General features: G+C 41.1%; 3 protein-coding genes, 1 long non-coding RNA gene, 1 other non-coding gene and 1 pseudogene across 6 annotated transcripts; 3 read left to right on the forward strand and 3 right to left on the reverse strand.

Annotated features, from left to right (window-relative positions):
* Nucleotides 1-14,295: 14,295 nt before the first annotated feature.
* LOC132529944 (gamma-secretase subunit APH-1B-like) lies at nt 14,296-15,070 on the reverse strand (annotated as a pseudogene).
* A 117,233-nt stretch (nt 15,071-132,303) lies between these two features.
* Nucleotides 132,304-393,776, forward strand: PPM1H (protein phosphatase, Mg2+/Mn2+ dependent 1H). Its single transcript, XM_060165666.1, has 10 exons — nt 132,304-132,649; nt 227,753-227,918; nt 254,366-254,710; nt 263,809-263,921; nt 310,994-311,078; nt 328,738-328,856; nt 353,077-353,140; nt 356,619-356,726; nt 374,850-375,001; nt 393,181-393,776. The coding sequence occupies exons 1-10, from the start codon at nt 132,405-132,407 to the stop codon at nt 393,326-393,328; spliced, it is 1,545 nt and encodes a 514-aa protein (XP_060021649.1). The 5' UTR covers nt 132,304-132,404; the 3' UTR covers nt 393,329-393,776.
* A 36,643-nt stretch (nt 393,777-430,419) lies between these two features.
* On the forward strand, nt 430,420-432,219 carry LOC132529332 (putative uncharacterized protein encoded by LINC01465). The gene has a single exon (XM_060165667.1). The coding sequence runs from the start codon at nt 430,609-430,611 to the stop codon at nt 430,981-430,983; it is 375 nt and encodes a 124-aa protein (XP_060021650.1). The 5' UTR covers nt 430,420-430,608; the 3' UTR covers nt 430,984-432,219.
* Nucleotides 432,220-440,689: 8,470 nt separating this feature from the next.
* Nucleotides 440,690-561,430, reverse strand: MON2 (MON2 homolog, regulator of endosome-to-Golgi trafficking). 2 transcript variants are annotated; one of them, XM_060165668.1, is made up of 35 exons: nt 561,145-561,430; nt 546,572-546,635; nt 537,764-537,891; nt 537,122-537,253; nt 534,264-534,393; nt 531,854-531,948; nt 530,618-530,743; nt 526,204-526,398; nt 515,332-515,456; nt 514,810-514,946; nt 513,867-514,020; nt 504,760-504,995; nt 502,495-502,576; nt 501,171-501,355; nt 500,274-500,386; nt 499,822-499,926; nt 499,388-499,468; nt 499,236-499,309; nt 499,054-499,144; nt 493,973-494,074; nt 492,753-492,863; nt 491,094-491,269; nt 489,118-489,280; nt 484,842-485,135; nt 482,607-482,805; nt 477,670-478,298; nt 473,572-473,715; nt 472,940-472,957; nt 472,523-472,651; nt 469,220-469,410; nt 463,017-463,077; nt 461,756-461,879; nt 458,402-458,609; nt 455,852-455,934; nt 440,690-441,379 (listed from the first exon to the last, which is right to left on the reverse strand). In XM_060165668.1, the coding sequence occupies exons 1-35, from the start codon at nt 561,253-561,255 to the stop codon at nt 441,216-441,218; spliced, it is 5,160 nt and encodes a 1,719-aa protein (XP_060021651.1). In that variant the 5' UTR covers nt 561,256-561,430; the 3' UTR covers nt 440,690-441,215. The 2 variants fall into 2 exon arrangements, with proteins under 2 accessions (XP_060021651.1, XP_060021652.1); XM_060165669.1 differs by lacking the exon at nt 472,940-472,957.
* Nucleotides 553,360-553,466, forward strand: LOC132530140 (U6 spliceosomal RNA). The gene has a single exon (XR_009543696.1). It is a non-coding gene; the product is annotated as a U6 spliceosomal RNA (small nuclear RNA).
* A 3,385-nt stretch (nt 561,431-564,815) lies between the features above and the next one.
* On the reverse strand, nt 564,816-566,509 carry LOC132529661 (uncharacterized). The gene is made up of 2 exons (XR_009543527.1): nt 566,157-566,509; nt 564,816-564,967 (listed from the first exon to the last, which is right to left on the reverse strand). It is a non-coding gene; the product is annotated as an uncharacterized LOC132529661 (long non-coding RNA).
* Nucleotides 566,510-576,716: the final 10,207 nt, after the last annotated feature.

Consider the following 576,716-nt stretch of genomic DNA (forward strand, 5'->3'; position numbering starts at 1 on the left):
GTGCAGGAAAAGCAGTAGAAACACAAGCTCATGGGACAGTGGCCGCAGCCCGCCTGAAATCACTCCTACCCGGCCGCATGCTTTTGTCTTTCTTTTCTTTCCTTCCTCCCTTCTTCCCTCCCTCCCTTCCTTTCTCTACCCCTTCCTCTCTCCTTTTCTTCCTCTCTTCCCCCTCTCTCTCTCATTCTCTCTTTTTTCATCTTCTTTTGTTTTTTACCCACAGCCCTCTTTTTCCCATCTCAGGAACCACACATGAATCCACTTGGGGCTCCACTCAGAATCATTTCTCCGCTCTAAAAATTAAGGTTTTGTTCACTGTATCAAGCTTGCCTCCTGGACTTCTCAGAAAATGAGATCTCACCTGGGAGATTCCTCAGTCCTTTGTGCACATAAGCCCCTGGAAGACCCACCCCACTAATTAGTCAGGCATGTTCATACTAATCTTAACTCAAGCACCAGCCTTTTGCTACATGTACATAAAATGATGTCTTAACACCCAGGGGGAGGCTTGTAACAGGGTTAGTCTCTTTGGGGAAGGGATTAGGGGAAGTTTGGGTCATTTTCCCTCTGTGTCCTCCATGGTCACACAGATTGGGCCACCCTCTGGCCAGGATAAAATCATGCATTGATTGGCTTGCACCTGGGGCCCTTCAACCAATCCCTGGGACATGGAAGATGATCTCACAAGCTGCTAGAAGTAGGCAGCTGAAGGTGGGGTCAATGGCACCAAAGCTGCAGGGCTGCTCCACAGTAGAGAGAACAGTGGTTTCCCAGAGCAAAATTGGGTACTATTGGAAGGATGGAAGAAAGGGAATTGATGCACAGGCAACAAGCCATGTGCACTGCACCCAGAACAGGGAATCCTCCAGAGTATGGGTGCTCCATACATCCCTGATGCATGTATTATTTTATGAGATTTTATCAACTAAGTCCCTCTAAATCCACTATTTGCTTACTGAAAGTTAATGTAACTGAAAGTCACTTATCTCCTGTTCCTCACAGCTGCATTAAGCATTTTGAGATGATAGGATTGAGTCATTTCAGAAAAACGAATACAATTCTGCCTCCTGCTTTTTAAATGCGAACTGCTAAGAATGATTATTTAAGTTTCAATTTAGCTACGGGCTGTTGAATTCAGACATGCCATTCACTTAAGAACCAGGTGTCTTCAATACCTTTCTTGCTTATTTCCATGCTGCGTTCCTATCAAAGTTAATTTCTTACTGTAATACAATGTGATGCAGCCTTCCAAAATTCAAGTGCATTTCAGACTGTTTTCCACATTTTAAGCATACTTTTCTGTCAGGGTCAAGAAGAATCAAAGCTCAGGGGACATGACCTTGTATTGTCTTATTACCATTCAATGAATCTTTTCGCAGCAATTCTCCAGGGGTTCTTCTGTATCTTTCGCCAGCTCCCAATCAGAGGGTCTCCGTATTTTAACTTGCAATATTACTTTCTGCTGAGCATAATGCATGGTTGGGTCAAAAGATCTGCAACTTGAATTCTAGCTCCCAGACTAATTCACCATGTTTACACAGAGGAAAATTTCTGTTTACAGAGGGTCTCCGTATTTTAGCTTGCAATATTACTTTCTGCTGAGCATAATGCATGGTTGGGTCAAAAGATCTGCAACTTGAATTCTAGCTCCCAGACTAATTCACCACGTTTACACAGAGGAAAACTTCTGTTTCCAGAGGGCACTCAGCTAACCTTTAGGGTGTGGTTTGTGCTTCGGTAGTAAAAGCAGTGTGATTTTACAAGTTGTTCCAATCAGATACTTGGTTAGACCCAGCTTTCTCTAAGGAAACCAAAGGTTTATGGTTGCCCTTGCAACCAAGACCTGCCTGAGCTCTGACTCCCAACTAGAGCTGACTGAAGATTTCAGTTTCTTGTAGGAGCTGGGGTGGAGGGTGTAGAAGAGGATGTGAGTGTGTTAAAATGTACCCAGGATCTGTTTCAATCACAGAATGTAAGGTAACAGACACAAAGACATTTGCCTTTAGAGAGGAGGCAAATGTAAGTTACTTACACTCCCCAAGAGGAGGGGATGCGCCCTGCTACACAGGGCACATGGGTTAATGCCAGGGTCAGTCAGGAGGCAGAAGGAGTGAAGGGATAGCATGGCCCGCTACCGTAGTTTCTACAGGAAGGAAGGAATGGGCAAGGCAGGGTAGGCAAGCTGAGCAAGTTCAGGTTTGGATGGTTTAATAATTTCAGTGGGCTCGGGGCTATGGGGTGGTCTCTAGTGGTGGTTAGGGCAGGGGAAATATTGGCTCAGTGTGTGGGAGTCAGATAAAGGAGGCGGTTGGTGATAAAGCCTTTGAATTGGTGAGCTGGCCCCTGGCTGCCATTCTAGGCTTATCCCTCCCAGCCTAAGATCCAGCAGCTTGTCACTGCTCACCCACACCGAGCACCACTGAAACGCTTCCCACCTTCCCCTTGCTCAAGCTGCCTCTGTGGGGCATGCATGGATGGGCTGCCCCTTCCACGGCCGTGCCACTCCTCTGCGTGGCTAACTTTGTTTACCAGGCAGCACCCAGAAAAGGAGTTCCATCCTCAAGAACCACCCTCTCACTCCTTACACGCTCATGTCCCCATCCCTAGAGATGAGTTTTAATAATTCAACAATGCCTTGTGCAAATCAGTTCCCTTATTCTTAACATATTTATCTACATCGTGCCTTGCATAAGTATCTGCTTTTTCACCTCTTTCTTCCGCTAGATGGCAGTTCTACAGACGAGTAATCAGGCATGGCGTATTTTCATTTTTATGTCAACAGCATCTAGCGTGGTGACTCTTGACATAACATGGGCATTCAAAAATATTGACTAAAACAGGAAATGAATAGATAGCTATATTTCAAAAGACTATGTGATGATAAGAAATCTTATTATGAAACCATTTTAAATTCTTCAGAAAAAAATAATGTATAAATTAATTTTTATTGGGTATACTTTTTTAATTTATTTTTTATTGAAGGATACTTGAATTACAATGTTGTGTTAATTACTGCTGTACAGCAAAGTGACTCAGTTATACATATATATACCTTCTTTTTCATATTCTTTTCCATTATGGTTTATCCCAGGATATTATTGAGTATAATTTTACTTCAGCCTTCTTTAGGTAGGTGGCATCACCATACAAAAATAAGACAAGCACTTCACTCTCTGGACCATCTCATTTTATTAATTCAAGAGGGCAGTCGATTCTCTGCCTATTCCCTAATCCACAGATACCTTATCACCTAGAAAAATTTGAGGAAAGTTTTGCTTAGTGTTCTAAAACTTTCACAGTCAAAAAAAAAAAGATGCTAAACATGTTTTTTTGTTGCTGTGATAATGCATGCCTCAGTGTAATGCTTATTCCCTGAAGAAAGTGTCTTTAAAAACCGGCCACAGGATAACTATAACACCCTTGATGGTAGTTTCTGTTAAAACATTGCTGGGAATAATCCTGATCCTGGCTTAGAGCTCTGATGTGAAACCGGGGATTTCCACCCCTATAAATGGTGTTGGAGCAAAAGCCAACTGCACCTAATGAGTATTTAACCTTAGCTTTTCCAGTGCTCACTAATATGAGGGCACACATGAGAAAATGACCGAAAATGAGGGCTCTGGAATCAGATTACTTGAGTTTTAAACCTGTATCCTTCACTTGCTGGCCAACTGACCTCGGACAATTTACTTAAATTGTATCTTCCTTGAAAGGCTGATCCAGAAAATGGGGACAAATTAGTATGCAGTTCATAAGGTTGTTGTGAGGATTAAATGATACAATCTACCTAAGGTGCTTGGCTCTCAAATCATTTCTTTCTTACTTGCTCTCTTTCCTGCCTCCCCATGTGGGACTCCAACCCACTGAATTCTACCTACTGCAAACAAATGAAGTACACTGTCCATTTAGCTGTTCTGAAATTGCCCTGTTTCTTCACTCTGCTCCAGCTCTCTGATAACTGACCACCCTCACCTCATAATGTCCTCCAAGTACTGTAGTATCCCACCAGATACCACTGCCGAAGCTTCCCAGCAGTGTCACAGTGGAGCCCCTTAGGTGCCGAAGACAATGGTCCTGGCACCCTAAGGTCTAAGGCTCTTTCAGATTGCACTGATGACACACCATCCTTACCACTCTGCCCCCATTGCATTCCCCCCTTAGTCCATAAGGATTGGGCTCAGGACGGAGCCAAGGAAACAACACAAAGTTCTCGGAATTACCCTCACTTCTGTCTTGCTAGGTCAAGCTGGAGGTACCAAGAGGGGAACTCGCTCCCAGGAGATTCCTTGGTCTCTCAAAACAAAAAAATGGAGCCAGCTAATTTTCTGGTCATACCTAACAAGTCTGAACCCAACTGCTGGTGAGCACAGCATCATTCAAAAAGGATGCTTCCCCTTGATATAAGGACAGCCTGCAGCTCTTTCTTGATCATCCCAAGCCAAACTCCCTCAAAGTTAGAAATAAGGGAAATAACTGTTATCGCTAGGCTTGCTCTGCAGGTTACTATGGGGACCGACATAAGGATTTACTTCTAGTACATAAGCCTTGAAAGCCTGGCCCCATCAGAAACTCCAGACACATCCAGCAGGAGCCAGACTGCTCACTGTCACAAACCAACAATGACAAAGAGAAAATGCTTTCTAAACTTCTCCATTTCTTTATTGCATGTGTTTTTTGTCTTGGATTATCTTTCTAGATATGCGACTAAAGTGAAGTTCAACTGAACTGTAACATGTTAGATATCAACACTTGCAAAATGCAGGCTTTCCTGGTTTCCAAAAACTAAAAAAGTTTTACATTTCCTTGTGACTATATAAAAACGTCAGCTGGATGAGACCATGTACATTTATGAATTCAAAGGAATAGCAGTAAGCTCAAGAAATTTCAGCTGCTTATCACAAAACACCAAAAGCAGCCAAGCATGAAGCACTATTTCATATTGAAAGTGGCTGGAATGAAAACTTTGGTTCTTTGAGAGGCAGTGTGGTTTTCTAGAAAGATCTTTGGTTCCAACTCTACCATTAACTAGCTTTGCAACCTTGGGCTTCATTTATGGGGAACTGAAGACTTTTAACAATTTGGCACCAACCAGCTTCCCAATGAATATTTTCAACTTCTCATTTTTACCCTATTTCCAGCCCTCTTCCCTTCCTCTCTCCCATCACACTGCCTTTTCACTCCCTTATTTTGCAAAGCAATTAATTCATCCATTTCTTTGCAGACTAAGAGCCTTCCTCTCCACTCTCAAAGAGGCCATCAGGACATTTTCCAAAACAAAGTGACTTCTCTCCTGATATAAATTTTACCCATGGTGTTAGTATATCAAAGTCCTTATTTTTAATACAGTAGCAACTTTTTCTTCCATTTACATCGGTACAATAACAGGCTTTCAATGAGCCTACTGAACAAATGAAAACTAATTATTGTTTTTATACCTACCATGTTTTTTAATTGAGGTAACACTGGTTTATAAAATTATGTAAATTTCATGTGTACAACATTATAATTCAACTTTTGTATATACTACAGTGTACACACCACCAAAAGTTTAGTTACCATTCCATCACCATACAATTGACCCCCTTTACCCATTTTGCCCTCTCCCTCTCCCTTCCCTTCTAGTAACCATCAATATGTCCTCTGTATCTATGTACTTGTTTTTGTTTTGCTTCGTTTGTTTATTTTGGGTTTTTTAAATATTCCACATCTGAGTGAAATTATATAGTATTTGTCTTTCCCTGTCTGACTTATATCACTTAGTATAATACCCTTCAACAAGAGCTATCCCTGTTGTTGCAAATGGCAGGATTTCCTTCTTTTTTATGGCCAAGTAGTATTCCATCGTGTACAGGTGTATATGTATGTATGTATATATATTACATCTTCTTTATCTATTCACTTGTTGATGAACAGCTAGGTTGCTTCCACATCTTGGCTTTTATAAAAATGCCACAATGAACATAGGGTGCATGTAACTTTTTTAATTAGTGTTTTCATATTCTTCAGATAAATACCCAGAAGTGAAATGGCAGTTCTATTTTTAATTTTTTGAGGAACCTCCGTACCGCTTTCCATAGTAGCTGCACCAATTCACATTCCCACCACCAGTGCACAAGGGCTCCCTTTTCTCTACATCCGTTCCAACACTTGCTATTTCTTGTCTTTTTGATAACAGTCATTCTAACAGGCCTGACATGATATCTCATTGTGGTTTTGATTTGCATTTCCCTAATAATTCGTGATGTTGAGCATATTTTCACATGCCTGTTGGCCGCTTGTATGCCTTCCTTGGAAAAATGTCTATACAGATCCTCTGCCCAAGTTTTAATCAGCTGTTTATTATGTTGTTGAGTTGTATGAGTTCTTTATTTCAGATATTCACCCCTTATTGGATATAAGATAGGTTGTCGGGCTTCCCTGGTGACGCAGTGGTTGAGAGTCCGCCTGCTGATGCAGGGGACGTGGGTTCGTGCCCCAGTCCGGAAAGATACCACATGCCGCGGAGCGGCTGGGCCCGTGAGCCATGGCCGCTGAGCCTGCGCGTCCGGAGCCTGCGCTCCGCAACGGGAGAAGCCACGACAGTGAGAGGCCCGCATACCGCAAAAAAAAAAAAAAAAAAAAGGTTGTCTTTCATTTTGTTTATGGTTCCCTTTGGTGTGCAGAAACTTTATTTTGATGTAGTCCCATTTGTTTATTTTTGCTTTTGTTTGCCTTGCCTGAGGTGACAGATCCAGAAAGAAGTTGCTAAAACCGATGTCAAAGAGCATACTGCCTATGTTTTCCTCTAGAAGTTTTATGGTTTTAGGCCTTATATTTAAGTCTTTAATTCATTTTGAGTTAATTTTTGTGTATGACATAAGATAGTGGTCTAATTTCATTCTTTTGCTTGTGACAGTCCAGTTTTCCCAGCACCATTTAGAGAAGAGACTGTCCTTTCTCCGTTGTATATTTTTTACTCCTTTCTCATAAATTAATTGTCCATATATGTGTGGATTAATTTCTGGGCTTTCAATTCTGTTCCACTGGATATGTGTGTCCACTTCTGCCAATACCATGCTGTTTTGATTACTATAGCTTTGCAGAATAATTTGAAATCGGGGGAGTGTGATACCTCCAGCCTTATTCTTTCTTCTCAAGATTGCTTTGGCTATTCAGAGTCTTCTGTGGTTCTATATAAACTTTAAGACTTTTCTATTTCTGTGAAAAAATATCTCTGAGATTTTGATAGGAATGGTGTTGAATTTATGGACTGCTTTATGTTATATGGACATTTTAACAATGTTCATTCTTGCAATCCATGAGCATGAAATATCTTTCCATTTTTTTGTGTGTCTTCTTCAGTTTCTTTCATCAATGTCTTACAGTTTTCAGTGTACAGGTCTTTCAGCTCCTTGGTTAAATTTATTCCTAGGTATTTTATTTTCTTTGTTGCAAAAGCAAATGAATTGTTCTCTTAGTTTCTCTTTCTGCTAGTTGGTTGTTAGTGTATAGAAACACAACAGATTTTTATATATTGATTTTCTCTCAACTTTACTGTATTCTTTTATCATTTCAACAGTTTTTTTGGTGGAGTCTTTAGGATTTTCTATATATAAAATCATGTCATCCACAAAGAGTGCTGGTTTTAATTCTTCCTTTCAAATATGGATGCATTTTATTTCCTTTTCTTGCCTAATTGTTCTGGCTAGGACTTGCAGTACTATGCTGAGTAAGAGTGATGAGAGTGGGCAATTTTCTCTTGTTCCTGATCTTTGAGTGAGAGTTTTCAGTTTTTCACCATTGAGTATGATGTTAACCGTGGATTTGTCATATATGGTCTTCATTATGTTGAGGTACAACCTTTCTATACCCAATTTAATGAGAGATTTTATTATAAATGGAGGTTGAACCTTGTCAAATGTTTTTTATGCATCTATTAAGATGATCATATGATTTTTATCCTTCATTTTGTTAAAATGGTGTATCATCTTGATTGATTTGCAGATGTTGAACCATCTTACAGTTCTGGAATAAATCCCACTTGATCCTGATGTATCATCCTTTTAATGTATAGCTGTATTTGGTTTGCAAATATTTTGTTGAGGATTTTTGTATCTGTGTTCCTCAGAGATATTGCCTGGAAATTTCTTGTGTTGTCCTTGTCTGGTTTTGGTCTCAGGGTAATAGTAGCTTCATAAAATGAGGTAGGCAGCATTCCCTCCTCTTCAACTTTTTGGAAGTGTTTGAGAAGAACTGGTATTAAATCTTCTTTAAATGTTTAGTAGAATTCACCAATGAAGCCATATAGTCAGGACTTTAGTTTTTGGGAAGTTTTAAATTATTGCTTCAATCTCCTTAATAGTGATCTGTCAATTCAGATTTTCTATTGCTTCATTCAGTTTCAGAAGGTCGTATGAGTCTAAGAATTTATCCATTTTTTTCCTAGGTTTTCCAATTTGTTGGTGCATAGCTGTTCATAGGAGTCCCACAGTCCTTTGTATCTCTGTGCTATTCACTGTAACTTCTCTTTTGTTTCTGATTTTATTTTAGTCTTCTCTCTTTTTTTCTCAGTGAGTCTAGCTAAAGTTTTGTCAACTTTATTTTTTCAAAGAACCAGCTCTTAGTTTCATTGATCTTTTCTATTGTCATTTTAGTCTCCATTTCATTTATTTCCATTCTGACCTTTATTATTTCTTTCCTTCTACTGACTTTGTACTTAGTTTGTTCTTCTTTTTCTAGTTCCTTTAGGTGTAGGGTTAGATTGTTTATTTGAAAATTTTCTTGTTTCTTTAGGTAAGCCTGTATTGCTATAAACTTCCCTCTTAGTATCACTTCTGCTGCATCCCATAGATTTTGCTATGTCATTTTTTTCATTTGCACTTGTCTTCAGGTTTGTTTTTTTCTCCTTGATTTCTTCATTGACTCAGTAGTTGTTCAGCAGCATGTTGTTTAGCCTCCATCTATTTGTGATTTTTCTAGCTTTCTTCATGTAGTTGACGTCTAGTTTTATACTGTTTTTGTCAGAAAAAAAGTGCTTGATATAATTTCAGTCTTCTTAAATTTATTGAGACTCTTCTGTGTCCCAACATATGGTCTATCCTTGAGAATATTCCATATGCACTTGAGAAGAATGTATTCTGCTGCATTTGGATGGAATGTTTTATATATATCTATCAAGTCTATCAGGTTTAATGTTTCATTTAAGGTGTTTCCTGGTTGACTTTCTGTCTGCATGACATATCCATTAATGTAAGCGTGCTGTTAAAATCTCCTACTATTATTGTGTTGCTGTCAACTTCTTCCTTTAGGTCTGTTAATAATTGTTTTATATATTTTGGTGCCCCTATGTTAAATGCATATATATTAATAAATATTACACCTTATTGATGGTTGTTCCCTTTATCATTACAAAATGTTATTCTTTGTCTCTTGGTTTGTTTGCTTTGGTTTGGTTTTTTTGGCTTGAAGTCTATTTTATATGAGTATAGCTACACCCACCTTCTTTTGGCTTACGATTTGCTCAAAGTATCATCTTCCATCCCACCACTTTGAGCCTATATTTGTCTTTAGAGCTGAGATGAGTCTCCTGGAGGCATTATATAGTTAGGTCTTGCTTATTACTCCACCCACAGCCACTCTGTGTCTTTTGATCAGTGGATTCAATCCATTTACATTTAGGATGATTATTAATAAACAAGGACTTAATACTTCCATTTTACCTTTTGTTTACTGCTTGCTCTATATGTCCATCGTCTCTTTTTCCTTGTGTTTCTGTCTGCCATTTTAGTGTGGTGGTTTTCTATGATGTTTTTCTCAGTTTCCTCTTTTTTGATGTTTTGTGTCTCCGCTCTAGACTTATGTTTTGTGGTTACATGAGGTTTATATAAAACATCTCATAGACAAAATAGTCCTTTTTCTGCTGATAGCATCTAATATTCATTTGACAATAGGGCTTCTGTCCTTTTCTTCTTACTCTTTTATGTTTTCGTTGTCTCAAATTATCTCTTTTTATGTGTAAATTTATTACCAAATTGAAGCACCTATAGTTATTTTCACTGCTTTTCTCCCTTTAACCTTTAAAGCTACAATTAAGTATTTAACAACCTATTCTGATATAAAATTGCAATTTTTTGTTTCTATTTATCACCTTACTTAAAATTTTGTGTACTTCTGCCTTTTCATTTCAGGTAAAAGAGCTCCTTTAAACACCTCTTATAAAGCAAGAAATGCTGTTGTGTTTGTCTTGGAAAGCCTTTATTCCTCCTTTGTATCTGAAGGATAACTTTTCTGGGTAGAGTACTCTTGGCTGACAGTTTTTATCTTTCAGTATTTTCAGTATATCACTTCACTCTCTCCTGGCCTGTAAAGTTTCTACTGAGAAATCTGCTGATAGTCTCATGGAGGTTCCTTGGTAGGGATAACATTCGTTTTTCTCTGGCTCCTTTTAAAATTCTTTCTTTGTCATTAATTTTTGACACTTTTAATATAATATGTCTTGGAAAAGGTCTTTTTGTGCTGAGGTAATTAGATATTCTCTTAGCTTCATGGACTTGTATATCCAGTTCCTTCCCCAGGTTTGGGAACTTCTCAGCTATTATTCCTTTAAATAAACTCTCTGCTCCCTTCCCCCTCTGGGATACTCATTATCCTTATGTTGCCCTTCCTAATGGGAGTCAGATAGTTCTCTTAGAATTTCTTAATTAAAAAAAAAAAATCTTAGGGCTTCCCTGGTGGCACAGTGGTTGAGAGTCTGCCTGCCGATGCAGGGGACATGGGTTTGTGCCCCTGTCCGGGAAGATCCCACATGCCGAGGAGTGGCTGGGTCCGTGAGCCATGGCCACTGGGCCTGCGCGTCCGGAGCCTGTGCTCCGCAACAGGAGAGGCCACAACAGTGAGAAGCCCGCGTACCGAAAAAAAAAAAAAAAAAAATCTTAGTTCTTTCTTATCTTTTACCTGAATTCTTTTCTAGATTTTGTTAAGTGACAAACCATCTTTTTATTGTTCACTGAAAAATACAGGTCTGGAAAGAGTCTATTGCCTTCTGTATTAAATGCAAGGTCTGATATTGCAAGTATATATGACATAACAGTATAACTTACATAAAATGATACATATTGTACATAGAGACGGTGCCCACCCCTCTAAACACTAAAATTTAATGGAATGAAGTAAAGCTTTTTATTAAATGAGAAATATAAACATTGCAATCATAAACAAAGTGCTCTAAGCAAAGAACTTTAAAATTGTTTTGTTGTGACATCTACTTTGCTTACCTGCAGTTAGGGATGGTGGGGTGCAGGAAAAACTTAACTAACAAAAAGCTAGCACTCTCAAGGAGCTCTTCCCAGGAAGCAGCTTGCAGATGCCGGAGATGGGCTGCCACCTTGGCTTCCCTGGAGCCCTCAGGCCCACTCTAACTGCTAATCCCTGTCTTGAGGCTACTTTGATGAACTAGTGGGAGGGCTAGTGGGAAGAGTACTGGGTGGGAGGAAGCCTCTGTCTGGACTGCTTATCTTGCACCAACTCTATGGATAAGAACACCTAGCATCTTTGATGTGTATCTGCCACTCTCGGCAAACACTGAAATGTGCTGGAAAAGATATTAACATTGGGAACAAAAGCCATTTTCTACACAGTCTGCAGATACCACTTATTCCTTTCAGCCATGTTTTCACTAAGATGCTCTAAAAGAGGCTGCTGCTACTATAATATATTGCCAGTCAGGCGGGCCGGGATTGAGGGTAACAAAACTTCTCCAGTTACAACTACTAATTCATATTAGTTAAAAATGAATACAAATTTATTAGAAAACCAAAGTCAATCTCTGTTATTCACATGGCAACACGGTGAAGGGCTGCAACAATATTCACATTCCAAGGTCAACTTTAACTATAGCCACACTTCCCTCCAAAACACAGAAAGCCCTGTGTGGCGGAGAACATACAAGATTAACACCACTACCTCCTCTCCAAATACTATCAGGGCTCAGAAAGCTCATTATAGATAACAAATGCAAAAGAAGAAAAAAAATGCAACTCAATATACACACAGCAACAGAGGAAGACCACTCTCCCTCTGGGCTTCTTTGGCATCAGGTGAAGCAAGGCTATTTGCAACTGTAGTGCCTAAGCTGGCTATAGCCATGCTCACAAGAGAAATAAGGATTACAAAGTTCCTTTATTCATAGGTAATCAGGGAGTATTAAATGATTTCCTGAACTAAGATAACAGTGTCACTATCAAGGAAAATTTTCTTCTTGCCTGAGATGTTTTTATAAATGAGATTTCACAACATTCCAGATTTTTTACTTAATATTAAACTATTAATGTGCAGAAGAATCCTCATAGCTCAAGTATGAGCAATATTAATATTCTCAGATATTGCTACACTTTACAGATCAGCAAATATGTTATCAGACTATCCACTTAAGAGATTTGTAAGTCAACAGTAATAACCAACTCAATATTTTTCTTATCCTGTTCATCAAAGAACACCACACTCCAGTAGGAATGAAGCCCAGTTCAATGAGCATCTTGTTCCCCTCAACTGTGCACAGTAAATTTCACTATTCAATCTCTACCTCCTTGACTCTTCCTATGACTCATCTAGTCTAAGGAAAGTCTTGTATAATGGTGGAAAATTGCAAACCCCGGTGGAGGCATTAGTATTAGTGCTGAAGTAAACTTTAGGAGAATAACTATAATTGCTTATGGGACTGTTTGCAGCCCTACTGGAAACCCTACTCCTCCTGCATATGCAGATTGAAGAAATTCTAATAATTTAAACATGAGAGGGGATTTCACTGATAAAGGTCTAGTTCCCGTGTAAGGTTCTGGTCCCTGGTAAGATATGTGACTAGCCCAAAACACTGGCCATGTTTCCATTTTAAACCTGTCCATCACAGTATTGTCAAAGTCTCCCATCTCTCATGCCACTGGTGAGCCCTCTCTTGCTGCTTCTATGTCTTTTGGATGCTCTACTGCACACAGGGGATTCACTGAGGTTCTCACTTTAATGTGTAGGGAATTTCCATTTCACACCATCAGCTCCCTAAAAACCATCAACTGGGAACAACTTCTAGTTAATAAAGGCACAGATTACTCTTTATAAAGGGAAACAAAAGGGTTGTTTGGAAGCTGAATGAACATCTTAGATACTCCTATAAAGGGAATGCTGTATCTGCTACCAAAACCCAGAGACATCTACTAGATCTAAAGAATATATGGAATATGTAAAAGCATGAATTTGGCAGTTTAAGACACATTTCCAATTTTCCACTACACCATTTAGGGAGAAGTGCTAGTTAGTATTACAGGAGCAAATTGTAAGTGTCAAGCCCACCCTATTGGCTTGTTTTCCTCCTGCTTTTGGTAAACTTCTGCCAGCTCCAGTGAAGCCTGTCCCAGGGTACATCACTCAGCAACCTGCAGAGCTGCTCAGAAATAGATCATGGGCTTCACCTCAACTGGTCCAGCAGCTAGTGCTCAGCTGGTAAACACTGCCTTAGGGCGGAGCCTATGAAAAGCCTTAAGCCCAGGAAAGACTTGCAGAAGTTGCACAAAAACTCTTGGTTTCAGAATATCTTCCCAGCAAGTCAGAAAATAATTGGTTTTTAGTTAAAGAAACGGAATCTACGCTCAAAAACAATGTAATACCTCAGAAAAGCAAAACCGAGAATGGAAAAACTACAGAAAAATATACCTCGTTAATCAATAGTTTACTTTGGCTAAATGATCATTAGTAAGTCAGTGCAATTTATTACTGTAGTCAGAAGCACAGCCCACCGTGTTCTCACGAAACAGAGTACAAGTGAAGCATGGGAAAACAGTTCACAGAGATGACAGCCCTTTAGCCTTTTGTCACTTCAGAACTTCAAAAGACAAAGGCTATCCAGGATTTGACATTCAGATACTTGCTTGCTAAGCACAAGCTGAGTTAGGAGATAGCTAAACATCTGATTCTTACTCAGTTACAGGGTTCTCAGGAAGTTCCTATTTGGACATCGATGGTTCTCAAACTGGCTGCACATCCAAGTCATCTAGGAAGCTTTAAAAATTACCAACTGCCCAGATCAATTAAATCTGGAGGGTGGAGCCCAGAAATCAGTATTCTTTATGTTTCCCCAGGTGATTCTAACATGCAGTCTGCACACCACTGATGTATCCCTTTCAGAAAGCTGTTGCATGAAAGCCATATTGTATCCAGATAATTTTGTTTTTTCTAACCCCCACCAGGAAAAGGGATTTTTAGAAAAAGGCACAGCTGTGCTTCTCTCAAGAGGCAGCTTAGCGTTTGGTAAGCGCTGGTCCTCACAGGTTATCTGGAGCGCGGGTTGAAGAGGACGGAGCCCTTGTCTTGGCAGGGCAGGCAGAGCTTCAGGCTTTGGCAGCTGCCTCCAAAAGCAAAGGATGCCCAGATGCCCCTGAGCACCAGGGTGATGTACGCTGACACCAGATTTAATCCGTAACGAGGATGTATGAAGGTCAGGGCTGACGCCAGCAGATGGGTGGGAAGAACTACAGAAGGGCGTACCACTTTTTCTTCTCACAGCCAACAAAAAACATGAATGCCCCAGAACCCATGCAGCAATATGATCACCAATGTCATGAAAGCTGAATTTAAGGAAGAACTGGGGAGAGTTTCCATGAATGCCCACTGTGCCCGGCCCCAGGGAGTCAGACAGGGTATTTACAAAGGAAAATGCTCCCCTCATGATTCCCAAACCCAAGCCAGAAACAGAAGCCGGCAATCGCATAGAGGGTGCTATGTCATCCGGGTTTATACTCTTCGAACCTTCGCTGGCTTTTTTTTAAAGTTCGTAATACGCAAACTGAACATTTCTTGGATAAGGACTGAGACTAACATGTCAAAGATCAGCAGATATTTCTGTATTGGTCCATCTCTGTTGTCAGCAGTGATTGCTGCCATGGACCAAAAAGGGAGGAAAGCAGCAGAGACACCAACCAGAAGCTCTGATGATGAGGAAGATGATGTGCAAGGGCCCGGCGGTGAGGGTGAAGACGTAGAGGGCTAGCACAGGACCGAAGGCTATGAAGGCGCAGCGCAAGAACACGGCCACCGTCAAGGCCATCACCCGGGGGCCTGGGGGGGAACGCAGGGGCACCAAGCACTGACAGAGCTGAGCCTGCGGGCAAAGGCGCAGGGCAGAGGGGAGGGGCGGAGGGGGGTTCTGTTGCTAGATTTTTTCTTAAAGCTGGTGAATTCTCTCTTCCGTATCATCTGCTCTATTTCCAACGCATTCTTCATCTCATTTATTGAGTTCTTTAGCTCCAGAACTTCCGGGGTTTTTAGCATTTCTACCTCCTCGGTAACATATTCCTTCTGGTCGTTAATTTTACTCCTGAACTCGCTGAACTGCCTCTCTGCGTTTTCCTGTCGCTTGTTGAGCTTCTTCACAACAGTTATTTCGAGTTCTCTATCCGTTAGATCACAGTACTTCATCATGACTTTAAGTTTGGTTTAGGGAGAACTGTCGTTTTCTTTTTGTCATACTGCGTTCCTGTGGGTTTTCATGGTGCCTGGTAAGTTGTTTCTCTGACGACACATTTGAAGTAGTGAACATCTTGCTTGTTAGGTGAAGCTTTGTTTACTTTGATTCGAAAAATTACCAGGTTGATAATTAGAGGACTTTCTCTTTCTTTCAGTGGGTGGTGCTATAGCACAAGCTTTTGGTTTCTCTTCCCTGAGTTGCCTCTGGCTGTATTTGAGAAGCGGCACTTTCCACTCTCCAGCGCCTCTGCCAGAGGCGTCGTCAGGGATTATCCTCCCAGGATCGCTGGTGCCTTGCCCCTGCCAGTGTTGCCGCGGTCATTGATGTTGCCTCTGAAGGCACCAGGATGGCAGGAACTTCCACCATGCCCAAGGTCACACCTGGGTTGTAGGCGTGGCCACTGTGGCCGGGGGAGGGAGGCGGGGAGGGAACAAGGCTTAGGGGTGTCTTCTCTACATCTAGCGTTGTCGGGATCGCAGGCGCTGCTGTCATGGCTGGGGACTCTGGAGTCTTGGGCACCACAGTGGCCGGAAGGACCAGGGTCACAGGCCCTGCAGCCACTGCCGCCGGGTTCCTTGTGGCCACGGGTGCCACTGTGGCCAGGAGGCCACAGTCACGTGCACCTGCTCCTCTGCTGCTACCAGTTCCCTGGGGCTGCGGCTCAGCTTCCATGGCCGGGGGCCAGGGTCACAGGCACTGCCTCCTTGCTCCCCCAGTTCTGCCTCTTCTGCGTGCCCCAATCCCCCAACCTCACATGTACAGATGTGTGGATCTCTCTGGCCTCCTGGGGTGTTGGAACACCTTGGGTGAGGAATCTTTGCTGAGTTACGGATATTTGACTAGCTGTAGATTGAATCGGAAAGATACAGAGCGTGTCTCTTGTTCCTAGATCCACCATGTCTTGACCACTAGTCTGACTTAAGAATTTTCCTTGCCACTTGGTCCTTATTATAATCCTATTAACTATGAATCTGTGAGGAAAAAACTGGGCCTTAAGAAGTTAGATAACTTTTCCAAGGCCACACAGCTTGTAAGCAATGAAATTGGGATTTAAACCACATGTATTTGATTCCAAAGCCTCTATTTTTTCATCTATCAAAAAGGAGGTTTAATTGGATAATCTCTGAGGTTCCTAGAGATCCAGATTTCAGTGAGTCTATGGGTGGAATAAAGGATTATCTCGGCAAGCCTGGGTCGTCCAAATCTTGCACATTCCAAAGAAAATTTTGGTCCTTGTCTCATTCCTGAGAGATAATCTCTAAGACTTTGCAACATCCTGCCTAATAAGAGTATTCCTGTTTTTCCGGGACCCTGGACCACTCCAGATAATTTATACTGACAATGTATACTTATTTATGGTGGGGCCGTGTACCATGTAGTAATCGCTCGACCCTTGGAGGGGTTGGAGATTGAGTAAATAAGGCCACCCATATGGGCCATCAACCATGCCAATGTGACCAACCCCCAATAAAAACCATGGAAACCAAGGTTTGGTTGAGCTTCCGTGGCAGAAAGTATTTCATGTGTGTTGTGACGTGTCACTGCTGGGAGAATTAAACACGTCTGTGTATCTCTACTGGGAGAGGACGTTAGAAACTTATGTCTGGTCTCTCCTGGATTCTGCCTTATGAACATTTTACTTCTGCTGCTTTTCATCTGTATCCCTTTGCTATAATAACCCATAGAAGTGACTATAACAGCTTTTCTGAGTTCTGTGAGTCCTTCTTGCTGATCATTTAATCTAAAAGTGGCCTTGGGGATTACCAGCCACACTGTGATTATTCTCAATTGTTTGTTGTCAACTCAGTATTACTGCTTCTTTGCCATCCAGAGAACCCAAGGGCGACATTTCTCAAAATTACTTTTCCCATATGATTATGAGGATTTTCCAATGAGAGTCATTTTCATTAAACTTGGAAAGCAGAAGAGAAAGAGAAGCTATATTTGGCAGAAGAACTTACAGTCAGATGCACAGACCAAGAATCAACAAACTTTTTCTGTAAAGGGCTAGACAGTAAATAGTTTAGTCTTTGCAGGCCAAACGTTCTCTGTCACAACTACTAAACTCTGTCACTGTAAAGCAAAAGCAGCCATGAACAATATATAAACAAGTGAGTATAGCTATGCTCCGATAAACTTTATTTATGGACACTGAAATTGAATTCCATGTAATCATCACATGTCACAAAATATTCTGCTTTTGTTTTTTTTTTTCAATGATTTAAAAGCATAAGTCTATTCTTAGCTCCCATACTGTACAAAAATAGGTGGCAGGCCAGATTTTTCCCATGGCCATAGTTTGCCAACCCCTCACACAGAGAGTCAGCATATTTACAGTGGTGTCTTAGTGAGCTCTGAAGAGCCACCCATTTCAGTGTTTCGGGATGGGACTCTCAGAAATGGCTTCTCTGATTCAGATCCCCTAGCCTTTCAGATGGTGTGTAGGTCTTTAATTTCCTCTTTTAAAACACTTCATGCTTGAAATGTACAGAGTGATTTCTGCTTTCATGACCAAACTCTGGCTCTTAGAACATTTATTAGTGGCAGCAGTTTCAGTAAAAGAGAACCTCAAATAAGAGAATCTGCAATTTGTTCTACAATCTAAATGAATTTAAAAGACGTAATAACCTCACTGCTAGTAAAAAGTGCACTTTTTGGTGCACAACGTGCAGTGGCAAAATCATTCCTAAAATTTCCACTTCTAGTTGCCTGGAATTAAGGATCTAGAGAGAACTAAGTGTTGAAAGACTAAAAGACTATTGCAATAGAATGTTCTAGTAGGAAGTCTGATGACAGGGACTAGAGAGCTGACTGAATACGTAACACTGCAGCTTACAGAAGGAAAACTTTTAAATTCTCAAGAAGTCAGAGAACCAAAGAGCCTTTCGGACTGTCCTGAAAGAACCTTTTATTTCTTGTAGCTACAGGGTTGAGATATCTGAAAATCAAAACCGAAATATGATCCTATCGTTGGCTGGATAACTATGAAATTTGAACGCACAGTGAACTTTGTCAAGCATCTTTTGTAAAAGTTAGGGTGTTGACTGGGAAAGAACGGGACCATGAGAATTGGAATGGGGCACCTGGAGAGATTCCAAAGGGAAGAAGAGACCATTACTCTCTACTGGCGGTAGCAGGCAAATGCTGAGCAGATGATGGATGAGAAGCACGCAGCACTTGGGGACCACCCACTGCAATGTTGCTGGCTGAGATTATTGGCAGTGAGCTTCTTGACATGCCCTTCCCTATCCCATCTGACAGGTGGGAAACCTCTAATCTCCTATATTCAGATAGAAAGAGTAATTTCTATTTGCTTAAAAGAATGCTCACTAATATAATTACTAAACATGTTATCCAAACTATTAGAAAATTTGTTAATGTGACATTTCACTTCTCAGCAATGCTAAACAAAAGGATTGTGCAAACCTGAAAAAGTAAGCCATGTTGCTAAAACAGGTAGGAATGGGTGGATATTGGTGACTGTTCCCAGCCATGCGTACCATATATAACACATTAGGACCCATGTATGTTTCCTAGACAGATACTGAGGAAAGAAATTTTCTCTGCACTAAGAGCTTTTGAGTCTTTTTATCTTTGTAGCTCAAGACCCTGCGCACTCAGTAAATGCTTATTTAGCATTTTGATTTGCTGAGCAGAATGAATCCCTCCCTGCCCAGCTGTTATTGACAACTTAATAGCCAACAATTAATATTATCAGCAATAATCAGCAATATAGCACTATTACATTGAAAGTTCCAAAGTTGGGGGACTTCCCTGGTGGCACAGTGGTAAGACTCCACACTCCCAATGCAGGGGGCCTGGGTTTGATCCCCAGTCAGGAAAGTAGAGCCCACATGCATGCCACAACTAAGAGTTTGCATGCCACAACTAAGGAGCCCACGTGTCACAACTAAGGAGCCAGAGAGCCACAACTAAGGAGCCCTGGAGCCACAACTAAGGAGCCTGCCTGCTGCAACTAAGACCCAGTGCAACCAAATAAATAAATAAATATAGTAAAATAAATAAATAAATAAAAGTCCCAAAGTTGGCCTGTCTCACAAAGACCTTCAGATGGGGTCATGGATTATTTATTTTGTTTGGTCTAAAGCAACCCAACTTTCACTTCATATTTGCAAATTTGCACATTTCTAAACAAGGAAATTTTAGAACTTGGATATATTCAATGAAATTATGACTTGTTTTCCAAAATTTATGTGAATGTACTTTAGAACAAGAAGAACACCCTATTTCTACTGTCAAGATTATTTTCCTTGCTTTAAACATAGTATGTCACGATTTCAACCTAAATAGATTTTTAAGGAAAGTATACTTTTCCATAGAATTTAGCTTTCTGTACTAAGATCTTTGGAAAGAATTCTATTGAATATTTTAAAATTACATTTGTAAAACTGCTATATGAAGGATTTTTAGTAGCATATTTTGGGTTATAAAGTTATTTTACACACATACAATAAAAGCCTCTCGTTGTGACATGTTTCTTCATCTAGTGGGTAATATCTAGGAGACTCTTGATGCTAATAAAGTTCAAGAAAGAATACATAAAAGAAGAACACTCAATCAATCAGCATTTCTGGATATATAAATATAAACATTTTATGGAAATTAACTAGCACTACTGGCCAATAGAGCACTTAGAAAAAGTTCAACAAAATAATGGAAAAAGCAGTATCAACGTGACATGTCTAAAAAAATAAATAAATAAAACCAAATTTTATCTGTTTCTTTCTTTCTGAAGGCAGCATTGGCCATTTAATCTCAACGTTCTGAATTTATTTCCACTGAGAATAGGCACCTTGAAAGTTGGGACTTCAGTTCACCGCTTCACTCAGCACTTAGAGTATCACGCGTAAGTACAGCCCTCAATTAGCATTCTTTTAATGAATGTAGCATGAATGGATAGAAAAATTTTTGTTACATTTTATTCTACCTTTATTTTTCCTCCACCCCACCCCCACTCATTAAAGTCTGCATTTTTTTTAAGTTTAAGGACTCCATGTCTGCTCCAGTTACTATTAGCAACCTCTCAAACCATATATCTTATGTTTGCTCAATATCATCACTTGAATAACTTTCTTACAGACACCTCAAACTGAACCTGGGGTCTTTCCCTGCACTCCCTCCCCTGCCTACCCCCAAGGTGCCCCCATCTCAATAAACACTACAACAATCTACCAGCTATCACGAAGGATCTTCTTTACCTCTTCTTTTTTCTTACTCCCTAGATCCAGTCACTACTATGTCCCATAAGTTTTATTTCCAAAATCCTTTGCCAATCCATCTACCAGTCTTTCTTTCCACTAACACTAATCCAAGCCACCCAACTCCATATTAACCTGGCAAAAGGCTTTTAATTCTTCTCTCTGCATTCACACTTGCCACTCTAATTCATTCTTTGTAACTCAGCCAGAGAGATCTTCTTAAAACTCACACTAATTCAAGACTGGCTCCTGTTTAAAACCTTTCAATGAGGATACAGAGAAAAGGGAACCCTTGCTCACACTCAGTGGGAATACAAATTGGTGCAGCCACTATGGAAAACAGTATGGAGGTTTCTCAAAATATTAAAAATAGAGCTACCATATGATTCAGCAATCCCACACCTACGTATATATCCACAGGAAATGACCAGATATTGAAGAAATATCTGCACTTCCATGTTCACTGCAGCATTATTCACAATAGCCAGCACATGGAAACAACCTAGGTGCCCATCAATGGATGAATGGATAAAGAAGATGTGGTGTGTGTATATACATCATTCCACTACACAATGGAATTCAGCCATAAGAAGGAAGGAAATCCTGCCACTTGCAACAACATAGATGGGCCTGCAGAGCATTATGCTAAGTGAAATAATCCAAACAGAGAAAGATAAATACTTCGTGGTATCACTTATACGTGGAAGTTTTTTAAAACGTCAAACTCTTAAAAACAGAGAGCAGAAAAATAGTGCCAGAAGCTATGGGGTGGGAGAAATACGGAGAGGCTGATAAAAGGGTACAAACTTTCAACTGTAAGATGAATAAGGTCTAAGGATCTAATGTAAAATATGGTGACTATAGTTGATAACATTGTCATATATAATATAAATTTGCTAAAAGAGTAGAACAAAAATTTCTCACCAAAAAATAATAGTAAATAAACAAATATGTGCAGTGGCAGATGCATTAATTAAAGACTGGGGGAATTCTTTCACCATGTATATATATCAAATCACCACAATGTACATTCTATTAATAAATATCTTACAATTTTATTTGTCAATTATACCTCAATAAAACTGAAAAATAGGGGCTTCCCTGGTGGCGCAGTGGTTGAGAGTCCGCCTGCCGATGCAGGGGACACGGGTTCGTGCCCCGGTCCGGGAGGACCCCACACACCGCGGAGCGGCTGGGCCCGTGAGCCATGGCCGCTGAGGCTGCGCGTCCAGAGCCTATGCTCCGCAACGGGAGAGGCCACAACAGTGAGAGGCCCATGTACCAAAAAAAAAAAAAAAAAAAACCATCATCTCAACTTCGTTACTGCCTATTCCCCTTGTAGTAAATTGACAGAACAGAGGATTAACATAGCACAAGTTTCTTGCGCACAAAAAAAGATTACTACCAACAGCGTCTGCCAAGATGTCCAAACAACCTCTCAGCTATCTTCAGCCAAGCAGAGAATAATGCTGCTTTTTAACTACTCCCTAAATCAAGGGTCTTTAACCACAGATTTTTTTTTTTTTTAAAAGCTAACTCTGCTGGAAAAATATCTTGGTTGGGGCTAGTTCATTTCTCTTATCTGTGTATTCAGTAGAACCATATGTAAATTATAACAGATAAGATTTGGGGTAAAAACTAGAAGGCATATCTTGATGACATATGGTACAAAATAGAGGGAAAGAAATTACTAAAGTTGCTCTTGTAATAATTTCTTCTGTCAAGTTTTAAGAATAAAATTGACCTAAGTCAATTTAGCCATTTCACAATTGTCAGCTTCTCTTTGAGGACTGTTGACGCCTCCAAAGATGAGAAGTAAGTGAGAGCTATAGGTCTCCTACCTCATGACCTCTCTACCAGGTAGACCAGGATGAAAGCAAAATTTGGACTGAATTCTGTTCTACATACAAACTTTTTTTTGCAATATTCGTATTCCCTGCTCACACAAAAGCTAAGATATCTGTACAATATTTCTAGCCAACCACATATTTCATAACCCATCAATTCTCCAAAGAAACATTATTTCAAATATTTCTTATGCTAATTAACGAACGATTGCAGATTTCGATAACAATATTTGAAATGCTGTGGTCAGTTATTTCTATAGTGTGGGTTCCTGAAGTCTTTCAAATGCTAATTAACCACTCATGGAGTGTGTGTTTCCGATTAAAATACTTCAAATGTTCTAATCATTTCTATGATGTAGGTTAAACAGACACGCACTTCGACATTACTCTGACTTACTCACAAAAGCATTTTTTAAATGAATTAACCATTGATCTAACAGGATCTAGCCTAGATTAATTTAGATAAAAGCCTCCTTGGGAAAAGGAAGGTTGACTAGCTGACATCCTGTGGTCTCCCTCTTCTTGGTCAGTGACTCTTTTTTTTTTTTTTTTTTTTTTTTATTTTTGCTGTGTTGGGTCTTCGTTTCTATGTGAGGACTTTCTCTAGTTGTGGCAAGCGGGGGCCACTCTTCATTGCGGTGCACGGGCCTCCCACTATCACGGCCTCTCTTGTTGCGGAGCACAGGCTCCAGACGCGCAGGTTCAGCAGTTGTGGCTCACGGGCCCAGCTGCTCTGCGGCATGTGGGATCTTCCCAGACCAGGGCTCGAACCCATGTCCCCTGCATTAGCAGGCAGATTCTCAACCACTGCGCCACCAGGGAAGCCCCCGGTCAGTGACTCTTGAACACCTTACAATATACCCTTGGGCAGCTTTCAGAGAGAGCTTTGTATCATCGCTATATGCAGCATGATAAAAGTAATAGTTTTTACGGCTGGCCGTCAGAGGTCAGTAAACCCCTGCTTATTCAATATTTTCCATTTACCATCTTTTTTTTTAGAACAAGAAGAGTTATAAATTAATTTACATGCAGCTTGGGAGAGTTTTCTCAATCTTTAAAGAAGTAAAAGAAATAACAATTCTCCAAAGAAATCTAGAAAATTCTTGACCCATGGGCAGAAGACTCTTTCCCCACTTCAACCGCCATCTTATGTATAACTTAAAATTAAAACTTCTAAAAAAAATTAAAAATTTAAAAAAATCAAAGCTTCTGCATAAAGTCTAACAGAGTACTCCTGGATTTAAAGCAAGGATTCAACCATCATCATTTCCATTTTCAGGGGAAAAAAAGAGAAAGAAAAATTCAAACTAAAACTTTTAAAAGAATGTAGATTACTAAGCTAAAATATAATTCCTATTATTTGTATTCTTACATTAAGTTCCCAACTTTTAATTATTTTAGCTTTACAGTGATCTTTGAGGTATGTAGGGAGGTATTATTTTCTCGGTTTTACAGAATAAGAAAGCAATACACAGCAGTATGCAACTAGCCTGAGGTCCAAAATCTGGTTCATAACCCAGAGCCCTCAATATGTTTGCCTTCTTTAAACTTCATTACAGGCTACCTTATATCTTTATTACAGCACACATATGCTTATTTATGTCCTTCTCTACAATGACAATGACAATGACATAGTAAACTCCTTTGGGGCAGGAATCCAGTCTCTTCTCAGTCACCCCACAATAACTTGAAAGTTAATCAAGAAATTCAATTTGCTAACTAAATAACTAAATTGAATTTGCCTGGTCTCTGTGTCGTCCCATAAACTCTGTAGGACACACACACACACACACACACACACACACACACACACACACACACACACACACACACACACACTGGTAGGCATCCCCTCAAACCTGGAGACACTGCTGGTTGCATGATAAGTCTGAACAACATCCTAAAAAACCTGTTTATTCAACTCTAGACATACCAGCTATGTTTATTCACTAGAGCAGATCTTCAAACAAATTGATTTTGTACCCCAGCAACAAAAATATATAGGCATGCATCCCTAATATATAGATATGTATTTATAAATTACAAATATGCATATCCATTAATATTTATTTATATTTCAAAACACACTCAAATGGAAAAAATAAAATAAAGATGAAATAAAAATATGTTTAGGTAATTATATATTTTATTCCTTTACAAGGGCACAAAAATATTTTTTGATCTATTATTATAATAGTATTCTATAATACCAATATGATTGAACTCTTACCTCCATGTTTATAATTTACTTATAAATTACAAATATTTAGGAACATTTCAACACACACACAAGAACAGAATTTTTAAATGACTGAAAGATATGATAACATATTTTAAATAATTCTGTATCATCCTTTTAGTGCCACAAAAACACCTTCTTGTTCTCACATCATTTTTTTCTCTGATTATTGCAATTCAAAGGCTTCAGTTTATTTGAATACTTGGTTTAACAGCTATAGAAGTTAAAGAAGTAACCCCACAAAAACATGCTATAATATTTGCATCCATTCATACTCCAAATAGTGTTTAATAATTTTGCATTTTATTATACAAGATTATATCATTGTTTTTAATCTCATAATATGAAGAAATTCACACTAATAAAAAATAGTACTACCATTTTCTTGTAGATGACTTATGCTTGTACTATTAGTATTATACTTTCTTATACTCTTTGTAAGAATCTGTTTACACCACTGGTCCATTGGGGAAGATTATCTTACTTAAGCCAGATAAAATAATATCTAATTCCCCTGCACTGTCATATGTCACAATGCACTGAAACAGAGGAAGGAGTGAGATAAGACAGCCACTTGTGTGTAAGCCTCTTCTGTGGGCGGACTCCTGCTCTGCTCTAAAAGTACCTCATCTACCTCCACAATTTGTGACCCTTTGACATGTGCACTGAACCGAGTGTCAATATATATATGAAATATTCTGAAAGCTTAAAGTCCTTTGTATAATTTTAGCAAAAAATAAAAAAGAAATTCAAATATTTTCTTTTCATATGCCAATGGATCATTGTGCCCACACATAAGGCTGACACCCCCTTTCTATCCCCTGCTTTGGTGACCACTGCTAGAGGAGGGGTCCAATTAAACATAGGACCTCCACAGTAGGGCCTCATGGGTCCACAACAGGGCCAGGCCCAACCAGAGGCAGAAAAAGTCACTGCATTTGTTTTCTACTGCTGCATAACTATAGTACCACAAACTTAGTGGCTTAAAGCAACATGCACTGATTATACCACACTTCCTGGGATAGGATTCTGGGCATGCCTTAGCTTAGGGTCCCCTGCTTAAGGTACTCCAAGGCTGCAACTGAGTTATTGGCTGGGGTTGGGTTCTCATCTGGAGGCTGGGCTGTGGAAGGATCCACCTCCCCACTCGCATGGTTGTTGACAGCATTCGGGTCCTTGTGACTGTAGGATTGAGAGCTTCTGGGTTTTGCTGGCTGTTGGGCAGAGGTGGCTCTTAGCTCCTAGAGCCTGCCCAGAGTTTCCTGCCACATGGGGTTCCTCAACGTAGCTACTTCCTTCCTCACAGACAGCTAGGGAGAGACAGAGAACCAGCAAGACCAGAGCTACAAATGTATGCAATGTAATCACATGATCATTAACTCATAATCATGTCCCTCCATCACCTGTGCCCTAACATTTAGAAGCAAGTCACAGGTGCCACCCAAACTCAAGAGAAAGGGAAAGACACAAGAGAATGAATATTAGGACTTGGGGATCTTGGGACCACCTTCAGAGTCTGTCTTGCCACCTCACTATCTGCTGTCAAAGAGGGAAAGATGCAAAAATAAATACTGAAAATAACTAGTTTTTTAAATGAGCTTAAGCTTAAAATCTACCTCATTGTAAAAGAGGTTACCAGCTGAAGCAACTTCCAATTATATACACTTTAGAAGGCTAATGTTTCACAACTTTTTCAGAGCACAACCTCCTGCATTCTCTGTGTTATATTTCCTGGAACCCCTTGCCAAGAGGATTCTGAGTTACATTTCATCAGTGGGAGACCCTCAGTCAAGGTCTGGAAGGCAGAAGGGGGGACCCATCCTTGCACCCACGTTGCGTGGCTGTGAGGTTTTGCAGCAGCCTCCAAACATTTCCTTTGGTGCTCCCAGCAGGGGGGGACCACCCCAAGTTCTTTCCTGCAATTCCTGCAACTTCCTCACTCTCTGAAAGTTAATGGCACACCTGATCATTAATGTCAGCTTTCCCTTACCTTCTCTTCTCCTGCCCTTTTGGCAACATCTAATTACCTGAATTCAAACCCCTCCCACTTGAATCTACACAGCAACTTCTGTTTTCCTGACTGAACCTTGACTCTACACAGGGTTAAAGTCCTTTCTTTTTTTTTTTAAATGTCGGTTCATTGGTTTTTTTATTTATTTATTTTTGGCTGTGTTGGGTCTTCATTGCTGTGCGAGGGCTTTCTCCAGTTGCGGCGAACGGGAGCCACTCTTCATCGTGGTACGCGGGCCTCTCACTATCGCGGCCTCTCTTGTTGCGGAGCACAGGCTCCAGACACGCAGGCTCAGTAGTTGTGGCTCACGGGCCTAGTTGCTCCGCGAAATGTGGGACCCTCCCAGACCAGGGCTCAAACCCGTGTCCCCTGCATCGGCAGGCAGATTCTCAACCACTGCGCCACCAGAGAAGCCCTAAAGTCCTTTTTAAGGCTCACCATATTGAATCCTCCTTGACGTCCTCTCTGGCCCAGACATAAATATTGTCATCAGTTTAGTGTTTGTCCTTCTGGATCACAGACACACACAAAAAAATTATCTGGTATTGTTTTGTATGTTTTTCTAACACACAGTGTATTGTGAGTGTTCTGGTCATCTACTGGTGTGTAACAAACCACACAAAAACTTACTGGTGTAAAAAACAACTAACATTTACTATGTTCACAATTCTGTGAGTCAGAAATTAGGGCAGGGCATAGGAGAGTTGGCTCATCTTGCTTCACATGTCTGGGGCCTCAGTCTGGGTGGCTCAAAAGACGAGGGATGGCTTGACTAGGCCATATGTGCAGGACCTTGGTTTTCTCTACATGGCATCTGCTGGGACTGTGATGGCCACGATGGAAGCTTCACTCACGTGTCTGTTGCCTTGGTTGAGATGGCGGAACGGCTGAAATAGCAAGGACTGGCTGACATCTTCCTCTCTCCACACACAGCATTCTCAGGACAATTGCACTTCTTACATAGCAGATGACTTCTCCCCAGAGCAAGAGTTACAATAACTAGGTCTAAGAGACCCGGGAGGAAGCTGCAAAGCTTCTCTCAGAAGTCCCAGAACCACTTCTGCCATATTCTACTGGTTAAGGAAGTTATTAAGACCATCCCGGATCCAAGGCGAGCGCAGGAAGAGACTCAGCCTCTTGCTGGAGGAATGGCACGTACACACAGAGGGAAGGAAGCGATGGTGCCACCTTAGATACAAGTTACCGCAGTGAATAGCACTTTGTAACTAGGTTTTCACTCAGCAATAAGTCTTGGAGAGCTACCCAAGTTGGTCCATATTTCATTTCTTCTAATTGCTGCATAACATTGCCTAAGACCATACCAAAATTTATTTAGATTCTTGCTCCTTTAGGGACGTTTAGGTGGTTTCCATATTTTTAATTTAAAAAATCATTCTTGAATGTATTTATTTTTGTTTATATTCCAGTACTTCTAAGGTTAATACTGAGAAGTGAAGTTATATGTTAGCATTGTAAGGTATAAACATATTCAATAGATACAATCAACTCGCCCTCTAAACTGGCTCATCCAGTTTATATTCCCCCATGAATGCCTGACAGTACCAGTTTCCCTCACAGTCACTGGATACTATCAAATTTTTTAAATGTGTGCCAACTTGATTGGTGAAAAATGGTATCTCACTCTTTTTAGTTTTTGTTTGTTTTTGGTTTTGTTTTTGTTTTTTTGCAGTACGCGGGCCTCTCACTGTTGTGGCCTCTCCCCCCGTGGAGCACAGACTCCAGACGCGCAGGCTTAGTGGCCATGGCTCACGGGCCCAGCCGCTCCGCGGCATGTGGGATCTTCCCGGACCGGGGCACGAACCCGTGTCCCCTGCATCGGCAGGCGGACTCTCAACCACTGCGCCACCAGGGAAGCCCTCTTTTTAGTATTTATTGCTCTGATACTATGAATGCCTACTCACCATTGGGTTTGTTCTTCTGTGAGTTGCCTATTCATATCTTTGGCCCATTTTTCCATTGTAGTTTCTTATGTTTCTATTTATTTAGGAAACTATTTGTCTATTCTGGATTCTAATCCTCTCTCTCTTACCTATTCACAGAAGATTTTGATGAAAGTCAGGATCCTGGCTACCTGGATCAAATGAAGAGGAAGGCTCAGAGCTCTGAGGCTCAAAGTCACTGCATCTACTTCATCATTTAGCTGAAAGCTACATTCCAGAATCCCAAAGATTCCCCAGGCAAAATCCCATCCTTCAAGTTACAAATTATACTGTTGACAGCATCTTAAAGTATGCTTCTCAACCAATAGTCTCAGCATCACCTGGTACTTGTGAAAAATACAGATTCCTGGGCAGTGCCCCAGGTCAGCATCCCCAGAATTTCATGGACGGGGTCCTAGGAATATGCATTTTTAACTCTCTATTTACTACTAGTCACCACTAAAGTTTGAAAATCACTACTTTAAGCACAAGTCAGAAACTTATTCTAAGAGTGGAGGAAAGGAAGAGGTGATACTATGCCACCTCCTGATTTGCTATGGGAAGGAAAAATACAACCACATTATCCTGGAATCTCAGAGCTAGAAGCATCTCAAAGAACACCTGACCCCATGGTTCTTAAAGCTGCTTGGCGTCGGCATCACCTGCAGAGGTTCACCCAGATCCACTAAGGCTGAAGGTCAGGTCGAACATTAGCATCTGTAAAACGCTATGTTCTATGTCAGGCACCGCGCATCAAGAACCACTAGCCTAATTCAAACCCTCTACTTCACAGAAAAGGAAACTCAGATCAAGTGAGTTTCTATCATTTGTCTAGGGTGTCCCAGACACGCGTGGCCAAGAACCTAGCTGTCCTGACCAGATGTCCAATGTTCTCTCTATCATTTAACAGTTCCTCTAGAAGGACTGATTTTACTTGGAAAGGGATAATGTTGGAAATACTTTGGTTAAAGTGCTTTCAGAATATTGGTAAATGTTCTTTTCTAAAAATCAATTCTGTACTTAGGGCTGTATTTATATAAGAACTAAAAGGAAAAGCTGCCAGACCTCTGACCATAGCAGAATTACAGCAAGAAGCACAGCTATAATTACACATAAAGCTATTCCCATTATCTACTTTTTCCTCAAGCGGCTTTAAAAACCAAGCATTACACATCTATACACGTGTAACTGATCAGGACTTGAATATTTGTATTTTTTGACCATGTCAAACTAGCATGTTCTCAGAGACAGGAAGTCATATAAAATATAATCAAGTATTACCAGTTTCATTCATCCTTACTCATTTTTTCATTTTTCAATTTCTCTTTTCCTTGTGTTCTTGTTTATGTTATAAGATACCCTAAAAAACGCCCTGCATGTTTGAGGTGGATAAGCCTTTGGGAGGGAGGAATCCAGGTTCTAATTGTTGGTGTGCTCTAGCTGCAGCATACTAGACAATTCTTTCAATGTCCCCATCTTCTTTTTCTGTTCTGCAAGATGGATGAGATAATCCATACTGTTTATCTCACAGGATCACAGTGAGGGAAGAACTGTCAAAGCAGTTTACAAACATTAGCATTGTACACATATGATCTATTACTATCATGATGTTCTTGTAATAAGGCAGACATTAAGTGTATGACAAGTCCATTGGAAACCACACCCAAAGGAGTTTCCTGAAATTGTATCTCTCAGATGTACTGTGTCTCACCCATGAGTTGCCCCAAAGGCATAATTGTATAGAGGCTACACATAACTGGAAAAGTAATATTCTCAAAGAATATACAAATAAAGAGTCAAACATCCTTTTTGTTGGCTGCTAACTCCCTGTCTAAATAATCACCACTCCTTTCTTAAATTCTATGCCTTTGTCCCAGGTCTTAACAGCCTAAATTTTTCTTTTTCTCTTTCTTAATGTTCCCCTTTAGTTTTTTTTTTTCATCTCTGTCCTTTCCAACACACACAAAAACATAGTCCAATAGGAAACACAGAACTACAAAAAAATTAATACCTAAGGCACTTATTTTAAAATTTTTAACTTGGATAACAAAATAGCATTTATCAAATAGGATAATATCCCACAATGGCAAGAACTCTTGTGGGTATTTTTTTGTCTCTTGGGGAAATAGGAAGGAAGAGTACATATCTTTACTGATTAGGAAAATCTGAGCTTACAGTAAATGGGAGAAATTATGTAAAAAAGACAGTATCACTTATCCAGAGATAATCATGTTTAACATTCTCACATTTGAAAAATGTGAAAAAATGGTATCTCATGGTATTTTCTTCCAGTCTTTCTTTTATAAAAATAGAGAAATATACGGGCACATGTTTCAAAATTAAGTGAACTTGTGCACACAATTTTGGGTACTCATCTTTTTTTATTTAATATTTTATCATGAATACTGTTTCTACCCTTTTTGTTGGTTTGTTTCTTGGTTTATTTCTATCCTTATTTTTCATAATCACAATTTTAGTGGTTTTATTTTACTCCATTATATAGAAGGACCATAATGTAATTTTTTATTCTCTTATTGTTAGATGCATTAACATAATAATAACTACTATTTATTGACTACTTAGATGGTGCCTGTAATTGTGGCAATAACCTTATATACATTGTTTCCTCATAATAGATTTTATTTTTTTCAGCAGTTTTAGGTTTATAGCAAAACTGAGAGGAAGGCACAAAGATTTTCCAAATACATGCTGCCCCTACACATTCATAGAGACCCCCATTGTCAATAATCCCCTCCAGAGTGGTACATTTGTTACAGCTGATGAACCTACATTGACACATCACAATCACTGAAAGTCCACAGTTTATATTAGGATTCAAACCATCATATTGTACCCTTTAAGTATATTACAATTTTATTCATCAATTATACCTCAATAAAGCTGAGAAAAAATACATACTTAGCAAAAAGTCTCCGGAGTTGTCATTTAATTAAACTACTTATTTCTTTGGTAGCTATGGAAAAGTAAAATTTAAGTGGCATACCTTTATAAAATAGCTCATAATTGGCTTGTTTTACTATGCTATTTGTATCAAAGCATAGTGCATTACAGAGAATCCATTTATATGTTTGCAAAATTCCTGTTTCTCTCTAAAATAACAATTGCCACGGATATCCAGGAGAACTATCTTCCCATAATTAGAAAAAGAGAGGAGGGGAATGAGAGTCTCCCGTTGTATGCAAACTTTCTCTCAGAAGAGCCTCTAGCTAACTCCACTATCAGCAGCTACTTAAACACTGATAGAAATGAAGCCACCCTAGGCTGAAAAATAATGGAAAAGAGGGTTGAAAAAGATGGAAAATACAACCTGCTTTCATCTTAGGATAGCTAGGATATTGCCTCTTAAATAAAAGAATATGTGTTACAAAAGGGATGTAGCTGTGGAGTATTTGATCTCCTAACCTCCTAACATTTCATATTGGAAAAACAAAATTGATGCCACGGGTAGCAACGACGTGGAGCAAAGTGAAAACTGTGGAGTATGTACTGGGCAGAAAGTAAAAGAATAAAAAAGAATATGGCAATATTTTAAAGGGACAGTCCTTAGAAGAATAAGATTTAATGGGTTTCATGTCATGGTGGGATTGGTTAAATCTCCCTGCATAGTCATTACAACAAACTGCAATCCAAAAGCTGACTTTCTTTCTTTTTGGATGGGGGTATTCACGTTCAGTCTGTGTTTAATCAACGTAACAAAGAATATACAGGTGCTTTTATGAATAAGAAAGAAATTTATAGAGAGGGATCCTTGGAGAACCACGACAGAGAACATGTTAGCGTATTTCCAAAGAGCATCTGGGGGCTTCCCTGGTGGCGCAGTGGTTGGGGGTCCGCCTGCCGATGCGGGGGACACGGGTTCGTGCCCCGGTCCGGGAGGATCCCACGTGCCGCGGAGCGGCTGGGCCCGTGGGCCATGGCCGCTGGGCCTGCGCGTCTGGAGCCTGTGCTCCGAGACGGGAGAGGCCACAGCAGTGAGAGGCCCGCGTACTTCAAAAAAAAAAAAAAAAAAAAAAAAAAGTCATTCAAAGAGCATCTAGTGGCTTGAAAGGAAACAGACAAGGTTTATGGACTGTAAGAGCTGTCCATCTACAACGAGAGGTATCCAAGAAATTACTTTTTTTGTTTGTTTTTTTGGTAGGTAATGCCATTTCTATGATAAGGATCCCCATTTGTGAACTTTAGGATAGCTCATAAAAGGTAAGTAAGAATGGAAAAGCATGTGAATTTGAGACGTCTGCCTTTGAACCATCTTAAGACTGGCTAACAGACTTGTACCTTCAGGGCAGATTACACAAATAATAGGGCACCTAAAGGGGCATCCAAGGGTCAAAACTGCAGAGAAACAGAAAGCTTCTGAAAGGAATCAAGGTTTTTCAGGGACTCTTCACATGAATTGCTTGCTTCTTGAAGAGCAGTGTGGTCCAGTGGAAAGAGCACTGTCATTGGAGTCATGCATACCTGGGTTCATGATCTGGTTCCGCTACCTAATTACTGCTTAACTTCTTTGAAATTTCGTTTCCTCTTCTGTAAAATGGGGATCATATACCCATTCTATAGAGTGGTCATATTAACTGAGGTAGTAACTATAAAAAATTAATAAACAGACACCTCAGTTAAATAGAGCAGGGTGATCGGAAGGGGAAGCTCTCCTGTCCTGTGACAATACAGAGCCCAAATGCAAGAAGAAAGACTCTTCTTTCTTGGCAAGGACTCAGCTAATGAAAAGTCATGGACTCTGTGTTCACTATAGCCCATCCAACTTCCTTTTCCCTTCTGTAACAGCCTTCTCCTTCCCTTGCTGGGGGAGGGAGGAGGGATCTTGCACATGGCTCACCCTGGTTGCAGACCCCAAATTGCAATTCTCTGGTTTGCTGGAGAAACATCTGGCAGCCTATTTATTTTAGGTCAACACAACCATGGATAAAGTACCTAATATATAGTCCATGTCCAATAAGGTCACTATTATTATTAGAGGCAAGAAATAATAGACTCCTGAAATGTTTGAGCGGAAGCCCCCTTTGGTGATCACTTAGCGGAACATCAACGTTGTCTAGAGAGAGCTGAGATCCGGGGAGGGTTACAGACTTGGCCCTACCACCCTTGAGCTTCAGTGGCGTTCAAACGACTCCTCAAAGCCCCAGCAGTTCCACAAAGTCTGCTCAGGAACCTGTCCAGGGGGTGGGGAGAGAGTACAAAGATGACCCCCTATCCCACCTCAATACAGCCATTCCACTTTTCTCCCGTGTGTACGTTGGACGTTCATGTAAATCTCTGTTTAAAGATGGCGTATCATGGTCAAAGAGAGGTTAGAGAAACTGTTGCACTGGGCTGCCAGCCCATGTGAGAAACCTAAGTGAACACTTGATATAAGAGGGAAGTATGTGCCCCATTCCAGAGCCATGGGGCCTGGGAGAGCTTGTGTCACTGTGTGGTGGTTGAAGCATATGTCCCAGCAAAGGCTGTGAGGGTCCGTTCCATGTCCAACATGGCGCACACACACACACCCCTCTAAGCCTGCCTCAACGCCATGATCACTCAGGAACACATCTGCCTTCACTGACATTAATCAGAGACACAGGAGCCAAGAACTTATCTGCCAGGATCAGAGAGAACACTCACACTCTGTGGGGGCCTCAGAGACATATAACTAGAAGTAAAGAGGAGAGGCTAAAGTGGTCTCCTCCCTGACCCTGGACACCAGATCCTCGCTGTGAAACAAGACTGGGAGGGGGATCTCAGGAAAAACGTGGTTCTTAAATTGTACAAGCTAGTGTGACCCAAGCCAGGTTTTACACAAAGCTAATGGTCTCAGAGTTGAATAATAACTTCATCTCTACCGTATTAGTCAGAGTTCTCCAGAGAAACAGAACCGATACGATGCATCATGAGAGGCATTTATTTTTAAAATTTGCTTCATGAGAATGTGGAGTCTGGCAAGGCCAAAAATTGTAGGGCAGACCAGCAGGCTGGAAATTCCAGAAAAGAGTTGATGTTGCATCTTGAGTCAGAAGGCAGTCTGGGACTTCCCTGGTCACACAGTGGTTAAGAATCCGCCTGCCGGTGCAGGGGACATGGGTTGGTTCCCTGGTCGGGGAAGATCCCACATGCCGCGGAGCAACTAAGCCCGTGAGCCACAACTACTGAGCCCATGTGCCACAACTACTGAAGCCTGTGCGCTCTAGAGCCTGTGAGCCACAACTACTGAGCCCATGTGCCACAACTACTGAAGCCTGTGCGCTCTAGAGCCTGTGAGCCACAACTACTGAAGCCCACATGCCTAGAGCCCGTGCTCCACAACAGGAGAAGCCACCACAATGAGAAGCCCACGTACCGCAACAAAGAGTAGCCCCCGCTTGCTGCAATGAGAGAAAGCCCATGTGTAGCAATGAAGACCCAATGCAGCCAAAAAACAAAAAAAACCCACAACAACAAAAAACAAACTCTGCTAAAAGAAAAAAGAAAAGGCAGTCTGGAGGCAGAATTCCTCCCTCCTCAGAGGACCTCACTCTTTTCTCTTAAGACCTTCAAGTAATTGAATGAGCCCCACCCGTATTACCGAAAATAATCTGCTTTATTCAATATCTACTGATTTCATGCTAATCACATCTAAAAAACACATGTTCACAGCACCATCTGGACTGGTGTTTGACCAAACCACAGGGCTCTAAAGCCTAGCCAAGTTGACAGGTAAAATTAACCATCACAGTTACCACGTGAAGACAGGAGATGTCTGGTTGTTGGTAGATATTTGTGCTTTTTAAATATTATTTACCTATGCATGCTAGGTTTTTTGTTTGTCTTTGGTCCTTATCCACACATGCTAAGGCAGCATTTGAATGACTATACTAGTTAGCTGTTGCCACATAAAGACAACCACTCAGAAACTTAGTGACTAAAAGCACCAAGTATTAGTTTAGTTCACAATTCTGTGGGTCGGCACTCTCACCGGGCTCAGCTGGGCAGTTCTAGTCTTGGGTGGATTTACTCATATGAGGTCAGGTGCTGGGTAAGTCAAGTGCTTCAGGGGCTGGGACGGCCCATCTCTGCTCCATATGGTCTGCCATCCTCCATCAGGCTAACTCAGGCTTGTTCATCCAGAGGAGACAGGGGTCCCTAAAGACAGCAAAAGCATGCCAAGGCCTCTTGAGGCCCTAGCTTGCAAGGACTGGAGAGATAGGGTTGCCTCTTTACTGGAGATGCTGCGAAGTGGCACTGCGGAGGGCACAGCTGTAGGAATAATTGTAGCCATTTCTGCAAACAAACAATCTTCCAGCGCTCCCCTCAAGAAGAGTATCAACTAGCCCCTCAATGCCTGACACCTAATGCAAGGTCAGTGACTATGCTCTCCCTTCCCAACCCTTTTAGTCATCATTTTGAAAGCAATTCAAATTTTCACAAATACAGGCAGGCTACTGTCGACCAGAAAGACAGAGACTGCCAGATATTTCTCCAGCAAGGATGGCTTTATTCGAGATCAGCAGACAATTGCAACTGGAGACCTGCAGCCATGGCGAGCCACGTCACGTCACCCCGCAGCGAGGGAAGGAGAAGGCTTCCGGAGAGGGGAAAGGGAGTTGCGGGGGCAGGGGCTACAGTAAACAGAGTCCAGGGCTTTTCATTGGCTGAGTCCTTGTCAGGAAAGAAGAGGAGGCTTTCTTCTTCCCTGTGGGCTCTGCTATCATCACAGGGTATGACGCTCCCTGCTGTTCCCCCTCTGGTCTCCCCATTCTGTTTAACTGAGGTTTCTGTTTATTAACTTTTTACACTATCATTTCTGATTCAGACCATTATCCTGTGCTGTTCTCTCCACTGGGAGTCCTAGAAAGGTGGGACTAGAAAAGAAATTGAGAGAAGCTTTGTCTATACCCTGCACCCCAAAGCACTATCATTGGAGATATTCTACAAAGGTGAACATTTCCCTTCTAAAGAACAGAGTTTGTGTTTTTTTTTTTTTTTTTTTTTTTTTTGGCTGCGTTGGGTCTTCGTTGCTGTGCACGGGCTTTCTCTAGTTGCAGTGAGTGGGGGCTACACTTGTTTCTTTTTTTGGTGGGGGGGCTACTCTTCATTGCACACAGGCCTCTCATTGCGGTGGCTTCTCTTGTTGCGGAGCACGGGCTCTAGGTGCACGGGCTTCAGTAGCTGTGGCACGTGGGCTCAGTAGTTGTGGCTCACGGGCTCTAGAGCGCAGGCTCAGTAGTTGTGGCGCACGGGCTTAGTTGCTCCACTGCACGTGGGATCTTCCGAGACCACGGCTCAAACCTGTGTCCCCTGCACTGACAGGCAGATTCTTAACCACTGCACCACCAGGGAAGCCCAAGAACAGAGATTTTTAGTCATTTCTAAGCATCTGAGTGTCTTATAAACAACTGTTGCTATTCCTCTAATATTGCTCAAACTTATTTCTTTATTGTCCCCACCCCAAGCCTTTCTAATCATCACCCTCATGAAATTTTACCACAGATACACTGTATCCCTTGCTTTACACATAAAAAGAGTAGGGTATGTTTAGTCCCCCCGTTTTGCCCCACTGGGGATGAGCTCTCCCTTGTTGGGAATATGTGCTCAACGTTCTCGTAACAGCTTCTTTTCCAGGCCCTGACCATCCCTGCCCTCCCTGCCATGCCCCCAAATCAAGCCAGGGTTTGCCTCTATTCAGCTTTAATCATCAGTCAGGGGCTGCTGACACCAGTGAATCTGTCTTCACATGACACATAATAAAAAGAGGAAAACAGGAGAAAAAACCAAGTGGAATTTCATAATAAGGCCTTAACTGACAGGGACAAGCCAAAGGGGAAAAAAATCACCAGTTAGGACTGAAGAATGAATAACTATCCAGAACTATCAAAGCCCAAAACAAAACCCATGCGCACCCTTGAGGAAACTCAAGATATGGACTGCTTTCAAACCAATACGTATGGGTTTGAAATACGTATTGCTTTCAGACCAATACAGTTCCATGTTTTCCTGCTCTTTCTTCTTTTGCGTGTGTGTGTGCATGCGTGTGCCAGTGATGTGCGTTATGGAGCAATTAAGCATAAATTAGGTATTAGTTGGTATTTCTTCCTGACGTGTTTAGAATCTTTCCAATATCTTTTACTTTGTTAAGCTCACTCAGTAACATGTTCCAGCCAATCTAATTTCCAGAAGCAGTGTTTTTGTTGACCTCCAAGCTTATTAATTTTCTATTACCTCGTTAAATCTCTAAAAAAGATTCCTTAGAAAATGACATATTGAACAAAACCTCCAAGAACGTGCTAAATTTGCACTTGACATATAATCAAGAAAATCCAGTACCTGTATTGTGTATATTTGAAAACATAATTATACCATGGCATAATTAAAAAAAAATCTAACCACAGGTAATTAGTGTACCTATACTCTGATTTTCTTAATGAAGTGATTAAAACCTTCCCAGAATGAATTTCGAGGAAATTATCTGTAGACTGGTTCTTTTTGGTACGTATGATCACCTGTTTTTGAGTTGGACATTATTTTCTCTTATTCTGGCATTTTAAGCTGAAGTATTTGCCGAATTTTCCCCAAAACAGGTATTGTTAGGAATTAAATTTAAAGAACAATGACAGGGACTTCCCTGGTGGCGCAGTGGTTGGGAATCCGCCTGCCAGTGCAGGGGGCGCAGGTTCGATCCCTGGTCTGGAAAGATCCCACATGCCGTGGAGCAGCTAAACCTGTGTGCCACAACTACTGAGCCTGTGCTCTAGAGCCCGTGAGCCACAACTACGGAGCCTGCGTGCCACAACTACAGAAGCCTGCGCACCTAGAGCCCATGCTCCGCAACAGGAGAAGCCACCACAATGAGAAGCCCGCTTGCTGCAACTGGAGAAAGCCCGCACGCAGCAATGAAGACCCAACTCAGCCAAAAATAAATAAATAAACAAATTTATAAAGAAGAGTGACAAAGTAAATTCAGCCAATGCAAGCTATATCCTTAGGTCACTAAACAACATGATTCTCTGTACTTTCAAACACTAAGAGAATCTTAAACCAGGAGCCAGAGATTTCATGGCTAAGAAGGATTGGGTTAACTGCCCTGAACTTCCTGAAGCACTAAGTTCTCAGTTTGATTCCCTCACTCTTTGGGCTACAGTAAGTGAGGTGCTTGGTACATTCACTGTGAAGTTTGTGCTTCACTGGGCTTTAAGCAATGACTGATAGGGAATCAAATATGGTTCCAAAGTAAAGTGTAAGAAAAAAGAAAAAGAAAAGTGAAAGGAACAAGGAAACCAGCACTCACATCACTGATAGGAATGGAATTTGCTACCACATGTCTAGAGGGTAGGTGGCAGAATACATCAAAAGCCTAATGTGTGCTGCCTTATGACGCAGTAAATGGACTTCTAGAAATGTACTCTAAAGAACTAACAATGAACACAACATTGTAAAGCAACTATACTCCAATAAAAATTAATTAGAAAAAAAAAAAAGAGGGACCTTCCCTGGTGGCACTGTGGTTAAGACTCCACACTCCCAATGCAGGGGGCCTGGGTTCGATCCCTGGTCAGGGAACTAGATCCCACATGCATGCCTCAACTAAGAGTTTGCATGCCGCAACTAAGGGGCCCACCTGCTGCAACTAAGACCCAGCACAACCAAATAAAAAAATTAATATTTTTTTAAAAAAGAACTAACAATGTGTGTGCCCAAAGATGTACTATAAGAATAATAATTGCAGAGTTATTTATGATTTATTATAAGCCCCTAACTATCTGCTAGAGGGGAAAAAGTTAAATAAAGAGTGGTGGATCCAAACATTTCCTTACAAAAACAGGTAACAAAACTACATTGAAATATTATAAGTGAACTAGTCTAGTCAGAAAAAGACAAATACTATATGATTCCACTTATATGAGGTCCCTAGAGTAGTCAAATTCCTAGAGACAGAAAGTAGAATGGTGGTTGTCAAGGGCTGGGAGAGGGGAGAACAGGGAGTTATTGTTTAATGGGTATAGAATTTCAGTTAAGAAAGGTGAAAAAGTTCTGGAGATTGGTTTCACAACAATGTGAATGTACTTAAATGTACACTTAAAGATGGTCAAGACGGTAAATTTTATATTATGCATGTTTTACCACAATTAAAAATTTTATATCTTAAAGATGGTATTATGGGGGCTTCCCTGGTGGTGCAGTGGTTGAGAGTCCGCCTGCCGATGCAGGGGACACGGGTTTGTGCCCCGGTCTGGGAAGATCCCACATGCCGCGGAGCAGTTGGGCCTGTGAGCCATGGCCGTTGAGCCTGCGCGTCCAGAGCCTGTGCTCCGCAACGGGAGAGGCCACGGCAGTGAGAGGCCCGCGTATGGCAAAAAAAAAAAAAAAAAAAGGAACAGAGGAAGAAGGAGCATCAGGAGAGAAGGGAGAGCAGAGACCTGGGTTGGTATCTGTGAGAGGGGCCCAACATCCCACTCCCCATGTTGGAGTTAGGGTGAGTGAGTGATTGTGGTGCCTATCTGAGTAGACACGGATCACAGAGAATTTCAGAAAAATTACTGTGCCCCAGAGGGTTATAAATAACTCAATTACAGCACTAAAGGAGAGAGACGCTTTGGTTCTGAAGGGGCTTCTAGATGGTGACCAACCAAGCTCATCTCTTCGGTTGGGCAACAGCCCACACCTCACACTAGGAGGAAGTCATGGCCACATCAAAATTTGGTGTTATTGTACACTGTCTGGGATGTGCTTCAGAATAAACTAGTGTAGTAGGGATATGGGTGAAACAACCACTTATGATTGTTGCAGCTGGGTGATGCAAACTTGAGGTTCACTTTTCTTATTTTTGGATATGTTATGTTTAATAAAGTTTTTCATAATTTTTAGAATTTTAGCTTTGATATTTCTGCCTTCAATCATATCTCAGAAGTCTTAGAGATACCAGCAATGAAGCTCCTTTCCAACTGCAATTATCTTGAGCTTGTCTGCCCCACACTGGTTGAGTTGCCCTAGACCCTACTCACTTCTAAGGAAGACATTGCCAGTATAGACCAGTGCAAGGACTGATGGGGACAATGTATATTTCATTGCTACCTGCATGTTACTGAGAATTCATTCCTTTTTTCTCTCCTTCCAAGGCCTTGGGCCTTACTACGTAAGCCCCCTGGAATTTGTTAGATACACTCCTAGGAGGAAGGTATGTACCACAAATTGAGATTGCATTTCTAAATAATAGAAGCAGAGTTAAAGGGAAATAAAGTTATATTTCTTATGCCTGAGCCTATGCTTTAAAATTCTTACTTGCTAAAATATTTTCAAGGTGCTCACTATACACTACCACTGCCTAGTAAGCTAGCCAAGGTCTGATTCCACTGGTTCTAATCAAACACATACAAAAGTATATACATGCCATATATACAAAGATGAAGTGGTTGATGTATCATCTAAAGGGATTTAGTGTTAGTAGAGATTCCTGGGTCCTGAGGAAATTCTATTGGGTTTAAGCTCCACCAAACAAAAGCCATTTTGTAATAATGCTTGTCTTACTTTTATCAGCAGACCATTCTCTAAATTAGCTTAAATTTTTAAGCCTTACTTGCAAAGCGTTCTGATAAAATCTGGTAATAACACAACAGTTTGAATTTAAGCACCAATTAGATTCTGAAATGAATGGATGAGATTGGTTTTCAACCCTATACTTTAAAAGATGAGTGGGTCAGGCTTCCCTGGTGGCGCAGTGGTTAAGAATCTGCCTGCCAATCTGCAGGGGACATGGGTTTGAGGCCAGGTCTGGGAAGATCCCACATGCCACGGAGCAACTAAACCCGTGAGCCACAACTACTGAGCCTGCGCTCTAGAGCCTGCGAGCCACAACTACTGAGCCCATGCACCACAACTACTGAAACCTGCACGCCTAGAACCCATGCTCTGCAACAAGAAAAGCCACCACCATGAGAAGCCCGTGCACCACAACGAAGAGTAGCCCCCGCCTGCCGCAACTAGAGAAAGCCTGTGCACAGCACCAAAGACCCAACGCAGCCATAAAAAAATAAATAAATAAATAAGATGGATGGGTCATTTTGTTTGGGCATCTCAGATTCTAAATGCCTGACTGCTCTTGATATAAGTCAGGACTATGTTAGCTACCCCATAAAAGAGGTGTTTCCAGGGCAGCCTGAGGCAACAGGCTGCATATTCGGGGCCTACAGCTGCTGTCATACCTGCTAAGACCCACTGGAAGAAGACCTGCTTTTCCTAACAGAACGGGGACTAAGGTCTTCCCAGTTTCCTTGGATGCCCACCAGGAACCAAGACAACATCCTCCTTCCCACTGTTTGCAGGTGCTGGTGTCTGAGGGTGAGAAACCATAACCCTTTACTCCCACTGCTGAATTTCCCCTTTCCTCCCGACTAAGTCTAGGGAGGATAAGAGGCAGCACTAAGGCTTGCATTTGTTTCTCCCCTAATTTTTGAATCTGTACACTCAGTCTAAGGTCCACTTTTTTTATAAGAGGGAGTTGCTCCTGGTCTCACTCTTTGGACTCTGACCAAACACAAATAGGCTTTGAATTGTATCTCTAGTAGTGGTCATGGGCTACACCCACCCACGTATACATTTATTGACTTTATTCTCCACGTGAACTATAGATTGTATTTACAAGATGGCCAGCTTAGGTTGGGACTTTCACCTTTTGCAAATGAACAAATAAAGGTGACTGGTAAAACAATTTTGTGGCTTTCTAGCTCTGTGACACATGTTAGGTTTTTTAATCAGTCTGGGCTTTGGTTTCTCCATAGGTAAAGTGGACCTAATACTATCCACATTATTATAAATGTATTTAGAATACTTAACAGTGTCTAGCATATAGTAAGTGCTCAATAAATGCTAGCTCTGATACACAAATGTGCCCAGAAAACGAAAGGCACCAAACCAAGTTGAAATCTCCACATCTAGGGCTTCCCTGGTGGCGCAGTGGTTGAGAGTCCGCCTGCCGTGCAGGGGACACGGGTTCGTGCCCCGGTCCGGGAAGATCCCACACGCCGCGGAGTGGCTGGGCCTGTGAGCCATGGCCGCTGAGCCTGCGCATCTGGAGCCTGTGCTCCACAACGGGCGAGGCCACAACAGTGAGAGGCCCGCGTACCGCAAAACAAACAAACAAAAAAAGAAAAAAAAAAAAACTCCACATCTAGGGACATGGTCAAAAACAAACGCCAAAACTCAAAGGTGGAGAAATACCATATTCTTTGTGTTATTTCCGACTGACACAGTGTGAGGCTCCCCTGAAGAAAGCTGAATAGGAAGCTGCAGCTGGCATGAAAGTTGAAGGTCAGGACAAGTTAAACACTTTACACAGGGCCTGTCATAAAAGATGTACACCTGGGCTTCCCTGGTGGCGCAGTTGTTGAGAGTCCGCCTGCTGATGCAGGGGACACGGGTTCGTGCCCCGGTCTGGGAAGATCCCACATGCCGCAGAGCAGCTGGGCCCGTGAGCCATGGCCGCTGAGCCTGCGCGTCCGGACCATGTGCTCCGCAACGGGAGAGGCCACAGCGGTGAGAGGCCCGCGTACCGCAAAAAAAAAAAAAAAAAAAAAAAAAAAAAAGATGTACTCCTTTTATGAAAATCTAAAGAACACCAAAAATATTAAACTGGACTGACCTGCAATGTCAGTGTGTGTGTGTGGATATGTGTGTGTGTCTGTATGTTAAGCTGAATTGAGTTGTGTTCTTTTCTAATTGTTTTACATATACAGTCAGCTCTCCATATCCACAGGTTCTGTACCTGGGATTCAACCAACTAGAAAATATCTGGGAAAATATCTGGGAATAAAATATCTGGGAAATATCTGGGAATAAAATATCTGGGAAAATATCTGGGAATAAAAAATTCCAGAAAGTTCCAAAAATCAAAACTTGAATTTGCCCCACCAGCAACTACAGCATTTACATTGCATTACAACTATTTACATAGCATTTACATTGTATTAGGCCTTATAAATAATCTAGAGATGATCTGAAGTACACGGGAGGATGTGCGTAGGTAATATGCAAATACTATGCCCTTTTATGGGACTCGAGCATCCATGGAGTTTGGTATCCACAGGGGGTTCCGGAACCAATCCCCCACAGATACCCATAGAAGACTATAGAATACAACCAACCTTCATTTAAAAACCTCTTTCAGGGCTTCCCGGGTGGCGCAGTGGTTAAGAATCCGTCTGCCAATGCAGGGGACACGGGTTCAAGCCCTGGCCCAGGGAAGATCCCACATGCCACGGAGCAGCTAAGCCCGTGCGCCACAACTACTGAGCCTGCACTCTAGAGCCTGCGAGCCACAACTACTGAAGCCCGCACGCCTAGAGCCCATGCTCCACAACAAGAGAAGCCACCACAATGAGAAGCCCATGCACCGCAACAAAGAGTAGCCCTCACTCGCCGCAACTACAGAAAGCCCGCGCGTGACAACGACGACCCAACGCAGCCAAAAATAAATAAATTAAATAAATAAATTTTAAAAAATAAATAAAATAAAAACCCCTTTCAGGGAATTCCCTGGTAGTCCAGTGGTTAGGACTTGATGCTTTCACTGCTGAGGGCCCGGGTTCAATCCTTGGCCGGGGAACTAAGATCCCTTAAGCCACACGGCACGGCCAAAAATAAATAAACAAAAATTAAAACTAAAAGGAAATAATAAAAATAAAAACTCCTTTTAACATCAACATCCTCAAAGAGTGAGAGCTGGGATACAAACCCATGAAGTCAAACACAAACTCACAAACCTAAGCCCTGTGTCATGTGGTTCCCTGCCCCCGTGTTTTGCCTTATAGTTCTTAACAACTTGGAAGCTCTCAAACCTGGCCTTATGCATCCCGCAAAATGAACAACAAGGTAAAAACTTGACCTACACCTCAGTAATGCAAATTTAGAAGATATAAATGACCTGGCCATCCCATGCAACTCTACTGTTGCCCTTAGTTGCTTTTGCTCTGGAGGTGAATGACATCATCTTCTAGACATATAGCATAACATGGGAAGACCTCGAGCACAAAACAGCAGTCACAGAAGTTATTCTCTGCCTGAAAGAAGCACAGGGGCCCCTCTTCCCCGATCAAATTTCTATCGGCGAGCAAAAAGCTACACTTTTTCTCCAAAGGATAAAAAGATATTGAATTCCTACCCTGTGTCTTTTATATGGAAATGATCAAGGTATTCTGCTTTCTTTGAAAGTTTCTGATTGCAGTATCTGGAGTCTCTTCTCTTTCAATGACTGAATAGCATATGTCTGACCCGTCTTTTTACTCAAAACCCAGTCCTGTTTGCCAGCTTCCATTTATGCTCAAAATGCACCAGTCCTCCAATTTCAGTTGGAAAAAAAAGAAAGTGGATAGGGACAAGTGTTCATTAAACCAAGACATTTTTATTTCATCTTAGGCGTGTGTCCTGGAGCTACAGTGTTGGTAACAATTCTCAGTGTGGAAAAAAATAATCTTATTGGAAGAGTAAATAATACATTAGTTGACCCTGTTGCCAGTAGATTCCTAGAGTAAATTTTTGATTGACAGAGCAGGTTCTGATGTCAATGCCTGGTCCCACACTATGTACCAGTGCATGTCATCAGGTGAGATTCTACTAGGAAGTTCCAGTTTTCCCACCTGTAAAATGGGGTCTTGATGATGAAGAGTGTTCTTTTTTTTTTTTTTTTTGCGGTACGCAGGCCTCTCACTGTTGTGGCCTCTCCCATTGCGGAGCACAGGCTCCGGACGCACAGTCTCAGCGGCCATGGCTCACGGGCCCAGCCGCTCCGCGGCATGTGGGATCTTCCCAGACCTGGGCACTAACCCGTGTCCCCTGCATCGGCAGGAGGACTCTCAACCACTGCACCACCAGGGAAGCCCTGAAGAGTGTTCTTAACACATAAGGTTCAATTGAGGATTAAACAAGACCCTCCACGTACCTGGCCTAACACAGTGTCTGCCACACATAGGTGCTTGATACATATGAGCTGTTATGATTAATCATTTGAGAAAAATTATCCCCAAATTTCTCATTGTATTTCTTTTTCAGTTAAATCTAGTATAGGTGCTTTGAGATGCTAGTGTATGTTTCCTCCATTCAGACTGCTCTTTTGTTGATAACGTGTTCTGACTCCAAAATCATAGCCTTGCTCATTACTGAAGGTGTAGTTTGTCTGTGGGTTTTGTACAATAATTGGCCAAACAGGACCCTTAGTGACTATAATAAAATGGTGAATTAAATTTTCTCATTAGTTGGAAAAAATTATTTGTTTCTATCCATGTAGCTTAAAACTTTTCTGAGATAAATCAATTTGTTTTTATTTCTAAATACTTATAGTATGCCTAAGAGGGTTGGAAAGAACACAAGATTTGAGTCACATAGATTTGGATTTGAATTCTGTGCCCAAAATTTACCTCACCTATAAATAAATCTAGAATTTGAGATGTGGCTGTCATTTTTCTTCAAGTGAGGGTGATAAGGCCAAAATAAATACCTCAATTTTAGAAGGTTATGGGTTTTTTTTTGTTTTTTGTGGTTTTTTTGTGGTACGTGAGCCTCGCACTGTTGTGGCCTCTCCCGTTGCGGAGCACAGGCTCCAGATGCGCAGGCTCAGCGGCCATGGCTCACGGAACCAGCCGCTCCGCGGCATGTGGGATCTTCCCGGACTGGGACACGAACCCGTGTCCCCTGCATTGGCAGGCAGACTCTCAACCACTGCACCACCAGGGAAGCCCTGTTATGGTTTTTTTTTAACTTCCAAAATGAAATACAGATCTATCTAGAAGTAGAGATAGGGTAGAATATGATTCCAAAAACATCAGAAAGCAAAAGGGCAACATACCCAAAAGTATAAAAAGAAACTATGTGAAATAGTTCAGATTTTAAGCACAAACATTCCGAATAAGAATGAATAATTTAGTGGCCAAAAATATGAGTAAATGAATAAATAAGCTCTCCCTATTCCTAACATCAGTAAAGAGATATTTCTCAGCCTTTCTTTCCATGTGCTCTGAAAAATGTAACATATGAGATGCTAGCCTTACTGCAAAATTGACTTCAGTGATGGTGAAAAAGCCAAGAAAAACAAGCAAACAAACAAGTAAATTAAATGACTGCTTGAGTTATCAGGAGGCTAAGCGCCTTTATAATGAGATAAGTGCCCTTATAAGAGAGTCTCCAGAGAGCTCCCTGACCCCCTTCCACCATGTGAGGATACAAGAGGTCGGCAGTCTGCAACTCAGGGCCTGGCCATGGTGGCACTCTCATCTTGGACTTCCCAGCCTCCAGACCGAAAGAAATACATTTGTGTTGGTTATAAGCCACCCAGTCTCTGGTATTTTGTTATAGCAGCCCAAACAGACTAAGACATACCATAAGTCGTCTTTTGTACCTGGTGCATTTATTTTAGCATGCTATTTTTGAGATCATGCATGTGGTCGCAAGTATTTTTATGGCTGAACAGTATTCCATTAAATAGGTTTACCTACATTTTGTTGATCCATTTACCAGCTGATGGACATTCAGCTGTTACCAGTTTAGGACTATTTTCAATAGTATTGTTAGGAACATTCACATACCAGTGTAGGTGTAGACATATGTTTTCATTTCTCTAAGGTAGACACCTGGGAGTTGACTGGTTGGATTATATGACAGGTGTATGTTTAACTTTTTAAGAAACTGCTAAAATTTTCTACTGGTCGTACCATTTCGTATTATTGGACTGACTTACAATTCAGCATATTTTAACTATATAAATCCACCCTTTATTGTCTTTATTTTGTTTGTTTGTTTGTTTACAAATAAAATTCTACATTTGGAGTGTTGTTCATCATTCTGCAATTTTTCTAAGTCTGCTTCTCAGTACACACACACACACACACACACACACACACCAGAGCCAGGCAAAATCCCTTAAGCATCTCTGCCCTTGATCCGGGGTCTTAGAGCCAGGCTGATGGGGAAACCAACAATATATTGGATTTAGCCAATGACTATAATTGACTATTTTCACTTATATGATTAGCTTCCTTTTCAAAGTCAGCCTTAGGACAGAGAAAAAAATCTTTTTCTGGGCCAAAAAAAAAAAATAGCTAGCAAATCTACATGAAAATGGAAGATGGCCTGAAGCAGCTTTCTCGTAAGTGACCCTTAAAATGAGACCAGAGAAGAAGGCATCTTTTCAAAGCTCATTTCTTTTAAAACAATCTGCAAGGTTGATTTGTTACAACATAAATTAGAGAACTAGATGAGAATAACAAACAGAAGGAAAAAGAGTTTTTTAAAGAATTAGCAAAATTGACACCCTGTCTCATTTTCTTACTTCACCCTTAGTGCTCTTTACTCCTAGTTCTGTTCAAAAGAATCATTGCTGGGACAGTCATCGACAGGAAGACACGGCAACTCACCAAAAACGATACCCCACATCCAAAGACAAAGGAGAAGCCACAATGAGACGGTAGGAGGGGTGCAATCACAGTAAAATCAAATCCCATAACTGGTGGGTGGGTGACTCACAGACTGGCAAACACTATACCACAGAAGTCCACACACTAGAGTGCAGGTTCTGAGCCCCACGTCAGGCTTCCCAACCTGGGGGTCCAGCAACTGGAGGAGGAATTCCTAGAGAATCAGACTTTAAAGCCTAGTGGGAATTGATTGCAGTACTTCGACAGGACTGGGGGAAACAGAGACTCCACTCTCGGAGGGCACACACAAAGTAGTGTGCACATCGGGACCCAGGGGAAGGAGCAGTGACCCCAGGGGAGACTGAACCAGACCTACCTGCTAGTGTTGGAGGGTCTCCTGCAGAGGCAGGGGGTGGCTCTGTTTCACCATGGGGACAAGGACACTGGCAGCAGAAGTTCTGGGAAGTACTCCTTGGCGTGAGACCTCCCAGAGTCTGTCATGAGCCCCACCAAAGAGCCCAGGTAGGCTCCAGTGTTAGGTCGACTCAGGTGAAACAACCAACAGGGAGGGAACCCAGCCCCACCCAGCAACAGTCAAGTGGATTAAAGTTTTACTGAGCTCTGCTCACCAGAGCAACAGTCAGCTCTACCCACCACCAGTCCCTCCCATCAAGCCTCTTAGATAGCCTCATCCACCAGAGGACAGACAGCAGAAGCAAGAAGAACTACAATCCTGCAACCTGTGGAACAAAACCCACATTCACAGAAAGATAGAAAAGATGAAAAGGCAAAGGGCTATATATCAGATGAAGGAACAAGATAAACCCCCCCAAAAAACTAAATGAAGTGGAGATAGGCAACCTTCCAGAAAAAGAATTCAGAATAATGACAGTGAAGATGATCCAGGACATCAGAAAAAGAATGGAGGCAAAGATCGAGAAGATGCAAGAAATGTTTACCAAGACCTAGAAGAATTAAAGAACAAACAAACAGAGATGAACAATACAATAACTGAAATGAAAACTACACTAGAAGGAATCAATAGCAGAATAACTGAGTCAGAAGAACAGATAAGTGACCTGGAAGACAGAATGGTGGAATTCACTGCTGCAAAACAGAATAAAGAGAAAAGAATGAAAAGAAATGAAGACAGCCTAAGAGACCTCTGGGATGACATTAAACACAACAACATTTGCATCATAGGGGTCCCAGAAGGAGAAGAGAGAGGGAAAGGACCCGAGAAAATATTTGAAGAGATTATAGTCGAAAACTTCCCTAACATGGGAAAGGAAATAGCCACTCAAGTCCAGGAAGTGCAGCGAGTCCCATACAGGAAAAACTCAAATGAGAAACACACCGAGACACATAGTAATCAAATTGGCAAAAATTAAAGACAAAGAAAAATTATTGAAAGCAGCAAGGGAAAAATGACAAATAACCTTAAGGGAGTTCCCTTGTATGTTAACAGCTGATTTCTCAGCAGAAACTCTACAGGCCAGAAGGGAGTGGCATGATATACTTAGAGTGATGAAAGGGAAGAACCTACAACCAAGATTACTCTACCCAGCAAGGATCTCATTCAGATTCGATGGAGAAATCAAAAGCTTTACAGACAAGCAAAAGCTAAGGGAATTCAACACCACCAAACCAGCTCTACAACAAATGCTAAAGGAAATTTTCAAAGTGGGAAACACAAGAGAAGAAAAGGACCTACAAAAACAAACTCAAAACAATTAAGAAAATGGTAATAGGAACATACATATCAATAATTACCTTAAATGTGAATGGATTAAATGCTCTAACCAAAAGGCAAAGGCTCGCTGAATGGATACAAAAACAAGACCCATATATATGCTGTCTACAAGAGACCCACTTCAGACCTAGGGACACATACAGACTGAAAGTGAGGGGATGGAAAAAGATACTCCATGCAAATTGAAATCAAAAGAAAGCTGGAGTAGCTATACTCATATCAGAAAAAATAGACTTTAGGGCTTCCCTGGTGGCGCAGTGGTTGAGAGTCTGCCTGCCGATGCAGGGGACACGGGCTCATGCCCTGGTCCGGGAAGATTCCATGTGCCGCAGAGTGGCTGGGCCCATGAGCCATGGCCACTGAGCCTGCGCATCCGGAGCCTGTGCTCTGCAATGGGAGAGGCCATAACAGTGAGAGGCCAGTGTACAAAACAAAAAAATAGACTTTAAAATAAAGAATGTTACAAGAGACAAGGGAGGACACTACATAATGATCAAGGGCTCAATCCAAGAAGAAGATATAACAATTATAAATCTATATGCACCCAACATAGGAGCACCTCAATACATAAGGCAACTGCTAACAGCTATAAAAGAGGAAATCGACAGTAACACAATAATAGTGGGGGACTTTAACACCTCACTTACACCAATGGTCAGATCATCCAAAATGAAAATAAATAAGGAAACAGAAGCTTTAAATGACACAATAGATCAGATAGATTTAATTCATATTTATAGGACATTCCATCCAAAAACAGCAGATTACACTTTCTTCTCAAGTGCGCATGGAACATTCTCCAGGATAGATCACATCTTGGGTCACAAATCAAGCCTCAGTAAATTTAAGAAAATTGCAATCATATCAAGCATCTTTTCCAACCACAACACTATGAGATTAGAAATGAATTACAGGGAAAAAAACATAAAAAACACAAACACATGGAGGCTAAACAATACGCTACTAAATAACCAAGAGATCACTGAAGATTTCAAAGAGGAAATCAAAAATGACCTGGAGACAAATGACAACAAAAACACGACGACCCAAAACCTATGGGATGCAGCAAAAGCAGTTCTAAGAGGGAAGTTTATAGCTATACAAGCCTACCTCAAGAAACAAGAAAAATCTCAAGTAAACAATCTAACGTTACACCTAAAGCAACTAGAGAAAGAACAAACAAAACCCAAAGTTAGCAGAAGGAAAGAAATCATAAAGATCAGAGCAGAAATAAATGAAATAGAAACAAAGAAAACAATAGCAAAGATCAATAAAACTAAAAGCTGGTTCTTTGAGAAGATAAACAAAATTGATAAATCATTAGCCAGACTCATCGAGAAAAAGAGGGAGAGGACTCAAATCAATAAAATTAGAAATGAAAAAGGAGAAGTTACAGCAGACACCACAGAAATACAAAGCATCCTAAGAGACTACTACAAGCAACTCTATGCCAATAAAATGGACAACCTGGAAGAAATGGACAAAGTCTTAGAAAGGTATAACCTTCCAAGACTGAACCAGGAAGAAACAGAAAATATGAACAGACCAATCACAAGTAATGAAATTGAAACTGTGATTAAAAATCTTCCAACAGGGCTTCCCTGGTGGCGCAGTGGTTGAGAATCTGCCTGTCGATGCAGGGGACACGGGTTCGTGCCCCAGTCCGGGAAGATCCCACATGCCGCAGGGTGGCTGGGCCCATGAGCCATGGACACTGAGCCTGCGCGTCCGGAGCCTGTGGTCCTCAATGGGAGAGGCCACAACAGTGAGAGGCCCGCGTACCGCAAAAAAAAAAAAAAAAAAATTCCAACAAACAAGAGTCCAGGACCAGATGGCTTCACAGGTCAATTCTATCAAACATTGAGAGAAGAGCTAACACCCATCCTTCTCAAACTCTTCCAAAAAATTGCCAAGGAAGGAACACTCCCAAACTCATTCTATGAGGTCACCATCACCCTGATACCAAAACCAGACAAAGATACTACAAAAAAAGAAAACTACAGACCAATTATCACTCATGAATATAGATGCAAAAATCCTCAACAAAATATTACCAAACAGAATCCAACAACACATTAAATGGATCATACACCATGATCAAGTCGGATTTATCCCAGGGATGCAAGGATTCTTTAATATACGCAAATCAATCAATATGATACACCATAGTAACAAACTGAAGAACAAAAACCATATGATCATCTCAATAGATGCAGAAAAAGCTTTTGACAAAATTCAACACCCATTTATGGTAAAAACTCTCCAGAAAGTGGGCAGAGAGGGAACCTACCTCAACATGATAAAGGCCATATATGACAAATCCACAGCAAACATCATTCTCAATGGTGAAAAACTGAAAGCATTTCCTCTAAGATCAGGAATGAGACAAGGATGTCCACTCTCACCACTATTATTCAACATAGTTTTGGAAGTCCTAGCCACGGCAATCAGAGGAGGAAAAGAAATAAAAGGAATACAAATTGGAAAAGAAGAAGTAAAACTGTCACTGTTTTGGAGGATTACTGGACTGAATGTCAATATCATGAGATAGTATGAATGTGTTTTGTGTTTGGTAATTGCAATCGTTGTTGTTTTTGTTGTGGTCATCCATTTACAATGCATACTGTCAGTTTATTTATCTCTTGTAAAAATAAAATACAGTGTGTGTGTGTGGTTAAAAAAAAAAAACTGTCACTGTTTGCAAATGACTTAATACTATACATAGAGAATCCTAAAAATGTCACCAGAAATCTACTAGGGCTAATCAATGAATTTGGTAAAGTTACAGGATACAAAATTAATGCGTAGGAATATGTTGCATTCCTATACACTAATGATGAAAAATCGGAAAGAGAAATTATGGAAACACTCCCATTTGCCATTGCAACAAAAAGAATAAAATACCTAGGAATAAACCTACCTAGGGAGACAAAAGACCTGTATGCAGAAAACTATAAGACACTGATGAAAGAAATTAAAGATGATACAAACAGATGGAGAGATGTACCATGTTCTTGGATTGGAAGAATCAATACTGTGAAAATGACTATACTACCCAAAGCAATCTACAGATTGAGTGCAATCCCTATCAAATTACCAATGGCATTTTTTACAGACCTAGAACGAAAAATCTTAAAATTTGTATGGAGACACAAAAGACCCCGAATAGCCAAAGCAGTCTTGAGGGAAAAAAACAGAGCTGGAGGAATCAGACTCCCTGACTTCAGACTATACTACAAAGCTACAGTAATCAAGACAATATGGTACTGGCACAAAAACAGAAACATAGATCAATGGAACAGGACAGAAAGCCCAGAGATAAACCCATGCACCTATGGTCAACTAATCTATGACAAAGGAGGCAAAGATATACAATGGAGAAAAGACAGTCTCTTCAATAAGTGGTGCTGGGAAAACTGGACAGCTACATGCAAAAGAATGAAATTAGAACACTCCCTAACACCATACACAAAAATAAACTCAAAATGGAGTAGAGACCTAAATGTAAGACCGGACACTATAAAACTCTTAGAGGAAAACATAGGAAGAACACTCTTTGACACAAATCACAGCAAGATCTTTTTTGATCCACCTCCTAGAGTAATGGAAATAAAAACAAAAATAAACAAATGGGACCTAATGAAACTTCGAAGCTTTTGCACAGCAAAGGAAACCATAAACAAGACGAAAAGACAACCCTCAGAATGGGAGAAAATATTTGCCAACGGACAAAGGATTAATCTCCAAAATATATAAACAGCTCATGCAGCCCAATATGAAAGAAACAAACAACCCAGTCCAAAAATGGGCAGAAGACCTAAAGACATTTCTCCAAAGAAGACATACAGATGGCCAAGAAGCACATGAAAAGCTGCTCAACATCACTAATTATTAGAGAAATGCAAATCAAAACTACAATGAGGTATCACCTCACACCAGTTAGAATGGGCATCATCAGAAAATCTACAAACAACAAATGCTGGAGAGGTGTGGAGAAAAGGGAACCCTCTTGCACTGTTGGTGGGTACATAAATTGATACAGCCACTATGGAGAACAGTATGGAGGTTCCTTTAAAAACTAAAACTAGATTTACCATATGATCCAGCAATCCCACTACTGGGCAGATACCCAGAGAAAACCATAATTCAAAAAGACACATGCACCCCAATGTTCATTGCAGCACTATTTACAATAGCCAGGGCATGGAAGCAACCTAAATGCCCATCAACAGACGAATGGACAAAGAAGATGTGGTACATATATACAGTGGACTATTACTCAGCCATAAAAAGGAACAAAATTGAGTCATTTGTTGAGATGTGGATGGATCTAGAGACTGTCATACAGAGTGAAGTAAGTCAGAAAAAGAAAAACAAATATTGTATATTAACGCATGTATGTGGAACCTAGAAAAATGGTACAGATGAGCCAGTTTGCAGGGCAGAATTTGAGACACAGATGTAGAAAACAGATGTATGAACACCAAGGGCAGGAAACCGCGGTCGGGTGGGGATGGTGGTGTGCTGAATTGGTCGATTGGGATTGACATGTATACACTGATGTGTATAAAATTGATGACTAATAAGAACCTGCAATATAAAAAAACAAACTACTAATACTAAACTTTCATTGGATTATTTCTATGGAAATATGTTAATATAAATGTTTCAGACATTACATGAAATATCTAAAAATCTTATATGTTCTGGTATAATGTTATAAGTCATAATTCTAGTTATTACTTTAAAATGTATATTTCAGAAATAACTAAATTTCCTTGTCAATTGCATTATTATGAACTTTCATCAAATTTTTAACCGTGGTCATTTTTAAGTCTTTTGTCATTTACAGACAGTTCTGAGTGTACTCTGATGCTTTTGCAAATATGTTCCTATAAAAGGATTTCATCTTCAAGGAATTCAGGGAAAAGAATCTGACAAGTACAGGTTTCTGGTAACTGACTATACTGCTGAACTGAACGAATAAGCATTTTCAGAACTCTGATGGAAAACTGATGGACTCATAAAAGTGCTAACAAAAGATCAAGATGAAAAAAATTAATTACATGGGACTGAGTGAACTGATGAGGATGATTATAATTTTTGTTACTTTCTGTTTGAATAAAAAAAAAGAAAAGAATCATTGCTTTGTGTTACTTTAAAAAACCCACAGTCCTCCTTAAGCCAACAGTCATGTGTGCTAATAAAAATTGCAAGGCTTCCCTGGTGGCGCGGTGGTTGGAAGTCCACCTGCCGATGCAGGGGACGCAGGTTCGTGCCCCTGTCCGGGAGGATCCCACGTGCCATGGAGCGGCTGGGCCCGTGAGCCGTGGCCGCTGGGCCTGCGCGTCCGGAGCCTGTGCTCCGCAACGGGGAAGGCCACGGCAGTGAGAGGCCCGCATACCGAAAAAAAAAAATTGCTTTTGCTAATAAGAGGATTTAGTCTTACCCCAAATTTTCAGTTCTTATCCAGGAACAAAAATATGCCTGTCTTTCCTTGTTTCTTATCTTTTAGGGTCATTTAAATTGTTAAAGAAATAACATTAACAGCATAATTCCATTAGATTTGTCCACAATAAGAAAACTACCTTGAAAAATGTCCTTGGCGTGCATTTTAGGGATGATGACTAAATGTCCCTCTCACTTACTTTAGGCATTTGCTCTTTGTCAGCAGGATGACATAACTCCCATCAGTTGAACATGTACTTTGGGTTGTCTGTGAATAGAATGGGTTTGACCTGACCCAGCCCTACTCACCAAACTCTTAGGACCAAACCAGGTATTTACAGAATTCAATTACAATTTCCTTGAAATTTTATAGAAATTACCAAAAAATAAGTCAGACTTTTAATTTAAAATTCCATGTATCATACCTGGAAATTCTGAATTCAGCTCATATTCAAGTCAGGATTTAGAAATGTATCTGGGGGCACTTGCCCCTCCCTCAGCTACCTTTTCTCAGAATATACCCATGTTTGTAGCTGCTATGGACTTCTTATTGCCTCTGACCCTCACCAGATGCCAGTCCCAGCCCCACCTCCAGATTATTGGACCACTTCGCTTACTGGACTAAGGGAAGTTAATCTGTTGGTTGAACAATAACTATATGATTCCCTCTCTCAAGAATTTAAACCAAAAGCAAAATGACTATTGACAAATGGTACTGGGATTTAGCACTAACACTCACGCAGAGGCAAAGCCAGAGTTGGGGCAATGGCAAGTTAGAGCTGCTCACACGCTGAGATTATGGGAGATCTGAGTAAGAAGAGGAAGTTGATCCACAGGAAGTAAAATAAACAGACAAGCAGAGAAATCAGAGGTGAGAGACCAAACAGAAAGAAAACAAAATCAAAGAGAGAGACAGAATTTACTTAATTCTGACATCGTAATTCTCCTTTCCAGTTTGCAGAAAGTTTAGCTATACTTTGTTTCCAGATTAGTAGGCCATAGATGACTTTAGGGTTTTTCATCATGTTCTTATAAAAAGGGGATATTAATCGAAGCAACTTGAATTTTTTTCCTCCTCTTTCCTCCTTACATTTTAGTTGGGGTAGGAGAGTTTTTTCCCTACCTCTGTTTGAAATTTCTTTTCTGCTCATACAACATAACACCTGACGATCAATCTAAATAGTGAAGAATAGTCTCGATCTTGTTATTTATAATGTCCAGTTCAATGCTAGGAGCAAAGCTTCCAATTTCCCTCAAAGTTATAGCTACTTCCAGGCTTCCCTGGTGGCGCAGTGGTTGAGAGTCCGCCTGCCGATGCAGGGGACATGGGTTCGTGCCCCAGTCCGGGAAGATCCCACATGCCGCAGAGTGGCTGGGCCCGTGAGCCATGGCCGCTGAGCCTGCGCGTCCGGAGCCTGTGCTCCGCGACGGAAGAGGTCACGGCAGTGAGAGGCCCACGTACCACAAAAAAAAAAAAAAAAAAAAAAATACCATTGTTGTGAGTAAAAAACTGTTCTTGGTCTCTGGCCCAGTAGTCTTTTGTCTTCTACCAGCATCCATGAAACTATAGAAGGCTAAATTGCAAGTAGGGGAAACTCTCAGACCCTTCACAGTTGACAATTCCTTCCCTCCAGGTAGGAACTTTCACCCAGGGAAATGTATAATACTAGCCTTTTCATCAGTTCTCACCATTTCCTCTTCTACTCACTGGCTACTTTCTGGTTCCTAAAGGGCTAAGGGAGTGGTCAGTGAGAGGATGGAGAGGGAAAGGAAAAGAAGGTTCTTACCTATCACTGTCAAAAGCAGGTTTCTCCCCCTCTGGAAGCCTGATATATGTCTGCATTGCTTGTATGGGTTCTTTAAGAAGTCCATTGCTAGGCATCTCTTCTGGAAGTTCCTCTAACTCAGATGAATGTATCTTTCAATAGGATGACACCATTATTTCTTCCACAGTCCCCAAGTATCCTGCCATCCACCTTCAGCCTCTATCTGCTGCCATCCGATCACCCATTCTGATGGCCCTACTGAAAGAACATAATTCAACATCCCATTGCCTCTCTGATGCATATGGTCTACCTGTGATCCTCAGGAAGCACCTGGGCATCTTTGCCCTGGAAAATTTGAGGAGTGCAGCCTAACCCCAAAGCAAGCTCCTCTCAGTCTGCTCCGGCACATCAGGTCAGACACCAATGCTCAGTGAGCTCCCTCTGCTCTCTCAGTTAATCCTGTTGAAATCACCTTTCCTAGGTTTGAAGGGAGAACCAGACACCACAAACCTCTACCCTCTGAAGGAAGGGAGGGAGAAAGCACACAATACTTTTCACAAATTCTGGCTCCTTAATCTTCAACACCGCAAACCTTTATATCCTCTAGTGTTTGAAATTTCCATTTTAATGTACTGTCATTCTTACAATAACTCATCTTTTCACTTGCGCCAGTTTTGGTGGGTTTCTGATAACCAAAGGATCCTTAAAGAACAGATCAACTATGATAATTTAATATCTTTATTTCTGTCTCTCCAAACAGGATTTATTTTGAGATGACACCCCAGTTACTTTAACATGGACTTTCATGTGGTTTTGCTTCATTTTATGAAATGGTGTGTTGAGGAAAAGTTGTATCTCCTGTTTATAACAAAATGTATAAATTTTATGCCAACAAATTAGAGAACCTAGATGAAAAGGATAAATTCCAAGAAAGACACAAAATATCAAAACTGACTCAAGAAGAAAGAAAGTCTGAATTGACCTTTAACAAATAAGGAGATTAAGTTAGTAATCAAAAAACTCACCAGAAATAAAAGCCCAGGGTCAGCTGGCTTCACTGAAGAATCCTACTAAACTTTTAAAGATTAATTAACACTAATACTTTACAAATTTTTCCAAAACATAGAAGAGGGAACACTTCTCAACTTATTTTATGAGGCCAGGATTACCTGGATACCAAAATCAGAGATTTCACAAGAGATGGAAGACCACAGACCAATCTCCCCTATGAATATAGATGCAAAAATTCTTAACAAATCCAGCAAACTGAATCCAGCAACATAGCAAAAGAATTATATACCATGACTATGCTAAGCATGTCTTTTTATCCTGATGCTTTGAAATCTGAGGCCTTGCTGGCTGTGTACCTCCCAGGGCTGGCCAAATCCTAGAGATAGTAAACAACTCATCTCTTCCTGCTCTTCTCAAATGCAAACCAACCAATTCAGAGCCCTGCCTCAACTACCTCCTTCATCAATCTCTCACAGGGTTCTCACAGTCTGTGCCACTATTCCTCTACCCCAAACACCCATAGGCAGGTACCAGACAACTAGAGACAGCACCTACAGCCCAGAGCCCACTGAAATTATTCAAACTAGCCAGCCCTAAATTTGCTTACCCTGCTTTCCCCTTTTCTTCCCATGGAAACCACAATAAAGATACTTGCCCACATTTTTCCCTCCCTCCTTCTATCTCCTGACTGACCACGGTGCTTCCTCCATGTGCCCCTTCCACCCCACATGGCATTAACATGTCCCTCTTCTTGGAAACTGTGAGCAATAAACTATCTTTTTGATGGCAACTGTCTCCTGATCTTTTGGCCTCACCACCTCTGAATAATAATAAAACCCACATCTTAAAACAATAACCAAGTAGAATTTATCCCAGAAATATAAGATTGGTTCAACATACAAAAATCAATGTAAACACCAGATTAGTAAGACAAAAATCACATGATAATATCAACATAGAAAAAGCATTTGACAAAACCCAACACCCTTCCATTATAAAATCATTCAACAAACTAGGAATAGCAGAGAGTTTTCTCAATCTGATAAGGGCATCGACAAAAACTCACAGTTAGGGCTTCCCTGGTGGCGCAGTGGTTAAGAATCTGCCTGCCAATGCAGGGGACACGGGTTCGAGCCCTGGTCGGGGAAGATCCCACATGCCACGGAGCAACTAAGCCCGTGCACCACAACCTGCGCTCTAGAGCCCGTAAACCACAACTACTGAAGCCCGCACACCACAATGAAGAGTAGCCCCCACTTACTGCAACTAGAGAAAGCCCACGCACAGCAACAAAGACCCAATGCAGCCAAAAATAAATTAATAAAATAAAATTTAAAAACTCACAGCTAACACTGGTGAAACAATGGTGAAATATGGAAAGTTTATTTCATAAGATCAGAAACAAGACAAGGATGTCTAGTCTTACCACGTCTATTCAGCATTGTTCCAGAGGTTGTAGACAGGGCAATTAGGCAAGGTTAATAAATAAAAACCATCCAAATTGTAAAGGAAGAAGTAAAACTATCTCCATTTGTAAGTGATATGATATATGTAGAAAATCCTAAGAAATCCACAAAACACTATTAGAGCTAATCAATGAGTTCTGCAAAGTTGCAGGTTACAAGATCAACATATAAAGATCAATTGTATTTTTATAGGCTAACAATGAACAACCCCAAAATAAAATTAATAAAACAATTTCATTTACAACAGCATCTACAAAAGAATTAAAGTCAGGAATAAATTTAACAAAATAAGTGTAATATTTATACATGTTGAAAGAAATTAATACCTAAGAAAGCAGAAAGACATCAATGTTCACAGACTGGAAGACTTAATTTTGTTCAGATGACCATACTACCCAAGTTGTTCTACAAACTCAGTGCAATCCCTATCAAAACCCCACCTGTTTTTCTTCACAAGTGAGATTCATATGGAAATGCAGGAACCCAGAATAGTCAAAACAATCTTGTTTGCAAATTAAAGTTGAAAGATTTGCATATCATGATTTCAAAACTTACTACAAAGCTAAAATAAACAAAACCATGTTGCTCTGAAAAAAGCATAGGCATATGGATCAGTGGAATAAAACTGAGAGTCCAGAAAGAAACCCACATATTTGAAGGCAACTGATTTCTGACAAGGATGCCAAGAAATTTCAGTGGGGAAAAGAATAGTCTTTTCAAGAAATGGTTCTGGGACAACTTGATATAAAAGAAGATATACAAATGGCCAATCAGCACTGAAACCATGATCAACATGATTAGTATTTAGAGGAATGCAAATTAAAACCACAGTGAGATACCATTTCATACCAACTAGAATGGCTATAATAAAAAAGACAGTAATATGTGTTGATGAGGATGTCAAGAAACTGGAACCTTCATACATTGTTGATGGAAATTTAAAATGGTGTAGACACTTTGGAAAACAATTTGGCAGTTCCTCAAATACTTAAACGTACAGTTACAATACAACCCAACATTTCCACTCCTAGGTGTACATTCCAGAGAATTTAATGGCTTAGTATGAAAGTTACACTGGATTTAGAATATGAATTGGAGAGATTTCAAGCTTTTTCTAAGGCTTGGAAAAGTTTAAATAACACAAAAATCATCTGTTCTTTAAGGCTAGATAAAACTCAGTGGTAAATATATCTGGTCCTGATGATTTCTTTTTTTCCAGTGGTAACTACAAGAAAAGCACTTAACAAAATTCAACATCCATTAATGATAAAAACTCACAGTAAACTAGAAGAGAACTTCCTCAATTCGATAAAAGGATATCTATGAAAAACTTACAGGTAACATTATACATATTTGTGAACTATTGAAGCTTTTCTCCTAAAGATAGAGAAAAAAATTAAATTGTCCACTCTCACTATATTCTACTTAACATTTCATTGGAGGTCTTAGCCAGTGTAATAAGGCAATAAAATAAAATGCACAAAATTGAAAAGAAGGAATAAAATTATCTTTAGTCACAGATGACATTATTGTCTACAAAGGAAACCCTAAGGAATCTACAATAAAAATATTAAAACTAGTAAGTGAGTTTAGTAAGGTTGCAATATACAGGGCCAATATACAATCAACTTATTATATATTAGCCTTAAGAAAATTGTAAAATCCCAATAATAATTTGGCAGTATTCTTTAAAATAGAAATTAGTGAGATGACTACAAACTTTATATGGAAATGCAAAGGACTTAAAATAACCAAAACAATGCTGCAAAAGAAGAAAAAAGTTGGAAAATTCACACTAGCTTATTTTAAGACTTTCTTTAAAGCTACAATAATCAAGAAAGTATGGTATTGACATAGCAATGGACAAATAGATTAAAGGATCAGAATAAAGAGATCAGCATGACCCACATTATATGGTCAACTGACTTTCAGCAAGGGCAGTTCAATGGGGAAAGAAAAATCTTTTCAATAAATGATACTGGAACAAATCAATACTCATATGGAAAAAAAGTGAATCTCAACACACTCTCATTTGATACACAAAAACAGAGATGGAAAATAGATCCCATGTACAAGCTAAAACTAAAAAACTTTTATTATAAACATAACAAAAGATCATTGCAAACCTAACACAGGCATATTTCTTATAGGACACAAAAAGTATGAACCATAAAAAAAAATTGAAAAAAATGGACTTCTCAAAATTTTAAAAGCTCTGCTCTTCTAAAGACACTGTAAAGAAAATGAAAAGTCAATCTCGGGCTTCCCTGGTGGCGCAGTGGTTAAGAACCCCCCTGCCAATGCAGGGGACACCAGTTCAAGCCCTGGTCCAGGAAGATCCCACATGGCACGGAGCAACTAAGCCCGAGCACCACAACTACTGAACCTGCGCTCTAGAGCCCACGAGCCACAACTACTGAGCCCATGTGCTACAATTACTGAAGCCTGCATGCCTAGAGCCCATGCTCTGCAACAAGAAGCCATCGCAATGAGAAGCCCACGCACCGCAATGAAGAGTAGACCCCGCTCGCCACAACTAGAGAAAGCCCACGCACAGCAACAAAGACCCAACGCAGCCAAAAAAAGTAGCAATCCACTTTTTAAAAATGGGCAAAATATTTGAAAAGACCCCTCATGAAAGAACACATTTAAATATTAAACAATTAGTCACAAGGTGGTTAACTTAATTAGTCATCAAAAATAAAAATTAAAACAGAGATAAGGTACTAAAAAAAAAGATACTAGACAATCACAATGATTAAAATTAAAAAGACTGGTAACCCTAAGTGTTGACAAATGTGTGAAGCAATTGCAACTCTAATACATTAATGTTGGAAATGTTGAATGATGTAACCATTTGGCAGTTTCTTACGAAGTTAAACATACACTTACTATGTAATCCGGCAATTCCACTTCTAGGTTTTCGTCCAAGAAAAATGGAAGCATATGTTCATACAAAGACTTACACATAAATATTCTTAGCAGCTTTATTCAAAATAGCCAGAAACAACCCAGATATTCATCAACAGGTGAACCATGGTATATTCATACAATAGAATACTATTCAGCAATAAAACGGAACATGTTACCACTCTGCACAATAAAAATATATAAATCTCACAAACATTATGCTAAGTGAAAGAAGCTACACACAAAAGAGTATATACTTCATGTCCTTTCACGTGAAACTGTTAAAATGACAAATCTACAGTGATTAAAAGCAGATTAGCAGTTGCCTGAAGTGGCAGGGGAGAGGTGAGGATTGAATGGAAAAGGATATAAGGGGTAATAGGAATGTTTGTATTTGAAGGTAATGGATATTCTTTATATTTCAATTGTGGTGTAGTTATATGGGTGTATATATTTGTCAGACTTCACTGAACTGTAGACTTGAAAATGTGTGTTTTACTGTACATAAATTATACTGCAATAAAGTTGGTACATGAAATACTATACACCCACTCAAATGGCTACAGTTAAAGATTGACAACAGCAAATGTTGGTAAGGATGGAATATGCAACAGCTGTTAATGGGGAGAAGACACTGCTGGTGGGAGTACAAATGACACAAATACTTTGGGAAATTGCCAGTTTCTTATAAAGTTAAGCATATACTCATCTTATGACCCAGGAATTCCCCTCCTAAGTATTTTCTAGAGAGAAATAAAAACATGTGACCACACAGAAACTTGCACATGAATGTCCATAGCAGCTTTAAACATAATAGCAACAAACTGAAACAACCCAAATGTCATTCAATATATGAAAGAATAAACAAATGTGGTATATCCATACAATGAGATACTACTCAGTAATAGAAAGGAACAAACTGATAATTGTAGCAACACATACGATCATTCCACTTACATAAAATTCAAGAATAAGCACTACTAACTCTATGATGCTGAAAATCAGAACAATTCTTACCTTTGCAGTAAGGATTCATTGACAGAGGCACAAGGGAAGCTTCTGAGGTGATGCTCATGTTCCGTATATTGATAGGGGTTTAAGATCTGTCCTTTTCACAATAAGTAAGCTATATTTCAATTTTAAAAAACTCAGCCATGAAACTTTCTGATCCTTTTCGGTCTCTTTCACAATCCAATCTTCAGAAAACACATAAAATAATACCTAAAAAGAAAAAAAAAAGATACATTTTCTTGGTTGGGAAGACTTAATAGCATATGAATATCACCACTTGTATGTACAAATAATATTAAGTTGAATACATTTTCAATTAAAATCTCAACAGAGTTTTTTTACAGTTATTTCATTTTGTTTTCATAAGTGAATCAAATAGATTTAAATAGATTTAAATTTTATATGGAAAGATAATGCCCAAGAAAAGTGAAGGAAAATAAAAAAAGAGAGCCAGTGAAAGAGATTTTCTTTAAAAAATATCGGAACATACTACAAAGTCACTATAATCAAAACAACATGGCATCAGCATAGAAACTGACAAACAGATCAACGGCACTAGCTAGAATATATTTCCCATCCTCCCTTGTAGTTAGGGGTAGCCATGCATCTGAGCTCTGGCATATAAAATGACCATGGAAATGTTGTTTACCACCTCCACGCTTACATGCCTGATTCTCTACGTACTTTCCCTCTTCTGGCTAACTGGAATAGTGATGACTCCCTAGGCAGGCTTAGAAGCCTCATGTTGAAGACAGAGAGGCCATAGGTAGAAGGAGTCAGAGTTCTTGAATCACTGGTTGGAAGAAACAACCCAGGAGAGCTTCCACCCAGAAACACCCAAATTGGACACTCTGGCAAAAAGGAAATAATTTTTATAATGTTAAGCCACTGAGATTGGGGGGATTTACATGTTATAGAAGTTAGTGATAAAGACACAAATTCAACTCAGAATAAAGAGTAGACTGGAATTCCCTGGTGGTCCAGTGGTAAAGAATCCACCTTGCAATGCCAGGGGACATGGGTTCGATCCCTGGTCACAGAACTAAGATCCCACATGCCGTAGAGCAACTAAGCCCAAGTGTCACAACTACTGAGTTCAGATGCCTCAATTAGAGCCAACATGCTACAAACCACAGAGCCCACATGCTCTGGAACCCTTGCACAACAACAAAAGAGTCCACGTTCCCTGCAGCCTGAACACCACAACTAGAGAAGAGAAAACTCACACGCCACAACTAGAAAGAAGCCCGCACACTGCAACAAAAGATCCCATGTGCCACAACTAAGACCCAATGCAGCCAAAAATAAATAAAATAAAATAAATAATAAATCTTTTTTTAAAGTTAGATCTTTATATCATACGTAGTACTGAACTGCAGGTGGACTAAAGAGTTGGCATTTTTTCTAAAAACACAAATATTTTAAGAACTCTTTCTGACTACATATACAAATGGTTACCTTTTAACCAAGACTGGAAACTCTGAAGCTATTTTAAATGTAGTCATTTTAAAATCAACATAGAAGCCTCTTAGATAGCCTCATCCACCAGAGGGCAGACAGCAGAAGCAAGAAGAAATACAATCCTGCAGCCTGTGAAACAAAAACCACATTCACAGAATGACAGACAAGATGAAAAGGCAGAGGGCTATGTAGCAGATGAAGGAACAAGATAAAACCCCAGAAAAACAACTAAATGAAGTGCAGATAGGCAACCTTCCAGAAAAAGAATTCAGAATAATGATAGTGAAAATGATCCAGGACCTCGGAAAAAGAATGGAGGCAAATTTCGAGACGATGCAAGGAATGTTTACCAAAGATCTAGAAGAATTAAAGAACAAACAAACAGAGATGAACAATACAATAACTGAAATGAAAACTACACTAGAAGGATTCAATAGCAGAACAACTGAGGCAAAAGAACGGATAAGTGACCTGGAAGACAGAATGGTGGAATTCACAGTTGAGGAACAGAATAAAGAAAAAAGAATGAAAAGAAATGAAGACAGCCTAAGAGACCTCTGAGACAACATTAAATGCACCAACATTCGCATTATAGGGGTCCCAGAGGGAGAAGAGAGAGAGAAAGGACCCAAGAAAATATTTGAAGAGATTATAGTCAAAAACTTCCCTAACATGGGAAAGGAAATAGCCACCCAAGTCCAGGAAGCACAGAGAGTCCCATACAGGATAAACCCAAGGAGAAACATGCCAAGACACACAGTAATCAAATCGGCAAAAATTAAAGACAAAGAAAAATTACTGAAAGCAGCAAAAGAAAAACGACAAAAAACATACAAGGGAACTCCCATAAGGTTAACAGCTCATTTCTCAGCAGAAAATCTACAAGCCAGAAGGGAGTGCCATGACAAAGAGATGAAAGGGAAGAAACTACAACCAAGAGTACTCTACCCAGCAAGGATCTCATTCAGATTCGATGGAGAAATCAAAAGCTTTACAGACAAGCAAAAGCTAAGAGAATTCAGCACCACCAAACCACCTCTACAACAAATGCTAAAGGAACTTTTCTAAGTGGGAAACACAAGAGAAGAAAAGGACCTACAAAACAAACCCCAAACAATTAAGAAAATCGTAATAGGAACAGACACATCAATAATTACCTTAAATGTGAATGTATTAAATGCTCCAACCAAAAGACACAGGCTCACTGAATGGATACAAAAACAAGACCCATATATATGCTGTCTACAAGAGACCCACTTCACACCTAGGGACACATACAGACTGAAAGTAAGGGGATGGAAAAAGATATTCTATTCAAATGGAAATGAAAAGAAAGCTGGCATAGCTATACTCATATCAGATAAAATAGACTTTAAAATAAAGACTATTACAAGAGACAAAGAAGGACACTACATAATGATCGAGGGATCAATCCAAGAAGAAGATATAACAATTATAAATCTATATGCACCCAACAAAGGAGCACCTCAATACATAAGGCAACTACTAACAGCTCTAAAAGAGGAAAGCAACAGTAACACAATAATAGTGGGGGACTTCAACACCTCACTTACACCAATGGACAGATCATCCAGACAGAAAATTAATAAAGAAACACAAGATTTAAATGACACAATAGACCAGATAGATTTAATTGATATTTACAGGACACCCCATCCAAAAATAACACAATACACTTTCTTCTCAGGTGTGCATGGAAGATTCGCCAGGGTTGATCATATCTTGGGTCACAAATCAATCCTCAGTAAATTTAAGAAAATTGGAATCATATCAAGCATCTTTTCTGACCACAACGCTATAAGATTAGAAATCAATTACAGCGAAAAAAATGTAAAAAACACAAACACATGGAGGAAGAACAATACATTACTAAATAATCAAGATATCACTGAAGAAACCAAAGAGGAAATCAAAAAATACCTAGAGACAAATGACAATGAAAACATGATGATCCAAAACCTACGGGATGCAGCAAAAGCAGTTCTAAGAGGGAACTTTATAGCAATACAATCCTACCTCAAGAAACAAGAAAAATCTCAAATAAACAATCTAACCTTACACCTAAAGGAACTGGACAAAGAAGAACAAACAAAACCCAAAGTTAGTAGAAGGAAAGAAATCATAAAGATCAGAGCAGAAATAAATGAAATAGAAACGAAGAAAACAATAGCAAAGATCAATAAAACTAAAAGTTGGCTCTTTAAGAAGATAAACAAAATTGATAAACCATTAGACAAATGCACCAAGAACAAGAGGGAGAGGACTCAAATCAATAAAATTAGAAATGAAAATGGAGAAGTTACAACAGACACCGCAGAAATACAAAGCATCCTAAGAGACTACTACAAGCAACTCTATGCCAATAAAATGGACAACCTGGAGGAAACGGACAAAGTCTTAGAAAGGTATAACCTTCCAAGACTGAAGCACGAAGAAATAGAAAATATGAACAAGCAAATCACAAGTAATGAAATTGAAACTGTGATTAAAACTCTTCCAACAAACAAAAGTCCAGGACCAGATGGCTTCACAGGTCAATTCTATCAAACATTTAGAAAAGACCTAACACCCATCGTTCTCAAACTCTTCCAAAAAACTGCAGAGGAAGGAACACTCCCAAACTCATTCTATAAGGCCACCATCACCCTGATACCAAAACCAGAGAAAAATACTACAAAAAAAGAAAATTACAGACCAATATCACTAATGAATATAGATATAAAAATCCTCAACAAAATACTAGCAAACAGAATCCAACAACACATTAAATGGATCATACACCATGATCAAGTGGGATTTATCCCAGGGATGCAAGGATTCTTCAATATATGCAAATCAATCAATGTAATATAGCATATTAATAAATTGAAGAATAAAACCATATGATCATCTCAATACATGCAGAAAAAGCTTCTGACAAAATTCAACACCCATTTATGATAAAAACTCTCCAGAAAGTGGGCATAGAGGGAACCTACCTCAACATAATAAAGGCCATATACGACAAACCCACAGCAAACATCATTCTCAATGGTGAAAAACTGAAAGCATTTCCTCTAAGTTCAGGAACGAGACAAGGATGTCCACTCTCACCACTATTATTCAACATAGTTTTGGAAGCCCTAGACATGGTAATCAGAGAAGAAAAAGAAATAAAAGGAAATTCACAAATTGGAAAAGAAGAAGTATAACTGTCACTGTTTGCAGATGACATGATACTATACATAGAGAATCCCAAAGATGCCACCAGAAAACTACTAGAGCTAATCAATGAATTTGGTAAAGTTGCAGGATACAAAATTAATGCACAGAAATCTCCTGCATTCCTATACACTAATGATGAAAAATCTGAAAGAGAAATTAAGGAAACACTCTCACTTACCATTGCAACAAAAAGAATAAAATACCTAGGAATAAACCTACCTAGGGAGACAAAAGACCTGTGTGCAGAAAACTGTAAGACACTGATGAAAGAAATTAAAGATGATACAAACAGATGGAGAGATGTACCATGTTCTTGGATTGGAAGAGTCAATATTGTGAAAATGACTATACTACCCAAAGCAATCTACAGATTGAGTGCAATCCCTATCAAATTACCAATGGCATTTTTTACAGACCTAGAACGAAAAATCTTAAAATTTGTATGGAGAAACAAAAGACCCCGAACAGCCAAATCAATCTTGAGGGAAAAAAACAGAGTTGGAGGAATTAGGCTCCCAGACTTCAGACTATACTACAAAGCTACAGTAATCAAGACAATATGGTACTGGTACAAAAACAGAAAGATAGATCAACAGAACAGGATAGAAAGCCCAGAGATAAACTCACGCACCTATGGTCAACTAATCTTTGACAAAAGAGGCAAGGATATACAATGGAGAAAAGACCGTCTCTTCAATATGTGGGGCTGGGAGAACTGGACAGCTACAGTTGCCTAACACCATACACAAAAATAAACTCAAAATGGATTAGAGACCTAAATGTAAGACTGGAGACTATAAAACTCTTAGAGGAAACCATAGGAAGAACAATCTTGGACATAAATCACAGTAAGATCTTTTTTGATCCACCTCCTAGAGTAATGGAAATAAAACAAAAATAAACAAATGGGACCTAATGAAACTTACAAGTTTTTGCACAGCAAAGGAAACTACAAATAAGACAAAAAGACAACCCTCAGAGTGGGAGAAAATATTTGCAAATGAATCAACGGACAAAGGATTAATCTCCAAAATATATAAACAGCTCATGCAGCTCAATATCAAAAAGACAAACAACCCCAACCAATAATGGGCAGAAGACCTAAATAGACATTTCTCCAAAGAAGACATACAGATGGGGCTTCCCTGGTGGCGCAGTGGTTGAGAGTCTGCCTGCCGATGCAGGGGACACAGGTTCGTGCCCCAGGCCAGGAAGATCCCACATGCTGTGGAGTGGCTAGGCTCGTGAGCCATGGCCACTGAACCTGCGCGTCCAGAGCCTGTGCTCCGCAATGGGAGAGGCCACAACAGTGAGAGGCCTGCGTACCGCAAAAAAAAAAAAAAAAAAAAAAAGACATACAGATGGCCAAGAAGCACAGGGAAAGCTGCTCAACATCACTAATTATTAGAGAAATGCAAATCAAAACTACAATGAGGTATCACCTCACACCAGTTAGAATGGGCATCATCAGAAAATCTACAAACAACAAATGCTGGAGAGGGTGTGGAGAAAAGGGAACCCTCTTGCACTGTTGGTGGGAATGTAAATTGATGCAGCCACTATGGAGAACAGTATGGAGGTTCCTTAAAAAACTAAAACTAGAATTACCATATGACCCAGCAATCCCACTACTGGGTATATGCCCAGAGAAAATCATAATTCAAAAAGACACATGCACCCCAATGTTCATTGCAGCACTATTGACAATAGCCAGGTCATGGAAGCAACCTAAATGCCCATCGACAGATGAATGGACAAAGAAGATGTGGTACATATATACAGTGGAATATTACTCATCCATAAAAAGGAACGAAATTGGGTCATTTGTAGAGATGTGGATGGATCTAGAGACTGTCATACAGAGTGAAGTAAGTCAGAAAGAGAAAAACAAATATTATATATTTATGCATATATATGGAACCTAGAAAAATGGTACAGATGAACCGGTTTTCAGGGCAGAAACTGAGACACAGGTGCGGGGAACAAACATATGGACACCAAGGGAGGGAAGTGGCGGCGGCAGGGGGGCGGGGTGTGAGAATAAAGAAAGTCAACATGAACCTATTTAAACTGTAATGTTACAAATACTGGAGACTGGGTCATAAAAGGCATTGCAACTTCCTCCTCTCTCGGGGATTTCTCAGTCTGTAGGAGGTTAACTGTCTCAGTGTCAGCAGCCCTATAGAGAGGCTGATGAGGTAGGGAACTGAAGCCTTCTGCCCACAGCCAGTCCGTTTACAGTAGTCCCTACCACCACCAACCACCTCCCAACCCGCCCTTATCCGCGGTTTCGATTTCCTCAGTTTCAGCTACCAGCGGCCAACTCTGGTCCGAAAATATTAAATGGAAAATTCCAGAAATAAACAATTCATTTACAAGCCAACCTGAGCAGCACGATGAAATCTCACCATGTCCTGTTCCCTCCTACCCTGGACATGAATCATCCCTTTGTCCAGAGCATCCCACTCATTAGTCACTTAGTAGCCATCTCCACAATCAGATCGACTGTCATGGGATCCCAGTGCTTGCATTCAATAACTCTTACTTTACTTAATAATGGCCCTGAAGCACAAGAGTAGTGATGCTGGCAATTCAGATCTGCCGAAGAGAAGCTATAAAGTGCTTCCTTTAAGTAAAAAGGTAAACATTCCTGAATGAGGGAAGAAAAAAAATATCATGTGCTGATCTTCTATCCATGAAACTGTGGAGAAAGGATAAGAAATTCAGGCAGGTTTTGCTGCTGCACCCCAAACTGCAAAAGTTACAGCCACAGTACATAGTAAATGTCTAGTTAAGATGGAAAAGGCATTAAATTTGTACAATATCTGAGAGAGACCACATTCACATAACTTTTATTACAGTGTATTGTTTTAATTGTTCTATTTTATTATTAGTTATTGTTATTAACCTTTTATTGCACCTAACGGATAAACTAAACTTTATTATAGGTATGTATGTATAGGAAATAACATAGTATGTATAAGGTTCGGTACTGTCTGTGGTTCCAGGTATCTGCTGGGGTCTTGGAATGTATCCCCTGTGAATAAGGGGGAACCACTGTATATGTATATGAGCAGGTGACAGACACTCTTCTAAGAGCTCCACATATATTAGATCATTTAATTCTCATACTTTTTTTTTTTTTCTCAGTACGCGGGTCTCACTGTTGTGGCCTCTCCCGTTGCGGAGCACAGGCTCCGGACGCGCAGGCTCAGCGGCCATGGCTCACGGGCCCAGCCGCTCCGCGGCATGTGGGATCTTCCCAGACCGGGGCACGAACCCGCGTCCCCCGCATTGGCAGGCGGACTCTCAACCACTGCGCCACCAGGGAAGCCCTCTCATACCTCTTTGATGTAGGTTTTACAATCTTGATTTTACAGATAAAGAACCTTATGAAACTTCCCCACTTCACACAGCTTATAAGTGGTGGTGCTGGGATGCAAACACATTCTTGGTCTTAATTACACACATTACTAGGTTATTAATATGATTTGGGCAAAGGACTGGAGGACTGGAGAGTGGAGAGAGGAAGAAGCTAAATGAATATAGGGAAAAAAATGACTTAATGAAGAAAACATAATATTATTACAAACTGTCTTAATTAAAACTAAATCACTATAGTTTCTATTTTTATTAAGGTTTCATTCATTCAACAAATATTGGGTTGGCCAAAAGGTTCATTCGAGTTTTTCCGTAAGATGCTATGGAAAAACCTGAACTAACCTTTTGACCAACCCAATACTTAATGAGCACCTACTATACGCCAGGCAGTATATCAGATGCTGGGGAAAACAGTGAGTAAGATATGGTCTCAGTCTACTCAAGGCATTGATGGTAGTGGGAGATGGAGGTCAGCAACTCTGCCATATAATGAAGTCACGTGACCCTCCTCACACCTGTAATCCCAACAGGACAGATAATTTGTTTTCAAATCACACTAAAAAAAATAATAAAGAGTACATTGATATTTGCAAATCAACTATTCCAGTCAATCAACACTGTTAACTTTCCTCAATTCCTCCTACTAAACCTTTCCAGGCAGTTAGGCTCTAACACTATAGGTGTACCTAGCATTAATCCCATAGGCTCCAGTGACCATAAAATCTAAACCATAACAGAATAAAAACAAGAAACAAATAATACTTGATTTGTAAGTCTTTCTGAGGTTCAGCAGATGATCAGAGCTTCGGTCATAGCAGATAAAAGAAGTCATATATAACCTTTGATCCAGGATTTAAGTTAAGTGGTTTGGATTTATACAGAGAAACTAAATCCATAAATGCACAAATCCATGCTGATTCCATTTGGACGAAGACTTTCTGCAGTGTCATTTATCCAGGTTCACACAGGAATTGTTCAGAGACTCTCTTTAGAACCACTCTTCAAATTACTTTATACATTGAAGCCGATTATACTAACAAAGTATTTGCTGAAGGAGTGTCTCAGAATACCAAATGCTGATTTTGCAAAAATCCTCTCAATTAGAATCCCTTTGTGGAAGCCAAAAATCTGCCAAGTAAGGAAGCATTTGATTATTAGACACTCACTGGAACAAACTGTGCTCGTATTCCTTCCTATGTCATAAACTACCTTAAAAACAGGCATGGAATAAGCTCACGAAGCACCTCACTGCAGAACAGGCAAGAGAGAAAGAGACTGGGGCCCACTGGGCAGGGCATTTTCTCTTCGCTTTTATCATTCTGGGGAATTATAAAATTCGCTTCTATAATTCTTTTATAATTGTTGGCTCTTGCAAAAGAGGCAACAAAAGAAAGAAGGCATTGAACCTTCCTCTGAAGCAGCCCCTAGTGCACTGACTGGCAGGGAGTATTCAATCTTTTGAATGAATGAATGGTTCTCCAAATGCTTTTTCTACCACTCGCCCTCTTTCTCCTTACGATCTGGTCACACCGGTTTCTTTTTGCCTTTCCTGTCCCTATCTCAGGGTCTTTGCACTTGCAGACTTCACCAAAAATCTGTCCCTGATTTTCCCACAGGTTTCCACTCGTAGTTCCTGTTGTAAAGAGTCCTTCCCTGGCTACTTCCTGCAAAGGAATCCCACCCTCTAGACCCACCCCATTCTATCCCTTTTCTTTGTTCTGTTTCCTACCACAGGCACCACTCTCTGCAGTTCTCTCCTTCATTTATTTTACTTGTTTGTTGCCTGTTTCCCTCCCTGTAGAAGGTGGGCTCCGTGAGAGCAGAACCTTGCCCAGTTGAGTCACTGCTCTATTCCTAGTGCCTAGCACTGTGCCAGGCACATAACAGTATTTGCTGAATCAGTGAATGAATGAATGAGGACAAAGAAAGCTTGCAGATGCCTGTTCTAGCTCAAGTTAGATACTCTTATTGGATTTTCCTTGAAAATCCACTGAAATACCTGATGTAGACTCAGAAATCATCTTTTTTAGAGGATTATTAAGCGATTAAATCATGCTGGGTATTGCCACTTGGGTATCACAAGGCCAACAGCTACTTTTTGCCTCAGGGCATGCTCTTTTATTTCCTGCCCAATCTGGATCAAGGTTTAAAAACCAGAAGAAAAGGTGAGAGAGAACCACTCATTAAGTCAACAATGCTGGTTTTATTTCCCTGATGTCTCTGTGGGCTAGTCACTTAGACAGCCCATTCCTCCAATTTCCTCTTCTCAACTGTGGGACTAATAGGGCTATTAAGAGGATTAATGAGACCATGTTTCTGTAATGCTAAAGGTGCCACATGCATTTTTTAAAAACATAATTAGCATGCTAATTCCTTCTCTTCTCCTTGCTTTCCTTTTTGTTTCTGACACAGAGTCCAGGGTTCCTACTCCTCCCCACCACAAATTACAGAAAGTCATTACCACTGCATAATTGCAGCTTAAGTGGGCCTTTGAGGTAAGCATCTATTTTGTAAACCACAGCTCTCCTTGCCTCCTGGCACTGTATCCATGGCTGGGATGATATGCTGGTAAACATGATGATGATAATGGCTCTGACAGCCTTATTCCTTTAGGTGTCATTACTGCAGGAATCATCAGACACCCAGGCTCCACCCTGGTCATGGAGGCTGACTGGATTCTAACCATTAACACTGCAATTATACAAATGCTCCTGATGACTTTCCCCTTCTCATTTTTATCATTTGGGGAATCATCCAAGTCTTTCATAAAAATATTTTTAACTATGCCTGCTGGTGCACACCTCCACAGATCTTACTCTATGTGCTCTGGTGCCTCCACATCGTTTTGCTTATTTATGGGAACAAGGAGGGTGATGTGCTAAAAGGGTTACACTTCGCTAAAAATTCTGATAACCTCTGTGTCACTACTCCCGGTAGCTACATGCAGACAAGGTATCCACTTCCCACAAGTAGGACCGTCCATGAAAATGAAAAGAAAACTTGTGCTCTCAGTTAGCTGTGGGAAAGATGATGTACTGAGTGCTGGAGCCTGGGATTTCCTGGACAGTGTACAGAGTAGCAGCAACCAGCTTGTCACCATCCACCAGAGGGAAAAGGTCAAGTCATCTATCCACTGATGTATCCTAGAGCCTGGTGTCCAGGATGCTGAACACCTACTCTGGTCTTGAGCACACATACTTTGGGATCTTAGCTCTCAAACATGCCAAGTACCTTCCTGATCTAGGGCATTCAAATATGCTTGCTTATTCTGTCTGCCTGGAACTTTACTGTCTCAAATCATCAACAGCTTAATTCCTAATCATCCTTTTGGTGTATGTGAAATGTCACTTTCTCAGGTGAAACCTCCCTGATCACCCAGAATAGATCAAAGCATCAGTGAGGAAGTCTTGGCTGCAAGCAACAGAAAACCCATCTAGAAGTGTCTTTAACAATGAGAATGTATTTTCCTCACCTAACAAGCATTCTATACACATATAGTTCTGAATAGGCTCAGAGGTTCAAAGTTATATTACAGTCCTAGGTGAGCTTTCTGTTATTGACTTTCCCCTCACGGTCACAAATAGCGGCCACAGCTCCAAGCATCATGTTCTCACGTGACAATATCTAAAGTAGGAAACAGAAGATTTTCTCCTCACATGTTTCTCTCTGTAACAGGAGGCAAAATCTTTCCCCGGAGTGTCTCTGTCCAGCAGACTTCCGCTCAGATATCACTGGACAGGATCTAATCACATCCCCATACGCTATAAATGCTAGGGAAGTGGGGGATCTGATGTTTGGTCTCTAAAGGAAGGAAATTTTATTGGCAAAGGAGAAGGGTTGTTGGGCAGGCAATCAGCAATGCCCATCGAAGCAGCTTCTTCCATTTATATGTTCTTATAACAACCTGTACCTTTCCTTTGTTTCTCTTATAACAATTTTTATTATGTAATTACCCCTCTGAACTGTATACTCCATGAAAGCAGAGTCTATGCCTTACATGTCCATCGTTATATTCCTGTCTCCTAGCACAGTGCTTGGCCCCAGGTCCAGCTACATAATCTGTGGGACCCATGCAACATGGCAAGTGGGGCTCCTTGTTCAAAAAGCAGGACAGAAGTACTGCTAAAAGCATTAAAACATAAAGCGTTTTCCTTCCGTGTTCTCTCTCCCTCTAAAATTGTAATTTGTTAGGAGGAATTTTTACCATTCATCTTTATATTGTGTGTTTCCAGCTTCAAATGCAAATGTGAGTGCATTTAACACATGTGTGGAAACATCAGAACTACAGTTTGTACTTCGTAGCATGCACATGCATATGTATATTCTTACCAGAAGAGATATGCTGCACACAACTAACTCAATTATTTTAATTCACTTCTTTATATATGCACATTCTGCCATCACTGTCTACCCTCAGCTGACTCATGAGTGCAAAATGGCTGAAAGGAAAGGAACTATCTTTCCCTTTCTATACCATCATCATTTTCAATGAAACAAACTAAGAAAGGATAAGTTTCCTTGATTATCCATGCTTCTTAGCATACCAATGCTTGCTTTCTGTGTTTGAAGCAAGTTCTGGTTTAAATGGAAATCGTGACCTCTTGGGGCTGTCAGTACTCCTGCATAATTAGTCCTAGATGGAACACGCTTATCTTATACTAGCTTAGAGTCCCACTGAACTCCTGCCCATCATGGGTCCACTGGAATTCTGTACCCACGAGTATCACATATGCTATATGGGGATGGGCAGCAAGGAATAAGGTAGACGCCCATGTTGTGTGTATCTCCTCTGCTCACGCTCCACTGTCCCATCACACTTCACTTAAAAAATCGCATGTTCAACCACGAAGTTAAGAATTTCAAGATGGTGACAGCAAAGCATTAAACCAAGCACAGTTCCCTTCTGAGTAAGAGACCTTCTAGGACTGCACAGGTCATATGCCCATCAAGCCGGAGCTGTCTGTTTCATCTAGGTGCTCAATAAATGTTTAATGAATGAATGAATATATGAATGCGTCTCTTTGACCTGCTTTCTGATAACTTCCACATGTTTCTGACATTTCTTCTGAATGAGATCCTCAGGCTCTTAAAGTCTTCCCCTAATTATACTAAGTTTTGATGGAAGGCATACTAAGCTCCTAATAGTTCGAGCATGTAGGGACAACTGGAGGAAGGCGAAAATGCTGAGAAACTGGATCAGAGGAGTTTAGATGAAGTCAACAGTCCACAATTCAGGGCCCTATAAAACAGATAACAAGGACTTACTGCATAGCACCAGGAACTATATTCAATACCTTATAATACCCTATAATGGAAGAAAATCTGAAAAAGAATATATATAACTGAATCACTTTGCAGTATACCTGAAACACCGTAAATCAACTATACTTCAATATAAAAATAAAAATTTAAAAACAAAATACAGGGCCCAAACAGGCATATGAAAAGATGCTCAACATCACTAATCGTCAGAGAAATGCAAATCAAAAGCACAATGGGATATCACCTCACACCTGTCAGAAGGGCTATCATCAAAAATAACACAAATAGGGCTTCCCTGGTGGCACAGTGGTTGAGAGTCCACCTGCCGATGCAGGGGACACGGGTTCATGCCCCGGTCCGGGAGGATCCCACATGCCATGGAGCGGCTGGGCCCGTGAGCCATGGCCACTGAGCCTGCGCGTCCGGAGCCTGTGCTCCGCAACGGGAGAGGCCACAACAGTGAGAGGCCCGCGTACCAGAAAAAAAAATACAAATAAAAATAACACAAATAATAAATGTTGGCGAGGATGTGGAGAAAAGGGAACCCTTGTTCATTGTTGGTGGGACTGTAAACTGGTGCAACCACTATGAAAAACAGTATGGAGGTTCCTCAAAAACCTAAAATAGAGCTACCATATGATCCAGCAACTCCAGACCTGGGTATATATCTGGAAAAAAATGAAAACACTAATTCAAAAAGATACATGAACGCCAATGTTCACAGCAGCATTGTTTACAATTGCCAAGATACGGAAGCAACCTAAGTGTCCATCAACAGATGAATGGATTCAGAAGATGTGGTGTATATATACAATGTATATATACTTGGCCATAAAAAAGAACAAAATTTTGCCATTTGCAACAACATGAATGGACTTGGAGGGTATTATACTAACTGAAATAAGTCAGACAGAGAAAGACAAATACTGTATGTTATCACTTATATGTGGAATCTAAAAAATAAAACAAACTAGTGAATATAACAAAAAAAAACCCAGACTCACAGATATAGAAAGCAAATTAGTGATTACTAGTAGGGAGAGGGAAGAGGGGAGGGGCAACACAGGGATAAGAAATTAAGAGCTACAAACTACTAGGTATAAAATAAATAAGCTACAAGGATACATTGTACAGCACAGGGAAAACAGCCAATATTTTATAATAATTAAAAACGGAGTATAATCTTTAAAAAAAAGTGAATCACTATGCTGTACAACTGAAATTTATATAATATTGTAAATCAACTATACCTCAATAAAAACAGACAAACAACAACAACAAAATACAGGGTGCACAGGATCAAAGCAAACTTGGATTGGGGCTTCAGGCCTCATTGTCTGTGGGACCGTCTCAGCACAATAGCAAACCTGAAATGGGGCCAAGCAGCTGCACAACTTGGTGCCAACGGCATCCACCAGTGTGAATGGTGCTCCCTGAAGTTGTGAAGTAGTGGCCTGGGCTGGGCACTGTAGTTCCTTGGGATTAGAAGCACAGAATTGACAGGGGAAACAAGAAGAAACTGACAAGCCTAGAAAAGATGTAAGGCCCTACCCAGGTGGGCTAATATTTAACACAGAATCCCAGACCATATAGAAAGTGCAGTCTTAAGCTGGAAATTGAGACCCAAATCCAAGTATAAGGGGTTGGGGTCATTCCATAGCTTCGACTCAGTAGGGACACAGGTAGTGCCTACTAAGTTACATACAAATGAAAAAAAATCAATATGTGTCAGAGTTTTTGCCATTTCATGCAGAGGTGACTCATCTCTCCGACAAGAATATAGCATTGTCAAAGGCAAGAGGTGTTCTGTTCCGGCTTTTCAGGAAAAGCCAGCTAAATTTTCATACTGGCTTCTCCATGTGGTCTTAGGCAAGCTATTAAACCTTCTTGAGCCTTTCTTTTAATCTCTAAAAACGAGGACTGGAATCCCTACTTCACAGAGTTGATGTGATGGCAAACGCGAACCATCTAGCACAGTGCTTGCCACATAATAATTCTCAAAACAGAGAGTGACTATTATTATTTTAATTTTCCTATTCTTCAAGACGCTTGTTGGCTTGACCACTTCAAAAGCTTATATTATCAAACTCTTAGAGAAAGTATAAGCTAAAATGTGTAATTTAATGTTCAAAAGAAACATACTTTAATATTAAAAAGACCATTCCTCTGTTCAAAAACTTCCAATCGTACAAAATCCTTGCAAAATTAAATTCTTGCCTTGGTATTCAACCCAACTAAAATATTGCCCCAACTTATCCTCATATATTTACTTCCTAACAGTCCCTATGCTGCAGTCAGTCCTGGCTATCCATTGCTCCCCTAAATATTACTCTCACTGCTTCCTGTCTTTGATCAAGCCACCCAGATATTTGAACATCCTTCGTTCACTACTCCCCAAGTTCTCCATGAAGTTGCTATTGGCAAGGTACCTGTCTGTAATCTCTACTTCTGCAGTGCCTCACTTTGGCTTTCCCTATTCTATCTAGAAGACTTAACACACGTTTACTTTTTTTTTTTTTTTGGCTGTATTGGGTTTTTGTTGCTGTGCGCGGGCTTTCTCTAGTTGTGGCGAGCGAGGCTACTCTTCCTTGTGGTTGTGAGGGATTCACACTGCGGTGGCTCCTCTTGTTGTGGAGCATGAGCTCTAGGTGCATGGGCTTCAGTAGTTGTGGCGTGCGGGCTTCAGTTGTTGTGGCGCACGGGCTTAGCTGCTCCGTGGCACGTGGGATCTTCCCGGACCAGGGATTGAACCGTGTCCCGTGCATTGGCTGGTGGATTCTTAACCACTATGCCACCCAGGGAAGTCCCTGTTTACCTTTCAAAGTAAATAAGTTGGCTTTATTTGTGTCTTTTCTCAGGGTTTGAATTGGATACCTCCATAAATATATGCTTGTGAAAATATCTTCTTTCTTTTTCAAGTGTCTACAGTTCTGCATCAACCTTTGGAAAGTACTAGAACTTTTCATTCTTTTTGCTCTCTGTGTAATGAACAACTTTATACTATAAACTTCCAAGCCTCACCCCTGAAGTATGACTCTCACAAGGTACTTTTTTGGCTTCAACCTGCTTGAGAACTAATAAACTTTCAAATTTCGAAAGGAACAATTTCTTTCCACAAAAGAACCCGTTAATCCACTAAGAGAGGTCAAGTGGTCTTTTAAATATCTAAGTATTTCTACAAAAGCTATAGTTCATTATGTTTTCCAAATACTGAATTTCACTTCAGTCAGCCATCAGCTTACAAATGTACTCCTAATCTCATAACTTAAAAAAAAATAACTGCCTTGACTATAAACTTCTTGGAAGAGTTGAACCTTCTTGGAAGAGTTGCCTCTAGTCAAGAACTCTACTTCCACATTCTCAATTGATTCTGATATGCCTCATTCTGAACCATACCACGAAGACTATTTTACTATGATCTCTATCTTGCCAAATCCATAGGTCATTTCTCTTTCATCTTTCAGCCGCAATCATCACAGTTGCTCACTCCGTCGTTCTTAAAATTCCTCCTTTCTTGGAAACCATAAACAAAACGAAAAGATAACATACAGAATGGGAGAAAATATTTGCAAATGATGCAACCAACAAGGGATTAAACTCCAAAATATACAAATAGCTCATGCAGCTCAATATCAAAGAACACAAACCCAATCAAAAAATGGGCAGAAGATATAAATAGGCATTTCTCCAAAGAAGACGTACAGATGGCTAAAAGGCATGTGAAAAGATGCACAACAATGCTAACCATCAGAGAAATGCAAATCGAAACTACAATGAGGTATCACCTCACACCAGTCAGAATGGCCATCATTAAAAAGTCTACAAATAATAAATGTTAGAGAGGGTGTCGAGAAAAGGGAACCCTCCTACACTGTTGGTAGGAATGTAAATTGATACAGCCACTATGGAGAACAGTATGGAGGTTCCTTAAAAAACTAAAAAGAGTTACCATATGACCCAGCAATCCCACTCCTAGGCATATATCTTGAGAAAACTGTAATTCAAAAAGACACATGCACCCCAATGTTCATCTCAGCATTATTTACAATAAACAAGACATGGAAGCAACATAAATGTCCACTGACAGATGAATGGATAAAGAAGATGTGTTATATATATACGATGGAATATTACTTAGCCACAAAAAAGAGTGAAAATATGCCATTTGCAGCAAGATGGATGAACTTAAGATTATCCTACTAAGTGACGTAAGCCAGACAGAGAAAGACAAATATCATATGATATCACTTATATGTGGAATCTTAAAAAAAAAGAAAAAGAAACAAATGAATTGATATACAAAAGAGAAACAGACCCACAGACATAGAAGATAAACTTGTGGTTACCGACAGGGAAAGGTGGGGGAGATAAATTGGGAATTCAGGATTGACATATACACAGTACTATATATAAAATAGATAACTATCAAGGACCCACTGTATAGCACAGGGAACTATACTCAATATATTATGGTGACTTATGGGGGAAAATAATCTGAAAAAAGAATATATATATATATGTGTGTGTATAACTGAATCGCTTTGCTGTACACCTGAAACTAACACAACATTGTAAATCAACTATACTTCAATTAAAAAACAAAAATAAAATAAAAAGAAATACCTCCTTTCTTGGCTGTCGTGACATCACACTTCCCAGGTTCTGCTTTTATCTCACTGAGCTGCTACCTTTCAGATACCTTTTCTGAGTATTCCTCTTCTCCTCAACCTCTAAATGTTGGAATGGGCTAGAGCTGAGTAACAACCCCTTTTAGATCTCATCCAATCCAACATTCAAATTACATCTACAAGATGATGAATGCCAAATCAAATCTCCAGGTTTGTCTTAGTCATGAAATTTAAGTCCTTGGACTTACACATCCAATGGCCTACTTGACATCTTCACTTACACGGCTCAGAGATAACATGGTTAAAACAAGTCTTGACTCCATAACCCTTCCCCAATCTCACTTTCCTCCAGCTTCACCAATCCCAGCAAAAGGCACCACCATCCACCCAGTGCCAAAAATCTGTAACTTAAACTTGATTCCTTTCTCTCCTTCACCCTCCATATCTAATCTACCTGCTAGTCCTGTCTCTCTATCATCAGTCATGTCCAGAATCATCCATATCTCTGCTTCTCCTCCAAGTCAAATCTCTTGCATAAGCCAACCTTACTTCTCACCTGGACTCGTAGCAACAGCTTCCTCACTGGCCTTCACGCCTCCATTCAAATACCTTGCTCTCCTGCAAAATATTCTTCATCATATTTTCTTTTAAAAATGTCTGATCTGATAAAATGTATTTTAGTATGTGATCTTTTTAAAAATGTGATTTTTTAAAGATGTATAACAGACCAAGTCACCCCCTATTCTCATCCTAACTGAAAACCCCTGGATGGCTTCCAATCATGTTTAGAATAAAAGCAAAGCCCTCCATAATCTGGCCCCACTTGTCCCTTTACCACTCTCTTCTCACCCACTCCACTTCACCCACAGAAATATTCATCAAACACACAGATTATTTCAACCCAAGGCCTTTGCACTAACTTTCTCCCTCTGCTTAGAATATTCTTCCAATCATTCTTTGCATAATTGCATGTTTCTTGTCACTTAGTTCTCAGCTTGTGTTTTGCCTCCCCCAACAGACCTTTCCTGACCACCTAATCTACAGTACCCCTTCCCACTAATATCTTTCTATCCCATCACCTTGGCGCTTATCATATTCAATACTCTTTCTTTCCTTCCTCCTTTCCCTCCCTCTCTTCATTTCTGTGTTTTGCCCAAATTATGTCTCAGAATATAAGCTCCATGTGAGCAGGGTCCTTGTCTATCTTGATTATCACTGCATACTGGTGCCTAAACTGTCCCTGACACATGGCAGGAGCTCAGTATTGGTATGTTTATGCTCCTTTACACACACACACTCACACACACACACCCTACTGAACTACAAGGGCACATATAATACATGATTCGGCTATCACGAAGCAGACAAGGTAAGATTTCAGAACTCAGGTCTGTAGTTATGAACTCTGAGATAACTAAGAATTAGTCATGCTAAGTCTAAGAAGAACCGCGCAAGGGAAAGGAACTCATGATCGCAGTCTGCAGGGAGGTAGTTGGATGCTTCTTTTCCAAACAGCTCTACGGGCTACCTTCCAAAGAAAGCAGGAAATCATAATACTGGGGACATTCCACTCACTGGGCGGTAAGGAAGTGTCTAAATCTCTCCTCCACCGCACCTACCCCATCTTGATGCGAGCCCTAGGCCATTTCACTTATTAAAGTCCACAGCTCTGACCATTACCAATCTGATTCACATTTTCATCCTCCTCTTGACCGTTTTTTTTCAACAAAACTCCAATAGGGTAGCATAAAAGAAAAGGGATTTGTTCAGAGTCAAGCAATGACTGGGAAAAAATCAGAAATACCAAGAGACAAGCAGGTAAGCAATGTCAGAAAACACAAAAGCAGTAAAAATTATGTAGGAAAATATTTTCACTTCAATATAGATTTTACTCGCTTTTTAAACATTTCAAACCCATTAAATCTTAGATCTTTACAAATGTTCTCTTAGACTTGAACAGTATTTGAGGAGCACTGATCAGTTCTCTTCTGTAACTCCTGAAGTAGAAAAACACATCACTCCTATTGAAAAAATCATTCTGGGTATGGATTGAATTCTTCCAGAAAATATGGAAGTATGTATCAGATAAGCTCTTCTTTTATCCCCAATAACTCAGGGGGAATTTTCTGAAATGTTTCACTTATACTACCTTACCAGATGCTCCAGAAAAAAAAAAAGTTGCAGAGTATTAAATATTTGAAAACTAATAAAGTAAGGTCGCCAGTTTCTCAGTATTTATTAAGTTGATAAGTAGTAAATAAGGGCAAATATTGAATATGAAAAATATTATTTCCTAGTTTTGTTTGTCTGTTTTTACAAGATGCAAATGCGCCAACATTTTACTTGTAATTTTCCCATAAATTCACTGACTTAAAATATGCTTCTAGAAAAAGGCAGCCTTTTAGCAGGATGACCAATAAAACAGAATGTAGCTTATTAATGGACATACTCGTAAATTTCCATCCTTTCAAATGAGTCATTAAAATAGACACTCTCAATTTAAGAAATGATGTTTGATTGTCTAATAAGTTACCAAAAAAAACCCTCAATAAATCATACTGAACATTTAGTTCGACAAAAATGAGATTTTTTCCAGCAACTCCTCACTGTTATACTGTTTTCCTCTTCCACAATTTATCTGCATTTCCGTCATCTCTAATAAGATAATTGTATCTATTCTGGAAATTAAGGCCAAATGTTTAAGTGATAATATTAATATATTATTTTTCCAGAACCCTCAATATTTAAAGTGTTAATTACCATATTTATATTCACCAAGGGTAAGGAATAAATATTTGGCTTGGATAGTTTTTTATTAATTTTTTTTCATTTGCTTTTGCTCTTAAGACAGATGGTTTTAACACAAATGGAGTAAAATCAGGATTGTTGTTTGTTAAGGAATCATCTGTTCCTGATGTTTACTCCTTACTTTTAAAGCATAATTCTATGTCACAGCAACACAGCTTGTTATTGTGAAAACAAGAGCTCTGATGTGGTTTCATGACATGACATAAAAGTATACTTTGTGCTGCACTGGGTCATTTTTTTTTTTAATATTTATTTATTTATTTACTTATTTTTTGGCTGCATCGGCTGTTAGTTGCAGCACATGGGATCTTTCGTTGCTGTGCGTGGGCTCTTTGTTGCAGTGTGCGTGCTTCTCTCTAGTTGTGGCACACAGACTTATTAGTCATGGCGCGTGGGCTCAGTTGCCCTGCGGTATGTGGGATCCCAATTCCCTGACCAGGGATCGAACCGGCGTCCCTTGCATTGCAAGACGGATTCTTAACCCCTAGGCCACCAGGGAAGTGCCATGGGCCATATTTTTTAAAGGGGGGAAGCATTATGCTTCTTTTAAAGGGGCATTCCAGATGGAAAAATACAGTACACTAAAGACTTGGCTTGTGTAAATCATTTGGAGAAGATAGTAAACTGTGCTAGATAGGAACTATGGAATAGAATAAACACGTAAGAGCAGCATTAGGGGTTAACCAGTGGAGAATTACTCTAATTGTAGAGGATGCCAAATTTTATTTTTAAAATCACTGCAGGTAAAAGTTTCTAAAAAGGAAGAGTTGGGGAATCAAAAGTATTCTTCAAGATGAGAATGTCTGCAGCTATACAGAGTCACAGATCAGAGAGCTGGACAAGGCCATGAGAGTCCTATAGAAAGATGCATAGGACAGTGGTTACGGGTCCATATGCAAGGCTAGGGTCAGAGAGCCTGCATTTGAATCAAGATCCCACAATTTCAGCTCTGTGAACTTACCCAAACTACTGATTTCTCTCAGTCTCTTATTTCTCTTCTGTATAAAAGGTTTATATTGATGACATAGTATAGGGTGTTAAGAGGATTATTTAAGCTAACAATGCTTAACAATGCCCACCTTAGAGTAAGTAATCCATAAGTGTTAACTATTGTGATTTAGCCATAAATGAAGCACAGGAGATCCAGACAGATCGTGTGATTTACCCAAGCAATTGGTTAATATTTGCGAAATCTCTGGCTCCGGGTTTCCACTTCTAGACTATGGGATAGACAAAGATTTATTAAGACATAGTCCCTGAACTTAAGTGGCTAGAGAATGAGTATGTGAACTGGAAAGAGTAGACACTTTTGTTATAGAAACTAGGTTAACATTCCAGAACTGCTCCTTATAGCTATATGACCTGGGCCAATCATCTTGATTATTCATAGTTTCAGTTCCTTCATTTATAAACTCTGCTTCATGGGGTTACTGTATCTCTCAGGTATATACAGTGCCAGGAACATGGTAGATCTTCCATAAATAGTTTCCGTGGCTAGGAGAAAAAATAATATTGAGTTCACATATTCACAGTGAATTCACATATTCACAGTCGTCTTTCATTCCTCCCCATCTCAAAGGAGGCAGTCAGGGGAGTTACTATAAAACACAGGCACGCCTACAAAAATAAAGTTCATTTAAACCTTGTTTTGAGGCTATTCTGCAGGATTGTGTAGTCCCCTGAAGTAACAGGAAGTACTCTCAGACGTCCCAAAACAATGGCTGGGACACACCAACCTCATATAAGCAAGCCATTCTCAGCAAATGGCAGGAGACACCCATCCCTATGTGTTCAACAAACATTGCCTGGTATGCAGTCCCAGTTGGCATCTCTACCTCCAAAGTGCCTCCTGCCTCTTGTCATGAGCTCCACAGCAAATGTCAACAGCTTCGTTATAAGGAAGTACGTAGCAGTAAGATTTTGAACAAAGATATCCAAATACTATACATAAAAGTATTACTTAACAGCGATCCATTAGTTTGCAATTTTTTACGGTAACTGGGAACTACACTAGCAAATGTTATCAGATATAATTGAAAAACTTTATTTTAGTTGTCAGTTATCACCTCCTCCCCTTCAAACATTTACAAGTGCTGCTAACAAGGAAAAAAATAAATGCACTGATTTTGACTCTCACCTCCATTGTCCCATGAAAAAAGAAAATTAAGAGGCAAGAAGCAGAGAGCATGAACAGCCAGACTAGATACCTAGACTCAGAACATGTAACCCTGACAATAGTAGCAACGTGTTATAATTGGCCAGCTCACCAAGAGGAGAGGAAACGGCACTAGAACCTCAGGGATGCTATCATTTTAGGGAGTAAGTGCTTTTATTCTATCCTTACCATTTTGATCCAGGGAGCATTTATGGCTTCTTCATATTCTCCCTCTCTCTCTCTCTCTCTCTCTCTCTCTCTCTCTCTCAGCTTCTGAAGTGTTTCTTGGAAACTACACATTAATGGTTCTTCTTGTTTTTCATAACAGTAACTCAGATGAGCTGGAAAAAAAATCCAACCACAGCTGCTTTTCTAGCAATTTTAATGGGTTCAACTTTTAACCTGCCCTCTATGGCTCCCACCAAGCAGTGAATTAAACCAAAACTTGTAGTACTTGACCCATTTCCCATTACCCTTTGAGAGAATTTTTCAACCATTCCTTACTTCACTAACACAAACTTTGTCTCTTACGTAGATAGTTTTCCTGGCCAGAGGGTGTCCATCCTCTTTTAGCCTGGATTTTGGTCTGTACTACACTCTGTACTTATTCCCAATTTGGATTGTCAATTTGCTAAGTGAAAGATTTCCAAATATCCACTGAAAAGAGGAAGACAGTCTATTAAAGGGAACTGAAAAACCACGGGACAAGTCACAAGTGGCATCCTGGGCCTTCTTGGGCCCCAGGTCACTTCAGTCTCTAGGCCTGATGAAGGAGAGGCAGAAAAAAGAATATGGGTGGACTCGTGATCGTCTGATAAAACAAACTAACCAGCAAAATGACTAAGCCATGTAAGTGGCATATACTTTACAAGGGAATGAACGTCAAGATTCTTGGAAATATGTGATAGGAGACTACTTCTAGGTGTTTTGGTGGATTTTAGAATTCTGAAAATGTGTGTGTATGTTTGCATGTGTTGGAGACCTTAAACTTTGTGTCTCATTTGTTATGGATTATTCTAAAAATGCAGGGTCTTTATGCTTGAATGGTAAGTGTAGTCAGAGGCTCAAAAAGCAAAAAAGGCCTTTAATTTATAGGACTTTTTTTTTTTTTTAAAGAAGTACATGGGAAGCGGGTTATTTTGGGAATACAGTCTGAGCAATCTTAACGACTACATTGTGGCAATGAAAAAACTATATAAGAAGTTTTCAAAGTTAGTCTTTTCTATTTTTAGATACTCTTTTGCATTTTACCTTCGACTATTACTTGTACTACGTATCTGCCTATTTAGTAAACGAGCAGTTTAAGTGAAACAGGATTTATAGCACTCGAATCTGCCTCTAAGTGATCATATCGCTTTGTTTTTTAAACACAATAATGTGTGTGTGTGTATGTGTGTATACTGATATGCTAATTGCCCTCCCTACACTAAACACGAATTTGTGTCTCTAATATTACACCTGGACATTGGATCCTGAAAGGCACAAATCACTCTCAGTTTTCTGTATTAATCCTCCTACCTGGCACCATTTTGACTATTGGATAAATATTTACTGAATACTAAAATCAGTATTTAAAAGCCTGTAGATGTCTGTGACTCTTGGAGATCTGCTTTTGCATACTGCTTTCACTTAAAGAGAACACTATTGCTGCCAGCTCTTAAAGAAGTGACACTGTTTGCCATAATTATTTTTCAGTTACGGTCTGGTAGGTTATCTTGCTTTAAGCTGTGTTCCAATAGATTTTTAAGTTATTTCTCCTTCCCTATCTTTCGATGCCTTAAACTAGTATCAGGACAAATAAGAAAGAAGTTTGGGAACAAATTATACCAACGCATGATTGCATCCCTGAGTTTAGGGGCTGAAATAAACATACAGCTTCAAAGAGGATATGGACAAAGTGGGAACGGTTAGAGGGGGAAAGGGGAAGAAACATGTGAGTGAAAAGCATAGGGAAATATGGGTGGCACATGGCCCCTAGCATACTGACTCTAAACTAAACTAAAAAGCTTTGCACTATCAACAAAATAAAGGTTACCTACTAAATGGGAGAAGATATTTGCAAATTGATATATCCAATAAGGGGTTAATATCCAAAATATCCAAAGAACTCAACTCAACATCAGAAAAAACAAACAACGCAACTTAAAAATGAACAGAGGAACTGAATAGACATTTTTCCAAAGAAGACATATAGATGGGCAACAGGCACATGAAAAGATGTTCTATATCACTAATCAGCAGAGAAATGAAAATCAAAACTATAATTAGATATCACTTCATACCTGTAAGAATGGCTTTTATCAAAAAGACAACAAATAACAAGTGATGGTGAGAATGTGGAGAAAAGGGAACACTTGTGCACTGCTGGTGGGAAAGTAAATTGGTGTAGCCACTATAGAAGACAGGATGGAGATTCCTCAAAAAATTAAAAATAGAACTACCATACGATCCACATTTCCACTCTTGGGTATTTATCCAAAGAAAATGAAAACACTAATTAGAAAAGATAGGGAATTTCCTGGTGGTCCAGTGGTGAGGACTCTGTGTTTTCACCACCGAGGGCCCAGGTTCAATCCCCGGTCAGGGAGCTAAGATCCCTCAAGCCACAAGCCACATGGTGCTGTCAAAAAAAAAAAAAGAAAAGAAAAGATAGATGCACCCCTGTTCACTGCAGCATTACTGACAATAGCTAAGATATGGAAGGAACCTAAGTGTCCATTAATAGATAAATGGATAAAGACAATGGGGTATATATACATATAAATATATAATGGAGTATTACTCAGCCACAAAAAAGAATGAAATCTTGCCATGTTTGACATCATAGATGGACCTAGAGAGTATTATGTTAAGTGAAATTAGCCAGACAGATAAAGACAAATACTGTATGACTTTACTTATATGTGGAATCTAAAAAACAAAACAAATTAACATACATAAAACAGAAGAGTCATAGATTCAGAGAACAAATAGATGGCTTCCAGAGAGGAGGGCAGTTGGGAGAGGATAGAATAGGTGAGGGAGATTAAGAGGTACAAACTTCCAGTTGTAAAATAAATGAGTCACAGTTGTGAAATGTACAGTATGGGGAATATAGTCAATAATTACGTAATTGTATGGTGACAGATCATGACTAGACTTAATCGGGGTGATTATTTTGAAGTGTATAGAAATGTCAAATCACTATACTGTGTAATAGTAAGTAACGAAGTGTTGTAGGTCAATTATACTTCAAAAACAAACATAGAGTAAAAGAGATCAGATTTGTGGTTACCAGAGGTGGAGGGTGGGAGGAGGGGAATTGAATGAAGGTGGTCAAAAGGTACAAACTTCCACTTGTAAGATACGTACCAGGGATGTAATGTGCAACATGATAAATATAACTAACACTGCTGTATGTCATGTATGAAAGTGGTTAAGAATAAATCCTAAGAGTTCTCATTACAAGAAAAAAATTCTTTTTTCTATTTCTTTAATTTTGTGCCTATATGAGATGACGGATGTTCACTAAACTTATTGCGCTAATAATTTCATCATGTATGTAAATCAAAATCATTATGCTGTACACCTTAAACTTATACAGTACTGTGTGTCAATTATATCTCAATAAAACTGGAAGAAAAAAATTAAACATTCACAAAACACTTTTACAGACAATATTTCTCAGCACCTGAATGAAGTAGAGAATATCTTGATCTCAGAGAGGAAAAGCGGCTCAGAAAGGTTGAGTGATCTGCCCAAGGTTACACAGCTAGTACACAAATAGTAGAGCAGGTATATAGCCCCTAACATCATCATTGTCATCATCTTTGTTATCATCATCATGCCAGACCATCATTTTTTTCTCTGGGTACATGACCAACCACTATTTCATTCCTTTGCCCAAGTGTCTGTAGACACCACAGTGAAATATATTCAAGTACTACTTAATAAAGGGTGAATGTAATCATGGGAGAATGACAAACTTTCTAGATATTAGGCAAATTACCATTACTTATTTTTCAACTGTAAACTGTTTATATGAACAATAAGCTCTGACAAATAAATAGGGAATTACATTTTGAAATCTCTCTAGGTATATTTAGATTATTTGAAATATAAAATAACAATAACAACAGCAACAACAGTGATGGAGCTTTACTATATGCTAGGGCTCTTCTATGTGCTTTACACGCTATAAGGTGAAAACTATGACTATCCTTGTTTTACAAATGAGGAAACTGAGGCACGTGTCCAGATGCTGGAGCCATATAGCTGGGAAGCAATAGCATCCTGCAGCATCCTGAGTCCTCTGTGGACCAGGATACTATATACTCTTATGTATTTATCTTAAAATAAAGTAATTCTAGGAGATTTTATTAACAGCTCAATAATTATCTGTATATATCTTATTATAAATTCATTCAATTTTACATTATGCCTTTGAAGTTTTTTCTTGAAAATGGCTTAATAGCATCATCTCCCTTATGACACTTAAAATACTCTTTGTACATGTTTTTTAAATTACTAAACATAACCTAGTATAAGAAAAGAAACGAAAACGTTACAGAAATATATGAAAAGACAGTCACAGTTCTGTGAAAACTGAGCTCCTCCTCCCACCATTGATAATTACTATTAACGCCATCAACTCACTTTAAACCATCTCAGTTACAATTAACTCGCTTAAAACTTGAGTCGTAAACCTTCAGCAATACACATGTTCAGTGTTCAGAGAACTGCACCCACTGAAGGCTTTCATGGCAATGACAGCAGGTAGGCAGCGTCCAATGCATTCAGTCAGTGCAATGACTAACGCATCAAAGGCTTTATTTTATCTCCATCCCTCAGCCTGTCCCAGGGTGCCTTCAGTGGAGTCCAGGCCAGCATCAGTACAGCTGTGCCCAGCAACCTCCAGTGGTTGCTTCAATTGCACTGAGAGGAAAGGAAAAAGATGTCAACTGAGAAGAACCAATTGGAGCAAAGAAAGAGAGAGAAAGGAAACGGCAGGCACAACAAGATGCTCTGATGTTCTTTAAAGAAAATCAAGAAAGCCATTCTCTTGTTGCTGGGAAGCTATCTCTGAAGATAATTCCAAAGGAGAAACTTCAATGTATTTGGGCAAGTTTAAATTCATTCAGCACATATTAATCATCACCTACTATACACCAGGCATTGTGCTAGGTGCTGCGAATATAAAGGTGAGCCATCTAGACATGCTTCCTGATGCAAGATGCTTACAATAGAAAAGCAAAGACATACCTTAATTAAATAATCACACAGGGCTTCCCTGGTGGCTCAGTGGTTGAGAGTCCGCCTGCCGATGCAGGGGACCCAGGTTCGTGCCCCGGTCCAGGAAGATCCCACATGCCGCGGAGCGGCTGGGCCCGTGAGCCACGGCTGCTGAGCCTGCACGTCCGGAACCTGTGCTCCGTAACGGGACAGGCCACAACAGTGAGAGGCCCGCGTACCGAAAATAATAATAATAATAATAATAATAATAATAATAATCACACAAATATAATGTAAAATTAAAACTGTGATAACTGTTAAGAAGGAAAGTTATACGGTGATATTTCGAAAAGATCTCATATAGGTGACTAAATTTCTGTGTGCTATGAGTAGGGGGGAAAGTTGCTAATTACTTTAAAGTTCACATTCAATCCTTCACTCAGTAGTCAAGGGATAAATGGTGCTCTTGTGATGCATGTAGTCTGTTTAGAGAAAACATGCCAGACGTGTGACTGATTTGATTTTATGGATCCAGGACCAAAAGCAATGCTGGGCATATTTGAATTTGCTCACGCTTCAGCTACAGCTTTCTGAAACTGATAAATAGCAATGCAGAGATGGATCGAAGGGTAGAAAATGCATATGGCAAGCAGGGTTTGGAATCAGGCAAGCTGAAAGACAGATACGTTTTGCATAATATCAGAGACACGGGTTTGATCCCTGGTCCGGAAGATCCCACATGTCGCAGAGCAACTAAGCCCGTGTGCCACAACTACTGAGCCTGCGCTCTAGAGCCCGCGAGCCACAACTACTGAGCCTGTGTGCCATAACTACTGAAGCCTGTGTGCCTAGAGCCTGTGCTCCGCAACAAGAGAAGCCACCGCAATGAGAAGCCCGCACACCGCAACAAAGAGAAGCCCCCTCTCTCCGCCACTAAAGAAAGCCCGCATGCAGCAATGAAGACCCAACGCAGCCAAAAATAAATAAATTTTTTTCAAATAATAAAATTAAATTAAAAAAGATAAATATATCTACAGGAAATTTCCTGGCAGTCTAGTGGTTAGGACTCGGCGCTCTCACTGCCAGGGCCCAGGTTCGATCCCTGGTCAGGGAACTAAGATCCCGCAAGCTGCAAGGTACAGCCAAAAATAAAATAAAATAAAAATAAATATCCATAATTGCATACATGGAAGAGAACTTAAATTTCTAGTTCATTATACTTATTTAACAGACAAGGAGACTGCCAACCATCAACCAACTAAAGGAATAAGAGCAGAATTTTAAAATAATCTAAAATGTTTATCTCCACATGATATTTGCATTTTCTATTACTATGGATAAATTAATCAACCAGTAAATATTGATTGATCCCATGTGACAGACAATAAGTTTACTGGAGCTCAAGAAGAAAGAGATCGCCAAGGGCTCAGTGGTCAGGGAAGGGGGGTTTAGAGGGAGCAGCAGGGGTTGGGAAAAGTGACACTGACAGCTTCACGAGGGTAAGGCTGTGCCTCTCTCATTCACATATCAATCATGTATAGCACACATATTCTGGCATGTGGTACACTTTCAATCCATGTTGGTTAAATGAATAAACAGAAGATGAAGAGATTGAGCACAAAAAAAAACACAATATCATCGAAGTCAGAGAGGTGGGATTGTGCATGGCATTTAAGAGAATTGCAAATAGATCAATCTAGCACAGAGCCTGAATAAAGAAGTAGTGGGGGGCTTCCCTGGTGGCGCAGTGGTTGAGAGTCCGCCTGTCGATGCAGGGGACATGGGTTCGTGCCCCAGTCCGGGAAGATCCCACATGCCGCGGAGCGGCTGGGCCCGTGAGCCATGGCCGCTGAGCCTGCGCGTCCGGAGCCTGTGCTCTGCAACGGGAGAGGCCACAACAGTGAGAGGCCAGCGTACCGCAAAAAAAAAAAAAAGAAGTAGTGAGACTGGGCATATGCCCTGAGAAAACCATAATTCAAAAAGAGACATGCACCACAACGTTCACTGCAGCTCTATTTACAATAGCCAGGACATGGAAGCAACCTAAGTGTCCACTGACAGTTGAATGGATAAAGAAGATGTAACACATATATACAATGGAATATTACTCAGCCATAAAAAGAAACGAAATTGAGTTATTTGTAGTGAGGTGGATGGACCTAGAGACTGTCACACAGAGAGAAGTAAGTCAGAAAGACAAAAACAAATACCGTATGCTAACACATACATATGGAATCTTAAAAAAAAAATGGTTCTGATGAACCTAGGGGCAGGACAGGAATAAAGACACAGGTGTAGAGAATGGACTTGAGGACACGGGGAGGGGGAAGGGTACACTGGGACGAAGTGAGAGAACAGCACTGACATATATACACTACCAAATGTAAAATAGATAGCTAGTGGGAAGCAGCTGCATGGCACAGGGAGATCAGCTCAGTGCTCTGCGACCACCTAGAGGAGTGGGATAAGGAGGGTGGGAAGGAGATGCAAGAGGGAGGGGATATGGGGATATACATATGCATAGAGCTGATTCATTTTGTTATACAGGAGAAACGAACACAACACTGTAAAGCAATTATACTCCAATAAAGATGTTAAAAAAAAAAATTCCCTCTCAGGTTAAACTCCACTGGCAGAAGATAATCTCTGGTCTCAGGTCTCATGAATCCCACCCTCTAAAGCTATGCTGTCCTATACAATGACTACTAGCCACCCAAGGCTACTGAGCAATTGTAATGGAGCTAGTGCAGACTGAGAAACTGGAGTTTTTTCTTTTACTTAATTTTAATTCATTTAAATGAAAAAAGTGAAGCAGTGTAAAATATTTTTCAGTTAAACACAAATTTATTGTTTTGGTAGGACTACATTTCTCATTAATCATTGAAAAATTAGCATCTGAATTGAAATTTATGCTATAAGTATAAAACACACTGACTTTCAAAGACTTAGCACAAAAAAGTGTGAAGTATCTCATTAATTTTTATTTGACAGCATGTTGAAGTAAAAATATTTTGGATATATCTGGTTAAATAAATTACTAAAAGTAATCATTAATTTCCTTTTACTTTTTTCAATGTGAGTATTAGAATATTTCAAATTTCATGTGTGGCTCCCATTACATTTCTTTTGGATAGTACTGCTTTAACTAAAGATCAGCCCCCTAAACCAAGTCTTACTTCCCCAGGTCAGTGATTATATCAGATGCCCTCAGAGCCTTTCAATAAAACAGTCCTAACTAATCAGCAGACTTTGGGCAAAAGTTTAAAAAAAAGTAAGCCAGTTAGTAAATCCACTAGTTAGCATACTTCTGAACTTAAGCCATTTGTTGGAATGCATTTTTCCTTTGCCTTCCTCTTACTAATTAGTACCCGTCCACCAAAGCTAATGTGTTTGAACTTTAGAAGAATGCATAAAATCTGCATGGTATGACTTTTCTAATGGTAAGACAGGATCAAAGAAATTTTCACCCAAAGAAAGATAGCTTAAATCAAGATCTAAAGTACTCATTAAGTTAAAAAGCAATTGCCCTTCAGGCTAAATCTCTGAACAGCACTTCAGTTATTTTGTTTCTATGTTTAGACATCAACGGCATCTTTTCTTTAGCTTTAGTGATTATAGTAACACAGAAAGAAATCAAGGAGGTTGAAAAGGCCTATTTTGTATAAACTTTATTGTGAGCCTGACATATTAAATATGACAAGTATGTAACGAATATAACAAGTATCGTATTCTGTGCCAACATTTTTGGGACCTTTTGGGGTGCAGCCCATATTTGTAGCCATGTTTGCAGGACATGGCTTAGTCCCTTCTTCACCACTGCTAATTGGACAAGGAATTTGCATCAGACCAAAGCTGGGCCGATCAGAATCTCTTCTTGGAATTTAGACTGGAAATATAGAAACTGGACTTTATTTGGTTTCTGATGAACGTTAGAGGTAAGTCAGGATAAACGGAGGCTGGGACCAACAGGTGCAGGCCACAGCATAGTAAAATAATCTACAAGAAGACTGAGGAAAAATAAAATAAATGTGTCAAAAGAAGCAGAGCCAAGAGATCAAACATTCTAGAAAAGACAGTAAATACCATTGGATTTGAATTTTCTAGATCCTGGTTCCAGTGCCTTACAACTTATCTCTGTAATTATTACTCTACAGTTACTAGGGGTACCTTCAGATATTCAATAAATTCCTCTTTTTTATTTGTTTCTAACCTAAGCTAGTTTATATGAGTTTCAGTTCTGACAAGATCATTGATCCTTGCTTTCATCAGGCAGGCACTGGGACCTGTTGTGAAATTATTTAATAGGAAATTAATGAATAAAATTAATATAGAAAATTAATAATGTATTAATAAAATGATAAAAATATAGTACCCTAAAAGAAAAAAACAAAGTGATTATCTAGAAAAGATATTTTTCCTTGAATTCAAACAAATATATTGGTACTCATAATATACAACTTCTATTTCTATGTTAGTAGGAAGAGAAGAAAATTAAAACAGGAGGAAGAAAATAAAAAAGGAAGAAACAAGTCACCTCTTGACTTTTCTTTCCTTCAACAATGTCTACTCTTCCCCCTTTTGTTTTTATTTAAGATCCTCCAATCAAAAGTAAGCTAGGTGAGGGACTTCCCTGGTGGTGCAGTGGTTAAGAATCCGTCTGCCAATGCAGAGGACACGGGTTCGAGCTCTGCTCGGGGAAGATCCCACATGCTGCAGAGCAACTAAGCTCATGCGCCACAACTACGGAACCTGCACTCTAGAGCCAGCAAGCCACAACTACTGAGCCCACACGCCGCAACTACTGAAGCCCGCACACCTAGAGCCTGTGCTCTGCAACAAGAGAAGCCACCGCAATGAGAAGCCCACACACAGCAACAAAGAGTAGCCCCCACTCACCGCAACTAGAGAAAGCCCGCGTGCAGCAGCAAAGACCCAATGCAGCCAAAAATAAAACATAATAAATAAATTTATTTTTTTAAAAAGTAAGCTAGGTGAGGATCTGAGAGATAGGAATGTATGAATTAGCAAATAGTAAGCTTCTAATAAGAGCACCACATTATATAAGGTTGTTGAGGGAATCAGCAGGAAAAAAGCACTGATCCTCGTATATAGGGAACTACAATCTGGTTATCAAGATAACACCACACCAGAGTCATTACTTGGACCTAGAATACTGGAGTGATTGTTTTTGGCTCTGAGTCTCAGAAAAAGGGTAGGTCTCATGGTGGTCAGGTTCACTAGAGCAAGAATAGAAGTACACTCAGGATAGGACAGAATCAGATCCTTAGCCATATGGAATATCCAAATTATCATCAAGGTGGAAATAGACTCACAGCCAGGAATACTGAGCGTTAAGTCTAAAGAGAGAGTTAGAGGTAAAAAAAATAAGAAAGAAAAGTATACCGCAAAAAAAAAAAAAAGAAAAGTAGATATAAAGCTGACAGGATGCAGATCATAATAAATATAAAGGAGCAGCAGACCAAGGTAAGTAGATTAACAAGATCATGACTAGCAAGAGCTAGTAAGCACGCTGTTGTATGGGGCTGAATAAGAGGCCCAGTGAGTGATGGCCGTTCACAATGAAGGTGAATGGCTCTGACAATAGACAGTATTTGAGCAACATGAAGTCCAGAGTCAACCCATAATCCCATACTCCTCACCAAGGCAAAGTCTGCCCCAACCAACACTCTCCCTACCTTGAAAGCACAGCTGATTGCTTGCAATTTAGTCCAGTGTTGCATCATCTAGTCCAATCCATTAATTTTGAAGACAAAGCTATTACATAACTTTATCAAAGCCATACAGCCAGTGTCAAAGTCAGGACTAAAATCCGAATTTCCTGATTGTTAGTCCAACTCTGCCATGTTGAAAACTTTCTTTTTCCTTCTAAGCTGCTCTATCAAAAGTTCATTTTTAACTTTTAGTCTCTCAGTAGGGAGTTTTCCATATCAAATCCTCCCCAGTTCTGCATACCTTAACACCCTTTCATTATCCCCAACAGCAGACCTGGGTCTTTTGTCTCTCCAGGTATAGAGAGGACTAAAGGAAAAGAGGAGAAAATAACCGAGGACTGGATTGGTGAAAGAAGTTTCATCAAGATACTTGAATTTGATCTGAAATTTGAATAATAAGTATGATTTAAATAAGAAGAGGGAACAAGGGAGGAGATCCTGGGAAAATTAAGAAGATCGTCACTAAGAATGTGATGTACCAAAGCCCAAGTCTTGCAACAGTATGAAGGGGAGAGAGAGAGAAAGAAAGAGGTGGGGGAAAGAGAGGGAGGGAGAGGGAGTGACAGAGAGTGAAAGAAAGATGCTTCAGTCACAGCCTTCAAATTACAGAAGGATGCTAAAAGCTCCCCTTCACAGGTATATCCTCCCCAACACCTCCATCCATAGAGCTGAATAAATATTTATTTGAGAGACAGAAATGTCCATGGTTAACATTGCTTGACCACTGAAATATATTTGGAATTATAAGAAATGGAATCCTTCCCAATAGGTGTCCTACTGAAATGCAGTAATGTTATTTTATACTTTTCATATTTCTTCATGTTTTAAGAGCCTCCGAAAATCTTTCTTACACTGACGGCTCATTCTGATGTTGGCATCTTCTAAAACCACGACTGTGCCCCTGGTTTTTCTTTCCCTCTGTAATTGCTCTGTCCCTCCATTCCCTCAAGCATTTCTCCATAGAAGTAAACCAGACATTCTCCTCTCTTCCTTTTTAAAAATATTTATTTTTGGGCTTCCCTGGTGGTGCAGTGGTTGAGAGTCCGCCTGCCGATGTAGGAGACACGGGTTTGTGCCCCGGTCCTGGAAGATCCCACATGCCGCGAAGCGGCTGGGCCCGTGAGCCATGGCCGCTGAGCCTGCGCGTCCGGAGCCTGTGCTCCGCAACGGGAGAGGCCACAACAGTGAAAGGCCCGTGTACCGTAAAAAAAAAAAAAAAAAAAAAATTTATGTTTTACCAAATTAATATGTGTATATTGTTTCAATTCATAAGCAGTAATATAGGGACCATAACAATAAAAAGCAGTCCCCTGCCTCACATCTGCCCACCCAAGTCCTGCTTCATTCTCACTAACAACCTAACTGCCCATTTTTGAATCATAAAAACAGAACTTCAGAAGAAGTGGTATATATAAATATATACACAATGGAATAGTATTCAGCCATGAGAAAGAAGGGAATCCTGCCATTGTGACAACACGGGTGGCCCTTGAAGGCGTTATGCCGAGTGAAGTAAGACAGACAGAGAAAGATAAATACTATATGACATCACTAATATGTGTAATCTAAAAAAAGTCAAACTCATAGAAACAGAGAGTAAAAAGTCGTTGCCAGGGGCTGGAGGGTGGAGGAAATAGGGAGAGGTTGGTAAAAGAGTTCAAACTTTCAGCTATGTGATGAATAAGGTCTGAGGATCGAATGCAAAACCTGTTGACTAGAGTTGATAACGCTGTATTGGATAACTGAAATTTTCTAAGAGAGGAGAACTTCAATGTTCTCACCAGAAAACAAAACAAAAACAAAAAACCCAGAACTTCCACAAGTCCCCACCACATCTCCCATCTCCCATGGTTTCTCCTATTACTCCGGATGAGCTCAGATGCGGCCAGGCCCCAGTCTGCGCGCTAGACCCTATCCCCTTTCATTTGCTCTGTAACAACAATCTTCCCCTCTCTCTTCTGCAGCACCCATTTTTCCCCTCTCTACGAACGTTCCCATTAGTACTTAAGCACGCCATTAATCCATCTAAAAAAATTAAAACTTAATCTTGACCCCTCTGCTCCCTCCAAGTTCCACTGCTTTTCTCTTTTTTCATCACACACACCCACAGAAACTACCTGAAACAGTGGTCAACACTCACTGTCTCCCATTCTCTCCCCTGCCTCTCTTGAACCCAGCTGCGGCCAGCCTTTCATCCCCTCCACTCCACTGAAATTGTTCTTGTCAGGTTAATAAGGACCATCTGATGCCAAATTCCTCTCCTAACTTGACCTGGCAGCAGTGTTTGGAAATACTCTCCTGGAAATACTGCCATCACTTGGCTTCCAGGACACAACACCCTCCTGGTTTTTCTCCTCCCTCTTTGTTCCTTCTGAATCTCTTTCGCTGCTCACTCTGACCTTTCAATGTTGGAATTCCTTCAGGTTCAGTCCTAAGACCTCTCATTTTACCTGCATGCACTCCCTACACGATCCCAACCCAAGGCTTTAAATCCATCTATACACTGATGACTGCCAAATTTTTATCTCCAACCTAAACCTGTTCCCTTCTCTATCCAACTGTCTACTCGATATCTTCACGAGGATGCCTAATAGACTTCTCAAAATCGATTCATCCAAACCTGAGCTCTTGATTTCCCCAGCATCCGCGACCCATCTCTTTTGATGGCCCTGCATTCTTCCAGTTGCTCAGACAACAGACCACAGAGTCATCATTAAATTCTTTTTACATCCCATATCGAATCCATCAATAACTCTTGTTAATTTAACTTCAAATTATATCCAGAATTCAACCGTGTCTTACCACTCTTACTGTTACTGCCTAGATTAGTTCAGTAGCCTCCTACCTAGAGTCTTCCTATCAACAGCCTCCCATGCTTCTGCCCTTGCCCCCTTTCAGTACAGTCTTCACACAGAGAGGCCCTTTTAAGCACCAGCCAGGTCACATTCCTCTTGTGTGCGCAATCCTCCAAGGGCTTCCTCTCTCACACACAGTGCAAGTCCTTACTGAAGCCTTCAAAGCACATACATCCGGCCCTCTGGTGCCTCTCTGCACTCACCTACTTCTCTGATCCCCATCTTGCTAAGCCCTCTTCAACTGCACTGGCCGTCTTGAACTTCTGAACATTCCAGGCATAATCCCACTTTAGCATCTTTGCATCTGCTGCTTCCTCTGCTTTGACTGCTTTGTGCAGATATTTTCTGTGAAGCTTTCCCTGGCTGTGCTGTCTAAAGTTTCAATCTCCCTTCCTGACATGTCCTATTACCTCTTGCTGCTTTATTAATTGTTTCCCTTACTACTTATCACGAACATACTAAATACTCTGTCATAATGTTTATTGTTGGTTTTTCTCATGAAAGTGTATGCTCCATGATAGCAGGGCCTCTCTGTTTTGGATTTCTGCTATTTCTCAGGCACTCTGAACAGTGCCTGTACATAGCAACTCAATCTTGCTTGAAGTCATATATTACAGTTCTCTGTTTTATAGACTGAGAAACTACTACACACACACACACACACACACACACACACACACACACACACACACAAACTGACGCTGCCCATGTTAACTGGTGAGGCTTGATCTCACACTTGGGAGTCCTGACTCCCAAGGCTGAGCTCTTTCCATTTTTCCAGGATATTTTCCACCATCAGATTTAGAATTTTCAACATAAATGTCTTTCAACAGCAGGAGAAATCTGTTGCAGCTAGAAAATGAGCAACATTTTCCCTTAAATTGGCTGTTCATACGCTTAAATTATTTCTTCATATTTGTACATATACGTGAAAACAAACACACAAGGATAATCACTGCAACATTCTATGTAAGAGCAGAAATTAGAAAATCCCGAACATCCATCAGTAGAAAACTGGTTAAATAAATTATGTTGCATTCATGCAGTGGAATACTTCTGCAGACATGAAAAAGATTGAGGTAAGTCCGTAAGTACTATTTAGAAATCATATCTCCAAAATAGATTACCTGTGTTACAATTTCTTATCCACAATTCCAAAATCCAAAACACTCGAGAAACTAAGTTTTTTTTGAAACTTAACTGGTGTCAAAATCTGACCAGTACTAAACTCACCTGACAGCAAGTATTTACCTGTCTTGACGTGAAAAGGTCAAGTCTTAATTGGGCTCACGTGGTATGGATCAAGTCGTCACACTTCCCAGCAGAAAACAATAGAATGTGTTTAATTACGGGGTGCTGCGTCAGACTATACCAGCTGTTACGTGATATTTGGTATATGCACTGTATCACTACTCTAGAATCCAAAAGATTCTGAACTCCTAAACTCAACTGGCTCCAAAGGCTCCCAACAAGGAATTACAGCCTACACTAAGTGAACAAACAAATACAAAAGATTATCTATGGGACGAACCAATTTGTATAAAAGATACATACACGGGTTTAGGCCTGGAAATTCTGAAAAGAGTATGTCTTTTTTATAAAGAAAGAATTTACACTGATTATTTCTAAGGAGTGGAACAGAAGGCAGTGTTGAATATCCATCATCACAGGAACCAGCTCATCTCCTGGGGCAGCAGGAGGGAATTCCTGGGTCTCTCTCTGGAGGGCTGCCATGACGCAATTCAGTCTCAAGCGCCTTGCATCCCGATTGCAAGCTCTAGCAATAGAGGCTGACTGACCCACCTTAAGTCACATCCCCTGTGAGTGGGGGCAGGGTGGAGAGGTGTGAGGAAGTCTCCTCTGACTGGTGGTACAGACGGTACCTCCTCGAACGAGGCAGTGCTGAGACTCTTACAGAAATGAAGGGGAATGACCTGCTGGGCCGACAACTAAAACAGATGTCAGCAATGCATGGACTATATATCTACCACTGGCTACTTGCCTGTTAGTAACTGGGTAGACTTCTCGATTCCTCTGGGCCTCTGACCTCTTACAGCTCTACCAGGTTGCTGATGGACTAGACGCTATGTCTCTCAGACTTGAAAGTACATTCAAACCACCTAGGGATCTTGTTAAAAATACGGATTCTGATTCAGCAGGTCTGGGCTGGCTTGCACCAGTTCTCAGGTGATGCTGAGGTTGCAAAGCCCCAGAGGACTATGCTGTGGCTTGCAGGTGATGAGACTCTAAGCCAAAGTGAGGAAAATTTGAGTCCTGAATGATCTACTTTATAGTAGTGAGACACGGTTGGAAACTTCCTTTGTGGCCCAGTGTACTGCAAACATTGAGAGTAGAGACAGAGCCACTAATGGGGCTTGTCCTATGTGAAAGCAAGCAACTTTCTTTTCATCATTAATCTGATCATTAATCAATAGGCAAAAATCTATCCATACAATAACACTCTGAAATATAACCTAAGAGCTTGAACATCAATCATTTAGGTACTTAAGAAACAAATGATCCTAACTTTGGCTTAGAGCTAATATAAAAGAATCACTTTTTAAGGTTTTCATAATTAATGTAAACTTCAGAGAATTTTTTACAGCTATAGGCCAATCCATTGTCCAATAATATCAAGATATTAACCAACGGAATTTGGCTTGGGAGGCCCCTGGGGAAGGCCTAGGTTTTCATTTATGGCTGTTCAGAGTCAAGTACACAGATAGGTTTCAATAAATAATTAAATATAATGGAACTGGGGGACTCTAAAGTGAGTTGAGTACAGTACTAAAGGTACTGCAATGAGTTTGTTTATCTAAGGTTGTGCCTACATTAGGAAGTCAAATCCCCCTCTGACAGGTTTTTTGTTTTTTGTTTTTTGTTGAAGTAGAAAAGAATAGCTTTATTGCTTTGCCAGGCAAACGGGGACACAGTGGGCTCCAGCCCCAAAAAATGATGTGTCCCTCCTCTGACAGGTTTGATGGTGTTTCGTCTACATTAGGTATAATTTTAGAAGTCAAGTACTCTCGTGTCAGACATTTTCCAAATTACACTTTCAGACTAGAAACCACATCAGAAACCTGAATCAACTGCAACATTAATTACCCCCAAACAGACATCCCCCTCCCGCCAGGTTTCGTCCATTCTGTGTCCTCTCCCTGGCATTACACTGGCATGCCCTGGGAACCCCGGGGGCTGGGAAAGCCAAACAAGACAATTACCTGCAAATGACTGAACAGGACGCAGTTCTGGATGTTTCAAGTTCTAATTCACCTGAGAGACATGAAGCAGTTGGCATTTTTTTTAATCCTAAAAAGGCAGCATCTTGTCCCAAGTGGACAGCTTAAAACCTCAGGGGCCATGGGACACTAGGTAGGGAGGGCTAAAAATAACTATAAGGAAAGGGTTTCTAAGTAATAAGAAACAAAGGTTTTAAAATGAATATTTAATACAAGTGGTAACAAGGAGCATCTGGAAGCCCTCAGCGCAGAAGGCAAGCTTTTTCCACTTAAAGTTGGCAAACCCTCTGTCACTGGTTACAGCAGGCGTTTCCAGAAGGCTATCAAGGTATCCAGAGCAACACAGGGGAGTCCTCTGGAGAAGGGGTGCCCCTCCAGCAGGAGAAGAAAGGAGGGGCATTTAAGAGCTACTCACTTAACTTTCAAGTACACAATTGTTAACTCTAATCACAATGCTGCGTGTTAGATCCCGAGAACTTACTCATCTTCTATCTGGAAGTTTGTACTTTTTGACCAACATCTCCCCATTTCCTCCCCCTCAAGCCCCTCCCCCCATAATCACCATTCTTCTCTCTGTTTCCACGAATTCGGCTTTTACAGATTCCACATATAAGTAATAGCATACCGAAACCGTGCCCCATAGCGGTAAAGAACCCATTGCTAACAAATTCTTGAGCTTACCTTACTGGACAGCAGAAAAGGAAGCAGGTTGGTCGAATCACCTCCGCTTATAACACTTCAGAACTGACTGAAACAAGTTAGAACCAATATAGCTAATTGGAGTCTGCGCAGAGTAGACTTGCTTGTCCGATGGATGACCTTCTGAAGTCACAGCCTGAATTTCCATTGCATATTTCATGTTAATTCCCCCAAACTTGCACCTGCGACCCAAGAAGTACAAAGCCCTGTTTGCATCTGCACATAAGAACCCATCACTCCCTCAAACTCCACAGCCAACCGTTTTTTTTCCCTTGTCCTCACCACCCCAAAACCCTAACCCTTAATCTATCCACCTCGCCTCGCTGTTGGGGAGACAGATTTGAGCCCTGCCTCCTGTCTCCTTGCCAGTGGACCGCACAATCAAGCTTTTCTTTTCTCAAAAGCCCGTGGCATAGTATTAGCTTCTAAGCGCATCAGGTGATGAGCACTTTGCTCAGTAACAGTGCAGGATTTGTCTATCTTTGTCTAATTTCAGGTAGCATGATGCCCTCAAGGCCCATACATGTCACAATGGCAGAATTTCCTTCCTTCTCATGGCTGAATAATATTCCATCACATATGTATACTGCTTCTTTAACCAGTTATCTGAAAGTTGTTAAGAAAGTAGATCTTGGGGACTTCCCTGGAGGTCCAGTGGTTAAGACTCGGTGCTTCCACTGAGAGGGCCCGGGTTTGATCCCTGGTCAGTGAAGTAAAATCATGCATGTTGCACAGCGGCTAAAAAAAAAAGAAAAGAAAGAAAGTAGATCTGAAATGTTCTTAGCAGCCCCCCCCCCCAAAAAAGGGTAATTATGTGATGTGATGGAGGTGTTAGCTAACAGTATGGTATGTTGGTTCCAAACCTCAGGGGTTCCATGGGTCAAATCTGAAACTGACCCCCATACACAGAGGGCAAGGAGAGACGGGGAGGAAGAGGCAGACCACTCTAGATTGGTAGACGGCAGGTTTAACAAGCAAGGGGACTGATACATGAGGCTTGTCTTGGGCGACTGCAAGACAAGCAGATTCTCTGCACCCACCAGAACCTGAACAGTTTATAAAGAGGCCTTACCGGGGTTCATTTACATATTCAGTCCAGGTGATCTCAACAACACCTTACCTTCTCTAAGGCTGTGTCCTTGAAAATGGCTCCTACTGTGGGCACGGTGGGCAGAACATGCCCTCCAAGAACAGGGGAGGGGATGACAAGCCTTCGATGCCTGGATCTAGCTCATGGGTCAAACGGCAGTCACGTCCTCTGGATTACCCCGTACAGCATAGTGGTAATCATCTTGTCATACACAAGTACATGCCTTAAACTTATACAATGTTCTGTGTCAATTATATCTCAATGAAACTAGAAAAATTTTTAAATATATAAACAAATACACATTCTACAGCCCATAATTTCCATCTGTAGGTAGATTCTTTTCTGTAAACTGGAGGAAATCTAACACAGCTGCATAAGGGAATGTGTGCAGGGGAATTAACTGAGCTTTCTTTATAATAGCAAAATATTGAAATTCACCTTACTGCCTATAAACAGAAGATGGATTGAAAATCTAAGGCGTTGTGCAACAGGAAGCTATTTAGTAGGTAAAATTAATGAAATACAGCCACATGAATATGTGTAGAGAAATCTTTAAAACAATATTGAGTGGGGAAAAAAGCCTTCTGCTATGGTAAACACTGAAAACATCCAAATCAATACCACGTATTGATGAAAACATGTGGGTGAAGGGAATGGGTAAAAACGTGGGTGGAAAGAGGAATCATCAGCCTAAGACAGCTGTTACCTCTGGAAAGGGAAGTGGGGGATTGAATCAATATGGGTACAAGTGTAGTTACAACTGTATAAGAAATGAGTTTTTAGTTTAAAAGATCTGAAACAAATATGTCAAAACATTTACATTTTAGGGCTAGGACTGCTAGCTCCCACCTCATTTTGTTCTTCCCTTTCTTTCATTAAGATCTGCTGCTGAGCTTCCCTGGTGGCGCAGTGGTTGAGAGTCCGCCTGCCGATGCAGGGGACACGGGTTCGTGCCCCGGTCTGGGAAGATCCTACATGCCACGGAGTGGCTAGGCCTGTGAGCCATGGCCGCTGAGCCTGCACGTCCGGAGCCTGTGCTCCGCAACGGGAGAGGCCACAACAATGAGAGGCCCGCGTACCGCAAAAAAAAAAAAAAAGATCTGCTGCAATGACAAGGGAAACTATAATTAGGGGCTCTGCACAGCTATTGGTACTGCTGCTGCCTTAAGTAACTGTGGTTTGTTTTGTTTTGTTTTTCATATGGTTATGAAAACTGAAAGTTACAGTGGGGAACACAAAGTAAAAGAAAAAGACTGTGTAGAAGTCAATAAATGCAAACACCTGAGAAACCCCACATGAGAAGAACATTCCATATAATTAGGCCAGACGCTATATATTCACCTCTAGAGAAATTTCCAGGTCACACTGAGAGTGTCTGAAACTACTAGAACCTTCGGTAAGGACCAGGAAAAGCATCAGCAATATGACACGCTTTATTTAGTAACCTGGACGTTAAATGTATATTAAAGAGAGATAAGAATTAAAATACTTTGAAAGACAGGTGTCATTTAAATGCTAAAGGGTTCTAATTGTAGGTTTGTGTGTGTGTGAATTTTAGTAGCTTCTAGCTTAATTATGAATAAACAGAGTACTGTTAATCTTCTTTGTTCCATGTCCATTCCAAAACGGAGAGAATTTGCATGTCGGTTAAACAATAGTTAGCAATATTATTAAGTCCATGGCATTCCTGCAAGGACAATCCTAGAGACCGTGGGCTACAAAGATAGAAAACTGTGCTTTGAAGTCAAAACTGTGCTTTGAAGTCAAAATTGTATTGAAATCTCGCTTCCACTACTTACTGGTTGTATGAACCTGGTTGAATCAGTAATGTCTCTGAGTCTTAGCTTCTCATTTATTTAAGAGGAATGCCTAGTAAGCTAATTATTTCCCACATTGTTACATTGTTGCCATAGGATTAAATAAGGTAACTCTGTAAAACAGCGGTCCCCAACCTTTATGGCATCTGGGACTGTTTTGTGGAAGACAATTTGACCACGGACGGCGGCGGGGGCGGGGGCGGGGGCGGGGGGTGGCGGGGAGGGGGATGGTCGTTCAGGCAGTAAATGCGAGCGATGGAGAGCAGCAGATGAAGCTTTGCTCACTCACCCACCGCTCACCTCCTGCTGTGCAGCCCGGTCCCTAACACGCCGGGGGCTGGGGACCCCTGCTTTAAAGTACCTGGTGTATGAGGTATTATCTGTGCTTAATAAATGGTAAATACTTTGGTTGTTATCAACAAGAAACAGAGGTGAAAATTCTTCCTGAATATCACAAAATGTTACAATTAGTGGGAAAACAAAAGTCAGTCAAATATTTAGCTTGTATGATGCAAAACTAGTCTGACTACATTTTTTTACTAAATTGCTTTATTTTTTATAGAATTTACTGAATTTTGCTTTGTTTTTAAATAGGAAGAAACTGTGTCCCTGAATACGTTAAAATCAGCCTAATCATAAACTCATCAAAAGCACCTCTCGTATTTTGTTGATTCAATAGAGAAGTTTAATAAATTTTAGTTAATCCATTGAACTATTCTCAATGTCAGGAAAATATCTAAATTTCACGATCCTATTCTCAATGTCAGGAAAATATCTAAATTTCTCTCTCCTGCCCTCTGTGCATCTTGTTTCTGTCTCCACACAATGCCTCTGCCCTACATCATAAAGCAGTAAACGTTTACTTAGTCCTCGGAGGGTATGTGGCCTTTTACCAGGCATTTCAGAGAACTGTTAAAGAAAGGTCACGATTTCAGCCTTCAAGGGGCTTAAAATTCTTTTAATCAATTTTCTGAGGTATAATAGTCATACAGTAAATTACACGTGTTTAAAATGTACAATTTGATAAATTTTCACACAGATGTACACCTCTGAAACCATCCCCAAAATCAAGACAATGAACAAATGCTTTTCCACCAAGAGTTCTTCCTCCTGCCCCTTTGTAATTCCTCTATACTCCCCCTGGTTCTGTGGCAACCATTGCTCTGTTTTCTGTCATTATAGGTGAGTTTGCATTTCCTGAAATTTTATACAAATGGAATTATACAAAATGTATTCTTTTATGCCTGGCTTATTTCATCAGCATAATTATTTTGAGATCCATTCTTGTGGTCACATGTATCAATAGTTCTTTTTTTTTTTTTCTTTTTTTTTGCGGTACGCGGGCCTCTCACTGTTGTGGCCTCTCCCATTGCGGAGCACAGGCTCTGGACGCGCAGGCTCAGCGGCCATGGCTCACGAGCCCAGCCGCTCCGAGGCATGTGGGATCTTCCCAGACCGGGGCACGAACCCGTGTCCCCTGCATCGGCAGGCGGACTCTCAACCACTGCGCCACAAGGGAAGCCCAATAGTTCATTTTTTATTGCAGAGTAGTAAGTCCATTATCTGGATATATCATAATTTGTTTATTTATTCACCATTGGTGACATTTGGGTTGAATTCACTTATGGACTATTGTGCATAAGGTTGCTATGAAGATCTGTGTACAAGTCTTTACACGGACGTATATTCTCATTTATCTTGAGAAAGTACTAAGGGTGGAATGGCTGTAACAAAAGAGGTATGCTTAACCTTTAAAGAAACTGCCACCTGTTTTGCAAAGTGATTGTATCATTTTGCATTCCCAGGAGCAGTATAGAAGAATTCCAGTTCCTCCATATCTTCATCAATACTCGATATGGTCACTTGTCTTAATTTTGATAGAAATATAGTGATATCTCATTTCGATTTTACTTTTTATTTCAAGGGGCTCAAATTTGATACAAACTTGTCATAAACATTAATATATGAAAACACATAGGCTAATTATGAGTGACCATTAAGGAGAGTGAGTCAAACTTACTTTAGAGTATAGCAAGCCAAGGGAAGAAGACGACTTCCTATGGAAGACTAGTATAAGTTTGTTATTTTAAAAATTCAAGAAATCTCTGTTTTCTGGAAGCTTAAAATCTAACTTTTAAAAATGGGGGCATTTCCCTGGTGGCGCAGTGGTTAAGAATCCACCTGCCAATGCAGGGGACATGGGTTCGAGCCCTGGTCCAGGAAGATTCCACATGCCGCAGAGTAACGAAGGCCGTGCACCACAACTACTGAGCCCGCACTCTAGAGCCCGCGAGCCACAACTACTGAGCCTGTGCACCACAACTACTGAAGCCCGCACACCTAGAGCCCATGCTCCACAACAAAAGAAGCCACAGCAATGAGAAGCCTGTGCACCACAATGAAGAGTAGCCCCCACTTGCCGCAACTAGAGAAAGCCCACGCGCAGCAAAAAAGACCCAACACAGCCAAAAATAAATAAATTTATTTAAAAAATAATAATAAAAAATAAAAATGGGGCATATAGGCAATAGATGAGAGAAAGTTCACCTAATGCTAGAATAATCAAGGTTTCCAGAAGGATAGGGTTTGAGTTGAGCAAGATTTTGATATGTAGAAATGTTGGAACTGGAGTATTTTCAGGCAGAGAAAATGAAATTAATATAAATATAATTGGAATAATGTAAATGGAAGAAGATTAAATTCGTTTCTGGTATGACAGAAATAATAGAAAACTTCCTGCCTATAAGACCTAGGTGAAATTGCCTTGAACCCCTTTATTTCAAGACCACTGGTACACAAATCTCTCTCCTGCCCTCTGTGCATCTTGTTCCTGTCTCCACACAATGCCTCTGCCCTACATCATAAAGACCCTCAACCTAAAACTGAGCTTCCTTTTTAGATGCATAAAAAACCTCATTCACATCAAGCCTTCTGGGGACAAGCAGATTTTGGACGTGATTGTAGACTGTGGTGGTGAAGGGTGAAGAGGGTCAGACTGTGCCCTGAATAGCCTTCTTCTAATTTGATGGCTTAATCTTTCCTCTCCTTTGTCCATCTCTGTTCATCTCTGCTGCTCCCCTTCTCCTCCTCCACCGAGCACCAGGAGTTTCACTTTCTCTCTACTGTGCTTCGCAGCTGCACCCTCCTCTGAGACCTGGGTACCAGCTGACACCCCAGCCATTGGGGAACTCATCTTCTGCCCTAAGCACATATCAAACATTTCCCCCAGTGTTGACAGTTTAGTCTGTAGGAGGAATTTCAATGCTGGTTTTTAAGGTAATACCATTAGCTCATTACAAGTTTGCCTGAAGCTAAAAGGGAAATATACGGAGACACTAAGTTGCTCAGGTTGAAGAAGGTAAAACATAGGGAAGATTTCCTGGAAGCCGGGTATCAGTAGGCAACAGATCAGAATTTGTCCTGCCTGGAGGCCTCCAAGCTGCTTGCTCTTGCCACACCTTTCTCTCCCACCATGATCTGGGAAGATGCGGTGATCTCAAGAATGTCACTGTCAGCACAGCTCCCCCTATCATACACTCCCCTCCTCTTCATGGAAAATCATATGGTTTTCACTTTTAAGTGGTCAGTAGACAATTAGTCTAAAGTGGGGTCTAAGAGGACAAATAGATTAGAAAATAGCTCTAGAATGTGAAGGTTTGTCAATGGGGAAACCTTTTGGCAGAAGTCCAAATTAAGTTCAAAATCATGGAGCAGATCAAGCCAATTATGGATGCCCTGGTGGTCAGGGAGATTAAGAAAGTCAAGTAACAGGCTTCAGAAGTGGGAGACTCTAAGAGAAGAAGATGTTGGGGGACAGGAATACAGTCACTGATCAACTAGGATTTAAGGCATGGAAACTGGTGTTCAAGGTAGGTACTGAGTAACCAGAAAACACACCTGGGATCAGTTTCTTGGAGATCTAAGATCAGAGTTCACAGTAATAGCTCAATGCCTCTAGTACAGTATTATGGTTAAGAAGCCCAGCCTTTGGACTCAGAAAACACTGAGTTCAAATCCCAGCTCTGCTACTTACAAACTAAATAATCTAAAGTTAATATCTCTCTCAGCTTCAATTTCCACATCTGTAAGATAGAGATGATAATACAACCTACCTGCCTGTAAAGATTAATTGAAGTTAATAAGTCTTAGAGTCATCCTTGACTTCCCTCTTTCCAACACAGCCCTTCCAGATAGTCCTGTTTCTCTGTGTTTAGAACAAATATCTAGTATCTGATCATTTCTCACTGATTCCATCGTTACTATTTGGTCTGAGCCCCAGTCTTTGCTTGCCTGCATTATTATATAGGAACAACTACCTTCTAATTCATTACCTTGATTCCCCTCTTGTTCCCCTTTCCAGGGTGATCCATTTAAACATGAAAGGCTCAAATCCTCCAGTTGCTCCCTATTTCATTCCAAGTCAAAGTCCTTATCATAGTCCAAAGGCCCTATAGGATCAACCCTCAAGTCCAGCCACTCTGACTTCTTTACTGTTTCTTAAACCCAACGAACACATTCTTGACTTAGATCCTCTAAGTTGAGTGTTCCTTCTGGTCAACATGTTCTTTGCCCAGGTATCCACATGGTTAACTCACTCATGGACTTCAAATCTTTCCTCACATATCACCTTCTCAGTAAAGTCCATCCTGACCAATCCATTTAAGATTACAGCCCACCTCCCCTTCTACATAGATACTCTTTTCCCTTTCCCTGCTCTATATTTTTCATAACATTTACCACCTTCCTACATACTCTAAAACTTACGTATTGATTATGCTTATTATCTGTCTCTGCCCACTAGCGTTTAAGATCTACAAGGCAAGATTTTCTGTCTGTGTTATTTACTGATGTATTCCAAACACCAAGGGCAGGCCTGCTTGGCACACAGGAGGCACTTGAAAAATATTTATTGAATGAATGAATAATGATACCTGAAATGCACTCAGCACATTGCCTGATACACAGTAAGCATTTATTTAATGATAGTCTTAAAAAGGGGTGAGTTTAGCTTTGATATTGATATAGAGGCAGGGAGTGACTGCTGGCATAAGTTCTGGAATCAGAGATAATGCTGCACTGGAAGGGAAGCATTAGACAGGACCAGCCTCTGGGCTTATAGGCACATGGTGATGAAAAACCACACAGCCTACACAGAGACCTACTTCACGTAGCATGCTGCACTGTATTTCATTAAGTCTGTCCTTCCTTAGTATTTTTATATTTTCTTTCTTTCTTTAAATAAAATTACTTCAACTCATTTAACCTTTCTTCAAAGACATAGCTTCCAATCTTTCATCCTTATTATTACTCTGTGAGTAATACTCTGTGAGTAAATGTGAAGCTCATAGCTGAATATTGGAGACAAAACGATCCCCCATCAGGAAGGCTATTTTGAAGCCTTCGATTGTCACACGCTGAGGAATAAGAGCACAGAGCAGTCCCCTTTGTGTAGATGACAAGGCTACCTTAGCAAGGTGTCATCCTGGTTTCCATCTTTTCAAATTCACAGTCCCTTCGGCTGGAAAACGATCAAGAAGAGAACACACTTCTTGGAATCTTCAGTGGTAAGAACATTGTATGATAAATGCTGCTTCCAGAATCCCCCAAGGTGGCTTTCCTAAGAGTGTCTGCTCCAAAGTGATTTCACAGAATATTAACAGATGTTCTCAGGGAAAAGGGGGGAAGGGTGACTCTTCACAGTCAATTTAATCTAAGAAACTACGTAATCAACTTTAAGCATATTTCTTTACTGCAAGATTCCTGGAGATTTCATTTATTGATATACAACTGTGAATATCGAAGAGGATGGCATAATATGCAACTTTTCCTAAATTCATTAGGTAAAGGAGGCCCTTTTGGAAAGAGTTTCTTCCTGGATAGTGGAAAGATTGAGATTTGTGTCTCTGCCTGGTGGACAGACCAACAAGGACGGCCTATGTATATGAGCTAACTGTCCAACTTCTAGATGCCAACTAGACCATGCTGCATAATTTCTCTCCTATACCTATGTCCATCCGGCAATGTAGAAACAGTGTCCCTTTTGAGGTCAACCATGTGTTCTTCAACTTCAAGATTGGTGTCCACTTTGTGTCTGTTGAACATTGGGTTTGGGACTTGGGGTTCTGGCCTGAACAATATGGAATCTATCTGCCCAATGCCAGTGTGATTCCACGGTTACCTCTGTTCTAGTGAAGAACTGTCCTTGTAAAACAACCTGATCGTGCTTTCCAGGAGCTGGGACCATTAGCTGGGCCATCTCATTAATCAAGGACTTATAGCTCCTGGCATCCTGGGATCTGCTGGGGCCCTGTTTTCAGATTCTGGAAGCTACTAGAAGAATGTTCTTCCGTCAGATTTACAGCTTCTGCTGCTCTAAGGCAGCCCCTGGTCTGCCTTATCTACCCATATCTACCTAATTGTATCATTGTTTGAGCAGAGATCTGTTTAGCAGAGCTGATGCATATCAAAGAATTTAGTGGCTGACATAGTAAGTACTCCATAATGGAAGATATTGTTATGTCTGTTGTTATTGCACAATAACCCATAAGTGCTTTGACTATATAGGTGCAGGGAGAAAGGGAGAAGGGGGTCAGGCACCCCAGGACATGGTCCATTACCTCATTGTTGCTCACAAAGTTCCAGCATAAATAAAGATGGAAAAGGTTTGAAAAGTTTTCTGTGGACTAACTAGCTACTACAGATTGGGGTTAAGGGGCTGCAAGGTGGGATAAATGATGTTGAACAGACATGGGGAAGCCTGATGATGGGGGTAGAGAGGACTTTGATATATGGGTTGAAATGTTCAGATTTGATCTCAAGACAATGGATAAAACTGAAGACTAATGAAGAAGAAATAGCCTTCAAGAAAGATTAACCTGCCAACCATGATCAACAGGAATAGATGGAAAGAATAGCATCTAAGACCAGTAAATGACAGCCATGTGAAGTAATAAAGTTTCCAGATCTAACACAGAGACTTTGTACTTTTGTTCACAATCAGTGATAATTCATTAAGTGAATGACAGCCTAAATAAAAGGGGAATTAGGGGAGAATTTACAACGTATGTTCAAGGTTGGTTCATTGTCATGAATTGAATTGCCTAGATCATGATTCTGAAAGGTGAATTCCAGGATGGCATGGGGCCTATCGTGAACCACCAAATAATTCCTCATGAAACTATACTTTTCCTTAAGACGATAACAGTTTCATCATGTGGTTAATTTAGTCACCAGACAGAGACTACATTCACCTAGGGAATTTCCATACGTTGTGGGAAAAGCAGGTATGGAAAGAGTTACATCATTTCCGGGAGTCTCTTGGAAGAATACTCGTATTTCTTTAAAGAATTTTTCACGAGCCGTTTTCTGTCTTGCATTTGTTTCACAGAAGAAAAAGTAAATATTGAAAATAGCTAAATGAGAACATAATGATATCGTTGGTTATTTTAAAAGATCTGCTTTACCTTCTTGAAATAATAAAATACTCAATTTGACCTTGTAATATGCTAATGACTTTTTGGATCAAGATAGAAATGTGAAGGTGCAACGTTTGATTTTTTTTTTCAGGTGCTACAGTCAAAGTCATGGGAACAAAATATCCCTTTTTATTCTCCTTCTTCTCCATGCACTAACCTGGGGAGCTTTGTTCTTGAAGATTCTCATTAAAATCATGAATGTATTTTCCCTTAGAAATAATGCTATAAATGAATATGTATACTTGGAATATTATTAGTTCTATATGCAAGGTGTTTAATTTCTAGGCTAGACCACAGAAGTTAGTTCAGCCATAATATACTTAGTATATTGCAAATTGATTTTATTGCAACCTGATCAACACATCAGGTTGATCCTAGATAATCTCTAATGCTTTTGACAGTTGTCCATTTGCCTTTCTATGATGGAGGATCTGGCTTCTGCCAAGGGTCAGTGAAAAGATTATAGTTTCAATGACTGGTGGTATGAGTAGCATCCCAGGGCATTGATCTCGTCAGTCCTGTGGTGAGCACATGAATCTGGTTCTTCCCATGTGAAGTGCTAAATGAGTCTTGGTGAGTTGGGTGGAGAACAAGAAATTTGATCAATTTGATGTTAATCTAGGAGCGTGGTGAAAGTTAACAATCTATGAGTCTGATGGTGCTTTGGAGTTGAAACTAAGAAGTACTGATGCAATCAATTTCATGCCCTTAAAATGATGCCCCATGATTCTCATAGTACTTTCTATCTCCCCTTCAGAAATACCACTTAGTCAATGATTGGTCACAAATTATCACATATGAGGTGCTTGTTGAACAAATCCTGGACTAACTTTGTGATTAACAGGTAAGTATATTATTTGCTCCATTCTAAGAAGCAAGTTAATGATCTCTAAAGATCTATGACCCTTCACAAGCATGCAAAATAAATAATCAGGAGAAGGGGTACAGTAGGAAAATGGATAAGAAAAAGCACAGTAGCCTGGTTTGTGTCTGAGAGGTGACATAGTTATTTAAGTCGTTATTTCGAATGTGAGTCAAAACATAGCCATTTTTCTACTGTGTAAAACAACAATGGATAACCTCATGCTCTAAATGGTAAATACAAAGAATGACTTTTAGTTTTAAGAACATGGACAAAATTATAAACCTCAGTCCCATACCCAAATTGGGAGAGGTACCTCAAAAACAGAATGAAGAGAAAGGAAGATCCTAGAAGAATTCGCCTGGGGAACACCTACTTCATGTCAGCATTTTGGAGACATCATCTCAGTTAATACAACAACTTAGGCTGAACAGTATTAGTCCTGCATGTGGATGAAGAAGCCAAGCTTCAGAGAGAATAAGCAAGTTTCCAAGTCATAAAGCTAATAATAAATGGCAGAGTTGGTCTCCAAATCCAGATCTAATTCCAAAGTGAGTATTTTTCAAGTACAATCCCAAGGATGTGAAGGAAAGAATATAAAAATATAATCATTTTCAGGGTTAGTCCAGTGTGTGAGAATCATAGTTCCAAAGAAAACACAATGTGAGGAGAAGCAAGGGTGTGTTGGGGAAAAAAGTCAGAACCTTGTGAAAACCCATTCAGTCCCTTAGGAGTTCTCTAAGTGAAAGGAGGAGAAGATGAGAATGTGATAAATTCCAAAATGTACTCAGTTTCCTATAGCTTCTAGAAAGTGGGGGGCACGATTGTTTAGTTCACCATGGTATACCCCAGCACTTAGCATAATGCCTGACTTGTTGAATCAATAAGTAAATATCTAATGAAAGTTGAGGAGGTGGAGGTGGAGTTGCAGTTACCATCCCAAGCCCATGACAAATATGGTTTCTTTTTTTTTAAAATTTATTTATTTTATTTTTGGCTGCGTTGGGTCTTCGCTGCCGTGCACACGCTTTCTCTAGCTTCAGCGAGCAAGGGCTACTCTTTGTTGCGGTGCGCAGTTCTCTCATTGCAACGGCCTCTCCCGTTGCAGAGCACGGGCTCTAGGCACGTGGGCTTCAGTAGTTGTGGCTTGTGGGCTCTAGAGCGCAGGCTCAGTATCTGTGGCACACGGGCTTAGCTGCTCCGTGGCATGTGGGGTCCTCCCGGACCAGAGCTTGAACCCGTGTCCCCTGCATTGGCAGGCGGATTCCTAACCGCTGCGCCACCAGGGAAGCCCTATGGTTTCTTAATGTACGTGTACTCACTACATGTGTATTAAGAGGAAATGTATGCCTTTTGTTGAATAATGGCCATATTCTTGAAGGTTTTGCCTTTATTTCAAACTCATCTTTACTTCCAGATTGAATAGGTAATTGCTTGCTGAGTGTGTTTCAATCCCAGCACCTCTCCTGACAGGGTAGAGACTTCCCTCCTGTATTTGCTTATTACCAGTAAATTTAAATGTAAATGAAACAGGAAATTAGAATGAGATTCTTTCTAATTCAGTTTGAGTGAGGCAATAACCAGAGTTATACCATATAACCAGAGGCAATAACCAAAGAAAGACTGAGACACACACCACCCCCCCCACGGACACCGTATGCAGATTTACAAAAGAAATGAACCTGAGAAATCACTCCTCAACCCTTGATTCCCTCAGTCAGTTGGACACCATATAAAGAATTTAGGAGTGGGCAGGATTTGAACTGGTAAAGAGCTTACTTTGGAGAGATCTGACCCAGCCTTCCACCTTGAATGGCAAGTATAAACCTCTAACCCCAAGCTTAGAGACAACCACTCAGAAAGCTGTGTTCTCTAAATCTGGAGACACAGAGTACCAGTGCCTGATTCACACATGAGGAAACTTAACGTGGTTCTGGACAGGGGCCTGAGTCCCACCTGGGAAGTGTAGACAGCGAGAGAAGGCGCTGACTACTTAGTGAGGGAGACAGGAGAGGACCACTGTTGAAGCATCATCCATATTCTCAGAGTTTTGTGGGCAAAGATGTTCATTCTCAGGGACCAGTGGCTTGGGTTGTACTGGGTCTTGCCCAATAGAGCCCTCTGGAGTGAACTGAGATCTTTTGCAGAAAGAAGCTGAGGCAGATCTGTTACCAAACCAAACTTGGGTCACCTGTGTGCAGTAAAGCCAATCTACTGGCACTGGGCTGTGGTGAAGGAAAGTGCAGTGTTTATTGCAGGTGCCAAGCAAGGAGCCCAGGGCAGCTAGTGCTCAAAACACCCCAACTCTCTGATGGGTTTCAGCAAAGCATTTTTTTAAACTTTTTATTTTATATTGGACTATAGCTGATTAACAATGTTGTGATAATTTCAGGTGTACAGCGAAGTGATTCAGTTATACATATACATGTATCTATTCTTTTTCAAATTCTTTTCCCATTTAGGTTGTTTCATAATATTGAGCAGAGCATTTTTAAATGCAAGGTGAGGGAGGGGAGTCACAGGGTATGTGATCAGCTCATGCACAATTCTCTGGTTGGTTGATGGTGAGGTAACAGGATGGTGTCACAAGAATTACCAATATCAGTCCTCAGGCTCCAGTAGGTCTGGGGGCTACATGCTCATGGTCATCAAGTAGTTAATTTCTTCCATTTGGAAGAGGTTTTTAGCGTCTGTAAAACAACTCAGGAAATATGCATCAGATACTATTATCTAGATTCTAGATCCTTCAGAGAGGAGCTAAAGCAGAGGATATGGGGCCGGGGGTCGTCTGTCCCGGGAAGGTCCCACAGGGTCCAGCTCGGTTACAAAACCCCTGGTTGTCCAGGGGCTGATGAAGGAATCCAACGAAGTTTCACCTGCCCTTTCAAGGGACCTGCTTGAGAGAAGGACTTAGCAGAGATGCTGTCAACATGAACTGTCAGCCTCGGGTAAAGAGTACAAAGACAGGCCCTGGCAGATTGCCTTTCCTCTCTCTGTGTACCTCACTCACCTTTGGGTCTTGTGGGGTCCAAAACAGCAACTCATCTGGTGAGTAGAAAGACAATGGAGCAAAAGAATCATAATCCCCCTTCCCCCTGCAGACTTCTGTCCTGAGACTAACCTGGACTAGGCTGAAGGAGAAGGAGTCTAGAGTTTCGATAATTAAACAAGATGGGACATTCTAGTTACTGAATGAAACAGTTTTTACCAAAAGTGACTGTAGGACTTTTTTTTATATAATGTTTTATTTATTTATTTATTTTTTTTTTTTTTTAAATGGTTCTTTTTTTATGCGATGGGTTTTCGTTGCTGCCCACGGGCTTTCTCTAGTTGCAGAGAGCAGGGGCTACTCTTCATTGCGGTGCGCGGGCTTCTCACTGCGGCGACTTCTCTTGCTGCGGAGCACGGGCTCTAGGCGTGCGGGCTTCAGTAGTTGCAGCATGTGGGCTCAGTAGTTGTGGCACACAGGCTTAGTTGCTCCATGGCATGTGGGATCTTCCCGGACCAGAGATTGAACCCATGTCCCCTGCATTGGCAGGCAGATTCTAAACTACTGTGCCACCAGGGAATTCCCTATAGGACTTTTTATTTTCTGAGAGTGACCAGAAAAGATATGCCTGTCTAAGACTTCATTTAGGATGGTCAAGTATCATTTTCAAAAGATAAAAGCGTGACTCTCATGTAAGCATAGAATAAGCACGTCAACATTTATTTAACTCATTGGTGAGAGCCAGAAGGATGTTAATGCTGCTTCAATGAGCATTTGAGAAACTGAATATTTGTGGGAACTGAATAAGGAGAGAATATTGGAAGACTGAGAGATTAGAAACTAAAATGGCTAAACTCCTAGAGGGCTATACAACCATAACCAACGGGTAATATTTTTCTATCAGAAATCATTTGGATCTCTACTGCACAAAAATCTAAAAGTTAACAAAATGTAGGCCCTAATCAACAGTAACAAACCATGACATATTCCCCTAGAAAATTAAGTAATCCTTGGGTGGACCTGTGAGATGATACTCCAGTATGACACAGAAAGAACATATAGCCGTTCTCTTGCCTTTGTTCCAAGTTTTTAATAATTTTTCTTAATAAAGATCAGGGGAAATTAGCTCTTCTATGTCCTTAATCAATTTTAAAGAACTGTGTAAGATGGCAATAAGGTTGCATTTTGATCATGATCTATGAGATGTGGTTGATCAACTATAAACTATTGTTCAAATAGATACTGGATATATTTTTTCAGGCCTGAAAAGGTGGCTCATGACTTTCTCTCCTGACCAGAAGAGCAGAGATTTGGCAATCCAATTCATCATCAGGGCACAAGACTCAGAGGGCTGGACTTGAGGAAAGAGGAAGGAAGACTTGAGACAAACGTCTGAATAATCACAGAACCACGAGAGGGCAAACGCCTGGGAAAAGCTAATGCTCAAAACAGTATTTCGGATGGTCTCTGGGGATAGAAGTGGTACAATTAGGAAGAAGGCATAGAAGGTAAACCTGGCTTCTTGAAACTTTTGTTTCTGGCCTTCTCCAAAGCAATGATAGGGTCTGTTTGTTTTCAACTGTAGCCTCCATTAAGGTTCTACATTTTTCCAAGTAACCTAACATTTCTTCCTTAAAAAGAAAAATAGGCACAACTGTCTACTTGGCCAAAACATTGACGCATATTTAGTTTAATCTAGTTATTGACAGGAAACTTCAGTAAGACAACCCAGTGTTCTGTAGGCATTGCTTTTTGTAATTTAAGATAGCCAAATGCTCTACAATTCAAAATTATGTTTTGTTCCTTGTTACCAATAGACTACACATACAAGTAATTCCTCTACAGAGTGTTCTGACGTTACAAATGTTTGTGGTAGCCAATTCAAAGGAACATAGTGGTTGTTTAAGAGGGTGATACAATCTCCCTTGGTCAAACATCGTATTTGTTTTTTTCTTCTAACAAGCAAAATGACATAGCCTAGCCAGAAGTGCCTTTGTTTTGTTTCTGTAGAAAAACTGATCTGCCATGCAGAGTTTTTGCCAGGCTGTTGCGGTTCATGCTCTTTCTTTGAACATGGCCATGAAGAGTTAACTGCTGCCTATTACGGTCTGCCGTCCTCCTGTAATCTAACCCTGGACTTGGGCAGCTGACGAGGCAGTGGAGTCTTTCTTACAGAGCCCCAAGCTAAAATAAACAAAGAAGCAGATATGTGTTTCCAAAGAAAAATGCTTCTACTATGAAAGTGGTGGGACAGCAACTGGAATAGTAGAACACTGAAAGGAAGGAAAAACCCTACACTCTCCCACAGGACAAAAAAGAATGGACAAAATAGCTCCACGAAGGAGTGGAGTGAGAAAAACCATATTAGAATGGTGATCTTTTCTAATGCAGAGGATGATCAGAACATAATTTTTGAAGCATAGAACTTCATTCTTTCTTCTCTAAAATCATGGGGGAAAAACAGTCTTGCTTGGTAAATGGAAAATATAGAAGAATTTGTAAAAGGAGGAGCAATGGGCTTAGCACTACATGTAGACTTTTCAAAAGAGTTCCTTAAAATTACAGATAAAAGGGTCCTTGAAAGATCCAGTACTTAGTGTTTGTTTATTTGAAAAATCAGTAAATGTGGGCAAAAAAATTTTTTTTTTCAAAATCCCTTCATCTTTCCACACTGTGTATGATGAGGAAAACTGACTTTGCCAAGTACTGATCTTGCACTAATGAGAAAAATTTTTTTTTGAAAGGTTGAAAATGAGTGTTTTGATTCCCAAAAACATATACTAAGAGATAAAAATCAAAGATATATAGTTACATATAACCCCAAATTACTTACATATGTCTTTGGAATGAATGAATTTATACTTCTACTTGAATCTAGTTCAAGTAGGGAATTATAATCTTTCAAAAAAACAAGTGGAGTAACACTGACGCCTCAAAAGGGAATTGCAGTCCACTTCTCCCATTGCTTCATAGACTTCACTCAGACCTGAAAGTCTGCCTTGTCTCTCTAAGTTCCTTTCTAGAAAACACCTTGCATGAAGTGAGATGAAGAAGAAAGACGGAGGTAATTAATTAACTGCTTTGTTTAAAAGGCTTCTCAAGGTAGTTGGGACAGGGATAAAAAGAAAAGATAATGTCAGGTGCTGAACTGAAATGTGGAACTGGGACATAGTATAATGAACCCCTTCACTTTCCGATTTTTAGTGTCCAGCTTGCTATGATGCTGAATGTGTTCAGAATGAAAAGCAAAACAAGTAAACAAACAAAAAGCAAGAAAGGTAGTGAGAACATCAGCAGAGGATTTTAAAGTTTTCTATCTTTTACTTTCTGGAAAAAAAAGAGTGATATTTTTGTATCCTTGTGAAAATCTCACTGTGAACTCTTTTTGGCAGAAAGAATGAGAAAACAGTATCCATCTTTGACTGCATAATGGAGGTTCAAGGCTTATTCTCCTTTTAAGGGGGAAGGGGCGGTTCCTTGGTATGTTTAGAGGCTACAAACAAGCTCTTAATTGCCTTTCACACAGGGACCTCTTAATGAAAATAAAAGCTACCATTTATTCAATGTCTACTAGGTGCCAGGCATTTTAAGTATGCTATTCTAGAATATCTCAATGACACAAATTTCCAAATTACTCTACAAAGTTCCAGTAGCTAATACTAATGAGCCTCATTGCTGAAAAAAGCACGGTATTACATGTACTCTGACACATACAAGACTAATTACTAATAAGTTTCTTCAGACGTGTCGTCCTGCTACATTTAAGAACTACCCAAGTTAGTTTTTTTTTAAAACTAAGCTTTTTAACTGTCATGTTTTACAAACTTTGGTAATTTCTGAAAATATTTTTCTATTGTTTTCATGAACAATAGCAAAACAATGGAAAAGAGGTATGTACTAGGAAAGAAAACACTGGTGGATAAGACAGTTAGAAACCATTGATGGATAGTATTCATGAAAAACCAAGATTAATTAAAATTGATTCTGGGGACTTCCCTGGTGGTGCAGTGGTTAAGAATCCACCTGCCGATGCAGGGGACACGAGTTTGAGCCCTGATCCGGGAAAAACCCACATGCCACGGAGCAACTAAGCCCATGTGCCACAACTACTGAGCCTGTGCTCTAGAGCCCGTAAGCCACAACTACTGAAGCCCATGCCCCTACAGCCCATGCTATGCAACAAGAGAAGCCACTGAAACGAGAAGCCCTTGCACCACAAGGAAGAGTGGCTCCCCACAAAAACAGAAATATAGATCAATGGAATAGGATAGAAAGCCCAGAGATAAACCCACGCACATATGGTCACCTTATCTTTGATAAAGGAGGCAAGAATATACCATAGAGAAAAGACAGTGTCTTCAATAAGTGGTGCTGGGAAAACTGGACAGCTACATGTAAAAGAATGAAATTAGAACACTCCCTAGCACCATACACAAAAATAAATTCAAAATGGATTAAAGACCTAAATGTAAGGCCAGACACTATCAAACTCTTAGAGGAAAACATAGGCAGAACACTCTATGACATAAATCACAGCAACATCCTTTTTGACCCACCTCCTAGGGAAATGGAAATAAAAACAAAAATAAACAAATGGGACCTAATGAAACTTCAAAGCTTTTGCACAGCAAAGGAAACGATAAACAAGAGGAAAAGACAACCCTCAGAATGGGAGAAGATATTTGCAAATGAAGCAACTGACAAAGGATTAATCTCCAAAATTTACAAGCAGCTCATGCAGCTCAAAATCAAAAAAACAAACAACCCAATCCAAAAATGGGCAGAAGACCTAAACAGACATCTCTCCAAAGAAGACATACGGATTGCCAACAAACACATGAAAGGATGCTCAACATCACTAATTATTAGAGAAATGCAAATCAAAACTATCATGAGGTATCACCTCATGCCAGTCAGAATGGCCATCACGAAAAAATCTACAAACAATAAATGCTGGAGAGGGTGTGGAGAAAAGGGAACCCTCTTGCACTGTTGGTGGGAATGTAAATTGATACAGCAACAATGGAGAACAGTATGGAGTTTCCTTAAAAAACTAAAAATAGAACTACCATATGACCCAGCAATCCCACTACTGGGATTATACCCCGAGAAAACTAATTCAAAAAGAGTCATGTACCACAATGTTCATTGCAGCTCTATTTCCAACAGCAAGGACATGGAAGCAACCTAAGTGTCCATGACAGATGAATGGGTAAAGAAGATGTGGCACATATATACAATGGAATATTACTCAGCCATAAAAAGAAACAAAATTGAGTTATTTGTAGTGAGGTGGATGGACCTAGAGTCTGTCATACAGAGTGAAGTAAATCAGAAAGAGAAAAATAAATACCGTATGCTAACACACATATATGGAATCTAAAAAAAAAAAGAGGTTCTGAAGAACCTAGGGGCAGGACACGAATAAAGACCCAGACGTAGAGAATGGACTTGAGGACATGGGGAGGGGGAAGGGTAAACTGGGACAAAGTGATAGAGTGGCACTGACATATATACACTACCAAATGTAAAATAGATAGCTAGTGGGAAGCAGCCACATAGCACAGGGAGATCAGCTTGGTGCTTTATGAGGGGTGGGAAAGGGAGGGTGGGAGGGAGACACAAGAGGGAGGAGATATGGGGATGTATGTATACATATAGCTGAGTCACTTTGTTATACAGCAAAGTGTATACACACACAAAGTGTATACACACTTGTATGTATACATATAGCTGAGTCACTTTGTTATACAGCAGAAACTAACACAACATTGTTAAGCAATTATACTCCAATAAAGATGTTAAAAAAAAAGAGTAGCTCCCACTCGCCGCAACTAGAGAAAGCCCGCATGCAACAGACCCAACGCAGCCAAAAATAAATAAATAAAAATAAATAAATTTATTTTAAAAAGTTGATTCTTAATTTTAAATTGAAAATTCAGTAACAGACATTTCTCATGTTGACCTAAAATAAACAGACTGCCAGTTATTTCTTCAGCAAAAAATGGTTTTACTCAAGATCAGCAAAGAATTGCAATTCCAGGTCTGCAACCATGGCAAGTCACCTGGAAATGTTGTCGTTGTCCCCTCCCCGTCCTCCTTCCCCAGTGAAAGAGAACTCTTTTTTTTTTTTTTTTTTTTTTTTTGCGGTACGCGGGCCTCTCACCGTTGTGGCCTCTCCCGTTGCGGAGCACAGGCTCTGGACGCGCAGGCTCAGCGGCTATGGCTCACGGGCCCAGCCGCTCCGCAGCATGTGGGATCTTCCCGGACCGGGGCACGAACCCATGTTCCCTGCATCAGCAGGCGGACTCTCAACCACTGCGCCACCAGGGAAGCCCCAAAAGAGAACTCTTTTAAAGAGGGGGAATGGAAGTTGGGAAGGCTATAGTAAACAAAGAGCCCATTGGAGGAATTGAGAGTTCTGAAGTATAGCGGCTTTTCATTGGCTGAGTTGTGACAGTCTTTTATTGGCTGAGATCTCTCCAGGCAAGGAAAGGAAGTCCTTCTTCCCTTGGGGTCAGCTATCATCATAGGGTGTGAGACTTTCCTCGTCTGGCCTCCCAAGTCTATTTTAATGGAGATTTTTATTAATTTTTACACACGTTTTAAAACAATTTAATAGAAATACCGAAGGTGTTAAGTATAGGGGCATTCAAAATACATTTATATTCAAATTTAGGGCACAGTTTTGTTTTCCAGATGTATTAAATAAAATGCTTTTCAACATATGGAATCATCTGACTTGTATACTGAGGATATTTATATTAAATCTGGTAAACCCTGGACACCAAAATTAGGATGCTATAGATACTGGCCTGGGTTTATGAACATTTTACCTCTATCTTCTTTTATTCTAGAAAGTACTACTAAAAGCCTCTAATTTGATCTTTAAAGTGAGAGGCTTATTGTTGCCATTCCCTCTTTGCCATAGCTGTTTATTTACTTATTTATTTATTTAACCTGTATTTAATACATATAATGTACGGTAAATCTTATAGATTCAAAGAGAAAAAAGAACCCCTTTTTTTTCAATTATCTTACATTGCGGGAATCAGGTAATTTTAACACAATGTGATGTGCTACAATTAGGGAAAGACATGTAAAGGTGCTTTGGGAATATAGAGAAGGAAGCTCTTAGCTGCTGAAAGGATGTGAGGGATATAAAACAATTTAGGAGTTAGCCATGGCGTGTTTGGGGGAGGGACAGAGGAAAGGCTTGCAGCGTTTCAGGCAAAAGGAAACAGGCTCTTCTGACAAGAGGGTGGGGTAAAGAACACCACATTCTAAAAATGACAAGTAATGAGTAAGGCTGCAGCACAGAATTGTTGGAATGGAGGAAAGATTAACCTATGTCTGGAAAGGTAATCAGAACTAAATCATAACGGCTCATGGTGAGGTTTTTGACCAAATAGACAATTGAAGAGTTTAAAATGGAAGGAAATATCACCAGGTGCTCTGTTTAGAAAGCTCCTTTTTCCTGTTGTGTGGAAGATAGCTCCACCTGAAGAGAGTGGCGCTCTCACTTCCTCAGCGAGAAACTGCTGAGAAGTCTGAGTATAAATAATGATGATCTGAGCAAACCTGGTAACTGTGGAACAGTCAGGGGGAGACGGACTTGGAAGTATTTGGAAGGCAGGTCAAAACGAGTTGACAGACTGACATGGGAAGATGACAAAAGGGATGAAATAGAGGATCCCTCCCAGATTTCTAGATTGGGTAGGCGGATACTGATGTCATTAACTGACACTATAGTCTCAGGAGAAGAAGAAGTGGAGTCATGGTCATGAATTCTATTTGTGATATGTTTATTTTGAGGTACCTGGGAGATACACAAGTGGAGAATTCTGAGCCAGATTAAAACCCTATAAGGCCTCAGGCATTGAAAAATTAAATCTAGTGCCTTAGTACCAGCAATCAAACCAAAAACAATACAAAGTCATAAAAAGATATAAGGAAGGACAAAAAGGTTTTGCTTTTCCTAATAATGACCATTTTGGTACTTTTAAAAAACATTACCCAAAATGAAGATTTTAAAAATATATATTATACATATTTATTTATATAAAAATCTATATTTATATAAATGTACTTATTTATATAAATATATTTATATATTACTTTTTTTTTTTCTGCCCCTGCTTGGCAGATGACAGAAACATGTGCGTAGACAGACTGCGTATTGGGTAATGCAGCCTGGGAGATGATTAGGAGGAAATGGTCAATCCTACTTCTTTCTCTACAGTGTCCCATATGCTGAAGAATTTACAGATCTGCCCAAGACAAATGTACTTGGGGTTTTACACTAACGTAAGCCTATGGAAATCAAGCAGAAGAGAGGGGCAGTTCATATGTATCTGAATAGAACCAGTTTATGAGTCTCATTCATGGCTACTCTTCTTCTGTACCCATTTAGAGTCAAAGCACGTGGGCCACTGCTTATTTTCTTATTTGATATATTCCCTCACTTCCATGTCTGCCTGTCCATTAAGTAAATAGCACAAGTTTCTCATATGCCAGTGTTTCTCAAATGGTTTCTATCAGAATCTCCCGGACGACTTGTTAAACTAGATAGTTGGGTACCACCCCTACTGGTTCTGATTCAATAGATGTGGGATGGAGCCAGAGAATTTACTTTTCTAACAAGTCTATAGGGGATCTTCTGGTTGCTGGTCCAGGAAGTACAATCTAATATGCCAATTTTCCACAGCCAAACAATTAGAAGAGAATTGAGACAATAAATTAATTTTTAAATTCACTGAAGTAGACACAGGGAAAAATTTTGTAAAAGTAGGATATGTTCATTATGAAGGGATAACCAGAGTAATTGGGGTGGGTGGTCTTGCTTTTGAATAAAATCTGAGATTATTGCCATGACAGTCTACTTTGTTTTGGTTTTGGAAAGCTGACCCTAAAAATATTCACAGGCAAGCATAAAAATTCTCTTTACTTTGATTGAAAATGCAACTGATGACAAAAAGGACAAAGCAACTAACTGTGCATTTCAAGACATTCTAAATAGCTGTCACATATACTGGCATAGAACAAAACTGATCCTTTGAGGGAATAAAAAGTAATTTAAGAGAGAGTTTATAATTCTTAGTTAAGAAGCTGTCTTTAGGTACTTGATTTCTGAATTTTTGTGAACCACATGCCCTTCTCTGAGCAAAAACTAATTTTCCCATTGAGTAAACCATCTTCATTGGCTGCTTGACTCAGACCACTATTGCCTTGGAAGAATAATCCTGATAGCAGGTATTTTTAAATGGCAGGAGAATGGCAGGCTAGATCACACTGAAAAAGAGATGTGAACATGGGAAGTCTTGAAAACAGGTTGGTAATATAATTGTTTTAAAGATATTTCAGTATAATAGAATTTAGAATTTTCATACAATTTTAGTATGACTTAGGCAGCTCCCAAATTAGAAACATGTTCTATCTAAAAAACTGGAAAGTAGTTTGTTTGGAATTTGGAACAATTTCCAAATGACATTATCGTATTTATAACGTTCTGAGGTTTCTAAGAAATTTTAAAATTTCTGAATCCATAGAAAATTTACAAAATCCTTAAGATAACCAAAATTCCAGGTCTTTACTTGGAAAAGGAAGAAAAAAATCTTTCATAATGAAAAGTTTCTATTTGATGGAATGTGAAATTACACAGTGGGACTGGGTCCTATTTCATTACTAGCTGTGTGGTCTTAGACAATTCATTTACCTTCCCCAATTTCAGTTTCCTCAATAGTAAACAGGTGGTGTTGATTAACAATGTTTAACTTATAAAGTGTTGAAGAGCACTGGAAACAATGCCTGTAAACTTTCCTTCCCTCACAGGGCAGGGTGCTGTCAGTATTGTAACGTAGATTATTCACTTATTAACCATCCACCCTCTATCAGGAAGAATACTAGGAATTTCCGTGTTTTCCATTTAATCATCAAAATAATCCTATGTGGTAGGTGTTTCTATTTTCCTTTTTGTAAGTAAAAATCAAAAAAAGGAAATGGTTTAAAATTTTAATATGAAAAACTAGTCCCTAAGGAAAAAAATAGATTTAAGTAGAAAAGGTTGATAACTCTGGGCCAACATTAGTTATATCATATTTATAACTATTTTCTCACTGATCCTTGCAGCTACCCTATGAGACTGGAATGATTATTTTTTCCATTTTATACATGAGTATTCTGGTAATCAGCACATTTTAGAGTCTAATCTACAATAGGTATTATGGGACCAGGAATTAAGTGAGAGGGATTCAGGTTTATACAATTCCTGCATCAGTTACAAAGCAGTGGTTTCAGTAGGACAATGTGGGCATAGGATAGAATAGTCTATAGAAAGTGGCCAATGGGAAAGTAAGAGAAAAAGTCAGATGTAATCCATTGGTTGAATGTACCAGATATTCTGAAATTAGGTGTCTGTGATCTAGAAAATGTGTGTACTTGGTGGTAGTAAAATTTGCTGAGACTATAACTCTGTACTCAAAAATTAGCTATAAACCTCCTGGTTCATAAGGAAATTGTTATTTATAAATAAAAGGTTTTGTTTACTATGAAGAAATAAATAAATCCCTCTTACGAAGTCAAAGATTTTCAGCCAGTACATTACTATATATGAAACTGGAATCTAAACTGTTTCTGAAGCAAAAGCAAGTTAATGTTAACTATTTTAATATTATATCCTGGTTGATATCGTCAGGTTACCAGTTTTGTGTGAAGCAGAGACCCACATGACGATATTATTATGGCCCTGCTGCAGGGAAGTGTGGAGTCTTAATCACTGGACTGCCAGGGAAGTCCCATCCATATTATTACCAATCTGGATATTGATTGAAGTTAGCTAAGCCTTATCTTATCAGATATCAGAGGTTAAGGAAGTTCTGCCTACAGGTATGACAGATCTTAAGGGATAACTTAAGATCGTTAAGAAAACTGAGGGTATAAATATAACAGATTTGGTCATTCAAACAAGTTGCATTCTTCTCTAAATGGATTTTTTTTTTTTTTAAGAATTAGTTTACTGGGAATTCCCTGGCAGTCCAGCGGTTACGACTCCACACTTCCACTGTAGGGGGCATGGGTATGATTCCTGGTCAAGGAACTAAGAAGATCTGCATGCCCCACGGCCCAGCCAAAAAAAAAGGAATTAATTTATCAACTGAGCCCTGAGCCCTATTACTTGTTAGGCATTAGGCTAAGTGCTGGAAATACAAAGATGAGTAAGAATATTGTTGCCCTAAAGGATTTCACTATCTAATGGGAAGACATAGATAAACTGCTAGATACAATACAATGAGGCATGAACCTACAGCTGTGAGAGGGTTGAGTCCTGGAACGGCATTATTCATCCTTCTCCTGGCCTGACTTCCAAACGAACATTTCCTTTCTACTTGAAACCCAAATCTCCTTGATTATTTTTAAATTTTTTGTTCCTATGTACCCTTCACCCAGTTTTCCCCTAATGTTGACATCAAAACTAAGAAATTAACATTTGTACACTGTTGTAGTAAGTTGTGCCCCTTTTGTCCCCAGTCTGAGAATTCCTCAGGCTTGCCTTGACTTTCAGAAACTGGACACTTAAAAAAAAATTTTGTACAGTTTTTAAAGGTTACACTCCATTTACATATATTACAAAATATTGACTTTATTCCCCATCTTTTTTTTTTTTTTTTTTTTTTTTGCGGTACGCGGGCTTCTTACTGTTGTGGCCTCTCCCGTTGCGGAGCACAGGCTCCGGACGCACAGGCTCAGCAGCCATGGCTCACAGGCCCAGCCGCTCTGTGGCATGTGGGATCTTCCCGGACTGGGGCACGAACCCGTGTCCACTGCATCAGCAGGCGGACTCTCAACCACTGCACCACCAGGGAAGCCCGGTACTACTTTTAAATGGAAAAATAAATCCTTTTTCTAGTAAATACTAAAGCCTTGCCCTAAGGTGAAATGAAGGGAAGAACATAATTTCATCTCAGTAGAGGTTTGTTACTGAAGTATCCATACGATGTTGTTAAAAGGTAATTGCTCTACAGCAAAAGCTTGAGAAGGGGATTCTAAATTTTTATGAGACTCAGTGGATGCCAGGGCTTGTGGTTGGTTGGTTGTTTAACCACTATATTGAGATTTCCCATTCAGAAGCAGTTTATAATTAACAAAGCAAAGGTTGAGAAGACTTTTTTGGGCTTGTTTAGATTTTGCATCTTTTAGAATCCTGCCCCCAATTTTAAAATTAGGGAAAGGGGGCCAAGATAAAATTACATTTCTGTTTTGTGAAAAGTAATAAAAGAACTCATTGACAGAAATGGTATTTCACTGAAACGTTGAATGTTGTTTTTTTTTACATAACCATTTGGTGTATAGTAAACCAGAGTACCTATTCATGAAAAAGCCAAAGGGGAAAATGCCTTAAAAAATATTATAGATACTGAATAAAGGGGGATCAGTGAAGTTTACCCAGGCCTCCCCTAAAAGCCAGGATTCTAATTCCTCTTCAACGAATTATCTTCCCATCCAAAACCTGGGCTGCTCCCCCGTCCCCCCAACCCCCCCCAATAAGGGGGGCCTGTATTCCCTCCTGAATACCAAGTGAGCCATTCAGCGCTTAACTCCACAAGTAACACAGAGTCCTGGCAAATTACGTGGTAGGTAAACATAGGAACAGGATACAGAATAAGTAAACATGAACAGGATACAGCTCTCTTGCGAAAAACAATTTTTAAGCCAATATTTAACAAATGTTACCACCTAATGAAGCACATTTATGGGTTTTTCACAAACATTTGTTTTGTTTTAATACAAGTTCAACGCACACTTTTATCGTTTGCAGACATTTTATTCACTTTTACTTTAGCATTTGAGTTGCTTTGTTCTATTTAAATTCCTCCAGTTTTAAAGTGCCCCTAGATAATTTTATAACAATGTTTCGAATTAAGAAGAGAAAAGGCTGCATTCAGTGTATCAAGGGTCAGCTTTGAAAAGATACTTTTGTTTCGCTGTTACGTTGAAGGAAAATGCTTGTATAAATCTATTAAGCGGTTAACTACTAGGCAAAATGGTGCTTTTTTCTGATTTCTTAGAGCTCTTTTGTTTTCTTCGCCATTAAGCTTATTCTGGGTTCGAAACAGGGTCTGCCCCGCAGATAATGATGCCTGTGGTGGTAATAAAAAAAAAGAAAAGGAATTTTAGAAATGCCTAGGGAAAAACTTTTAATGATTTTTGTGCAACCATTGTGGGTTGTTGCTTTTTGTTTCTTGAAAGCGCCGAAATCTCTCACACCAGGTGTTCCTCTTTCCACTACAGAACTTGGAGCCGTCCCACCGGGATTCCACCTGTCTCCCTTTTCAGCTCCCGAAGTTTCCTTTGTCGAAGGCGTAGGCGGCATTTCTCCTCGAGTAGATTCAACTGGCTTTTCCCGGAGGCCCGGCTCCACGTGACCTCCCCTAACACCTGTACAGCCACCAGCTCACAGCGCCCCCATCCTCTCCGCCAGGTACAGACCCAGCGTGGCTCCTCCTCCCCCAGGAGGTCACGGTCCGGGTGCGAGCCTCGCTCGGGCCGGCAGGGGAGGGGCTGAGCTACGGCCCCGCAGCCGCTGGAGCCCTTGCAGCCGTATTATCACATGACTCGACGGCGGCGGTAGCCTTGGCAGCAGCTGCGCCGGCTCCGCGGACTCGCCGGGTGGGCTCAGTTCCGCTCACGCAGGAGTCGAGCGCAGCAGGCGGGGAAGGGACCTGCTGAAGCTGCGGCCTCCCAGCCGCTCCCGGAGCGCTCGGCATCTCCCCCGGCCCGGCCGGCCCGCTCCATGCCGCTCCATTGCGGAAGTGTAGCGGGGGGAGGGGGCGGCGGCGGCTGCACTGAGCGCGGGAGGCCGGAGCTCGGCCCCTTGCAGCACTAGGCTCTGGGAGCAGCGCGGCGCGCCCACCGGCCCGGCTGCCCGTGCGCCCGCCGCAGCCTGCATGCCCCGCGCTGCGCCTCGCCCGGCCCCAGCCGCCGCCCACTGCTCGCACCGCTGCTGCCGGGCGCCGGAGTAATATGCTCACTCGAGTGAAATCTGCCGTGGCCAATTTCATGGGCGGCATCATGGCTGGCAGCTCAGGCTCCGAGCACGGCGGCGGCGGCTGCGGAGGCTCGGACCTGCCCCTGCGCTTCCCCTACGGGCGACCCGAGTTCCTGGGGCTGTCTCAGGACGAGGTGGAGTGCAGCGCCGACCACATCGCCCGCCCTATCCTCATTCTCAAGGAGACCCGGCGGCTGCCCTGGGCCACTGGCTACGCAGAGTGAGTGCAGCGACACCGGCGGCGCCCCTGCTCTCCTCGCGGCCCTTCCCCGCACGCTTCCAGCCCTCCTCTCTCCTTGTTCCTCGGCCCCAGGGCCCTCCGCTGGCCGCTGGCGTCCAGGCCTCGGCGGGCACCTCTTTACTGACACTGGCCATTTCTCTCTTCTCCCACTCCCCTTTCCCCCAACCCCGAGGGCGCGGCGTCTCCAGCCCGGGTTTGGGTGGTAGATGGGTGGGTGGCAGCGCTGGACCGTGGGAAAGCTAAGGCTGGACGCGGCTGTGAATCTGGTGGCTGTGACACTTGGAAGAAAGAGCGTGGAACAGCTCTGCTGAAGTTTGAAACACAGAAGGGAAATCTGGTATCTGTGCTCCCATTACCCCCAAATCTTTGTGCCTCCGCGTGAAGTTTGTGCGGTAGAGCTTGGAGGAACTGTCCCTGCGCCAGGGTTTGCGGGGTGGGGCGGTTGTCCGAGCCCTGGAAGCGGCCGCGGCCCCGTGCTTGGTTGCACAGTTCAGAAGGTCTCAGTTTCTCTGATTTCAGCCTAAGAGCTCATTCGCTTGTCCTTTAGCAGGTAGGAAAACCTGCGCCTTTAGTAAACGCCAATATTGTTTCCCCCTGTCCTTGGGGAGGGGGAAACTTCTTCCAGGTGTCTAATGATAGCATTTTGGTAATCAGTTTTGGCAATTAAGCGAGAGTTTGAGTGATCTACTATTTCAAGAACCGGTTGAGTTAGGTTGACGACCTGGAGTGGAACTGGGAAAGGAGAGAGGAAGGATTTTAATGGCCTTCCCCCAACCCTACGGCTACTCTTCCATTCACCATTAATGACCGTTTTATGAACGTTAGGGTAATGTTTCTTCCCCTATTCAGCGTTATGAAACTGGGAAACTCGGAAGGTGGAATTTAGCAAACCAGAGTTCCGGGATTAATAATGACCAGGTGGGTGTGCAAAAGTGCACGCAAACCCTTGGTGCCTGGCACACCTGCCCCTTTTCCTTTAACTTCATCCGCTCTATTATCTTGGCCCTCCCTTACCAGTGCATAGCCTCGCCCGCTGATTGGTTCATCGGGGAACCAATCAGCTCTCCCGACGCCTGGGCGCTTCGATGCTGACCCTGTTCTGGTGTCCCGGATACCCCCGAGCAGGCCTGGTTCCCGACGCTCCGGGTTCCCGGGTAAGGGTTGGTTTGGGAGACGCTCTTCCTAGAATCTCGAATTCTCTTTTCCTTTGCCTTTCATCATACAACCATTTCTCCACCGGCTGAAATAGAAAATATATATAATTGGGGATAGATGACTGGAGTGTGTAAAAACAGTGAGGACACAGAAGTGAGAGTGATGGGTGCTAAAACAATAAAATTTAACACATAATAAAGGACAAAGCATGGTAGAGAACGGTGAGGTTGGGGAGGTAGAAAATATCATTATACGTTTCAGGAGAAAACCAAAGCAAAAACACCTGTGTGAGGGAAAAGTGCCTGCCAAAACACCAAGTACTGTTTCTCGATTGAAAAAAAAAGTTTAAACGACCATTTGGACCTTTGCAAGGCCAAAGGCAACTTGGAGGCATACAGTGTCCTACAATTCTGTAGGTGGGGGACCTCGTGCCTGTCAAAAACCTAAATGTGTAGGGCCCATTGTCACTCCAGTGGGTTCCCCAGGGCAAGGGCACCTATCTGAAGGGCAGAGAGATAAGAAGAAAGATGTTTAAAACACAGAATGTGGAAGCTACTTGGACACGCAAAAGGAGTACCTCAGTTAGCAGGAAGGAAAGGAAAGGGGAAAAAAAACCCGTTTCAAAATGTTTGGATCCTATGACAAGCACACGATGTGCCAAGGGCTGTAAAGCATATAAGGGAATCTGAAATGAGACGTGTGGGAGGCGTATAGCTTCCTTATCACTAAGAAGCTTATCTTACCCTAGTCTAGGACACGAGGGAGGTTCAGTTGTAGGTTCGAAAGGGCACTGTAAGATGTTTAATTATTAAAGCTAGTTATAAAAGTAGTACATACTTGTTAATTCAAGCAGAGACCTGTATACAAATGTTGTCTTGTCACTTCCCTCTGTCAGATGTTGTACTGTACCACTTCCTCAAACTTTGAACTATAGTTTATCTTCCTGCAAAAATACATCCTGAATGATCAAAATGGCTGAAATAGGGAAGACGAGAGACAGACAAGTAGGAACTGTGGTTATGGTCAGAGGCCACTTCCAGTAATACTGCCCAGGATATACTGGGAGGAGGAATTCTCTTTGTTCTGGAACGTACCTTAGAGGGATAGGATTGGTAGGAAGATTGCTCAGAGTGGGGATCAGAGCGGTGCTCAGAGTCCCAGCTTGAATCAGAAGTGGTTTGTTTCCAGAAAGTGAGCTACTTTCTAAGCCTTCCTGGGGAGGAAGAATTGGCATCACTTGGTGACTGAGGAGTTAGAGGAGAGTTGAACTCTAGTGTTGTTGAACTTTTGTATGGTAGGAAAAAAGAAAAAAAGGTGAGGGTTTCCCTGTTGGCGCAGTGGTTGAGAATCTGCCTGCTAATGCAGGGGACATGGGTTCGAGCCCTGGTCTGGGAGAATCCCACATGCCGCGGAGCAACTAGGCCCGTGAGCCACAACTACTGAGCCTGCACGTCTGGAGCCTGTGCTCCGCAACAAGAGAGGCCGCGATAGAGGCCCGCGCACCGTGATGAAGAGTGGCCCCCGCTTGCCACAACTAGAGAAAGCCCTCACACAGAAACGAAGACCCAACACAGCAAAAATTAATTAATTAATTACTAAACTCCTACCCTGAACATCTTAAAAAAAAAGGTAAAATGGTCTATTTTTTGCAACATATTGTTAATCCCTTTAAGAAGGAGATACTCTGTAGGTTATAGAACTAGAGAATTAGCTTAAGTGATCCCTGTAAGATTTGGGGATCCAGAAACAGAAGTCCCTCATTTATTCAGTATTTATTGGCATTGTGCGAGGTGGAATTTCCTGCTCCTCAGAAAGCCTCCTGTTGTGGCTGAGAAGTTTAGCCATTTGATTCAGGGCTGTATGCTAGGTTGTAAAGCATTGTAGTTACAGATAACATCCACGGAGCTAAAATCTTTCCAAAAACATTGATTAGCAAGTTTTATTTTTTAGTTTGGTGTTGAATCACTGACTTAGCCTGTTAGACCTGCTCAGAGAGAGCCCATGGGAAACAATAGTCGGACCCAGAGACCTCACATGGTTCTTTTCCACAAGTTTAAATAACCACCCAAGTGCGTCAAGGACCCGGAAGTCAGTTCAGTTTTTAATAGGTCAGAAGTGCATTTTGACTTTTCTTCTTCTTGACCTTTTTCCCAACCTCTTTCCCACTGATGGTCAGTTGGATGTAGTGAATGTGGAGTTGGTGCCTGAAACTACGACAGTAGATGATGCAGAGAATATGCAGTGCTCTGTATATGAAAGCATCATATTCAAGTTTTATCAGTGGTAAATTTCTTTGCTTGTACAGAAAGAATAAATCATAATTATAGTATTATCTTATTTAGATTATATCTGTAACTATGCCATTTTTTTCCTATTACCTTTCTTATAAAAGTGCCCCAGACATGGGTATTTAAAGAAAGCTACTTTGAGAGTTTCTGTTAAATGTGCATTATATAAGTTCTTTCTGCCTCACGAAGTTCAAGGTTGTGAAAATTTTGTTGAAATTTAACCTTATTTAAATCCAGCAAACGGCCCACAAGTATTTGGATTTATTTTGGAATCTATAGGCTCTTCCATCTCCCCAGTCATTGGCACTAATTAGCAATTACGAATAAATTGCATTAGTTGGCTGTGTATTTTTTTTTGACATCTTTATTGGAGTATAATTGCTTTACAATGGTGTGTTAGTTTATGCTTTATAACAAAGTGAATCAGTTATACATATACATATGTTCCCATATCTCTTCCCTCTTTCGTCTCCCTCCCACCCTCCCTATCCCACCCCTCTAGGTGGTCACAAACCACCTAGCTGATCTCCCTGTGCTGTGCGGCTGCTTCCCACTAGCTATCTATTTTATGTTTGGTGGTGTATATATGTCCATGCCACTCTCTCACTTCGTCCCAGCTTACCCTTCCCCCTCCCTGTGTCCTCAAGTCCATTCTCTAGTAGGTCTGTGTCTTTATTCCTATCTTACCCCTAGGTTCTTCATGACTTTTTTTTTTCTTAGATTCCACATATATGCGTTAGCATATGGTATTTGTCTTTCTCTTTCCGACTTACTTCAGTATGCAACTCAATAACAAAAAAACAAACAGCCCAATCCAAAAATGGGCTGTGTATTGCTGATAGCAGAGAAACCGCTATTTCTCTGACCGCAGAGCTCAGAAATCCCCTGCCCTTTGTTTTTCCCTTCTGGCCTCTAGTACACCCACCCCTCTTACACCTGGTAGCAGAGCTCCTCCCTGGGAACTCCCTCTTTGACTTTTGCAACTGAAGAACCTTGAGGTTTTCCACTTCTTGTTGGATAAGGAGGAAAAGAAATGAGTGGGGTGTGGTGTTAGGGGGCTTTCACTTAACGGAGCTCTCCATAGCGCTTTTCTGCAGATCCGTGCCGAGTAGCCTAAAATATTTCATCTACCTTTCTACTAACCTGCAGAAGGTATTAATCTCCTATTTGGAAATAGGAAAGCAGGTGGCTAAGCTCTCCTCCATTTTTCAGATTATAATGAAGTCATCCCCTCAGGGGTGGAGCTCCTGGGCTGTCCTTTTTCTTAGAAACATGGATCAGCTTCCTTCAAAGACTAGTGATGCTTCGGGTAGAGGATTTAATTATCGTGAGGGGTTGTGTTTATCCTGTGTTGCAGCCCCAGTTACATAGACATCGTCTCTGATTTTGCCCCACCACACAGTGCTTCCTTATTATAGCAACAGTTACATCCATACTGACTGATAACTTAAAACTGACTGCATGATAGAATTGTTTTCTAAAAATGTATAATGTTATTGAAGATAACTTAGAAATTTGAGATATAATTGACATGACATACTAGTTTCAAGTGTACAGCATGATTCAATATATGCATGTACTGTGAAATAATCACCACGATAAGTCTAGTTAACACCCATCACCACACACAGATACAGTTTTTTTTGTGATGAGAACTTTTACTCTTAGCAACTTTCAAATATACAGTACAGTATTGTTAACTATAGTCACCATGCTGCACATTACATCCCCAGGACTTATTTGATAACTGGAAGTTTGTACAGTTCTGTGTCTGTGAGTTCGGTTGTTTTTTTCTTTTCTTTATTTAGGTAAGAAGTGGATTTATTTAGAGAGAAACACACTCCACAGAGTGTGGGCCATCTCAGAGGGCGAGAGTGGCCAGTTTTTTGCTTCTTTAAGATTCCAAATATAAGTGAGATCATATGGTATTTGTCTTTCTCTGAGTTATTTCACTTAGCATAATGCCCTTAAGGTCCATTCATGTTGTTGTCAATGGCAGAATTTCCTTTTTTATGGCTGAATAATATTCCAGTATATATATGGAATATTATATGTATGGAATATATATATATCTCATATTTTTTAATTCATCCATTGATGGACACTTAGGTTGTTTCCATGTCTTGGCTGCTGTAAATAATGTTGCAATGAACTTGGTAATGCAGATATCTTTTTGAGTTAGTATTTTTGTTTTCTTCAGATAAATACCTAGAAGTGGAATTGCTAGATCATATGATAGTTCTATTTTTAATTTTTTGAGAGATCTCCGTACTGTTTTCCATATTGGCTACACTAATTTATCTTCCCATCAATAATGCACAAAGGTTCCTTTTTTTCCACATCTTTATCGACACTTGTTATTTCTCATCTTTTTGATAATAGCCATTCTAAGAGGTGTGAGATGGTATTTTATTGTGGTTCTGATTTGCGTTTCCCTCATGATTAGTGATATTGAACACCTTTTCATGTACCTATTGGCCATCTGTATGTCTTTGGCAAAATGTCTATTTGTATCCTCCACTCATTTTAAAGATCAGATTTTTTTTTTTTGCTGTTTACTTATATGAGTTCTTTATATATTTTGGCTATAAACCGCTTATCAGATATGTGATTTGCAAATATTTTCTCCCATTTGGTAGATTGTCTTTTCATTTCTTTGATGGTTTCCTTTGCTGTGCAGAAGCTTTTGAGTTTGATGTAATTCTACTTGTTTATTTTTACTCTTGTTGCCTTTGCTTTTGGTGTCAAATCCAAAAACTCATCATGAAGATCAATGTCAAGGAGGCTACTGCCTATGTTTTCTAGGAGTTTTATGGGTTCAGGTCTTACATTCAAGTTTTTAATCCATTTTGAGTTAATTTCATGTATGATATAAGGTAGTAATTCAGTTTTTCTTTTGCATGTGCTGTCCATTTTCCCCAACACCACTTATGAAGAGACTGACCTTTCCCCACTGTATGTTCTTGGCTGCTTTGTCATAAATTAATTTACCATATAGGTATGAGTTTATTTCTGGACTCTTTTCTGGACTCTTTCTGCTCCATTGATCTATGTGTCTGTTTTCATGCCCATACCATACTGTTTGGATTTACTCTCACTTTATAATATAGTTTTAAATCAGGAAGTGTGATGCCTCCAGTTTCGTTCTTGTTAAAGATTGCTTTGGCTATTTGAGGTCTAATGTGGTTCCATCCAAATTTTAGGATTGTTCTATTTCTGTGAAAGATGCCATTGTAATTTTGATAGGAATTGCGTTGAAACTGTAGATTGCTTTGAGTAGTATGGACATTTTAACAATATTCTTTCAACTCATGATCATAGAATATCTTTTCATTTATTTGTGTCTTCAACCTAATTTATCAGTGTCTTACAGTTTTCAGTGTGCAGGTCTGGTCTTTTACCTCCTTGGTTACGTTTATTCCTATTTTATTCTTTTTGATGCATGTAAATGGACTTGTTTTCTTAACTAAAAAATTTTAAAGATAAGTTAGTTTAAAAATTAAGTGTCTTTATAATTTTCTCTGATTTGCCTAATTTGAACAGAGGATTGATATTTTTCCCCCTTGAATTTATGCCATTCTCCCTCAGGAAATAAACAACATTCATCTGCTTCCATTACTTCTCTCATCCAATCAATGAAATCATTTCTTTCGTATGCTGGGTCCATAATATAAGACACAGTCATCATCCTCAAGAAAATCTTACGGCATAGTCTTTCCCCCTTTAGTGTCATTCTTTGAAATTAAATTGAAGTGAAATCATGGACTATTAAGATTACAAGAGACCAACACTGCGGGTGGGGGAAGTTGTTTGTTTTGTTTTTAAATGTCTTAATGCTTCTGGGCAATTTCACATCTCAGTATTTGGAGCCTTTAAGTCACACTAGGGAAGCAAATTGTTCTTTTCAGCAAGCATTATGATTAGCTGCGAAGCCCTCTGTACCTGAAGGTCGCCAGACCTTTATACATACCTTTATAAAGGTATGAATAAAGAAAAAATTATCCTGACGCTTGTTAAAAAGGTAAGAAAGACTTTATTCAAGACTATTGCAATAGGGGCATTGTATTAGGGGAGAGAAATCAGACTCAACTCCAACTACAGCAAAGACAGATGGAAATTTATAACCCAAGAACAGAGTGATGAGTTCAGTGGATGGAAAATTACTAAGAGGAAACGTCAAGGATAGGGGGATTCTTGCTGAAGGTAGGTCAAGGAATTATACATCAAAGGTAGGAGATGAGGAAATTGATGAGATATCAAGGGTGATCAGATTTGACTGCTAAGTAGGGACATAAAAAAACCAACTTTCTTATTTACTATCAGCAACGGTTCATGAAATAAAGGATATTTTAAATCAGAAGTGTAGAGGCATATAATCTCAGCAAAAAGAACAGTTTTTAGTTTTTTGAAAACGCTATGCTCCTATTTTTCTAGTTTTTCACAGACTCAGAACCATGTATTTTACCTGTCCTGGGGGATTCCCAAGACCCTTTACAGTTGTAAACTTTGTGAGTTACTGGGATTAGGCTGAGAACCAGTGTCTTTCCTTCCAGGCTGTGGTTATTCCCCGTGGGGCCTGCCGTCTCCTTTATTGTGATTACAATTTTGAATTCCCCCAGTACTTCATTATGAAAATTTTCAAATATCCAGAGAAGTTGAAACCATTATATACTTAGCACCCGTATGTGCCCACCATCTAGATTCTACAATGCACATTGTGCTGTGTTTAATCATTTGCCTATCCATCAATCCATTCTTTTTATTTTTAAGTGTGTATTTCCTTTGGTCCAATGGCATTGATTTATGCTATTAAGTTATTTTCCACAGTAAATTAAAAGTTAGATTTGAGTAGCTTTGACTTTCTCAGTCGAGAAAACCACCAAACCATTAGGTCCTCATCCATGTGAGGGGGGCAGGAGGGGACCCAGATTTAACTCTTACAACTTGGTGCTCTGCAAATGCTCACTCAGTCCGTATGCTTTCCATAACTTAGCACTCACATAACTGAGAGCTTTACATGGGGTCAAACTGAAAAGTAGAAATAGTTGACACATCTCTTTGCTGTGCTCTTGTTCAATTAAATCAGTGGGAAATTGGTTTAAAACTTGAGTCACTCCTCTTTTCAGCTGGTAGCCAGTCAGGTGAATATTATCTGAGGAGTAGTCTGTTTAGAAAAGACTTCAGAATGTGTCGCCTGAAAAGTGCTTAGTGAATAATAAAGACACCATTGGGCTGTGTTTACCTTACTTCTGAAGCAGATGTAATCCACTGGGAAATTTAGGGAAATTAAAGTACTTGCTTAATTGCTCTTTTTCCAGTGAGGAATGTGAATCCATTGTGCTTTCTTTGATACACAATTTCTGACTTAGTTTTCTTTAAATGACTGTAAAATTTAAATGCTTACCTGTATTTTCTTTGTGTGCTTATTTATGAGAAAAGATAATGAAACCACCAAGTTACATCTGTAGAGCTCTGTATAGTCCCTGCCATGTATACTTACAAATAAGCATCTGTTAGCCATGTTTAATAAAAGGAAAATGAGGCCCAGAGAGAACGTATGTTACTTTAGAATCTCATACCGTCCCGTGATCCTAGTTGTGACCATGGCTGAATCATTGAACCTGACCATTTGTTGTGTGAAATTTTTCATTAATAAAAAGGCATCATATCCTCATAAACAAAATGCCACAGAAGAGAATGTGTAATGTATTTAACTACTCAAAGGAAACTAATAAAGCCTAATCTCTAGGTGTCTTTAAATTCCGTAAGGGCAAATTAGCACATCAAGTTTTGTATGAAAGGATGCTTTTCAAAGCTTTTAAAAATAGTTCTGCTGAGTATAATATACCTTTTAAAAATTAACTTTCTTAATATATGTGCATTTCCTATGTTTAACAGTCCAGATATTTTCAAAATTACCATCTTTTCCTAACTTCAAATTGCTTTCCCCCCCCCATTTTAATGTTTTTGGAAACCCTGTAAATCTTAAAACCAATCTGTACATTTTATGTAGTGATGTTTTTCTAAAGTTAATAAATAGATCATGTGTTTTACTATTAACAGCTACTTAGACATGAGGAAATAGACTGAGGAATTTTGAATAATGAGGCCCAAGTCCTGAGTCAGGTTTTATGAGACAGTACTTTTAAAAATTACTTTGGGAATTCTGTTACCTAAGTTCTTACTTCTTACTTAAGCACAATCAAGTCTGAATGGGAATGTTTCAACTTCGAGGGCCAGCAAGGCCAGCAGTGCTCGGGGTGGCCTTCATTTGCTGGTCCTTGGCCTCATGGGCTCCTGCAGGGCTATCTTGGGGAGTGTATGCCTTGGTGTCTTGGACTAGTCAGGTCTAATGGAGCCTTGCTGGCTGGCTGGGCTGTGTAATGAATCATTGCAGGGCTGTGGGAGAGGTCAATTATTTGCCAAGGTGAGGTGACTGAAGTGATTCGTGCACTCTACTGTCCTTTCAGGGAGTTGACAGACAGACATTTAAGCTATTGAAGAACAGTGCCTTTCTACCAGATAACCTTTTTCATATAAGCATAGGAGGGGAAAAAAATCTCAAGTGATAAATTGATTTTTTAAATAAAAGTGCAGTGAATTATTGAATTGCTATATTTAAGTGGTTGGCCACGGTGTACTAATAGTCATGCTTTACCTTTTTGAAAAGATGAACATTGACAAGTTATGTTTAGAACACACAACTGGCAAAAATAAGAGAAAATAAATGCTTAGTAGGAAGCAGATTTTAAGGGACGCTGAATATGGATAGCTCATAAGAGGATGTCAGGGGACGGAGGGAACCAAACTGGTATTACTCTAGAAAGAACTATTAAGTGGTTTTTTTGTTTTGTTTTTGTTTTAATATAGAAGAGGAAATAGCCACAGTATTTTGTTGCAAATAAATAGCCTATGAGGATACTATAGCCTAAAATATATGTTTGGGAAACACCAAGCGATTTTTTTTTAGCCTTTACCCCGTAAAGTAGGGTTTAGAATAGAGCCAAAGAGCCAGATTAGATGGCCTCTTGGCACCCTGCCCTGTGGTTATTAATAATGGGACCATGCTGCCTGGTTGTTAGAACCAGGTGTCCAGAGCTGGGCTGGTGATTCAGTGCAGCGGCAAATGGGAAGAAAAGAAGAATTGGCAACTCAGACTACAGCAGCTGGTGTTTATTCTTTAAAATATCCAGGTGCTCAGATGGGAATTGCAGGGGCCTGGCGTTGAAGCCCTGCCTCTCGTCCTCTCTCTGTGTCCCTGGTCATCAGGTCAGTGCTGACAGCGGCCACTTGGCCACGCTGGCCCTTTCCCGCCTCGCATACCACCTGAAGTCCTGCCTGCTGCCTTGCCACCCTCAGGGGCACCACGAGGTGTCCTTGGTCTTGGGTGTCATGGGCCGTGGGTGATGCTGTGGATTCCCTGCAGTCCTGGTTCCCAACCTTCTCTATTATGCACCCATTTATTTATTTATTTCCTTGGCTGGATCCCTCATGAACGATTTTGTCCGGCAAGCTGTATAAAAAATAAGTATTGCTGCCCCTTAACATTTTTTTAACCAGACACAGTATTTTCTAACCAGTAGGAGGGGTGGGTGTGGTAATAACATTTAAGCCGAATGCAAAGGATTAACCTTGGTTTCAGTTACTGTATGAGTCCTTACTGCACACAACCTATTTTTCATTAGCTTTTTCCCCTTCAGTATTTAAAATAGCTTAGGTATATTATTGCTGCCTTCCCTGATTCGTAAGGAGCATGGACCACGAGTTGGAACTCTGCTGACAGGCTTGGCTTTTGTACCACCCCTGGGTTTTCAGCTCAGATTCATGTCAAGATTATTTTGTTTGGGATTCGAATGTGTAACACCTTCCCAGAGCACCTTACTTCAAAGTCCCCGACGTCCTTTTCCTTGTCGAAAAATTATGTTTTAATAGTTTTATTTCCTTAGCTCGGAAAGTGTTGCAAGTTGCCTGAGAAGCCTGATGCTTGTCAGCTGTAGATTTAATTAAACTCACGCGAGAGTTTTGTTTTGTTTTGTTTTGTTTTTTCTAGCAGAGTTTTGACCCTTGGGCAAAAGTTTATATTGTAACAATTTAAAAAAAATTAGTTAATTTTTATTTATTTTTGGCTGCGTTGGGTCTGCGTGGCTGCGCGCGGGCTTTCTCTAGTCGCGGTGCATGGGCTTCTCATTGCAGTGGTTTTTCCTGTTGCAGAGCACGGGCTCCAGGGCGCTCGGGCTTCAGTAGTTGTGGCACACGGGCTCCATGGGCTCAGTTGTGGCTTGTGGGCCCTAGAGCGTGAGCTCATAGTTGTGGCGCACGGGCTTAGTTGCTCCGCAGCATGCGGGATCTTCCTAGACCAGGGCTCGAACCCATCTCTTCTGTATTGGCAGGCGGACTCACAACCCCCGTGCCACCAGGGAAGCTGTCTTGTAACAGTTTCTGTCATCCACTGACTATGGGTGAGAAGAACTTAAAAACATCTTTGGATGTCTTCTAACCTGCCAAGGTAGAGGAAGGCATTGATCAGTCAGGAACATAGAATTAGTGTTTTTAAAATGATATACTTTTTTTCCTCATCACAGAATTGGTATGTGTGCACTGTAGGCACTTTAAAATTCTTACAAGTACTATAAAGAACATAAAAATTATCCATAAATTCTATCATTCATAATCAGCTTCAACTGATAGTTTGTATCTCTAAGTACATTTGTATTTGTTTACGAAATGGGATAATTCTACATACTGATTGGTTTTTTCACCTGAAATGGAGTGACTATCTCTCCATGTAAATACATATTTTACTCTGTAATTTTTAATTGCTCCATTGTATTCCATTGATGATTTTAACATACTTTTTTTTTTTTTTGGTGGTAACCAATTTTTTACTATTAAAAACAGTCCTGGGATGGACTTCCCTGGCAGTCCAGTGGTTGAGACTCCCCCTTCCACTGCAGGGGGCACAGGTTCGATCCCTGGTCGGGGAACTAAGATCCCACATGCCGTGTTTTGTGGCCAAAAAAAAAACAGTCCTGGGATGAATATCCTTGAAGCCAAATCTTCATTAAACCATAATTTGAAAAGTGACATTTTTTCTGAGAAAAATGTTCAAATTGGACTTCTCCAGTATTTCTAGAGACATTATTCAATAGTTTGAAAAGGTCAACATTCAGGGTGAACATTATTTTGAGAAATGGCAGTTATGTACCTTATTTTAAAGTACTTTACCAAAGTAATGTTTTTGGTGAGCCAGGCTTCTTTTTTATTTTTAGGATTAAATAATTTGGTTTAGAAAAATGGCCCTTAAGGACTAGTTTAAGACCCTATTCTGAAGAATTCTCCAATGATTCTGTCGTGTCTTCAGCGCTAAAGGCACTCATTTGCTGTCATGCATTTGAGAGATAATTGGTGACATCTTTTGTTTTTATTTAATTGTTTGAACTTTTAATGAATAATCTTGAGGGTGTGGGCATTGTCGTATACATTTTAATTCCTCTAATAGTTAATATAGAGCTATATACATTAATGCTTAAATATATATACTGGAAATAGTGGGGAGACATAATGAATATAGTTCTTTTAATTTCAAATGAAGCAGAGGTTACCTTTGTTCTATGGGTTGATTTCAAATTATGAGCTCAACACCTGGGAATACAACAGTTACCACAATATTTACAAATTTCAGACAAATGTCTGAATGTCACTACGTGTCTCTTGGAGGCATTGCATGGTATCCTCTGCATCTGGATTTCCCTGTGGGGAAACGGAAAAAATACGTTAGCTTTCTGACTCTTAGCTGGAGGTAAGCAGTGAGAACAGTAAAGTAGACTTCTTGGTATATTTTAATGAGTGGCTGGGAATGGAAGTCTGTCTGTATGGATACTGAGTTCAGAAACCCACTGAAGTTTCTGAACATCAGTCCTTTGTCTGCCCTCTCACCTGCTCAGGTTTTTTTGCTTTTTGTTTTTTTCTCTCCATTTTCTTTCTGTTGTGTTTTTGGGGGGTGAGGGTGGAGGTTTGGTATATTCATAAGATGCTTGCTCATTAATCCTTCCTCAGTGCACAAGCTGAAGCATTATTGAATGAAGCGCAATCTATGATTTAGTTCACCTGTGGATTAGATTGTTTATACTGAAACTTGCACTTTTGGTTTGGTATGAAAACTCAAAAGTCACACGAGGTAATTGGTCCATTTCCCTCTCTGCCCAACCTCAGCCCGATATCTTCTAACTTAAAATCATGTGCATGTAGATATGCACCAGTTAGAATAAAATTCTTTACTCAAATTTAATTTCATTAAATTCTCCTAAATTGGTGTCGGTTCCCAAGCTGACTCTGAGAAGTTTTTGTTTTTGTCAGCTATACAGGCACATCTCAGAGATACAATAGTTTCAATTCCAGACCACTGCAATAAAGTGAATATCACCAATAAAGTGAGTCACATGAATTTTGCGGTTTTCCCAGTGCGTATAAAATTTATGTTTATACTGTAGTCCAGTGAGTGTACAATAGCATTAGGTCTGAGAAAAATGTACAAACCTTAGGTAAAAAAATACCTTATTGCTAAAAAATGCTAACAATCATATTAGCTTTCCGTGAATTGTAATCTTTTACATCTTTATTGTAAACTGTTACAATAGTAACATCAAAGATCACTCATCATAGATGACCATAACGAACATAACAACTGAAAAAAATGGAAAATTTGCGAAAATGACCAAAATGTGATACAGAGACATGAAGTGAGCAAATCCTGTTGGAGAAATGGTGCCGATAGATTTGCTTGTTGCAGGGTTGCCACAAACCTTCAATTTGTAAAAAAAAAAAAAAAAAAGAAGAAAAAGGAAAAAATGCAGTATCTGTGGAGCACAATAAGATGAGTGCAATAAAATGAGGTATGCCTGAATATATGTTATATTTACTGTACTGGAAATTAAAACTGAGAAATTAAAAAAAATTTATAAATTTAGTTAAAAAGAAACATGGAAGCATTTTTAATAAAAAATACCCATGTTTTCCAGAACAAAACCCAATTTAGTAAGAAGAGTGGCATCATTATACACTCACAAGTCCCTTTAGTGTCTGCCTTAATAGAAGACAGCTGGATTCATATCTGCTTCTGCACTTAATAGGTTGTACTGTCACACTCATGAGTAAACTCCACTCATACTCATGAAAGAATGAGTGTGAAAAAGGAAAGTAACATCATAGCATTATGATGAAAATAATTTTGACCTCATGTATCCCTTGAAAGGGTCTTTGAGTTTCCCTGGGGTTCCCAGATCATATTTTGAGAACTGCCAGTGTGGAGAATAAACAGTTAACATAACTTTCTGCCTTACTATTTTATTTGGCTGCGCCGGGTCTTAGTTGCTGCATTTGGGATCTTCTTTGCGGCATGTGGGATCTAGTTCCCTGATCAGGAATCGAACCCCGGGCCCCTTACATTGAGAGTGCGGAGTATTAGCCACTGGACCACCAAGGAAGTTCCTCTGTCTTATTTTTTGAACTCTGTTTTACAGATAGAAAACCTTAGACCACTTTAAAAAAGTTCCAGTGGAATGTATCAATAGCTCTTCCACTTCCAATACGAATATTTGTACTGATTCAGGAATACACTTCCACACACTCTGTGGTTTTTATTCCAGATGGTGGAGTACTTTGTTTGCTCCAAAGGGCTGTGTGTCATTATGTTTGGGCTATTTAAGACCATTAGACAGTTGAGAGGGGTTAGTATTGTCTATCTTTAATAGATAAAAAAAAAAAACAATAGGGGCCAGAATTTGCTAGAGTTGGGGTTAAAAGTACAGATCTTTGAGCACGTTAGGTTTATGGCAATTCTGGGATTATTTAATAGTGTATTGTACTGGTTTTCTTTGTATCATTTATCACAGATTTGCTGTATACTTCACATGAGCTAAGGGGCAAAATATACAGAGATTTTAAGAGGCTTACATTCTTGTTGGGAAGATAAATTCATGAAAAGATTAAAATCTAAGCCTAGTGTGACATAGGAGTAGCATGGTGCTGGGGGAAGATGAGAACCTCAAAGATGCAGCTTGAGGTCATCCTGGCTCTTCTAACCAGCTTATGGCTTCAGCAAGCTGGTTCACTTTATTAGTTCTCAGTTAAGTCATTGACTGAGTCCTTTCCAGCTAGGAGGTGCTGAGTAAGTACCTCCTTACTCAAGCACAGCAGAGGTTGTGCACTGATTAGTTATTTTTTACTGACTTGTAAGGTACTTGTATACAGTTCATAAAAGTTAATGCTTTTTCATTTGCCTTATTTGTTTTATCATGAATAAAATCTCTGGAGGATCTGTTGGCTGTTTTGCGTGTTAGCAAAGGTGGTAGTGAATTGAAAATCTAATTACATGTGATTTAATGATACAAACTTCTGAATCTAACAGCCTGGTAAACTCAGGGTGGTGGAATGGAGACTAAGCTTCTTGCCTGGAGGATCGCCTTCCGTCCCCACATCCTGTGCAGCAATGAAGAGTGAGCACCAAGCACAGACTGTAATATTGTTTCTAGAACAAACAAAATAAAAAATTCTAAATAGTTTATCCTGGATTAAAAGGGACTAAATTTATAGGCTTTTTTCCCCCTCTAATTCTTGGAGAGTAATGAGGCAGTCACTGTATCTGTCCAGAAAAGTTTTGATTTGAAGTATTCGTGTAGAAGGACCCATTTTTATGAGTGAGGCAGGTAAAATTATGGTGGTGATGATTCCAGCATAGTTGGTTCCCGTTGGTTCCGCTCTGGGATGACCTTTTTTAAGGCATGATTCAGTTAGAGCCAAACCATAATTTGTAAAGTATGTAGATGTCTGAATAGAGTATATGAAAAGTTGAAACAGATGTGAAATTGGTAGAAACCTACTGATCCTTCCAGAAAAAAAAGGAATGAGGATCACAACCAGTGTTGAATTTAGCTCCTCTGGTTAGCCCCAAGTTGCCTGAGGGTGGGTGACCCGAGGACATCTGTAGTGCTCTCAGAATTGTGCTGTCACTTGGTACAGAGCGAATGTCCTCTACTTTGGCAGTTAAACTGCTGTGGAAAGCAGCTGTACTTGATGGAATTTAAATCAATATCTGTGCTTGTATGCGGCCCTGCAGCCACTTTATCACTCTACTCTTGTCAGCATCTCTGACCTAAGAGTAAAGGACGCGGTATCTTGCTTAAGATTTGGTTTTGAAAACTCATGGAAGTCAAATTATATTTTAAAAGCACTGGGAAGCTGTCTACTTAAAGTTTGTCACTGTGGGACATATTTTCACAGTGTTGAGAATAGTTTTGTTCATCAGTATTGGTTCTTTGTGAGTTGGAGTTGAATATGCTACATTTTCCTATAGTGGAGGATAAATATAGTGGTAGGTTCATTTCAGATGCCAAGTGACCAGCTGCTAGCTTCAATAGCTCTTTGAAGATATCAGGGGTAAATGGCTGGAAATGAGTGGTTGGGTCATTACCTACTTCAGCTTCCTCCCAATTTTGCTTTTTGATACTCTGAGAGGATTGATTTACTTTCGGTATCTGTTCATACCGGAATTGCTTGAGCATCCATTTCTATAGTAGGTTTATTCCAATTTAAATAGGAACGAGGGCTTCCCTGGTGGCGCAGTGGTTGAGAGTCCGCCTGCTGATGCAGGGGACACGGGTTCGTGCCCCGGTCCGGGAAGATCCCACATGCCGCGGAGCGGCTGCACCCGTGAGCCATGGCTGCTGGGCCTGCGCGTCCGGAGCCTGTGCTCCGCAATGGGAGAGGCCACAACGGTGAGAGGCTCGCGTACCGCAAAAAAAAAAAAAAAAAAAAAAAGGAACGATTCAAAACAGTATGTGCCACTATTTTTTCTCACAAGAAACACTCTTAGTGTTTGAACTTAAATTACATGTCCTTTCCTGGGATATATTTATTTTTACCACATCTCAAAGCAGGGTTTTACCTCATCTGTAAAGCTAATTTTGCAGTATTATTAGGAAACTAAGTAATTTAGGTGTTTTGTTCCTTAAATATAATAGGTTAGGTATTTATAAGTTGAAGGGTGAGTTATCTCCATTTCATACCGTCTGGCATTCAAGCTTTTTAGAATATGTTATGGGACACACACCGAAAACAAAACAGAAAATGTTTAGATTGTGTTATGTTAGTAAAATAAACAGTTTGATTATTTTCTTTAATAAACATAATTTTAACAATCTGTGATCAGTAATGCCCACTTTTTTTCCTACAGTAAAAACCATTGAATCATATACTTTATTTTTTAACATGTTTATTGGAATATAATTGCTTTACAATGGTGTGTTTGTTAGTTTCTGCTTTATAACAAAGTGAATCAGTTATACATATACACATGTCCCCATATTTCTTCCCACTTGCGTCTCCCTCCCTCCCACCCTCCCTATCCCACCCCTCTAGGTGGTCACAAAGCACCGAGCTATCTCCCGCTGCTATGCGGCTGCTTCCCACTAGCTATCTATTTTACGTTTGGTAGTGTATATATGTCCATGCTACTCTCTCACTTTGTCCCAGCTTACCCTTCCCCCTCCCCGTATCAAGTCCATTCTCTAGTAGGTCTGTGTCTTTATTCCCGTCTTGCCCCTAGGTTCTTCATGACCATTTATTTTGTTTGTTTTGTTTAGATTCTATATATGTGTGTCAGCATACGGTATTTGTCTTTCTCTTTCTGACTTACTTCACTCTGTATGACAGACTTTAGGTCCATCCACCTCACTACAAGTAACTCAATTTCGTTTCTTTTTATGGCTGAGTAATATTCCATTGTATATATGTGCCACATCTTCTTTATCCATTCATCTGTTGATGGACACTTAGGTTGCTTCCATGTCCTGGCTATTGTAAATAGAGCTGCAATGAACATTGTGGTACATGACTCTTTTTGAATTATGGTTTTCTTAGGGTATGTGCCCAGTAGTGGGATTGCTGGGTTGTATGGTAGTTCTATTTTTAGTTTTTTAAGGAAACTCCATACTCTTCTTCATTGTTGCTGTATCAATTTACATTCCCACCAACAGTGTAAGAGGGTTCCCTTTTCTCCACACCCTCGCCAGCATTTATTGTTTGTAGATTTTTTGATGATGGCCATTCTGACCGGTGTGAGATGATATCTCATTGTAGTTTTGAGTTGCATTTCTCTAATGATTAATGATGTTGAGCATTCTTTCATGTGCTTGTTGTCAATCTGTATATCTTCTTTGGAGAAATGTCTATTTAGGTCTTCTGCCCATTTTTGGATTGGGTTGTTTGTTTCTTCGATATTGAGCTGAATAAAGCCCACTTTTACTAAGCCATACCGGGTACAAATAAAACTTAGATTATGTCAGCTAGGTTGACAGGAAACATTGTTAATTCAGTTTTCAGTCAGTTAACATTTATTAAACTCCTACTGAATATAAAGCTCTAAAGTATGAAAATAAATGCATTCCCTATCTTCAAGAAGTTCACAGGTTAGCCGGGGAGATATAGTATGTGTCTAACTATAAGATAGTGAGTTACTGTGATAAAGAAATTCAACAAATGCAGTGGGAACTCAGCAAATGGGAACTCAGCCTATAAATTTAGTCCCTTAATTCTGGTGAGATTGGGGAAAATGGGAAGGGGGTTAGCAAAGCTGACGCTTGTCTAAGTCTTGAGGAATGGGTATTGGATAGAGGAGGCATATGAGGGAGACAACAGCGTGAGTAAAAGCATGATGGTGTGAAAGTGGCTATTTCTGGGAATTAGAATTATCTTTTGCGACAATTTGTAGGTATACATTTGTTGAAGCTCCTCAGAGAAAATCTCCACCTGGAGCCCAAGCCGCCTGGCACTAGACATAGAATGATCCTGTCTTCTTCTGGCAAGAGTGGGTGCTGATAAAATTTTGATTGCTCTTTTTGTTTGCCAGGCATGGCCTCTGAAATCTGTAAGATTTGTGCTTTCCTTCATTATGGTAAAAAGAACCGTATCTGAATGATGCTTCTGTATTTAGAAATCCTGCTGGGTTGCTCTTGGGATGTACACCTTCACGTTATGTATTGAGGAATGGAGGGGAACTGGGAGATTAGACCTAGTGGGATTTGTCGTGGATGGAGGTCTAAGGTGAATTCACTGTGGACCACAACTCTTGCTACAGGAAAGGTAATAATGATGAGGGGCATCCTCCCTCGTGTGCTGGTAGCATCACCTGGATATGTCCTGCAGAAGCTCTGCTACAGTCTGTGCCAAACACCCCCTGGCCTACCTGATTGAATCACCAGGGAAGTAGAGCACATTCTAGAAAACAGGATAGTAGAACTTAAAGGCCCTGCCTAAGGCACAGAGCTGCAGACACTGCTGGTACTGCCTGTGTTTGACAAGACATTAGAGAGCCACTGAAACCCTAAGCCAATTTTTCTTTTGCCCTGAGATTTCTGACTCATTGCAATTAAAATCAAAGTAAGACCGAGTCCAGAAAGTGTCAGACCTTAAAAAAAAAAGTGTACAGAGGCCAGGGACAGGGCTGAAAAGGTAGATTGAGGTGAAGAGAGTGAAGGCCCTTGTATATCATAATAAGGAATTTTATACCATAAATAGTAGGTAGCCGCAAAGGATGCTTTTTAGTAATCAGGTGTTGGGAATAACATGATGAGATATTTTGGAAAAATAACTGGTAGGCATAGGAGAGAAACAGGTGAAGGTGAGGTATGATAGTGAATGAAAGAAGAGGGTACTGTTGGAGGGCTTCTAGATGTAGAGCTAGCAGACTGTGGGGGCTGATTGGGAATGAGGAGGAGGTATGCAGTAGGGACATTGAGCACTTTACCCCTTCTCTGATTCTCTTCTTGTCAGGACACATGGGAGGCTTAGACTTTTCTGCTCCCTTTTAAGCTAGGTGAGCCCATATGACTAGTGCTGCCCAGTGTGTTGTGAGCGGAAGTCAAATGTCACTTCCAGGCTGAAGCATTTAACTGTAGTTGGAAGACCTTCCAATGTTATCTTCCTCTCATACAATAGTGAGAAGGCTGTGTGTTTCAGATGGTTCATCTACAGGTTGGTGGAGCCTTAGTCCACTGAGTCCCTATAGCGGGGACATTGCCCTGTAGGGTTGTTCAGGTATATAGTGATCAGTAGCTGTTGTGTGAAGCTACTAGGATTTGGGGGATGTTTGTCACATAGCATATTGTGACTGATGCATGGTGGTGGCTTGTAGCCTACATTTGTAGATGGAACCTGCAGTGGAAAATCAGGTTTTACTTATTGTATTTCATTATAGGTGCCACCTGAGAAAGAATCTGCACCCATGCTGGGTTAGAGTTAGGTCGATATCTTTGTAGGATTTCTTAGAGCTTGTAACTCACTGTGGAGAATTTTGAAACTGAGGGAGAGTGTGTGTTGCTTCCTAAACGTATCTGACTATGAAATCCATTTACTCACCTTTTTCGGTAAGTGCACTTATTAACGTTTTGAGAAACACAGTTAAGGAAATACCGAATTACACAGCCATAATGGTCTAGGCCTGACACTAATTGCATAAACCAGAAGAGTCTTCAACTGGAAAGGAAGGATAGATTTGAGGGAAAAGTTGAAAGAAGGATGGACAGGAGTGGGACTGACTAGATGTGTAAAGAGGTTTAATTGTTTTCAGTTGCCGTCTCATTTCCGACTGATTCCTCGCCAGTCTGCATAGTGCCTTTCCAGACCTTTTCCTTTTCCCTCCAACTATCAGTCCCATTCGTGCCTCCCTCTGTGTTGGTAGAGGCCCTTACCTTCCCCCCTTACTGGATCTTTGTTCAGCACAAGCTCCTCTTTCAGGCCACCTTGGGACCTCTTTAACATCATCTTTCTTGTCCCGTGGTGTTGGAGATGGAGAAACGTTCTGCCAGAAGTGTTAACGCCTTCTCTCCCTGCTACATACGCTCATAGGTGCCCTGACTTCCATTTCCTCTATTTGTAATCCCAGCATCTTGACTCTTCTCGTTGCCTCCCCCTTGGCCCAGAGGTGTGCTAAGTCACTGCTATTGGGTCAAACGGCACATCCCCTCTTCCAGTCCGTATCTCCCCTTCAAGTTACTGGACCCAAAGTTGCTCTCTTTTTGTAACCCCTTTATTTCTTTCCTTACACAAACACACATGGAATGCCTTCTGTATGCCAAGAACCCTTCTGGGCGCCAGGGACACAAAGACGGATTAGAGAGGCCGCTTCCCCCAACGTGTCTCGTGGGAGACCCATCCAACTGAACAGCACAGGGCATTGTGGGGAGACGAGCCCAGGGCGGGGACATCAGAGAAGGCTTCCCACGGGAGGCGTGGCAGGAGCTGAACGATAAAGAAGTCAGCCAGCCAGTGGAGGGGCTGGAAAGGAGAGAGGGGTGGGTGCACAGAGGGGTGAGAGTAGGGTGCACACCAGCAACTGTGGGTGGTCTCCATGCATTGCTTCTACTTCAGTGTTCCTCAAGAAGGTGCTTGCCCAAGGTCACCAGTGACTTTTTAGGTTCAAGCAGTCACTTAAATTTGTTCATCTTCCACATCCTCACCCGAGCAGTCATCGCTGCTACTCACTCTCTAGTCCATGAACTCTTGTATCTCTTAACTTCTGGAGACTCCTTCCTCTGGTCCTTTTTCTAATTTTCTAACTCTGCTCCCTTTTCTTCTCAGAAATCTCCTCTCAATTGCGCTGTTCCCGGGCTCTCCAAACCTCTCCCCGCTTCTCTTCACCCTCTCCATTAGCTGTTTTATCATGTGACTTTCATTGGGATTTGAATTTATCTTTAGCCTTGCCTCTCTCCTGAACACTTCCTGTGGTCCCCTCTGCTGTGCTCATACCTTCACTATGCCTGCCTATATTGTGCGCTTTGCATGAGTCTGAATTTAGATTTGTTTGAAATATGAGTGCAAGTTACAGGAGTTGTAAAGGACATGGTAGGTATTCCTTGCTCGTGTATCATTCACGAGCTAATGGTTTTTGACAATGCCAGGTGGAAGCAGTTGGATAATGCGAAGACCTCACTGTGCCAATACCTATGAACAGCTGGGGAACAAACCTGCCTTTAGTTTCCAGAGCTACACTGGTCTGTTAATAAAATTCTGTTGTGTAGGTTTTCTGGCGAGATAGCTTATTCTCTTCTTGTTCAATTACATTATGGTGGATACTTTTTTTTTTGGTGAATTGCCATATAATTCGGAATAACGTGCATTTGTCTTGTTAGTTTAATTTTAATTTTAATTTTTGGCTGCACTGTGTGGCATGCAGGACCTTAGTTTCCCAGCCAGGGATCGAACCTGGGCCCCCTGCATTGGGAGTGCAGAGTCTTAACCACTGGACCGCCAGGGAAGTCCCTGTGTGGTTAGTTTTATTAAAGCAAAAAAACCCACAACCAATTGAGTACATGTATATTGAGTCAGGGTTACTTTTTGGGATGCCATAGGTAGAAAGTGAATTAACTACTTTTGTAGAATGTTTACATTTCTGCCAAGTGCTTGCTAATGGTGTTCACCAGTTATTTCCAGTTCTGTTGGGGACGTGGCTGTTCACCGTCTTCCCTTCCTCGACAACCTGGGGACCCTCTAGACAGTGGAGGCTCTGTCCTCCCTGATGAGGACATGTGGAGCCAACCTGAAATGGGCATGTAGAGTGTGTGACAAAGAAACCTTTGTGAACACAGCGTAATATAGCCCATCCTTCCTGATGTACCTTTGCAAATTGTGTCAATATTTGGGAAATTAAAGTCAGTGGTTGCCTGGGGTATGAAAGTGGTTCTAGATTTTTCTTTCTTTTTCTTAATTTTACTTATTTCACTGAAATATAGTTGACATACAAATTCTAGATTTTCTTAGTATCTCAGGCAGTACATTGGGACCGTGAAGAAATAATTCTCTGATAAATGAATGAGTTGTGTAGCTTATGAGGTGGGTTTCACGACTTACCTGAATTTCTAATTAGAGTCCTTTAATGTCATCAGCCTTTTGTGGCGTTAAGGCTCGCAGGAGTATTGTGAAATGGACGTCATCTTTTCCTCTTTTATTGAAAAAGGGAAACAGGTGAGTTACTTAAAGATTTAATAAGGTTAGTCAACAAATATCGCCAGGTGCTGTGGCAGGCTTTGGGATTGAATAGTAACCAACGTAAAACCTGGGCCTTCAGGGACTTAATCTAGTAGAGGAGAAAAACAGCAATTAAAGTATCGAGTGATAAGTGCTGGTATGGGGGAGGCTTAGGGTGTTAGGGGCAGGAAGGGAGGGCTACCTACCCCTGAGCTGTGTGCTGAGGAGGTGATGTTGGTTCAGCTGAGATTTGCTAGACACTTTCTCTGTGCAGGTAATGGGATGGGTGTCGGGGATACAGTGGAGAAGAAAAGCATGGCCCTTGTCCTCACAGAGCCTATAGTCAAAGCTGAGACCGAAGGATGAGTGGTAATTAGTGGGAATCTGCCACCGGATCCCCTGAAAGTGGAAACCTATGTGCAAAGGCCTGAAAATAAGTAAATGCTCGGGTCGTAAGACGAGCTGCAGGGGAGCCAGGGACCGGAGGCTGAATGGCCTCGCACACAGGGAGGGACTCCAAGCACGCTTGTGAAATAATTGTGAAGAGCATACTTATGAAATTAAGGTCAGTAAATGAATTGTACAAGATCACATACACACTTCCTGGAAATATAATATCTTATGCCAAAAAACCCCCCAAAAACCAAACCCAGCACATTTTGGATGCTACCTTTGATTAAGAAACTTGATGAAATTGTAAGTTCCCTTTTGGGAGAATAATGTAGGGTTTAAAAGTTGGGCAAATGAGTGTAGTTTACAGCTTGTAAGATTGTTGGGGAGAAAAAGAAGTCAGGGGTGACTCCAGAGTTTTGGGCCTGAGAAACAGGGTGAATAAACGGTAGCTCCATTTTCCAATAGTAAGTCAGGGAGGCCCAGCGAGGAGCTGGTGTAGTGCTGTCCTCTAAGCAGCAGGCTCCAGCGTTCTTTGGCCCAGTCCAACCCCAGATCGGCTCCTTCTAGCTGACGCTTAATGGCCGTTTCCACGTCTGTGAGCCAGGGATCAGTCCTAACTCGCAGGGTGCTTGTGAGTATGAAACAAATGTGAGAACAAGAAAGGTGGTAAATAATTATTTGTAATTATCTGTTTAATATATACCCCACTCTTACTGGAAGCCCCTCAGGGCAAGGTCTACGTCTGTTTTGTTTACTGCTCTATTCCCAGCCCGGAACCCATAAGTGAGACAAAACTCCCAATAATGATACAGGGGGATCCTGTCCGGGAGGAAAAATAATTTTCTCTCTACCCTTCTGGGTTCTTGGCGGAGACACTGCCCACTCCCCCACTCTGGTAATAAAGACATATTAGCAGGAGTAAAACAGAAGTTTAATCACATGTATGTTTCCTGTATACATAGGAGATACCCAGGGAAACCGATTAACTTCCTGAAACCACTGGACCTCCAGGGAATTCCCCTGAGTTATCACCTTAAATACCTTTGGCTAAAGACAAAAGATGTGAGAGCCAGTTTTAGGAGGTTATTAGGAAAAGCACAGTAAACAAGGGTAGGGCTGTTGTGCAGATTTAAATTGCTGCCTCTCCACTGATAATAGTTTCTAGAGATTTAGTCATCCTCCTCTTTCCGGAACCAAGAGGGAAACACCCTTACAAATGGAAATTTCCCCTGTATGCTTAAATGTCTCTTACAAAGGGTAACATCTACTAGGTTTTCAGAGTTTCTCTGGTGTTTGCTATTTCTTAAAAATAACCAGCTCAAGATCATCCTTATGCCAGAGAGGCATACTTGGAGGTGGCATATTTTGTTCCCCTTCAGCTCCAAAGAAATTTTATTGCCTAAAATCAAGGAGGCATTATTATTTGTGTGTGTGGTACGCGGGCCTCTCACCGCTGGGGCCTCTCCCGTTGCGGAGCACAGGCTCCGGACGCGCAGGCTCAGCGGCCATGGCTCACGCGCCCAGCCGCTCCGCGGCACGTGGGATCCTCCCGGACCGGGGCACGAACCCGTGCCCCCTGCATCGGCAGGCGGACTCCCAACCACTGCGCCACCAGGGAAGCCCAAGGAGGCATTATTTAAAGGTCAAAAAATAGCTGGAGCACCTCCGCGAAGCCAGCTGGCTGGGATATCCTCCGTTGGGCTGTAGATCCAGATCCCTCCTGGTCACGACTCTGACTTGGTGGTTGTCCACTCCAGTGTTAATTATCAGGTGGGTCAGCCCTGTATCCTCTACAAGCCGGAGACTTTTGAGCCAGAGGAGCAATGTCTTGGAGCTTTATTGTACGTGGAATGTATTTGTTACATAATGCCTAATGTATTGTTTCCTAGGGCTGCAGTAAAAAAACAAAAACAAAAAAAACCCCACCAAATGAGTGGCTTAAAACAACAGAAATTCCTTTTCCCACAGTCCTGGAACCAGAAGCCTGAAATCTAGATATTGGCAGGGCCATGCTCCTTCTGAAGGCTCTAGGGGAGAATCCATCCTTTGCCTCTTCTGGCTTCTTCAGGTGGCTGCTGGCATTCCTTGGCTTGTGGTTCACATCACTCCAATCTCTGCCTCCGAGGTCACATTGCCTTCTCTCGTGTTTGTGACAGATCTCTCATCTCACCCTTATAAGGACACTTGTCATGGTTGGCCATATTCTTTGTAGTATCTAGGAAGTCTGCAAGGTATGGCATTAATTTTGCCTTGATTTCCATTAGCACTCACTGTTTTCAATCTTAAGACTTTTAAGCTCTGAGGCATTTTCTTATATTGTACTTTGTACTACCAATTGTGCTCCGTTGGCTCTGCTGTCTTATGTATGGTTAAAATACATTTATGCGTCCTTGCAAAATGTGGTGTTATAATAACATGTCATTTATTGAGATCCTCTGTTCTAGGGGTGGATTGCCAGGTTTCTCTCTCATTTGTACGTGAGCCTTTACCTTTTTTATTTCTTTTTTTTTTAAGTTAATTAATTTTATTTTTGGCTGCGTTGAGTCTTCTTCGCTATGCGCGAGCTTTCTCTAGTTGCGGTGAGCAGGGGCTGCTCTTCATTGAAGTGTGTGGGCTTCTCACTGTGGTGGCGTCTCTTGTTGCAGAGCACGGGCTCTAGGTGCTTGGGCTTCAGTAGTTGTGGCACACGGGCTTAGTTGCTCCGTGGCATGTGGGATCTTCCTGGACCAGGGCTCGAACCCGTGTCCCCTGCGTTGGGCAGGTGGGTTCTTAACCACTGAGCCACCAGGGAAGCCCCAGTCCTTTTAGTTTCTTTATTCATTTTTCCCATGTCTGGAATAGTTTCTCAAGGTTATCTATCCCCTGTGGTACTGTAGGGAGGAGGAAATTTTCCTCTACTCTTCTAGGTTCTTCTGGCTGGTCTAAGAATTAAGTTGACATGAGACAGATTAACAGGAGAAGATTGAACAAAAGTTTAATAACATGTATACACGGGGGAGACCAAGGAAAACTGAGTAACTCACCAAAATAGCTGAAATCCTCACCTTCAATACCATCTTCAGCTAAAGACAAAAGAGGATGTTGTGGGTAGGGACTTGGGACTTACAAGTGGAGGAAGGCAATTGCCATGGAGATGAAAAGCAAATGTTTGGTAAATGTTTGCTGGGCCTTGCAGAGACAATGGGACACAGAGTGGACTCTGATCTCTGAGCCCTCCCCTACACCTAGCCTGTCTATGCCGATATCTGGTGATAGCTCTATTCCTGGAACAGACTCTCTGTCTAGTTAGGGAGAAGATCAAAGTTTCTTCCTGAGCCGTTTGGGCCTTGACTGTTTTCAGCTCGGAGGTAATCCGAGGAGACATTTTGGGGTGGCCAAGTTTGCTCCCCTAGAGTACTAGTTTAGTTTTTTGTGGTATTTGCTTTTCACTACTGAAAATGAAGGTTTTTATTTCAGCAATTACATTAACTTTTCTGTTCTTTCTTTTCTTGTGTCATACAAGCAATGCTTTTTGCTTAAGAATAAGAATCAAAAAAAATTTTTTTTCAAATTGGCCTGTTTCATGAGGCGAACTTCTTTTGGGAGTGTGAGAGTAAAAGAGGATGTGTCTCAAAGTTTTGTTTGTCATCATCCTTGTTTAGTAAAAGTAAAAGCAAAGCACGTCCATATGATGGTTCTTTTTCTGTGCTGTGTGTTGTGATCAGGGTGTCGCTAGCCCAGATGCAGGTCTGGCTTCATGAGTGAGCAACTCCTGCATGGAGGAGAGAGTCCTGTGCTTGGCTAAATGCTCGGCCGTTGCCTTCTTGAAATCCTTATAAGTTTTGAACAAGGGACCCCCACGTTTTCATTTTGCAAGTGGACCTCATGAATGATCCAGCTGTCACTGGCTACATGGAACCTATGTACAGATTTTAAAGAGGACTCTGTATTTCTCCAGGTGGATACAGCCCCTGAGGTCATACCTTGGCTGCTCCGCGTATTTGTGCAGTGGACATGCTACCCAACCTTATATGGCATTCTTGGCGGTTTTCCCCTCCTTGCATGAATTCAGAATGCAGATAATAACTTTTGGTTAGTTAGAAATATGCTTTTCTTGCCTTTGTAGGTAGGCTTTTAAAAATGAAATAAAAGTAAGTACAACTCCATCCCTCATGACCTGTTAGGTTTGCGTGATTGTGATTGTAAGCGAATCGATGAGCAGGTTGTCCTCTACTTGTCCTCAATACTTACTCTTCTCTTGTGTACTATATCTTAAAATAAATGGAATGTGAATTTCTCTTCTGCCTCAGGCTTTAAAGAATGATCTTAATTAATCTTGCCCTAATAGCTTCAGACGCTGGTTTTAAAGTTGTTGCACTCTGTCCTGACCGAATGTAGAGAGAGCATCGCAAGGACGGTCACGAAGAGGAGGGAGTAGGTCTCTGTCAGCTGCTGGGAGCTGGGTGTTGCTAGGCACCCTTTTTCAGACCTGAAGCTGAAGGGCAGGCTGGTATGGAGAGCTCATCGCACTGTGTCTGGCTGTAGAAAACTTAGAATGAGTATTCCTGCCCTTTCTGGATCCAAGTATGCATTCCAATTTTCCAGGTCACACAGGGAGTTTATTGAGACCCAGGCTAGGGTGATAGCCCTTTATGTGAGACATATTCATGGATCAACGAAGGAGAATTAGACCAGGGGCTTATTTAGAGTGCTTTTATTTTAGTTTCAGAGTCAAGGCTTTTGACTTTGCAATTCATCTGAGAAAGAACTCTTGACAGGCAGCCCCAGTATAAAGAATGGAGCAGAGAACCCAGAGGACACCGGGCAATGAGAGAGCGTGCAGGCGTTGGCAGTAGGCCTGGACACTCAGCGCCTCTGAAGAATTGCAGTTTGCTCATTTTCTCGGAACTCCGCTTTCTCCATCTATAAAACTAGGGAGATGATATCTAGCTCCCAAGATTTGTGGTGATGAAATGAGATGATGATGGAAATTTCCCCACGCGGTGCTGCTGTTTCTAGTCTTTCTCCCATTAGTGAGCATTTAGAGCGCATGTCTTAGGTGAGGGGAGGGGCAGGAGAGAGAGCTGTGGAAAGAATAGTCTGCAGCCTTTCGAAAGAAAAACATTACTTTTGTAAAGAGAGAAGGCGCCAGGGACCAGGAGACCCAAGGATTAGGAGGTGATCTGTTTTGGTTTAACCCCTTCTTCAGAGGGAAATGGGTCAGTGGAATCTTCCAAAACTTTCTCAGCTCCGACTCAACCTCTTCCACGCCTAAAACTTCACGTGGCATTTAATTGCTCCAGGCACATTAACATTCCTAGTCATTTCAGACTCATTGCAAAGCTGAAAGAGAAGGAATTTGTTGTTATGCTGTACATGTCTGATTACATTTACACAATGAACTGATGCTGGAGTCTGTTGTGGTTAATTTCCAGTTGTTCCCATGTCCTACTTTTAAGAGACAAACTATGGAAGAAGGACTCTTATCCACTGTGTAGCATTTCTTTCTCCTCTGTTTTCTTCTATTGTTGCCTTATCTTTTGTTTCCCTGGGGCCAATGTGATGGAAGAAATAGACTACTGTATTTCTGAATAGTCTTTCATGTGGAGAAATACAGTTTACACCCTCTGGACATTCTGTTGGTGACCTACTTTTATAGTCTTTACTGCCCAAAAGTTTTTGTTTGTGGAGAGAAGCACCTTCTACTATGTGTACCTTAGTGCTCAAACTATTAAATTTGTATGCATAATCAAACTTTAAAAATCAATTTCTTAAACAGTTCTTCAGTCTACTTAAACATGGTTACAGACTTAAATTTTTTAAACAATTTAAACTACAATGATGGTTTTTCTGAATACTACAAACACTGTAAACAGCACACAAAGATCCAGTGATTACAAAACACGTAACACACTTACACCTATTCTAAAATACTAATGCCATGCGCGTTCATTTATTGTTCTTTAACTTGTTAACTTTCCAAGATTTGAGCAACATATATTTTGATAACTTCTAGTGTTAGAGCAAAGTCCATTTTGACAGTTTCCTGGGGATATAACAATACAGTTGTACAATTCTGCAATTCCGGAAACCTCATCGGAGCCAGAGGAATAGTCTGACCAGCTGAGATGACAGGATCTAGTTATCAGCTGATTGTTTTTTTTTTTTTTTTTTTTTTTGGGGTATGCGAGCCTCTCACCGCTGTGGCCTCTACCGGCTCCGGACGCACAGGCTCAGCAGCCATGGCTCACGGGCCCAGCCGCTCCGCGGCATGTGGGATCCTCCCAGACCAGGGCACGAACCCGCGTCCCCTGCATCGGCAGGCGGACCCTCAACCACTGCGCCACCAGGGAAGCCCCCAGCTGATTGATTTTTGGTCGTCTGTATTTGTCAACTCCAAGCCACTAGTCATCTGGCTAGGCCCCTTTTTATACCTGTCCTCCATTTGTTATATCAGTAAGACCTTGGACCCATGCTTTCCATACAGGTCCTAGTTTTTTTTGCAGCATGGTGCTCCCCCCTGAATGTTACATTCTCTAAACTTTGCTTGGCTGGCGTTTCCTGGACCATTGCCCTGTCACCCTGATGTTTGCCAGGTCTCTGTGCATCATTGGAAGCTTACATGTGCTTTATTACTACCTGACTCCACTTAGCAGGGCCATCTAGGGGTAGCATCTCCTAGGGTGTGAGGGGTGAAGTCTGCAGTTAGTGTACCTCTTCATACGTTTAGCTAATTCATCGTCTTGACACTCCTCTCAGTTTTCTTCCCGCTAGTTATAAAGTACACTGATGCTTTTTTGTTACTGGTCTGCTCTACCTTTGCTAGGACTAGTATTAGGATGTTCCCTGCATTTACCCTTCTCTACTTAAAGAAATACAGGCACACCTCGGAGATATTGCAGGTTCAGTGCTAGACCACCACAAAAATATGGCAGTAAAACGAGTCACACAAACTTTTTGGTTCCCCAGTGCATATAGAAGTTATGTTTACACTCTACTGAAGTCTATTAAGTGTGCAGTAGGTATATATCTATACCTTAATTTAAAAATAATGCTGTTGAGGAAATGGCGCTGGTAGTCTTCCTCAATGTGAGGTTGCCACACACCTTCAGTTTGTAAAAAATGCAGTATCTGTGAAGCACAGAAAGCCAAGCGCAATAAGACAAGGTTTGTCTGTATGTAACAGAGGAAACAAAACACCTAGCACTCTTCTATTATTGTTATTTGTAAAGATCGATTTTTACATTTACATTTAATTTAATTTACCTTTGGCTGCATTGGGTCTTTGTTGCTGCGCGTGCGGGCTTGCTCTACTTGCAGTGAGCGGGGGCTGCTCTTTGTTGCAGTGCATGGGCTTCTCATTGTGGTGGCTTCTCTTGTTGCGGCGTGCAGGCTCTAGGCGCGCGGGCTTCAGTAGTTGTGGCGTGTGGGCTCAGTAGTTGCGGTATGAGGGCTCTAGAGCGTGGGCTCAGTAGTTGTGGCCCATGGGGCTAGTTGCTCTGTGGCATGTGGGATCTTCCCGGACCAGGGCTCGAACCCTTGTCCCCTGCATTGGCAGGCGGATTCTTAACCACTGCGCCACCAGGGAAGCCCTCTTCTGTTATTAAAATCAGCAAAGCACTAAACTGATACTCTCTTCCCTTCTTTAGCATGATAACGCCTTGTTGTATACTTTAGATGAACTCTTCTTGTTTGGGCATCATTACGATTTCCTTACCAGCAAAAAAGAAGATTTTGACTAGACCAGTGGTTCCCAGAGTGGTCACACCAGAATCACCTGGAGTGCTTTTTTTTTTTTTTGCAGTACACGGGCCTCTCACTGTTGTGGCCTCTCCCGCTGCGGAGCACAGGCTCCGGACGCGCAGGCTCAGCGGCCATGGCTCACGGGCCCAGCTGCTCCGCGGCATATGGGATCTTCCCGGACCGGGGCATGAACTCGTGTCCCCTGCATCGGCAGGCGGACTCTCAACCACTGCGCCACCAGGGAAGCCCCTGCATTACTACCTTTGATGCCCATGTTGTCCCATCTTGGCCAGGGATTTGTCCTTTCAGCACTACTCCTAACCTCTGTGAATGTCTTCTACCTTTCTGGCGTCACTGGTTGGGCCTTGCCCATCCTCAGTTTTCCCTGTCCCAAGATACGTAGTTGTCTACCCTCCAAGAATCCTTGGTTCCTTCCTTTTGAGAATAGTTTGAAACCAAACTCTGGGTGCTCGTTTTATGTGACAAGTACTTATACGATGCTAGCTATGTGCCAGGTATTGTTCCAAACTCTTTATATTGTTTCATTCATTTCTTGTCACAATCCTCTGAACTGGGTACTATGATTTCTATTGAATAGATGAGGAAACTGAAGCCCAGACAAGTAACTTGTCCAGGGTCACACACCTAGTAAGTGGCCAAGCCAGCATTTGAACCTAGGAAGTCGGGCTCTGCAATTGTCTCTGCTGCTTGGGGGTGACATGCATGTTGCTGGCGTGGCAGAAAGTTGTTGCAGCTGTTGGGCCGTATCTAGGTTAGAGCTGGAACGTTTTTCTTGTAAAATTCATGGGTTCGATTGATTTTTTTCCAGGAAATTAACGTTCCGTACGGTAAAACGTCATCGATATTAGACACACTATTCTTTTATAGACTAGTAAGGGGGGAAAAAAACCCCACTGCAGACCTAACTAGGACACAGTGCTCACACTGATGATCCTGGGTGACTCCTGAATAGAACACATCAGCCTCTGTGGCTTTGAACCCTCTCTGTTACCAAGTGAGACAGTTTCTCCTGCCTTCCCTGTCATTGCTTTGGCACATGACAGCAATCCCTTTGTACGTTTATCACAGCAAAATGCGCAAAGCTTTGTCTGCCGGTGAGGTTCTTCCCTTCTTTGGTCCCACGAAGCAGTTGGTTGTAGCGTGGCAAGAAAATAGGGCACAAGAAATGTTTGCTTTGCTCAAAATCAATTTCATACCCCCAGCTCTCTCTGTGGGCCTTGGTGTGCACATGACCACTTTTTGTTTCAGTGCTGAATGGAGGGTAGCCCGGGAGGCTTTTTCAACAGTATCTTAGACCCACAGGAGAAATACCAACAGTGCACATAATTCAGTTGAAGTGGTGGTAGGAAGAAAAGTTTTAACCAGTTCAAGTTTAGATTATGTTTCAATGCCCTATTCATCTTAGGCTATCAGGTTTCATCAGTCACTAAGACTTTCTGTTACAGGGCGCCTCTGACAGAAGTGTGTTACCCAGTAATTAGATGGAATGCGAACATGTTAAGTGTACCCCAGATTTTAGAGTTGCCCTTACATTTCTCAGTTCTCTTCTAGAAACTGATGCCCATCTTACAAATTCGTTCTCGTTTTTTTTTTTTTTGGCTGCGTTGGGTCTTAGTTGTGGCACGCAGCCTTCGTTGAGGCATGCGGGCTTCTCTGTAGTTGTGGCATGCAGGTTTTCTCTTCTCTAGTTGTGGCGCGGGCTCCAGAGCTCATGGGCTCTGTAGTTTTTGTGGCATGAGGGCTCTCTAGTTGAGGCGCGTGGGGTCAGTAGTTGCCACGCAGCATGTGGGATCTTAGTTCCCTGACCAGGGATCGAACCCAAGTCCCCTGCATTGGAAGGTGGATTCTTTACCACTGGACCACCAGGGAAGTCCCTTGCAAATCTGTTTTGACTAATGTTCATACATTACCTAGTTGCTAAGTAATATTTTTGAGTGTTCAATTCTTTTAGACTCTGCACCCCTCTGTTCTCCTTCCCTGCTCCCTGAAGTGACAACTAGTCACGATGCTGGATGTTTGGTACTTACCAAGTTTGCAAATCTTAAGTGAAGTTGGTAGTGTTTCATTTTTTCTGCCACCGGAGAGGTTGGGATGGGTGGATATTCTCAATCATTTTCTATCCTGCCGGATCAGAAGCGTGGGCAGAATTCTTATCCTCAGTGGTTAAGTAATACCTAGCTCTCAGGCCTAGTTGCTACTTAACCAGAATCCATTTTATCCACCATTATTATTTTCCCGCCCCTTCCTTCAAATGTCATGGAAGCCCTAAAATATGGAGGATGAAATTGCATCAAGGATGGAAGTCTTAAAATAATAATTCAGGGTATTTCTGGACCAAGCATGTACTTGACTTCCTATTGCTTTGTCTTGAGTCAAGCTCTGTGGTCTCCTTTTAGTGTATTTGCACTGACACGCTTCCACCCCTTCACCAGCTGTTTTTATCTTAATTTTAAAGCATTAAAGAGGCTTTCAGATTTGAGTTGGTTGATGGAGGCATCTCCAAAGGAATGAATCGTGCTGCTTAGTTTAAATGGGAAGAACTAGGATTCTGATGGTGTCTAAAATGCTGTGGTCACAAAGCTTGACTCTCACCAGTATATTATCTAGTCTGTCATTCAGGAGGGGGTCAGCAGTAGCCTTTAGAGTTGACTCACGAAGTGAAATATCCATGATGGGCAGTATGGTCGTGTTCCCCCAAAACCCACCAATTTGGTTGCTACCTAAGTACCCATTAAAAATCGGTGATCAAATATGTAGTCTAATTGGATTAGTTTGGTCCCCTTAATAGGGGGATACTCCTTTCTCCATAGGAGATAGACGTGTACCTGTACGGTTATCTCCAAACTGTGGCTGGCGTTTCAAATCATGAGTGGGTCCTCCATGTAGAGTAGATCCTCACCAGTTCTATTTCCACTATCATTCTATCGTTCTGAGGAGTAACAGTGTTTACTGCAGTCATGAGAACCTCAAGTTTTAAGCCCTTCCTGTGTTCTGGGCACCGGGCTAAGGATTGCATGTGTATTATCTTAATTAATCCTCAAGGTAGCTCTGTGCTGTCGGGAGAGGGAGAGTTACCGTGTAGATGAAGATAAGTGACTTGTCCAGGGCCTCAGCCATCGAGGTAGACTGCCTCCGGGGTGGGCGTGGGGACACCCCATGAGCTTTGGTCCTCACTAGGCTGTGCCCAAGAGGGCTGGGAAGGAGGCCTGAGGCCGTGCACTTAGTCTGGAAAGCATTTGAGTGTTGGGCAGTCACACATAGTGCCACAGCATCTCGGCTTCGTAAATATTTTAAAAATCCTACCCGTTTTAAAAAGCATTTTATATTTGGTTATTCAGCGCTCTGAATTGGTTTCAGAGGAACCCTCTGAAGTAAACCACGGTAAGTTATATTATTTCTCATTTGTTTTGCGTTTTATTATCCCCTTTTATCCTAATCTTGGGAGCTTGTGTCAGAATGAGTCACTTATAGAACTCCCCCCAACCCCACGCCCCTACCCTGGCCTTAATTTGGAACCAAAACCTCCTTGCACTTGCCCACCCAGCTTCACCCCCAGGGTGAATGGCATTCAAGAGCCGCAGGGATGCTCGGAGCAGAGACTCTGTCTCCTCAAACCCCCTTGCCAGGGACTTCCTACCACGGCACCTTACAGCACGTTAATCGGCATGAATTAGACAGCCCGCATAGGAAGGGTTTCCTTTCCCTGTTAGGAAAGTTCAGGACGCGTCTCACTTGGAGAACAGCTCTGCTCTTGTAGTTCATCTTGATGGCCCTAACAGTAAGCGTCTGTGTACTACTATGGTCGCACCTTTGTCAGGCAGCTTCTATAAAGATGTGTATCATTTTAGAGCAAGTACCACGGACAATTCCCATCAGCACAAAAGCATAATTTTCCCCAAATGCCTCTGTTGCCCGAGGACGTAAACTGTCATGGATTCTGTCTGGTTTGCTTCAGATTTTGTCTGTGAAGTGGCAAGCTTTTTGTGACACCCGACAGCGAGTTCCATTATTAACGATCCTCAGTCATTTCCTCCAGTTTGAGTAATTTAAAAATAGAAATAGAGAACTAATTGGATTCAGTTGGTGATAATGGTCGTTCCTTCACTGTAAATGTAAACTCACCTCTTAAAGGTTTTTTTAAATTAAATTAATTTATTTACTTAATTATTTTCGGCTGCATTGGGTCTTTGTTGCTGTGCACAGGCTTTCTCTGGTTGTAGTGAGCAGGAGCTACTCTTCATTGCGGTGCGTGGGCTTCTCATCGCGGTGGCTTCTCTTGTTGTGGAGCACGGGCTCTAGGCGCACGGGCTCCGGTAGTTGTGGCGCACGGGCTCAGTAGTTGTGGCTCATGGGCTCTAGAGCGCAGGCTCAGTAGTTGTGGCGCATGGGCTTAGTTGCTCTGCGGCATGTGGGATCTTCCCGGACCAGGGCTCAAACCCGTGTCCTCTGCGTTGGCAGGCGGATTTTTAACCACTGTGCCACCAGGGGAAGTCCCCCTTTTACCTTTTAGTTTCTTTCCCCAGGCTATCTGTCAGGTAGTTAATAAACCGTAAACAAACACATAAGTACACTCAGGAGTTTTAAGGGAAAGAATAAAGACTTTCGTAATACCACAATCCTGTAATTTATGTTTAACAGTATGATATACTGTATGCCCCAATTTCTAACTTCAGGAGCAAGAATATTACTGTTATAACATGTATTACTGTTAATATGTGTTATCTTTCCCAGCTCCGTATATTGATGCTTTGGTTACAGTTTATCCCTAATTGTGGTCAGCATGCCTCGAATGCTCATTAGAAATCATGATGTACAACAAAGCCTTCCAGTGGCCTCCTAATTGTCTTGAAACCAATTGAAGGCTGTTTCTCTTTCAGTTGAAGGTTGACTTTCCTGTCCTTTCCCCTTCAGTAAGGAGTAAAGTGGTATCACACATTTTAAGGTATATAAAGTAGGAAAGCCACATAACTGGAAAATAATAAATAGTGAAGTTTGCATGAGTTATCCAAGCATTTGTTGATATATCTCAGGAAGTTGTCTAGAGAAATGTGCGTTGATCATCACCAAATAAATTTTTACCTCTAACTGGCTGACTTTTTGAAGCTTCCTTGCAAGTCTGCCTGTTTTCTAAATTTGGAAAAAACTGTGTATTTGAGCTTTGAAAAGATAGTCTCTTAGCAACACGGAAGGACAAAGAGGAAGAAATTAAGTAAGAAGTGTGCTATTATTTGTGTATGTTGTCAGTGTTTTGAAAACCACCCTAAAGGTAGGTATTTTTTAAGCTGTTTATAACGTTTGATCAATTTAAAACTTAACAAAAACAGGAGTGGTGTGTTTTTCCTCCTCTGTGCCTTTTTTTTTCCTTTGTCTCCCCACACTGTATATTTTTGCTCACTTGGAGGATATACGTGGGCATTCTAAAATAAGAATTAATTAAAAGTGTCTTCTTTTAATTAATTAATTAAAAGAAGTCCCAGAAGGAGAGGTTTTATAGTGAAGTTGTTACCTGGGCTGAGCTGGGAAATCCAGCAGAGACCCTGGCTTCTCTGTGGTGTTCTATTGGTGAAAGCAACCTACAGGGCCAACCGAGATGGGAGAAAGGGGAAATGAATTTATCTCTGATGGAAGGAGCGGTACGTGTACCTAAGGCATAGAAGGAATTTCTGGTGTCCATTTTGGAAATGATTTTTTACATAAATTAAAGGAGTATTCATTTATGCCTCGGTTGCTATGTTCCACTGATTTGGAGATGTTCATTCCCTGCACCCCTACACACACTTTTTAATATCTCTGAAATCAGGATGTGTCTTATTACAGTGATAGCATCTTATCACCGTTGGCTAGACAGCACTGATACATTGTTGTCATTACCTCTGTGCAGATGTGGACATAGCCGTTATGTTTATGTATATTGTTGGTAATATACATGATGAGATTAATTGCATATGAAAGCTCTTCCATATATTACATCATGATTCAACACTGAAATAAAAGGTTTTTGTGTACATAGAAAGTTATAGAACCAGAGCAACAGGTTGTAAATTTAGTATCAGTGAAGGAAATTTTTGTTAGGGAAATGACCACAGTTACTAGTTTTTGCAAAGAACAAACAAACAAACAAAAAAAGAAACGAGCAAACAACCAAGAGCTTTGGGGCACCTGAGACAGAAGATAAGTAGCTGAAGTTGTGTTACAGAGTTATGGCAAAAGTATTCCAGATAATGTATTATGCAACTTGAAAACAGGAAAGGTTGGTAGACCCCTTCAAACAGTTGAAAGGAACTTCAAAGCAATAAGTAGCTGGTGTGTCCAGTTCATAAGCTGTTCAGGACTGTTGCTGAGGTGTATAGAACATCAATCAGTTTATGAAACTTGCTGCCAACATAGAGTGTAGCTGCCATTTTTCTAGTGGTTTGTGATTTGGAGAAAAATTGAGTTTAGACAGATAGGAAATGCTGATAAAATCCTAGTGTTCTTTTAAAAGGCTCTGAAGTTTTTCTGTAATGGTAAAGGTGCTAGTGAGGTCAAAGTCATGAGCATGGGCTACGAGAGGAAGTTACTGCTGTGATACTTTGCACAATTGCTGGTGGCTGAAAGTTGCAGCTTTAATTTAATCATAAACTAAAAACATTTCCCAAAGACGTTATTGTGCATGTGCATGCAGGTATGCGGCCCTTTGAGTCACCAAAAATATGAGTCCTAGTTATCTGAAAAGCCTTCTGTTACGGCACCCGGTAAGGACAAGAAAGTGCCAGTCTCAAAATTGGTATATTGTTGGGCAGCTGAAAGAATATTCTAGAAACAGTGGGGCATCAGGTGGAGAAAAATGGACATCAGCAACAGAGTTAAAGTGATTCAGAAGAGTCAAGAAGATGTGTTAGGAATATCTTTACTGGTTTATTATTATTATTTTTTTTTACTGTAGGTACATGAGTGATATATGATAAATCTATCTAAAACCTTTTTCAATCATTATAAAATAGCTCTAAGTGACCAGACAGCATTATGTTTACTTGGCAGCATTTTTCTCAGTGGTGTGCAAACTGAGGGTTCATCTTAAAACCAGCTGCATCTTAGACTCAATAAATATGTGCCAGGCACTGAGCCTAAATTGCTGCTTTCATGGAGTTTCCAGTTTAAGGGGTTTCCAGTTTATGGGAGTATTTCTACTCAAGCCCCAACACGCATTTCAGAATGCGCTTTCATAGAGAGAGTATATAAGATCAAAATTATTAAGCAATTATGTCACTTTTATGGAAAAATAAGCTCCAAATTCCAAACAGCCCAATCTTGAAGGAATTAAGTGTTAGACTCATTTTCTTTCTGTTTTATATATGTGTGTTGTATATTCCCAGCTAATCAGTAAGTTCTGAGTGTATTGTATACCTTTTTTTTTTTGCTTATTTTGCTTATTCCAAAACTTCCTCATTGTTTTCACAACAATTTCTGCAGGTGGTAAATGTCCCACAACCTTTTTGGTGTTTTAAAAAGTAGACCTTACTTTTTAGAGCGCTTTTAGGTTCACAGCAAAATTGAGAGGAAGGTACAGATAGTTCCCGTATACTCCCTACTCCCGAACATGCAAAGCCTCTTTCATTATCAGTATCCCCCACCAGAGTGGTACAGTCTGCTACATTCCATGAACCTACATTAGTATATCATTACCACCCAGAGACCATAGTCTACATTAAGGGTTCACTCTTGGTGTTATACATTCTATGAGTTTTGACAAATGTATAATGACATGTATCCACCATTATACATAATGACAAATGTATAATGACGTGTAATCTTATACAGAATAGTCTCACTGCCCTGGACATCCTCTGTGCTCTGCTGATTCATCCCTCCCTCTCCCCAGCCCCTGACAGCCACTGATCTTTTTACCGTCTCCATAGTTTTGCCTCTTTCAGAATGTCATGGAGTTGGACTCGTTCAATATGTAGCCTTTTCAGATGGGCTTCTTTCACTTAATAACATGCATTTGAGGTTCCTCCATGTCCTTTGATAGCTTGATAGTTCATTTCTTTTTAGCACTAAATGATAGTACATTTTCTGGATATAGCACAGTTTATCCACTCACCTTCGGAAGGACATCTTGGTTGCTTCCAAGTTTTGGCAATTATGAATAAAGCTGCTATAAGCATCCATATGTAGGTTTCTGTGTGGGCGTAAATTTTCAACTACACTGGATTCCAAGGATTGTGACTGCTGGATGATATGCTAAGAGTACGTTTAGTTTTGTAAGAAACCACCCAGTGGTCTTCCAAAGTGACGGTACCATTTTGCATTCCCACCAGCAATGGATTAGAGTTCCTGTTGCTCACCATCCTCAGCAGCATTTGGTGTTGACAGTGTTCTGAATTTTGGCCATTCTAATAAGTGTGTAGTGGTATCTTGTTTTAATCTGCATATCTCTGATGACATATGATGTGGAACACCATTTTTTGCTTATTTGCCATCTGTATATCTTCTTTTGGTAAGGTGTCTGTTAAGGTCTTCAGCCTGTTTTTTAATCAGGTTGTTTGTTTTCTTGTTATTGACTTCTAAGCGTTCTTTGTATATCTTGGATAACAGTCCTGTATCAGGTATGTCTTTTGCAAATATTTCTGAACTTTTAAAACACAAGTGACATCAGACTTGCATTTCTAAAAATCAGGCATTTTTTTCTATTGTAAACATATCAGCATAGAAAACTATAAAGAAGAAATATTTGCCCCACATTTGGGGCAAGCTGTCTCCCATAGTACCCTGCAGTGCCCTAGGGCAGAGCCCTGGCCTCCCCACCCCAGCTCTGGCACCTGTTACACCCCTCACACCACACAGGATTGACATGGCTCCGTTACTTAATCAAGATGTAAAGCCCTCCTAAAGTGGCAGGAACTAGGACTGTACAGTTGACTCCAAAATCTAGCAGAGCACCTGGTACGTAGTAGGTATTGAATGAAATGTAGAGTCTCAGTGCACAGATTATTGCTATAAATAGCTTTCCTCATTCTTGCATATGCATATTTTCATTTTAATTTATTAGATTTAAACATTTTCCAATATTTGACTCGTTTTGTTTTTGAGAAATGTCTGTTTGTCATGTTTGCAGTTTTTAGGACAATAACCCTGGTTATCTAGAAATGTATTTTTAAGCATAGTAGCCACTAGGCACATGTGGCTATCTAAATTTAAATGTAAATTAATGAAAATTAAAATGTCAGTTCCTCAGTCTCACTAGCTGTATTTCAAGGGCTCAACAACCACATGTGGCTACTATATTGGACAGTGCAGGTCTAGAACTCTTCTGTCATTTGAGAACTTTCTGTTGGACAGAGCTGACTTAGAGGGTGGATTGCTGGGGAGAGAAACCAGAGACAGGGAGACCAGTTAGGTGGTGTTTGCATAATGTCAAGCAAGTGATGACAGCTTGAACGAGGCAGTGACAGGGTTCGAGGAGAAGGGGACGTTGAATCAGAACTGAAGAGAGGATAAGCTTGATCTGGGCCGAGGTGTGAAGAGGTTAGGTTGATGTTAGGGTTCAACCAGAGAAGCCTAAAGGACGGGTAGGTAGTAGGTAGATATCTTTGTATGTGGAAGGGATTTATTACAGGAATTGGCTTTGCACTTGAGGGCAGGCTAGGCAAGCTGGAACCCCGCAGGCTCAAGCTGAAGCTTGTTGCTCACAGGTGGAGTGTGTCCAGCCTCTCTCTTTTCATCCCTCTCTTCCTCTGGATTCCCCTCCCTTGCCCCCTCCTCTTCACTCTCTCTCCCCAGCTCTCCTTCCTCCGCCTCCTTTCTTCCCTCTTTCCCTCTTCCTCCCTCTCTTTTTCTCCCTCTCACCACCTCCCCACCCCCATGCCTTCTACTGACTAAGTCAGCCCACCAAGGATAATCTCCTTTAAGGTCAACTGATTAGGGACTTTAGTTATATCTGCAATATCTCTTCACAGCAGCATGAAGATAAGTGTTGAGTAGTTAGGAGTGTGTGCCTGTGTGCAGGCTGCAAGATGGTCGTGCCTCCCTTTTAAAATCCTCCAGCTCTCACAAGAGACTCTTCTTTGTAGCCCATGTTAACCAGAAACACACTAACACTAGAAAGGGAATTCTGGGGAATAAAGTTTAGCCTGGCCAAATGGACACCACAAAGCCATCACAGACTACTCCTAGTTTTCTGATTAGGCAACTGTGTGAATACTAAGTTAGGTGAACTGAGATGAGGGTTACAAGAGGAAGACGTTTGAGGTGGAGGGGAGCAGCTGATGAATTCATGTGTGGTCTTCTGAGGTTTGAAGTACTGCCGACCATCATGTATCCTGCTCATAAGTCTGGGCCCAGGAACTAAGAGGGGTCTGGGCTGAAGATACGGATGGTGGGCCCTGAGTGCAGGCATGGTCGTGAGAACCAGGTGCTGCACTAGTCACCTGGGGACAGCACAAAGAGAGCCTGGGACAGGGCATGTCCACCCCTAGGGGGCTGAGGACAGAAGTGGAGCCAAAACAGAAGCTGAGCTAGAATTGTTCAAGATGGGGGCTGAGCACGGACAGGCGAGAGGATCGTGGTGGCGTGCAGGGTGGCATGCAGAGCGGCACGCGTTCTCTCCAGAGCCCAGGTGGTGGAGTAGCCCACTGTCTGAGAAGGATGTGGAGGGAGTGGTATTGAGGGTGCTGACCTGTGATCACGGAGAGCCCCCAAGGAAGTCAGAGTGGGTCTCTCAAGCATGTTTTTTCCGTGCTGCCGCCAGGCCAGGGGTGGCCAACCCCAGTGCCCGCTGTGCTTCAGCAGGGAGCAGAAGCTCTTAATCCAAACGTGGGCCCCAGGCTTCACAGAAGAAATAATGAAAGTTAAGATCTCTGGGACAGGTGGGAATTAGCCAAGTAAAAAGCAAACCTAATACTCTACCTCCTTTCCCAGTAATTCTGGTCAAACCTGATCTTTGCAAAAAAAAATTTTTTTTTAAACAGTGTTTCATAACCTAGTCTGCTCTCTGTACTGAGAAGATGTCTGTTTTCTACTAAATTCCATCTTCAAAATCCTATCACAGAAGTATAGTGTATATATAATTTTGTGTGTGTGTGTAAAAATGTTTCATTTTTACCATTTATTCTCTTTCTCCTTTTATCAAGGAGCATGCTTAAATTAGGGTAGAATTCATCTTATTCTCCAAAGGTCCATTTTTAAAGTTGGTAGGTTTTGAAAAGTAAAGCACTTCAGTAATGGAAGCTGTCCAGACCTGTGGACATTTGCCTCTAGCAGAGATGATTTAAGAATAGATACCTAGAAGATGGCCGTGTGGGAAGACGTGGAGTTAGCGTCTCCCCACAGCCAGGGTGCCTGCCGACCGCTGGTGGGGGACTCTGACGCCCAAGGAGATGGGAGGAACCCCAAAGTGAACCAGTAGGACGTAGGGGGACAGAGGGAGGAGGAGAAGTGGAGGCCAAACAGGATCGGCACCCCTGAGGCTGGGGAGATCAGGAGAGGCAGTTGGAAGGAGCCATGCAGAAGGAGCGGGAGAGAAGCAGAGGGTGATTGCCCTGCCCACTCAGGCCCAGGGAGCTTGCTGAGCTCCCAGGCCGATCCCTTGCCCTCCAAATCCCCCTCCATGTCATGTCGGTCCTTGGGGGCATAGGAAGGAGGCTGAGGGGAGAACAGCAGAGGCAGGTGGGAGGGGCCCTCTGAGACGGGAGGATGAACCGTAGGAAAAACACACCAAGACACATTAATCAAACTAAGAAAAATTAAATTCAAAGAAAAAATATTAAAAGCATCAAGGGAAAAACAAAAAACATACAAAGGAATCCCCATAAGGTTATCAGCTGATTTTTCAGCAGAAACTCTGCAGGCCAGAAGGGAGTGGCAGGATATACTTAAAGTGATGAAAGAGAAAGACCTACAACCAAGGTTAATCTACCCAGCAAGGATCTCATTCAGATTCCACGGAGAAATTAAAACCTTTTCAGACAAGCAAAAGCTAAGAGAATTCAGCACCACCAAACCAACTTTAAACAAATGCTAAAGAAACTTCTCTAAGCCGGAAACACAAGAAAAGGAAAAGACCCACACAAAAAAAACCCAAAACAAGTAAGAAAATGGTAATTGGAACATACATTTCCCAGTAACCTTGAATGTAAATGGATTAAATGCCCCAACCAAAAGACACAGACTGGCTGAATGGATACAAAAACAAGACCCATATATATGCTGTCTACAAGAGACCCACTTCAGACCTAGGGACACATACAGACTGAAAGTGAGGGGATGGAAGAAGATATTCCATGAAAATGGAAAGCAGAAGAAAGCTGCAGTAGCAGTACTCGTATCAGATAAAATAGACATTAAAGACTGTTACAAGAGGTAAGGAGGGACACTCCATAATGATCGAAGGATCAATACAAGAAGAAGATATAACAATTATAAATGTTTATGCACCCAACATAGGAGCACCTCAATACATAAGGCAAATGCTAACAGCCATGAAAGGAGAAATCGACAGTAACACAATCATAGTAGGGGACTTTAACACCCCACTTACACCAATGGACAGATCATCCAAAATAAAAATAAGTAAGGAAACACAAGCTTTAAATGATACATTAAACAAGATGGACTTAATTGATATTTATAGGACATTCCATCCAAAAACAACAGAATACACTTTCTTCTCAAGTGCTCATGGAACGTTCTCCAGGATAGAGCCTATCTTGGGTCACAAATCAAGCCTTGGTAAATAAAATAGAAATCGTATCAAGTATCTTTTCCAAACACAACACTATGAGACTAGATATCAATTATAGGATAAAATGTGTAAAAAATACAAACACATGGAGGCTAAACAATACACTACTTAATAACTAAGAGATCACTGAAGAAATCAAAGAGGAAATCAAAAAATACCTAGAAACAAACAACAATGAAAACATGACCGCCCAAAACCTATGGGATGCAGCAAAAAGCAATTGTAAGAGGGAAGTTTATAGTAATCCGACCTCAAGAAACAAGAAACATCTCAAACAACCTAATGTTACATGTAAAGCAATTAGAGAAAGAAAAACAAAAAAATCCCAAAGTTAGCAGAAAGAAAGAAAGAAAGATCAGATCAGAAATAAATGAAAAAGAAATGAAGAAAACAATAGCAAAGATCAATAAAACTAAAAGCTGGTTCTTTGAGAAGGTAAGCAAAATTGATAAAACTATTAGCCAGACTTATCAAGAAAAAAAGGGAGAAGACTCAAATCAATAGAATTAGAAATGAAAAAGGAGAAGTAACAACTGACACTGCAGAAATACAAAGGATCATGAGAGATTACTACAAGCAACTATGTGCCAATAAAATGGACAACCTGGAAGAAATGGACAAATTCTTAGAAAAGCACAACCTTCCGAGACTGAACCAGGAAGAAATAGAAAATATAAACAGACCAATCACAAGCACTGAAATTGAAACTGTGATTAAAAATCTTCCAACAAGGAAGCTCCCAGGACCAGGTGGCTTTACAGGCGAATTCTTCAAACATTTAGAGAAGAGCTAACACCTATGCTTCTCAAACTCTTCCAAAATATAGCAGAGGGAGGAACACTCCCAAACTCATTCAGTGAGGCCACCATCACTCTGATACCAAAACCAGACAAAGATGTCATAAAGAAAACTACAGGCCAATATCACTGATGAACACAGATGCAAAAATCCTCAACAAAATACTAGCAAACAGAATCCAACAGCACATTAAAAGGATCATACACCATGATCAAGTGGGGTTTATCCCAGGAATGCAAGGATTCTTCAGTATACTCAAATCAATCAATGTGATAAACCATATTAACAAACTGAAGGAGAAAAACCATATGATCATCTCAATAGATGCAGAAAAAGCTTTTGACAAAATTCAACAGCCATTTATAAAAGCCCTCCAGAGAGTACGGAACTTACGTCAACATAATAAAGACCATATATGACAGATCCACAGCCAACATCGCCCTCAATGGTGAAAAACTGAAACCATTTCCTCTAACATCAGGAACAAGACAAGGTCTTCCACTCTCACCACTATTATTCAACATAGTTTTGGAAGTTTTAGCCACAGCAATCAGAGAAGAAAAAGAAATAAAAGGAATCTAAATCGGAAAAGAAGAAGCAAAGCTTTCACTGTTTGCAGATGACATGATACTACACTTAGAGAATCCTAAAGATGCTACCAGAAAACTACTAGAGCTAATTAATGAGTTTGGTAAAGTATCAGGATACAAAATTATTGCACAGAAATCTCTTGCATTCCTATACACTAATGATGAAAAACCTGAAAGAGAAATTAAGGAAACACTCCCAGTTACCATTGCAATAAAAAGAATAAAATACCTAGGAATAAACCTACCTAAGGAGACAAGAGACCCATATGCAGAAAACTATAAGACACTGATGAAAGAAATTAAAGGTGATACAAACAGATGGAGAGATATACCATGTTCTTGGATTGGAAGAATCAACCTTGTGAAAATGACTGTACTACCCAAAGCAATCTACAGATTCAGTGCAATCCCTATCAAATTACCAATGACATTTTTCACAGGACTAGAACAAAAAATTTCACAATTTGTATGGAAACGCAAAAGACCCCTAATAGCCACAGCAATCTTGAGAAAGAAAAACGGAGCTGGAGGAATCAGGTTCCCGGACTTCAGACTATACTACAAAGCTACAGTAATCAAGATAGTATGGTACTGGCACAAAAACAGAAGTATAGATCAATGGAACAGGATAGAAAGACCAGAGATAAACCCACGCACCTATGGTCACCTTGTTTTTGATAAAGGAGGCAAGAATATAGAATGGAGGAAAGGCAGCCTCTTCAATAAGTGGTGCTGGGAAAACTGGACAGCTACATGTAAAAGAATGAAATTAGAACACTCCCTAACACCATACACAAAATAAATTCAAAATGGATTAGATTAAAAACCTAAATGTAAGGCCAGACACTATCAAACTCTTAGAGGAAAACATAGGCAGAACACTGTATGACATAAATCACAGCAAGGTCCTTTTTGACCCACCTCCTAGAGAAATGGAAATAAAAACAAAAATAAACAAATGGGACCTAGTGAAACTTAAAAGCTTTTGCACAGCAAAGGAAAGCATAGAGAAGATGAAAAGATAACCCTCAGAATGGGAGATAATATTTGCAAATGAAGCAACTGACAAAGGATTAATCTGCAGAATTTACAAGCAGCTTATGCATCTCAATATCAAAAAAACAACCCAATCCAGAAATGGGCAGAAGACCTAAATAGACATTTCTCCAAAGAAGAGATACAGATTGCCACAAACACGTGAAAGAATGCCCAACATCACTAATCATTAGAGGAATGCAAATCAAAACTACAGTGAGATATCACCTCACACCAGTCAGAATGGCCATCATCAAAAAATCTACAAACAATAAATGCTGGAGAGGGTGTGGAGAAAAGGGAACCCTCTTGTACTGTTGGTGGGAATGTAAATTCATATAGCCACTATGGAGAACAGTATGGAGCTTCCTTAAAAAGTTAACAATAGAACTACCATCTGACTCAGCAATCGCATCACTGGGCATATACCCTGAGAAAACCATAATTCAAAAAGAGTCATGTACCACAGTGTTCATTGCAGCACTATTTGCAATAGCCTGGACATGGAAGCAATCTAAGTGTCCATCGACAGATGAATGGATAAGAAGATGTGGCACATATGTACAATGGAATATTACTCAGCCATAGAAAGAAACGAAATTGAGTTATTTGTAGTGTGGTGGATGGACCTAGAGTCTGTCATACAGAGTGAAGTAAGTCAGAAAGAGAAAAACAAATACCGTATGCTAACAGGTATATATGGAATCTAAAAAAAAAAGGTTCTGAAGAACCTAGGGGCAGGAGAGGAATAAAGACAGGTGTAGAGAATGGATTTGAGGACACAGGGAGGGGGAAGGGTAAGCTGGGACGAAGTAAGAGAGTGGCATGGACATATATACACTACCAAATGTAAAATAGCTAGTGGGAAGCAGCCGCATAGCACAGGGAGATCAGCTTAGTGCTTTGTGACCACCTAGAGGGGTGGGATAGGGAGGGTGGGAGGGAGACGCAAGAGAGAGGAAATATGGAAATATATATAAGTATAGTTGATTCACTTTGTTATAAAGCAGAAACTAACACACCATTGTAAAGCAATTATACTCCAATAAAGATGTTAAAAAAAAAAAAAGAAATGCTGATGAAGGGAACCGCCTCCCCAGAGATTCCAATTTAGTTGATCTGCACAGGAGCCTGGTCAGCAATACTATTTTTAAGTGTCATAGAATATTCTAGTGTACAGCCAGGGTTGAACCTCTGGTTTAATCATAGCGTTTATATCTATTTTAGATAGAGGGAGAGAAGAGCTTCTTGAGGAGGACAGGGAGAGAAAACAGTAAATCACTTCCTCCTAAAAAGTGACCCATTTGAACAGGCCATTTTCCCTCCGTGCCCCGCCCCAAGGGGGCAAGGCACTGGTACTAATGGACAGGATCAAGCCTATGTAATGAAAATCAACTTGTGTATGAAAGATTCGACACCAAGAGAACAGAACCCACTTGCCATCACAGGTGATTTGAATAAGAGAAAATATTTTTATCAGATACCTTTAAAGTAATGGTTTTCAGTGTTTTGTTTTAGACAGCAGAACCATTACTTCAAAGCAAATCTTTTTTCAAACTCTGTCCTCCACCCACCAGCCACCACCATCCCCTGAGACCCTTCTTAGGAACACTTGGGTTCCTCAAAACAGTTTAAAAACCAAAAAGCATCAAGTGTTAAAGCAACTTTAGCTTTGAGTAGAAGCTAAAATAAGCAAAAAAGCATCAGATTGAAACCAGCTCTTCCATAACGAGCAATCAAACCATGGTCTATTATTTCCTCTTGAGGTTTCCCCCTCTGATAGAGCCCTGAATAGAGTATCTTTCCGTCTCACCTGCACGTGACACCCTGATGGGGCTCAAGAACATTTTTCTCCTTTTAGCCTAGATAATATGTTTTAAAAGAAAATAGGTGCTGGAAAGTAAATGAAATTTAGTTTTAGACATTAAAATTTAATGCATCAGACCTACTCTTTCCTTCCTCGTTCTTTATTTAGAATATCTGAGCTAGTATCCCTGCAAAGACAAAACAATAGTAATCGATGTATGGTCTCAACTGGGAACTTAATATCTAACAGAGCTAACCTGTATTAACCATTCTCATGCGTTCTGTGTGGTTTCACTCTGCAAGTGTGTGTATGAACTCTCCCCTCCCTTGGGGTGGCAGTATAAGTTGTAGCAGCAGATAGTGCTTTAAGATCTCAGGTGGTCTGGGACTGAACCTCTGCTGGGCCACTTACCAGTAGCATGACCTTGGGCAAATTCCTTAACCTCCCCAAGACTCCGTTGCTTCATCTCAAAAAGGAAATAATCATATAGAGAGAGAGATGGAGTAGTTGGGAGTAATCAAGGGGAGACAGCCCATTTACGTGTTTAGCAGAGTGCTGTGCACATGGGAAGCGGAACTGATGTAGTTACTATTACATATGGTACCTTGGAACAAAATGCTTTCTGTCCTCTGGGAGCTTATCATCTAGGGGACATAAGCAGTTGGAAAGTTTTTTTGTGTGTGTGCAATAAATATTTATGGAGCACTTGCTCTGGTCCAAGTCCTGGTTGAGGGGCTGGAAATGCAGCTGTGGCATGAGACAGGACAGAGCTCTGCCAGAGAAGCGTTAATTCTACTGGAACACATGCAAGGGGAGAACAGAAACAGGTGGGGTGCGTTAGTAAGAGGAGATAGCTTGTGAGCCTGGCCCCTCAACAGGGTGGAGGGCAAGGGGCATTTCAGACTGTCAGGCATGACCAAAGTCGGCACGGGGAGGGTGTCAGAGTTCATGAAAGAAAAATCAAAGGACAGCTCAGTAGTGAGGGATGAGGCTGAAAAGTAGCTCGATTAGTGATAGAAGCTGCGGAGGAGAGCATTGGCCGCTTCCTAGGTGAGAGGCAGCCATTCTCTGTAAAAAGTGCTTCACTGCATGAAGATGCGCTAATAGTATCTCCTGGTCTGTGTTCGTTAACCAGGAAGCCCAGTGCATCCATGGACACAACAGCCACAAGAATATCCTGTAATAGCAGGCTGCTGACACAGCATAAGTCCCCGGAGGAAGACACTGCCAAGATTTAAAAAGATTTGGCTAAGAATACGCCTCCAGAATGGCTATCTCAGACTGAGCATAGACTGTATTTCTAATCAGAGCAAAATATACATAGTCTAGGTTAGGGAACACCATACGCCCATTTCTGAGATAAGAGACTGCGAGAAATAAACTGGGCAACAGCATGTTTGTAGAAGCAGAAAGAACGGAAACTCTTACTCAGGCTGGCGTAAGGGTTGACTCGAGCTTGACCTGGTACTGTGCTAAAGGAAAGCCATAGCATGTGAGTGTGTGCTAAAAAAAAAATGGTAGGTGGTGGTTACATCATCTGACTCGGTGCCTGTGGGCAACTGGGCGCCACTTAGGAACTAGTCATTGAACTTCTGTAACAGAATGTCGGGTTTGCAAGGGACTGCTAAGGGTGTCCACATCTAGCCAGGCTTTCTACATTATTTCTGTTCAGTGGCATGCAGCCTCCATTGAATCCTCCAACAGGGTGCACTCAGACCCTGGGGCAACCCCACTGCATCTTGGATAGGTGATTCTGCTCTTGGGTCCAGTTCTACTTGTTGGAGACATTCAGGTGGGGTGTTATGCACACTCCTCCCATGTGACAGCATGTCATTCCAAGACAGCTCTCCTGCCTACCTGTATTTTCATTTTCTTGAGTTGAACATCCTGGTGGAACATGGTTTTCAGTCTTTTCACCATCTTGTTTGCTTGTCTCCATATATGAGTTTTTTTTTCCTCCTTTCATGGGTGGCTGTTTTATGGGTGGGCTGCTGTAACAAAAATGCCACTTACTGGGTGGCTTAAACATCAAACATTTATTTCTCACACTTCGGGAGGCCGGGAAGTCCAAGGCTCCAGCAGATTCTGTGTCTGGTAGGGTCCCACTTCCTGGTTCATAGATGACCGTCTTTTGCTCTGTCCTCACATGGAGGAAGGGACTAGACAGCTCTTGGGATCCCTTTTACAAGGGCACTAATTCCATTCATGAGGGCTCCACCCTAATGACTTATTTGCCTCCCACAGGCCCTGCCTCCAAATACCACCCCCTTGGGGGTTAGGTTTTCCACATATGAACTGGGTGGTGGGGAGACACAAATATTCAGCCTGTGGCAGTGACATAAGGCACTGACTGCATCATTCAGCAAATGGCCTGATTTGCTTTCAGTAGAGCAAGATCATGGATAGCCACCTTCATCGTCCTAAGCTGTTGTTTCTGTTAGTGGAGCCTAAGGCCACACCAGTGGTTTTAGTGCTAGTGTATTGAGCTTACTTGTCTGCTAAAACCTGTAGAGGTGGTTTTGTTTTGTTTTTTGATTATTTAACCAGCATCTCCTAAGTTTTTGCTCTCCTTCCTGTGTTTGTACTGTTTTTGACAACCCAAGTTTAGACCTTTTATTGATCCCTGTTTTATTTCTCCAGCTTGTAAAAATGATTGAATCCTGATTCAGTGGCACAGGAAATTCACTCTCATCCCTGCTTTTTCCCAACCACATATATGATAACCTTGCCTTCTGTGTTGCTATTAAAGTTGAAGATTATGTTCATCAGGCTGAGTGAAGAATGAGTTAGCCCTCCACCTGTGCCCCACAAGCTGGGGACCCATCAACAGGCTTTGGACATGCTCATTATTAATTCTTCAAATTGTTCTATCCCAATTTACCATCTAATCAATAAGAACATCATGAGAACCTTCTCAGAGGTCTAGTGAAGCCCAGTTCTCTCCCTGATTTCTTCCTCTAACTGATCCTACTGTGGAAACAACACGGTTTCCAAGTTGTTGGAATAAAGGATAGAACCATACCAGGTGACTTGAACCCATTTTGAACCAGCTCTTTTACAATCTTTTTATTCATCTTGAACTTTCATTCTGCCTTCCTAATGTTCGTTTACTTTTTTCTGTCTAAAGAAAGTTTTCTTTAAAGAAGCCAAATATAATTCCATTAACACCAAGCACCAGAAATACCCCTTCCTTGAGTTGCTGTATAAAAATATTCATGATTTTTTTTAACAAAAGAGCCGACTCCTAGAAGCTTAATTTTGTTGTCTGTAAAATTTCTTCAGTCTCCTTCCTGTTCATGCTGGCGTTTGGGATTCCCCATGTCATCCTCCTGCATTCACCCTAAGTGCTTTTCCTTCAAGCTATTTGCTTTTGGTTCTGTGCCTTCCTAACTTTTAGTGTGATCTCTTAAAATCTGAGCAGCGTTATTGGTTTCCATAGCAACACTCACTTTTCTTCTCATTAGGGTTTTTTGGAGATTGCGCAATCAGTTTCTAGACTTCATGAGCACTCTTTTGTTTTAGCATCTCATGCTCTAGAGTCATGTCTGTGTTGTCCGAGAACTTCCATCCTAAGCTTTGCCTTTCACTGGCTATATTACCCAAAATTGTGCCTCTAAGCAAGAAACAAGACACCTTCCAGGCTTGAATCTGTGTATAAATAAAAGAGGGTCACACAAATGCTTGGGTGCCGAATGGCCATCACAGCCCTGAGGGCAGTGCCTGTGGGAACTGGGCCGCGGCAATAGGACCCTTGCCTTTTTGCAGAAGACAGATGTGAGAATAGCTGTGATTTGGCTGTGAGTTTTTGTGATTCTCCCCATGCTCCTTCCTGTATGTTCTTTCCACTCCTCAGTTCTCACGGTGTAGAAATCCAAGGGTGAGTGTTCAAGTGTTATACAATTCAGTCTTGGGACTGAAAATGGCAAGAAAGTTTATTTTTCATTCTTAAATTAACATAAAGCACAGAAGCTATATAAATGTGTTCATGCTGTTCTTAAGATAATGTCATCTGAATTTTCTTTGAAAGAAAAAGACATTTGAAAGGACGCCTAGGTGGATGAGAATGTTTTTCAATTTGGTCTTGGACTTTCCTAAATAGGGAATAATCTCTGACCTTGGGAAAGGGTCTCAGCAGTCTGCAGTCAGCTGTGTCCCAGTTTCTCAGGTCCCAAGTCTTGGTAGCAGCCTAGAAAGTCTGTTGCAGCAGTGTTTGGGGAGTGCCTTCTATATTTGGCTCAAAGTAATATGGAGACAGTTCACTATATTAAAGGTAACCAGCTGCCATAACCAGCTAGAGAACTTGACTATCTCTTCACTTCAGGTTCATGTCCTGCTTTTAATATTTATTTGAGGATAAGATGTTAAAGGTGCATGCTTGGACTTTCACACATCCAGTTCCCTGGTCCTTTGGATTTGCCTAGTCAAATTTCTTTATCTTTTCACAGTCACTCTTGTCTATGCTGCTACTACCCTATACCAGCCACCATCTTGCCATGATCTAAATGGTCTCCTCACTTTCATTCTTGTTTCCCCTCAGTTCATTGTCTAGACTGGACAGCAGCCAAAGTGATCTTCTGAAAATGCAAGGCAGATCGCAGCATTAAAACCCTTCAGAGAGTGCCTCTTACATTTGAATAAAACCCTCAATTTTTTACAGTCTACATTGAGGCCATGATCTGCCTCTGAAATATCTCTTCAGCTCTATCTCCTAGCACATGGCCCCTTTTCCGAGGTGTTTTCTGCCTCAGGGCCTTTGCACCTGTTTCCCTCTGCTGGAACCACTCTTCTCTCTCCCTCGTCACCTGGCTGACTTCATGCTTCAGCCTAAAGGTCACTTCTTCAAAGACATTTTCTCTAACGTTCCCATCTAAGTATGGGCTCTTTGTTAAATTCGCTCAGAGATCTTGATTAATCTCCTTCTGAGTCATTATCATAGTTTGTAATTATGTCCTTAAATCTGTGTCCTCACAAACTGTCAAGTTTATGGGGCTAGAGACCATGTTTGTTCTGTCTTCTGCTCTAGCCCCCCACAACCGTTTACACATCCTGATACGTACTGTGCCTCTAAATAGTTATTTGTTGAATGAATCTGTAGATGAATGGGTTAGTGCTATGTCGTCCTAGAAAATGTGGTAGAAGGGAAAAGGCTGCGGCATTGCAATAAGGAGATGTGGATTCTAGACCTCGTTCTGCCATTTCGCAGCTCTGTCTAATCTCTTGACCTCCTTGTGTTCCAGTTGCCTTTTGTTTAAGTTGGGAATCATGGTCTTGACCTACCTACCTTGGGGAGATGTTGTAGGGATCAGATGAGTCATTGTGTAGGTGAACCTTTTTGGGAACTGCATGGTAAAGTACCTTTTTGTCCTTTGTCATTGGCTTGCGAGTGACTAACAGAGGATAAACGGAACTGAAGGACTGGAGCTGTGGAAACCTGGGGACAGAGCAGATGCCAGGCGCAGGAGGTGTGCATGTTCGCGTGTAGTTGAGGAAGATGTGCAGAGCTGCCTGGGCACATTCAGCCAGGAGCCTGTGCTGAGGGTTCCTTTGGTAGAGCACGTGTTGGATGTACAAAGGGCCCTGATGCCTAGTCTTACCAATTTGCATACCATTTCCACTTGGAGGCCACATGCCATAATGAAAAGGTACTCAACTCAGAGAGAGATGTTTTGAGATATAGTCCTAACCCTGCCGCTGACCAGGTCTGTGACCTAAGAAACATATTTTTTTTTTTTTTTTTTTTGCCGTACGCGGGCCTCTCACTGTTGTGGCCTCTCCCGTTGCGGAGCACAGGCTCCGGACGCGCAGGCTCAGCAGCCATGGCTCACAGGCCCAGTCGCTCTGCGGCATGTGGGATCTTCCCGGACCGGGGCACGAACCCGTGTCCCCTGCATTGGCAGGCGAACTCTCAACCACTGCGCCACCAGGGAAGCCCCCTAAGAAACATATTTAACCCGTTTCTGTTTCCTTACCATAAAATAGATTGGCAAGAAAAATATTACTGTTCTTATTTCCTAGAGGGTTATTGGGAAAGATTGAATGAAATAATGTATGTAGACATGCTTTGGAAATATATAAGGTATTATATGCAGAAAGTAGTGTTAAAATTCAAAACTGTAGAAGAATTCGTTCAATAACTGCCTTAAAGCACCTCCTTTGCTCATACTTTATAGGTAGATTTCTTGGTAATACATTTTCCTTGAATAATTTAATTGGCAGTCAGGGTACTTAGGAATGCAGTTAACTACTACATGCGGATTTGTAGACCCCTTTGGGAGGAGAATTTCCATACATTCTGATCGGTCTACAGGCAGTATATTTTGATGAACATTTAGTAGCAAGAGAGCAACTCTCACTGCAAATGTAACAAATTTTTTTTTTTTTCAGCCAGAGAAATCATGCATGTAGGGCATAAGAGATCTGATAGAGAGATTGAGCTGGGAAATATGCCTCCAGCTAACACTGTTTGAGTAGACTACCTATTGACATCGATTGATTTTGAACAGTACCAAAAATTTAATGATAGTGGTTTCTTTTTATAATTTTATTTATTTATTTATTTGGCTGCACCGGGTCTTAGTTGTGGCACACAGGATCTTTTAGTTGCGCCGTGTGGGATCTAGTTCCCTGACCAGGGATCGAACCCGGGCCCTCTGCTTTGGGAGCGCGGAGTCTTAACCACTGCACCACCAGGGAAGTCCCAATGATAGTGTTTTAACATCAAAGATACCATCACATTCAATCTATGTCATATGTAAAATTCGTCTTGATTTCAGAGGAATTAAAATATTAAAATCAGATCTTAGAATCCAGAACGTGTGCCATCCTGTTACCCCTCTGGCTGGTGTTGTATCTTAGAGACTTAGGAGTTAAGGACAGACTTTAATGCATCTTCTAGAACCATGGACACTTCTTACTTCTCTCGGAACTCCTCTGTTGATGGTACCATGCCCTCACGTTGTTTTGACATTGTAGTACTTCTGTCTCTTATTATGAATTAAAATGGCTTCCTTAGGTATGTGAATTTTTAGGCTAGAGCAGAAAATCATTGAAGTTGTGTTCTTCCAATTAACATGTTTATACTTCAGCTCAAAAATTCTGATGAGATTGCAAAAGCTGCGTGTAAGTTGATGGAGAAACATTTGGCAAGAAACTAAATGCTTCATTTATTTCCATAGATCTAAGTGTAAAAGCTTAGTAAGAGCTTATAGCATGATTTTGCAAATCCTGGAAATTAATATTTAAATTCTCTGCCTCACAGTGAAAGTTACAGATGCCACAGTTCTGCCCTATGTCATCCTTAAGTTCGTTTGTTGTTGTTGTTAAATTGACATATAATTCACATACCATACAGTTCATCCCTTTAAAATGGACAACTCATTAGTTTTCAGTATATTCATATGGTTGTGCAACCATTACAATTGTTTAATTCCAGTAACTCTTCATCACCCCCAAAAGAAACCCTATTCCATTAGCATGATTCCTTATTCTCCCTTCCCCAGCCCGTGGCAACCACTCATCTATTTGCTGTTTCTGTGGATGTGCCTATCCTGGACGTTTCATATAAATGGCATCATACAACAGGTGGTCTTTTATGTCTGACCTCCTTCACTCAGCATAATGTTTGCTAGGTTCCTCCATGTTGTAGTTTATATCATTTCTTCCTTTTTGTGGCTAATATTGTGTGGTATGGTATACCACGTTTTGTTTATCCATTCATCAGTTGATAGGCATTTGGGTTGTTTCTCTTTTGGGGTTATTATGAATAATTCTGTTATGAACATTTATATACAAGTTTTTGCATGAACGTATATTCTCAGTTCTCTTGGATACATACTTAGGAGTGGAATTGCTGGGTCTTACGGTAACTCTGTTTAACCTTTTCAGGAACCGCCAAAGTGTTTTCCAAACTGACTGCGCCATTTTACATTCCCAACACCAATGTATGATGGTTCTAGTGTCTCCACCTCCTTGTCAACACTTGGTATTTTCTGTCTTTTTGATTATAGCCATTCTAGTTGGAGTGAAGCGGTATCTCATTGTGGGTTTGATTTGCATTTCCCTAATGACTAAATGTTGAGCACTTCTTCAGGTGCTTATTGGCTATTTGTATACTTACTTGGAGAATGTCTATTCGAATCTTTTGCCCATATGTTCTAACACTGACATTAAGCTCCTGAGTGTTCCCCAGCCTAGGAAACACCCTATCATCCTCCCATGTTCCTACCCCTAATGTGAACAGAATCATGCTGTCCAGTTACCAAAGCCAGGAACCTAGAAATCTTGTCACCCACTAAGTACATTTAATCTGTTAGTATGTCCTGTAGATTCTTCCTCCATTGTATCAAAGCCATTCTTTTTCCATTCCCTCTGTCACTACCTGGCTTTAGGCTTGTTACTGAGCAAAAGGCTCAGTTCTCAACGCTCAGAGAAGTTAATACTACGGCACCGGCTTTTGAGAAAAGAAAAGGCTTTATTGGGAGGTCAGCTGGCAAGGAGACAGGAGGCAGGGCTCTCAAACTGTTACTGAACGAACTTGGGTCTTCTCGCCCACCATGCAGCAAAGCCAATTTACTGACAACGGGTTGTGGTGAAGGAAAGTACAGTGTTTATTGCAGGCACCAAGCAAGGGGAACCGGGCAGCTGGTGCTCAAAAGGCCCAGACTCCCTGGGAAGGGAAGGGCTTTTAAAGACAGCATTTGGGGTGAGGGTTGCAGGATGCATGACTTCTGATTGGTTGGTGGTGAGGTAACAGGGTGGTGGTTCAGGAATCCTAATCATCAACCTTCTGGTTCCAGCCAGTCTGGAGTCTACCTGCTTGTGGCTATCCTCCACCTGGGTGAGGTCTTAGTTCCTACAGGAAACTCAATGATACATGTTAGATTGTTAGGTATATCCCTTGAGGAGAAGCTAGGACTCTGTTTTATAGCTGAATGATTGTTTCTTGATTGCTTTTCTTTTGTTAGTGCATTCCCTCACTTCCCTAATTAATAACTGCTTGAGTCTGCTCTTTGGAACTCAGGGAAGGCCTAAGAGACTGAAGCCTTTTTCTGCAAACAAGAAACGGGACACAGAGGGCCTTTTGTACCCGGGAAGGCCTCACAGGGTCCTGCTCAGTTTCAATCCCCACAATACAAGAAAGAGAATAAAGTTTTGCATAGAGAAGTTAATCATAAACTCGGCAGGAGAACTTGGTTTTAGGGGCTTGTTTTCAAAATCTGCCTCCCTGATCTGGGGTTCAGTCAGGCTTTTTTTTTTTTTTTCCTATATAGTATTCTTTTTTTTTTTTTAACATCTTTATTGGAGTATAATTGCTTTACAATGGTATGTTAGCTTCAGCTTCACAACAAAATGAATCAGTTATATACATACATATATTCCCATATCTCTTCCCGCTTGCGTCTCCCTCCCTCCCACCCTCCCTATCCCACCCCTCCAGGCGGTCACAAAGCACCGAGCTGATCTCCCTGTGCTATGCGGCTGCTTCCCACTAGCTATTTACCTTACGTTTGGTAGTGTATATATGTCCATGCCTCTTTATCGCTTTGTCACCGTTTACCCTTCCCCCTCCCCATAACCTCAAGTCCATTCTCTAGTAAGTCTGTGTCTTTATTCCTGTTTCACCCCTAGGTTTTTCATGACATTTTTTTTTTAAATTCCATATATATGTGTTAGCATACGGTATTTGTCTCTCTCTTTCTGACTTACTTCACTCTGTATGACAGACTCTAGGTCTATCCACCTCATTACAAATAGCTCAATTTCGTCTCTTTTTATGGCTGAGTAATATTCCATTGTATATATGTGCCACATCTTCTTTATCCATTCATCCGATGATGGACACTTAGGTTGTTTCCATCTCCGGGCTATTGTAAATAGAGCTGCAATGAACATTTTGGTACAGGACTCTTTTTGAATTATGGTTTTCTCAGGGTATATGCCCAGTAGTGGGATTGCTGGGTCATATGGTAGTTCTATTTGTAGCTTTTTAAGGAACCTCCATACTGTTCTCCACAGTGGCTGTATCAATTTACATTCCCACCAACAGTGTAAGAGGGTTCCCTTTTCTCCACACCCTCTCCAGCATTTATTGTTTCTAGATTTTTTGATGATGGCCATTCTGACTGGTGTGAGATTACATCTCATTGTAGTTTTGATTTGCATTTCTCTAATGATTAATGATGTTGAGCATTCTTTCATGTGTTTGTTGGCACTCTGTATATCTTCTTTGGAGAAATGTCTATTTAGGTCTTCTGCCCATTTTTGGATTGGGTTGTTTGTTTTCTTGTTATTGAGCTGCATGAGCTGCTTGTAAATTTTGGAGATTAATCCTTTGTCGGTTGCTTCATTTGCAAATATTTTCTCCCATTCTGAGGGTTGTCTTTTGGTCTTGTTTATGGTTTCCTTTGCTGTGCAAAAGCTTTCAAGTTTCATTAGGTCCCATTTGTTTATTTTTGTTTTTATTTCCATTACTCTAGGAGGTGGGTCAGAAAGGATCTTGCTGTGATTTATGTCATAGAGTGTTCTGCCTATGTTTTCCTCTAAGAGTTTGATAGTTTCTGGCCTTACATTTAGGTCTTTAATCCATTTTGAGCTTATTTTTGTGTATGGTGTTAGGGAGTGATCTAATCTCATACTTTTACATGTACCTGTCCAGTTTTCCCAGCACCACTTATTGAAGAGGCTGTCTTTTCTCCACTGTACATTACTGCCACCTTTATCAAAGATAAGGTGTCCATATGTGCATGGGTTTATCTCTGGGCTTTCTATCCTGTTCCATTGATCTATGTTTCTGTTTTTGTGCCAGTACCATACCGTCTTGATAACTGTAGCTTTGTAGTATAGTCTGAAGTCAGGGAGCCTGATTCCTCCAGTTCCTTCTTTCGTTCTCAAGATTGCTTTGGCTATTCGGGGTCTTTTGTGTTTCCATACAAATTGTGAAATTTTTTGTTCTAGTTCTGTGAAAAATGCCAGTGGTAGTTTGATAGGGATTGCATTGAATCTATAGATTGCTTTGGGTAGTAGAGTCATTTTCACAATGTTGATTCTTCCAATCCAAGAACATGGTATATCTCTCCATCTATTTGTATCATCTTTAATTTCTTTCATCAGTGTCTTATAATTTTCTGCATACAGGTCTTTCGTCTCCTTAGGTAGGTTTATTCCTAGATATTTTATTCTTTTTGTTGCAATGGTAAATGGGAGTGTTTTCTTGATTTCACTTTCAGATTTTTCATCATTAGTATATAGGAATGCCAGAGATTTCTGTGCATTAATTTTGTATCCTGCCACTTTACCAAATTCATTGATTAGCTCTAGTAGTTTTCTGGTAGCATCTTAGGGTTCTCTATGTATGGTATCATGTCATCTGCAAACAGTGACAGCTTTGCTTCTTCTTTTCCGATTTGGATTCCTTTTATTTCCTTTTCTTCTCTGATTGCTGTGGCTAAAACTTCCAAAACTATGTTGAATAAGAGTGGTGAGAGTGGGCAACCTTGTCTTGTTCCTGATCTTAGTGGAAATGCTTTCAGTTTTTCACCATTGAGGATGATGTTTGCTGTGGGCTTGTCATATATGGCCTTTATTATGTTGAGGAAAGTTCCCTCTATGCCTACTTTCTGCAGGGTTTTTATCATAAATGGGTGTTGAATTTTGTCAAAAGCTTTCTCTGCATCTGTTGAGATGATCATATGGTTTATCTCCTTCAATTTGTTAATATGGTTTATCACATTGATAGATTTGCGTATATTGAAGAATCCTTGCATTCCTGGAATAAACCCCACTTGATCATGGTGTATGATCCTTTTAATGTGCTGTTGGATTCTGTTTGCTGTCAGGCTTTTAAGAGTTGGGGAGGTGGGTTGGTCTGCAGAAGCGCAGGCAGGGCAGGTTTCCACTGGAGGGCTCTGGAACTTGGCCCTTTATGGTAAGGTGTGGTAAAGGGGCTTCAGCACCAGATCTTTCTGGACAGCGGACTCTTGGCTTCTGAAAGGATTCCGGGGTTCAGGTTCTGGTCATGTACTGGTCCTTTGGTTCATGGGTGGAGAAACTTTGGTTCCAGGTGTCGTTTGAGGTCAAAATCTTCTCCGCTATGCATGTTTTGTGCATGACTTGTGGCTTTCTTCTGTTGTCTCTGGAAAACAACTCAGTATATTGTTAGAAGCAGGGTAGGGCCAGTTTAGGGCTGGTTTTGTGGTTACAGGTTCTCCTCCCATGTCTCCTGAAAAACTGAAATGGCCTATTCACTGGTCTCCCCTACCTGCAACCTGCCTCTCATCTCTCTTCTACATTGTCTGCAGCGAAATCTGCTGAAAAGCCTTTCAGGGCTCCCCAGATCCTAGGCCAGTGGCCAGACCCCTGAAGGTGGCCTGCAAGGCCTTGGCTTCTTCCCTCTCACAAGTCTGGGATTCTTCAGATTGGAGTTCAAGATCGCCTGCGTCTCTGGATGACCGCCTGACTGAAGGCATCTCCAATCTTGGTTTTGTCCTTTCCGTCTCCCTTCACAACGCCTGGCCGTGTTTCTGTCATAGCATTTATCTCACAGCACCACGTGGGCTCTTTGTTTGTTTGTTTTTTTCCCCCAACTTTCTCAATGCTTTTGTAGTTTCTGGGAGAAAGTAACCCCTCAAATATTTATTGAACACGTACTCCCTGAGTCCCCACAATGTGCTGGGCCCAGTGTGCTGGGTGTTCAGGGCATCCATCATGGTCCTGTCTCTCCATGAAGGGTTGGGAAGGCCTCTCACTCTGAGGCAGTACAAGGTGACTTGTAAAGTCGAGCAGAAGCCAGCCCAGAGAAGAATCGGGGCGAGAGTGGTTCAGGAGTCCGCACAAACGGTGTGGAGTGTTGAAAGGCCTGAAGTAAAATAAAAAGATCTTGGTATGTTTGAAGAACTGAAAAAAAGACCAGAGACTAGAATCAGACGGACACTCTTGAAGCTGGTGATGGAGGCAGGGGTCAGCTCATACAGGGGTGTTAGGCCGGGTGAATGGACTTTCAAGCATGCTGGGAGATGATTGAAAGGATTTAGAGCAGGAGACCCATTCTGTCACATTTCAGTTTTAAGGTAGAGTATCCTCAGGGAGATTTTTCATGTGTTGGTTGTTTGGAGGGTGGTAAGGGTGGACATTTAGACCCTGCTGTCTAAACGGGCAGCAGAGAGGAGTTGTGGTATGGTGGTTAAGATGTGGACTCTGGAGAACAAACGTATGAACACCAAGGGGGGAAAGTGGCTGGGGGGTGGTGGTGGTGGTGGGATGAATTGGGAGATTGGGATTGACATATATATGCTAATAGGTCTAAAATAGATAACTAATAAGAACCTGCTGTATTAAAAATAAATAAAATAAAATTCAAAAATTCAAAAAAAAAAGAGATGTGGACTCTGGACTCACATCGCCTGCATTCACATCCTGCCTCTTACTCTGTGACCTTGCACAAGTTACTCAGCTTGTCTGTGCCTCGGTTTGCACATGTATGAAATGGGACCATTGACATTCCACGTCCTTTTGCGTTATGAGGATTAAACGAGTTAGTATGTGTAAAGCATTTAGAACAAATTTTGGCATGAATCTCAAAATAAATGTCTTATTACCACGGTTGAAAGTAACATTTTAAAAACATGACTTTAGTAACACCTCCAAAACATTATTTGTAATGTACTAAAAATAGGCAGTAAGATGTAAATACTGTGAAAACAAAGGTACAGGAGAAACACTAGGAAGATGGTTATTTTCATTTCACTATGCTTTATACCCTCGTTTTTAATATCTACAGCCAAATATGATGTGGTGGTGAAGGCATGGATAAAATTGGTGCACTTCGAGGTGCAGCCGGGGTCACGGGTCACATTGCTCTGTGTGACCATGTGGACTTTGCAGCTGTAGTAGGTGATTAGGATACAGTGAGTGGTTAAGACTGGGACTGACACATGTGAATTTCCTAAATATCCCAATCTAGAAACTCCTCTGTAAAGGCACTGAATCTGAGCTGTATAGTGTTTCAAGCTGCCAACAAAGTCAGCTTCCTCAGACTCTTTGATGTTCCTTTAATTCAGAAGTCTAACATGTTCAATAAATGGTTGATTGTTTAAAAAAAAAAGACTGGGGCTGGGAGGCATTCACATCTGGCTTGATGCAAGCCTTGCTGTTTTCCCCTGTGTGATACTGCGCAAGTTTTACAAGCTCAGGGAGCCTCGGCTCTGTAAGTGAGAAATGGGGTATCCTCAGGAATTCATTGGACGTTGCGGGCGGTCCGTGATGAAAAGCGCTCTGCACAGTGTTTGTCCGGTGCGGGCGCTCATGCATATTGAAGTGTCTGCTGCTGTTACTTTGTGTCTTCTCTGGAGCCATTCTTTTCCCCATTTACCTTTCCCGTAGCTCCAGTATCGCATCTTTTTCTGGTAATATTTGCACTGTATATGGTAATGTTTTTGAATGGAAGTGCAAATAGTGTTTAAAAGTAAAAGTTAAATTTCAAGCTCATTATCTGCTGAGATTAGTCACTACAGAAACAGTAAACATTTGACAACAGTCAATAAGTTGGTGTTGAGTGGACGTCAACTTAGTTTTTAAAATTCAGCTGTGGATTTTTTATTTGGGGACAGGGGTGACGGAGGTGTGACAGTCGCTCGTTAGCCTGGGTTCCCCTTCACTGCCAGAGCGGTGAGAGGTCAGCCTGGTCAGCGAGGCAGGAGGAGCCTTGCTGGGGGCAGTGGCAGGAAATGGGCACCGGATTGGGACCCACGTGTTCTGCAAAGTCAGATGTTACGTGGTCCTTAGAGGGAATAAATCACGATTGCGTTAATTTCTAGTTTCTGTTGAGGGAACATAAATTGAGCAGAGAGACCCATGGTCTCATATAGCTGGCTTACAAGAAATTTTATTGACCTTGAGCTGTTCATGGTATTAAGGCAAAAAAAGAACAACAACAAAAACACCCTCTACTTTCAGGCGCTTGGTACCACACTGCCGCACTACAGGTTTAGGTCAAGCCAAAGTTCAAGGGGTGATCATGCACTTGGCACTTGTGGTTGCCTAAGCTGCTCTTGACCTTGTTGGACTCCCACAGTCCTATTATTCCTTGTTAGAAGCGGTGAGAAACTGAAACCCTTATGGCAAAATGAAAACAGAACCAGCCCACTGGAATGAGCCCGGAACCTAATATGGGCACATTACACCAGCTGGTTGGAGCCCAGGGAGAAGCAGTGCATTTCGTTTTGCTTGTGACACTGCCCTTTGGACATCATAGGCAAATTCCACGAGCACGTTTGCTTTCCAAATGTACTCTGAAGACTTTTCCCGAAAGAGAAGCTGGTTTAAAGTAATTGTGTCAGCTGTGATGATGTCACAAAATGTTCTAAGCTCAGGAGCAAGGCAGATAAGAGGGCAAAAGAATCAAAGGGGTAAGTTTAAGGGTCATAAGTTTGAAGGGCCCTTGATCTGGCATAACAGATTTTTCACTACTCATAGTGTGTAATAAATGACTTGATTATCTGATCTGAGCACTGTGGAGGATAAAGGCATGAAAGCAAGGACTTAGCATTAAATTAGCACAGACAGATGGAAAGTCTTAGCCGAATTTAATGCTCCAAATCGAGCCTATATGAATAATAAACCCTTCGTAATCAGGAGGCAGGTTACAAATTACCCTGTGCTTCCTTAAGTGCTGAGAGCATCTGAGGATCAACTCAGTCTTTTGGTGCATTTTTCTGGGTTGTGAATGAGCCACAGGCAAGGCTGGAATTGGAGGTATTTCTTGAATCAACATTTATGGAATGACGACCTTCTGTGCAAGCCTGAGACAGGAGGGCGAGTTGGGAGAGCAGAGCAGGGAAATACTGGTTAAGACTGGCCCTTAAGGGTGAGAATCTCGGACTCCATTCTAAGGGACGGAATAGAGAAAGGAGAAGAGTACTGTGTTATTTATCGCTGGGCAACAAGTTACACTAATCTTAGTGGCTTAAAACAAACATGTATTATCTCGCACAGTTTCTGTGGGTCAGGAATCTGGGAGCAGCTTATACGGGTGGTCCTGGCTGAGTCTCTCATGAGATTGTCATGCAGACATTAGCTGATACCAAAGTTATTGGGCTTGGCTGGGGCTGGAGGATCCATTTCTAAGATGCTCACTCACATGGCTGGCAAATTAGTGCAGGTTTTTAGCAGGAATCCTCAGTTCTTTGCCACATGTCCTCAATACGTGGCGGGTGGCTTCCCCAGAACATATGATCCAAAAGAAAGGGCAAGGAGTTAGCTTTGATGCCTTTTATTATAGATTCATATGCCATTATTTCCACCATACTTTCTAGTTTAGAATAAAGCCATTAAGCCTTGCTCACATTCAGGAGGGAGGGAATTAGGCACCCACTTTTCAGAGTAAGGGGTATTGAGGGATTTGTGGACAAATTTTAAAGCCGTCAGAGGTGTGAAGTGTGCATGTCAGGAAGTACCAAGGTCAGAGCTACAAACTAGGGTGCTGGAGGGACGGGATGAGGCAGGTGATTTACATCCCAGTGGGATAGGGGAACATCCAAAGGACAGGGTCGGGAGGCTTGCTGAGAGCAAGGGACAGAAGAAGAAAGTAGAGAAAAGGCTTTACTCTGGGCTCTTATGGCTTTTCCTCTAAGCACTCCCGTATTTCAGTGACACCCGGTCCTCTCATCTGATATGATAACTAGGCAGCTTGGAAGGGAATTCACCACAGTCTTTGGCCTACTTAAATACTTAATGAAAAAAAGTTCTCGTGCTGAGTAGGAAGTTTAGAAGATTTATAAAATAAGCTGTGGCCCAGTAGTGACTGTGACTACCCTAGTCCACCCCTCTTCCATTCCTTATATATGAGACAGTTACTCCTGGTCAAGAACAATTTAGGTTTTCCGCTGTACTTTATAGGGAGTTTGAAAAATGTGTTTTTTCATTTTTATCTGCAACTGGAGAGAGATAGCTATTAGAAGTGAGGTCTTTAACAACCAGAGAGGAAAGAAATGATAAAGTTCCAGGTTAAGTGATCTAGAGGGATGCAGGAGGAATTCCAACGAGGGGGAGATTCACGTGGGAAGGTTTGGAAGGAGGCAGGTTAAAACACAAGCTGAACCCTAAAGGGCGTGTGGGATTGGACTAGAGCAACAGAGGAGGGGAAGGCTCTGTAAGTGGGAGGAATGAGGGAGAGGAGCTGCATGAATAATACAGGGGTCTCGGGGGGCAGTTTGTGGGACGGGTGGAGGCCAGCTGGCTTTGGCAGAGGAGTCATTCTGGGGAGCAAATTAGGTTGGGTGAAGTCTTTGTGAAGGGCTGGGACCAGACCCTTCTCAGGCTTCTAAATAAACTGAGATGATGTCACCTTGCCAGAAGGGGCTTCTTCAGAGTCCCTCCCTAGTGACAGGCAATCTTAACTGAAGAAAATGAACAAAAGGAGAAGTCATCATCCATAAGATTTGGCGGGCCGTTCTTCCCCTCTGCTGAGAGAACAGTCATTTCACCTGAATGAGGAGTGGGCATTTTTCTGAAAGATGATCACCATGTTGCCAAATACTTTGTACTATGAAAGTTTATGATTTCCTGTTAAGAGTGTTCAAATTATCATCTTAAAGCTTAGCTTTTTAAAAAATCATCTTAGGCCTTTCCTGGTGGCGCAGTGGTTGAGAGTCCGCCTGCCGATGCAGGGGACGCGGGTTCGTGCCCCGGTCCGGGAAGATCCCACATGCCGCGGAGCGGCTGGGCCCGTGAGCCATGGCCGCTGAGCCTGCGCATCTGGAGCCTGTGCTCTGCAACGGCAGAGGCCACAACAGTGAGAGGCCTGCGTACCGCAAAAAAAAAAAAAAAAAATCATCTTAAAATATTCTACTGAGGCTTTTTAGACTTAGAAATTATTTTCAAAGGTCCTGTAGGGGTGATAGTTGACTACAATATGCACCTTTTCTTGTTAGCTGAACTTTCTTGAGTTGCACATTCAAAACCTATTTCTCAGTACAACACAAAATTATTTTACCTGTATTGCACCAGGGTACATAAATCTGTTCCACTATTGCATGATGATTTTGGTTTTAAGAAAGGTTACTTTGTTTTGAGAAATTGTTTCTCAATAGGAAAAGAAGAGGGTCAAAGGCTAAAGAGGTTTTAACCTTCAAAATTAATTTTCCTACATGAATTTCAGTAAGATAAAAAGGTTTTATATAATTCCAAGTGTATTTTGTTATTGCAATGTAAAAATAAATTGGTCGATCTAAACTGACAAGAAGAATCATTGAACAAGTTCTGAGTGGCATGTATGACCAGACAAAACCAGGTGTTTAGAGCAAATCCTAGTTGTGTACATGAGACTGTCACTTGAGTGGCCAGCCACTCTAGGTTTGCATTACCTTATTTCTTCAAGTGTAATGCCTGTTCCTGATTTTAAAAAATGAAACAAAACAAAACAAAAACCATATTGGTCCTTGTTCTACAAATTGTGTAACATGCTTCAAAAGAAATGCCATATCCAACTTTCTTAATGCAAACTTGCTCTGTAGAAGAAATGCCCACCTCTTATTGCTTCTAGACCAGGGTTTATGAACCTTGGCACTATTGACATTTTGGGTGGGATAGTTATTTGTTTAGGGAACTGTCCTGTGCACTGTAGAATGTTTAACAGCATCTCAGGCCTCTCCCATTAGATGCCAGCAGTATTCCTTTCCCTGGCTGTTACAACCAAAATGTCTCCAGACCTCGCCAAATGTCCCCAGGCAGACGAGTGTGGAAAATGAGATTATAACGTTGATGCGTATGAATGGAGTGAGAAAAGACCCTGTGTCCCACAGTTAGGTGTATTGTTTTGTCAGTTTTTATCAGGGGCTTCAATAGGGAGAAAAGCTTTGGGATTGTATTTTAGGATCCGTGAATTCTGTTGGCTGATGAGGCAATGACCTTGTCATCGTCTGTTGACTCTCTTTCCTTTCTCTGTCCAAAGAAAAAATATCCCGGAACTCTTTTCCGGCTTTAAAATTACAGCTGTTTCTTTCCCCAAATCTTGGTCCTTAGTTCTCCTTTTTCATTCATTTTGACTGAAGCTATGACTCAGAACAACTGTACCAACAGTAGCAGTAATCCTCTAGTGCCAGATTAATTTTTACTTAACAAGCAAATCTAAAAATTTCCATATTTAGGTGTATAGAGAATAACAATATCATTTACACGTGTTTTCTTTCAGAGAATGTTCATGTAATGGATACATTTCCTCAAGTATGAAAGTGAATCAGTTGAGTATTTGTCTCTGAGAAACCGAACGCATCTGATTAGCAATTTAGCCATAGAATTAGAAACCCCTTCTCCTTTTAAATGAGTATCTCTGAATAGGAGTATTTGGGTTATGCAGTACACATATGTGAATAACAGAGTGGTTGGAGTTATAATTATCTTTATTTAAACAGCTCTGTGGGTGGAACCCATTTTGTATAATGTAATCTCAATGAATTTAAAGTACTTCGAGTAATTCTTAGGGTTGTATGACACTTCTACCTTGCAGAACAAAATATCTTCATTAAGAAAACTACTGGATTTTCACTAAAGCACTTTCAAAAGATTGAAATGGTGTGTGTTAAATTAACAATAAAGGATAAACTGGTGCTTTACTATACCTCTGCCTTTTATATAGGAGAGAATGATGGAAGTCTCTGACGAATGGTTTTTCTCAGCACACTTTTGACTTTTTCTTGGGTCAAATGGTTCTACAGAAAATCCTGATGTGGCTGACTTTCTTTATTACCAGTAGATTTATTTCATAAGGGAAGGTAGCTGTCTGTACATATTTATGAAACCTGTACATCAAGCTTGCTAGGCTTTTTACTTTTCTTTTTATTCCAGGTTCCTTGCAGTTTTGCCCTCACAGAAATATTTTAAAAGGCGTGAGTGGTTTCATTCAAAAAGTCTTTGTTAGGGCTTCCCTGGTGGTGCAGTGGTTGAGAGTCCGCCTGCCGATGCAGGGGATGCGGGTTCATGCCCCGGTCCGGGAAGATCCCACCTGCCGCGGAGCGGCTGGGCCCGTGAGCCATGGCCGCTGAGCCTGCGCGTCCGGAGCCTGTGCTCCGCAACGGGAGAGGCCACAACAGTGAGAGGCCCGTGTACCGCAAAAAAAAAAAAAAAGAAAAAAAAAAAAGTCTTTGTTAGAGGCCTGAAGATCATCATCATTCAGGTATCTGAAAGCCTCGAAGTCTTGGGTGTAAGGCTCAGAAGTTTTCACACCAGTTTGCCACTCTCATTCACGTTTATTTATGTTGTATATGGTCAGAAGCCCTTATGTCTGTGCTTTTGTGCAAAAAACCTCTCTCAAAGGTTGTTATCTTCCAATGAAAAACTCTCACTGCCTTCTCATCACTGTCACCCTCTGACCACAAGAGCCTGTGCCTCTTCTGGGGGCAGCATGTGTGGCCAGCAACCGTCTTACATCCCCTGATTTCCTGATCTGCCTAATTTCCAGTGGATTCTCATTAAGTTTTCATTCTTTTTATCTCAGCAGCCCACTCTCTAGGCGTTTCATGATCTTTAATTTCTGACCACCTTTCCAGGTAGAAAACTCCAGAGCAGAGTTTCTCTGTAGTTTGCTGTACCTCAGAAGGCTTTGAGGCAACAATCAGAAACGTTGGTGACCCATGGAGCCCACTTGCTAATAAGTGTATTTTATTTGGCCCACACGGTGTTTTCAAAATCTAGAAAATTTCCGTAACATAGATTCTTGGCTTCTCTTAAAATGCCAGAAGACTTGGCAATACTGAGCCATATTCCCATAATCAGCTGGGGCTGGGCTCAGGCTGCCCGCCTTTAGCAGGACACATGCTCTTCAGTTTGCGGCAAGCACCACTGTGCCCTAGATGCACGATTCTGGCCCGGGAAGCATTTGGGTCTGTGCCCTGCTCTAAGGAAAATGAGACCTTCCTTCCAGGAAGTCTTAGCAGTGAGGGTTCACTTCCTCATCTGCCTCTTCTGCTACAACCATATGGTTTCTCTTCTGGAATTAAAATAGCTACTCTTCAGAGTGAGATGGAGAGTAAAAAGACCTGTATTTGAATACACAAAGTCTGTAATGCCCTGGGAGGAGAAAACTACTCATAAAAAGTAGTCACAGGGGCGGGCGGTGGGGGAAAAAAATCTTTTGAAGTCTTATAATTTCCATTTCGGAGTTCACCCATTTCATTAGAAGTTAGGAAAAAAAAAAAAAGTCACGAAGTCAATACAGCCAGAAACAATTTCACAAGTGGAGAAGGAGAAGCAGCAAATGTTTCATTTTAGGGCTTCCTAATGACAGCCTGAATTCCATGCAAGATGCTACTGGCCCAGGTGCTTTGCAGAAGTTCTGTCTAATCCTTATAAAAGCCTGGGAGGAAGGTGGTTCTAGTAGCCCCAATTCACAGAGGAGAGAGATGAGAAATGAGGCTCATAGCTTCTTTTGCAAGGTGGGGTAAGGTGGGATTTTAACCTAGTCTAGTTTGTTTGTTTTTTTTTTTGGCTGCGCTGCACAGCATGCAGAATCCTAGTTGCCCAACCAGGGATGGAACCCATCCCCCCTGCCCTGCAGTGGAAGCACGGAGTCTTAACCACTGGACTGCCAGGGAAGTCCCTAGTTCGATTTTTAAATTGGTATTGTTCTTCACAAACCTCACCGCCTGTCTTAGTAAGTTTCCAATGTCATCTTACTCATGTTGCTTTTTTTTTTAAAAAACATCTTTATTGGAGTATAATTGCTTTACAATGGTGTGTTAGTTTCTGCTTTATAACACAGTGAATTGGCTATATGTATACATATATCCCCATATCTCCTTCATGTTGCATTTTGTTGTGATTAGGTAGACCTGAGACTCAGTTTTCTTATGTGGAAAAAATAGAGGTGTCGTGCCTACTCTTCCAGTTTTGCAGGGAGTTGGAGGGTTAATTGAGATGATGTATGTGGAAGGACTGGGTAAATGATGAAACACTAGATAACCAGAGGTGGTACGGTTCTGTTTTCCCACCTCTAGGTTCATACCTGTTGGTGTCCTGGCCGGGAAACGTAGCAACAATTCAGGCTGCTGTGAATTGGAGACAGGAGTGTTGGAACATAATCCTTTAGAAGCAGGGCTTATGGCTTTGTTGTAAATCTAACGTTTACGTTTCAAAGGAGCGTGAGGCCTGACAGACCTCTCAACAGTGAGTTGTAGGTATAGCGTTAGACAGGGATTCAACACTTCATAATCAGGGTTAGGGTCATGTGATCTTTAACAAATTGGACAATTTTCTGTAATTCAGTTTCCTCATCTGAAAGTTGAAACAGTTCATCCAAATCACTTCCAGAGGCCCAGCTAACAGTTTCCCACCATCATCAATTTAATTGACATTGAAGTGTGTGCCTGTTTTGTTAGTTTCTTATTTTTTATACTGAATGTTTATCAAGGTTTTTAGCCTTGTAAGGAATGCTTTCAAAGGTTTCAATTGCTGGTTCCTTTCCACACTCCTGCCCCACCTCCCCAAAGGACCAACACACATCCTCACACTCTTTCCACCTCTTGTGTTTATGCAGATCTCTGTTATTTTTAAATCTGTGCTTGTGACTTTTGAATGTCATTTAAGAAATAAAAGAGAAGCCTATTGAGAAATCCTGGCCAGAAAGAAGGCCCCCAGAGCCTTGGGCGTCAGGTGATAGCTTTGCTCCTCTTTATTCAGGTGATATACTTCCTAACTTCAGATTTTTTAAATGCAGTGTTGAAGGCTTTGCATCTGCAATTGTTGCATAAGGCCACGAGCACTGCTAATTTGGAAGGGGAGTGAGACCATTCCTTTGCTCACTGATGTGAGTGAGCAGCTATTCAGGGCTTGGATGACTAGCTGCCGTTGTGACAGAATCATTTTCTGTCATTTGCTGAGGCGGTGAACTTCCTCTTAAATGTGGCCAGTGCTGTTATTAAAGGTAATGCATCACCCTGTTTAAAATACAAGTCGCTGCAGGGTTCATTTTGAAAATAGAAGTTTGAGTGTCTTGGTGTACCTCTGGAGCAGGAAGAGGGATAGAAATTTGAATACATGACTGACTCCGTAGCTGGTTGTGGAATTGTGACCTGCCTATGTTTGGAGAACTGACCTTGCCTTTTTTTTTTTTTTTTTTTTGCTGTACGTGGGTCTCTCACTGTTGTGGCCTCTCCCGTTGTGGAGCGCAGGCTCAGCGGCCATGGCTCACGGGCCCAGCTGCTCCACGGCATGTGGGATCCTCCCAGACCGGGGCATGAACCCGTGTCCCCTGTATCCGCAGGCGGACTCTCAACCACTGCGCCACCAGGGAAGCCCTGACCTTGCTTTTTATACACGCTTTCCCCCACATTTTCTGGATGAATGTTGATGAGGAGCTGGAATTGAAGATCACATGCTTTCTGGAGGCATGTTTCCTAATTAAGTCACTTCCTTAAGTGACACCTCCATTATCCCTTTCAGGGGTGTATTTCCCACTATGGTAATTATCAGCTTGTTGCTACTAACTTAGCTTTTGATTTTATAGGATTTTAGCTAGTTTGTAGATAATTTGAGGCAAATAATGAAAAATTAATGGTACCATTTTATGTGTGAAGATTTGAGTTAAGGAAGACATAAAAGCCTTAAACTGGCCTTTAAACTATATTCTCCTTGAAATTCTATTAAGGACAAAACATTTTTTTTGTACCCCTTTACTGCTCATCTTCCCTATCAGGCAGAGGGTGAGGGGTACTGAAAGCTCCTCTATTTTATCAAAGCACTTAAGTTATAAAGGTGTTATTTCTGGGCAATAAAACTCTCAATAAATATTGAAGTATGTATATAGTATTAATACTCTTATCCCTTTATTTAAGATCTTAGGAAGATTTAGATTAACAGCATTTCTCTTTTCCTTTCCATTGAGTAATAGACGCAGAGCCAAATAAGACCAGCAAAATTAGGGGCCAGCTTTTAAAGCGTGAGCAGACCCGTCTAGAAACCATCGGAATGGCGATGGGGAGAGGGGCAGTGGGGGAGGGAGATTACGTATCTTCAGGTGGGTGCTGAAATGCCAGCCCTATAAGGGCTGTGTAGTCAGTTATGAAAAACAAATGAAGAACAATAACAAAAAAGCTTATCAACTTCACAGTTACCCATGCCAGGGCTGATAAATCAGCACGAGGCAGCCAGTTGTGCAAGAAACCCCAGGAAAAAGGGGTTGCCAATCTCCACTGGTGCCTCTAATAACCATAACATCTATTTGTTTGTACCTAAATACCAATCTCTGAGTCACACCCTGTGGGCAGCACAAAGATGAATAGTACTGAGTTCTTACTCATTGGGCTCTGGTCAGTTTAATAGGGTAAAAAGATCCCTGAGTATGTAATTATAATAAAGATGGTTCCTGGTAGCCCCTGAAGGAGTCAGAAAAAAATCAATGGAACATCCCAATGAGAGAGATTCTCTGGGGCTAATTGAGAGAAGAGCTGGGAGAGTGTTTTTTGTTTTTTTAAAATTTATTTTATTTTTGGCTGCATTGGGTCTTCGTTGCTGTGTGTGGGCTTTCTCTAGCTGCAGTGAGCGGAGGCTACTCCTTGTTGCTGTGCACGGGCTTCTCATTGCAGTGGCTTCTCTTGTTGCGGAGCACGGACTCTAGGCGCGTGGGCTTCAGTAGTTGTGGCACATGGGCTCAGTAGTTGTGGCTTGCAGGCTCAGTAGTTGTGGCGCACGGGCTTAGTTGCTCCGTAGCATGTGGGATCTTCCCGGACCAGGGCTCGAACCCGTGTCCCCTGCATTGGCAGGCGGATTCTTAACCACTGCACCACCAGGGAAGCCCCTGGGAGAATGTATTTAAGGAGGCCTTGAAGAAAGTGGGAGAGCTTTGAAAATGTTCAGGGATTCCATCACTGTACCACTTCAATTTATTAAATGGAACATGTTAATTTACTTTATTAAGTGTTGTTCCTCTTGCCAAAACTTTGAGCGTTTTTAGTATTAAAACTCACTGGTTAATCTTTTACAGCATGCATTCTCCATGGGGGTGATAAAGATGGGTTCTTGGGAGGCAAAAATATTTCAGATATTACAATGGTTTGTGGCCCTCCAAAGTACTCAATTTTTAGTACTCAATTTTTCTTGTTAGGAAGAATTTAAATTTAGCTGTTCTCCTTAGGGAAGCAGTAGTGAAAAGATTGAGAAACACTGCTTTAGATAATCATTACCTCTCATGCTTATGAAATAAATGGCACTTTGTTTAAAACATCACTAATTTTATGATATATAATGTGACTTCACATATGAAACATAGTTTGTCTCTCCTCACTCCTTAAATTATTTTAACTACCATAAAACATTTGATGTGATCCAAACGCTGGAATAAAAATAGTGCCTTGGTAAATGCTATAGGAAAGATTCTACAAAGACTGTTGATAAGTGTAGTTAAATCTATCCATTAAGATGTGTTGTGCTTAATACTTAGGGAAGAAAATCACAGAACTGTTTCTATCTGTGTTATCTGAATGTACGATGTAGCTTTGTTTTTTGCTGTTGTTTTGTTTTTGTTTTTATTAATTTTTATTGGGGGTATAGTTGATTTACATTGTTGTGTTAGTTTCAGGTGTACAGCAAAGTGAACCTGTTATACATATACATATTTCCACTCTTTTTTAGATTCTTTTCCCATATAGGCCATTACAGAATATTGAGTAGAGTTCCCTGTGGTATATACAGTGGGTCCTTATTAGTTATCTTTCTTTTTTTTTTTTTTTTTTTTTTTTTGTGGTATGCAGGCCTCTCACTGTTGTGGCCTCTCCCGTTGCGGAGCACAGGCTCCGGCCATGCAGGCTCAGCAGCCATGGCTCATGGGCCCAGCCGCTCCGCGGCATGTGCAATCTTCCCGGACCGGGGCACGAACCCGTGTCCCCTGCATCGGCAGGCGGACTCTCAACCACTGCGCCACCAGGGAAGCCCCCTATTAAGTGCTTCTGTGCTTTCTAGTCCAAAAAGCTACCTCTGATTCACCGTGTACTTTCATTGTCTCCTATTAGCAACCATCCATTTACCCAAAGAGGCCAGGTTTCTTTCAGTGGGAAAGGGGTTTAGAAGCCAATGTCTGGGTGCACAGAGTGCTTACTCTCCTGCAGTATCATTGCTTCCATACCTTTGCAAGTAGACAGAGTTATGAAATATATGTGTTTCGACAATTGAAATTCTATTGTTATTTCCAACTCAAATGTAACATTATAAGGTTTTTCTTAACTTGGATTTAATTTATTTATTGCCTCATATTAAAAATCTTAGGTCTTAATAAATAACATGTAATGTTTCCTATATCCTAATAATACATAGTTTCAAATTTTCAATACCAATATTTCTGCTAACAGTAAAACCACTGAGCGAATTTTAATATTTTTTTGTCCTTTTTCCTCTTTAGATTATATCCCCACAGTTGTTCCAAAGCGACTTTTAACAACCCATATGATTAGATTACCGAATTAGTAGTTAGTTTGAATTTGTTTTCAACTATGGGGTATGAGGGTATTTTTTGTTTATTTTTCATTTTTGATTTAATTTTCAAAAGTCAAAATTATTTTTTAAAAAAGATATATGTACTTTAAACAGTCTAGGTTCCATTCCTTTCTTCACGCCATCCCTCCCACACATAACTCCCTAGGTATCTGTTTTTATTAGTTTCTAGTTTATTCTTTCAGTGCTTTTATTTATGTGTGTTCTTATTTTCTCTTTTCGTATTAAAAAAGACAGTATAATATTGCTTTTTCCCATTTCTGTATCCTGGAGATCACAGTAATGATATAGATTTTTTTAAAAAGCAGCGAAAAAACCTTTTGTTCATGAAACGATCATTAACATCTCTGTTTACCAGAAGTTATCAGAGTTTTTAAAGAATAATATGAGAGTTTAAAAGTGTAAATTATCAGTAAATCTTTGACTACAAAAACACATACATTACATTTTTGGAATGTCCATACAGTGTTGGAGTTTGGAGCCAATTGAAAAGGTGTCAGTTATTGGTCAGTTACTCTATACATTGTTATTTACGTATTTAGGAATTTGTGGGAGACTTTAGAGCAGTTGTTTAAGCAGATCCCCTTTGGATTAGAGCTAAAGTCTATTTATGGAGCAGTATGGATGATATTTTAAGTTCTTTTCCCAGCTTATTCATAAAAACAAGCCGACAAGTGAAGAACTTCCCTGGAACTAGTCCATTCACTCTCAGTGTATTGCATTACCTTAAAACTCTCCTTTCTCTGGGAGGGGAGAGGATTTTAGTACTTTGGAGTTTATAGTCCTTACCAGTGGTCACGAATAACCTCTTAATTGCCAGATTTAGTAGATACTTAAACTTTTCCTGGCACCTGACTGCCTTCTTAAATCCTCACCTCCTTGGCTTCTGTGACATCAGCTGACCTTGAATTTTTCTTCTGAATCTGCAGACTTTCTCAGCTTCCTTTCTCTGCAGTGTAGGGAGTGGTGAGGTTTAGACTTTAGAATCGGGTGGGGATCTGAGTCTGGATTTATCTCTTGATAGCTGTCTGAACCTGGGTTAGTCAACTTTCTGGATTCAATTTTTATTAAATGGGACAAATAATACCTCTCCCATCTATCTTATTTTTGGGAGGCTCAAAAGAGATAATGTACAGTTAAATTATAAAGTCTTAACAAGTGTTATATTAGTCATTTTTCTTTTTTTCCCTGAGCGTCACTGTTTTTTAATTGTTATTAATTAATTAATTAATTAACTTTTGGCTGCATTGGGTCTTCGTTGCCATGCATGGGCTTTCTCTAGTTACGGCGAACCGGGATTACGCTTCGTTGCGGTGCACGGTCTTCTCAGTGCGGTGACTTCTTTTGTTGCAGAGCTCGGGCTCTAGGCGCGCGGGTTTCAGTAGTTGTGGCATGCGCGCTCCGTAGTTGTGGCGCACGGGCCTGTGGGATCTTCCCGGACCAGGGATCGAACCCATGTCCCCTGCATTGGCAGGCGGATTCTTAACCACTGCACCACCAGGGAGGTCCCTAGTCATTTTTCTTAATAGTAGAAAGTATCTTGTAGTTAATAACTTGGATTAGAGACAGTGTATAATTATCTTTGATAGGAGGATAGTTGGCCCAGATGGTAATTGACCTCCCAGACTGGATATGCTAAACGATCAGTATGGCCTCCACCCCTTTGTTTTGCAGCCACTTCCACCATTGGAAACAGTCTTCCTGTGTCTTGCCTTTCCCTCTCCCTCCCCCCTCTTCCCATTTCTTTTTTATTGCCAACATGAATGAGTCCCAGGCTTGGTACTCAAACTCTCTTCCTCTGCAGCTAGTGACCCCATAGAGCCCTCCCAGGACTCATTCTCATCTCCTTCATGGGGAGTCCCCACTGCCCTAGTCAAGCTCCTGCCACACGCAGTGACTGACCCCTTTCCCGTCAAGTTTATGTTGCTGCCATCGTAAGTCCGTGCCTCACTGGGTTCTTCCTTTCCATCTCTGGAAGCTTCTTGAGCGTCTTAGCAGTACTAACCAGCACCAGAGGCTTATGAACTAGCATACTATTCTCTAGCTTAGTGGCATGAGGCTGAGGGTGCCTCATTCCCTCACTGGAGGGACTCTAGTCCCTGGCCAACTCAAAGCAACTGTGTTTTATCTAGGCCAGTGCTACTCAGTGTCATCAGTAAACCAGAAACATCGCCCCGACTTGGGAACTTTTCTTGGTCCTACCCTATATCTACTGATTCAGAATCTCTTGCTGTGGGACCCATGTTTTCAGAAGTCCTCCAGGTGACTTGTAGGCACACAAAAGTTTGAAAACCATTATAAACAACACAGATTGGTATTCTAAATGTACTTTTCCATGGAAACAGTGTCATAAATTGTATTTGTGGTCATTCAGTATTGTGCCTTATCGTTTAGTAAAATTTCCAGGTAAGCCTGTAAATGGGTCTAATGTTGTTTTGGTCAAAACGTATATTGGGGGCTTCCCTGGTGGCGAAGTGGTTGAGAGTCCGCCTGCCGCTACAGGGGACACGGGTTCGTGCCCTGGTCCGGGAAGATCCCACATGCCGTGGAGCGGCTGGGCCCGTGAGCCATGGCCGCTGAACCTGCACGTCCGGAGCCTGTGCTCCACAACGGGAGAGGCCACACCAGTGAGAGGCCCGCGTACCGCAAAAACAAACAAACGAGAAAAACGTATATTGAGTCAATCAGTTGTCTTATTCACACACTTTTGAACTGTAGCCCTTTAGGAATGCAGTAATAAGTTAGAAAGTATTTTGAAAACGTAGAATGTGAGAATTGTGTACTGCTTTTATTATTTACTGATTAATTCATATTTCATGTCAATGCAGAAAGGATATGTTACAACCAGCTTATGAAATTATGCAATTTAGAAAGGTAATGAAATGAAAATTACCCTCATGGCCCTTTTTATGAAGAAAAGTTCTTCCTCCTGATTTCCTCTCAGGCTCCTGGTTCCGCTATTAAAATTCATTCTCAGCCATTTGGAGCCTGTTTCTTACTACAGCCAGGATTCTGCAACAATGAGATCTATTTTAATCTCTAGATTGAAATGCAGTAAGGAAGGTAAACAGTTACCTCATTTCGAGTCTGTGGAATTTCCAACAATTTTTGAGACTTATGTAAGTACCTCTGTGTCCCAGGGTCATGGTTGGGAGTGGTGATCAGTTCTCATTTGCTAAATTTCTTATAATTGAACATCCTGCTGTCTCCTGATGGTAAACGTCAGGAATAGTTATCTACATTAGTTTAGCATTTATTCATAGAATGCAGCTTTAAAAAAAAAAGTCTTCTCAATAAACATTGAGTTAGCTCAATGGATAACAAGTTAAAGATATTCAGAGACTAAATATGCCTGACCAGAGGTTCCCAGAATTGTATCTCAATGTCTCTTTTTGGTCATAACTGTCAAATTTTTGCTGTTTTTTATCTTAATTTTTTTTAGTTTCTCTTTTACTGCTTAGGATAGGTATCTAGAGATCCTTGAGCTTGTGATAAGAATTTTAACCCCAAGTTACTATTTCTTCCCTTAAGTCAACAAATATTTCATTCTAGCTGTTTGACTACCTGCTGTATATGAGACAATACAGTAGTCTCTGAGAATACAAAATCAAATAAGATTCTACCTCTACCTTCATAGTACTTAATTATTACTATAATAATAGTACAAGTGAGTGTGTATGAGTGCTGGGTGTGTTAGACTCCTTAACTGGCAATTGACAGCCACCCAAGGGGAATTTGCTATAGGATATTGGGGTTACCCCAATATTTGAGGGATAAATGAGTCTTGGGACCAGCTAGGTATAGGGAGTCTTGGTCTAGGGACTCAAACTCCACTGATATTCTTTTTTAAAAAAATTAATTTTTTGGCTGCATTGGGTCTTCATTGCTACACGCAGGCTTTCTCTAGTTGCGCTGAGCAGGGGCTACTCTTCATTGTGGTGCACGGGCTTCTCATTGTGGTGGCTTCTCTTGCTGCAGAGCATGGGCTCTAGGTGCGCGGGCTTCAGTAGTTGTGGCACGCGGGCTCAGTAGTTTTGGCTCGTGGGCTCTAGAGCACAGGCTCAGTAGTTGTGGCGCACGGGCTTAGTTGCTCCGTGGCATGTGGGATCTTCCTGGACCAGGGCTTGAACCCATGTCCCCTGCACTGGCAGATGGATCCTTAACTACTGCACCACCAGGGAAGTCCCGATATTCTCTTTATTTCTAATATGTACTGTTACATAATGCTTCATTTCTCCTTTGTCTCTCTCTCTGTCTCTGTCTCTCTTCGCTCTATCTCCTCTACCTTTTTTCTTTCATTTTTCATGGAAGGGCCCTAATTGGCTCACCTACAGTCAAGTGGCCATCCCTAGACCAATCATGTGTGGCCAGGGAACAGTTCTATGAGGGGGATGGAGGAGGGTAGGAAGGAAAGACAATGTCTAGAAGAAGGTGGGTCTGGACAGGTAAGACATGTCTCTGTCAGGTCTTTGCCAAGCACTTTACATTTATTCATTCTCTCAAGTCCTCAAAGTAGCCCAATTTTATAGTTAGAGAACTGAGTTTTAGGAAGGTTAATTAACTTACCCAATTCACACAACTAGTAAGTGGCAGAGCTAGGAAACTAGCCCAAGTTTCTGGTAATTTCCTTCATTTTAACCACTGCACTACTTAATGGCTACACTGCAGTGTTTAAGAACTACAATATAGAAATGCATGTGAAGCAGCCTTAGGGTGATGTGGTCCTTAAACTGAGTGTTGAAGGCTGGGGGTGGGGTGGAGATTTGTCAGGCAAAAGGAAGATAGATCATTCCAGGTGGAGGAAAAGGCATGTGGGAGGAAATTGTGGCATGCAGCAACACTGCTTTCTGTAAGCCACAGGATGACTTTTATGGCTGAGAATAAGACGTGAGGAGAGCAGATGGGAAAGCTGAGGATCTGGATGGGGCCAACCATGAAGACCCTTGTGTGGCAAACTAAGGAGTTTATATTTTACCCTGAAATCTTCAGAGTCCATTTGAAGGACCTGGAGCATGAGAGAGACATGGCCATATTCATGGTTGAGAACTGTAAGTCTTGGCATGCTCTGCAGGATTTACTGGGGGAGGGCCAACCGGTTGGGAGGTTTCTGCAGTGGTGCCCAGAGGATGCTATCAGTTCCTTAACCAGGCATGGGAGTTGGGGGATCTAAGTCATAGCTGTGAGGTAGAATCTACAGGCTGAGGGACTAGATGTGGGTGAGAGTAAGAAGCTAGGAGGACAGGCACATTCTTCGGAATTCTTGGTCCACTAAGACAGGAGCACCACAAGGATGGTATTTGAGACAGAGGTAGACAGCAGAAAGAAGCAGAAAATTCATGCAGGTTTGGTCAGCTTGAATGTATGCAAGATGCAGATGCAGGTATCCTGAAGGCATTCAGAAATGCACATCAGGGGCTTCCCTGGTGGTGCAGTAGTTGGGAGTCCACCTGCCGATGCAGGGGACACGGGTTCGTGCCCCGGTCTGGGAGGATCCCACATGCCGCGGAGCGACTGGGCCCTTGAGCCATGGCCGCTGGGCCTGCGCGTCCGGAGCCTGTGCTCCGCAACGGGAGAGGCCACGGCAGTGAGAGGCCCGCTTACCGCAAAATAACAAAAACAAAAACAGAAATGCACGTCAGATACCCCAGAGATCAGTACTGTAGGTATGAATGTGGCAGTGCTTACTGTTTCCATCTTCAGGGGAGCCTTGGGAATAGAGATCTCCCAGAGCAAGCCTGGTAGGAAGAAAAACCAAATGGGAGTCCCAGGGAACAGCAGCCTTTGAGGCTCACTTGCTCATGCCCACATAAGGACCAGTGGGGGGAGGAAGTTTCAGTTAATTACATTCCTATTGTATAGAGACTTGCTATATGTCAAATATGGTTTACTGGGTATCAGAGGATTATCTTAGAATGGCTGTAAACCATGTTCCATAATAAATTAATTTTGGCTCAGAAAGCAGTTTAAGATTTCCCATTAACTGGAGGTGGGAACAGGGACAGATACAGACTCAGCAGTAGAAAAGAATTCTTAGAAATTCCCTTTCAAGCAGAGATCCTCAGAGTACCTCCGAAAGGTGATCCACCGCCTTTTGGACGTTTCCAGTGAAAGGGACTCCTGCTTTCTGACGTAACTCATTGCATTGCTGGGCAGCTTCTGATAGTGTCAGAATTGCCTTTCTGCTGCCTCCGGCTCCCCCTTGGGCCTCTGGAATTTCCCTCCTGCTCGGCCATCCTGGCCAAGGCCAGCTTGGTGTAGGCTGTCCCTGTTAACAGAGCGAGTGAGCTGAGAAGCCAAGCTAGTGTGCTGAATTAAGAATATGCAGATTGGGCTTCCCTGGTGCAGGAAGATCCCACATACTGCGGAGCAGCTAAGCCTGTGCACCGCAACGACTGAGCCTGCGCTCTAGAGCCCACGAGCCACAACTACTGAGCCCACGTGCCGCAACTGCTGAAGCCTGCGTGCCTAGAGCCCGTGCTCCGCAACAAGAGAAGCCACCTCAATGAGAAGTCCGTGCACAGCAACGAAGAGCGGACCCCGCTCACCGCAACTAGAGAAAGCCGCGCACAGCAACGAAGACCCAAAGCAGCCAAAAATAAATAAATAAATAAATTAGTAATTAAAAAAAAGAATATGCAGATTGTGACCAGCTGAAGGAGGTGGCAAAAGCCACCCACACGGGGCTGGCCAGTGGCTCCCTCGGCATCCAAATCCCATTTTGGAGAAGTGAAACCCACAGGTCGTTTTGATGGAAGACACAGTTTTAATACACCCATACAAAGGAAGTACAGTCACAAGATTAGTAATTTACAGATTCCAGAATCGAGGGGGTGCCATGAGCCGGGGGAAGGGCAGCTCTCTGTCCCGGGTCAGCAGCAAGCAGGAGATAGAGCAAGGTAGCAGGCATCTATGACAGTCACTCCTGGATATCCCTGGGGGATTCGTTCCAGGAGCCTCCACGGATTCCAAGCTCTGTGGATGCTCGTCCCTGATGGAAAATGACGTTGTACAGTGAATACAGCCTACCCTCAGTATTTGTAGGTTTCACATCCGCAGATAAGGAGGGCCAACTGTACTCATAAAGTGGTTGGGGTGGGGGCTTCCCTGGTGGTGCAGTGGTTGAGCCGCCTGCCGATGCAGGGGACACGGGTTCGTGCCCCGGTCCGGGAAGATCCCACATGCCGCGGAGCGGCTGGGCCCGTGAGCCATGGCCGCTGAGCCCGCGCGTCCGGAGCCTGTGCTCCACAACGGGAGAGGCCACAACTGTGAGAGGCCCGCGTACCCCACCCCCACCCCCGCAAAAAAAAAAAGTGGTTGGGGTGGAGGAACTGACTGTTTAAGACATTTTTATTGGGGTGGAGTTGATTTACAATGTTGTGTTAGTTTCTGGTATAAGACACAGTGAATCAGTTACGCATATACATATATCCACTCGTATATCCACTTTCCTTGGGCTTAACTCTAAGTGGTTAATTTCAAAACTGCCCTGGGACAAGCGAAGTGGGAACTATGATGGGCATCCTAAACTCAAGTCCTCATCTAAATGTCCAGACTGGATGTGAGCAGGGTTACCATACTGTAAAATGCCCAGGCAGCAACTCAGAAAAGCAAAAGTTATTTTTCTCAAAAGGTTTTCTCATCACAGCAATCACTTGGGTATGAGGGGAGCCCAGCAGTAGAGCTCAGATTAAGATTCTACCTAGAGGTGCCCTAGGTGCTCTGGTTTATCAACCACTTCTCTGCTGGAGATGTTCGGGGCTCCCTTCACATGTCTTGCTCTCATGAGCACTCATAAGTAAATAACTTTTTTCTTTGGAAAATAGATTTATTTTCCTTGAATTGATTTGAGGGGACACCTCATGAAGAAAACATATATATATTTTGTGGCTGTTGCCTGCAGCTTGCGGGATCTTATTTCCCCAAGCAGGGATCAAACCCATGCCCTCGGCATTGAAAGTGCAGAGTCCGTTAATAACCACTGGACCGCCAGGGAAGGTCCCCCCCCACCCCCGTAAAAATATTTTAAGCTTTTAGAAACAAATAGGCAGGTTTAGAACTCATTCATTATTCTAGTGCCCCATTGATGTTATGGAGAGAATATGAGTTCCTTTGTTCATTCAACTAACTTATTGAGTGCCTGCTCCCTGCTGTGTGACTTGAGATGTGGGAGAACATAACCAAAGTCAACATCCAGCATTAGGAAGCATATCTATCTTTAACTAATTGAAATAATGGGGTGGTATTGGGCATCCAGTTTTAAACAGTTGACGTTCTTGTCAGTGCATTTGTCTCCTTCAAGGCCATAGCAAAGTCTCGTGGTACTTTCTAGCTTTTTGAGGGTGGGGAGATCAGTTTTCCTAAAATGGAACCCAGATTTGGCCCTTCTAGGGCCTCAAGGGTTAAACTAGCATGTTCTTTTCCTTATAAATTAGGGAGTCTTGGTTTATTAACTGAGCTGTGTCATGGGTCTGGGCACAAAGGTAGAAATGTTGGATCAGATAAAAATCAGCTTTCAAAGGACTATTTTGTTGTTGTTCAGGCTTTAATCTGGAAACAAAACAGACTTTCTCTACAGGTTAGTTAACACAAGGGTGAAGATTTTCCAAAGCAGATTATTTTTAGTTAAAATAACTGTGTTTTTAAAAACGACTGAAGTAATGAGGGGAAAATGAATTATTGTTCTTAATGTACATTTGTAGTAATAATGTACTTGCTCAGAACAAAAGATGTTGGAGTGCTGAACCCATATGACATGTCACAATTCCTTCCTGCAGTACCTGTGTTCTGTTTATAGGCCGTTGTGCAACTAACTACAAGAGCGTCGCTTGTGTGAACACAATACATCGTTTAAAACCTCAGTGACTCTGAGAAAATGCCAGAAGGGCTCGTCTAGGACCTTTAACTGAGTCTTTTTCCGTATGATACTGGTGGGATCAATAAAATGGAGGATCATGACGCACCTGTCTAGTGTTTAGGGTTACAAGCATTCACTCAGTTGTTAGATGGAAAGCACTTTAAACGGTTCTGTTTTCCAACAGTCAGACAAGTACCCTGTGAGGAAAGTACTGCTCATCGTTCCTGTCTTACCGATAAGAAACAGAGGCACAGGGAGATGAAGTAGCTTTTACTGAAAGTCCTGCCGCTACTTTTGGGCTGACCCAGCCTTTAGACCTGGGGAATCGGTTCCAGAGTCTCTCTGGTCTTAAGGGCTTTACCCAACTGCCTCCCAGATTTCCAGCAGAAATCTGCCTGCCTGCGCCCCACCAGGTGCATCCTGCTCTGTTGTGTGTTTAGGGGCACAGCCGGCGTGTTTGAGGAAAGTGGACGAGTGGCCTTCACCTCTCCAATGAAGGACAGAGCACATTTTTAAAGATCTTTTCTAAACCAGGAACTCAGAAATCCCAATTTAGAGTGTTCTTACCACCAAACAGTCTTCTTCCGTATAAAATTATTCGTCTTGTGTTGCTTTAAGGTTAAAAAGGAAAATATCAGAGCCCTAGATGGCCCAGAACTTTCTTTATCCCAGAGCAAGGGAAAAACCAAAGATTGTATCTGGGTTTTTGAGGAAACTGCTGATTAAAAATTTATGTATTTTATTTGATGTCTGTTGAGATTAGCGTCCTTTTATCTTTTGGTTTCATTTCATTAGTTTCTGGCTTTTTAAAGTTCAGTTTTTTTAGGTTACATGCTTCAAATCGACTTTTACTTTGTCTTGAAAAATACATTTCTCTAACATTGCTGATAGTACTGATACACCTGGTCAAATCAATAAAGAAAACCTTATCTTTAGCAATGTAGTGGCCTCAAGCACATTGCTTTTTTTTAATTGCCAATAGGGGCTAACAGCTATGTGCAAGTAGCACTGTTCTAAACCTGCAAAAAAGTTACTTTTCTGCTCTATTTAATTCAAAACTTCCAAACTCAACATCCCTTTTAGGTAGGCCTTTATTTTGATTTCACTTGACCCCCACAGAGCTGCACTGTGGCCTTGTATGGGAATTGCTCCAGCATCTGACAGAGTGCAGACTTCCTGATTTAAATGTGGAAGTTGGTCTTTAGTGTTATCAATGGTTTTGCTTAGAGGACCCAGAGACTAATTGAAAGGAAGTGCCCAATGGCAGCTTTCTGGTTTTTACCTTTACTATTTTAAAAGTTCATTTCTAAACAGCCAATGTGAAGAAGAAAACATTGATATTTATGTAGGGAGATCTTTGGGACAATACTATATCTTCTTTTGATCTATAGTGTTCGTATTTTAATCTTCAGTTATCTAATTACACTGGTGAGGGAGCTAGGAGCTAACGATGGCCCCCAAATGCTAGCAGCGAAGTATATCCAAAGCTAACGTTATAAGTAACACCAAGATGCACATTAAATTCTATCCAAACATACATCTCTCTCTTTGTTTCACTCATATATTATGTGTAGTGATATGAAATTGTCAGTATTGGACTGTTTTTGACCTATAAAAACAATTTCAGAGCGTTCAGTCTAATGGTTTATTTCAGGGCTCAGCACATTTTCTGTAAAGGTATAGGTAGTAAAATACTATAGGCTTGGCGGGCAGACAGTCTCTGTGGAAATTGCTAACTGCCATTGTACCTGGAGGCCCACAATAAACAATACGTAAATGAATGAATGTGGCTGTGTTCCAATAAAACTTTATTTATGGACATGGAAATGTGAATTTCATGTAAATTTCACATGTCACATAATATTCTTTTGATTTTTTTCCCCAACTACTTAGAAATGTAATAAACGTTCTCGGCTTGGGGGCCATACAAAACCAAGCAGTGGCCCGAATTTCACCCAAAAGCCACAGTTTGCCAACCCCTAGTTGGCTGCCACTGCCTTTGTAATTTCTGGTACCAAGCACTTTCTGTTCACTCTCCTGAAACCAATTTCATTATCTCCTCCAGAGCTCCCCACCCCAAGCCTTGTTTCACCTTCTCATCTCCCTTCATCATTGGAGTACTTCGTTCGCTCACCCTGCCAGGGGACACCTGAGCAGCACCCTCTTTGCTCCTCTCTCTTCCACTACCCGTGTCCAGCAGGTCTTAACTAGGAATTCTCAGTTCTCTCACCTCCTCTGAAGCCTTCTGTTCGCTTCCATCCAGAGCCACTGCTTGATTCATGACCTCTTTGTCACCTGGACTGTTATAAAAGTGACACTTTGGTGACACTCTTGTGTGACAAAAGTGATGCTCTTCACTTTTGTCATTTATCCTCTATAATCCATCCTCCATCAGGCCATTACTGTTATTTTCCTAAACAGTTTTTATCATATGAGACCCTTCTTTAAAGCATCTTAGATTCTTCCCATGGGTCATAGGCTCTATAGGATAAAGTTCCTATAGAATTTCACGGTCTAGTTCTGACGTAGCTCCCTCGCCAAGCCTATACTTAAGTCACACCCACCCCTCTTTATAAAGTTCACATCACTCTGTTTTCAGAGGTTATTCCTATGCCTGGAGGGTCTTGCCTTGCTTTTTCTCTGATTCTTGATTTCCTCCTTTATTCCATGAGGCTGAGCTCAGGTGCCACCTTAGCTGTGACACTTTCCGTGACTCTTCTTTTGCAGAATTGTCTCCTCCTCTGCATTTTCAGGTCTCTTGTGACATATATCTTGGGTATAGCATCAGTCGGAACAACTCAGTTATTTATAGGAAGGCGTCTCTACTGTGTAGATGACTATGGGCTCCTTGGGGGTAGAAGCCATGCCGTAGTCTTCTTGCTTTATCCCTCTTGGCTACACAATATTTTAAAGTCATTATTTCAATCAAGATGTACTACGTATCTAATAACTTTCTTGGTTTATTTATGAAGTCACAGAGATCTGATTACAGGGTTGCAGAATCCAGTGCCTTTGGGGCCAGGCTGGTGACTTAATGGCAGAAGTGGACAGAGTGAGGTCTGGGGTGAGCTAGCGAGGAAATGCCCCATCTCTGATCATTGTTGCCTAAGAGTGTGACAGGTGTTGCTGAAGGTATTATTTTCCAAGAGAAATGGGAAAACTAAATTTTTAATATAAATATCCCAGTTTTTCTTTTAATTAATTAATTAATGGCTGCATTGGGTCTTCGTTGCTGCGTGCAGGCTTTCTCTAGTTGTGGCGAGTGGGGGCTACTCTTCGTTGCAGTGTGCGGGCTTCTCATTGTTGTGGCTTCGCTTGTGGAGCATGGGCTCCAGGCGTACAGGCTTCAGTAGTTGTGGTACGTGGGCTCAGTAGTTGTGGCACATGGGCTCAGTAGTTGTGGCTCACGTGCTCTAGAGCACAGGCTCAGTAGCTGTGGTGCACAGGCTTAGTTGCTCCATGGCATGTGGGATCTTCCCAGACCAGGGCTCGAACCCATGTCCCCTGCATTGGCAGGCAGACTCTTAACTACTGCACCACCAGGGAAGCACCCGGTTTTTCAATATGGGCAACTACAAATTCACCTTCTAAAGAAATACCTTGTGGGCACACCTTTTAAAATACCAACCTGTCTGTCGGCTGGATGTGGCCCTTGAGACCCCAGTTAGCAGACCCCGATTGGTCACATCTCTTCATTAGCCACGGACAGGGCCTGGGAACCAGAGCGTGCAAGTCTGCGTGATGGGAGAAGGCCTTGCACGTGTGTGCTCTGTTCTCAGCCTGCGTTCATCCTGCCGCCTTGACACTCTGCCTCCTCCACCTGTTGGTGCTTAGCCATCTTCCAAGGTGTGAAAGCCAGACACCACAGAGAGTTCCATGGCTTTCCATCCTTTCTCCTCCCTGGTGACACCCGCTGGGCCGTTAACTGAATGGGCTGGGGTGACCTCCTGTTCTGCCTCCTCCCCGGAGGTGGCTGGGAGAACCTCCATCAGGAACATCCATTCCTTTTTTTTTTTTTTTTTTTTTTGCAGTACGCGGGCCTCTCACTGTTGTGGCCTCTCCCGTTGTGGAGCACAGGCTCCGGACGCACAGGCTCAGCGGCCATGGCTCACGGGCCCAGCCGCTCCACGGCATGCGGGATCCTCCCGGACCGGGGCACGAACCCACGTCCCCTGCATCGGCAGGCGGACTCTCAACCACTGCGCCACCAGGGAAGCCCAGGAACATCCATTCTTGATGGAGGTTCTGGCTGTTTTTGCTGACGGCTGTTAGCGAAGGCTTTTGTTCCTAGTCAGAGCCCTGGTTTTCTAGTACACCAAGAATGAGAGGTTATTAACGCCCTTGGAGCTAGGAATTAAGTTGTCCTTATGTTCCAGCCTGTCTGGGTGGTCAGTAACCACTTCAGAGAATCACATGAAACATTGCCTGTGGGGTTACCTAGAAAAGAGAATTTTAATAATTGATTGCTATATTTGGTCTCCCGTAAATGATCGATTTCCCACCCTTCCCCCTAGGGCCTTTTGCTGCCTGCTTTTCAATTGTATGTGAATCAGCAACAACTCAGTTCACCTGATGGCCTTTCTAAAATGCTTGCTCCTTCTTACTCAGTGTGATTACTGCCTGTTTAGCGGTATTAACACTTCGTGTAAACTTTTTAGTCTAAACTGTCCAGGCTTTTATTTCCTTTAAAAACAAAGCAATAGAGTAATACCCCCCCCCCAAAAAAAAGAGAGATCAAACCCAACCAAATTCTCTCTTTGGTCTTTTTCTGTGGGTCTGGGACCTGAGCTTCTGAGATCAGGAGCCTGGGGAGAGATGGCCTCGTTGGGCAGATCTAGGTGGGAACCTAGAAGTAGCACGCTCCTAATGGTGTGGCGCTTTCCTGTGTACAGAACACTGTCGCGTGGGTGGCTTGTGTGTTGCAACCACTTTGAGAAGAAGGCTCAGAGGAGCAGGTGGCCTTGCTCAAGGTCCGTGTTCAGGGAAGTGTCATGCGGTGCCTCTTGTAGGCTCTGGATGTGACCCTGTGTCCTTGAGGCTGGCAGAGGGACACTGACAGAAAGAAGAGGGAAGAAGACGTTCCCCTCAAACTCACATAACTTGATAAAAGTCCTCTGGGCCCAACACAAGAGGCAGCTAGCTTGTGTTGGATATATTATTATTAAGTAATAATATTGAGTACTTACTGTGTACTGTTAAATACTCGTTATGCTAGGGCATTTAATTCTATCGGAAGTGACAGTTATCATCCGCATTTTAGAGACAGAAAGTAAACTTCCTGTGCCCGAGAACAGACAGCAAGTTTGAACTTGGTCTACCTGACCATTGTCTCTGTTGGTTCTTCTGCTGAGTTGCCAAGGGGGAGGGGTTGGTAATGAATGACTTGACACTTGTGACATGTGGGAATCTTTCCAAAACATTATCAACTGTGACTATCCTTTGTGGATTGACTGTCCTGTAAATCCTTTTGAAAATGTTTCCATTGTCAGTCCTCTGGAGTGGCTGTTGTGACAGGGGCTCACTACTTGAGAATAGTTACTCGTCTGAATTTAGTGATAGGAACCTGCTCTGTGTGTTATATTATCAGGTGAATGTCCTTAAGGTCAAGGTTTTGAGCAGATGAGAAGGCAGGTAACTTGATAATTTAACAGTTGCCATTAAAACCAGGATTTTTCTGCTGAAATTCAGGTGGAGTTGATTTTTTAAAAATTTGTGACTAGAATATTTTACAAACAGAAAGAAGGAAAACAGGTTTCCAAAGTGTGTGATAGTAGCAGAGAATGAATCACTTGCTCTTTTTAAATAGGGTCTTCTACTGCTACAAATCTCATGGTCACATTCATGCTTGGTGTTCAGGTCATAGCTTCCAGTTGTACCTGATACACACATAGGATTTTGGACTTCCAAGACCTTAAAATTCTGTATTTACCTGTTTTTACAAGGGGGGAAAAATCTAGGTGTTTTGTCCAGTTGAGGGTAGGCTGGTAGGTTAACACAGTCCATAATTGAATTTAACTTTGTCACGTGTCTCTCTCCTAGGGCAAACATATCCCGATCTTCTAAGGGAAGAAAGAACTGGATGTAAACTTTCCATATTGAAGACATAGTAGTTAACCTTCCCTTTCATCGTCTCACAATTCTCCCACTTGAATTTTAACCCTAACTTCAGAATTTCCCAGTTCTTTAATTTAGGTGACTAATATCCCCTCTCCCGAACACATATTTTAGCAACTCCCAGAATTTAATCTGAGAAGTACTACTAAGAAACTGAGGTTTGCAGAAGTTAAGCAACTTGACCAAACACTGCTGTCCAGTAGTTGTGACTTTAAAAAGAGGAGAACAGTAGTGGCCAACTGGTAGAGTCCACAGAGGATTACATGAGTTAATTACTACATGTAAAATGCTAACAACAGTCCCTGGCACATAATTAGTTCTCAACAAGTGTAAGATACTGTTATTACCCTACATCTAGGAAGTAGCAGAGTTGATTTCTGTCTGGTTTCATTCATTGTTTCAGCAGATGTTTGTTGAACACCTGCTGTGTGCTAAGTTCTGGGGAGATAGCCCATGTCTTAACCATTGTGCTTTATTACTTCCAGTTTAATTTCAAGGAAGATGTTCTCCTCCTTTGTAGGAAATTGGAAAATAATGACACCAAAGAGATGATGATTTGTGGTCCACCAACATTTTGTCTTTAAGTCTTCAAAATAAGCATCATGGGTGGGTATTGCTTAAAGAAAGGACATCTTGAAGTCATTCCTGTTGATCTCAAGATAGTGCTTTTTGCTGGAGCCTGTGATAAGAAGGGAATGATAGAGTTGCTCACATAAAAAAAAAATTGAACCTATTGACAGAATGATGCTTCTGAACTCAGAAAACAGTTTTTCTCAGTTTACTTTTAGAGGAATTGGAGGTTTTATTTATATTTAGTAAACAAAGCATTTGCCTTTGAAGAACAAAATGAAATATTTAAGTTGATAGAGGTCAAGCTTTTTATTTATTTGTTTGTTTTTTGCGGTATGCGGGCCTCTCACCGCTGTGGCCTCTCCCATTGCGGAGCACAGGCTCCGGACGCGCAGCCTCAGCGGCCATGGCTCACGGGCCCAGCTGTTCCGCGGCATGTGGGATCTTCCCGGACTGGGGCACGAACCTGTGTACCTTGCATCGGCAGGCGGACTCCCAACCACTGCGCCACCAGGGAAGCCCCAGGTCAAGCTTTTTAAAGCCAAAATAAATTGAGAAGAATCAGGTCTTTCTACTAAAGCTGTACAGAGTCAGGAATTTGAAATAATATGAAATATTGGATAGCAGTTGTGTGTTTTAAAAAGGCAATGGCTTTCATTAAAATGACTATCATCTGGGTAATAATCAGATATCTGACCAAACGGACTTCCAGGGCTGGGGCTGCTGTCTTCCCTCTAGGTTGACGTTTCTGACTTTGTGATATTTCGTCAGTGTCATTCACAAGCTGTATTCGCTTGAAATGGCAAAGGAAGTGTACCCTTGATTGTTCTTCACGGTTCCCTGGCTTTGATGAGTCATTGCTGGACAGCCTTCTCAACCAAGTGCCGGTAAGAATAGACACACAATAGAAAAATTAAACAACTGAGAGCTGAAGCAGAAAGAGCTGGGACTGTGCTGTATTTAGCTGTGTGACCTTGTGTAAGCCACAGTATTCCTGGGCCCTGGGTTTCTCATGCATACAATAAAGATTCTAGGGTCTCTTGCTGAAGTTAGGTCAACTTTGGAATTTAATATCCCCCAAGAGAGATAGGAGATATACAGCACATTCAAGGGACAGTGATTCGTGATTTATGTAATTATCGTAGCTTTGTTGACTGTTGGAAAATAGCAGTGGCAGATGAGTCAACCTGGCATGCAGCTTTCGGAGATCAGTGATGCTTTTTTTTGTTAAAGTTATGCTTTAGTCAGGTATTTTTTTTTGGTCCCAATGGTCAGGGTGATGCCGAGTTCCAGAAATAGAAGCCCCGATCTTGTTCAGAGGACGGTACGGAAGGGACGGTTGTCACGAACTTGTTTTCCTAGCCGAGCCTCCACTTTGGCTTTCCCTAGGGAAGATGTTAGTGGGTGACCACGGGGGTGTAACATCACCATCCAGCGAACCATCCGCCCCAAACGTGTTGCTTGGAAGTCACTATCAGTGACAGAGAAGAGGCAGGTGGTATTTTAAATCTCCTTCCTCTGCCGGGTTTGATTCTCCAAAAATCCATGTGAAAGGGAAACTCCAGACAAATGCATGTTCTGTATTAGGAGCTCCAGCTGCAAACACCTGGACTAAACGTGGGCTCCTCTAGAGACAGGCAGATCTGAACCATCCATCCTTCATCCTTCCTCTGGGTGCCTTCTCCAGTAGTTAGAGAAGCAGGGAGAGAATCCCCTTTCTCTCAGGCACGGACCTGAGCTTGCCTAATCTGCTTATTCCGTGCTTCCCCACACAGTCCAGCTGGTCCTCCCACCGACTGATGCAAATCCCCGTGTATAATAGGAAGAGGTTGGGCTGGGGGTCAAAGGAGGCCTCACTCTGAATCCCAGCAGCGCTCCTTCCTGGCTGTGGAACTTGGGATAACTTACTTAGCTTGGGCAGCAAGCATAGTGGTATTAATGGTCTTATGCAGGTAGTGTGTGTCTTCATCGTGTCGTCAAGAATTGCACTGTATTCTTTTTTAATTTTTTTTTTATTGGAGTACAGTTGCTTTACAGTGATGTTAGTTTCTGCTGTATAGCAAAGTGAATCAGCTATACGTATACATCTGTCCCCTCTTTTTTGGATTTCCTTCCCATTTAGGTCACCACAGAGCATTGAGTGGAGTTCCCTGTGCTCTACAGTAGGTTCTCAGCATTGTATTCTTAAACCTTGTGAAAACGCCTCCTCCTTAGAGGAGAGAGTGAAGGTGGGGCCGAAAACTAGACCTTGACCTTTTCCTCCCTTCATCCCTGAGAGGGTGTGGAGGCAGATTTGACCTCACAGAGATCAGCAGGGACCCCTGCCTCCTACGAGGGACCCCCACCACGAGGACAATGGTCTTCATATTCTGTAAGCAACAATCTACTTTAAAAAAAAAAAAGAATCTTACACAAAACTGTCGTGTGTAAAATGAGTTAAAGACTTCCATTTATAAAAATATGGTTAAGTTGAAATTTATAATAAACTCAGGAAGAATGATAAAGCAGTTTCAGTGAACAGAAATTTGAAATAGCGGAGATAGTAGATGACTTTTATGATCTTTTTCCTATTACATATAGATAAGTAATTGCAAAATTTTTTTTTTTTATTTCTTTTTGGCTGCATTGGGTCTTTGTTGCTGAGCGCGGGCTTTCTCTAGTTGTGGCGAGCGAGGGCTACTCTCTGATGCGGTGCGCAGGCTTCTCATTGCGGTGGCTTCTCTTGTTGCGGAGCACGGGCTCTAGGCACGTGGACTTAAGTAGTTGTGACACACGGGCTCAGTAGTTGTGGCGCACGGGCCTATCTGCTCCGCGGCATTTGGGATCCTCCCAGACCAGGGCTTGAACCCGCGTCCCCGGCATTGGCAGGCAGATTCTTAACCACTGCGCCACCAGGGAAATCCCTCAAATGGTATTTTTTTAAACAGATCTTCTTCCAATCAAGTGATACTGGTCAAAGAGAAAAGATAGAAGGATTATAATGCCAAAGCTGCCCAAAATATATAGACTAGCATGTATTTGTTCACATGTAACAGATGGGAATCAACTTTTAAATTATTGCAGTTTTTTCCAAAATGCTTATACATTTAAAAAATAAATTTAAAGTAAATGTTAAAACATCTGAAACACCTCCATAGAATCCCAAGGTTTGGTAGAAGACTGTTCAAAACACACTCCCTGAAGTCTTACAGCACTCAGATCTCAGTTTGCTCTGTTTCCTGTTTGATTGTAGCGTGTATACGGTTTTTAGTACTGAAAGCCATTTGATATAAAAAATGGTGACATTTGAATAAGGTCTGCAGTCTGGTTGACAGCGCTGGATCAGTGTCAGTTGCTTGTTTTGATGTTGTACTTGAGTGATATAAAATGTTGCTTTTGGGGGAAGTTGGGTGAAGGGTACATGAGATTCTCTATACTATTTTTGCAGTTCACTCTGAGTTTATAATTATTTCAGAATTTAAAATTCTTTATAAAAAGTCATTTGAAAATGATCATCTTCTAATTAATTGTTAGGAGGGAGTACAACAAGACTGAGTGGTGTATATACCACACTTTTAAAGTGGTTTTCCATCTGTCTTACCTTATTTTGAAAAAAAAAGCATCTTTCTTTCCTTGCCACTGAGTCTGTATCCTCCACACTCACTCTGTCACCTACTGTGACACTGTTGAAATTTTGGGGAAAAAACACAGTCAATGGCACATCAAGGAGAGCTCTCTTTCAGGAAAACTAATTTAGCTGCCACTTAACTACTTAATAAGAAAATGGTACCGAAACCCAGGAGTTCATTCTGCGGTCACCTGATACAGAAGAAGGTCTATGAATGATGTAGCATGTTTTTCTGAGGCATTCCTGTGCTCAAAACATTAGTAATTAGGCCAAAGAATATCGACATGCCATGAGATCATAGGGCCACACGTACAAATCAGCATGCCCTATAGTCTGTTGTGATGATGCAACGTGAGGAGTGTTATTCTACATGAGAAAAGATAAAGGAGTGAAGATAATTTTAAAAGAATAAACCTTTGATCCGTTCACTGCTCCGTGTGTAAAGTAAAAGTGGTCATGGCAGTCATGAAATACAGTTCTCTGTTCTCTTGGATTTTACAGTGTGCTGTAAATGACTGCCTTGTTCTTTGATAAGATTGATGGTGGTTTTGCTCTATCACTTGGAGAAAGGCAACGGGATTCCCTGAGCCAGCCATCTGTCTTCAGTGTAATTGGCAAAAAGAGTGATTGTCTCGAGTGTTTTGACTGGAAGTGGATTGGTGGGGTTGATCCCGTCTATCAGACACCTGCGAAGGTGAGCTGACCTCAGCATATTGCTTTAGCACATGTTTTAACATACGCTGGTAGAATTACATTAAAAAAAAAATCCATTGACTCCACCAAGCCTGTAAGGTCCTGTGCGTTAAGTAGGGCGTTCGCTTGTGCCATTTGTGAAGCCTGTCTGGGCTGACCTGAGGGACTGGCTCTCAGCTCTCCAGACATCACTCTGTCTGACCGGCTTTTCTGGCTTCTCCTCCAGGGTTATCAACGCCGGGAAGAGCACACACAATGAAGACCAAGCCAGCTGTGAGGTGCTCACCGTGAAGAAGAAAGCAGGGGCCATTACCTCAACCCCAAACAGGAACTCAGCTAAGAGACGGTCCTCACTTCCCAACGGGGAGGGGCTGCAGCTGAAGGAGAACTCGGTAAGACCCTCCTTCATCCCCTGTTCTCGGGTGAGAGGAACATGCACGCTGTGGCCCCGTTGTGGGATGTTCGGAATGGAAGAGAGAAAAGCCATGTCCCCAGGGTTAGTGGAGTGGCAGGTCTGTGCTCAGGGTATCACACCGTCACAGCGAAGGTGACACATGGAGTTAGGAAGAGCTGGTGTTGAATTCCCTGGCGGTGCAGTGGTTAGAACTCTGAGCTTCCACTGCTGGGGGCTCGGGTTCCATCCTGGGTTGGGGAGCTAGGATCCCGCAAGCCGAGCAGCACGGCCAAAGTAAACAAACAAACAAATAAATGGAGCAGCTGGTGTTTAGGTTCTAAACCTTTAAAGTAAAGAAAACGCCCATATCATATATGAATTTTGCTGCAAGAATTAGTATATATGTTTGGTGGTTTTTAAGAAGCTACTTCAAGGTTTTTGTGAAGGAGATAGTCCCTGGAAGTCTCTCAGAAGCAGTAGGAGGAACTCTAGCCATCGGCTTGCAGCCCTGCTACGCACGACTCTGCCCCTCTCCTCCCCTTGCCTGCCCCTTAGAGTTGCCCAGTTGGAGCCTTGCTTGAATGTCTTCCAAATTAATGTTTGTTTCAACTGGCCCAAAGCCCTTGCATCCTCTGGGGCAGCCCTGCAGACCGGATGCCCTATTGACAAACCACAGAGCATTTCTCCTCTTTCCAATTTCTGGAGAACAAAGCAGACATCCTCGGAAAGTTCTGAAGAAGCTCTCAGAAAAGTATAGGGAACAATCAGCTCTCTGTCCATCGGCAGATTTAGTCCTACAGAAAAGAGACATTAAATGGGATGACCCCATGTGACTGTTTATTCTGATGGTCTTAGGATACTTTTGTATGTAAATTTCTATAGGATTGTAAAGGATCTAGGAATCTCTTCTTAGTCTAAGTGATAGTGTCTTATTGCATTTACGCTTAGGGAATAAGAGTACTGATTTATTTTGGTAGCATTAGTTCAACTTAGGGTTAGAAAACACAGTGACCTGTGGAGATTCATCAGTTGTGCTTGCTTTCAAGGCTGAAGGAAGCACTGATTAGGCCTCTCCCAAAAAGCGAGAGTCAGGGACCCAGATGGGCAGGACAAAATAATACTGGTTAAGTGCATGGTCTCTGGAGTAAGACGTTTCAGAACAGTCCATTGCTTACAGCTGTTGAATTTGGGGATAGTTATTTATTCTTTGAGCCTCACCCTTTCTCTTCTCTAAAAAGGAAGGATAATAATGGTAACTACCAAATATGGTGGAAGAGGCTAGTTGCAAGTAAGAAATCCAACAGTCCATGTAAAGTCTTGAGCCAGTGTCATCATTAATAAATCCTTGATCAATGCTAGTGATTATTATTCTAAAGTCAGTTCTACTTCTGTAATCCTCTGCAGATAACGCCCACTGGGTTTTCATTCATTTGTAAACTGGAGATCACACAATGTCTTTCGTACCTTCTTGATGGACTTAGAGGATTGAGTTTTTATGGAAAAGGGCTCAGGAAATGTGAGACATTAGTGATAATTGGGTATGGGTGCCAGTGACTTAATGTTGCTCTTTCCCCTGGCAGGTCTCCTCTGCCACTGGATATAAAGTGATTTCTGTAAAACTAAGTCAGTGTTGACATTTGGCTGAAGGCCTGTGGGTGATGGCATTTTCCCTTGTTGCTAAGTTCCTCCTAGAAGTGGAACCAGGAGTAACTTTTTACCTTTCCTTAAGAACAGTGAAACCAGTGCATAAGCCCTTTAGAATGGAGCCAGGGCCCTCCTTTGTAATGGCTCTGAACCTCTGTGGGGTCCATGAGCCACTAGGAGGCAGCAAGGACATGCCATGCAGAGCCGGCACCTCTCCCCCTGCATTCCTGCTTTGGCCACAGCAGCTTCACTTCTACCTGCCTTATATATTAGGCTACTTATTAGAGTTTAAGGCAAGCGCTGTGCTGCCTTTTTCCTTTTAGTTGTGGGAAATTATACATAAAATAAAAGTTACCATTTTAACCATTTTTAAGTGTATGGTGCAGTGGTATCAAATACATTCATACTGTTGTGCAACCGTCAGTATCATACATCTGCTGAACCTTTTCATCTTCCCAAACTGCAACTCTGTACCCATTAAACACTAACTACTCCTTCCTTCTCTCCCCCTTCCCCTCCCCGTGCCCCGTCCCTGGCAACTACCATTCTATTTCCTGTCCCAGTGAATTTGACTGCTCTAGGGGCCTCCTATAAGTGGAATCATATAATATTTGTCTTTTTGTAGTTGGCATATATCACTTACCGTAATGTCTTCAAAGATTATCCATGTTGTAGAATGCGTCATAATCTTATTCCTTTTTAAGGCTGAATAATAAATATTCTGTTGTGTGCGTACATACCATTTTGTTTATCCATTCATCCGTCGATGGACACTTGCTTTCATTGTCTATTGTGAATATTACCACTATGAACATGGGTGTTTGAATACCTGTCTGAGTCCCTGCTTTCGATTCTTTTGAATATACACCCAGAGTGGAATTGTTGGGTGATAACGGTAATTCTGTTCAATATTTTGAGGAACCACCATGCTGTCTTGCACAACAGCTGCACCATTTTACATTCCTGCCAGCAGTACACAAGGGTTCCAATTTCCGCACGTTTTTGCCAACACTTGTTAATTTCTGTTTTTCTAAAATAATAGCCGCCCTAATGAGTGTGAAGTGGTACCTCATTGTAGGTATGTATTTCCCACGATTAGCGATGTTGAACATCTTTTCATGTGCTTCTTATTGGCCAGATATATCTTCTTTAAAGAAATGTCTGTTCAGGTCCTTTGCCCATTTTAAAATCAGGTTGTCTGTTTCGTTGTTGTTGTTTGTGCTGCTTTCTAAAAGCTGGAAAAGCATAACCTAGGGTGCCAGGTGACTCACCGAGTGCGAGCTGTGTTCCAGGAATTGGATGTTGAGGATTCAGCAGGGAATAAAACAGACAACCATCCCTCCCTACAGGGAGCTTGCGTTCTTTGACAGCGACAAACAAAATAGATAGCATGGCAGATAAACACTACGGAGAAAAACAAAGTAGGGAAGCAGTAATAATAGGAAGCGTGAAGCTCAGGGTGGTTAAAGGAGGTGTCAGACTGTAACACGGGGGCAAAGACCTGAAAGGGCAGCTGTTGGGAGGAAGAACATTCTGACATCCTAGGCAACTGTGAGAACCCTGAGGCAGGAACAGGCTTGCAGTTTCTCAAAGGATCTGCCAGGAAGCCCATGCGTCTGGAGCAGACATAGGAAAGCCTGGGTTGCAGGTGACATTGTCAGAAAGGTTATAGAGAGTGAGACAAAGTGGCAGGACCTCAAGGCCGTTATCGGGACTTTGGCTGCTACGCTGAATGAACAGTTTGCTAGCAGAGGTCACTGGATATACTGCTTAAAAGAGGCCGGTGATTTTTGCCATCTAAAGACATCCCTTAACTCAGATATGGTGACACTGAGGAAAGGGCAGTGACAGCATAGGGCCCAGGGCAAGAAAACACCCGCAGGAGACAAGTAAGGTGGTCCCCCCTTTCCCCCTGTGATTCTCTTCCTTCACCCAGCAAGTGTGTGCTGAGCTCTGAGTCTGCACGCTGGGCCTTGGGGCTGAGGAGATGAACTCAGTACAGTTCCCGCCCCCTCGAGCAGAGTTGGGGAGGGGAGGAAGGGTCGATAAGCAGCAGTACTACAGTGGAGTGAGTTTTAGGAGAAACAGAAAAAGTCCAGGTTGTGTGGACGCTCAGATTGGCCCCTGGTGGTTTGGGGAACAGTGGAGGGGATAGGCTGGGTCAGGTGAGGGAAGGCTCCCTGGAGAAGTGACATTTGAGCTGTCGGAATTAACCAAGCAAATAAGAGAAAGGGGAGCTCCTGACAGAGGGAACGTGCAAATGCGGAGACAGGCTGGCGTGAGAGTGCGTGGGGCATGTCTTCCCACGTTTGGGAGCACGTGTAGTCACTTGGAGGGGAATGAGGCAGGAACAGCAAGCAGGTGTCACACGTGAGGGCCACTGAATGCCCTAAAGCTGGAATTGTAACTAGTGACTTTAGACAAAGGCATAACGGACTCACAACAGTGGGGAGGCTGACTTGGAAGACGAGGGGAGCACACCTAGAGGCTGGGACACCTAGGAGTCTGGCTCGTGCAGAAATCTGGGTGAGAACTGATGAAAGCTCGAAATAAGGCAGTGATTAGAGCAAGGGGCAGGCTCGGAAGAGATGATGTGAGAGGTACTGTTGAGGTGACCAGGTGACCAACCATGTGGGGCAGGGGAGAGTGGGAGATGCCAGGTTTCAGCCACTGGGTGCTGGTCCTTGAAAGTGGACCCCTGGGGCAGGCACAGGTTCAAGGTGAGGAGATGGGCGGAAATGGCAACTTGAGTTTTGAGGATGCTAACTTTGCAGGGGGGAGTGTTTTGTAGGAAGTTAGAGCTGAGGGATTGGAGCTCAGGGCAAGTCTAGGGGGGGCTTAGAATTCAGGAGTTACAAGCCCAAAGGAATTCCAAGAAGAGAGGGGAGTTGTCAGAAGCAGAAGTAGCAATGCTGCGGGCCACAGAGAGGCCAAGAAAGGTAAGGATGAAAAAGTGGCAAATACTATTATAAGCAAGAAATGCAGCAACGGGATAAATCATGGCATCATTATTTCATTTGCAAATAGAGAGTTGACAGGCACGAAGGATGGTGAAAGGAAGATGCATGGACTCTCTCCAGAATACATGTGATGAATTTCTCCCTCCTTTTCGACCTCTTCATCCCCAACAAACTTTGTACAGTCAAAATAAATATTTCCACAAGACTTCTTTCACGTATAATATCACCTTCGTCTTACTTGGAGATTGAAGAAAGCCTAAAGTTTCCTGTAAGATCACATGAGATTCACCATGAAAAGAGGAATTATCACAGGAATATTTTTATATGTTAGAAACATGGGAGGGACTTCCTTGGCGGTCCAGTGGTTAAGACTCCGCACTTCCGCTGCAGGGGGCGCAGGTTCGATCCCTGGTAGGGGAACCAAGATCCCACTTGCCACGCAGCATGACCAAAAAAAAAAAGAAAGAAAGAAAGATCAGTGATGTGCAAGGAATTCAATTCAGCAGGAGGCTAACTTTGTGTTTGATAACGTAGGTAGTTGGGTAGCAGTGAGATGATTATTTATCACTACAGATAATTATTGATTGGTATAAAGATTATAACACAACTTTAAATTTTTCTAAGCTTTTTATTTTATATTGGAGTACAGTTGATTAGCAGTGTTGTGTTAGTTTCAGGTGTACAGCAAAGTGATTCAGTGATACATATATATGTATCTATTCTTTTTCAAATTCTTTTCCCGTTGAGGTTGTTACAGAATATTGAGCAGCGTTCCCTGTGCTCTACAGTAGGTCCTTGTTGGTTAACCATTTTAAATATAGCAGTATGTACCTGTCAGCTTTAAGCCACCCGTCATGCCAACTTACAGAGAATTATTTTATCCTATTAGTACAAGTAATTGTGTAGCCAAAGGAGTCAAATTAATCCTCCTGTTTTAAAACAAACTTAAAAAAGATTTTGGTGGATAAAATAACATGCACTCTGTTCTGCTTCTCGTAGCTTCCACGAGGCATTTGCCGAAGGAGCGTTGTTTCCTGTATTTGGGTGAGCTCTTGACAGCAGCGCCTTCTTATAAGAAAGAAAATACAAATTAATTTCAGGTTCCATCCACATATAGAGGAAATTCTCAGGAACAGAAGAAGCCATGTTCGAGAGAAGTCATAAAACTTAAAAGGAAAACAAAGAGAAGAGTTCCAGGGTGTTCTGTGCTATAGTTTTTTAGCCTGAAGAAACGCAGTGGGATATGGTGAATTACTGATTGTATTCTCCCTTAAAAAATACTCGGCAATGGGTCTAGTTTCTTCTTTTTAATTTAGAGTTTAGTGATATAATTAGTGAAATAAAGAAAGAAACATTTCTCTTTCGAGGAATAAGGAAGAGAAGTTTTGAGACCTCTGGGTATGGAGTGGCTATGAAGGAGAGAAGGATGTTTTCTGTGACAAGTTGGGGGTGGACTTTTCCTGTGCCGGCATCACATTGGGTAGTTGGTGTCCGAAGAACCTTTAGCCCACAGTCAGGCAGGTAGGAAATCGATACTCCGTGGCAATGTGCAATCCTCTCAACATTCCTACGCGTCTGATTATTTGTTTGGGGACATAGGGTGTATAGCTAGGAAAGAAGAGAATCTAGAATGCCAGCGTTTCTGAAAGACATTGTCATAGAATCGTCCCTTAGGGAAAATGCTGTAAGCTTGTTGAGGGCAACACCCTCTCCCCCAGCATCCTCCTGCCTTCCTCCTACTGAAGCCTTTTCAATTCACCTGATCATGACTTGTGGGAACTAATCACCATTACTAGGTTTTCTTTCCTTTAATATGAAAGGTGTTAAGAAGTCTTTATTTATTGTACTGATTGCCACCCCAAGTGAAACAGCTTTTCCAAGAGCTTTTGTTTTTCAGTTCCCAGGTACCTAGTCATTCTAGGAATGGGATAAAAAGAGGACCATAGTATATTGCTTCTCTGGGGAGGGAGAAAGAGAGTTCACTCTTAACGGCATCTTATAACCTTGGTATTAAGAAGATCTTATGTAAGATGTGTGAGTGGGAGATAGGGCACTGTGGCAATAACCAGGACATTCTCCGCCCACGTCTGACTCCCTGTTTTGAAAGAGATTATTTCTGGCTTAAGACGAATCTTGTGGACACACGCATTCTAAGTCTTATTCCCTTCAGAGCCCCCTTATGTTGTTACAGTCAAAACAAATCAAAGTATGTGGTTTCAGTATCTGTTAGTTCAGTGTCTAATTACAATAACAGGAGATGGCTGTGTCCACATCACGGCCAAGTTCATCAGCAGGGAAGAGGAAAGCTGATTATCTTTCTCAGCGGAGGATAGGGCAGCACTGTGGGAATTCCAGGCAAATAGGATCAAACTGGGGTGGGGAGAGGTAAAAAGGAAATGAGAAGGGGCTATTTCAACTCTCTGGAGTGAAGATTTGCTGTTCTTTTTATCTGTTTTCTGTAAGAAGGAGTCAGTCACCCGCCTCCCCCCTCTCCCCCCCCCGCCACCGCCAGAACATTAAATGAAGGTTTCTCGTGGTTCCATGGTGGCATCCCTTCTGGGGCATTTGGCCACGTTTGGCTGTCTGCTTCCTGCAGCGACGTCAGCTATAACAATAGGAGCGGCCTTTTATTTCTCTTATTGTGTTTATTACTCTAAATTTTCCCTCTCAACTAAGGTCTTTGTTCTGAGCATGTCAAGAAAAACATAACCTTTCCATTTATCTACTTAGATTTTTTTGAAGCAGGCATGCAGTGGTTTCTCTCAAAACTCTTATCTCTTGGTTCCAGGGATTAGAACTCTTGCCAGTGATTAAGAAGAATGACTTTACACCTAGGAATTGTTCAGGCTGATGTCAGTTAGAATAACTTTACAGTTCCCTCCTCGGTGGGTGTTGATTCGCTCTGAAGACCAGGTTTGACCAAGATGTACGTAGCTGCTGAGAATGCAACTCAAACTTGGTTCCTCAGTAGATTTTCCCACTGTGGCAAATCTTAAGGCTAAAGGAAAGTAAATGGCGCTGAGATGGAAATTTCTCCTTGTTTCACTTGTAATCTGATTTCCCCAGAGCTTCAGGTGGGAAGAACATTGGCAAGAGCAGTAAGCTCTGGAGATTTTCTTTTCTTCTTCTTCTTATTTTTTTAAAACCCAATATTCGACATTCATGTGCCAGACACAGCACTGCTCTTAATGCTTTGCCAATATTAATTCCTTTAACCTCATAATACATAAGTATGTACTATTCTATCTTTATTCTACCAGTGAGGAAACCGAGGCACAGAACTGGAAAGTGTGGAGCTTGGGTTCAACCCAGGCAGTCTGGCCTCCGAGCCTATACACACTGGTAACATGCTGCCTCTTTATCCTTTAGCAGCTGGGAAATATGGCAGGAAAATCTCCTTGGAAAAGTATGAAATGAAGGAAGAACAACTCCTAATGTTGAGATGTATAATTTCAATATAATTTGATGCTAAAATTTTCCTCATTCCCATTAGGATTTCTGTTTTGAATTAGGAGTTATTTAGCAGTCTCCCCTGTCGACTCAGAAACTGGATAACAGCTCTGACCGATTCAGGTGAAGAACACAATGGAAATGAAATTGTTCATCATCTTATTGTCCTTACAGGCCATTTTTTTCTTGCTAAATTATTGAAGACCATTGTTTGCCTGAAACCGTGGCAAGTAGAAAAAGCCTTCTGATTGAACAACAATGAGTGCCTTGAGTTTGAATCCCAGCTCTGCCACTCACTAGACGTTACCTTGTGAAAGTTAGATGACCTCTCGACGCCTCAGTTTCCTTATCTGCTAATTGGGGGTAATAGTTACTACTTCATAAGATTATTAGAATTGAATGAGTTAAAAATATGAAAAGTGGGACTTCCCTGGTGGCGCAGTGGTTAAGAATCCGCCTGCCAGTGCAGGGGACAGGGGTTTGAGCCCTGGTCCAGGAAGATCCCACATGCTGTGGAGCAACTAAACCTGTGCACCACAACTACTGAGCCTGCGCTCTAGAGCCCACGTGCCACAACTGCTGAAGCCTGCGTGCCAAGAGCCTGTGCTCTGCAACAAGAGAAGCCACTGCAATGAGAAGCCCGTGCACCGCAACAGAAAGTAGCCCCTACTCGCTGCAACTAGAGAAAGCCTGTGCACAGCAACGAAGACCCAACAGCAGCCCAAATAAATAAATTAATTAATTTTAAAAAATACGAAAAATGCTTAGAATAGTGTTTGGCATGTAGTAAATGCTCAATTAATATTATCTGTTGTTATTCTAACAGTGGGGTTTGCAGCTGCATTTCAATATTATTTCGCATTACTTGTGTTTCTACTGTAAACTAATTTAAGGAGAAGCTTTTGAGGTATAGAATAATAGTTTGAGAACATTCCCGAGCTAATTTTTGAGTCTAGAATAAACCATAACACAACTTAGCCAAAATGATCTTTAGCCACCTTTATACTTCCCGTCTCTCAGAAATTTTTATTTAATAGTGTTTTACATATGGAACTAAATTGCCATTTGAAAACAAAAAACAAACATACTTATCCTACATCTTATTGTCTCATGAAGTGGAAGAATCGAACCAAAGAAATCTGTGTTTAGTATTATCAGATCCTGAGAAGGAAGCAGTGCTCTTTTACGTATATGAGAATAAGAGCTCTTTCTCATTAGGGAACAAAATATTGGAATAATTTAGTCAGAAAGAGAAGTATGTTAAGAACAAACAAACTATGCGTTATGGGCATGATTCCAAGTGGACAGCAGTAGAATGTGGGCCCAGGGAAGGACTTGTCACGAAGTTTCTCCACGTCTCAGCTTCATCATCAGCTAATTTATTCTTCTGCCTCATACTGTGTTGCTGTGAGATCACATGAACTGGTGGTTGAAAGCTCTGTGGATGAAATGCCTAAAAACAGATACTCTAATTCTGCATCGTCATCCTTGCTGTGATACCCTGAAGCCTGGCCAGAAACTTGGTGGAAATCAAGTCATATAGTAGCTTATAGTGGGGATCAGAGGAGGATGTCCGCTCTCTGTTTCCCCAGTGGAAAATAAGTAATCCCTCTTCTTGGGCAAGAAAGGAGGCAGGCAAGTGCATACCATGTTCATACTGAGCCTTTTGTAAAATTGACCAAAGGGTTTAACTCAAAGTGGGATTTCCATATTTGTGATATTCCTTTCATGCTGTCCTCAGGTTATCTGAATACCTGGTGGGTTGGGACAGGGAGTGGAAGTTGAGGGTAAAATTAGCGGTGAACCTGTGTCTTCAGGGAAGGCAACCAGGAGGATGACACCACTTTTTCCTGTAAGACAGCTGTTTCTAGAGTAGCCATCTCCAATCCATCAGTTAGAGACAGTTTTTTTTTTGAGTATATACCCTTAATATATGTGTTCATTTATTGATATATAGCCATACTACTGACCATCCATCTAGTATACATTTAACAATTACAAACACATGTTAAGGATTTAAAATATAATATAAAGACAATAAAGATGAAAAGGCAATTTTTAAAAATATAACAGCTAACAGTTACATGGTGTTGATTATATGCCAGCCATTGTTCTCTGTGTTTTTCATGCAGTAACCCATTTACTGCCTTGCTAAGAGCAGAGACTTCTTGTTTCCATTAGCTTATATCTCAAGGCACAATTCATCATTAACAATAGCAAGTATAATTCCATATTTCAGCTGTCTCCTTGAGCACATCAGATACTTCTGGCTAGAATGGTTATTATTATTTGTCAGATATGACTAGTTGTCATTGCTTGGAGTGGGAAGTACCAGGTGTGACATGTTCTTTTTTGCTTATGTTTTCTATCAGCAATTTCTTTGCAGGGATTCTTAGAAACCTGTGCTCTATTTTGTGAGGGATAATTGAGTTAAAAACTTCATAATATAATGTGCAAGACCACTCCGTTGGGAGCACATGTACCCAGGAATAGGTCGCAATAAGCCAGAGCTAATAGAAGCGCCAGGGCACCCGTGCTCCATCATGTCCTGGAGACTTACCGACCCCGTGAGGGCGCCAGTGTCAGCCTGTATGAGAAATACTAGCTAAGGTTAATTTTCTTCTTCCACATTAAGTGAAACCATATGAAAGAATTTCTAATTCTGACGTTCTCCTCTTACACGCCGACTGAGCGTTTTAAGCTCCCCCTCGACTTTGCGTGCTCTCTTGTGGAAAGTGCTCATCTGGAAGGGAGAGCGGTGAAGCGGGCTTGCAAACTGAGCGCTTGTGTGGTGGGTATGAGATGCAAAGCCTGGTTTCTTTGAGCTGGTACCAGTGCGTCAAACCTCATTCTCTGGTATTCTTTGTGTGTCCTACCTTACATCTCAACACTTCTGTCCGGCTCCACAGGAAACATTGGAGGTTTTCTCTAGCATCTCCCCTTCTTTGTCAGCATGCTGGAAGAGGGGCTGCCTCATTGTCTGCTGCATGGCTCACGAAGGCTGTTTTGCCTGTGGGTCCCCCAGAGCTGAGGGGCATGTGATGTGGCTCCTGTTTCAATAGGGCTAAAACCGAGGCTACGGCTTTTCGATGTCCTTGCTTAGCTGTGGTGGAATTACAACTGAAGCTGCATGGACACAAGCTGCTTGCCTTCAAACTTATTTTAGCTTGTTCGGTGGATACATTTCTGTTTGGTGCAATCTTCTTTAAAGGCCCAAGGAACCCTCCCCAGTTAAAGCTTACTAAGTTCTGGTATAATATATGATCATGAAAATGGGAAAAAGAAAATAAGCAATATGATTAAAAAGCAGTTTCTAGAACTTTAGAGAAAGGAGGCTATAACATTGAGCCTACTTTAGTGAAATCCTAAAAGAGAAACTATGAACTTTGAACTACCAATTTGTTACCTTCTGGAATATTCCTTAGTCTTATTGCAGATGTATTCCTGAAAAGGGGTGGGAATGTGTATGTATTATAAATTACGTAGAAGGCTATCTTTTTTTTTTTGGTAAAGGAAATAACTTAGAATGCAACTGGAAAACTTTTTTTTTTTAATTTTTATTTATTTATTTATTTATATTTTTGGCTGCCTTGGGTCTTTGTTGCTGTGCGCGGGCTCTTTTCTAGTTGTGGCCAGCAGGGGCTACTCTTCGTTGAGGTTCCCGGACTTCTCATTGGGTGACTTCTCTTGTTGCAGAGCACGGGCTCTAGGCGTGCGGGCTTCAGTAGTTGTGGCACGTGGGCTCAGTAGTTGTGGCTCGTAGGCTCCAGAGCGCAGGCTCAGTAGTTGAGGCTCACGGGCTCTAGAGCACAGGCTCAGTAGTTGTGGCACACGGGCTTAGTTGCTCCGCGGCATGTGGGATCTTCCCGGACCAGGGCTCAAACCTGTGTCCCCTGCACTGGCAGGCGGATTCTTAACCACTGCGCCACCAGGGAAGTCCCAAAATTCTTATTTCTTAAACTGCTGTACTGCTTTGAAAAAATAAATACGAATGAAAAAATACATTTTCTCCCTTCCTTTCTTTGTATATTTAGTAGTTATTGAGCTTTTAGTAGTTACTGAGTAATTCTATACCAGGGACGCCCTGGAGTACCATAGTGAATGAGACACACGTGAGTGTCCAAGTAGGCCGATACAGACACGTCCGGCAATTCCACACCAGTGGGATAAACACTGTTGTAGGGGACGTACAGGGGCTGAGATGGTCCAGGCAGGCTTGGTGAGGAGGTGATGCTTCCACTGAAAACTGAAGGGTACGCAGTTCTCCAAGCAGAGGGCCAAAAATGAAGGCAGAAGGAAAACATGACACTTACAGTCTTACAGGTGAGACAGAGTTAGAAGAGAGAGGACGAGAGCATCCCCGACCACTGACAAGGAGCAAGAGAGGAGCAGCAGCTAGATCATGCAGAGCCCCTGAGCCCACGTGAGCATCTAGAAGACGGAAAAGGACTTTAAGAGCAGTAGGGGGTGATTGAAGGTTCTATGCCATGACGGAATACAGGTGTATTTGCAATAAAATTGCAGATTTGCGATGCTTTAAAAGCACTGTGTTCGTGTAGCTTGGGATTTGTCAGTCCTCTCTGGTAGATCCCCAGCTGCCTTATTCCCAGCTCAGACCCCTGACGTCAGCGTAGTCCCTCGATGCTGGTGTGACATTGAGGAGGTGCTCATTCCTCAAGTTTCTCAGATCTGACTTTATGCGTCAAACCATGCACTCTTATCTGAGAGCAGCTGATGGCGCCGTTTCGAGTAAAGAAGAGGGTGAGGGAGAATCAGGTCCTTGTATCCGTTTCGGAATAAATGTATGACACGTCCTGTTTGATCATGATACTTTCAAAAGTGGACCTGAATTCTCTGTTAATGTCTAGGTCCCATTTCAAATACCATACAGCTCACTCCAACCTCATATTTTTCCTTGAAATGTCTCATGAAGTCCTCTCTCCTGGCCCAGTGGTACTACCCTGACCGAGGCTCTCTTTGCCTCAGGACAGACCTCTGTGAGCCCCTTAAATTCTGGTGCTTCCTTTTCGCGGTGCACCTGCAGAACATGTTGGCATCAGTGCTCCCTCAGCCCGGCTCTCAGCACTTTCAGGGGTGGAGGTACTCCTCATGCCCCAAGGCAGCAAACTGGGGCTCCTGGTCGGCCTTGCTGGACTCCAGAACCTCACCCTGACCGGAACCTAACCCTCAAGGTCGGCCTTAATCAGGTCACTGTCCACATGGGCCTCCATATATATATATTTCTCTTTTCACCTACATTGCCTATTAGTTTCTCCCTTTTCGCAGAATATTCTTTCTTTCAATCCACCATTGCCCAAGCACGTGGACAGACAGTCACAGACAACATGATGAATGCTGCAGTCAGGGTGGGCACCGGGGGCAGTGGGAGCTTCCAGGAGGAGGTGACAGTTAAGGGGATTACTAAAAGACAGGTGGAAAAAAACCCGCCAAACAAACAGAAAAAACGGTAGGGCTTCCCTGGTGGCGTAGTGGTTGAGAGTCCTCCTACCGATGCAGGGGACACGGGTTCGTGCCCCGGTCCGGGAAGATCCCACATGCCGCGGAGTGGCTGCGCCCGTGAGCCATGGCCGCTGAGCCTGCGCATCCGGAGCCTGTTGCTCCGCAACAGGAGAGGCCACAACAGTGGGAGGCCCGCGTACCGCAAAAAAACAAACAAACAAAAAATAAATAAAAGGTGGGGGGGAGGTGGACGGGGAGGGGTAGTCGTGGTTTGCTGTGAGCTGCAAGCCTTGTAGTTTTGCATGGGTGGGATTTGGGGTAAGAGATGGAATGTGGAGAGAGAACCAGAGCCTGCAAACCCGGGCTCATAGCCTTGAGTCAGCTTGCAGGGCAGGTTGTTAGGCTGGTAAAAGACAGTGATCAGATTTTGTGTTTTTTTGAAAAACTCAGGTTCCAGAGTGTAGAAGTGGATTCGTGAGCCAGGTGTCCATCAGGGCAAGCTTTCCCTCCAGGGCTGGGCGGAGTGTGGGGGTGTTAGAGCATGGACTCTGATCCCAGCTGCGTCGCTTAAGAGATGGTAACCTGGAGTGGTTACCCTCTCCGTTCCTCATTTTCCTCCTGTAAAATGGCGATAGTAACCCCACCTCATAGGGTGGTTACTCATAGGATTGTAGGAAGGATTAAATGAGCGAATATTTGTAAAGCATTTAGAATATCGCCTGTCCAGTGATGGGAAGGGTGCTCTAGGCCCGTAACTGGCTGTGTCTGTGCCTTGTGGTCTTTTAGACTCTAATAGCTGAGCTGGCATCTGAGTGTGGGGAGAGCCGGCTTTGTCGTTATTTCCCCACGTAGTATATCACTCACTTGAAGTTCCTGCCATAGGAGGACAGTGAAGATTTTGAAATCTCTTGATGGGCTTGGTTTTATCTAGTTCAAAGGCTTTCAAAATTTTATTTTAAGCTGTCAAATTCTTTTATCCACAATCTTTTGCAAAACCTTGATGTTCATAACTGATGAAACTGTGCTGCTCTGGTTGGAATAATAGTCATAGGGACTCATCACTTCAACAGCCACTAACCTTCCTCTTTCCTAAGGTACCTATTTAGAACTAAGGAACACGGTTTGGATACCACGGGTCTGATCAGTTTAGGGAAATGTAAGTGACTCATCCAAGGTCATACAGTGAACCCATGGCAGATTTGGGACTAGAATGTAGGTCTCCTGATGGCTTAGCAGCCCCCTTTCCATTAGACCAGGGGTTCTCAACTGTGACTGCTCGTTAGAACCCCCTGGGAAGCGTTAAAGAAGACGAATGGTGGGGTGCCACCTTCAGAGACACTGCTTTTAATGGGTCTGGGCTTGGCCCCTGCATCAACCTGTGCTGGAGTTTTTCAGCCTACACTTGATTTGTGGAAAGCAACTTTCTTTGTGGAAAACATTATGTCTTACAAGTTTTAGCTGTGAAAATGATTAATTGCATTTTAAAAATGTGCTGTACCAGACTTTATAGCCCTGTGCAGAGGTGTTCTCAAAAGGAGAATGTTGAGCCCTTCTGAGCCCCACGTCAGAAGTCCCTCAAACAAGCTGCCTCGTGACTGTTTAAAAATTCCCCAGATATTTTGTCAGCTGGTGGTGGTTTCGGTAGCTGCAGAATGCTCTGCGTTGGTGAAGGAAATGGTTGGATTACTTGTCAGAAATATTACAGAGTTGCTTTTTTTTAAATGTAGCGTTCCACGGCAGTGTGGCTCGTTATTTCATGGGACTTGATCTTCTTTGATTCAAATCATGACTCTGGAAACATGATAAAGTTTGGTGTCACAGAATCTGTGCCCAGACACTGACATGACTGCTGCTATCCCGTCTCTCACCTGCCCCTGCTGCTGCTTCCTCAAAGGTGTTTGCTGGCTTTTAATTTAATCAGGTATAGAAGGACTGTGTGCATAGGTTTCACTCAGGTGGCCTTGGGCCCTTTGGGGAATTGGATATGATGAGCAAGGAATCCTTTCCTTTTGCCCCTTTCCCCTATTTGTGGGGATGTAATATGGCAGTATGTACTTTACTAATGCAGTAAGTAACAGGAGCTAGCAGTGGGGTTGGCAGTCCTTGCAAAGTAGTGATGAGCATAAATGATAATTCAAAATGTGCAGATGGACGATGCTATTTCTATTGGTGACCAGGTCACAGATACTGCTAATACCGCTGTGTGGTGTTGCCTTACATTCTCAATATGGGGAAATGACAAATTTCAGAGGTCTGTGGAAATAAAGATGGATTCATGTGAATTATATCCACAGATGCCCTGAATTAAGAACATTTTCCTGGGGGTTCAGGTTTATTCCCAGTGGATATCCACTTCTACCGACTTCAGATTCTTTTCTGTGCCTGTGCCTTACTTATGTGGGCTCCTTCTTCCTGCCACGTATGCCACAAGTCCCAGGATACCATGTACCCATGCTTCTCCACGTGCCCAGCTCTTGTTACAGAATGTCACAACAGTGGCTCATCGAAAGGTCACGAAGCCCATGTGACAGCTTTTCCAGGGCCTGTGCAGCATCCCGAGCCAGACCTCAAGGGCCCAGGCTCCTGCTGACCTCCTGCCCCACACCCTGCTGACCTCCTGCCCCACACCCTGCTGACCTCCTGCCCCACACCCTGGGCTGCACCTTTCAGCCTTTTTGGCAAGAGGGTTATGCTACCTCCAGGAGTCACTACTGTGACCCAGGCAGGAAGAAAGGGGGAAAGACCAGGCCCATTGATTTGTCCTTTTTGTCAAGAAATCTGTAAGTTTCCTGGAAGTGTCCACCCAGGACACTTCTTCTTGCAGCTCATTGGCCAGAGTTGAGGCTATGGGACCACACAGAGCTGCGAGGGAGTCTGGGGTGTATGTTTGGTGGATATGTTGCTGTCCCAAACAGAATCAGTAGTGAGGAGGAAGGAGGATAGACCCTGGATGAGCAGCTACCAGAATCAGCCCCATCACCTGAGCCTCCTGGTGCTTCCCTCTCCTGGGCTGCCATACCACCTCTCAGTCCATCCAAATTCTACTTGTCCTGTCTTCAAGGTCCACCTCTCCCCCACTTCCCCAGCCCACACTGGTCTATCCTTCTTAAACCTTGAACTTGTAGGATTAGCAGAGGCATCAGAGTCTTGTAAAGAAGTTCCCTCACCCCCGCCACTTTGGTGAAGAGCTGAAGCCCAGAAAATAACTTACCTGAGATCATATTGTGATGGTAATGATAGCAGCACCCCCAATGCCACACACGCACACACACACGCACGCACGTGCGCATGCACATGCATACACGCATACACACACGCACACACATACACACAGCAATGTGCACGCAGCACGCATGCATGCACACACGCGCGCACACATGCACGCATGCGCACACAGCAGTGCACACGCAGCACACACGCATACACACACACGCGTGCACGCGCGCCCAGTTGCTCCAAATGTGTTACTTAGCTGCTGACTAGGCATAAATTACCACTCAACCTTCCCAGTACCTCTGCCATAAGGTAGCTATCACCTGCCTTGTAGTTGCTAGGAAACCATGGCACAGAGGTGTTAAGCAACAGGGACGTCCAGCTCTAGAGTGACCCAGACAGGGTCCAGGGCCTGGACTGCCTTCCTCTCCTTGCTCTGTCTCTCAATTAGCTGATTGGTATTGAAGATGCCATTTGAATCCAGATCTTCTAATCCTTTGGTCATTGTTTTTTCCACTTAACTTTCCTCTGAGATAATGTGCTTGTTCCTTCTCTTTATGGTGCTTTTAGTCATTTATAAGTGTTTCTTCCTGCCTGGATTTGATTGTCTTATTAGGGTGGTAGTTACCTCCTAACTGACATCCTCACTTTCACCCTTTATTCCGTCCTAATCCTCGCAACGTATCTTGAATGACCTTTTTTTTTTAATCTTTATTGGAGTATAATTGCTTCACAATATTGTGTTAGCTTCTGTTGTGCAACAAAGTGAATGAGCCATATGCATACATATATCCCCATATCCCCTCTCTCTTGTGTCTCCCTCCTACCCTCCCTATCCCACCCCTCTAGCTGGTCACAAAGCACCGAGCTGATCTCCCTGTGCTATGCAGCTGCTTCCCACTAGCTATTTTACATTTGGTAGTGTATGTATGTCCATGCCACTCTCTCACTTCGTCCCAGCTTACCTTTCCCCCTCCCTGTGTCCTCAAGTCCATTCTCTATGCCTGCGTCTTTATTGCTCTCCTGCCCCTAGCTTCTTCAGAACCATTTTTTTTTTTTAAGATTCCATATATAACTGTTAGCATACGGTATTTGTTTTCCTGTTTCTGACTTAACTTCACTCCGTATGACAGACTCTAGGTCCATCCACCTCACTACAAATAACTCAATTTCGTTTCCTTTTATGGTTGAGCAATATTCCATTGTATATATGTGTCACATCTTCTTTATCCATTCATCTGATGATGGACACTTAGGTTGCTTCCATGTCCTGGCTATTGTAAATAGAGCTGCAAGGACCATTGTGGTACATGGCTCTTTTATTTATTTATTTTTTTTTTTTTGCGGTACGCGGGCCTCTCCCGTTGTGGAGCACAGGCTCCGGACGCGCAGGCTCAGCGACCATGGCTTACAGGCCCAGCTGCTCCGCAGCATGTGGGATCTTCCCGGACTGGGTCATGAACCCGTGTTCCCTGCATTGGCAGGCAGACTCTCAACCACTGCGCCACCAGGGAAGCCCGGTACATGACTCTCTTTGAATTATGATTTTCTCAGGGTATATGCCCAGTAGTGGGATATGGTATTTCTATTTTTAGTTTTTTAAGGAACCTCCATACTCTTCTCTGTAGTGGTTGTATCAGTTTACATTCCCACCAGCAGTGCAGGAGGGTTCCCTTTTCAGCATTTATTGTTTATACATAATGGCCATTCTGACCATTTTCATTGTAGTTTTGATTTGCATTTCTCTGATAATTAGTGATGTTGAGCATCTTTTCATATGCCTTTGGCCATCTGTATGTCTTCTCTGGTGAAATGTCTATTTAGGTCTTCTGCCCATTTTTTAATTGAATTGTTTGTTTTTTTGGTATTGAGCTCCATGAGCTGTTTATATATTTTGGAGATTAACCCTTTGTCCGCTGTTTAATTTGCAAATATTTTCTCCCATCCTGAGGGTTGTCTTTTCATCTTGTTAATGGTTTCCTTTGCTGTGCAAAAGCTTTAAAGTTAATTAGGTCCCATTTGTTTATTTTTGTTTTTATGTCCATTACTCTAGGAGATGGGTCAGAAAAGATCTTGCTGTGGTTTATGTCAAAGAGTGTTTTTCCTGTGTTTTCCTCTACGAGTTTTAGTGTCCCGTCTTGTATTTAGGTCTTTAATCCATTTTGAGTTTATATTTGTGTATGGTGTTGGGTAGTGTTCTAATTTCATTCTTTTACATGTAGCTGTTCAGTTTTCCCAGCACCATTTATTGAAGAGGCTGTCTTTCTCCATTGTATGTTCCTTCTTCCGTCATCATAAATTAGGTGACCATATGTGCGTGGGTTTATCTCTGGGCTTTCTATCCCGTACCATTGATTTATATTTCTGTTTTTGTGCCACTACCATAGTGTCTTGATTACTGTAGCTTTGTAATACAGTTTGAAGTTGGGGAGCCTGATTTGTCCAGGTCCATTTTTCTTTCTCAAGATTGCTTTGGCTATTTGAGGTCTTTTGTGTTTCCATATGAATTGTAAAATTTTTGTTCTAATTCTGTGAAAAATGCCATTGGTAGTTTGATAGGGATTGCGTTGAATCTGTAGATTGCTTTGGGTAGTATAGTCATTTTCACCATATTGATTCTTCACCATATTGATTGGTATATTTCTCTATCTGTGTCACCTTTGATTTCTCTCATCAGTGTTTTATAGTTTTCTGAGTACAGGTCTTTCGCCTCCTTAGATAGGCTTATTCCTAGGTATTTTATTCTTTTTGTTGTGATGGCAAATGGGATTGTTTCCTTAATTTCTCTTTCTCATTTTTCCTTGTTAGTGTAGAGGAATGCCAGAGATTTCTGTGCATTAATTTTGTATCCTGCAATCTTACCAAATTCATTGATTAGTTCTAGTAGTTTTTTGGTGGCATCTTTAGGATTTTCTGTGTATAGTATCATGTCGTCTGCAAACACTGACAGTTTTACTTCTTCTGTTCCAATTTGTATTCCTTTTATTTCTTTTTCTTCTCTGATTGCTGTGGCTAGGACTTCCAAAACTATGTTGAATAAGAGTGACGAGAGTGGGCATCCTTGTCTTGTTCCTGATCTTAGTGGAAATGCCTTCAGTTTTCACCATTGAGAATGATGCTTGTTGTGGGTTTGTCATATATGGCCTTTAGTACGATTTTCTATGTATAGTATCATCTCATCTACAAACAGTGACAGTTTTACTTCTTCTTTTCCAATTTGTATCCCTTTTGTTTCTTTTTCTTCTCTGATTGCCATGGCTAGGACTTCCAAAACTATGTTGAGTAAGAGTGGCGAGAGTGGATATCCTTGTCTTGTTCCTGATCTTAGTGGAAATGCTTTGTTTTTCACCATTGAGTATGATGCTTGTTGTGGGTTTGTCATATATGGCCTTTATTATGTTGAGGTAGGTTCCCTCTAAGCCCACTTTCTGGAGAGTTTTTATCATAAGTGGGTGTTGAATTTTGTCAGAAGCTTTTTCTGCATCTCTTGAGATGATCATATGGTTTTTATTCCTTAATTTGTTAATGTGGTGTATCACATTGATTGATTTGTGTATATTGAAGAATCTTTGCATCCCTGGGATAAATCCGACTTGATCATGGTGTATGATCCTTTTAATATGTTGTTGGATTCTGTTTGCTAGTATTTTATTCAGGATTTTGGCATCTATGTTCATAAGTGATATTGGTCTATAATTTTCTTTTTTTTGTGATATCTTTGTCTGGTTTTGGTATCAGGGTGGTGGTGGCTTCGTAGAATGAATTTGGGAGTGTTCTTCCCTCTGCAGTTTTTTGGAAGAGTTTGAGAAGGATTGGTGTTAGCTCTTCTCTAAATGTTTGTTAGAATTCGCCTGTGAAGCCATCTGGTCCTGGAGTTTTGTTTGTTGGAAGATTTTTACTTACCGTTTCAATTTCATTACTTGTGATAGGTCTGTTTATATTTTCTAATTCTTCCTAGTTCTGTCTTGGAAAATTGTACCTTTCAAAGAATTTGTCCATTTGTTCGTGGTTGTCAATTTTATTGGCATATAGTTGTTTGTAGTAGTCTCTTATAATCCTTTGTATTTCTGTGGTGTCAGTTGTGATTTCTCTGTTTTCATTTCTAATTTTATTGGTTTATGTCCTTTCCCTTTTTTTCTTGATGAATCTGGATAAGAGTTTGTCAATTTTGTTTATTTTCTCAAAGAACTAGATTTTAGTATTATTGATCTTTGCTATTGTTTTCTTCATTTCTATTTCATTTATTTCTTCTCTGATCTTTATGATTTCTTTCCTTCTAACTTTGGGTTTTCTTTGTTCTCTTTCTCTAGTTGCTTTAGGTGTAGTGTTAGATTGTTTATTTGAGATTTTTCTTGTTTCTTGAGGTGAGATTGAATTGCTATAGCTTCCATCTTAAAACTGCTTTTGCTGCATCCCATAGGTTTTAGGTCATTGAGTTTTCGTTGTCATTTGTTTCTATGTATTTTTTTATTTCTTCTTTGATTTCTTCAGTGATCTCTTGGTTATTTAGTAGTGCACTGTGTAGGCTCCATGTATTTGTGGTTTTTACAGTTTTTTTCCTATAATTGTTTTCCAGTCTCATAGCGTTGTGGTCAGAAAAGATGCTGGATATGATTTCAATTTTCTTAAATTTTCTGAGGCTTGATTTGTGACCCAAGATGTGATCCATCCTGGAGAATGTTCCATGTGCACTTGAGAAGAAAGTGTACTCTGCCACTTTTGGGTGGAATGTTCTATAAATATCAGTTAAATCTATCTGGTCTATTGTGTCATTTAAAGCTTGTGTTTCCTTGTTTATTTTCTGTTTGGATGATCTGTCCATTGGTGTAAGTGGGGTATTAATGTCCCCTACTATTACTGTGTTACTGTTGATTCCCCATTTCATGGTTGTTAGCATTTGCCTTATGTATTGAGGTGCTCCTATGTTAGGTGTATAAACATTTATAATTGTTATATCTTTTTCTTGGATTGATCCCTTGATCACTGTGTAGTGTCCTTCCTTATCTCTTGTTAACAGTCTTTATTTTAAAGTCTATTTTATCTGATACAGGTATTGCTACTCCAGCTTTCTTTTGATTTCCATTTGCATGGAATATCTTTTTCCATCCCTTCACTTTCAGTCTGTATGTGTCCCTAGGTCTGAAGTGGGTTTCTTGTAGACGGCATATATATGGGTCTTGTTTTTTTGTCCATTCAGCCAGTCTGTGTCTTTTGGTTGGGGCATTTAATCCATTTACTTTCAAGGTTATTATCGATATGTATGTTCATATTACCATTTTCTTAATTGTTTTGGGTTTGTTTTTGTGGGTCTTTTTCTTCTCTTGTGTTTCCTGCCTAGAGAAGTTTCTTTAGCAGTTATTGTAAATCTGGTTTGGTGGTGCTGAATTTTCTTAGCTTTCGCTTGTCTGAAAAGCTTTTGAGTTCTCCATCAAATCTGAATGAGATCCTTGCTGGGCAGAGTAATCTTGGGTGTAGGTTTTTCTCTTTCATCACTTTAAGTATATCCTGCCACTCCCTTCTGGCCTGCAGAGTTTCTTCTGAAAAATCAGCTTATAACCTTATGGGGATTCCTTTGTATGTTATTTTTTGTTTTTCCCTTGCTGCTTTTAATATTTTTTCTTTGAACTTAATTTTTGTTAGTTTGATTAATATGTGTCTTGGTGTGTTTTATCCTGTATGGGACTGTCTGTGCTCCCTGGACTTGGGTGACTATTTCTTTTGCCATGTTAGGGAAGTTTTCCACTGTAATCTGTTCAAATATTTTCTCAGACCCTTTCTTTTTCTTTTTCTTTTTTTTAAATTTACATTAAAAATTTTCTATACAGCATGGGCTTCCCTGGTGGTGCAAGGCCCGCGTACTGCAATAAAAATAAATAAATAAAAACTATAAAAAAAAAATTTTCTATACAGCAGGTTCTCCGACCCTTTCTTTTTCTCTTCTTCTTCTGGGACCCCTATAATTCGAATGTTGGTGCATTTAGTGTTGTCCCAGAGGTCTCTGAGATTGTCTTCAATTCTTTTCATTCTTTTTCCTTTATAACTGCTCCTCAGCAGTTATTTCCACCATTTTGTCTTCCAGGTCACTTATTCGTTCTTCTGCCCCAGTTATTCTGTTATTGATTCCTTCTAGTATGTTTTTCATTTCAGTTATTGTGTGGTTCATCTCTGTTTGTTTGTTCTTTAGTTCTTCTAGATCTTTGTTAAACATTTCTTGTATTTTCTCAATCCATGCCTCCATTCTATTTCCAACATTCTGGATCATCTTTACCATCATTACTCTGAATTCTTTTTCAGGTAGATTGCATATTTCCTCTTCATTTATTTGGTCTTATAGGTTTTTACCTTGCTCCTTCAACTGGTGACATGTTTTTTTGCTGTCCCTTTTTTTTTTTTTTTTTTTTACGTTTTTTAATGAGTGGGATTGTGTCCCTATCTTACTGGCTGTTGGGCCTGAGGCTTCCAATACTGGAGTTTGTAGGCTATTGGTTAGAACTGGGTCTTGGTGCTGAGATGAGGACCTCTGGGAGACCTCACTCCGATGAATATTCCCTGGGGTCTGTTAGTCCAGTGGTTCAGACTTAGAGCTCCCACCGCAGGAGCTTTGGCCCAACCCCTGGCTCATGAACCAAGATGCCGCAAGCTGCACAGGGTGGCAAAAGAGAAAAAAAAAAGGAGAACAATAACAAAGTAAAAAATAAAGTTAGATGAGGAAACTGACAGATATGTTAGAAAAAATATAAAAATAAAAATGTAGATGAAATAACAACCGGAAGGTAAAACAGAACCACAGTAGTAAAAAAGAGGAGGAGAAAAAAAAAAAATGAGGTGGAAAAGGCCTTGGCTGTGGAGGGCGGGGCCTAAGCAAGGGAGAGATTTGGGTGGTGGGCGGGGCCTATGCTTAGGACCCACAGGGCTGGAAAAGGCCCTGGGAACTGTGGGGGTGGGGCTTAGCCTCAACAGAAGGGGCCCAGGCTTGCCTCCTGCCTCTGGTCTCAGAGGGCAGGGGACCTCACCTGGGAGCCCAGCAGGCTTCCTGGGCTCGAGTGGGTGGGGCAAATGCCTTCGTCTCCTGCTCCTCCGGTCCCAGAGGTCCCCTCCCACCTATCTCTCCTGGTCTTCCTGGCCTCCCTCTTATGCCCCCAGGGCCTATGCGGCCTGGAGGGGGCTTTGGAGGGCGGGGGACCAGCCTAGGAGCTCAGCAGGCTCCCTGGGCCCAAGTGGGTGGGGCAAACGTCCTCTGCTCCTCTCCTGCTCCTTGGGTCCCAGAGGGCCCCTCCACCTGCCTCTCCTGTTCTCTCCCGGCCTCTCTGCTATGCCCCCAGGACCCGGTCCAGAGGGGACTTCTGAGGGCACAGGACCCGGCCTGAGAGTTGGGCAGACTTCCCCAGCCAGTTGGGCAGGGGAAACGCTGGGTCCGCTCCACCCTGATCCAAGCCCGTGAGGGTCCCTCCAGGCACTGGAGGGCTCCCAGAACCCCTCCCCGCTCTCAGACACACCTCAGGGGCACCAGTCCTGTCCAGCCTCCACTTCTCCTCCCCCTTCAGTCCCCCCATGTCCTACCGGTTCGATTGGGGGTTCTTCCCATCTCCTTGGGCATCGGGGTTCCCCACCAGCATCTGGCAGTTGTGGGGTGACGCGAACTCTGCGTCTTCCCACCGCCATCTTCTCACCTTTAGCTTGAATGATCTTTTAAAAATACAAATAAAAATGATTTAAAAATACAAATCTTTTAAAAATACAAATCAATTTTCTAACTCCCACTTCAATCAATGGCTTTCTGTTACTCTTAAGCTAAAGCCAAGATCCTTCATAAGTCTTGGAAGGACTGAGTGGTCCAACTACTACCTCCTTCTCCAGTCTCATGTCATCTCCCTCCTTTCCTGCCTCTGTCCCCTATTCAGCCACATGGCCATGGTCCAGTCTCCTCTTGACCATCACACACCTTCTACCATGGAACCTTTGCACCTGCTGTTGCTGCTGCCTGGTGTTCCCTCCTTTCCCCTCTTTATCTTGTGAATTTCCAGTGGTCCTCAGCCTGGTCCTCATGTGCTCAGGAAGCCTCCAATATGCCCCTTTGCAGGCTGGCCTCACAGCACTTTGTCCCCTCACCAGAATTATGATCTTACATTTACTTGTGTGATTATTTGATCAGTGTCTGTCTCCTCCACTGGATTCTTAAAATCAGACCCTGTCTCTGTATCTTTCATCTAGTCTTTCATCCCCACTGCCTACTTTTGTGCCTGTCACAGAAAGAGTGCTCAGTAAATATTTGTTGACAAAAAAACAAAAAAAAGACTATTTTATCTCTAAGCATCTAGCACAGAATCGAGTAAAAACAAAGTTTTAAAGGGCATAAATAGAGTAATGGCATATGTCACCCTAAGTACACAGTATCTTCCAGCATCATTCTAAGATGGACCAAAATGGTGGTTACCAGGGACTGGAGGGTGGGGGGGATAAGGAGAAATGTTGGGTAAAAGGACAAACTTGCAAGGAGTAGTAAAAAAGTCCTAGAGATATAATGCACAGTACAGTAAACATAACATAGACAACAATATTGTATTATAATAATCAAACTTGATAGGAGATTAGATCTTAATTATTCTAACCACAAAAAACCACAATTATAGAGATGCTAGCTATTGCTATGATGACAACTATATCACAATATATAAATGTATCAAATAAGCATGTTGTACACCTTAAATTTATACAATGTTATAGGTCAAATACTTTCAATTAAAAAAGTAAGATAGACCAAAAGAACTTTATATAATGGCTTCAACTAAAAAAAAAGAATTCAACATTTATTGCTGCAGGCTAGATAAGCCTAGTTGTCAGTAGTGGATGTTATATGCACCTTACCTATTTAATCTCAGTATTTAATATCTTATCCCTCTAGCTACACCATAATTGAGCTGCTTTTTTTTCCCCCCTATAGCTACTAACATCTTAGGCATATGTGATTCAAACATGGTTTTTAAAAGTGTTCATCTTGAAATAGTCTCAGAATCAACCAGCAGGTACAAGATCTGTGGTAGATGAGGGAACATGGGCTGCACGTAGCTTTAGGGTAGGAAGAGGAAGCCAAGATGCTGAGTGACAGCTGGAAAACTGAGGGGAGTAGGAAACATGAAGAGGAGATTTGAGTTGACTGCATCTTGTGAAGGGTGGACTAGACTGGGTGTTCAAGGGAAAAACATGTTCTACAAATTCAGGATGTAGACATAAGCAGATGGGGCAATTATCTGAGAGTATAAAAGCCCTATGAGGTGAAAATGGGTCTATTTATCTCCCCTTGAAGAATCTGTAAAAAAGACCTAACTTCTTCCAGAGACTCCAGGTCAAACCTGCTTGGGGGTTGCAGCAGAAGGGAGGTGAGGGGTTAGCTGTTAAAACTGTAAAGACCTACCTGTTTGCATGGAGTTTTACCTCTCACTTCTGCACATCAAATTAAAGTAGATCTCACCCCAACTGAGGGGGTGGTGACTTGGACTCCTGCCCTGGGTGGACAGGCAGGGACCACTTTCTCCCTGGGGTGGTGGTAACATCAGCGATGAATCTGGGGACCCTTCCCTAAGTGTTTTGCTCGGTTTTGACCCCGTTGTTTGCAGACAGACAACCAGATGGACGCGCTGACCCCTGGAGGTGTCACGCCCTCACCCTGGGGCAGTGGCCACTGCGTTTCTCACTCTTCCTTGTCGCCCTCCTCCCGCAGGAATCAGAAGGCATTTCCTGCCACTACTGGTCGCTGTTTGACGGTCACGCGGGGTCCGGGGCTGCTGTGGTGGCATCCCGCCTGCTGCAGCACCACGTCACGGAGCAGCTGCAGGACATCGTGGAGATCCTGAAGAACTCGGCCGTGCTGCCGCCCACCTGCCTGGGCGAGGAGCCCGACCACACACCCGCGAACAGCCGGACTCTGACCCGCGCGGCCTCGCTCCGCGGAGGGGTGGGCGCCCCCGGCTCCCCCAGCACCCCGCCCACGCGCTTCTTCACCGAGAAGAAGATCCCGCACGAGTGCCTCGTCATCGGGGCTCTTGAAAGCGCATTCAAGGAAATGGTAGGTATCACTGAAGACTCTAGGGCAGCAGGGGCCCGGGTGGTCACTTAAGCCACATACTTGTTTCTTAGAAAGTTCCCTGGAAGGGCATGTCTCTGACCTGTCCACTTGCTGCATGGTCCCCTCCGTCTTCTCCTTTTATAGCAGGGCTTCCATTCTCAAAAGAAGTGGGCAGCAAGAGAGTTCTAGCCTCCAGTGCCGGCAAAGGTGTAAAAGAAGATGGAAGCGGGATAGTGAGTGAGGTGATAGGCTTATTAAATGGACGTGTATTGCTTCTCTTTCTGCCAACTCTTAGGGATGCCAGCTGGTAGGATTGAACTTAATTGAAACTGTGAGCTCGGTTGCCATCTGTTTTACACGTATGTACACGAATTCCAGGTGTTTGGGGAAATGGAGCTTTTAGTAAAGTGTTCAGAAGTACGCTTGCTGTACAGATCTAATCTGAGAACAGCTGTTTTCCCATGATTGGCAGTGTGGTTCCCACTGCTTAAAGCAAGTGGGAGCCAGTATCCAAGAATTCTTTGTTTTACTTGGGAACGTGGATTTGTTTGTACATTTAAATTTGAATATATCTGATCAGGGGATTCAGCCTCCCTCCTGAGAACACACTAAGCTGCCCTCCCGGTGTCCCCTGCTTGTCCCTCTGCCTGGTGAGAATGCACATGGAAGGTCTCTTCTGTGCCACCCCCTTGAGCTCACTTATACTGAGGCAACTATTTGGGTTCCAAAGATTTTCTCTCCTGAGCAGCATCCTGTATGCAGATACAGCAGGAGATATGTAGAGATGTTATAAGGACTAGAGTAAGGTGAGTGGGCAGTAGTGTCCTTATAACTTGGAGATTAAAAAGTGATGACAAGCTCTTAGGTAGAGCAGGAGCAGCTAGATGCATCTCTGCGGAATTGAATGTACACCCCGTGCACATTCCAGGATCTCACGATGTCAGGTTGAGTGCTAATGAGAGGAGAAAAGTAAATAATATTAAACAGCATCATCTGATTTGTTTACAAGGCAGAGAATTGTTCATATACTCATGCCTCTAATTTGCAGTCTCTCCTCACTTTAGCTCATTTCTTCTTTGGTTCCAGCGTTTCTCTCCTTGTCACATATTTACCCTTTTGAGTAGCAGGTGGTTTAAAATGCACCTCCATGTCAGGAGTATCTGGTAGCCTTCAATCCCAAGAAAAACACCAGGAGGCAAGAAAAGATTATTTAGGAAAAAAAGGAATCAAGGTTAGAAAAATGGACTCCTCCTTGGGCTTGGTATAAAAATCTCCCTCTATCATGGAGGCTCTGATGCGAATAGCTGTTTCTAAACATAGATTCTCAGAAAGCTAAATATTGAATTGAGGTAACAATTTGACAGTGGACCTTCCCCCTAATGGGAGAAGAAGTCAGTTTACATGATAGAAGTGAAAAAAGCAGAAGAAATTTTGGCTTTTTTATTTCCTTCGGTAATTGCTAGTACTATGAGGTATCTTTTACTTCGCACTGCTGTATTCTCCACTTCATCCACTAGAGGCCAATGTCACATTGAGTCAAGCCTCCACAGCGATCTCAGACTGTTTCTGCCCATTAATGGTGCAGGGTTCCTAGCACCTACTGTACTTGAGAGGCTCATTCAGAAACATACTTAGTAAAGAGCCCCACTCTTGTTTTTTAAATTTTTAATAACTTTTCACTAGCTGATTCATTACCAGAAATCTTTCTTGGACACTTGGTTGCCAGCGAAAAGATCACTTCGCTTTCTTGTGTAATTCATTCAATCCATAAATATTGGTTGAGAACTAACTCTAAGCCAGGGCTAGCTGGGAAAAAAGCATGGAAGAAACTAGGCAAAGACAGATATTAAACAGATAAACTATAAATGGGAAGGGCCTCGAGAGAAGAAATGCAGAGTAGGTAGGAATCTGATAAAGAGATGAAGTAGGGTTCCCTGGAGAAGCAGTGCTGTCAGAGAGTAGGGAGAAAGCAGACAGAACGTGGGAGCTGGGAGAGTGCTCTGGGCAGAGACAGCCGTTTGTGTGAAGACCCACATCACGGAGAGAACCCAGATGGGCCGAAGGCAGCGAGCTGACGTCCACCATGGTTAGATGCAGATTTCAAGGGCAGGGATGCTGTAAGGGGACTTGGAGAGGCCATCTGTAACCAGCCTGTGGATGACTTGCTGTGCTGTAATATGGATTTTGGGCCGTAAGCCATTCTGTTGTTTTCTAATCCACCCCACCCTATAGCTTCTTCTTCACACTTAACGTTTTTCCCAGATTGTCTGTCTAGCCCCCAGCGTGCCTGCTACCTGGGCTTTGCACCATGTGCTTGGACTTATTAAGGGAGAATACTCATCATTCCTTGGTTCTCCTGGTTCTTGGCAGTGTGGCCCTGCCTCCTGCACGGCTGGGGACTGAGCCAGCTGATGCCTGTTGGCCCAGAATAGTTATTAATACTGTCCCCTTTTACTCTCAAAAGTGTCCCTGTCTGGATGATGTCATATGTTTACCCTAATTATAGAGATGCTCTAGTTTTTTTCTTTGCTTCATCAGGGACTTCAGGAAAAATCTACTCCAGCGTCACAGAAAAGTGCCTGACTTAGCCATTAAATAGCTTGGGTTGAGCTTCAGAACTTACAACAGAGAAATTATACAGCATACTACTACGGAAGGCCATTGTCAACTCATAAAAAATACTTTTTCTTTCCACCCTTTCTCGCTATTAGGTTTTGAGAGTCAGCGTTTAAAGGTAAACTTTGGTTTGAAATGCTCAACACACAGCTGATTTCCTTATTCTGTTGGCCTGACCTTGGTGGTTCCTCCTTTAGACCTTTCCGAGGGGAGCAGGTTTGGAATCTCCCGGCCATTCTTAATTTTTTTCCTCACAACAGCCAGCTACTTTCTAACTTTCTAGGTGTTCTTTAGGTATTGCAGGTTTTATGCCATTCTGATCCCCTGTAGTAGGAAAACTCAATATTGAATAAGATTCAGTCATTTCAGCTTTGTGGCTCTCCTGCTTTCTCCTGCACTTTCAATCCCTAAAAATTCCCCATGCCTAGCATCTAAGCCTCAAATTTGCCACACTGATGACATATTGGCAGCTATCCCTCCTGAGATTCGGAATGTAACATAATATCTTTAAAGGCAAAACTTGCCTTTCGTTTGGGGTTTTGCCTTATTTACGACAGTTCAGCAAAGTAGAATCAGAGGTCATTCCTCTCTCCCCACCTCCCACCAGTGCCCTTCTCAATTACTTATATATATATATATATATATATATATATATATATATATATATATATTTTTTTTTTTTTTTTGCGGTACGCGGGCCTCTCACTGTTGTGGCCTCTCCCGTTGTGGAGCACAGGCTCCGGACGCACAGGCTCAGCGGCCATGGCTCACGGGCCCAGCCGCTCCGCGGCATGTGGGATCTTCCCGGACCGGGGCACAAGCCCATGTCCCCTGCATCGGCAGGCGGACTCTCCACCACTGCACCACCAGGGAAGCCCTCAATTGCTTATATTTTATAACCAGCATTCTTCTAGACACCATGGGGGTCTAGAAGGAAAACATTGGATTTTGTATCTGGGGGTATTTGTCGTCACATTATACGAACACAGAGATAGATAGTATCTCATTTGTTTTAATGTTCTGAGTGACATTAAGTGAAATGTTCATATCTATCTGAAAGAGAAAATTGGATAAAAAGATTCAGAAACAGCAGACCAGAATAAATAGTACCTATTTCTAGGAAAAAGTAGGTACCCATCGAAAAATAAAGACTAACAGAAGTGGGGGGGAAACGCTGTGGACCAGAGGAGATGGTAAGTTTCATCAAATACTGTGAGCCTCTTTGAAGGCACTGTTTTTCCTCTTCTCTTTGATCCTGGGGTTGTCTGGCACAGTACGTGGCTTGTGAGGAGGTGACCTCTGACCACGGGCCTCTGATCCATGCTGGCAGAAGTGGGTCTGCCCTGTGGTCCCGTATTGTATCTCATCTTGGATCTCCCTTCGGAGTGAAGGCTGCATGGCCAGCTCCTCCTGTGTCCACCGTGGAAAATGAACCCTCGCTTCCAAGAGGACCAGGATCTCAGGAACTTTCTGACTGACTTCATTTCTGCTTCCCAACTACACTTTGTAACAATGCCTACTTCTGCAGCTAAGTTTTGTCACCTGTTAGGTTTAGGTGGTCGCTTGGCTCAAGATGACAGATACGAAGAAGATAAATGTCTTCTAAGTCCTGATGTCAGTCTCCTTCCTACTTCCATACCCTCCAAAAACAGGGGAGTCATGTAAGAAGTCACTTCCATTGTTGGTATAGTTGCAGGAGACCTTTGCCCTCCTAGGAATCAGAAGCAAGTCAGCAGTGATGACCTTTTTTACCTACAGGAATTGAGTTATAGACACAGGCAGGAGGATCTCAAAATTCTGTCCTATTTCCTTTTCAGTGTGGGTATAGATTCCTCGCTACAGTGAAGAATGTTTTGGAGGTTTGATTGTTATGAAGGGAGAAAAATGGCAACATTTTAACTTGTAAAACCAGCATACATCTTACTGTCACTGAGTAAATGGTTGGAAATACCACACAGCTTGGCTTTGTCGGTAAAAACCATATGGTGACACGATGGAGAAAAAGGAGGACGAATGCAAAGCTAATTTATAGTTTATAAATTTTAATGGTTTTGAGAATTAGAATAGTAATGGTAAGTGGACCTATTGGTCTGTCTGTATTTAAGCTAGAGGCTTTTTGTTTTTGCTTTTGTTTTGTCTTTGTTTTTAGTAGAACAGGAAGTTCTTCCGAGAAGGAATGAGCATGTGATTCCACCAACAGCCAGCAGGTGGCGATATTAGGCAGCGCTGGTTTGTCCCTTCCCCGTTGCCTGGCTGACAGATTGGCTTCTCAGAATAAACCGAAATCAGGCCCAGATACTAAAACCATGCAGAATCTTATTATTTGTGACTGACGCTATTAGCAATGTGCTCATAACCATGTTTTAACCCAGCTAGGGGGAGGTGCCAGGTCCTATTGAAACCGCCCAACACTCGCTGCCATCTGGTGTTTGATATTGCTTTCCTTTTGCGACCTGAAATTGGTAGGAAACAAACAATGATCCTGGAACTGCGTCATCTGTGGGACTTTAGAACCAAATTACAGTGATCCCGAAAAATATATTTTCTTTCTTGCAATTCTTTCCTGCTGAATTAGTCTCCTTTCACACACATTCTTTTTTCCCTTCACTGCTCTCATTCTTCCTTGCAACAAAAAGGAGCAAAATACAATCCCAAGTCTTAAAAATTGGATCCATTCTTTGATTTAGAGATAATCCTTGCTTAAATGTAATATTTAGACAGATGCAACACAGGATAAATCAGTTCTGCTAGGTAGAAAGCAGCCTTGAGAGGGACTCTTGATTGAACAGATAAATCAATTATCTTGTTAATGGAATCTTCTGAGTCACTTAAGTTGATCCTTTTAGATCATACTGGAAAAGGAATGATAGTATGTGCATGTGTTTTGCTGGTAATTTATTCTAGACTTATGTCTTGAGGTTCGTGGCAGCTAAAATGGGGGAGATATTCTAAATCGGTCTCTGTTTAGCACAAGCAGTGGGCAGTTTTTCATGATTTCCTTAATCTTTTGAAAAAAGTACCCAAACTTCTTGAGGGGTACATTTTTAAATTTTTTTTAAATGTAGAGTGTGAGAAGCTTAAGCTAACTGGAAAAGTTAAGAGTTGGAAGAAATTAGGTAGTTAATTCAACAGTAAATATATCTTTATTGACTTCATTTATCACGTTTGATCTGGTAGTAGAAGGACCACCCAGATGGTCCTTTAATGTTCCTTTTAGTACTAAGATTTTGTGAAGCATCTTTTAAAGAGGAGTAGGTGGTGTAGGAAAAAAATGTGCTATTTTGTCTTCTAGGGAGGGGAGGGGGAAGCAATTATTTTTAGAATATGTTCTAGTTACACCCAGTTTTAGAAGAAGAAATAAAAGAGCGTATTTTCATGTCAGTGAATCCTACAGGGCGGATGAAGTCTGTGGAAACACATCTTTCAAATCCTTTCACTGTGATCCCAGAGAGCACACATGTAATTAAAGTGTGCGTCTGAGCGCACATGCATATGTCTATTAGCACGCAGAGGCGGGAGGTGATGAAAGCATGAGCCTGTTAGCAGAGTTTCTTGTATAAAAAATAGCTAGACTTTGGTCCACTGTTTATGTGGAAATGTTGCCAAATTTGCATTCCTTATGCTGGGGGAACTGCAGAGGGAAGGTAGGAAAAGATGAAAGAAATGATGAAATCAATTAGAAAAAAATACTGACTCACGCTATTAATGTCATAACAAGGCATTCAATGGGCAGGCTAACTGGAATGTTTCCCCCAAATGAAAGGCAAATGTGAACTCTGCTGTAGCAGAAAAGCTTTGTCAAACACTCTATCTTGATATTTTTTTAAAAGATGAAATAATTTTATAATCAGATTTTCTGGTGATGTAAACCATGATAAGTAAGGCACCTACGATGCAGAATAAACTTGTTTGTCTGAGTCCCAGAGGAATTCTTTGACGTGGGCGGCTCTTTCACGTGGACTCTACTTTTTGGATCGCACCAATGGTTTAAGTCTGTCAAGCATCATTCACACTCCAGTCCGTAAGCAGTTGGGTGCTTAAAGGATTTTTACTCAAAACTGCCTTTCATTCAGACTTTAGGTATTCAAACAAATAGTGATTCTGGATGTGAAAGGATAGTTTCTGTAGCTAGAGCAGTTCTTTCCAGTGTATTAAAAATGTTAGTATTGAGTGTGGGCTTTATATACCAGTTTCTGTATTAATGTGATGAAATATATATCTATCATAATATCAACTTTATTTTATTTATTTAAATGCAAAAAAATTGCATAAACCTACCCGCAAACTCCTTTGTGAATAGGGTTGTTGGTTCTGTTTTGATGCACTGTTTGGAGGTTCAACAGACGGAACTTCTGACGTCCTGATGTTTTCTTTCCCGTCTTTCATTTTCTTGTGACGGTCTTTCCCTGCTGACGTGTGTCCCTCCTCCCGTGTCACCCTCCAGCCTCCTGCCATCCCTGCTTGGGTTCTAAGAACCATTCATTCATTCCTGTCAATTGACTGCGTGTTATTGGAAGCCTGGGTTCCTGCTTAATTATTATCTCAGTGAGTGTTTATGCATGTTGTAAGCTTTTCACTTATGAATGGTGGGACACATGTCTCGTGTTAAGGCAGAGGTAAAATGGTGGGGAGATAATTGGAAACCCAGGCGTTTTATAATGTATTTCTTTATTTGCCCATTGAATAGATATTTATTAAATCACGTTTTACTTGGCCCAACATGGGTGTTGAGGCTCTAGCACTGAGCAAGAAAGGTCTCTGCTCTCAGTCATGGGATCCAGGCTGTGGGGAGAATCTAGCTGGTCTCCGAAGCCCCTCATCTACGCCGTCTAATTTAATCCTCATGACAGCCCCTTTAAGCTAATTTATACAGAGATTGTAAATAAATTTTTAAAATTCATTGTGGTCTTTGGGGGTGGTCCTCGTGCTTGACCCGTCTGCAATACTTGATGTTGTCATTCACTCAACCCCTTTTTGGAATTTTTCTTCACCTGCTTCTAAACCATCACGTCCCATATAGTACACTCATTCTTACCCCTCCCGATGGTTCCTCAGCTTCCCCGCCCCCCCTCCCCCCCCCCCTCCACCGGCCCTTAACCTTTACTCAGTTCATTCCCAGTGTGTTAGTTTCTCCCAGGTCTTGTCTTCGTACTTTTCCCCTCCTTACATTTTGACCGATACTGTGTTCTTAATCTGTTTTCAAAGCTCGGGCTCTTCTCCTGTTTCCAGCTTCTCCTTGGTGATTTCTCTGACTTTGTGTTACCGCCTCTGGCCTCTGGAGCACGGCAGCTGCCGATAAATGCTGGATTACTGAATTATCTCCGCTTCCCATCAGGAGGCTGGCTGAAGCAGCTGAGTTCTAATTCTGTGGGTTTCTAAGCATCACAAACGGGCCCTGGCCCTGGGTCAGCCGACAGCAGCCTCAGAATCAGCCAGAGCACCGTTTCCTGCTCTTCTGTACCCCACCCTCGTCCTTTCTTCCTTGGCCCCAACAATAGATGGCGATGAGAACATTTGCCATTATTTTGGCCAGCATTCGGTTTATTTTCCTAACGACTCTCATTTGTCTGAGGTCAAGGAACCCTGGCTTCTGTCACTGACACAGCGTTTCACACAGACATCTGTCTGGAGGATGATGCATCTCTGTCCACAGGAATGTGGTTCTATTTTTAATTTCCTTGGAGAGACCTCATTAGGTGGCAGGTAATAGATACTAGGCTTTAGAGGAGGAGACCCCAATTGGAATCCAGACTCCAGCAGGGTAAATATGGGCAAGTTCCCCACTTGTCTGCATCTGAACAGTGAGGTGAATGTTACAGTTGTGAGGATGAGATGCGATTCTATATGTAAAGTGCTTCTCGCACTGCCTGACACAGAGGAAGTGCTCACTGACGGCTGGCTGATACTATGCGTGTGTGTCCCTCTTGTGAATTAGTGGCCTTGGGAAGAGGACGTTAGTTCAGAGTTCAGAAGCTTCTATCTTTGATCAGTAAGACGGGGGTGGACTCCTGCCAAGTTGAATTGAGGACACAGTCCTTCAAGTCACCTGTCTCGTCTAGCTGTAAAGGAATTTATTTACTGGAGACTTTGGGGTTAAAAACATTGATCAGGTCCAAGCACTCGACATTATTAGCCTCTCATCTGTTTTCCACAGCAGCTCAGGCTGTCCATACAAAGACTGAATTTTCCGTAAGCCATGATATGTATTAAATACAATTGGTTTAATTCTTCTCATTTTTGTCTGATTAGATCTGTTTGCCTTCCCTTGTTTCCTGTCTCTGGTCCGCACATGGTCTGGTAGGCGACCGTTTTATGCCAGTGTCCTCTCCAGAAATGCTTGTCAGTTGATAGAAAGCCAGTACTAAAGATTTTCTTGTCCCTTCTTCGAGTCGTACTCAGATCTTAGGGCTGTGTCGAGGGAGCAAGGCTAAGACAGTCTTTGTTCCTGTACAGTCCAGTACTAACTTTGTCTTCTTCTCCAGGATCTACAAATCGAACGAGAGAGGAGTTCATACAGTATATCTGGTGGTTGCACAGCCCTCATCGTGATTTGCCTTTTGGGGAAGCTGTACGTAGCAAATGCTGGGGACAGCAGGTAAGCAGATGAGCCCTCTGGTTCTTCCTAAAGTTCAATGCCTTCCTTTAATTTTTTAATCTTTTTAAAAAAGTTAAATGCTTAGAAATAAAATAATCCTGCTTGGGATTAGATATTGAGAAAGATAAGCCTTGTATATCTGGATAAGAGTGCATTTAAGAAGACTCATCAGGAAGGTATTAAAAGATATGGGTGGTCTTCTCCTTACTTGTCTGTAGTAGCAGTTCACGTGTGTGTGTGTGTGTGTGTGTGTGTGTGTGTGTGTATATATATATATATATATATATATATATACACACTTGTGTTTAACCTAAACCAGTAGTGTCCAAATGTTTTTTGACTTCAGAACCTGATTTTCGATGAAAGCTTATTAGCAGGGACATAATATTTGAGAGAGACGAGGAGGGAGGAAAGGGATTTGAATGAAATGGGTGTTTGGAGGGGCCCGGGGAGGACTCTCCAGCTAGTTCGTTTTCTACTCGGTAACTTTGCCCTGTGTCCCCTCCCAGAAGCCCAGGAGTGTCTCCTTTTACGCATGTGCCCCTACAGCCTGCATTTTCCTCTCTTCTGGGTTCAACTGAGAGGAATTTGGGGCAAGAGATGGTGGTTAACCCTTACTTTATCCAGTATTACCAGAAATCAGATAGACTTGTGTTTTAATCTTCTTTTAAATGACTGATACGTGCTCACTTTAGGTATGGCCACATCTGTTATTTAGTCGATATTAAATTAATTTTCACAGACTTTGTGAAAAGTGTTGTAACATGGATTATACATTTCTCCGCCCCTTGAGTAACAAAATACGTTGGCCTTCTAGCAGGACTTTTTGCCAAAGGCCGACTCTATTCTGAAAGCAGTCAAAGTACTGGACTCTAATCGTGATGTCCTCAGAGGATGAGTGATTTCCCTACACGGGCTGTGGTCTAAAGATGCTGTCATTCCTCCAGCTTCTTCCTCTGGGTCACGTGCCTCTTCTCAACATCTCTGCTTGGTCTAGCCCTCTCCTGAGGTCGGACCCTCCCCTTCCCTGACTCCCTCAGGCAATCAGTGAATTCCAGAGAGCAGGAGAGCCTGAGGGAGTTTCCAGTCAACCTAGTTAAGCGTCCTCTCCCTGTCTTGCCACTAAAGATCCTGGAGACCAAAGGACTGTGACCTGCCAACGCAGCAGTATTTGGAGTTTGAAGATTTTGGAAGGTCTGTTTATTTTTAAGGTTTATGTGGATTTCTGTTCTGCTCTCTCAGTTTCAATATAAAATTTTTCCAAGTAAGTGGAAGTGAGTATAAGATGCCATGTTTATTTCATGGCTTCTATTCCCTAGTGGTCCTGGCAGGAGACAGACTCCAACTCACATGGATCAACTGAATGAAGGAGTGAAAGGGGACCGGCTAGGAGCATTGAGACCAGGAGGGCAGTGAAGCCCCCTAGGCCTGCAGGGTCCAGGGAGGAAATGCTACAGCTAAGCCCAGGAGAGGGGGCCACAGATGAGGGCCCCTAGGCAGGGGCCACAGGAGAGAATGGGAGGAAATACTCCGACTTCTCCTTCTTCCTATCCCGCTTTCTCCTACCAGGGCCTCCCATTGGATGAGCCTGGCTGGAATGAGGGTCAGAGAGGTTGGTCAGCCAGGGCACAGACACAGGCCAAGATTGCATCTCCAGGGTGGGGGGCAAGCAGAAAATCACCAGCACATCTGCTGCCCCTCGTGCCCTCCCCAGGGTTGGAGCATCTTGAAAATAGGAATCATCATCTCCCAGGGCCTTGTAAGGTACACACTGAGGAGCCGGCCTCTGAGCCCTTGTTCACTTCTGGATCTTGAGTTTGCTGGAGACAGATGTGCAAGTCAGGGGATGATTCCTTTCTGTTCTGTGTAAAACCGAATCGATGATACAGCTTTTGCACTCATATTCACCTTTAGTCTTGATGTCTGGTTCCGTGTTTTTCGAAAAGAGTTTGCTTCCCTGGCCCTTCCAGTGATGAAGGTGGTGACCGAGTGCTTTGTTCCCGCCCCTCGTCCCAGGGAAGCATCTTTCACCAGAGGACCCCAGGCTCGGAAGGTAACCCAACTTCCATGCCCAGAATCTCTTTATGTTGGATTATGCCTTTCAGAGAAGCAACTCCTCCCCAACGCCCTGTCCGCGTTTTTGAGCACAGTTTCCTTCAAAGCTCTGAGCTCCCTGACAGAGCTGCCTCCCCAGCCAGCCAGGGCTTCAGCCCTACTTCCCAGAAGCTCAGTGCCCTGTTCAGGACCTTGCGTCCCACCCCCCCCCCCCTTTTAAGTGCCAGTGCCTAGGCCAGATCTTGATTTCCTCATCTATAAAAATGGTGATATTGGACTAAATATTAATTTCTAAACATTCTGGCATTCTAAAGATTGTCACTATGAGGTGTGACACTTGGGGAAAGTAAAGTGGTGCTCTAAAGGTTGGTCTTTTGGTTATTTTATCTTTCTTAGAGTCAGTTTTTGAAATTGTCAAGTAACTGAAGTTCCTGTGTTTCTAAGTGTCCACAGAAGTATGATGTTTTACATGCTATTCCTAATTTGAAAAGCTGAACAGGTGCTTTTGTCCTTATTAAAGCTGTAAAGCACACCCCCCTCCCCACCAACTACACAGATTATTTTATGAGAAAACAGCATCTCTAGAACCTAATCAGCTTAATGACATTTGTAGTATTCTGGCCCCAGTATCCAGATATGAATTTGGGGTTTCACTGCTGACGGGTTGGGTTTGCTGTTCACTTATGGGTCATATGTCATGTAGAAACGTAAGAGCAATATGAGTTTGTATTGTGTGCACTGTCCAAAAAACTTGTAGGACGCTTATGAGTTAGTGTATTTTCAGCTCTTGTATGAACAATACATATTTGATATCACCTTATGTAGGATCACTGCCTAGTTTATATACTAATAACATAGGTGTTTGTGTTTACAAATATATTCAGTTCTTCCCAAGAAACAGCAGCTAAGTGATTTTTTATCAGACCTACGTAAATGTAGGTCCATTATGACTTATGGACAAGTAGTCGTGAATCCAAGGGCTCAGTTTAAACAAATGGTCAGGCCAGCAGAGAATTCTGACAACAGAGCCCTGATTAATTGCTAATTTTTCTTCTTTACTGTCAGATATTGGCTGCCCATCTGTTTGCTTTAAATCTTGACAATTTTGAGAGTGAAGCGAATCTTTGTCATAGGATCACTACCCCATAATTATTTACACTTAGGAAAAAAGAACCTTTGCACTGGTTTGATTTGGAAACTACTGGTGGTCAGGAACTGTTTTTTTTTTTTTTAAATTTTTATTGTTTTATACAGCAGGCTCTTATTAGTTATCCATTTTATACATATCAGTGTATATATGTCAATCCCAAACTCCCAGTTCATCCCCCCCCACCCCCCGCCACTTGCCCCCACTTGGTGTCCATACGTTTGTTCTCTACAACTGTGTCTCTATTTCTGCCCTGCAAACCAGTTCATCTGTACCACTTTTCTAGGTTCCACATATATGCGTTAATATACGATACTTGTTTTTCTCTTTCTAACTTACTTCACTTTGTATGACAGTCTCTAGATGCACCCATATCTCTACAAATGACCCAATTTCATTCCTTTCTATGGCTGAGTAATATTCCTTTATATATATGTACCACACCTTCTTTATCCATTCATCTGTCGATGGGCATTTAGGTTGCTTCCATGTCCTGGCTATTGTAAGTAGTGCTGCAATGAACATTGATGTGCATGTGTCTTCTTGAATTATGGTTTTCTCTGGGCATATGCCGAGTAGTGGGATTGCTGGGTCATATGGTAATTCTATTTTTAGTATTTTAAGGACCCTTCATACTGTCCTCCATAGTGGCTGTATCAATTTACATTCCCACCAACAGTGCAAGAGGGTTCCCTTTTCTCCACACCCTCTCCAGCATTTGTTGTTTGTAGATTTTCTGATGATGCCCATTCTAACTGGTGTGAGGTGCTACCTCATTGTAGTTTTGATTTGCATTTCTCTAATAATGAGTGATGTTGAGCAGCTTTTCACGTGCTTCTTGGCCATCTGTATGTCTTCTTTGGAGAGATGTCTATTTAGGTTCTTCTGCCCATTTTTGGATTTGGTTGTTTTTCTTAATGTTGAGCTGCATGCACTGTTTATATAATTTGGAAATTAATCCTTTGTCCGTTGATTTGTTTGCGAATATTTTCTCCCATCTGAGGGTTGTCTTTTCGTCTTGTTTGTAGTTTCCTTTGCTTTGCAAAAGCTTTTAAGTTTCATTAGGTCCCATTTGTTTATTTTTGTTTTCATTTCCATTACTCTAGGAGGTGGACCAAAAAAGATCTTGCTGTGATTTATGTCAAAGAGTGTTCTTCCTTTGTTTTCCTCTAAGAGTTTTATAGTGTCCAGTCTTACATTTAGGTCTCTACTCCATTTGGAGCTTATTTTTATGTATGGTGTTAGGGAGTGTTCTAATTGCATTCTTTTGCATGTAGCTGTTCAGTTTTCCCAGCACCACTTATTGAAGAGACTATCCTTTCTCCATTGTATATCCTTGCCTCCTTTGTCATAGATTAGTTGACCATAGGTGCATGGGCTTATCTCTGGGCTTTCTATCCTATTCCATTGATCTGTATTTCTGTTTTTGTGCCAGTACCATATTGTCTTGCTTACTGTAGTTTTGTAGTATAGTCTGAAGTCAGGGAGTCTGATTCCTACAGCTCCGTTTTTTTCCCTCAAGACTGCTTTGGCTATTCGGGGTCTTTTGTGTCTCCATACAAATTTTAAGATTTTTTTCTTCTAGTTCTGTAAAAAAGGCCACTGGTAATTTGATAGGGATTGCATTGAATCTTTAGATTGCTTTGGGTAGTATAGTCATTTTCACAGTATTGATTCTTCCAATCCAAGAGCATGATATAGCTCTCCATCTGTTTGTATCATCTTTAATTTCTTTCATCAGTGTCTTACAGTTTTCTACATACAGGTCTTTTGTCTCCCTAGGTAGGTTTATTCCTAGGTATTTTATTCTTTTTGTTGCAGTGGTAAATGGGGTTCTTTCCTTAATTCCTCTTTCAGATTTTTCATCATCACTGTATAGGAATGCAAGAGATTTCTGTGCATTAATTTTGTATCCTGCCACTTTACCAAATTCATTGATTCACTCTAGTAGATTTCTGGTGGCATCTTAGGATTATCTATGTATAGTATCATGCCATCTGCAAACAGTCACAGTTTTACTTCTTCTTTTCCAATTTGTGTTCCTTTTTCTTCTCTGACTGCTGTGGCTAGGACTTCCAAAACTATGTTGAATGAGAGTGGCGAGAATGGACATCTTTGTCTTGTTCCTGATCTTAGAGGAAATGCTTTCAGTTTTTCACCATTGAGTATGATATTTACTGTGGGTTTGTCGTATATAGCTTTTATTATGTTGAGGTAGGTTCCCTCTGTGCCCACTTTCTGGAGAGTTTTTATCGTAAATTGGTGTTGAATTTTGTCAAAAGCTTTTTCTGCATCTATTCAGATGATCGTATAGTTTTTATTCTTCAATTTGTTTATATGGTGTATCACATTGATTGATTTGTGTATATTGAAGAATCCTTGCATCCCTGGGATAAATCCCACTTGATCATGGTGTATGATCCTTTTAATGTGTTGTTGGATTCTGTTGGCTAGTATTTTGTTGAGGATTTTTGCATCTATGTTCATCAGTGATATTGGTCTGTAATTTTCTTTTTTTGTAGTATCTTTATCAGGTTTTGCTATCAGGGTGATGGTGGCCTCATAGAATGAGTTTGGGAGTGTTCCTTCCTCTGCAGTTTTTTGGAAGAGTTTGAGAAGATGTGTGTTAGCTCCTCTCTAAATGTTTTATAGAATTCACCTGTGAAGCTATCTGGTCCTGGCCTTTTGTTTGTTGGAAGATTTTTAATTACAGTTTCAGTTTCATTACTTGTGATTGATCTGTTCATATTTTCTATTTCTTCCTGGTTCACTCTTGGAAGGTTATACCTTTCTAAGAATTTCTCCATTTCTTCCAGGTTGTCCATTTTATTGGCATAGAGTTGCTTGTAGTAGCCTCTTAGGACGCTTTGTATTTCTGTGGTGTCTGTTGTAAGTTCTCCATTTTCATTTCTAATTCTATTGATTTAAGTCCTCTCCCTCCTTCTGTTGATGAGTCTAGGTAATGGTTTATCAATTTTGTTTATCTTCTCAAAGAACCAGCTTTTAGTTTTATTGATCTTTGCTATTGTTTTCTTTGTTTCTATTTCATTTATTTCTGCTCTGATCTTTATGATTTCTTTCCTTCTGCTAACTTTGGGTTTTTGTTCTTCTTTCTCTAGTTCCTTTAGGTGTAAGGTTAGATTGTTTATTTGAGAGTTTTCTTGTTTCTTGAGGTAGCATTGTATTGCTATAAACTTCCCTCTTAGAACTGCTTTTGCTGCATCCCATAGGTTTTGGATCATTGTGTTTTCATTGTCATTTGTCTCTAGGTATTTTTTGATTTCCTCTTTGATTTCTTCAGTGATCTCTTGGTTATTTAGTAATGTATTGTTTAGCCTCCATGTGTTTGTGTGTTTTGCATGTTTTTCCCTGTAATTGATTTCTAATCTCATTGCATTGCGGTCAGAAAAGATACTTGATATGATTTCAGTTTTCTTAAATTTACTGAGGCTTGATTTGTGACCCAAGATGTGATCTGTCCTGGAGAATGTTCTGTGCACACTTGAGAAGAAAATGTAATCTGCTGTTTTTGGATGGAATGTCCTATAAATATCAATTAAATCTTTCTGGTCTATTTTGTCATTTAAAGCTTGTGTTTCCTTATTAATTTTCTGTTTTGATGATCTGTCCATTGGTGTAAGGGAGGTGTTAAAGTCCCCCACTATTATTGTGTTACTGTCGATTTTCTCCTTTATAGCTGTTAGCAGTTGCCTTATGTATTGAGGTGTTCCTATGTTGGGTGCATAGATATTTAAAATTGTTATATCTTCTTCTTGGATTGATCCTTTGATCATTATGTAGTGTCCTTCTTTGTTTCTTCTAATAGTCTTTGTTTTAAAGTCTATTTTGTCTGATGTGAGAATTGCTACTCCAGCTTTCTTTTGATTTCCATTTGCATGGAATATCTTTTTCCATCCCCTCACTTTCAGTCTGTATGTGTCCCTAGGTCTGATGTGAGTCTCTTGTAGACAGCATATAGATGGGTGTTGTTTTTGTATGTATTCAGTGAGCCATTGTCCTTTGGTTGGAGCATTTAATCCATTCATGTTTAAGGTAATTATCGATATATATGTTCCTATTACCATTTTCTTAATTGTTATGGGTTTGTTTTTGTAGATCTTTTTCTCCTCTTGTGTTTCCCACTCAGAGAAGTTCCTTTAGCATTTATTGTAGAGCTGGTTTGATGGTGCTGAATTCTCTTAGCTTTTGCTTGTCTGTAAACTTTTGATTTCTCCATCGAATCTGAATGTGATCCTTGCCAGGTAGAGTAATCTTGGTTGTAGGTTCTTCCCTTTCATCACTTTAAATATGTCATGCCACTCCCTTCTGGCATGTAGAGTTTCTGGTGAGAAATCAGCTGTTAACCTTCTGGGAGTTCACTTGTGTGTTATTTGTCGTTTTTCCCTTGTTGCTTTCAGTAATTTTTCGTTGTCTTTAATTTTTGTCAGTTTGATTACTGTGTGTTTTGGTGTGTTTCTCCTTGGGTTTATCCTGCCTGGGAGTCTCTGCACTTCCTGGACTTGGGTGGCTATTTCCTTTCCCAGGTTAGGGAAGTTTTAGACTATAATCTCTTTAAATAATTTCTCTGGTCCTTTCTCTCTTCTCCTTTGGGAACACCTATAATGCAAATGTTGTTAATGTTGTCCCAGAGGTCTCTTAGGCTGTCTTCGTTTCTTTTCATTCTTTTTTCTTTATTCTGTTCTTCAGCAGTGAATTCCACCATTCTGTCTTCTAGGTCACTTATCCGTTCTTCTGCCTCAGTTATTCTGCTGTTGATTCCTTCTAGTGTATTTTTCATTGCAGTTATTGTATTATTCATCTTTGTTTGTTTGTTCTTTAATTCTTCTCCATCTTTGTTAAACATTTCTTGCGTCTTCTCGATCTTTGCTTCCATTCTTTTTCTGAGGTCCTGGATCATCTTCACTATCATTATTCTGAATTCTTTTTCTGGAAGGTTGCCTATCTCCAATTCATTTAGTTGTTTTTCTGGGGTTTTATCTTGTTCCTTCATCTGGTACATAACCCTCTGCCTTTCCATCTTATCTATCTTTCTGTGAATGTGGCTTTTGTTCCACAGGCTGCAGGATTGTATTTCTTCTTGCTTCTGCTGTCTGCCCTCTGGTAGATGAGGCTATCTAAGAGGCTTGTGCAAGTTTCCTGATGGGAGGGACTGGTGGTGGGTAGAGCTGGGTGTTGCTCTGGTGGGCGGAGCTCAGTAAAACTTTAATCCCCTTGTCTGCTGATGGCTGGGCTGAGTTCTCTCCCTGTTGGTTGTTTGGCCTGAGGTGACCCAACACTGGAGCCTACCCAGGCTCTTTGGTGGGGTAATGGCAGACTCTGGGAGGGCTCTCGGCAAGGAGTACTTCCCAGAACTTCTGCTGCCAGTGTCCTTGTCCTCACGGTGAGACACAGCCACCACCCGGGTCTGCAGGAGACCCTCCAACACTAACAGGTAGGTCTGGTTCAGTCTCCCTTGAGGTCACTGCTCCTTCCCCTGGGTCCCGATGCACACACTACTTTGTGTGTGCCCTCCAAGAGTGGAGTCTCTGTTTCCCCCAGTCCTGCAATGTCGAAGTCCTGCAATGAAATCCCGCTAGCCTTCAAAGTCTGATTCTCTAGGAATTCCTCCTCCCGTTGCCGGACCCCCAGGTTGGAAAGCCTGACGTGGGGCTCAGAACCTTTACTCCAGTGGGTGGACTTCTGTGGTATAAGTGTTCTCCAGTTTGTGAGTCACCCACCCAGCAGTTATGGGATTTGATTTTATTGTGATTGCACCCCTCCTACCGTCTCATTGTGGCTTCTCCTTTGTCTTTGGATGTGGGGTATCTTTTTTGGTGAGTTCCAGGGTCTTCCTGTCGATGATCCTTCAGCAGTTAGCTGTGATTCTGGTGCTCTCTCAAAAGGGAGTGAGAGCACGTCCTTCTATTCCACCATCTTGAACCAATCTCGGAACTGTTTTTTAAGCTGCTTCATGAGCTGTGAGTCATCTGATTTACCATCAGGGGCACGTGTGCTTGGGGGTTGTCTTCACAAGAAGCTTCCTGATGGTCTATGTGGCTTACTGAGTCAAGGACCACCCTCGGTGTGGGATGGTCCATAGTGATGCCAGGTGGTACGGCCTGGGACAGCCTTGCCCTCCCCTCCGCACCCGAGGTAACCAGCCACAGAGGGTCGTGAGAGAACTACTTCATGCAGCCAGTTGCTTTATTTTTCCCAGTCGAAAGCAGCCAACTCAACACCTAGGGGATCATAAGGGACTAGGCAAGAAGCAGATGGTGGGCGGCTTTTTCACTTCAAGCAAAAATGAACTGGTGGCATGCAGATGTCCTGCAGCACAATGTGTAAACTGTCACCCGTTGTATTTGAGTCATCCACTCCTTCGGGCCCTGAGTGATTCTTCAGTTTAAGAAGGTGCTTTGACTGCATTTTGGAAGATAATTTCATTTTATTTCTGGAGCGCTAAGGCACTGAGGAGGCAAAGCCATTACCACTTATTTCAAACAGTGTCTAAAGGTTTGGCAACTGAGACTAGGTGAACTCCTTTAGAGTAAAGAAGACCATTTAAGATTTGTTAAGTTCATGATTCCGCTCTTGCCAGATTGAAGTAACAGCAGCGATAAGACAGATAATAAGTGCTAGGTACATGTTAAATACTCTAGAAGACAATCATATTTAGTTCTCTCAGCAATTTAGTGAGAAGTAGGCATTGTTCATATCAGGTAAATGTACTGAAGCACATTGAGGTGAAGGGATTTGCCCAAGGTCCCACAGCTACTAAGGAACAGGGCTGCCATCCCTCTCACGAATGAAAGTCAGAGCACCAAGTTCTCAGTCAATGCCCTGTACCCTGGGATGTCCCATCCATGCTGAGACTCACGCGGTGTTTTTGTTTTTCACATTTGAATGTCTCCAAAGTGAACAGTTTCTAACTAACATTTTTTCTTTACTGTTTGCATGTAAAGTAATGACATACCTTATGATCAATGGCATCTCTAATCTCACATAAAATGGTTTATGGGGTGTAGCTGAGGGGATGGTTGCATTTAGAAGCTATTTTAAATGCACTCCAGTCATGAAGCATGTAAGCTTTGGGTGGTCCAATTTATTCAGTTATGATATAGGCAATGGCCCTTCCTCAAACTGAGGGCTGCCATTCCCTTCCAAAGGTCCCAGGGTTCTCTGAGAACCTGTTAAATTTTGCATTTTCATTTTGATGGTAATCAGAATAACATTAGCATTTTCTGGATCTTCTGGAATTCTGTCTTATAAATGATAACTGCCATGAATTCGGACCCCCATTTTGTCTTGCTTACCATTTCTCTGTCAGCCAAGGGTATGTAGACTTTTTCAAGATGAGTGACAGGAGTCCATGGAATACAGGGCCATCTTTTTGAGGATTCTCCTAGGAAAAGGCTGCAAAGGTTCAATGTGTCTGTGAAGCAGCTCTGTATAAAAAGCGGTCCACAGATCATCCTTGAAACAAAGCCAGTACTACCAGCCAGGATGGTTTTCTTTTATTTCACTTTTCCTCGTTTTCAGTTTTTCAGAATTTACCCTCATGTAAGTTAAAGCTTTCCATATGCATTCACAGGTGAATTCCTCTGGCCAAGTCTGAATTTTCTTGCGGATAGGAGCTAGGTATTAAACAAGACTTACACTTCTAGATTGAAAACCAATTACACATCTCACACTTCGCCCCTTTACTAGTGGTAAGATAATGAAACTGTGTAACTGCTTCCAACCCAAGGAAATGCAAAAAACAGTTCATTTCTTTTTATGAGCATGGATATCAGTGGCCAGCAGAGAACCTTTCTGAACCTGCTTATTGCTAACAAGTGGTTCATCTGTCCACACCTGCCAGGGAGCTGTTTCTTTGATAGTAGCCTTCCTCTGAGTTCAGAATAGATTTCATCTTCCTCCATCGACTACATTAAGTTCACCACAACTCTCACTTTCTTTGACAAATGTCTGAAAAATGGAACAGAAAGAAACCATAATTTACCACCATTCTCTACTATGAAAGTTGAGGTGTTGTTTGGCCCTTTTTTTCATGTACCCCCACCTCGCCCATCTTTTTAGTATATATTTACATAATCCCTTAGCTATACCCATAACCTGCAGAAGCGACTAGCAGAAAGAAAATATTGCTATCAGATGATTACAAATACATGCAAAGATGTGGAGACCCCGTGATGGCTCAAAACAGTCTTTACTTTTCCTATCAAGCCACTCGCTGTCAACGCAGAGGGCACTATAGAGGCCCTTCTCTCTCTCGATTTCCTCCTTTTCTCTTCCCCTTGGATTTTTTTCAACCTTCTTTCTGACACCCCTTGCCCTAAATCAGTGGTTCTCAAAGTGTGGTCCCCAAACCAGCAGCAGTAGCAACTGTTAAAAAGGTAAATTTTTGTTAGAAAAGCAAATCCTAGGGCTCTACCCCTGACCTACTAGATCAGAAACCCAGGGATGGGACCCAGCGCTCTGTGGTAGAGCAACCCTCCAGGTGATTTTGCTGTATGGAAGAACCACTGCTTTAAAGTCTGAGGAGCCAGGAAGGAGCCAGTCTGTCCTCAGGGTATAAAAATCATAGCTGTTCCTGGCCTGAGCCTAAAGCATCAAACTTCGAACACTGTCAAGCATCTATCAGCCTCCACTGCAGCCACATGCCACACGCAGGGGAGCTTCTGTGGCGATGTTTCCGCCGCAGTGCTGTCCCACACAGGTGGAGGGGCCCCGCCTGCACCACTGTGAGCTGTCTGCAGATTCCTTCTTGCCATCCTCATATGGTAGAACGCAGGTCCATTTCTTCGAAAAGTGGGAGCTGGGGTAAGGATTTCTTGCATGATCTAGCTCTTCATCTCAGACGCCCGCTGACTGCTGGGAGGTTCTGAAGCCCCCATCCCACTGTGCAGCAGGCTATAGCTCCCTTATCTGAAATGGGTCACATGTGCTCCTGTGTGGACTTTTGGTCCCTTGTTGGGCCCCTGGGAGAGTGTAGTTCTTGCTGTGGTTCCCTCTCCCAACCAAGTATGCTCTTAGCAACCCCCCTTTGCTCCTAGCCCACTGAGGGGCTGGGCTGGGGAGTCTCATGGACTTGGTGGAAATGGAGTCTTTGCACTTAACAAACATTGGCATGAGATGATTGTGGTCAAGAGAGTGACCTTATCTATCCCTGGCTGCTAAGATAGGAAACAGTGGCTCAGTGACAGGAAGGAACTTTCTAGTGGAGAGCCCCAAGGCTTTATCTGTGGGCCATTCTAGCCTACACCAAAATTTTCAACACCTAACCATCTAATTTGCTGATGATGTAAAACCAAGAAAGATGAACTAGCAAGATTCAAAAATACCTTTAGTGCCTGGGAAGGTGAACTAAACCTAACCGGGGGAAGTTTAACCACAGTCAAGGTAAAGTGTAACATCTTTTGAGGGTGGGGCGGGGTCATCTAGCAGAATAGCAGAATCAAGGATTGAAGCTTATCAATGGTAAAAAACAAAACAAAACAAAACAAAAAAGACAAAACACTTAAAAATGTATTTAAGTGGACAGTAAATTCAGTCTGGTCAGTAGTGTGATGTAGACACTAGAACCTAATGTAATCATAGGCTGCAGCATTTGCAGTGTAAAGCAAGTAATAACTAATGGTTTGGGTTGGCTTACTTTGTCCTAAGCACTGTTTCTAGTTTCTAGGGCTTTACCTGAATAACCTAGCTCATCCTCACACCAACCCTGTGGGGGAAGTACTATTATTAGTCTCATCTTACACATGACGTTCCTCTCTAGGTGACACAGTTCAGCCGGGGCATGAATGAGCAGTAGCCGTCCAAAGAGAAACCTGAGTGGTGAAGGGGGTTGGAACCATGTTGGGAGGAATGAGAAAAACTCAAACAAATTAACACACATTGTAAATCAACTATACTTCAGTAAAATTGAAAAAAAAAGAAAAATCAAGCAAAACTCAAACAATCTAGAGTGTTTTCAGCCGTGTGAAAAGATAACTTGTGTTGCTGTGAAAGAGATCCTTAGGTATTTGTCAGATATGGGGCGGAGTGGTAAGGCTTGCTCTCCATGAGTCTGGGACAGAGGTGACAGCCACAGGAGGACAGGGTGGTGGTTAAGAGCAGGCTGCCTGGGTTGAATCTTGGCTCTACTACTTCTAGTTGTACATGATCTTGGCCAATCTCATGTTTTCTTTGCCTCAGTTTTATCATCTGTAAATGAAGATGGTGAGAGTATCCACTTCCCAGGTGAGGATTAGATGAGCAGGTGAGCGGAAGGCTCTTAGCACAGGGCCGGGGCCGCAGTAACGGCTCGTTGTAACACTGAACTGCTGTTATCGTTAGCGTACTCAATACGAGCTCAGCGAGAGCTGTCCAGAGAGGCAGTGAGCTGACACAGAAAACAGTAGGTTCTCTCTTAGAGAAGTATGTGTGCTCACTGTATAGCTACCTGGCAAGGATGTGGGACTAAATAATTTGATTTTTCAGGGTCCCCATTAAGCACTCGGTTTCTTTGACTTTAGGAGTATCTAAAAAATACTGTGACTGTTTTCATTTTTCCTTCTTTTTATAAGAGTTTAATCTCATGCTTTGTATAAGGAAAGGTACAAATATTTCCTGCTGTATGATGGGCTATCTGGTAGGCTGAGTGCGGAAACAATAGGCCCTCAAATTCACTGGCCTAGAAAAGCAGTGGCTTTGTCTCTTTCAGGCATGCAGGCACCTAGGATGAAGGAGGTCTGTCATCTTTACACTTGGCTTCCAAGGTCACTGGGGGCATCTCCCCAGCAAGAGCATGGAGGGACCCCTCAGGAAAGGTTTTAATGGCCCCGGCCTAGAAGAGGCACACATCACATCTGCATGCTTCCCGCTGGCTAGAATTCAGGTTCATGGCCATCCTGAGAAACAAGACTCCTGGGAAATGTAGTAGTCTATAAATTACGTCTTCAGGCCCAAGGGAATTTTTTTTGATCAACATTTTGGAAGTTTCAGCCACTGGGCATTGAGAAGGGAACTCACATTAGGTTTAATAAGTGATGGTGTCTTTATTCATCGTTGTTACTTTTTTTTCCCATGGACCTGATGAAGCGTGGATGTCATCTTTAAAGCCCCCAAACCAATGATCTCTTTTGTTACTTTAATTCTGTCATTGTCAGTTTTAAAAGAGCTGCAGTAAGTTCAGCTTAAATTGTCAGGCAGTGAAGAAATAGCTGTCTCACTAAGATCCACTTTCATCTTGCAGAAAAACACATTTGAATCATAAAAAAGCCTACAAGTAAACAGCATACCAAATATTTGTCTTTAGAAAGTTCATCATAGAAAGCAGTACTCATTTCATGCTAAAGAAGAAAGGTTGTATTAAGCAGGTAGGATATGACTGTAGTGCTGTCTTAACACCTTCTGTTCCTTTGAGGTTATTTTTAAATTCTTAGTTATGTTGTTGAGGTTTTTAAGTGACATACCAGTTCAGTTTAAGAGTGTAGCCTCTTTTCTGCTGTAAACCTGCAGTTCTTCAGTGTTTTATTTGGGCACATCTCCTCTTCTTGATGTTATCCTTAATAGAGTCGAAATAATGACTATAGATGGATCATTTATAAATATGTCTCAATCCATCTTAAGTTTATTTATGTTAAACTTGTCCAATTCATTGTGTGTGTATTATACAGTCAGAGACCCAAAGTAATGCAGTGTGAAGGGTAAGTGCAGGTGTTGGGATAAGCCCTCAGCTTTAATGAGTGGAGGCTGCCTTGGGTTAAAGGGGGAAACTAGCACACATGGGATTATGTTCTTTGACTTCAAGAATGACAATGACATGAGGGTACTTCACAGGTCAAAATCCGTTGCTACGGAGCTATGCAGGTGGACCCACTTGTTTTATTATTCCATGGGGTCCCTGTCGTGGTTGTGAATAGTGCTTGAAAACTTGGTTGGCGATGGGGTCATTTGTAGTACGGATGTTTGTAGTGGGACACTACTCGTTTTTGTTAACTGTGAGCCTCATTGAACTGTTATCAGTAGGAAATGGCATATGTACATCTTTCATGTGTCATGACAGGGTGTTTCTATTCACTGAGCAGTCCCTCTTGGGGTGCAGTGTATGGTTATCTGGTAGTTAGTTGGCTCCGGGGAGTTCACTGGACAAGATGGGCATTTAACCTTCAACTTTGCCCTCGCTTGTGTGAGCAAGTCCGCAGACTCCCCAGGACCAAAGGTGGTTTGGCTGTTAGTGGCGGGAAGGGAGGAAGGGAGGTGTCATCCCCTGGAAGAGAGCTGGTGTTGTGGTGATACCGCATGGTGAAGTGGGATGAGCCTGGGATACTGGGGTTTACAAGAGCCAGACCTCACCCTTTCAGACAACATCTCAGCTTTCCTGCTGTGGAAGGGGCTGGTTCCAACTCTTCAGGACCCCATGCAGGTCAGAGATACCGTGTGTAAGGCACAGGGACCGAGTACGGCAGGTGGGCATTCCTTCATTCACCAGATCTGTGTTGAGTCCCCACCTCTTCGTGGTGCCTGCACTGTCGTAGGCATAAACAAAACCCCCTGCCCTCATGGGGCTTACAGACTCGTCGGCAAAACAGGTAGTAAGCAAGGCGAATAGTGAAATGTTGAGTACGCTAGATGGTGATGATTGCTAGAGAGAAAAAATAGGACAGGAGAAGGGCTCAGTAGTTACAGGTGGGGTTGTAGTTTCAGATGGGAAACCAGTGAAAGCATCACTGAGGAAAAGGCTTTTGAGTAAAGGTCTGAAGGAGGTAAGGCAGGAGCTGAGCAGATATTGGGGGAATGCGTGCTGGCGGACAAAATAGCAAAGGCCTTTGAGCCAGGAATGTGCCTTTTAGTAGATGAGGATGGGAGAGAAATGTACAGAGTAAGAGATGGGTAGGGGTGAAGCAGGGAGGTGCCGGCAGGGCCCAGGCACTGTCAACGAACCCGGTTTCTAGTTTGACTCTTCAAATAACTGAGCCATTTCCCTGGCTCTAGTGTTTTTTTTTTTTTTTTTGCAGTACGCGGGCCTCTCACTGTTGTGGCCTCTCCTGTTGCGGAGCACAGGCTCCGGACGCGCAGTCTCAGCGGCCATGGCTCACGGGCCCAGCCGCTCCGCGGCATGTGGGATCTTCCCGAACCGGGGCATGAACCCGTGTCCCCTGCATCGGCAGGCGGACTCGCAACCACTGCACCACCAGGGAAGCCCTCCCTGGCTCTAGTTTTAAAACCTTCATTCCATCTTGCACATGAAACCCTAAGTAATTCTGTAAATTCATAAACAGTTGAATCTACGCAAGGCCTTAAAGACTGTCTTCTAGAGTGGTATATACACTTTCGTAAAAAAGCAATGGAACCGTTGTGTGTCTGTTTTCTAGTAGAATCTCATGCACATTCCCAATTTATAAAAACAGCTAAAGGTGGGAGCCATTCCAACCGACATCTGGGACCAGGTTGAGCGCTTACACTGGCTCCTCTTTCCCAAGGTGGTGCTCGGGGCTGCTCTGTGGGACACGAAAGCCACCTAAACTTGGTCTGAAGGTTGGTGACCTGGACCAGAAATGCCAGACTTGCTTGCACATCAGAATCACCTGGGGAATTTTTCCACTTTTTTATTTGCTCTGTTTTCAACATTTTATTGTGAAAATTTAAAAACACACAGAAAAGTTGAGAGTCTCACGGTGCACTCCTGTATCCCTACTACTTAAATTCTGCAATTGCCGTAATCACATTTTAATCACATATATGTGTATCTCCCTGTCTCTGTCGATCCAATGCCGAGAGTACATGGACCCAATCCGTGTACCCACGTGGGAGATTTATTTATTTGTTTGTTTTTTAATAAAAATGGTCAGTCCTCTATTTTCAGGCTTACTGAACCAGAATCACTGAAGGTGGGGCTGGGAGTCTTTATTTTAAAAGCACTCCAGGGCTTCCCTGGTGGCGCAGTGGTTGAGAGTCCGCCTGCAGATGCAGGGGACGCGGGTTCGTGCCCCGGTCCGGGAGGATCCCACATGCCGCGGAGTGGCTGGGCCCGTGAGCCATGGCCGCTGAGCCTGCGCGTCTGGAGCCTGTGCTCCGCAACGGGAGAGGCCACAACAGTGAGAGGCCCGCGTACCGCAAAAAAAAAAAAAAAAAAAAAAAGCACTCCAGGTGATTCTGGTGTGACCACTCTGGGAACCACTGGTCTAGTCAAAATCTTCTTTTTTGCTGGTAAGGAAAATGAGGCCCAGACAAGTTGCCCTTCTCAAGTTCCCACAGGTAGCTGGCAGCAGGGATAGAATTAGAACCCAGGTTTTGTGCGACCCCACCTCTTCCCTTCCAAGATTCTTTTTAGTTTCTACTCAGCAAGATCAGCCCTTTCTAAAATCAAATAATACTCCTGCCCTACTATTCCTCTCCATTAGCAGTTTGCTGAGCCACTAGCTATCTTAGGGAGTTGTGAAGATTACTTCGTTTTCTTGTTGGTTGAAATTTTCAAGCATTATTGAGATGAAAGAGCACAAGTGTCCCGTGTCGCCCTGGGTTGCTTCAGTGAGGCAGTAGGAGAGAGAGCGCTGGGCTGGGAGCCCAGAGGCAGGAAGAGAAGCTCCAGCCCTTTCCCAGAGTGTGGAATGGTTGAAAATTCACATGACTCTCAGAGCCTCAGCTCCCTGCTTTGAAAACAAGCCGTTAAAAAGATCTTGTTAAGACACCTCTGATCTCAGAGGTGTCTTCCAGCTCTGAAATCTGTGACCGTTAAATTAACATCCAGCCAGCGCCTGACCTGGCCAGGCAGCTCCCTGTACCCCTGAGGCCCTGATCCATTTTCCCCCTGTCTTGTTGGCTTAGATGCCAGAAGACAGATGAGACGACTCAAAGAAGCTTTTCACTTGCCACCTCTGCCAGCCCTGATGGGAACCCTGAGAACAGTCCTGCAGGGGTCCCCCCAGATCCCGGGCTCCTGGTAGCTTTGAGACTGTCCAGTGCTGACCTCCACGTCCTTCAGGCCCTCAGAGGCCCTGATTCCTGGGTCTAGCGCCATGTCTGCCACCCGGATATTAACACTGAGCATTTCTCAAAGCTTAACTTGCCTCTTACTCTGAACTAGCAGCTCACAGCCTAGCGGCAGCCTGTGGACCTAAACAGTGGGCACCACCTTTCCCTTAGTGTTGCATCGTGCCCTCCAAACCAGAAGCTGACTCTCCTGTGTCCCTTTGTTGTATTTTTGATTTTTATTTATTTTTTTTCTTTGCGTTACACAGGCCTCTCACTGTTGTGGCCTCTCCTGTTGCGGAGCACAGGCTCCAGACGCGCAGGCTCACCGGCCGTGGCTCACGGGCCCAGCCGCTCCACGGGCTCCCGTGTGCTTCGGTAGTTGTGGCACACGGGCTCAGTAGCTGTGGCTCACGGCTCTAGAGCGCAGGCTCAGTAGTTGTGGCACACAGGTTTAGTTGCTCTGTGGCATGTGGGATCTTCCCGGACCAGGGCTCGAACCTGTGTCCCCTGCATTGCAGGTGGATTCTTAACCACTGCGCCACCACGGAAGCCCACCACCACCACTTCTGACACTGCCTGCCACTCTGCTAGCAGAGCCGGTCAAGCTGACTGGGTTTCATGTTTCCACCCTTTACTCTTCCCACCCATCCAGGTTCCCTTTGACTCATCCCTCTGGTCCCCTGCCCCCAAGGGAAACACTTTTCCAGAATCCCTCTTTAGGTGTCCATGGCATCACAGATCTCAAGGAGCAGCCAGCGCCCCTTCCTCCCGAGGGAGCGGGGCGTTTTCTCCTCGGGTCACAGCTTGGTATGGTTTGCGTTCAGGCTCTGATTCAGGCCAGCTTCGTGCCTCAGATGGGTGGCACTGCTCTTTGACTCTGTCATCGTTTGTGTGAATAACCCCAGATTGATGTGGGTTATGAAAAAAAATGATAATATGAAATGGAACATTAGATGTAAATCTAAAATAAGATTTTCGGAGAGTGGCTAAGCAGACCCATACCTCAAAGGTACGTGTGGGTCTCTGGCTGGAGGACGATTCAGGACACAGAATGGCCTGGTGATTAAGCATGCGCGCTTGGAGCTCACGTGGGCTGGAGTTGGGATTCCAGTTGCACAACTTACAGTCTGACGTAGGGCAAAGTATAGGATTCCTCTAAGACGAAGTTGGCTCATCTATGTGATTAAAATAATAATAACCCCCTTCGTGGAACTGTTATATTAAATGAGAGAGTGCACATAAGACATTCATCTTATGTGCCGGTACCTAGTAAGCACTCAGTTCATGTTAGCTATTGCGTGTGTTAAAACAGAAGAGTCAGAAACGCTAGATATTGGTTATAAGGGCAGAGTTTGGAGCCAGGCAGCCTGAGTTTGAATTCCAGCTCCATCACTTCCTGTGTGATCTTGAACAAGTTATTTAACCATTCTGGGTGTGTTACCTCATCTGTAAAATAGGAATTATAACAATCCCTATCTCACAGAGTCCTGTGAGGATTCAATGAATTAATTAATTCAAAAAGTATTTGCATGTCCACTGTTCTCCAGGCACTATTCAAGGAACTAGATACTTAGTTAGTTAATGATGGGACGAAAACGTCTGTCCTCGTGGAGCTTGCATTTGGAGGAGGGGCAGGGTAGGGGTAGGGGGAGACTGGTAATCAATAAAATAAAGAAGTAAAACATATAATGACTGCAAAAGCATTAAACATTACATGCTGATTGATTGCTTTTGAAGTGTTTAGACAAGTGCCTGTCTGCCGTATGGAAAGCATTTAATAGATGTTAGTTATTAATATTGATTTTCAATACTTTCTTATTGCTGTTACTACTCATACTGTAAATAGTGTTTGCCTCTTTAATATATCTCAGTTTATAATTTTAAAATGGCGCAAGGTAAAATACTTTTTGCACTGCAGTATAGACATGAATATGAAAGGGCTGCGTTAACTTTTGATTTAAAAGTGTGAGTTACGGACTTTTTGGATAGCGTTCCCGAGGTGTTTTAGGACTCCACTGTGGAGTAAGACGCATCTTAGTCAATACTGCTGCCAAGTATTAGCGCTGGACTCGAGAACTCTGTTCTTACCAAATTAGATCTAGAACAATTCGAGCCAGCATCCTCTTATAAGACCAGTGTTGGGTGGGGTTGGGGGGTGTCTATCAAGTTTAAATGATGCTCTAGGTAGTTTGGGGGCACACTAGGCAGCCTGTAATATTCTTTCCAGCTCTCAAGTTTTATGATTTTTTTTTTTTATCCTAGTGTTTTTGGCAAGCAATAGTTGTCTCTAAGTAACACAGAAAAGTCCTTTTTCAGCAAAGCCGTTTAAAAAGCCTCCAGGCTCTTAAGCATTTGACAGACAAACACTTTTTTTTTTCTTGCAAGACTCAGCTGTGAAGTCAAGGTCATGCTTCCCGGGGAGCTCAGTGGCACAGAAGCCCTCACGTGCCCTCAGTCGAGCTGCTAGACCCCGAGCCTGCCTGACCCTCTGCCTCGGGCTGAGCTTGGCGTTCAGCGCTTGGATGCTTAGCTTTTCTCTTCCAGGCAAGCAAGAGGCTTTTGAGGTTGCAGAGGGGGAACTCATTCCCTACCGTGGGCCACGCGGCCTGCCTGCAAAAATTGGATTCATGCAATTAATTTTCACACTGATTTCATCTCTCTACTGGCTCCCCATCCCCCCACCCCCCATTTTGGTCCTTTTCTGTGTCAGAGTTTATGTATTGTTTTTTTCCTCCCCTCTCTGCCTCATTCTTTGTGAATCTGAGCTGGCAGGTCATAATGATAATTGCCACCAGTATTTCAAGGACATATGGTCCCTCTTCCAAACGGGCTGCTCCGGCTCTCAATGTTAGTAGGTCATCTAAAAAAATAGCTAGACTGTATTATGCACTTTTCATACTCTTCATTTAGGTAAAGTCTAACACAAGCCCAATGAATAAAAGAGATAAGAACATGTATGGTAGAGCAGGCTATATATAGTGTTTAATAGAACAGACTCTGGAGACAGCCTGGCTGGGTTCTGGTCCTAGCTCTGCCACTTATCATACTGCTGTGTGACCTTGAACAAAGTTCCCAACCTCTCTGTGCCTTTGCTCCCTTAACAGTGAAATGGAGATAATAAAAGACCTTATCTCTAATAAGGTTGGTAGAACGATCATAAGTGTGTAAAATGCTAAGCAGAGTTCCTGGCATCTAGTACACGTTCAATAAATGTTTGTTCTTATTACTGTAATGATAATTATTATTGTTAACCTGATTTTTCTCCCCCGTCAACCGTCCCTTTGGGTTTTCCATTGAGTTGTTGAAAACCACCATGCAGTACTGTGCTTTCAACACCATACTTTTCATGCGCTGCTTTTACCTGTAGAAGACATTGAATAAATGTCAAATAAAATGGACCCAACAAACCAACCTTCGTGCTGTGTTGCAGAAGGGATATTTAATTATTCAGCTTACGAGCAGCCTCTCAAGCAGGCTGAGTTTGTTTAGGCCACAAGGTTGGCTGTGCTGGTGAGTGGGCAGCGGTACCCTCTTGCCCTCTGCTTCAGGACTGAGTGGCGTCTCGTGGGATGTTGCATCCGGCCTCCCGTACATGTCACGGCCATCATGATTTGCTACTTGAAAGGCTGCAGTGGTGTTCCACATGGGAACACCCACATACATGCATTTTAGCTTTTCCTGAGCTTGGGATCTGCAGACAGCCTCCTTATCCCCAAATAGTGCCAGTCTGGAGGCCAGAGCCTTTGGGAGGTGACAGTGCCACACCAGGAAGAGCTAAACACTGCCCTCCTGCAGAGCCTCTGTGGTTTCTTACGCCAAGGCATTGATTATGCTTTTAACTACATTGCCAACGGGCAGCCTTCCGGTTGACCCAACATTTCTATAAGAACTGTCAGACTTACGGCACTAGAGAGGTCCAGTAGTGCTTGGGAGAGAGCGATAGCGCTCATGGGTTTCCTAGCATAGTTGTGCATAGTGTGTAGTATGCTTACCTGAAAATGTACGAGGAGCTGCGCAAAATGAGTGTGTCCCAGGTGAGGCTTCAAGGAAATCGAGTAGCAGGGTGACAAAGCCAGACGAAGCCCAGCTATCTTTTCTTTCGTCGTTTGGTTTTTCATAGGAGTTTACCCTTTGCTGTGTTTAGCGCAGGGATATACTGATTTCTTCCACTAGTGTTCTTGGTCCCATCTCCTCGGGAAGCCGACTCTACCCATCCTTTCTACCGTCCCTGTCTTCATTGGCCTCCTTCCTTCTGGCTTCTTCCCCTCTGCCTGAAAACATGCTCACAGCTGTCTCGTCTTACACAAGCTTCCCCTCACTGCTCTGTCCCCCTCCAGTCAGTTCCCTTCATGTCCAAGATCCTCCCACGAGATGGGCGTCCCCTGGCTCCACCTCTCCTCTCAGGACAGCCTCGACTCTGTCCCCGCCATGTCCCTGGAATACAGTTTCCTTCCCCACCTTACTCACCCTGCTGTATGGGAGAGCAAGCTAGCTGCTCCCCAGACCCTCTCCCTCTTGTTCCAGGCACAGGGCATTGACTGCCCTCCCCCACTGCTGTATGGGAGCGTAGGTGTGGCTATGTGACTTTAAGTTTCAGCCAAGGAGGTGTGAGCGGAGGTGAGGCCTGACCCATAAAAACCTCTTACACACTGTAATGGCTTAATTGTGTCCCTCCCCAAAGGTATGTCCAAACCCTAACCCTCATATCTGTGAATGTGACCTTAGTTGGAAATGGGGTCTTTGCAGATGTAATGAAGGTAGAAGTTAAGATGAAATCTTACTGGATTAGGGTGGGCCATAAATCCAAGGGCTCGTGTTCTTATAAGAAGGCCATGTGAAGACAGAGATGGTGGGAGGGTGACAGGTGAAGATGGAGACCAAGATTGGGGTTAAACTGACAAGCTAAGAAACACCAAGGAATGCTAGGAAGAGGCAAGGAAAGGTCCTCCCCTAGAGCCTTCAGAAGAAGCATGGCCCTGCTGACACCTTATTTCAGACTTTTAGCCTCCAGGGCTGTAAGTGAGTAGATTTCTGTTATTTTAGGCATCAGGTTTGGGGCAGTTTATGCGAGTCCCAGGAAACTGTTAGGCACACCCATCCTCTCTTCCCTGTTCTGCGGACTGGTTGCTGACAAACGAGGGTGACCTCGGCAGTGAGCCGGAGCAGGTGGAACACCTGGCAGCCTGATTCCCTATGAGGCCCCTCCCCCACCTCCAAGCTGCTACCTGGACTGTATGTTTCACAGGTGAAATAAACATGCGCGGCACTAAGCCGCTGAGACTTGGAGGGTTTATCTGTTACAACAGCTAGTATTTCCTTAACTAAAACACCCGCTGACTTGCCAAGGGACTGACGGCAGCTGCCGTAAATACACACTCAACCTTTCCCTCCTGGAAACAGTCTCTCTGATGGTTTCCAGCATTTCACCCTCTCGTTTCCTCTCTCCCTCCTTCACTGCTGGTTCCTCTTCACGCCTGCCCCCTAAAAAGCAGCCCACACCCCAGGGTTTCCTCTCCCTCCAGCTTCTCCATACCCCATCCCTGAGTCCTCTCATGCACCTGCGTCTCCCACTTACTCTGATGTTGTCCAGATATATAAGCCCACACCAGACCTGTCTCCCCCATCTCGGGCCCCATGGCATCCCGCCTCTGGTCATCTCACTGCACCCTCTTCTCTGCACAACGTCAGGGGGCTTCCGGGGAGGCAGTGGCAGGGTCGGCCTTCTAACTGTCCTCAGACTTTGTCACTCGTCTTCCCACCACATCCCCAAGCATAACCCATTTTCTGAGCCTCTGGCTTGGCACGTAGGGTAACGGCTCTCCAGGTATCTGTCGGCCAGGGTAACCATACTTCTCAGTGTTTTGAAAGATTCTGTTGAGAGAAACAGTGTGTAGGGAGAATTGCCAGTCCTAACATCCCTCTAGAAATTCCCAAGTTCGTCCCTGGATTGAGGCTGACCCTCACATATGGGGCCACCTGAAATGGTTTTCTGAACAGCTTTTTCTGATGCCATGAGCTTGGAGAAGGTTAGGAACAGCTCTGGGAAACGTGTTGCTGGATTTACTGCAGGGGTCCTGCTGAGGGACTTGTCCATTTCATCACACAGTGTCCTCTTTCCTACGTACCACTGGGCACTTTTCTCTAATGTACTCTTTAGGGAAAGAACTGGGGTTAAGGGGGAGAGGAGGGTTTTTTGGGGACCCTGAGGTGAGTAGACCAGTTGTGGTGGTTTCGTTGCTGCCTGTCATGAAACATTTGCAGCCGTTTTTCGGACAGTTAAGAGCCTTACAGCACATGCTTTTGGTATTCACTTAATTCCTAGCTTCCTCTGATCTTCCCCAGTTTTATTTTCCACATATATTTATTTATTTTTTTTAACCTTGTGTGTATTTATGTAACCTCTGTTTAAATCCTTTCTAGAACAAGGTAAAGTCTGAATAAATGAGATGTCGCCGTAAACCTGTTGACACTTAAAAAGTGTCCAAAACTAGAGGAATTTTCTTTTCCAAAGTGGTGTCCCTTTCCTGTGCTCCCAGTTTGATGGTGTCACCAAGCAGCCCATTACTTAAACTAGGACCCTAGGATAGCCTAACGGTGCCTGCTCTCTCTCTCGTCCCTTCTCCCCTCCCACATCTGCTACCACTTCCTGTCCGGAGCCAACAGCATCTTTTGTGGGCTCCATAAAGGAGCCTCACCAGCGCTCCTTACAGGGTTCTCTTCTTCACTGGTGCCCAGCCAGTCAGCCAGTCCCCAAGACCACAGACACCCGTGGCCACCCCACGTCCCTTTTGAAAGCCCACCAGTGACTTCCCGTCCTCAGAATCAAGTCCAGATTCCTTGGGCTTCTTTGTCAGCCTCTCTGCACCTTCATCTCCTGCCGCTTCTTAGCCCCGCACCCCAAGCCCCAGCAACACCAGAGCGTACGCTTACCCCTCCCTGAACCAAGCCGTCCTCTGCCCCTTGTCTTCATAGCTGCCCCTGCTTCCCTCCTTATCTGTTGAGCAGCCCCCCGGAATGTCTTCTACAAGACTCAGCTTAGACGTCCCCTCTTCCTTGAGGTCTTTCCCGTGTTCCCTGTGCCTTCCTAGGCAGCGACCTGTTTATGGTGTCCTTGTGTGTGCCCGGGACCCCAGGGTCTCCCCTTCTCTCTGCTCTTCTCTTTCCACACCGCAGCATAATTGCAGTTCTCTCCTTCTCTCCCCTAATAGGCCAGAGCTCATTTGTGGCAGGAATCAAATCTTCTCTTTGTATCCCCTCAAAGCTCTGCCAGAAGCAGGCTCAATTCCGCTCAGTTGTTCCAAAAAATTGCTTATAAATAGTATTGTTGTTTTCAAAGACCATGACGCTGTTGATACCGTTGTGGGCTTTATCATATTCTTTAAAGGAGCCGGGGCAAGTAGATACGCTTAGTCCAGGGGTGACACTAAATGGTGGGACCTGCAGCGTGAAGGAGACGGCTAGTTGCGGGGCAGCACCCGCCTCGGTCCCAGTGATCATGGGCTCCCCGCACCGTCCCCGGCTCCCATCCCGTCTGACCCCTGTCCTGTGGTTCTGGCTTCACATGACACCGGGAGTACATCTCTTCTGTGTTGTTCCATTGCCCACCTTCAGGCAGGACTGGCCCTTCTTTCACGGAAGCTTCAGCGACAGACTCCTGTTTCCCTCTTCCAGCTCTGTCCTGCACCGTCCACTTTCCGCACCCAAGAATGACCTTTGTGAAAGAGAAATCCTCTGCTCTGAGCCCTGCAGAGCTTATTGTTGATCTCGTTTGAACTCTTCCGACAGCCCGCCCCGTCCTCTGACGGCCCAGCCCACCTTGCTAGCCCTCCAGGCCTGTCTCGTCTTCCTCACTGAGCTTCATCCAGCCCCTGCACACACCAGGCATCCCCGCCACGGTCTTTGCGCACACACTTGCTTTTGCCCGCACTGCTTTTCCCCCGGCTTTGCAGTTGGATCCCCCTGCCAGTCCTTCGGGCCTCCCTGTCTGAGGCCCCCATCTTCCTACTCAGATCACTGCTCCTCCCAGGGCTGAAAGCTCCGTGCAGCAGTGACTGTTCCCTCGGGTCCTCTGCCGGATCCGCGGGCCCCACGTAGGGTAGGCACTCAGGGAATATTTGCCCAAAGAAAGAAAATAAGGGAGAGGAAGAAAGGTCCGGGAAGTTCGAATTTGATCAGTACAAGTACGGTGTTACTGGGGCTCCCATTACGCTCAAGGTCACAAGGTTTTGATTTAGGTCCATTTTTTATGATTAAAAATGTCCAGCCACTTTGGAAGCTGAGCCCTCCATATGTCCAGAGGGTTGGTGTTCACTGTAGCTCGGACCCGTGGGTGAGACGCATTTGCCACAGATTGGCGGTTTGGCTCTCCCTGGCGTTGGCAGCCCCGATCTCCTCTCTGGAATTGAGGGCGTACCTACATTTCCAGTGCTCGTTTTCCCCTCTCGGCAATGTAGGACACAAGCCGAGGGACTTGGCTGTCCCCAGATGGTACCTCTCAACATACCGGTTCCAGAGTAAGTGATCTCTCCAGGTGCACACTCTCTCTTTCCTTCTGGGTCACTCCCACTTGTTCTCATTTCACTATTTTTGTCCCTGGTAATTGTCTGGGGAGGAATTCACCAGAGTTCGACATTTTTTGTATTATCAAATTTTTCAAAGGAGAGAAGTGAGAGGGGTGGTCGCCCCTGGCATGGAGCAAGAAAGGAAGAGCAGGAAAGAAAGGTAGCAGCTGGATTAAGGCAGGGATCTCAGATGGGGAAGAACCCTCACCTTTGCTAGAGGGAAGCTGAATGCATCAGTGGCGTCCCTAAATGTTCAAAACAACCGAACGACCAGCAGTTTAGGTGGGAAATAACAGACCTCCGTGGGCAGGAGGAAGCACAGCATATTCAAGAAAGAGTCTGGCTGAACCACTAACTTCCCTAGATCTTGGGTTCTTCATCCCTAAAATGAAATGACTGTCCTATGAGGATTTCTAAGCTCAAAAAATTTCCGTGAAGAAACGTCATGTATCGCATTTCTGCACTATGCACCTCTGGGAAGTGTTTAAGGAGCTGCAGTAAGTTTTGGAGTCACGTTAGTGATTTCAACTTTCTGTGTTTGACACCTGTTCTCTCTGATGATCCCCCCCGGAGAGAGGAGTTGCTGAGCAAGAACTGAGCTGGAGGCTCTCAAGAGGTTGTAGCAATTTCTGATGTACTCCCACCTGCTTTGTCAAGTAGTGAACAATTAGACTCACGGCCAAGCGGCAGTCCTCAACACAAGAGGCAGGTGATCTGAAGTCAGGTTCCCCTCGGGAGTGTTCACTCTGCCTGGATTCAGTGCCCAGCCCTTGACTCAAGCTCACACGTGCATCTCCATAGCACACCATGCAGCACAGCTTAAGTTTTGTGATCTAGCAGAGTCAGACTGGCTTCTGGTTAGAACCTAATCTTCAACCTGAGACTCAGTGCTTACCCCTCAGAATGACTCTAGGTCTTTCAGCTGTTTTACCATCTTTTATAGGAAAAGCAATTTTTTTTAAGTCATTCCGGGACGTGGCCTCTCCATCCACAACCTTTCATGGAGAAGAGAAACCCACTCAGGGGCCAGGTGGTTCCTGGCTGTGAAACCTCTCTTGGGTCAAATGCCCCTTGCTGTTCTCCATGGTTTAAAGGTATAAGTAAAAGTGTGGGGAGAAAGATAAGAAGTTTGAAGCTTTGGCAAAGCTGACGTCCTACTGCCAAGATAGAACAAACATTGATTCGGTCAAGAAACTGAGTTTTTTGGGTTAACGGTCCCAATGAATTCTCCCACATTTCATTCTCCGATGATCGTGCATTATAGATCATCTTTAAATTCCTTAGACCTCAGAAACTGGCAAGTACTGTTTTAACTACACATAAACACATAAGCCGTATAAATACAGAAACCCCACACATGCAGGGACCTCCCTTTGGTGAGAGTGCTGTAGGCGTGGATGAATCACGCTCAGATAGTTTTCATCTGTGAAGTTGACGCGAACTCTGACGCCACCAGACCTCAAGGCAAACATAGATGCCCTTCAAAGACTTTGTAACTTCCAAGAATCATCCATGTGGAAACCAAATGGAGGTGTTGATTCTCATGAAAGAGATCTCACAGCTACAAGCGAGCGACTGTGAGTGATCCCAGCCAAACATGGGAAAGTGTTAACTTTGTCATGTGCGATTGAAAGAATGTGATCCGTGATTAGGATACATGACCTGAGGATCCTGGGGCAGTTTTAAGCACTTAGCTTGGAGCACTACAGTTTAGCCTTTTGAGCAGCAGACTCATGTTTCACATTATAACAAACGCCTCTATTAATCCTCTAATCGCTTCTTAACCCCACTCCTAAATTGCACCAGGCTGAGGCTGCAAAGATTTGCATGCGGAAAGCCTCCATCTGCCTTTCTCCTCTGAGCGGTGGTTGTGAATGGGACCAAGAGCCGCTGGGAACCGGACGATTGTGCCCTAGGAGCCTCTTGTTCTGTGGAGTGTGTGCCTTGCTGACTGATGCTAAACATTGGAAGTGTACATTTGAATAGGTCCATAGAGATCGGAATCTGACGGCTTGTTTGCCCTGAGTGTTTTGTGGAGTGGTGTCACCGTAGGGAGAGCCTCTCCAGTGGGGTTATTTATTAGAAGAACAAGCTTACAACTTGAACTTTTTCCCCAGAAGAACATTGGAAGATAGCATATCTGTAGTGACACATTTCTGGTGGATTTACTAGGGTGTGTTTTTCTTCCGGTGAATTGACCTCTTCATTAATTTGTTTTCTTCACTCCTGTGAGATCTACAAGGGTGAACTGGTTTATTTTTATTTTACAGTTGGAGGAAGAAGGTAAACTCTAAGTAGCTAGTCTAGAGCTTAAGACATTTTTGTATTCACCTGAAGATTTTAATTTTTTCCAGTGTGTTAGCCCACAGTATAACTATTTCCCGTCCATCTTTGTGTCGCAAATGGGAATGGCATCCCTAGACGTTCATGGAAGCTAAGTTTTGGCTTTTGGCACTACTGAGCCCATTGAAAACGGGAACTGGTTTATCTATGGAAAGTCACGGTCCTGATTGTGTTGGTGATGTTCTTCTCCTGTCTCTTGAGTACTGTTTGTACTCAGATAATTCAGATTCATAACCAGAGCGTGAGGCAGAGTGGGGATAACAGGTCATGTGGCTGAGACACCCCCCCCGCCCCCCCCCCCCCCGCAAGGCAGTTGGAATGACTCAGTTGCCAATAAAAGAACCAGACAGTGCCCATCCTCCCCCTGCCCTCCCCCCCCACCCCCGCCTTGGACCACAGGTCTCTCTTCTGGGCTTCGCCTTTGGTATTCCTCTTGCTGGTCACCCACCTTCCCCCAATCTCATTTTCCAACTGGACCAATTATGGCATTGAGTGCTCCCTGGGAACTCTGGAAGAAGGAGATTTCTCTTCTCTGAGCCCTTGGAGATACTCTTTGGCTTTGGGGGTATCTTGACTGACATCACAGCCACCTCTTCAGTCAGCTTAACCAGGTCCAATTGGTTTGTGGCAAGAAATCCTGGTTTCTCTCTCCCGCTCGTAGCTGCGGTTCCTGGCAGAGATGCTTCCATGGGTTCCTAGCCTTTCCTGTGCTGTTCCTAGCTCTGTCAGTCAGCTTCTCCGAGATTCAGTTGCCCTCCCTCCTCTCATCCCCCCTCCTACTCTTTTCTTAAATTTCTCAGTAAATACTCTTCACCTTTTCACAACCACATCCCAGGGTTACCAGCTCAGTGGCATCTTAGAACTCCCCGGCCTGGCACCTCCTTTTCGTTTATGACAGTCCTCTCGTGCAGGAACTTATTTTGTATATTTATATGCACATGTTTACTTTATGAAACAGTTTGTCAAAACAAAACAAACAGCAAACTTGTTACTGTTACATAAGCAGTAGATGTTACTGGTATACAGTTTTTAAAAATACAAATAAGTAAGATTAAGAAAAGAAAGGCATATTCCTATCACATAGACATGATCACTCACTCTCTCACTTGATGGTCCTTCAGATACTCAAAGGCACCTATTGCGACCATCCACAAATCTTCTCTTCTTCAGAGGAAACATCCCTGGTTTCCTTCACATGGTCTTCAGAGAGCTGGTTAGAGCCCCTCAGCCCCAGGTCTCTGGCCCTGACCCTCTTCTGTGGAATTGCCGTGTTCACACGTGGCATCACCCAGCACTGAGCTGACCCGTGCTGTGTGGAGCGATGGCCACCCCCCTTGTCAGGACAGCATCGCTGAGCCCACCCTCACTTTCCTGTCAGTCATGCCACAGAGCCAAATCACGATGACCGTCTGTTGGACTGAAACTCTTTAATTTTGCAGCTATTTCAACCACTTTTCATTATTATTATTATTATTTGTTTTTGCGGTACGCGGGCCTCTCACTGTTGTGGCCTCTCCCGTTGCGGAGTGCAGGCTCCGGACGCGCAGGCTCACGGGCCCAGCTGCTCCGCCGCATGTGGGGTCTTCCCGGACCGGGGCGCGAACCTGTGTCCACTGCATCGGCAGGCGGACTCTCAACCACTGCGCCATCAGGGAAGCCCCTCAACCACTTTTGATTTACCTCTTTTTACTTAAACTGTTCCTATCCTTCATGGTCAACCAAAAGATCATGAACAATTTTGGTGGTTTCTAAAGTCCAAATAGATAGATACTCTGCCTGTGGCATGTCTTTTACCTGGGGAAAAAAAAAGGGATGGAGGAAGAGGGCTTGGGAAGGGACAGGCTTTCCTCTTAGTGGACTCAGGCAGACCACCAGTGACCGCTGCTTTCCTTTATTAGCCCTCACGAGCCTTCCCTTTAACGACCTACTCTAGAATCTTCCTCCAGGTTGATATCAGGTCCCTCCTTGTTAGTTTACAGAATCCATTGTTTCCTTTGTTGAAAAGGGAACCTGAGTTGCCTGTCTCTAATCTTTGGTCACATCTTCTTTCACTGCTGTTCCTCCCAGATTCCTGACAGAACTGTGACAGCCTCATCTTCAAGTACTTTTAGGGCCCTGGGATGTAATCTCCTGAAGCCAGAAGACTCCATCCCATTTATTGCAGCAGAGTTCTCTTCTGTAATATTTTCATCTGTCTTGGGCCTTAGTTTTTTGTTTTTTTAAACTTGTCTTTATTTTCTCCTTCCGCCTGACAAGTAAAATAGAAATAAATTGGTACTTCTCCTCCTTTGTCATCCATCAGCTTTACACCTCTAGTTTCCAGAAGCCAATTAGTCTCTTCCTCAATCACCTCGATTTTTCAAATATAACTAAGGAAGGTCACTTCTGTTGTCTTCACCATGTTCCATAGGTATAAGTCTATTCTGGGTTTTAAGTTTGTGAACAGTTTTGATTGGTGGGTGTTACTGTCCGTTCTTGGCCAACTTCCCATCAGAAGTAATAGGGTCTTAAATTAACACCATACTAATGAATGGTCTGAGTGTTTGCAAAATGGGAAAAATATAAGGTCCAAAATACATTTCTTTACCTTGCATGTCAGAGAGATTCCTATGTGTGAAATAAGACCTACTAGGTAAGCTGTAGAGGGGCAATGACATTCTGCAGAGGTGAATTAAAGCTCAACTCGATTTCCGGAAGGTCCCAGGGGAGGAATTAGAAGCTGTAGAGCTGAGCCCTGAAAACTCTAATTCACAGGTCCTATCTGGACCCTGCCTGCCAATCCCCAAAAGTTGAACAGGGAGCTATATGTATGGACAGAGGATAAGGCAGAGGAACACATTATATAAGTAACACGTTTTGGCCTTAAATCCCCATGCAGTCCCTTCACGAGCCAGACTGGAACATATTGGGGTCTTCTTTTGTTTAAGCTGGAATCAGGACCCAGAAGAGTCTGTCTGCCTCTTTTCCCCAGTCCCGGTGATGAGGGAGAGTCGTTCCAGAGAAGCAGCAAATACAAAAATAAAATGTGAACCAGAACAAGAAAGCCCCCAAACTTCTAATGAGAACTAGTTGAAGCCAGGGTAGCAGGAGCACACCTTGAGCTCTCATACCTGGCAAATTATTTAAGAGAAGAGTTAGAATGGAGAAAACCAAGGGGCCGGGAGAGAGGGGGAGAGAGCTTGGTTTTCTTCCAGGCAGCCCCCGCCCTGGTCTCAGCCCCCTTTACCTCTGAAGCTTTGTGAAGGAAGTGCCTCGAAAAAGAAAATGGAATCAGGGAGAGAGAACAGCCCTGATTTTTCATCTGAGAAGGTTTTTGGGAGTAGATGGTGCAGCTCCCTAGAGTGAAACCCACTGTGTCCCTAGGCTATAGCTCAGTCACGGGCATCCATCCCTGAATTTGACCTACACTTGGTAGAAAAGTGAAGAGCGGTTAAGAAATCTTCCTCCCCTAGTCAGATTTGGGAATTATTGCAGAGTTACCTAGTCTTAGAGAACAGTGACACATTTTACTATACTAAAGGCTCCGAAAAGTCCTGTGACAAAGAAAAGTGTTTCCCAAACTCTTCTGAGCATGCGTTTTTTTGATGGTTTCCTGTTATCACTCAGAAGAGTGTTCCATGGAAAACACTGTAGGGGGCAACTTCAGTTCATCGATTGACTCTGTGAAGTGAGTTCAACAGGTAAATGAGGGAATGGACCCATTTTCTATGTTCTTGCTTAATATGTATCCCCACGTTCTATATACATTCCCTGGAATACTTGTTTCAGTTCCATAGTTTTAACTACCATATAAACATAACTGTTCCCACCTCTTTTTCTAGCACTGACTTCATTCCTGTGCACCATACCCACACTTCCAGCTGTGGACTCATTAGCCCTTCTCCCTGGGCATCAGGCACGTGTGCTGAATTCAACATGTCCAAATCAAAAGGCAGTGTCTTCTCCTCCAGATGGGTTTCTCTTCCCGTCTCTCCTGTTGCTATAGCATCATCACCCTCCATTGTCCAACCTGGGCATTTCAACAGATTCTAAGACCTTTTCATCTCCTTTACTTGGGAGAATATATTTTTAGATTATATACATTTAATAAATACACACATAATTTTAAAAGTTTAATATATTGTACCTCTGAGACTTTTCTGTTTCCACAGACATAGTCCAGACTCTCACTTTTCATTTGGACAATTGTAATGACGTCAGGTAAATTATGGGCTCAGTGGAATTTTTGCAGGGAAAGGGGATTTGGCATGGGAACCTTTAGTATATCTGTTTGTCAAAATGAAATCTTAAATTACAGATATGCTTGGAAAAATCTGAAGGAGATTATGGCATTAATATTAATGGACAGGGTGGGGTTTTAAAGCTAGTGATCAAGAGAAGCAGGAATGCTCCATTACTACCCTGTCAATCTCCCTTCTTTTCCATGGAGTTCTGGGGGTACCTGAACACATGACTAGAAATGACAATGGGAAGTCAGCATACCATTTCATCATTAAAGCCTAAGTGAGGTCACTAGATACACTGTTTTTTGTTTTTTATTTTTCCTTCATACAGTTCTTTAGGATCACAATTGTGGACAGTTATTGTAAAAAATAACAAAGTTCCGAGTAACGACTGTTCTACTTTGACTTGTAGATATGTATGTTTCCCTTAATGATTCAATCAGCTCTGCTTAATAAGTCATGCTTAAAGTCCTTTTGCACATAAACTCATTTAATCTGAAGAAGGAGGTTTTACCCTTTTTCAAATGGGGAAAATTGAGTGTCAGAGTGGCTCCTAGCATGGCTAGTTCATAGCTTGAGCTAGACTTTGAACTCTGAGCCCTGATTCCTTTCCACTACACCTCAACTGGCTCCCCAAACCCAAATGATGGTTATGTTCAGTGGATGAGAGATGGGTTTCCCAAGCGTTTCTGTGTGAAGACCTGACATGGGGTAACCATCGGCTGGTAGAGCCAGGAAGCCCTGCAGGCGAGGCATCCAGCCTGTTATCTAACCATTGGGCCACAGATAAGCCACCTGCCCTGCCAGGTGAAGTCGTGTCGTAGTTTATTTTGGGCAGGGGCATGTGGCACTGAGGATGACCTGTTTACTTCCATGGTATAGGTTGTAAGACTTTCTAAGTACATTATACAGTACACAGTCTGAAGTGAATGTTTGTGGATCCGGCTTTGCCCTCACACCACAGATGTAGTTCCTGATTTATAGCATCATAAAGAAACAACAATAAAGGATGCCTCAAGATTCTTGGCAGGCAAATATAGACAAAGCTCCCTTATGTCCTTTGGAAGAATTTCAGGGACGGAGACCCATTGGAATTGGCTTCGGTCAATGTATAATGTGAAGATTAGGAAATTCTTTTCTTGTTTCCAACCATAGAATCTTACTGATTTGATTAAATAGAATTTCCTCTTGTTTGTGTTGCTCTGAGCATGAAGAAACTGGTCAGTCACCATTCTTTCAATAAAATGGCTTCAAATTGCGTGAAGGAGATTGTGATCAAATCACTGCTCATTTTTTCCTTCAGGCTAAAATACCATAATTGCTTTAACCTCCTTCAAAGCATCTATTTTCCGTCCCTTACATTGTTTTTATTTCTTTCCTTGGAACTCAGTTCAGTTGCTCCATGGCATTGCCCTATTAAAATATAGTGGTTGGAACTGGACACACCTGTGTCCAATTGTAACTAATATGGAGCACTGGTAAAGAGGTTGCTTCCTGGACTCTGCATGTACTACCTGCCTTGGCACACAAACAGTGAGCTATTGTCATCATCAGTTATTTAAAAGAAAGGGAAGGGGAGGGGGGAAGGGAAGGGGAGGGGAGGGGGGAAGGGAAGGGGAGGGGGGAAGGGAAGGGGAGGGGGGAAGGGAAGGGGAGGGGAGGGGGGAAGGGGAGGGGGGAAGGGAAGGGGAGGGGAGGGGGGAAGGGAAGGGGAGGGGGGAAGGGGAGGGGAGGGGGGAGGGGAGGGGAGGGGGAAGGGGAGGGGAGGGGAGGAGGGGAGGGAGGGGAGGGGGAGGAGGGGAGGAGAGAGGAGGGGAAGAAGGGGAGGGGAGGGGAGGGGAAGAAGGGGAGGGGAGGGGAAGAAGGGGAGGGGAGGGGAAGAAGGGGAGGGGAGGGGAAGAAGGGGAGGGGAGGGGAAGAAGGGGAGGGGAGGGGAAGAAGGGGAGGGGAGGGGAAGAAGGGGAGGGGAAGAAGGGGAGGGGAAGAAGGGGAGGGGAAGAAGGGGAGGGGAAGAAGGGGAGGGGAGGCTCATCCAATCATCCAGTAGTCATCCAGTCTGGCTACTTGCTAGGAGGAGAAAAATGTGCTCATTTTGGGGCTTGAGAAGTGTTTGTGTACATTTGTGCTGGGGGACCGTAGAGTGCTGTAGGTTATAGGTATTGATCCTGCACTTGAGAAGAACAGAATATACACCCTCTGACCACAAATGGAAAAGGAACCACTAAATGTTCAATATGTGCATTGAGATCGAAGCACACAGGCAAAACTTTGCCAACTAAGTGCTTTTGAAACTGTGCAAAATAAGAAACCACTGTGGGATTTTCAGCAATAAATTTAGTTTGAACTCTGCGATCCTTTAAAAGAAAGTTTTAAAATTCACCAGTTGGGAATGCAAAATGGTGCCCCCACTTTCAAAAACTGATTGGCAGTTCCTCAAAATGTTAAACATGGAGTTACCGTGCGACCCAGCAGTCCCACTCCTAGGTAGATAGCCAAGAGGACTGAGAATATATATTCCCATAAAAACTTGTACATGAATGTTGACAATGATGTTATTCACAATAGCCAAAGAGTGGAAACAACCTAAATGTCCATCCACCAATGAATGGATAAACAAAATGTGGTGTATCCTTACAGCAGAATATTCATTCCGCCATAAAAAGGAATGAGGTACTGACGCCTGCTGTAACACGATGAACCTTGAAAACGTTATTTCAAGTGGAAGAAACCAGGCACAAAAGGCCATATATTATAGGATCTCATTTATGTGAGATATCCAGAACAGGCAAATCTATAGAGACAGAAAACAGATTGGTGGTTGACATGGGTTGGGGGGAGGCGGGGGGAATGGGGAGTGACTGCTAATGAGTATGGCGAGCAGTTCTTTTTGAGGTGATGAAAATGTTTCGGAATTAGTGGCGATGGCCGCACACCCTTGTGAATATACTAAAACCTGAATTGTACACTTTACAGGGGTGAATTTTATGGAATGTGGAATATATTTTTTAAAACAAGAATAAACAACCCCACCGTTAATATACACATGGACCCCTTAGCATTATTTTTAGAAATAAGCACCTCAAAAAGTTTTCTTTCATGACTGTAAGGCTTCTACCTGGTGTGGAAAATATTGTGCGGGTACACGTGGTTTCATGAATGTTGCTGGTATAGCAAGATGTTTGTAGAAAGTGGCTGAATTATGACATTGAGAAATTATTCTGGGTGGTATGAATACAGACTGGGCTGCTTGCGAGGAAAACAGGAACATCTGACTCAGTTATTGCTCTGCGAGCGGTCATTTATTTTTGCTGCTCCTGAAAGATCTGAATTTTTTTTCCTGACCATTTTTTGGTGAATATTTTTGCTGATACACTTGCGTATTTGAGGTTCTGCTAAATGAATCATCGTATTTGCAACCTTTTTCTTTAGTATCCATTCTGGAAATGGAATGACTAAAAACACACCAAAGCTAATTCCAGGCTCCTGGGGTTATTTTTTTCCCTTCAGCTATTTTTTGACCCCTCTAATTAGCATCAACAGCCTGGATGTCGTCTGATGGTGGTAACCCCAGCTTCCTCCATCAGCTGACCCGCTTTCTTTTCCATCGACACATTTCTAGTACTTTTGAAGGAGACAGATGCTTCTGCTGCATCTGAAGAGGATTCACAAGGTCTGATGCTTTTTGACAAAATGGATGCCTCCTCCCGGTACTTTGGAATGGATATGCGCTGTCAAAACGGGTTTTCCGAATGGTTGCTCTTTGTCACCTTGTACCAGGTTTTCTCCTCCATTCTGGAAAGTGTGCAGTTTAATGTTGCGTTTCGAATCACTTTCAGCTGAAAAAGTGTGTAATGGAATCAGGTCAGAGATGCTTTTTGTTTGCATTCCAAGGGGACTGGTGACAGCAGGGAAAGTACATTGGGGGGCTTGCTTGATAATGGGCTCCTGTCCTTTATGGTTTAAAAGAAGCACTAAGGGTGACTTCTCCCATCCTGGCGCTTCTGTATTGGTTTATATTTGGGGGATCACCTCCTTCTGAGAGGGAAAGTAGTAGCTGTCGTGATTTGTCCGTATTTCTCCACTCTGCAGATATTTGGCTTATTTTCAGAATCACTGAAATTTAGACCTGGGAGGTGCCTTGTCCTACCCCTTCTTTTTATTGGCAAGGACACCAAGGCCTAGAGCTAGCGATTAACCTAAAGTGGGGCTGGCATCTGCAAGTTCTGGTTCCCAAGCCAGTGCCATTGCTGCCACACCACCTCACTACCAGTGATGGGGCACATGGATGGGTACCCCTCAGGGCTGTGGACTTTCTTTTTTTTTTTTTTTTTTTTTGCTGTACGCGGGCCTCTCACTGTTGTGGGCTCTCCCGTTGTGGAGCGCAGGCTCAGCGGCCATGGCTCACAGGCCCAGCCGCTCCGCGGTATGTGGGATTTTCCCGGACCAGGGCACGAACCCGTGTCCCCTGCATCGGCAGGCGGACTCTCAACCACTGCGCCACCAGGGAAGCCCAGGGCTGTGGACTTGCTGAGCAGGGAGAGGGCCTGACCTCGGCCGTTGCCCCACAGTAGTGCTTTGTCTTTCCCATTACAACCTCCCGTGTAAACCGGCAGAACTTACAACAGCCCAGAAAGATTCCTCCTGTATGTTGTACACTCACGTCCCCTTTACTACACATGTGGGCGGTTTCCATGCTGCAGGACTCGCTGGCTGCTTAACTGTTTGCGATGGGAATGAAATTCTGTGCTACCTGGACTCTTGCAAACATTAGCTGCAGAGCACTTGGCTTTGCCGGCCAGCGGTTCCTATGCTGCAGAGAGAAGAAACCAAGGGGTGTGGCAAAGTGAAGCCAACTGGTTTGGATGCTGCCTTCAGGAGTGAGCTTGAGCCCCGACTTTTGTCTTACTTAACCTCTCCCTCCGTGGAGACTGGCCTGCTGGAAACTGTTAACTGCCTCTCAAGTCCAGCAGCCTGGCGATTTTGAAGTTCTTTTCCATTTCAGCTCTGCAGAGAGATTCTACCTTTATTGTTAAGCTTGGAGATTTTCATCTATATATGAATATATATATAATGTTTATAAATGGAGATTTATATGTGGATTTTTTATACGTAAATATATCTACATTGTATATAATCTACATCTATAACTATAAATCTATGTGTATAAGGGATATATATTAATTTTTCCCCATTCTTTGTGCCACTTGGACCTTTTATTGAGGCTGAAAACCTATATGCTCCTTAATTGTCCTTATACCAAGTTTACATAGTACCTCTTTGCAAAATCATTTGTGAATTTTCGTATTTTGTTTGGTCTTCAGGCCACAGTTTTTACCTTGAGGAGGCAGGAGGGCTGACAGGTGGTCTGCTCTGAAGTGCACTGGGCAGAGCTCGGGCTTTTAAGCTTCCGGAGGCTCACGGAAAGGAAGTGCTGGCTGGGGTTCTCCTGCATTTGTCCTCCATCATTCTCCAGACTTCCTCTTCCTCTTCAGACTTCAATGTGTTGCTCCTTTGCTTGAATCTGAAGCTTTCTTGATAGTCACAGCCGATGACGTAAGAGCTGTGCAGCGCACCGAGGCAACATCATCTCATTTCACTGAAGGTTAGAAAGGAGGGGGTGTGAATGAGCCGCTACTATTCAAAGCTACTAGCATCCTGGGGCTAGGGCGGGACTCTCTGAAACACTCCAAGAGCGTGTTGTACACAGTGAGACCATTCCAGAGTGTAGCCGTGAACATAAGCTACAGCACATTGCCCACAACACTCACCAGTATATGTTGAGTTCTGCTTGCCCTGGAAAGAGGGAATGTCTTCCAAGCGGTAGGAAGTGTAGCTGGCTGTTTGCTTCTTCCTCTTCCACTTACTTCCAACGGTGATCTCTAAGGGGAAGTGCCGCTCCCATCCCACGGCCACATCCAAACCCCTGGGTGGCTGCCTCGGCCTTGAAATCTGGAAGTCGTGTGGTGGTAGGCAGCCCAGGGGCAGTGGGTGCAGCCATTGAGGTGGGGCAGCGGGGGATGTTTTGTTTTGTTTTCGTTTTATCAAAGTGTCACTGATTTAACACACTGAAAATTTCCCTGTGGCCAATGAAAAGGCATTACAAGGATGCATACTGTCCGTGTCTAAGAGGCATAGTTTCAAGTTCTTAGGTCCTCAGAGAAACGTGTGTGTCAGAGTAGTTCACAATGCCCAGGCTGTGGCAGGAGGGGGAGGATTCCGTATGTACAGACCCTTCTGTACGCCTAAAATAAATGGAATCTAACCATCCAGAGGAGGGGCTGATGAATCCCCGAGTCACCCCATTCATTCTTCATTCAGAACGTCTTTCTGTCGTTTTCATTTGTGAGCATGGTTGGCTGTTCTGCACCTACTTCTGTGGGTCTCCTTTTAGAACACAAGTGATAGAAGAAGGTACAGACATTTTTGGTCTTAACCAGTTCTCATTTTTATAACAAAATTCTGCCACTGGCTTCTTGGTTAGTGGCTTCTGATGCAGCTACAGGAGAGCTTTGCAGTCACACCTGAGCTCTGAGAGACGTTTGGGGCCCAGGAAGAATTCTGTGTCACTTAATGCTTGGGTCCCACAGGGTTCACGAAGACTGGTAGTGCTACAAAGATGAATTAGCATTTAGTAGGGTTCCGGGCCTTTTGTGAATATGTGGCCAAATCCGGGCAAATAAATTCCTCTTCAGAATTTACAAAAGGAATGTTTCACGATTCCTGTAAGTCCAATGATACAAAGATATGTAAAGGAACATTAACTTTCTCTCCCACTTCCATGCCTTTCTCCCTACTCATTCAAACATAACTTATATTGTCAGACAGCCAGGTGTCCAGGTGTCCAGTTAGTACAGTGATAGCCTTATTCACTCTCTGATAGTGCAGGCAAGAGGCAAAGAGAAAGCAAAGTGTTCCGTTTTCCCCACACGAGGGCACCGGGCCAGGGTCAGGTGATGACATGTAGCAGGGCAGGAGGAATCTTCTCGGTGTTGAGGAGCTCTGAACAAAAGGCTGTGCCTTTGGACCAGGGGATGGGGGTGGGATGGCAGGTAGGTGGTGGAAAAGGGAAAGGACTAGGAGTGGAAAAGTACTGAGTCAGAGTGGGGAAAAGTATCTTAGCCAGGACTCCTGGTGGAGGTGCCTAGGCTGGGTAGGCAGAAAGGTATGTAAATGTGACCCATGGTGGGGTGGGGAGAGGGAGCCCTGGCCTGCAGCTCCCCTCAGAGACTGCAGAGCCCTGGCTGGGCACCAGGGGTGGGGAGGGCAGCTTCCCGGCAGGCCTGCCCAGTAGAGCCTTTGCAGAGCCTGAAGGAGCGGAGCACACACAGGATTTTGGCCTGGAATCAGATACTTCATGTATATAGGGTATCTATATATAGTTTCTGTTTTTATAAAAATGGGATTATTCCCCATATTACTCTGCAACGTGCTTTTCTTTTCTTTTTTTGTTTTTGCGGTACTTGGGCCTGTCACTGTTGCGGCCTCTCTCGTTGCGAAACACAGGCTCCGGACGCACAGGCTCAGCGGCCATGGCTCACGGGCCCAGCTGCTCCGCAGCATGTGGGATCTTCCCGGACCGGGGCACGAACCCATGTCCCCTTCATCGGCAGGCGGACTCTCAACCACTGCGCCACCAGGGAAGCCCTGTAATGAACCCTTTATTTCTTTAGGATATATTCCCCACAGTAGGGTGGCTGAACCATTTTTTTATGTAGTTACAATTTTAAGAGATTTCAAAAGTATAACAGTCTATGTTCCCTTTAATTATGAGAATGACTTTTTCCCCTCACCCTATGAGAACTATTATGTATTGTTAATGTTTTCAATAGATGTTTGCCACTGTGATGAGCAAAAATTACATTACTTTTACTTTAATTTGCCTCTTCCTGGACCAGTGAGGTAGAGCTTCTTTTCATATGTTTATTGAACGTTTGCATTTTCCCTTCTGGTTGGTTGCCTAATCACATCTTTTATTGTTTTTTTTTCTTTTGCTTGTTTGTCAGATGCCTTTGGAAGGTATCACTCCTGCTTTGAGACGGGATTTAACAGGAGTTAGTGTGATCTCCTTAAGAGAAAGTGCAAAATTGAGAGACTCTGAAATGAGCATCCTGTTTGGCCCTTTAGTTTTCTCTTGACCAGTTTACGTTTTGACCAGCTTGGGGAACAAAACGTAATTCTTTTTGACTCCAAATTGTGACATTCAAGGATATAAGTAGCAGAATTTTCTAGCACCTGTTCTCTGAACTCAAATTTCTCATCGGTTAGGAATAAGTTGCCCTTATCGTGTCATGTGCCTCATATGGGGGGGAGGGTTTGAAAACTATCAGTGTCTTTGCTTTACCTCCTCTTTTCCCATCCTTGCAGTTGACTCACAAAAACACATTAAACCTTATCATTCGCCGTGTTACAAATACTGCCCCGTCTATTAGACTGGGTAAGAAGTTAAAGCATGTATATTTCAGTTAGTCTCTGTGAATGAAAGGCTAGCCTTAACTTTGCAGAATATGCTTAGGAACCACTCCCTCTGTATGGTATGGGGTGCCAGGTGGGAAGTGGTGGCTAGTTGACGAAATCACCCAACCCCTGGTGGCTCCCTCACCTAGTCTCTGGCCAGACACTGAGTAGGTGAATGAAGTGTCATCCTGACCACAGTCATATCCACAGGTCTGGACCTGAGGCCCCAGAAGAAAGGTCAGGGCATGCGCCTAACTCTCCTTGACTTTCGCTGCTATATAGCTTTTTTATCCTCGTTTAGTAAAAACATTTCATAAAATAATGAAGTAGAAGATATGAAGTCTATAAGGATCCTGTGATGAGAGAGTGTACCTTTAAAGGCATTTCTCTACTTTACTGGTTGTTTAGTACAGGATTTGTCAGCCTTCTTCACATGCACTCTGTTCCCTTTGAAACCCCTTCCTCTCACTGCCCTACTCCAGATTGGAGACCGGCTCTCTGACAAATTGATCCCTAGATCAGAGGGATGAAAGAGAGAAAGATCAAAAGGAAGCCGGGAATCGCATAGGAAGAGGCATCATGATGCAGGGACTGGAAAGTTTGGCTGCCAGACTTGCTGTCATTCTTTAATCCATGGGTGTCTCATAAAGGCAAAACTCGGTAGTTCAAACAGAAGTGAAGAATGTTCTGTACATAGTGGACTTAGATATAAGGATCTATTTATGAAAGTAATTAGGTAGGGTTACCCCAGCAGTGAACACTGGAGTTGAATGCTGATACCTCGTCGTGTACGAATTTGAAATGAAAAAACAGAGTAAACATAGTGGTGACTGCATTCTCCCTCCCCTGCCCACTAAGGACAGGGGCCCTGCCTAGTTTTCCCTTGTCGTTTGAGTCACTTTTCAGCGTTGATTCAGCCAGAACAGCATCCTTTTAGGTCCCTTGTCTTTTTGTAAAACCAATGAAAAGGCATGTGGGTTTTTGAGGGCTCAGGAGGTAGACAGACAGTTACAGATCATGTTATTAAGAGAAGTCTTATTTGGGACCTTCGCTTCTGGACACGTCTGTTCATCCACCCAAGTCCAGTTCACTCTTCATCCATTTAGTCGCTTATCCCTCAGCAAACAGTTATTGCGTGTCTGTCACAGGCCACACACTGAGTGCTGGAGATTCAGAAACCAGGGCTTAGGCTCTGCCCAGAAGACATCCTCAGGTAGCTAGAGACAGCCACAGAGGCCGGCCATCTCAGTGAGACTGGTAAGGGCTGTGGTACACCAGGCACGTGACCCTACGGGGTCACAGAGAAAGGGCGTCGAAGGTAGACCAGGAGGGCATTCTCCTGGGCTGACTCTCAGAGAGGAATCAGTTGGCCAGAAGAAGGGAGAGGCAGAGTACAAGGAATAGCAAGTGTGAGACTGAAACCAGAAATATAGGCAAAACCCAGATAATGAAGGAAAGTGGAAATGCTGGGAAGGCACCTAGGGGCTTGCAGTAGGGGATCTGACGTGATGCAAGTAATGCTTTTAAATCATCTTGGTGACCCTGGGGAGCAGAGCTCCTGAGTCAGGCAGACAAGCTCTGATGTGGCCTGAACCCAGGCACTAAAAGAAGAAACCAAGGAAAGGGACAGATTCTCCTGCTACCGAGGGGATAAACTCTACAGGTTTGCTGCCTGTTTGGATGTGTAGAGGGAGAAAAGTGAGATGGCTTCTGGGATACCCCTCCGCCCCCCGGTGGAAAGGGATGCTGTTCCCTGAGGCAGGGACTGCTGGAAGGACAGATTTGGGGGTGTGGTGGGGCAGGATCATTAAGTCTGAAACACGTCGAGTGTGAGATGCCAGTGAGTATCCAAGTGAATATTTGTTGGCAGTTGGCTGTTCCAGGCCGGAGCACAGCAGAGACGTGTGGGCCGGAAAGGATACTTGGAATCATCGGCATGTGTCATGGTTGAAGCCATCGATTCATCCAGTAAACATTAAGGGCGTACAGTCAGGGCCCGCTTCATGGAGTTGTGACCTGTGCGGGCCGCCACATTTGCCTTAATGCTCTGCTGTCACAGTCTTGCAATTCTCATTAACTTTTGAACAGGAGGGCCTGCATTTTTATTTGGCCCAGACCCTAGAAATTCTGTAGCCAGTACTGCTTGTAACTGCCTGGCTCTGTGCACAGTCGTGGGGCCTCAGCGTGAGCAGGACGGACATGGCTCTCGCCTCAGGAGCTGACAGGCCAGCTCGGAAGGCGGACAGTTAAGCAATGAGTAACAAAACAGGTTGCGTTCCATATTGGGAGCACCAGGCTAACAGAGCATGTAGGAGAGGGCTCTAAACCAAATCTTGGGGGTTACAGGGTTGGGAAGCGAGTGCCCAGGGAGGGGGTAGAGAGGCGGAATGGCAGCCCACAACCCCAGAGGAGTCTGAGAGGAGTGTCCTGGGAGGTGGGAGGGAGACCAGGAGAAGCAATGCCTCAGAAGCTGGGGTTGGGAGGGACCAACAAATGCTGCCTAGGAAGGTGGGAATGAGGGCATGGTCACGGGGTGTAGCAGCAAAGAGGCCATTTGGGGACTGGTGAGAGCAGTCAGGTAGAGAGAAGGCAAGAAATGAATTTACCTGTATTTGAGGGATCGGTGGGAGGTGAGGAAGTAGAGCCCCTGAATGTAGATTAATGTGTACATTAATGTGTAATGAGTGTGTAAACCTTGGTTTAGGGGGAAAGAAAGGGGAAAAGACCCTGAAAGTGGGTTTCAGATTAGGAGAGTATTGTTTGTTTGGTTTTCATTTTGGTTTCTGTTTTGTTTGATTTTAAACACAAAGTGTTTTGAGTGTGGTAGCCAAGCCAGCAGAGAGAGAGGTTGGGAATACAGAGGGAATAACTGATGTAGGAAAGACTCCGGGGTTGGAAGTGATGGATGGACTCACCTGGTCAGGAGAAGAGGAAAAGATGGCTGAGGGAGCAGGTGCGATTCCAGGCGAAGGCCCCTCTCGGCTCTGTGAAAACCACCTAACTCTCCTTGTGTAAGCGAACGTCCGCTGCCTCCCTAGTTCTGCTCTCTTCCTCTCAGACTCAAGGCAAAGCTTCTCCTAAGTTCTCTCATCTGTTTTTTTTTTTTTTTTTTTTTTTTTTTGTGGTACGCGGGCCTCTCACTGTTGTGGCCTCTCCCGTTGCGGAGCACAGGCTCCGGACGCACAGGCTCAGCGGCCATGGCTCACCGGCCCAGCCGCTCCGCGGCATGTGGGATCTTCCCGGACCGGGGCACGAACCTGCGTCCCCTGCATCGGCAGGCGGACTCTCAACCACTGCGCCACCAGGGAAGCCCTCATCTGTTCTTATATTCAATTAATATTCATGGGGCTCCTGCTAGGTGGCAGGCAAGATACCAAGCACCTGGAATATGAGAGTGAACAAAACAGACCAGGCCCCTGACCTCCTGACACTTAGGTCCTGGAGGAGGCTCTTGCATAGTCTGGTTGGCCGCTCCCCACAGGCCCACGCTGCCTGACACCCCATCTTCCACCGTCCCTTCCTTCCTCCTCTTACCGCGATCTTTTATGTCCCTCCCGGATACCCACCTTTCTTAGTCTGAGCCTGGAAGCTGGAATTCAGGGGCCATGTAGGAAAAGGGAGGGAAAAGAATTAGGACTAGCTTTTAGCAAAATTTTGAAACAGAAGATTGCTGTGGGAATTTACTGCATAATGCCTTTTGCTCTAGTGCCCCACATTCTCTGGGCCCTTCTCGCTACTTTAAGATTAGGCCCTAAGCTTGACCTTCCTGACCCCTCCTTTCAAGTTCTCCAGGTTTCTCCAGCCTCTATCAAAACCCCTACTCTTACTACAGTTCTTCTCAGCCGATAAGTAGGACAAAGACGATTTCCGTTAACTCACACTGACTTGTGAATGGCGGATATCACCTTTCCTGGGGTTGGGGGAGGTGGGTTGCATTTTACAAGTGACTCTGGGTTTATAAGAAGGAATCTTGAATCTGTCCTATTTTGGGCGGCATAATAAAAGAAGTGATACGCGTATTACAGCAAGAGCCGCCCTCTTCCCAGGGTCAGTCCCCGCAAAACTTTCCCGTTTTCTTACAGTTCCACCATTTTTCTCCTAGATCCATAAATTCTCTAATGCCCCCAAGATTTTTATGGTCATCTCCTCCCTTGCCTGCCCCCCTCCCCTAGTTTCTATGACAGCAGCAACTGGGCATGGGTGGCGGGGGGTTAGCAGGGGAGGGGGTTTAGCAGCTGCAGCCGTTTATAGGGATTGTTGCCAAGTCGGGGGCTGCCTGCCTCTGCGGTGGGAGGGAGGGGTGCCCGGGGCTTCTTGGCACAAAAAATGCAGCCTCCCCATGTCAATGAGGCATCCAGCCAGAGCTGAGCTCAGTGATGGTATTCCCCGTGCTTGTGGCTCTTCACAGAGAAGTGTGCTGGGTCCCCAGGTCTCTGGCTCCCTGATACCAGGAGCTTTGTGGTTCGAGTAGAATGCAGCTCCCCTAGCCACTTGGATTTGTCGTAGAAATGGCAGCCTTCCGCCACAACTGATCGATAGCTGGCCGGCGGCTGCAGGGACCACTGCGGAACAAGGTCTGAGCACAGGAGGCTCCACCGAGAACAGGCTTAGGGAAGGCTGCTGCACAGTTATCAATCCGGCAACTGCTCTTTTAGACGCCTGCTTTGGGGAACTCTGTTCTCTCAAAAGTCCCAGAGTCGGCAGTAGCTGTCGGGCACACTTTGGAGAGTATGTGAATTTCCTGAGCTTTAAGATGAGATAAGAGTGGTTTTCCTGGACCCAGGCTATTACCCTAGAAACTGAGGAGCCTAGGTCCGGCGTTCTTAGATTTTTAACGTGCCTCTGAATTCCCTGGGCATCCTACGACAATGCAGATTCCAATACAGGAAGTCTGCGGTGGAACCCGAGAGTCTGCATTTCTAACAGGCTGCTGGCTCACAGACACTTTGAGTAACGGAGATCTGGAGCTGCACTGTCTATCTACTACACTAGCCCGCTGTGACTGCTTAACTTCAGGCTAAATGAATTAAAATTAAATAAAATTAAAAATTCAGTTTCTCAGCTTGCACTCACCGTGATTCAAATGCTCAGTACCCACATGGGGCTGGTTGCCGCCATATTGGACGGCACAGATTCATGAGCTAACGAGAATGTCATGCTCTTAAAGATACTTACAATGTGGGGAGTTGGTAACACTGAGCTTTGCTGTGCAGGTCAGAGGAAAAAGTATCCTCTGAGAGTTTCAGGTGTATTCTGAACTAAGCTGTGGAGTTAGGACAGAATCGAGGTACTTATGAGATTGGCTGCTGACATGCATTTTCACCATTTCAGGGCCATAATCATCAGAAATGGAGAGATCATCCCCATGTCTTCGGAATTCACCCCTGAGACTGAGCGCCAGCGACTTCAGTACCTGGTAAGAGTCACGTAGGTCTGGCAGAGCGCCGCCGCGTCAGGGATGGCGTCGGGGCTGTTTTGGAGGAACATGTTGCTATTGACCTGGGAGCAGGCCCACAGCAGTAAAACGACATATGGCGTTAACACCCCCCATACACGCCTCCTGGGTCACACATCCTGGCTCCGTGTGTGACGACACACTCCACCTCCGTGAATTTATTATTGTGGCTGGTTTTCTCCCATCTGTGACCGATCAAAGACATGGCATGCTCTGTTTCCTTTAATGGCTTGGTATGTACAATACGAAATGTGGTGGTAAAGAATGCTGATACGTCTTCCCCAGGCCTGCCACTACTTTAACTCAACCAGAGGGGTTCAGACGAGTCTGAATCTCGGGTGAGCAGCCCCCAGAGTCTGATGACACACCAGGACTTCCTGCTCCGATATGAAGTCTCAGGGGCCCTTTGGGAGAATTGCAGGTGTCAGAAAATCTGTGTCTACCCTGAAAATAAATTCTCCATGTTAGATCTCCCTCTTTGGAGTGAAATTATGAGAGGGCTCTAGGAGGGCTCTTTGGTTTTTCAGATCTTGAGAATTTTTGCTTCTTCGAAAATTTGAGCTTTCTGAAGAACAGGGTATATTCCCTGCCCTCACATTCCATGCAACGGTGATGATCATACAGGATTGCTTTGCAGTGGGCATCTTTCGGCACTAGCTGTGAATAGTAGTTCTGTGGGTGAACTGTTTTCTTGCCAACTGGCTTTCTTTTTAGACGACAAGGCTAAGATAGTGACCGTCTGCTCTTAGGAAAGAACTGATCCAGCCTACTCCAAAAGGACTTCGCTCACGTCTCTGAATTCCAGCATGTGGGAACAGTCAGGATTTGATGACTTCGGTTGATTTAGCAAGAAGTCGTGCACTTCCCTCAATTCCCTTGACTGTGTTGTGTTGGTTTTACTCGGTAGCTAAGCTGTGTTGCTTTTGGTACTCACCTGGTCCATAAGACAACAGGAGTCCAAAGCCAAGGTAAAAATGTTTCTTCACTCTTTGACTACGGTTATTTTCCAACCTATCTGTTGCTATTTTCAAGCAGGTAAACTTGAAGCCCCTCCGGGGGCCCAGATGTTAGAGCCTTTCACTTTCTTTGGCCATCCAGGCAGGGGGAAGGGACTGGCAGCAGCCGGCAGGACCTCATCCTGCCCCCATCCTTAGTCACCAGCTGGGTAGCTTTGTTACAAGTCTCTTAACCTTTCCAGACCTTGGTCTGTCCCTTATAAAGTAGAGAGCTAGACCAGAGGGCCACCGAGGACCTCAGAGCTGCGAGGGTCCTTCCAAGTAGAGTTCATAACAGCCAGCCTCGCTGCCCCCTGGCTGACTCTCTCCAGTCCATCTTCCACAAAGCCCCCCCCACCACCACGTGATCATCACATAGATCTTGTCACTCTCTTCCCTAAAAACCTCTGGCTCCCCACAGTGTACAGAAGGCAGACCCAGAATTGGGCGTCCCGCCCGCCTCTCCAGCATCATTTCTTCGTTGCCCTCACCAGGGACACAGTGCATCCGGGGCTGCAGCCACGGAGAACCGTCTTCCATTTCCAGGACACACCGTGATCTCTCCGATCTCCATGCCTTTGGAAATATGCTCTGCCTGGAGAGCCCTTCCCTTTGTCTCTGCCGGGAAAACTCCTCCTCATACTTTGAGACCCCAAAAGAAATGTCACTTCCTCTAGGACATGTCCCCTACCCCTCGCAGGGGGCCAGTCCCCGGTGCTCACACAGCGCCCTGTGGAAGCCCACAGCGTGGCTGTCAGCATGTGGTATTGTATTGCTTTTTCCAAGTCCCGTGTTCCCTTCCAGACTGAGTCCCGGAGGGCAGGCCCCTTACCTTAGGGACCTCACGTTGTCAGTACCTAGCACAGAGCTCGTATTGAATCAGGGTGTGTCGACCAAAGGGGCCAGTGTTCGTATTGATGTCTGGGTCATTACCACACAGCACCTCCCCTGCTTCCCCTGAAACCTCTCACAGTGGCACCAGGCCTTTGCCTCCCATGCCTCAGCCCCTCCCTGTCCCATCACCTCCGTGACCCTTAGTAAAAACCATTTCCTGTTTTCCTGCTAAAGGCAATGAGTAATAGCAGATCCACTTTTTTTATTTTGAAATACTTTCACATTTTCACGTGGCAAGAATGATACCAAGAGCTTAAAACATTAACTTTTAAGGAGGGGGAGGGGAATGCTGACATTGTTCAGATTCAGATTCCAGTATCAGTGGTCTGTTTTGGGACGGCTGGAATAAGATGCATGTGGCTTCAGAGCTCAGCCTTGTCACATGACTGCGTCTGAGATTTCTACAAGGCCCTTCACTGATCCCCAGCTTCACTGTCAGTAATGGGCACAGAAAACCCCAGAAGGCAGGTGCAAAGATGAAATGAAATAATATATGTGGAAGTTTTTGTGGCACGTAATACTCATTTGGTTATTGTTGGGTGAATCAGAGTCTTGCCACTTCAAATTCTACTGGTCTTCACACCTCAGTGATATTGTCCCTTTATGTTTATTTCAGAATCACTCCTAATGGTCCTAAAATTAATGTGTATTTTGGTGTTACTCTTGCACAATCAATGGACACTGTTAGCCCCCAGAATAGAGTCTTAATATCTGAATTTCTAAAAGGTGAGAACACTGTCCCCATTCTTTGTCATCCTCACTCCTAAACCGTATAGGCTTCTCTATATGGAAATTATACCTAAAACTTTTCTCCTCAGACAACAGGAGTGTAAATGACCAAAACATAAAATATCCTGGTTGTCCAACTTCCTGTTCCATCAGGAATCTAGGAATGTGTGCTTTGGAATGAAGAAATCCAGTAATAATATTCACATGATCTGTGATGTGAATCTTTGTGGTGAAGTATTGGAGAGCATTAGGGGGCTGGGAGCATAAAATAACCTTGTGGTGAAATCTTTATGTAATGGATTTCAGAGAACTGGGAGGTTTATAGCATAAAATCTTAAAAATAATATCAATTATGAGAGGAAAACACAGGGTGATGTGGGCTGCTCTCAGCCCAGCCCAAACAAGAGCTGTGTGACCTCAGGTCTCTCACACAATGAATGTCTCTGAATCTCCTTTCTTCCTGAGGGAAATGTGTAGGAATACTTGCCTTGAAATATTCATTACACGTTCGGAGGTCATAGTGAAAAGTAATCTCACGATAACATAAAATACAATATGTATCTTATAATTTTAGGTGCATCTAATCCAACCAGTTCATTTTGGGGGAACATCAGTTCCCTTGAACTAATTGTGAACCACTTTTGTGCAATGAGAGCTGTTGTATCCTTTACATAATCTAAATGAATTAGTACGTCACCAGAAAGTTAACAATGTATTCCTTATTCTTAGGTCAAATCAAATTTCATTTTCATGATGTCTGAAGAGACATTTAGGATAGAATCATGAAAACTTCCAGGTCCCTAGAGACTTGTTTGAGCAGCCGACTGCAGTCCCAGGGCTGTTTGACTTGTAGAAATGGTTAATGATTTTCTTAGAGGTGGGGAGGGTTCAGAGCCCTTCGTACATGAATCGTGTTGATCCACGTCGGACAGGAATGTTCTTGGTATGCACAGTCCAGACGTTCGGGGATTACAGAACTGGAAGCAGATTACAAGATGATGGATGTGCAGGCGCGTTACTTTTGTTTGGTCTTGCATCCTGACCTCAGAGGGCCCTTCAGACGGCTCTCTGGGTAATGTGAACTTTGTTCTGTAGATTCTTGGGCTGGGCGATTAATCACGCAGGCTTGAGGTTTTGACTTGTTCACATGGAATGTGGCAGGTGTGCGATGGAGGGGTCAGGGGCCATGCACTTCTGCCCCAGCAGTCAGGGAGAGTTGATGATGCTACGAGTCACGACTAAGCCTTGCTTTTTTTCTCGCTGGGCTTTTTTTTTTTTTTTTTTTAACGTTTCCAGGGTGATTGAAATAAAATATTTAAGGGGGTCCACCAAGCTGGACAGAATGTTTTGATGGAGTCGATGCCCAGATAGGAGGGAAAGCGGTCTGGTTTGTGGGCGTTTCTCGGCAGCGTTTACTGCTCTGATGCTGCAGCTTCCAGGAAATCACGCCCGCGTTTACTTCGGGTGACAGCTAGAAATGGGTCTCCCTCTAGGGGGGACCTCTGTAAGCCCCGAGGTGTGAGAGTAATGGCTTCCCCCTCCATTCTGCCTGGACATATTTATAAACTCTGATTTGATTAGGTTAAGATGTGCTGGTATCATCAAACCTTCAAATAATGTACGTCTGTCCTTGTAGATAATCCAAGTCCGCAGCTGTTTATCATCAAGGGCAATGTACAGAAGAGATGAAAGTGGGTTTCAAATGCACATTTGATACACACAAGTGCAACATTATCTTAGGTGATTTCTTGCGGTGTCTTTGGAACTGCCTGCAGCCTTCTACACCAAGTCTGGTTTGATTTGTCTGCCGTTTCCCTAGTGCTGAGCTTGGAAAGGTTTCAAGGGGGACAGCATTGTACCTCTTGGCTCTCTGGGATTTTTCACGCTCAAGAGTTATCTCCCAAGAAGTATATTTCTTAAGCCTGAACCTGCTTTTAAGACAAGATGCTATCATTGGGAAGGGTCATATGTGCTAGTGAGTAAAAATGGCGCTGGCCTGCCACTTCGACGTGGCCCTTAACCTTGAGCAGGTTGTTAAGCCCGGGAGCCTGGCTGCAGTCACAGGGAGACAACTTCACCACTACTCTGCTTTGCCTGATGGCTGAGTCAGGGACAAATCCACTCCAGCCCCACCTCTCTCCCCATTTAACCCCCCTTTGCAAAACTGCATTTGAGTTTCAAAATCTTGAATTAAAAAAGACGGCAGGCTAGAGTGGTTGTTGACATTTTTCATGTTTACTATAGGTTCCATTGATCACACCAGCATCATGAAGAAGCCAGGAGAATTTTAGAGCATGAGATTGGCACTGCCCAGGCTTTCAGGGCAGAACTTATATGTGGCTGCCCTAGGAGCACTCCCTGGCTCCGGGAAGACTCTGAATACATTAGCCCTTATAACTGAACCTCGCCACTTCTAGAGCCTCATTTTGAAAATGAATATAAACGGATGTATTATTTATTCCAGGTTGGGAGAGGTCAGAAACTTAGCATGGAGGCATTCTAAACCTACTATGCAGACCTAAGAAAATGGATTCCACACAGCTGAACAAAATCATCAAGAGAAGGAATCCCTACATCTTCTTTTTTTAAAAAAAATCAGTCTTTCTGCGCAGTTGCTATACATAAATGATCTTTAGACTCTAAAGCCCCTATCCCCCAAAACATTCTGAGTAAAAAGTTGGGCACATAAAGCTGGAGCCGTCTGCCCATAGGGTCCCTGAAGAATTGATCTTAGTGTAAGGAAGCAACATAATGTCATACATCCTTTAAATATATCAAAGTCAAATATGCTTTGAGAGAGGTAGATAGGATTCACTGAAGTTTATTAGGGCAAAAACTTAACTGTAAAATGCTTTCTGTGCTTCAGTTGCTTTATTTGTGAATTAGGGTAATTGCAGGACCCTCACAGGATTGGAATGAGGGTTAATGAGTTAATATTTGTAGTGCTTACAATAGGGCCTAGATCAGAGGCAAAATAAAATGTCTTAGCTTTCAAATATAACTATATGTGAACTTTTTCATGGCCGTCCTGTCATCGGGACTACTGTGGCCTTTTATAAAATTTCTCAATTCCATTTGCTTAGGCAAAGAGATTGGAGATATGCAGGCATATCCTTTTTGCTGACCTGCGTTGTTCACTCTACAAATGAATGCCTTTCCCCAGATTTTTACTGGGGAAGAAAAAGCGTTAGGCATATGAATATGGAAACCTTATATGTTTTATGTAAATGAACACTTTTTACCCCTTATTCTATACATTAAACTGTTGTAGAGTTGACAGATTTTGGCAATTTTGTTTAATATCTCTATTTGTATTCCAGTTTCCATGTGACTCCTTTATCATAAGATCTCAATTTTACAATTTTAAAGTTGTTTTGGGGGCATGCTACTTCTCTGTGGCTGATGAGTGCAATCCCATGTCGAAATTTAAATGTGAACCTTCCTTGAGATCCACATAAACCAGACAGAACTTTATTTAATATCCAGTTCTGTAATAGCTTATATATGCAAGCTTGGTTTTTGCTACTTTGAGATTTTAAGGACAAATTAAGACAGGGAGAATTTTTTAATGAAAGACTCCAACCCATATGTATTTAGGTCTCGGTCATTCCACATTTCTTCTTCTTCTTCTTTTTTTTTTTTAACCCAAACCAGAATATTCTCCTCCTGCACTGTACATCAGGCAGCCAGCCTTGGCTTTGGGAGAGCCATCTCCTTTGACTGTTCGTATGACCGTTAGTGATCACCAGTGGCTTGGCCGACTTTATTAATTTCATTTCATTTGTGACCTTAGACTTTCTATCAGGATAAATCATCTTGAAATGTAAGGCTTCCAAACCTCCTCTCATATAACCTGACAAAGTTTTCTTTTCCCCGCTAAGGGCAAGAAAGAGGAGAGATTATTCAGTTTTTTAAAGGATGTATATTGAACACTGAAAATCCTCATTTTGATAACTTGCTTTCACATACTGAGAGTTCTAAACATTTAAAGAATTAATTCATATAAAATTTTTCTAGGTAGATGACTTTACATTCCTCTTCTGGAATGTGACTTCTCATTTCATGCATGGGTATTTTGCCTTTCCATATTCTGCTGATGGGAGTGGAAATTGGAAAAACTACTTCGAAAAAGGATTTGACCCAGCAGTTTCACTCCTAGGTATATACCTAACAAAGTGTTTACCGCTGTTTACACCAAAGGACAAGAATGTGCATAGCAGCACTGTTTGTAAGAGCCCAAGCTGGAAACTGTCCAAGTGCCATGGAGAGTAGAATGGATAAACTGTTCACACAATAAATGCTGGAGAGGGTGTGGAGAGAAGGGAACCCTCTTGCACTGTTGGTGGGAATGTCAATTGATACAGCCACTACAGAGAACAGTATGGAGGTTCCTTAAAAAACTAAAAATAGAACTACCATATGACCCAGCAATCCCACTCCTGGGGATATATCCGGAAAAGATGAAAACTCTAATTCAAAAAAAGATACATGCACCCCAGAGTTCATACCAGCACTATTCCAGTAGCCAAGACACGGAAGCAACCTAAGTGCCCATCGACAAATGAATGGATTAAGAAGACGTGGTACATATATACAATGGATATCACGCAGCCATAAGAAAGAATGAAATAATGCCATTTGTAGCAACATGGATGGACCTAGAGATTATCATACTAAGTGAAGTAAATCAGGCAGAGAAAGAAAATATCACTTACATGTGAAATCTAAAAAAAGACACAAATAGACTTATTTACAAAACAGATTCACAGACATAGAAAACAAACTTATGGTTACCAAAGGGGAAGTGGGGGAGAGGGATAAATCAGGAATTTGAGATTAACATATATACACTACTATATATAAAATAGATAAACAACAAGGTCCTGTACAGCACAGGGAACTATATTCAATATCTTGTAATAACCTATAATGGAAAAGATTCTGAAAAAAAATTTTATATATATATATATATGTGTATGTATATATATATATATGTATATATATATATGTGTGTATATATATATATATATATATATAACTTGTGGGCTTCCCTGGTGGTGCAGTGGTTGAGAATCTGCCTGCCAATGCAGGGGACACGGGTTCGAGCCCTGGTCTGGGAAGATCCCACATGCCGCGGAGCAACTAAGCCCGTGTGCCACAACTACTGAGCCTGCGTGTCTGGAGCTTGTGCTCCACAACAAGAGAGACTGCGACAGTGAGAGGCCCGCGCACTGCGATGAAGAGTGGCTCCCGCTCGCCGCAACTAGAGAAAGCCCTCGCACAGAAACGAAGACCCAACACAGCCAAAAATTAAAAAAACAAAACAGAACAAAACTTTTAAGCATAACAAATAAGATTAGACATCAAAAAAAACCTGAATCACTTTGGTGTACACCTGAAACACTGTAAATCAACTATACTTCAATAAAAAAATTTAAAAAAAATTTTAAAAACAATGAAAAGGGGGCTTCCCTGGTGGCGCAGTGGTTGAGAGTCCGCCTGCCGATGCAGGGGACACGGGTTTGTGCCCCGGTCCGGGAGGATCCCACATGCCGCGGAGCGGCTGGGCCCGTGAGCCATGGCCGCTGAGCCTGCGCGTCCGGAGCCTGCGCGTCCGGAGCCTGTGCTCCGCAACGGGAGAGGCCACAGCAGTGAGAGGCCCGCGTACCGCAAAAAAAAAAAAAAAAAACAATGAAAAGAAGATCCTTTTCAGATTCGCTCTGACCCCACTCTTTGTTCCTTACCCCTGAATGTAGCTCCATTTCCACCCATTCTGCCTTCCTCATTCTCCCCTGCTAATGCGTGAGCTCTAAGCGGAGGGGTCTCTTTTTTATATTTTGAATCCCTAACCCCTGGTGCCTACACCTGCAGGAGCTCATGTGTTAGTTGTGTGAATTCCATTGGTTGGATACCCCAAAACCTGGGATAATCCCCTTATTGGCTGGCACTACTCATTGGCAAGCTGACCACAAAGAAGCAGAAGGAAAATTTATTAGAAGGAGGAAGCATTTTGTGTTCCCCAGCAGGCAATTTTGAGGAACCTTGGGAAGCACCGTCTCAGTGTCCGCAGGAAGCCTGGTACTCAGCCTCCTCCCAAGCGCAGTACATACGTATCCCTCCCTGGGATCTGGGTTCCTGCTTCTACTCCCTGTTTTCTCCCCGCCTTGCATCCCCAAGGTGCTCAAAGCTCTCCCCTAGCCCAGGATGGTGGGGCTCACGTCCATGTACTCTGGAGCGACACAGACCTGGGTTCGGGGACGCACTCTGCTCTACTGAGAGGCTTCCTGGAAGGTCCCAGAAGGCCTCTCTTCCTCTGGCTTGTCCCCTCCTAGGACGGCTCAATCCCTCTGTGACTCAGAGACTCTTAACTGGGATGGGACGGTTGTGTGTCTTCACAGTGCTGTGCTCACCTCCATCCCCTTCCCTTGAAGCTGGTTTCTGCCCAGAACTAGAGAGGAGAGCAGCCGGAAGAAGATGCTCAATCCTCCCGCCCCATCTCTGGTGTCCTGGCATTTCTTGACACAGCAGGTTACTCCAGCATCCTTTCTCTAGAGAATATGCCTCTTCTTGTTCCTAGCCAGATGTAACCATGTCTGGAAATGTATTCTTATTAGCTGCCCAGACACTTAAGTGTCAAGGATATGTCCTACCCTCTTTTTTTTTTTCTTTAGCAAACCTGTACTCTCCAGAGTCCTTAAAAGACTCTTGACCACCTGCCTTTGGTTTTGCGTGGGCAGTGGTTACCAGGCCTTTCCTCCCAGGTACCATTTGTGGTGCACACCCGAACTCCGGGTGTACCTCCACCCCTCTCCCTTCAGTTAGGAGCATTCAGTTATGCTTCCTTGAAGGAAAGCCTCAAAATTCAGGATAAAAATGAAGGTACAAAAAGAGGTCCAGTTTTTTGTTTTTTTTACATGCGGCGGGCCAGCACACTTTAAATTGGATTTTAGTATAAAACACATTTCTAGGTTTCTGGTTGGCATGCTTACTCAGTAGAGGAGAGACATAATATAATTTAGTTCTTAGGATTGTAAAATATCATGGGGTTTTCAATGGTTTGTCTGCACCCACGTGCTTGTTGTTTTACAGGAAGGTATCTGTGAAATGATAAAAAGTTAACTGAATCCAAAATATGTAATGCGTGTCCAAGATTGTTTTTATGTGCCGTGGACCTAAGTTTTATCTTTTTCTAAAGATTGAAAGCTATGTTGTATTATTTTGTAAAGTTTCAATGATCACAAAAGGTGATTGTGTAAAGCAGGTCAGAATGTTCTGTATTCATTCTTCCCGCAAATACTTATTTAGAGCCTTTACTGTGATCAGTGCTATGCTAGGCTCTAAAGTGTAACTGAGGTTTTAAAAATAATGAACATATTTAAGTGTAGCTGGTATTACTTGTGTCATCACGCAGATGTTTCTAACATACATATATCCAAATAGCATCATCAAAGAGAAAAAGCTAAAATATATCCAAGCATGGCAGATAAATAAGGAGGGTGTAGGAGAGTGTCCAGAATTTTCATTTTGCAGGTGGACATGGGACCTTAGATGTGTGCTTGCTCCCATTTTGGATATTGATCCCATTAAGGTCCACGTTTTTAATAGGCCAGCATCCCTAGGAGATGTGCCTTGGAAAGGGGCAGTCGTCATATATACATGTTTATGAGCTGCCCAGGTATGAGCAGTGGAGTAAAGTATGCCAGAATTGTCCATGAATCCTACAAGTTTGGGGTCAGAAAATCATTGGATTTTATTGCTGAAAGGAACCTAACAAATTCCGGCTCCCACGTTTTGCAGACTCTAAAATTTGTGTGTGTTGCTTATACTGTATTATAAGTAAAATCGCTTTCGAGGCTCAAGATTCCAAAGTGCTGACTTGAGCGATGCTTCCAGCAGGGCAGGCCAGCACTAGTGAAGTAACGCTAACCAGTCCATGTTATTTGAATGCTGGACGGATCCTAAGAAATGTTTGAGTCCCCAAGTTGCTGGGCCACTCTGCTTCTGAGAACAAAATATCTGTGCTGGCCCATTGGGAAGCAGTGTGCTTCAGCATCCCCTGCATTGGAGCCAAGCCTCTGCCTGGGGTGGCCCTTTCCAATGATTTTAGCATTCCCTCAAACTATTGGAGTAAGAAGGGGCAGTTAAGCTCCTTTCAATAATTTTTTAAGACATAGTTTAATAACTGGGTTCTCAAAAACTAACAAATTTTAGAGTATTTTTAAAATGAAAGTAATCCGTGTTCAATGGTAGAAATATTCATGAATGTAGATAAATTAAAAAGAAAACCGTCAGATAATACTGTATAATATTTTCATGACTTTGAGTGTATGTACATATATAAACATGTATACATATAACAGCATATTATGGACTGAATGTATGTATCTCTCCCCTCACATTCGTATGTTGAAGCCCTAACTCCAATGTACTGAATTTGGAGATAGGGCCTTTACAGAAGTAATTAAGGTTAAATGAGGTCATAAGAGTGGGCCCTGATTTGATAGGATTAGTTTCCTGATAAGAAGAGATACCAGAAAGCTCGATTTCTCTCTCCACAAGAGCACAGAGGAAAGGCCTTGTGAGATGCAGCAAGAAGGCAGCAGTCTGCAAGCTGGGAAGAGAGCCCTCACCAGGCAGTGAATCTGCTGGCATCTTGATCTTAGACTTCCCAGACTCCAGGCTATGAAAAATAATTTTTTGTTGTTTTAAATCCCTCATTCTGTGGTATTTTGATATGACAGCCTGAGCTAAGATAGACTGTGCAAACTTTCATGAGTATTACACAAAAAGATACACTAATAAGTGTGTCTTTCCCTCAGAAAACCAACAGGTATGTGTCCCATTATATTTTAGCATCTCATTTTTCGTTCATCAGCCACCTATTTGTTCTATTTGTACTTAGTTCTTGAGTTTTTTTGTTGTTGCTGTTGTTTTTTAACATCAATAACTCCATCAGGTCTGACAAATACAACAGGAGTGAGTATTGAAAATGTTGGTAAGAAGGAAACCTACAACTAGGATGCAGATGGTGATTTTTTTTTAACATCTTTATTGGAGTATAATTGCTTTAAAATGGTGTGTTAGTTTCTGCTTTATAACAAAGTGAATCAGTTATACATACACATATTCCCCATACCTCTTCCCTCTTGCATCTCCTTCCCTCCCACCCTCCCCATCCCACCCCTCTAGGTGGTCACAAAGCACTGAGCTGATCTCCCTGTGCTATGCGGCTGCTTCCCAGTAGCTATCTATTTTACATTTGGTAGTGTATAGATGTCCATGCCACTCTCTCACTTTGTCCCAGCTTACCCTTCCCCATCCCTGTATCCTCAAGTCCATTCTCTAGTAGGGCTGTGTCTTTATTCCCATCTTGCCCCAGGTTCTTCATGACCATTTTTTTTTTTCTTTTTCTTTTTTTAGGTTCCATATATAGGTGTTAGCATACGGTATTTGTTTTTCTCTTTGTGACTTACTTCACTCTGTATGACAGACTCTAGGTCCATCCACCTCACTACAAATAACTCAATTTCGTTTCTTTTTATGGGTGAGTAATATTCCATTGTATATATGTGCCACATCTTCTTTATCCATTCATCTGTTGATGGCTATTGTAAATAGAGCTGCAATGAACATTGTGGTACATGACTCTTTTTGAATTATGGTTTTCTCAGGGTATATGCCCAGTAGTGGGATTGCTGGGTCGTATGGTAGTTCTATTTTTAGTTTTCTAAGGAACCTCCATACTGTTCTCCATAGCGGCTGTATCAGTTTACATTCCCACCAACAGTGCAAGAGGGTTCCCTTTTCTCCACACCCTCTCCAGCATTTATTGTTTGTAAATTCTTTGATGATGGCCATTCTGACTGATGTGAGATGATATCTCATTGTAGTTTTGATTTTCATTTCTCTAATGATTAGTGATGTTGAGCATTCTTTCATTTGTTTGCTGGCATTTGTATATCTTCTTTGGAGAAATGTCTGTTTTGGTCTTCTGCCCATTTTTGGATTGGGTTGTTTAGTTTTTTGATATTGAGCCACATGAGCTGCTTGTAAATTTTGGAGGTTAATCCTTTGTCAGTTGCTTCATTTGCAAATATTTTCTCCCATTCTGAGGGTTGTTTTTTTGTCTTGTTTATGGTTTCCTTTGCTGTGCAAAAGCTCTTAAGTTTAATTAAGTCCCTTTTGTTTATTTTTGTTTTTATTTCCATTTCTCTAGGAGGTGGGTCAAAAAGAATCTTGCTGTGATTTATGTTATAGAGTGTACTGCCTATGTTTTCCTCTAAGAGTTTGATAGTGTCTGGCCTTACATTTAGGTCTTTAATCCATTTTGAGTTTATTTTTGTGTATGGTGATAGGGAGTGTTCTAATTTCATTCTTTTACATGTAGCTGTCCAGTTTTCCTAGCACCACTTATTGAAGAGGCTGTCTTTTCTCCATTGTATATTCTTGCCTCCCTTATCAAAGATAAGGTGACCATATGTGCGTGGGTTTATCTCTGGGCTTTCTATCCTGTTCCATTGATCTATATTTCTGTTTTTGTGCCAGTACCATACTGTCTTGATGACTGTAGCTTTGTAGTATAGTCTGAAGTCAGGGAGCCTGATTCCTCCAGCTCCGTTTTTCTTTCTCAAGATTCCTTTGGCTATTCGGGGTCTTTTGTGTTTCCATACAAATTGTGAACTTTTTTGTTCTAGTTCTGTGAAAAATGCCAGTGGTAGTTTGATAGGGATTGCATTGAATCTGTAGGTTGCTTTGGGTACTATAGTCATTTTCACAATGTTGATTCTTCCAATCCAAGAACGTGGTATATTTCTCCCTCTGTTTGTATCATCTTTAATTTCTTTCATCAGTGTCTTGTAGTTTTCTGCATACAGGTCTTTTGTCTCCTGAGGTAGGTTTATTTCTAGATATTTTATTCTTTTTGTTGCAGTGGTAAATGGGAGTGTTTTCTTAATTTCGCTTTCAGATTTTTCATCATTAGTGTATAGGAATGCAAAAGATTTCTGTGAATTAATTTTGTATCCTGCTACTTTACCACAGATGGTGACTTTAAAGCAGTGTAAAAATATGTCATGGCGGGATATGTCCTAGGTACACATGGAATACACATGCATTCTGTGGTGGGCCTGATTGTAATGGAAAATGTGTCATGTAAGATGTGAAATGTGCTGTGGCAACCAGCCAGAGGAAGAAAAATACCACAAAGAGAGAGAAATCCAAGGATGTGACATCCGTATCAATGGGGGATGAATATCACAGTAATTCCTCAGAGCTAGGGCACGCTTTTTCCTCTTACCTTTTGACATACTTGAAGTTGGGATATTTTACAGTTGATTGTTGCTGTCAGCCAGGTGGCAGGCATGACATGGCTGTCATCTCCTAAGCATGAGCAAACATCAAAAGAGCAGCACCAAAACTTCAGGACTGGCATCCAGCAGCTTGAAGGAAAACCCTGCAGACAGAAGTGAAGCACTTTTTGGATGCAACTAGTCGTGCAGAGGGGCTTGGGGAGGAGTGACCAGATTTGCTCAGCCACATTCCCAAAGTGGGAGTCAGAAGCAAGCGGGCTCCGGAAGGTTGCAAAGCTGGCTTCTGTCTTGCAGTTCTTCTGTGGGTTGTTTAAGAAATGCTGCATGACCAACGCACCCCTGAAACACAGCCCGCTCTTGTGTGGAAAATCACGAACACGGGATGATTCAGAGTTGGAAAGCAATGAGTGCCATTGGATTCTAAATGTGAAAACGTTTTGGAACAGTCTTAACCGATTCACTTCACTTATATATTCCTTCCTAAATACGCACAATAGTGATAGATAATAGAATTTTGTCTACATCTAAAGGAGTTCTTTCAAAAACAATAAATTAAAAGTTTGAAGTGGGAAAGAAAGCACCATGCATCGTTTAATTGGCAGCTTTTTTTGCCCTTCCTTAGAGGTAACGAAATAATGGCGCATCTAATAAAGGGCATCTTAGAACTGATGAAATACGGTAGCCTGTTGTTACAAGGGGGGAAGCAGGAGTTTTGTTGAGACCCTGAAAGGCTCTGCATGTGAAGGGGCAACGGATGTCACAGGTGACACACGGTTCAAGGCCCCTTTGAGGCTGCCCATCCCCAGAAGGAGGGGCGAGGTGGCCCCTGCAGACAGCAAGCTGCTGGGGAGTTCCCAGCTACCCTGCAGACTTCTCCTGGTACAACTGCCCAGGCAAATGTATTCCAGGAGAAAGGGCACGAGGGTACAAAATGTACTTAGGAATGGCCTTTGCATCCTAACCTGTGTGTTATGTAATGCATATGTGTACCTGTGTTTATACACATGCATACTCATTTATGTATACATGTACGTCCTATATAGATCTGTGTATATATATGACACGATTCACGTAAGCTCATACACTTGCACACTCACAGACACATTGTTTGATATGGTTTTTCACAAATAGATCAGCTCTTTCTGTGTAATTACATATTCTGTATAACACCTTTGTATGTGATTGCACAGAATTCTTTTGTGTGGATTTATGCGGGTTTAATCACTCGTATTATTAAATGATTTCTTCTCGCTACTTGAGGAGCATCCTCATGGCCAGGTTGTGTGCAGATCTGTAACTTTTTGTTAACTGGATCGTCATGGGTGCCTGTTTGTGGTTCATACTTGGCATGGATCACAGGCCTGTTGTTGCCCACTTACTGTGTTTTGTAAATGTGTGCAGGTTAAAGGACCAACATAAGGGTTAAGATGGGGGTTATGGGTTTGATATTAAGGTTAAGCTCTAGAAACACCCATTCCTGGCTGATAGCCTTGGGCTAGGTGTCTTAACCTCTCTGGACCTTAGTTTCCTCCTTTGTAAATTGAGTCTATGACATGTGCTTTGTAGGATTGTTGAGGTAATAACATAAGGTGTATCGAGTGCCTGACACATGGTAACCCCTAAATCAGTGTCACTCCAGCTTGGAGGGCGGGGGGGGGGGGCGGTGGGTAGACAAAAACGCCATGTTAATTCAGTCCCAAAGTTCTGAGAGATGATCGAGGGTACATAAAAATGCTGCTGTTATTGACTGTTAATGCCTCTGGTCCTTAGTTTTCACGGGTGGACCAAAATAAAGGCGAGGAATAGAATGGTATCTGCTCTGTAAGTACGTCTGGCTTTGTGGGCATGACTTGTGCAGTTGCCCAGGGCCCTGCACTTGGTTTAATGCTCTGCTGTCACCTTCTTGGAATTTTTAATTTTGAATAGAGGCTCAATATTTTCCTTGTGCCCTGGGCCCCACAGATTAGGTAGCCAGTCCCGCCCATAAGGTTGGCGTGGGTGTGCAATGAGAGCTCAAGAAATACTTACTGTAGTACTCAGGATGTAATAAGGCTCCATGATTACTAGAGGGCTAAATTCTTTTCTTTTTACGAGCAGAGACAGTCATGATAAGTGCACTGTAGATGCCATTTCCTTTCATTGTTAGAACAGTATGAGATAAATCTTCAGTTAATCTCGATGTACAGGTAAAGAGACTGAGGCCCAAGCGCTTAAATCACCCGCTAAAATCACACAGCTTATAAATTCAGAGCTTGATTCAAACCCAAAGTTTCACCCAACGCCTACCCCATTGACCTGCGCTATGACTATTAGTTTCCTCCCTCCCCCCTCCCCCCCCTCCCCCTCCCTCCCCAAGGAACTTCTCTGTAAAACCCAGTGTTTAAGTGTCCTTGATACCCATAGGCAGCCCAAGCCTCATCCCCAGCAGAGGTTTCAGGGCCCCTCGAAGATGATCCAGAATTCCCCTCCGACCTGGAACCTGCTGGTTACAGCAGACAGGACAGCCCCTCTTCTCATTCTCAGTCCTGTCCCATCCTGTCCCCAAAGCCTGCCCAGCATCACTGGCTCGGAGTTTTTAGCTGGTCCAATCTGACAGCCTGGGGACAGTTCAGCTTGATGCGCTTAGCTTCTGACGGCTACCATCCAGCTGAGACCTCCAGACCACCATGAGAATCAGTGGGAGATCTGCCAGCGTCAGGTCCTGGGGGAAAGAGGCTGTGGGAGATGCCTTTTTTCAGGAGACCGAGGATGTGGCCATCTGTCCTATGGCAGGGAGCCCTGGCTGTCCTACGGTGCCAGGCCGTGATTTGCTCCACCCACTCTTTTCCCTGCCAGAAAGAGAAGAGAGAGAGAGAAGATCCATTCCAGTACACTGCTAATAAGCAGGTATACGGCTTGGTGTGGGACGGCTCCGGGGCAGGTCTGCTTACAGTGTGTGGCCTCTGAGCAGGGAAGTCCATACCTGAGCATTTCATCTCTTGGATAACTGGATTTGAATTTTGAGTGTGACAATGCGACTGTTTGTTGTTTCAAAGCAATTCCCTAAGTGGCTGCTTGCTCAAGACTTTTGTAGTGTGAACAGAGATTTGGGGGAGGGGAAGAAGCCATCTGTTCTGGAACAGTCTTCCAATTACATGATCAAATTACTGCAGAGCAAAATGGAGGGAGTCCAACAGAGAGTTCCTGTCTGGTGCATCCAGTCCCAACCCGCTCCGCTCTCTCAGGCCATTGTGTTGACGTGGAGACCCACATGCAGCTTTCAGAGGCCAGGCCCAGTAACTAGGCATACAAATAGGAGGCCAGCAGAGAAAGCCAAGGAGGAGAGAGTCAGGGGGAGCTTTCCTACCTCCTCACCGTGCCATTCAGCCCAAGTGAAACCATCTTGAATTGGAATTAAAAAGTGAACCTTTTCCTTGCTTGAGAGATACACGTCTTTGATTACCATTAGTTTTATCATCTCCAATGAAAAAGTCACATTCCTTTATAAATTAGATTCATGATTTTTATTTGTTGATATTCTGTTTGTATTTAGAGTCTTCAATCTATTTATCTCCCTTAAAATTTGAGAACTGTGTTCTTGTTTCTGAAATGTGGGCTGTCTCAATTTGCAAAAACATCCTTGGGTCTTATTTTTTCCTCTAAATATGTGTGGGTTTTTTTTTTTTTTTCCTTTTCTTTTCTTTTTGCTATTAGGCATTCATGCAGCCTCACTTGCTGGGAAATGAGTTCACACATTTGGAGTTTCCAAGGAGAGTACAGAGAAAGGAACTTGGGAAGAAGATGCTCTACAGGGATTTTAATATGACAGGCTGGTAAGAACACGCCTCCCTCTGCCTTGGCACTGCTGCAGCGTGTGTGAAGGAAGCGCCACTCCCGCACTTTGGATCAGGAGGTGCAGCCAGAGACCTGGGTTTGTGGGGAAGGAAAAGGGGCTACGCCCACTTCTGCTGCTTTCGCCTGGGCGCCAGTTCTCCCATCTGGGTGTTGGTTTGCTTTTCTGCTCTCTGAGGCCCTCCTTGGGGACACTAGATGTAATTCCTCACTTCATACAGAGCAAGCGTTGGGGGGCTTTCAAAAACACACTAGACTTGGGTTTTTAGGTTAGGGTTACTAAAGAGGTAGCGGGGCTCAGAGGAATGAACCAGAGCTCTGTTTGGCCAGACCAGTTTAGATTTGAATCATAACTCTGACCTTTCTGAATAGGCAAAGTTGGATAAACTACTTAACCCCTATGAGTGCCATCTCCCATGAATAAAGTGAAAAGAATACTCTTTGAAGGGTGATTGGAAGCACCAGAGGTAATGAGCTGTCTTCATGATTTCATCACATTCATATCGAAATAAGAACTCGTGTCAAGGGGCATCTTATTCCCCAAACACACCGATATAGGGCACCAAAACGGTTTGTGTGTGTCAGTAGCTGACACTGACTAAGACCTCATCGGTTTCTTCCAACTGAAAAATAGATACGATGATAAAGTACTTAAATCTCATAGGGTTGGTGTAAGGATGAAATGAGAGAGCAGTGCCTGGCACAAAGAAGTGTGGGTGAAGATTTGCTCTAGGCCCTGCGATCCTGACCAGGGAGCCTCCTGCCACGCTGGAGGTCAGCAGAAGGAAACAGTGGCCTCTTTCCTCACCATGTCCCCAACACAGGTGACAAAGTCAATTCCACTGTCTCTTCTTCTTTGACCGGAATAGCTATAACAGATGGTCACAGCCCAAATTCCCATGGTGATGACTTCTAGGCTGGGAATCTACTCCTAGGGTACGTACTGTCTTAAAGAGACAGTCGAGCCACTCGGGAGGATCAGAGGCCGATCTAAGGCACGTCCGGTTGTCCTTTGCCATCTAAAGAGAAGGTCCTCACCAGTATCCTCTCTTCTTCTAGAAAAGGGTCAGCAAGTTACGGCCTGAGAGCCAAATTCCACCCCCCACCCCTTTTGTAAGTAAGTTTTAAAAGTACAGCCACGCTCATTTGTTTATGTTTGATCTGTCACTACCTTCACACGACAGCAGGGCAGTTGAGTGGTTGCAGCAGAGCCTAAAATATTTACCCCTGCTCTAAAACGTGATCGGATTTATCGGAAAGGGTTCACCATATTTGCGGCTCTGAGTTCTGCAGTTTTGTTGCCCCAGACTGGGTTTTCTCGCAAATTCATTTTTATTCAGTCAGCAAAGTCAGCACTCCTTACAGAAAAGTTTAAGGTGAGGGATTGTGTAATTCAGAAAACCGTGGCAGAGTTTGGTCTGGTTTTTGTAGAATTGGGAAAGATGGAAGGAAAGGCATCCCAGGGTAGGAACCCACGTGGCTGTAAACACCTAAACCAAAAGAGCAGATCTAAGAGACAGCGCGGGAAATGGCCAAAATTGGGGGGGTGGGGGGGCGGCTGTGGGAAATTAGGCTGCGTTGGTACCGAGGGAATGTATCAGAATATGGGAAGCCAGGCAGAGACCTTAGGATTTACTGTGGGAGGCTGCAAGTCACTCTTGTGTGTTTCGGCGGAGAGTGAAATGATGAGAGCGATGTTGTAGGAAGCTTGCTGTAAGAGGAGTTTGAAGGAGACTGACCAGGAGAGAAAGCAGATTCAGGTACCCAGAGAAAAACTGTCACAGCAATATGTACGTGAGATCCCTAGAGCCAAATAGAGGGCTGGAAGCAGAAAGCAGAGAAGGCACGGAAATGAACAAGAAACCAGATGACTTAGGCCGAGGGATGAATGTAAGAGGTAAGTCATCCATTACTCGAATTATACTAGTGTGTAAGCCCCCTGTGGGGCAGCCCAGTGCCTCGTCCTGTGCCCGACATGTAGTCGACAGGCCGTGTTTGTTTATTGGATGAAAGGAAGAAGAGCGCGCTCCACGGAAGTTGATGGGGGGCAGGCCGACGTGTAGGTGGTCAGTGGGAAGGGTAGGAATGAAGAGAGCCTGCACACGAGCCATGGTGCGCTCGAGGCAAGGCCGTTTGTATGTTTTTTCTATGCCAAAAAAGGCAAATGAGATCTCAGCAGTCAAAACCAACTTGGTAAACAAATGGCTAAAGGTTACCCCTTTTTACAGTTTTTTAAAATGCAGTTAAGTTCAGGGATTAGATTACATCCAATGGTATACACACACAGTTACTCTCTCTTTTGCTCTCTGTCTCAGGTACGTGCACACAAACACACATTAGCAGGGTCTTCAGCGAGTAAATAGCCCATAAACGGGCTCTCTTTAATGGTACGGAACTCCACAGAAGGTACCGAATTAACTGAGAAGCCAAGACTGAGAATGGCTTCAGTCAGACATGATTTGCTCATTTGTTGCAGCAAAGTTCCCTGCATGGCTGTTGGCTCACAGCTTCGGCTGCGAGCAGAGATTGATGTACGTCTTTGTGTATTTCCTATCTGTTGTTACTTATGATTTGAAAATGATGCTTAAGGAAAAGGAGAGCTGTTTACATCTTTGTTGGAAGAAGTTGGGAAGTTTATAGCCAATTTAGACCCCTGCCTATGTAAACCCCACCCCCGCACACACACCCCTCCCAACTTTAATGAGTTCTTTTAAAAAATGTGGGTTTTTTGTTTGTTTCTTTGGTTTTTTGCGGTACGCGCGCCTCTCACTTCTGTGGCCTCTCCCGCCGCGGAGCACAGGCTCCGGACGCACAGGCTCAGTGGCCATGGCTCACGGGCCCAGCCGCTCCACGGCATGTGGGAATCCTCCCGGACCGGGGCACGAACCCGTGTCCCCTGCATTGGCAGGTGGACTCTCAACCACTGCGCCACCAGGGAAGCCCTAAAAAATGTTTTTAACCTCTAACAGAAAACCTCAAATCTAGCAGTTATTTTTTAGGACTGAAGAAACATGGGCTCCCAATTTCCTACCTGTCTGATTTGTGTATAGAGAGAGAAGGGCTGGCAAATGGATCAGCAGGGGCCCTTTTCCCACAAAAGCCTCCAATTACTACCAAGCTCTTGGGATTGGTTGAAGGTGGACTGGTGAGTATTGGCAGTGTGTCACGCTCAAGGAGACAGATAAGTCCTTACCTCGTCCCTCCTTTACGTTTCTTGCCTTCCGAATTAGCCTTGGCCTGTGAGCTTGTGTCTCTGAAACCTTTCTAACAAATAGGGGTTCACCTATTGCCAACTGTTGAACCCTTGTAGCAAAGACCTAGTTGTGGAAATGTTTATCTGCCTGCTTGTCCCCCACTAATCGTGGGGCTAGCTGACAGTGAGTGGGAGAGCTAAGGGCCAGGCACTGTGATGAGACCTTTACATGACTCTTCATGTTGAACAATCCTAGGAACTAGGTACATTTTACAGATGAGGAAACTGAGGCACAGGGGCCGAGTTGCTCAAGGTCACACAACTAGTGAGAGGAGAAGCCAGTCTGTGACCCCAGACAGCCTCACTTCAGGCTGAACTGCCAAATGCCCAGTGATTCCTCCTCCCTTGTTCCATTTTGCAGCTGAGCAAATCGAGGCTCAGAGGGGATTAAGTGGTTTACTCAGCTTCCACTAGTGCAAAAATGTCAGAATAACCCAGGTTTCTGACTTTTAGCCCGGGGCTCTTTCTGATACAATGCATCAACTTTTTTTTTTTTTTCGGGTAAGATCAGACATAAATATTCAGTTCTGAGCTGTGATGGAAGTTTAAGCAGGGGACCTCCATCTACCAGGATCAGTGTCTCCTTGACAGTCCTTTAGAGGACAAGAGGATGGAATGAGGCATTTCAGGAGCTGCTGAGGTAGTAACTTTTCTACTTCCCAGTCTGACCTGATGGACCATCGGCCAAATTAAACAGTGATGCTTCCCACTCGTCACTAAAGTCTGTGCGTGGACTGGGGCCACGTGGTGATGATGGGGAAGATCCCCAAAGAACCGAACCTCCTTTACTTAGGAAAATCGATCGCTCTCATTAGAGCAGCACCCTGCCAGCTTTCTGCGGTGTGTCTGCAGCCGGGAGGCAGTGAGGGGGAGGGCGTCAGCTCTGGGAAGCCTCCCATAATTAAGGATGAGTCTGTTGCCTCCTGACGGGGATCCTTTCTCTCCCCCACCCTCACGCTTTCTCGGAGACTGTGGAGCAGCTTGGCAGGCCCAGGTTGCACAGAGGACAAAAGGTTATCGCCACCAGGACCTTCCTAATGAAATCCGTCTCTCACCTGGCTCCTAACCCTTTCCCAGCCTGCTCAGGGAGTTGACACAGTGGCTTGATTTACAAAGGCATTTTCTAACAGCGCCCCCAGTGCTGAGTTGGTCCCTGGCGCATCCCAGCTCTTGCTTTCTGTGCCTGGTGTCATTGGTCCTGGCGCCAGAGCTCTGGTCTTGGACTCAGCGCGAGCCGCTGCCCTTCCTCCCTGGCCCTTTGTGTGGAGCTGCTGTTGCAGGATGCACACTAGCTGACGTTACGAGCAGAGCGTCCAGACCCACGGCCCTCTGAGCCGTCTCAGGCCATAATTTGCTGGCAGGCGTCCGTGTTACCGGGCTGAAACAACAGTTTCTCACAGCTGGCTTTGTGGCACCAAGTCCCTGCTCCTGTGACCGCTGGTGATTTCGCTTTCTCGTGAAGGATCTGTGTTCTTCGTGCTCTGTGTCCAGCCGCGTGGGGTGATGAGCAAGCCGGAGGCCCGGCAGGACAAGGGAGGGCGCTGTAGCTTCACCCCTGGCGTCAGGCCAGATTCTCCAGCAGCTGTTCCTGGGCTGATGGGATTTGTTGAGAGCGAGGGCCAAAGACGAGGAGAAGTCCATCGTGTGAATGCAAGATTGCTTCCAGATGGTTCTGGTTAAGAGTAAAGTACACCAGAATTCTTTCTTTAAGCAGAGCCTTTTTTAACATTTACAATGGTCTTGTTTCAGGGGCAGGCTGGACCAGTAACTTGAGATTGCATGGCTTACTTAGGAAGGAGAGTACTGCCTTGGGAGATAAGCTCCCTGGATGCCGCTCCCGGCTCTGCCAAGGTTCTGGGGCCTTGGGCCAATCCTAGGCCTAGGTCTCTCGTTTGATAAAATACTTTCTTTGCCCTTCACTGCCAACCTCCATGTCTGGTGGCGGGAGGGCTTTGCTCTGCTTTTTAGAGCTTCTGGGAAAGACAGATTCCATCAGGAAAATTCCAGTGATGGTAACGTTTCATTTTTATCTCTTGCAGCCCTTAACTCTTCATGATTCTAGCTTGATGACACATCAGGGTAATTGTTCCCTCTTGTCTTTCCCCTGAAACTAAGAGCAAATCAGAGGCTTTTCCCCTGGGAACAGAGTGGGGTCCACCACCATTTTCTCCTCTTAGCATTCGCTACTTTTATGAAGGCAAAGGAAAGCTTTTCTATTGTGTCCACTCCAGCCGAGTGGCCACTAGCCGCTTGTGGCCATTTAAATGTAAATTAGTTAAAATTAAGTAAAGTAAAAATGCATTTCCCAAGTCACACCAGCCACATCTCAGTTGCTCAGGAGCCGCATGTGGCTCGTGACTACTGAAGTGGACATTGCAGATACAGATTTACATCATCACAAAAAGTCCTAGCAGATGGCAATGCAGTCTAGATAATGGAAGAATGCGGGTCTAACTGGTGAGGGACGGTGCCAGGAGCTGTCTGTAACTGAGCAACCCAACAGCAAAGAGTTAAAAAAAAAAAAAGCTGAGCCTGGATGGGGAGAACGGAACGGTGTGGCCACGTGTTATGGCTTCTGGCCCCGCTACAGAGTCCAAAAGTGGGGGATGGGCTTTCCTCTCCTTTTGAGATCTTCAGGGGTATAAGTCATTGTGTTTAGGGATGACGGTCTGCAGCGATCACTCACTGGCGAGCCTGCTGGCCAGCCTGAAGGAAGGCCCGTTCCATTTGCCCTGGTCAGTAGCACACCTCCCTCCTCCAGCCGCTCCCCGCCACCTCCTGGACTGTGTCAGCTTTCGGCGCTTTTATTCATCTTGCTTTTCCTTTCACTTCTTGAGGAGTATTCCAGACCCCGAGGATCGGAGTAAAAAGCAACTTCCCTTGCAACCCTTTCCTTTCTGTTCGGGGTGACCTTTATTCTCAGTCTGCAGCCTGGAGCCCAGCTCAGGGTTGAGCACTGCAGTCCCACAGCATTGGGCTTCTTACCAACCATCCAAACATCTTCTGGAGAGAAACTCACTGGAAGCAGCCTCCCAGCATGAGTCTGGAGCTGCTGGGTCGAGTTTCACAAATAACGTAGATACGCCTTCTGTCTTATTTTTTATTGCTCTTTTCAATGCCCTCTGACAGTGCGTTCAGGCAGGCTGACAGGGAAGGGGATAAGCAGATTGAGAAATGCCACAGAATGCTTTATGAAGCCAGATCCAGAGCTATACCCGCATTTAATGTAAATTGATTTATTGAATCAAGCACAGAAGCCCTGTTACAGAAACCCCAGGCTTTATCCTCTGGAGGACCACCTAATAAAGCAGCCCCAACGGACACTCCTCATTAGCTTTTCCACGGATCCCCAGGCAGATTTTAAAGGGACAGTGTCCCTCCTTTGGGCTGACTTTATATGTTGGCCATGCCTGTGGGTCTAATTAGCTGAGCATTATTAGTCTTACTAGGAAAGCCTGCATTGTCTAGCAGCTTGACTTTTGAGTTTTAAGGAGTAATTGGAAAATTCAAACCTCTTCCTCTTCTTGATTTTAATCACCTCTAACCCAGTCTTTGGAAATTTACCTGCAGATGGCCCTGATGCCCATCGTTGAGGCACGGAAGGAATTTTCCGGTCCCTCCTCGGTGTAAATCCTGACGTTAGTGTTGGGCCGCAGACCTCACCGAGGAGGCTTTTTCTACTCACCGGAGAAATAGCACATTTTAATTTTATAATTACTTCACGAGAAAGCAGGCCATTCCCGAGTTAAACCTGGGATTAATTTCCTCCTAGCAACTTGTGTTTTCAAATTTAATGATTATGGGCCACCGTGGCTGCAGCCTGATTACTGAAAGCAATCTGGAAATCTGACTTTGTGGAGAGAAGAGGGGCTTGGGTGGCATTTCAGAGAATTTTAACCCCAAACCTCAGTAGATTGTAGTAGATGGGGATTGGCCAGAACAGGAATTACGTGCCTGAGAAGTCCCCGTGTTCCCAGCTCCGCTGGGGCCCGGGCTGAAGGCAGAGCCGGTCAACCTCACGTCAGGAGGGTCCGCTCCCGGGCTCCCAGAGCAGCGATGATGAATGGTTATTTGCGAGGTGCATGTTCTGCATCTTTTCAAGATTTGCGGCTCTGGCTGTAGGAACAGCAGGGAGGAAAGCTGGCCCTGCTGCGTGCAGCACATCTCCCGACAGTGATAAATGACTCCTTGCTCCCCGCCCTCCTCCCTGCCGCCCTGCCCATGAGGCCAGGAGAGGCTGAGAGATCTTTGCAAATGGTTGGAAACCAAGACACGCGTTGTCGGGCCGCAGAGAGGAGAAAGAAAAGAGCTGCCCAACCAGCTCGCTCCCTGCTGGTCGTCCACTCACCCTTTACACACTCCTACGCCTCTCTCTGCTTTAATGATAAGTGTAAGTGTGTTGTTCCTAAAGTGGCCAAACTACTTCCAAGCTTTTCCTTCCTCCTCAGACCCGGTGAACAGTCACACACTTATCTGTGCCCCTTCATATACCTCCGAGAAGCGGGGTCTCTGCCGCTTCTCCGCAGTGATCATTGTTTGGGGTTGTCCAGTATATGGGAGGGAGCAACTTAGCTCTCCCAGTCACCTGGGGAAGTTTTAGGGTGTCAAGTGCTTGCCCAAATCCCTGTTAAAATAGCCAGTGTCCTTTTAGCCAAGGAACCACAGGACCCACTTGTTTTTATATTTGACACGCCTTTACTGTACATCTGAGGCATGTTAGACATTGCCTCGTAGTTAAGAACAAGGGATGTGGAGCCAGACCGCCTGGCGGGGACGGTCCCCAGGTGTGGCTGGGACACATCGCGTTGCCTCTCTCTGTCTCAGTGTCCCCGTATGTAAATGGGGCTAATGGCCGAGCATATTAATCAGATGGCATGAGTTAGTCTGGTTCATCGCATTGACCGGAGCCTGGCATGGAGTAAGTGCTGTGTGTGTCTGATAATAAAATCATTAGACGTTATGGAGGTTGGAAGGGCCAACAAGATCTGACCCTTGCCTCGGGAGGTTTACGGCCTAATAGTATGTGTTGAGATGCTTGTTTCTCAATTGTAATGAGAGGCTAAAAACCTAAAAGAAAAAGGAAGGCAGTTTAGAGAAGCAAGAGACTGAAGATCAGGGAGTGCTGGCCACTTCCGCTGGGCAGGTCTTTCCGACAGCTGCTGTGCCAACTTCTTATCTATAAGAGTCCCCCCCCAGTACAGTTGGAAACCCCTCTGTCACTGGGGGCTGCTGGGTAGGGTGTTTTTTGTGTTATTTGCTTGTGGGGGGTTTTTGTTTATTTGTTTGGGTTTTTTTTTTAAATCCATCCACAGACTTTCCATCTGTCTCTGTGCTGGACCTGATGAGGCACTGCTGCATCCCTCCTGAGCCACAGCCCAGGAGCCGGGTTTCCAAGACCCTCAGTGGCCAAAGCGTGTCCCCACGTAGGAAGGATCTTATCAGATAAGGCTGTGCTCACATCATAGAGGTGGTCAGCTGGCCCAGGAACTGGCTGGCTTTCTGGAAATTGATCAAATGATATATTTTCCATATAAATCTATTCTTAAAATCTCAGGAGTGAGGGAGGTAGATCTGTTGAAATTTGTGCATGAATAACTAAAGCAAGACAGAATATAGGGCTTACCAAAAGGGGGTTTGAAGAAAAAAGGCCCTGTGGCTGTGGAAGAGGGAGTAGTGGTTTTGAGGAGGGGAGATAGGGACTGGGGAAGACTCAGTGGAGAAGGTCGTGTTTGAACCAAAGGTCTGAAATAGGAGAGGAGTTTCAAGAGGGTTGAGGGCAGGAGGGAAGGACATTCTGAGCAGAGTATATAGCACAGGTGGAAGCCCAGGGGCATGAAAATAAGTTATGTGTTCTGGGAATGTGGAAGCTGAAGGTAACATTCAAAATATTTTGATGGTCAACATGGAGGAATAGGCTACATTTGGGGTCCTAGAAGCCCCCCTGCTGTGCCAGGCATTAATTCTTTCTCCCTCCCTTCATTGCTGCATGAGGGCCCTCTCCAGCTGCAGCGAGCGGGGGCCACTCTCCGTTGCGGGGCGCAGGCTTCTCATTGCGGCGGCTTCTCTTGTTGCGGAGCACGGGTTCTAGGTGCACGGGCTTCAGGAGTTGCAGCACACGGGCTCAGTAGTTGTGGCGCCCGGGCCTATCTGCTCCGCGGCATGTGGGATCTTCCCGGATCAGGTCTCGAACCCGCGTCCCCTGCATTGGCAGGAGGATTCCCAGCCACTGAGCCACCAGGGAAGTCCGCATTAATTCTTTCTTTACTACATCATGGGGATTTTAGGGGAGAATCCAGAGCAGCAGATGGGGCAGTTGGGGACTTGGGACAGTCATTATTTGCGAGCCAGTACAGGAGTTTGTCAGTGTTTGCGACCTCCGTACTCACTGGTACCTATCAACTAGATAATGTTCCTGATGGTAGCCTAACGTAAGTGAGGGAAACTTTGAATGCCATGCTGAGGATGGCAATAACTAACATAATTTTATTTTCCCACCCTTGAGAGCTCTACACCTCTATAAAGTATGAAAACGACACACAGCAGGACAGAACTATAGGGCTGACAGTATATTTAGAAGGACATATGGTCCAATCCTCAGTCTATTTATAAGATCCTGTTTTTAAGGAAATTCCAGAGAAGTGAGTGCTAGAACACTCCAACAAATTTCCAGGTACTGGACAAGCCTGCCAAGGAAACATTTTCCTATGTCCAACCTGCACTCCTCAAGTTATAACATTTCACTCTCACCAGAGATAGATAAGGTTTTTCTTTTCCCTGCCACGCCTTCTCTGCCCACCAGGTTTCAGAGTAGGAAATCAATGTTGCTGGTTTCAAGCTGACAGTCCCATAAAGGTGCTGACTCATCATGGCTTGAGGGCCTCTTCATCAGAGTCAGCTGGGGTGCAGGTTTAAACCCCTGGGTTCTGGGCTTACCCCAGGAATCCACATAGGAGAGTTGGAGAACCACCACTCCACACCCTGAAAGATCTCATTCTACCTTCATGTTCCTCTGACCTTCAGACAAGTCAATCTAAGACTTATTCATAGCAAGGCAAGGTCTTATGTCTGTCCCTCGCTGAAGAGCTAAGCATGCGTCTTTCTGTAAGAACTAGAAATGCTGGTAACACCTCCCCTTTTTATCCTTCACCTTGTTACTCTGGCAAAGGCAACGAGACTCTGCCAGCTCTAGGTTCAGATTCCACCAGGATTCAATCAGCTGTGTCCGCCTCCCCAGTCAAATCAAGTGCTGTGTATCGTGCTCAGTGGCCTAAAGGACAGAGTACTGGGCTTTATCTCTCTCTGTGGGGTGATTAGTTTAACTGTTACTTACTCATTCAGTGAACTGGGTGTTGTGCTGCGTTTTGGAGAAACAAAGAGGATAAAAATAGTCCCTGACCCCATGGTGCTTACAGTCAAGTGTAGGACAAACCCATACCCAAACTGGCAGAGGAATGTGGACCCACGAGGAAGCTTTTTCACCTGGAGTGATTATTCAATAGACTTTTTTTTTTTTCTTTTTTTTTGCGGTACGCGGGCCTCTCCCGTTGCGGAGTACAGGCTCCGGACGCGCAGGCTTAGCGGCCATGGCTCAAGGGCCCAGCCGCTCCGCGGCATGTGGGATCTTCCCGGACCGGGGCACGAACCCGTGTCCCCTGCATCGGCAGGCAGACTCTCAACCACTGCGCCACCAGGGAAGTCCTCACCTGGGGTGATTATTAAAAACATTCCAGAATCCCTGAGGTCCTGGGCTCTGGGGTTTTTTTTTCAGCCTCCCTCCCAGGTGATTCTTGTATATCCTTAAACATTGACCTTGGGCAGCCCCAGTTATTCTTACCATGGCTAGGACGAGCGACAGCTTGCAGAAATGATTGATTAGCAGGCACTGGGCACACCGGGCTCCTTAGCAGGCTTGTGACTCCAGCCTCCTGCTTATCCTCCTGCTGGTGCTTGGGAACCTCTTTGTCTACCTGCGTGGACCAAAGACTGTGTTCAGGAGGGGGCTGTGGATGGGACCTGAAGGGGGGGATAAGGAGTGATGAAGCCCTTAGGTGCGAACAGTTGGTCAGAGTTGAATTGAGCCTTTCTTTTACTTTATTGGCACTTGTGCCCGTAACCTGGATAGATAGTTCAGGCCTCAGGCACGGTATAGGTACGTGGGCTAGGTCAGCAGACCATGCTCCCGGGGTATCTAACTTGCTGGTTTCTCATTCCTGTTCATCCTGAGTAAATGGTACTCCCTCCCCAAATTTGCCTAGTCCTTCTGGGTGGCCTTGGATCCCTTCGTGAAAAACTGGGCATCTAAGTGTGAAGATTTAAGGTCTCTCAATCTATAATCAACAGAACGGCTTGAGAGCCAGACCTCAGGTTAAACCTAATTCTGCAGTGACCTTGAACATCCACCATATTGTCAAGGGAAGAAGCAGTCCGAGAAGGTGGTATGTTTAAACTTGCATACGACTTACTTCTGTAAAAACCTGGAGAGGGGTAGACCCTAAAAATTTTTATGATATACTCTGAGGATGAGATAGTAATTAAGCATTCCTCTTGCATATCATGCCATTTTATGGTATCTACACAGATCCACAGCTCTTCAAGAATGGGCAGAGGACCGTGGTTAAGAGCACAATGCACTTTACTGCAGACCTGGAAATGAGCTTAACCTCTGTTGTTGCCTAGCGGTGTGACCTCCATTTTCTTTACTTGTGTAATGGGGTTCATGTTAATACCTGTCTTAAAAGGTTGTTCTAAAAATCATCTAAGTTTAAAAAATATAAGCGCTTAGAACAGTGCCTAGAGCGAAGCAAGTGCACAATAAACGTTGGGTATATTAGAATTCCCTAAGTGTTAGGGGTGAGGTGATGGCAGAAGCTTTCACAGTTGCTGCCTTTGCAGTCCATCATCTAAAGCAGTAGGGCCACCCTGATGCAGGAGCTGAGAGCGCTATGTTCCCCCCACTGGTAATGTTGGCAGCCCTCACCCCAGGCCCGTGCTTCTTACCCTGGGGCTCGAGTAATGTGGGTGTTAGCTGAGGATTCCGGAAGAGTATAGTCCCGCAGGATAAGCATCTAATTCAACTGAAGATTTGGGGGTGGGGGAGGATATTTTTGAGCTTTGAAATAAATGTTGTGTGTGTATGCTTATGCAAAATTCTCATCACTTTTTAAGAAAGAACAGAAGACTTGAAAAAGCATGGGTGTTTACTCTGAGATACTTGAGCTCGGCCTGTTCAAGGGCACTTGAATGGAAATATTGAAAGGATGTAGCATACGTTCGCGTCCCAGTGTGTAAGTGCTTCTTCCAGGGAATAACAGTAGGACTTGGTGCTCTGGGCTACAGATATCTACATGACCAGAGAGAGAAGCTTTGTGAGGCAGGGCTGCAAGACCAGCATGGAGGAACTGGCCTCTGCAGTAAAGCCCTCTTTGTAGCAAACAGGTTGCTAATTTCTCCCCACCATTCATGGATGTGGGGTCAATTTTGGTTATTTCCTGATTTGTATATATTGACTTGGTCTCATACGACATAAAGGCCGATGTCCATGAAATTCATGTTTGTTTCAGAATGAATGGTCCCTGAGGAGGCAGAAATCATTCCATATTTGTGTGCTCATAAAACAAGGATCTCTGCTTCATACCTGTGGGAGATCTAAATGTTATTGATTAGAATATGAAGCTCTCCTAGCCAAGTGCTAATGCACACCAAGTGGATGCTGAATCAGAGATCATTTCCAAATCTGAAATTTCCCGAAAAGTCATCCAGAATGTTTTGTCCTGAAATATTATTTGTTCTGTTTTGCATGTGTACCTGATGGATTCTATTTTCAGTAGACTGATTCAAAGCATTTTTTTCCATGTGAATCCTTTTCCACTGCTCACCTTGGGCCCATGAGTCAAGAAATGACCCTTACTTTATTTAGCTCCATATACCCAGCACCTGTGTGAGTGCCTGGCGGCTAGTAGGTGCTCAGTAAATATTCACGAACGAATCCGGTAGAACCTGTTGCTCTCATCTCCGGTCAAAGCCTGATCTCCTCATGTGGAGCTACCAGGAGCAGCTATCCAAATTCCTTTCTACACATTTCCAACTGTGAGTGGGGACCCATTTGGCGGTTGTGAAATCAGTTTGGTGTCTGGAGACGTGCATTTTAAATTAAGTTGCACAGGGAGAAAAGAAAATATCAAAGTGGATACCACATGGTAAACATAAATATTGTTTTTTGAGGTGTGTGTGGGTGTACACTGGGTTAACACGATCGATACGTGTCTTTGAAAGTCATAGAGTGTGAAACCTCTGCTCTAAGCCAGTGGATGCTCCCGGGGAACATGGACCAGTGACGTGAACGCAAGCCCTGTTGTGTCTTGCCGCCACCAGAGGCCTGGCGGTAGGAAGAGGAGTGTTTAGGCCACAAGAGAGGCATGGTTACCACTCGCAGAACGCCAGGCGGGCTCTGGTCCAGGCATACTGACGGGAGGAAGGGGAGAGGTAGGCATTTTCCCAGGGCTTGTGGGTCGGCCCTACTAATGGGTGCCGGCGGGGGCAGGGGGTGTTTCCTCAAGGGCAACTGCAATGTCAGGAACAGAGCTTGCCCCCCATTATGAAAAGTTTTCCTGCAGAGAGGGCCGGAAGGTTTCCCCTTTCATTGGTTTCTCTCATCACAGCCAGCCATACACAAGCTGGGCTGCACGGCACCTGCCAGCTCTCTTCAATTACATCACCAAATAGTAATCACACTCTTAAATTCAAGCATGCTGTTTGTGCCTGAATCCAGACTGTTGCACTAGATTGGCACCAGCGCATCAACGTGTAGGTAGCTTAGGGCCTGCAGGCTTCAACTAATTTAAATGACAGTCCAAGGACCAAAGGAGAAGATAAAGTGGCATTTGTTGGTGGAGGCTTGGCCTCACAGGGGGACTTTCCCAGGAATCAAGTAATTAAGATACCCATTGACAACGACTCCTGGCACATAAATCCAGGGACCCAGTGCATCAAAATATGACCCCATCCCTCAAAACTCAGATCTACAAATAAGGAAAGCCTGCTTGTATATACAGTGGTGAGCCTGTGTCAGAGAGGGTGCTGCCCAGAAGCATTAGAGAGGATATTCCTAACCCCCGGCCTACCTGCTGGGTAGGGGATGTTTCTTAGTCTCTTGCTACTCACCCTGGGGCCCTGAGCACGGCCTCTCAGCCTTACTCCCCGGCTCTGACTTAATGACCTCATTAAGTTTGGTTCACATTCACCCTCCCTGACAGCTGGGGGACATTTTTCCAGCATATTAAGATTTCATCCAAAGACAAATTTAAGAAATATGGGGGGAATTTCTTAACTGTGAATCTTTGAAACCAGGAAACAGGGCCTCTTAAAAGAAGGCACTAAAAAAATAAGAGACCCGACAAAGTACCAAAATCTTGTGTTGCCTTAAAGAAAACGCAAGCATGGATATTCATGCAGGGAGGAGCGGGTGTGGGCCGCCCACTGCAGGGCCATCTCCAGGAGCAGGAAGCAGCCTCTACTTTCTGAGCTCTGTGGTTAGGCTTTGGGCTCGACTCCTTTGCAAATACAGAGGGCTGGCAGGAAAAAGGAAGAATGAGGTGATTGCCAATCCCCCGTTGCTTTTTCCAGGAAGGTCTGGGGGAGGATGGGTGTGGAGAGAGCTGAGTTGGTGGGAGAGCCGCTGTGGATTCCGTGAATTGCTTAATTGAGGTCATGCCAAGCTCTTAAAAGCCACGGGTAGCATTTGGGCTCTCAGCATGTGTCTGTTCCTGACCATCCAGGCCTCGGTGATGTTTCCTCCCAGGCCTCCTGGGATTCAAGCTTCTGTTGAGATTTGGTTGTTGGAAGCCAGAGATGGGGACCAGAGCCTGAGGCGCTCTGTCTACCATCCTCCATCCAAACCTGCTCAGCCCCTCTGAGATGTGCCTCTGTCTGCCTAGGACTTAGTTTCTGTCTGGGCAAATGAGACTTCCTGGGGCTTAACCTCCCTCCTAGAAGGGCGCTGAGCTTCTAGCTGAGGGGGGAAGATTCTCCATTTGTGACTATTTCAGACCAACCCAAAAGCACCCCCTTTAGATTATTAGCTCGGAGATACCCTTCTGAGTCTCTGAGTCTTCACTTTCCAGTGGAACCATAGACCTTTCCTGATGAAAGGTGCTCTCCTTCATACTTTGGTATCACTAGCAGCAGTAGAAAAAGTATGAATTGGGGTGTCTCGGGGCCTCAGCAGGAAGCAGTTTTCCTGGGGGAATGTGCTGTCCTCCTGCCTGTGGGGACCGGTTATCTGTGCTCTACCTCTCCAGTGATGAGGGACGCTCCTAAGACTATAACAACGACCACTTAGAGTTAAATAGCACCTTATCCTTCTTCACAAAGGACCTTCCCAGACATACTCGCATTTAATCCTTGGAAACTTCCGTGAAGAAAGGCAGCTGAAGAAGCAAATGCAGCGAGGTTGCGGGACTTTGCCAAGTTCACACAGCTAGTCCGCGTGAGGACTCAGCTGTAACTTCAGAACCTCTGACTCTACGCCCACAGTGGACTCTGCCAGGCGGGGAGAATCCAGGAAGAAAGACTCCCAGGGGAGGAGAGCCGTCCAAGGCCGTGTCAAGAGGTCAGCGAGTGGAAGAATGTGACTCACTGGTGTGTGTCACTGGAGCCGCAGGAGTGGATGGTCAAGATGAGGCAGCCCCTGAAGGAAGAGGGTCCATCCCAACCCTCAGAAGGGGTCATATTCTTCTTAAATGACTTTGAAGTCCCACTAAGGAAATTAAGACTTAGGGAAGCAAGTGCTGTTTCCATCCCTCTTTCTAGTTAAAAGTCAGGACTTAGGAGTGAAGGGAGAGCATGGGAAGTGATCTGTGTGGATGGTGCCAAAGCGTGAACGTTGGGTCCCTGGCCTGTGGGTTACGAAGTCAGAGTGGGGGCTGTGGCTGGGAATGGAGGAATCCAGCGAAGATGAGAACTTTCTGAAGTGGGGACTTGCCTTCCCAGGTAGACTTTCGCCTGAGTTAATATGGAAGAAGAACATTATCTAGGTAACACCGTAGACCCTGGAGAACCACTGCACCAAAAGCTACCATTCTGGAGGTGATGCCTAGGAATTACCACGAGAAAGCGATAAGCAAGAAGATCATAAACACCATTTTTATAACTTTATGACTATCTACAAATTCGTATTGGCGATAAAAGGGAACCTAAACTTTTAATATAACGGAGTAGACAAAAATCCAAGGTATCGCTGATGGAACTCAACTCCAAATTTCAGCCCCAGAAAAGCTTGCTGTTAAGGAAGAATGAGCGGGGAAGCGTGTGCTAAAGAGGAGGTGGCAGCCTTTATTCATGTATTCATCCATTTAGCGTCTACTTTCCATCCACAATGTGCCCGCACGGTTGTCGACATGAGGATAGAACAATGAATAAAACAAAGTCTCTGGTTGCATGGAGCTAATGTTTTAGAGGGGGAGGCAGAATGAGTAAATCAATAAATACGGTAGTTTCTGACTGTGCTGTGTAAGTACCATGAAGAGATGAGACAAGAGCAGAGAGCATCATACTTTTAGATGAGCGGCTGGAGAAGGCACTCTGAGGGAGGCCCAGCAGCTGGCTCTGTGAGGGTCTGGAGGAAGAATGGCCCAGGAAGAGGGAAGGACGAGCCCCCGTGGCACATTTAAGAAACAGGAAGAAAGCTAGTGTCCCGAGCATGTGGCAGGGTATAAAAGATGTCAGAGCAGTGTCAAAGATCAGACCGTGGAGGGCCTCATCGCTGGGTTATATTTTAAGATGATAGAAAGCCGCTGGAGAATTTTAAGCCGAGGAGTGATGACTGTGGATGAAAAGAGAAATGGCTGTGGAAGATTTGCTTGCAGGTGTCTCGGCCAGTCTGAAAATACAAGCAAAGGTTTTTCTGATAAAAATTCCAAAATGGATACAGAGATGAGACGTGTTCATCCAGGAGGAGTCGTATAATTGCTACTCACCAGAAGGGTGAAAAGACATCACTGTGGCTGCCGGGGATCTCTTGAGTTCAAACGTTCAGTGAATGTGTCTAAAACATATACTCCAAGGAGCAGCACACAGCGAGGCAAGACCAGAGCAGGAAAGGGATGTGCGTGTGAGCGGGCAGGGGCTGAGACTTAGGAAGCAGCTGCTGAAAACAAGACTTTTTGCTTTTGTTTTGTGAATACATAAAGAACAAGAAAATACGACAGGGCAGAATAAATCCACTGCCTGGAGTAAGTAGTACTCGCTGATTTGCTCCCTTCATCAAACATCTGTTGGGCACTCATTATGCACTGAGCAGTCTTTGAGGTACCAGGGATGCCACGGGTAGCAAAACAAAAATCTCCGTCCTCAGAGAACTTAAGTGGGGGGCAGGGCGCACAGGGGAGCAGTCGAGAAGATAAACGAAATAGGTAAAATACTTAAAATGTTAGGTGGCAGGAGATACCTGAAGAAAAAGAAAGCAAAGAAGGGGAATAGGAAGTTTGGGGGTGGGGAGTGATTTTTTTAAAGAAGGTCATCTCATTACTTGGCTTTTATTTCAAGTGTGATGGGAAAGCCATTGGAGGGTTTGAGTAGGGTAATGACGTTATCTGACATTTTAAAATAATTACTCTGGTTGCTCTGAGAATAGAGGTAAAGGACAAAACTGAACGGTTTCCAACACCTTCACTGCCATCACTGTAGCCGTGGCACCATCCTCTCTTGCCTGGATTATTGCAGGGGGGCCCGATGAGGCAATTGCAGTGCTGTAGGCCGAAGGAGATGGTGTGACATGAGTAAACAAAATACTCAACTCTTGTTGTGTTTCCTTCTTACTAGCGGATCAAGAAGGTGAGGCATTTTAAGCTGTTAGCAAGAAAAATATTGTAAACATTTGCCAAGTGGAGGCTGGATCCAGAAACAAGAGTAGCAGAAGGTAGTTAGAAGGGCGGGACCGAGTGGGTGGGTGGGTGGGGACCTGGCCTGAGAGCCACAGCAGAGGAGTGAGAGGGGAGGTGACTTGGAGTGCAGATCTCAGAGGATGCAGCCCATATGACCAGGTGCTGATGGGGAGCAGTGAGGAAGGTCATCAGGAAGTAGGTAGGAGTTATAAGGTCAAGATTCCAGAAGCACCATCACAGCCTGTAAAGTTGCTGAGAATAACGTGCAGGGGAAAGAATGGGAAAGCAATCTGTAAACCTAAACTGAAGTCCTCAGGGAAGGTGGGAGAATGCCCTGAAAGGGGAGGGAGGGGTGTGGGAGCAGATGGGGGGAGGCAGAAGGAGAGCTGCAGTCTGGAAGGGCCAGGCTGATGGGGGAGCAATCAGTGCCTCTCTCTTGCCTTAGGAGTGAGAGCAGTTTGAAGATTCAGCATCCCCTGGGGTGGTGTAATCTGCAGAACAACTTGGATTCACTCGTAAGTCAAGCTCAGTTAGCAATCTCCAGCGTTTTGATAGGATGTCCAGGCTGGTTGATCGTGGCAATAGTGTACACGGATGTATTTCGACTTTGTAAGAAAGTTGATGGTTTCTTCTCTTAGTCTTTGGACAAGATGGAGAAATACTGTGTGGACAGCAGTTCAGTTGCTTCATAGATGGCCTGAGAGCTATACCCAAAGAGTCTAAAATTCATGAGGACAGTGTCTCTCTGGATCAGTGTTTTCAGGCTTTCTTAGTCCTAAATCACCCCCTGCCCCACCACCCAGTAATTTAAACATGGATATCTCATTGTCTGCCCTCTACTGTTGAGTCTGTCTTCTGTTTCCAACAGACAAGAACACGATTTTTCAAATTGCACTTACTTTCATCCACTTGCCTTCAAAAAATGTTGATATACCCTTTGTCTGGTTAGGTTGACCTGGAGGAAGGTCTCTAATGGCCTGGTTCTGCTTAGCATTGTTGGTTTTCTCCTTCAATGACCCGGATGAAGATGGCAGAGCTGGTTGTCAAATTTAACGTGACATAGCGTAGAAGGAGAGCTGAGTTTTTTGGATGAAAGGATATAGATTCCGATGTCCCTTGGTGGGTTGGAACGATGGACTGAAACTAGCAAGATTATAAGGGCAACGGAGTTTTCCACTCAAAGCAAAATATTCATTGCGTAAGTGTAAACTAGAGGAAGACGATGAGTCAAGAAACCTTCTCAGGTCTTTTTTCTTGTGGACTGACTGGGCTTTTGTTTGGTTGGGTTTTTTGTTTGTTTGTTTTCCCTCGTCGTTTCATTATATGACCCTAAACCACGCAGAGACGTGTACCTGCACATACCGCCAATATAAGCTGCAGTAATGTAAAAAAGAGCAAGGTCTAAATCAAAGAAGTAATCATTTCATTCTTTTGTGGACCACAGCTTAAGTGTTTTCAGTTCTGAGTGCCATTCTTTGAGGACTGTGACAAGCTGGAAGGCTCCGAGAGGGCCCCTCGCACGGTATTTGGTGCTCAGTTAATAAATACTGGTTGAACGGATGGTTAGGGATGGTGCCTCAGGTCCTGTGAAGGACAGCTCATGAGACTAGGAAAGAGGAAACTTTGAGATAGCTCTCTTCAAACATTTGCAGAGCTCTGAAGTAGAAGAAAGGCTAGATTTCTTTCATGTTTTCCCAGAAGACAGACCAACACACCAATGGGTGGACTGGGTCCATTTAAAAAAGAATTTCCCGGGGCTGTTCTCCAGTGGCACTGCAAAGTTAGTCCTGTAAAGTTCCTCGGACAGAGACTGTCTACAGCAGCCCATTTGATGACAGAGGCCAGGGCCAGTGTGAGGGGTGTTGAAGGAGGGATTCCTGCATTTGGGGTACAGCCAACTTAGTGACCTTCTGGTCTCTTCCAGAGCTGAGCTTCTCCTTCCAGTGGGTCCAGATCAATGGTGCCTTGTCTTTTCAGCTTTGCAGAATCAACGCTGCAAGGGAAACTATTACACTTACTTTTAAAAATGTTTAATGGAAACTTCTGAGGATACCGCCTGGAGTTAGGGAAAGCCCTTTAATTTATTTAGCCCTTTTTAAGCCTTGCATTATTTTTTTTTCTCATCTCATCCTTGTGTCAGTTGGCCTCATAAATATTCATAAAGGAATTGACCCCAAATGAGAGTCTATATATCTTTCCTAAGCCTTTCAGTTTTGCTTTCTTGTAACAAGTAATTATTTGAATATGATCTCTGGTCAGTTATATTATTGTCAACTAGTGAGTAATCTATTCGGGGAGGTTTTTTTTTGGGGGGGGGGTGTTGTTTTTTGGCCACACCGTGAGGTTCGCAGGATCTTCGTTCCCCAACCAGGGATTAAACCCGGGCCCCGGCAGTGAAAGCGCTGAGTCCTAACCACTGGACTGCCAGGGAATTCCCTGTTTTGGGAGTTTTTTTAAAAATTTAATCAGGATTTCGGAAACCATAGGATCTGATGTGAAGGAATAGACTTTATCTATTCATCTTAAGCCCTAAGTACGTCTATGTCTTAGAGCTCTCAAGCTTCCGACCTCTCTTATCCTCTCACCTCCCCCAGCGGAGAGGAGTGGAAGCCAAGGACACTTGGGAAGCGTACAGATTCAAGCCCACAGCCTGGACATGGACTGTGGATGTAATATGAACAGCAGAAACTGAGGTGGTCCCTTAAGCTGCAGGACAGGTTGAGGGAGGCCTGCAGTCTGTGGGAGAGGACTCCGTCGGACTCCTTGGCCACAGGTAAAATGACCTGGGAAGCGGTGGCTTCCGCGGCTTCCCTGTGTTCTTCCCTGTAGGCTGTGTTGGGGAACAGCTGCTGGTTTTGTCCCCTCATGGTCCCCTTTTGCTCTTTTGCCTCACACAGAAAATTCCCCTTCCTTTTCTGCCCAAAGTTGCCCATCATTGCCTGCTTTTTACCCACTGAGAGGTGGGCAATAATGGTCTCATTTGAGACTCTTCGACTAGAAGGAGAAACCTGCAGAGCTAAACCCTGACATCACATTTCTTTGGTGTGTTTTCTGGGACAGTCTGAGTTTAGCTTAAGGGCCGCTAACACGGGATACGGTCTTGGGAGAGTAATGTAACCTCGGTCTCCTTATCTGTCAGATAGGACGCTGCAGGGTCTTTGAGAGATTTTAGACATGGTACGCAAATAACCAGCCCAGTGTCTGGGCTTGTCCAAGGTGTTCGGTAAGTTATAGCTGCAGTCACTATTATTAGCTATCATTGATGTGCACCGTCTTTAATCACGTTACCAGTTTTAACTCTTGAGTATTTTACTCTTTGTTATTTAAGACTTTAACCGTGGCGGGAAGTCCACTTACCGTCCCGTGATGAGCTGTGCTTCAGACTCTGAAAGCCTGCGGAGGGGAGGGTGCTCTGCTTTCTCTCTTTATTTGTAGTTATTCACCCTGGTCATCTGTTGGGGAGGGGAGGGGAGGGGGCTCGTATTTGATTGAAAACCAACAATGGCAGGAACGGAATAAACCTTTCTTTTCCAGAGCTGTCTTTTCTATTTTCAACTTTTTTGTTGTTCTCGAAGATGAAGAAACAGGGGCTAAAATGTAACGTTAGCACTTGTGGCGGTCTTGTTCCTGTGGGTGACAACTCCAAGATGAGTGTCTGCCTTTCAGAGCTGTGGTGACACAGACTTCACTCTCCTGAAATTCTCTGCCCTGAGAGAACTCGATTACCTGGGCTTACGGTAGAGTCAGAGGACAGTTTCTTGCCGCCTTTTCAAGCTTGGCAAGAGTGTTTGTAGCCTGTCTCCACTGAGCTCTAAGAATTTCCAGTCCTCGACTCTAGACCTGCCACCTTCTGCCTCACGAGTGATTCCAGACTCTGTGCCTGGCTCTCCAGGCCCCAGCCCCTCCCTGGGGACCATCCCCGCTGCATATCCTCCTCTCTGTCTGAACCTGTCTTCTTACTCTCCACACTTCCTCCCTTCGCTCCCCAAGCCCTGCTTGTGCCCACTGCACAGCCTTTCTCAAGCCATTACCCCCTTTCCCTTGAGCCATGTAGTCTGTCATCTTTAGGGTCAAGGTGACAGGGGGCTTATTGCTCAACTGATTTTGAATGTTAGCTAATGATTTTGGTCTCTAGTAGTGGTTCGCAACCGTGGCCGCACACTGGAATCACTTGGGAAGCTTTTAAAAAATTCCTGGTACCTGGGTCCCATCCCCAGAAGTTCAGATTTAATTGCTCTGGGATGTGACCTGAGCATCAGGATTTTTCACGCCTCCCCAGGTGATTCCATATGCAGCCAAGATGGAGAACCACTGGTCTACAAACTCGTTCAATCCCCAAGCTGAGTGTATTCTAATAATAGCTCTGTTTGGTCCCCAAGTGACTTGGATACCACAGTGTCTTAAATAGTTCATGGGAGTATAGAAACATCAAAGTAGCTATTTCCACCTTGTGTTAGTTTGGTAGATTTGGGGGAAGGAAATAGTACAGTTCCTTTGTCGAAAATTCAATCCATGGCATACCGCTGGGCCCACTTGACGGCAGCAGCGGCAGCAACTAGCTTTTATCAAGCTCTCAGCGTGTGCCAGGCACTGGGCTAAATGCTTCCTAAGCTCGCCACATTCATCAGCCCATTTTTATCCTCACAGCAAGCCCAGGAGTTTTTGGCCTCTCTACTTAACGAGGAGCCTGAGGTCCAGAGAGGCTTCTCCGCTCTCCCGGGGCTATACAGAAAGCAGTGCTAAACTCAAGCGCAGACACGTCCAGTGCCAAAACTTCACTGTTCCTCTACCCTCTGGGAAGGAACTTAACCAAATAACTTCCTGGACAATAAGGATATGCCTGCTTTAGTTTTGGGGTTGAGCCCTTTTTCAATCGGGTTGCATTCTTTTGTATGTCAAGCTCCTTCATAAATTGGATGTCGGGTTCACTCCCAAGCTGCCTAGATATATCCAGGACCAGGGGGCGCGTCACAAATTAATTGTTTTCATGCACTCAGGAGATATTAGTTGAGAAAAGCATCTTGCTTCTAGCCTCTAACCTAGCAGAACCTACCCCATCTGTTACTTGATCTTCCTACCACTTTTCTGAGGAATTGAATAGGCAGTGTTCTGCCCATTGTGCAGAAAGGGGGACTGGTGTGCCACGTATTAGCTTTCTACTAAATACTAGCGATAGCTACCACTTCTTGAGTACTTACTAAGTGCCGGGCTCTGTGCTAAGCTCTTCACATCCTGTGTGGTTATCCTCATTTACAGATGAGGAAACGTAGACCCAGAAAGGTGGAGCTCCTTGCCCAGGGTTATACAGCTGGTAACTGGGTACCACGTTTGCTTGTTGGTTTTTTAACTTCCTTGTGAGCAAAATCGCAAGACGTGGCCTTCGTTTGCTCTCTCACCATAGCCTGGCCAGCCTCTGCTGTGTGTGTCGTGGCATCTGGACAGCCGTGTCTGGAATAAACCACTGAAGCGTAAAGTGGATTTTCTTTCTGTGTGTCGAATGGCCATTTAATAGCTCTCGTGAAACAGAGGATTTTCTGCCAACCTTGAATATCAGGCTGAGGTCAAACAGGCTCTAAATATTCCTTCTCCAGCCATTCCAGTACGAGGCTGCTTTGGCATAAACAACCCCCGAAGGTGAGAACTGGCTCTTGGAGCGGCCCCCCCCCCCGCCCCCCCATCCACCACTGAGTGTTGCTGCTTCTCACAGCTCCAGATTAATGACAAGAATCCTGCCGCCGCTGCTGGAGAGCTTCGTTATTGCACGGACACTAAATGCTTAAGACGGGAACCTATCACCCCTGCTCGCTAATTGTGAATATGCCAGCTCATTTTCTCTCTCTTCAAGCCTGTAAAGACTTGGTATTTTCTGGTTTGTTAAAATATGTACACACACACACACACACACACACATCTGTAGGGAGAATGACTGTTTGTACAGAAAGAGATCAGCAGTGTGGTGACCGGATGGAATCTCAGGGAAAATAAAGTACCTGGCGGCCTGTGTCAGGGCAGCAGGTCACTAATTGAGTGCAAAGCATTTTTTTTTAAATGTTGTTTATCCCCCTACAGGGCATACAAAACCATTGAGGATGATGACTTGAAGTTTCCCCTTATATATGGAGAAGGCAAGAAGGTAGGCACGTGCCCTCCCCGGACTGAGAGAACAAGGCTCTGTCTCCACGGAGCCCATGGTGATCTGTATGTTCCACTCAGCAGCTCATGATTTTATAGCCTTGACAGCTTGAAAGGATATCATCTCCATCATCCTTCAGGCCTCCTGTCTTGAGGGTCCAAGGAGTGGCAGGGTTGGGGGACGGGGGTGGTGAGCATGAGGGACTAAAGTTAATTTTGTGAAAATGCCATCCCCCTTCTCAATCCATTTGAATAACTTTTCACAGTGTTTAAACACGACCACTTTCACATACATCATCTCCTTGTGTATCTGACAACAAGCCACGAGGCAGGCAGAGCTGGCTGCCTTATATCCATTTGGTAGATGAGGCAGCCGGGACTCCGAGGTTAAAACTGCTCAGGGAGTCACACAGCTGGCGAGGGGTGGTACCAGATGTGGAGCCGTGGCCTTCCACTTCCTTCTAGTGCCCTCACATCCCACCACGGAAGCTCAGGCTTTGCAAGGTGGCTTCTCCGCTTGCCCCATGGAAAGGGGATCCAAAGTTTCACCCTGATTAAACTATAGGATCACATGGACCAGATGCCAGGCGGAGATAGCGAAGGCCATCCGTCACCAGCTCCCAGGGCCTCAGTCAGAATCAAACATTGTTGAGCTTAAGGAAGGCTGTTGATCTTGAAGTGGTCTCTGAGCAGAGACTGGAGAGGGTCGCAGTCCTGGAGCAGAGATGAGGAAGCTTTGAAGCCATTTCCCAGGAAGAACAAACACCTTCTGAATCATTGCATTCTTCCTCCAAACACGAATACATTTCAACTAGGCGCTGAGAGTTCCAATTAGAAGTGAAAAATGTGGTCACATTGAAAAGAATCTTCAACTGAAATTTTTTTCAGCATTTGATAGCTTTTATCAGGATGAAGTGACTCATAAGAAAACCGAAGGAGGCCTTGCCTTCACGGGCAGAACTTGAGTGTGTGTGTGGGCGTGTGCGTGCATGCGTGCGTGCGTGCGTGTGTGTGAAAGAGAACACACAGGATTAGGTTTTGGGCTCAGTGTAGCCCAGCAGTGATTTCGCTGGAAGGAGACATTTCATGGAGGGAAATGAAACACAGCTAGTTGATCAATAAACACATCATTTTTCAAACTAACTTGCCCCATCCCTGGTTGAGAATCATGACAGGGTAGAGCTCTACTCCTGGTAGGGTTTCGTGTATCTTTCTGTAGAGTGGGCGCCGTCAGTGCACATCGCTCAGCCCAGTGATCTACGCCTGCAGCTGCAGTTCTTTGTGGTGCTGAAATTCTCAGTATTACCCTGCTGCTACCCAGTGACTCCCAGTAAGCTCAGGACCACATGCTGTTGCCTTTGTATCCTTAGTACCTGTCCAGCCTGGTACTTGACGCATGGCAGGCCGTCCGTAAATCCATGAGTATTTAATAAGCTATTCAGTTATGTTCAGTATACTCTCCTTGGTACCACAGGAAAATGGATAAATGTGTTCTTCAAAGATAACCAGCAAAAAGATTGAAAAGAGCAAGGGTTTTCCCAGTTTAGCAAACAGTTCAATTCACCAGGACATCATGTTCCTCCAGCATTTCAGTTAATTAGGGCTTGACAGTTCTGTGATATGTAGCTGACAAGTTCAGTCATTGTACCTGTTGACCTATTTAAAAGCCACTGTGGCGTCAGTCTGCTCCAGGCATGCCCTGTACCAAAGTAGCATGCCTCCTCTGTCCCAGGAGTCCGTGATCTCTGCAGAAAGCTTTACAACACATCAGTTCTGTCTTGATCCTTTACAGGGGTTTTCTCCTTCCTCTCTGCACACGGCCTCCCCAGAAATTTCAGAATACTTTCACTGCTGTTACTTTTCATTTAATTTCTGCCAGTGCTTTGAAGGACTTGTGTGGGACATGTAAACAAATTCAGTAACTAGCAGAAATACCAGATTTCTTTGGACTAAAACGTCCAACCAGAGAAGGTGCCACAGCAGGAAGGAGAGTAGAAGGGCTACAAGGGACTCAGAATGTCCACATTTAGAGCTGAACGCGTCTCAGCTAGAAGGGAGCTGAGCCAGGCCCCCGGCAGAGCAGTGCCAGACCAGAGGTCCCCAGGTCCACATTCCTGTGTCTGCATTTCACCCCCTTTGATTCTTGTCTTTGAAATATGTGCTACGGTTTCATTTCCACTTGACAGTAAACCTGCCCACCTTCTGGTGTGAAACCAGCTCCAAAATCCACAGCTTTTTGGGGAAAGTAGGATGAAGATATGGTAAAGTGTTAGATTCATGCCTTAGCATTTATAAGTTATTCTTATTACCCAAGCATTAGAGCGAGGATTCAAGTTCAGGTCTTTGAACCATGACACTACACCAGGTACAGTGTTGTGATCCGAGTGTTAGAGCAGTGGGCTTCGGTCCACCCAGAATGAGTTTCACCCCATCCCTCTGTGTTTACCTGTCTTGATGCTGGATATCCTTCTGCACAAAAATGTAGTGCCCCCTGCTCCAGGGAAACTTCTTAGTAGAATTTCTACCTCCTCTGAACTCATATAACCCATTGTTCATGTGTCTTTCAGCACTCAGCCCTATTCCATATGTTGTTAATTAGACATGTACCTCTTAGCCTCCCTTACCAAGTTCCTTTGTAGGAGAGACCAGGCCTTAGATATTTGTCCCCCACAGCAGGGTGCCTGCACATAGTAGGTGCTCAATAAATGTTTGAGTAAATCAAATCTGTGGCCTCCCAGGAGATCATTAGGCTGACAGTGTAGGCATTAGTTTAATCGTATTGCTTCCTTAAAGCATTTGGGCAACCATGTAGAGAAAGCTACAGATGGTGTGGTCTCAGCTATAAGGTGTCTGTGTATTTACAGCAAAGTGACATCATGTTCCTTTCCACCCAGATGGAATTTGTGAAGATGTTAGCAGGACAGGTTATAGAGTTGCTAATGGTTTATTTTCTCCAGCCGTAAAGTGTAATATATGAGCTTTGGGTGGGCAGGATCTGCCTCTGATGGTTTTACATCTTTTATCACAGAACCAGAGACGTAGCAGGTGTTCAGTAAACACGTGAAGGATGGATGTATAGCAGATGGGTGGGGGGGATGGCTGGATGGGGGGATGGGCAGATGGTTGGATTTGGTTTGAATTGATTTCAGTAGCTGTAGACATCACAGCTGTATTGTATTTAGTTTATTGGACACCCTTCCCTCCAGTCTCTGCAAAAGAAATCTGAAATGAGACAGCAGCAGTCCATTAAAATTAAGATAATTGCTAGAAAAGCCACTCCTCAAGTATGCAAGTGACCTTGGTGGGCCCTTCCTTGGAAACAAGTACCCACAGAAGTTAGCAGCCAGGGGCATGGAGAGGGGCAGGAAGAACCGGAGAACGACTGCTTCTCTCTTAGCCCGTGGCAGCCATACTGTGGTGAGAATACTTTCTCTGTGTGTGTGTGTGTGTTTCTGATGACCCTCTGCTTATACTCCTAGGCCCGAGTAATGGCGACTATTGGAGTGACCAGGGGACTTGGGGACCATGACCTGAAGGTGCATGACTCCAACATCTACATAAAACCATTCCTGTCTTCAGCTCCAGAGGTACCGCATGAAGCTTTTGTTTCTCTTTGGTACAAGAACATGTTTTCTACATTATTCTTCCCATGACTCACACCCCAGATCCAGACAGTAGCCAACTTGTGTCACATGTACTTCTGCAGTGTCTCTCATGTCTGTTTCTTTTCCCCACTCCATTCTCACTTGGACTGTGCTGGTTCTTCCCTCATGGCCTCCCACCCAGATGGCTGCACAGCCCCTAGTGGCATTCCTTGCCTTCTCAATCCAGCCCACATATTGCCATCAGGCCAATTTTCCTAAACAACTACTCTGACACCTGTTTGTTCAGAAACCTTCAACAACACCCCAAGGCTCAGGGACTAAAGCACAGACTTCTTCACTTGGCATTCAAGGCTTGTTATAATTTGGTCTAACTTAAAAAAGAAAAAATCTGATCTTTGTTCCCCTACACCAGCCAGAATGAACTTGCTTTTTTTTTTTTTTTTTTTTTTTGCGGTACGCGGGCCTCTCACTGTTGTGGCCTCTCCCGTTGTGGAGCACAGGCTCCGGACGTGCAGGCTCAGCGACCACGGCCCATGGGCCCAGCCGCTCTGCGGCATGTGAGATCTTCCCAGACCGGGGCACAAACCCGCGTCCCCTGCATTGGCAGGCGGACTCTCAACCACTGCGCCACCAGGGAAGCCCCCCTCTTAGATTTTTAATTGCCTAGAAAGCTGATGTCATTCAGTTGATGTCTAGAGAAGTTAACTGAAAAACAAGTTGTCATATATTTGGTTTAAAAAATCATTTTTCTTATAATACAGGAAACAATGTCAAGTTCTATTTCAAGGTATATCATTTACAAAAGATATTACTTCTAAGTGATAGAACACTCTAAGTAATAGTAGTTTAGGGATATATTTTCTCACATATCGCGGAGGCTGGAATTTGGTGACTGTTCATGTTGGTGCAGCACCTCCAATGTGCCAGGGGTAACACCTCTGCATCTTTTTTTCCTTCGTAGTTGCAAGATGGTGACAGAAGCCCCAAGCATAACATTTTCATGCAAGGCAGGAAGGAGGGGACAGCCTATCTGTCCCAGTAGACATTCACTTGCATCTCATTGGCCAAAACTGTGTCACATGACCGCCCCTAGCTGCAAAGGAGGTTGCGTGAGGGAGAGAAATGTTTGCAATTTGTACAGTAGAGGAGAGCCAGGGAGGGGTGAGTCAGGAACCAGCGGTATTTGCATACCGTGTAATTAACTGTTGAAACTGTGCCTCACACTGGAAATCCCTGAATGTTTAGACATAGCTCCATCTGCATGTTCTTCCCAAGGGTGGGTGCTGTGTTTGTAGCGAAGGCTCTTTTTGTTGGAGGAAACAGAGACCCACTCATGCTGACTCAAAAAAAGGAGGTGTTTAATAATGTCAGAAGAGATATTTATGGGGTCCACAAGAAGAACCCTTGCAGAGCCAGGCTTTATGGGAGCGAAGGTGGCTCTGGAATCCAGGCAGCCCTGAGACCAGCCATGCTCCATATGTCTCTGCCACCAGACAGCCAGGTTCTGACTCCCCCAATTGCACGTTCCCAGAGAGGAATCTCATTGGCTCAACTCACCTTTTCTCCGAGGTCACAAGTGACTTCCCAGCCTGTAGACTGTCCACTCCAGAGCCAGCGATGGGTACCATCGGCCACCCAGGCCTACCCCTTTGGCAGGGCTGTGAGCAGGGCTAGTTCCTTTAGAGTCCTTTATTGCTGAGGCTGACATCGAAAATAGATCTAGCCACAGGAGGTTAAGAGGGAAATCTCTAGTAAATAGCAGGCGTGGAAGATACGCACATTTCCTGATATCACCCAGGATGTCAAGTGAGGTCAGCTTGGTGGAAATAATAATTACCATCTGCAGATGTCTCTCTTTTCGCCTTCATAGCAATTCTGCATGGTAAGAACCCTTATGATATAAAATGTCCAAGGGTCCCTGGAAGTTGGTGGATCCCTGCTCCCTCTATTCTGGCCAACAGAAGGATCCCTGAATTACTGCTGAAACTCCTCCTGGCCAGAGAAAACCAATAACTATTGGGTTGGCCAAAAAGTCCGTTCAGATTTTTCCGTAACATCGTATGGAAAACCTGAACAAACTTTTTGGCCAAGCCAATGCTAGACTCATGGATGTCTATATTTTCCCCCTTGGGAGGGAGGCATTTATCAGGCATATTAAATGGTACTGTCACCTTTCCAAAAAACACAGGTAAAGTGTGACTATATGGGGGGTGAGGGCTTCTCAGGAAACACTGATAACCATTTTGCTCCTTAAAGGAGAGTGAAAACCTTCTCACCCTCCCCCCCCACACACACACATTTTCTATATAAAGTGAGAAGTTTGGTTTTCAGAAGAATGGTCTCTATGCAGTTAGGTTATAGATCTTCCAATCACGGTGCTCCTGTGGATCCCAAGAAGAGACTGTAGGTTTAAAACTTGGGCCAGTATGGGAGAGTCCCCGAGGACTGACGAAAAAATCCCAGGTGGTTGATCAGAAACTTCATGTCACCTGTCTGGAAGTCTGGGCCGGATGATATACTTTTTTTTTTTTTTTTTTTTTTTACGTGCAGCATCTCATGTAATCCTCACAACAATTCTGTGAGGTGTGTGTGGTTTTTATACCCATTTTACAGACCAGGAAATTGAGATCCAAGGAAGTACATTAACTCCCCCATGGTTGTACAGTTATTAACTAACAAGATGATCCTTGTACTCATTTGTCCAATTCGATCAGGCTCTGTAGGAGAGGGAAGCTGAGTTCAAGGAAATCTTCTTGGATAGTGTTGAAGGGACCCACTGAGAACTGTTTCAAGGGGCTCTGAAGAGAGTACCTCTGTCTGGGACCTTAGTGGCCAGAGTTCCTCAGAGAAATATGGCCGGCCTCAGACGGCAGTTGTGGAAAATGATGGTGTGATAGAAAAAGTAATTGGGAAAGACAGGACTGGCCTTCTGTGTGTGCCACCCTAGGCCAGACAGAATTGTGCAAAATGAGGTTGTGCACCTATAATTTAGCTTAATGGGTACGTAGTGTAAATCTCAAGATTCTTTTGCACGAGATTAAAATCGTTGTACATTTTAAACGTTTCCAGATGGGGAGGCCTTAGCCAGAGCCAGGAAAGGGGGAGGAAGGTCCGAGGGAAGAGAGGGGAGCAGCTTGAATCAGCTCCGATGCAGGAGTGCAGAAGAAAAGATGGGTACAGGGGAACCCCACATCCCCGGTCTTGGGGCAGAAACTCCTTTTCCCTGGGTGGCAGTGATAAAGTCAGACCCTGGAGAAACGGCTAGGGGGCTTCTGCTGGGAGCCCACCAAGCCGGGTAAATTTATTTAAACCATCTAATAAGGAATAACTGGCTCCCTTGCTGCCTTTATTCCCCCACCTGCACCCCAAGCCTACCCTGGCTTTCTAACCATGACTTCCTAAGAACATTCCCCTGCTACGCTTCATCTTTGCCAAGCATGGGTCTTTATTTCACATTTGGGTTCTAAATTTCAAACTCAGCTCAGGCTGGTAGTTTTAACAGTTGCAAGGAAGTGGGGTATGTGTGTGTTGGGGGGGTGGAATGTGATTTAGTTCTAAGAAAAAAGGCTCAAACATCTTCTTGGAAATCAGCATTGTTCCCATTCATCATTGTAGCTCCTAATTTGACTTGATGAGTTAAATAAAAATAAATCAAAACCATGTGGATCAAATTTACGTAAAAAATGCACAGGGGTTTAAAAATTAGAGAAGCGTTTCTAGCCAAACACATTTTTGGTTTCGCTGAACACAAGGCACTGGAAAAATCTCAAGTTTGCCAAACCCAAAGAGCGGCCGCCAGGTTTGCTGAGCCTCCCACATATCTCCCCAGGTCGAAGGTAGGGAATCTCTGGCCGAGAACTGAATTCCACAGGAGGCCCCCATCAACCCAGCACGGGTCTGTCTGCCGAGCGTAGGAAGCGTTTTGACCCTCCCCTGGTCCACGGCATCATGCCCCCGTGTAACTGGAGCCTCTCCTGCATAAGGGAAACACCCCCATCGGGTCTCCCATCCTCTCGCTCAACCTTTGTGTATCACCCTAGAGTTCAAGTGGAGAAGGAGAGGATTTGTGAATTCAGAGTCACTCTGCACCTTCTTGTCCAGCAGTTCTCCACCCCGTCCAGCACACACCTCATGACCTATTCCTCAGACAGCGTGGCCCAGGCCTGCAGCCTAAACCTACAGATGTTCTCTACTCCGCACCCATTTCTGGCCTGTGACAGGCCCTTCCCTAGAGCTAGGATTCCTCTTAATGTCTTTCTCGCTTTCTGGCCTCTACTCCAAGACTGTGCTGGACTTTAGGCCCCTTTCGGGCTCTTGGAAGAATGAGGTCTTTTTCTGTCTGGGGGCCGGTTTGCAAAGCCAACCCCATCAACTCAGCAGTCCCCCACCTCCCGCCCCCGCCACACTGAACCACAAGGGAGCCTGATTTTCTCTTGGCTTCATTTTTCCTCTCCTTAGTGTTCAGGATTCCTCTCAGCTGTTTTCTGTGACTCCAGCTCACTCATTTAGGTCATTCTTGGTTCTCTTCATCTAGATTTCATTTTTTTCTTTCATCTGAAACAGGCTTCTCTAAAAGAAGGAAGACCTTAGGCTCCAGTATCTGAACTCCCTCCCTAGCACCGGCATTACCTGTGACCTCTACAAGTTCTTTCAGCCTGCTTTCCCCTTGCTGCAGGTGGGGTGGAAATGCCTAGACTGACAAGGTGCTGGGAAAAACAAATGAGAACATCTATGGAATTGCATGGCACAGGGTCTGGTACATGGTCAGAGATGGTCAGTAAACATTAGTCTTCCTTATGCACTGGCTTCTGGAAGCCTTTGCACTTACAGGGGATTCCCAGTATTCCCTTTCAGGTGAAGAGAAGAATGACTGTTTTGTTTGAGACACCCCTGTTGTCTCCCATGAAAACATGAACAATATTTAAAATCTCACGTCGACTCCTGAACATTTACGGTCTTCTGATTCTCAGTAGCTTTTCATGCCCCAAGCCAAAATCCTGTTTTGGGAACGAGCATGTTTGATTGTATTGTGTACTTTCTGCAGTCTGGCCAATTCATAAAAAAACCATATTGGTGCACAGTGATACAGGGAGATGGCTGGGCTACATTAAGTGAAACAAAATAGGATTGTATATACAAAAAATTGATCGTAAGTAGGTAAAAAAGTTGTGTGCATATGTATACACATATGTAAAAATGTAGGTCTTGAGAAGGAAATTTTCTCGAATGTTACAGTAATTATCTTTGGGTGGTAGAGGAGGAATTAAAAAATCCCCTAGACCCCTCAAAAATACATTAGGAGGCAGTGTGATATTGTGGTTAGAAACTCAGACCTGGTAGTCAGTCATGGGCTCAAGCTCTATCTCTTTACTTACTAGCTGGGTGATTATAAGAAAGTTACTTTACCCAAATCTCAGTGTCCTCCTCAGTAAAAAGAGGACAATAGGGTTGTTATACCCAGGAACGCAAGGAACAAGTTAAATGACATAAAAAGTACTTAAAACAGAATCTGGCATAATAAACATTAGATCGTTTATTCCATCAAGACCACAGAATCTCACTGGCTGTTTACACAGAGAGTAAACATGAGTCCAATAGTGTTTATCGAGGAGCACACTGGGGAACATGTCCTCAAGCAATTAGAATTTGGGGCACTTGGAAGGCCAAAGAATAATCAGCCGTAAACCCTGTGAGTCCTGCTTCCTAAGGGACTAGGGGAATTCAGAGAAGGGAGAGAGCGAACACCATCTAATCTGAAGAGGGAGGACAAGATAAAAGAAGGAAGCAGCAATGAGTCTGGTGTGAAGTAAAATTTGCCTTACAGAATGTTTGGAAGATTAGCTTGAAGGGCTATTAGCTATCATCAAGCGAATTATCATGGAGGGCCTAGAACTGGACCCGAGGCGGCAGATCAGGTCTTCAGCAAGGGGATCAGCGTGATAAGTGAATGTGGCGGTGGAAATCTTAGCTTGTAACAGCACGTGGATGGGGAGGTGCAGACCGGGAGGCCGCCGTAGAAGTGAAACCATGTGGCAGTGAGGCTCTGAGCTGGGGCAGGGACCAGGAAAGCCAAAAGGAGGCACAGGGGAGAGGCATTTCACAAAACCACGTAACAAGAACTGAGGGCACACTTGATTTTTAGAGGATGAAGCAGGGTGAAATTTTTAAAAAATTAAACTTTGCTTTCTAGCCTGTGAGAAAGGAAGAAGGTTGCTTGTTGGGGTCTGAAGAGGAAAAATAATTTTATCCTTTTTCCCTCTGAGTTTTCTGAACCAATTTAAAAAACAGACACAGGAGTCTGGGATGAAAATAACTTTATAGCGAGGGTAAAGTTAGACTGGAAACCGCGGTTTGGATCTAAGACCAAAATGGACGTTTTATTCCTCACCTCCAGCCCTCAAATTAAACTTGCCTCCTGGACTGTCTCTCATCTCCCCACCCCACCAAGGGAGGTTTTCCTGGTATTTACCTGCTGGAGGACAGGAACAGAGGGACAGGTGCTGCTTATGGACAAGTAGGGACCAAGGAGAAAACTCCAACGGGCTCGCTGTCCCGTGTCCCTTCTCACCAATCCTATAGGGAGAGGGGCCCATCACAATACAATGCCTTTGTGCCTCTGTTGACTACAAAACAACTTAGAGGCTTAACAGGAGAATTTATTATTATCTTTCATACTTCTGCGGGTTGAATGGGCTCGGCTGGGTGCTTCTCACGTGGTCACAGTTGGCTATCAGTTGGGGCTGGAGTCATCTGAAGGCTAGATGGGCTGCAAGTCCGAAACAGCTCTCTCACATGGTTGGCAGTTGATGTGGGCTGTCAGCTGAGCGTTGAGTCGAGGCAGCTACACACAGCCTCTCCATGTGGTTTTGGCTTCTTATGGCATTACTGCAGCTGGATTCTGAGGGGAAACATCCCAAGAGGAGTGGTTTGAGAGACTGAGGCAGAAGCTACAAAGCTTTTTTTTGTTTTTTTCGGTACACGGGCCTCTCACTGTTGCGGCCTCTCCCGTTGCGGAGCACAGGCTCCGGACGCGCAGGCCCAGCGGCCATGGCTCACGGGTCCAGCCGCTCCGTGGCATGTGGGATCCTCCCGGACCGGGGCACTAACCCGTGTCCCCTGCATCAACAGGCGGACTCTCAACCACTGCGCCACCAGGGAAGCGCTACAAAGCTTTTTAAGACCTAGCCTCAGGAGTCCCAGAACATCACCTCTTCCACATGCTGGTGATTAAAGAAATCACTAAGGTGGGTCCACATTTGAGGAGAGGAGAACTAGAATCCACCCTTGATGAGAGGAGCAGCGTGCTTGTACAGGGAGGGAAGGAAGTGATGGTGGTCATTTTGGAGACCTTCTACCATCGCCTTCCTGTGGAAGTGTCCTCCCTGCTGTGAAATCTTGAGGATTAGAGTAATCATCCTCTATCTTTCCAGTGCAAACTAATGTAAGTTGATGCATTAGTTATTTACCTAGTTAATTAAGAAAGGAAACCTAGTTTGCAGTGTAGAGGCAGATTTACAGTGATGCTAGTTAATTAAATGTAAGTATCAGGGTCCTTCACTCAGACCAACCTTCAAGGAGTTCTGGTTGTTACTGGGAAATGTAGACAGTTCTATGTGGTGAGGAGAGGCAAGGTTACAATCAGGAATCATTTCCTTGCAATCATTCCTCAAAAGAAAGGGACCTCATTTTCCATGGTTCCAGTAATCTGTTGCAATTTCTCTTCTCATTCCTAATAAGCATTCACATTAGCATCTAGGTTTGTATTCATAATTATTTCTGTGTTCTTTTTCTTAAAGAGAGCTCCCCAGAAAAATACTGTATCATCTCACTTCTATGTGGAACCAAAAACAAAACCCCCAAGAAACAACAACAAAAAACCAAAACGCAAAGAGATCAGACTTGCAGCTACCAGAGGTGGGGACAAAGGGGAATTAGAGGAAGGTGCTCAAAAGGTAAGACTCCCAGTTATGAGATAAATAACTACTAGGGATGTAACGTACAGCATGATAACTATAGTTTCCCGTCTATTGTACTGCTGTACAATATATGGGAAAGAAAAAAAAAATATATGGGAAAGTAGTTAAGAGAGTAAATCCTAAGTGTTCTCATCACAAAGAAAAACATTTTCCTTTTATTCTTCTGTTTTCTCTCTTTATTGCATCTATATGAGAAGATGGATGTTAGCTGAACCTACCGTGGTAATCATTTCATAATATATGAATCAAACCACCATGCTGTATGCCTGCAATTTATACAGTGATGTGTGTCAATTGTTTCTCAGTAAAGCTGGGGAAAAAAATCACTCCCCAAATTGCATAAACTTCAGGCCTTACAAACCCTGGATCCCCCTGTACAAAGGGAAAATGATGAGTTCTGTCTAAAGATACTTTGATAATTTACAGAAGTTGTATTTGGCACTCTTTTTTTTTTAACCAGTCTTATTGAGATATAATTGACATATGAGATTGTGTAAATTTAAGTTGTACAGTGTTTTGATGTGTTAAGATGTACAGTGTTTTGATGTGTATACTTACATACAGTTGACCCTTGAGCAACATGAGTTGGAAGGGCACGGTCCACTTATATATGGATTCTTTCCTCTATGTTATGGAAAAACCCAAATGAATTTTTTGGCCAACCCAATACTACAGTACTACACAGTCCGAGTTTGGTTGAACCGCAGATGGAGAGGAACCACACATACGGAGGGCTGACTATATAAGTTACATGCAGAGTTTCGGCTGTGCAGAGGGTCAGCGCCCCTAACCCCCTAGTTGTTCGAGGATCAACTGTATTGCAAAATGATTATCATGGTAGTGTTAGCTAACACCCCTATCACATCACTAATTACCATTCCTTTTCTGTATAACTTGCAGGTATATAACACAGTATGACATACAGATTATGTATATACATTATATATAGTGTGTATCTATGTGTGTGTGTATATATATAATACACTATATACACATTATATTTAGCTATAATCACCATGCTGTACTTTGGATTCCCAGAACTTATTCATCTTATAACTGGAAGTTTGTGCCCTTTGACCATCATCTCTCCATTTCTCTCCCCACCCCCTCCCCGCTGAAAACCACCACTTTCCTCTATGTTCTATGAGTTCAGTTTTATGGGCAGTTTTCTGACTCTCTTCTCTAGTCCCACATGTCTGCAGCATCTCATACATCTGCTTCTCAGTTGGGTTGATGCCCCCTTGGGGGTATATGCTCCCCTCCCATCACCACCAGCACTTTGAAAATGTCTGGGGGAAAAACAATCCCATGTTAAGAGTGTATAGAACCGCTTTCTTTGATTCTGGTACCATCTGACCTTATACATACAGGAGAGACTTCATGCCCTAGCCTGTCCATCTCCATCTCTCATTCTCCAGTCTAGCTGTAAAAAATCACTCGTGACGTACCTGTGTGTCATCCATATGGACGGTTCCCATTAGGAGCTGTCTTGAGATTTGCTAACCAGCTATTTGAATAAAACCACAATTTGAAATTTACTTGTACACACACCAAAAAGTCTAGCTTTTGAAATCTGTGGTCACACAAGGGGAGCCAACATGTGTATTGTGTCAAACATTCCTTCTCGTTGGTGATTATTCCCCTCTGATCCTCTCCTGAACAGTAATAATTTCACTTGAATGTTTCGAGTATCTTTCTTTTTTTTTTTTGCATTAATTTATTGTATTACCTCATATAAGAATAGTTTGAGGAGTTTGTTAAAGAACGCAAACCCCTGGAATCCACTTCCTGAAAATCTGAATCACTAGGTGTAGGGTGGGGTCCTAACAATTTTCACATTTTTAGACGCTTCTGCAGCAGGTGATCCAAAGACCACTCTTTGAATAACACTGTCATAAGCTATTCTTCACTGTGTTTCAGGAACTTTAGTTTCATAATCCTAAAGTCATCCATGCTCTAGTCCTGGATTGCATGATTCATTCTCACCAGGCCTGTGGCTCCGTTCTAGGCTGGTAGGTTAGGGCTACTACACACCTCACTCTCTGCTTGATCATAGGTCTGCCGAGACCCGGCCTGCTTGCAAGCAGTGGGGTCAACTTTGCCACGTGACAGGTATCCCATAGCTTACCAGGGCTGATTGGGTCTCTTCTTCTAAGGCAAGATACACAGTGACTTGCTCTCCTGCTCACTGGAGATCCCCAAAATCCTGCCATTGTGAAACGAGTCCTGTGAAGTAGTAACACAGTGTCGTTATTATGTTTAGTCCCAGTGGCCAAAAGTAGCAGCTACAAGAATAAGGAACAGTAGTCATTGAATCATTTACACGCCGGGAGACCAGATAACTTACCCTCTCAACCGGGACATTTTTGAGAGTCAGTGGGGACACTATTAATAATTACACTGGGAAAGCAGCACAAACCCTAACTATCTCAGGCAAACAGGGATGGACGGTCGCTCTGTATCTGCCTCCCCCACCTCCTAAATGGATTTGACGTGACTCAGTCCGTCTACACGGCACCCGCGTACTTTCACTCACAGGCTGGGATTTCCTCTGACCCTGAGCTCTGCAGACGGGCATCTTAATGAACACAAATGTAATCCTCACATGACTAACAAGCTGGACTCAAGTCCATTTGTTCACTGATCCATTCAGTGAGGCTTGGATTCTGTGGTGAACAAGCCATTGGAATCCCAGAGAAAGGAGGAGATGATAGGAGTGCCCCCATCTGTAAAGGAAATTCCTTCCTCTGTAGCTTACCTCCCAAAGCTGTGAAGTTCTGGCCTCACGTGGAGAAAATGAAAGCCTTACGCTATCGCGGCCAGGCACTGGGTACAACTTTAGACTCTCTATATACCACCTAATATCTTAGCTGGTTTAGCAACTTTTTCAGTTATTAGATGGTATCCACCCTCAAAAGGCAAATGTTTATTTTGTCTGTAGACTCCAAAAAAAAAAAGAAAAACACCAAACCTCAAGAATATCTGTGGTGCATTTCACATAGAAAATTATACCCACAGCCAAAACAACCAGCTTCTTTTGGGGTAGGAGGAACCGCCAACATATCTGTCATATTTCAATGTCCCTTGATTCATTTGCAGTCAGATGCTCTGAGGTCATGTGGTCAATACCATCCAGGTCAAACTCATCCTGTGATGAAAGAGTCGGGGAATGGTAGAGCCATATGCATCCCCAGTGGCCGCATCATCCTAACCTTTCATTTCACAAAGGGAGACGCTGAAGATTTGAGAAGCCTCATCCCTTACCACTCCCCAGTGGAAAGCCAGTACTGTAGCCAAGCCAAACTACGCAAAGCCACCCTAGCACACCAGCCTGCTCTCTCACCCCCAGGCGTTGGCCCCTGCAGTTCCCTCTCCATGTAAGGTACGTGATGCCCAAAGTCCTCCCTCCTTGATGCTCCCCATCTGGTAAATCAGTACTTCCTCATTTCGTATTCCCGGCAGGTTGTCAAGAGATTTTAAAATGTGAATGAACAAAGTGGTTTTGCCTAACTACTAAGGGGCAGAGGTGGGTCTCAAACCCAAGTCTTCTGCCACCAAGTTCAGTGTGTATTTCATGACATCATCTAGTGTAGATAGAATCACAACAGAGAATTCAGGTGCAGTCTTGGTGGCCTGCCAGCGCGCCAGTATTGAAATAATCCACTGTGACGAAATAGGCTAGAGTTTTATTTTCTCCTGGTATAAGTGCTATGTTCAGCGTTCTGCAGGTTGAGCTTTTGGGTTGGTTGGCCATGGAGGGTGGAGAGGAAAAGAGTTTGTACTCTTCTTATTTTCCACACCTACTGGCAGCCTTTACCTTGGGGACCACCTGACTTTTCTGCCAAAACATGATTGAGAGTCCCAATCACTGTCAATTTTAAGGGAGACTTTAGGAAATGAACACCAGGTCCCTTGAGCTCACCCTGAACTCATCTCCTTTCACCAGCTAGCTTACTTTCAGGTGTATTGCCCTGAGATCAGAGCCGTAAAAAAATAACATGCTGTGCATTAGAATTTGTAGTTCTCTTCCACATTATCTCATTTGATCTTTTTTTTTTTTTTGCGGTACGCGGGCCTCTCACTGCTGCGGCCTTTCCCGTTGCGGAGCACAGGCTCCGGACGCGCAGGCCCAGTGGCCATGGCTCACGGGCCCAGCCGCTCCGCGGCATGTGGGATCCTCCTGGACCGGGGCACGAACCCGTGTCCGCTACATCGGCAGGCGGACTCTCAACCACTGCGCCACCAGGGAAGCCCTCTCATTTGATCTTTGTAACAGCTTTGTGAGAAAGGTAGAGTGGGTGTTATAATATTTATTTATTTATTTTTTTCCCCCATTTTTTTAAACAATGATTTCAGGGATGAGAACATTGAGAGCTAAAGAAATAAAGGACTCGTCTCCAGTCCCAAGGCTGGTTAGAAGCAGAGACCTGAAGTGAGGGCTCCTACTAACCCAGGCAGGGAGGGTTCTGCTGCTGCACACAGCCGGACCTGAGCTGCTGGCTCACCTCATCCTACCTCAAATACTTAAAACGGGGAAAAGGGTTTGGAGGACGTGCTGAGCTGATAAAGATGTGAGAGCCGTGAGGACATCCTAGACGAGCAGCCAAGACTGGGCAAATGAAAGAACTGATGGATTCTTTTAAACAGTGGCTTCAGGGACTTCCCTGGTGGCGCAGTGGTTGAGAGTCCGCCTGCCGATGCAGGGGACACGGGTTTGTGCCCCGGTCCGGGAGGATCCCACATGCCGCGGAGCGGCTGGGCCCGTGAGCCATGGCCGCTGAGCCTGCGCGTCCGGAGCCTGTTGCTCCGCAATGTGAGAGGCCACAACAGTGAGAGGCCCGCGTACCGCAAAAAAAAACAAAAACAAAAAACACCAGTGGCTTCAGGAAGCAGCGTCAGCTTACAGCAGCACGAGCTCTCACAGGCCACTGAAATTTCCTCAGTAACAGAGCAAAAGGGCGAACAGATATTAGACAGGCACTGAGACAGCAGCTAGCTGAGCACTGAGTGGAGGTACCGCGTTAAAGAGCTGTTTGTCTCCACTCCCCCGTAAAGCAGGGCCCGGTGACGACGGTAAGGGTGACTGTGCCCTAGAGTCGGGGGGCAGCTGAGAGAGCCGTCAGCGCCTGGCTTCCTCGGGGGCATATACTAGCCGCGACCCTTGGTGACCCCGGACTCCCTCCTGCTTGCCCCCGCCTCCCGAACGCTGAGTGATTTTCGTTTATTAGCAGCTTCCCTGAGGATAGGGGACGAAAAGGAAAGAGTCTGCTACTCCCGGTAAATACCAGCGCATCGCAGTTTGGCGACTGCCTGGGAGCGTCGGCGTTTACAAGCTAACACGGTTGGGTCACCACGAGCTGAGGGGGTCTTCGGAATGGATCTCATATGAATTCTTTTTCTTTCTCTTTTCTTCCCATTTATTCTTTGTCTCAGCAAGTATGTCCTGAAGATCTAGTGGTATTTACTCTATGAAAGTTACGGCGAGGCCCACAGAAGAAGTGCAAAATGGGATCTCTGGGCTCCAGAGGTTCAGTCTGGGGGGAAGAGACGGTGACCAGCTCTCAGGGTGTTCGCTGTAAGCAGGACAAGGGTAAATGTCCCGCAGGGGAAATGCTTCCCTTGGTGGTTTATTGTGTGGTTTCCAAGAGCTAGGCTCTGCTCTGCTCCGGGTGGGGTGGGGGGGCGGGGCAGAAACAAATAGGACAACTCAGACCTCGCCTCAGGGGAACTTATTGCCTAAGACCGTGTTTTCAGGGTGAGGTTCCCCCATCACTTGCATTGGAATTACCCTTGTGTACATAGGCTGATGCCTGGGCTAAGATCTACACAATCAGAATCTTTAAAGGTGGGCCCCTGAATCTTAATTAGCACCCCAAGTGATTCTTACATTAAAGTTTCAGAATAACTACTCACGTGGAAGAGACAGACAAGTGAACGCAGACTGGTACAAATACGTGAGTACTGTGAAAGGGATTGTGTCTGCAGAGGACCAAGGAAAAGAAAGAGAAATCCTCAGGTCTTCCTCAGGGTTACTCTGGCAGCGGAGGGTGGCACTGTGTCCCCCTCAGCCTCTCTTCTTCACCACCAGTCTAACACTGTCCACATCCTCTTAATCTGGAGGAGTGGCAGGTCCCCAAAAGGAAGGAAAGGGAGGCACAGCAAGGGACCTGTGGAAAGTCACCTCACTGGTTCAGATCTCTGTTCACATGGTGTCTTTCCAGAGACACCTGCCTTAACCACATCTTCCAAAATGGCTCTTTTGTCACTGTCCTTACCTGCCTGACTTTTCTTCAAGCACCTGTCATCTTCTGGCATTGTAATTTATTTGTGTGTCTATGGCACCTAGTTTAGAAGTGGTGAGGACTCTGTCACTTTTGTTCACAGCTGTTGGCACATAGTAAGTGCTCAATAAACACGTCATGGAGGGTCCAGGAGGGCGGATGGATCCACCCCAGCCTCGTCTCTCCACGGCTCAAATTCTGTTGCGCTGAGCAACGGCAAGAGTCTCGGGATGCCCGTGGCCTTTCTTGGCCGATGGGCACGCGGGAAGGAGCCACTAGGACCCTGCCCGTGCTCTCCAGACCCCCTTCCCACAAAGGCCTTTGCAGATCGTATCTCTCCCCTCCCAGAGGCTGTCTTCCTCATGTCTGAGTCCTGGGGAGCCACAGAGCCCGTTACTTTTGATGTGAAGCCTCCCGGAACATTAAGAAGCTATTTGAGGAATGGAACAGGGAGGTCCGGGGAGGCGAGTGTGGTCTGATTGAGGAGGCCCTGCAACAGCTTCGGGGAGGGAAGGTCGGGTCTCCAGAGCCCACTGGAATCCTTTGAAGCCCTAGCCGCTGGGGAGGATAAGCGTGCAGTTGGATGCCTTGCACGGCAGTCCGGCTTTTCTGAGAGCGTTTTCACAAAATGTTCTGCATCACAGGTTAATGTATAAGACACGAGTTGTAAGTGGAAAGTTGGCAAAGTCCTTTGGAAACTGGCTAAAGGGCAGGAAACAAAGGGTAGCAGTAAAAAAAAAAAAAAAAACCTAAAAGGATGTTAATTGGGGAGTGCCTCAGGGAATAGGGTTGAGACTAGCTGTTTATTATTTACATAAAAATTGCTTGGAGAATGGTACTGAAAGGGATTTTCATGTTGGCTAAGGAAACTGCATTAGAGAGTTATGTGTGGAAATGTGAATAGTGGAATTAGGGAAGGATTCAATTTATTGATGGAAGTGAAGAGGAACATTTTATAACATGTTGCTATTTATCAACCCACACCCCTTTTGTTGGCCAGATTTCCATTTGAATAAGACAGCTTCAGCTTAAAACAACTCAGATCTCCACGCTTTGGGGGGCCACAGAAAGCACTTGAAAAGATTTCGGCACCCTACACACAGGGCAGGTCCTGACGTGAAACGGCTGTTATCTTTGACCTTAGAAACCTCTCTTTTAAAAGGAGCTGCAGGGCAGGTGGCATCTCCTAGTTTGCTAGAAGCAGAAGGTGCTACACAAGCACCTGACATCCACATCTCCCTACCTCCCTTTATAAGAAACATTTTCTATCCTTTGGAGCTCAGAGTATCACATTGATTTATTGTAGATCTACCCCAATAAGAAGCGAGCAGTCTTCCGTAAGCAAAGTTATTGCACACTGGAAGTAACAACACAGTGACACAGGACTTGATATTAGGAGCTCAGGGGTGACATTTGCTGTCCTCGCTGTAGCCTCCCCTACGGGGTAGTCTACACAGGCATCACAGAGGCCACTGAGCCCTTGGATTCTTTGTTACAGACCAGTAGGACTCCTCCGCGGCCTCAGTAGTCAAAGTGTGGTCCAGGGACCAGCAGCATCACATGGGAGCAAGTTAGAAATGCAGGCTCTCAGGGCTTCCCTGGTGGCGCAGTGGTTGAGAATCCGCCTGCTGATGCAGGGGACACGGGTTTGTGCCCCGGTCTGGGAAGATCCCACATGCCGCGGAGCGGCTAGGCCCGTGAGCCATGGCCGCTGAGCCTGTGCATCCGGAGCCTGTGCTCTGCAACGGGAGAGGCCACAACAGTGAGAGGCCCGCGTACCGCAAAAAAAAAAAAAAAAAAAAAAAGAAAAAAGAAATGCAGCAGGCTCTCAGGCCCCACCCCAGAAGTAAATTGCAATCTCCATTTTAGTAGGGTCCGGGGCTGATTCCTGTGCACATCAGCATTTCAGAAGCACGGCTCTAAGACACCCAGGAACCACAGAAGGTAAAGCAGAGGGGATCCAGTTGCTGCTAGAGTCAAAATTGAACCACAGGAGTTCAGCAGCCTGAAGACAAAATTCTGGCGTTTGGGACTTTCCAGTCTGTTGTAAACTTAAGATTCCCCCCTCCTGTTTTCTCTAATTTGGTCTCGTAGGGCACAGTGCCTTCTCTAGAATGTACACTTCCCCTGCCTTTTGAGAGGAAGATGTTAAAAGCCAGTCTAGGGCTTCCCTGGTGGCGCAGTGGTTGAGAGTCCGCCTGCCGATGCAGGGGACATGGGTTCGTGCCCCGGTCTGGGAAGATCCCACATGCCACGGAGTGGCTGGGCCCATGAGCCATGGCCGCTGAGCCTGCGCGTCCGGAGCCTGTGCTCCGCAACGGGAGAGGCCACAACAGTGAGAAGTCCGCGTACCGCAGGAAAAAAAAAAAAAAAAAAAGCCAGTCCAGTCTTCCCCCGAGTGCTCCTCTCCCGAGTGCGGTCCGTGTGCTGCGCCATTAGCTAATTGTTGCCGTCTTGTTCACCAGCCACAAAGACTGTTTTTCATTTGAGCTCATTTTCCAAAAACTCTGTGGGCAAGTGTGGGGCATTCTGTTGTTTTCTGCTGCTGGGTGTAGGCTGTTCGTCCATAGGACCAGCCCTGTGGCAGGCAGGGCGTCACTGGCCTGGGCAGACCTTCCTAAAACAGGAGGCTTGGCTTTTGAAGATGTGGATGTGAACGTTCTGCAGGCCTCTTAGAATTGTATTCTCTCGAGATCTGAGATGACCTGACAGTGATTGTGTGTGATGGGACACGGGAACAGCTGCCTATACTCCATCCGCCTTCCCTCCCCTCCCTTCCCTTTCTTTCCCTTCCCCTCCCTTCCCCTGGCCTACACCTTTCACTCAGACTCGTTTTTAGAAAACAGGATAATGAGGTGGGGTTGAAAGAGTTGGAAGATTGATGAAATTGACCCGCCTTTGTCCTCAGCTCATGAAGTGATGTAGGCAGGGGCTGGTCCCGTCAAATTAGCAGGGAATAGCAATGAAATCCCAAACTCCTCTCCCTCCCATCCTGCCCGAGTAGGGGGAACATGGAGTTGTGGCCTAGTGCAGGTAAGCCTTGATTTTTATTATTATTATTTTTGCTAAGGTCACTATGTTCTTTTCCAAGAGTTGAGGGGGATGTTCAAATAGCCAAGTCATTCCAGGTACTAGAGGTGAGGACAGACTTAAAGTCTGTTGAGACACTTAGGAGATTCAAACTTGGCGTGTGTCCTTTGTGATTTAGGCTAGACTGAGGGGCCTCAAACCTGCATGTAGTATCAGAGCCCCATCGTTGCATGCGATAAGTCCAGCCCCATGGGCCTCAGAGCAGGTAAGCCAAAAGGTATCAAGTGAGTACATGAAATAAAGTGTGTCTCCTTAGTCCTAAACCAATACACGCAGAGTAGCTGCCTTGGATCCTAGACTGGCCTTGTTTCCCCTGCAGACTGAGAGCTCAGAAGCAGGGAAATCTGCTGTTTATCTTTATACTTAGATCACCCTTAATACATGTCTGTTGGATGGATGTGCAAAGGAAGGAAGGCAGCAAGCTTCCGGCTGCTCTTCTAGCTACCGCTGTATCTATTGTGAGTCATTGTTCCAGCCACATTTCAGGCATTACATTTTCAGTTAATTTCTTTCTTGTCAACTATTAACTTATTGGGCTCATTCACAGTTGTGTTTGGGGCCCGATATGTCTACACAGCAAGTCTTCAAAGGAGGCTACCCCTGGGCCACAAAGCTTGCTGTATACCCAACTGCCTTATAACGCACACCTAAAAACCACTGGGCTGGGCGGGAAAAGGGAAGGGAAATCAGAAGCCAGTCTGCTAGGGGGGATAATATGCTCCCAACTTCTTAAGCAGGGGTATTGCTGTTCATTTCAGGTAAGAGTCTACGATCTCTCCAGATACGAGCATGGAGCAGACGATGTGCTGATCTTGGCCACTGATGGACTCTGGGATGTTTTATCAAATGAAGAAGTGGCGGAAGCCATCACTCAGTTTCTCCCTAATTGTGATCCAGATGACCCTCACAGGTTTGTGCATTTCTATGATTGGAGGGTTGTTCCTCAAGCGGTCTTTCATGTGACTGAAATAAATAATAATCTTGCACTTTTCATCATTCATTCTGGTATAGATGGTTTAGTAACCAAACTGCAAAAGGGACTACCCTTCCTATTAGAGGTACTTTCACAGCCAAATAAAAATCCTCCTTAAGTTAAACCTAGATACAGGTGGTAAAGAATTTGTTTTGTGAGATATTTCAGCAGTATATCTTTCTCAGATTCTTACTTCATATCCTACAAAGTGGGAATAACCCAAGTTGTGATCCTCCTCGTAAGAATGATAGCAAATGCTCCCAGCATTCATTTCCATCCATTGAGGAACTGTTTCTTTCAAGAAACATTGGGAAAGGAGAGAAAGATTAAAGTAGGGATTCCTTATAGCATGATGGCCGTGTAAACATCCTAAACAACCCTAGGTGACTCAGAAGTAAACAGAAATCCCCTCTGGAGAAAGGCACCTTTCGCTTAGAACACAAGGAAATAAGTCACCGTGAGCGAAAACCAGCAGAAACAATAGAGAGCAGAGTTGGACCTGTAAATATTGGATTTATCAGCCAAAAAATATAAATATTTTAACATGTTTCAGAAATATTTTTAAAAGCATTGAAATCATGCATAAGGACAAAAGACTATAAATGACTGCACAGGTTTTTAAAATAAAGAAATGGGACATCTGGAGATGAAAAATATAAAAATAGGAACTACAAATTCAGTGGATTAAACAGATTGGAGACAGTTGAACAGTACACTGATGAACTGAAAAACTGATCTGAACAATCCAGAATATGGCTCAAAGAGACAAAGAGAGAAAGGATGAAGTGAGATTGAGACTAGGAAGATAACTAAGAGGCTAAAAAGAATTGCAAAAGGAAATACTATAGAAAGTGGGAAAAAAAAAAAACAAGTTCCAATCCAGAACTGTTGAATGATATTAAACCTAAGATCCAGAAAGCCCAACAGATCTCAAGCAGAAGAAAGAAAGAGATAATTTTAAGTAGATATTTTATAATGAAACGGAAGAATTTAAACAAAAAAGATACTAAAAGCAGCCAGAAAGACAAAACAGATACATAAGAATAGCATTTACAGTGACAGCTGACTTTTCAAAAATAACAGTAGAAGCCAAGACAGTGGAGTTATATCTTCAGTTGGCTAAGAAAAGCAGCTCTCAATTTTTAGAATTTTTATATACAGTAAAGATATCAATAAAGAGGATGAAGTAAAAGCATTTTGAGGCAGAACAAAACTGAGAAATTTTACTGCCATCCAGCCTCCTCTGAAGAAGATTCTATAGGATGTCCTCAGATAAGAAAAGGAAATGATCCCAGACGGAAGACTGAGAAGTAAGATGGATTATTAAGCTATTAGTAAATAGGTATACTTAAACATATACTAACTATATAAAAACTGCAATAAGAATGTCTAATATGTGGTTAAAAATGATAAAATACTGAATAAAAACAGCATAATAAATTGGCCAGTGGGGATAGTAATCAGCTAAAGTATGCTATGGTTCTACTTGAAAAGAGGTTAGAAGTGTTTAACTTTAGACTTGAAATGTGTTTAAATAGCTAAGAAAGTGAAAGAAAGAATAGAAAGTGTAATTTTCAAACTAGTCAAGCCCACATAGAATTAAAAACCAAACTTCTAAACAACTTATAAATCAAAAAATTGTAATAAAAATTAGAAATTACCAGGACCTAAATAATACTACATATCAAGACTTTAAAGGCTGAATTTTGAGCCTTTCCCCCCCGCCTAATTTAATGAGCTATGCATAGGTGAAAAGCTCTACTCATCCCTGACCTGCCAGAAGTGACTATATTCCTTCCATATCATAAAGGAACTTTTTCCAACCCTCCCAACCTCCCAGTTCCCCAGATCACAGGGACCCTGCCCACAAGCTCCAGGCTTCTGACCACAGAAAAAGAAAAATAGCCCCTTAACCAAAGAGAAAGGTATTTCTCAGAGTATGATCTAGAAGCCTGCTTTGTGCTACTGGGCTAATTCTGCCCATATTATTCCTATAAACATGTACACAAGAATTCTTATAACTTCACGGTTCTGAGGGGCCACAGGAGTGGAGCTGTCTACTTGTGGACTGTGTGCTCTTTTCCTGCATATAGGCTGTTAGTAAACCACTGTCCTAATTTAAAAATTTAGGTCTGCGGTCCTTATTTCAACAACGGCATCTAGATTAAGAATTAAAAACAACAGAATAAACCCAGGAAAAGTAATGGAAGGAAAAATTAAAGATAACAAAAAAGAGAACAAATATACAATAAAAATAAACGGTAAAGCCAAAATCTGTTTCTTTAAAACAACTAACACATGAGGGAAATGCAAATCAAACCACACTGACATACTACCTCACACCCATTATGCTGGCTATTTAAAAACAAACACACGAAGAGGAAAAAAACAAGTGTTGGTGAGAATGTGGAGAAATTGGAACGTCTTGTGCATTACTGGTGAGAATGTAAAACGGTGCAGCTTCTGTGGAGAACAGTATGGTGATTAAACATACAAATATATCCATCAGTTCTACTTCTGGCTATGTACCCCAAAATGAGTGAAAGCAGGGACTCAAACAGGTACGTGTACACCCATGTTCATAGCAGCATTATTCACAATAGCAAAAAGGTGGAAGCAACCCAAGTGTCCATCAACAAATTAAATGGGATAAACAAAATGCGGTATATAATACAATGGAATATTAATCAGTCTTAAAAAGGAATGAAATTCTCACACATGGATGGACCTTGAAGACATTATGCTCAGTGAAATAATCTAGTCAGAGGAGGACAAACATTGTATGATTCCACTTACATGACGTCCCTAGAGTCGTCAAATTCATAGGGACAGAAAGTAGAATGGTGGTTGCCAGGCGCCGGGCCGGGGGGATAGGGAGTTGGTGTTTAATGGTTATAGCATTTCAGTTTGGGAAGAGGAGAAAGTTCTGGAGATAAACGGTGGTAGTAGTTATACAACAGTGTGAATGTACTTAATGCCACAGAACTGTACACTTTAAAATGTTAATTTTTATGTTATGTGTATTTTACCACAAAAAATAATTTCTAAAAAAAAAGCAAATTAAAAAGAAAACTAACTAAAGTAGATAAATTTCCCTTAAGACTAATCAAAAACAAGGGGGTCCAGCAAATAAATAATATTAGCAATAAAAAACTGTCATAAGAGATGCGGCAGTAATGAACCTATACATATTCTTTAATAGGAACATTGTTAAAATATTAATTTTTCCTAAATTGATCTTTAGAGTGAGTAGAATGATAACCAAAATTCCAGTGAGGTATTCATGGAACTTTGTAAGCTGATTCTGAGATATATATGGAAGAACAAAACGCCAAGAATGTTTGTGACACTTCTGTATGGGTCTTACCCTTCTAGATATTAGTACAAAATCAGAACAATTAAGATGGTGCAGAAAAATTAAAAATGGATCCTTCCCTCACACCATACACTAAAATCAAGTCCAGGCAAGTTAAGACTTAACTGTGAAAGGAAAAGTAAATACAACTTTTAGGAAATAGCATAGGAGACTATTTTTATGATCTTATAGTAGAGAAGGATTTCTTAAACAAGATATAGAAAGCACAAACAAAAGATTGATAACCTTGACTACGTTAGGATTACCATCTTTGGTTCTTCAAAAGACAACATAAAGAGAATAAAATGGCAACGTGATAGCTGGGAGAAGATCTTTGCAATTTGTATAACCAAAGAGGGATTCATACCCATAAAATAGAATGAACTGTCACAGATCAATAAAGACAACACAAATAACCCAGTAGAAAAATGAGCAAGTACCCAACAGTCATCACACAGAAGAAAACTAATGGCCAATAAATATATGAAAAAAACTTCAGTCAGAGGAGTAGAAATAATTAAAAACATGTAGAACAACTGCAGATGGATTTGTGAATTTGTAGAAAGACTCTGAAGACGGCTTGGCATATGCATATCATATAACCCAGAAGCTCCACTCTTAGGTCTGTACCCTGGAGCAGTGGTTCTGAAAGTGTGGTCTTTGGGTCACATGGCATCAGCATCGTCTGAGAACTTGCTAGAAATACAAATCTTCAGGCTCAACCCCAGATCTACCAAATAAAACTCCAGTGGTAGGACCCAGGGATCTGTGTGTTAACAAACAACCCAGGTGTTCTTTTTATTCTGGTGCTGGTGTAATTCAATTTATACAAAAAGATAGCCACACAGTTGTTTTTATGATAAGAATTGGAAGCAACCTGCATGTCCAACCATAGGATGGATAAACAAAGAATGAAATAATTCACAGTCCTCAAGTGAGAATGAACCAAAGCTGTGATCTTTAACAGGGAAGAATCTCAAAGACATAATGTTGAGTTTAATAAGCCAGTCATAGAAGAATACACATATTATGATTCGAGTTACCTAAAGTAGGAAGCTAACAATATATCACTTAGGGATACAGATATTAAAATTATAACAAAAAGCAAGAGAATTAACCCAAAATTTGGATAATGGTTACCTTGGGAAGAGAGGTGGCAGAGGGGAATGTGTGCTTGTGGAGAGGCCCATAGTGAGCTTCTAAGATATTTACTGGTAATGTTCTGTTCCTTTAGCTACATGGCAGATATATGATTGTTCATGTTATTTATAACTGTATATCTTTTTCATACATTTGTTTGTATGTTAGCTATGAGAGGCAGTGTAGTCTAGTGGTTAACAGTGTGGATCTAGCCAGACTGCCTGAGGTTAAATCCTGGTTCTGCCCCTTCTAGACTTTGTGAGCTTTGTGACCTTGGGGAGGTTTCTTAACCCCTCCATGCCTCAGATTCCTCATCTGTAAAATGGGGGTTCCAGTAGTCCTGACCTCATCCTTATATATAAAGTAAAGTGCCTGGTATATAGTAAGCACTACTGGGTATTTGTTGTTGTTATTCTATGTTTGTTGCTATACTTACATGTTTCATATATTTCACAACAACAACAAAAAATTCCTTCAGGAAGAAATTAAAGCTAGACATTCTTTCTCTTTCTAGAATTGTTTGTATAATTTTTCTCAGGCACAAAGGAATCGATGGTACTGCAAATAAGATTCTTTTATTTGAATTCGAATACATTTTTTTTCCTTTTGAGCTTTTAGTTGTAATCTGCGTTTTATATCCTACTTGTTAGCAACATTCTCCTGTTGATTTTCTCTACTGTAATTATTTTCATAAAGCTTTGCGAAGCCATCTGACAGGTATGAGTGAAAAGGCACCCAACGCTTTTTAAAATCTCTCCAAGCTGGCTTGGTTTTCCTTACCAGCCGCCGTCTCTCCATGGCAACAAATCTGCCCTCCAGGGAGTGGTAACCTGTGGGCAGTGCTGTCACTGGGCAGGGGGGGTATGCCAGGTCAGAATAGGTTCCTAGGTTCATGAGATCTGTTACCTACAGGGCTTACAGGGATCTCCATGGAACAAAAGGGCAGGAAAGAAAAAAGGTTTTGAATTTGCCTTTCAGGGAAAATGGCAAACCAAAGCCTAAGAAAGAATCCTGTGTCAGATAGATGAATGAGTGAAAGGAAAAGTTATAAAATCGGCACAGTTTCATTGCTAAGAGATGAAATATCTGGCTGGAGATCAGAAAAATTCTGGTTGGTTTTTGACATCTTAAAACAGTGAGAACTTATGGGGGAAGGTATCTTCTTTGCCAAATAATTCCCATTCAGATTCATTCATCTGGGAAATATTAAGGACCTATTTTATGAGCCATGGCCACTGGGGAAGAATTTGTGAAGAAAACAGACCGGATCCCTGTCTTCTTGGAGTTTAAGGTCTAGAGGTTACAAAAGCATAAGGAAGTTAGAATATGAATGATTAAAAAGATAGCACAAGGGATAGGCAAGAAAGCTTCCCACTAGAAGGGATGTCTAAACTTAAACGTGAGGCGTAAATGAGTGTGTGTCAGTCAATGCAAGGTGGGGCAACATCAGGGAGAGAGAACATGGTGCTTTCAAGGAACCCAACAGTCAGTATGACTGCCTGGGCTTAGTGTGGGGTAGTTTCCACAGATAAGGTGTGAGAGGTGAATGGAGCAGGTCGTGTCAGACCTCAAGCACTGACAAAATGAATGAATGTGAAGATTAGTTGGAGGGAAGAGAGTCTGTGATGATGATATGGAATTTGTGTAATTCATTCGTTCTGATCCACAGTCAGAAAACATTCTGGACAATCTGATGGTGAAAATATGAGGTATGGATTGTTTCTCTACCCCTCTGTGCTCCTTAGTAATTTAAGCCATATTGGGAAATCAGATAAACTTAATTTATTTCAAACTCGGGCCTTAGGCATTATGAAAAATGATGTTGTCTTTCACGTGTGTGTCATGTTTGCATGTATCTTTGTGATTCAGAAGGAAGGTACCACACTCACACCCAGGCTTAGTGTGTTTCCTCGGGAGGCGCATGGAGAGCTCAGTCCCAGAAGCCACGGCAGTGGGTTTCCTGACGGTGCCCTCCCAACCGGGAGCTGTTCTGACCTTTTCATGCAAAGTAGAAATAGGAGTGGAAGTCGTCCTAATAACTTTTAGCCTAGGTCATAATTTCTGTGATGAAGAAAGACCCGCTATCATACCCTTCCTGTGGCTCTATGAGTTCTTACTCAGCCAGAAGGATACATTTCTCCCCAGCTGTAGCCCAGGACCACAGGTTTGCCTATTTAGTCATGTGAGTGGTGGGAATAGAGGGTTTCTGGGTCCAGACCTGAGGGGTCTGACCAGGCTGGCTGATCGTTTGATGGAAAATGAGAAAGGGAAGTTGTTCTCTACAAGGTGGGCCTCCTGAGAGATAGGAAGGGCAACAAAGCAACAAGAACAACAAAATGTTTCTTCATTTGACGTTTTGAATGGGCCTGTTTTACTTTGAGTTTTGTTTTGTTTAGAAATTCAGCAGGACAGGAGGAGGCAGGGCATGAGTCCTGTGACAGGAAGGACTTGAAGGTTTTGCCATTTGATCATTTGGCTTTGTTCATGTTGTGTGTAGGTTTTTTCTTTTTCTTCTCCTCTTCGTGGAAGCCATTCTTGACAAATGGCTGGCACTGTCTTCCTCTGATGACATCCTTCCCAATAAAAAATTTAAAATACCATCTCCCCCTCCAGGATGCACTGTGAGGGAAGAGGTGATTAAGAGAGAGAGATGTTTGCGAAGTTCTGACCCTCACACCATCCTCTCTGGCAGAGGTGGGGTAAAAATGAGCTATGTGACCTTCCTGACCCCAGCGTATCTTACTAAGTCCTTTTGCTGTTTTGAACTGTCTTGAGAAAGGAACCAGAAAATTAAAAGGAGACCTTGTGGACAGGCCAGAACATGAGTACAGTTGCCCTTTTTCTTTCTTTTCTTTTTACTGGATTATGCCCTGAAGTGTAGCAGAGCTGGCAGCTCCGTGCATCCTTTGGGGGTCATGAAATGAACCGTTGATAGGAAATATACCAAGTTCACATTTTCAGGTGGCGTGGTTGGAATTCACGGGGGTTGGGCTACACAACCTGTCATTCTCTTTACTAATTCCAGTAAGATTCTCTTAGGAGGCCTAAACATCCTGCAAAATTTGGAAAGCGTGCTCAGAGAAAGGCGTGGAAGGGGTTTTCTGAGGCAAGAGATCTCGGACTGATGATCTCCTCTGTAAGGCTGGAGGTTTAGTGGCAGGTCTCCCAGAAAGAATATTCAAAATGGAGGCAAGTACGTAAATATGCAAAGAAGATGCTTAGTAATATGTTAGAGAGGAGTAAATTGTTAATATTACTAACGGAGGTAGGTGTGGGCCAAGCTGAGTGGACCTCGGGACAAAGAACACATGAAAACATGTCATGGATTTACATCCCAAATGCCCAGGCAAGACGTAGCAAGGATTTTTTTGCCCAGTCCTTCATTTCCCAAAACCTGTCTGTGGAAACCTCATCCTGGTAACTTGGACCAAATGACCCTCAGTGCCCCTGCCATGTCACTCTGGGGGCTTATGAAGGGGTATTAAATCTGTAAGTACCAACGTACGGTAAACTCCAGACAGCATCTCCTTAATAAGAGAAGCCTTCTTGATGGTCACGCTTCAAATGTTCTTCATATCCATGCTGTCCTTGGCTCTGATAACTGTGTGCCACATTGATGAGGAAGAGATTAATCAGTAGAAAGTTAACAGAAAAACACCCACCAAAACTGACAGCAGGATATTAATGCAGGTATTAAATGCTAGTTTGTATTACCTTGATAATATGAACCATTTTGGCAAAAGACAAAGGTTCTTTTTATGAGATGTTTCTGTGAGTTGGCTGAACTAACTTCTCCCATTGCTATATGTTCTTGTTTTTTTTTTTTTGCGGTACACGGGCCTCTCACTGTTGTGGCCTCTCCTGTCGCAGAGCACAGGCTCCGGACGCACAGGCTCAGCGGCCATGGCTCACGGGCCCAGCCGCTCCGCGGCATGTGGGATCTTCCCTGACCGGGGCACGAACCCGTGTCCCCTGCATCGGCAGGCGGACTCTCAACCACTGCGCCACCAGGGAAGCCCTGCCATATGGTTTTGAAAAACTATGCCTCAAATGTAAAAAGAAAGGGTTCCTCCCATCGCCAGCCCCAACCTCACATCAGTTACAGGTTTTAAGAACAAACTGGTGAGCGTTTTATCTCATGTTGAAGACTAGATAAAATCTGCATTTTTGTTTCTTTTGCAATGTTGAGCATATTCAGATCCGTGGGAATGTGGACGTCAGCCCACCATCCTGCCCTTGACAGCCTCTGAACTGCCCCCTGCCAGGCCCACCTTTCCTTCCTCAGTGCTGTTGATATGGCCATTGGAGCGGAGCTGTGTGGCCACTTAGTTGGAACATAAGGACATTTTATTTATTTAATTTTATTTATTTATTTATGGCTGTGTTGGGTCTTCGTTGCTGCACGCGGGCGTTTTCTAGTTGTGGCGAGAGGGGCTACTCTTCATTGCGGTGCACGGCTTCTCGTTGTGGAGCATTGGCTCTAGGCACGCGGGCTTCAGTAGTTGTGGCACGCAGGCTCAGTAGTTGTGGTACGCAGGCTCAGTAGTTGTGGCACACGGGCTTAGCTGCTCCTCGGCATGTGGGATCTTCCCGGACCAGGGCTCGAACCCATGTCCCCTGCACTGGCAGGCGGATTCTTAACCACTGCGCCACCAGGGGAGCCCCCATCGGGGCATTTTAAAGGGCTTCCCAGGGACGATGCAGAAGAAAATAGTCTGATATGCCCCCTCCTATCGAAATGTTGCTGTTTGGGATTTGAACTAAAACTCACACCACCTTGAGAAACCAGGAAGCTGGTGCTGGGGCAGAGAGGTGGACGAGGCCTGGTGGGTGTTCTCGCCATCTCCCATGGGGGTGGTGAGCTCTCCCTAGTCCGTGGCCTTGCACCTGCTGACACACACCCCCAGGGGACACAGGGACAGTGCTGTGGGCAGCGGCTGTCGCTGTTCCCTGTCTCAGGGTACTCCGCCTGAGTGAAGTCCCCACACTCCAGGCGGGACAGAAGCTGGTGTGAGCACCTTCGGTGGCTTCAGAGCCAGACAAGGGACACATGTGGCTCAGCCCCCAGCAGCGAGCCTGAGGCGGGCCTCCTCCCAGGACAAGTTGCCTGGTTCTGAGCACAACAAAGAGCTCCCTCCAAGTCACCCGCCCTCACCCCACCTACCCCGTTACCATAGATCCCTGCCAATGTTCCCAAGCTTGGGAGAGCTTTTCTACCTCTTAAATCTCAGAGGCCTGCTCAGAATGCAAAGAGGATTCCTTCTCCTGTTCCCATCATACTCTATTACTGCAGGGCCTCAGCAGATGGAAGCTGCCTTTTATATGCAAATATTCGGAACCCATTAATTCCCCAGTTCCTGCCACCTACCCTCCCTCTTGTAAGACCCTGTCTGTACCATCCAAATGGCAAATAGAAGTTCCTGCCCAACTAGAACTGTTGGTTTTAAGGCCAGTTTACAGCCTGAGGCCTGAAACGGACTTATTTTTGACACTCCGATCTGCTGATTCAGATGTGGTCTTGTGGGAAGAGACTCTACAAAAGGTGGATGACTGCGGGCAAAACTCTTGGTCGGGGAGAGAGGCCTTTTATGTCTAATGAGGGAAATGCTTTAGGAAGGTTCTGTTTACCCCGGCAGGACCTTTGAGGCATGCACTAGCATTATTCCAGATTTGAGAGGCTAAGGAGTTTTTCCCCAGCGGCCCCGATGTGGGCGGTCGTGCAGCCAGGCTGGGACCCGTGGCAACCCAGCCCACACGCGGGGCCCCTCGTACACCCCACTGAAGAGGTGAAAGAGCTAAGAAGTGTCCAGAGGTGGCAAGGACGACAGAGACGATGGAGGATTTGCCCTCTGGCCTCCTTCCACCCTGACTTTAGCGTCAGTGGTTGTGAAAAGAGCCTCTGGCCTTCCCGTGGTCCTTCAGCCCCTCTTCCTTTTCTGCTTTTCTTCTCTCCCCTACTGTCCCTCCTCTGCTCCCTCTGGCTCGGCCCGAGGAAGCCTCTGCGCCAGGCCCTGTGCGCCTGCCAAGTCAGACCCCTCCCGACCGCCGCCCCTTTCAGCAGAGCTCGGCCGATCGATATGGAAAGCTTCAGCCAGAGAAGAAAAATGCTCTCAAAGTACAAAACTGGTCTCCCTGGGAGGCTCTTCGTTAGGAGGGGTGAGTACCCCAGCTACTCCCGTACTACTTCCCGGATGCGGTCTGACCGAGCCTTCCGCGTGAGGCCCTCAGGCCGGGCCCTGCTGCCGCCCCACATCCAGCTTCCAGAATCATGGGGTTCCTCAACCCCTCGTCATCCCGGCTGGGGTGTAACGGAATCCACGACCCTTTCGCTGTCATCAGCTGCACCATATTCTTCTCCGCTGCTCCCCTGTATGTCCTGTATTTGTATTTCATGTTTTGACTCAAATTCTCTCCCGCTGCCTCCTGCGCCCTTCAGTCTCTGGCACGTGTGCCTTTGCGTTCAGCCTCAGCACCACACTCAGTAGAACCCTCCTGTCTTATTGCCACATGAAGCAGTCTTCTTTGTTACCAAACCGGACAGCCCTTGTCAGGTAGAAACTGCAGGAGAATGAAATGGGGGAGAGGAGAAGCAGTCCTTTCCCTCCAGAGGAAATGTCTCTTCTTTTCCTCAAGTACCAGTCTTGATATAAAGCAACCTTTATAGGTGGTTTATAGGTGGTTTCCTGCCTGGGGCAGATGGTGCTTGACTAAGGATGCTCATGAGTTCTAAAGTGTCCATCAGCCTGGCTGAGATTGGAGCTGGGGCAAAAGAAACCTCCTCCTAAGAACTAGGTGCCTGGGGTTGTGTTGAGGTGATCAGCTTATGAGGAAGGATCCCCACAAGTGGCCCCTTTTTACCTAAACACCATTTGTGACTTCATTTCAATACTGCGTCTCCTGTAGCGTGAAGGAAACCAGTCCTAGAGTTCAGCTGCACTGTTCAGTTACTGCAGGCAGCATCTGATCAGTGCCGTTCAGTTGTCCGTGCAGACTGCTCCTTCACAGGCGGGACGTCGCATTCGCATTCGCCAGGGAAGCCTTGCAAAAAGAAGTCAGGTGGAGGAATCTGGCTCCTGGCCACAGTGTTGGAAGCAATGGTCCAAGGCGTTCTCCCTAAGCTTCCCGCTCAGGTTGGGGCATCCTTCCTGCAGCACGTGGATGATGGCAAGAACCTGATGAAACTGAGGTTCTGTGAGGAGGGGGGTGGGTAGGCCCGCCACACAGGAAAGTGTGAGGCCAAACCTCACACCACACGTAGGGTTCTAAAACATGTTCTAGAACTGGAAGAACCCAGAACGTCCCCCAGTAAAGGCACATTTAAAAATCTCTGTAGATAACCCAAGGCACACAGTAAACAGCCCTACCGAAGAGAGGCTCCTATCTTACCTTCAAGCCTACCATGAGAAAGGATAACTAGATACAACAGAGCCTTCCCTCTGTCCCCCCAAAGAAAACCTAACAGAACAGGATGAAGGAAACTTTAAACATGTACAAATAGAACCATAAGGTAAGAAGAGACGGATTTGGAAAAGAACCAAATAGAAATTTGCAATGGTGAAAAATATGTCATTGACATAAAGTAACTCGCTGAATGGAGAGAATAGTAAACTGCTAAAGTATGAATTAGTGAACTGAAAGATATTACCAAGAGATTTTAAAAAAACAGGAAAGAGGTTGAAATCTGGAAGGTAAAATGAGAAGGCTCTAACAGAAGAAAATATAAAATTATGGAGAAAACATAAAAAATAGAGGGGAGTCAGCATTCAAAAAGTTCATGGTTGAAAATTTTCCAGAATCAGAAATATCTTCTCAGTTTGAAGGAGTAAAACTAATTTCCAACCATGATAAATAAAAAGAAATTCTCATTATTATGTCTCAGTGGAACTTCATACCATCAACAACAAAATATCAACAATAACAATTTAATAAGCTACCAATGAGAAAAGACGTTTACTTATAAAAAAATGAAACAAGGGGCTTCCCTGGTGGCGCAGTGGTTGAGCATCCTCCTGCCGATGCAGGGGACACAAGTTCGTGCCCCGGTCTGGGAAGATCCCACATGCCGCGGAGCGGCTGGGCTCGTGAGCCATGGCCGCTGAGCCCGTGCGTCCGGAGCCTGTGCTCCACAACGGGAGAGGCCACAACAATGAGAGGCCCGCGTACCGCAAAAAACAAAAAAAAACAAAAAACAACAACAAAAAAAATGAAACAAGGGCTTCCCTGGTGGTGCAGTGGTTAAGAATCCGCCTGCCAATGTAGGGGACACGGGTTTGCGCCCTGGTCCGGGAAGATGCCACGGAGCAACTAAGCCTGGGCACTGCCAACTGCTGAGCCTGCACTCTAGAGCCTGTGAGCCACAAATACTGAAGCCTGCATGCCACAACTACGGCAGCCCACGTGCCTAGAGCCCGTGCTCCGTAGCAAGAGAAGCCACTGCAATGAGAAGCCTGTGCACCGCAATGAAGAGTAGACCCCACTCGCCGCAACTAGAGAAAGCCCGTGCACAGCGACAGACCCAAAGCAGCCAAAAATAATAAATAAATAAAATAAATAAATTTATTTTAAAAAAATGAAACAAGACAGACTTCTCAACAAGAGAGGTCAGAAAAGATGAAATATTATGTCCAAACTGCTAGGGTAAAATAAGTCAGTCTAGAATTCTGTACCCGATAAAGCTATGATCCAAGATTAAAGGCAAAAATAAAGATTTTTGTGGCCCCAAAACTTGGTGAGTTTGTCCCTTTTAACAGACCACTGTTAAGAGCATTACTAAAAATGTACTTCAACAGAAGGAAATCAAGTCCAGAAGAAAGGAATGGACTTCGAAAAGCAAAGAAGTTACTATGTTGGTTTATATACATTATAATAATGACTTAATAGGAGTTTAAAAACAAGGCAAATTTAAAATACTAGGCAATAACATTACAAATGAAAGAAGGCATTCTAATATCTTTTTATTTTCTGGAGAAGGACACAAATATTGATTGACATATATTAAAAACTTAAGCATAGCTGCTAAAACAACAGAAATAATCACTTCTCAACTAGTAGAGAGAGGAAAAAGGTATTCAAGAAAGCAAACAACCTGACAGAAATCAAGAAAGGAAAGAAAAATAGAAAATACTAAATAAATTTTATGTATGTATGTATATGTATGTGTGAATGGTGGCAAAAATAAATTCAGAATAGCAGTTTTTACAACAGGTTTAACGTGCATCTTAGTAACTATAAAGGTGAGATTTTATTTTAATTAGCCATCTACCAATAATGAAATGCACTTTAAATAATACAAAGTTTAGAAGTCCTACAGTGCCTTGTGGAATTTATCATTGGCGAATATCACGTTGAGAAGGTAGCACTGAAAACGACTACGATTTCCTACTTAAGAGACTGGGGACAGCATTAACTAAGGATGATAGATGAGAAAGTCCCACCTTGGCAGTGAAAGTAAGTTAACATTTATTGACTCTTCCTGAGTCCTAACTGGGGCCTACGAAGGAAAGTAAGAAGAGCTGTGCCACGTGTCATGGAAGCCCAGACATAGGAGAACTTGGAGTGTGCCGTGGTGTGGTGGGCAAGCCAACCTCAACACCTCCCACCTCTGCAAACAAAAAGGAGAACTCAGAAGAAAAGACAGGAGATGTCAAGAATAAAGAAGCTGGCCAGAAGTACGGTGTCTGTGCTGGAGAAAGGTCAAGTGGAATGAGCACGGAGAAGTGTAGGAGGCCGGATTAGCAGGGTATTGGGCCTACTGGTAAGAAATGAAGGAAGAAAAAGGAAGTAAGAAATGGAGGAAGCAAAAATGGGTCTTCTCTCTTGCGAGAGTTCACCTAAGGGAAGACAGAATGGATGACAGAGAGAAATGCAGGCTCAAGGGACGTTATCTTGGCATAGGCAATAACCAGTTTTGAGAAGAAAACCTTAATTTTCTAGAGCCCTTGGGTTTCCTGGGTAACCGTCTTTTCTAGGTGACCTAATGCCGCTTTTTAAAATACCAAAGCTAATTTTGACCATTTTTTCAATACCCAAAGTCTCCAGCAATAGCAATATCAGGATGGTCTCTTGCCTTTAACTACGGATGATGCTCTTATGTGACTTAAATAAAATGAGGTAGGCACTGTTTTGATTTTAACTTTTTTTAACTGAAGTATACTTGATTTATAATATTGTGTTAGTTTCAGGTGTACAGCAAAGCGATTCAGTTTTAAATGTATTTTTTCAGAATCTTTTCCATTATGGGTTATTACAAGATACTGAATATAGTTCCCTGTGCTACACAGTAAATCCTTGTTGTTTATCTATTTTATATATAGTAGTATGTATCTGTTAATCCCATACTCCTAATTTATCCCCTCCCCCCTTTCCCTTTTGGTAATAGCCATAAGTTTGTTTTCTATGTCTGTGAATCTGTTTCTGTTTTGTAAATAGATTCATTTGTATTATTTTTTTAGATTCCACATATAAGTGATACAATATTTTTCTTTCTCTGCCTGACTTTATTTAGTATGATATTCCCTAGGTTCATCCATGTTGCTACAAATGGCAATATTTCATTCTTTTTTATGGCTGAGTAATGGTCTATTGTGTGTGTATATACACACACACAAACACACCACCCCCCACGTCTTTTTTATCCATTCATCTGTTAATGGGCACTTGGGTTGTTTCCATGTCTTGGCTATTGTAAATAGTGCTGCTGTGAACACTGGGATGCATGTATCTTTTCAAACTAGAGTTTTCATCTTTTCTGGACATATGCCCAGGAGTGGGATTGCCGGATCATGTGGTAGCTCTATTTTCAGTTTTTTTAAGGAACCTCCATCCTGTTCTCCATAGTGGCTATACCAATTTGCATTCCCACCAACAGTGTAGGAGGGTTCCCTTTCTCCACACACTCTTCAGCATTTATTGTTTGTAGACTTTTTTTAAAAATGAATTTATTTAATTAACTTATTTTTGGCAGCGTTGGATCTTCGCTGCTGTGTGCAGGCTTTCTCTAGTTGCAGTGAGCGGGGGCTACTCTTCGTCGTGGTGCGCATGTTTCTCTCGTTGCGGAGCACGGGCTCTAGACGCACCGTCTTCAGTAGTTGTGGTTCACGGGCTTTAGAGTGCAGGCTCAGTAGTTGTGGCTCGCGGGCTCTAGAGCACAGGCTCAGTAGTTGTGGTGCACGGGCTTTGTTGCTCCGTGGCATGTGGGATCTTCCTGGACCAGGGATTGGACCCATGTCCCCTGCACTGGCAGGCAGATTCTTAACCACTGCACCACCAGGGAAATCCTGTTCATTTAACCTTTCATTTAACCTTGTTCTGATCTCAGCCGTTGCCCCATGACCACAGGACCTGTGATTTACCACAGAGACCAGTCCTGACTTCCTTCATCTGTTTCTTTTAACATTTTTAAGTAACTTCCTTTCGCTGCCAGCCATCTTTTCTCATTACTTGCCATAATCTTCTGTGTCTAGTTTGCTCATGAGCTGAGTTAAGGTGTGTTCAGCCCTGACAGATGAATCTACGAACTAGTATATTGCCTCAGCCAGCTTTCTGAACTTGAAAGGCTAAGGTCTAGACCCTGGTCAATCACTAGGGTAATAAACATCAACTGATATTGATGGTAGCCTTTCCCTGTGAGGTTTTATCTCAGACATGCAATTCAGTATAAACCCAAGAGTAACCTGGGGTGAGCATCTGAGAGCTCTTCTGAATGTAGTATATGAGTGGCAGCATGTGGATAAGGGGCATGTATTTGCCCCTTTAGCCAAAGGCCTCTTTGGAGTCCTTTCTGTTTATTTCGTGATCCCAGTAGGAAGAGAATCCCCAGGAGGCTAACTGGTGGCCCCTTCCCTCAAGTGTAACTGGAGATACTTCTGCCTCAAAACTGATAATTCTCTCAATAAGGATAGAAAAAGAAGGTGTCTCTCCTACTCACCTACCACCCATCCTCTAGGAGGAAAGTCACTTATTTTGTATTAACTAAAATAGCCTCTCTCTGCCACCTTTAGTGTGTGCTACACCTCTCTCTGCCTGGGCTGTCTGAGTAGACTTGAGTCTCAGAGACTCCACAGCCTGGAATCTTAACAATCCTGAGGTTATTTGCTACAGACCTTGTTCTTAAGTAATGTAACAATGGGGCTAGATGCAGGTCTCTTTTAACATGAGAGTCGCTTATTCCGTAAGGGGTTTTAACAGAAGAAATGCAAGAGGCTTCTGGTGTTCTGAATTCCACAACTCACAGTTCTGAAGGCAAGGCCGAGTGACATTCCAAGCAGGGAAAGGCCACAGTAACATCAGGGTGGTCTGTTGTTTAAGGTCCACAGGCTGGCTTCCAAGAGGCCTTCCTTACAGGGTGACATTTATTATCTTGGTGATTTACCAGAGGCTGGCTTTTAGCTTCTCAGGTTCAGAAACTGGTTTAATCAACACACAAAGAACAGATTCATTATCAGAGCTGGGCTCACCTTAACCAAGCTTTCATGATTGATCTGCAAACTGAAGAAATGCCAGTTAACGTTTATATGGAGAAATAGGACTGACGTTCTTAAAGTACAAATGACCAGCTCACTCTTTCTCTGTCGGCAGGCCACACAGGGAGGCAGGTCATAATTAGAAGGTTATATGGTGAACATGAAATCAAAATCAAGGGAAACTGTATATTCAATGGCAGAAGCTAAGAGTCATCCATCCTCACTAAATATGGTCCTACCAGTGGAACTACATTTCTTTGAAATCTGTTGGATAAGACTCCCTCTGCCTCAATCTGTGTTTGGACAGACACCTGCCAATGTTTCTGTCTCCTTGTTTTAGGCCTCCAGGCTAACCTAGGCTACATACACCCAAATCACCTCCCACATTAGTCTTTTTCTAGATTTTAATGCTTTCCATCCATTTATGGCATAGTCATTAATTCTTCTTTAAGTTTATGCTCTAAGTCTCAGGGAGCAATCTTATTTTCAAATTCTTGGGGATCCCTCACTGTGCTTACAGTGGTGAAGAGAAGAGTGTGGCATTGATGACGGTGCAGCTTGACCACACCGAGGTTTCCCAGTCATGTACCAATAAAACCTTTGCATTTTTACTATGCTCCTTTGCTACCTGCGCTATCATTAACATTTTTCTTTAAATCAACTCACTTTTTAAAAACAATTTATTTAAAAAGGAGATTTACCCCTACCATAAGTGGAAAATGACGATCCTTTGTCCTAAAAGCAATGTGGCTCTAAAAATAAACATTGGAAACAAAAGTTCTTATTTTTCCCATATACTTTTTTAGCTACACACTGTTTGCTGTAGAAAGCTCTGAGCCTGAGCAGGTATGTGTTAAAGATACACCAGCACAAAACTGGGACTCTTTTGTTGACATCAAAATTCTCAAAAGAGGACTGAAAAGCAGAACAATTTAGGAGGTTATTTACTGTATGTAGAATCTTGTCCATCTACCACCTAACTAGTAGTCTCACATTAGGCATCACACATTTGGGAAAAAGATGGCCTAGGTTTTTGTGACTTGAAGGGTGTTTGAAAACAGTTCGTACAGCTGTAGTGATGCCTCCTTCCCAGCCTCGCCTGACCCCCGATTCTGCCTGATGCCACACTGACAGTCTCATTCCTGCCTCTCCCTGTACAGGTACACACTGGCGGCTCAGGACCTGGTGATGCGTGCCCGTGGCATCCTGAAGGACAGAGGATGGCGGATATCCAATGACCGACTGGGCTCAGGAGATGACATCTCTGTATATGTCATTCCTTTAATACATGGAAACAAACTGTCATGAAAACAGCCCAGGGTTTTAGAAGGACAGAAGGGAAGAAAGCTGGGATGCCTCTGGGCAGGGCGGGGCTGGGAAGTGCCCCAGCAGAGTTCCAGACGATGCCCCTCCTCCCTGCCCAGGTGGGAAGCTTGCTGCCGAAAGGCCTCTGGCTGAGCTCCAAGAGGACCCTCGGGTTTCAGTTTCCTCTTTAGTAACAGGTCTGGATACTCAACAAGAGCAAAACATAAAGGCTGCGACTGAGTGTTGTGCTTCTGTCGGTTCCTTTCATAGGCCTCCTAGGTGGCCACTGCCCATTTGGGAGCACATCCATCATATTTATTTTATCCAGAGTAGCTGGGGCAGCCCTTTGCGGGTGTCACTGGCAGAAGACTCTTCAGCCTGCCAAGCTGCCAACTTCCCTACGGGTTAAAAGTGCTGCATTGGAGAGTTGGGGATCATGCCTCAGAAGATGTAAGCGCCCATCTTCTAGTAAGCCTGAGATTTATTTCAGGGAACACTATCTGTATGTGTGTGTGTGTGTGTGTGTGTGTCTCTCTCTCTCTCTCTCTCTCTTTACTGTTTTTTGGTGCCGGTGGGGTGTGGCAGGGAATTTTTTTTTCTTTTTTGACATTCCTTGAATCTTAATTGTTTTCCTTCCATAGAACAGGTCTGGGACTTTCCAGGCCCCTGTCGAGGAATCTGTGTGTCCAAGTCCAGCCCAGACTGTCCCCATATCCCGTAGCCCACACCACCCAGGCCGCCATCTGGAGCGGTGCCCTGGCTAATGGAGTTCAGTCTTTGTTATGTAACAGTTTTTCCCTGAGTTGCATTTTCTCACCAAATCAGTGTGTTTTTGTGGAAATATGGGTGTTTCTCTGGACCCACAGTTCCTCTGTCATCTTCAAGGGCCCCCCTGGTGTGGGTGAGGTCTCTCTGGGAGAGTCTGGATTTCGTTTCTGGAACGGTTGGCCCTCCCCCACCTGCTGTACCATAGGGACAGACACAAAGCAGGGTTGAAGCGAGCAGGTTAAGAGGTTCCTTGTATCAGTCAGTTCACCACACCCCATCTGAGGACCACTCCTCCATCTGGATCCAGGTGGACCAGGACCGTCCCCAAGCCCCCTCCAAATAACATGTTAAGGAGCAGAGTTCTGTCAAGCGCTGTCTCTGCCTCCCCATCATATCTGGGCAAGGCCCGCTCGGAGTGGCCGTTTGATAAAAGTGAATTTGAATCAGGATGACTGGTCATTCTCAGGCTGGACCCTCTGTTCCTTCTCCACGGAATCATCTCCCAGCCCCCCAGGTACTGAGACCCCTGTTCCCACTGTCACTCCACCTCTGGGTGTTCCTCACAAGCGCAGCGGCAGCCAGCGAATCAGACCTCCCTGGTGCATCTCGGCCGGGAGGACTCGCAAAATAGATTTTTAGAAATCACTTTTAGGCAGACCGCTTCTGGGCATGGGGGACCTCATAGAGCAGTGTCCAATCACCGAGTCTTCTCCCTGCAGACCTCCTGTGGTAGCGTCACCATCTTGACTACTTTTTGTAATAAGACGTGCTTCCCACCCATTAAAGGCAGAGGTCATTGGTGTGATTCCCCCCAGAAGGCTGGAGAGCCAGTTCCACTTTTCCTGTTTGTTCAGTCCCTTCCGCAGAGGGGAGGACAGGAACCTTTCCTCTGGGTAGTGGGTCGCCTGCGCTTACATTCTTGGAATGTAGCTATTTTCTTAGGAATGTCCTGGAGCCTTCCTGCTTCGGAATGTATTCATCCCACAGTGTGGAGACAACCGCTGGTCTGGCAGGTGAAGTATGGCGGGAATTCACCCACCGAGTGTTTGCCAAAATGTTGTTTGGGAAGAACTGGACTCACTGGTCCCTTGTCGGGAGTCATCGTCATCTGACAGCTTCCCTCCTCCTTCAGGAAATCTTAGCCACCCCCAGCATCTCTGTGGGGAGAAGTCTGTGGTAAACCATTTGCTGCCCTGGCAGAACAAGATGCTCTGGGGAAACAGGCAGGCATCCTACAACAGCGTGGTCCGCTTTCTGTTGCTGCTCTGACTCTCAAAACCACGTACGAATTCGGAAATGAGAAAGTTGTACCTGGAGGGCTCTGAGCTGCCTTCTTTGGGAGGCTGTCCTCACAAGCAGTCACCTCTCCCCCGTGTCTCCACTGCCTTTCACTTTTATTTCCTGGGCTTCTCTCTGGGCCCTACCTTGAGCTTCTCTGGTTTTACTCAAGGCACCAGAGTCAGAGTTTGCATGTGCATATCATAGAGATGTCATGACAGCCTGGACTCAATTCTCCAATTCATTTCCTGCCAAGGCATGTCTCAGCAAAAACTCTGGAAGCCCCTGATTCAATTAATCCTAAAGTTTTGAGTTTTTAGTCCTACTGGATTTAGTTAGAAAGGTGTCCAGGAATTCTCCTCATAAGCCCCCTTGGGTGGAAAGATCTTAGTAGCAGGCTGAAGCCATGTTGTCAGTTTGGGGGATTGGAGGGAAACCACAAATGAGATGAATAAATCAAATGTGGGAAAAAAATGATTTGTTAATGCCCGCGGCAGGTCTGCCCAGCACCGATATTGCTCTGTGAATTGAGCTTACTCAGTTTTAGCCTCATTTTTCCCCCTTGGAGCATTCCTGGAAAGGTCAAAAGGCAACACACTCAAAATTCTGCAGAACATATTTATACGTGGTTCTGTGATCTTGCGTATCTGACTTACAGTCAAGTCTGCTTGCCCCAGTAGCCTCAAAGGAAGTCTTATTTAATAAAAAGCTTTCGATTTCCTAGTCAAGTCTTCACGGTTATCTGGGGGGGGAGGGGTGTGGCCACTTCCTTAAATGAAAGCCTCTCTCAGTTCTAAACCTCTTTGCTGGACTGGCACTAGCTCTTCAGAATATTTGGTGACACTCTTTTCCTTAAAGAGAGCAAACTTGCACTCCATCCACACTGTGGCATTTTGTCAGGCAACAGGCAAACCTGTGTTCTCTCAAAACCTGAAATCGGAGCAGTACCAGACCCAGAAAACTGGAGGGTGTGTTCTCCTGTGGTTGTGCTTGCCTAACTGCTGTTCTTACAGAGGGAACAGAGAAGTGAAAGTCGGGCTAGGCCAAGTACTCAGCTGTCTAATAGGACAGAACCCCCAAAGTGGGAATTTGTTACTTTCCACAGTTTACAGTTTTGGGGAATTTGGGGTATTTAATTTCTTAATCCCTAGCAGTTTACCTCCATGAGGCTGCATGAGGTCAGCTGTGCTCATTCTTTTTGTGCTCTTCTAAGTATTCATTTACTTCTTGGAAAGAATCACAGCTGTCAATAGATACTGGTGGGCAAGGATGAGAGTCCCAGTATCCAGAGTTGGCCTCAGATCTTGGCCATTCGGGCAGGGTTTTCGGTTCACCAAGAGCACTAGCGTGGAAACACTTGGAAAAAAAACTCTCACATCTTTACGACTCTGGTCTAACCTCCTTCCTCATCTGCCAATCAACTTTATTTACAAGGCCACGAGTAGTCAGTGGTTTTCTTTCCACCACAGTCTGAGGATCTTACCTTTCCTTAAGGAGCCCAGCAGCTCCACTGTTTTCAAACTGAACATGTTAAACTTTAATGAGATTCTATTTTTGGTAAGTTCGTGCTATTGGGACACATGAAGAAAGCAGTGAGAGTCACTATCTATGCAAAAACCCACCAGGCTGACCCTAAAAGGTAGCGGATCTAAGAAAATACTAAAACAGTATCTGGCCACCGGACAGAATTTTACATTAGGAACTCGGATTTTTGAAGACTTTCAATTGCAGAGACATGTCACAGCCTGCGCACCATAAGCCCCCCAAGTGTACTTTGGTTCTGTGTTGGGTGATGTGACTTATGTGCATACACTGGGATTTTTCAAAGGACACTACGTGAGCAGCCCCACCTGCCTCTTCTGTAAGTACCGTGGTGGCTCTTTGTGGTTTGAGTGTCAGTCCAGGGAGTGCTGCTCTTTATAATCCACATGATTTGTGTAAATAGCTTTAATTTTGCCTTTGCGTCTTAGATGTTTTGTTTATGTAGCGCCCAGGTAGACAGTGACCAAATGAGGCTTTAAATGTATTGTTTTCTACTGTGATGTACTTGAAGGAGAATCTCGTGTCCTCCACTCTTCCAGTCTTCCATAGTATTTTGTGTTTGGGGTGTCCTGAGGTTACTCTATTACTCCTGTTTTGCCTCCACTTTCTTTGTTTCTTTTGGAAACCCAGGGAGGTCCACAGTGGAGATCATTTGTAAGGAATGTATCATGGTCTGGGTTTCCAAGAAAATACCCTACGTACAGTGAATGAGAGGAATCTGCCTGAAAATGGTTTCGGAACCATGTACCTTTATGCTTTGTGATTGTGAAACCTTGACTTTTGTAACCCAAAAATGAAAACTGTTTAGTAAAGGGGATCTATTTTGTGTGTTTTGAAACTTAGGTGCAACGTTCCCTGGAAAAAGCTAAAGAAATGTATATGCTCGATGCCATTTTAAAATAAAATATTATACATATGTATATAGGACACCTTTAGCAAAACCTTTTTGTGTCATTTCATTTAATTCACTAAGAAGTTTCTTCATACCAGGTAGTGGAATGAGTTGAGAGGGTCATGGCCTCATGGGGAGTCATCAACTGTGAACAGACTCAAAATCAGAGGGGAATGGATGCCAACACTATAAATCTTCACAGGAATCAGCAGTAAGAGCTGTACATTTCACCAGTGCCTTTAGAACTACCATGGATATTACTCCCAAGAACTACTCCCAACAGGTAATTTTTTTTTCTATTTATTGAGGATAACTGACAGCATTATATTAGTTTCAGATGTACAGCATAATGATGCAGTGTGTACATATTGTGAAACGATCATCACATTAAGTCTAGAGAACATCCATCACCATACAGCATTACTAACTTCTTTTCCTTGTGATGAGAACTTTTTTTTTTGCGGCACGCGGGCCTCTCACTGTTGTGGCCTCTCCCGTTGCGGAGCGCAGGCTCAGCGGCCATGGCTCACGGGCCCAGCCGCCCCGCGGCATGTGGGATCTTCCCGGACCGGGACACGAACCCGTGTCCCCTGCATCGGCAGGCGGACTCTCAACCACCGTGCCACCAGGGAAGCCTAGAACTTTTAAGATTTACTCTCTCAGCAACTTTCAAGTACGCACTACAGTGTCATTAGCAAATACTATGCAATTATAGTATAGTCACCCTGTTGTACATTACACCCCCAGGATTGATTTATTTTATAACTGGAATTCTGTACCCGTTTCACCAACTCCCCAACCCTGTGCCTCTAGCAACCACCAATCTGTTTTCTGTATCCATGAATTAAGTTTTTTAAAAATAAATTATTCAGGTTCCACATATAAGTGAGATCATACAAGATTTGTCTTTCATAAGACATAGCATAAGGACTTGGCATGATGCCCCGAAGGTCCACCCGTGTTGTCACAAATGGCAAGATTTCATTCTTTTTTATGGCTGAATAATATTCTATTATAGCTCCATCTCTATTCCTATCATCAATCTATCTATAAAAATACATACACACCACAGTTTCTTTATCCATTCATCCTTTGAGGGAAATTTAGGTTGTTTCCATATCTGGGCTATTGTAAATAATGCTGCAGTGAACATGAGGGTACATATAACTTTTTAAATTAGTGTTTTCATTTTCCTTGGAGAAATACCCAGAAGTGGAATTGTGGGATCATATGGTAGTTCTATTTAATTTTTTGAGGAATCTCCATACTGTTTTCCATAGTTGCTGCACCAGTTTACATTCCCAACAACCTTTTCCCCCACATCCTGCTAACACTTATTATTTGTCTTTTTGATAATAACCCTTCTGAGAGGTATGAGGTGATGTCTCATGGTTTTGATTGGCATTTCCCTGATGATTAGTGATGCTGAGCCTTTTTTCATGTACCTGTTGGCCAACTGTATGTCTTCGTTGAAAAAATGTCTATTCAGATCCTCTGCCCATTTTTTAATTGATTTTTTTTGAGTTGTATGAGTTCTTTATACATTTTGGATATTAACCATTTATCAGATAAATGTCTACGATTTGTAAATATTTTCTCCCATTTAGTAGGTTGCTTTTTCATTTTGTTGATGGTTTCCTTTGCTGTGCAGAAGCTTTTTAGTTTGATGTAGTCCCTCTTGTTTATTTTTGCCTTGGGTGCCAAATCCAAAACATGTTTGCCAAGACCAAGGTCAAAGAGCTTATTACCACCTACGTCTTCTTCTAGGAACCTTATGGTTTCAGGTATTTACGCTCAAGTCTTTAATTGTTTATGGTGTAAGTAATGATCCAGTTTCATTCTTTTGCATGTGGCTGTCCAGTTTTCAATGCACCATTTATTGAAAAGAGTGTCCTTTCCCCAATGTATATTCTTGGCTCCTCTGTTACAAATTAATTGACCATATATGCATGAGTTTATTTCTGAGCTCTCTATTCTGTTCCACTGATCTGTGTGTCTATTTTCATGCCAATAGCATACTGTTTTGCTCACTATAGCTTTGTAATAGAGTTTGAAATTAGGGAATATGATGTTTACAGCTTTTTTCTTCTTTCTCAATGTTTCTTTGGCTATGCAGGGTTTTTGTGGTTCCATATAAATTTTAGAATTGTTTGTTCTATTTCTGTGGAAAATGCCATTGGAGTTTTGATAGGGATTGCATTGAATCTGTAGATTGCTTTAGGTAGTAAGGACATTTTAACAATATTAATTCTTCCAGTCCATCAGCACAGTATATCTTTCCATTTATTTGTGTCTTCAGTATCTTTCATCAATGTCTTATAGTTTTCAGTGTACAGTTCTGTCACCTGCTTGGTTAAATTTATTCCTAGGAATTTTATTCTTTTTGATACAATTGAAAATGTGATTGTTCCTTTAATTTCTCTTTCTGATAATCTGTTATTAGTGTATAGAAATGGAACAGATTTCAATGTACTAATTTTGTATCTTGCAACTACTGAATTCATTTATTAGTTCTAACAGTTTTGTAGAAAGTCTTTAGGGTTTTTTTTTTTTTTTGAACATATACTATCATGTGATTTGCAACTAGTGACAGTTTTACTTCTTTCTTTCCAATTTGGATGCCTTTTATTTCTTTCTCTTGCTTAATTTCTCTGGTTATGACTTCCAATACTATGTTCAATAAAAGTGGCAAGATGGGCTTCCCTGGTGGCGCAGTGGTTGAGAGTCCACCTGCCGATGCAGGGGACGCGGGTTCGTGCCCCGGTCCGGGAAGATCCCACATGCCGCGGAGCAGCTGGGCCTGTGAGCCATGGCTGCTGAGCCTGCGCATCCGGAGCCTGTGCTCCGCAGTGGGAGAGACCACAGCAGTGAGCCATGGCTGCTGAGCCTGCGCATCCGGAGCCTGTGCTCCGCAGTGGGAGAGACCACAGCAGTGAGAGGCCCATGTACCGCAAAAAAAAAAATAATAATAAAATTAAATAAATAAATAAAAAGTGGCAAGAGTGAGCATCCTCATCTTGTTCCTAATCTTAGAGGAAAAGTTTTCAGCTTTTCACCACTGAGTATGATGTTAGTTATAGGCTTGTTATATATGGTCTCTATTCAGGTAAATTCCCTCTGTATCCACTTTGTTGAGGGTTTTTATCATGAATGGATGTTGGAATTTTGTCAAATGCTTTTTCTGCATCTATTGAGATGATCATATAATTTTTATCTTTCATTTTGTTACTGTGATGTATCACACTGTTTTGTGGATATTGAACCATCCTTGCAACCTTAGAATAAATTCCACTTGATCATGATGTATGATCCTTTTAATAATGTATGGTTGAATTTGGTTTACTAATAATTTGTTGAGGATTTCTGCATCTATGTTTATCAGGGATATTGGCCTATAATTTTCTTTCCTGGTGATGTCCTAATCTGGTTTTGGTATCAGGGTAATACTGGCCTCATAAAATGAGTTTGGAAGTGTTCCCTCCTCTTTTTTGGGAAGAGTTTGAGAAGGATTAGTATTAATTCTTCTTTGAAAGTTGGTTAGAATTCACCAGTGAAGCCATCTGATCCTGGACTTTTGTTTTTCTTGGGAGGTCTTACTGATTTAGTCTCCTTACTAGGAATTGGTCTGTTCAGACTTCCTATTTCCTCATGATTCAGTCTTGGAAGGTTGTATGTTTCTAGGAATGTATCCATTTCTTCTACGTTGTTCAATTTGTTGGCATATCATTGTTCATAGTAGTCTCATGATCCTTTGTATTTCTGTGGCATCAGTTGTAATGTCTCCTCTTTAATTTCTTTCAGCCCTCTCTCTTTTTCTTTTGATGAGTCTCACTAAAGGTTTGTCGGTTTTATCTTTCAGAGAACCAGCTCTTGGTTTCATTGAAATTTTCTATTCTTAGTCTATTACTTCATTTCTATTCTTAGTCTGTTATTTCATTTATTTCTGCTCTGATCTTTGTTATTTCCTTCTTTCTACTAACTTTGGGCTTTTTTTGTTCTTTTCTAATTCCCTGAGGTATTAAGTTAGATTATTTGAGATTTTCTTGTTTCATGAGGTATATACATTTATCACTATGAACTTCCTTCTGATAACTGCTTTTGCTGCATCCCATAGGTTTTCATGTGTTATACTTCCATTTTCACTTGTCTGAAGGGTTTTTTTATTTCTCTATGGACCCACTGATTTTTTTCAGTAGCTTGTTTAATTGCCACATATTTGTGAATTTTCCAATTTTATTCTTGTAATTGATTTCTACTTTCATAGCACTGTGGTCAGAAAATATGCCTGACATGATTTCGGTCTTCTTAAATTTGTTAAGCTTTTTTGTGGCTTAATACATGGTCTATTCTGGAGAATGTCCTATGCACACTTGGAAAAAATATGCATGTTCTATTGCTATTGGATGGAATGTTTTGTATAGGTCTGTTACGTCCATCTTGTCTAATGTGTCATTTAAGGCATATGTTTATTGATTTTCTGTCTTAGTGATCTCTCTATTGATGTGGGTTATTAAAGTCCCCTACTATTACTGTATTGCTGTCTGTTTCTCCCATTAGGTATGTTAGTATTTGCTTTGTACATTTAGGTGCTCCTATGTTGTGTGCATAAATATTTACAAATGTTATATCTTCTTGTTGAATTGACCCTTTTATCCAAAGAGGTATTCTTTTTTTATATATATATAGTGATCTTGGGGTCTTCTTATTTATTTATTTTTTATTTTATTTAATTTTGGCTGTGTTGGGTCTTCATTTCTGCGTGAGGGCTTTCTCTAGTTGTGGCAAGTGGGGGCCACTATTCATTGCAGTGCGCGGGCCCCTCACTATCATGGCCTTTCTTGCTGCGGAGCACAGGCTCCAGATGCGCAAGCTCAGTAGTTGTGGCTCACGGGCTTAGTTGCTCCGCGGCATGTGGGATCCTCCCAGACCAGGGCTCGAACCCGTGTCCCCTGCATTAGCAGGCGGACTCTCAACCACTGTGCCACCAGGGAAGCCCCCAAAGAGGTATTCTTAAGTGAGAGGGCTAGTGACCAGTATCCTTGCTGAAGACAGTAAGACTCAAGACTCCCCTTTGTCATTTAAGCATTTTAAAAAATTACAAAGCGTTAGTAAAATGTACCATCTTATAGAGAAAAGTTACCTTACAGGTGGGACAAGACACCAAAAAATGCTAATTCTGCTTACTTCTAGAGTCCAGCAAGTTAAAGTAATGTAGAAAACACTGACACAATGTTAAAAATAATCAAAGTATTGATTCACAAAATAAAGCTAAAAAGTAGACTATAGCTCATCTGAAGCTTAGTTCAGAAGAGCAGACTAGGTAAAAAAAAAAAAAACTCATATTAAAAATGATTTCATTGCAAAGTCTACCCAGCTCTTTTCACCTTCACGTTTACCCTAATGCTTATGGTGTCTCCTCCTCCCTACTCAATAGCAAAAACTAAAAGAGTCACTCTATGGATTAGATACATTTGTTTGAGACATTTTTTTCTCTGTGGAAGATGGAGGAGTCTTCTAGCATTGTCTCACGAGTAGTGCTTAGCATATCAGATTACCTCTTGAAAGCTGTAGTAGACTGTCACCAAAGCTGGCTGCCAACTATGCTTTCTATGTTGGTTTGCAAATGCTCCTTTTCTTATCAAGAGGTGGTATTTGTATCCCCATCCCTTGAATTGGTCTGGCCTGTGACTTGCGTTGCTTAATAAAATGAAGAAATGACACTCTGAGAATTCCAAGCCTAGGTCTCTAGAGGTCTGATACCATAAGTGAGGCCCAGCCACTTCTCAGCTGTTTAAGCCATTCCAGCTGAGTTCACAGACATCACAGGACAGGGAGGAAAACCATCCACACTGAGCCCTGCCCGAATTCCTGATCCACAGAAACATGAGCAAATAAATGGTTTTGGTTTCAAGCCACTAACATTTGGGTAGTTTATGATACAGCAGTAGATAACTGAAACAAAGTATAGACAACCTGGCTCTGGAGGATTTGGGGTAAAGTGATTAAAAATATCAACTAAAAGAAGAAAATGGCATTGAGAAAGTACATTTGTAACTTGGGAAATAATCCTCCTTTTGGAACCTGGTAGAGTGAATGGGGGAAACAAACTTATAGCAATAATGCAGAGACTCTAACGTGGCTGTGATGGTATCTTAGCAAGAGTTCTCCACACCTGTGTTTTGTTTCTTTGTGCAGCTTAAAATGATCATGAGTAAGCCAGGAAAATTATGACTATTGGGGCTATGACTCTAGATCGGGGAAACAAAAGGTCTTTAAACTCTCAATAATGATAAGCCCATCCCATGTTGTACCTTTATGACTGTTGGGAGAGTCAAGTGGTTCTTTGGCTCCCAAGACTGTTGCTTGAGAGTGTTAGCTTATATCTGAGTAGAAACATAATTTTAAAATTGTGAGTATGAGAATTTAAAAAAATTCTCATCCTCATCTAAAAATCCCCATCTACAAAATACTTCAAACTTGTTGCCATCCCAGTTTTTTCATTTAATTAAATGATGGGCCAAAGAGTGAATTAGATATCCTAGCAATTAGTCTGCCTTTTTAATTGCTTTTTCTATCAGTAGAGCCCCGAAAAGACTGCTGCTCTCTTAGTACATCTCCCTACATTTTTTGGCCTCATGTCTTTCACTTTTGACGAGATTTTCCAGCCACCTAACCTCCTTTGCTTTATTGATTCCTTCAATTCCTTTATTGATTTGCTTTATTGATGCCTTCAAGAGATTCAGTGACTGAGCATGAGACGGAGGCAGGGTGCACCTTGACTGCCTTGCAAGGACCAGGTCTGATCAGTTTGGTGGTCCAGGGGGGCCATGGACAGATCTTTGGAAAATGTGAATGCAGATCTGGAGGACAACACTCTTCTAAAAGGGGCATACAAATACGAGCTTTCTCTTTTACCCTCTTTTTAAATTTTAATTTACAAATCTGGTCACAAAAGAGTAAAAGTAGATAAGCCCATTCAGAAGGCACTGTTGTGAGGTGGGAGTGGGTTTGGGGAAATTGTTGACATAAGGATAGGAGAAAAGAAGTTGCAGCAGCAAAATATCTCAGAACAAGTCATTTCACACTCTTTCAGCACTACTAGTATATTAGTAACCAGTCATCTCTGATTAAAGAACTGCGGAACCTGAAAATAGTAGTCTTAGCAGTTCTGAGTTAGACATTACCTCCTTTTTGAGTTTGGTCAGTGAGAAAAAAAGTTGGGAGGACATGCTGGAGAACTGTGAAATTTCTACTCTCCTGTCCTAGGTGAAAAAAAAAAAAATCAAATTTCTGATTCCTGGAAGCTCTAAACGTTAAGTCAGGGGACATTTGGCAAGTCTACCAATTGCACAATAGAATTGGAAAGAAAATTAACAGTGTGGTTGTTTTCATACTTATGAACAATATAAGTGCTATCATTATTAGTATTGTATGCCTTAAAATACAATGCAAACAGACTCAAATATACATTACAACATCATATATAAATACCTGGGAATTGCTTCAAACATGAAGTGAGGAGGAGTTGAGGGCACACAGATAAAAACAGTTGGAGAAAGTTATGCAAACTTGGAAATAAAAGGATGATGCATGTTTTTTCAGTGTCTTTCCTGGAATATCATCTACCAGGTCCACCCAAGAATGATTCAATTCTTTGGTTAGGGTTCAGCAAACTTTTTCTATAAAGAGACAGACAGTAAATATTTAGGCTTCAGGGGTCATTTAGACTCTGTCACTAAAATCTGCTTTGTATCGGAGCTAGGATCTGTTCTAAAATGGTAAAAAGTCAAGCTTAATATCTTGATCAGAAGTATTAATTCATGAAAATACAGCCTGATCTTGCTTCTCTCTTGTGAAATGGATGAAAAAGTCAAATACATTAGTATACACTAGTGGCCTCTAATTAAGAAAAAACAGATGAGTAATCATTTACCTTGTTTTATTGGGTTACCAACAAAATAATTTATTAATTTGCCATTTTTTTATTGCTAAGATAGTCTTATATTCAGCTTTTTGCCACAATGGTGGTGGATGCATCAGAGTTGTGATACTTTATTTCCTCAGTACTAAGACACCATCAGTTATATTCTGCCACCAACTCAAAGCAGTTAAAATTTTTTTTTTTTTTGATTTTCAAGGGGGATGTTAACCCATCATTTACCACACTCCAGCAATGAGACAAAGAAAAACATGCATGCATATGGTCTTGTTATGTGTTATTATGTATTATATATTTATTAGGCCCTTTGCTGGGCACTTGAGATCTGGGTTCTTTTATCTTCTTCTCACGTAAATATTGTCACATTTTATAAATGAGCAAATAATTTCATTCCATTGTGATCAGAGAGCCTACTTTGTATGATTTCAGTCCTTTTAAATTTACTGAGGTTTGTTTTACTGCCTATCATATACTCTATCCTGGAGAACGTTCCCTTTGAACATGAGAAGAATATGTATTCTGCTGTTGGATAGAGTGTTCTGTAAGGTGTCTATTAGATCTAATCAGTGAAGTCTTCTATTTCATTGTTGATCTTCTGTTTAGTTGTTCTACCCATCATTGAAAGTGAGGTATTTAAAGTCTCCAACTATTATTGTTGAATTGTCTGTTTCTCTCTTCAGTTCATCATATTTTTCTCTGTGTCTTTTGGGACTCTGTTGTTAGGTGCATATATGTTTATATTTGTTAACCTTTTCTGATGGATTAACCCTTTTATCATTATAAAATGTCCTTCTTTGTCTCCAGTAACAATTTTTATCTTAAAGTCTATTTTATTTATGCTTTGAATAGTTTTATTAAAGTAAAAATAGATCCGTATTTGATCCAGAAGATTCCTCACAAAATTTCATTTCCATCTGCAAGGCATTTGACCAATAAACATGCCAGACATTCCTAGAAACGCACTGACAAAGTGCATATGATTTTAAAGACATTCTCTAATCAAATAAAACAAGATCCCTTAAGTACAGGAAAAAAAAGTCTATTTTGGTTGTTATTTGTATAGCCACTCTAGCTCTTAACTGGTTATTTTTTGCTTGGTATATCTTTTTCCATTCTTTCATTATGAGCCATTTTGTATTTCTAAATCTAAGGTGTCTCTTAGAATATAGATCGTATTTTTAAATTCATTCTGGCAGTTTCCACCTTTTGATAGAAATGGTTAGTCCATATACCTTTAATGTAACTATTGATAATGTAGGACTTATGTTTACCACTTTATTATTTGTCTTCTGTGTGTCTTATGTCTTTTCTGTTTCCCTATTCTTCCATTACTGACTTCTTTTAAATAATTTCTGGTACACCATTTTAATTCCCTTGTTTCTTTACTAAATTCTTAAAGTTATTTTCTTAGTGGTTTCCCTGGAGATTACAATTAGCATCTTAACTTAAAACAACCTAGTTTGTATAATGCCAAATTAATTTCAATAGTATACAAAAACTTTGCCCCAGTAAACACTTCCTTTCCTCTTCCTTTGTGCTATTATTTATCATGCAAATTACATCTCTATACAATATAAGCCTATCAAAAGTTTAATCATCATTGTTTGATGCACTGTTTCTTAAATTATATAGAAGGAAAGAGTTATAAACAAAAGTACATTTATACAGTCTTTTATAATTCCCATATATATTCTTTATTTCTTCCTATGGATTCCAGTTACTATCTAGTATCCTTTCATTTCAGCCTGGAGGATTCTTTTTAGTATTTCTTGTAAAACATGTCTGCTTGGGACAAATTCAGTTGTTGATCTGGGAATGTCTTAATTTCTCCTTCATTTTCTGAAGGATAATTTTGCTAGATATCAAATTCTTATCTGACAGGTTTGTTGTCTTGTTTGGTTTTTTGACCTTTCAGCACTTTAAATATATCATCCCACCACCTTCTAGCCTCCATGGTTTAATTTGGGACATTAATCTTATTGAAGATCCCTTGCATGTGATGAGTTACTTTTTTCTTGATGCTTTCAGGAGATTGACTGTGATGTGTCTAGGTGTGATCTCTTTGAGCTTATCTTACTTGGAGTTCACTGAGCCTCTTGGATATGTAGATTAATGTTTTTCATCAAATTTGGAGCACACCTTCAGTGCTGTGGAAAGCAATTCACAACTCTACCTTGGCCTTCACTTCCTGCTTTTGCAGAGCTTTAAGGTCAGGCAGGTCTTTCCTGGGCATGCACACTGCCCTGCACATGTGCAAGGACTTTTAGGTCTTCAGTAATACGCTGTAGCTTTTCAAAGCTCTCTATGGACATCTTCACCGGTTTTTTCCTTTTTCAGGTTTTTTTGGTCAGCTTCTTGTTAACCTCAATTGGTATGACTGCCTTAGAGAGCTATGATGTTAAACAATTTTTGCTGATTCTTTTCAACTAACACCTTGGGGATAGAGTTGTTCACACAGAGCTGGTCAAGTTAAGACAAGCCCTGAGAATGGGGCCTTTCCAGAGAGTGAGATTCAAAGAGTGACAGTTCTCTGGGGCTGGGGCTTTTGGGGGAGCTACAAACCCTATCTACCCCTAATCTGCAAACCCAAATCTGCTAGTCTGCTGGATCTCAGAGATAGATAGTATAGTTGCAAGGCTGTGGTTGTTCAAGGCTACCACAGAAGTGGAGAGAGCATAAGGAAACTGGTCCAGTTAAAATGCTGCCTTATTCCTATCAAGATTCAGCTGTTCTTGAATAAACAAACACTCCTTGGATTGTTGCGATCCTTTGCTTAGTTTCTAGAGTTCTGAAAAAGGTGATTTGGGGCAACTTTTGCCAGTATTCTCTTTGCTTATATGGAGTAGTGGATTTTTAGAGGTCATTATTCTACCATTCCAGAAGCACTTCTCCAGATGAGGAAATAAAGGTTCAGGTAGGTTAAGTAGTTGCCCAAGGACCCAGAGCCAAGCAGCACCAAAGCCAGGATTTCAAATCCAAGGCTCTATTTTACACTCAACTGCCTCTCCCTACAACAGTTTTCTGGAACATCTCATAAGAGAATAAGCAGTGGTTACAAAACCTCCATCATGTACATACTTATTTAGACAACATTTTTAACAAAGCCCTGTCACATGAGTCTCCATTCCTGAACTTTGTACCAATTAAGCAGTATCATGACCCACCAATATCATCTTCTATAAAATGTATTTCTGCCACAGGCATTTTATTTCCCTCTCACTCTAGTTTGACTCTTACTCAGCTGAAGCTCTATGCCAGCATCTCCTTAGCACTTATGATGAAGGTTTACGTTGGCAAGACTTATTTTCAGGATGAAATTGAGTACCAGAGTCAAATATAAGGTCCTTACCCAAGCAGAATAAACAGTGTGCTACCCCGGGGCTATTAGGCACAATACCTGAACTTTCTATAAATTTTTCAGTAACAAGTGAGCAGCAGGTAAGCGTCAGCTCTCCATGCTTGCCAATTAATAGCTGAAGAAGAGGAGATACCCAGGGTCTGGAAGAACTGAACAAAATTATGTTCAAATTCCTCTTGAACTAGAAGTGTGCTTCAAACATCCTACATTCTTGAGCACTGACCTGTAATAAAAGTAATGTAGAAGGTAAATCTTTTACCAGGGTGCCCAGCTGCACTATTTATTACAAAACCTGAAGTGTCGGGATGGAGGGTCATTTGCTGCAGTGGTATCAGTATTACAGCTCTTGACATCTCTCTTTATGGGCTCAGTTGACCTGAAATAAGAAAACCATTTCACATACTAACAGGGCATTTTTCGATGATCCACTTTGACCTTTGCCTCTGGGCTTAGCAATAAGAGTGATAAGATGACATTTTTAATAGAACAAAACCCAAAGAATTTAAGCTTAAGGGAACCTAAATCCAACAATGCAGTAGCCATGAACATTTAATTAGTTAATACGTATCTCTTTCTGCAGGGATTTTAGTCCCTGCCTGCACACTAAAATCACCTGGGAGCTTAAATAAAAGTCCTCAAAGCAATTAAATCTGAATCCCCCCAGGGAGGGACCCAGCCATTAGTATTTTTGAAATGTTCTCCAGTTGATTCTAATGTGAGAACCACTATGTAAAGATATTAAGGACACACACACCAGAACTAGCGTTGGCAGATTTCACAAATAAACAGTATAAGACATGTAGTTAAATCTAAATTTCAGATAAACAAAGAATTTTTTAAAATATAAGTATGTCCCATGCACTATTTTGGACATACTTGTATAATTATTTGCTGTTCCTCTGAAATTCAAATTTAAATGGATGTCCTGTATTTTATCTGTAAAACCTACACAGGACAAAACTGAAAATTAAACAGTAGGGGCACAAATAAAGCTCCACCAACAGAGAAATTTCGCTGGTTAGTTTCTTATCAAAAAAGAAGATCACCTGGAACATAACAAAAAGAAAGTCATGCCAGGCCAACGCCATCCTGAGGGAGAGAGTTTTCAAGTCCTGGAGGAGGAGGGAGAGCCACAGGAATGTTGCAGGCAGGCTTCCTTAGTGCCTCTGTTAGTTTGCTACGGCTGCCATAACAAAACACCACAGATTGGGTGGCTTAAACGAAAGAAATTATTTTCTCACAATTCTGGAAGCCAGAGGTCCACGGTCAAGGTGTTGGCAGGTTTGGTTTCTCCTGAGGCCTCTCTCCTTGGCTTGGCCTTTTTTGCTGTCCTCACGTAGTCTTTTGCCTGTGTGCATGCATCCCTGGCGTCTCTTTGTCCATATTTCCTCCATCGGACTAGGCCCCACCCGCGTGACCTCATTTTACCTTAATTACCTCTTTAAAGGCTCTATCTCCAAATACAGTCACATTCTGAGGTAGTGTGGGCTTGGATTGACAAGTGATTTTTTGGGGAGACACAATTCAGCCCGTAACGGTGCCCCTCACTGGACTGCAGGCCTGCGGGAGGCTGTGGGGTGGCATGGTCTGATGTCCTCTTCCCAGTGCCACCCTAGCCCAGGAGAGTGACTGTGCCCCTGAGCTACCAGGCAAATGGAAAGGGGAGTTTCTGAGGAAAGCGACAGGAGGGCAGAAGAGGATCCACTCTTTTCTGGGAAGAAAGGGGTTAAGAGTGATGCCCTCAGATGGGAAGAGGATTAGAGGAAGGGAAGGGGAACATGTTAAACCAAGAGGGATCGTATGCAGAAGAAAGGAATATGAACACACTACCCACTCTTCCGGAGCTTGAGGGCACTAGGAAAGGGAGTAGAAATCATCATTTCTAGAGCCAAGGGGAAAACCGTAGAAACTGACCCCTAGCAACACTGCTGCCTGTTTCCTCTGTCCCTTTTAGGGGGAAAAAATTGCCTCAAGTTTTATGACGCTTTGCACAGGACACAGAGAGGGGCTTGCCCTGTCGTCATTTTATTGAATTCTCGGGCTTGGTCAGCCTTTAAGAACACAGTTCATTGTCTCCAAGCAGCTGACCTGGGTTTTACTGCTCTCGGGCATGAATATGCATGGTAAGGAGCCCCAGATGTGCCGAGGCTGCTGGCAGGTTTTCAGGACTTGAAGGCGCACAAGCACACGCGCCGGTCTGCTCGGGTTTTAGGCGGTGCCAACGGAAAGAACAGCCAAGAAGTTTCCCTCCTGGGGGTTGTTACTGCGAGTCCATCCCCGCTGGATGCGTGGGCTACACCTGGCAGGGAGGGCTTGGGCGGGTGCAGAAGGACCTGGGGGAGGACGCAATATTGACCTAGGGTTTTGGATGGGGGTTAAAGCACAGCACTCTCCTATTTTCTCACGTTCCACGTTTGCAAAGAGCTCGGCGGGGAACCAGCTAACAGTGCAAGGGGGAAATCCAGCCACAAAACCACTGAACTTTTCCAGGGTGGTGAGCCGCTGAGGTTCTTGTGCCCCAGCTTCTGGCACCTTTGTCCCCGGGCCCACCGCGCGCTCTGGGCGGAAGGTCGCCGGCGAGGGCGGCCCAGGGGGCTCACCCGTCCCGAGACTGGCTGCCTGGCCCAAGGCCAACTCCCGCCGCAGCCACTCTCTGCCATTCAGACGTGAGTGAAGGCTCCTTAATAAGAGTGTAAATAAAAACCGGGCTGAGAAATGAGTTTTCCATGCCAGCAATCACCGGCCGAACCTCGGCTGTAAATAGTCTGGCGGAGCCGCGCAGATGGAGTCCCCGCACCTGGGGGATCGGGCCATCTCTGAGCAGCGCCAGGGCCACAGCTGGGCGCAGCCCAGACGCCAGTCCTCCGGGAGGCCGCGCGCCGGGCCCGGATTCTGCAACCACAGATAACGCGCCGCCCGGCGGGCCCCCTCCCCTCCCCCGCACTGGAATCATCCTAGCCTGCTGTGTCCTTGGGAGGGACGGACCGCCAGGCCCCCTAATTTATGGTCATTGGTGTAATAGCTCTAACGTGATTTATCTGACCGCAGAGGAGATGGCAAACGCCTGGAGATGAATGATTGGCCGGGCAGGCTTTGTGCATTTCTGATTGGCCTTATTAATTTCGAGCAGAGCTGGGCAGCAGCCTCTTGACTGAGACAAGGAAGTCAACTTGGCAGCAGCCTCTACACAGAGCCAGTTGGGGCCTGGCAAAGGTTTAGCTTTGGCACAAACTGAAGGAATAATGTATTGCTTAAAAATTCGGGGAGTTTGACAGAATGTGCTAGCATACTGATTAAAGCAGATTTAGTTTGAGAGAGGGTAAGGATCTTTTGATTTGACAAATTCCTTCTCCCCCCCCCACCCTTTGTGTCTGTATAGGCCTTGGGGGTAGAAGGGAGAGCAGGAAGAGGATTTTTTTGTTTATTTTTAATGTTTGAGTGAGGGGCAGGGGGATGCAACACTTACTGCTTAGAAGGGAAGGAATTTGGGGGAATCATGGGGCAAAAATGTATCCAGAACATCCTTCTAAAAATGTTATATTTCACAATCATTTGTGTGGGAAAAAAGATTTCTTGCCTTTTGCGTTCTCTTCAGACATCACAACTAGTATTTATGGTATATATAAATTACTGGATAAGCACACCAGCGTACCACACTTTCAAGGTCATTACTCTGTGTCACTGTAGTAACTGTCGTTTAAATGTCACCCTTGAGTGATGCAACTTAGCCCCTTGAATAAAAGGGACTAAATAAGAATATTGGGGGAGTTACAATATTTAGTGGAAACTATTTCCATATGAATGAATTACACATTCAGTAGGGGTGAATATGCAATTTAAATGTACACATATTCATTTACTGTATTTATTTGTGCGTGTAGGACTCAAATGTAGACACACAGCACTAGGCAACCCCCAAAAACAATCCTGAACACCCTGTTCCTCAGGGGAACCAGAGCAAAGCCAGAGTGAGAGCAAGAGAACGTGACTGCTTGGGGAGGGGGCAGGTTGGTGTCACACGTGCAGCGGCACAATCACTTCTTTCATTTATAGCTCTAACCAGAAAAATAGACTGCAAGCAGCTGAGTACCAATTTCTTTTGCTGCCTGAACCGATGAGTGGTTGCCTTAAATGTCACTGGGCTGGAAGGCTGTGCATTTCATTCCCTGCCAGGTTACAGGAAGCTTTGAAGCAGATCGAGAAGGCGCCCAGTAATTGTCCTGCCACCTATCAAGGTGGGCAAGTGCAATCCTGCCAGGTAGAATTGGCCCAGTGGGGGATGAGAGCTGCCTGTCATCACTGAGGAATCTCATCAAGTGCTGCTTGAGTAGAAATGAAGGTGGCCCGTTTAGTCCTATGACATGAGCCAAGTAGAGCAGAAGGTAAGGGTTACCTTCCAGAACAACAGAAATGGATTTGGAGGTTAGGAGCGGGGACTTGTTTGGGCCACAGGCCATAGAATATGCACGCGACACACAGGTCCTGCGTCCAGCTCCCCAAATGTGTAACACATGAAATAAGTCCAGTTAGCAGAGGTATGAAGGAGTGCTGTGGAGAATCAGAGATTAAGAGTCTAGAAGGGGGGGCTTCCCTGGTGGCGCAGTGGTTGAGAGTCTGCCTGCCGATGGAGGGGACACGGGTTCGTGCCCCAGTCCGGGAAAATCCCACATGCTGCGGAGCGGCTGGGCCCATGAGCCATGGCCGCTGAGCCTGCGCGTCCGGAGCCTGTGCTCCGCAACAGGAGAGGCCACAACAGTGAGAGGCCCGCGTACCGCAAAAAAAAAAGAGTCTAGAAGGGTCAGGGAAGGTTTTCCGTGTTGACCACTGCACTGGGTCATAAAGGATGAGTAGCAGTTGGTCCAGGATAGAGGGTGAAGGTCATGCCGGCCACGGGTGGATCATGGAGCATAAAGGAAAGGAGGCAAAGAACAATCCTGTTTAGTGCCTGATGAGGATCCTGTGAGTACAAGTTCAAGCTGCATCTCACCTCTTTGTGAAACTAAACGTTTATAAGATGCTAGAAATTTCACCCCCTAATAAAGATTAGCAGTCAGGTGTCTCCTAACTTTCTCAAGACCATAATGGAAAACCATGTATGTTTCTTTAAGCACATCTAGCTGTAATGACTGCAAGCAAACCAAAACCACAAAAGAGAACTAAACTCTGAACTCTGAGTATTAACTGTTTTTAGCTTAAAATAATCCTTCTCCACTAATTTGACATGTGACCCAGAGACAAATACTAAGTGCTGTCTCTCCAGCTTTCCAACTGAACTCTGGTCTCTAAGGACAGACAGGCTGGCAGCGAAGCAGCGGCGTTCCCTCCATCCACACAAAGGTCTGGCTCTGCCCCTCCGCCTTTCCCCACTGGGCTGCTCTCTGGACACTGCAGGAAACTCATCTGTCATCACAACAAAAATCAGCTCCGTTCGTTTGCCGTCTTTTGTTCGCCGGGAAGCTCCCTCCCAGGCCACTCGGTAGACGCTTCTCTTTCTTCCTCGGCCTCCCAGCCTCCTCCTCCCTCTGACCTGCTCGTTGTCAAAGATCGGAGTTATGACTGCGGAACTGACTGCTGCCCTCAGTTAAAGAAAAAAGGAAAGCACCTCCTTTGTCTTACTTCAGTCCACCTCACAGGCTGTGTCTTGTATCAGCTCTAGTTTTCTCTATAAAGATGTAGTGGTACTAATCTTGTCTCAGAGAATACACATTGCCTTAGTTGTGGGTCCTGGGCCATCACAAACAGCATTCCCAAGTCCTCTATTCTCGTATGCAGCCCATTTCCTATCTTACCTGAAAGTAGCTCCTTCCCTTTTTGGCAGTATTGTTTCAATACTTCCCTGTGATTTGGATTTGAGCTTTTTCAGAGGCTTCCCTGTGATTTGGACTTGAGCTTTTTCAGAGGCTTCCTTGAAGGAATCACAGTGCCTGTGTATCAAGGTCAGGAGCCTGTATAGCCCAGGGGCTTGCCAATGGGTCTTGCACTTGTGAACAGCAGTCCTGGGTGACTGACAGGCCTTGGGGTTTTATTTATTCATTTTGCAAACTTTACAGAAGCCCCTTCACTTTTCTTAGGGGATGTGGAGAAGAATAAGCCTCTGGTCTCGGGCCGCAGACCTTAAGTGTGTAACGCTCACGTGAGAGAGTACAATGAGAGAGGTATGAAGAGAGCTGTGGAAAATCAGAGAACGCGTTTAAGCGTCTGCAAGGAAGCGAATCTCTCCCACATGAGTTGGTCATGGCACTGGGTCCGGAAGGATAAAGAGGAATCAAGGGGAGAAGGGGTGGAAGGTCACGCCAGCCACGGGTGGAAAAACAAAGCTTAAGTGAGAGGAGGAAAAGTAGGACAGGTGGAGAGAAGAGGCAGGGAGGCATCTATGGGGTCGATTAGAAAAGAGAATAAACAAAGGGAAAGATGGACATGGACAGGAGTGAAAAGGGGAACCAGTAATTGTCTCCACTACTACTTAGCTAAACCCATGCCTTGAATAGCCAGGTGCACTCCCAAGGCAGACACCATCATGACTATACTATATCCATTTCACCAAAAGATGTTGAAGCTTCAGGAAACGAGTGACTTAGAATGGTCACAATAAGTTACTAAGAGCATAAGGCAGATATAGAAAAAGGACAAAAAGACCCAGGCATTAAAAAGTTGCGAAGAAAATACACTGAAATGGTATTAGCTCTGGGTGATAGGATTATGAATTATTTTAATTTTCTTCTTTTTAGTTATCTGGATTTTCTGTCCTATGGTGAGCGTGAATACTACTTCATAGGCTACTAACTGAGTAATCTTTAATAAAACATTTCCTGATAAAAGGGTTCCTAAAGTTTATTTAAGTTCACGATAATGGTATCTGATCCTTAAATAGAAAAGCAAAGGTAAAAATCTAGGACTGTCTCATTCAGTGTGCAGGCTTTGTACAGATAATTTGGGTTATGTCTCATTTATACGTATGTAAATAGTGCAGCCACCACCATCCTCCCTCAACACACAAGGGCAGAGACAAACCTACAGCCCTCTTAGTATCCCCCGCCCCTAAGGCAACACCTCGCATAAGCAGATGCACATTTAATAAATGTTTAACAAAGGATTCCTAGACCTTCTGACCTTAAAACCAGGACGCTTTCCACTACAAGAGTGATTCTCGTACTTCAGCCTACATCACAATTATCTGGAAGGCTTGTTAAGACACAGAATGCTGGGCCCCACCCCCAGAACTTCAAATTTTATAGGTCTGGGGTAGACCTGAGAATCTGCATTTCTAACAGGTTCCAGGAGATGCTGATGCTGTTGATCTGGGACCAGACTTGGAGAACCACTGCTCTTTCATACTGTCTGCAGGTGGAAGGATCCTAAGGGCTGCCTGCGGTCACACATACTTTCACAACCATGGCTTGAAAGAATGCTCCAAGAGATACCACGAAGAGTCACAGCTAAAATAGCTGGCAGAGAGGTGAAATGACCACAAATGCTTCTAATTCAACAGCTTATTTATTACATTTTGTCCAGAACTAGGACTCATTGTTTGGTATCTTCAGAGATCATGGAGTTTGGTCATGGAGTCCAGAATAGCACACAGGAAATGGAAAATAATGATATGTACAGTGGGATGACAAAACGTGTGGTACTGAGAAGTTCTATGAGAGAGAAGGGAGGGACCAAGGTCAACTAGACTTGAAAGCCAAACTTTACTGAAAATCTAGTTTGAGACCTTGGAGGACGCTGTTTAGGGTATTTATTGCTGTAGAGCAGATCACCTCGAAATTTAGTAGCTTGGAACTACTATCGAGGTACTTCCCTGGTGGTCCAGTGGTTAAGACTTCGCCTTCCAATGCAGGGGGTGCGGGTTCGATCCCTGGTTGGGGAGCTAAGATCCCACATGCCTCGGGGCCAAAAAACCAAAACATAAAACAGAAGCAATATTGTAACAAATTCAATAAAGACTTTAAAAATGGTCCAGATCAAAAAATCTTTAAAAAAACCCAACAATAACTACTCTCGTTATCTCATGGTTCTGTAGGCTGACTGTACTCAACTAGGTGGTCCTGCCTGGGATCTTTCGAGTAGTTACGTCAGAGAGTAGCTGGGACTGGACTTGCCTCAAGGCTCAGCTGGGCTGGTTGTCTAACGTGGCTTCTTCACTCCCATGCTGATGGCTCAGCCTCCTCCACGTGGCTTGTCTGCCTGGACTTATTAACGGCAGTTCAGGGCTCCAAGAGATAGGAAACCGCCTGTCCTCTCTTAAAGAGTAGCCCAGCACTGGCAGAGTGTCACTTCTGCTACAGTCTATTGGTGAAATTAGTCACAGTCCAGCCCAGGTTCAAGGGGGCAGAGGACTATCGCTCAGTGGGGGAGTGGCATGTGCACAAAGAAACTGATGGCAGCCATCTCTGGAGACAAGCTACCACAGATGGGCAGGCAGAACAGACAACTTAGTGCATGAAGATGCAAGAACCAGATGGGGGCCAGGAGGAGATCTGAGAGCTTGTATACAAGAAAAATCAAAGGAGCTGAAAACCGAAATGAAGTGTCTGGGTCAGATCTGATAAACAACGGGGGAAATCACTGTAAGTTCTTAGGTAGCAAAGTGGCTTTCACTCACTCAACACACCCACGTGCATTGTTCGCCTGCTGGCATCAGGGTGGAGTGGTGTACATACAAACATACACAAGGCAGGCACGGGCCAGCCGCCACAGATCAGAGTTTAGTGGGAGATGCACGTGAGTGAACAGGCACTTACAGTTCGCTGTGATGACTGCTAACAAAGGGGAAAGTGTAGGGTATTATGAGAACATCTAACTCAGATAAGGAAGCAGGAGGGGAGAAGAGGGGTAGCTCAATTTTTTTTCTATTTTCTTTAAAGATCCCTCTAACAAAAGTTCCTGGGCAAGATTGGAGGAGGGAAAGACAGAAGCCAAGGAGACCAGTTAGAGCACTGTAGCTAGACAGGTGATTAGAATTAGACACTGTAAATCGCCATCTCTAGTGAATGAAGATGCAGCCCTGATAGGGAGTATGCCTAGAAGCATGACGGGCGTTAAAGTTGTCACATCTTCCCTTTTAAAGATCTGGTCCTACCCGATATATAAAGTCATCTGATAAAACGTGTAAAATGACAACAGGTGGTTGGAAAGCACCAAGGCATTATTGGGCACACCTGGGAGATCACATCAAAGGCAGCTGTGTAGAGTGTTCCTTCTCATGCCCCGGAAGCACCTCCCAGATTCCAAAGAAAGAGCTTATTGTACTCTCAGAGGCACACGGAGTCACTGAGTAACCTTTCCGGGAGGAATTTTGATTCTTTTGTTTTTGTCTACATTAGATAAGCTTGTGTCTTTAGGACAACACCTGCAGTAAGTTGCTTATGTGCTGTTCCAAGGAAACAGGACTGCTGATCGTAATCCCAGAGAAATCGTTTTCCACCAGAAAGGGGGCTCCACTTGGTCCTCCGAGTGATGGTGCCGGGCCCAGCACCGCTTCCTACATCTAGTGTACCGCCAAATGCACAGTGGAGGATCAATGAATATTTGACTAGCTAGGGTGTATCAGACTTTTACAGATCACAGATGGCAATGGGGTGAAGTACACACAAATACTTAACTCTGCATCCTAAACTCTATGTCAGGAGCTCTAAGTGTGCAGTTAACTATTTAGAGAAATGGAGGAGGTTCTACTGTACTACCGAGGGCACAGGAATAATAGTTACACTGAGCCCTGGTACAGAGTACACTGGAATAACTCTGCTATGGAAAATGGTGACAGCTAAGTCAACAAGATGAGGTGGCACTCCTGGTTTGTCACTCTACCCATTACTGTTTCGAGCCTGTTTTCAGGCATCTCTTTTCCTTTTGTTCTTTGCTTGCTTTCATTCAAGATTCTTCCCCAGAGACTATGTGGGTATGGAAGGGAAGGGAGGGAATTGGTAGGAATGTCCATTTTCCTCTTGCTAGCTTGGGCTTCTGCTAGCTCCCACAGAGTAGAAGAGGGGACCTGGAGAGAAGACCACTGGGGAAAAGAGAGGTGGAGGCAGCACGAGGCCCGAGGCAATGTGGGGAAGCGCCCCCCTGGCCCAAGGCAGGGCAGAGGCTAAATACTGAGATAGGAAGCGAAGAAGCGAAGAGACCACGCTAAGCAGCAGCCAGCCAGCCAGCCGGCCAGCCTGCCCTTTGCTGGCTTTCCTCTCCCTTGCTTTTGCTTTGTCATTTCCCTGGTTGTGGCACCTTACTTGGAAAGAGAGGAGGAGGAAACTTGGGTTCATCAACTTTAGATACTTAGTTGTTCACAGTTAAATGCTATATTCGTTTTCTATTGCTGCTGTAATATCACCACAAACTTAATGACTTAAAGCAACACAGATTTATTATCATATAATTCTGGAGGTCAGAAGTCTGAAATGGGTCTCACTGGGCTAAAATCGTGGTGTCGGCAGGACTTTCTGAAGGTTCTAGAAGAGACTACACTTCTTTGCCTTTTCCAGCTTCTAGAGGCGACCTGGGTCCCTACTACACTGTGATCGTATTGGGCTCACCAGTAATCCGGGATAGTCTCCCTATTTTAAGGGCAGCTGATTAGCAACCTTAACTCCATTGCAATCATAATTCTTCTTTGCTGTGTAACCTAACATATTCATAGGTTCTGGGGATTTAGGATGTGGACATCACGGTGGGAGTGGGTGGGGTTGACCTCAAACACTGTATAACCTTACTGAAACTACACTGTTTCAAATTTTTCCTAGTACTCTTTGAAAACCAAGAAGAACTCAACGTCAGTTGTTTGTTTTTCCTCTTATGGGTTTGCTGGAAACAGAATTAACAATCCTAACCATCTGTCATTTAAACAAGGGAAGATTTATTGCTTTTGACTAAAAAGACACTTGTCACAATAGCAATACTACACCCTTCCGCAAAGACAGAGCCCCTCTTGCAGGGGCTGCAACATCCCATCAGCATGTCACCTGGCTCCACTCTCTTACCTGTGCTGCACAGTTGCTCTTTGCCCTGAAAGGCAGTCAAGAGGATATGACACTAACAAAGGGGCAACATACAGATCCACCGGCCTGGGAGACCCAGCCATTTATTTGGATCAGTTTCATAGTTTCTATAGAATGGAAAGGCTATCATGCAGAATGACTCCTGGCCATTTATTTGTCGACTCAAGCAATGTGACACAACTGCTAGCAAGCTTAAGAGGGGTGGTCTAGTCCCAGACAGGCTAGACTTCAATCAACAAGAAAAGACTTGGATTGGCTACTGTTTTCGACAATGTTGGTAGACATCACAATTAAGCAGGGGGGATAAAGAGCTAACATTACCAAAGAATAATTTTTTAAGAAAATAATACATTCTGCATTTTATCTTTTTCTGAGCCATTTCCTGAATATTCCTTTAAACTGGCAATAGGACCATTTCCCTGATGACAAAAGGCCATTCTTTAAGTGGTAAGGTTCATATACAATTTCAGGAGCGTAGAATGGTAATAGAGTGTGTGTGTGTGTGTGTGTGTGTGTGTGTGTGTGTGTGTGTGTGTGTGTGTGTGTGTGTGTGTGTGTGTGTGTGTGTGTGTGTGTCTGTGAGATTAAGATTGAAATTGTATAAGTGTATTAAGCATGTGAAAGAGACTTTAGACTACTTCAAGTAGCTACCATTTATAAACACCCTTTGTGTCAGGACTTCGTTGGGCACTTTAGGTGTATTATCTGTGATCCTCAGAACGACCTTTCATTGTAGGTATTACAAATAGGAAACTGAGGATCAATGAGATTAAGAAATTCACCTGAGGCCACACAGCTGTTAAACAGCAGAGAGAGGAAATAACCCTCTGGCCACCTGATCTAAAGCCCTCGCTCCCTCTTGCACAGAATAACTCACTGCTGGATCACCCACGCCTCTAAGGTTAAGTGGTGGCAATGGAAATATGCATCGATAGAAGTTGCACTGCCGAGGCCCTGACGTCACCAGGGTCTGTCCTCACCTCCTCAACCTACTAACTCCCCAGCCAGCACTGACTCCCCCAGTTTCCTGATTAGTGACTTGCCTAGAGCCCCATGACGAGTCAGTGCCACATCCCTTCTCCCCAGAGGTCAGGGAAACAAGAAGAGGGAAGAAATGAAGAAAGTGAGCGAAAAAGGTGTGGGGGGAGACAAAATCAGCACATTCATTTGTGTAGGAATGAGTAGCTCAATTTTGCAGATCACTGAAAAAGTTAGACATACTATTTGCCATGCAAAGACTACAGAGCACTGCCCTGCCACACTTGGAAACTGATTTTTCCATTATTTACTTGGCCTCATTATTAGACTGCATCCTCAGAGAAGATCTATCTTTTAACTCAAATTCAATAGTTGACCAAACCAAACAACTAAAAATGTTAATAAAAACAAACGAAACCAAAATCAACAAGAGCCTAAATATTAGGGAAAATTCCTTTTGTGAATTAAATTCATTTAGTAATAAATTCATTTTTAAGGTTAGATGGCTTCCTTTTCATTAAGGCTTTGCAAGCTTTTGATTTACAGAAGATGTTACTGTTAATGGAGTTCAGTTTTCCTGAGAATTCAGCATCATTTTTAAAGCTGAGAGTGCATATGCATTCTAATATTATGCAGAAACCATCTCCCAGGCCCCACACAGTGCACACTGCCCAACTGTTGTTGGAACCAGTCCTGCAGAATAAGTGGTCTCTCTAATTTATCTTATCCCCATAGAAGCTAGTATATTGGAGGAGTCACAGTGATACTCATTAATATTGGCTAAATAAAGAAATGTGTATTTATGTACACATATTCACTGACTCACAGAATTACACAAGCACATTTATTTTTCAAGGCAAAACAATTCAGGTAAAACTGCCCTCCTCTTTTCCCATACCCCTTCTTTCAAAAATTCTCTTCCTTTTAGGTTTTCTTCTTCAACACTGCTATTGACATTAATTTTAATTAGATTAGAATCCTCTACAAAATGCTGGGGAAGAGGAGACAAAAGATACATTTGACCTAGACTCCAAGCTTCACAGATGGTCCATAACATGGAGAAGAGCCAGAACAGATTTTAGCACAGCGTTCTACACTATATTCCATCCCTAAAGGATGGCCACTGTCTATTAGAAAAGAACATGAATGGCATGACTTGAGCATCAACTTCAGGGTCCTTACCAAAAATAGACTCAGGCAGCCTACAAAAATGCTTGAAATTTTAGTAACTCCACAGGGTAAACACTGAAGGTTGCTATTGCAATTATCCAAGTAAAATTTTTGTGTTAACACTTTAGTATTATTCATGTTAATTATCTGGTCACTCTGTAAGTCTTTGAAAAAATAAGGTAGGCAAGTTCAGAGTTTGGATGACAGTAATAAAATGCCAGAGAAAGTCTGGAGCATATGGAGAGGCCTGGTGGTGTGGAGGAGGGGCTGGGGGAGTAGAGAGCCCTGGTGAACAAAAAATCAGCAGGAGGGAACTGGACACCATGGGTAAAGATAATGCCACCGCAAGGAAAGAGAATGATAAGGGAAATCAGCATTTACAAAAAAATAATTACACACCAGGTAGGCCCTGTGTTCAGTACTTAGCATATATTAAAATACGAGATTCAAGACAAAAGAGAATTTTTGTGCTTACTTACAGTCACTCAAGCTACATTCAAATATATTTTCTGTTGTTTTATTATGTGATTTAAAATTACAAAAAAAGGGGGTGGCGTAGAAAAGCAATGAGACTAGTACCTTTTCCTAGAGGAAAAGTACCCTTCCTCTTAGGTCTAAAAACCTGTGAACTAGAGAGACAAATTTTCTGTCCCCCACATACACAATATACATGGTAGGGTAGACAGGCATAGGATAATCACTATAAATACCCCCATTCAAAAAGGGAGAAAACACCATAGGCATGTGGCAGTCTCTCACCCACAGCAAATCAAACTGGGCACATGTTGCCAATTCCTTGATTAAGTAAGGTTCACTTCTATTGCCTGCGATGATTCTCCTCAGCTCTTCGCTCCATCCTCTGAGTTATCCTTCCTACTCCATAAAATATTCCTGCCTGTAGAAGTTCTAGGGTCTAAAACTTCTTTTCATTTTGAAGCCGTCTCTATTCCTTATAGTTCAAGCTAATAGTATTTCTACAATATAATTTTCTTAAAAGCTTTGTAAGTTTCCTATGAATCTTATTGATCTCATTGGGGTTTACTTCATTAGACAAAAGCCACATCAACAAATCTTGTCTACATGGGGCTCCCTGTAAGGCATCACCTTAATTTTTCTGGGGTCTTAATAAAGGATTTCACAGTCTAATCCTTAGTTTCATCTTTACCCTGAGAACTTTTCATGACGGAGCTGTGAATTTGATTTTGTCCTGAGGCCTTTTTTTTACTTTGGGAATATTCTGCTGCAAGAGACTGGTCATCAGAAAAGGGTTTTCTTTTCTAACCCAGCAAGTCCTGACTTTTATATATTTCCTCAAAATTTTGCTTGAAAACTGAATAATTTCTTCTCTAGCTCATCGTTATCTGTATTTCATGATATCAGCTAAAAGAAACCAGTTGAAACTTTAAAACTTTAGCTTGGAAACTGTTCGGGCTGATGCATCAGTTCATTAAGTATTATTTTCTATTTCTACATTATCCTAAGCAGCAGTTTTATTAACAAGAGCTTTTCCTCCAACTTTAATAATTTTTTCCTCACTTTCCTTTAAGCCCTACTGACAACCTCAAGATCCATCAGATTTCTGCTACTAATCTCTTCAAGGCCCTTCCAACATATGTGGGCAGCTCAGTTGCAAAGCCACTGTCATGTGTTTTAGGTTTTGTTATAGTAATACTCCATTTCCAGGTCCCCAAACCGTTTCTGGTTATCTACTGCTATGTAACAAATTACCCCAAAACTTTGGCTTACAACGACAACCACAGTGTTATTATTCTCTCTCATGGTTCTGGGGCTTTACTAAACTTGCCTACATGGTTCTTGCTTAGGGTGTGTCCTAAGCTTGCAGCAGATGGTAGCTGGTACTGGAATCATCTGGGACTTGCATGGTGCCTAGTTTGGGAAGACTTAAAATAGCTGGGGCAGGCACAGCTGGGTTTCCTCAGATCTCTCTCCCTATGTCTATGTGATCTCCCCATGGTCCTTTCAGAATGGAAACTTCAGGGTAGCTGTTCTATAAATGCCATTAGGGTCAAGAGAAGGGAACACAGACTATCGTCACAAATCTGAGTGATGATGGTCAAAAGCAGATCAGGGTCACATACATTCAAATGTATTAAATTATTCCAACATTTTTTTCTCCAAGAAAGACCTATTTCTTTCCTCACTTAATGAGAGAAAGGGGGGCGGGGTAAGGGTGGAACCAAATGTTCTATCAGGATAGCTAAGTTCTAAAGCAGGGGTCAGCAAACTGGCCTGCAGGCCAAATCTGGCCTATGGCCTGTTTTTAGTATTGCCCATGAGCTGAGAATGATTTTACACTTTTAAAGAGGAAGAAGAAAGAGAAGAAGAGGAGGGGCAGAAAAAGAAGAAAGCAAAGGAGGAGAAACAGCAGCATATGCAATAAAGACCATATATGACCCACAAAGCCTAGAATATTTAATATCTGGCCCTTTACAGGAAATGTTTGTTGACCCTACTCTAAAGCACTTTCAAATGTTTTCAGATGTTACTACAGATAAAACAGCAAACATACTGCTAGGATGCTTTTAACATATAGAGTTTCCTCACAAAAACAGAGTAGATAGTATAACAACACAGGATCTTGCCCAATCAATTATCCCTTTTCTATTGTATATTCAATTCTGAATCTCCATATTCCCTCTCATTTTTCCTCTATCCACCTACCAACAGTCTTATCTCCTCATTAATAAGCAATCTTTCTTCCCCTACCACCTCCTTCAAGTTTTGTGTGTGCAATTTTCTTTTCCCCTTGTGTAACTTCTCTCCTCAAAAGACATAAATGTTTGTTATTCCTAAAGAACAGTCAAAAAGGCAACCTATCGAATGGGAGAAAATATCTGCAGCTCATATTTCTGAAAAGGGGTTAATATCCAAAATATATAAAGAATTCATGTAGCTCATTAGCAAAAACAAACAATTTGATTAAAAAATGGGCAGAGGATCCAAACAGACATTTTTCCAAAGAAGACACACAGATGGCCAACAGGACATGAAAAGGTGCTCAGCATCACTAATCATCAGGGAAACGCAAATCAAAACCGTAATGAGATACTACCTCACACCTGTTAGAGTGGTTATTATCAAAAAGATAAGAAGTAAGTGTTGGCGAGGATGTAGAGAAAATGAGATCATTGCACTGTTCGTGGGAATGTAAACAGATGCAGCCACTACGGAAAACAGTATAGAAAAATTAAAAATAGAGCTACCAATTCCAGCAATTCCACTTCTGGGTATTTATCTGAAAGAAATGAGAACATGTACTCAAAAAGATAATAGGAACCCCCATGTTCACTGCAGCATTATTTACAATAGCCAAGATATGGAAACTACCTAAGTCTTCATCAATGGATGAATGGATAAAGAAAATGTGGCATATATAAATACAATGGAATATTATGCAGCCATAAAAAAGAATGAACTCTTGCCATCTGTGACAAAATGGATGGAACTTGAGGGCATTATGCTAAGTGAAATAAGTCAGACAGAGAAAAAGAAATACCATATGATCTTACATATATGTGGAATCTAAAAAATAAAATTAAATAACTGAATTCAGTTATTCTGGTGGTTGCCAGAGGCAAGGGGTGGGGGGTAGACAAAACGGGTTGAAGGTGCTCAAAAGGTACAGACGTCCAGTTATAAAATAATTAAGTCATGCAGATGTAATGTACAGCACTGTGATTAAAGTTAACAATACTGTATGTTATTATTTGACAGTTGCTAAGAGCACAGATCTTAAAAGTTCTCATCACAAGAAAAAAATTGTAACTATGTGTGGTGATGGATGTTCACTAGACTTATTGTGGTGATCATTCTGCAATATAAACATATACCAAATCACTGTTGTACACATCAAACTAATATAAAATTATATGTCAATTATATCTCAATTAAAAAAAAAGAACAGGCACGCGGGCTTCTCTAGTTACACCACGAGGGCTTAGCTGCGGTATGTGGGATCTTAGTTCCCTGACCAAACCCGGGCCCCCTGCATTGGGAGCGCGGTGTCTTAACCACTGGACCACCAGGGAAGTCCCAGGAATCTTAATACATTTTTGTTCAAGTTCAAAGCAGTATGAAACACACATAATTGTAGTCTGTTACTCCACCAGAGAGCAATTAGAGATTATTAATTTATAACAGAAAACAGCGCTACAACTACATGTATGATCTAAACTGCCAGTGTCTGTGGACACTTTTTAGTTCCTAGTTTACTTTTCTGTGACATTTGACACTATTTGGCCTTCTGAGAAACCTTGACCTTCATGATAAAACACTCTCGATTACATAATAACAGAACTAACACTCTCAATTATATTTGAAACCCAGCTAAAGGCAAACAGAACGGTATATTTTCAAAAGAGTTGTTTGAGGTGGAATAAGAAGAAAGAGCTAGGAACTTACCCTGTAAAATCAACACAAGGCTCCTATCTTGGGTTTGTTTGTTCATAACCAAATCTGTACTGTTGGGCGTCAACGGTGCAGTTTAAAAGGATCCTATCCACAAATTTAGTGCCCAGAAGTCTGTGTAGGCACAATTCCATTACATGTGCACAGAACAGCGCTTTTAAAGAAAGATAACTGCAAAATGAAAATCTAACAACAACAAAAAATAACTCTCAACTTCAGATAAAAAAAAGCATACTCTAGTCCATGTAAAACTAATATTTCTCTTAAACAAATTCAGAAAACAACTCAACGTATTACAGCAGATAATACAAGGCTAAAAGGTAAGACAGCCAGAGTATCACTGAATATCAACCACAATTGTAATGCTCATCTCCAAGACTCCAATGCCACTTTTAGAATGACTACTAGAGGCAACAAACATCAAGACATCTAAATTACAAGATCTATTGTAAGTGTTCCGTACTTCCCTCCCCTCAGCTCTTTCACCCACTTTTTCTTCTGCCAGGTCTCAAAGGTAACCTAGGTCACTAATGCTTTTCTCACCTGCCCACATTTTGATTCTTAGGCACTTCATGTTCTACCTTTTCTAAATGCATTGACCTTCGGGGCAGTGACGTAGCCATACAATTATTCTGCTTTCCCCATGGTGCCTAACAGCAATATCCTAACAAAAACACTTAGTGAATTGTGTTAGACAATCATTCAAGTGATTTTAATATTTTTGCCTGAATTGTCTAGATTTCAGTGGCACCAATGACTTTTTAGATTTTACGACAATGGCCATAATTGTCCTCTTGGGTATTACCGATCTGGCCTAATTCACTTTTGAAGGCAACTGTCCTATTTTCCTTTTGTTGCAGAAATTATAGAAGCAGTGTTCAGTGGGGGAAGTAGTACCTCTCCTGTCAGTTCTCCCCCACCCTCCCACTATGGAGGAGGTGAGATGTGACATACGAGAGGGAGAAAGGATGGGTAGCCATGAAGAAATCCCAGCCTTCCTGGCACCTAGTTCCCATACACTGAAGAGCATCTCTCTGCTGTCAGGCTCCTCTGACAAGAATTCTTTGGGGCCACTCCACAGACACAATGTCTTGAGTACACCCTGGCCCACCTACCAAAAGGCAACTGTTATGTTTAAACAGCTTATAAACAAAAGCTTTAGTATATAAGATTAACAATCAGGAATTCTGACTTTGGGGCCTGAAGCAAAACTGCTTCCCAAGAATCTTCTCCAGGTGTCCCATACACAAAATTAACATCTACATTTCCAATAACTGAGGATGACATTTATTAAAATGTTATTACCATAACTGAGCTTTCCTTTGATCTGGTATTTATTGAGGACACCCAAACACTGCCTTATTCTTTCCCATCTGTGGCTTTTTGCTAATACAAATTACTTAAATGCCTGACAACGGATCAACAAAAAAGTCAATTGTGCCAAGTAAATGTCAAAAACATCAAGATTGGAAAGTTGCACTTTTGATAAGGCAAATTCATCTTGTAGGAAACTGTCAACAGTAAAAATGTTCAGTAGATAATTTTCATCGGTGTGTACAGAAATGTAAAAGTGAAATGCAAAAGTGAAAGGCTCATTTTTAATACTGGAGATTAGAGCAGAAATATAACTATGGTACTAAAAACAAGTTGGCTGAGGGCAGTATTTTCTCTTGTAATTTAGCAAACAAGAATAACATATAGAAGTACCTTTATATCCAACAACAAAATGTTCCTACTATGTGGGCAACATATAGTTCTGGATGAAATTTACTTTAAAAGCAGAAGATAAACTGTGAATACTTTATCTGTATACTTCAGCTTCCTATCTGCTGATCCATTAAAGTTCAATAAATTACTGGCAGAATCTGTAATACTTTTGGGCACAAATTAACAACTGTTGATCCCCTATAAAATGTTAAAAAGCGTAGTGGGAAAGATGACCTGTCGGATGAGAATTAGCATGGCTGGCTGAATGGAGTATTTTGGAAAATGAAAATTATTATACTACAATTAGAATTTTATTAGTTTCTCCATAAATCAAGATTTGACATAGCACCCAAAGATTTTCATCATTTAAAAGAATTGGCTTTTAATAAAGACCTGAATTTTCTTTGATATCAAGAAAGCAAACTCCAAGAGCCAACGCTCACATATTTTATGCATTTTAAGATTCAACGTAAGGTTCTATACTGTCCTTCCCACAATGAGGCAGCTCCATCCAGATGAGATCAGATTGAGCAAGGTTCTCTCTCAAAGCTAAACCAAACCAAACCAAGGCATACTTATTAGATAACTTTTGAATTACGAAAGCATCAAACTCCTCCTGAAGGGGACAAAAAGGATTCGGTTGGCTTTAGTTTTTTTCTCCTTATATGTGCCTTTTTCTTAGTAAAGAATTGCCTTAGTTTTTTTCAATTATGCATCAAAAATTAAACCGCAGAATGTTTGTGATTACATCACAAAGCTAATTATTCTGCACAAATCAAAACCGGATCAGTTTTCTAAGAAAAGTACTAAAATTTACCACCAATTTCTCTCAGTGAAATTAAAATTTTAGAAATACAATCATCTTTTCCACCCAGACTTCAGGGTATTTGAAATACCGAGTAATTTCATTAGTTTTCCAAACTACATTTTTTTAATAAAAATTGGATCTTCCTGCTTGGCGTAGTGGTCCCTCACAAATCAAAATGGGCAATCTTAGATTTTAAACTCAAAGTATCCAGAAACCACACTTCTAGCTCCTACCTAGATCCTTTTCTCCCACACTGAAATGCAATGATATAAATGATTACAACATGAGAATCAAAAGCCAAAAAATCCCACCACACCGGCAGAATTTGAGCCCCCAAAGTTAAACTAAAAAGAAAGAAAAAAAAAAGCACAGCACACTGTAAAGAGAATTTATTTGCCTCATACATTAAAAAATCTCAATAGTGCATTTAACTATAAATTCAATCTTCTTATTCAAAGAGTTGCAAAGTTTAAACAGAAACTTTTAATTGCTTTGGGTTTACACATTTTAAAAACTCTTAGATTTACCGAGAGAACATATTAAAAAAAAAACAGATTTGAACTGTTAAGGCATAAACTTTATAATTAATGGGTCTACTATTCCGCCCCTAATGCCAGTTCTGCACAAGATACCTCACACCACTCCGACCCACAGATAAAGAATGAAGTAAAATAGGTACAAACTAAATCTTGCATCAACTACTGAAAGAAGCGGTAAAATTATTTAGGGTGGAAAAGTTATGTGTCAATCTCTCTCACAATTGCATTCCTTCCTTTTCGAGCAAATACCGAATCCAAAGACTTAGGTCTTCCCCAGCTTTACAAAAGTCCCCGTCCACCCCTCTCCCCGCAGTCCCTTCCTCCCTCCGGGAAAATGTACAACTAACGGTTTCCGTGGTGGCCGGCCCTGCCGGGGCTCGGCGGGCTGCCCCCGCGCCCCGGAAAACAAAGGGGATTCCCAGCCATTGTCCTCCGCGGCGCTGAGCATCACCAGCACTAGCAAGGCAGTAGCTTGCGCAGTTATCTCCACAGCGGGCAATGTCACAACCCGACCAACAGCACAAACTACTACCTCAGCCAGGGCCATGGTGTCAGGGAGGCACCGGACCACGCTGAGGCGAGCGAAGCGACTCCGGCGCTCCTTCGTCCATCCTCAGCCGCCGACGTCGGCCCGGCGCCCCTGCCCTTCCCCGCCGCGCCCGCAAGACCCCGCCCAGCGCCGAGCCGCTCGGCCGCACCAGGCGTGCCCCGGGAGCTCCGGGCATCACAGCGGCGCCGGCGCCCGGGGGAGGCCGGGCCGGCGTCCTCTACGTAACCGACAGCTCTGGAAAGAGAAAAGGTACGGAGGAGTCCTAGCGGAGGCACCCGCTCCCTCCGCCGCCCCGAGGGGACGCCGTCCCCCGGGCCACTCGAAAGCATGAAATGGGCGGCAAAAGCACAGCAGACGCCTACGGGACCTGGACGGTCCCCGAGAGGCAGCAAGCAGCGCTCCCGCGCTTCGCCCGTCGCGCTCCCGCCACGTCTCCGGGCTGTGCCGCCCGCTCCCCTCCCTGCGGTGGGGGCTGGGCGGCGGCTGGGCCCCCACCGTTGCCGCGCTCCCTACACCCGCGCGAGGCCGGCTCTCCGCCCGGGAGAACGCCGGAGCGCTTCCCGCAGAGGCAACACCGACTCCGGCGCCGCAACCAGAAACCACGGCACAGCCCAGAAGTCCCCAGGCCACCGGCTCCCCAGCACCCTTCGGGGAAATCTCGTGCACCTCTGCAGGAGGCGAGAATAAAACAAACAAAAACCCCGTAAAACTGAAACCGGGCCGGGCGGCGGCATGGGTGGCAGTGGCAGCGGCAGCAGCCGGCGAGCGCGGACACACGCCCCGTCTCGCGCTCCGCTGCTCCAGTGAGTCCGGACGAACCATAGAGATCACTTAAGGAGGCTCGCGCGCTACTCCCACCACGTGACCGCCCCGCCAGGCCGCCCCCCGCGCCGCCATCTTACATCCGGGACCGAGGCGGCGTCCCTTTTCCCCGACTTGGCAAAACTTCGACGTGTCACTAGAAATCAGCCCCCAAAGGGGGGGACCCCGATTCCACGTCACCAAAGTGCTGAGGCCGTGGGCCATTCCCCCCAATCCGCTTTACGGGGCAAAGAGGAGCCCCTAACTTCTCTCAGTCTTTGCCCGCAAAGAAAATGGCGGCACTTACCGCCGTCTAAGTGGACACGTTGTCTTCTGGCCGGGGTTTAAAGTTTCTGGCACCTCCTTTCGCATCCGGCAAGGACACCGCCACATGCGCTCCACCCCGCGGCGTGGCCGCCGTGCTACATTACGCAGAAAACCGGCGGGAAAGCTGCTGCGCGGCTTACTTTAACGCGCAGGCTCCTGGGACTTGTGGGTGGTTTCTTTTCTTTTTTTTTTTTTTTAAAGGCCAAGTTTGGGAAAAGGCCGACTGCCGTAAGCCCCATCTGCTTCGGGGCCAGGCAAGTTACTTTTTGTCTCCCATTTTGAGACTTTCTGTGAAGTTAACAAATCATTGTGAAGAAAAAGTAAACAGGGGTTGCCAGTTAAGATACGGAGCGTCTAGTTAAATTCAAATTTCAGATAAACGAATAGTTTTTTAGTATATGTATGTCCCATACACACACAAAAAATTGTTTATTTGAACTTCAAATTTAACTGGCGTCCTATATTTTTATCTGCTAAATCTGGCAATACTGTTAGTCATCACGCTCCTGAAAATCCAGACCACATAACAAAAGTAAGGAATGGAGGAACTGAAGAGTGTGTTCAGATTTGGAACTGACTCTGCGTGGAGACTTTGATCCCTTCATGAAGGCCAGAGAGCTGAGGTCCAGACTCCAAACTACGCACAAGGGACATCCATGTGCTTTTTGGACAAGTACGTTTTCTATTCCTTTAAACCAGCACAATCTAATTTTGATAACATCCTCTCAGCCAAAGAATTTCATGCAAATTAAAGATTACGTAACACTGGGTTTTCATTTCTATTCTATATAGTATTGGTGATGGGACACAATTTCTTGAACACATTTTCAAATTAAAAGGCATCCTGCCTGACATGTTTCAAAACAAAATTTGTAATATGCAAATTAAGAAAATAAAATATACTTGGTTTATTTGGGCTTTTTTGGCTGTGCCACTTGGCTTGTGGGATCTTAGTTCCCTGCCTGACCAGGGATAGAACCCAGGCCCTTGGCCGTGAAAATACAGAGTGTAACCACTGGACCATCAGGGAATTCATTAAAATATACTTGGGGGGCTTCCCTGGTGGCGCAGTGGTTGAGAGTCCACCTGCCGATGCTGGGGACACGGGTTTGTGCCCCGGTCCGGGAAGATCCCACGTGCCGCGGAGCGGCTGGGCCCATGAGCCTGTGCTCTGCAGCGGGAGAGGCCACAACAGTGAGAGGCCCACGTACAGCAAAAATAAATAAATAAAAATAAAATATACTTGGGTATGCCCACAAACTGACCGATCTCAATGTCATGCTTGTACGCATTTTAAAGCAACTGCTAAAGGCAGTTTGCCTGCGATGTCCAATCTGAACTACTTCCAATTAACAATATGTATTTTTGTATATATTGAACATACTTGCAATTAAGTGCCTTACTTGACAAAGTTGACAAAATTGACTGCATCACAGTGATGTTTACCACAAAGTCTGTAGAAACTTCACTAATAGTTTATGATTCACACCACCTTGTTCCCATAAGCAATGATTGGGTTGCCATGGCCGTCATCCCCCACTGCTCATTCACTGTACACTGGACCACATTATTCTCCACCATAGCAAATGTCATTTGTCATAATGGTCCAGATATTCAAATGGTCATCAGTTATTTGGTCTACAGTATACAGATACATTAGAGCAATAAAATTTCCAAATAAATTTAGTCATTACACTAATTGTATCAGATTCCTTTCCACAATTAACCTGTTTTTGACAGTGTTGACACCAATGTACTCATCATCCAGACACAATGTGCTGTTATCAACTCTTTCTTTTCCTCCACCCATAATATCCAGAATCTAATCATCCTTTCCTTTCCTAATGTGAGCATGCTCACCTTATCAATCCTTCACCATGACCTCACAGCAGAAAAATTGCAACAGCTGTAGCCTACCTTAGCTCTCCCTACTCTATACTCCTTCCACTTTATCCTGCTTATAACTGCAAGTTTATCTTCCTTAGTTTCATAATATACTCCTAAAAATAATCACTCCAAACTCCTGCCACCTCAAATCTAAATTACTCTGCTTGGCTTTCAAGGAATTTCATGAACGGGCCTCAATCCTTTACCATCAACCTTGTTTCACACAACACATCGAAATGTACTCTCTCTGTTTCCTCATATCTCAGATATATGCCTTGCTCGCATTATTTGTCTTTACCTGAAATACCCTCAAATATCCTTTGGACCCAACTAGCTATCAGCACCTGGAAGCCCCCAATGACTTCTGTCCATACAGCAAGGATACAGTTATGAATATACACAATAGTAGGTTCTCACTATGCTGTGGTTGTCCAGTAAAAGACAAAAAAACTATCTTTTTGTGAGAAGGTATGGGTTTTCTGACCATTTCTTGAATGACGTGGGCCAAAATTTTTGTTCTATGTAACATCCACCAGGTACTGTGTGCCCTGGGACAGTTCTTCACAACACTCCTTTTTAAAATCCTAATAAACAACTCTATGAGTTAAACACTACTATGAACTCTATGTTACAGATGAGGAAGCCAAATCAGATTAATTAACCCAAGGTCACACATCTAGTAAGTAACAGTGCTGAAATTTGAATCTAGGAAGTCTAGCCCCAAACTCTGGGCTCTTAACCACTAAGCTACTGGTTATAATATAACCTCTTATAACAAACTACAAATCAGTAAGATGTTTTAAACTCTCAGACCAAATAAAAACCCAGTGCAGCTCTGGAGGTCCCAGTCATTAGACAAATCTTTTTTTCACAGTACTTCATAGTTATGTTCAAGTGTTTTTGTCCCAATTCCTATTCATAGAAATAGTAACTGTCTAAAAAGCATTTTCAATTTACTTCAGTAAGGCTTGGATTTTAATGAAGTGCGGATCATTTCTGTAAAACGTGAATCTAGCATGGTGTAGAAAAAACTGCTTTTGAAATAAGAGATGCTTATTCAGGGACTTCAGCTATGTGTCTCTAAGTAAGTCGCTTGACCTGCTAAACCTTGACTTCCTCCTCTGTAAAATGAGTAAAATTAATACCTTCCTTGCAGGAACTGCTGTGAGAATTAAAAGGAATAATATAGGCAAAGCCCTGGCTGACACATACTAGGTCCTCCAGAAATGATGATTAAAATTAGAAGTTAGAAAAATTACTATAACTACACTTAACTTCTGTAAATACTATGGAGGAATCTTTCAGAATACATTTATTACGCAAGCCAGGTTTTCAAGAAGGAAATTTTAAAACAAATTATTTGTCTTTGAGAGGTGGAGGGATGGTCTGTCATTGCTATAGGTAGGCAGTTTCAAAATTAGCCTCACTAAATTAAAAATAAATAGGAGGGCTTCCCTGGTGGTGCAGTGGTTGAGAATCCGCCTGCCAATGCAGGGGACACGGGTTTGAGCCCTGGTGCAGGAAGATCCCACATGCCGCAGAGCAATGAAGCCTGAGCGCCACAACTGCTGAGCCTGCGCTCTAGAGCCCACAAGCCACAACTACTGAGCCCCTGTGCCACAACTACTGAAGCCTGCAGCCTAGAGCCCATGCTCTGCAGCAAGAAAAGCCACCGCAATGAGAAGCCCATGCACCGCAACAAAGAGTAGCCCCCCGCTCTCCATAACTAGAGAAAGCCCGCACACAGCAACGAAGACCCAACACAGTCAAAAATAAATAAAATAAATTTAAAAAATGAATAAATAAATAGGAGTGCTCATAAAACTAAAGAGATAATTAAGAGAGTCTAATCCAGATGAGGATTATGTTCTTTACTTGACCTAAAATTTTAAGTTATAAATCTTTCTTTCTAAACTGCTGATATTTCATAATGTCCTTCTGACTGTATATTCTTTTCTTCATTTTATATATTAATAGTTTCAACAAAGGTCTCAAAAACACATCTCCATTATTATATTTTATGAAAGTTTTTCCAAGTTCATACAAATGTTTCAATCACTTATGAAGTCTTTAAACAGAGGCAATGACATGGGATGTCACTGAAGTGTTGAACCTCGTGGGGATGAGGATGCAAACAAAGTATATGAAAGAAAAAAAATGAATAATTTATCAGATCTGAAAGTAAATTCTCAAAGTGGTTATGACTTTAAGTTATACTGAGAAAACTAGTACTGCTGCAACATAATTAAAAACCTAGAATCATGCTGAGTGGTAACTGTAAAGCAAATTAAGGATCTATGTAATCACAGCCGTATCTATGCAGTTTTTGCGAAAAATCTATCCTAGGCCACAAAGAAAATTTGGGTTTGAAGCCAAGAGACTTTCATGATTATAATACATAACTGATACATCTCAACAACATAAAAATTGCAAGGAGGAAGTGTAACAACAGCAGTATTACTTTCAAGAACTGTGTCGGGAACTAAAAAAGAATCTCACAAAATTAGATAAATATATCCAGTCTGACATAAACACCATATGGTAACTGCCTTAAGAGACAGGAGTTGTATGTTATGTGTTAAAATTATGACACAGAGGTAGTAAAAGCTGGAAAGCAAATGCAATTTGCACAGTTGGGTCTGAAGTCTAATATTTTATTTTTCTAGATAAAAAGAATAAGATTGCAATATTATAGCTTTGGAGTTTTTCTCCATCTAGTAAAAGTTCATGGAAAGGAGCAGTTGGTATTATATTGCAACAGTTTCCCACAATGGTGACATGGTTTAGCAGATCTTCCCTGGTGGCACTGTTTATTGAATGTTTAAAATAAAATTTAATATAGCCACATTTGCAGCAACTGAAAATGATCTCAAAATTCTAGAGTACAATAATTTTCTTTTTTTCTGAGGGGCTAGAATCAATCCCCCAGTGTGATTAAGAATGTTTCAACTGACCTCTGTATCATTACAAGCATCAACCATATGGATACCAAATACACCCAAGAAAGACTTGAAGATGAGTACTATAACATTCCAGGTCTTCTATCAAAGAATACTGCTTTCAACAGAAAAATAGAAACAGCTGAAATACATGGGCAATATGCTGCTTCTAAGTCCTCCTTGAAAGTAGGCACCATGCAAATATTATAAATCAACGAATATTTAGATAACATAAATAGTTCAAAGTATCTGCCTCCAAAAACAAAGACCTCCCCCCAAAAGGACAAAAAAACCAAAAACTCATGAATGAGTCTAAAGACTCCCTTTTGAGAAAAGTGGTATGATCTCTCTATTTACATAAAAGACATGATTGTTCCAAGTTTAGCTGCTGAATTCATCATATTTATAGCAATCTCATTTTGTGAGCATCCTGGCTGCCGAATCTTGTAGATTCGGAAAGATAGTAGGAGCTATAGCCACATATTACTTTAACTTGTTCAGCTATTTTGAAATGGCAGGGGGACTCCACCTTTACAAAAAACCAGCAGTGGCCAAAGTAGAAGGTATTTCCAGAGTCTCATTTAATAGAAAGGCAATTGGCAGTGGCTCTACCACTAACAGCTCTGTTTCTTCTGAACAGATATAGGTGAAATTAGAAGAAAACCTGGAAGAAAAGAGGCAGAGAATGAAAGAGAAATGAGAGGAGAAAAAGAGAAACTAGGGGAGTGTATAAGAAAGGAAATAAGGTAAACATACAATTTAAAAAAGGAGAAAAGGGGAGAAAAATATATAGTCAAAGATCTCAATTAATAGTACAGTAATAAATTTATCAAACAACTACCCCAAGAATGTCATCACCAAATCAACTCAAAATTCAAACTATTTTGTTTTCTCTAAAGAATGAGTGAGTAACTCATTATCATCTGTTTTAAAGATAAGAAAACAGAGGCTTTGAAAAGTTAACAGGCTTGAAACTAAATAAGAGGCAGAGCCTCAGCTTCTCACAGCCTCACAATTCCTCAGGATTACTAAGAGTTGTTTATATTCACAAAAGGATCACAACATGCTCCTTATTTAAAGAGAGCCAACACTGTTAGACATTCAAAATTACTAGATTTGTAAGAAATTGGTATTTATCTAAATCCTCTGAAATAGTTTTTATATAAGATAGACATTATAACTTTCTTTCCCAATCTATAAAAACTCTTCATTCAAACTGAAAGCACTACTCTACTTACCAGAGATTAAAAGCAAATTTAATTCAAGTGATTTTGAAGCATTAAAAACTGCTTTCCCATAGTATATAAATTGGTAACACACCAGGTGGTATGAACTCCTGGTTCTTCTCACAAATGGTTAAAAAAAAAAAAAAGCAAAATTCACTCTAATAATGTAGATAAGTACAACCCTGCAACACTAAGCATAGTAAAATGTGGTACTTTACACAAGATGAGCATATCTGCCCCAAAGGCCAAACCTGATAAGTAGAAATCTAAAGAACATACTAGGCTGCTGGCAATGCTTTCATGAGACCATTTTTGTCTACATTTGTGGTAGTTTTCCATTAAAAAAAAAAAAAGTAATCAACAACATTCTCGGCCTGGACATAGATTAATTCTTCAGAGGCTTCTACATCTCCATGATTAATTTCTATAGCAATCACAGGTACTGTGAATCACAAGAACTGTGCCTTGGCTAGCCAGATGTCACATCACCTACAGCAGACTCTTGAGGATTTGGTTGCTCGTCTGAATTATTCTACATTTGAGAAGAATATATTAGTCATTATATAATAACTACACTGTCATTCATTAACACAGTGTAACAATGATAACCTCATTAATACTCTTGAGTTGACTCTTTGGCCCAACGGTTACCTAGGACTAGAGGTACCAAACTGTAATGATGAACAAAATACTCTAAGGTTACAATGAGAAAGGACAACCTAGTTATTGGCCTGCTACAGAATTAAATTAAGTGAATGTTATTCATCACAGTAAAATATATGTGCTGAATTGTTCATCTCTTCCTTCTGGTACTAAATATAATTTAAGGAATATAGCAAGAGATGAATAATAATCACACAGGGGAAAAATAGGTAAGAAACAACATAGCTGTTAATAAAATTTTAAATGAAAGCAAGTGAAAAGTGGGTCTAAGCCAGACTTTTATGCACCTAACAGGCTTCTCAGAAATGAATGTTACTCACAAAAGTATACAGTAAAACTAACAAAACTTAACACTAGTTTTTATAAAGAAATACGAAATAAGAAACTACAAAATGACCTTTTCCTTTTTGGCATTATAGGAAACTAAAAAGTAAGTTATTCAAGTTGAAAATTAGTTTGTCTCCTTTTTAGTGGAAAAAATAGCTAGAAAAGGACTTTAATCCAATTGTTGGCATATGCCAGCTGTCCTGCAATCCATATAAGACAGGTACTGTCAGGGACAAAAGGTGATTACGTGAGGCTTAAAACTCATTGTATTTATAATATGTATCCCACAGGACATTATTACTACTGTTTCAAGGACCAGTCATACTCTCAAATGTGCTATAAAATGATCTTAGCTTTGGGAGCTTCCTTTTTGAATCTTCTAGCATCTATCAATAGTAATCTCACACAGCCCAGTTCTTCTAGTAACTAAAGAAGGCAATTTACACCAACAAGACAAGGGCAATGTGTTAACCTCCCCAGGGATCAGGATATTTTAGAAAATGCAGCCTTGACTCAAGGGAATGAATTGCTAGTAGTGATTCTTGGGGGCGGCAGGAGATATTCTGGGAGGAAAACCCTGTCAAATTATACCACGAAGTGGGCAGCCCACTTTGCTTGTCACTAAGACTGGGATGATTACCATACTATATGGTATTTACAAATTCACTATATTTATGCCTTTTTTTTTCTGTAAGGCATGGTCCTAGTATTGAAAACGAATACAATGTTAGCTAAAACTACTCAGTTTATATAAATATATGCTGCATACCCTTGACTCACATCTAACTTTCACTGGAGAATAATTATTCTGATTGCAATTGATCTGTTATTTCTCAAGAACAGACATATTTTTACTTCATGTAAATTCATGGCAATATTTTTAACGTGTTACTGAATTGGAACACTACCCTTCTTATTCAATTTCAACACTTTATCAGTGATATGCAGATTTTTCTAATTCCCAGTTTAACATATCCAAATACAGAAAATAAACTAAATACACAGATTGAATTTTTTTTCCACAACTTTCTTTAAGGAAATGCTGAAGATAGAAACTAGGAAATGCCATATTTTACCTTAATTTTAGGTGAAATTATAAAATAGAAATTCATTAATTAGTGTTAAGAAAAATAACATCCCCTCGGAAAAAAAAGACCTTATCACGTTTACAGATACTAGTGCAAATTAAATAAATACACAATTACAACAGCCTCAACATTGTATCTAATTCATTACTCAATTTTAATATCCTCTTGTAGTTTTATACTTATTCTAGAGAGGCTGAAATTTATAAATTCTATTAAAATTAAAGGCCTTCCAGAACACTAAAGTAATACTAAGACCATCGTAATTTCTTACGAATAATCATTTTTAAACATCTTTGAGTCTTCACATAAATAATTATGAAAATTTAACTAAGAAAAATATAATATCATGATCCATTAAAGAAAAAATACAGTGAGCTAGGCCAGTCAGTTTTTTAAGAAATAATTAAGTTAGTGTATTCAAGAGCACTCTTCTTCTTCACTAAGATAGGAAGGTGAAACAAAATTAGCATTTTACTCCATGGCAGAAAGTTTACTGTACTTCTAAATGCTTCACATCTCTAAAAATACACTTCTCATTGTTTTAGAATACACACATATTTTATATTTGTGGGTTAGCACAGTTATTTGCTTCTTGAGAATATGTTACAAAATGAAGCACTCAAATGAACAAAACCTCACTGCAAAATTTTAGGAAATCTAAGATTATCTTGCCTGGGTCATATTTCAAAGACAGTGATCAATGTTGTTAGTCAGTGGGGGAAAAAAAAAAGATCAGTAGAAATATAAAATAGTCTTTAAAATCCAGACAGCAAATATAAAAAGAGACAGACTTAAGTGAAATCTGGGAAAGATATTTAAAGAAATGAGGTATGATGGAGCCATAGTGCTACAATTTATCTCAATATATTAAGTTTTAATAATAACCTATACTTCAAAGTTGCAATATCAGCAAATCATAAACTATATGCTGCTGTGTTCTCATGACCTTTCTGGTCAGATGTTTACTAGTCACTAGTAAATACATTTAAAATAAGCATTAAGCTAACTGCGTGATCATACGATAAGCATATCTGCCACTTAAGAAGGCAAATTATAAGTAAAAATGTAAGCAAACAATTTTGTATTAGTAATAAATACAGTTTCAAGCATTTAACATTATCAATATTTTAAAAATTTAAATAATAAATGCAACTATTTTATACAGAACTGTACCATTTATTATACACACAAGTATATCAGTTCCCTTTGTTTACAAAGGCTGGTTATAGACAATATGGAATGTTACAGTACCATCTTGCATAAAATTTTAGTACAATTTTGTACTAGAAAAGGGGTGCAAAAACACCAGCCTAATAAATCTGACAAAATGAAATATCTTTTCTTTCTTTTTAAAAAGTACATCATTAACACATACACCACAAACTGTACATAAGCTTACTTTTAAATCACCAACTGAAGATATGGTAGCAGGTATGCTGTAGTATTAACTATCTCTCCCATCAGTTTAATTTATTAAAGGCTTGCACTGCTACTCATTCAGGAACCTTTGTTGACATGTAAGCTTGTAATATGAATTACTTAACTCAGGTAAGTACAATTTAAAGGAGGCTAACAACAGCTGCCAAGAATTATTTGTAGTAAGAAACGTCCTTCTCACAGAAAATTCACTGAGGAGCAAACATTTTTGTATATCATTCTTCTTAAGATTTATTGTAGCTGGTCAAGATTCTCCATTTTGAACTTTGGATGCTGGTGGTTGCATGAAATCCTTAAAAGGAACTAGTGCCTCTTTAAGTGCAGAGCAGACTTCTGAAGATGAGCAGGTGATGCATTCTACTAAAGTTGGGTATAAGGCAATTACTTGTGCCCAGGTATTTCCATCAACTGTAATGCAAAAAGTATAAAACCTCAAAAAAGAGTGGATTGAAATGGCAGATTATCCAGTTAACATAAACACAATCCTTTAAACACAATGCAAAAAAAAAATCCAAAATATGGAAATTCCTCAAGCTTGTACCTTTTCTTTCTTTAAACTTTGGAAGACTTCCTGCAATATTTAATAAGGTATGAGGGAAAAATATATGATCAGTGTGAAGAATCATCAATACCACCAAATTTGACAAAGTACATTTAAAATGATACTTCAATATGTGAAGGTCTTGGAAGCTAAAAAAACAACTCAGAATAATTCAAACCTTTGTCATTTTCAGTATAATAGCCAGAGAAGAAAGTGTACTTTTCAAGAACAATTAGAAAACAATTCAACTTTTTATGCAGTTATATGCTAAAAATATACATATATCTTAAATAATTTTCCTAATAATGTCCTCAATATTGATTTTAACTTCAAATGACCATACATAGATCCATTCTTCTCTTACACTGTTTGCTAATCTTTAATGTATCTGACTAGGTTTAAGCTGTAGTGGGGAGGGACATTTCTGCCTTCCTCATCACTATTATGAACAGCTAGTACAGTTATATGTTATTTGGTGAATGAACAAAAGTGTTGTATTGGGCTTCCCTGGTGGCGCAGTGGTTGAGAGTCCGCCTGCCGATGCAGGGGACACGGGTTCGTGCCCCGGTCCAGGAAGATCCCACATGCCATGGAGCGGCTGGGCCCGTGAGCCGTGGCCGCTGAGCCTGCGCGTCCGGAGCCTGTGCTCCGCAGCGGGAGAGGCCACAACAGTGACAGGCCCACGTACAGCAAAAAAAAAAAAAAAAAGTGTTGTATCACAATTACTTTGTGATTTCCTTATACTCTGAGATCACATGTTACATTTCTATTTTCCTATAAGTACTGTGTGTATTGTTGAGAGTGCAATACACGATAAAACCTGATGACAGAGTTTTCTTAGAAAGTATATGTATATGGCACTTGGCAGAACGCATCTCAAATTGCTGAGGCAGTGTAGTATAAAAGAAAGAACACTATACTACGCATAACGAGCTTTGGTTCCGGTTTTCACTCCAATTTACTGAGTGTCAACTAAGTGTCTAAAAACCTTTCTGAAATAAGTTAGTGCTGGGTGTCCCTGAACAAGTCAAATAATTTCTCATATCTTGACTTTTACTATAGAATAAAGAAATGAGTTTCTCAAACTAGTGTCCTTCAAGTTACTTCTTTAAAAAAACTGATGGTCAAATAAGTTTGGCAAATGTTGTACATATAATCTTCCTTTTGGGGGATTCATAATTCACACAGGTTCATAGTTAAAGAACAGGTTTAACTCTTATCCAATCCAAGGTTTCCAAAATTAATTTGATTATGGAATTTTTCCCCATTCAATATCTACTGACATCCCTCATCATTAATATTCATTCCTTAGTACATATCTTGGGAAATGCTAACCTGCTCATTTAATCTCTTCTCCACCTCAACAAGGGCTTCCTCAGAGTGGAGGTGAGAAGAAGAAAAGGGGTGTGGAGCTGATAGGTATTGGTGAGGGAGGGAATGTCAGGCCAGAGCTGCTCTGCTTTTAGCTGTTTTGTATGTTGGAAATCCACATCAGATTTCATTTGTAAAAAGAATTTTGCTGCTTAATAGTAACAACAAAAAAGAAACATTAAAAAAACAATGGCCTAAGTAGTTTTAAACAGTCTGCTCCAGCTGTTGTCTATAAAGCTTTCCACTAATCATTTAACAAAAGATTACATAGAGAGAATTCTGGGAAATGGCAAAGTAGTAAGTACCAGGAATCTGTCTGCCCACCTAGACAACAACTGAACTGGCAGAATTTGATGCAACTATCTTGGAACTCTGGAGTCTACTGAAGGCTTGCAACTTCCAGAGGAAGACCAGGATAGTATATTGCAGTTAAGTTTCGTCAATCTAAGCCCTTAGCACAGTAGCAGCTACCCATCCTCTATTCCTAGCCATGTGGTAAGCAGTTGTGCAGGTGTTCCTGGAGCAGCTTGCACGCAGCTTGTGGGAGGCCAGGGTGGGAAAACAGGACTCTATACTCCAAATATCAGGGGTCTGTGCTCTAATTGCTGATCACAGAGGTGCAAAGAGGCTTCAAGAACAAAAGAAAAAACAAATAATTCAAAAATGGGCAAAGGACTTGAATAGACATTTCTCCAAAGAAGATATACAAATGGTCGATAAAGCACATGAAAAGATGCTCAACACCATTAACCATTAGGAAAGTGCAAATCAAACAACGAGATACCACCTCATGCTTAATAGAATAGCTACTATAAAACAACAAACAAACAGAAAACAAGCGTAGGTGAGGCTGTAAAGAAAACAGAACCCTTGTTCACTGTTGGGGGGAATGTAAAATGGTACAGCCACTGTGGGAAACAGTATGGTGATTCCTCAAAAAATAAAAAATAGAATTTACCATATGACCCAGCAATTCCACTTCTGGTATATACCCAAAAGAATTAAAAGCAGGATCTCAAAGAGATATCTGTACACACATGTTCATAGCAGCATTATTCACAACAGCTAACACCATGGAAGTAACCCAAGTGTCCACCAACGGATGAATGGATATATAGATATACACACACACAATGGAATATTATTTGGCCTCAAATAAGAAGGAAAACTGCAACATACTAAAATATGGATGAACCTTAACAACATTAGCTAAGTGAAATAAGCCAGTCACAAAAAGGCAAATACTGTATGTTTCAACTTATATGAGGTACTTAGAGTAGTCAAGATCATAGAGAGAAAAAGTAGAATGGTGGGCTTCCCTGGTAGCGCAGTGGTTGAGAGTCTGCCTGCCGATGCAGGGGACACGGGTTCGTGCCCCGGTCAGGGAAGATCCCACATGCCACGGAGCGGCTGGGCCCGTGAGCCATGGCCGCTGAGCCTGCGCGTCTGGAGCCTGTGCTCCACAATGGGAGAGGCCACAACAGTGAGAGGCCCGAATACCACAAAAAAAAAAAAAAAAAAGTAGAATGGTGATTACCAGGGGCTAGGAGAAGTGGGGAATGGAGAGTTATTGTTTAACAAGTACAGAGTTTCAGTTATAAAATGAAAAAAGTTATGGACATGGCTGGTGGTGACGGTTGCCAACATTGTGAATGTATTTAATGTCACTGAAAAAATGGTTACCATAGTAAGTTTTGTTACATGTATTTTACTGCAATAAAAGAATCTGGGGGAAAAAAAAAGACTGCATAGATTGAAAGCTATCTAGATTGGCCCAGATAGTCAACTGACCAAACTTATTCTTGGTTTATTATAGGAAAATACAAAAATAAATTATTTAAGATAACACCTTAAATTCAGGGGAAGCTACTCAAATTTCTTAAATTAAAATGTTTTAAAAAACTAACCATAGATCTTCATGGGCACTTTGGATTTAACTATGAAAAACAATGAAAAAGCTGTATGTATTGATATGGAAGAATCTCCATGATATTTAATGAAGTGGAAAATATGAAGAGTGTTCCGAACAGTAGGTAAAACCTGGGGCTATTATGCATATTAATTCGTGTTGAAAACTGGGGGTGTACTGGAGCACAGCTGACTTTTGAACAACACAGGTCTGAACTGTGTGGATCCGCTTATACACAGTAAATACTATAGTGCTACACAATCCCCAGCTGGCTGAATCCAAGGATGTAGAACACCGGATACAGAAGAACCATCTAACTGCTTGGAAGGTCAGCACCCCTAACTCCTGCATTGTTCAAGGGCCGACTACATATGTATTTTGTATTTACATAATAAACTTATCGAAGGATCCACAAACTAATAAAAATGGTTGACTACGGTAATGTAAGAGCTGGGCAGATACAGAACAGGGGAAAGACATGTTCCCTGTACATCTTTCAATATTTTTGAATTTCTGAACCATGTATATGTTTACTACCTATTCAAATTTTTAATTAAAGATCAAGTAATGTGATAAATAAGTCCAACAAATGCCTCCTCTCCCACTAGAAAACCCTAAAACAAATAACAAATGTTCTAAACAAATGTTGGGTGAACACTGGTTCCAAACCTTGTAGCCATCCCCTAGAATTAATTTTGGACTGACTACGAGCATGTCCAACATATTTCTGCTGGGAAGGCTTGGACTTCTCTAAGTTGTCTTCTTTTTTTCTGTTTCTTAATGAAGCTTATCATACCATTTTAATATGTTACTATATCATCATCATCATTATGGTTACATTTAATTTAAATCTTCATTTAATATGCGCAAAGGTATAATTCAAACTCAAACAATTTTTAACATTAATTTAGTTACATCATCTATCATTACTAGGCTGCCCTACCCATGGCCCATTGACTTTGTAAAAAGCAGGTTACTAAGTTTTCCTTCCCTTTTCTTCCTTTATACAAATTCTGGTTACATTCTTGACAGCTATCTAAAGATCATAAAAAAAATAAATAAAAAAGAATGCAAGTACTATGCACTGAAATACATATGCTGTATTTAATACATCTATAGCAATAACATGAAAAATAGAGAAGTTCCTGTTTATTTCTTAAGTATAACATATCTATCAAATTCTATCCTGTGATCTAATAAAGATTTTACTGGTCTCCAGGAAATCAATGCATGGTCTCCCTCTCTGAAAATTCAACCAGAACATTTTATTAAGATAACTCAAATTTGAACTTGATGGGATAAATTAAGGACACTGTTCCAGAATTTTTCTTAGAAATTCTACCCCTTCTTTTGGGTTGAATATACACAAGTCTACTGCCTCTTAATATCCAGTATAATACTCACGCTTTCTAGGCCAAAGTAACAGTCAGTGAATTTTGAAAACAGAAAAATATGTATTTAATTGTGTAACAACTGACAGGAACAAATATGCTGGGACTCACTTATTAGGCATTTATTAGGAACCTAATTTTTCTTGGTTATTAAAAGTAATGCTGGGCTTCCCTGGTGGCACAGTGGTTGAGAGTCTGCCTGCCAATGCAGGGGACGCGGGTTCGTGTCCCGGTCCGGGAAGATCCCACATGCCGCGGAGCAGCTGGGCCCGTGGGCCATGGCCGCTGAGCCTGCGCGTCTGGAGCCTGTGCTCCGCAAATGCTGCTTAAAGCACCAATCTGCTAAGGTGCTTGTGTCTGAATGTAAGTAAACACACTTCCTTCTATAACAAAGTCTTATATAAAAAGTCAGCTGAACCAGTGTTCTCAGTGACACAATTGACTTATACTCTGATGCCAGCTCTTTATCTTGTCCTGGACCAGTAGCTGGTCCAAAAAAAAAAACACACACACACACACACTTTGAGCAGCAGTCTTGTAAAGGATTCAAAATAGGATAAAACACGGTTCAAATAGCCTGTCAAGAAGTTTACACTTTAAGAGGCATGAGTCATGTACATGTATAACTATAATACAAACAGAGTGCTTTAAGACAAAGGCACACATAAAAGAGCTACAAGTTCACCAAAAAAAGAAATTGCTCACCTTTAAGGAATAAAAACAAGGCTTAAAAGTGGTGTGATATCTGAACAGGGTGGATATGGGCAGGAGAATGGAATGAGCAAAGGACTAGGAATACTCGGATAGACTAAGAATTTTAGTTTGGTGAGAGAGTAGGATATATGAAGTCTAGTGGGAAATAAAGCATGAACAGAATGGAGTCAGACAGTAGTACTCTTTGTATTTGGTAGGTTATGGTTAATGAAAAAGATTATTTTGTTTTGTTTTACAAGGATGGAAAAATGAATGACCAAAGCTACACTTTTGGAAAAATCATTCCTGGCATTAATGTAAGAATGGATTGGATAGAAATGAGTGACAGAAAGAGGAAACAAATGAGAAAAGGCTATAAAAATAATTCAAAGTTTCTTATATCTATATGATAAATCACTACAAATGCAGAAGCCTCCTACAACCCCAAAAAGTCAGTCATGTTCTACATTAAAAATATATAAAATATCGGGGCTTCCCTGGTGGTGCAATGGTTGAGAATCTGCCTGCTAATGCAGGGGACATGGGTTCGAGTCCTGGTCTGGGAGGATCCCACATGCCGCGGAGCAACTAGGCCCGTGAGCCACAACTACTGAGCCTGCGTGTCTGGAGCCTGTGCTCCACAACAAGAGAGGCTGTGATAGTGAGAGGCCCGTGCACCGCAATGAAGAGTGGCCCCTGCTTGCCACAACTAGAGAAAGCCCTCACACAGAAACGAAGACCCAACACAGCAAAACTAAATAAATTAATTAATAAACTCCTACCCCCAACATCTAAAAAAAAAAATATATATATATATATAAAATATAAATTATCTATATTCAGACCAATTTAGTTAAAAAAAATCCAGCCAGACTGTGAGGTCAGGATCATAGCAGTGTGAAAAGCTCCCTTTGTCTCTTCCCTTCAATCTGTAACGAGTAAAACATCCATAACTCAATAAAAGTATCTCTGCCCAATACACCAGGATTCCAGAGAATTCCACACATCTGTACAACTATACATAAGAGTGGATGGACTAGGAATTCCCTGGTGGTGCAGTGGTTAGGACTCCGCACTCTCAATGCCAAGGGCCTGGGTTCAATCCCTAGTCAGGGAACTAAGATCCCACAAGCAGTGTGGCCAAAAAAAAGAGTGGATGGGCTGAAACACACAGAGGAGGCAGGACCAGGGAAACAGTGGAGGTGGTGCCTGCAGTCCTAGATCCCCAGCCACAGCAGCTAAGCCTGCAGCCTCAGAAAACCTGGTAGCAGCAGGGCAGGTGATGCACATGACTCCAGCTTCTCAGCCACAGCAGTGGCTAAGGCTACAGGGAACTAGGCAACAACAGGGCCTGCAACGTTATCCCTCCAGTCATGCAGGCACATATGACTCTGGCCCTTTGGCCCATAGCAGCAGCGTCCATGAAACTGATAACCCTGGATGTGGCAAAAGCACCCAAGACCTCAGCTCCTCACCCCAACCACCCTCTGTCCCCACTGCACTGGACCCAGAAGCATGGATCCAGGAGATCCCAGACATGGTGGACACACCTGCTATCTCAGTGCCATAGGCAGCGACACCAGTAACAACAGCGACACTGGCAGCAGCAAGGTACCAGCAACCCTGAAAGCATAAGCAATGACAACAAGGGCACCAGACGACACCTCTAGCAGAGGCAGTGGAGGATGGAAAGTGCCATTTCTCAAATATAACCATAGGCAACTCAGGTAAGAGAAACCAAAAACTTGTACTATAGTGCCACCTACTGAAAAACAAAAGAAAGGCCTCTAATTACTAACCTGTTAAATTGTTAGAGTCAAGTAAAAAAGAAGCCTTACTAAAGAAAAGAGGTGTGAGTTACTTCAAATATATGAGAGGAACAACTCTTCAAGCACCATGAAAAACCAGAGTAATATGGTATCACAAAAGAAAACGAAAGTTCTCCAGAAACCAAACTTAAAATTAAACAATACTGCAATCTAACTGACAGAATTCAAAATAGCTGTCCTAAAGAAATTCAACCAGCTACAAGAAAACTCAGAAAGGTAGTTCGATGAGCTTAGGAATAATATTAATGAGCAGAGGAATACATTACCAAAGAAACTGAAACTGAAAAGGAACCAAACAGAAATTCTGGAGCCAAAGAACTCAATAAATGAGATGAAGAATGCATAAGAACATATGGGAAATAGAGCAGACCATATGGAAGAGAGAATTAGCTAGCTCAAAGATAGAAATCAAGAAATCAATACAAGTAGAAGAGGAAAGAGAGCTAAGATTTTTTTAAAATGAAGGAATTCTATAAGAACTATCCAACTCTATTAGGAAAAGCAACATCAGAATAATGAGTATCCCAGGAGAAGGGGACAGAGAATTTATTTAAAGAAATAATAGCTGAAACCTTCCTAAACCTGGGGAAGGAACTGGATATACAAGTCCATGCATCTAAGAGAACAGCTAATTACCTCAATGCAAAAAGACCTTCTCCAAGACATATTAAAACTGTGAAAAATCAATGACAAAGAAAGAATTTTAAAAGCATCCAGGGAAAAAAGAACGGTAACCTATCATTAGGTAACTCATTAGGCTATCAGCAGATTTCTCATAAGAAAATCTATAGGCCAGGAGAGAATGGAATGACATACTCAAAATGTTGAAAGATTAAAAACTATCAGCCAAGCATACTCTATCCAGCAAAGTTATCCTTCAGATATGAAGGAGAAATAAAGCCTTTCCCAGACAAACAAGCTGAGGGAGTTCATCAACAAAGACCTGCAGACCTGCCTTAGAAGAAATGTTGAAAGGAGCTCTTCTACTTGAAAGAGGTAAAAGTACACAAAACATTGAATAAGGTGATAATACAGACAAAATCTTTTAAATACTTAATTATAGCATGAAGGTTAAAGGGGAAAAAGCAGTAAAAAATAACTATAACTATTTTAATTTAGTAACAAAATCACAACATAAAAAAGGATAATTTGAGACAACAAAAAACACAAAAGGGGAATAGGAAAAGGACAGAACCTGTATAGGCAAATAACATGCTATCAGCAGAAAAAGAAATATTTCATCTATGAGACATGTCATAAACATCACGGTAAACACAAAATATAAATCTAGAGCAGAGATTCAAAACATAAAAAAGGAGAAAACTGATAAAAACATCATAAAAAACCCAACAAATGAAACTGGCAGAAACACAAGGAAAGAGAAACAATGGAGATATAGACCAACCAGAAAACAAAAGATAAAGTGGCAGTACTCAGTACTCATCCATCAATAATCACCCTAAATGTAAATGGATTGAATTCACCAATCAAAAGACATAGACTGGTTGGATGGATTAAAAAATAAGGCCCAAGTACATGCTGTCTCCAGGAGACTCATGTCAGCTCTGAAGACAAACACAGGCTCAAAATGAAGGGATGGAAGATGATACTTCAAGCACATGACAGCCAAAAGAAAGTGGATGTACCCATACTCATATCAGACAAAATACACTTCAAGCCAAAAAAGGTAACAAGAGACAAAGATGAATACTATATAATGATAAAGGGGAAAATTCATCAAGAAGACATAACAGTTAATATATATGTACCTAACAGTTAATATGTATGTACCTAACATAAAAGCACCAAAATATATAAAGCAATTATTAATACATCTAAAGGGAGAAACTGACAGCAACACAGTAATAGTAGGTGACTTTAACACCTCACTTATAGCAATGGATAGATCATTCAGACCGAAAGTCAACAAATAGTGGCCTTCAATGAAACATTAGACCAGATGGGCTTGATAGATTTATAGAGAACATGCCACCCAACTGCACCAGAATACACATTCTTCTCAAGTGCACATGGAACATTATTAAGGACAGACCATATGTTGGGGTACAAGTCTCAATAAATTTAAGAAGACTGAAACCATATCAAACATCTTTTCTGATCACAAATGGTATGACACTAGAAATCAACTACAAAAAGAAAGCTGGAAAAATCACAAATATGTGGAAACTAAAGAAACATGCTACTGAACAACTATTGGGTCAATGAAGAAAGCAAAGGATAAATTTTAAAAACACCGGAAGACAAATGGAAACAAAAATACAACATTCCAAAATCTATGGGATGCAGCAAAAGTGGTATTTATGGGGAAGTTTATAGCAATACAGGCCTGCCTCAAGAAACAACAAAAATCTCAAAAAATCTAACCTTACACCTAAAGGAACTAGAAAAGGACAAATGAAGCCCAAAGTCAGTGGAAGAAAGGAAATAATAAACAGCAGAGCAGAAATAACTGAAATAGAGACTAAAAAGACAATAGCGAAGATCAATAAAACTAAGAGCTGCTTCTTAAAAAAGAGCAATAAAACTGAGAAACCTTTAGCTAGACTCACTGAGGAAAAAAGAGAAGGCTTAGATGAATAAAATCAAAAACAAAAGAGGAGATGGACTTCCCTGGTGGTCCAGTGATTAAGGCTCTGTGCTTCCACTGCAGGGGGCATGAGCCTGATCCCTGGTTGGGGAACTAAGATCCCACATACCATGCAGCATGGCCAAAAAAATTAAAAAAAAAAAAAAAAGAGAAATAACAGATACCACAAAAATAGAAAACATTATGAGAATACTATGAACAGCTATATGCCAACAAAATGGACAACGTAGATGAAATGGATAAATTCTCAGAATCATACAATCTTCCAAGACTGAATCATGAAGAAACAGGAAATCCGAATAGACTGATCACTAGCAAGGGGACTGAAACGGTAATAAAAAACCTCATAAAAAAACAAAAATCCAGGGCCAGATGGCTTCACAGGTGAATTCTACTAAACATTCAAAGAAAATTTAATACTAATGCTTCCTAAATTCTTCCAAAAAATAGAAGGGGAGGGAATGCTTCCTAACTCATTTTACAAGGCCGCCATTACCCTGATACCAAAATCAAATAAGGACAAAAAGAAAAAAGAAAACTGCAAGCCAATATGTCTGTTGAACATAAATGCAAACACTGTCAACAAAATATTAGCAAACTGAACTCAACAATAAGTTGAAAGGATCATACACAATCATTAAGCGGGATTTATTCCAGAGATACAAATTAATTTCAACTGCAAATTAATCAACATGATACACCACATTAACAAAATGGATAAAAGCCTTATGATCATCTCAACAGATACAGGAAAAGCATTTGACAAGATTCAACGCCTATTTTTCTAATAAAAACTCTCAATAAAATGGATATAGAGGACTGTACCTCAACAATAATAAAAGCTGTATGACAAACCCACAGCTAACATCATACACAGTGGTGAAAAATTGAAAGCCATCTCTCTAAGATCAGGAAAAGGACAAGAATACCCACTCTCACCACTCTTATTCAACATGGTATTGGAAGTCCTAACCAAAGCAATTAGGCAAGAGAAAGAAATAAAAGGCATCAAAATTGGAAAGGAAGACATAAAACTATCACTATTTCTGGATGACATGATTTTATATATAGAAATCCTAAAGACTCCACCAAAAAACTGTCAGGAATAATAAATGAATATATTAAAGTTTCAGGGTATGAAATCAACATACAAAATCTGTTGCATTCTGTACACTAGCAACAAAGTATCAGAAAGAGAAATCAGGAAAACAGTCTCATTTACAATCGCAGCAAAAAGAATAAAATACCTAGGAACAAATTTAACCAAGGAGGTGAAAGAACCTGTACACTGAAAACTATAAGACACTGGTGAAAGAAACTGAAGAAGATGCAAAGGAATAGAAAGATATTCCATACGCATGGACTGGAAGAATTAACATTGTTAAAATGTCCATATTACCTAAAGCAATCTACAGAGTCAATGTAATCCCTATCAAGATCCCAATGATATTTTTCACAGAAATAGAACAAAAAAATCCTAAAATTTATATGGAACCACAAAAGACCCTGAAGAGCAAAGCAATCCTGAGAAAAAAAGAACAAAGCTGTAGGTATCACACTCCCTGTTTTCAAATTATACTACAAAACTGTAGCAATCAAAACATCCTGGTATTGCCAGCAAAACAGACACACAGATCAATGGAATTCAGTTGAGAGCCTAGAAATAAACCCACACATATATGGAAAATTAATTTACATCAAAAGAACAAAGAACATACAGTGGAGAAAAGACAGTGTCTTCAATAAGAGGCGTTGGGAGAACTGGACAGCCAGACGCAAAAGAATAAAACTAGACCACTATATTACTTATCTTACACCAGACACAAAAATCAACTCAAAATGGATTAAAGACTTGAATGTAAGACCTGAAACCATAAAAATCCTAGACAAAAACATAGGCAGTACACTCATTCACACTGGTCTTAGAAATATCTTTCTGGATATATCTCCCCAGGCAAGGGTAAGAAAAGCAAAAATAAATAAATGAGAGTGTATCAAACTAAAAAGCTTCTGCACAGTAAAGGAAACTGTCAACAAAATGAAAAGATTACCTACCAAATGGAAGAAGATATTTGCAAATCATTATATCTGATAAGGGGTTAATATCCAAAATACATAAAGAACTTATACAACTCAACAACAAAAAAACAAACAACTCTATTAAAAAATGGGCAGAGGATCTGAATAGACATTTTTCCAAAAAAGACATATAGATGGGGCTTCCCTGGTGGCACAGTGGTTAAGAATCCACCTGACAATGCAGGGGACACGGGTTCGAGCCCTGGTCCGGGAAGATCCCACAGGCTGCAGCAACTAAGCACGTGTGCCACAACTACTGAGCCTGCGTGCTGCAACTACTGAAGCCCGCGTACCGAGAGCCTGTGCTCCGCAACAAGAGAAGCCATCACAGTGGAAGCCTGTGCACCTCAACGAAGAGCAGCCCCCGCTCAACACAACTAGAGAAAGCCTGCGTGCAGCAACGAAGACCCAATGCAGCCAAAAAATAAATAAATAAAATAAATAAATTTATTAAAAAAAAAAAGACATACAGATGGCCATAGGCACATGAAAAGATTCTCAACATGACTAATCATTAGGGAGATGCAAATCAAAACCACAATGAAATATAACCTCATGCCCATTAGAATGACTACTATTGAAAAGGCAAGAAAATAACAAATGTTAGAATGTGGGGGGGAAAGGGAATCCTTATACAATGTCAGTGAAAATGTAAATTTGTGTAGCCACTATGGAAAACAGTATGGAGGTTCCTCAAAAAATTAAGACTAGAACTACCATATGATCCAGCAATTACACTTCTGGGCATTTATCTGAAGAATACGAAAATACTAATCTGAAAAGATACATGCATCCCATGGTCATCATAGCATTATTTACAATAGCCAAGAAATGGAAACATCAATGGATTAATGGCTAAAGACAATGCTCTATACACACACACACACACATATATACATATATATACAATGGGATACTACTACTCAGCCATAAAAAAGAAGGAAATCTTGCCATTTGCAACAGCATGATGGAACTTGAGGGTATTATGCTAAGCAAAATAAGTCAGATGGAGAAAGACAAATACTGTATGATTTCACCCATATGTGGAATATTTTTTTAAAAAAATAATAAACAAACCAAACCAAATAAAAACAAACACATAGATACAGAGAACAGAGTAGTGGTTACCAGAAGGGAAGGGAGATGGGAGAGGGTGAAATGGATAAAGGGGGACACCTGTAGGGTGATGGATAAAAACTAAACTTTTGGTGGTGAGCACAGTAGTGTAGTATATACACAAGTAAAAATATAATGTTGTACACATGAAACATATAATGTTATAAACCAATCGTACTCGATAAATAAAATAATAATAAACCACAAGGAGGTATCACTTCAAACCTGTTTGAATGGTGTCATCAAAAAAAGAAGAAATATTAAGTGTTAGCAAGGATGTGGAGAAAAGGGAAGCCTTGTGCCCTGTGCATGGGAATGTAATTTAGTACAACCACCATGAAAAACTGTATAGTGTTTCCTCAAAAAATTAAAAATAGAACTACCATATGATCCAGCAACTCCACTTCTAGGCATATGTCCAAAGAAAAAGGAAACAGGATCTCAAAGAGATAACCACACTCCCAATGTTCATTGTAGCATTACTCACAATAGCCAAGACATAGAAACAACCTAAGTGTCCATTAATGGATGAATGGATAATGATGTGCTACATGTGTATATGTATATTTATATGTATTTGTAAACACACATATACACACACACACAACAAAATATTATTCACCCGTGAGAAAGAGGAAAATCCTGCCTTTTGAGACAATGGGATAGACCTGAGGGCATTATGTTAAGTGAAATGTCACATAGAGAAAGACAAATACTATATTATGATATTGCTTATATGTGGAATCTAAAAAAGCTGAACTCCTAGAAACAGAGGGTAGAATGGTGGTTGCCAATTCTGGGAGGGTCAGGGAAATGGGTAGATGTTGGTCAAAGGGTACAAACTTCCACGTATAAGATGAATAAATTCCAGGGATTTAGTATACAGCATGGTGATTACAGTTAATAATACTGTGTTATATACTTGCAAGTTGCTAAGAGAGTAGATCTTAAAATGTTCTCAGCACAGACAAGTAATGGTAATTGTGTGACATGATGGAGGTGTTAGCTAACACTTCCATGGTAAACATATTGCAATATAAAAAGGTATCAAATCAACAAGTTGTATACCTTCAACTTATACACGGTTGTATGTCAACCACATCTCAAAGCTGGGGGGAAAAAAGTCAGCAAAATTTGCTTAAAATAAAGAAAACATTACAAAGTAATTTTACTTAATTGATATCCTAATGGACTTGCTGCTTTGTTGTCATAAGGTCTGGAGAAAAATGTCTTATAGCTGTTATGCTCCTAAAACTCAGTTAACTTAATAGTAGTATAAAAATACAACACAAATAGAACATAAATGTTATAAATTTAGAATAACTGAGTTTCCAAGCACTTACCATTCTCAGGCTGAGTTTTCTTAAGTGAATCAATGAGAGTACTGACTGCTTTTAAGACAAATATGATTTCTGTTACTTGTTGCCTAAAAAAAAGATGGGAAATTATTTCCATCAAGATTTCAAGATATGCCATGTGTGTTTTGTACTAAGTTATACAAATAGACATACTCTGGAAAACATTAAACACAAAACAATGCAAAGTTAATATTAGTTTTAAATTCTTATAAAAGAAAATCATTTCATTAACATGTACTTCAGTGTGCAATTAAGATTTATAGTTATTCTAAGTTATCAACATTAAAATGGAGGAGGCAATCTACTCATGCAAATCTAAATTTATTAGTAAGGTATTTCATAGAACTACTTCAAATTAAAACACTGTACAAGATGTGCTTTTAAAACTTCTACAGCAGTTTTTCTTTTTTTTTTTTTAACTTATTAGTACTAAAAGAGATTTGCCAAAGCTTAAAGGGAAATAAAGATCACTATTACCCCCTTCACATATTTTATCATGCTGTGAAAAGTATCTTTAAAATCACAATAGTACTTATTTAACTTTCTAAAACAACAAATAAGAAATATGCTCAAAATCAACCCCAAGGTGACCCTGTTTGGAGACATTAGCAATGAAGAATAAACTTGGAGTAAAGGACCAACAAGAGTAGTTTGATTTCTTTCTTTATCCTTGCAGAAATATATCTCTTCTGCTCTATAGTCCTCCCCCACACCCTACTCCTGGTATGAATCTGTGTTATCACTCAACAGATAAGATTTTCCTAATACTATGACAGGGTACTATTTCAAGCCTCCCTTTGTAAGTATACAAATATTTTATTGTGTTGCAGTGTAGCTTTTTAGAAAATAATGCAATAATACTGCATGAAACACAGGATGATACAATATAACAACTATAAATAAGACTCAATTTAAAGCAATAAACACTTAAAACACAAAAAATGAAGGAAAGCTGCTTTCTGAAATCGAATAATATCTTATACTCCAATAAAAATATTCCAATCAAGGCAACTCCATTACTGCTTTTCCAAGTATGCTTCAGAGGTCAATTTTAATAAATCAATTTTCAATCATGACAATAACCAAATTATTAACATGTCTTTGGAATGTTTTTGTATAAAATCCACTAGGAGGTATAATTTATGTTCTAGAAATTCAAAATACAGTGGATGCTAGAAGTAGAAATACAAATGGCAAATAAGCATTGGTAATTAAAAAAAGAAAAGAAAAATTAAAAAAAAGCGGATATTTCTTCATTCATCAAATTTTTAAAAAGAAAAAATAAGTGATAAAGTGGCAAATAATTTTAAACTGCTAAAAATTGAGGGAAAAGACAGTCATATACTCCTGGGAGAAAATAAACTGATAGAAGTCTCTAACAGGCAATTTTTAATATATATCAAAACCTTTTAAAATGTCTGTATCTTTTGACAGGTCAATCCCAACTCTGGAGATTTATTCTAAGTAAATAAGAATGTAAACAAAGACTTAGGGTTACTGATTTACTGCCTTATGAGATGGGACCTGGAATGATTTTCCCAACTCTTTCCTGACTTTGATAACTTTGTCTTCCAATATTATTTTCTGTTTCCTTCTTTGATAACTTTGTCTTCCAATATTATTTTCTGTTTGCTTCATTTGCTTTGCCTTAACCTCTAAGTTACACATTAAAAAATAGATTGGAGGGGCTTCCCTGGTGCCACGGTGGTTGAGAGTCCACCTGCCGATGCAGGGGACACGGGTTCGTGCCCCGGTCCGGAAAGATCCCACATGCCGCGCAGCGGCTGGGCCCGAGAGCCATGGCCGCTGAGCCTACGCATCTGGAGCCTGTGCTCCGCAACGGGAGAGGCCACAACAGTGAGAGGCCCGCGTACCGCAAAAAAAAAAAAATAGATTGGCAACATAACTGCAATTTATGATTGTATTTTTTGATGAATTCTGATATATACCCCAACTTTGATTAGCCTTGGCTTAGCAGAAAGACCTAGATCCCCTTCAACTGGCATGGCATGACTACATGAGAAGCAAATCAGTTTAGGTACAAGGGGTTAATTAAGCAAATTAGATGAAAAGAAGATCTAAGATATGGCTAGATGACTTACAGAGAAACCTAGAAATAACTGTAAAACAAATTAGGAAGTTCATAAAGTATGATTTATCTATTATTTTCTCTCTAGAGAGATTCATGATCATGTGTGCATACAGATCCACAAGTCCTTACCCAGAAATCCTTGAGAAGATGTATTTTAGAATTCAATTTTTTTCGAATTAAAATAAGTAATTTGGTATATATACCATATATTACTTAACCTCCATAAGCAGTATGAAAAAGCACCCCATAATAAAACACAGTAATATATCTGCAGCAAAACTTATGAATATTTACACTGTATGGGATAAATAAAATTATAAACAGCCTCAGGTTAAGTTCAGATCACTCATGAAAACACTTGATTTCCAGAGCTTTTTAAAAGTATTAATAACTATGACAGTGTATTTCCTTCTTTAATTAAAAAAATACATATATACATATACCTTGGAAGAGGGCATTTACCACTTAGTCTTTCATCCTCTATATAACGATGTAGTACATCTTGAGACCTCTTTAGAAGCACTGAGAGTGCCATCCGTGAGATGTAGCCTTCTTGAGGTGTTGTGACTTTATTGCTGAAGGAAAACTGGAGCAGTGTTTCAAAACACATTTTAGAAAATTCTTCTCTCAAACGAATATCAATCTCTGCTTCTGTAGAATTAACAATGTTTGATGGTTAATACAAGGTTAAATAAATACACCTTAATACACGATTCTTAGCAAACTAGGAACAGAAGGAAATTCCTTAACTGATAAAGAGCATCTATGAAAAACTTATACCATACACACACACACACACACACACACACACACACACACACACACACACAGAAACAGTTTTCCTCCTTGCAAGGTCAAAAAACAAGGCAAGACTATCCACTCTCATCACTTCAACATTTGTCTTGTCTTGGTCTTTTTATACACTTCTACAGCACTAGAGTACCTCTCAACAATCTTCTACATGGTCAAACTTGGAATAATCCGTTTGTCTGTCTGTTTCTTTTTTTCTCTTGGCAACATCTTCCCTGGACCCTGACCTCTGCTCCAGTCTGGACTAGTTGCTCTCTGGACATACTGTCCAGTTATATCCTGGAACTAGTCTTTGGCCTCACCCTGCGAGTTGTTTTTTTCCTCTCTTGTGTTATATCTTACTTTCTAGACCTCATGCTTTCCCTTTTTTTGATTTACTCCTTTGTTTTCACAAGGCATACTCTGTAGTACCTGAGAAAGTGAATGGGAAGTAAAAATTTTGAGACCTTACATTTCTGAAAGTGTCATTTTACTGTGGTACTCAAAGTGTGGTTCCTAGCAGCATCAGCACCACCAGAGAACTTGTTAGAAATGCAAATTCTCATGCCTCACCCCAGACCTACTGAATCAGAAACTCTGGGGTTACAGTCCAGCAATGACTTCACTCCAGGTGAGGATAATGCACACTGACATTTGAGAATTACCATTCTACACTCCTCACTTGGCCAACAGTGGGCCTAGGTATAAAACGCCATGTTAAAAATCTTTTCCATTTATGACTATGAAACCATAGCCTCAATGTCTCTGAGCATCCAGTGTTGCTGAGAATTGCAATGTCCTTTTGATACAACTCTTTTGTGTTTGAACTTTTTTCTTTTCTTTTTGAAATCTTTTAGCATCTTCTCTTTATTTCTATTATTCTGGTATTTCATGATGACATGTCTTATTGTGAGTCTTTTTTCTTTCACTATTCTGGGTACTGAGAGACCACTTTTAATCTGCAGAATTGTATCTTCAGTTTGTTTCTTTGATAATTTCCTCTCCTAGCTTTTCTCTATTCTCTCTTTCTGGAAGACCTATTGTCAGATGTTAGATCCCTCGGATCCATTTTATTTCTTTCTTCTCATACTGTCCACTTGTTTGTCTTTGCTCTACTTCTGGGTTATATTTTCTTAATGTTTTCTTCCAACCCTCCATTGAACATATTTCAGCTATCATATTTTTAGCTTCTTTGAGCTCTTTCGTGTTCTGATTGTTCCATTTTAATATCATTCTTCTTGTTTCATGAATGTAAAATCTTTTATCTCCTTAAGCATCCTAATTATATATTTTTTTAAATAAATGTTTTCTATGGCTCTGCATTTTATCTCTTTCCTACCAGTTTCTTTCACCCTCTCTTCATTTGTTTTGGTCTTTCTCTTTTGTGTTGGAAGATTTCCTCAAACGCCTGTGAGCTGTGGCTGTCAAATCATACTTAAGAGCAGGGGACCAAAAATAATCACTGGAACCTCTGTGTTTATAGCTTGGTCTTGTTTATTAGCAGGAAAGACTCTGTATGTATATGTTTAAAGAAAAGTCCAAGTTAAAGCTGAGAAATTTGTGTCCAATGGTCAAGTCACTGGAAGAACATACATGTACCTTCTTTATCTTGGTACATTTAATATTATAAATGGCAAGAGGTATCATCAGAAAACTGCTAGAAAAGTATACATGGTAACTTGGTAATCCTTACTTAGCTTAGAATATTTACATATAATTATAAACATGGTTCTTAAAATGTATTTTATAAAAAATTTATCTATAATTTTTAAATATTCTTAATAAAAAGCTGACTAAATTAAGATAAATGGACTTCAAAATTTTTTCTCTGAGGTGCTAATGTTTTCAAACCTGTACTTTACCAGATTAATTTTAAAAACTGTCTGGGCTAGGAAAAAGAACCAGTTTGTGAAGTAAGCAGTATCTAGTGGTCAAACTGTACATAGAAATGCTCTTTAAAGTGTTTACCACAGTTTAGTAGAATTTAGTCACAGCTCCAGTAAATTCTGGGGACAAAGGATATGAATGGCACAAATTTAGAACTTTTTAATTATCTCACCAAAAAAATCACATTACGGTGCCATGATTACATTTAACACTTGAGCATAGGTTTAAAAAAAAGAAATAATAGCAAAAACCAACTTACATCTCATCTCCCAATATGGTACATCAAAAGAAGCATGTGGTTCTTTTTAAGGATGAACTTTGGTCTCCAGGCTTAAGACTGTGGGCAATTATTTTCAACCTTTCTAAACCCATTTCCCCTCTGTAATACAGTAGAACCTATCCTCACAGAAATGTTGTGAGGGATGAGATTAATATTCTAGCATAACCCTGCACATTGTGGTCATTCACTAAATCTTAGTTCTAACAAATGTTAAGGATTTTTTTTTTAATGAACTAGCTCTGCAATTATAGTCCTGAGAGGTTGGTATTAATATCTTTATTTTACAGATGACAAAACTGACACTTAGGGGGCTTCCCTGGTGGCGCAGTGGTTGAGAGTCCGCCTGCAGATGCAGGGGACACGGATTCGTGTCCCGGTCTGGGAAGATCCCACATGCCGCGGAGCGGCTGGTCACGAGAGCCATGGCTGCTGGGCCAGCGCGTCTGGAGCCTGTGCTCCGCAACGGGAGAGGCCACAGCAGTGAGAGGCCCGCATACCGCAAAAAAAAAAAAAAAAAAAAAAACCACACTTAACCAACTACTAAGTGGCAGAATACACATTCATTACCTCCCAATAATCCATGACTTCACAAAACTGGTGATTTATGTCAGCCTGCAATGATTTAGGTGGATTCCATAAGTGCTTTGCAATTTAATTCATCACAGAATATTTACCACGTTTTCCCCTCATAAAGCTTAATATTCTATATCACATTCTTAACCATTCTCCTGTTTACATTTATCACAATTGTAGGAGTAAACATTTCTAGTAGAAGTCAGCTTCTTCAAAAGTGCTTCAATACTTATTAACATTAAAAAAAATAAATATTGAAATAACATACCTGTAAATGAAGATGACTGAGAATGTATTGATCCCTTATTAAGCATAGTCATTATCTGACCAACAAATTCCTTAGGAATAAAATTGGCATAAGGTAGTATCTCAGTGCTGATAAGCTGAACTACCTAAAACAAAAGATGCAAATTCAAAGGTATTTTTTTTTCTTGAAAGAGACTAACTCAAATGATAATTTCTAGAGTAAAATTTAAATTTTATTTTAAAAGAAAATCAGTTAAAGAATCTTTCTTAATAGAAGTATACAACCATTTTAATGTTAATATGCAGGATAATAAGTCTGTTTCCCTCATCTGTCTTAGTAAATAACTTTATTACGAAATAGTCAATACTATAAACTGTTTACTATACAAAAACTTCAATAAATTTTGATCTGCAACATGATAAATGCAAAGAGAGCTCTGGAGAAAAAAATCAGCATATGAAATGTATCCATGTTAGAATAAAGTATCTAAAACAGGGTTAAGAACATGATTTAAATCTCCTTTTAGAACCATAAAAATGCGCCATTAAGAAGTTATATTCATTTTTGTTAAATAGTTTATTTCTAACATACAATGTGTGATTTTGCCTTTTGAAGAGAAAGAAGAAAAGTTTGAGGAGAGTTTTCAAGAGTTAACATAGCAATGGGACAAAAGGCAATATTTTGCATCTATATATCGATAGGATGCCTATGCTTTCTATGTAATTTATTTGATTTGCTTTATTTAAAAGTTCCCTTATCCCACTTAAAGGGAAAAAATAACCCCCCCGAACAAAAAAAATCCATAACCAAAAACTACTTCTTTAAATTCCAGTTATAATCAGCAAAATATATTCTTTAAAAAAACATTCATTATTTACTTCTACATCTGGTTAAAAATAAAAAATCTGAGCAACTTATTGATTAATTTAAATACAAATATCTGATTTGTCAAACTATAAAGTATGCTCTCAAATACATGCTCACTGACTGATGGATTTATTTTACTAAACCAACTGTTTTTTAAAATTATTAAATGGACACAGCTAAGTATCTGGACAACACGCACACAGCACAAAGCTAACAAATATAAGAAATTAATTTTTTAAATGTCAGTGCTTTAAAAATTAAACTTTAACCTTTGTGTTTTAATGCTCTTAGGTTCAAGCTCAACCTATCACTTTACTTTTTTTTTTTTTTTTTTTAGCAATTTTACAGTTTCAACATTTCTACTATTTGGTTTTCATAAATGGTCACAGGAAAATCTTTTAAATAGCTTCCTCACCTCAACATCAATACTTTCATTTCTTTGAAATTCTTGAATAGAGAGGTTATCTGGAGGTATGCTAAAAGAAAAATAAATAAAAGACTTGATTTTTAAAGGTAAAATATCTCCTTAAAATACAAACAGAAAATAAACAGAATTCAAGTATCAAAAAAATATATTTTCTCACCCAAGTTAGAACATTATCAGTTATTTAAAAGAACAGTATTTTTAATTAATTAGTATAAATGACTAAGCTAATTACAAACATGAAATTCTAGCTACAAAAATAATTAGTACAATCTTGAACTAAATAAAACCTGTAGAACAAAACTTCTTTTAATACTATGAATGAAAAATGAAGAAAAGTAAAGATATTATCATCTGGAGTTACAGCAAAAATTACCACTGTGACAAAAACTGAATTCACTTATATTGCTAGTAATTTCAGAGAAAGTTAAAAGAGCCTTGGTCAAGATGCTGAATTATTCATTCAGCAACAGCCCACTGCGCATTAATTTGTAATAAATACAGTATACTAAATATCTTTACAGTAAAAGAGAACATCTGGAAAGAAGTGGACTGATTCAGACTTTCTAAAACAGAACAGTGTTCCAACAAGATCAGAATAAATCAACAGTTCCGAGGGAACCAAAGCTAATTCTAGACCCTGTGGCTCTGAATAAGAATGAGCAGTATAGTTCTATTAAACTTATGAAACAATGAAATATTAAGCACTTAAAAACAGCTGAGAATAGGATGGTAATGATTATAACAATAATAATGACAGCAAAAATTAGAAAGCCAGCCAGTGTATTATGAGCTTTATTTACATTATCTCCTATGTTCCACAGTAACCACATGTATTATCATGTAATTGACAGAAGAGGAAACTGAAGGTTCGAATGGCTTAGTAATATGACCAAGAACACATCGTAAATAAATGACAAGGCCACAATTTGAACCTAGATTTATATGATATTTGAGCCTAAGTTCTTTTCTTTTATAAAAGTTATAAATGTAAAAACAGTATTATCATATTTAGATTTAGAGGTACAGTATAGAGTTTTGTATCTAGAGCTATTTTTGCTCTATTTGGTATTATTTGGTTTATCTAACCACAGGTATTAAAATACACACACACACAAAGACAAATACCAACTGGCTAACTATTGTACTAATAAAAAAAAGCTTATCAGGAACATACAGTATTAATATTATTGGGATCACATATCAGAAACACTGAACCTTATTTTTTTTTGAGACTTCCAATTTTTAAAATAGATTTCATTTATTTATTTGTTCATTTTTGGCTGCACTGGGTCTTTGTTGCTGCACGCGGGCTTTCTCTAGTTGTGGCGGGGGTGGGGCTCCTCTTCATTGCAGTGCGAGGGCTTCTCATTTCAGTGGCTTCTCTTGTTGTGGAGCACAGGCTCTAGGTGCACGAGTTTCAGTAGTTGTGGCTCACGGGCTCTAGAGCGCAGGCTCAGTAGCTGTGGTGCACAGGCTTAGTTGCTCCGCGGCCTGTGGAATCTTCCTGGCCAGGGCTCAAACCCGTGTCCTCTGCATTGGCAGGCAGATTCTTAACCACTGAGCCACCAGGGAAGCCCCTGAACTGTAGTTTTAAAATATCTTATAATGAGGGAAGAGAGTAGCATACAAAGCTGAAAGGTTAACTCCTCCTAATCCTAGTGATCAATAAAATCAAGAATTTATTCAATTGTGCACAGGTTGAATCTTCTGATCTCAGAACTCACACTAATGTTTATTTATTTTAATTTATAGTTAGTATCCTTTCTAGATACTGTGAGCATATCAAAAAACATTGGTCGAGCTTTTAAAAACACAGATGATTAACAGAATTTACCTATCAATTATAAAGGGAGATAGTCAATACTGCAGGTACAAATGGGCCATATAAGATCCGTATAGTCTCTAAGCTTGAGGAGTACAGTAGTTAGTAATTAAAAAAAATTTTTTTCATGAATCTTTATTTGAAAGAAAAGAGGCTTCAAACTGATAAAGTATTATGTGTATTTTTCATCAGTTCTCTCTGAATGGTACATTAAAATTATTTTTTGAGATATAATTCATACACCATAAAATTCACCCTTTTAAATTGCACAATTCAGCTTTTTAGTATGTTCACAAAGTTGTGCAATGGTCACCTCTTTTACTTCTAGAACATTTTCATCACCTCCAAAGAAACTCTGTATCCATTAGTAGTCACTCCCCATTCTACCCTCCTCCCAACTCTGATAACCATTAATCTATTTTCTATCTCTACTGATTTGCCTATTCTGGACATATCACATAAATGAGACCATATAATATATGGCCTTTTGTGTCTGGGTTCTTTCACTTAGCATAATAATTTCAAGATTCATCTATGTTGTAACATGCATCAGTATTTCATTCCTTTTTATGGCTGAATATTCCACTGTATGGATGTACATATCACATTTAATTTATCCATTCATCAGTTGAACATTTGGATTGTTTTCATTTTTTGGCTGTTATAATGCTGCTACAAACATTAGTGTACAAGTTTTTGTGTGAACACGTTTCATTTCAATTCTTTTGGGTAGTACTTAGTGATTTTTAACTGAAGGTCAACAGACTATTAATTGTATCAATTCCCACTAGCCCACGTGTCTTCTAGAGGACAAGTACCATGTTTTGGTACTCAAAGGGTGGCTGAATGAATTCCTAACAGACTTTAAGTGTCCACCAGGTTACAGTCCTTATGTTGCTCATTTTTAATTGTTTTTCTTTCACTCATTTAAACAATTCATTCACTTATGATAGTCCTCAGTGATGTCCAAAGCCTCTTGTTTCTTCTAGTTGATTTTGGTTTTATTTGTTTTCTTTGTTACTGTACTGTTGCTGTTACTGTATGAAAGCAGCTTGCAGACCATAAACAGTTGGGAAACATCACAGAGAAAGGTATGGTTATTCACACAGTCTTTGAGTATCAGTAATTAGGTTAAAAAACTTATAAATGTTCCAATATAAAAGATACTCAAATATTCATATTATCTAAAAACCTAAGTCATGCTATTCCAAACACTCTTCCTACTGTTCAAATACTACTACTGATAGATTTCAATTATAGAACATTGTGTATATGTGCCATAAAATAAAATTTAAAATCTAACAGTTTGTGATTTTCCAAAGTAATCAATTATTTGGAAAACAAAAACAAAGGCAAAATCTTCTCATGAAACTGTGAAAGTGTGCATGGTTTTTAAGTTCTCTTAGTGAGCACTGCATTTTTATCATCAACTAACTAATAAAAGCTTTCACTTTGAGCCTTAAGGTATTTTTGGACTATGAAATAAAAACTAAATTGGCTTTATCAATGTAAACTATTCAATTAAAAACACTGATTAAAACATTAAGTCAAAATACATAAAACAATTGTGGACTTTTACAAGTAGTCAAATCAGTTAATTTAGTCTTACAATTAAGGACAATGATGCCAACTGAGAGGAAATGACCAGTTCAAGGTGAACAGAAAGTAGGCGGCAGAGTCAAGAGTAGGCCACAGGTCTCCTGACTCTCAATACAGGGTATCTTTCTATTACTTCATGTAGTAGAAGGCTTAAATGTGTAACTAGAATAACCACAACTTAGAACACTGATTCTGTGTTACTTAGTACCAGAATTTAGTACCTTTATTTTTTTTCTAGCCATTTAAAAAAACCCCAAATTTAGGGGTAAATTTCCTAGTCCCAGTTATTTAAAGTTTTGGTCGTTAAGTTTTTAGTTTAAAATATAGCTGTTTCACGGTAAAGGATATGGATAATGTCAGTTTCTCTTAAGTGAAAGAAATAATGATTATGAGGATAATAGTAGGAGCAAGCATTTTAATAGAAGCACTTACATTCCAGGAACTATTCTAAGCATTCATTTAAATGATTTAATCCTCACAATAACCCTATGAGTTAGGTAGCATTACTATTCCTATTTAGCAGATGAGGAAAATGAGTCACTGAAACATAAATAACTTGTACAAAATATCACAGTTACAAAGTTGTACAGTTGGGATTTGAATCCAGGTAATCTGGCTCCTGAGTCAATGCTCTTATCCTCTATGTTAACTGTTTCTTAAACTGTGTGATTTTTCAACATACTCAATATACTCAAACCTTTAATGTAAGTAGGGCCTCCAACAGGCAAAATACTGTAATGAAATTATACTACAACTGCATGAATACAAAAATTACATAAAATGTTAATTACCTATTATTAGGCCTTTGTTTCTCTACCTACTTTCCTGTACACAAAGAAAGTACTTAAGAAACTGAATTTAATAAAATAAGAACAAAGCTTGGAAAATGAAGAATGTTCAATAAGAAACTTGAGAATAAGAAAGACGGTGGAAAGACTCAGTCATAGGAAAAGAAATTCTTAAAGAAGTTTTACTCATTTCAAAAAAACTGATCTAAGCTCATTCAACTTATTAATAGGGCAACATGCATATACAGACAGATAATTGAGAAAGAAAAAGAAAAGTTTAAATTTCTAAATCTGTTTGCTTCATACAAATTAACGTAGTGACATAGGCAACAGGGTCCACAAAGGAACTCAAATACCCAGGGTTATTTTAAAAATGAAAACAGAATTTGCTTAGATATGCTTTGTGAGTCACTATCATTTTCCTGCATATATTCAATACAAAGAATATGCTTGCATTGGTATTAATAAGATTTCTAAAGTTGAGAAATATATAAGAAAGCAAAACAAAGTCTGACCAGTTATGGAAACAGAAATTACGATCACATGTCATTACTTCCAATTCTGAAATATCAGATAAACCTCTACAGAGAAAAATGTAAGTTAACCTTCTGCACTCTACAACTTTTCTTTACTTAATAACTAAACCACATTAGAAAGATAGAAACTCTTCAGTTAAATCATTCTGTGTAGACTCATCTGATCATTATCAATATGCCAATGTAGGTTTTTCTTCAAGTATATGAAATTTATAATTTAAATGGTTTCAAACTAACAATTTTTAATGATTAAATAGCAGTGCATGACACATTCATCCTTCTATAGTTTTAAAGAATGATTAATGGGGCTTCCCCGGTGGTGCAGTGGTTCAGAGTCTGCCTGCCGATGCAGGGGACACAGGTTCGTGCCCCGGTCCGGGAAGATCCCACATGCTGCAGAGCAGCTGGGCCTATGAGCCATGGCCACTGAGCCTGTGCATCCGGAGCCTGTGCTCCGCAACGGGAGAGGCCACAACAGTGACAGGCCCGCATACCGCAAAAAAAAAAAAAAAAAAAAAAAAAAAGATTAACGGATAAAAAAAAATAGAAAAACTTTTGTTGTCATAGAATTTCACCACTATAGCACAAAGGAAAATTAGATTGTAGGAGTACTGAAGACTACCTACCTATCACAGCTATTACTGGTTAAGTCCATCTTTAGTAAAATGGCACATTTGAGATTAGTGCTGCCAAATGGAATTTCCTGTGATGATGGGAATGTTCAATGATCTGCAGTACCCACTAGAGCAACCACTAGCCACACATGGCAATGTTGAAACGTGGCTAGTGAGAATGAAGAACTGAGTTATTAATGTGACTTAGTTAATTAAAAATTTAAGTTAATTGTAGCTAGTGACTGCTGTATTAGATAGTACAGCTCTAGAGAGACTGCAGCAGACTCCTCATTCAAAAAATTCCGTATTCTAATTACCCTATTCTCATTCAGTGAGGGGTCAAAATAGCATCCTTAAGACACACCCTCAGTTGGAATGTATACAATGAAAATTACATTCTTCTTTGCAAAACTTAAACATCTTAAAGAGCTGTTCGTTATTACCAATGATGTTATTTATTCTTAAAAAAACTCATTTTCGGAAGTTGTTTTTCTCTTGTAATGCTAAATGGGCATCAGATTTTTAAAATGGACCTTCTTAACTTCATCGAGTTAAAACCATGGCTCCTTAATTATGATGCATTCATGTGACCTCATATATAGACCCCTGTCTTACAACCAAAACACTGTAAACAGCAAAAATCTCCACTGCTCACAGATAATGTACCCAGTGGATAAATGCCTAATCCGCTTCTTCTTTGTATACAATCTAGCAATCTTAAGAGTCAATTACTTTGTTAATGAATAATGAGAAATACTGTTTTTAGAGCAATTACAGATATAATGTGTACTTCTTGAAAGACTGTCTTAACTGTAAAAATGAATAAGCTGACCTTTTAGTAAAGAGAAAGTCTTCAAAAGTGTTGGCTAGTTCTGGCCACATACTGTCAAATTTTCCAGAAGAAGCATGCTGCCGGGCAACAGGTAGCCCAATAGAAAGAACTTTGAGGAGAGAAGATACTGCTAGTTTCCATGTGCTTTCGGAAGGGCAGGAATACTTCAAACTGAGAGGAACCCTAAGAGTCTGTGAAAATAAAGACAGTTTAAGATAAGTACTAATTAAAACAAACACACACAGCTTTAATTACTTAAAAAAAACTATAGCTGAGAGCAAAAAATAATAACATAGGTATTTTCATTTTAAATAGGATGTTATTTTCTAGAAAGACCAATTCTCAGACATGGTCCTCAAATCATACTGCCTAGAAAGATATACTTTTTTTTTTTGGCCACTTCCCGAGGCATATGGGATCTTAGCTCCCCGAACAGGGATAGAACCCGCACCCTCAGCACTGAAAGCGCAGAGTCCTAACCACTGGACTACCAGGGAATTCCCTAGAAAGATATACTTTTAAGTCCTATGTCCATTTTATAAACAATGACCCTGAATAAGGATTGAATAATAACCTTTTTGAACCTCGGTTTCGCATCATAAAAAATAGAGATGTTTTCTGAAAAGTTAAGAGTAAGAAACTTACAATTTTGCAGCTTCTCCAACTTGACGTTATAAAATTAGAGCATTCTGCCATAGTTCTCCTGGCAGAAAATAATTTGACTGATGGGGTTTCTCCCATCCAAGAGAGATCAATACTGCTTATATTTTTTCACTAATGGTTAGGTAAACATGGCCTAGAGTATCATTACTTTGAAGTCTTATACTTTATCTTTAGAATTCTTTGAATTTTATACTCTACACTAACATTTTAATGTATTTTTTTCCTTTTCCAAATATTTGAGAAAAGTTGATAATTCAAGAACTTGGTTTATTTTATCATTAACCCTTGAGAACACAGCACAGCATCTGAACTATGTCTAGTGACTAAAATATTGAGACTTACTTTTTAATTGGTCAACTTCTGAGACAGGTTGCTGTTAATCATTAAAGAACTAATTCAGTGGTTCAGAATGAATTTCTCTGGTCATAGTACTATCCAACAACTAGAACACTAGACTGACGAAACTATCACAGTGAGTTACCCCAGAGCACCATCAATAAATAGTTTCAGCATACCGTTTGATAATGTGCATTAGACTGAAAATTGAGCTTTTATATAAAAATTCTAGTCTGAGAAAGATAAAGAGTAGATGAGATACGTTTTCATATTTTAATGTTATGGAGTGAACATAAAACCTGATTTCATCATCCTCCACACAAATGATTACTGAATACTCACACAGTGAACATGTGAACCATTACATATTAGCATGAAATGGGCCTCCACTAACAGATAATTAGCCTACCCAGAATCTATTTATCTCTTTCCCCTCCCCACATCCAGTTGGAAATTAGGGTAAAGAGATGATTAGTTTATTAAGCCAATCAATCTACTCCATTTCTCTGGCCATAATCACTGATTCAAGACTGGGCATGGGACTAAAGCCGATTCACTTGATTTTAGTAACTTAAGAAGAATCTGATAAACACACACCTGCTACTGACATATAATCCCTTTATTAGCCTACAACTATGAGAAGAAACATAGTTAGGATGCAGTCAACCCCCTGGAAAGCAGAACAGGGAAAAAAATTTTGGTTTTTGGTGATAGTACTGAACCACTGGATCAACCAATCCTAAAGCCCTCCATCTCTGAATTTTCCAACTAAGCCTGTCCCTTTATTGTTAAAGCTAGTCAGAGCCTGAATTTGTGTCATATGCAAACAAAAGAATACTAAATTATACACCGGCCACTCTGAATTAACATGTTATAACTCAAGATTAGATAAATGAAAAGTATGGTTTACTACTAGATTAATATTTTACCAATGTCAAGGGAATATTAAGCACAGCAAATATATTTGATTTATACATTTATTTTTTAAAATATTTAAGCAACTAATACAGAGATTGGCACATAGTATATACTCAGTAAATGTATACAGAACTGGAAAATTCAGTTCTTGCTGTCACGAAGTTCACAATTTCTGAGGAGCCTTGTTCAATTAACCACAATTTCTGAGGAGCCTTGTCCAATTAACCACAATTTCTGAGGAGCCTTGTCCAATTAACCACAATGCAATGTAGTAAGTGGCATCAATGAAGTGTTCTGGAGTACAGAAAACTGATTATTTAATTCCTTAAAAAATACAAACTGATTCATGTCACTCCTCCATGTTCAAACCTTCAATGGTTAAAGAATAAAATCTGATGCCTTATGATGGCTTGTAATACCCATAGCCACTTTTTCAGACTTATTCCAGGCCCTGCCACCTCCCTAAGTGGGATTTCTCAACACTGCTTTAAAAATATACCATGATCTTTTATATTGCTTAATTGATCTACATCTCCTCCTCCCTTTTTGCTGGTACTCCTTCTTCAAATGTTACTTCTGTTAATCCTTCCAAGATCCCCTAGGCAGTTATTTCCTTGTCTATTGAGGGAAGGGGGAACCTAACTTTTTATTCAACACTGACTACTTGGCAAGTATCATTAAATGCCATATCTCAATTGAATCTCTTAATGGTTAAGACATGAAATTTGTACTGGTATTACCCTTCTTTTACAGATGAGAAACACTCTCAGGCTCATCTGCCCCAAAATCATAGAGCATCCTGTCCTAAGAAACAGGATGCTTATTGTCTTATGTGGCAAAATTTAAGAATCATAAAAAATCTAATGCACTCTTACTTTAAAATATTTTTCATTAAAAAAACCTTCTCGTTTTAAAAAAACGGCTTCCTGGGCTTCCCTGGTGGTGCAGTGGTTGAGAATCCGCCTGCCAATGCAGGAGACACGGGTTCGAGCCCTGGTCTGGGAGGATCCCACATGCTGCGGAGCAACTGGGCCTGTGAGCCACAACTACTGAGCCTGCGTGTCTGGAGCCTGTGCTCCACAACAAGAGAGGCCACGATAGTGAGAGGCCCGTGCACTGCGATGAAGAGTGGCCCCTGCTCGCCACAACTAGAGAAAGCCCTGACACAGAAAGGAAGACCCAACACAGCCAAAAATAAATAAATTAATTAAAAAAAAAAAAACGGCTTCCTAAATAATATCCATGAATGTTGGAGAAGAGTAACTATAAATAATACCAAATTATATTTTTCATTTATCTCAATATATGATAATATATTATTACCTAAGGAGAAATTTCAATAATACTGACATTATTAAATGAAAGTATGGAAATTAAAAAAAATACCTTAATAATATTCTGGAGTACTTTCTCATTCACCACTGCTTTGTGACAGGCTGTTTTTTGGTATAAATCCACAACTACTTCTAAAGACCTTTCAGCAAATGGTACATAATTCAAGGCTACCCATTCCGCCTAGAAAGTAATATTTTCACAGAGTTAAAATAAAAATGAGATTAAATGAAATCATATTGTTTTCAAAGCGAAAGCTTCTTTGTCTTAAAGTTTAGGCCTTGGTTTTAGGCCAGATTATATTACGTGCAAAGTTTTCAAAGAGATATGTACTTCATGAAAGAATAATTTTCAGCCAGACAAAAATTAAAACTATCAGAAAAAGCACATAGAGCATTCTATCAAAAACTGGGAAAGATGTACTTTATTTGTTGCCAATAGGTTAGGACAATTTTAGGAAATTTAACTCACCGGTGCAAATAGTTGGATCTATTGTGATTCCATTGTGTTGCAAGACAAATAGAATGAGAAAAGTTAATACACATTAAAACTACGTTTCGGACCATGTAAAATTATAATTTTTATGTTGAGTGAACAAAATCAGCATGTGCATGCATTCAGAAATTTACTTTTCCCCTAAGCCAAAACAAAGTTAAAATTTGCCAACTATGGCTATAAAAATCTTTTATGTAAAATCCAACTAAATTTCACACCAGTAGTAGACTTATTTAGTACACACAGATTTCTTCATTTTGTATTGCAGATATCTATTTTAGATAAGATTAGGCTTAGGGATTTAGAAGCCATTTTAGAGCGGGATGAGGACACAAAGAAAGGAACTTCGAAGAAAGAGTAACATGCAAGGCCAAACTTTCTGGAGAACCACTTGGGAAAAGAAAGTAATAAACAAACAAACACACAAAAGGAACACAGAAAAGGTCTTCCAAATAGTGTTTCTTTTCAGCTTAAACTGTTAACATACATATGAAAGTTTATTTGTGAATGAAAATTTTCTGGGATAATCAAAGTCCATCTTAAGTGGAACTGACTATATTTATAAGCCATGAAATCTTACAGAGTAAATATAATTTATAGCAAATTACCTGATTATACTTTGCATTTGCAATGTGTTTTGTTTCTAGCTGTCCATACTGTGGAGGTTTACAGGAAAATTCTACAAATGCCAATAACTGGTCAAATATAGCTGGATACATTATCTGCATGTTTTCCGGTCCTATACAGATGGCCTATAAAAACAATATATGAATAGTAGAATGCATAATCTGAACTCCATTAAGTTCTTTACTGTATATGCTTTTGTTTAACCAAAGAATCGAAAAGGCTGTCCTATTTTATGTTAAGTATTATACAATTTTTTATAAGCCCTGAAGGACATTCAAGCTATTTTAAACTATTACTGAATAAAGTGTAGGCTAAATGTATTAATCAGCTAAAAAACGTTTTTTAATTAAAAGTGTGGCTTATTACTCAGCAGACTAAACAAAGGGCAAGCACTTAAAGAGAAAACCCTGGCAGTTCTGAGGTTCCACAATCTGATCATTTGTTCAGTAATATACCCATCAGACCATTTACAATGCTTCACTGACTAAGATGATGTTGACTTCTACTTAAGTGATGGCATTAACTTATTGAAATGACAGCTGATTCCTGTATCATGCCTGGTCCACAGACTTTAACAAATAATCATGTTCATTACAGTCGGGAAAATAAGTTATGAATAAAAATTTGTTTCTAAAAGAAATGTATACAGTATATTAATTTTTAACAGGGCAGAGTATATTTAGTGTCTAATGTATCTAAATATATAGACTTGATTTAAAACAAGAAAAATTTAAAAATTTAATAGAAATTAAACTTAATGCTACAAATAATTTCATAAAACAAAGAATACATATTCTGATACTGCAGATTTTAATTACTTCAAATACATTGAAAATACTTAAAAATAAATCTTATGTTTTTATTTTCTCTAGCGACATATGTGTTTTCTCCTCCCATCCTTTCATATTTTCCTGTTTTAGTGTTCGTTTCTCTCTGTGGGAAAAATATTTAATGATATGTTATGAAGTATCTAAAATATATTTGTGCTTTACAAAACAAAAAGCATGATCATTCTACACTTGAGGTACCCTCAAAATACAAAATCAAAATTCAAAGCATTTCAAAATTTTAAGGAATTTCTTTAAAAAGATGTGCACAACATTTATATTTTCATGCAATCATGGCTTTTTTAACCTGTCAGATAAAAGACTAGTTTTATTTTCCCTCAGAGAAGAGGTAGCCATTTAGCTTTAACTGGTGTTTTAGATAAAATTATCTTGAGGTACAAAGTAGATAAGCAAAGTGCTGCCCATTAGTATGTTTGATTATCCTATAATTACAATGTGAAAGTAGAACAAAGATATCTAATACCATCTTTCCCTACTTGGTTACTTTTCTCAGAAACAGTGAATCATGAACTTGAAAGGTATACAGCCTAAAAAAATTCTCTCTACTAACTACTTCTAATAGTTTCACTGGTCTTCTTTATTAACCCCTTGCTGAGTCTTAACTCTTACAAGTAAACAAGTAGAAATTACTGTGGAAAAGATATAATTACCCTAAATGAATTCTTTTATTTTCAGTGACAAAGCAAGGGAGGGAGGGAAAAGTCTGTGTGGAGACCTTAGAAAACTAATTTTTCTGAAAATATCTTAGCAACAAATAATGACCTGGACTATATGTTTTAATTTTCAGTGGTCCTTTATTAAAAAAAAAAAAAAAAACTAATAGTGTTACAGTTGAATTCTGGAATCTTAAAATGCATAATATGGAACCAACTCTTTTTTTCTTTTTTTTTTTTTACAACAAACTTCATTCTAAGAAAAAGTTATTATTGGCTTTCTTCAGTATTCTGAAGTTTATCAGAAAAGCCTATATATAAATCTGGTAACAGATTTTAGTCCAAAAGCTAAGAATCCATAAGCAATCTGGACAACAGTTCTTATTAGTCCTTGAAAACTGTGTACGTGAAAAAAAGAAAAGAAACTGGACATCTAACCTCTCACATGGTTCAAGGTTTCTCTTATTAAGTCATTTGAAATAATTCAATCCGTGTGGCAATAAATAAGATAGATGCAGTCTCCTGATCTCAGAACTTAGGGAAAGCAGATAATCAAATTCTCAGGTCCCCCATGTATGCCAAAGTATCTTGGCCAAAAAAAAAAGTTGGCCTACATGACTAAATCATTTTGGTTGTGAACTAGTGATCTGAAAACCAAGGAAAAGACTATGACCCTGAAACCCTAAACAATGTAAGGGTAAACATGAAATTAGAAATGAGTTTTTCCTTTAGGAAGGAAAACTGCTTTTAATCAATAAAATGTTTTGCAGAATAGCTTATTAGTTTATGAATAAAGTCCCAAAGCAAGTAAATTTTGCTTGTGAAAAAATTTTCTGACACCTGTGGGGGGAAATATAAAAACACCCTTACTTGGAAAAAGAAAAAGAAAGAAAAAATAAAAACACTCTTTACTAATAATGAAATATGTTTTCTGTTAGGAAATATTAAAGACCCTATATATTTGAATCACATTCAAGTATTATGAAACATCATTTAGATAATCACATAAGTAATAAACAATGGCTAGAGTGAAAATTAGTAATACAAAATGATATCAATTTATATAAATAAAACTTCTTAAGTTTCCAACAATAAAACTTCCTAAGTTCCCAATCGAAGGTATATATTGCTTTCAAAGCCATTAAAAGTTCAAAGCTTAGAACAAATTCCTAGTAGTTGGGATGAATGATTCTATTTGTTTTTTTATTGCGAAAGCAGCAGTTTTTTCCTAAATAAAATTATATGCTTTTTTCCATGGAAAAAAGTTTTGGGGGTTTGTTGTTTCCTTTTGTTTACTATCCTCTACACATATATAAAAGCTTGAATTAAACATCTGAAAGTTCTAGATTATGGGTATCTCACAAGGCCTATGCTCTTTCTCTAATATATTAACTTTTCCATTCCCTCTAAGGCAGTCTATAAGCAACTTATGTTCACAGTCAGGGAGAAAAAAGTTATTATTGACAGGCTACTTTTCTCCCCCCACTGAAAATAAAAGCAGCTCTTTTGATTTCAATTATGGAAAACTGATATCCCTACAATAAAGTTTTTAAAATGCCAAATTCTCTTAGATTTTAAGTTTCTACACAATTTGTTTCTCTGCACAGTGTAACTAGGGGTAAAGAGATCAAGGAATTACTGCTCAGCTAGACTTCCTCCAGAGTCATTCAAGGCATATTATGGTGTAGTAGAAACCACCATTCTTACTTTGAAAGTTTTCTTCAATCCAGTTGTATATAAGGCAATCACTTAATTAGAAAACATGATCTTCAGTACACAAATGGCTACTGATAACACATGTGTAATCAGAATCTAATACTTCCATTCTAATTTTGTTAGAATGTCATAGCTACTTTGTTGAGATTGCTGGCTCTTCAGGTGGCATTTTTTTTGTTTAGCATTTTGGTTGTTGTGAATTGTGCTAATAATTACCTTGACAGTTTAAAACATTCTTTGATTTTGATCTGGTCTTGCTTGCTAACTGGAATGTGCTCAATAATTTTTAGGTCTGTTTTAATATATATATACATATATATTTTGCAGGAACAAAACACACATAGGTTAAAATATATCTTTTTAAAATTTCTGTGAGAAAAATACTTTATAAATTTATTCTTACTTCTTTTTTAAAAAATATAGGCTTCCAACAATTCCAGAGCTAAATTTAAGTACAGATGAAAAAACCAAAATATAATCCTATGGCTTATTAATTTTCTAATTATAGAGATACTTTACTAAAGTTGTCATTCCAAAAGTATATCCTCTTGTGAAGAGTTACATGAACAAACCAAAAAAAGCTGGTGAACAGAAGCAAGAGAATGCAGGCAGTTTCTTAAAGACTCTCAAAATAAACCTGAAATACCTTTTAAAATATATTAGAAAAATAAAAGTTTTAAAAATAAATGGATATTTACAATCTTTTTTTTTTGATCTTTACAATCTTGAATTCATCCCAAAGTATACACACACAACAATCTTGATGATCCAGAATTTATCCCAAAAAATATATAGCGAAGTAAAAAAAAGTTCCAGAGAACCATATTCAATATTGCTTAGATAGCCACTAAAATTCTATTACCTTTTGGAGAACATCTAGAGCTGTAAGTACAGCTTCCTGTAAACTTGTCAAAACTGCTTCAGTGTAAGATGGAAGAATGAAAGGGGATGCATCTGAACTTATTGGGACTGAAACGGCACTGTGTAGTATGACTCCCAACTTTTGCAAATCATCCATGTTGAAACCAGTTTTTATGTGTTGGTAAAGAGCTGGAAATATTTGAATTAAAGCTGTAAGAAAAGGCTGGCTGGGAATGAAAGTTAGTTTATCAAAAGTAATAGGAGGCTTAGTGCTTTCAGATCCAACTCTATACCAGGTATTCCATGCAGCCCACCAGAGATTCAAATCTTCAAGCTCATCAGTAACTACGGGTGGCTCAGAGCTGCTATATCTTCCAAGTCTTTCTCCAATGGAATCTGTTCTTACAAATGGCCTGTTCAGGCCAGGGCCTGATATGGACCCTAAAAGGACAGGCACAGGGACATTAACTGCAGGTGGTGTCTCAGGCTTATCTGAGTCTCTGACAGGGGTCACAATCTGTAAAATTTCCTGGAAGCTTTTCAGCGCAGCCAGAGATACTTCATTGTTTTTGCTGAGTGCTGCTGATTGTATATGGTCAAGAAGAACATCCCATGCTCTTGAAAAATCTCCTATATTAGGAAGAGGGAAAAAAAAATTTATCACCATAAAAGAGATCAAATTTTCTCTTACTATTAGACACTTTAAAGTTTATTTGCTTTATTTTTCTGCTTAAATTCCTATAGAACTAGAAAAAATATGCTAAGGTACTAACAATGTGAATTAAAATCATTACAACCCAAAAACCCAGTAAAAAATTTTTGTCAGCTACAGGAACATACAGCATCAAGAAGAGGACAATGAGTATATCAAACACGGTTTTGGTCTTAAAAATAAAACTCTGTAAATGTATGTATACATGTTTCTATTCTAGTACTTCTGCCTAAGGAGAACAGAATAAAAACTTGAGGGTGAAAACAAAAACTTTTCAGTAACATCTTCAGTCTATCCATCTACCTTTATTAATGATTAAGATCATTAATCATCATTAAGATGTTCCCATTCTTAAGCATATTGGAAAAGGTATAACAATGATACACGTTTTTTTATCCGTCTAAATGTTTAAAATAAACTGTAAATCATACTCCATAAAAATCTTAACTTTACACTTTGGTTTTCATATTTAAATAATTTTACAGTTGTGGAATTTTCTTAAACATTTTTCCCCCATCAGTGAGTTGCCAGGAGAAAATGCACCATAAAGATTAGACTGTCCTTTTACAATGAGTCTAAATTTATTTCTCCCATGTAAAACCGAGTCGACTGATCTACCATCAGCAGAGCATGGGCTGAATGGTAGCTGTTGTTTCCACTAATCAATTCAATGTCTTGCTCTACTCCTGTGACCAACTAAGCACGTTTATAATGAAACTCTCTATGGCCCGGTGTGGTTTGTTCCTATGAAGCCCAGCAAAAAATGATCTTGTTCCTACAGACATCTAGCCCAATGGCTTTGTTAGTAGCATGGATTATTACCCACCTATTTGTATTTAAATAATGCAAAAATCAGAGGAACTGACATTCTGCAAAGGATAACATAAGTAGGCTATGAAATAGAGATAATCGAGGTTTAAAGAATTTCACTTCACAAAAGCTATCAAAGACTAGATGTTTTTTCAAGAAGGGATAAACCCATATATGACTGAGGAAGCATTCAGTTAATTGGAAAGCTGGAACTAAGTCTGGTATAAAACAGTAAGTATTGCTCTGCCTTTACAGGATAAATGATAACACTTGCCCAGTTATATGTCTCTTCCTCTCCATACTTTTTTTTTAAAAAAAATTGAAGTATAATTTACATACAATAAAAAACAGATTTTTCAGTAAACTGTTCAAAGAGTTTAAAAAATTTTTGTCTAAAAACTATCAAAACAACAAAACAAAATACTTCTGCTTGTTGCCATTCCAGTCCAAAAGTCAGATGAAACATTACATTTCCCCACCAGAATGGTGACCAAGTCTCAGATTTAGAATATTCTATGCCATAGTTAGGAAAAAACCCAGCAGTTCTTTCATTAATATATTCTATGTCTAGGAAGAAGTCTTCTTTCTAAAAGACTAGGTATAATTATATATTGCACATGGTTATGTTAAAAATATTAACCGCATTATTTAAAAATATTTTTAAAAATTTTTATACAATTTTTAAAGGTTACACTCTATTTACAATTATTACAAAATACTGGCTATATTCCAGTGTTGTAAAATACATCCTTGCAGCCTATCTTATACCCAATAGTTTGCAGCTCCCAGTCCTCCACCCCTGTATTGCCCCACTTGCCCCCTGTCCCCACTGGTAACCACTAGTTTGTTCTCTGTATCTGTGAGTCTGCTTCTTTTTTGTTATATTCACTAGTTTGTTTTATTTTTTAGATTCTACATAGAAGTGATATCATATCAGTATTTGTCTTTCTCTGTCTGACTTACTTCACTTAGCATAATGCCCTGCAAGTCTACCCATGTTGCTGCAAATGGCAAAATTTTCAACTACAAGAAAAAAACTGCAAAAAACCACAAACATGTGGAGGCTAAACAATATGCTACTAAACAGCCAATGGATCACTGAAGAAATCAAAGAGGAAATCAAAAAATACCTAGAGACAAATGAAAATGAAAACACAATGATCCAAAACCTTTGGGACGCCAGCAAAAGCAGTTCTAATAGGAAAGTTTATAGCCATACGAGCTTACTTCAGGAAATAAGAAAAATCTCAAATGAACAACCTAACTTTACACCTAAGGGAACTAGAGAAAAAAGAACAAAACCCAAAGTTAGTAGAAGGAAAGAAATCATAAAGATCAGAGCAGAAATAAATGAAATAGAGACTAAAACAACAATAGAAAAGATCAATGAAACTAAAAGCTGCTTCTTTGAAAAGATAAACCAAATTGACAAACCTTCAGCCAGACTCATCAAGAAAAAAAGGGAGAGGGCCCAAATCAATAAAATCAGAAATGAAAAAGAAGAAGTTACAACTGACACCACAGAAATACAAAGAATCATAAGAGACTTCTATGAACAACTATACACCAATAAAATGGACAACCTAGAAGAAATGGACAAATTCTTTGAAAGAATCTCCCAAGACTGAACCAGGAAGAAACAGAAAATATGAACAATTATTGGTTATGAAATTGAATCAGTAATTTAAAAACTCCAATGAACAAACATCCAGGACCAGATGGCTTCATAGGTGAATTTTACCAAACATTTAGAGAAGAGTTAACACCTATCCTTCTCAAACTACTCAAAAAAAACTGCAGAGGAAGGAACACTTCTGAACCATTCTATGAGCATCACCCTGACACCACCTTATTCTAAAATAATAAAAACCATTTCCTAGTGTTCAAATTATAAAAAATCATCAACGCTACATGAACTGCATCATGTCTTCATTTTAAAAAATCTAAATCTATTAGTTCTTAGCTTTTCAGATAAAGTAACTATCACAGAGGTATTAAAAACGATGCTTATTTGTCAAAACTCAGCGAACATACAGTTAAGATTGGCACATTTCATTATATGTAAATTTTACATGAAAACAAAAATCTAAGATTTAAAATGTATACGTATGTACATTATATATATATATATATATGTATATGTATATATAAAATAGAGAGAGCCCTAAAGTGTACATGACGAACACCACACAAAAATGCCCACGAAAAGAGTAAATATGCTTATGCTTTAATGTAATGGGGGGAAAGCCAACCATAAAATAATAAATTAAAAAAATAATATGTACTTGTTCACAATTATGTACAAAAGTACTTCTGGTCACTTTTCTCAACCACTCCCAGCCCTACCACCAGAATTGAAGGAAGTTATTATAATCTATACCAGAGTTTCTCAATCTCAATACTACTGACATTTTGGGTTGGATAACTCTTTGTTGTAGGGGCTATCCTGTGCATTGTAAGATGTGTAGCAGCATCCCTGGCTGCTACTCCCCCCAGAAGCCAGTAGTGCATGTCCTTCCCCAGTTGTGACAACCAAAACTGTCTCCAGACATTGTCAAATATCCTGTGGGGGGAGGGAGTAGGTTGGGCAAAATTGGCCCTGGTTGAGAGGCATTGATCTACACAACCAAGTTTCCTCACCAGTCTAACAGTATCCTACCATTCTTCTTTGTGGCCATTCCATTCCACACATACCATCTGAAGTGATATTTCTGAACTGCATATCTGATCACATCACATCATGGATTAAAACCTGCCAGTGCTCTTAGAATAAAGTCTTAACTTTTGAACATAACCTACAAAGTGTTCCATGCTCTGGCCTCTCTCTACCTCTACAACCTCATGTGGAATTACACTTTTCTGTGTTCTCTTCATTCCAGACCTTCAAACATGCCGGGGTCCCCACCATCCCCATCTCCTCAATCTTCTCCCATCTCTTTTACACATTCTCTCTGCCTGTAAGGCTCTTCCCAGTTCCTCCTGCCCTTGCCTGATGAACTACTACTCAGATAAAATACTGGTTTCTCAGGGAAGCCTACACATACCTCACTGGCCTGGTCAAATATCTATTATAAGCACACAATCTATTATAAGCTCCTTTTAGCACTGATCATTGTAGCAATTTTGTATTTATTTATGTAATTATAGTTCTTCCCTCATACCCATGATATAGCAAGGACATTGTATCCCCTAGAGACTCACCCGCAGTAGGTGCACATTACATACTTTTTCAGTGAAATGAATGAAAACGTGCATGCTCGTGCACACACCACACATAACACAAAGACTGGCAGTTAAGATGGATTCTTCTTGGAAAGTAGCATTGTATATGAACTTTAAAGAATCTCCTGTATTTTCCAAATTTCCTTTAACATTAATTACTTGTATCCTCAGAAAAAAAAAAAAAGTGTATCTACCTAAAGGTTGCAGTAAATATCTTCTAGTGTTGAAGATTCTTGCTACTCCGGCCAATGTTAAAACCCATGTCTCAGCCCATTGCTTCTCTGCTGTGTCCCTTGAATGATGAATGAGAATATTGCCACCTCCGGACTCAATCTTTTCTTTGTCTGCAGTGGTAGAAGACTCTCGAACTCGGTCCAATAGATGAAAGAGAACCTAAATATTTATAACAATGCATATAAAAAGTATTGATAACACAGCTTAAGTAACAGCATAGAAAATTAGGCATTGTTACAAAGAATTACACCTGACATTCTGATCAATCCCCATATATTAGACGAAACTGACCAACTGAGGTATCCTTATATTAAGTTTATCCTTAAGGTCATGGAATATGAAAAATTAAAATAAATTGGATAGACTATTGTCTAAGACTTACTGAGCTGAGGTGCCAATGGAGCATCTAGGGGGTAACGTACAAGAAGGGAATGAAGCTAAGGAGAGGGATCCAGGCAAATATATAACTATGAGTGACATCTGGACAGAGGTTACTGCTGAAACTTCAGGACTGGATGAAGGTGCTTGAAAAAAATCAAGCAGGAAGCGGTTGGGATTTGGGGAATGTTTACATATAAAATGTAGAATCAGAGGAAGTAGTAGGAGCCCAAAAAATAAAATAAAAATTGAGTAGAGAAGCACACGCATGCTGTGGAACACAAGCCAAAGGAAGAGAAATTTCAAGGAAAAAATAATCAGCAGTATTAAATGCTACAAAAAATGAGCAGGATAAGGATTGAGCATGGGGCAAGAGACTTGGCAATTAGAAGACTACTTGTAGAGCCTATGAACAATTTGTGTGGTTCTAAAAATATGGTCTCAGAACCATCAGCATCACCCAGGAGCTTCACAGACATGCAAATTCTCAGTCCTTGCGCCAGGGTTTGAAAGAAATCAGAAACTCTAGGGGGTTGGGGACAGTGGCTCAAGCAATTTGTTCTTATATTAAGTCCTCTAGGAGATTCTGTTACATGCTAAGGTTTAAGATACTCTGAAGTAGAATAATCTGGATATCAAATTACAAGGGGATAAGGGAATGCAGGGGAATTGAGAATGAAAAAAAGTTATTGAGATTTAGGCAGCAAGATTAACAATGAAGCTGTCTGAAAAGAAAACAGAAATCAGAGAAAATATCAGTTTGTTTTTTAAAACAGTAAAGGACTCTGCAGCATGTTTGTGAACTGAGAAGCCAGGGGATAGAGTTGAAACAGAAGACACAAGAGAGGACTTCCCTGGTGGTCCAGTGGTTAAGACTACTCTTCCAATGCAGGGGGCCCGGGTTAGATCCCTGACATCCCTCATGCCGCGTGGTGCAGCTAGTTAAAAAAAAAAAAAAAACGAAAAAAAACAGAAGACATAGGAGTGGGGAGCAGGGCTTTTAATTATTTTTATTAGGGAACATATTAATTTTTTAAGAAGACATTCTGGGGTCTTTTTATTAAACTGAAAACACTGTTAAATACAATGAAGGTTTACCATTTTGCCTACCATCAAACTTGCTGATTTCAAAAATTCACAAAAGCAATGGAAGGATTATAAATAGAATTTTATTAAAATGGAACAGATTAAACAAAAAACAGAGAGCTTTTAGCAAAGAGGGGATGCTCACTAACAAGCTGTTGACCCTGTAAGAACATTTTAAAAAGAAGATAAAATTAAAAAATTAAAAAAATGAAACTGCATATTTAATGAACGAACATGGAATTTACAAATTGGAGGTGGTTTTTGTTTGGTGAGCCTGCAAGTAAATTTCACTACTGGTGAAAATTTTCATTTGACTATATTATATTTGAATTATAGGTAGTGGTTTAGCAACTACTAGTTCTATTACCACAGGGGAAAACGAGGAGAAAGGGAAGTGCAAAGGAGATAAAGAGATAAAAAATGAGGCTTTTAGTATTTAATCTGATCTATGTCAGGTGCAATTAAAAATACGACAAAGCTAACATTTTCTGTTTTGCCAAATGCACAGACGGAAACTCTTCTTTAAAAATTAATAGGAAGAAAAAGAATATAAATGTATAACTGAATCACATTCAGTGAAAGTGAAACTAACACATTTTAAATCAACTAGAGTTCAATAAAAAAACTAAAAATTAAAAAAAATTTTTTAAATTAATAGGAACAAGTTTAATTGAAAAAGTATATAAGCATGTCTCAATTAAGAACTGATAACTGAAGCTATTTTACAGTACCTTCCAAATAACAGTGTGCCACGTTGAGGGTTGTAATAAAGTTCCATGTGCACCAATTGTCGAAAATAGAGTTTGCCCTGCACTCTTCCTGACAGCAGGACGGGGGTCCACACATAGTTCACCCAATTTTGCATAAAGACACAACCACAAACAATCAAACGGTGGTGCAGGGTGGAACGGCCGATTTAAAACCACTCCTTTTTCTTCTGCCTGCTTTTGCTGTGCTGCTTCTTCGTTATTTAATTCTTTTTCAATAGTTTCTCCTCTTTGGAAAAAATAATCTGAAATATTCCACTAAAAAGCAAAGGAGAAAATATCAATTTATTCATAGATTTTACTTTAAACACATAGATATGCAACACATACTTTTTCAGAATTAAAAAAACAATTATTTCAGAAACTCCTTTTCTAGTAGAATGGATTTAATGAAAATATCTCCTCTTCTGTCAAGTGTCTCTGACTGATTTCAGAATTTGAGGGAGCAATCTTATGCTAACATTAATAATTTGAAAAAATTGGTGCAGTCAATGTGGAAAACAGTATGGAGGTTCCTCAAAAAACTAAAAATAGAACTACCATATGATCCAGAAATTCCACTCCTAGATATATATTTGGAAAAAATGAAAACACTAATTTGAAAAGACACATGCACCCCAATGTTCATAGCAGCACTACTTACAATAGCCAGGATATAGAGTTACCTAAGTGCCCATCAACAGATGAATGGATAAAGAAGATGTGGTAGCTAGATAGGTAAATAAATAGATTGTATGTATTATATATGTATCTGTCTATATCTCTCTCTATATATATACACGTACACACACATGCACACACACACACACGATGGAATACTACTCAGCCATAAAGAAGAATGAAAATTTGCCTTTTTCAACAACATGGATGAACCTGGAAGGTATTATGGTTAGTGAAATAAGTCAGACAAAGAAAGACAAATACTGTATGTTATCATTTATATGCAGAATCTAAGATGAGTCAAACAAATGAATACAACAACAGAGAAAGAGACTCATACAGAACAAACTAGAGGGGAGATGGAAGTGGGAAAGGACAATATAGGAATAGGAGATTAAGAGGTATAAACTACTATGTATAAAATAAACAAGCTACAAGGAAATATTGTAAAGCACAGGGAGTAGAGCCAATATTTTATAATAACTTTAAATGGAGTATAATCATAAAAATTTTTAATCACTATGTTGTATACCTGAAACTAATATAATATTATAAATCAACTATACCTCAATAAATAAAAGAAAAAAGAAAACAAGTTGGTTCTACCTAGAAAGTTGAACATGCACATACATAAAGACCCAGCAATTCCAATGTAGGCTATGTGCCCTCAAAAAATTCCTTGCACTAGTGCAAGAATCTTTATGACAGCATTGCTCATAACTGCAAAGACCAAGAAATAATCCAAATGTTCACCAAAGGTAGACTGGATCATTAAATTGTGGTATGATCATACAATGAAATACTGCATGATTAAATCACCAGGAGTGAATCTCAAAAATAAATGTTGAGCAAAGAAACAACAGAAGATTAAAGTATGATTCTACTTATTCTGTTTCATAAACAGGCAACTGCAAACAATATATTATTTAAGTGTAAAAGCATAAAGTGATAAAAACTATACAGAAAAACAGGGAAGCAAGTAACAGAAATTTCAGGATACAAATGACTTTGACAGAGGAGACCAGTGCAATCTGAGAGGGGCATATGAAAGGTCTTAAGTAGGGTGATGTGCCATTTCCTGGCTTGGGTGATGGGTACTGAGGTGTCTGGGTGTATCTTTACTTCACAATAAAAATTAAAAGAAATGAAGGACAATGAAAAAGAAACAAAATGTTTAATATGAAAAATTTCAAGAACATACAGAAAAACAGGGAGAATATATCAATATACTGATATAACCACCACATCTAGATATAACAATTGTTAACATTTTGTCATATTTTCTTCATGCCTGTATTTTATAATCTCTACTAGAAAAGGCTTTAAAAAACATAACCATGATACCATTATTAACCTAACAAAATTATTAAACAATCCCTTACTATCATTTAATAATATTTTGTAATTTCATACACAAAAAAAAAAAGGGGGTGCTAGGAAAACTGGACAGCTACATGTAAAAGAACGAAGTTAGAACCCTCCCTTACACCATACACAACAATAAACTCAAAATGGATTAGAAACCTAAATGTAAGACCGGACACTATAAAACTCTGAGAAGAAAACATAGGAAGAACACTCTTTGACATAAATCACAGCAAGATCTTTTCTGACCCACCTCCTAGAGTACTGGAAATAAAAATAAACAAATGGGACCTCATGAAACTTAAAAGCTTTTGCACAGCAAAGGAAACTTTTTTTTTTTTTTTGCGGTACGTGGGCCTCTCACTGTTGTGGCCTCTCCCGTTGCGGAACACAGGCTCCGGATGCACAGGCTCAGCGGCCATGGCTCACGGGCCCAGCCGCTCCATGGCATGTGGGATCTTCCAGGACCAGGGCACGAACCCGTGTCCCCTGCATCAGCAGGCGGACTCTCAACCACTGCGCCACCAGGGAAGCCCCAAAGGAAACTTTAAACAAGACGAAAAGACAACCCTCAGAATGGAAGAAAATATTTGCAAACGAATCAACGGACAAAGAATTAATCTCCAAAATATATAAACAGCTCATGCAGTTCAACATTTAAAAAACAAACAACCCAATCCAAAAATGGGCAGAAGATCTAAATAGACATTGCACCAACGAAGACATACAGATGGCCAAAAGGCACAGAAAAAGCTGCTCGGACTTCCCTGGTGGTGCAGTGGTTGAGAATCCGTCTGCCAAGCAGGGGACAAGGGTTCGAGCCCTGGTCCGGGAAGATCTCACATGCCGCAAAGCAACTAAGCCCGTGCACCACAACTACTGAGCCTGTACTCTAGAGCCCGCGAGCCACAACTACTGAGCCTGCATGCCACAACTACTGAAGCTCACGTGCCTAGAGCCCATGCTCCGTAACAAGAGAAGCCACCACAATGAGAAGCCCACACACCGCAATGAAAAGTAGCCCCTGCTCTCCGCAACTAGAGAAAGCCCGCGCGCAATGAAGACCCAACGCAGCCATAAATGAATAAATAAACAAATTTAGAAATAAAAAAAAAATAAGAAGCATGAAGGCTTAAAAACAAAAAAACAAAAGCTGCTCAACATCACTAATTATTAGAGAAATACAAATCAAAACTACAATGAGGTATCACCTCACACCGGTTGGAATGGGCATCATCAGAAAACCTACAAACAACATATGCTGGGGAGGGTGTGGAGAAAAGGGAACCCTCTTGCACTGTTGGTGGGAATGTAAATTGATACAGCCACTATGGAGAACAGTATGGAGGTTCCTTAAAAAACTAAAAATAGAATTATCATATGACCCAGCAATCCCACCACTGGGCATATACCCTGAGAAAACCATAATTCAAAAAGACACATGCACATCAATGTTCAGTGCAGCACTACTTACAATAGCCAGGTCATGCAAGCAACCTAAATGCCCATTGACAGATGAATGGATAAAGAAGATGTGGTACATGTACACAATGGAATATTAGCCATAAAAAGGAACGAAATTGGGTCATTTGTTCAGATGTGGATGGACCTAGAGACTGTGATACAGAGTGAAGTAAGTCAGAAAGAGAAAAACAAATATCGTATATTAATGCATATATGTGGAATCTAGAAAAAGGGTACAGATGAACCAGTTTGCAAGGCAGAAATAGAGACACAGATGTAGAGAACAAATGTATGGACACCAAGAGGGGGAAAGGGGGTAGTGGTGGTGGTAGGATGAACTGGGAGATTGGGATTGACATATATACACTAATATGTATAAAACAGATAATAAGAACCTGCTGTATAAAAAAATAAATAAAATTAAATTTAAAAAGAAATCAATTACCCTTCACAGCAGAGTCAACTGAACATTTCTCTTGTATGTACTATTATTTGTTTACTAAATTCTCCCATAACAAACCTTACAAAAGCCAAATTTCAGCTCAATATATCAAAATTATTCCAAATACTCTGCTTTTAAATAATTATTTCTTAAATGATATTTTTTAACCCTTCATACAAGGTATAAGTTTGGTACTGAAAAGTCATTTAAATGACTCCTATAGAGTCAAAAGCATAGCATTAGCTTGGCATTCACTCTCAGTTGCAAACAGTGATTTCTAGATTATATAAGGAAGGCAATGATACTTACCAATAAACCTATTGAAGTTAAACTAATATTAAGTTCTTGGTTATGAAGTCCAAAGCTACCTGCAACATCTACAACTATCTGCAGGCAAGTGCAAGGCATTGTTGGTAGAAAATCTGTCACAACCAACTGAAGACACTGGAATGCAGTTCGTATCAAGGATTCTCTGAAAATACAAAAGAAAAGAAATTTATACTCATGTATTTAACAGAAATGCAAGGAAAAATATATACCTTACAATAATTTGAAGTAAAATTTTATTTTAAAATTCGAACAAGAAAATTTTCCCTAACATAGATCATAGAGTACTTCATCATTTACATAAATGTAAAAAAAGATATGCTTACTTAAAAATAATTAACAAATAAAAATAAAGTACTCACAGGAATAAGAAATAAGTAAACTAAAAAAAAAAGAAACTATGTACTAATGCCATATTATTTCTATTGCATCAATTAGTCAAACAAAACATAGACATTGAATGAAAAAGGGAAATTGGATACAGCTACTTTCTCACCACTGTACCCTCAGTAACTAGCATGGTGCCTAGCACAGGAGAATACACACAATTCACTCACTGAATGAAAATGAGTTCCTTATTCTTTTATAGCTATACTATATTTTATTTAAAATTCTACATCTAGTCTGTAAAAGTAAAGAGTAATTTTGTATTTCAAATGAAGACAATAAGAAGTATATGGTTTTGGAGAAAAATTCTGGTGGTGAAAAAATAATAAAAACATTAAAACAGCTAACACTTTGAGCATTTACTATATCATATACTTTCTAAGTATTTTACAAGTATTAATTAATTTCATCCTTACAACACACTCTATTTTATAACTGTTCGGATGATCTAGGCTTTGGCTGACATCTTTCCACTTTAATCATCTTGTATTTTATAGTATATAAGGAAATTTGTTATTACAGATAAATAAGAAAAATTAATTTTCCACAGGAGTCTCAAGCATTTCAATCATGTAAAACTCCTAAACTAGTCATCAAAACAAGGTAAGTCCTGCCACAGAATTACAGACAAATATATCCAAATGTTTGCTAAATCTCGCCACTGCAATGTACTACCTTAAATTAAACAAGTCCATACATTTCCTCCAACTGTGCTCTTCCTTCTGTATTCCCTATTTAGTTAATAATACCACCATCCACTAAGCTGCCTAAGTCACAAATCTTGGAGTCATCCCTGACTCTGTCTGCTATTTCTGCCTTCACCCCAACAGTCAATCTATTAAGTAGCTCAAATCCGTCTCCTATTTCTAGAGAGCGCTGCAGGATTTCCCATTTACCCCTCCATGCTACTGACATAATGAGGTATCTCAAACACATAACAAATCACATCATTCCTCTGCTTAAAATCCTAAAATTCCTCCCAAATGTACTGAGGATAAGTCCAAATAATTTATAAAGGCATATAAGGTCCTTTATAGTTTTGGCTCTGCCCCACTCCACAGGCATATACCCCTCCCACTGGAGTCCTATTCTTTTGTAGCATAACAAACTACTCTGTTACTAGGGCTCTAGGCCTTGTTCCTTTTCCACAGGTTTCTACTTTCAGAGCAGGAACTACTTATCCATGTAATCAGGCTAACTAGCAAGTATAGCATATATAGAGAGGTCAAACACTAAATGCTCATTTACATCTTACCAAATTGTTTACCAAAAGGAAACTCAGCCTTTGGATGTGTTTCAAAGTTTGTTAGATTGATGCATTTTTCTTATTGTTAAGTAAGAACCTTGTATTCATGTATAAATGGCAAAGAAACAGCAATTTTTCCATCCTTCCAAAACAAACGTGAGCCCTAAGAATTCCCTATAGCCACTTGAAGGTAGGGTAAGAAAAACTATTCTAGATCTTAAACTTAAGCAGGAAGGGCATACATAAAAAATTAACCATCATCCCAAGATTTTAGGAGGGATTCCCTTTCCCTATCACTTTTTGGATGTTAATTTTAAACACTTACCCTTGATCATTTCTGATTGCTCCCATAACTCCAAGCACTAACGGCCATCCAGGCCCAAGACTGTCTCCCTGACTCTGCAGAATCTGCAACACACATTCTAATTGCTTGAGTCGGATATCTGGATGGTTAACACTGGACATCTCCTTTAATGGGTTCAGTAAAAGCAACTGCAGCCTCTGAAAAGGACGCAAGAGGCTAATTAGAAAGAGAAGTCCCAGAACACGGAAAGGCTCTGCTATTGCCTTTCAAGTTTAAATTCACCTCCACTCAGACTGCAATGGTAAAGAGAATTCTTTTAGTAAAATAAACATTGAAAAAGATTTCTCTAACAGTAATCATTAGGATTATTTTGTCATCTATGTCTTTTTTTTTAATAAGAGAAAATAAAAATCAATCTTCAAGATGCTACATTTCAGGATAAACAGGGAGTGATCTTATGTTAAAAGGTATTAATTATAGACACATATATAAATGAATCTCACTAAAGGAAATATATCTATATATACACCTAGCTCTATTTGGAGAGAAGAAAACAATTCCCAATTTCTAAAATTACCTTTCATTTACTCTAGTAATGCATACCCCATGTACTGAAATTTAAAAGTCTCAGTACTCCTAAAAATGAACAAGTACAGTAGACAAAGATGACATAAAACCACAAAATTTTTTTACTGTTGCAGAGTGAAAAAAGCACTTTGTTCTATTCTTTTCAGCATTTGAAAGCACTTGCTTCATTTTTAATTTTTTTCTCTCCAAGGATTCATTTATTTGGTTCACTGACTGAACAAACATTTATTAAGCTCTCACCATGTGCCAGGTATTAAGCTGGATGCTGAGGATATATACACAAACAGGGCTTTCGTTATAAAAAACTTAAATTGTAGTAGGAAAAAAATATGAAATCACTAAAATGAAAGCTCTATAAAAATGATCTTCTCTGTCCTGTTCATCATTCTATTCCCAGGCAGCTAAAATACTGCCTGGCATAGCATGCACTCAATATTATTTGTTGAGGAAATTTGTAGACTATAACTACATACAATACAGTGAGATAATAGGGCAATGGGAATGGCTATTAAATGCCTCATTCCTACTCCATCTTCAAATAATAAAACTTTGGTGTACTTTTTAGAAACTGTATAAGATATATGTGAATGACTATGGGAGTCAGGACAAAGGATTCATGACAAAAGTAAACTCTGAAAGTATAAAATAACCTTTAAAAGTATTTAAAAATAAAAATCTATTTTATTGTGCTTTCCTCTTCTGCCACTTGTTTCTCCCAATGTAAGGGTAATGAGTGGGAAAAATAAAAATAGAGACAGGTAAGGACCAAAGGAAAAGAGGCTAATAAAGTATGGCCCCCAAATGAAGCCTTGGCACTGCATGAAGAGGAAAACTTCTAGATCGGGAGACTAATTCTAGGTAATTTATTAACTTAGTTCAGTGTTATTAACAAGAAAAAATTTTAATACAGATAATTCTAAAAATCTAGACATATCAACCTTCTGTAAGAGATCCATGGCCTACAAATAAAATAGAATATTAAGCAACAAGACCCACTTTTAGACTATCATCTATTTGATAAATTAAGAAAAGTTACACATGGGAGAGGATGATCTTACATTAAGTACTTTTAAAAAAGAGGTTTTTTTTTACCTGGTTTTGTGAAAGTGGAGGATCATGGTTAAATGTTAGTCCCGCTTTAATAAGTGAAGTTAAAGCTTCTGCTCCCCATTCTCTCATTCGAGAGTTTGGATGCTGGCACACCTAAGGGTACACATGTGGAAAAAATGAATATTTAATTGTATACTTCAGCTATGCATCACACATCAGTTTGGGAAAAGAAAAATTAAAACATCACATTTTCTATTATTTCATATGTAAAAAGTTATATCAAATGTGCATCAATAAAGGTTGAAGAATATATGAAAATATCCAAAAGCTTACCTTCTGAATAAGAGGCAAGAGGAAGCAATAGAGAGACAGAAGATAAAAAATGAAACTAAACAAGTCACAGAAAAGAAAGGATTTCATAAAGGTAAATGATGTCATCAGAATAAACAAAAGCAGCAGATACTCAGGTTCCTAATCAGGTCTATCTTCATAATCAAACACTGAGCTAAAATTTGAAAAAACTTATTTTTTGCCATTTGATGACAATTACATAATGAAGAAACCTGCATATAATCTTTAATAGCTCATAAAAGTAATCCCAATAAAATGGAGGGAAAAAAAGAAAGAAAAGACAAGCACATTTTTTTCCTATTAAGAATAATACCTTTCTCAGATTACTAAAATAATGTGAAACAATCACAGCAACCTAAACCTAAACTGCACATAAACATGTATTCCATAGAAGCAGCTGTTAAGAAGCAGCTAATTCTTCAGATTCACCCCAGTCTGAATACAGGAGAAGAGAAATCCAAATAAAATTCCCTGGCACTATTTATAATTAGTGATACCAAATAGGTTTTTTCCCTTTGTAGAAGAGCTACCTCATAATCACAGGAAAGGCTGTAAAGGAGCAGTGTTTAGTATGAAGTCTCAGTGCTAACTGCCTTGAAGTTTCAGAACTAGCTGAAGGTGAGGGGATCAAAAGATTACATAATAAAAGAAAGGGGTCCCAAGCTATCAGCTGAAGGAGACTTCAGAGATTTCATTGATATATCACCCATTTTCAGTCAAAAAAGTCAACCTATTCCTTCACCAAAACAATTACTATAGAACTTTAGTTCCTGATAAAATATACAGACAGAAGTACAAGGAAAAAAATGTTAATGCTGATTTTTCTTATGGTTATCCACAATTATTAATTCACTGTGTATGTCTTTATCCTAAACAAAAAGTAAATATAATAATTAAGAAAAAGAGGTTACCTCAAGTAGATGGCCAGTTAGAGGTCTCCATAGAATTTCTATTCGGTGCATGTTAACTAGACCAGTTTCTAACAATTTGGCAACAGCAAAAAGAGATGGTTCCTAGAGAGAAAACATAATACATTTTTATATTATAAGGAGAATTTGAATATTTCACTTGTAAATAAAACTGAGGATACTGTGAAGAGCATGACTATAATTAATATATGATTAATTAGCAGTAAATAGAACAAAACCTCAGTTATCATAAGACAAGCCTTTCTGCCCACCCTCAAGTATCTAGAATAGCTCCTAATTGGAAAATTTGATTGAGAAGAGAATGCTTTAGTGGGGAAAGAGTGAAAATTCAAAAATTATACCAGACACACAGAATGGCTAGTCTTCTGACCAGAAGGAAAGAATTTGCCTATGGACTGAATTGTGACCCCCACCCCCCAAACTTCATATGCTGTAACTCTAACCCCCAGTCTGATGGTATATGGAGATAGGGTCTATATAGAGGTAATTCAGGTTAAATGAGATCATAAGGGTGGGGCCCCAACACGATAAGATTAATGTCCTTATAAGAAGAAACACCAAAGAGCTTGTGAGCTCAGGCACACTTCTTTTCCCTTTTCTTCCCCCTTTTCCCTCTCCCTTTCCCTCTCTCACTGCCATGTGAGGACACAGTGAGAAGGCAGCCATCTTTCAATCCAGGAAGAGCGTCCACACCAGAACTGATCATGCTGGCAACCTGATTTTGGACTTCCAGCTTCCAGAACTATGAGAAAATTAATTTTTATAGTTTAAGTTATCCAGTCTACAGTATTTTGTTATGGCAGGCTAAGCTGACTGATATATATTCTTATTAGTGAAGTCTTCAAATGCTCAGGGTTTATGTGTTAATATCAGGAAATATGAAAAAAAAAACCAAAAAGCAGAAAGGAGGCAACAGAGATCAGGGGAAAGAAGCGTGGCGTCAAGAAGAGGCAGAGATAAGCGTTGTCAGTTTAGACACTAACAGAAAAGTTGCAGAGACAGAAGACAAACCCCGTTCCTCAGTCGCTGGCATTTCAACAACAGAAAGGGAGTCAGTGTATCTCATAAGTGGCTAAATTAGAGTACCTGGTCCATGTGTTATAAGAACAGTTTCAGTAAAAAGATCAAAGGGCAACTATCTCTAACCCAATATTAATAGAGGTAGTAAAATATACTTAAATGAAAACTAAGCTAAAACCATGAGAATTTTTTGATGAGTGGCTGTGGTACTTCAAAAGGAGACAATGCATTAGAAAAAACAAAAGGCAACTGAAATTTTAAAAGCAAATTAAGAGGATAATAGTTTTACAATTTTTAAGGAAAAAGATTACATAATTATTCTATACTCAACATTTTTACAGGGCTGATAAAAATCTATTATGGAAATGTGTGATATTATCTTTCTTTCCTAGTAAAAGCCATTGAACCAAGTACCCTGGGGTCTAAGATAAATATAGTCAGGTTGACCATTCCTGCATGTGCTAATGCTGTAGGTACCCTAAAAATGTTTGTGGTAGAAAAATTCACCATTCTAGAGACAATATGATACAGTAGTTAAGACTGATGTCTATGAACTTTTAACATGTCAGTACTACCACTTAATAGCTATGTAACCTTGAGTAATTCTTTTTATTGAGGTATAACTGATTTATGATATTAGTTTCAGGTATACAACACAGTGATTCAAAATTTTTATAGATTATATTCCATTATAGTTACTACAAAATATTGGCTATATTCCCTGTGCCATACAATATAACCTTGTTGCTTATTTATTTTATACATAACAGTTTGTACCTCTTAATTCCCTTACCCTATTTGCCCCTTCCTCCTTTCCTCTCCTCACTGGTAACTACTAGTTTGCTTTTTTTTTTTTTTTTTACTATATTCAGTAGTTTTTTTGGGGGGGTTGTCTTGTTTTGTGGGTTTTTTTGATTCCACATATAAGTGATAACATACAGTATTTGTCTTTCTCTGTCTGATATATTTCACTAAGCATTATACCTTCCAGGTCCATCCATATTGTTGCAAATGGCAAAATTTCATGCTTTTTTAAGGCTACTAAATTTTTTTAATCTATGAAATGGAGATAATAATATACAGAAATGACCTCATGTTAGAAAGTACCTGGCACATAATAAATCCTCATAAATTGCCTAGTATTACCTCCTCCTTTTCCTCCTTCTTCTTATTCTAATGAGGATACACAGAGGAATCACGTAGCATTTAAAAGAATGTATATGTCCAGACCTCATACCCAAAGATTCTTATATTCATGAAGCCTAGAAACTGGCCCTGACTTGTGCATTTTTTAAAAATGCCATACCTGACTTTGATGCACACAAAACTTTGAGCCACAAGTGAAGTGGTTAAGAATGGAGCTCTGGGGCTTCCCTGGTGGCACAGTGGTTAAGAATCCACCTGCCAATGCAGGGGCCACGGGTTCGAGCCCTGGTCCGGGAAGATCCCATGTGGCGCTGAGCAACTAAGCCCGTGCACCACAACTACTGAGCCTGCGAGCCACAACTACTGAGCCCGTGCTCAACAACTACTGAAGCCTGCGCGCCTAGGGCTGGTGCTACGCAACAAGAGACGCCATCGCAGTGAGAAGCCTGCTCACCACAATGAAGAGTAGCCCCCGCTCTCTGAAACTAGAGAAAAAGCCTGCGTGCAGCAACGAAGGCCCAATGCAGCCAAAAATTAAATAAAGAAAATAAATAAATTTAAAAAAAAAAAAGAATGGAGCTCTGGAATGAGACATATGTGGTTTCAAATCCAAGCTCTACCAATTACTAAATAGGTGACCCCAGGCAGGTTATTTAAGCTAGTTTTATATTTCATCTGTAAAAAGGGGTTATTACTACTGAACCTGACAGAGTTGTCTTAAGTGATTAAATAAAAATACGTTAGTACCTGACATACAGTAAACAAAGAATAATAGCTCTTTAATTATTTTTGTTGTTGTGATACTGAGTCTGGTAATATGCCTGCACAAATATCATCAATATTGCCCCCTTCTAAGAAAGAATTTGCAAGCTTTACCATCAGCTACCTCCTCAACACATTAGCACAAATTCCTGAAGTGAGAACCAAAAATGAGATGACTGGTCACTTTAAAGCCACACCTAAAGGACAATGATATATACATTTTAATTCCTAAGCTATATAACTCACTCAGAACAGCTGACATTGATAAACTTTAAAAAAAAGTAAAAAAATACAAACGTTTCTACTTATTTTAACATCTGAACATTTATAAATTTTTATAGAAAGCACAACTGAATAATAAACTGTTTTACACCTCCATAAAAATAATTTTTATAAAGTTCATACTTGAATACTTCTAAAAACTTTTATTTCCATTCCTTATTCACTACATTACTTTACAAAATTAAATCCTAAAATGGAGAGATGTGACCCCATTCTCAGGGAAGTCATCTCTATTCCAGTGTATCCATTTTCTCAACATCTGTTCCCCCCAAGCCTCCCTGAAATATCACAGCTACTCCTACAACTCTATTGAAATTATACTCCTCAAGGTGAACAATAAACTAATAATACTCAAATCTATTTTTTTCTCAATCCTCATTGATCCCGACTTCATGTAACATTTTTCTCTTTTGACTTCCATGAACCTGCCCTTTCATACACATATATCTCCTACTGTTCCTTGAATATTCAGCTCCAATCACAAATTTAATTTATCTTGATTAGTTTTAATTCATTTTAGTAAAAATATGTACTAAAAAATCTTATGTAACAAGTCAATAAGGATTCAGAAAATAAGTCTCATATCACTTAATATCTATACCATTTATTTAGACTCTCTTACCACCTTAACTGCCACTTATCCATGGGCCAAGTGGTTTACATGCTCTTTGAAAGTAGAAATCTTACATTTCCTTTATATTTTCTAGCAGAGTGTCATGTACATAGTAAACATACTGTACTTGTTGAGTGAATACATAAATTCTCAAGCCATTACCATATAAACTTGCTCAGATTTCATTAAGGTACTCTATTAAAAATATTATACTTTTGTGTTAAGAATTAATCTTAAGGATGTAGGATTATTGAAGGTATCAAGAATTTGATTACTTCACTGTGTTTCATATTATCCTTGCCTTGATTTGGAGTAAACTATAATATATATTTTCAAATACCTGCATGTTTATATAATTCTCTACGTGCTTTAATATACAAAACTTTGTCCCAATAAGATCTTATTGGCTAATCTTTAAATGAATTACATGAGCCAAGATGACAAGCCACAGTACCCAGAATTATAATTAAGGACTAGGCAGACAACATAATTTTGGATCCTACAGTTGGATATTAAATAAACCATAAGCTGCATTCTCTGCTTTTCTAATTATTTTCTGGGTTTCTTCATTTATTTGTAAATGGTCCAAGTACTATATTTATTCATTTTAAAATGTAGAAAGTATTTTATTTTAAATAATTTCTAAGGTATAAATAAACCCAAATATTCCCATGCTTTTCCAAGTTTAACAGAAAATGATATTTTGAGTATAGAAAGAAATGTTCTCAAAAGTACTGTTCTATTCATTTAGTCAACAAACAAAGCAAAAGTTTAATTTTCAAGGTAGGGAGAATCATTACCTTCAGAAAGAAATGATTAACACCTTATTTTCCAGCCCAACGAAGGCAAGAGAAATTGAGACATATATTCCTTGATTTAAAACTTGTACTGCTCCAATCATAAGTTGTAGTCATGAGGATTATTGTAACATTTTGTGGAACACATTTATAAATGTGGTGTTGAATTATTCTTTATAGAAATATTTTAAAAAATATTCAGTACATGAGAGAAATGGACACAATTTAAAATCATAATACATATTGGCACATACCATAAGCCAAAAAACGTCCTCTTCACTCCCCCTTCAACAAATAACAACCATAAATATAAAAACCCAACAGAACAGGGCTAGCCTACAAGGTATTAGTCCCACTTGTAAAACGCTAAGATCATAATGAATATACACCTTATTAAACAAAATAATACACCATATTTAACACAGAAAGGTAGAATATCACACCTTATTATTTCCATAGGCCATATCCATTGCTTCTAGGGATAAGGAACAAAGTGCATTTATTAAATGATGCAATGATACGTCATCAAGATACCTAAAAAAAAAAAAATGATGAAATAAGACATTCTGATCTAAAATATACAGCTAACAATAATGTTTGTATCAATTAAAAAACTGACTCTTACTGTGAGCTTTCAAACAATCTTGAAAGTATGTTGGAAATCACTGGCAAATCTGTCATCACTGCTGTTGTTAGAACCTAAGAGGAGAATAAAATTAAATGTAACATATAAACATTTTGCAAAGTACTAATTGAGTAAGAATGACTAGAGCTTACTGTACTGGGTCCTTCTACAGCTCTCCCAGGTTTCAAGGCACCACCACTACTAGGCTTTAATCCCAGAATCCATACTAGATGCTGTAAAAAAAAAAAAAAAAATCAAAACAAAGAAATTTATAAACCTACAAAAATTCCAGTAACTAAAACTAAAATCAGTAGTAGGTATCTAATAACTAAATATAAATTAGTAATTGATATTCATACAAAAAACTTATTCCACCAAGCATAGGCAGTAGAACAGGCCATTATAAGAAACATCCCATTGCTTTGTACAATATGAGCCATGTCTTTTTTCTTTTTCTGACTTCTCCTTTTTCATACTTACTGTCTATTCAGGCCTGCCCAAAGGACCGATAGGCACTGGTGAGTTTAACTGTTAGCATTTAGATATAAAAACAACATTGGCCTCTGACCCAGAGGCTACAACATACCTGTAGAGTTGCCAAGACAAGTTGCCATGATGTTCCAAGAACAGCCCCATGGCAGTGTGCCAAGTTAAGTAAAGTCCTCATACACTGGATATTTTTGGAAGTTAGCTATATTAAAAAAGGATATATTTGTAAGAACTGTTATGCATTCTTGAAAATTATAAGCTTATAAAGAAGTATTAACGTATTCAAATTTTTTTACTAAAAAAACAAAAATATTAAGAAAATAGGCTTGGATGGTTTTGTACACAACAAATTCATTTGCTTAAAAGTTGTGTTATCATAGTTGGTTATAATAATGTCACTCCATATTTATCTAGTTTTTCTAAAAGTATCATTCAGATAAAAGTAAGTAAGTAATGATGAATTTTGAGAAACATTAAAAAAGGTATGAAAGATTTCCTTGATAGTTAATTAGTATTAATTGGTTACCAAGAAAAGAAAAAGTACTTTACCATTACTGTCCCTTGAGGCTGGACTGCTAGCGGTTGACCCACTGCCACAACTTGCTGGTGAGATTCACTTGATGGACTGATCATCATAACACTTTGGCCCTGAATGGAATATGCTAGAACACAAAGGAAAACCTAAATAATTAAAATATACTTTTCACGTTGTACTCAAAGTAATGTTATATTTTAAAACATTAATTTGATTAAAATAAGTTCAACTATGACATTTATTTAGTTACCTATTATCTATATGCAAACATTTTGAAAACTAAGGAGGTGAAAAAACAAAGACAAGTTAGGCAAATATTAAGTAATTTTATATATAACTAACAAATTATAAAACTTCGGTAGATTGCTTCACAAGCAAAATAGAATTTAGGACACTTACTATTTTAAACATGTATTCCCAGTAAACTTTTCTACTTAAAGTTGAAGAGAGACCAATACTCACATTTTCAGTTTGAAAACTGAGCATCACACTGAAATTTTTTTATATGACATGTAACACGTAACAAAGTAATCAACAAGAAAAAAAATTTTTTTGAATGTCAACTTAATCTAAGTGGTGGCAAACATTACTGTTCTACTAGTTCCATTAAAAACAAAACAAACTAACCACTCCCATTTCAACAGTATGCTAGAGTTTACAAAGGACTTCTAGATTTATCTTCTTTGATCCTCACAATCACTGTTTAAAATTGGTATTATTCTGCCCTACTCCCACCTCCACTGTTTTAAAAAGATGGAAGAAATTGAGGCTCAGGGACATTAACTTCCCATAGAGGTCAGAGACTCAGTGAGTGGAAAAGCAGAGGCTTGGACTCAGAATTTCTATAATCTCTTCCCTATGCCATGTCACCCCGATAGATGAAGAGAACTCAGAGGAAGCTGAAATCTTACATTTGTTGGAAAGTGTGGCTGCAGTGGTGGTATTCAATACAGTAAGAGCATAATGGGGAGGCAGGGAACCTTTGCATATTGCAGTTATAAAGGCATCTCTTGAAGTTACAAGGCCCAGTCTTCCACAAAGAGCAGCCATAGTCAGTTCAGCTTTTAAAATATTCTCAGTGGCAGCTTCATCTGTGCTGAAAAGAAAAAGTATTTTATTTAGTATGATTAATTTCTTTTAAATTATGCTGCCAAACATGATGTGGAATTAGGCAGTCAGTAAAGTTTTAAGAAAATCTATTTAAAACATTGTCAAAATCAGTCTACTTAAGAAGAACTTTTAACTAATAAACATCTGAAAATTTGAACTGGTTAAAAGCAATTTATGACACATATATTCATTAATGAAGAAAATGGTCAAGAACTCAAAGATATAACTTAAAAATATCAAGCATTTTAAAATCAGTAAATTCTATAATTCTAAAGAAAAACATAAAAAAATTGAATAATATAATCATCATCATTGTAAAAGTAGTAGTAAAGCTTAAAATGAAAAAGGCATTCTGTGGATAAAGAAGATGTGGCATATATATACAATGGAATATTACTCAGCCATAAAAAGAAACAAAATTGAGTTATTTGTAGCAAGGTGGATGGACCTAGAGTCTGTCATACAGAGTGAAGTAAGTCAAAAAGAGAAAAACAAATACCGTATGCTAACACATATATATGGAATCTAAAAAAAAAAGAAAAAAGATTCTGATGAACCTAGGGGCAGGGCAGGAATAAAGACACAGATGTAGAGAATGGACTTGAGGACATGGGGAGGGGGAAGGGTAAGCTGGGACTAAGTGAGAGAGTGGCACTGACATATATATACTACCAAATGTAAAATAGATAGCTAGTGGGAAGCAGCCACATAGCATAGCACAGGGAGATCAACTCGGTGCTTTGAGTCCACCTAGAGGGGTGGGATAGGGAGGGGGGAAGGGAGATGCAAGAGGGAGGAGATATGGGGATATATGTATATTGATTCACTTTGTTATACAGCAGATACTAACACACCATTGTAAAGCAATTATACTCCAATGAAGATGTTAAAAAAAAAAGAAAAGAAAAGAAAAAGGCATTCTATTATTTTAGGATTGTATTTTCCATTATAACATGTGACAATAGGATGGGGGAAGAGGATGGCAGAAAAATAATAACATTCCACGAACATAAAAACTAGTATTAGGAAATAATTCTCAGGATAAATTTAAGGAAACCATTTTAATGGTTTGTTGTTTTCTTTATAACTGCCACATGCAATATAAAACTTACAAAGACTTAATACCTGGCATCAAGAAGGAGTGAGAGTGCAGCAAGCAGACCACACCAGCAGGCATTCACCATTTCTTCCCAAACAGCTCTACTAACTTAAAGGAAAAACAAACAATATTTAATAATTATAGATGTCACAGCACTTGACAATGTCAAACTCTATAATCCCCCTTATCACTTGGTAATATAGCAAATATTCCAAAAACAACTCAATTATTAAATAATAAAGCTGTAACATTTAATATATATCTGAATAAATGAAAAATTTTAAACCATACCATAGTTTCAGAATTCAAGAAGTCTTTTTTTTTTTTGGTTGTGCTGTGTGGCTTGTGGGATCTTAGTTCCCCAACCAGGGATGGAACCTGGTCCCTCAGCAGTGAGAGCGCAAAAGTCCTAAACACTGGACTGCCAGGGAATTCCCAAGAAGTTTTAAAACTGAGTTGTTTTAACATATCAATGATAAGATCTTTCTTACAAAAGTGATCTTCAAAATATATATATATATATTTATATATATAATATCAGTTCCTATTCCCTTCCATTTCATTGGGCCAAACTTTCGGCCTGTATGACCAGCTGGCAGTGAGACACTGTGATAAGCAGGCTCAGCCACGAGACTGGTTACATACACTGTATATCGTGCAAGTAAGTAAATAAACAGAGTAAAACAGGATCAAGTTTCTCACTGTTGGAGAAGGAAATTTCAAATATGGAAAGTTAAAAGTAAACCCTGTGGTATTAAACTGGAATTGAAAAAATTGGTGTGACCTCATGGTATTTAATATAGAGAGATATATGTTTTTATTTTTATTTATTTATTTTTTGAAGATCTTCTTAAAAATTTATTTATTTATTTATGGCTGTGTGGGGTCTTCATTGCCGCGCACAGGCTTTCTCTAGTTGCGGCGATTGGGGGCTACACTTTGTTGCAGTACGTAGGCTTCTCATTGTGGTGGCTTCTCCTGTTGCAGAGCACGGGCTCTAGGCGCTCAGGGTTCAATAGTTGTGGCTTGCAGGCTCTAGAGTGCAGGCTTAGTAGTTGTGGCGCATGGGCTTAACTGCTCCGCAGTATGTGGAATTTTCCCAGACCAGGGTTCGAATGTGTCCCCTGCATTGGCAGGTAGATTCTTAACCACTGCACCACGAGGGAAGTCCCAAGATACATATTTTTAAAATGTAGATAGATGTGTGCTCATGTATGTGTGTATTTCTATTCACGTACCAAGAAGCATACCTAATGGCCATGTGTTAGTTTCTAAATACTATTCTCCACTAAAAGGAACTAGGGCTCCTTGGAAAAATAACTGACTCCTAGGTTAGGCAAGAAAAATCCAAGATGACCTTAGAACATTTTGCTGTATCAGACAGTAAGGTAGTGCTCAGAAAATGACAAAAGGACATGGGATGATAAAAGGACACAGGGGCTAGCTTGAAAGGGGTCCCAAATGGCCATGTCAGGGATAATGAGCATTAAACCAAATAATGATAATCAAAGATTGTAACTCTTTGAATAAAATAGGAATCCGAGAGTCTACACTAATACAAATAAATAAATGAAACAAAATAAATGAGGAAGAAGGGAAAACTCTCTTTTACAGATGTCTCAAAGTATTTCTCCAGAAGAAGTTAATAATTAACTTTATACTGAAGAAACAAGGCACACATCATACTAACCAAATGATAAAAGTTAACATCACCAGTGTATAGCATAGCAACATTTCTGTGGTAGCTCTGCCAAAAATGAATATATTGAATCTAATTATGAGGAAACAAAAACAAACCCAAGTAGACTGGGCTGTTCTCTTCAAAAATGGCAAGGTCATATAAAACATGGAAAAATTAAGGAATTGTTCCATACTGAAGGAGGGTATAGAGACATGCAACTGAATTCAACATGTAATCCTAGATCATAAAGGACATCACTGAGGCAAATGGCAAAATTTGAAGGACATTTGGGATTCGATGACATATTGAATTGATGCTAAATTTCTGATGGTGACTATACTGTGGTTAAGTAGAAAACTGTCCTTATTTTTCGAAAATACACTTTAAAGTACTCAGGGGTAATGGGCATCATGTCTGCAACTTATTCTCAAATAGTTCAAAAAAGAAGTATAGTGACATGTATATAGAGAGAATGATAATGCAAATATTGTAGTTAACAATTGGAATATCATGGTGAAGGATATATGGAAACTATTATTTTTGCAATTTCCCTGTAAATTTAAAATTATTTCAAAATAAAAATTAAAAATACAGAATCATAATAATATACCTATTGCTTTATCCATTTGGTCTGATGTTGACTGTAATTCTTGCTGTTCTGATGACTGTGCTGGTGAAGAAACTGCTTCAGTGGTAGTTGTCTGACATTCTGTTTCAACTTCTCCTAACTCTCCTTCAATCATACTAGTGATTCCACGTACAAGGTCTAGCAAACAATGGAATGCCACGGACATAGCATAACCTTCTGGTATAGTCGGGGGCTCAACTTTGTCCAACATCTCTAGGCTGAAATTATGAAAAAATCAGATGCTAATGAGAAGCCACAATGATGAAAATGCATATAACTATTTCCATAATCTGTAGACTACAGAAATTAAGATTAACAGAATAGCAAAAGTAAATGGTCACTACTGGGTTTCCTTTGGAGGACAGATCCCTTCATGGTATTCTAAGAAACTGATTAGAAAAATTAAGGCCTGACCAGTATGATAACTGATTATTTTAATAATTCACTTTTTGCCTCTCCCCCAAGTTGTGCCAGTATTTTCATTAATTGTTGACATCAGAAAAAATACTTACATACAAAATAGAAAAAGACAGATTACAAGCCATCTCAAACTCTGACTTAGCTGCTTTTAAAATAAGCTGCTATATAAAATCGGTAAACAACAAGGACCTACTATATAGCACAGGGGACTATACTCAATATCCTGTAATAACCTGTAATGGAAAAGAATCTGAAAAAGAGTATCTACAAATATTTATGTATAACTGAAATCACTTTGCTGTACACTTGAAACTAACACAATATTGTAAATTAACTGTAATTTTAAAAAGGTAATAAATAAGTAAAATAAGATCTTATAAGATCAAATCAATCCTATAAAGAGGAAAAGAAGCTTTCATACTAGGGAAAATTATTACTGTGAGATATCCAGCTCATCTGTCATCCTATCATCTCAGATACAATCGGCCAACAGGGTAAGGTAATACTTAAAGCATCAGTGTGTCACGTTCAAATTTTAGAGCAAGTTATACTCCGTAATTAGGACAGAGCTTTCAGACGGAAAGACAACAAACCTTTTGTTTCAAATCATGACAAACAGGTTTTAAATTCCTTAAAATGGAAAGCTGTCAAGATAATTCAATGGAGAAAGAATAATTCAATGGGGAAAGGACTAACGGATATTCACATGTAAAAGAGTGATACTGGAGCCTTACCTCATACCATATACAAAAATGAACTCAAAATGAATCAATGACCTAAATGTAAGATGTAAAACTAAAAACTCTTAGAAGAAAACATGGGCAAAAATCTTTATGACCTCAAATTATGAAATGGTTAGGTATGATATCAAAATGCATAAGTGACCAAAGGAAAAACAGATAAACTGAATTCATCAAAAGTAAAAATGATCGTGCTTCGAAGGACACTATCAAGAAAATGAAAAGACAATCCACAGAATGCAAGAAAATTTTTGGAAATCATATATCTGATAAGGGACTAGATGTTGAATATGTAAGAACTTTCACAACTCAATAATAATAAAAAGAAAACCCAACTAAAAAGGAGCAAAGGATTTCAATAGATATTTCTCCCAAGATGATATATAAATGGACAATAAGCACATGAATGAGATGCTCAATGTCAATTTGAAACACAGTAAGATACCACTTACCCACTAGGACGGCTATAATCAAAAGACAGTAACAAGTATTGCTAAGGATGTGGTGAAACTGAAACCCTCACACATTGTTGGTGAAAATGTAAAATGGTGTGGTTGCTTGGGAAAACAGCTTGGCAGTTCAACAGAAAGTAAAACATAGAGTAACTACATGGCCCAGCAATTCCACCCCTACGTATACATCCAGTAGAAATGAAAATATCTATGCAAAAACTTGCAGGCAAATGCTCATAGCAGCATTATTCATAGCCAAAAAGTGGAAACAACCCAAATGCCCATCAACTGACAATGAAATAAACAAAATGTGGTACTACCATAAGGTGGAACATTATTCAGCCACAAACAGAAAGTACTGGTACAACCTGCAACATAGATGAACCTTCAAAACATTATGCTGAATAAAAGAAGCCTGACACACAAGAATATTTATTGTATGATTCCATTCATATGAAATATCCAGAATAAGCAAATCAACAGAGAAAGTAGATTAGTAGTTGCTAAGGGGTAGGGAAAGGGAGATTGCAGGATGACTGCTTATGGATATGGCTTTTTTTTCCTCTGGGGTGACGAAAAAGTTCTGAAATTAGATGCTGCTTATGGTTGCCTAACGTCTGAATATAATAAAACCATGAACTGTACAATTGTAAAAGGGCAAATTTAATCCTATGTTACTTCTATCTCAAAAACAAAATTGAAATCACTAAAGATCGTAAAAAGAAAAGCTAATAAAAGTAATTTCCAAACTCAAATTCTAAAAGTCTCCTAATCATAATCAGTATAAGGTAGGAAATTTATAAAGATGTAAAACTCACAATAAACAATAAAAACACCTATGTATACCTATCATTTATTGAGCAATTTACTCTCAGCCTGGGATACTAAGGGTTTTTTTTTTTTAATGTACCTCATTTAACTCCTCACAAAAACCCTAAGAGATACAGATGATGAAACTGTGAACTAGGGTGACAGTTATCAGTCAGCAGTTTTTAACCCAAGTCCGACTCTAAAGCCTATCAGTTTAACCCATATGGGCCAACTCTCAGTATTTTTAAAATTTAGGTAACCAATACTAACATATTTATATTATTGATCAAGATATTTAAGCTCAAATGGGGAAGTGAAGTTTATGGGTTTAATCTTTGCCAGGCCAATTAGCCTTAAAGAGCCACATACTAAACCAATCAGTGCCAAGCATCTTGTTAGACAAATCTCTGTTCTCAAAGAATATATCATCTATTGGGAAAATGCATCTAAAACAGATAAAATACTCCTAAACATCACAAACTCTAATTCCCAAATTCTGTGGTACAGACTTTAAGCACCAGAATAGTTAAGAGAAAAAGGTAATTTATACCACAAACCTAAACAAACCCACACTTTAACTGTTTCAGTGCTGCTTTATTGTAATTACTACACAAACTCCACTTTTAGATTAAAGGTAACCCATTTATTTAAATATTTTAAAATTAAGGTCAAGTTGAAAAAACTGTCACAAGTCCAACTTTGAAGGGAGCCATAGTATAATAAATCTGAAAGAATATACTGTCATTAATTATGTCAAAACTACTTGTCTATATGTCACTTAAGTTTTCAAATTATTACACACTTAAGAAGTCAAAAAAGAACTGTATACACAATTAAGATTTATATGTATGTCTTCAAAGAAAACAGTGAAAATCATTTTATACTAAAACTCACAATGAATAAAAGATACCAATTCAACAGGTAGGTCCCAATGTGAACATACTAACCCATTTACAAAAGAAACCCAATATTTTCTGTCTATTTATGATTTCAGAAGTGAGTATCGATACATATCGATAACTACCTTAAATGTAAATGGATTAAATGCTCCAACCAAAAGACACAGACTGGCTGAATGGATACAAAAATAAGACCCATATATATGCTCTCTACAAGAGACCCACTTCAGACCTAGAGACACATACAGACTGAAAGTGAGGGGATGGAAAAAGATATTCCATGCAAATGGAAATCAAAAGAAAGCTGGAGTAGCAATTCTCATATCAGACAAAATAGACTTTAAAATAAAGACTATTATAAGAGACAAAGAATGACACTACATAATGACCAAGGGATCAATCCAAGAAGAAGATACAAAAATTATAAATATTTATGCACCCAACATAGGAGCACCTCAATACATAAGACAGATGCTAACAGCCATAAAAGAGGATATCAACAGAAACACAATTATAGTAGGGGACTTTAACACCCCACTTTCACCAATGGACAGATCATCCAAAACGAAAATAAATAAGTAAACACAAGCGTTAAATGACACACTAAACAAGATGGACCTGACTGATATTTATAGGACATTCGATCCAAAAACAACAGAATACACATTCTTCTCAAGTGCTCATGGAACATTCTACAGGATAGATCATATCCTGGGTCACAAATCAAGCCTTGGTAAATTTAAGAAAACTGAAATCATATCAAGTATCTTTTCTGACCACAACGCTATGAGACTAGATATCAGTTACAGGAAAAAACCTGTAAAAAAAGCAAACATATGGAGGCTAAACAATACACTACTAAATAATCAAGAGATCACTGAAGAAATCAAAGAGGATATCAAAAAATATCTAGAAACAAATGACAATGAAAACACAATGATCCAAAACCTATGGGATGAAGTAAAAGCAGTTCTAAGCGGGAAGTTTATAGAAATACAATCTTACCTCAAGAAACAAGAAACATCTCAAATAAACAACCAAACCTTACACCTAAAGCAATCAGAGAAAGAAGAACAAAAGAACCCCCAAAGTTAGCAGAAGGAAAGAAATCATAAAGATCAGATCAGAAATAAATGAAAAAGAAATGAAGGAAACAATAGCAAAGATCAATAAAACTAAAAGCTGGTTCATTGAGAAGATAAACACAATTGATAAACCATTAGTCAGACTCATCAAGAAAAAAAGGGAGAAGACCCGAATCAATAGAATTAGAAATGAAAAAGGAGAAGTAACAACTGACATTGCAGAAATACAAAGGATCATGAGAGATTACTACAAGCAACTATATGCCAATAAAATGCACAGCCTGGAAGAAATGGACACATTCTTAGAAAAGCACAACCTTCTGAGACTGAACCAGGAAGAAATAGGAAATATAAACAGACCAGTCACAAGCACTGAAATTGAGACTGTGATTTAAAATCTTCCAACAAACAAGAGTCCAGGACCAGATGGCTTCACAGGTGAATTCTATCAAACATTTAGAAAAAAGCTAACACCTATCCTTCTCAAATACTTCTAAAATATAGCAGAGGGAAGAACACTCCCAAACTCATTCTACAAGGCCACCATCACCCTGATACCAAAACCAGACAGAGATGTCACAAAGAAAGAAAACTACAGGCCAATATCATTGATGAACATAGATGCAAAAATCCTCAACAAAATACTAGCAAGCAGAATTCAACAGCACATTAAAAGGATCATACACCATGATCAAGTGGGGTTTACCCCAGGAATGCAAGGATTCTTCAGTATACGCAAATCAATCAATGTGATACACCATGTTAACAAATTGAAGGAGAAAAACCATATGATCATCTCAATAGATGCAGAGAAAGCGTTCGACAAAATTCAACACCCATTTATGATAAAAACTCTCCAGAAAATAGGCATAAAGGGAACTTTCCTCAACAGAATAAAGGCCATATATGACAAGCCCACAGCCAACATCGCCCTCAATGGTGAAAAACTGAAACCATTTCCACTAAGATCAGGAACAAGACAAGGTTGCCCACTCTCACCACTATGATGCAACATTGTTTTGGAAGTTTGAGCCACAGCCATCAGAGAAGAAAAAGAAATAAAAGGAATCCAAATCAGAAAGAAGTAAAACTGCCACTGTTTGCAGATGACATGATACTATACATAGAGAATCCTAAAGATGCTACCATAAAACTACTAGAGCTAATCAATGAATTTGGTAAAGTAGCAGGATACAAAATTAATGCATAGAAATCTCTTGCACTCCTATACACTAATGATGAAAAATGTGAAAGTGAAATTAAGGAAACACTCCCATTTACCACTGCAACAAAACGAATAAAATACGTAGGAATAAACCTACCTAAGGAGATAAAAGTCCTGTATGCAGAAAACTATAAGACACTGATGAAAGAAATTAAAGACGATACAAACAGATGGAGAGACATGCCATGTTCTTGGATTGGAAGAATCAACATTGTGAAAATGACTATACTACCCAAAGCAATTTACAAATTCAATGCAATCCCTATGAAACTACCAATGGCATTTTTCACAGAACTAGAACAAAAAATTTCACAATTTGTATGGAAACACAAAAGACCCCAAATAGCCAAAGCAATCTTGAGAAAGAAAAACAGAGCTGGAGGAATCAGGCTCCCTGACTTCAGACTATACTACAAAGCTACAGTAATCAAGACAGTATGGTACAAAAACAGAAATATAGATCAATGGAACAGGACAGAAAGCCCAGAGATAAACCCATGCACATATGGTCACCTTATTTTTGATAAAGGAGGCAAGCATATACAATGGGGAAAAGACAGCCTCTTCAATAAGTGGTGCTGGGAAAACTGGACAACTACATGTAAAAGAATGAAATTAGAATACTGCCTAACACCATATACAGAAATAAACTCTAAATGGATTAAAGACCTAAATGTAAGGCCAGACACTATAAAACTCTTAGAGGAAAACATAGGCAGAACACTGTATGACATAAATCACAGCAAGATCCTTTTTGACCCACCTCCTAGAGAAATGGAAATAAAAACAAAAATAAACAAATGGGACCTAATGAAACTTAAAAGCTTTTGCACAGCTAAGGAAAACATAAACAAGACCAAAAGACAACCCTCAGAATGGGAGAAAATATTTGCAAATGAAGCAACTGACAAAGGATGAATCTCATGCAGCTCAATATCAAAAACACAAACTACCCAATCCAAAAATGGGCAGAAGATCTAAACAGACATCTCTCCAAAGAAGACATACAGATTGCCAACAAACACATGAAAGGATGCTCAACATCACTAATCATTAGAGAAATGCAAATCAAAACTACAATGAGGTAGCAGCTCACACCAGTCAGAATGGCCATCATCAAAAAATCTACAAACAATAAAGGCTGGAGAGGGTGTGCAGAAAAGGGAACCCTCTTGCACTGTCGGTGGGAATGTAAATTGATACACTATGGAAAACAGTATGGAGGTTCCTTAGGAAACTAAAAATAGAACTACCATACGACCCAGCAATCCCACTACTGGGCATATACCCTGAGAAAACCATAATTAGAGTCATGCACCACAATGTTCATTGCAGCACTATTTACAATAGCTAGGACATGGAACCAACCTAAATGTCCATCAACAGATGAATGGATAAAGAAGATGTGGCACATATATACAATGGAATATTACTCAGCCATAAAAAGAAATGAAATTGAGTTATTTGTAGTGAGGTGGATGGACCTAGAGTCTGTCATACAGAGTGAAGTAAGTCAGAAAGAGAAAAACAAATACCATATGCTAACACATATACATGGAATCTAAGAAAAAAAAAGTTCTGAAGAACGTAGGGGCAGGACAGGAATAAAGATGCAGACGTAGAGAATGGACTTGAGGACACGGGATGGGGGAAGGGTAAGCTGGGACAAAGTGAGAGTGTGGTATGGAGTTATATATACTACCAATGTAAAATAGATAGCTAGTGGGAAGCAGCCACATAGCACAGGGAGATCAACTTGGTGCTTTGTGACCACCTAAAGGGGTGGGATAGGGAGGGTAGGAGGGAGACCCAAGAGGGAAGAGATATGGGGATATATGTATACATATAGCTGATTCACCTTGTTATACAGCAGAAATTAACACAACATTGTAAAGCAATTATACTTCAATAAAGATGTTAAAAAAATAATAATTATGTCTTTGCTCACTCTTATTTCCTCAGATATATCCTTTCTGTTCCTATCTTCACTGTGATCACTCTCTACACCCTTATAACTTGCTTTTTCTTCAAACAGTTAACCATTACCCAACGTGATACTACATGTTTATTTGCATCTTTATTGACTATCTCACTCACTAAAATGTAAGGTCCACAAGAGCAGCAATTTTGTTTTGTGTTGGGATTGTTTCAATTTAAAAAATGAGGTGGGGTAATGAATGAGATAATTATTAATGTCTCCTTCAGTGCTAGAAATCTGATTCTTTTATAACTTGATACTGTAGTATACTCAATCATTAGCCTTTGTAGCAAGGCAAAGCCTATATGAGACAGTAACTTCAATCTTTTAAGTGACTAAGAATAACAATATTTCGGTCCTCCATGACTCTTTACTTTTATAATTTTAGGCAAAATAAAAAGCTGCACAGTAAAATATCATTGTGATGATACAATGCAGGCTGACATATCATACAAATTCATGATTTAAACTAGTCAGAGATTCTGCTTCACAGTTTAAGTCTTGATTTACTGTCACTGGAACAGTGTTTTAATTATGCATATCAATTACTCAAAATATATTAGTTAACTGCCTCACAACTGTGGCAATGTTAAACACATGTAGTATTGGTTGCTTTATCTCTGTAAGCACTACAGTTCACTAAGACTTACTTAAGAAAAATCAACAATACACTGTTGAATATGTAGTTGTTAAACTGAAATGTCTAATGACAAATTTTTGTTTTGTTTGTTTGTTTGTTTGTTTGCAGTACGCAGGCCTCTCACTGCCGTGGCCTCTCCCGTTGCGGAGCACAGGCTCCGGACCGCAGGCTCAGCAGCCATGGCTCACGGGCCCAGCCGCTCCACGGCATGTGGGATCTTCCCGGACTGGGGCACGAACCCGTGTCCCCTGCATCGGCAGGTGGACTCTCAACCACTGCGCCATCAGGGAAGCCCCATAATGACAAATTTTTAAATAACACATGTGGAATCCATTAAACACTTTAATTAATTAAACTAAAAGTTCCATGTGGTAAACCCTAAAAATGTGATCAGCCAAGCATTTAACTATCCACATACAGAATCCTGAAAGGTAGATATGTCACTACTCCCATTTTATAGTTGAGTACATTGAGATTTTTAAATAGGTAAACTAATTTGCTGAAGATAACTCAGTATCAGAAGACCTAAGTCCACAAGGCCTGAAATCAAGCCACATACTTAAATCAAAAAGCCATACAGAACAAGTGGATAGGTCCTTAGGTAAAGAAATCACATTCTGTTTTGTTATGCTGTTAATAGTCCTCAAGTAGTACAAAAGAAAACAAACAAAATCCAGTCCTAGATAAAATTCTCAAAATATAACAAAAGAAAATTAGTTCTTAAATATGTTAGAAATAGTAGGTCTAAAATTTTAAATATAATGCAGAGAGAAACATTTTACTATAAAATATAAACCCCAACAATAACATTCCTTACAAAATAATGCTACTACTACTTACTAGGTTGCTTTAGCACTGCCTTGTACTGTTACAGTCAGAATAGGTATCCAAGTTCCCCTATATTCAAATGCTGGTAGCAAAGTAACACCTCCACCAATCCCCAACATTCCTGAGTTAGCTGGTGCCGAGACAGGGCCACCTGAATTATTGCTTCCTGTTAGATAAGGGAAAGCAAGCAAAGACACCAATTTACTACTTAATTACAAATCCATAATATTCAAACACTTGGTCAATTTTTTAAAATTATGCTATAGGAATGGATACTGCACAAATAAATGAAATTTACCAATCCTATTTTGGCTACTAGAGAGTCTCCCTGTTTCCCCAAAACACCATTTCCTTCTTTATATAAAAGGTACTAATGAGTAAAAATACTGACAAACTATGTAACATACCTTTTGTTAAATCACTTTTTATCAGAGGTGGGATTAAAGGACAAAAGAGACCACTAATCAGAAAGTTAAAAATGGAAGAGAAAGAAGTTAAAGGGAACAAGAAGCTATACACTGATTTCCAAATTTAAATCACGTTCACCTGTTTTGTTAAAAGAATGACTAACAGACCTCCTTAGTTACTACCTTAGTAGTAACCACACTCTTTAAAGAGAGGCACCAAATGAAGATTCTTCTAAAATGAAAATTCGCATCTAAACTTTTGTTCTTATGTGATGAGAGGAACTGAAAGTATATCAGAGAAGAATATATATTCTGGAAAGAAACATAGTTACCTCAGTGAAATCAAATTATTCTTTAAGTGTAAATCTTTATATTTATATATAAAACTTAAAATACTATAAAGAAATATAAGAAATTATAAAATAAATGTATATATTTAGGTAACCTCAATTTCTCTAGTCACAGGATTTCTGTAAATATCCTCTCAGAATATTGAATATTGTAAATTATGCCAGAATATAAAAACCAAAATATGACTAAGCCTTTACCAGCTTGGTTTGTCGTAGCAGGATTTCCAGTCGGAGGGACAAGAAACAAGGACTGGATAAAAGATCCCAGTGCATTCACAATATCACGAAAAACCTTGGTAGAATGCTGTTTCATATCATAGGACTGACAAAATGACCTGTAAAATAATTTTAAATGTTTTTGGAGAAAATATTTGATTAAAAATGTTTAATTTTTTTTAATAGCAAGTAATGTTGATAAATCAGTCTCAATGCTATACTTAAAACTTCTTCAGCACACCCGAGTAATTTTACTAACTCTGGACAAAGGTTCAGAATGAGGTCAGTGTTCTAAAAAAATTATCTTGGCCATATTAACTCAGTAAATTCAATTGATGGCAATCCCTAACCACACTTTTTGCCCACACATACACCCCTCCATATACATACAATACACAATTTTCTTTGTTTAGAAATTATCATTGAAATAAATATTTAAGCTCTTCCTGTTAGCATAAATATTAACCTATCCATTTAACAAAATACTGCTGAGTAAAGTTTTACCTCAATAGCTGAGGCTGCACACAGAGTCTGTGTATTGATTCCACTGCAACAGCTCGTAGCCACTGTGGTTTATCTCCATCCAGAAATTTCACCAGAAGTGACAGAAATATTTCACATTCAGTTACCTAAAAAATACAACATTTTTAATAATATTTCTTTAAATCTAAGAGTTATAAATTATACTCTTATTCTTACTCCTACGGACAAACCAATAAAGTCTTTTAATTTTAAATAAATTATGATCCTTAATGGGGAGTGGAGAAAAAGAAAAGAAGGGAAAAGTAGTTATATATGGAAAAGATAACAGTAAAAATAGTCAGTGTCACTCTAAATATATCAGCGAAAACTCACACTAATGATCTTCTAACATGGTTAATCTTTTATACCTATTCTTTAGAAAGCACTATGCACCATCATGCCATCCTCATTCCTGGAAGGCAGCATGTATCATGTACACTCATGTACCCTTCATTAATATCACAACACTTTTTCCATATGTTCTTATGCTGCTTCAGAAACAAAGAGGCAATAAGCCAAAGAATGTTTGGCATATATTTTCTAGTAGGAAATCAAGAAGGAACCTGTAGCAGTTGACAGGTGTAAGATATATAAAGTACTGAGAACAAGGCTTGGTACATAGTTTTGCATTATTAACTATTAGTTATTACCTTTGGTATTAATATAAGCCATCTCCTTTGCAAGCTCTTTATAAATAAATAACATTTAAAGCATATTCTTGACATTATTCATTAAATGTCTGATAACTGAACGAATGAACAAAGGAAAAGTCACCAGTTTATTCAAAGGTTGTTTCTGTTACATATTTGTTGAGGACACAGCAGGACCTCTGGGAGGTAACAATTAACCTGACATTGTGATCGCTAGGCCAAACTAAATCATACTTCCACACCAAGGACAGCAGGTTATTGGAGGTTTTAGCTGGGGGTGCTCCAAAATGAGTGAGCATAATGCAAGGCAAGGAATTATGAGAATAGAGGAGCCCTCAGGATTTTAGCCCAAAGTCTCAGCAGTTGGTATTTTCTAATGCCTTTTAGGTAGATGCTTAAAAATAGGACATAATTATAAGGATAAAGTAAGAGGGATAACTAAAAATAGTTTCATCCTTAGACTGCTATGACTGGGTAAGTCATAAGGCAGAGCTTTGTCACCTGTCCTAAACTTAATATGGTTGAAAAGCACTAGATCAGAAATCACATGGCTCAGCTTCTTTATCCATCAACTTTGTAGATGACAACAAGCTAGGTAATCTTCTTATAAATAAAGGATAAAAGTACCTGCACCTTCCTGAGAACTCAAATGAGAAAAATATGAGTAAAAAAATCCCCTAAACATGACAAAGTGACATGCAAGTGCACAGTGCTTACTATTTTTTATAAATAAAATTACCCCTTTTAGTAAAGAACTGAAAAGGAGAGAATCATGCTAGTGACTCACTGGGCAACAGTTTTATCTACTGAAGAGTTTTAACATGAGCAGGTCCTTCAAAATGTGTACTATCTGCTTTAGAGTAAAAGTAGAATTTAAAATGGTGACAGAATTGAAGCTCACTGGTTAGGTTTTCAAGCCAGAAAATAAAGGCTCTCAGAAACATCAAGTACATCACAGCCAAAGGAATTATTAATGTTATAAAACTTGCCTTTAAGAGTTTCCTTTCATTTCCTCTCCTATGAAAAAGTGACTACAGCACAAATCAAACAATCACTCAATTTTATACTACAGCCACTAAAATCTTGTGATTTGGGTAGAAGAGAGAGCCTCTCTCCTGGGGTCTGGAGCTTTGCTCTTGCTTCTTCCCTCCTTGCCAAGTGTGAAACTCTGATCAGAGAACTAGTGTCTGAGGACAATGAATTGTCCTCAAGGGTATCTATCAATGGAAGGTGCCTATTGTGAATCTAAGTTAAGCCCTTCCTCCAAGAGGCTGCACTCATATGAAACAGGTATCTATGGTCCAAGTCCAACTCTTGTGGCACAAAAGTACTCCGTGAACACCATTATACTAGAGTGAAGGGTGATGAATGTTTCTGAATTCCTATAGTCCTTTGGTACCAAATAATAGTCAAGAGACAACTGATGTTTAAGATGAATCAAAGCCATCCTGGTGGAAATTTTCATCGAAATACCACATAGATGTCTGATATGGTATAATGTACATAAGATAACTGTTTGCTTAGGAGACAGTGAAGAAAGTCTTGTAGAATATTTAAATGCAGGAGTCTATTTCTCAGGAGCTGTTTAGTGCTAACAACCTTATAGCTAGTGGATTTGTCAGTGATAAGATTCTTTGTGAGAGAAATATATGTAAAGATGTGGAAAATTAAGTTGCACAAGTCAATTTAGCCCATTCATTCCTTTTTAAAAGTAGTAAGTCAAAGGCAGAAGAGAGATATGCTAGCCACTTACAACTAAGTTTAGTAAACTCCTTAAAGATATGTTCCTAAAAAAGACATCTGGGCATGGAGCCTAAGTGTATCAGAGAGCAGAAGAGCACCTAGCTCCGATGACAGGACGTGGAAAGAATATAGTGTACTACCTATATTATATCTGTACCTGAATGACTGGAGCATTCTAATTTCTTCTAATCACTCTCTATATATTAACAGAAGATTAGTTATCTTCTCCACCCTGAGTTACTTGATAGAATAAGAGATAAGCTGGTGAATACTGGGGAAGAACACTGATTCTCCAGTGCAGTGGTTCCCAAAGTGTGGTCCCTCAGACCATTTCAGTACATCTGTAACATCACACTATTTTCGTAATAAGACTAAGATATTACTTGCCATTTTTAAAGTACTGACATTTGTACTGATGATTCAAAACAATGGTGGGTAAAACAGCTGGTGCTTTAGCAAGAATCAAGGCAGTAGCACCGAACTGTACTAGTGTCATTGTATTCTTCACCATCACACACAATTAAGAAAAGTAAAAGGGTCTATTTCACCTAAGGACCACAATCACAATGAACAAAAATAAAATAACAAATAAAATACAATTATTGATTTTATTAAAGCTGACCCATATGTGCATGTCTTTGTAATTTTCTGTGTGACAAAACAGGAAGTACACATGAAGTACTTTTGCTGTGTATCAAAGTACAATGGTTGTCTGAAGGAAAGGCACAGCTGGGAACTGAACTAATCACTTTTTTTCTCCTATGAGAACCATTTTAACTAAAAGAGTATATGGCAAACTATGACTATTTAGACTTGTGTATGTTGCAGATATTTTCTCAAAAATTAACCAAGTAAGCCTGTCACTTTTGGGGAAACAATGGACAGTATTTATTGTCAATGATAAGATTCAAGCTTTCAAACAAAAATTAGAATTTTGGAAAACTTATATCTGCTGTTGTGACCTTGACAGCTTTTTAAAAACAAAAGACTCTTCTGATAAATGGTTGCTGATATTAACATGTGTGATTTTTGGTACTGTATAAAGTATTAACATTTGGAACATTTTCTCAACCGTAAAAAATGATGCATGGGTAAAGGATACAATTGAAGCATCAGATGAATCAATGAATTTTAACGTAACAGAGTATAAAAATGTCATTACCATGGTTTCATATTCTACACCTTTAAGAAAGAGTCACTGGTTCAGTTTGGTATGAGATCGAAGAAGAATATATACTATTACCTGAAAATGCCATTAAAATAATTCTGCCTTTTCTAACTATATATCATTGTGAGGACAGATTTTCTTCACATGCTTTGACTGAAACAACGTATCACAAAATAATGAAAATAGAAGAAGGTATGAGAATCCAGCTATCTTCTATTAAGCCAGACATTAAAGAAATTTGCAAAAAATATAAAACAATGTGTTTTTTTCTTTGGAAAATATAGGTATCTTTCATGAAAATAAATTTTTCTGTTAACATGTAATGGATTTTAGAATCATCTCAGATTAATTTTTAATACAGTAAATAATATTAGAAATAATCCACATAAATGAAAGCTCCTCAATATTTTTAAAGCATATAAAGGGGTCCTACAACCGAAAAGTGTAAGAAGTACTACTCTAGTATGTCCTTTAAGATGTATCATTTCCAGGTTTAAATATAGAAAACACAAGAGAAATAAGAGAGATGCATTCCACACCAATCACGTACCTCACCCCACAACAACCACACTTCTAACTTTTGCCCTTGGAGAAACTAGAATGTTTGAACTGTTCCATCCTAATGAGTCAAGTCTCCATGTAACAAATTATAACACTAGGAATTAATGTCATATCTGAAGAATTCATCTTTGCAGCACAGTCCTAGAGCTGCCTTGTTATGAAGGGAAGTTTCACCAGTTGGTCATCACGCCCAATTGATAAGTGAAGAATAGAAGCAGGCTTTTCTCTTCCTTCAAACAGCAACATTCAATCTTTACTGTAGCTGGTTGTGCTTTTATCTCTCCCCATTCTGTCCCCCCAAATCGAGGAGACTAAGATCAAAATATAGAGAATGGTACAGGAGCAGTACAGGAAACGTGGCACTGGCAGCCTTGGAGAGAGGAAGAAATGAGAACTAAGAAAACAGTGAAGAATAAAATGCAGTGGGGTTAAGAGTGTGGGTTTTGGGGGTGTAAAAGAATTACTTAACATCGCAGCTCTGCAGCTTATAAACTGTATGATCTCAGGCAAACTACATAAATATCCTGAACCTCATTTTTTCAGCTGTAAAATAGAAATATGAAGGCCTACTTTACAGGGTTGTAGTAAAGTCTAAATGAATGAATGAATGTAAAGTACTTGTTAGTATCCAGAATATATGTACTCAATATCAGCAATTTCATCTAAAACTGAAATTACTAAAGAATAAGATTTCTGTAGCTATGAAAAAGTCACTGGATGAACCACTAGATAACAGAAGTGGTGAACAGAAACCAAATGCCTTAGTCTGCTTGAGCTGCCATAACAAAATACCATAGACTGGGTGGCTTAGAAAACAGAAATTTATTTCTCACAGTTCTAGAGGCTGGAAGTCTGAGATCGGGGTGGCAGCATGGTTGGGTTCTGGTGAGGGCTCTTTTTCTGGCTTGCAGGCAGCTGCCTTACTACTGTGTTGTCACATGGCAGACAGAGAGAGAGAGCATGCTCTCCAGTATCTCTTTGTATAAGGTCACTAATTCTATCATGGGGGCCCTACCTTCATGACCTCATCTAACCTAATTGTCTCCCAAAGATCTCATCTCCAAATACTGTCACAGTGGGGGGGTTAGGGCTTCAACATATAAATTTTGAAGGGATACAATTCAGCACCAAGTATTATAAAAATAAAAGATAATTAAGTTGGTAATTCTTGATTTGGGAGCAGAAACAAAATGTGAATTCTGCATTTGCTGTGGTGAAGATGTAAGCATGCTGCATTATTGTGGAGAACAGAAAAAAGATGGGGTTCTCCATTTCTGATTAGTGGATATGAAAAGGAAAAGGAGAAATCTCTTTCTATAGCCTTATGTTAATTTAACTAGTTAAACATGTATTTTAGAGAGGGAAGAGAGAGAAGCCCTCCCAAGACAACTCTGATAATACTTAGGGAATAAATAGTGAAGTGATATATATTCGGCCTAGTCACAGGTAATAAACTCTCTCAGTTTTTGTTCATCTGGGAAAGACTTCATTTCTCCTTCATTTTGAAGGAAAGTTTTGATTAGTATTCTTGATTGACAGTTTTTTCTTTCAGTACTTTGAATATATCACCCCATTCCCTTCTGGCTGGCAAGGTTTCTGCTGAGAAGTCTGCTGAAAATCTTATGAACACTCCCTTGCACATGAAGAATCACTCTTCTTTTTCTGCTTTAAAGATATTTTGTCTGTGACTTTTGACAGCTTGCTTATAATGTGTCTTGGCTTGGGTCTCTTGAATTCATCCCAGTTGGAATTCTTTGAGCTTCATGAATTTGTATGTCCATTTCCTTCTTCAAATTTGGGGAGTTTCAGCCGTTACTTCTTCAAATAAGCTCTCTGCCCCCTTTCCTCCTCATCTAAGACTCCCATAATGCATTGTGAAATAATAAGAAATATATATGTTGGTCTCCACCCCTGATTTTAGGAGAGCTCCTAAAACCCTTGTAAATAGGGGTGGCTAGGAGCGTCCTTTGTTCTAAGAATTGACTTCTGACCCCAGTTCCTGACACATATCTCCTAAAACCCTTGTAATTTCCTGAATGATAGGAGCATCTGACACAGAGCTCCTAAATCCCTTGGAACTTTGTAGGTAACAGGAGTATCTTTTGTTCTAATGAGGCAACTCTCAATGGACTCTGGGATAGGGGTTAGTTACCAGAAAGAGCAAACCATGATTAGAAGCTTGGTACTTTCAGCCCCACCCTCCATTCTCTGGAGTGGGAAGAGGGGTGGAAATTGAGTTAATAATCAATCATGCCTATATGATGAAACCTCCCTAAAAATCGCCAAAATATGGAGTTTGGGGAACATCCAGGTTAGTGAACACATTTACATGACAGAAGGGTGGTATACCCCAGCTTCACAGGGACAGAAGCTCCTGCTCTCAGGACCCTTCCAGAATTCACCCTATGTATCTCTTTATCTGCCTGTTCATTGATATCCTTTAAAATATCCTTGCTAAGAAATTGGCAAAAGTAAGTAAAATGTTTTCCTGGGTTCTGTGAGTCACTTTATCAAGTTATTGAACCCCAAGAAGGGGTCGTGAGAACCTCCAATTTGTAGCCAAGTTAGACAGAAGTTGTTGGTAACCTGGGGATCCACTACTTGGGACTGGCATCTAAAACAGGGGACAGTCTCGCGGACTCATCCCTTAACCTATGGGGCCTGTGCTAACTCTGGCAGATATCAGAATTTAATCAAAATGTAAGACACCTGGCTGTCAGAGAACTGGTCAGTGTGGGAAAAATATCCACGTTTGGTTACAGAGGTATTGTGAGTGTGAAAGTAAAATACAGTGTGTTTTTCCTAGACATGCATATACTGGTCTACTTGAGGTGTCCCACAGGGTCTCTTCATTCTTTTTTCTTTTTGCTCCTCTGACTTGATAATTTCAAATAACCTGTCTTCAACTTTGCTGATTCTTCCTTCTGCTTGATCCAGTCTGTGGTCTATTTCCTCTAGTGAATTTTTTCAATTCAGTTATTGTATTCTTCAGCTTCAGAATTTGTTTGGTTCTTTTTTATAGTTTCTCTTTGCTGATATTCTCATTTTGTTCATACACCATTTTCCTGACTAGTTGTCTGTGTTCTCTTTTAGCTCTCTGGGCATCTTTGTGATGGTTATTTTGAATTCTTTGTTGGGTAACTCACTTATCTCCATTTCTTTAGGGACAATTTCTGGAGGTTTATTTTGCTCCTTTGGTTAGGCCATGTTTTCCTGTTTATTTGTATGTCTTCTTATTTTCTGTTGAAATTTGGGCATTTGAAAAAACAGCTAACTCTTTTAGTCTTTATGGGCTGGCTTTGTACAGGGAAAGATCTTTACCAATCAGCCCAGCTAGAGATTTTGGGGTCCTCTCAAACCTTTTCTGTCAATGTGTCCTCTCTGGGCTTATGTGTGTAATTTCCCAGCTAAAGACGTTTGCCGATTTCTACTCAGGAGCTCCCCCTGGTGTCTGTATGTAGTACTGCAGTCTGTGGTGCTGTATCAAGTCAAGGTATTGGTGCTTCCCCTGGTGTCCGTCTGTGTTACTATAATCTCCCTGGTGCTGTGGCAAGCCACAGGGCTTGACTTTGATCTCAGCAGGCCCCCAGGCGCCCAAGTATGTTGCTGCCTTTCTTTTAAGTGTCCAAGAGTCAGCTGAGACAAAAATCAGTCCCTTGGGCAGTACCCCCAAAAGTCAGGACATTGGTTGCATATTTCACCCTTCTTTTCCACCTGAAGGAGAAGCCATAAGTTGGGAATTTCCCTTGATCATACCATGCTGTGCTGTGCCAGGAGTGGGATGAGGTACAGCGGGTAAGTGCAATGGGTTTTCCTACCCACTCTAATGAACCTTTTCTTAGCCTTGGACTTGCCTGGGGTGCTGTAATTTCTAAGCTGGTTTCTAAAGTTCTCACAAGGGCAATCTGTTCTGTATATTGTTAAGTTGGTGTCTCCATAAGGGGTAGAGTGCCTGGAGCTTCCTATTCTATCATCTTGTCACTCTGCTGTACATTTTTTTAAAAGTTTCTTTGTGGATAGAAACAGACTATAAATAAACACAATACAGAAAATATAACAACTGATAGTTAAAAACTTTCCATCTTTAGAGAAACTAATCTACCTTTCTTAAAAAAGAACTTTAAAAGACTCTTAAACCCTTGGCACCAAGCCCTGATAGTTTACAGTTCCCTAAATAGCAACACATTCTTTTTTTTTTTAATTTAACTTTGTTTTTCTTATAGAGCAGGTTCTTATTAGTTATCTATTTTATACATATTAGTGTATATACGTCAAGCCCAATCTCCCAATTCATCCCACCACCATCACCCCCCTCCCCGCTTTCCCCCCTTGTTCTCCATACGTTTGTTCTCTATGTTTGTGTCACCATCTCTGCCTTGCAAACTGGTTCATCTGTACCATTTTTCTAGATTCGACATATGTGCATTAATACACGATATCTGTTTTTCTCTTTCTGACTTACTTCACTCTGTATGACAATCTCTAGGTCCATCCACACCTCTACGAATGACCCAATTTTGTTCCTTTTTATGGCTGAGTAATATTCCATTGCATACCTGTACCACATCTTCTTTATCCATTTGTCTGTGGATGGGCATTTAGGTTGCTTCCATCACCTGGCTACTGTAAATAGTGCTGCAATGAACACTGGGGTGCATGTGTCTTTTTGAATTATGCTTTTCTCTGGGTATATGCCCAGTAGTGGGATTGCTGGGTCATATGGTAATTCTATTTTTAGATTTTTTTAAGGAACCTCCATACTGTTCTCCATAGTGGCTGTATCAATTTACATTCCCACCAACAGTGCAAGAGGGTTCCCTTTTCTCCACACCCTCTCCAGCATTTGTTGTTTATAGATTTTCTGATGATGCACATTCTAACCGGTGTGAGGTAATACCTCATTGTGGTCTTGATTTGCATTTCTCTAATAATTAGTGGTGTTGAGCACCTTTTCTTGTGCCTCGCGGCCATGTGTATGTCTTCTTTGGAGAAATGTCTATTTACGTCTTCTGCCCATTTTTGGATTGGGTTGTTTGTTTTTTTAATATTAAGCTGCATGAGCTGTTTATATATTTTGGAGATTAATCCTTTGTCTGTTGATTTGTTTGCAAATATATACTCCCATTCTGAGGCTGTCTTTTTGTCTTCTTTATAGTTTCCTTTGCTGTGCAAAAGCTTTTAAGTTTCATTAGGTCCCATTTGTTTATTTTTGTTTTTATTTTCATTACTCTAGGAGGTAGGTCAAAAAAGATCTTGCTGTGATTTACGTCAAAGAGTGTTCTTCCTATGTTTTCCCCTAAGAGCTTTATAGTGTCTGGTCTTACATTTAGGTCTTTAATCCATTTGGAGTTTATTATTGTGTATGGTGTTAGGGAGTGCTGTAGTTTCATTTTTAGCAACACATTCTGAAATGACTTGATTTCCTACAGTATTGCCAAACAATGTATTAAATATATTATAGATATACCTCACGTGGCCAGAAATAATTATAACTACAGTGCTTATAAAGACTAGTTCTAAATGCATTTTACATAAATGGACTTGGAATAGGAAAAGAACATCTATGACAAGTATAATATAAATATGGAAAAAACCTTTTTTTAAAAATAGTCTCCACAGAATTTAGTATAAACTACCGATACGGTCTAATAGTTTGTTATGTTGTTGGTAATTGCTAACATGTAGCAGATTGACTTTTCATAGATGATCTATAACCAATTTTTTTTTTTTTTTTTTTTTTTTTTGCAGTACACGGGCCTCTCACTGTTGTGGCCTCTCCCGTTGCGGAGCACAGGCTCCAGACGCGCAGGCTCAGCAGCCATGGCTCACGGACCTAGCTACTCCGCGGCATATGGGATCTTCCCAGACCGGGGCATGAACCCACGTCCCCTGTGTCGGCAGGCAGACTCTCAACCACTGCACTACCAGGGAAGCCCTCTTTTTTTTTTTAAATTCTTTTTTCTTGTGCTGAGAACTTTTTTTTTTAAATTAATTAATTAATTTATTTATTTTTGGCTGTGTTGGGTCTTCGGTTCTGTGCGAGGGCTTTCTCTAGTTGTGGCAAGTGGGGGCCACTCTTCATCGCGGTGCACGGGCCTCTCACTATTATGGCCTCTCTTGTTGCGGAGCACAGGCTCCAGGCACGCAGGCTCAGTAGTTGTGGCTCACGGGCCTAGTTGCTCTGCAACATGTGGGATCTTCCCAGACCAGGGCTCGAACCCGTGTCCCCCACATTGGCAGGCAGATTCTCAACCACTGCACCACCAGGGAAGCCCTAACCAATTACTTTTGTTAATTAAAATTAAGGTAAAATGCTGAATTTGACTTAACATAAAATTAAAAAGAAACATACCATCATATACCATTTTCTCTGAAAAATATTTAAGAGTCAATCATCACATTGAAAGAATTATGATCTGGAATATCACAACATACCCTGCATCCAAAAATTTATGCAAAATAGATACAATATTAGACTGAAAGTAAAAATTGATTTCTTATGCTAGAATTCACCAAATCTGATAATAGGCCATCACTCTTCTTTACATACATTAAAAATGCCACATAAACATAAGAAAGGGAAGAATGAACTTTTGAGTACCTAAGAGAATACCTATAGGTACTCGAAAAAAAAAGTTTGCTTAACTGAAGTGAAAAAGCTAAATACATCATCTTCTCAGAAGAGACTTCATGCGATTACACACACAAACACATATAAAAATTAGCACTTACCAAAAGACTGTAAAATTGCTTAATCAGAACAGATACTACTCTCAGCAAACGCATGCAGATAGGAAAATATGGTTTTTCAACTGGTGCTGGAGAAGATGAAGTGCTGGAACCTTGTCTGAACTTTATATTTGGAGAAAAGAGCTTTATCACAAGAGGACATACCCTTTCTTTGAGGAGGAAACTAAATTCCTGATGCTATTTGCAAAGATTAAAAAAAAAAGAAAAAAAAGAAGAATTAACTTAGTTTGTACTTAATGCTTATAAAACAGTCTCACAGTTAATAATAATCTTTAATAATCAGTATGAATAATTTAGCTTTATTATAAGTTTATACAGTTTATTATTTTACCATTTTACACACAATTCTGAAATTAGTATTGTTCTTTGAGAATATAAGATCAAACAATATTTCAAGAAGTTTTAAAAAGAATCTAAGTTGAACATTTAATAATTTTGGAATTAAAACGATGTTTATTACTAGGAATTTTAATTTTAGTAGGACACTAGCAATTAAAAACATAAAGAACAAAAGAAAGAAAATACATTACACAAATTCAAACAGATAAAGCATTTAAATAGGCAGCTGACCAAAAATCTGATTAATAAAGTATAATAAATTATATAATTCAGATTTTATTTTGCAAAGATAATTCTATTCATGCATAGAAGATTTACTAATTAATATTTTGTTCTACTTAGATTGCTTGAACAGAACACAAAAAGCTGATATAAACACAATGACAAACAAGCATAATTATTTTAAACTCTGGGAATCTTGCAAAGAATTCTTAAATTTTACTTAGAATTATGGCATATTATGCAGAAAAGCTCCCTTAACCTATTAACCTATTAATGCCTTGACTATATTAGCCAAAAGTAGTCCCATTATACTGACAATACAAAGTCCAGTCTATATTTAATGTCTAATCTCAAATATATATTATTCTGTTGTTTTAAGCATCTCAATTTCATTGAAGCCGCAAATCTACCAATCTAATCCTTTAATCTTACCAAAAAAAGGAAAAATAAGGCATAGAGCAGTTTATCTGTTCAGAATCACAAAATTTGTAAAATGTATTTTTTAAAAAAAATCAGGTTCATTCAAGGAAAAAAAATCAGCTTCACTAGAGAAAAAAACGAAAGAAAACACAGATAAGTAAAAAATAAAAGCTTTGCTTCATCTCACCTCCCAGAGATAAGTTAGTGAGTCATCATTGTTGACTCCAAATATATATCCTTCTAGTCTTTTATATCCATTTTTTTAAACATCTTTATTGGAGTATAATTGCTTTTATATCCATTTTAATGTACTTTTAATTCTTCCCCCCAAAAAATGGGATCTTAAGAGTTAAGTGATTTGAAATTCTACTCTCAAATCTACAGTAGTTTCACTGACAAAATGAAAAGCATAGTTAAGTCCGTTTTCATACTTTATTAAATAACCTTAGGTATTGGTTAATTCATAAATATTACAGACAACTCTGAAAAGTTTTATCTATTCACTTTTCCCCCTCACTATTCAACTAGCTGCAACTGGGTTTCCTCCACAACCCCCATCAACCACTCCATCTCCACTGAAACTATTCTCATTATACTCATCATCTCTGTGGACAAACACTGCCCTTTCAGTCTTACCAAATTTCTTTGAAGCACCTGACATAACTGATTACTTGGTTCATCTTGAAGCTTTCTCTGCTTTTGTCTTTTATTATGCCACAGTCTCTCAGATACATTCCTACATTTCTGGCCCCCATGTTCTTAGTCTCTTTTGTATGCTCATCCTTTCATGCCCAACCATTTAACAATGAGGTTCCTCAGAGCTCCAGAATATCAGGTCCTCACTTCCATATGTTATCGCCATAGGTGATCTCATTCACTCCCATATCTTCAACTACAAATATATGCCAGTGAAGTTTAAATTTATAACTTTAGCCCAAAACCTTACTTCTGAGCTCAAGATGTATAAATTAAACTACCATTTTGTGTACACTCAGGTATCTCAAAATGAGTAAGTTCAAAACTGAATAAACTATCCTTTCTAGCAAAAGTTCTGCCCATAGAGTATTCCACCTTAGTAGCAAGCAACACATTGCTCAAGCCAGAAAGCCAAAAGTCATCTTTGATTAATAAGTATAATTAGTCCTATAACTCACTGATTTTATTTTGAAGAAGGTAAAAGACTGCTTTTTTTACTCACATTTCAATGATTTATTCAGCATTTACTTGCTGACTGTTTAATATGTACCAAGCACTGTGCTAGGTAAAGGAATTCAAGGTTAAGTTCGATTTTGTCCCTGCCCTTATGAAGCTTATTTTCTAAAAGAGAAGACAGATCCTTTCTTAGAGCCACTGCTCTGGAATATTCTTTTCCTATACTACCTATTTCCCCCAACTAACTACTCTTTATCTTTCAGGTGAAAGCTTCATAGCCTTCATTCATCACCAACTCTCCACCAGGTTTGGTACCTATGTTACTCATTTCCATAGCACTTTTTATACTTTTCCCTCACAGCACTCATCATGGCTTATCATTCAGTTAATGTTTTTCTTCCAATTAGATTGGTAAGTGCCGCAAGGGCAGGAATTTTATCTGTCTTATTTAAATTCTGTATCCTTGACACTGAACACATGGACTAGCATATTGTAAGGGATTGGTAAATTTTGATTGGATGAGTGAATAATAAGTGAATGAAAGCAAATATTTCTCTCTTGAAGAAAACTTTGTAGGTGTAAATTTTAGGATCTTACACAGAATAATTCTTTTTTCTCCTCTGCATTATAGCAGGAAGAATAAAGTAGAATAGATTATGGGTACAATAAATCTGGAAACATTTTTTCAAATCTTTTCCTACAAAATTAAAAAACATAATCCAAACTATAGACATTTCAAATTCAAATTCATTGTCTATGGCCATACCACCCTGAATGCACCCGATCTCGTCAAATTCAAATTCATTTACAAATTCATTCACTCATTCATTTAAATATTTATTGAACACCTGTCATATGCCAGGCACCACTATAGGCACCTATACAACAGTGAACTAAGTCCCTGCCTCATAGAGCTTACTTTCCTGTAGGGGAAGTGAGATCAACTAATGTACAAATACATATGTCAGGAGGAAATAAGTGATACAAAGAAAAATAACAAGGAGTAAGAAAGACAAGGGTGCTGCCATGAAAAACAGCCGCCATTTTACACAGTGGTGAGGAAAGTTTATCTGGTAGGTTGACCATTGAGTAAAGACTTCAAAAGAGTAAGAGAACAAGCCATATGGGAGAAAAGCATTCCGGGTTCAGGAAGCAGGAAGTACAAAGGCCTAGGAGCAGGAGTCCACCTGGGTCATTTAGGAACAACAAGAATGACACTGTGGCTAGAGGGTGAGGGCACTTACAAACTATGAAACCTTAGACAAATTATTTAACCCTCTTAAAGTCTTAGCTTCCTCCTGTGTAAAGTAGGAATAACTGGTACTTCTCAGGCATTTGTGCAGCTTAAAGAGAGTATGATATATAAGGAATTTAGCAAAGTCACAGCACGGAGTAGGCAGTCCAAAGTGGTAGCTGTTACAGCTATCAGTTTATACAAGATGATTAGTCGAGTTGTATCTACACTTATCCTATACTAATACAAGAAAGGGAATCATCAGTTAATATTGTTATCATTGAAAGCACTGAACAGTTGTCTAACACGGACCAAAAATTATGAACCATGTAGTAAAAGTTTCAGTCCCAACTCTTGGGCTAAAGGACCTTCTACTTTTTTCTCACTTGATTCACACATTTTTAGGTAAAAGCAAGGATAAAATAGATGACTTAGGGAGCGGCAGCATGGTAGGGAAAGGAGCTAGAGTAGTAGTTAAAAGTTCTAAGTTTTTGTTCAAGATCTGCTAATAACTAAAGAACCCCATGTAAATCACTGAATCACTTTTGGACTTTAGCTTCTTACAGGTAAAATGAAAAGTTTGAATTCTTTCTCACTTTTTCCCCTATTAACCTTCTGTTTTGAAATATTCTGTATAGCACATTAAATTTATTAAGCATTGACGACTTCTTTCTTCCATTTAAATTATGTTAAAGCACAAAGCTGCATACAAACAAGTAAAAAAATTAGTGACAATTTTTTAAGGCTTTTAAATATTATAAAAATAGCTCACGTACCACATTCCTCTGTACACCCTTAGATTGGGAAATGCTTGACTAGACACTCTAGGAATTCCTTCTAATGTTAAAATTTCAAACTGCTTGGGCACAACAAAAATTAAGATATCAGCAAATTATTATATGTCTAAAGTCTAAGGTTATAATTTTTTGCATTTTTTAATGTGGGGGAAAAATACATGTTACTCTCTTGAAAAGTATCTGTGAAAAAATTAAAGATTAATTTTGTTGCAAGATACTACAAATGGCTTACTTGTAAAAAGACTTGTGGAAAATCATTCAAGACTGACTCAAGTAATTCGAGGCCAAATGTTCGGGTCATTTCTGTCATGCCTACTAGCCAGTAAGGGGCATCAGCATTAACCAACTGACAAAGGTCCTGGGAAAATAAATCAAACAATGAATAAAAAATAAATAAAATATTTCACATGCTGGAATGAAATGTCCTTTCATTTTATAGTTCACAAAATTTTTTTTAAAGTATCTCTTCTTAAATAATAGGTTTTACTCCTTAGAAACTAAGTACTGGTAATTCAAATTTTGATTAATTGTATAGTTGATTATGTAAGTAAACTAAATATATAGAGTGCACAGATAAGGGGTTATTCTAACATGGTTTTAATGAAAAACCACTTAACCCTTTAACCAAAATTAATAAAATTTTAGTGCAGGTTAATCTTATTTTATTCACAACAAGTAATGTAAAAATCAGGTATTTGCATATCAAATTACATTAGGTAGAACAGAAATTTAGTACTTTAATTTTCCTATTAAAGGAAGTATTTTATATGACTAGTCATCCCTAATATATCTACTTCAGGGTTTAATTCATTTTATTTCCTTAAAGTGAAACATAACATTTCATCATGTTAATTAGCTATAGATGCTCTTTAATGTTTTAGAATTTTTTTTAAATACAGGTATCACGGGCTTTTCAAAAGTTCGCTTTACCACTTAGCTCTTACAGAAGACCTATGTTAGCACCTGTTTTCTCTAACCAGAAGAAATCTGAAGAGGATTTTCACTTTTACAGAAAAAAAAAAAAAAAAAAGGCAAAAGTGAAAATCGTGTCAGCACTTGCTTTGCAGCGAGCCCATAGTAGAGGCAGCACACACCCTAGGCAGCAACAGTGGTACTGCCAAGCTCTTTCCCCGGGAACTACACTCAGCATCTCAGCATCAAGCTGCCATAGCTTTGAACTGTGTCTGTGAGCATCTGTGCTTTATCTCGATCTATTTTGTGCATTCGTTAGGTAATTGTGTACTAAGGTAATTGCTTTTTCACTTTAGGCCATTTTGGCTTATGAAAGGTTTCACAGAAATGTGCTACTGTCAGATAGTGGGGGTAACCTGTACCTCTTTGACACTATAAAATTGGACAATTAAAAAAAATGACGCTTAAAAAACTGAATCAGATACAAAATTCCAAAATCAAAAATTCATACAAAACTATATTGTATAATAAAAATTATTCTTATCAACTGAAATACCTGGAAAAGCATATATGCATCCTTAGCACAAGGTTTGAGGGTACTGACAGATCTTCTGTTACTATTTCCTTGGACTAGTACTGGTTCTACAACATCTGCAATCAAAATTAGAGGGGTTTTAGGAGTTCATAATGACCGTTAATAAATCATATATACTGTCTAAAAGGTATGCTTAAAATAAATACTTATTTATAGAATTATAAACTTTAATAATAACTTCAGAACCATGCCTCCAAAATGGAAACAAAAATTGGGAATCCCATTTTTACACAAAATGCCATAAAAATCACTCTTCACTATCTTACATTCATTTTAATAAACTTAGTATCTTTACACATACATTTGATTTTCTCAGTACCCCTTTCTCCAGTCTCTTTATTTCATGGATTTAAAATCCACATGATCTTTGAATGTACCATTAAATATCAAACATATAAATATTTATCACATGGTTAATTTCTCTATCATCTCTCCATCTTCAAAAGAATTAACTGCTTGATCTGCCACAAGTACTATGTCAGTCACAGGTATTGACTAGCTAAGAGTCAACTAGAATGGGGCTTCCCAATTTCTTTGAATACTAAGAAGATATCATTCCCTGTAAGCTATGACAGCCTGTTTTGAATAAATGTTGACTCAATGACTACTTGAAAAGAAAGAGGTTCTAAGTATTTTCTACCTTATTAGAAAGTATTAAATGAGATATTAGTCTTTAGAGACATACAGGCAAAACTACCAATCCAGAACTTATATTGAGATTATGAATATACAAGACATTCAAACTGGAGAACTGCCCTGTTTTATCCCTTAAGTTTAATTCCTTAATATTCCAAACTGCTAGAATTCCACCTGCATTTCCCCTAGGAAAAGTGAGACAAAAGTCAGTGGGAATATTCTAATAAACCAACAGACTAAATGTCTGAAACTGAATGTGAAAAATCTGACCAATGGTTAATTTCAGGAAAAGTGAAGCAATTATTAGAGTAGGCACCATTATTACTTACTAGTATCGCCGTTTTTTACCAGTATTACCAAAAAAACACCAAATGATATGAAAGATTGCTAATATCAAGAGTTTAAGGGGAGGGCTTCCCTGGTGGCGCAGTGGTTGAGAGTCCGCCTGCCGATGCAGGGGACACGGGTTCGTGCCCCGGTCCGGGAAGATCCCACATGCCGCGGAGCGGCTGGGCCCGTGGGCCATGGCCGCTGAGCCTGCGCGTCTGGAGCCTGTGCTCCGCAACGGGAGAGGCCACAACAGTGAGAGGCCCGCGTACCGGAAAAAAAAAAAAAAAAAAAAGAGTTTAAGGGAAAGAAAAAACTATGTAAAGGGAAAAAAAAGTTTAATCTTTTGTTTCTTGACTCCATAAAACAGAGAGATTGCTCTTGGTAGCACCTTATGATCTTTTCAACTGATCATGGGAAAAAATTTACTTTTCATGCAATAAGGGTTAACAAATGAAAAAAAGGTTAAAAGTTATCAAATTATAAAAATTATAACAGAAGCATAGTATCTGTAAGCTCTGTGACAGGACATGTTTCTAAGTTTTTAGGAAATGTTGTAAATCACAAAGAAAAAGATGCTAAAAATTACAAATATTTGATGAAAATATGAAAATATTAAACTTTACATTATATAAATAATCTTGATTAATACATGTTAATAGGCAGAGACAAAGATTCACATGAGGGAAGCTCACTCTTGGGAATTTACCCTAAAGAAATAATTCATATGGAAATATATATGTAGGAAGACACTCAAAACAATACTAAACTATTGAACATAAGTAGTTCATTAAATTATAGAATAGCCACAAAATATAGTGCAACCATTAAAATTTCAATTACAAAAATAACATGAAAAATTCATATAATGTAATGTTTGGCTGAAAATACTTATAATGCAACATCTGGTGTGAAATGTGAAATTATCATCTTCGATATGAAATTATGAATATATTAGAAATAAACATGGAAAATAGAGTCCACTTCTTAGGGTGATAAAATTATGGGGGATTTATCTTTTGAATTGCCATTATCAATAATAATGAAGTTAAAATGAACAGGCTTTTTTAAATTTTTTGTGTGTGGTACGCGGGCCTCTCACTGTTGTGGCCTCTCCCATTGTGGAGCACAGGCTCCGGATGCGCAGGCTCAGTGGCCATGGCTCACAGGCCCAGCCACTCCGCGCCATGTGAGATCTTCCCAGACCAGGGCACGAACCCGTGTCCCCTGTCTTGGCAGGTGGACTCTCAACCACTGTGCCACCAGGGAAGCCCTAACAGGCTTCTTAAAGTATTCTAATTTTTAGGTAGCCTAAGTTCATAGGGGAATGGCTGACAATCAATAAAAGAGAAAAGCATGGATGTTAGAGCCACCCACTGTCAAAAGGAAACAACTTTTTTCACTTTACCTCTGTGTCGTTCATCTTCAGCAACCATCCTCTCAAAAACAACAGTAACAACTTGTCGCACTGTAGCAGCAGCTGTATTATTTGTAATATTATCTTTTGTGAAGTGTAGTCGAAAACAAAGAACAATTGCCTGAAAAAATAATTTCCATTTAGTGTGAAGTAAGATTGAGGAACATGGTTATTATCTTTATTTTATCTGATGTAACCCCAAATTAAATAATTTGTTTTGCTGCTTCAATCACCTACACTAAAAGTCTCACTCTTTCATATAATAAAACTACAAAAAGCTCAGCATTTTGAAATAATTCAAACTCTCAGTAAATACACAGACACATAAGATTGACCAAGGTAATGTGAAATACTCATTTCACAATCTGGTTCTTTTAACATGTATACAATAATGTGTTGTGCTTTTATTTTCCCAGAACTTTTTTTTTGCAAATAGCAAGTACTCAAACTTTGTTGTATCACTAAATCACCTGCAGAAATACTATATAAACTTGCTAAGCATATAAATGAATAAAATAATTTTTAAAAAAGGAATCATTTTTTCTTTTAAAATCAACTTTATTAAGGTATAATTTATATACAATAAACTGTATCCCTTTAAAGTATATGATTTTATGAGTTCTGACAGTTATATTCACCTATGGAACTACTGCCACAACCAAGTATGACATTTCCACCATCCTAAAAGTTTCCTTGTGCTCTTGCAGTCCATTTTTTCCTCCACCCTTGGCCCCAGGTAACCACCAATCTGCTTTTATCACTATAGATTAGCTGGTATTTTCTATACAAATAGAAGCATTCAGTATGTGCTCTTTTCTGTTTGGTTTCCTTCACTTGTAATATTTGTGAAATTCATCTACGTTTTTCTTTGTATCAGTAATTTATACTTTTTTATTCCATGGTATGACTATACCACATTCTACTTATCCATTCACCTCCTGATAGACATTTGGGTTGTTTCAGTTTTTGGCTACTGTACAAAAAGCTGCTGTGAACATTCACATACAAATCTCAATGAGGACATGTATTTTCATTTACCTGGGTAAGTAAACACCTAGGAGTGAAATGGACAGATCACATAGTAAGTATAAGTTAAAATTTTAAAGAAACTGTTAGTTTTCCAAAGTTGCTTTACAATTTTATATTCCTGCCAGCAGTATGTGTGAGTTCAAAATTATTCCATATTCTCAACAACACTTGATATGGTCAATCTTTTTAAATCTTAACTATTCTAATGGGTGTGTAACAATATCTCCTTGTGGTTTTAATTTGCTTTTCCCTGATAACTAAAGATTCTGAGGCACTTTCCATGTATTCATTAGTCAGCTGAATAGATTATTTTGTAAAGTGTCTGTTGAAATCATTTGTCCATTTTTTATTGGGTTGTCTTATGAATGAGTTGTAAGAGTGTTTTCAATAAATTCTAGATAAAAGTGCTTTGTCAGATATTTGTGAATATTTCCCCCCATTCTGTGGCTTCTTTTATGATTCATGGGTTTGTGCCCTACCTAAGAAGTCTCTACCTACCCCAAGGTCACAAAAATTTTCTCCTATGTGTTCTTCTAGAAGTTTTACAGTTTTAAAAGAATCCATTCTTGGAGGAAAACATAATAATGGTATTTTTAAATACTATGCCTTATCATATTAATTATATTAAACATTTAAAAGAAAGCAAGCCTTTGATACCACTAACACTTTTAAAATTTCAACATAAAGGAAAAGTACATGTTATAGAGAAGCTTTCCTATTACCCAATTTTATATTATTTCTTTATACTTCATTTTTCATCCCCAAATATTACATTTCCAAATTAACCAAAATACCAAAATAAATCCTATATTTATTTATAAAACTATAATCAGTTCTTATTGCTTGGGTAGGTCAAATGATAACCTTTTATAAAATTTTAAATATATGTATCAGAACAATAATTTGATAGCTAGAAACCAAGAGGAACTATATACAACAAACATATATATATAAATACATTAAATATTTTATAAAGCAGGTATGGGGTAAAAGAATAAGCTATTTGCAATTAAGTAAAATCTCATTATATCCTAAGAACATCAAATGAATAACTAGAAAAGAGATATAGTCTCTATACAGTATACTGTGATGGTATACTTTGCTACTTTACAAGTCAACCATTCTTAAAGGCATACAAATTATAATACAACTATTACTGAAATTCCAACAATTTCCCTAAATAGTAAATCATTAAGTAAAGACTGGTTTTTATATTACTTGCTGTATTTTCTGTTCTTTAGAAATATTTCTTAATTTTAAAAAACTTTTTAAAGAGTGAAACAAATAATAGAACAGCTGTTATATGTTCCTAAAGAGGGTGGGAATAAGAAAGGAATGAGAAATAGCTATCATACATGCAGCCTTACCTAGTATCAATGTATCAATGCCAAAAGGACATTTTTCCAGATATTTAAGGGACAGATTTAAACTATCTGGCTTACATAACATATATATGTGAAATTATTTTTAAAAGGGGGAAAGGGAGAGCTATCAGGAATACCCAAGGTAATTGTGGAGAACACTGATACCTCAAAACACATTTTTTTTTCTTTTCCTCTTTCTCTATTCCTTTTCTGCCACATCCTATTCATAACTAAGCCTGTCAGCTATATCCAAGGGGCTCTGCTTAATCACCCTAACCTAATTTCACTTCTAACCTGTGAAAAATAAAGCACCGATGGCTTTTAACATGCAATGTGCATTACTGCAATAGCTACAGGAAAGGTGCTGTTCAAACAGCACCAGGCTTTTCTCTTTCAGTCAGCTTATTCAAATACTGTCTCAAAGCACTTACGAACTTTGACAAACAGGCTTCCTACCTTTGAGAGTGCCTCGTCATGAACTACTGTATTGGTTGTTAAAAGAACAAGAACTGTTTGAAGCAGCTTAAGTTCTTCAAGACTATTTTCCATTAGCTGCCAAAGCATGTTAATTATATTTCCAGCTGCAGTCTGTAAAACAATGATTTTAATTATTGTCAACAAATAAAATATAGGTGTTTGGGTCCTTAAATAAGAAAAGTGATGCAGATTCATAGTGATGAAATGTTTTTCCTTATTTTACCGTCATAAGGTCAGATACAAACAATAGCCTTAAGTTAACGAACGACAAATTATCAGTTCAGATAATCTAGCAAACAGTCATGATTTTCTCTCCTACCTTTTAAAAAATAATTTATGAATAATATTCTCCGTCAGTGATATTGAAAACTTGCTTGGTTCTTAAGATTTCATCTATATTAGTGAACTATGAATTCTTAGATTACAAATGACTTGACAAAATATACTTCGTTCTTTATTCTGAGCGTTTAATAATGAGACAATTTGGTAACCTTTTAAAATTAAGCCAATGTCCTTCAAGCACTATTGTACATTAAAATATCAGGTATGTTTTATTCTCTCCTTATGAAAACTCATGATTTGATTTGTAAGTGCACAGTTCAGATAAAATCTTCACATTACCTCAGACACAACTTCATGGGACATGAGCCTCTGAATGGCGGCTAAACATAGCTGAGTGATCTTCGGTTCCTTGGTTCCACAACCCATTAGAAAAGGCTGAACAACCTCTGAGCTGTTCTCTTTCAATGCTTTATTTGGAACACATATAAAATAAAATTTTAAACATAATTCATAAATAAGAATATTTTTATATAATTACAACCAGTAATGACAATCTTAATAAAAAATCACTTAATGTAAAATAAATACCAAAATAAAAATCAAGCAGTCAGAGTTAAAATACTTCACATAAATACTACAGACTCTGTATCTAATCTACTCCCCCTTAAGTTCAGCTCTCCCATGCCTTTCTCCTGACACTCCTTTGGTTCTCCTCCATCTTCTTCTATAAACTCTTTAATGGCAATTTCTCAGAAGTTCTATCCCACGTCAGAGAAAGACTCTATTTCTTCAATAGTGCAAAAGGGAAAACAGGAATAAGAATTCATATTCTAGAGCAGAAAAGTAATTAAAAATAGTATATACATCAACCCCACCACATTTCTGAATGAATATTCAGAAAATCCCTAGAATTTTATTATATGCCTTGAATTCATTGGCTCTAATTTCTTCTTCAAGAAGTAAACTCATTAAAAACAATAACATTACTCCTCTTATTACTGAAATATTGCTTTAAACTAATTGGATGCACATGCTGTAATTCCAAATCTTAAAATAACTCCTTCTACCAAGCCAATACTTTCAGAAGTTTTAAAATGTCAACAAAAATGTAAAAGATTAGAAAATGCACAAACTGAATTATACATAATTAAATTTACAAAATGAAATTAAATCAATACACACTTACTGAATGGCTACACAAAGATGAACAAGACAGGTTTGTCATCCTCAGGGAATTTGAATAAATAACATAAAATTCCAAGTCAAGAGAACTTTAAACTTATGTGTTTGGTATTTGTTTTCAAATGTACTACATCCATCAATTATTTTTTGACGTTAAGAATTGTAATAAAGACACAGAAATCTGAGTTTTAACATGTTTTTCAAAAGAAATTGTGAGAAAGTCATCCAGAATCACCTTTAAAAGTGTAAAACTAGTGTTAACATTAATTTTATCACTTAAATCCCCTTCTTTCTTCTCCCAAAGCTCCCTTTATGGTATGGCAAATAAAGACTACTATTTACTACAGCATGCTCTGCAAAGTCCCTCGGTATGCCAGTATAAATCACTGATTTAGCACAGCTAAGAGAAGGCAAATATGACTGGCAAAGAACAGTGTTTTCAAAAAAGCTCCCCTGCCTTATTTCCTTGTTTTCTTGTTCATAAAGATTTTGAATCAAAACCAGAGACATAAAATTTCCATAACAATGTCACAAAACATTTTACATGAGTGATTAAAAGATGACAATAAAGCTCAAAAAATACTATTCTGAAGCAGTAAATATCCTGCTATATTCAATTCTGCCAGAATCAATGAAGTATGAGGCCATCCTTAACTCTGCAGAACATTCCAAATTATTAAATCTTGTTCAGGCAAATATAAGTTTTCAATACTAACAAGTGGCACTTATAATTTTTATTACATTAACTTGTGTTTCTCATTTGAGTATCACAATACTCATATAGAGTTTATAGGGTATGATTTGGACCAAGTAAAACAATAAGTAGGTGGTAAAACCAGAAACTGAAAATGTCTTCTAATCCCTGGTTCACTATTCTTCCCACAACATTATGCTGCCACTCTTTAAGGTAAACAGCATTTGATGCAAATGGAAATTAAAAGAGTCAAAAGTGTCTAACAGAAACCAATTGCCTGAAGTCTTCAGATGAATGAAGAAAAACAATGTACTTTCATAGAGGCTCTGATGACAATGATTTTTAAGACACACCCATATCGCCAGAAAGAAAATCAGTGCCAATTACCTTTGCCAATTAAACTATGATACGATGCATTCTAATCACTTATACTTTTTCCTCACAATTTCATACTCTAGGCCAAGAAGGCCATTGTTATTTCTTATCTTTTTGATAATAGCCATTCTAACAGGTATAAGGTGATATCCTTATTGTGGTTTTGATTTGCATATCCCTGATGATTAATGATGTTGAGCATCTTTTCATGTATCTGTTGGCCATCTGTATATCTTCTTTGGAAAAAATGTCTATTTAGATCTTCTGTCCAATTTTTAATTGGATTGTTTGTTTAGGATGCCTCATTGCTTGAGAGTACTTCACTACTGTCTCTGAGATATTCTTCTAAGCTAATGACACCCATTCTGCAGGCTTTGACGGTGGTGCTTTTTTCGACCTTACCATAAGATGTTAACAGAAAGTTTTTGCACAACAACTAGGGTGACATTTCAAATAGCAATGAAACTTACATGATACCAACAATGCACCGTTAACTCAACTGATGTGACAGTATGAACAAGTTCACACATGCACTGAAAAAGACAACTACAACACTATCTGGCCCACAGTGATTCTAAGATGCCATTAATTGTAAAATGCATACCAATTTGGGGAATATTAACATGTGAAAAAACTGTGTATCTTAGAATGAATAAAATAAGGTGAGTTACACTGAAATATTGTATACATGTCAGTCACAGTTATCTGGATCTATCAAGCTGAGTTAAGCTAATAATAAAAGTAATTTTTAACTCTATTTTAATGTAAGTCAAAGGTACCCTTCCTACTTTTTTTTCTCCCAGTTTATATGAGAATATACTAGTCAAAGGAAATTTCTGTTATCCAGAATAGATGATGAAGAACAACCAAAAAATAAAACCTATTGATCTATTCTGTTTTTTGAAGCATAATGTGAAAAACGGAAACATATCTACCATATCTAGATCACAATGAAGTAATATAAAGATCGTTTTTTAGAAGTTTCTAATTATTTTTCTCTTCTGTTAAATGTCATAATGGTCCTAAGAAGAAGAAATTAACTCTACTCTTCTAATTGAGCAATTGCTGCTTTCTCTTTATAAACAATAATTTTAATTACATGCACTTAAAGGTGGCTTTACATAAAAAGCTTCCTACGGGTTTAGAGTTTAGAAACCACATTGAGGAAAAGGCTGTGCAGCAATATAAAGACATCTTGCCTTAACCATTTTTTAAAAAATCATTCCATGGAAAAAAGAGGAAAAGGTCAACTCTTTTTAATCAAAACTTGGTGGGTGGGCGGTGGGGTGGGGAGAAAAAAAGTTTAATTTCTACCTAAGTCCCTTAAGAAGCACAACTCCTTTAACAGAATAACACTGTGTGTTTGATAAATATATTTTACTTCCAAATTTTATAACTGTGAGATCAAATGATGCACTTTCACACACCTGAAAGAGGTCCAGCAGGTCCCCATATCCTAGGGGTTTCCTTGCTCTGAGCAGTTTCACTGCAAAATTGCAGTTTTTATCCTGGAAAAAAAGAATTAAACTAGGATACCCCACTATGAATCACACTAATAGGGGTTAATAAAAGTTTTATTATAAATTTTAACAGTCATTAAATAACATATTATAATTCTTGTGAAAGAAATAAAATGTGATGCAGACATGATTGCTACCCTCAAAACCCTTAAAATCTAGTTATGGGAAAGACTGATATTTTTAACAGTAAAAAAATTTTAATGGTTCAAAATGTCTGAAAATATTTTAAATGATTCAACATGAGGACAAATAAAAGTATGAGCAGCTTCATCTTAAAAGTACATTACAGGAAAAGGAAGAATGATGTTGGTACAATCAGTAATTTTGCAAAAGAAAAAAAAATCTAGGTTCTCATGTCACCCCATATATTATAAAGAAAAAATCAAACCATAGAAAAACTAGAAGACAATGAAAATGATTATCAACTATGTGGAAGGAGAAGGACTGCCTAAGTGGAGAGCAACAAATAAGAAAAATTAGTTAAATTATGTAAAAATTAAAAGCATCTAGATAAAAAATTAAAAGGTAAATGATGCAGAAAATATGATATAAACATGATGAGAAGTTAATATTTTTGCTATATAAATAGCTCAATTTGATAAAGAAAACACAAAAACTCCAAAAAAAAGTAATAATAAAAAGAAAATAATTTAATAATTCAGAAAAAATTGTTCAACATTAAAAAGAAATGTCAATTAAAATGAGAAGCCATTGCTTGTTCAATTACCAAAAAGATTTTTTAAAATAATAATCTGGCAAGGATGCTATAAAAATATACTCACATACTGTCAGTAAAGGCATAAACTTTTACCTTTTCAGAAAGCAGTATGATGACAAATTCTAAGAACATGTTCATGCCCTTTAATTTAATAATTTCATTTCTAGAAATGTATCTTAAAGAAATAATTCTAAATATTGAAACATTTCTAACATAAAGGAATTGTTAAATAAACTACAATCACTTGATGAAATATGGAACAATTTAAAAAATTAGAAAAGATGGCATCAAAAAAAGTATATATACGGGCTTCCCTGGTCGCGCAGTGGTTGATAGTCCGCCTGCCGATGCAGGGGACATGGGTTCGTGCCCCAGTCCGGGAGGATCCCACATGCCGCAGAGCGGCTGGGCCCGTGAGCCATGGCCGCTGAGCCTGCGTGTCCGGAGCCTGTGCTCCACGATGGGAGAGACCACAACAGTGAGAGGCCCGCATACCGCAAAAAAAAAAAAAGTATATATGATATAATATTATAAAAGGCAGGATACAAATTAAAACTGTTTAATGTTTTTTTAAAAAGGGGGGAAAACAATAAATAAGAACACATTATATGGCAGAGAAATCTCTCTGACCCATTAGGTCAGTTTGTGAGCAAGGCATTAAGTACAGCCCCCTGTATCTTCTATCCCAGATTATAGGAACAGTCTACCAACAGACCTCTGTCTTACTGATGATACGCTGAAATATACCCTTCACACTGCTGTCAGAGTAATGTACAGAGTATAAAAATATTAATATGAATGTGTCACCTTCCTGATTCAAACTCTTTCCATCAAGCTGCTCAGGAAGTTACACAATGGCAACAGTCGGATAGTGTATCCAAATAGATCGAACTGTTTTATACCGCATGTATTTAAGTAACTTCCCTTACTTACAGCTTCTACACCTTATTTGCCTGGCTAACTCCTTTTCAAGCATCAAGACTCAGCTTCAGACTCCCAGGTTGGGTTAGGAGCCTTCCCAATGTTCTCGTAACAAGCCTATCTATACTTCCATCTTGGCATTTACCATACAGCCTCAGAATTTTCTGTTTAGGGTCTGTCTCCTTCATTACTCTATTAACTGGCTGACATGAACTAAATATGACAAAATTCATGTACTCAAATAATCATAACATGAAAAATTAAAGAAAGGTAGAAAAATATACTAGAGGCAGAACTCAGAGACTTACTTGCATTTTGGAGTGACTCATTTATTAGCCTATATTTAAGGAGGGCTTACTATTTATTTCCCATGTAATGTGCTAACTACTAGCAATATAAGGGAGAATAAGATACTGATCCTGACCTCAGGAAGTATGTCATCTGGAAGGGAAAATTTCTGGCAAAGAACTCCAAAAAGTAAATGGAGGAGCAGGTAAGCTAAACAGAACGAATGGCACAAACATACTTTTCAAATATATTTCTTGTATTAACATATAGATTGCAGGTGAGTTATATTACCCATCTTCGTATCTCCTCTAGTGATTCTTACATAATTATTTCTTTATTAAGAATATGTTATATGATATATTCTATAGATGTCTGCAAAATATCACAAGTATATGTACTGATAAAATATACTGAAAAAAATCAACAAATTACCTTTTAATGTCAGAAAAAAAATTCCAAAGTATATTTACTCACTGCTACTTAAATTAGAGACCTTTTAGTAATAAGACTATGTAGATATGAAAAGGATGAGGGAAACTGTGAGGAAAGAAGAACACAAATCATACATAATGATTATCTATGTAAAAATTCTCTATGCATACTGACAGTAGATGAAAGCAGTCATAGGTGGATGTAACTGTTATGGTTTTCAGTTAGGGGTTAAATATACAATTTTAAAATATCACAACTTCATTGAGCTCCTTGTTTCAAACATTTATTAAAATAGCAGATTCTCTGTTTATGTAATTTCTGGGTAACACAAGCCTTCTCAGTCAATTTCAAGTATATTTATTGTAAGCTGGGATAATAAAAACAATTTGTAATATATGGCAGTCAAATGTAAGATTAAGGCACCTGGACTTCTAAATGAAAAACTTTATGTTGCTTGCTATCTCTCATTTGCAGTTTTATCTTTAAAGAAAAAGGCAATGTTGAGATAATGATCTGTATATTTGCATCGATGCTGACATTACCTGGCATAGCATTCCCACTTATGTCAGCATTCATGACAGCAGTGAAAACAAAGAAAAATAAACATTAAAGGAGGATGCTTAAAAGAAGGGGAGATGTAAAGCAAAGACTTATTCTGTAATGTAAATAAACTTTCCTTGGAAAATAAATCTAAGAAAACTAAAGTTGGTTAAAATCTATGCTAAGTACTGTTTAATCAGATTAGTCAATCCTAATTAAGGGTTCTGATTTTTATAGCAACCTTTTATATTTTCTGAATATGCAGAGATATCTGAGAATTCAGTATCTCATTTCATTTGAGACTCCTCAATTGTTTGATATCTTTAACATCCATTACAGCACAGAAGTAGTAACCTATAGTCTTTAGAACTACAGAGAAGTAAACACTTCTCAGGAAATAAAAAAGTTAACTAAGAATTTTTCTCGGTGTTAACTATACCTTGAATTAAGTACTTTAGAAATGACATATTGACAAATTTAAACTCTTTCCTTTTTCTTAGGAGCCTTTGATTTTTCAAGATGACAGTGGTCTAAAATCTACAAATTTTTACTTAGCAATTGCTATAAATACTTGGTTAAAATACTAGAAAAAAGTTTAAATGTTAATATAGCTCCTCAAGTACATGGTTGGATGCTATGGATATTATAGCATGAACTATTAATTGTATTGCATAAAGATTTGTTCTAACTTGATTTAAATAAAGCTAACTGAATTAAAATGAAATTAATAGCCAGCTTATATATTAAACTCATACTGAGACAAAATTTTTCTTACTTGTCCTTAATATGAATTAGACACTTTACTTGGTACAGAACTCTGTAACAGACAGTGATTTTCTGAAGAAATCAGTCTTTTTAAAAATTCTATCAACTACAGACTTAATGAAATCTTCTATTATTGGAGATTAAGGACTTACCATGATATCAGCAATGACAGTAGCAAACGTAAATATTTGTAATGATATTCTAATATGATTGGACTATGATGTCTCCAACTTAAAAATACCCAGGCCCATAATTTATCTTGAAACATTAATTTCCTCATGGTAGCTAATCAACCCAACATGCATCTCCCAAACCCACTTGCCCATCCTCCCAATCCAACCATACATACCTGTGCCTTTACCCACCACTTCACTATACCCCTTTTCTCAACATGCACACAGAGCATTATCCAATGCTGTGAATAATGTTATAAAACTCTTTGGTGCTGTGTCAGAATATTCAAAATCAGAGAAGCTGTGAAAAACAGATGCAACTTAACAGGGCTAACCCTAAGCTGACAAGTGAAATCCACTCTCACCTGTCACCCCTAAACTGCCCCCTAAGTCTTCATTACATTTTGTAATACTGTTTGAAATTCCACCATTTAGGGATTTACTGGTATTCTTTTAAAAATGTAAAGAGACTTAAGAGAGTTAAAGAGATTCTTTACTATTTGGACTTTGTGTAAATTAACTTAATAGGACTGCTTTTCTCCTATAACTAGCTGAGACCAATAGCACTACTGGAATTGGAAATGCAGATTGAAGGATCAGCGAAGTAAGCAATGGTTAAATATAAACACTTGGGAGGGAGTACATAGTGTCAAAACCTCACGATACCGTGGCAGCACACTGCAGCAGGAAGAACATGGGCTCTGAACAGCCTGGGATTTGAATCTGATTCCACCACTTACCATGCGACCTTAGGCCAGTAACTTAAATCTCTTTGCATCTCAATTTGCTCTATTATTAAATAAGAGTATTTCCCCACAAGGTTGTCATATAAGAAAGAGTGGCCCAAATGCCTCACATGTAACAGATTCTCAAAAAATGCCAGTTTCCTTCTTTTCCATGTTCATTATTGAGGCAAGAAGAGAAACGCACCAAGGAAAAGAAAGAAGCAGACTGAGTATCAAAAGGGTGCCAGAGAGAAACTCTTGAAAATTCCTCCCTGAAAAGCAGGGTCAATCAAAAGAATGTTAAGAAAACACTTTTCTCTGTTTTTTCCCCTTTTTCTTCATGACCATGTTGTCTTAGTCTCAGGACTCAAAACTCATATAGTACTACTAAATTTTTAATGCTATATTATGACCTTATATTGTATTAAAGATAAAATAGGTCTTAGAAGGTGGTCTGAGAACCAATCTTCCATTCAATTCAACAAATATTAATCGAATGTCTCTTATGGGTAAGATGTATCTTAGGTGATTGATAAGAGGTGGAGGACAATACAAAGATGAGTAAGAAAGATCCTTTCCTTCAAGGAGTTAGTAGTTTTAAGTTTTCTGATTTCAGAGAATCGTACAGCATTCATCTCTGGGAAACCCAATTAGTTCATAAATTAGGGACTTTCACATGTTCTTTATTATCATGGATAGCATGTTGGGGCATAAGAAAGAGATGCTATAAAAAAAACTTATGGGTTTTAAGATTCTACTTTTACTATTAGTCAAATTTTCATTAATTGTTGAATTTTTAATGCAAAAAAATTACCTGCCAAAATTTCGGTGTTTCGTGCAGCTATTGTTTTAACTTTTATTATTCCTGATTCAGCAGCCTGCAAGAATAAAAATAATTAGAACATAAAACTTACTATTAACATGAATTATCTAGGGAAAAGAAATCATATATGATAAAATATCAAGCACAGAGTCAGTCACTATTATTTTTTTATTTTCCAAACTTCAGATACTAAAGCCTAGTAGTGAAACACACATTAAATGGAATAAAATGTGATTAATTTGATTATTCACATGTAAACTCTGCACTACAGCATGTTGCCTTTCTATGCCTTAAAATGCACCTGGAGGGCTTCCCTGGTGGTGCAGTGGTTGGGAGTCTGCCTGCCGATGCAGGGGACACGGGTTCGTGCCCCGGTCCGGGAAGATCCCACATGCCATGGAGCGGCTGGGCCCATGAGCCATGGCCGCTGAGCCTGCGCGTCCGGAGCCTGTGCTCCGCAACGGGAGAGGCCACAACAGTGAGAGGCCTGCGTACCGCAAAAAAAAAAAAAATGCACCTGGAATCCCTAGTCTCTCACATTTAAATCTTCAGAAAATAAAAAATAATAAACAAAAACAAAGCCTAATGAAAAAAATTAGGTTTCTCTTTCCCATTTCACACTTCTCTCTCAACCATAAAAAAAATTTGCAAAACACTGCAAAATCAAGTAAAACTGCTTTGAATTAGGAGAATGAATAACTAAGAACTCTGTCACTACTTTTAGATTGCGTTTTTTTAAACACCCATTCAGTTTTCATAAGGTGTCTCAATCACTTCAACATAAGTATGTTGAGCTGGCAGTACTTGAAAGTCATATGGCATTTTACACTATGCCACAGAACTGTGGTGTTCAATATGGGAGTCATTTGGCTACATGTAGCTACTAAGCACTTTATATGTGGCTAGCCTGAATTGAGTTGTGTTCTAAGTATAAAAAATACATGAGATTTTGAAGACTTAGTATGAAAAAAAGAATGTAAACTATCCCTTAAATATTTACATTGATTAAATGTTGAAATGATAATATATACTGGATTATATATGTACTGGTTTGAATATACTGGGTTAAATATGATATATTATTAAAATTAAATGTTTCTTTTTACTTTTTTAATGCAATTTAAAATTACATATATGGATTGCATATTCAGTCCACATTATACTTCTACTGGACACTGTTGACATAAAATATTGATATATAACATCCATTACAGAAACTCAGGACATTTTTACTATCAAGAAATATGCCTATTTTATACTTATACTGATCTCCATACCTCCAAAAATAATAAATACTCATATATGTTCAAGTTTTCCTATTAATTTGCTTGCTACTTGTTCATTGATTTTTATCTCCTACTGTTTACTAAGGGACAAGTGGTAGCAGGCTCTAAAGGTTTAAAAATAATTATGGAAGAACCCAGTGTCCTTTGGGTTATTAGGTTGAGGACCAGTGGATTAATGCATAAAACAAATAACACACTGTAGGCTATACGATGTATAGTAGACCTTTGTCATTTTGCTGGCTTCCAAGAACCTGAAGCCCTTGTCTGTGATCGGAGAACTCAACTTTATGAGCTTTGATGCAAGACAGAGCCTATCTTCCACTATTCAAAATTTAAAATGCCAGATACTTGTTTTCCCACATACCCTGGCAGCCTCCGATTATCCAAACAGGCACACCCGCCAGGAATTATGAATACGGAGGCTAGTGGCACAGAAAAGCAGAGACAAGATGGAATTCTGTCTGACAACAGCCACAGTGGAGCCAGCATCTAGTTTCCAAGGGCAGTGACGGCAGCAGAACCAGTGGTGGCATGGGGTGGCCAGCACAACCAGCAGTGCAATCTAAGGCACCCAGTCACCGTTGAGCAGAGACAACAGTAAGGTCTCACTGGCAATGAGTTTTGCTGTGGTTCTTAGCTGTTCAGCCTCCCTTCGTTCCTGTAATTTCTAAGGCTCACTCCATCCAGCCTTCTACCAATTCTGTGAGACCCTCAATGTTTTATCAGTAAACTTAATTTCTGCTTAAATCAGCCCGGGTCAGCTTTCATTGCTCAAAGCTAAGAAGCCTAACGGATATACTACAACTCACTTCTACAACTTTAAGAGATGGAAATGTCCCATATTAAATGAACATAGCTACTAGCAGGAAAATATAGTCAAAATAAATTACTCCAGGGAAAAATTATTGAGTTTCTGATTATCTGGGGGCAGTGCATATTAGAAACACCAGGAGCTTTAAAAAAAGAAAAAAGCTTGATGCCCAGGTTGCAACCCATTTCAATTAAATCAGAATGACTGCCAGTGGGAGTCAAGCACTGGTATTTTTAAAAATCTTCAGGTGATTCCAATATGCAGCAAAATTTAAGAGGCTACTGTAATAACATAAGCAAAAGATGATGCTGGATAGGCCTGAGGTGACAGTGACTGAGATGGTAAAGGAGTGGTCAGATTCTGGAAACACTATGAAGATGTACAAACCACAACAAATTTACTACTATAAAAGTTCAGTAACACCGAAATTATTATGTATACTTTGTTATGCTCATACACCATCTCAAACTCTCTTAGGTAATTTTCTTACTGAGCCAACTGAAATTAATCTGTGGTCACTGAGCTTTCTTCCATCATCATTTTCAAATGTTCAAACTCTCCCCCTCCTTACTAAGGCCCTATGTACCCTGCATATGCTCAATTCAGTATTTCATTCTATTTCAGGATCAACAGAGACTGATCAAACTAAACCATCATAAATCCCAATGTAATCTGTCCTAACTTCCTGAATTCTAGTCAGTTTCCAAAATCAGCAGTGTAGCATAGTGGATGCTAGATGCAGGTAAAGGATTTCAAATTTGCCAGACACTATTTTGATTTCCTCAGATAAATAAGAATTGACCCATGTATGAATCATAAACAAGTTATGAAAAATATATATTTAACAAATATTTTTATATGTACACACAATAAGGAAAATAATGAGTGCTTTTTCCTTAAGTAGTTCCAAAGTAACAAGTGTTTTAAAAGATATATAACCAGTATTTTCATTAAAAGACTCAAGAAATCACCAAAAGGACTATTTGTTACCTCAGATATAATTAGAACTATCTCACAGCTCCTAATTTTTTACATCCAACTTTCTATTGTCAAACTTTGAAACTGAACGATCTTATTCTCATAGGTACCTTGTGTTACTGGAAAGTTCCACTATCAATGTTTATTGACAACAGTTGTATATCACCGTCCCCCTAGTCACTGCAGTGCTACTTCATACCTCAGCCTAGCCTACATCTTTAAGTGTCCTGTATAAATGCAAGTATTTAGCCCAGATTTCCTTCTATTTATCAGAGACTGTCTGTGTGAAGAAGAGTCTTTAACTTCTTGCTTTAAAAGCAACCCCTACTCTGATTAGATACTTATATATCCATAGGGGAACTACTCAATTTTTTTAATATAAATTTTATTTGTTTTATTTTTGGCTGTGTTGGGTCTTCGTTCCTGTGCACAGGCTTTTCTCTGGTTGTGGCGAGCAGGGGTTAGTTACTCTTTGTTGCGGTGCACACGCTTCTCATTGCGGTGGCTTCTCTTGTTGCAGAGAATAGACTCTAGGCATGCAGGTTTCAGTAGTTGTGGCATGCGGGCTCAGTAGTTGTGGCTCGTGGGCTCTAGAGCACAAGCTCAGTAGTTGTGGTGCATGGGCTTAGTTGCTCCGCGGTATGTGGGATCTTCCCAGACCAGGGCTTGAACCCGTGTCCCCTGCATTGGCAGGCGGATTCTTAACCACTGTGCCACCAGAGAAGCCCCTCAATTGTAAATATAGTTATTTTTTTCCTGAATTGGCCCTTATGGAAAAAAAAAAAGTGTCAGTTCTGTAGACTTGAATAGGGATGATATAAGTTACAGTGGGTAACCTAAAATCTCTATTCCTGAGGGCAATCTATGAGTTGGGAAACAAAACCAAAAGTATTAAATATACTGCAGCATTTAATATTTGTTAACCTTAAAATTAATGTCTCTCAAGAAATATTTTTTTTCTCTTTCTCAAAATTCTTTGTTTACCCAAATAGACACACCCACCAGGAACTCTGAATATGGAAGCTAGCAGTATAGAAAAGCAGAGACAAGAGAGAATGCTGCCTCCTCTTTCAAGAGCACACAGAATATTCTTGGCCTCACTTCTCAATAAACTATTCCTGGGCAATCTCAATCCTATGGTTTCAATTACTTTCTAAAGGCTGAAGAATCCTAAATTATATTCCTGTCCCTTAACTGTCTCCTAAACTATAGGATTTATTAACCTATATATTTTAAAGGCACCTTAAATTCCAAATATTCAAAACGGATGCTATTATCTCTCACACACACCCCCAACTTCCACCTCAGCCCCAGAAAAACCTATTTCTTCTTCCTGTAATCTTTATTTTTCCGAACAGCAGCAGCACCCATCCAGTCACTGACCAGACACCTGGGGCTTCTCCCTCATCCCACAAATGTAATCACCCACAAAGGCTATGTAGCGAACATCTCTTATACTCTTTTTTCTTCTCAAATGCCACTTCTACACCTTAGTTCAAACTTCTCATTATCAACCTAAACTAAGAGATTTCTCTACTTCAAATCTTGTCCTCCACCCATTCACTGTCTCAAGTCTTCAACGGTCCCCCAGAACCCACCTCTACTAGTGTTTCTCAAAACTGAGTAGTGTAAGGACATCTTTTAAAAGTTAAAAAAAAAAAAATCTCATGGACCTATCCAGTCAGTGACAAATTTAAGTATTTATAAATAAAATTAGGAATAAACTCCTTATTTTTATAGCTCTTAAATTATAAAGCCAACACATTCACAATAAAGTGAACACTAAGGTAATGTGACAAATAAAGCTTTGCTGAAATTAAAACACTGCTAACAACATGAAGATAGTGCAGGTTTTTCTGATTTTGGCACTCCTGTAGTACCATGAGCAGTGACAGAAATAATTTTTTCCACCACCTTCTTTCTATGGCAAGTATCAAAAAGCCCTTCCATCTTTGTGGGCTGTCTATGGTTTGTACCTATGGTTGATCCCATTCCTCCTACGACATGTCTGTTTCTCTACTCTAGCTGTAAGCCCCATGAGGATAAGAAATATATTTCATTCATCTCCCCATATTACTAATGCCTATCACAGTGCCTAGCATACAGGGGCTATGTAATGAACATTTCTAAATAAACAAATGAAAAGTTCTAAACAGAGGGAGGGACTTTACTGCCCACTCACTGAAAAATAAAAATATGGTGGAAATTTGATCCAGAGATTGACAAAATGTCATCAGGACTGCAGTTTCATTTCTCTACCATTCTCTTGGTTCTGTCCTGTTCCCTGGGTAGGTTCATCCTCAGGCTGCTCCCAATCTTGGCAATAAAATTAGTTCCAGCCATTCTACACCTCACAACTTCATATGACACTATCCAGAAAGAGAGAAAAGGTCTCTTCCAGTAGCTCTTGAGGAAGAGAGAGGAAGCTTTCCCTTTCCAGGATCACTCACTGGCATTATGTGACTTGGGCAGAAATAGAGGTGCGGATAGGGAGGGTTAAATTAGATTAAACTAATCAAGGTATCCTGGAGCAAGGAATGAGATTAATTCACCTAAATTCAAAGGGTTGAAAATGAAGGACGAGTGCAGCCTACCACTGAAAGAAGTAAGAGGGAATGAATGCTAGGAAGGGAGTTAGCAAATGTCCACTACTAGAACCACATACAAATTTACAATAATAATAATACGCTTCTCTTCACCAAAGCTTCTATGTTGTATTTTAAAAAACAAAACAAAAACATATTTACTTTTTATAACATCTATGAGAGTAGAGCCTCAAAATTAAAACAAATTTACCAAAGTTCCAAATTAATTATTCACAGGATGTAGCAAGAAACAAGACCTAAAGAAGAAATGTGAAATTCAAGTTAATGGCAAGTTAAGGAGAATAATGTACTCAAAAGATACTAGGGAAGTATGAAGCTGCCTGTAGACTTACGATTTCAGATGTCAGGTAAAATCAAAAGACCTAAAGTCAAGTCCTCACTTGGGAATACCTAATAGATCTAGAACACTCCCTAGAGGACAATATCCTCATTAAACAATTACTACATTGAAACCAATAAACTTTTCTTCTGTTACATGTAATTAGCCTAAAATCCCAAAGCTCTGAAAAATATATACCTATATGGCATCCTATTCAAAACCTCTGGACTAAAAAATAGAAACAAAACAAACAAAGAGAAACCTCTGGCTTGGGGGCTTCCCTGGTGGCGCAGTGGTTGAGAGTCCACCTTACGATGCAGGGGACGCGGGTTCACGCCCTGGTCGGGGAGGATCCCACATGCCGCAGAGCGGTTGGGCCCGTGAGCCATGGCCACTGAGCCTGTGCGTCCGGAGCCTGTGCTCCGCAACGGGCGAGGCCACAACAGTCAGAAGCCCGCGTACCGCAAAAACAACAAAAAAAACCCTCTGGCTTCTAGGAAACAAATTTCCTTTAAGATACATATCAAATGAAAGACTGAAGTGCCGATTACATGTGGATAGCTAAAGATATATATGTGGTACCCCTACATATATGGTATCCCTTTTTTTTCTTCTTTAAAAATTTAATCTCCTACAAGTATCTAATTAGCACCTCTCAGAAATACAAATGCTTTGAACTATGATGCACAGAAGGACAAACAAAGATGCAAAACTGACCCTTAAGGAGAAATTTAGAAAAGAAATACCATAGCAGAAGGTAAAACGTAAGAGTTATAAGGGTGCTCGCTTCGGCAGCACATACACCAAAATTGGAACGATACAGAGAAGATTAGCATGGCCTCTGCACAAGGGTGACACGCAAATTCGTGAAGCGTTCCATATTTTTAAAGATGTTAAAAAAAGAGTTATAAGGAAATAACTTATAAAGTAAGCTTAAATGAAAGTTAAGAAAGCAGAGGAAAACATATTAGCTTGGAAAGTCTGGGCAGGAGCTGCAACTGTTCTTGCCCCAGCACCAGCTAGTACATGGCACACAGCCGGTGTTCAAAAATTATCTCAGGAGCAAATGAATGAATATATGAATGAGTGAATTAGGGAAGAAATGAGGACATTATCTGTAAAGTTGGTTCATTCAGGCAACAAATAAATAAGCAACATGGGTTAAATTAAAGGTAGAATTTTAGCTATAAAAAAATGGAAGGAGGTGATTCCAGGACAGCAAAAGGAACCTCAAAAGCCACAGCATGGAAGAGGGAAGGAGTATTTGGAAATGGGCATATCTGGCATATGAAGAGAATATGGGCATATTTGGAGAATGAATAGCAGGCAATAGAGTTTGGCTGAATTATAAACACATTTGAGGAAAAACTGAGGGTGATGAAAGGTTGGGAAGATCAATAAGGTCTGAAATGCTATGCTGAGGAGTTCCTAAGTACAGAGTAGCCACTGAGAGTTTCTGACCTGTTCAGGTACATTATTCCGGTGGTAACATACAGAGTGGTCTTTTGTGCCATTAATGCACATCAAAGCTCAGTCATAAGATTGAAACCTGGAGCTAGAATAATAGCTAAGAAAATAGAAAAGAGGTGAGATATGTTAGAAATTACAGAGCTGGAAGGAACATCTGACAATGAATACAACGTAAAGAGAGTTGAGGGAGAGAAGACAGCCACATATAACTAAGGTAAGCAACAGTGATAAATACCATTAACAGAACAAGTGAAATGTGGGGACAGGACAAGTTTTAGAAAAGTAAGTTCAATTACCAGAAGTTCTATCTGAAGTATGTGAAAGATACTCTGGTAGATGTGTTTAACAGACAGCTGGAAATACAGGTCTAAGCTCAGTAAAGAGAGCAGCGTTAATGAAGTAGACTTAGAAGTCATCAGCACTGTAGTAAGGCCAGAAGCAATGGGAGATAGATGAGAGCGCAAAGGAGATGAGCACAGATAAAGAAGAGGTCTCAAGACAGAACTTGGGATACACCTATATGTAAAGAAAACGAGAAGGAATACTGAAAGAGGAAGGAGAAATAGGAAAGTAGAATGTTACAAAAGTCAAAATGAGAATGACGAATAGCAACAAATAGCCATGTTGCAATAGAGTCAATGGATGCAACATTCCTAACTTAGTGGAAAGACAGTATTTTACGCAACTCTTGAGTTAACTTCAAGAAGATAAAGGCAGGTTCTCATTGATTTTTGTATTTCCTGCCATGATTTACACTTAAGAAACTAACTTCTATTAAATGATAAGAGTAATAGCAAAACCCTCTATTTTCTACATGGTTAAAAATAAGCTACACTTCTATAAAAGAAAAAAGGAGGAAAATATTTTCATTTCTGGAGACTGTCTTCCTTTTTGGTTTATTAGCCTGAAACAATGTCTTTTATTTCTTCTATGTCACCAAAGCACAATGCTAAGAAGATAATACATTCTTTTTTGACTAAACTATGTTTTCATTGTCCTTTGCTCTCTATTCATTTTCATGAAAGTAAAAATACAATGGTCAAAATCTTAGTAAAAAAATAAGCTATGTATGCTTTACACTTTAACAATAAATTTCAGTGGCTATGGTACTTTCATAAATATATAAAACACGCTAGATACTAATCAAAAGCTTTTTAAAAAGCTCTCATTGTAAAATGCTCTTAGAATACTGCAATAAGCTTGTAAAATTTTCCTAGATGTCCTAGTGAAAATGTTACTGCTTATATTACTCTTGAAGTTAACATCTAAAATATTTATCAGAAGAAGATGAATTTAATAGACCCTAGGAATCTAATGTACCTTTCCTGGAATAAAGTCAACAGCAGCATAAAAAAAAAGAGTAGAGTCAAAATCTAAGATCACTAGCATGTCTACATAACTATGTAAAATTGCATTATACAGGAAAGTAAGTCTTGACCAAAATAATTTATAACTCCTTACCACACTTGTCATACTGCTCTGACTAGTGCTGACAAGTTTTTTGAATAAATTGTGAAAACTTATTTCAGTGTATAAAACATGGATTTATTATTTATGCTGAGGGAAAGAACACAACTGGCTGTATCATGAGCAAATTTCTCTGACCAACGTCAACAGGAAGAAAACTATAGTACGTTATAGGATACTAAACAAAAACAGCTCCTAATTAAGCATGTATACATGATCCAGCCCTCATTCTTCACTGTCATAAGGTCCTGAAAATGAGATCTTCACCCTAGCAGAAGAGCCAGCTGACTTGGGCCTCAGTCCCCAAATAGCTGGTTGAAGGGAAAATCCTGTCATGGTAAGTAGAGGGCATCTCTCTCACCAAGGGTCCCCGCTCAGCCAGCTAATGCATAAAAACAACAGACACTGAGGAACTCTACCACAGGAACCTTTGCTTTTATAGGCAAAAATCCCTGCCAACCAAAACTTAAATGTATAAGAAGAAACAAAGTACATACCTGGGAAGACTACTTGTGCTTTATTATATACACCCTTACTGATTCCACTTCATTTAAAAAGAGAGAGAAAAAACCCATCCTCAATCCTAATTCTAACCACCTCAAGTCAAATGATCTTCATTCCCTTTCCTCTTCTATCACCCACTCCCTGGACTTCATCATCCTCTAGTGCAGCACCACTTGGCAATGTGAAATCCAATATCTCCATTTTGTCCCTTTTGTCCTTATCCTTCTAGCTCTCTCACTCCCCAATACCACTGTTCTTGGATTAAAGTGTTCCAATTCAATTAAATTGCTGCTAGTCCCTTAACCTTTCCATCTTGCAATCAATCAAAGTTGTCTTGGATTGCCTTCTTTGGGAATCCAACCTAGATCTCATGATCCATCATCATTTCAACCACCTTTCCTGTGAAGACTCTTAAGTGTTCCAAGTCAATTTCTCCTTCACTTCTACAAAGTGATCCACTGCTCCCCTCAAACTTCCTATCACTATTTTCACCACAAACTACTCCTAGCAACAAGCTTGTTTCCTATCTTACCAAGAAAACAGAGGCCATAGGTCAAACTGTCCACAAATTCCTATCCCTCCATTATGCCCCTCGTTCAAATTTATTACATTCAAATCCATTTTTTTTCTTTTACCCTTCTTCTGTCAGAAGATAATGTGTCCCTTCTCAGATTGAAAGCCAGTTCATACACTTAAGCCCCTGAAACTCCAGCTTTCTCAAGGACCTTGCTCTAGCCAAGTATTCCCTTTCTCTCCCATATCCCTAACCTTAGTCACCCCAGCTGCCTCTTTCCCTTTAATGCTGTTATTTCCCAAAGTTCCTCCTGATATTCTCGTTCTATACACTCTTCCCGGGCCATTTTATCTACTCCTGTGGTTTCTACTAACATGTATAACTGACATGCCTAAATCTAAAATTCTAGATTTCCCTCTTAAGTACCAAACCATCATTTTCAAACACCTACTGATCATTTCCACTTGGATATCACACATAAACCTTAAACTTAATATTCATGACTACTCATTTTCTCCAAAAACATTTTTTCCTCTTAGTGATTTACCCAGTTTCCCAAGCCAGAAACCTGGGAGGTATCACAGATTTCGCTTTCTACATTATAAAAAGGTCACTGTGCCCTGGTAATTTTACCTGCTAAATCTCTCTAATCCATACTCTCTCTTTCACCCATGTCTACCACAATGCAAGCCACTTTCTGTCTACCCCTACTGCTACCTCAGTGCAGACAATCATCTCTATAAAATTTGCTCTCTATGCCTCAATCTCAATCCCCTCTAATTCTTCCCTTCAGTACTGTTACTGTAATGTTACTGAATATAAATTTGATATTACTCCCTCTCTTAAAAAGCCTTAATGGCTTCCAATCACCTTCAGCATGAAATTTCTTTTACGTGGAATACAAACATGTGCTATTTCCTCTGCCTAGAATGACCCCCTTCTTCTCTTGGCTGGCTTCTACTCATCCTATAAAGACTCAGCTCAGGAATTACAAACTCGCTCTGACCACACTTCTAGGCTCAATTAGATCCCCCTCATCTGTTTCCACAGAGTAGTGCCTGCAAACAGAAATGACCAAAAAGGTTTTATTCGTTAAATACATAAAACCTCAGAGTTTCCTGCCTCTGCAGGCCACTGAATATCAATTACACCAAAGTGATTTTACAAAGTTTTAAAGTAATTTTTAAGACAATGAAAAAAACTTTTCATACAAATATTCCAGAACAAATTAGCTAGTATGCCTACACTAAAAAAAAAAAGGCTTCCCTGGTGGCGCAGTGGTTGAGAATCCACCTGCCAATGAAGGTAACATGGGTTCGAGCCCTGGTCCAGAAAGATCCCACATGCCATGGAGCAACTAAGCCCATGTGCCACAACTACTGAGCCTGCACGCTACAGCCCACAAGCCACAACTACTGAGCCTGCGTGCCACAACTACTGAAGCCCACACGCCTAGACCCCGTGTTCCGCAACAAGAGAAGCCACCACAATGAAGCCCGTGCACCACAGTGAGGAGTAGCCTCCGCTCGCGGCAATTGGAGAAAGCCTGCACGCAGCAACAAAGACCCAACGCAGCCAAAAATAAATAATAAAATAAATAAATTTATTAAAGAAAGAAAGAGAGAGAGAAAGAAAGAGAGATAGATAAAGAAAGAAAGAGAAAGAAAGTTATACTGCTGAAGCATGAAAATTCGTATTTAAGGAAAATAAGGAGAAAAAAGAGGAAGGACTATTGCTGTTATTATTTAATTACTATATTATAAAATGACAAAATGATATTATAGCCACTATAAAAACAACTTAATATGCAAATTGTTTTGTAAATGAAAACAATTAAGTTGGAGAAAACTGTAGAAAATCCAAAGATAAGTAATAAATATCAGTAAGTAAGACATTATCCTTTATCAACACTCTTTTCTTCTGTTTTTGTAACAGATTTGAAATCTTAAAAAATCCAGCTTATTATTAATTAAGAAAAATATTAAAGCCAAGCACTATGGCCAAAAAGGTAGAAATTATTAAAACTTAAAGACTAAACATAGAATGTCTCACTTCATTCTACCTTGTTTATAAAGTAATGGAGAGGGACTTCCCTGGTGGCACAGTGGTTAAGAATCCGCCTGCCAATGCAGGGGACATGGGTTCAAGCCCTGGTCCGGGAAGATCCCACACGTCGCTGAGCAACTAAGCCCGTGCACCAAAACTACCGAGCCTGCGCTCTAGAGCCCATGAGTCACAACTACTGAAGCTCGCGCGCCTAGAGCCTGTGCTCCGCAACAAGAGAAGCCACTGCTTGCCGCAACTAAAGAAAGCCTTCACACAGCAAAGAAGACCCAACGCAGCTAAAAAAAAAAAAAAAAAAAAGTAATGGGGAAGGAGACAACCATTCCAAAGCACATATGCAGTTAGCACTGTATTGTATTAAGTTCTTGAGTAGGCTTTTAAGTAGTTCAAAATGACTATTTTGCAGATAATGTTTGTGAAGATACTGGGAGAATGTTAACCAGCAAATCAGTATACAGATGGAAAAGCTTCTTATACATAGAAAGGCTTTGCCTTAGGGTCTACCAAGCATACCTCTCCCCTGACCCCCACCCTCCTAAAAAATAAATACTACTAAAAACTTACCAGTTCTTTTAAGAACAAAAGTCAAAATACAGCACTGCTATCAAATTACCAGGGAAAATTTAATTCAACCAAAATATTTCTTGAAAGTCAAGCCTCTCTCCTAAAAAAACATCACTATTAGGCTAATGACTTCATTCTTGTTTTACACTTGTGACACAGTCAAGGTTTTTTTTTCAATTCCTAAAGGACTGCCCTAAGCATATTAAAAGTGCCACTGGTTAAGAAGTCAAAGTTCTTATATCCAACAAATTCTTGTGGAGCCTGTACTATACACAAAATTATGTATCAGAGATAATCACACCAAAAGTTACTTTTGCCATAACCTAGAAGACTAGGTGCAATTACTAAATACCTCTTTAGCTAAGGTTCAAGTAAAAAAAGCTAATGAGCTTTATTGAAAGTTCCTAGATTAGAAAGGGACTGAGTTTTAGAACTTTGTAAATTAACTGTTTGGAGCTCTGAATGCATTTTCCAATAGAAATAATGTAATAAATGGCAATTAAATCCGCAAGCCAGCCCACAAAAGCCTATGATACAGAGGAATCACAATTTTTATATGAATTATAAGAACTGGGAATAGCCGGTTCTATAAATTATTGTTAAAATTACAAAACAGGATTTGAAATTTTCTAATTTCCTTACAATTAGAACAGCCTATTTCTTTAAAATTATTTAAAATGGCCAAATTGTTTTTTTGTGTGTTTTTTGGCCAAATTCTGTAAAATACTTTTTATAACTTTGAACAGATCATATAGAGAAAATAATGAAAATCGATATCACAACAAACTACTGACTGAAATAAAACTTATAATAGTCATCTTTCCAAAAGTGGCACATCTGGTTTCCATCATTGGGTAGGTAATACTTTCTTACTTTATTAAAAAAAAATACTAGATGGAGTTTGTTGAAGAATGATGAGACCAAAGCACTTACAGAAAAGTTACGGTTACTTAGAAGTCTAAAATTCAAACTTTATTGGGTAAGTTCTAATTATGAAATTGCAGGTACTCCAAACTACATTAAATAGGAAGAAATATAAAATAATTGCTTTTACAAAAATGTCACTGAAATATCTTATTTCAGAAACGTGAAAAGAAATTGAGTAGCATCTTTAAAAAGTTTAAGAGAAATAAAATGGCATCTTAAGATAAAAAGCCAATAGAGACTAAATGTTAATAATTTCAATTCAGGAACTATTTGGAGAATTTAATTTGTATATATTATTAACTTGAGCCTGTTTAATAATACGCTTTTTCCCTCTTAAGACTTTCTCATCATAATGTAATAAACCCACTATTTAACCCTCTTTTACATCAGAAAGAAAACTGAAGCTCAAAGAGGTTAAGTAAGATGTCTTTCTGTTTTGCTAGCACTTAAATTCAGGTGTATTCTATTTGACTCTAAGCCCAAACTTCTCAGTACAGTATTGCTCATAACAAGGCTTAAATGACTCCTGTGGCTCTTCACTGTTTGTCCTAAGTCAGGTGTCTCTAGATAATTGAATACTTCATGAGATTGGTAAGAGTTAAGCTGCATGACCCATGACAAAGAAGGAAAGCTACTTCCAATTGAGCGATATATACTATAAACGCAAAGGGGCACAGACTGTACAACAACTATGATTATTAGTTTTTAGAAGCAACGAACATAAGTTTCTGAATCCTGCCGTGACCAATTTAGTGTTTGAAAACGGCCAGAAAAGGGGAGGGTGCCATACACCTAGCTGAATTCGCTGAATCGGCTCAAGCCGCGAACTTCGTTCCTAAATCTGGTGGACAGGACGGTAGAGAAAATGAAAGCGCCTCACACTCGCCAAAGCAAACTATAAAAACGCTTGTGGAAAAAACCACCGGTTCGTACATGTGGAAAGGTGGAGGGCCAAAGGGGAATCAGACAGGGCTGGAGGATGCAAGTGAAGGACGGGGTCTAACAGGACCGGCTATGCTCACCGTGCCTTCTCCCGAAGTCGCCCGAAGCTTACCTCCTTGACAGGTGGGAATTTCTTCTTGCATTCCAGGGACAGGGCCCGCAAGTCGCTCTGCATATTCTCCAGCAGCTTCTTAACCGCCTCGGGGCTGTTGGTGCCAGACATGATCCACCAAGCTCCGTGCCAATTTCTGAGCGGCGCAAACGAACTCCGGCACCTGTCAGCTCCGTGGGGCGACAGGCAGCTCCTTCCAGGAGCCTCCGGCCCTTGGGCTGTCCGCCTCTAGGGCTCCGCGAGGGCTCGGCCCAGCCTGGGCAGCGAGCCCGAGCGCCCCCGACAGCCTCCTCGCAACTCCCCCGGCTCTTATCCGAGGGGCCCCCGCAGTCGCCCCGCCCCGCTAGCCTCCGCCGGCTCTGGCAGAGGAGCCCACAAGGTGGGCAAGTCCCTCCCGCTGACGCAGGCTGGGCCACACCGGTTGTCACCAGCCAAGCTGGTGAGAAGCTTCAGCGCTGTCTCCCCAGACCTCCCAGACTCCCCGACGCCATTAGCCGAGTCGCCCACAATTCCGAGCGCGGCCGGGACACGTCAGCTGCACTTCCGGGCACCGCGGCCACCGCCTCCGCCGCGGCCAACCCGGGCGGCGAGCCTCAGGCAAGGCGTGGCCAGGGGCGTGGTCACGCTCCGGGCAGGCCCGGATCAGGCCCGGGGCGCTTCCCGGGGTCCCCGCTCCCGGCCTCCGAGCCGGCTTGAGGCGCAGTTTGCCTCGAGATTCGCTTCCTTTTAGGTGACAGGTGTCTGAATAGAGCCCCTGGTACTCGTTGTTGTACCTCTTTGCGTATGTTTGTGTTAAATTGTATTTCGGTGTAAACAGTTTGCTTCCTTTCGGATTAATCTTCATTTGTCTTGTCCCTCTTCATTTCTGCCTCTTCGAATCTCGGGGCTAGTGGCCCCAAATCAACGCTTACCTTCTGTTAATTTTTTCCCCCTGAGGACCTAAATTGCAATTCCTCCACAAAGTTGTACAAAGCATGCTGGTGCACTTACTGCGGAGCCGTCACTTATTTTCCTAATCTGTAAAATGGAACATTAAACTGCCCTCTATTCCAAACCCTCCGCTGGTTTTCCATTTTGCCCAAAGTAAAAGCCAGAATTCCTCTTTTCACCTACCTGGCGCTCTGCGATCTGTCTCACCTCCTTTACTGCGTGTCTGTCTCCTCGCTAAAATGAAAGTTTCAGAAGCGTTGGGTTTTTTTGTTTTGTTTTGTTTTTTTCTGTTTTGTTCCCTGCTGTATCTCCAGTGTTTAGAACAGTGCTTGGCGCAAAGTAGGTGATCGATTAATATTTGTTGAATGAATGGATACCCTACTAAAAACAGCATTTTGATGCTCAAATAAGGAACCCATATAAAAGCCTTCATTAGGTCTGAAGTGCCAAACACATGGGAGGCAAAGATAAACAGAAACGTCATCTGTGCTTCTACGAAGATCCAGGTCACTATACTTTTGTCCAAAACATTTTGCAGCTAATGAGTAGGAAGCAAAGAAAGGTAGAGGGAAAGCCTGAACCAGGGTAAAGGTAGGAGATGAAGAAATGAACACCTTCAGACAACTGAGCTAATGACACCTTTACAGGACGGAAGACAGGGACCTATGAGATTTTCAGTGGGCGGCAGTGTTGGTTGGAAAATAAGAAGGCCTTGCACCACAAGTTATTTGTAAACTAAGCAATTTTTCTTTTTTTTCCTCTGAGACAAAGCAAAGCACGGGTGAATAAAGGTGGCAGATGAGGTAAAAGTAGGGAGGTCCTAAAACAGTAGCTTGGATCATTTGTGCCTATCACACAACTTCTGGGAAATTTGACAGCTGTATTAGAAGATGTGAATTTAGCTAAAAAATAAAAACTTTGGCAGAATTTTCACAAAGGCAGCCACATACAATATGCAAAGGAATGGGCACAGCTGTATTCTACTAAAGCTTTATTTCCAAAGTAAAAAGAAAAAAAAACTTTGGCAGAATACAGGAATATGTGGCAGATGTTATTCTTGAGGTCCCAGGGAGCTTTTTAAAAATGAGCCTCTAATAACTGGCCTAGTAATCTATGACAAGTGTCCCCAACTCCCCAGGCCATGGACCAATACTGGTCCACAGCCTGTTAGGAACCTGGCCGCATGACAGGAGGTGAGCGGCCAGCGAGCAAAGCTTCATCTGCCACTCCCCATCGCTCCCCATCGCTCACATTACCACCTGAACCATTCCCCCACCCCATCCGTGGAAAAACTGTCTTCTACAAAACCAGTCCCTGGTGCCGAAAAGTTTGGGGACCGCTGCTCTAGGATTGAGATCCCATCTAGTGCCTTTTCCTATGTAGCCAATTTTTCTATTGAAATTTATTTGTTTTTTTAATAAATTTATTTATTTTTGGCTGCTATGGGTCTTCGTTGCTGTGCATGGGCTTTCTCCAATTGTGGCGAGCGGGGGCTACTCGTGGTTGCAGTGCACAGGCTTCTCATTGCAGTGGCTTCTCTTGTCGCGGAGCACAGGCTCTAGGCACTCGGACTTCAGTAGTTGTGGCACGTGGGCTCAGTAGTTGTGGCTTGCAGGCTCAGCAGTTGTGGTGCATGGGCTTAGTTGCTCCGTGGCATGTGGGATCTTCCCGGACCAGGGCTCAAACCCGTGTCCCCTGCATTGCAGGTGGATTCTTAACCACTGCGCCACCAGGGAAGCCCTATTTGTTTTCATTATTAGTAACTTTGGCATGATTTACTCAAAATCAATCTTCCTAGAGTCTTTTACATCTCTATTATATATAGTTGAGGGAATGCAGTTGGAATTCATTAATTAAAAGTGACACAAAATGATTTGAAACGCCAAAATTTTCTTAATGTGTAACAATTACCTATATCTAGTATTCTGTAAATTTCTTTAAAAAAAAAACAAGAACAAATAGTTTTCCACTTACATATGCCCAGAGAGGCTGTATTGCCCCAGGAACAATGCATGACTTTATTCCAAAACCAAGCAAGTTAGCAAAGGTAAAAACAATTTTTGGTTTCACAAGTTAAGAAATCAGATAAACTCAGGAGTTAGCATTCTGAAAACAGAATCATTTCTCTTTTAGTACCAAAAACAAATTTTTCAAATATGTATTATTGTTTTCGGGTATATCAGGAAGTACTTTTAAAATTGTAGCACACCTGTAAATGTTGGTATGAGTGTAATGTGCCTACAGAATCTGTCTTCATTGAACATCACACTAATAAATGCCTGATAAATGTAACCTTTTACTACCATAAGTAATGCTTTTACAGCATTATCAAATAGTAGCTAAGCCTCAGGCTCTCAAGTCAAAAAGCCCTCCATTTGAATCTCTGCCCTGTTAGTTACTATCTGGGTGACTCCAGCAAATTATTTAACCTCTCAAATTTTCAGTTTCCACTTCTTTATTTATTTTTAATTTTTAAATTTTATTTTATTTATTTTTTATACAGAAGATTCTTATTAGTCATCAATTTTATACACATCAGTGTATACATGTCAATCCCAATCGCCCAGTTCATCACACCACATCCCCACCCCCCCGTGGCTTTTCCCCCTTGGTGTCCATACGTTTGTTCTCTACATCTGTGTCTCAACTTCTGCGCTGCAAACCGGTTCATCTGTACCATTTTTCTAGGTTCCACATATATGCGTTAATATACGATATTTGTTTTTCTGACTTACTTCACACTGTATGACAGTCTCCAGATCCATCCACGTCTCAACAAATGACCCAATATCATTCCTTTTTATGGCTGAGTAATATTCCATTGTATATATGTACCACATCTTCTTTATCCATTCGTCTGTCGATGGGCATTTAGGTAGCTTCCATGACCTGGCTAATGTAAACAGTGCTGCAATGAATATTGGGGTGCCTTCTACTTCTTTAAAAGAAGAAAATACAAGTGCCATCTCATGAGGTAGTTCTAATATCTAAATGAGATATTGCAGGTAAAGCACAATACCTAGCACACATTAAGTGTTGAGTAAATGTTTTAAATAGAAAAAGGTAACTTTTGAGGTCATTACTCACGCTAAGTGTTTTATTAACTTCTAAATAGACTTAATTATCAACAAGTTTTAACTTTCTAGTTGAAAATTAGGAAACCCATCTTTTTCTGAGCCTTTGTTATGAATCTTTTAGAAAGTTAATCTAACAATGAGCATGTATTCATGTGTAAGAAGAAAACATCTAATATCATTCTGAAACATCTATCTCAGTTTAAGGATGACATACAAATATTACTCAATCTACCTTGCTAGTTGTTCAATCCCTGAGATTTCGTCATCATTCATTTATTCTCCTCTTGGACTTTTCTCTCTTTCACCTACTCCATAAATATTAGTATTTCCCAGGATTCTGTTCCCAGCTCTCTTTTCTTAATTTATCCTCCCAAGTGATCTTATACACACCATGACTTCAATTCCTACCAATCCATTGATATCACCCTATATAACCTCCATTTTGACAAATACCAATAGAATGTCCAGATTAACAGAAATACCACAATAGGGATAACACTTGGATTTACATATCTAAGGGATACAGAAAGGAATATAGTTGTAATATCAACCAAGATATGAAAGTGCAAGCTTCTAGACCTTCCAAATACTCAGACCTTCTGGAATATATAACATCAGACCTTCTGGAAACTTTACTTCCCCTTCAGTCCTAGCCTTATATACGTAAAGCTAAACCGGTCCTATACATAGCCTTCTGAAGAGACTGCCTCACCTAGGCAAGGTAACTCATCAATCTCAGAGTTATACAATGTACAGTGTGATAGCTAAGGTGCAGTACAGAGGATATTCAGATATGAACAAATCCTATATTCTCAGCTTCCCTAGGCTAACACAGCCTAGTCCAAGAGCATCCCTAAAGTTAGTGCTAGGGAAATAAAACAAGAAATTGTTATTCAGATATCTCTGAAATTCATGATATCAAGCCCTTATACACAAGATTATAACTCCAGAGCTCTTGTGTGAGATCCAGATATGAACATTCCACTGCCTACTGGACTTCTTTACCTGGAAGTTTCACCGGCACCTGCCACTCCTCCCCATAAAGGAGTCGGTCCTCTTCATACGTCACATTTCTCAATGAAAGGCATCACCATCCATCTGGTTGCCCAGACGAGGAAACTAGGAATCAGACTTGATTCTTCCTTCTCCCTCACTGACTACATCTAAGCTGAATCAAATTCTGCTCATTCATCCCTCTTCGTAATCCAATTCATCGATCATCCATCACCATCTCTCGCTGATTTAAAACAGATTCCAAAGTATAATCTCTACCTCCAGTCCATTTTCAACTTATTTCCACATTGGTCCCAGGGTCTTCTTTCTGAAATGAAAATGTGAATCCCTTTTATAATTATTGTTTTCAGATTGAACTCCAAACTCCTTTTCATGGTGTACTAGTTAGATTATTTTTAGATACCTCAGGCAGTAGGGGTTCAAAGAATAGTGCATGAGAAAATGAGAGAGAAAGGAGTTTCAACCATAAAGCCAGGCCCCATGGGAATATAGGAAAAGCTTGGCTTCAAAGAGCCTAGAATGTAGTTTGAAAACTAGAAAAACCTTTGGTGTCCATACTGCTTGATTGATCTTAGCAGCAGATGCATTTTGCTTCCGTCTCCCTTGAATGCTCAAGTATTACCAAGACACAGCTACTCTATGTTTCTACTAATATTTCTCCTGCCTCTTCCAACCAGTTATCTCACTCCAATTCTACGCATCAGTGAGATTCTGTTTTCTTATGGCTTCTGCTTCCCTGTGTCTTTTGCTACCTCATGGTCTTTGCTGCTTTTCTTATTTCTCTGTGTCTGTTTAGCTTCTGTCTCACTACCCTACCAACTACATATGTTCTCTTTATGTGTCACATTCATATTTCTAAAGAGAAAGAATCTAAGTAGTTCTGCAAATCACATATATATGGTATATTCCTATTTTGCTGTGCCTTTTGCTGGACCACCTCATAGGTCCAGAAAGATTACAGATTAACTGTTTTTGGAGCAGGGGACACACCTGGTTCAAACAGCTGTGGTCAAGGGTGATGGATCTATGTGGTCAGGGGAAGGGTCTCATGTGGTACAGAACGTGGGCATCTGTGCTGAAGAAAATGTATCAGAGATCTGTTAGTTGAATGAATTAATAAGAAATTTTATTTGCAAATGTGTTTGTAAGTGCTTTCTTATTCACTTTTTATCAATATTATATTTTAATTATTGTTTATAATCTAAAGCATTTGGAGATTAAAACTATGTTAAACTCATAATTAATAGCTATTGTGAATTTAATTTTAGTTTTATTTTAGTCTCACTCTGTTATTTTTCCTTTGTCATCATTAATTCTCTCTGAATTATTTTTCCTGAAATCAATTCATTTCCACAGTTTTCTTTTTCAAAGAATTTTACTTAGTCCAGAAATGGTCTTTAATGCCTCTTGGCACATACTGTCTGTGTACTTCTTAAAGAATATTCTCAAAGAATCCCTTAAGCTTTAATTTTCAGAATTAAAAATTATAACTTGCTGGCTGGTCTAAATTACATACTACCTGAAGAACACAGATGATTTCTTTACACAATAAGAAAATGATTATGAAAGACAAATTGTGAATAGAGAACCTATAACCTACTATTTCAAACATCATGTTTCTAAATGTAAACAATAAGTTGTTTATATATTACTTATGCTTACTTTCCAAAATGATTTTTTAAACATTTTATTTTCTGTCTTTATTGTAACCTCTTTACGAACATAAAATGATTCTTACATATGGCCCATCAGAATTTGGTCCCTGTTGTGTGGAATGGCAGTAACAATGAAGTAACAATGAAGGAGCAAGTTTTTTAACAAGATAGCCATCTTCACTGCAAAACTGCTCTTAGTTGGTCCTTCCCAAAATCATTGTATCCATCAGCTACCAGAGTGAAAATGGTGCAGAAGTAGTTCTGCTTTGAGAAAGAAGAGGGAACAGTCACCTCTGATAGATGTCCTCCACTCCTAGCAGTTCACTGAACGTTTTAACCAGCCGAGGCAGGAGTGGCAGTATATAGATTTGCCGGGTTGTTTCTATATTACAGAGATTGAAATGCTCCACTGCACCGTTTTCAGGGTCCAGTGGATTAAACTCTTTCATCCTGTGATGATGCATTCTCTAGAGACATTTAATATTAACAAGAAATCATTTTAGAGATATTTCTTCTAATAGTTGTTATTTCTATAGCATCTTAAAGCCTTGTCCTTTATTCTTTCTTTCAATCTTGTTCCTGAGGCCAAGACCACACTGTCTGGTTGACCCCAGCTCCTTTCAGTCAGTTCTCTCATTGCAGGGCTCACACTGGAAACCCATATGATGGGGGCTTCAGGCCAGCTTATCCTTCATAACCTTCATTCTGAGCTTGTTTCTCAAACCTGACTCTGTCCTTTGACCCCCGCCTTCCTGGCTATATTAAGCTGGGTTCCCTGGGCGCAGACCCTAAGGAGAGATTTGTGTGCAAGTAATTTATTAAGGACATGTTCCCAGAAGAAGCCAGTAGAGAGTAGGGGAAGCAGGGAAATGGAAGAGACCAATCAGGCAAAGCCCCAAGGAGGGCAGGGGAACGTTAGGGAAGCCTCTAGGCAAGGGATCTGTCTCATGTACATCAGCCACATCAGCCGTTGGCCAAAGGCTCTCCCAGGTCTTCTGGCTCTCCGTGTGTAGGAGGCAAAGAAACCAGAAGCCCAAGGGCAGCTCAAGACGCAAAAGCACACTGAAAGGGGAGTAGAGAAAACAGCACAGGCTGCACAGAAATGATGAAAGCAACAGATCTGGCAGAACGCTTCACTACACTGTCTTACTGGGCCACTGTCAGTCATTCCGTCCTCTAGATCAAACCATCCCTGAGACCCTCTTACCCCAGCCTCCACTGTTGGAGCAGTGCTCTCCCACCAGGCATATGCCAGCGCAGTGGTTCTCAATTAGGAGCGACTTTTCCCCTGCTCCCATCCACCCTGCCCTGGGACATTGGGCAATGTCTGGAGACATTTTAGATTGTCACAACTTGAGGAGGGGATACTAATTGCATCTGGTGGGTAGAGGCCAGAGCTGATGCCAAACATTTTACAATGCCCAGGGCAGCCCCCCCTAACAAAGAGTTATCCAGTCCAAAATGTCAGTGGTGCCAAGGTTGAGAAACCTTGCATCTAGCATCAGTTTCGGAAGTTAGATCACTGCTTTGTTCTCCAGTGTTTGAAAACCTGGCTTGTGACCTGCCTGGTACCCCGATTCTCTAGAATGATTCTCATGAATCCCCAGACTCCTTCTCAAACTGAGAGTCAGTCCCTGAGCCCCAGCCTCATGTCATGTCCACCTGCCTGCATGTCAGAATATTGCCTGCTTCTAGGTCCCTGTATCTAGGAGCTTTGTCTGACCACACGGGTGAACAAGCAGTTCCTCTAGCTGGAACTTCTTGAAGTCAGTTATCCTCCCTGAATATTAATATCATCTGTGTTTGTTAATCTGTTCTTGGGTATCAAATGCCACCTCCCTGTCTAGACTTCTTCCTATGGCCTCAGTTTCATTTATTCTCCTCTGGCCGATTCTTCCCACTTTTCACCTTACTGCTCTTTCATCAAATGGGCACACACAGTTTCACACTCCCATCCTTCCTGGTTAGCCCAGCCTCACTGTAGTTAATACATCTGTGTCCAGCTGCTTGACTAGACGCCCCAAAATGTATTTTAGAGTTAGAAGATGTGTCCCATAGAGAGCTAGGAGATCGCATTGGTTTAGCTTAATATTTCCTAACTGGGAAAATCAGGAAAGAGGTGTCCATGCAAAGCAGCATCTAGGCTAGGTTTGTCTTGTAAGTCCTCCTCTAAGTCTGAAGAGAGAACAGTTCCCACTTCTAGAGCAACTGTGTGGGAATCTCTATAATAAATGCATTTACTTTTAGACCCACTAATTTTTTTTGCTTAGTTTAATATCAAATTAAAAAAAATCCCTCTTGAAATTTTTAAAGGACTCAGCAGCAATAAATTGGCTGTGTGGTCTAACACACTGCATGATATGCATATCCTGCCCCCAAAACAACAAAATAAATGGAAACAATGAAATTAATTTATGTTTTATGATGTGAATATAAACTGACGAGAGAATTAAATCTCTCAGGTCAGTAATAATAAGTTTAACTTGCAAAAAAACATAAATGTATTTACTATCTCATTTAATTTAACATTTGCAAAAGAATCCTGTGAATTAAGAATTACTGTTTCTATTTTACAGATGAGGAAGCTCAGACTCAAAGAGATTAATTCACTTACTAAAAGTCCTCTAAATAGAAAGTTGTGAGTCAGGATTCCCAGTCAGGGATTTTTTGTTTGTTTTTTGTGGGTTTTTTGCCACACTCCACAGCGTGTGGGATCTTAGTTCCCCAACCAGGGATCGAACCCGCGCCCCCTGCATTAGAAGGGCAGAGTCTTAACCTCTGGACCACCAGGGAAGTCCCTCAACTCAGGTTTTTTGACTATAAAATTTGCGCTCCTACTTCAGCTGTATTTCAGAAATGACATGTTGTCCCATGAAAATCTGGTAAAGCTTGAGGCGTTTCCCCCCTTAATCTATTTCCTGAAGATTTTGTTGATTATTCCTTTCAGATTGATTATTTGTTTAAAAAGAAAAAACTTTAGGTTTGTCATAACACTCAGTACATTTCCCTGTGGAGAATAACATACGTTCCATTTAACTATAAGCTTATTTTCCTGTCTCCCCGCTATACTACAAGTTCTTCAATGGAAAGGCCCTTGTATTATTCATTGCTATACGCCTGGCAACTGGCAAATATATACCTGGCTTCAATAAACATTCATTTTGGTTACGTGGATTCTTTTCCTCTATCAAATAGGAACAAAGATACTGAGAAAGTTATCAAGACAAGAATTCAAGCAAAGGACAACAAAATAAGGGATAGGGTATACACACTAGGCAATCTGATCCCACAGAGAGAACTGGGATAAATTTTGGAAGTGAGGGCCGCCATGTACCTGCCACTGCGTCTTTTCCCACATAGCTGTTTCCTTCCCTTAAGAAACATCGATACTCGTTGCATTAGTGAGTGAATGAGTGATTGACTGAACAAATGAATGCTGCTCCTAGGATGAGATTTCTTTCTTCAAATTTTAAGACCTGAACTGTAAAAAATATCTGGTCATTGTGGAAACAACTGTATGTGGCATATGGTGTGTGCCAGACATAAATGTTTCAAATCTTTGAAATAAAACTTGAGTAACAACCAAGATTTCTTCTTGAGATCAGTGAAAACAATGTAGATTCTTGATCGAGGTTTGGTTACTCTGCAGGCAGTCAAAGATGACTTTCAAGACTCTGGTAATATATCTGACATTTGATAAATCTTTTCTTTTATAAATTACTGTGTTACAGGATTAGTGACTTTACATTTTTAAAATCAGTTTTACAAGAATTAAAATCACACCATAGCAGGAATACAAAAACAAACCAGTCCACTCACATTCCCACCATCTGATTAAATTTTTTGGTCTTCCTTTTTCTTGTTTCTTTATAGTTCCTGTCTACGTTTATGCCTAATTTTTACACATTGCCTGTCAGAGTGCCAGATAGGTGAACAGAGGAACACTTTGTGTACTTTTCTTTTTAAATATTTATTTATTCATTTGCCTGCGCTGGGTCTTAGTTGTGGCACACGGAATCTTTATTGTGGCATGTGAACTCTTAGTTGCGGCATGTGGGCTCTAGTTCCCTGACCAGGGATCGAACCGGGGGCCCCTGCATTGGGAGCATGGAGTCTTAGCCACTGGACCACCAGGGAAGTCCCCACTTTGTGTCCTTTTGATAATAAACATTATCTGTTTGCTGAGAAAGTCACTTGTTCCCTAGACTAGGATCTGAAGTTCATGTTGTTTGGTCCTAGAGTTATTAAATCACTCTAGTTTCAGTTTTGTAGCTTTTTATTCATTTTTCTCACTTGTCTCTTTTCATTTAATTTCAGACTACAAAAAAAGGGAAGAGATGGGGTAATTCAACAGCTCTTGAATCCATAAATACATTTAAGAAGCTCTTTGTCTCAGTCTACCACCTGCACTTTCCCGTGGCAGTTCTAACTCCCTTCTCTTTCCATCTTCTCCCAGTTTTCCCATCACCAGCCCTCAATACCCCAGAGCATGTTATCTTTTCTGCAGCCAAAAAGACGAGCAACAGGAAAAAAAAAGACAAGATTTTAAAAACAGGAATTTATTTATTTTTTTGTTCCCTTCCCCCAACCATCCTGTTTCCCGGTTACCTGCTCTTTGCCTGACTCTACCATTAGCCAGACCGACATCTAGAAGCCCCATCTTCAGTCATCAGTATTACATCAGGTACAGCACTGCATTTATTTCTCAGCAACTGATCTTTTCTTTTTTCTAACATGTTTCCATTTCAACAGTAAGTATACTCTGGTTCTTTTCAAAATACAAAGCAAGATCTTTTTAGAGTCATACAGGATTAGAGCTAGAAAGGACATTAGAGATCATCTAACCCTCTTGTTTTACAGAGGCCGCAGATGACCCAAGCTAGTCAGTGATGATTTAATAAATATAAGATTTCTAGCACTGCGCTTGCAGCATGACCGGTACTCAAAAAGTATGCGCTCCATGTCCTCTTAATACAAAACCTAGAATAGTCAGTGAATGTATTTTCCTCACTACTTTTATGCACTGAATAGTATATATTTTCATTGTAAGGCATTTCGGGGCCATTGGCTTTATTTTTTAAAAATTCTTGGTGAGGCCAGATGTCAGTCAAAATGGTAGAGTGGGTAGCCTGAAGGACCTGTCCTTTCATAGAAACACCAAAAAAATGAACAAAAACTGCCAGAATCAACTTTGTCAGAACTCTGGAATGTGGTCAAAGATTTATAGCAACCAAGAGAACACTGAATCAAGAAAAAAGTGTCTAAAGTGTTTTAACTTAGCCTTGCCCCACCCCCTCCCCACAGAGCAGCGGGTCTTCTGGCCGGCAGCTCACGTTCCTGGTGTGGATACCTGGTTCTGGAGGGAAGGAGTGGGGGCCTTGTTCCCAGGGAATTGTGTTTGTCTGCTATCATCTGTCTGCGGGTTCTCTGAAGGACTGACACAACACACTGCCTTTTGTTCGCCTGACTCAGAGCTCTCTCAGGGCAAAAGCGCAGCTAAAGGAAGGTAGTTTTTGAAAACATGGAAAGGCAAATGAACAAACTTAGGAATCTCTCTCTTGAACATATAACTATAGTCTAAATATCTATAATCTATTTATATACACATATATGCAAATATATGTGTATATAAATTATATACATACTATATATACATATATATAACTATGTAAATGCAATTTACATATATATTTAGCCTATATATTCATATATGTATGAATACGTATATTTAGATCATGGACTGCCAGATATCTTTACAGAATGGACGAACAAACCTAATTTGTCACCAGCAGCACACGAGGGTTCCTGTATCTCCACCTTCCCACTAACATTTCACATTAATAGACTATTTACTTTTTGCTAATCTGATGGATAGAAAGTCTTATCTCACTGATTTAATTTGTATTTATGTACTTACTAATGGCTTTGTATATCTTTTCATGTGCATGTCAGACACTTGGGGTTCCTTGTCTGAGAGTCTGCCCGTTTCCATTGGGCTTCCTTGTCAATATTGACTTGGAGGCATTTCTCATATATTCTACATACCAATACCTCATCGGTATTAGACAATACTAATGCTTTCTCCTAATTTTTTGGATGTTTATGAACTTTGTTCACAATGTCCTTCATCGAAAAGAAATCCTTAATTTTGATAAAGTCAAACGTTTTATCCAGGTCCTGGAGCAAGAGTCTTCATCATTTTTTTCTCATCATTTCTTCATCTTCAGGATTGCGCTTTTTGTAGTCCTGTCCAACCTCCAATTCTCTTCAGGTTGTTTAAGTTGAAGAGTCAGGAGCTTGCATTTTGTGGATTTAATTTTATCAGCCTATGCATGGATTTTGGAGAGAGGAGCATTCTACCAATTAATATGTTTCTGAACAGCCTAAGTTCTGCACAGAGCCCGTTAACAAACCGGTATCTAAAGCACATACCGTGTGGTCATCAGGGTTAGGCCTGAATAATCCTTCCAGATGTTTCCTAATAATATAATTAGATATGCCTATAATTAGAGACTCATTTGCCTCTTTAGTATCTATACCCTTGAATCTTTGACCAGTCGATTCTGTAGGGATGAAATCTGAGTTATTCTCCACTCTCCTTAGCCCTATGATTGACCTAGGTTATATTTTGATTTAATTATGAGTCTTTGGCTTTTTCAGACTATAAGTGGATCCTGGCATCTCCAGGACCCACAAGAAGTTTGGCTAATTGATAAAGGTCTGGAAGCCCTGGAGAATATGCCTCTAAACCTAATCCGAATTATGTAGAAATTTTCTGCTTTTTCATGGTTCAGGAAAGTCCTTTCTTATCTCATTTAAGGCAGATTGAGACCAATGCTTAAAAATAACTTGTCGGGAATCCCTTGGTGGTCCAGTTGTTAGGACTCTGCGCTTCCACTGCTGGGGCCCCAGGTTCCATCTCTGGTCGGGGAACTAAGATCCTACCATGCAGTGGGGCCAAAAAAAAAGACTTGTTGAGAAGGGGCAATTGAAGTCCTTCAACTTTCCTTCCTTGAAGTCCAAGTACCAGAAAAGTAGGGCCAAAGTCGTGAGTAACTATAGGGTAGTGGGGAGACAGCAAAGTGGACCAGGTTTGGCAGGGGGGTGGGGTGGGTAGATACAAGGAAGGTCAGGACGTGGTGGAGAGAGAGAAAAGAAGGAGTCTGAAGGAGCAGATGGATAAGGAGAGGAAAAGGAGGCAGGTATGAGTGTCTTTAAGGTTGGAATAGATGAAGGAGGAATGGGTGAGGAATAACACGGGAAGAGGATAGTTTTCTTATACTGTAATATACTAGTCCTGAGGATTAGATAGGGAGAGGGTGATTTTGCAGCCTAATTTTGTAAAAGATGCCAAGCATGGCCACATTCCTTCAGCTCATTCTCAGCACCATCAGCGCTACGGCTGACAGCTGCTATAATGAAAATTTGGCTGGAGTATCCTTGGAAAATAGCTTGTTTCATGTAATGTCACAGAAACAGCAAAATCTCTCAGCCTGCAAATAGCTGATATGTAAGGTTTCAGGCACCTACTTCGTATCCTGAATCCTATTTGTACATCCCAGCAACTATTTTGCCAACTCTCTTTGAAGTCATCACTCAAATGTTACTTCCTCACTGAAGCTCTCACTGAGCATCCAATTTAAAATTGCGCATCTTCCAACTCCCCCATCTTTCTTCCCTGCCTTTATTTTTCCTTCGTAGCATCTAACATACGGTATGAATTTTATTTATGTATTCTGCTCATCATCTATCTCCCCCAACTGCACAGAGGCCCACAAGCGCAGTGGTGTTTGTTTTCTTCACTGCTGTATCACCAGTACCTGGCACATAACATATGCTCAATAATTATTTATTGAATAAATGAATTCCAAGGTGTTAAACAGACATCTCCCCGTCACAGGGGTTGCTGCATTCCTTTAAATCAGAAACCTAACTTTTATTATTCAGAAGCACCCCTCAATACCCCCAAGCCACCCCTGAACTGCTCAGGCTTATAAGGAATTCCCATGGTGGAGGATCTATTCCTTAGTTTGAGTGATGTATGAGTCAGGAGACAAGCAAGAGACAGATGGCACTCTTAAGAGGAGTATTTGAGGATTGCTTAATAAATCGGCTATTTACAGAGGTTTGGGCAGGCTTAAAAGAATCCTTAAAAGGGAAGGTGAAACACCCTGGACTAAAATCCATTAGGAGCTCTTATCTACCCCCAAACCTGTCCCCTGCTTCCCTCTTGAAGAGACAAGGAGAAGGCCAATCATTGGAAGCTGATGACAGTAGTTGTAATTGTAGGAGTTGTGGCCTGTGTATAGACAGCTAACCCGCAGTGAGCCTGCAGGCAGGGAGCTGAGGAATAATGCCTGGCCATGACCCTCTTCCCTCCTTCTGCCCTCCTGCCAGTGCCTCTCAAGCCCAGCAGGAAGCCTGAGAGTATGGAATCTTATTGATGCAGTCTATTAAATTCAATTTCCAAGATTACTGAGAAGGGAGGAAACAGTGGAGAGGGGACTTAGAAGACAAAAAGGAAAATATCCAGTACAAGCGGTAATAATATACTGGTCAGTTATGCAATCTGTAACTCTTTTTTCTAGAAAACTCTTTTCTGCCATTGCCCAAGCCCCAAACTGATAAATTCCTGAAAGCCAACTGTATGTGACCCTGATTATTGTCATCAGGGTGTCTACTACCCATCAGCATCTCTACTTGGAACCCCTACACTTTAGCACACTCAGTACCTCTGTCTACAATCTATGGGATCCACCTGTTTTCAGCAGTAGTTGTAGGTAGCATGATGCCCCCCTTAATTAAGAACGTGTTTTAACCACAATCCACCCATTTACTGACTGCACACGTACCTAACGTACTTTTCCCCTTCAGCAGACACTGGTAGCCAGTGACA

This window comes from Lagenorhynchus albirostris, chromosome 11 (assembly GCF_949774975.1).
Source record: "Lagenorhynchus albirostris chromosome 11, mLagAlb1.1, whole genome shotgun sequence".
NCBI lineage: Eukaryota > Metazoa > Chordata > Mammalia > Artiodactyla > Delphinidae > Lagenorhynchus > Lagenorhynchus albirostris.

What these genes read in the sequence shown, in the direction of transcription:
- MON2 (XM_060165668.1), bottom strand. Translation starts at nt 561,255, where the DNA reads ATGTCTGGCACCAACAGCCCCGAGGCGGTTAAGAAGCTGCTGGAGAAT. An exon ending in TAACTGGCCATCTACTTGAG is followed by an intron (nt 492,864 to 493,972) that starts GTAACCTCTTTT and finishes GTGTACCCTTAG; the next exon opens with GTGTGCCAGCATCCAAACTC. An exon ending in TACTCCAGAATATTATTAAG is followed by an intron (nt 469,411 to 472,522) that starts GTATTTTTTTTA and finishes TTATTTTCACAG; the next exon opens with ACTCTTAGGGTTCCTCTCAG.
- LOC132529332 (XM_060165667.1), top strand. Translation starts at nt 430,609, where the DNA reads ATGGGCGGCAAAAGCACAGCAGACGCCTACGGGACCTGGACGGTCCCC.
- PPM1H (XM_060165666.1), top strand. Translation starts at nt 132,405, where the DNA reads ATGCTCACTCGAGTGAAATCTGCCGTGGCCAATTTCATGGGCGGCATC. An exon ending in GCAAATGCTGGGGACAGCAG is followed by an intron (nt 263,922 to 310,993) that starts GTAAGCAGATGA and finishes TCACCATTTCAG; the next exon opens with GGCCATAATCATCAGAAATG. An exon ending in GCCAGCGACTTCAGTACCTG is followed by an intron (nt 311,079 to 328,737) that starts GTAAGAGTCACG and finishes TTTTGCTATTAG; the next exon opens with GCATTCATGCAGCCTCACTT.